This window comes from Struthio camelus, chromosome 12, assembly GCF_040807025.1.
Source record: "Struthio camelus isolate bStrCam1 chromosome 12, bStrCam1.hap1, whole genome shotgun sequence".
Lineage (NCBI taxonomy): Eukaryota > Metazoa > Chordata > Aves > Struthioniformes > Struthionidae > Struthio > Struthio camelus.
In genome coordinates this window covers 8,097,969-8,587,359 of record NC_090953.1, presented here as the reverse complement: position 1 = coordinate 8,587,359, position 489,391 = coordinate 8,097,969, and the positions used below count along the sequence as shown (strand labels likewise).

Sequence of the window (489,391 nt, the reverse complement as noted above, 5' to 3'; positions counted from 1 at the left end):
CGTGTGCTGCCAGAGCTGCTAGAGGAGAGGTGTTTGTGTGTATTTAAATGCCGTGCAAACTGAAGCTTTCCTTCCCTTCTCTGTGTTGTGCCTGATAGATGTCTCAGATGCTTTGAGCTGTCTGCATTTAATAATCTTTTTTTTTTTTTTTTTTCCCCTCCCGTGTACTTCAGGGTGTTTGACTTTTGAAAAATCACACTCCACATTTACATCTCAGGCTCCGTCCACCCCGCTGCTTTTGAAAGGCTCATTTTTCAAAACGCAAGACAGTTATGCTACCAGTTTCTCCACTTCAGTACTGACTTTCTGCTGTAAGAGAGGGCTGCACGGCATGTCTCTGTCTACCTTAGAAAAAAATTGGGCTGACTGAAATATTTTAGAGCAAACGACTTAGCTTCTGTCATCTAAATTCTGCTAATTTGATTAGTCTAAAGGCTTTTTGTTCCACAGGCGTGAATAGGTATGAGGCAGTGCTTAAATGAAGGAGTAGTTAATAAAAACATTGTGTTTGCTTCCGCTTGTCTGTTTAAAAAGCATAAATTAACTCTCTTTTGTCTAACTCTGATGTCAGTCTGCGCTGCAAAATAGTTGTCACATGAAGTGTCTGACTGAGATTTATCAACCAAAAATACAATTTAAAACTTTTGGCTTGTGCTAATAGCTAGATATTCCCTAAACAAAAGTAGTAATAATTGCCTTTCTTAAACCTGTAATAATCTTCTTGCACTCAGAAGCCAAATGTGATTTTTGCTAAGCCAAGAACAGACCAGTGCCCTTTATCCTGGATAGACTGCTCTCTTAATGCTGTTTTCTAAGGAAAAGTAACTCTTCTGTGGTTTGCCAATACCCTCTAGGGGCTGTTGAGGCAATTTACCATCAAGTTTGGGTTTTGATTGCTTCACTTTGTTGCTTCATTGCTTAAACCAAAGGGCAGAATTTCCTCTCCCCCTCTTTCCGCCCTGCTCAGCCTAAGTTAAACTTTCTAAGGATATGAGGATGCTTAAGCTGAAATAGGCACAGGCCCTACAAGTCAGGGTGCAAGGGCAGCGGCAAAGCAAGGAGGGGTCCAGCGCTGGGGCCCAGCTGGTGTTTCATGTTAGAGGCGCGCTGACTGTGTCAGGGACAGGTAGCAAATGCCTATGTTCTGCTGCTGGCTCAGTGCCCGACATCTGTGAGGGCAAGAAAATAATTAGGTATTTTCTGTTTGTTTCTCCGCAGGCAATAACTCTATCATCATGTCAGTCAGTGTCCATGAGAACCGTAAATCCCGGACTAGCACCGGCTCCATGAACATCTTGCTTTTTCACAAAGCTTCCCACCCGGACTGCGTCTTGTCCCATCTGAACACCCTCCGGAAGCACTGCATGTTCACGGATGTCACCCTTTGGGCAGGAAACAGGTCCTTCCCATGCCATCGGGCAGTGCTGGCTGCCTCCAGCAGATACTTTGAAGCCATGTTTAGCAACGGCCTCCGTGAGAGCCTGGACGATGAGGTGAATTTCCATGACAGCTTGCACCCAGAAGTGCTCGAGCTGCTGCTGGACTTTGCTTACTCTTCTCGGATCATCATTAATGAGGAAAACGCAGAGTCCCTCCTGGAGGCTGGAGACATGCTTCAGTTCCATGATGTCCGAGATGCAGCAGCTGAGTTCCTAGAAAAAAACCTCTACCCTTCCAACTGCCTGGGCATGATGCTGCTCTCAGATGCTCATCAGTGCCGGCGGCTCTATGAACTCTCCTGGAGGATGTGCCTGGTCAACTTTGAAACTGTTCACAAGAGTGAGGATTTCAACAACCTTTCCAAGGACACTCTTCTGGACCTCATCTCCAGTGATGAGTTGGAAATTGAGGATGAAGAAAAGGTCTTCAAGGCTGTGATCCAATGGGTGAAGTACGATCTGGATGAGCGGAAGGCTTGTCTCCCAGAGCTTCTGAGGAACGTTCGCCTGGCCTTACTTCCTTCCGAATGCCTCAAGGAAGCCTTGGCTTGTGAGGACCTGATCATGGTCGATGAAAGGAACAAACTTGTCTTGGATGAAGCCATTCAGTGCAAGAAGAAGATCCTCCAGAACGATGGGGTAGTCACCAGCCCCTGTGCCAGGCCTCGCAAAGCTGGGCACACCTTGCTTATCCTGGGAGGACAGACCTTCATGTGTGATAAGATCTACCAAGTAGATCACAAAGCAAAGGAAATTATCCCCAAGGCAGACCTGCCAAGTCCACGGAAAGAGTTTAGTGCCTGTGCCATTGGCTGCAAAGTATATATCACTGGAGGCAGGGGCTCAGAGAACGGCGTCTCCAAAGATGTATGGGTATATGACACTGTTCATGAGGAATGGTCAAAAGCTGCCCCGATGTTAATAGCTCGGTTTGGGCATGGCTCAGCTGAATTGGAGAACTGCCTGTATGTGGTTGGTGGACACACTGCAGTAGCTGGGGTCTTTCCTGCATCACCTTCTGTCTCCTTGAAGCAAGTAGAGAAGTACGATCCCACATCCAACAAATGGACGATGGTGGCCCCTCTGAGAGATGGAGTGAGCAACGCTGCTGTGGTAAGCGCCAGGCTCAAGCTTTTCGTCTTCGGTGGGACCAGCATTCACCGGGACATGGTGTCCAAAGTCCAGTGCTATGATCCAGTTGAGAATCGGTGGACGATCAAAGCAGAATGCCCTCAGCCCTGGCGCTACACTGCAGCTGCTGTCCTGGGCAGCCAGATTTTCATCATGGGGGGAGACACAGAGTTCACGGCAGCATCCGCCTACCGCTTTGACTGCGAAACGGACCAGTGGACGCGCATTGGGGATATGACAGCCAAGCGCATGTCGTGCCATGCTTTGGCCTCGGGGAATAAACTCTACGTGGTGGGGGGTTACTTTGGGACTCAGAGATGCAAAACACTGGACTGCTACGACCCTACGTCAGACACGTGGAACTGTATCACAACGGTGCCTTATTCGCTCATCCCCACAGCTTTTGTCAGCACCTGGAAGCATTTGCCATCATGAGGGTTGGGGCTCTGGGGCTAATATCCAGGAATACAATAAGGTAAGGGTCTCTTATGCTAAAACTGAAACTTGTCTCGCCTCAAATGCGTCTCCACACCATGCTGAAGCCAAGGTTCCAGTTTAGTCACCTTTTATGAGAAGGGTGCATTTGAAGGTGAGAGAGACATAGCACCAGAGAAGAATAATCAGGTCTGGGATGTTTAAGTCTAGCGAGCTCAATGTTTTCTCTTGTTTCAAGGTGATCCCCTCAATAATTAAGAGATTATTGAGCGTATAGCTACATAGATGGTTACAAGCAGACCACAGCTCCTCTGCCCTCATTCTGAGCTAGCTGGATGTGCCAGCCTCTGTCTTTCTATTTGCATTGTAATAATGCTGTGTCTAAGCTAGCTGCTGTGTGCAGGAGGGTATGGGAGAGCAGATCTGTCCATGCCTATGCACATGGGTATGACCTTAGAATACATCCTGCCCCCCTTTGGTCGAGAGAGATGCAGATTAAGATTTCTAAATGCACTTACATTTGAGATGTGGAAGATACTTGGGCAGCAAGTACTTTGGAAAAATTCTCAATAGTTTGGTATTTTTTCTGGGTATTGGGGCAATCAGTTTGGTGCTGATGACTATGTAGGCAAGTGACCCTTGGGATACTGGAGAATCCTAGATCTCTTTTTAAGCTGTCTGTATACGTTTCGGTAGGTAGTAGAAGTAGAGACTTTGAAGCCACCCTGCATTTGATGGTCCTGGTGTTTATTTAGCATCCAAACTGTTGCTTGTTAAATCAGAACTTCTGAGACTTCTATGTGAGACATGAGTGGGAGGGAAAGGGTTTTGTAACCAGAAGAAGAATGTATTTCAGGGTGTGTGAGAACAAGAAGAGTGGTGGAAACTCATGATATCTTGTCTCATTGTGGCACCCTGATTCTCACTTGCTTAGGGAAAGTGCTGTTGCAAAGTGACAGGCCAGGGACCTGGTGATTGGTTCCTCCTCTCTCCTCCCCAGCGGGATGTTTGGCTGCCCTTCTGGTTACTGGTTTTACACCACTTAGCCTTGCACGTCGTGACCTGTCTATGCCAAAACGCAGCTGGCCAAGGAAAGGCAGAAAACTCACCTTGCATGGTGAAAAAAGCTATTGATATGGGCAGCACTTGGACAGCACTATCTTTCCAAGAAATCCATAACACCTCTGCTAGATCTGGCTGCAGGTTTCACAGTGCTGGCAGTACACGCAGACCTGCTTTAGTGGTTGCAGACTAACTGCCAACTAGCTGAAGGAGCCTGGAGGCCCTGGCGTATGGGGTTGGGATAGACAAGCTTCGCTTAAGGTTTAAGTTGGGAGGTGGGACTGTGGGGAGAGAAGTTCTTCCATATCTCCCCCAAAATCCAGCTCACTTAATATAGGGAAGAAAGAGTGCAGCCCAAACTCTCTTACACCCTCTCACTTCCCTGCTTCGCACTTAGTGTGGTTGGTGTGCCTGGGAATTGCCCAGCAGGCTGAAGTTAGTGCAGCGTTCTCGCATTTCCCAGTGATCTTTTTTGATGCCAGCTGGGAACAGAGGAGGATCTCCTGGCCCTTCTGCTGGGCATTTGCCCAATGTGACCACCTGCTTTTCTCAGACACTCAGGGGTGGGGGGGAAAGCACCCTAAGCATTATGCTGGCCTTCTAATTGAGAAATGCTGGACCACACTGAGGGCACAGTAAGGGTGGAAAGGGTTAATAAGAGATTTCTCTGAGCCTTTCAGCACTAGAAGATAATGGCCTTTCCAAATTCTCCTTCTCAGGCGTTGCCTAGCATCTGTCACAGTGGCTCAGTAATCTAATTAACTGCCACTCAGCTATTAAATATTGCAGCAAAGAGTGTGAGGACTCCATCATTTTCAACTTCGGTCAATGAGGCCTCCCCTTAAGAGCCATCCTCGAGCTGAAAATTAATTTTCTCTGGTAGCAGATGCGTCTGAATATTAAACCTCAATACCAGCCACACCACTGGGAATAGGAATAGGGAACATTTTGAGATGAGAGTTGATTCTCAGCCTCCAAATAAAAGCTCCAAAAATACACAGCTGTTACTTTCCTCCCTTTTTCCTCTGTGTACTGTTTTTGAGTTGCCCAGACCTAATAAACAGCTTTGTAGGGGATACATAGATATTTTCCCCTGTAATCTGGAGCCTAGCCCAAGCACAAGAGAACTAAGAACTCAAATCTACCAACCTGCAAATAAAGCTGGTGAAAAGTCACTGTATAAAGGTTCTATGTGCTTTTTGGCTTCATTTCCACTGTTGAGTTAAAAGAAGCATTTAAAATGTACATGAGTTCTTGCCAGAGAGTATGCCTCTTCACTTCATTGTTTGTTTGTTTGTTTGTTCTTAAATTAAGTTTATTGTTACGGCGGCCACTGACGGCTCCTTAAATCAAAGCACTGAGACTAGTGAGCGAAAGCCAGGTCTGAATGTCTCTGACCTGCACGCGTAGCCCAGGCTGTGCTAGTGAGCTTCCGCACACTCACCTTGGCTCTGCAGAGGGGGAGTCTCCGGGAGCCCATCCTTGCTGCATGTGTGCCCAGCTGGGCTCCAGAATTTGGAGTAACTGGCTCTAGGGTCCCGTGACTGCTCTATTGTCCTGTGGTGGCTGTGGCTGAGGGGTTTTGCCCCCAAGGTGTGAGGGTCTCTGTTGCAACACCCACCTATTGCCTTGGTCCCTATGGGCTCCTCCTTGAAGGATGGGCAGGCAGGTTGGCAAGCCCCAGTCCCCACTGATCTTCTCCTAGGAGCAGGGTATTTTGGGAGGAGGTAGCTGAGCTCTTTGTCAGCTGCACAGCCGTCACTAATCCTATGGGGAATTCCCCTGAGCTGGAGACAGCTCAACAGGGAAGATCCAAGGTACCCTCCAGAGCAGAGCAAGCCAGGCTGCTAGGGAAAGACCTGGGCAGTTGCACCGTAGGAAATAGTACTTTGTACCTTTGGAGCGGGGGAAAAAAACCTTCACACCTATAAACTAGTGAGGTTGCATTCATAAAGTCTCTGAAATCTAAATAACATGTCCCTGAAAAATGTTGATCATAAAACACCAAGCCTGCTTTTAATTTAAAGCATAAAACCGATCAGCTGGAAATGTTTCCTGTGGGGGTTGGCCTTTACCCATCCCAGCTGGAGCTCAGGCCAGCCTTGTGCCAGCACACCTTTCAGCAAAAGCCCCAGTGCCCCTGCCAAGAATGCTGTGTGACATTAATTTAGTGCGTATTGCCAGCAGTAATTCCAGGGATCAAGCGTGCTTAGCAGTTTAAAAAGTGAAAGCCTATTCTCTTCCAACGTGTGGCTCTGAAGCTGATTTGTGTGCCTCCCGTGATCAGCAGCCTGCAAAGCACTAGAGCTTTATTGGTGCTGCCTCGGGCAAAGCGGGCCGGGGGCTTTCCTCTGCTCCGCTGAGCTTTCTGATGAGACCCACTCGAATATCTTCTCTACCCGTGCAAATGTGTGACCTGGCCTCTACCCCGGTTTAACGCACAAAGTTTGACTAAAGCTAGTGTTTAACTCTCCAGTGAAGATGCAGGCTAGAACTGGCTGAGCCAGCTTCGGTGTTCCCGCGGGAATTACAGCAGGAGGAGGCGAATGGTTACAAAAGGGGGAAATACAGTACCTCCGCTGTGAAAGACTCTCTGTGTATTTATAAACATAAGCAAGACCCAACCAGCAGCTTGGGGACTGATGCTAGGTGGTCTCTTCTGTCCTGAACAGTCTAGTGCCAAAGCACTGGAAGTGACAGTTGATGTGGACAGTTTTGCATCTCCCAGGAGATAATTTCAGGCTTTACTAGGAGCAAGTTCTCCAGACCGCCTGTCTCCAAATAGCAAGTGGATTCTGCAAACTGTCTGGCCCATATGACGATCTCAAAAATGGGCTTGAGGCAGAGGGGGGGAGAAAGAGTCTTTAGCTGAGGGGTGAGGGTGATCACCTGGGAAGAGGGGAGCTGTGGGTTGCGTGGTCCTGCTGCAGGGCTATTTAACTAAAACAGAAGTACAAAATGGAACAGCTTCAGAGGAGTAGACTGGGAAAGAGAGAAACTTGCTCCAGCGTGTGCAGGAGTCAGGTGTGTTGAGCACTGTCCCAGGACAAGAGAGGCACTCATCTCTACTTCATTGAAGGTTGGACAGATGGGGGATTTGGGCATAGGCTTCCCAGAGGTATGAGGAAGATGGGGTCTTTCCCTCTTCTTGGTACCCAGCTCAGGATCCAAAGTGGAGATAGCTGGGGAGAGCTGGGGAACATAAAATGAAGGGGGAAGTAGCTGCGTCCCTCTGCTCTGGCTCCTGAGCTGTGAACACTGCCCTGGCGTTGAGATGTCTCCACTCCCATCTCAAGACAAAAGAAGAGCTAAACCCCATAGCGGTGACAGGCTGCAGAGAGCTGAGATTGGTGGCCAAACTACAGAGCAGACATTTATTCCTGGGTCTTCCACATCCAAAAGCAAAGAGACTATCTCGTGACTCTCACCTCAGCCCCCTTGGTGGGTTTGGCTCCTGCAAAGGCTGTGCTTTGGCTTGAGTGCTTCATGCCTGCCCTTGGGTGGACACTCCAGCACCGATTGGGTGAGGTTGCAGCTGGGCGGTGGCTTTGCGGCTGCTGTGGCACCCAAAAGCTGAACTTTGGCCCTGCAGTTCCTACGAATATGTAGGCAATGTGCCAGGCCCAGAACTATATTCTAATCTGCCAGGCTGCGGTCACAATAAAAGTCGGATCTGTTCAATGAGTCTTTTCCTGATTATTTAATTATGCCTTAGATAACGAGCCTTTTACAAATACGGTTTTACTGCTCCCTGGTTTGGCTTTCCTTCCACGTGGAGCAGAGCTTGGTCACTTTTTACCTGACAAGAAGCTGCAGGTTTTTGCTGCTGTGCATTGCTCCTGCCTCTGTCCACGTTTGCCCTGGAGAACCCGCTTGCCAGCTGAACGTCTTCCCTTTCCAAACCCACGGATGCCTGTAAACGTTACTCAGGACTTGACTGCTTAAAAAAAACCTCAAGACAATCACCTGTCTCCTAAATGCTGTAGCAAACCTGCTTGCTGTTGGGCTAGGTGCTAGAAACCTGCTATAAGCTGGTTGTTATTGCCAGAACAAAGTCGCAGATAGTTTCTGTCTGTGGCTCCTAGGGAAACCGATTTGCATGCGCATAATAGCAAGGCAGGATAAACAGGGACTGCAGTTCTGCTGCTCCTCGTTATAAATGGCTGTTTGTCTCTGAAGCCAGTTTATCAAGCAGCGCTGGAAGGGAGTGGCTGGCCTGAGGAATAAAGTCAATGAAAATCAGGCTTTTCCTAACCCTGGGCAAATGGAAACATGCAGTCTGAGCGCTTGCCCCAGACAGTGTTAATCAGCCCCTTGGAAACTTCAGTTGTGCGGATGGGTTTGGAGGAACTGGTGGAAGAGGAGAAAAGGTTGTTTGCTTGGGTTTTTTTTTTTTTTTGGGGGGGGGGGTTGTTCAAGGTCTTGTCCCCTCCTTCCCGCCATAAAAAACCCTGAAACGCTCCATCGTGGAGCCCACTGGGACCCATGCCCTGCTCAACTCCACTCTCGCCTCCTCTGCAAAAACAAAACACATCCCAAAACCAACATAAACTAGCAGCTTTCCACCGCCACCTATCCCTGGTGGCAGTGTTACCCCAGCGGCTCAGTAGCTGCTGACACACAAAGCCTTTTGGTTGCATCTCTCCAGCCACAGAAAGCACCCAAGCACCACGACGTGGGTATTAACCAGCGTTCTCTTTTCCTCCCTAGATACCAGAATCGCGTTCATTTCCCTTTCTCTCCGCCGGAGCCGACGCAGCGACTGAGTCCCCTCCTGTCCTCCCCGCACGACTCCAAGTAGCCTTTTGCTTCCCTTCCCTGGCACTAGGAACCGCGGGGGGCAAAGCTGTCCGGCAGCCAGACCAGCCGGAGGGGCCACCGAGCCGGGCGGCCGCCCCAAGCCAGGCCGTCAAGCAGAGGACGGCAAGCCGGGATGAGCCAGGCTGGGGTTTGGGTGTGTGGGGTGGGGGGGTGACGAGGGCGCTGGGGCTGAGGACGTGGGGGTCAGTGGCCGCCGCGCAGCCCCCAGGGCCGAGCGGGAGCTGGGCTGAGCCAACCGATGTGACCGGGCAGAGGGAGGCCGCGCCGGTAGGCACCGGGCCGCAGTCTGTGTCCTAGGAGCGCGTAGCGTGACGATCCTCTGAGGTGCTTTTTTTGGTGTTAATGGGGGGGGGGGGGGGGGGGGTTGATAGTTTTTAATTTTTTTTGAAGGCCATGAACTTGCCGGTGGTGATGCAGGGGCCTCAGCGCGATAGCATGGCATCGGTGATGTTTGGGGGACTTGGAAGGGCTTTTTTTTTAAAGAAGGCTGGGGAAAGAAAGGTGGGTTGGGGAGGGGACACTGTTTCCGGGGGAGTGAGGCCGAGGGAGGAGATGAGAGCAGCGGGGGTTGACGCGGCCGCTGCTGCTCCCCGGAGGAGCGGGCTGTCGAAACGCCGACGCGTGGGAGCTTTGTAGCGGTGCCAGCCGAGCAGGCGGCCAGGTACCTCGGTGAAACGGGGCGGGTGCCTTTTGGGTTGCACTTTGGAACTTTTTTTATCCCCCCCCCCCACTTCCTTGCCGCAGTCGGTTGCGTTTGGTTTGGGGCCGGGCAGCTCGCTGCGTGCAGCTGCTGGGAAGAGCGCGGCGGCTCTGTTAGCGTGCCAAAATACCGCCGTCGCTGCTAGGCAAGCTGAGATGTTTTACCAGATCAAGCCCGTGTTCAGAGCAGGTCTCCTGAGCTTCCCCGCCGCGCTCTCCCGCTCTCCAAACAGCGCGTGGGTGAAGGCGTAATTAGCAAACGAGCAGGAACAGAGGCTTCGCTGTGCGCCGGAGCCGCGCTCGATCTGCTGCGCGAGTGAGCTCACGTGCCTCCGGCAGGGCCTCAAAGGGAAACCAAGCTAACTGCAAGCGCATCCCAGAGCTGGCACGGCAACCGATGGAGAGGTGGGCTGGTGAAGGATCGTCTCCGCTGCCGCTCCGGTCACGTCCCCGTTTCACCCTGGAGAGCTGTGAGTGCTGCTGGCCATGAATTGCTCATGATCAGGTCTTCTCCGGGAGGGAATGAGCTCCCTGTGCCACAGGCGAACCGTGCGCTCTGGCTGCTGACTGGATTTGGGTTTGTATGCCCAGGAGTTATCAGTCTGAGTCGCGCAAGCTGAGGACAGGGGTTGTGGGCTGTGGCCGTCACTGGTGGGAAGCAGCTCCTTGCCGGCCTCTTTCATGGCAGCTCACACCGGAGCTCGGCGCTGCCCTTCGCCCACGCGCCGCCTCGCCCGGGAATGGCAATTGCAGCGTTCCCGCGGATGCTCCGAGCTTGCCTTTCTCCAGGGGCTCAGGTTAATATCTGCAGCCTGGCCAGCTGAGTGATGCAATGCATTGAAAATCCTTGATGTTGCCTCAAACAACAAAGGTCTTTTCGGAGCAGCAAGCGCCCGTCGCTGCCGGGAAGAATACACTCTGTACGCAGCCCTTCTGCAATGCTCTGAATGACATGTATTTACATTTTGTTGTTTTTTTTTTTTTTTTTCTTCCTTTCAGCTACCTGCAAACTTTAATAAAAATGATGATCTGGGAAACCATTTGTGTGTTTTTCACAGGAGTCTTCTCTTCATTCTTAAGCTAGCTGGATTTAAGTATAATAACAGGGCTTAGGAATAATAATAGGTTTGGCACTTGATGGGGCGGTTCACAAACAACCTCCTTTTGCAAACAGCCTAGCTGTAATTATTATTGCTTCAGAGCCTTGGAAACTGAGGCACAATGTTAAGCGGCGCCTCGTCCAAGGTTAGTGGCAGAGCTGAGAATAAAGTCCAGGGCTTCTAGTTTTAGTTCAAAGGAGCTGAAATCCCAGCTGATAATATGTCACGTGTATCTTTTCCCACTGTTGCTGTCTTTGAACTTGCAAGCGCAGGGACAGTAGGACACATTGCAGGTTTGACTGTAACCTTGTAAAACCAATACCTGCCAAATAGGCTGGGGGGGGTGGGGGGGCAACTCAGATGCAACCCTACTTCTGCAGAGCAAGCCAATAATTTATAAGGACGAAGAGAAGACTTTATACTTCTGTTTTCCTTATTTGCTTGCAGTTGGCTGCTGTAGCGCCCAAGGAAGGGGGATCCTGACAGGAAAGCTTTCCAGCTGTGTTGCCTGTTCATGGTCCCCCTCCCTGTGTGTCTGGCCCCCTTGTAGTGGAGCAAGACGATGGATTCAGCCCATCTCTGGGACTCGTGTGCTCTTCCCCAACACCGGGTTAAGCGTGGCCCCAGGCTCTGAGAGCGCTAGAACATCTCTGCAGAACAGCTGTCAGCATTTATGAACACCAGGCAAAGCAAAACAATCTTCCAAATGTATATTTTTTGTCTTCCTGCTGGCAGGGACTTATAGGATTAGGAAGCACAGCTTCCTATGGGAGTTGCTGCAGCGTCTCAAAGGGATTTGGTGCCTGCATTTCGCAGCTGCAAAGGCGGCTAAGGACATCTCTTATCCCCCAGGGAGCCGGGTGGATAGCTATGTTAGCTGATATTAGCAGGGCAGATACTTAGGTAAGGCTCCATGGAAAAAGCTCATAAAAGAGCCCTTTGGGAATCCAATTTAGGACCTAAAAATTACTGTTTGATGAGAGGGAGAATGAAAAAGAGAGAGAAAGAGCATGTGAATAAAATCCTTTTCAGTTTTGTTAATTCAGATTTTATATGGGACTCTGGGGCTTTAAAAACAAGCTTGCGAGGATTTGTGACTGGATAGCTTTGATATCAGCCATGCAAAAGAAGTGCTCTTTTGTATTTATTCTGGAACTTGCCTGAAAGACAATTCAAAAGCAATCACCAGCTGCTGTGACAGCAGCAACCTGTTGCTAGGGAATTAAAAAAGTGATGCAAAATACAAAGGTTTCTTAGTTAGAAACCACAAAGTAAAAGGGGAGTGGGAGATGGAAAGGGATGTGACACAGTCAAAGCTGCAGCTGAAGCAGTTCTGGTTTTTAACTGGGAGTTATGGGGAAAGAATGTAAAAGCGTTTTGTTCTGCCTCTTTTAAAAGAGCTTGTTCCTCGTCTCACTAGGTCACACGTAGCTCTGGCAGTGAGTGCTCGGGAAAGGGTTGCGTCTGGTGGCTTTACACAGCTTATATGGTCTCACGCTCCTGGGCGAAGTGCCCATGTGCTGTAGCCAGCCCTGGTTTGTCGTGTCCGGCGTTCAGCCTGCCTCGAGAGGCAGCCGGGCAGAGATCCCCTCCGCAGAGGCAGCGCTCACATCCCCGTTCTCCGGCCACGACAGCAAGACCCAGGCCACCAAAGCCAGGCCACATCTGAAAAACCAATCCTCTGGCTCCAGATGTGTTTCGGGGTTAGAAGGGAGGAGCACAGCGGCGTTTGACTCGGACGTCTCCGCTCTCGGCTGCAGGCGGCAAAGTGGGGCTCACCTGGATAAACATCCCCAGGAGCAAAGCTGTCACCCCTGCGGCTGAGCACCCTGGTGAGGGTAGGACGGTGGGCAGGCTAGTAGACCTATGTCTTATTTAAATTAAAGTCATAGTGCCTTGTTGGTTTTTAAATAGGCATTTTCCCAGCTTGACCCCAGCTGCCCTTGGAAGAAATACTGTTGTGCAGTGAAGTCTTATAGGGAATTATCATCTGAGCTCGTTTGTCCTTTTTTCACTAGAGTCAATCAAAAGCAGAAGAGCTGGTACTTTAATACCTCCATGGTCGGAGGAAGCCCTGCGCTCGCCCAGAGGCTGGCTCCAGTGTTGTACTGGCCTCTTAAACATATGCTCAGAGAAGAGGAGCGCTTCTTTCCAACGGCCCAACATGCCGTCAGATTCATCCATGTCTACACAGAGCACTGAAGTCCCGTGTCCTTGGCTTGTTGTCTTGTCCTATGTCTTCATGCTTTGCCATTGCACACCGTCCCTGGGTTATGTATGTCCCACGCCAAATAATTGGAAAGGGAAGATTTCCTGCTCCCCATGCACTTTCTCCCTTTGGAAAAAGGCAACTTTTTAGTTTCTGACGAGAGTTCAGGTTCCCAAACTGCCATCTCAGGAAATGCTGATCACTAATGTAGTTACTTTTCCAAGAGCAGGGGAAATCGCCTCCAGCTCCCTACAATGAACTGGAACTTTAAACCGGTCTCTGGCCCTCTCACTCTGGTGCAGAGCATTAGTCTAGTGTCCTCCAGACCTGCAGCAGGAGGAGCAGGAGACAGGAGACTCCTGGCATGAGTAACAGCCTGAGCTCATTTTTTCTTCCTCCCTGACAATCTCCCTTTTCTTTCCTTTTCACCACGTCTTTATTTAACGTCGTCAACTGTTGTGCAAAACCGTCAACCCCTATTTTTGCAGCCGTGTGACCTACTTTACCATTTCTTGCTGACTTCCTCACTGAAATCACAAGCCCCCAGCCCACCAAGCCATTCAGACTTTCTCAGCTGAAGAACAAATCCAATTAGGTGGAAGAAAGCCTGGCTTTCGTCCTGTCGGTGCCGCGACATCTCACTCCCTTCTACCCAGCTTGGCTGCAGTGCGAACGCCCCCGTCTCACAAACATCACACACAAGGCCCCATCTGTATGTGGTTGTCGCTGCCCTCCCCCTCCCCCCCCCAACCCCAAAATGAAGATGGGGGAAGGGTTCAGCCCTGCTTCTCCTGGCTCTCTGACACGTCCTTACGTTCCTCCTGATAGCCCCTGGGGACCACGGAGCTCAGAAAGCACATCATTCGCAGCTTTTAAAGGTTGCGCTTGCTTGCTGCTTGGGGCTGGTGCGGGCCGCAGCAGCCTCGCGCAGCAGGGAGGCGAGCGCCTGCCGAGGGCCCGCAGCCTGCTGCCGCTCGGCTCTCTGGCGCGTGCAGAAAGCCTGGTAAACACCAGTTACGCTAGTCTGGGTCACTGTCTGGAAGAATCACACACAGGGGCAGACGCTGCCCTACAAAGGTTTCGGACAGCCGCGCTTATCTAGGCAGGGACAGAGGCTGCTCTGTGCACAGCCACGCACCAGCTTGGTCCCAGCCTTCCTCCTCCTCCTCCTCCTCCTCCTCTGCAGCCACCGCTACCCCGCAGGGCTGCAGCCCCGCCGGGGCCAACGACTGCTCCCGGCTTTCCCACGGGGCTCCACTAATGACTCACAACTCCTGCGCTGCTCTAATTAGGCTTCTGTTTAATTGGTCTCACCAACTTTGCTGAAAAGATGCGGCCGGGAAGAATTGGCTCTTGATGCAAGGAAGGGAGATAAGAGCGTCTGGAGACAGCAAGGCAGAGATGCCGGGCTGCAGCAAGAGGTCGGGGGCTGCAGGGATGGCCAGCTAAAATACATCTGTGCAAGGGATAGAGCAAAAAGCAAGCTGAAAGAAGGCCCTTAAATAAGCCCCTCCAGGACCTCAGCTCTGTCCCATTACTTAACCAAACCCCTGCCCCAGCTTTGCCCCTTTGGGGACCTCCTGGCCGAGGCGCCAGGACGTCGTCATTCAGGCAAGAGGGAAGGTTTCTAGTCATAGCCTCATTGACCAAGTTATTGCCATGCTAGAGCAGCCCCATGCTGCCGGGAGAGCGCGGGACAGGGCTGCGCAGGCGGAGAGAGGGGAGAGGCAGCCCTGAGCCTGCGGCGCCAGCCCGAGGCCGACGGGAGCCGTGGAAGGACAGGCGGGAGAGCGGGCTGTGAAGCAAAGGGGTGTGGGGTATATCTAGAGGTGCTGAGATACTATGAGGGGTGACAAGGAGCACCTTGGGCCTGTCCCATCACAGTCCCAGGGTGCTCGTTGCAGCCTGCAACTGTAGAGGCTGCAGCGCTGGCGCGGAGTCCTTCCTCCACACCGGCATGGAAAACTCACCGGGAAGGGCCGTGTTTGCACGGCAAGCACCCGTCACCGGGCAAGTTAACGTACTTTATTGCTAAAAAAAATCAAAGCCAATGCACTCGTCAAGCAAGGTCTCTCACCGTCACAGCCCCCGCCCGGCAGAAACAAGGAGATCGGCGACTCGGGGAATGGTGCCAGAAATCACATTCGTTAACGCTCCTTTTTATTGCACCGTCTCTCATGGTCATATGTAGCCACATCTGGCGCCTGGAACCAGGAGACAGCCTGGGTATCAACAAGCCTTCTCGTGCAGTCAGATCCCAGTACGGGTACTGGTCTACGCTGCATTACTTAGTCTTGCATGTGTAGACCAAATTTTTAAAAGATCGAGGCCATGCGCTTCGTGTATGAGTTGCTAGTGTCAAATACTATTTTTCCTATAATTTAAACGCACTCCAACTCTAAACAAATCAACACATTGCAGCATTATCATCCTTCTATCGAATTAACAAAGCCCAGGTGCCCTGTATGGTAACTCATCCCTTTACTGTTCACCTTGTGTTTGAACACAAGGCATCTAACTCACTATGCTAATTAGGGGTTGGCCTTTTCTTCTCATAGAAGTTTAATTAAAAACTACGAGAATGAAAATCCCATCCGCAAGCCACAGGCCAACGCACACCTGCTTCCTCCCTTATATTTCTTACTGTGGGGCCAGCCCCAGGATTTGAACTCAGCAAGGTCAGGAAAGAGGAAATGCAGAGAGTGCGAAAGTAAAAGATGTCACTAAACCCTATTTTAGAAGAAACTGTCCCACACCTGTCAAAGCTCTTTTTAGAGGCTGAATGCAAGGACCTGCTACGAGCCCTTTTGGTTGAAAGTGCTAGTGAAAATCCAGACACGTCCAGATGCCCTGCCACGTGTCCAAGCTGAGATCTGCTGGGATTTTGCTTTTATCTCTGACTGCTAAGGAGAAGCTGGGATTATGCAAGCCCAGTTGGACCTGGCACACTCAGAAACACATCACTACTGCTTGGGGATCATCTGAAATAATTGAGCTACGCAGCTTGACGAGAACATCCATTTCATCATCTTAGCTATACCGTAACAGCTCAGAGCACTAATTGTGGATGAAATTGTGGAAAGTTGTGTTTGGTTATTCCTATTGCCACATGTAGATACCCAGGAAAGGTGGGACCTTCATCTCTTCCTCTGCAATTTGCTTTGCATCGCCCAGGCTCCCCTCCGGCCTGGGGCAATAGGCATGATTTCGTTTATGCCTTGCAGGACAAGTGAAGCTCAGGCTGCTCCAAAGCTGAGCGCTCTGCTTGCTCTGCAGCCTGGCCCTTCCCCTGCGGGGCTCCGCACGATTCAGCAAGAATTTTGTTTCCTGCTACATGTGATTTGCAATCAGTAAATACCATCTTCCTCCTCCCATGACGGATGCTCCTAGTACTGCAGCAGCCTGGAAAATTCCTTCTGCCCAGCCCTGCCAGCAGCAGAAGCAGCTCGTGTTCCCAGCGGCAGGAGAATCCATTGTTTCCCTACAACAATGAGAGGCCTTGGGATAATCCCAGGCCCGGCGGCGAAGGGGGCCCTCGCCCCCGCGGTAGCACAGCGAGGCTTCCTGCTGTCAGCCCCACTGCAGGCCAGCTGTTGCAAGCCGCGCTGTTGTTGAACATCCAGCTTGCAGAGCAGAGCAGAGAGGGGCCCACAGGAAAAAGTGCTCCTTAAATGCCAAATGCGGGCACCATCATTTCAGAGAAAGCTTTTGTTTGCTTTGGTAAATAGGTGAGCTGGGACAGCAAATAAAATGAGGATTAGCGGACAGCGTTAGAGATAAACAAACTCTTTCAACTCCTGTCATCACCCATCTTAGAGCAAGTGCTTCATCGCAGTGGGTAGGTTTGCAGGCACTGACATGATGCAGGGGCTTAAAACAGCACAAGCAACGCAGGCGTGACAGGGGGAGAAGGTTTTTGCGGGGTATTACTAGCTTAAGGGGCAAAGTGGGGTGGGTTGGCATTTCCAAATGCCTGAAGAAATAATGCACCCCTGCCAAGCCATGCTTGTGCCAACAGCCTGAAGGCTTTAATCAGTACCTCTGACTCTCCTCAAGTGTCACCTCTCCTTCCCAATCTCACTGCCAAAGACAGGTAAAATAATAGATCTAAACCAAGCAGTTTGTCTGCTTCAGAAGCAATACGCAGAGCATAAGAGGCTGTGGATGCCGGTCTCGCTGCTGCTCTGCAGGGCAGAAAAGATGCTCATGTGCGCCTTGCACAACTAATGGCACATGGGGGCAGCCGGGATCTTATTTACAGATAAAAGAAAATGTCGGAGGAGACATTTGAAGTGTTCTGCCCCATCATGCGGGCTCATTATTACCCAGTGATCAGCGTGCTATCAGCTTGTGCACGCTGAGCAAACTATACTTTGGCACTGGGCTTTTGGCACCCTCTTCTGCCTGGACGGACGCCTACAGGCACTGGGAACAAAAAGTACCTTCTCCTCCTCAGGGGACAGTAGTGACCTTAACGTTGGCTTGAACATTTCTGCGGGACCTCTTCCTTCCCGGGGAAGTGGAAATGCGTAAACACGCTGCATCTGGGATGCAAATCCTCCTCCTCCTCTCCCCACGTCCACCCTTCCACAACAGCTCGCCTCTGTAGTTCTCTCTGCCAAAACATGAATGTGACAAAGCTCCCTGCAAGCAGAGCTGGCTCGGTTTCGACTCAAGCATCTAGCAATTTTTGCAGGTTGCAGAAACTATAGGCCAGAAGATTGCATACCGCAGTCATCGGAGACCGCTGTTTGTCTCAACGTTGGAAGCCTGCTTTGGAGCTGAAGTGGCTGAGATAATGGCTCTGACACTTCCTCTTCTTGTAAAAAGATGAAAAGCGCCATGTAGGGGAAAAAAAAAAGTTAAATATCATTATGGTCATATGCCCTTAAGTAAAATGTAACTCCTTTAAGAGAAGAGAAATAAGTTAAGGAGTCTGATAGCTGCACACTGGCATCCAGATGATAAAAGTAACGCAAACATTCGATTACCGGTAGGGTTACAGCTATTCATTCATGCAACAAAGTCAACAGCAGAAATACCAAGGGGCTGGAAATAAATCAGACAAAAATTCAGACTTAAAATCAAATTTATTTAGAGGAAAAATGACTTTACAAGAGGTTGATGCTGATAACTAAAAAGGAAGATAAATAAAAGCTTGTTACAAAACCTAATGGTTTCTGGCAAGTTACAGAAAAACTGAAGAATTTTACAGTCAATAACCTGCTCACTTTTTACATAATTACAAATTAACATACAGCAATTAGGTTTTACCCTCTTTTTTAAAAAAAATCTTTTTTCAACTTTAAATTTTTTTAACTTTTTTCCTTTTTTTTCTAAATGGGTTCAACAGGAAAATGCAAAGCATTTCTTTTCTTTTCTTTCTTTTTTTTTTTTTTAAAGAAACAAGCCAAAAGCAGAGGTATATCAGGGTATTATAATACACCTCCTCAATGTTCTGGGAATTACTCAAGTGCATTCCGTATTAGTACAAAATAAACACCAGGCTAAACTTTAACCATAGGCGAACTGAACTGGACATAGATTTTTCTGAGTCAGTGTTTAATATCGATAAAGAAAATAGTAAAATACTTAAGAGCATGGCAATGATCGATACCTATAGACAGTTTACATACATACAAAGCTCATAGCCGTATGCAAAGCAGTGAACGTCATCCTGGTCCCCCCTCCCCCCAAGCAATGGAAGCAGAATATATTTGGGCAAAGCATCAATGTCAGTGAGACGCGTGTGGAAAGAAAGGGCACGGAGCCCTTAAAACGGACGTGGGCAGGCAGTTAGCACTATGCTTCCCGCTACTCAAGAGCATGAGGTGTACGAGACTAAACCAGTTCAGCTTGCCTATCTTTAAAGCTTAGCTGCATCGCCGGATCAAGAACAAAACCATCAGCTGCTGCCCCTTCTGACAAATGAAGCGAGAGTTACGAGTGCTAGGGGAGGTTTATTTAAAAGGGTGCCTTAAATTACGTTAAATTCCCAAACCTGGCCAGCAGGTAGAAAATTTTCCAGAGTTCTGGTTAACAAGGAATGTTTGGTTGGATTCAAGCAGGTACTCTCCTGTGCCCCCTGCCCCGTCCTCCCGTGCGCCGTGCCACAGGCATCCTAGCCAGCATCCTTGCGATTTTGGCACCTGATGAACCTCTTCTGACTCAGTGGCATTTGCAAGGACTGGATTCAGGTATTGCTGCAGCAACGGCTTCAAGGTATTCTAGCGCCGCAAGGAAGGTGCAAAGATTATCAGACTCTAGAGATGCTCTCGCCTGGGAAAGGCAGTACAGATCTGCTCAAGCTCGTGGCATTACTGTGCTGCTTAGCAGTGGTCAAACTTCAAGCGGGAAAAGAATAGGCCACCCTCTGTGGAAGCAAGTGCTCCTGCCCCAGAGATGGCACCCGGGAGGTCCCTGAACGGCCTGCACAGTAAATATCTTAGTGCACAGGAAGGGCCTCACTGCACTCTACTTGGTTGCATCCCCCTACATCTCCTTTGCTCTAAGTTTCTCCCGAGCAGGAGGAGCTGGAGGAAGGATGGCTGCCAGGAGCACTTGCCTACGGGCAGTGGTGCCTCGGTCCTTGCGTGCAGGAGGTGATGCTGATGCCAGGGTGGGTTTTCCCAGTGGGACGATCGCTTTTGCTCTTCTAGTGCAAGGTGAGGTGGCCCCAGGTAGATGCATGCAGGAGGAGTAAGTGATGGCTGAACATCCCACGGGGAAAGGGCTGGTAGCTCACCCTGTCTGGAGTGGGACTGTAGTCACATTCACAACCACACTGGTCTAAAACTAAGAGAAAAAGCTTGTCCCTTCCTCCCCTCTCCCCTAGGCCAGGCAAAGCCAAACCAAAGCCAGGTTTCACAGTGGCATATCCCTACTTGAAGCTCAGATTGTGCGGGTGATGCAGAGGGGGAAGCAATAAGAAACCTGATTGTCTCGACGTAGCCAAAATGAAAAGGGACAAGACCGATTCCATTTAAAGTGCTTTATAGCATCAAACTGACATAACGTTACATGATGAGATGATCACTTCACTGGAAAGAGCCTAAGGCCAACCCCACTCAATTCCTTCGTGTCTCAAACCATTTGCTACAGCTACTCTCTGCTCCCTGGGGTATCCTGACACCCTCAGCTAATACCGACCACTTTAGGACTTCATCCGAGACCATGCCCTCACTACACTATTCACTGAAACCCCTTCTCTCGGGTAGCAATGAAGACTGGGCAAAGTAAAAGCCCACGAGAAGAAAGTCTGATTTTTCCCATCTGTGAAGCAGTAGCAAAAAAAGCTCTTAGGGCCCTTGCAGGGTCCTCTTCTCCCCTCTATATGGACTTTTCACAGACAATTTTGAACCTTCCTGTTCTGTGTACCAGGAACCCAGTGCAAAATGGGGTGATTTGGGTGCTCCGAATGGGATCGAGGGACTGGCCATGGGACTCAGACAAGGTGTTAGGCTGTGCTGAGGAAATAACGTTTTCCAGGAATGCAAAATGGGCGCCAAGCATGGAAATGAAGCAAACACCATTTTAAGGCCAGGAAGAGGAAAGGCTTTGGTGCTGTGAAACTAGGACTGTACTCTAGCAGACAACCCTAGGCACTCTGCACGGATCAGAGTGGGGCTCTAACTCCAGGAACCGATGCCAAGCCTTGCCAAAGAAAACTGGAGGCAAAAAAAAGGCCAGAAAAATAAAAGCAAGCCTGCACCTTCCTAAAGGTGAAAGGAGAAGGAAGCAGTGTGGGAGTCTCATTCAAATAGGGGAGATTCTTCCAAATACAAAGTGAATCATACAGTAATGTACATCCCCCAGGGATGACGGATGTCTGCTCATCAGCATTTAAGACAAGAACAGCTTTGATATGCGATATTTCTGCTGGGCATATTTTTGATTCAGATCATGGGGATCATGGGATATCATTTAGCAAATACATTTTTTGCTTAGGACACTGAATGCTCTTTTTTATTTACACAGGACAGAAGAGATAGTCAAGCCAGTTGAAGACTCAACCCTACGGCCCTGGGTCCCATCTCCCTTTTGACGTCCTTCTCAGAGCCATGGGACGTTCCCCTGATTCACAAATTCAAAGACGTGCTGGGGCTGGGGAAAAGACAGTGGGATGAAAATAAAAGCTCGCACTGGCAAAGGTTATTACAGACCCAGGGGAACCTTCCAAAATATCAGGGAACTGATCTCTGTTTATACAACAGTAAATGAGCCATGCACTGGTTTGGAAACCAAAAATTTCAGCTTGGCCCGTTAATTTTCACAGATGTACAAACAGCAGGGCAGAAGTTATTTTGTCAAACCAGTATTTTTCTTATTAAAAAAATAACACCATGACAGCACATGCAGCTCCTTTCAAGTTCAGGAGACTTGTCTGGATCTCCCTGGACAATCGATCAGACCCTCACATCATGGGAATATGTTCCGTATTTGGCTTTCCCTTTGCCTCCAAGAGGTATGAGAAAACCTAAACAAAACAGCTAAAAAAGGAAACTAACTGATGTGGCAGGAGTCTTGTTTGAAATCACTGCTTCTCTTTCCAAACATTTTTGGCCTAAAGATGCTCTGCCTTAAAGAAAGCTCTCAGCTGAAATTCTGTTAACACTGGGCATGGCATAGACTGCTAAGCACCACTGCCCAAACCCTATTTTTGTAGGAACCAGAGAGATAAGAGCACTGGGTTACCAATAGTTTGGTAAAAAAAAAAAAAAAAAAAAAAAAGGGGGGGGGAGAAAAAAACGCTAAACCAACCCCTCAACCCCCAAAACAAAAGCAAAACAAAAGTTAAAATAAAAAAATAAAACCAAGTAAACTTTTTTAAAAAAAGAACTCTTTCAAATAAACAGAAAGATAAATATTTTTGCAAGCCCTGCTTGCAATTAAGAACAAGCACCAAAAAATCTTAAAAAAAACCCCAAAAATAATAAATCTCAAACCTCTTTCCTTTCTTTCTTTCTTTTTTGAATCTTAATAGTTTAGAGAGCTTCAAAAGCAAGCGGGCTATTCAGGATTCCCGCGCTGATCAAGGCAGACCAGTTTAAGCATCGACCTCACTGCCAATGCTGCTGCTACTCCTTAGCACTGAACTCTGAAAACTGGGACTAGCTTGTGAGAAGCTAAAGAGCAAACTGAGATCAAATGATAGTGCAAGAAAAAAAGTGTTTTTTCTTTTTGCCTTTTTTTTTAAAAGAAAAACTGGGAGGAAAGGAAATGCACTCAGCAGCTTCAAACTGTTTGAGCAAACCCTTGAGCTACTCGAAGCTGATAGTGACTCATAAGCATTTACAAATTCGCGGGGGCAAGTCCACTGACAGGGTATGGAAGAACACGAACTTTGGGAAAAATTTGCCCTGCTGCATTCTTCTTCCCCCGTTAAATACGTCCCCATATTCAACAGCTGTACAAACGCATTGCATTCAGCATCCCGAGAGCTGTCTGCGAGCCTGCCTGCTCTGCGGACGGCAACATGGAGGTGCATGGACTCTGCTCACCAGAGAGCACGCGGTGATGGACATGGACCTAGCGCGCCAGGCCTTTAGACCTGTCACACGGTGTTTCGTCCGTAAGAATAGATTTTCTTCCCCGTAATGGGTCCTAAGTGCACAGTACTGTATAGGCGTAGGAACTAGGAACTGCCTCTCCCGAGAGGTCACTCTGCTCACAGCACTCAGTCCTGTGACGTCTTTACTGAAGTGCTTGGAAATTGCTCTTCTGTCCTTTTGGGTTAGAAAAAAGCTAGAGAAGCTGACAAAATCCAGAGAAACATAAGCTCGGTTGTAACGTAAAAAGTAGGGGAAGAAAAAATACACGTAACAAAACAAAGATCCCTAAAAGCGTACTTTTGGCCATTTCTCCAATAAGTCATCAGGTTTGTATGAAGAGATGTCCAATGCAAATGGAGAAATATTCTGGTCAAAAAAAAAAAGTCTTAACTTAGCGAGTAATGGGAAGGAATGAGCTGGAGGTCACAGAGATTGCTTAGAAAAGGCTGCTTCGAGCTGTTCCCATTTGAACACTGTTCTGGCTCCCTGGGGTCGCCTCACAAGCTTAGTCAACTTCTCTCTTTTGCATCATTTTCAACACACCCAAAGATATTCTGCTTTATTTTGGAAACAGTTTAACATTTAATTCCTCTACTCCACTGAAATCTTTTGGAAATACTTTCAATTTTACTTTTCCCCCCAAATTTTAGGTTTTTCCTGAATTTTTATTTTTCGCACTGTTACTGCTTCTTGGTGTAAGGTACCTTGCTGAACTGAAACATGCCACATCCCACGAGCACAAAAGGGGTGTGCAAGTCAATGGAGTTACAATCTGAGTAGTAAGGGCAAGATATTTAATATCTACGCGCTCCCTGAAAGTCATCAGGTATCATCTATCCCCACTAGCCGAGCTAAGCTTGGCTGTACAGACTGGAAGCATATCCCAGGGGATACATAGATACATATATGTATATATACAGTATATCTATATATGCCAGTGTGTACGCACCATTTGTAGAGTCCTAATCTTTTGCTAAATGCTTAGTTTTGGTTATGTTCCCCAGAAAAGGGGAATTTGAAGGCACAGACCCCTTAAGGCTATGTTCTCTCATCCCAATCGATTTAAATCAAGGTTTGCACAGAAAGACGGTACTATTTGCAGTGCAGTCAGCCTCTGCAGAGAGAATTCATGCAAAACCAAAGGAGAGAGGCCTTTTCCCACCACTTACAGACCTTTACAACATGTTTTATTTAAAACCCCCGGGTAGCTTGTCAGATGCAGGCACCAGAAGCGCGCTGCGGAGCAGGCAGGGAGATGTCCACTGTACCAAAGTCGAGTGAGACTGATGGGCAGAGGAGGAGCCATGGGCTTCAGCCTCGGGGAGGGGGGTCCAGCTGCAGCACAGCGGAGGCAAGGTGTACTCCTGCAGAGCCGGTGCTGGCGCTCAGCAAAAGATCTCCTCACCCTCTGGCGGTGCTTCTGATGAGTGAGAATCTGGGGAGGGAAACGGGGCAGGAATCACTACTGGAATAATGGGCAGGGAAGGACCCTGCACTCCAGGAAACCCCACTGTCTGCCCACCCCACTGGGCACCTTAGAAGATTGCCAGTTCCTTGACAAGTTTTAATGAAATTACATCTCATAATCGCCAAGCCTTTCCATGCACTGAACACACAAGACCTGCAGACAGTTGATATGTGTCAGCCCATCAGCTGAGGGCACGAGATCAAACTTTTTGTGGGTCATAGGTCTGAGGTGCTCAACTGAGTCACATGGTGCTGCCAAGCCATCACAGAGAATCACTGTATAGTTTCCACACTCAGATCAGGAGACAAGATACGGCTGCAGTGGTGAAAGGCAAGGCAACCAGAAGGGCTGCAGGTATTGATCATAAACGGGAAGGCACTGCTAGAGCACTCAGCAGTGCTGGAGGGCACAGACTGGAGCATCCCAACCAGAGCTTTGAAAGTAGAGGTACTGAAGGAGGGAATTTTTCTCCTCAAAGTAGGGCGAGCTGAAAAATACAGGGACAATCTGGTTTGTGCAGCTGCTCAGGACGGACCAGGGAAGGGAAGGAGTGGGGAGCACTGCGTGTCCCCGAGACACCTCCCGGGGCTGCAGAACAGGCTCCTGCAGCAGCAGCAGCAGCCACAGCCCACAGGAGAGAGACAGCTCCTTAGATAACCCTCTGCTTACTTTTGCAAAGGATGACACAGAGAACATCGCTTTAAGCTAGAAACTCCACTCATCATATCTGATTTTTTCCATCCCTCAGTGTTACCACCCCTGCTCAAGGCTAGATTTTGTTGCCTCCCCAAATTGGCTGACTGGAAGGAAAAGCCTGCCCACTGACCCCAAAAACTATCTATGATCTCTTTAGACACTCACCAGATGGTTGGGAGCGATGTCCTTTGCCCTTTTTCTTCTTTTCCTTTTTCTCCTTTGGTTTGGCTAAACTGAAGAGGCGGGTAGGCATCTGGGGCTGTCCTTCAGCCGCCTTGTTAGTCTGGTTTGTTGTGCTAAGCAAATGGAAAGTGCTTTTCTCTTTGTGTGTCCTTGAAAGACTATTCCTTTTGGGAGACACAGACAGTTCTGCATCAAAGTGCCCCTGTTTGGGAAGGGAAGGGCTTTTCTGCTTGGAGGAATCTTCGGGGCTGGGCAGGGAGGGGACTCTTGCAAGTTTCTCATGTAGATTTGAAACCTGTAGAAGAAAAAGTAGTGTTTTATTGGGGCATGAAAGGGGCTGGTAAGGAACCTGGATAGAAAAGATGTTTCCCAGATTGCTGACGGAAATAAGACTTGCTCTTCTCAACATCTAGCCCCATTCACCAGCCAAAAAACGGTCCCCCATCCAGGCAAAGCAACAAGACAAGCATCACTCTCTCAAATGTTTAAGACAAAAAGATGAAGCATAGAAAGAACAACACTTCAATATCTTTTGCTTCTACATGTACTACGCTATGTATCAACAAGCCGAGGGCAAGTATTCTGTTAGATCTCGATACTGGGACTCACCCTGCACTGTGCGTGCATACAGGCAGTGGCAGAAGGCCAAGGAGCAGTTTGCCTCTCCAGGAAGGGAACGCAGCACGCAGGACCAGGGAGGCATGTGTCAAAGGAAGCCTTCCCAAGTGAAAGATGAAAGCGAAACATTTTCCTGGTTTTTCTAACATCTGTCTCAGGATGTAATTGAACCCTCATGTATTCAAAGGGAAGATCAAAACATCAGCTCAACAGAGCCGCACCAAACCCACTGTTAAGAGCTCTGAAACATCAGCGAGGTATCTGCCTCCAAAAGTTGCTTTCTTTTCTTGATCTACCAGGCTCCACGGTTATTTTACCTCTCAGCCTTTCCCATAGCAGCCATGCTCCTATAATATATGTGTATGCTTGATGCCGAAACAGCTTTGCTGTACAATTGGACAATTTCTGGCCTGATTAGGAACGGGGGATGGTAGGGAGCAAGCACCCTTCTGATTATTTGCTATTCAGAGTTCATTGTTGAGCTCCACAATTAGCCCACTTTGGCATCCAAAATAATTTCTGTTCCACAGTCCAACATTTATAAACTAATTTTGCTACAGCTCAAAGCAAACTACATGCAGAATTAGTGAGTTATAAACAAACAAATGATCAACAACAGACTTAAGGTTCAAATTCAGCCCATGTTTTGCAAACTGATGCATGTTCTCCTCAGCCAGACTGCTGAACTGTAATAGAAAATAAAAGACAACTTGCTGCAAAACGCACAGTACAGAACAAGATCTGTGCATAGGCTTTTCTTTCTGGTTCTGGACAGCCAGATACCAGAAGACTCTTGCACCAGAGCAGGTGACCCTTTGCTTGCTGAGCCATGTCTAGGGGGCAGATGCCCAGACTCTTTAGGATAGGGGCAATGTCCATCTCTCTGCTAGATACTGAGAATGCTTTTGGAGGCTGGCATAAGCATGAACTGCAAACAACAAGGAAATAAGACTTGCTCTGTAGTTATCAGTCCTTTACTTCATAGGAGCTTGCAAGTGGCTTCTGGGACAGTAGGAGTGAGCAAGTAACCAGCAGTGCCTGGACTGTCTGTGAGAATAAATTCTCATTTGCCTAATTGCTTTGCAGAGTTGAGCCCTTATGGGGAGAGGGCCATCGTGAAATGCAATACATGCCCCCCCTGGATTTTCTAGTGTGCTTTCCACAATCCAGCCACCTCTGTTCTGCCATTTGCCTACAGATGACCACACAGGCAAGCCTCCCACAGAGACAAGGCATTACAACTGCGCATTTCTCTGGGAACTGTCAAGGAGCCTGAATGCACAACATTGCATCAAGGCCCTGCATACAAGGGACAGTAGCTTGGTAGCTCTTAAGGTGCAACCAATGCAGCACTGAATATCACATGCAAAAGGAAAAAGCCAGTTTTAAAACTCAGGCCCTGTGTTTCTGGATCCAGACTTGAGTTCATCTCTTTCTGCCCCACTGCAGCCAGCCTGGCAGCTGGTCGAGTGCCTGGAGACAGGCGGCGAGCTCTCAGCAGAGCTCAGCGTCCCAGCAGCGTGGCTATTGGCAGCATTTACCTGGTTGTGGTCAGGCTCCAACCGCGTTTGAGGTAATCGCTCCATGTCTCTCTTGAGCTGCTCCTTTTCCCTCTCCAGCTGTTTCTGTGCTGTACGAAGCCTCTCCAAGTCAAGCTGGTAGGAAGCTTTCTTCACTTGCAGCTCTTCCCGCTCCCGTTCAAGATCCTGACGTCCTCTCTGGACCTGCTCCTCTCGCTGGGCCAGGTGGGCCTCCTGCTCTGTCAGCTCCTTTTCCCGGGCCTCCCACTCCTTCTCTCGCCTCCGCTTCTCCTCCTGGTGCTGCGCCTGCTGCTTCTGCAGGTTAGCCAGCTCCTGGCGCTGCTTCTCCAGGTTGCGCTGCTTCTCCTGCTCTATCAAGGAGTTTGGCCGGGAGAGGCTTCGGGTCAGTGCTCTCTCACTCAGAGCCAGCTTCTGGTCCTCGATGAAGGTGTCCTGCTGCAGCACCACAGCCTGAGAAGGGAGACAGAAATCACTGCAGCCATCTTCAGAGAAAGCAGCTCCATCCCTGGGCAGCTCATGGGGACACACTGCACAATCACTTCATCCTCTGGTGTACCATAGCCCAACACTGCTGGTTTACTGCTGGGCAATTACAGGACACAGTCATGGCACGTTTACTGCCACAGACTAGGTCTCACAATTTCCCCCACCGGCTTCCCAAATTCACGCTAGCTCTGGTCTGTCAGCTGCTCGCTTAGGCAGCAGCTAATTCCTACCACTCTGGCAGGACACTGCGCTCCAGCCTGCTGCAGACTATTCAGCAATGTGGGGATAGGAAAGGTGAGCAGGTAGGAGGGATGGGGGTGAAGCGTGAGTCCCCACTACCAGCCGAGGGGATGTGCAGTTTGGGTAAGCGTCATGCAAAAGCTGAACAATGGCGGGCCTACCTGCAAAGCACTGAGCAGCTTATGGAGGTTGGTGATGCTTTGGAGAACCTGCTGCAAGGGAACAAAAGCACTGCTATTAGACCTCACTTTGGTGCCCGGACACCAGTAAAGCACTCTCTTTCCCACGAGGACCCCTCTCTTGAGCCAGAGAGTGGAGGGCTGTGGCCGTCCTTCCACCCCAACTTTCCCCTTTCTCATGCTTCACCTGCAACAACTGCATCCCCCCCACCGCTGCACAAGCTGGCCACAATGCTTCACTTAGACACCTCAGAGGTGCCTAGCATGGTTTTCCTCACTTTTCCAACAATCGGTGCAGCAGGCTGTCATTTAAAAACCTGCCTGCAGTCCCTGGAGCTCACAGACTGCCATGCGAAGGAAACGTATGCAGCAGCACAGACCTCATGGGAACTCGTGGGGTATCTCTTTGAACCGTTTCCCACAGCATCTCATGAATAAACAGAGCAACTGGGATGAACTCATTTCAAGTTTTCAGAGAAATAACTTGAACTCATTCAACTGGGATGAGTTCATTTCAAGTTTTCAGAGAAATAACTTCAAGAAGTAAAAAAGGAGAAATCTTAGGATGAACCTATCCTGTTTGCACCCTCCTTCCCTCAGATGACCCATACAACCCCCACTGTCATTGAATATGAAAACTGTGGCCAAGAAAAAAAAAAAAAGGCAGACATAAACTCAGCAGGTATATTCATGGAGGCTCTCTAAAAACACAGGTGAAAGCTAACACGTTATGCACTGATACAGCGCCAAGAGCAAGCTACTTTGGGGTGATACTCTATCCCTAAACATATTTTTAGCCCAACTACAAATTTCTCTGAATCCTGTCTATCCTATAATTACTTTTAAGACCACAACAAAAACCTACCCGAAATCAACCAACAAAATCAGCAGTATTTGCAAGAGTTGGGTGATAGCTACTATTAAGAGATTGGCTTCTCATTCTGCCATTAATGCTAATTGGGAGTTATGAATGCGTATCAATGAGAGAACAGAAATCTAATTGCCTCAATTCACTGCACCTGCAACATACAATTAAACTCCCTCTATCTGCAGATGTACAATAAATACAGTCCTGCACATCCTAGCAGTAATTAACCCTTGATGACCATAATCAGCACATATCATCCTGCTGGCAAGCAAAGGACAGTGAATTCCCTGTCTGAACATCCAAGGTTAAACTAATAAATGACACTGTGGGTCTAGTTTAATGTATTTAAAAGCCTACATGCACTTCAACATATAAAATGCATTTTCTCCTATGTTATCATCTATTGAGACAAATTCACGTCGCACTTAAATGAAGGAAACATTTAGGCAACAGAATCGGTTCTTACCTCGTTATTCCTTTTCAACATGAACATAAGATTAGCATTTCCACCCTATGAAAAGATCACATAATTTTAATATGAGGACAAACGAGAAATCACAGCAAACGTGTTTTGAAGCAACTAATGACAAACACATTAAAACCCTCCCGTTTTCCATTCTGGAAGAATTCATGTATGTTTTTTAGGCAAGTAAAAATCATATAAAATTACATGTTAACTAGGGATCATTTTGTGTGACTGATCCACAGCAAGAATGGACGCAAGATTATATTTGACCTTGACATTTCAATAATGATGCATAATTAAACACATGTTTTAGTTGATCTGCAGACAGATGGCAGATAACCTATGTCACAAAGGAGTATTACTCATTTGACATGGTTTTCAAGCGAAGATTTTAGCTACAGCAAAGTGGTTTTGACTACACACTTCCAATTTTATTTCATTTTTAACTTTTTATGGTATAGCTAATCATAAAGAAATACCTTCTTTAAAATGCTGTCTGATTCTGTTCTCCGAAGGTCCTGAGCATCGTCACCTTCATCCTTATCTCCACCTAATGGAAGGAGTCAGCATTGACAATGGTAATTTAACATTTTAAGCCACAGATGAACTTGCTATTATCTAAGAAATTTAATACAGGAAACTGAGATGTTTTGCAAAAGGTCCACAGATCTCTTGACACTAACTAAATGCATTTGCTCCCTGTGTTTACAGAATATGCCAGCACCACCAGAAAAAGTGGATGTGAACTCAGATTAGGACTGACTTTGGTTTCAAACAACGTGCTGATAAATTTCAGCATGCTCCTTTTAGCTCTGCCTATCCCCCAAACCAGCTTCTACTCCAGAAGAGTATTTGCTGAGAGGACATGAGATTGATTAAGACCAGATGGAGAGCAATAACAATATCCTATCAGGGTATATTATTGCAGGTAAAGTTTCAGTGCTCCCTGTCTAAATGGGATTTACAGCAGCATCAGATGCTGGGTCAGATAATGCCGTGCAACTTTTTGCTAACAATTTCTCCACAGCTTCAGTCATTAGAAACCTGCATTTTCAGAAGGACACTGGACCTCTCTTCCTAATTTCCCCCTGGATGGCTCATATCAGTGCTCCCAAGTTCAACTGAATTGACCAGCAGGGCTGAACGGGCTGTAGCCCATGCCCAGATGACCGCAGCCTGCTCCCGCGGCAGGGAAGCAGTCACACAGCTCTTCAGTCCCCCATTTCTTGCCCAGATGTGTGCACCCTGCTGGATGAGACGCAGTCCACGGCGGAAAACCCCAGCTGCTCTGATAACACTCCTACTGCTTCTCTTTCAATTATAAACAACATAGCATACACCTGTATTTGCAACAGCATGAAGGATACCAGAGCTAGTCCAAAGGCCCTCTGCTCCCCTGTCCCCGAGGCAGGCTTTGCTACAAAAGGCTCAGTCCTCCTCCTGTGCCTCTCTGCTGGAGGAAAATGCCTCTCTGCAGCTTTGCTGGGGCGCAGAAGGAAGGAGAGTGAGATTACGAGCCTTGCCCAAGGCTGCACAGGTTGTGGAACCGGAGATGAAAGCAGGCTTTCCCACCTCCTGCTCTACAGCTGAAGAAATGGGCCCTGCATTCCTTCCCTCAAAACCTCCCAAGACTCTACTACTACTGAATTACAATCTAATTCAAAAGAGGCTATTTCCACAGAAAACCCAGACAGTATAGGGGGCGAGCTAGGCTATGAGCAGCCTGAGGTTGTCCCATTTTTCACTGCAACACAGAGAGGCACAGCCCTAGACAAACCCCTCCAGCTCTCAGTGTGAATGTATTTGTCATTACGATGACAAGGCCTGTTGGGAGCTTTGCAGCTTTCCAATGGCTGAGGAAATCTCTACATACTTCTCATGTCTGACTGTCTGGAGCTAACACTGCTCCTTTAACGCAGGAGGTCAGACAGGGGCCCTACAATCCCAATGCTGAGAGACAGACACTGGCACAGCGTAACTGACAGTATCAGGAGCATAATAAGTGAGAGCAAAGAGCAAGGAATTTGGGGACACGGAAGTTTCTGATGAGGGGGGCAAAGAAAGAGGGCATTGGGATGCAGTCAGCTAGACATCTGAGACAAACATTCTCTCATTTGTTTGGGGAAGGCTTTACTGCAGGAGCAGCATGTGCAGTTGTATGTGGGATACAAATGCACAGGGAGCACAGGGATGGGGGAAGGTGCTTTATTTCAACAAAACCCTTGTGTGTCTGCAAATGGAAGAGTACCAGAGACCAGCACTCCTCCTGCTGGGAGGTAACCGGAGACTGGAAAACAGAGCTGCAGTTATTGCAGCAGGAAGAAGAACACAAAGAAACTGATCTATAAGAAAGCCAAATGTGTGGCACGTGTATAGAAGGAAGCATGATTTAGAGCAAGGAGAGAGAAGAGAGTCAGGAGTTCAGGTGTTTAATCCTCGCACAGCTATGCGTTTTCAGTAAGCATCATTCCCCCTGCTCATTTTCTCCTCTGGGTATTTGATCTAGCTACTGTTATGGGAGGGGAGCTGGCAAATCAGAATCTACCAGCTGCTGGAGTCCTTCTGAAGCAAGAGGCCACAATGACATTACGTATTATTAACAAGTGCTGATACGCACACATTTAACTACTCACCCTTGGAGGCATTCATCTGATGACTGTCAAATCCTCCAAAAGTTTCTGCCCGTCTAGGGAGAGAGATGGGGCCAACTCCTCCTTCTTGTTCGATGGCAGTGCTGCTGACCTGCTGTCCAAGGGCACTGCCTAGGCTCCTGCTCACCAGGCTTTGCAGCAGTTCAACTGGAAGGATAAAAAGCAATAATATCGCTATTAAGGACTATCTCGGGCTTTCTGAGCCATTTTCTTCCCAACTGAGCTCAGGCCAGAAATTCACACACTTTTCAATACTACGAATTATTAGTTCTATGACAATGGCATGCAACAGTGCATGTTTCCCCCTGTAAAAACAGTCTGTCTGGGTACTACATCCAATACCTGGAGTTCTGCACTGGCTTACACCCCCCTCCCTTTCTCCAGGCAACCCTAGCATGCTCTGACTACAGTATTTAGTAATTTTTACCCTCTCCAGAAATCACACTGGAAAGTTGCCCAAATTTTCATCTGCCCTTGGATTTGCTAACAGACTTGCATGTCCCTTGTAGCACCAGGAAAGCCTGCTGGAACTGGAGCCCATCTCTCACACCGCATTACCTTGCTGAGAACGAAGCACAGCAAAAGGCAGGAAGGCCCAAACTTCACACAAGGATGAAATCCTGGGCTGCCTCGACCCTAGCCCACGTTCAATGCAGCATCGTTCTTTGTGCTAGCAGCTCTTTTCTGCCCTCCATCTAATAGCCATCACTATCTGCTTCCTTTCCTGATCCTCATTATCTGTCCCTGACACAATACTCACAACTGTGAGTAGCAATGTCTATCTATGCTTTATGCTGTTATTCATTCACTGAGAAAGTGATGACTCCCCCTGAAAAAAACACGCTTGAGAACTGATGGATTCACTGCGAATTGGATGTGTTGGTCAGTGTAATTAATGTACATCCCAGGCTCGCTCACCTTCATTTATTGCACTTTTCATAATGGCCTCTCCTTTTGGTGCCTCCTCTGTGTTGGCTCTGAAGAGCACTCTGGAGCCTGGCAGGTCCTCTTGCACAGAGCAGTCTGCCATGTCCCTGAAGATCTTCTCCTTCTCCTCCAGCAAGATGAGGATCTGCTTATCCTTCTGCTGAAGTTGTTCTGTGGGGGTGAACAGAAAAACACAGATGAAGACAGAAAATAAAAGCTTCAGCAAAGAAACTAAAGCAATTCTTGAGATATTGGCCCCATCTAGTGGAACATGAGGATACAGCCCGGCCCTGAACAACACTACAGCGACAGCATTCAGCAAACTCAGAAACAAGGATGCAAACACAGAGGGGCAAACAAGGATTTCAGTTATTTGATGGACGCAGGATTCTCATTTCCATGAAAAACTCGTAGTTCAACCAGGCACACAGGAAAAGGGTCATGAACCCCATCACTACAATTCCTGGAAATTTTTCAAAAAATGCCCCCCAGCTCTGTTCTTCTGTCCCAGGCAGGTGTTTACCTTTCAGTTCTCTCACTTTTGTGTCCGACACTCTCTTTTCCAACTCAGACTCACTAGGGACTCCTTCATCTTCATCTTTATCCCTGGATGAGAGAAGCACACCTCAATTACTACCATAACATGACTCTGTGCAACAGCCGCCCTGCCAGAACAGCATGGTAGCTCACATTGTATTTATTGTGTCTTGAATGATCTGTATCCAGCTGCTGCGCTCTTCCTTGGAACTGGCATGGACTTCCACCATTTCGGGATCTTTGGCACCCATGCTGATCAGGAACAAACCCTTCTCTTCATGCGCCACTTCTCGTACGATCAGCTTCTTCAGAGAGATCACAGTGGACTTCTGGTCCTTCAGATGGAAAGATGGGTGAGGAGGGCAAAAAGTACCAGAATTTTTAGATCTAAACTAGTGTTCAAAACCTCCCAATACCAGTAGTTACCTCTCTCACATCGCAAACGTTTTCTGAAGCTATTGGCTAATTAAGAAGTATAGCATTTTAAGAACAAGGGTTTGTCTTAGCCTCTATCAGCCCTGTAGGAAAAGCCATTTCACCTTCTTCCAAACCAACAACAAATTAATTTAAAATTGGCTTTGTGGTTCTGCAAAATTTGCCATGTTTTGCTCTGCCTGCAGCAGACCTTTTATCTCATCTCCTCCTGCCCACACGCTATACTCTAATCAGCTCTTTAAACTTAGTGAAGCTTGCTAGCGCCTGCTTCACAAACACTATCTTGGCAAGGGTTCCCTAGGATGGAATGATATCTTATTTTCAAATCCCATAAAAGCCCTACTGTTCTCCGCAGCTTATAACTGACTCCCACAACAGACCAGATTTCTAGGGAAGACGACGTACACTGTGTGCTACAGTCCCTTGTAATCAACCCGCTTAGGTGAAAGCTCCCCCTGTGTAGAGCACCAAGTTTGTGTAGAACATTGAGGGAGCTGGAATGACAGACCACAGCTTTCGAAACGTTGTTCAAAGGGTGGAAGCAACACAAAGAACAGAAAGTCTAAACCATGCCCGCAAAGTGCAACCCCAACAGATCCAATGAGCTACGAGATTGTCCCTAGCCGGTCAGTGTGCTGAGCCCTTTTACGAGGCCTGCCTTCAAAAGCTAATGCTTTTGGTTTCATGCATTACATTCCTCTGACATTAATTTGTAAGCTGTTCTGATGAATTTACTGCAGTGGCAGTTTTTTTTTTCCCCCCTTAGCAATTCATAATGTATTAGGACGTTTTCTTCTGCTAACATTCATTTTTTACGATGTTCACATTATCCCATTACCTGCCGCCCCCCCAGTCACTGCTTCAATTTGCACAGACTGAAAAGGAGTAAGTGTATCAAGGGGCAGGCATATTTTCAAGGCCAATTATCAGCTGTGCCAGGGCACTGCAGAAATCACTGAGGGGAGGTGGGGGATGAAGACATGTTTTCTAATAGCAAAGAATGGAGTCTGCTCAGGGAACAAAAATGTTATAAGCAACATAAACCTAAATGCCAAGAACGACGTTCTTTAGCAGGTTAGCAGGCAACGGCGGGCTTCACTGCAGAACACGCATCAAGGATCTCTCAAATAGAAAAGGAAAGAAAAGAATATGCTGAAGTCTTACCAGTGAGGCAAAGACATACTTCTGGTCCTTCTCCTGAAGGAAGACGAGCATGTCAGAGAGGAGAACAGCCTGGACTTCTGCAAAAGAAAAAGCATACCAAGGTGTTATAGCTATGCTACCCGCTCCTCAACAGCTTTATCTTTTTAAAACACCAATGTCCTAGCTGTTGGGGAGCATTAGGGCTGTTTTTGCAAATCCTAGAAGTGGAATCAGTCCTCTGTGCTGTTCGGTCTCCTGGCTGGCAGAAGCAGCAGCTCCTGCAGCAGCAACAGCAACAGCTCGTGTAAAGGCAGCGTCAGATTAACTCTGAAGCAACTTCTTCGTGCTATGGACTTCGTGCAGGACTCCTACCTTATCCGTCTCAGCTGCAACGCTCCTCTCCAGTCACAAGCTATCTGATGGTTATGGCAAGGCAGAAGAACGAAAGCTAGAGACACTCACTGAACCTAACCACTGAAACAATCAATATTTTGGCCCTTGAGCAAGAGAGATGCACAAGAAGTCTTAGGTTTTATGGTTCTCTTGACCAGTGGTTTGCGGAGTGCAAATCATCATGCAAGAGCAGCATTTGTAAGCTGTAATTTCTTTCCCAGGAAATACTGACTTAAGGAACCACCACTAATTTTGCTCACAGACAAATATAAACTCTTGCTAAATCCAAGGGGAGGCATTTGAGCCTGCACGAGACACAGGACCTGGGTTTCTTCTGTAGGAGAAGAAAGCACAACATTGAGCGAACGGAAAACTTTAAATCAGAATACAGACTTTTCCCAAAATACACATACAGCCTTCCAAGTCCCCTCATGCTGTATCATATTAAGGTTGCACACGAACTATCAAGTATATTGCCCCACCTTTATCCCTCAGTACAAAGAGGTTTTTTGTAATATAGTTGGGAAATCTTACGAGAGAGGTGAAGCAAACCAAAAAGATAAATCATCCCATGAGTAATTCCTTCCATTCTGTTTTGACAGGATACAAACCATCTCAGATAAAGAGCCACCAAACTTTTATCAAAACTGCAAAACGAACTCCAAGCTCTCTGGAGGCTTGTAGAAGTCTGCACTTCATTCCATTCTCCCCTGTTGTCGTATTTTTTATGCACTGTGTGAGAGGCGAAATGCTAAATTCCCCCAAGGAAAGCTCTTCCTGTGCTCCTCTTTGCAACATTTCAAATTCCACAAAACAGCGTCTCTGAACTGCCTGCTCTCCTACTGGATTCTCCAGATTGTCCGCAGGACCTGTTTTCACTGGGAGCTTACACTACGCACTGAGGTAAGGGGGGCTGTGACTTAGAAACGCAATGGCAGCCTGTACTTATCACAAGATTTCACAACAGCAGCATGACTTGCTTCATCCACCCTCTAAAGTCAGTAGTATCCTTGGGAGCTTAGAAAACATCTGTAAACTTCCTGTTTCCAAAACCTCACGATCAATCATATTCTATCTTGAATTTAGTATATCTCTGTCTCATTGCACAGCATAACACCAAACAGCTACCAGATGCCACTCATCCCCAAGTACGGGGGTTTTAAACAGCTGATGCTGAGAGGGAGAGGGGGAAAAAAAAGCCCAGTCTTTCTGAAAAGTCTAAAACAGAGCATCGTCTGCTCTTAGCAGTACCGTGGTCCTAGCTTAAGGTCTCCTTGGGAGATTTAGTGCTTAATTCAATAGCAAATGTCAGTGCAATGCTTTGCTTAGTAGAGCAAGGCACTTTAGAAAAATTATTTCCATTAGATAACAAACAAAAAACAATTCAAGAGAACCAGTAACTAATAATACACATGAAACCAAGTTTGAGGAAGCTGCAGGGACACCAGAGCCTCTCCATCCTCCTCACCTCCCCCCTAGTACAGTGTCAGTTTGCCTCAGCAGCTCAAGCAGTCTGAGAGAAATACATGTCCAGGACCCTGCTCTGGAGTCGTCGGTGGGAGAGGGGACATCGCTCTGAGCCCAGACAGCGCTACTGCAGGCCTTTAGACCAAAGGAAACGCAGCACTGCTTGTGGGCAGACACTTCAGGTTTGGTTTCAGCTTCAGCATGTGCTTCCTGGAATCTTGGCACATGCGTATTTAGGTGCAGACACATGACTCAACGCTCTGGGCAAGTGTAGCGTCATAATGTTCTCATGACCCAAAGCATCCACTGGTAATTACGTTCCTCAGCTGATACACTAAGACGCCATTTCCTTGCGAGCCTTCAGCAAGCATCCAGTCATAGGGTGGAAAAAAACAGCTGCCACCTCAGAAACAGCTCAAGGTATCAGAAATGCTAGGATGGGAATTGAATGCAAAGCAAGTGGAAAGCCACTGTAAAAATCTCTCAAACCAGAAGAATAAATAACCGCTGGAGATGGCAAGTCTGAGGAAGAATTCTACACCCAACAATCGCAAGGCAAGATATTCTTACCTTTCAACCGGCTCGCTGCATTTTTCAGTGAAACAGGCCCATCTCGGATGAGCTTCCGATGCCGCAAGTCCTCTCTTGCAAACATCTGGCCGCTCTTCATCCTCATGATGGACTTGCTATCTGTCCGGTTGTAAATCTCATCAAGACGCATTTTCTTTTCATAATTGCTGACTTTGCTATTGACCGCAGCAATCACATCTTTAACAAGGTTTAACGACTGAGTCAAGTCTTGATGTTCCACTTCATTTTCTTTGAACAAAAACAGAAACACCTCCATTTCACTTCATCCCTGTGTGGATTCTAACTTTCCACTTCTGCTCCCTTCCTTCCTTCCTTTCATCCATCCCAAATTTGTGTACTGCAACTTTTTAATGCTTTCCTGAGATAGATTACATTTTCTCCTCGTAAGGAGAATTTCACAAGCCTTTTCACATATATGGTTGAGGTTCAGGGCTACTCCAATATACTCTGCAAACAGACAGAATATATGAAATGCACAAATTGATCACATATTCCAGCCATTACCCAAAAGAACAGGCTGAGAGATTTCTGCATCTAAGGCTGTCGCCCCATAATTATCTAGGGATAGACTTACGTCAGCTAAATCATGGCAGCCAAATAACTAATCCTGAAAGCAGACATGAAACCCAGTTGTTTAATTATAGTAGTACTAGACAGTAATGACAATTCTAAGAAAATCTACTTCAGTTGAAAAGGATCCAGGAAACTTACACCATATGAACCCATACCTAGGAAAGAGGAACTGGTCCCTACCTTTGGTGTACTGCAGTATCCTTTGTAACAAGACTGGGTACTTTGTGATTCTCTGTGTTACCAATAAGATACACTCAGGAATCCCAAGACGTCTCACCACCGAGCTGCTCATTTTTTTCTAAGGAGCAAAGAAGAAAATTTCAATTCTGGTGAGTGAACTGCTCATCAGAGTGCAGAGAGGATACGCTTTTTGCATCATCTGTGAATCTTCTATCAGGTCCTACCTTGACAAATGCCTGAAACCGCTTGTCCTTTGAGTACAGATCTTTGAAGTTATTTACAGCCTCATTGTGATGCCCGCAGAACTTGCCGTACGTTTTCTTCATTCGCTCAGCACTCTCACCAGAGAACTGCAAGAGATAAGACACAAAAATCTATCGAGCTCTTGGCACAATATCCCATCACTACCTGTCAGTCTCTCAAAAGAACTTTACGGGACCAGATCAGTCCAAAACATGCTAAACTAAGCAATTAACCTCTACAATTTGAAGAGCTGAGTTTGGGACTTCACTGCATTCACACTGAATTAACACAAAAATCTAGGATTCCACCTCAGAGGGCTTAAAAGCCCCTCCAAATGTCAAGATGAACAAAAGGAGCAAAGGAGAAAATACAGGCGTAGAAGAGTAGAAGGACCCACCCAAAGTTATACAGCAGGTCAGTAACTCAGCCAAGAAATAGGACTTGCGCACCTACAGCTGTGGGCTAACGGTCTATCCTCCAGGTTATGGTCGAACTGTTCTGCACTATTATGGAACGTGTTTCTCCCCCACAATATAAAGACAACAGATTGTCATCGTTATACCTTGTCCTGAAAGAGCTCAAAGTGCTTAAAAAAGCAGAGGCAGATACATGGAAAGCAAAGGCACAATCAGCTGTGGTTATCTAATTAGTATAAACAGGAAGGAAGGAGGAGTAAGAACCTGAGAGTGCTTGGTTTCCAGCTATACTCTCAGAAAAGGTAATTATTCTCCAGAGCTCACCTGATTCACCAGGATGTCACCTATCCTCTTGATAACAAAGTTCTTCTCACTTTTGTCTGCCAAGGACTCCCTCTTCCTTTCCAGAATCCGCTGGAAGAAGTGACTGTGGATGTGCAGCAAGTTTTCCAGGCAGGGGAAGATCTTGTCTACTACATGTTGATCATACTGCAGCTCCTTTACCATCCCTGCACTGTATACATCATTCATTATCTTCAGGGTGCGGACATGGTGCATTTCTGTCTGCATTAGCTCTGTATAGGATGAGGACAAGGTCAAAAACATGCTTACTGCAGAGGACTTGGATGTACGGCACAACGAAAAGCTGTCAATAGAAAGCCCTGCTATGCAAGCTTCTCTAGAGTGGCTTTCGAAAATTTAAATGATGTCAGGTATTCAGGTATCATTCAATAGCTTTACCTTTGGCAGAAACACGGGGACAGAGTAGCCCAGCAACTAAGAGCTTCTGACGTTGCTGCTAAGGTCTGAACCTTTCACATTGTTATCTCAACACCACACTTCCAGCCTCAACATAGTTCATTTTTGTTGCAATACAGGATGGCTCTTGTATCAGGAAGGAGAAGACACTGATAAAATTAGCTAGCTGCTCTGTCATAACTGGGTTTAAATGCCCTAAGCAGACAAGTGAGGAGAAACAATTTCTTTGTTTCTCCTTTTTTTTTTTTGGATGGCTTCTGCATACAAAGGCAGAAAGACAAAACCTTCACAGAAAATTAATTTTCTAAGAATTTTAAGAACAAAACTTTGGCTTCTGAGAAACCAAAGTAAATGTTCCCATTCATTGGTATAAAGCTTCCCAAATAGACGTATATAAGAAGTTATCTAAAAATCAATGAAAAATTAAAACATGGGTATGTCTCACCGTAAATGACATCTTGCCGTTTGACAATATCTTTCTTCTGCTGTCGTAAGAACTTGCTGTCCACTACTTGGCTCCAGGATTCTGCCTCCAGCTGCTTCGAATCTAGTTCCAAGTCTCCCATCAGCTGTCCTTCATTCATGTCTGCACCTTCACAAAGCAACACAAGTATTACGAAGATGCAGATAACTTGTCTCATTTGAGATTCCTGCTTATTCAACAGGTTCAGACATTCTTTGTCATGCCACCAGCATCATACACATTCTCCTTTCCCGATACAGAAATGATTATATGGAATTATATCAAGTAAGGACTATGTTACGAAAATCACTTTTAAAGGTAATTTGGTCACTGCACAAAAGTAATTCACAATTTTCACATAGACCAAATTCTAACTCAGATAAAAAATAATGAATCATTAATCTGTGCTGTAATGGCACAGTAATCAACACACAATTTGCCTTCATTTATATCGCTAAATGGAGAGAACTTAGAGCTACGTAAAGTCTGTATTTTCAAGATTAGAAAGGTAGAATTACTGCAAGTGGAGCTGAACGCTGCATATATTACATATATATATATACACACACACACACACACACACACAAATATATATAAGCAAGATTGTCCAGCATGTCCTTGTTTAGTTCTTTTCAGGTACATACTGTAAAAATATTGATTATACCTTGGAAAACTTCAGGAATAAAAAATGATTATAGTTGAGAAATGAATTTAACTGCATTAACTGATGTAACTTTTGAGAGCAAAAAGCTAAACAGTACCCTTCTTCCCTCCCTGCTCTGGGGGAAAAAACCTACCAGCATGGGAAAAACAAAAACGAACAAACAAAAAAAACCAAAATAGGTAGCTGAAATGAATGGGCCAGAAGAACAGAATGAAAGAGGAAATACTTGTCCCTGAGCTAAATTCCAAGTAACGCAACCGTAACTGAAACCTTCCATAAGTTTTCCCACAACTCAATGGGCTCAATAGGCCCCTACTATGTGGGGCCTTGCTTTAGTTTGTCACACCAACATTGTTATATCAAAGTCATTACACTTCAATTGTCCATTAAAAAGAAAAACTCATGTTGAAACATCAAAATGGATTTTCTATTTTTGGAAAGCAGCATTGAGGCCTTCCTGTCCTTACATATGCCATGAGGATCTCTTACCCTCATCAATTAGTGATTCCATGGATTCGTTCACCCGGCTGATTTTATGCAAAGAGTCTGTTGACTGCGACAGGAATTTCCAAGTATGTATTAAGCTGTCATCATTGCCCACTCTGTAGATAAACAGAGACACAGAATGTAGTTCAGGACATCAAAACCCAGTCAATAGCCTTTTCAAGGATACAGAAGAAATGCCATTTTAAATGCAAACGTAAAGCCAAAGCAAGCGTTGCCTAGTTACACACAGAAACGTACTTCTATTGTTTTCTAATGACTACACAACAGGACTAAAAAGCTATAAGATCTAAGCTTTCAGGTGATGGGGCTTCCTCCATAAAGAATGTTGAACAGCTAAGGTTTTATGATCTGGACAACTTCTTTTCATTGCTTTCCGTTTTTATACTGTTACTTCCCCTCCTCATTTTGGTTGGGATAGGCAGTGACCAAAGTGCAATATGGAAGGCCGTCCAAGAGCCTTTATCACTAGCTCTAAGCATGATTAGAAAAACGAACGGAAATAAATTTCACAGTGAATCCCACAATACCCAGGGAATGTCAAGGAACCAGAACACCCCAGTCGATGCTACTGTCCCAGAAGATAAACAGTTGACTGTATGTGAAATTGCTCAGTACTCAGGTAGTGTAGGAATTACTATGTCTTTTGTAATCAATTATGTATAATGCATTCCTAAAACATCATGAAAATCTCCAACTCTGTGCATCCACCCTATCGTTATGGACACAAAAGTTAATACAAGACTGGAGATGTAAGTAAGCGCTCACATCATACCAAACCCACGGTAAGAATTTCTTCCTGGAGCTCAGAGCATCTCTGTGAAGCTGCCGTGAATGTAAAACGGCCAGCTCAGATGCCTCTGAAGTGAAACCACAGCTAAATCAACTCACAAAACCTGACTGTGCATAAAAGCTAATTGCAATCATATATAATATGGGTATTTCTGATGCTGTAATCCTCTTTCCTACCTTTAACACAGATCATACTATACAAACCTATTTTTAATGAGATCTGATTTTTTTTTTATGCTCACAGCATCAGATCATACACATATACTTGCAGGCACAGTGAGGAACCTTACCCTGCAATGTTCTGTATGGAGACACTCTTTGAAAGTGCTGTAGTCTGTTGTGATCTCCTGTTATTGAATATCGAGGTTACGGTGTTTTCATCAGGAGCAAGTATTGCAGAGCGCGGGCGCTCCTTAGGCTGCGAGCCTAGAAGGGAAGACGCAACGGTGCTGTCAACTGCAACAGTGATAACTTAAAGGAATTAGGCCCTAAAATTCACTTCCTTTTCTCTCTAGGATCATCACCAGCTGATCCTAAGTGATTAGAAACAGTCATAACTCCTGAAGTCTGAGGTTTCTCGCTCTCCTGAACCACTACTGTGGTGTGAATTAACGTAATGCAGGATTTGGTCATGAAGTCTCTAATTAAGGCAAAGTCCCACTCGCTTTGGATTTTTGCTCAAATAGAAAAATGCGAGTATTAGGTGCTCAAATACCTTTTAACACAGTCTAGGTCTCCTGCACAGTATTAATGCAGTATGATTGATGTGAGCTATCCAGGAAACTTTATCCTCTTACGACATAACATGCTTAAGTCTAATTCAATTCTACTGCACTGTAAGAAAACCAAAGACAAGGACTTGTTAACTGTTATCTTTTCTGTGATAATAACACAGCTCAGCAGCGTTCCTGTGCAGAGAGGCAGGGTCTGAACCCTTCTTACCAAACTAAGCACTACTCTTTTCAAGAAGGAAAGAAAATCAACTCCTTTGTGGGGCTGACTGTACTGCACTGCACTTGCACATAAGAGATGGGTCGAATCTGCAGGTCCAGAAAGGTATTTTTGGAGAACTGAATTTAATTTTATTTAATGAATAATCACACGTAGCAACCTACTGTGTTGCTTTTTAGTTTCTCTGGGCAAGGAGTTCCTTCTTCATGCTTCTAGTGAAATCTTCTGAGCCAGGTCATACTACCAGTACACACCACAGAGACACACCAGTCCCTATCCCCTTTCACAGAAGTGAACAGCCATTTTCTCCTACTTTCAACTAATCTTTCCATCTCAATTCCAAATGCTGCCTTCTTCAGATGGCTTTCTAGTTTCTAGAGTGGTACTTCAGAATTTCCCATAAAACCCACAAAGGGTACACCTACACCAAACAGTGTGGTACGACACAGTGATCTCCAAGCTAGAACAACTAAGCTTGTCTAATCATGGTACTACAGAATCTATGTGGGCTATTTCATTTTCACTTCTCACCCCTCAAGTCACTTCAGGTAGCTCTACAGCACAGTGTATATCCCTATGCCAGCATGCAGAATTTGTCAGTATTGCTCCTGTTCAAAAATTAATCTTTCTGTTTCTTACTACATCAAAATATAAGAATATTCCAAAAGTTATTTTAAACAAACACCTTCTCAACTTGCTATCTTAGCTTTTCATGTTAATATAATATCTGTAGCCAGATTCTTTTCAACATCAGACACACATGAACATAAGCTACGTCTTCCAGATTTTGTGGACTTATCAGCTGTAGCCCTTGGGGAAGTCAGAGCAGCCAAGCAGCTATTCTAAACTTAACATGACTTTACATTTGCTTAAAGTTACTTGGACAGTGCAGAAGTGGAGAAACTGTCTGCACAACTGTAGCACAACTTCTGAAATCCTAAACACGGCTTATCATGCCCAGAGGATGCTCTCATCCCTGTATTATTAAAGGTTTGTCTTTCATAACATGCAATATTAGCTGGTCATAACAGTTAAGAACAGCAGCTAGAGACCACCACCAACACAGAGGGAAGAGAAGCTTACTTACTTTTGTTTCTCATGGTTACTGTGGGTAATGAAGAGGTATCATGTGCCTGCAGCATCCCTTTCTGTGGCTGAAAGAAAAAGGAAATTCACGGTAACTTCTCCTCCCTTTCCCCATGAGGCTGTACCACCTAGCTAAAATTAAAAAGCAATGTTTTTCTGAATCCTCTCAGAACAGATTAGTCCTTGGGTACATACAGACGGCATTAAAACCCTCATCAGCTGCAGTAGTTGCCATCAGTGAAACAGGCAAAATCACAGAGGGACAAATGTGCAATAAATAGTAAAATGGAAAGAAAAAGGATTGACATTACTAAAGAGAACAACTAAAAGTCATAGAGGAGATTTTCTAATTCTCCTCATAACTGTATTGATTATTGATTCACAGTTGTGCTAGCTTGGAGAGCCATACTGCAGAAGAGATCCCTCACATCTGGGGCGAGCATGATTCTGTTCTTGACACACATGAACATAAACCTCACATAAACAGCACGCCTACTTAACACGCTCACCGCGGCTGCTGCATTCTCATTCACTCTCCAACACCAATCTAAACCTGCCCCCGTTTCAAGAAAGTCAGCTTTTAGTTTCTATTTTTTCAGCTGTCAAGAGGGGTAACAAAATTAATCTACGAGCTGCCTAAGTACGATGAATTTCAGGAGTCTAGGAGGAATTATTCACTATAGCACAGGGTCTGGTCCTTCCCGACAAGCTGGAAAGCTTTGCACAATACAGTGGAAGGTGTCGTGTATCTGCACCCTCTGTCGTTTAGACAGGGCTCTCCTTCAATACAGCAGACGGCATCTCTTACCTTCATTTTGACCTTGGCACAAGAGGCAAAACTCTCCTTACAGCCTTTGTGAACAATTGCATTGCAGTCTGTCACGAGCAAAACACAACAAAACAAAACACAACACAGAAAACAGGTCAGTATTTGCCATTTGCATTTTGAACTGCTGTCTTGCCTAACTGAGATTTACAACTTTCAGTCACCGGTGCAGTTTATACTGGTAGCTAGAGACAATGACAAACACGCCGCTTTCCAGGGTAATATGTGCCCTTTGCTTATTAACAACATTTCTGCACGGATTTTAACAGGAAATTCTCTTTAAAAATCAAGGCAAGGTAGAGCTGTTAGGGTCTTGCGTGAAAACAAAACAAAAGCAAAGGTGTTTTTATTCCTCTGCAAGAAAAGTAAGGGGGAAGCAGGAGGAGGCAGAAACAGAAACCAGCTATAGTCCCACTATTTTCTCTGAAAACACTAATATCTTTCTTATCAAGACATGTATTATGGGATCCAGAAGGCAGGAAAAGGACAGGAAAATTAATTTACTTGAACTTAGACACATCACAGACAGGATCTTTTTCATCTATTACTGCACTACAAGATTATCAGAAAAAGTAACAGGAGCGTCCGCCAGGTAACTGTAGTTGTGAAGCAGGCTCTTGCCTGCTGAAAACTACACTCACATCACTGATTTTGGCCTGAAAACAAAACACACACCAATGCAAAGAGCATTATGCTTTAACATCAGCTTTCGCTGCACATATGCTATAAAAAAAACCCTTAATTTCTTTTTCCTAATACCCTGAGTCTGCCAATGATCTATCCCAGTAGATTTCTCAGAGTCAGAGTTTTCAAAGAAGATCAAAAGAACTGTGGGTTTTTTTTTCTTTCCTGTTAATAACCTGTAACTGGGTTTGCAGTATTAACTCTCTGACAGGAAAAAAAAAAAAAAATCACTATTCAAAGGCATTCAAATGAGATCAGGTAACTCCAAGAAAGCCTGGCATTTCTAATCATTCCTGAAAACAGATGTTAATACAGTTCATGAATTATATTTTAAGTGTACATTATATTGTAAATATATAGCTCTAAATTACCTTTAAAAGAAATATTAAATGAAAGGAAAACATTCCAAGCCCAAATCAACAAAATATTCTCACATCATTAAAATTTATCAAATTAATAATAGCCTGCTTAATAAAAACTTGCAACTGTTCTGATATTTTGAGAGAGGTAAGGGTAAGCGCACAGGGCATTGCTATTCTGTACATGTCTCACAACTTCCTGTGCATGCAAGAAAACCACAAACCCCACAAACGTCCCTCTTCCTTGTTTGATCTGAAAAGTGATCAAGAACTCAGTTCTGATGCCTAACACTAAAATCACGTTAAAAGAGCCAGGGAGATGTTTCAGTATCATTAAATTCAAATGCAAGCCTTGAAAACCTGAAGTCAAGTCCTTAATACAAACCATTTACTGATAAAACATTTTTGTAGTTATCATGGCATACTTTAGATTAAAAAAAAAAAAAAAAAAAGATGGTTTCAGGGATATAATTCACCCAACTCTTCACCAGGAAGTTTCTCCGCTTCCTCTATATCATTAATATTAATAATTAAAAACAAAAAGTTCTTTTTCTGAGTCCTTGAATACAAAAAAGAACAGCCAGAGCTGTTAACAAAGCAGGGTTTTTTGTTTGCCCATTTGTTTTTGGGCATGCCGAGTCTTTCAGAGTTAAATAGCTGTTTCAGGAAGCTGGGGGTGTAACTGCAAAGTTGAGACATTGATTTCAATTGATCCAGTGCTTTGAAAGGCATAAAGAAGACGTCATCCATAGGCGAGACCGAGCAGTGACGGTGGCAGGAACACATGGCCGCTCCTGCAGAAACACTCTAGCAGTCTACAAGAGCCTGAGAACAACAGAGCGTCTGCTGCTGGTTATTAGTCACGTCCAAGGCATTCAACAGATGATTTTAAGATGCAACGAGAGAACAGACCACTCTCAGATTCTAGCTTAACAACAGTCTGGGCCCAGACCAACTTTCTTTGAGACATTCATTTTCCGGTCAATGCAGAAAACTTGTAACTTTCTGTTGTACCTTGGAAAATAAGGAAAGAATGTCTACATTCAAGCATGTGCTGCTACATGACTTTGTAGGAGTATCTCACCTCTTCAGGATATAAAGAGATAATGAGGATATATTTGATTTTCTAAACGGTTTGAGAATGTTTGAAAAACACAGAGCGGGGAAAAGGAGCTTGCAGTTGTTAATGTTTTCCACTTCCCACCAGGTGAACGCAGAGCATGCCTTACGCAAACAACTTTGCTGAAATCTCTCTCTTTCAGGACATGCAAAGCTGCCTGTGGGGATTCAGCTAGCTGCTCCTTCCTGTCCTCGCTTGAGATGTTTTATACACTGGTCATCTACCAGAATTAACAAACAGAGACTGAGCCCTCTGCTTCAGCCTGGAGAGTGCCCTGCACAAAACTCCTGCTCTCTGCCAGTGAGGGGAGAAAAAAAATATAACCCATTGTCAGAAATGGAGTGTCCTGAGCTGCAGCAGAAAAAAGACATTTTGCCTCTACATATCGTGCAGTTTTGGCTCTCTATGTAAAAGAGCTACTCTTCTGGTCTTGACCACACAAAGCCTACTGACCTGATGGTGTTACAGATACGCAAGTAACTGTCTGCTAAAAAACCAAGAACAAAATCACCACGTCCAATAGAAACCCTCTGCTGCGCCTGGGTGTGCTGCCTACAGCGTACTACACGTAATTCACACGCGTACAGGTAGTTAGTTACCATTTGATCTGTGATGCGACTTCATATACAAGGGAGAAAACAGCGGATATTTTCTTTTTATATCATGCTGCTCTCACTGAGGGCTCACTGAAGCAGTATCTCAGAGAGCTGAAGTAGATAAAGCAATACACTATGGATGGACGGGATGTTTTCTTCCTCAGTGGATATAAGAGCCATGATCCCCACTGGCTTTCTCTGTCTACTATCTTTCCTAACGAAGCATCTTAGCCCCAAGCCATAACGCCTGACACAGCTCAACACACAGGAGAAGAAAACGTTGCAGGACGCAGTACTGCGGAGCAGATCAAACCAGGCTCACGAGGAGGCTGCAGGACAGTAACGCATGGAGCATTACCTCAGAAGTTTCCCTCTCTCCTCAAATCACAGTTCTTCAAATGTGAGAAAAATAAAGCATAAGATTCACATTTCCCGTGTCAGATTTAATGAAACACAAAGAGGAAAAGGAAAAAAAAAAAAGACTTACTTGCACAGTAGTACGAATCCTTATTGAAAGGTTTCATACAGTGGTAACAGGTTGCTTGGGCTACAACAGAGGTTGCAGTGAAGAGATGCCCGTTCAGCAGCTTCTTGTCTTTTTCCTTCTCCTTGGAATCCTTGTCTTTCTCTTTAGTCTTCTCTTTCTCTTTCTCTTTTTCCTGCTATGAGAAAATGAACAAAAGCTTTGTTACTTTGGAGAGGTCAATTCTCTAGTTACAAATTCTTCAGTGTTTGCCTTCGGCACTATGACAATATCGATCTGCGCACACCTGAACAATAGTCATGTGTCTACACAGCTCTGCTAAAGAAATCAAGTTTATGGCCCTAACAGTACTGGATTAACATAGTAATGATTCCCAGAGCCTTCTACACAGGTATCTTACAAGCAGAGACTAAACTGAATCTGTTCTGAAGGCAACTCTTTTCTTCCACCTTGTCTGCCCATATTTGCTTGGGTTAATGACTCACGTAGTCTCTTTTCCTGGGCTCTAAATCAATGTCTTTGACACTTTCAAAGAATTTTGTTAAATTGAAACAACTTATGTCAAACTTTTCAACACAGAATTAATGTTTAAGGCCAACATGTATGACTCATGTTTTGAGACTGAATTTTTAATGGAGAAAGCAAGACTTTCTATGACTGTAGTACAGCAGTGCTGCCAGAATATTACCCCCTCATCCTTCCTTGTGACTAATGGGGACTGTCTTTTTTAGCAGTTAACAGTATCATGCAACCTCAAGTGACTATGTGAAGCTAATACTCTTTTGGGGGAAATGATCTTTCACAAACTCGCGAAATATGGCATCACAGAAAGGCAGAGGAACAACAGCAACACCATAAAAGTTTATCTTGTCTTCCGGAAGCCACATTTCAACCCCTGGGGAGCTCAGCAGTCTTTGCACTGAAGAAGCACAGCCGGCTTCCCTGATTTTTAGCAGAGGTCTTGTCTACCTGTCCCAGAGACACACCAGGTTCAGCAAGATTACGCTGCTCCCTCATGTACAGTCTGAAGCTTATAATAGTAACCTCAAACTGAGTCCTGCAAACTCCACATCGTCTCTCTTTCCTTGAGATAGAAATGTGCTAAATATTAAAATCTGAAAATGTCTCCTGCAATATTCCATGGATTTAGTGGTTGCTCAAGCGTAAAGTCTATCACACGATTTCTACAGGAAACTCCACCAAAAATCTTCAAATTTGAATATTAATAACTCCTTGTCTTTATATGTCCCACCCTACCAACGCGCCCTTCATACAATTGGCCTCCAAATTCGTATTTTAACTAACTGAGGACTTTTCGGCATCTGAAAGAGAAGCTTAATCAGAAATTAGCCAAAGCTTCTGTGAGTTTATCTCTGCATTTTGTTAATTATACACCATGCGCCCATTGCTAAATATTGCTGCAGCAGAAGCCCAAATATCAGAGAGGGGCAGAGCAGCCTATGGGAGCAACTGCCAAGAAGCATTTACAGGAAGTAATGAGTTCTGCAGGTCCCAGGGGAGAAACTTTTGAACCTTTGATGACACAAATCATTAGCAACTCATTGTAAGTCTTCCTTCTCCCACCAAACCTCAGGAGAAAAGCCACTATCAGTCTTTCCCTGCAAAGCCTTATAAACAAAAATACTACTTTATTTACTGGCCCCAACTTCTATTTTGTTCAGCAAATAAGTGAAAACATGATTGCAGGAAGGAACAATCTTGTCTGAAGTTGAAAACCTGCAACTAAGAGTCTTGTCTGTGGCACAGAGATGCCTCCCTGAACCATCAGCTTGGACCAGGATCCTGTGACCATCTGACACAAAGCTCCATGCAACCACTGACCTGCACGAGGTTAACCAAGTCTTGTCTGAAAGGACTCAAGAACTAAAGCTCTGAAGCTTAGTTCTTGGCAGGTGGTACCAAACTGACACCTGGAGTTTGCTCCACTGCCAGGATTGGAGAAGCTCAGACCCCCAGGAGAAAAGACCACCCTACGTTCAAGGCACATCCTGTGACTCTTGTACTGAAAACGCTGAAAGGAGATTTACTAGCCTATACTTTAAACATACCTGATGCTTACCACAAAGTCCAGTAATTCTAAAATCTGGAATAATAACCATCCTTCAGAAAATCACTGTAAAAATACTGTAATTAAAGCTAAATGACTGCAGCAAGAATCAGGAAATGGTGTACCACCTTCAAGGGGCAAACAGTAAGCTTCATTTGTAGGACGCCAGTTTCGGTGACAACACCACTGAAATGCAATGCCTCAAAATGAGATATTTTTTGCTATGACAGTTCCTGGAGCTTTTTTTTTTTTTTTTGTTTCTCATGTAAAAATAAAAACATATTCCTGCTCTATAAGAACTGCCAGCATGATTTGAAGCCTCACTTCACTGGGCATCTGAGCTGAATATTAAAAAACTCCCAGCAACGTGTAAAAACAGCCATTACCGGTAAAGCAACTTGGTTTCATGGCCTAAAATAACTGACCACGTACTGCAGCATCGGCTCCCACGAAGAAACAACCGTTAAGCTCTTACCTCCCAATGCTTAAGTCCTACTAGCTTCACTGTGATTTGGGGCACTTCGCCAAATTTATTCCATTTTATCGACATCCTTCCCCCGGAGGCAGGAGAGCTGTTCTCCCTGAGAACTAGCCCATCGTGACAGCCCTGACCGACTGCCGGGGGAGGTGGGGGGATGCCGTGGAGAGGTGTTGAGCAAAAGAGCGGGCGGGCTGTGGGCTGCCGACTTCCTTGAAGATGATCTTGCTGCTGCTCTCATCCTACTCTACCCTAGCTTTGACTGCTAAAAAAAAAAAAAAAATACAGGTGGGAAAGGATGGGGTTTATATTTGACAAGTCGCAAGCAAATACGAGGCTGCAAATGTAATAGGCTGAGAGATTACGAAAACAAACCCTCCGCGAGGGTCGGGATACACAAAAAGTGAATTTTAACATACCTCGGTGTTGCTATGTAATACTTCAGTAAATGCAGCGCGGCAGCGGATTTCCCAGACTGAGAGGTTTCACGTATTTACACTGCTCCTGCCCTCCAGCTGACAAACACTCGCTGTCTCCTAGCGCTTCCTAACACTCAAAACGCATAGGATGTACCAAAACGTCGTTGGTGGTATAAAACTGTCTACTGACTGCGCAAGTCAAGGAAAAGAGAAATTACTCATTCTAGGCAAATTTTCTGTCATCATTTCCCTGAAGCTCTCTACCAAAATGAAGAAGAAGAGTATTTTTTTTTTCTAATTGACAGGAACAGCATGTTTTAGACTTCACATATATGTGAATCAGCGCATGCTGCTGATTTGAAGTGCGGGTCCCTGACTAATCCCCGAGCAACATCAAGTGCCCACTAGATATCAGTAAATTCACACAAACGTGAATCAGTAGTCCCCACTCTATAGCTAATACTTCATACATCTTTTCTTTCTCTCTCTTTTTTTTTTTTAACAAGCCTCTTTATATTTTTAAAGAGTCACTGCCATTAGGAGTATTCTCTAATGCACTTTATTTTACAGTTAATTGTAGAAAGCTATGCATTTCTGAAGCCAGGCTGGGGAAAAGTGAAACTTAGTTGGAAAGGACTTGAAGCCTCTCTTTCTCTCTAACAGCCCAGACAGTAGCAGAAACTAACTTCCTGTTCAACAAACATCCTCTTACAAGGGTTTTTTGGTTGTTTTTTGGTTTTTTTTAACTCTTACAGGTTTTATCTGTCATAATGCTTCTGTGAATTCAGCGTTCCCAAGAATTTTTAGGTCAAATTATTTAAATATATAACTCAAGCTCTAAAACGTATGCAACACAAGCACTCCACAGAGGGGGAAAAAAAAGAAGATTTAGTTTGGATAATATTAGGCTTTGCTGGTTAGTAAAAACATCAAAACTACTATGTGCTGCAATTTTTGTCGTGCATATCATGGCCGGGATTTCGGAGTGACTCTGGTTTAATCAACGCTTTCAGATATAATCATGAAACTACTGAAATTAAACAGGCAGCACCTATTTAACTGACAAAGGCGGAGCAAATATCTCAGCGTACGTTTGTCGTGTTTTCTTGCCTCTCCCAACACAATCTGTTATGTACATCCAGTTCCTGCTTTAGAGGTTACACATCCCAAGTGCAAGAACCAACCAGCTAACAGATCTTGTTAACAGGCATGGCACAATCTTCCACAGCTTCTTGCTAGTGGTTTGCACAGAGGTTTCAATGTAAATAGATTTTTTCACATTGTGCTTTACAGTAGAGAATAGCATCATCTTAAAAGCTTATCAGCAGCAGCTCGGAAGTGTTGATACCTCCGGCATGCATTCTTTGAAGCTGCATCCATACAGAGGAGCTGTACGTTGTGATCACTCATCTCATTACACCGGATACCAGGCTGCAAGGGGACGCGATTTTCAAAAAACGTGTATCGAAAAGTAGCTGTGCCATGACATTACACAAAACTAGCTCTGTTAAAGGAACATTAAGGCTGAAACAGCAAGTGCTTACATCGGGAAATCCTAAAACCAAGTTTGCTTGCGCAGATAAAACGCGACTGCTCCCACACATATACCCTTCATCCAATCCTTATTCTGTGATAGCCACAGTACTCACTTGTATCCCCATATCTTGTGTCCTGCTCGCTATTCAAATTTTGCTCAGAATATGCAGTTACATTTCTCAGGGGCTTTCCAATAGCATTAACCAGCATAGCATCCATATATCAGTTAACTATTTAATACACACGGTACACTGTGAGGTAAGGTGGCATTTATCTCCTGTCCTTTAAACATGGTAAACAGAAGTGAGATTCAAGTAAAAAATGCAACGAAATAAAAATTCCCTAGAACAGATTAATTTTGAAGGGTCCATCTAAGGAAATAAACACTTGGGTTTTTTTTTTAAAGTATTTAGCAATAATGTAACAATTCCTGCACTCAGTGCTGTTCCCAGGAAATTCAGTTGTGCTGCTCAGTGCTTAACACTTCAGCAAATGAAACCCTACAGTTTCAAGGACTGCTTCCAAAAAATGGGAAAATATAAATATTGGCCATCTATAAAGGTCATGGTCTGAGCAACTTCTCCAGCAGCGCGCAGGAACATTGTGCGAAAGGTAAAAAGAAAAGGGAAACACAATACACCCTTCAAATCTAATTTTTCCTTACAGCTCTTGTCCTCGTTTTATTATACTCCTCTGGTTCTGTAATAATTAGGCCCATCAATCACTGCAAAACCGTAATTCATCGCAGAGCGCAATCCATCCTCTATAACGATGCAAGCATGATTCTACGGATGGGCAAAAACACTGCACATGAAACTTCAAATCTGATACATTCTAACTTTGGGGTGCTAAAACTTCTCATGCTGCTGTTCCCTATTACCATACAGAAAATTCCCCCTTTACAAAAGGAAGACAGGAAGGAGGAAAATTAGAAAAAGAAAGTGAGACAAAAACATAAATACCACCCTAAGGAAACACATTGAAATCTAGAACTGATCTCAGCTACCTACAGGTATTTTTTGAATAGCTCATATAGTAGGTGGCAAGCTTCCATAAAAAAACAGACATGAGATAGAGATGAAACACACACTTTGGCAATGAATTTCACAATTATTTGCTGATGGCAGAGGGCTGGTGCACGGCAGAGACTTCGGGTCCTATGTGACTCCTGCCATGACCATCTGTGCTTTTACCTCTGTAACTCTCCCAATCCATGCTAGAACAGCCAAAAAAGTTTGAAAGTCTACAAATAAATACCTAGGAGTATTTTCTATTTTTTTTTATCTTTTACAAAAATCTCCTTGTTTTACCCCAAGGTGATAGAGGAACATTTCTTCTTCATGTCTCAGTTGCTCTACAGGCTGCGTACTGAGAACTTGCACGTGCTACGGGGAGCCACAGGAATTGGGAGTACAGAGGCTGCAAGCGCTTGGAGACTTGCAGGAGGACTGTCGCAGACACTTCTGAGTCGAGTAAGGAATTTTATACGGAGAAAAGTACCAACAGCGCGGCTATACAAGTTACAAATACCACTTACTTTGCTCTTCTTGCTGCTGGACATTTTATTCCTGAGGTAGCTGAAGGTGCGACTGACTTTTGTTCCACCTTTACCAGAGGGGACACTGGTGCTCTCTTCAGATATGCTAAAACCAAAAAGAGAGAGGTTGGTTTGTTTTTTTCTCCTGAAGTATCTATTAAATGAATTGATGCTTTTTAAAAGGATGAATGCATTTTTATTATCCAACAAACTCACGTGCTCCTTTATGGAATTATACAAAGATGGTAAAGTAAAGACAAAATGCCAATCAAGTTGCTTATCACATGTTTCAAGATATGTGTTATCTGCTTTTAAGTAATCTTCATTCTCAGTCCAGGTCATATAGCACCCTCTGCTGCTCCAGTGGCCAAATAACTACTAACTTGCTGTCAGCATTTTCTTATTTAGACAGCCAACCTAGCAAAATTGCACATATACCATCAGTCTCAGCATTTAATTATCAGTGTCTACTATATTTCATACTTGGAAAGGGATAGACATGCATACACCTTTTAAACAGAGATGTCTTTCCCGGGAAAGATAGATAGTGAAAGCTGAAAAAAGGCAGTATCTTTAAAAGAAATCACACTGTATGTAAAGCCTCTCTTGAGAGAGAAAAAATACCAGTAGTAAATAATAAAGAACATTGGTTATTTGTATTAATTTAGCGATTTCAGGCACATCAGATCCTTTCTGCCTCATTTTCTACAGGCACCAGCTTACAATCTCCTCAGCTGCTATGGAAGAACAAGAAAATACAGAGGAAGGTACTCTCGTTAAAGAAAAGGTCACAGTCCTCCAACACGAAATAAAATGCAAACCAAAAGCAAAATGACAGAAAGACAAATGAAGTCAGGGAGGGGAAAACGGCACTGAACACAGATCAAGAGCGTCCTAGCTAAGACACAAAGCTGAAACTATCAGAAGTGACACGAGAAGGTAAGGCAGACACCAGACACCCAGCTCCGTTGGTGCCACAAATGTTGACCCTCCTCCACAGGCAGAGAAGAGCTTTTAATGCCATCACCCGTCACAAAGACTATCTCCTTGCTACAGCTTGCAAGGATGAAAGGGAACATACAAAAACATGATCATTTTTGCCTTCGTTATAAGAATATAGACAGAGTTAACCAAAGGGAGTAACAACTACTTCTTACATTACACAGCATAACTCCTGGTGAACTAATACAGTTTAATAATAGATAATCTGAAATTTTATTATCCGTGAATAAGCACAAAGTCTTAAAGACTTATTCATTGTTAGAGATAAGCCCCTGAATAGGGGCACATTCTTGCATATTCTATGATATAAAATGTTCTTTAGCTTTCAGACATATGGGACGGATATTCACAAATCTTGACACTTGCAAATGCAGCCGAAGACCACTGGAGCTAGGAACGCTTTTGGTCTTCAAAATCTGGGCATACTGCAAGAGTTCCAACAGAGAAGGTAACGGCATCACCAGAATACTGTACCTGTGAACTGAGGAGCTGCTGGGGCCGCTGAACTGTCGTGTAGCTGGAAAAGCTGGAGGGATGGGAGGTGAAACGTTAGATTGCAATCTTAGCTCACTAGTTTTAAAAACATAGTTTTTACACTTGGACAGCTAAAGAAGAAGGGAAAACGTTTATCAGGAGTGAGTGTTTAGAATAGATATCATGTGATCAGGAGAAAGACTGTTCCCCATATCCTTAGGTTATTTCCAATTAGACGCTGAGGTGAAAGACTGCTTACAATTGTCATCATTCATCAGCTGCTAAGCAGAGGATGTGAATCTGCTATCTTTGCCAGTAAACCAGGGAACACGATTCAGAACTGCCAATTTAATGACTATAGGTATACATGAGAATCATTCTGCCACAACACTTTTATTTATGCACCAATAGAAAGAATCTATCGTTCAACACATCCGGGTTTCACGTATATTTTTTTTTTCCTTGATAAAATTGTAGCTCATTTTCCCATCAAAATCCTGAAGCACTTCATAAAGAGTAAGAGAAACAAGGAAAGCCTTATTCCGTTTTCCATAAAACATTACAGACTTAGAGCTTAGTTGCCCAAAACTCTGCTTGAGGAAAGTATGACTTTCTACATGCAGCTGAAGCCCTGCCAATGACACCATTTCTCTTTAAACCACAAGAAACCTGCTTGCATAACACATTTGGAGCAGATTAGGTAGCTGATAGCACTTCCCAGTACCATCAAAGAACACGGAAAAATCAGGAAACAAATAATCCAGAGGAGAGAAGATTCTCTCTGGAGCAAGTGGGCTTGTCACGCCTTCAAAAAAATCTTACTACAAGCACTATTTGCAATCATATCTGAAGCACAAGAAGCAGCATGACCGATCGCTTTCTTAGGCTTCCGCAGAGATCTCTATTAATGTGCTCCTTGCTAAATCTGTCATCTAATTAACAATCTATCCCAAAGACATCGGTTAGTAATACTGTAACAAATATCGAATGAAGCATATTCGGTTTCATGTTTATGCTGGGTTTCTCTTACATTGTCTACCACCTAAGTAGCATTTCACAAATCTTTTTGTTTCTTTGCAGTTAACAACGCGAGAAAAACAAAAGAACCCTGAATCAAGAGTCATAATAATTTGTTGTTCGTGACTCTTTTTTAGCACCTTGAGAAAGTACATTGCATGGGAACTTCAATTAGGGACTATTTATCTTTTGCTGCGATAAGTGTTTTATCTTAGAAATGGGGGATTCTTGACACTGACAGGCAAAACAGACACAGACATTAATCAAGGTGAAAGCCTTTGTATGGTTTTGAATTTGAGGCTACAGTATAACATCATATGACCAACATTTCGCTACCAGCTACAAAACCCATAAAGATTAGCACAGAAAAGAGTGTATTTTCTCACCTTCTAGATTTTTTCGGTGGGAGGGGGCAAGGAAGGTTTAGTTCCTTAATTTCTATGTTTCCTCTCACTACCAGGATCAAAACTGAAATACGAAAACTGATCCATGGCTAGATCTCATAGCCCACAAAAGCAGTTAATTCCGTAGGAAATCCAGGCCTGCTACGTATGTCCAACGATTCTGACTTAGCGGCCAAATTTTGCTGTTGTTATTTGAACATCATTTAAGTACTACCCACAAAATTATTTCACATCGTAGTTGGACTTGAACTAATTCATCAAGGTTCTTTATGAAAAAAGAAGCAGCAGGACTAGCAGACTGCAAACAAAAAACCAGCTTGCAGCTCCCTAATTCTGGCAGTAATTAAACTTTTGGGTGCCAAGAAATCCAAAGGCTTGATAATAACCATCTACCATCTTCCAAAATGCACAGCCTGGCTTGTCAGGCCATCTGAAATCTGCATCTTAAATATCAGATGATATCAAAGTGTCACTAATTCTCCATACTCCAGAGAAGAAGCTGGGGCATGGAGACGTTGAGGAAAGATAACTGAAATACTTGCTTAATCTCAAGGCAAATCTATCTACTCTCTTATGAGAAACGAACACTGAAGACATGAAAAAAAAAAAAAGTCTGGGATTATTATGCAAAAAATGCCCATTGTCAAAGCATCTTATGAATAGCTGTGGCTAAACCAACCTTATATAAAGTCACCACAACATCCTCAAATATGAGGGCATAAAACACATGTAAACAAGGCAACATTTTTGTCTGAGACAATATCAGACATCACTAAATGCTCATCAGTAACAGCAGCACTGTTCAGGAAAAGAAGGTAAGTATTGGCTAATAGAAACACCTGAAAAAATTGTTACAACCTGAACTATTCGGATTTGCCAAGTGGTGGGATGATTACAGGATAAAATTAAAAAAAATGAAACAAATCAACTAAAAGGTTTAGATAAAAATACTTTTTACTGTCATGACAGCGTGACATCAATGTATAGCTGTTTGTGATACACTTTGTGGGGAACATGAATTATAAGTTTTGTTAAAAGCCGAGGAAAGAGACAAAGCAAAGGGGAAGGGGGGAGGTGGAAGGAGCTTATATACTAGGATAGCTCATAGGACACCCAAGAAGAGCAGAAGACTTTCTTGTAGCAAGGAGCAAACGCGCAGTCAAGAAAGGGGATGGAAAGGAGAAGTATTTAGATACCTACAACAGGTATGCAGAGTGGATGGTGCGGAGTTTTGTTCAGTTAGGGAAGCTACCAAAACCTGCAGGACTGGAAAGGAACATCCCCCATCCTAATATGGGCACCGGGATGGGGGCAGGTTTCCTTACAAATCTTTTATTTGAACCAATACAGCCATCCTGAATTTTCTCTTTCAAGAGTCACTCTTTCTGGTTTATGTCAACATTCTAACAAAATATATTGAAGAAACAGGAAGCATTGTCAGTATCTTTTATGTGCCTATTCAAAAAAAAAAAAAAGGAGGAGGGTAAATGATTCTGACTCAAGCTTCTGCTTTACTTGGCTTTCTGCTTAGCAATAGAGTTTGCATCAGGAAAAAATGCCACCATGTAACACTTTCTTACATAATAAAATTATTCTAATTATATCATCTAGACTTAAGATATTGAACACCTTGAAGGTGCTTGGCTGCAATGTATGCTTTTTTGCTCAATAGGGCAACTGTGAAGTTGTAATCAAGATTCTCAGAATTTAATATCAGGGCTTCTCTCTTCTTCTCCTGCTCCCACCAAGCAATGTTCTCTTGCATATGGAGGGCAAGGATCTCTGTCATCTCTTAACTCCGTGTACTGCAATAATTTCAAGACAATTATTTTGCTTATAATGAAAAGATAATGACAATATCACAACTGCAACAGCGGAGGATAACATTCACCAAATGAATAAAGACCAAAACTAACCAAATGGGACAGGAGGGTGCTGAGGTACAAAAAATTTGGGATTATAATCCTTTTATTCTGCCCTTAGTTAGCACTCACATACAAGTGATAATGCTGTTAGACATCATGCAATAGAGCAGTTAGTTTAATGCTTGCAAGGTAAAATTGAAAGGTTTAAAGCAGAAACACAGATTTCTCCTTGCTTTCACCCATACTGGCTGCAATGCATAGAAAACGATTACTTACTATCCAACTCCTCCTCCTCATCACTGGAAGAAGAGCCAATAGAAAAGAGAGTTTTAGACTTAGGAATGAGCGGAGAGATGCTGAAGGAGAAGGAGATTCGTCTGGATGGTCGAGTCCGTCCCGGGGCTGAGAAGTGGGTTAACAGCAGACATTAGAGCATGCTTGAAAACACATTTAATAACAGAAAGGAGAGAAAAGCAGCCAAAGCAAACTAAAACCAAAGCAAAAGAAATGCCTCCAAAGCAGCTGGCTTCAGAAAAGGCACAAGCAACAAAGAATTCAGAATGTGCAGATTTCAGAGGATGCACGTTTCATTGCATGCGTAACTCTAGGTTCAAGGCTCTCCTTATCTTTGCTGGCGTCTCCTTATAGGAACTCTTAATGAAGACTTGCACGTGAACAGTTATTCTCCCAAACCAAGAATTTAGTGGATCCCTCGTTAAATGACATCTGTTTCACTGAAATAACTGCCAGGGGATCAAACTAGAACAACTCAAGATACTTGTTTAACGGTGCTTTCCTCAGTTAAATGATACGCCAAAGCTGTTGGATATAGCTAGGATGCTTTTCCTGAAATGTTGACTTTACTTACCTGGAGAGGTTCTTGCCACTTTCACCCCTAAAAACATCCCATTTTGGTCATGTTAGGCCCTTCAAAGCTTCCAACTTTCAAACTATGTGACCTAAACTTCCTTTCCTTTCTTCCCCCAAAAAAACAGAAAAAACGAGCATCTCTTCTACTGCCTTCTGCTGAAACTCACAGTCCTGTTTTAAAGAAACTGCCTAAATATGGGAAATTGCAATCTGTTCAGTCCTTGCCTGTAAGGAGTCTGCCAGCCAGAGTGCTAAACTCAGCAATCAGTTTGTGACATAACATCTCCCATTAGCAACAGAATAATGAAAATTAGTCCAATTGTATTTTCTTGAATATGTTACTGCTCCGTCTTCTGCTTATTTCAATATCTGAAATTACATTTATCTGCTAATACTACGCACCTTTGCAGAAATGCCAGCTATTTGTTTGTGGCCTCTCCTGAAAACCTGGCGCACTAGAAGAGGTTTACTTTAATTGCTTTTTAAAAGTAGTTTATTTTTAAGAGAAGTGCTCACATAGCAGCACCGCTGCAATAATTCTTTAAAAGTACAGTTTTCTCTGAAAAGAGACGTAGGAACCTACCAGACACTCTACTTTTAACTGAAATTGCTACATAGCTGAATATTAATACAATAAATACACATTTAACTGAGTGCTACTCCTTATATTTTCTTAGAACATGTCTGATTCTCTAGCAGATGTGTTTACATTTTTATTACATTATAAGAGTCTACAGCACATATATGATACGGGTAAGCCACATAGCTTCTTATGGAGGTGCCTGAAGGATGTATTACCAAAACCTTCTCATCATTTCATCGGGGGTGTCAACCTCCAGCCTGTGACCCCAAACATGTCCTTTTGGCCACATACAAAGAGAAGTTTTTGTATGGCTGATATCTTACCATAAAAGCTGAATTCAGAATATAAAAATATTATCTGAGGAACATTCATGCAAAACACGCAACGCAAAGCAAGCTCTCCTGAAATTTTCCTTCAGCCGTTAGTCATAAATGCCAAACTCCTAGAGGGTTTGACTAAAATTGTGTTCACCCTTTTCCAACTTCATCACCTAATGCAGAACAATCCTAGAGGTAGACCCAGTGGAAGGCATTTAAATTGAAGAATTCTTAGTAAGATCAAGATATCTGTTTTGTTCAGACTGTCTTTACGCCAGAGCTCTTCTCCTCTCCCAGGACATGACTGGAAACACCCTTTTCTTTTTTCTGTAGTCTAGTATCTATTTAGACTAAAAGTCAAGATGAACAATAATACTTTACTGTAAATAGAACTACGTCCTCCAGCACAGCTCAATTCAACTTCTATTTCAGTGGTTTTATTTATAGCAGTTCCTGGCTCTATAACAATGCACCACACTGGAAATTTGCAATTCCAGAGCCCAAAGCAGTCTTCCGAGCGCTCTAGTCAACAACTCTTGTGATCTCCCTCTAGGAAATGCTAAAGGATTAGCAGTTGTGAACGGCCACAGCTTCTTTTGGAACATCTGAGACATCAAATGAAGTGCGGGTTAGAAACCTGTTCTTGGAAACTGCTCCCATCTCAGTACACACAACAATATATGGGAAAGACAGGAGAAAGCCCTCCACATATTTATTTAGTTGGGTTTATTAAAATTTCAAGCTTTTGTGCAAAACATGTTGCTTCCTTCTCATTCAGACATATTTGCAGGGGTCACGGATTTTTGTTCGCTTGTTTGTTTTTAACACCTGCCATAAAATTATGCAAACAGAATGAAGGAACACGGACAATTAAAGTTTTCCTAGAATTTATCTCCAATACATCAAGGATTTATTCTTGCATCTTAATACTTTCTCTTTTTTCCTTCCTCTGCAAAGAGATCAGCATGTTTAGGCTGACACCAGAAGAGAAGGATGGGATAATAAAAAATGTCTACCAGCAACTCGGGTCTTAATGGCATTTTTACTGTGGGTCACGAGACAGGAAAACTGTGGAAAAGTTGTAATCTATCTGGTTCCAAGATGGTGGCACGAATCTGCCATCACTGTAAAACCCCCCTCCGTAAGCCTGAAGGAAAGTCTCAAGCAGGAGGAGGAGCATCAGCCTGCCAGCCTCTCTTAACCACAGAGAGAGTCTGTTTTTGGGGAGTTAGTCGAGTTATTTATAGTGTTTGGTTAGCAACTGGAAGCAATGCCAATAAATTGGCTGCTTAAAAAAAAATAATGAAGGCCTTCAGCACAAGGAGGAGAGAGGGTGCGCCATCACACAGAGCAAAAGCTGGTCTTTTCACAGGATAGGTTTGCCAGTGTTTTGGTTACTGTTGCTGGGGTCACATTCGTTAGGCCACATGCTTATTAATCATGGAAGAATGAGGACAAAGAATTTAAAAGTGTCTCCTACAAAGCCCAATCTCTGTGAGCTTCTTCCAGCAAGCCTCCTAAATTACTAAAACGCCTTTCTTTAACATAGCTTTCCCTGCTAAGCCTTGCAGAACTTTTGAGTTTTCAATACAGCTCCATTTGCATCTGATGCTTCCATTAAATTTAATGTTTTGGGCATTAATTTCAGAAGCACAACACCAGATTGAATCTGTATGACAAAACTCACTGAAAACATACAACCATCGAATAAACCCTTTGCCCACCTGCTAACTGCACCAAGAGATTCTTGGTCTACCGACCAAAAGAAAAAGTGAAAAAAGGCCAGCGTTTTCATTCATGCGGGGAAGAGGAATAGCGCTAATCACAGCACACAGATAAACACGAGCCCAAGACCATGTCGTGCCGCCCCACACTCATAATTGCATGGAACAGCCAAAAGATGCGCACTACATAACTGCAAGAAAGCAGCATGGTAATAAAGAGGAAAAGATCAGAGACTATCACTGACTGACGAGACGTGATCTAAAAAGTAAATCCATTTTCTGGCTGATAATTAAGAAAATGAAAACATGTGCAACACGTCCTTTCCTAAGCACATCCAGCTGCAGCCTTTTGAAAGACTCTTTCCACTGAAAGAATCAAATCAGTGAAGATGCAAAATTAAATGCCTGTTGATGCTTAAATTAAGCTAAACTAAATTGAAAAATTCCACCTAATCATCTTTTACTATTTTCTTCAGGAACGTGATTTGATAAATTATGCCTGTCTGCCCCAAAACATTTATTTCAAACAAAAGAAAGAGCAACAAGCTCCCTCAATGAAACGAAGACATGCATTCCCAAGTTTCTATAGCTCAGCTTTCAAAAATCCAGAAGCAGGAGAGTTAGAATTCAAGTGGAATTTATCTCAGTATGAGAGGAAGATATTCTGAAAAGATGTGAAATTCAAATATAGTTTTTCCACAACAAACTTAAGAAATCATAGTTTTGATATCAGCCTAATTAAGAAAAGAAAAAATAAACAACAGAACTAATAACACCAGGGATATGCTGGGAAGAAGGAAATAAGGATCTAAACGGAATAAGGTTTGCCTATCTACCCGCAATTCCATGCAATAATGAAACATCTATATTTCACGATAACATAGGAAAGAAAGAGAGGATACTAGTAATTCTGCCTTGGGAAGGTAGCAAGAGATGAGGTGCTTAATAATACACTGTATGTAATGGATAAGGGTAATGAAAAATCATGTTTACTCACTGTCCAGAACTGGTTTACTAATTGCCATTAGAGACATAGATTTGGTCAGTGGAGAAGAAACAGCAGAAGCACAGAAATGAAATCCTTGCGGCTGTGATCTTTGATGCATCTGCGGAACAGAAAATAATCACACTGAGCAAACGTGTCAAGCACAACAACTTCATACCAATTATGGACTACAGTTCAGGCCTCGTGCTGACTGAAATTCACACTGTCAAGCAGCAGAAAATTTAAACAATCAAGAGCATTTTCCCCAGTATAAGGTAATAGGTGAGAAAGGTGAGGAACACAAAAAATAGAAGCAGATTTGTATAGGTGAAATGCAGCATTTTGTTTTGTCTTTTAAGAGAAGGACAACTAATTATGGAAGAACTAGAGATGAACTCTTTCCTTCTCTTGCAGGATATTGAAAAAATGTATGTTCTTAATTGCCTGATGGCCACTGAAATCATCCCTGTGATTCCATCTTCTCCTTATATGTAGGCAAGAGGTTCAACATGGTAAAAATTCTGACGCTCAACAGTGCGCTCCCAAAAACGCCATCCCTCAAAGCATAAGATGACCTAAGGGTCCTGACGTATCAGCTTTTACTAGTCAGATCTTGGTCAATCCATTTACTGCCTTGATGGATGGCTGCAACTCGGCTAGGTAAATATTATAGCTGGCTAACGATTCTGGTATGTACCCAGAAAACATTACTGCCGAACCATTAAGCTCAGAAATCCAGGGTATTTAAGACATTTAACAGTACAATTGCTTCTTTAATTAAAAAAAAAAAAAAAAATCAAAACGACAGAGATTCTAAGACTATTCAGGCCCATCTGTCCTGAATACCTGTCATAAACTTCTGCTCCGAAGAGATCACACTAAATTTGCTTAATATGCCATTAATCTTTTGCTTGACTATTGCTTATAATAATAACGTGCCTTCTGGATTTAGTTATGCCTATGAAAGCAAAATTATCTTTATTTTCTCCTACAATATGCAAATAAACCTGAACAGTTTAACAGATAACTTACTGCCTGGTACTTGTATGTACTTCAGATCTGCAAAAGGCTGCAAAAGCATTAATTGCTCAAGCCTCGTAACATCTTTACTGACAGTATCACTATATCCATACTAGAGATTAAGAAACTCTTCCATGATTTTCAGGCAATCAGTGGAAGAAAACTGGGAAGTTCTTTATTCTCCACCCTAAAGGTTGAGCCCATCAACCCCCCAAATAACCAAGTAGAAAATCTGAACAAAGTAGAATACTCCTGTGTTAAAGATGAAGACTTAAATAGGAGCACATATGCTGGCTGACAGCCCTTGCAGTCAGTCACTTGGGGAAAAAACCCTTTCATGACTTTGACTTAGACTTTTCTAAAAACCTAGCAATAGCTGGACAGCTTTACCTGGTGATCATAGTCTCTGATTTCCCCCTGCTCAAGTTCTTCAGTGAGCGAGACCAAGGACCCGCACTCATCACTGGCCAGCGGACTTTGTCGGAGGTCCTTGGAACTCAGAGGAGACGCCTCCAAGCTTGCTGAGGGCTTCTTGTTCTCACCAGGCTCTCCAGCAAGGCCTTCTAGGCTGTAACTGAAGAAAACCCAAGGAGGTTAGATTCCGACTAAATCTCGCGGCCTGCTGTCTTTCAGCACATAGGGCCATCAAGCGTAAAACAGAACGCAATCACTAACGGAACCAACTAGGGAAACACTTATGTTATTCCTCAGTACATTACTTCTCAATGACCAAGTGCAGGTGGCAGCGGAGGGATTTATTTTTACATTTTCTTCAGAACAAATAGCAGCATCTTTGTGTCTCTACTGAGACACAATGGTTCCTTGGGAATAAACATTCAAACTCCTGGGTCAATGGATTTTTCCCTATTTTTCCCCCTTGCTTGAACGGTGCAAAGGAAAATCTAGAAACATTCTTTTAAAGATTTTGGTATTTCTACATATTCTATTTTGTTAGCTTTACTAGGCTCCCCTTGGGAATGAAGCCACCCAACCTGAACTACCCTTCATAGCCCAGTGCTGCCTGTACTTGAACACTACACCTTCCAGCAGCCACAAAATCAGCCCTGTGCTGAATGCAATATTCCTCTTTGCAGAGGCATCTTCTGAGGCTATTTAGCACTTGTCAGTGCACAAAGCTTTAGCAGTGACGATGCCCTTCTTTCTGCCAAAGCTGGTGTCTTTTTCCTCCCTAATTCAGTAAGTGTTGTCTCCATCAGCCAATTAATCCTAGTCTCATTTGCTTATTAAGCTAGGTCTGTCCAGTGGAGCCAGACAAGATCACTCAAAACTAAACAAATTACAAAACTTTTGCTTGCAGAACTGGTAGATATAAAAGGTTTGGCCAACCTCTGCAGAGATGGCCACTCTTGACAGACAAGCGATCTCTACAGAATATAATGCTAATACGCTCTATTCCCACCTACACAAAACAGTGTCTCACACATGATTATTTTCACCTGATCTTCCCTCATCCTGACCGACCTTCTGCTTCTGACCTTCCTCATCATTGTGGCCAAGCATCGATAAACCCATTGCAATTCCAATTTGGAGCTAATGTGCAAGCTTACAGATTCACCTTCAGGTACACGAGCACACCTATGTCAATAAGGTTTGATCTTATGTGCACAAAGTCCTGCTGGTTTGAAGCAGGGCCTACCCTGAATTCAAGGACAAGTGTATCTCAGCTTCAGGCTAATCATGACGTTTGAGCAGCCAAACAGCTAACGTTCAAACAAATTAAAGGGAAAAAACCACTCTAAATTGCAGAGACTGTTTACACAACGAGGGGCGTTTTAAATTCAGGTAGACTTGCATAACAGTTACTAATGTTGTACATTTCACTAGAAGAATTAAGTGGCTGATAAATATGTATCTTCAAAGCAAGAACTGCAATAAATCTTGAGTAAGAAGATTTAGTTTATTGTAAAGGCTTTTTCATGTTAGTTAATGAGACAGAGGACTGGTTGGGGCACTCACAGTTTAATCTGCTTTAGGAAGATTTTGACTCAACAATGTGTATCAGCAGCAGGCATTATAAAGATTATTGTAAAATACCTGCAAAGAGAAATCAGTCCCATTCCTATCGATTAGCTAGGACAGAGAAACATTTTTTTCTTCTATCCCAAGATAACAACCATGATATTACAGAAAAAATCATGCAGTTTGTTGTGACACAAATAATTCAGCTCAAAATTGCAATTAATATTGTGTAGCCCATCAAATAGCTGTCAAGTGGTAGTACTGGTCTATAATCACTACTTAGGGCATATAGTCTAAACTGAAATTAATTCTGTAACTTCAAGTGCAGATTGCCTTCTTTATAAATATCTAGTCTTCAGAAAATGAATGGAAAAGCTCTACCCACAACCAGTGAGAACTGCTAGAGGAAAACAGAAGCTCTACAATATGGGAGACAGGCCTGCAGTTATGTTAATGCACATTATCAGGTAAAGATCTGACCTGTAAGCATTAATCCCAACACTGGGACTTTTTACAGATGATGCGCATTTTAAATGTCTGGGAAATTTTCATCTGTGGCTATCAGATTGGTTTTTCACAGAAGGTTTTACATGATTAGTCTCTTTGAAGAAGCAACTAGAGCTTCCAATTTACAAAGAGTAAGTCTGTACGAACTTAAATCCTTTAAAAGATCTGTCCAGAACAAAGCAGCACGGAATCACATTAACTCTCACTTTGATTATTTTGCTGTCACAAGTATCGTTCTGATTATCACTACTGCAAAACGCACCTTAAAATCATCAAGGAAAACAGCAGCTCGAACCCAACAGCGCAGCTTCTTTAACACGCAAGGCCAATGAAAAGCAGCCACCACCTTCACCTGCACCCATTTTTAGAAGACCCATTACCAAGCCTAATTGCTGAAAAAGCAGACGAAGCAAACACACACGTGCACGTTTCAGCCAGAGCAGCGAAGAAAAAGACTACACATGAAAAGCCGACAATACAGTTTTTGCAGTGCGCTCCTTTGCTGCTGCTGCGCATTTATTTATACCATACCTTCTACAATTAAAGTCAGGACCCATGGCAATGAACTGTACGCCAGAGGGACACCAGCTCAAACTAGGAACATCAAAAGAGGCAAAGAAAGGAAAAGGGCTGTGATTATTGGATTGTTACGGAACACGGGAACGTTAAAAGACTCTCACTCACGCATATCTTTATATTAAAACACACACACACACACACAATAATGCAATAGCTAATATATATTTCTGGTTGTCAGAACACACCAGATTCCCCCAAATGACTCAAGTCCTCAGCTACCACTAAACAGGTGGTAGGACAGCTCACACTTCCCTCAAACCAATCAATCCCATTAGTGGGTACACAACATACTGGAGAAATCGCTCCTCGTGGGGAGAGATGTTTTGGGGGAAAACAGGACTGAAACCACGAAAGCCTATTTTGCATTAGGAATCACATAGCTGTTATGTTAGTAATAATTAGTATTGTCCTGGCAACTCTCATCCAAAATCAGAAAAAGAATCCCTTACAAACATTTAAATATGTAAGTCCCCGCCATACAGGTATTAATAACCTCAGAAAACCCTTGCGAGAAACAAGAATGGAGAGTGACATTCTTAATGCTGCAGAGTAAACCAGTGAAAGAGGCTGGAGGAAAAAAAAGAGGCTTGTCTCACTATTAACTTGTGATTAATCTCAATTAGAGTCCTTGAAACACTATTTTGACTAGAAAAGCTTTCAGCATACCCCAAAAGCGTCCCAAGGTACCTCATGAAAGACACAGGAGATGGAAATACAGCATGCCAATATTTTTGGTTGTCATTTTAAATACTGCTTTGGTTATTTTTCCTCTGTGCAATTACGGCCCAACTGCAGGTTCTTCTTGTCAGCTACCGTGTATAAAGGACCTCTAAATACTTCAAAAGCTGTCCTGGGAAACATATATCGTCTGAAAGGAATTTTGCATCAGCACAGCTCGGGCCCAAGCCGTACTGCCCAACTCCTTCTCCCAGCTCTGGCACGTGATCCGTGCAAGGACAGGACATGGCCAGAGCGCACTTTGCTTCATGCCAGGAGCCTATGAAAAGAGCCATACCGGTCCACGTATCCTTGCACCAGGATTTTTCAGTGCCAGAAACCTGAGATGGCACAAAAGAAGGTTTAAAGCCACTGACTGCATCTGTCTTTTGCCATTTCCTTGTATTGTATTCCTTGTATACATGCAGTACAACACGGGAAAAATTCAGGAAGGGTTTGAGGATGGGCGTTTAAAGGTGGAGTTCAAAAAATTGCTATCTGTTTTATCAAGGACGTTAACAGGGTGAGGACACGTCTGAAGTACCTGTACTTTGCACACCAAAGCTCTAGGTGCTCTGCACTAACAGTTCTCAGCACGTTACTGTGAACATGCTTTACGGAGGCACACCTTCCCGTAACATGAAAACAATCCAAGGGCCTAATCGTGCTCTCACTAAACCGTGGTGGTAGAGGGAAGTGTTAGCGAGGAAAGGGGATTCGATATTTTGAGATCATAAAAGAACCAAGTCTTCATGGCCACATAAGCCTTTCTGCATTACACATCTCCTCAGTTTGCACTCCCAGTGGTGTGTTCAGCCCTGCGGGTCAGGAAATCCCCTGAGCAGAAAGTAGGTGAGGCCTGAGGTGGGGAGGTGATGGGGAGGTATCGCTCATGCTTCCCCTTGGCTTCTGCTTCCGGCCACTAGAACAGTGGACTAGACGGACCCTTGGTCTCAATCACCGGAGCTGATACTACACTAATTTCCTTTCACTGATTTGTTTGCAAAAGTCAGTAATTCTTCCGTTTACTTAGGAATGGAAGGAGAGAGAATTTTCCTTGCCAGAGAAATGACATAACATTTAACCTAGACAGTGTGTTTAAAAAGATGCATCGGTTCTAGATTTTCGCCACTTTATAATGACAATCTAAAATGCTAAGACGGCAGAAAAGGAAAGCAGAAGAGAGGAGGGGAGGAGAGATGGAGGGAGAAAGAAAGTGGGCACACATGCAGGAGGAAGCCTGGAAGTGGTAGAAGATCTCAGAGAGGGATAAAGACCCCTTGGCAAGAGCTATGGAAAACAGAGACTTATAGAATTATAACCCTGCTGGTGAGCCACCCACAACCTATTGGCAACACCATAAAAACACAGCAGAGATCATTGTATAGCAAGCAAAAGCCCTCTACAGAAAACAACTTTGGGGGTGGGGCGGGGGGGAGAGCTATTATATACAATAGCCTTGTGTGAGAACATGAATTGCTGGAATTAGTTTCAGGCTGTCACTCTGCAACTAGAGGATGATATCAAAATGGTTGGGAGGCCAGAAAAGAGGAAGAGAGAATGCTAATGTAAGAATTATCATAAATTTTCAGAAATTACTAAGTATTTCATGTTGCCTATTTGAGACATACTTTCTTGACAGTATGTTTTAAGTTCAGTGTCTCAGGCTTGACTCAAGGCTCTTCTGTAGTAGGAACTGTAAGTATTAACATAAAAATAGTAAAAAGACGCTGATTCGCATGAGTTGAGAAGCACTAAGCTTCCTCTTACAGAGCAAAGAGCGATGCAAATAAAGTGGCTTCATAGAAGTCAAAAATTTATGTTCTTTCTTGTGTCTTTCCTCTTTTTTCTTTTTTTAAGAGCCCTCTCCTGAACTGTACAGCATTACTCATACGGCTTCATTTATGCAGATGCACGGTAAGGCCACGGTAACATTTTTCCCATGTGTGAAGATATGGAAGTTTGTTTACACACGGATCTAGGTAACCTAGGCTAACGCTACGGAAAACCCCATCCATTTCAAAGGAAAAGAAATCTTCTGATAACCTGCCACAGGAGGAGGACAGGTAACAGGCTATGGGAGATCAGCAGAGGTTCAATCACCGAAGGAGAGAGGTTAAACTTAAATGTATAAAAGTGGACAACCCACATGGCTGCTAAGTCAAAAATTAGTGTCCAACTTTATATGTTAATAGATAGCTCAAAGGTTACATGTGTGAAAATATGTATTTGCATGAAGGATGAGGAACTGAAAGTGGAAGAAAATAAAAAAATATGGAAACAAAAGTACTAATTTTCTATTTTTTTTTAGGAAGACGGTTTTAAAAAAACAGCAAAAGAGTAAAATTAGAGCCATTACCAGCTGCAGATCTGCAGAGCATTCTCTAACTTTGAGATCGTTTCTCATGCATTCCCTCAGGTGCCCACCCTGTAAGGCTTGGCACTGGTCTCTGATGTGCTTTAAATAAAAGTTAAGCATATGCTTGCAGGTAAACAATCATTTTAATACAACTTCAAATCTTACACATGGAAAAACCCCACAAAATGATGTCCAAGATTTATCAAAATTACTACCACACTGTCCTGGAGGAAATGGCTTTAGCATGTGCTCTACAAGTCATAAGAAGTGGCCCACGTCAGACTAAAGAGGGAAAGCAGCCGAGTTGGATGCTCAACTCAGTAAAACAAATGCTTTGAGAGGCAGTGACTGGCCTCACATTAACTAGCATGATGGTATGGAGTTAGTAGACATTCAAACGTAAAACGGTTAGTCAAGTTAATGGGCTTTGTACCTTCTCCTATGAATGGGAGGCTTCTTTATACCATCCCCCAGAACTCGCATAGAACTGAAAATGAATCATGGACAGTAGTCAGCAAACTGAACGGAATAAAATGAACAAATAGCAGCTGAAGAATTATTATCCCCAGCACAAATAACAGAGGGAATGGAAATATCAGAGAAAATTTAAATGAAGTACTAGAGCAAGAAATGAATCTCTCTCTCATATTTTTTTTTCCAACAGAAAAAAGGTTGAACAGGTACTGGTAAGTGTTGCAGGTTAGCTGCTGCCAAACCCAAGTCAGTTTTAAGTTTAGACTAGGACAAGCTATTTGACAGAAGCTATAAACAACCATGATTAACAATGGGTTCAGTTTTGCAGCGCTTAATCCATCAGTGAAAAATGCAGTCATTTCTTTCCTCAGACATGAACATTAACAACACTGCCTTGTTGTTAAAAGAGAAATACTTAATACCCACTATGAATGCTAAGAATTAGGGAAGGATGAACATCCCTTTTGTGGAAGCCTTGTTAGTTGTCTTTATGTCTTTAATAGCAACACATGGCACGAGAATTATCCATGAGATGGATTTGAGGAGAGAGGTAAAAAGGGAGAACTGGGCATTTTTTCCACATTTTATTTAAGATGCTAGTTTTTAAAATACTTTATGTGAACAAAATTTTATGTTCCTGCCTCCTACAAAGAGAAAATCTACAACACTGGAAAAGATCAAATCATAAAAAATATAGCTTTCTGGGCGGACTGCTTGGGTCCTATACCAGCAGCTCTGCTGCAGCTTGACTCAGGTGCTTCTGCAGTCAATGGAAAGACTTTCTGTGGGGGTGGGACAGCAGCTGGACCCGGCTGCGAGTTCCCTACTCAGCCAGGAGGCACATTTTGTTTGGCTTATTTAGTGGCTTACCACTGTCATAAAAGGCAGTCCCGCTGTCCTCCATATCCTGCCTGTGCAATCCTGCCTCTGTCCTTGGGTTGGTTCTGGTGGCAATTCCACTTTTTTTGGTTGAACTGTTTTTCCGCTAATTTAGCGAGCTGAACTGCTCGCCCAAGGGCCAGAGAAGTGCCGGGGGGCAGGTCCAGCCTGTCAGCAGTACAGACCTTAGATAAGGCTTGCACTTCATGTGACTTCACTTAAAAAGTTTCCACAAGTCAAATTACAGTAAAGACTTTTCCCCTTTGAATGGAAAACTAGACATGAATACAACAAATGCACAACCAAACACCCCACATTTAACTGGTCCATATGAAAGCCACTGGCATGGGCTTCACTCCCTAGGTATTTGTTCTTGCTTACTAGGAAACACAACAGTCAACATCACAACAGCCATGTATGGGAAGAACAGAGAAGAAAAAAAACAAAACAGTAAATAATCCAAATTTCTTTGCATCAAAGGCACAAAAAAAAACCAGGAACAAAACAGCAGCAAAGACCCATCCAGCTTTTCTTCGCTAATTAACCTATGTCACAGCTATCCTTATCAAGCGGCAACTGTATCTGAAAGCATATGAGAATAATTATTGTTCCTTTACCCAAATTATCTTACATTTACAATAGATGTATTTTCCCATATCATAAATAGCCTCCAAACTCTGATGCAGAAGAATTTAACTCCATCTGTTAAGTATTAGCAGTAATTGCTAGCTATGCAGTTTATTACTCTCAGAAATCCTTACATAACAGGTCCTACACTTAAAAATAAATCTTTCTGAATGAGTTTATGGACTCGTTGTGTCATAAATCAGCTTATACACCTGATGCTGACTCTTTGGAAGCTTTACAAGATAGGTATTACTTTATTTATTTAAATATCACCTGGGGACCTGGAATGACGTTCAAAAAAGGTGGCGGTAACAATAATAGGAAAAAGTAAATAAAAAGCCATCTTTCACTCGGTGTTGCTTGGAGAGCCCTTCATATTTTTCAGCACTGGCTTTAAAATCAGAAGGGTTCATAATCTTCCTTTAGTAAGTCACACAGCTTCAAATGTGTTAAGGAAAACCATGTGCCTACATTGCAAAAGGGAGACTCCTGGCTCTCACCGGATTATCCTAACTGCCCCGTAACTATTTACCAGGAACTCATTGTCCGCGGCTGGGTTTAATAGCATCACCCAAGATTCAGGTTAGCTTAAAAACAGAACTGTGACCCAGAAAGGCTGCAGCTCTCCGCACTCCCCATGGGCCAGCACCCGAGAGCGACGCCGCGCTGCGCTGCGTGCCTCAACTCGCAGCCTGCCCCGAAGCCAAGGGAGGCTACGTCATCCCGATCCTCCGAAAACAACTGGCCACACCTGCTCTAAAAGCCAAACACACTAAAAACAACGACCAAACCTCCGCTGCCTGCGGACGGCAAAGGGTTTGACCCTAGCTGCCTGCCCACAGAACCGATATAACTGAATAGCTCAGCGCAACTCGAAAGCCGAACCGTGCCAGCACGCACGGGGCATGGCGGGGTTGGAGCACCCAACGCACAGGCTTCCGTGGGCTTGCTCAGATTATTTTTTTGGTGTATGTCTTCTTTTATTTCTTTTTTTTTCCCCAGTTGAGGTAAGAGGGATGAGCAGCTCTAGAAAAAGACACCGCTTCTCCTCATAGACAGTTGCCACAAACAATCTCACCGACACTTTGCTGTTAGGACTCTCCCTAATGTATTTTCTGAAAGAACAAAAGGGAAAACAGAGTATCTTCCGGGGCACCGGCAGGAATGCTGGATATGTGTTTTAGGTGGTACTGTCGACCAGTGACTGAGGTGAAACCAACTCTCCTTGAAAATTTATCAGGAGTCTGATGGGAACTATCCACCTCACCACTACCCACCACCTACTGTAGAGGCTCACATAAGGAGCCTCTACACTTCTGTTCAATACCCTAAAGCCCATACTATCTCTTAATACAAGTCAGAGCAATAGTGGCTGTGTTTATTTTGTGGTCAATGAGATTTAACACTCCAACAATTCCTTTAACAACACCCTTCATATAGAAAGGGGCGGTGATAATTCAAATGGAAAATCTGTTGCAAGGCATTTCCAGTCACTTTAATAAGCTTTGAGTCATTCTTTCTACACTCTGGAAAGCTGAAGTAGGTACTATAGGCATTAAGTACTTTCATCCTGAAATTTTATTTAAAAAATATATGTGAGGAGATTTTTTTTCACTCTGCAGAGTGAAAAAAAGAGAAAGAGACATCCTCATTTCTCTGTTTTTATCACGTCAAATCCAAAGCTTACATGAATATGCGTGAGTGGGTACAAAGTAAATCAAGGTAGGTTTTCACTCACCTCCTCTGATTTATTTCTGCTTCGTTGGTGGCATTCTTTCCTGGCCCCCAACTATGCCGACGGAAAGGTGACAGCGGTCGCATGGGGTTTCTCAAGACAGAGGAATGCGCAGGCACATCTGTTATGCTATCCAACTCTTCTTCCGTCTCTCCTGGGCCAGTGGGTTCACCTCCTCTTCCCTCCGCAGCCACCATGTTAATGCAGCTTCCGTCCAAACTGTACCTGTCCTTGGGCCTCATGAAGTTCAGCGTCGGTGGGAAGGGAAGGGAAGTGTCGCTGCCCAGGGATGAGTTTCTTTCCAAAGACATGGTGTCATCGGCAGAGGAACTGGAGCTGGTGACATCACATGCTGACTGCTCCTCTTCAGGTTGCTGTGACAAAAGTAAAAGGAGAAAAAAAAACCCGACATAAATACATTTTAGCATTCTAAATAAATGCAAATATACTTAACATGAGTTGCGAGATTTCTTAGTTGATAGCATGAGGCAAATTAATCGTCAGAGAAGGGAGATTTTTTGTTCTGGTTTCAAAGGAGGTTGAAGTACTCCCTGCTGCTATTGTCTCTTCCACCTCTTTAAGTCACCTACAGCATAATCCTGGGCTCCTCACTGGGTTCCTCCGATGTGCCTTTATCTTCACATTATAGCATTTCATGCTACACAGGGAACCCCGCTTCCAACAAACGGCTTCTCCTGCCATTTCTGGCTGAACCTGTTATCAGTCAAGGGGGCATAAAGCCACCAAAGATTTACCAGGCGTTAACGATGGAGAGTGATTAAGGGTGAACCGGGTCATCAGGACATCTGACGGACAAACTCCAACCTCCTTCGCGTGACCTGAGCAAGTTTTGTAGCTCTTAGCCCTGAGAGCTCAAAGGCAACATATTGTTCCACTGCACCTTTCAGCACAAAAGGAACAATTATTCAGTAGTATAAAACAGATACGAGAATAAAGGCTTAAATCCCCATCCCAAACCACTTTCCATTAAGCAAAAAGTTAATGTCAGGGTTTGCAGCATTTTTCAAATCCAACTGTAATTGAAAAATACTGTTCCACAGGATCAGCCGCATTGTATTACAGGTCTTGATTCATCCTGCAATTTTTGGTTTAGTTTGCTCCAAAAGCAGTAAGTGGAACCCAAACTGGTTCTCCTTGGCAAAAGGCTACATGCTGACAATACAGCCTAAAAACAGGCTATGATTATTCTGTGCTCCCCGTGGCTAATATAAAAAACACAACCACGTTCATGACATCACCTTCAGCCTGAAATGGTGTTTGCCCCAAGGGACTGACGTGGGAAGTTTCAATTTATTCTCCAGCAGAGCCCTGCACTGTATCATTTAAAATAATAATATGCAGAGTGATCTGTCAGATCATATATAATAGACTATTCACCAAAGCCACAGCAGCTAATTGTCTTCAAATAGCAGGCTCCTTGGTTCTCAGCAGAAGCTGAGCGTTCATGGAGCTGCAGTCTGTCAGCTCGCATTTGGCAAAAGACAACAGAACATACAATCCAATTCTCAGAAGGAAGACGGGCATTAAAAAACGCAAGGAGCGAGATGAAGGGGTGTGCTACCGCCCCATGCCAGTCCTCACCTCAAATTCCACCAGCTCGACTTCCTTCCAGCCCAGCATTATCAGAATATGCTGCAGACTCTTCTCTGCAAGGCTTTTATTGGCATAAATTCTAAGCTAAAAGCTTCTCGTTAAATTAAATAAAAAGAAACTGAAGTGTTCAAAGTGGAGTCTAATGAAACATTTCACAATTTAAGAAAAAGCCCTATTTCAAGTTTGGCTGTCTATTTTTTCATCTTCTTTTGGTTTAATAGGTACACAATAGTGTTCTTAAGATGGTTTAAATAAATGCTGCCACGCTGTTTCCCTCTTCTCATCCATCAAAGAACAAAAAGATAGCATCCGCAGCACGATACCCAAGAACAATGCACTTCTTAAACACTAAACATTAAACAATACACTAAAAATACTTCCCATCAAAAGCATTCATTTCACAGTAAGGGATGTCAGATATTAATGATGAATTTGTGTAAGCACACTTTAATGGCAAACTTAAACTGCATATTTAAAATAATGGATTTGACACATATTTAAAGGGGAAGAGTAGGTTAAAACGAGGGAGAATGAAATGGATGCCCTGTAAAGTTTTTGATTATGTTCGGTATTATGTAAGATAATCTGATATTTTTGTGACTCGTGATGAGAGCTTACTGAATTGCTTAAATCCAGACAAATTAAGTAGTCATTATGTGGATAACACTACTTCAGAAGAGGAAACAGTCTGCTTCGCTGTCCTGAGACACAGGAAAATACTGTTAGACGTTAAGGCAGCGCAGCAGGAGGAAAGACCACAGCACACCAGCGGTACAGTGGAAGGACGGGGCACTTTGGAAACATTGTAAGTTGGGTGCAAATACAGCGACACTACTGCAGAACACCAAATTATAACGTGGGGCAATTAGCTCCAGACTACAGAGAGGAATTTTTATTTCTCAGATGAGAAATACTGCTCCAGTTTAAAGCTGAGAATGAAAATCACTTCTCTTGCAGGGAAGCTTCAGGGCTTCAATCATTAAACTGCCGTTCAAAGAAAAAAATTAGAAATGTGAAGTAGATGTGGTCCATTTCAACTTTTACCTTGAGCATCAGACAGACTACAGAAAGCACTACGCAACTTCCTTGAACTTGTGGCCCATGTTTATCACTCTCAAAATATTCTGTCTTCATTCAAATGATATCTTTTTGAAACAAAGCAAAATAGCTAATTTTGCTATTAGGACCAGGATTCTTGTCTGGAAAATGCCAAGTGTGTTGACACATTTAAGAAACAACAATATTGAAGCCACTTCTGCAAAAAATGAGCTATCTGGCCAAGCGCCAGTAAGTATGCATTGCTGTTTAATCCTGTTTGAGTAAAAACTTACTCTGCTTGCAGAAAAGAAATGGATCTTTAATTTGCTATTTTCCTACAGAAAAATAATGAAACATTAAAGAAATATTTATTTTCTTCGGATTAAACCTGCTGCGTCGCACCTCAGTGAATTTAAAGATTAAATCAAAAATCTTGGTTTTAAATCTTTGATTAAATCAAAGATTTTCTTAACAAGAACATGCAAAATGCAGCATAATGTATCAGAGTTACTTTATTCACATTTACGTATAGCTCCAGGCTCCCCGCAGTTAACCTCAATAGTGATCCCCTACTAATTATTTGTGTATTAGCATTTTTTTGAGTTGGAGTGGACCAGTCTATCCTTGGTGAAAGCCTCTCTCTTCAAACTTTTATTCTGGAGCATTCTGGAGCATTTCTTTTTTTTGGAGAGAAAATAAATAAATGCACAGATACATAAATGTTTTCTATCTCCTTTATCAAACGAAAACAAAGACAGCAACCAAATTTGAGTTACAGCCCTTTTCTTTGACAATGAACTGCAAGTTCCTGGCTTCCCAGGAGCCTTTCATGTGAATCATTTCCCAAGGGACAGATTTAAAAACTTCCTAGTAATGCTGGATTTCGGTGGCAGTTAAGTTAAGTTAAGATGAGCAAGCTGTACGGGCTATGCCACAGGAAGTTACAAGATGACTGTGAGAAATGACCTTATGCTGCATTAATCACTCAGGACAGAGGATGTTGCAAAGTCTGTACAGATGGCTGCTTGGAGAAAGAGAGCAAAAGGAGGATGATGAGGACATGGGAATAAAGCACGGACATACAAAATACAGCATTTTGCTGAAGCCCTAGAACACATGCTGTAAGTGATCTCTGGGTTTCAACACAGACTTTAAAGCCTGAAAAAACAAGTCAGGCTTTAATGTCGGAGCCCCCTGAACCCGGGCACTCTCCGCTTGCTCTACGTCACTCTGAGCAAGACAGGAGACACCATGGAGAACAGGTGCCCAATATCAGGGCCAGCTTAAGGCACCTGCAGATCTCCTGACTCAACACACCCCAGTTCTTCCAGGCCCTGGGACAGAACCAGGGCTTAAAATCTACTAATTTCTAGTGATCTTTATGGAAGCAGCAGATATTCACAGGACACCCTGGCCAGGCAATGGCTTATTCCCTCCTAATTTCCCTTAACAGTTAATTCTGGATTACAGCTATCCTATCACTCCTGCCGCTACATCAAACTCTTTTTAACAGAGGAGGGGTGTTTTGTACAATAAAACCTACAAGCAGAAGGCAGTTCAACCCTTGCTCCATACAAAGGGGAAACAAGAACACGATAGTAATAACAATAATTACCGTACAGAAAGGCTTGAGATTCTCTTTCTGTTCATAAACATGTTCTCTCTCTTCCTAATTTAATATGGAAATTGTACTATTTAACAGACTCAGAGCTAACCAGCTACAACCAAGAAATGTATCTTAAAATATTTTTGAAAAGAAAGATTAAATCCAGCACTTAGTTTAATGGATGTTAAAAAAAAAAACCTTATAGTATTCATTTCTACCAGCTGTGCTCTGCAGTCTAGAAAAAAGACAGAATTAAGGAACAAGCTCACAGTGCTGAACAGACATCTCTGATTCTTATAAAAATAGCTGTAACTGAGAGAAAGGTATGCAGGAAAATTCTGAGAAAGGAGACAAGGAATTAAGTTGAGTTAGCCAGCAAGGCAGAGACAGAAAAAAGTGACTGAAGTTGAGATCAGCTTTGAATAACTTCCTAAACTAAACTCATGAACCTTTTGAACTTTACCCATTTCTAGATGAAATCTGCAATCCACCGCAGAATGAGAACACTGCAAAGATTGCCAATTTAATAAAAGGTTTCCCTTTCTATAAAGAAAATAATTTCCTCACTCTGTCCTTTCTCCACTGGCAATGGAGCCATTGCAGATCCACTTTCTCATCACCTCTTTCTTTTCTCTGTGGCACTCCTAAGATGTTGCATTACCAATTCTTTCTAAGTTTCGATTTTTGTTTTTCTCATCTTTGGAAAAAGAAACTTTGCACACAAAATAGAAAAAGCCAAAATTCTGTGTAATATACAATTTACTGTGTTCTCACAGCACTCTTCTCCCACCCATCCCCATACCATCATTAAATCAGACTCAAATGGCAAAGTCTCTTGCCGCAATTCATGTCAGTCTACACAAGGAAACTGAAGACAGTGCTATGTTCTGTCAAAAGGCCTTGTATTCTCAAGGTACCCCAGCACTTTGAAAGTAAGATGGGAAAGGGTGAGGCTCGTGAGCTCTGTGCCCTACCACGTTCGTTAAGGATGACTTTACTGTTCATTTATAGCACATGAGATCACTTAGTCCAGGCTGTGGTGTTTCCCGTCCCACTGGAAAATATTCACCATCATCTCATTTGATTTAACCAAAGAGAACTTGACTTCATTAAATATATTTCTCTGAAAGCAAACATGAAAACTATCCCCAAATTTTAGTTTTTCAGAGTAGGAACCCTGTCCACTCAAACAGGTAAGCCTGAGCTGCCTAAAACCGTGCAGAACTTAAATGGAAGTTTCCACGGAGCTTGGACCAAAGTCCCTGCCTGTGATGACGGCTCTAAGGAGGCTCATGCCCTATTTCAACCTGTAGCACTCTACTCTTTCTGTTTTCCTTATTTTATCATGTACTTACAGCAAGAACTATCAATTACAAGCAGGACTGTTAAAGAGCAAAACCCAGTTGCTCTCCGAATATATTCAGGCTGTACCGGTGCAGAAGACAGAAGGCCAAACATGAAGCGAGGCATCGCTATTGAAGAGGATGATTCTGTATCACAGTTCTTACCGACCCCTCCCTCCCCTTCTCATCCCTAAGCAACACAAAAGGCACAGAGATGACTAAGGTTAGTAATGATTTCTGTTGTTGATGTTGAGCAAACTTGAAAACATGTTCCTTCTACTTGCACGCAAAAAGGCATTAGAGGTATGTCGTCTAGGCAACAAAACTATTCACTAGAATTGGTTTTAAGTATTTAGAGTGAGTGTTTCCTTCCTATTAAGGGAGTTGCATTGAATTGATAAAAAAAAAAAAGAAAAAAAGCTTCTTCTGCAAATTACAGTATATGATTCTCAAGGTGCCAGTGGAGAGGTCATTGTTTTCAGGAGAAAAAAAATCTTGGTTACATTAGTTAAAGGTGGCTTTCACACCGCCTGCACTATCCCTAATGCCTAATGACCTTGCAAGAAAATCTACTCTTTCAACTGTTCCTCTAATGACAGATTTACTCGTGGACAGTCAAAATTACTTTAATCTTTTTAACATCAGGAGCTTGCAAAGTTTTTGCTATTCTGCTGCACATAACTATAGGTCACCAAATCCTTCCCATCAATTCTGTTTCATGATAATCGCTACCAGGTTTCTAGAGAAAGAAGTCACCACTGAAACCAAAATTAACCGGGTTTGCGATATGGATTTATAGAATCAGGTCTCAACTTCTTAAGTCGCATCCTAACCACACTTTCCTACCTTTCCAAAGACAATATCTTCCATCCCATCACCAGGCAAGGGGAAGAGCTCAGTCTCACTCCCGGACTCTCTTTTGAGGACTTCCTGTGACGAGGCACACACACGGCTCAGCCCATCCTCCAAGAAGTTTTCACATTCTAAGGGAGCAAAGCAGAAGAAGTTATAGTGACGCTTTCCTTTACACGCATGCATTCAGTCATATATACTTGGTAAATTAAAAGATTTAAAGATACAAGTAAAAACAGCTTTAAAAATTGTGTTCATTTCCCAAAAACATGACTGGAAATTTTCAAAGAGTTTATTCAAGAGTTTAAACTCTTTTTAAAGGCTTTGTATGCATCAGTGAAGTACACTGTGCAAACAGAAATTCTCCATTAAACTGCCTCGTACGCTTGCAGTTTGATGCACCAATAAATACACTACATATTAAGTATCCCATGTTGAGAATAACAGGTTGCTTCCCATTGACTGCAGCAACTACAAAATTCGATTAATATTCAGTAAATGCAGAACGTAAGCCGATGATATTTGTTTTCTTTCTCAATTTAAAACAAACAATTCCCTCTAACTTTTTAAAACCAAGGTGGTTTTAATGCACTTCAGGACCATCTGTTGCTTCTTTTGTCTATACTTCTAAGACTGACAAAGCAGTAGCATGATTTTCAGGGCTGCTTTTACTTTAAGATTCAGAATTAATTTATTTTTAAAAATTCCCAAGCTCTGATTACTCCTGACATTTAAATATAAGCACACTGCATCTTGTCTTTCCCATAAAATGCTTCTAGCTGTCTGGATCTGGGTAATTAGCAGAGTGGAAATAGACTACAGCTATTCAGAAAATCCTTTCTCTCTAAAAACCTTAACAGAAATGTATTTGCATCAGTGTGTGCTATAGTTGCATTTTTTCAGCCTTCAGGCAAAGGCATTAATGACAATTTTGGCAATAACGGAACATTCTTTTCTCTCTGCTAAACATATATATATTTTTTTCATTTTTAAGAAAGGTGTTATTTTTCGATCTGCTCTAACCTAAACAGATATTACCAAAACATGTTTAGCTCCCTGGAGAGGAGCCAGGGCAATGAAACGTTGCTTCGGTTTTAAATTGCATCTGACAAACTCAATCCTTGGCTATGTCAAGCTTACGCACCAACACAATGAACACAGATTTAGGTAGGGTAGCTTGAAGCCACCTTTTTTCCTTCCCTATCCTTAACCGGCCTCAGTTCAGAACTGTATCTGACAGCAGCTATACAATATACCCCAGCTGCAGCGAGGCCACTGTCAAGCCACCCACACAGTCTCTCTCAGAAGCTCAAGTTAGAGTAACTGTAATTCAAAATTCAGCCCTAGATAAATAGCGTATTTAAGCTAAGGACAAGCAGGCTTAATTAAGTCAAGAGGCCTTAATGTTCGCATAAGTGAAGGACCAGACTTCTCCATATGGCACTGGGCTGGCTGCACTGCACAAATCCCCCAGTCGCGGAGGGACGCCGATGTGATGTGCAAGCACCGGCTCGGCCCGCAGCACGGCAGGAGGGAGGGAGCAACGGAGGCAGCCAGCCCTTCCATCTAGGAACAGCCCGGGCGCGCTCTCTTTCCATCCGCGCTCCTTGGAGAGCATGAAACGCCGGCTGCCTGGGAGCTCTCGTGGAGAACGAGGGCAGTGGAAAGAAAATAGAGAACGAGGAGAACACTGCCCCAAAGCTGGCCGGCCGCTGACGGGAGCGGGGCTCTCCCGGTGGCTCCGTCATTCAGCTTGAGAAAAAGGATCTGGTTGGAAACATCATCGTTCCAGAGAGGAGTTTCCATACCACGGAGAATTGGAAAAGCAGTTATTGGACGCGGCGTGCCTGTTCCCCCTTCCTTCTCCCCGTTCGGTAAACCTGGAAAATCTGAACTTCTTTTCTATAATCGAGGGGGATAAGGGAGGGGGAAGAGGAGAAGGTGAAAAAGAAAGGAAAAAGTAAAGAAGAGACAGTGAAGCTGCAAGGGACCCTGAGCCAGGATGCCGACAGTCCAGCTGGCAGCCGACTGAGCGTGTCCACAGCCCAGACTGCAAAACAAAGGGGCTCGAGCCACGTTCCAGTGGAAAACTAGTGAGGACGGTCCAGATGCGCCGATGAACGGATACCTCACCCAGACAATAAATCACAACGGGGAAAGGCCCTGCAGGATCAGCAAAGGGACAGCACAGGCTGGAAGAGGAAAGAGGACATGAAACAAAGGGGTGGGAAGTCGAGGAAGGAAGATGAGGAGGAGAGAGAGGTGGGGGAGCCCCACACATGCCTCATCTCAGCTGCGCTGAGAACTAAATTTCCCAACTCTCTTCCCCCAACTTACAGTGGATACTTCACTTATTTTCAGTTATTCTGGGTTTTTTTGTGTTTTCCTTCTCTCGGTTATCTCATTGGGTTTGCGCTGTTTGTTTTAAGCGGCACACGTTGCACAACCCAGAGCACCGTCTCTCACACCCGGGACCTGACAAGCCCTGGTGACAGCGCTGTCATAACAACAGGGCCTGAAGAATGACTCCTATCACACATCTATCGCCTTCTTGCTGCACACACATGACTTACAGTGCAACAGCACTTATCTGGTTCTCTCTAAAGATGCGCATGAAAATGAAATGACAATGGTATCACATTTCTGCACAGAGGCAAACAAATTACAGAGTAAAAACTTTTAGGAATAAAGCTTCCAAACAACTTTTTATGTACATTTTCCAAAGCCTTAAGTCCTCCAAGACTAAGTCTAGGGGCCAAGTCCTCTAATTCCGTGCTGCTATCTACACACCTACACTCCTCTGCTGTCAAAAGCATTAATGAAAAATGAAAAGCTACAGCTGCTGTAGTTACACTGCAAACGCTAAGGGTTTTATCTCTGTTGCACGTTGCAAGACTTTTCTTTGCGGTCTTTACACTTTCAGCACCAGAGCTCACTCCAGGGCACAGCAACGCACGGCAGCCTCAGGTATGGGTAGGCAGTAACTATATCACTACAAGAAAGGACAGAATCTGCAGAACCTGAGATCTTTCCAAATACTTCAGTCAGACAGGAGAGCACATTTCCTTTGTCATCTTAAAAAACTGCCTCATTTTGTTTATGCATCACAGACACACACGCATATAACCATTAATATATATTTATGTATAGTTACCTGCTTATATAACATATATCATAATATTGTATTGATCAGTAAATATACAATTAATATTGATCTATATAACTATATGATAATATATTTGGCACGCCAAATGCACATATGACATTTTGCAGTCAAATGGAATACATTAACTCTAGCCTGAAGAATAGAAAATCACACTCCGAGGCAAGCAGTACCCAGGGAAACAAGAAGAAAAGAAGCAACATGCAATACTGCAAGTTATCTTCTAAAACACTCCTGAAAAAGATACTCATTGTGCATGACTGTTCTAAGCGCAGCTTTTTTTTTTTTTTAAAGTGAAAAAGTGTTTAGTTCACTTTGATGGAGCTAAAACTTTTACCTAGCATAAATCCTTCACAATATCACTCCCTGGCCTATAATTTGAACAGATTAGGTTTGAATTTCACATCGACACTCAGTGATTTACCCTCTGTTTTTCTCTCTAATGTCTTACATAAATTGAAGGAGGTTCAGGTGAGACCCCCACTCTAATTGCTGCAATGAAAGCAAAGGAAGTGTCTAATCTATGAAAAGTCCTCTCAAAGTCACCGTTAATGGCCCTGATAGCTTACTCCACTTTGTTTGTTTTAAAACACGCATAATTCAATGAAAGGAAACACTTTTTTTCTTATCTTTGACATCAACCTCTCTTTCAAACTTGCCAGGCAAGATTTTCTGTCCCCATGGAACAGACAGGGGATGCTAGCCAGCATGCATGGCAGTGAGCTCAACAGTGCTGATGGGCAGGGTGTGGGAAAGATGACTCTGAACAACCTTTCTGCTTCCTGAAGCCTGGAAATCATGAGGCCTTTTTTTTTTTTTTTTTTTGGGGGGGGGGGGGGGAGGAACAAAAACCAAACCACTTATATGGATCTAAATATGGATGCAGGAGTCTAAGTTTCTGGGTTTTTTTTTTTTTCCTATTCTCACATTTGCACCACATGTCTGTGTTCCCTGACAGACCTTTCAATTTTATTAACAAATTGAAATACTGTCCAAAATACCTTAAATGCATAATTACTTAAGAAGGCGACATGCCATACAACTCACTACAAGACAAACGCTACAGCAGCCATAAGCTAACAATGACGCCTTACAGATTCATTACACATTTTCTTTTGTTTATATATTTTTCCCCTCAAGGTTGAGGTGGAAAAAAAAGGAGGAAAAAACAAAAAGGTAAGAAACAGTGAGGAGAAGGCTTGCAAGTCAAGAGGATCCCTGGGTTGCAGTTCTGCCCTGTGCACGGTGACCTGGGGACGAAGCACCCCTGCAACACACACGGCTCACCTGGAGACTCCCGGGTCCGCCTTGGCTCCAGCAGTGAAGAATCGGGACATGGCTCTAATGAACACCAGCTTTCACGGTTTATCTGAAAGAACAGACAACACCAAATCATAGAAAGGTTACCCTCTCCCACGTCCTAGCTAGCCTCTTCTAAAACATAGTTCTGTATTGAGCAGCAGCTATAAAGTTACAGGCTTAATTTTGTCCCAATAACAAGGATCTCAAAAGTAAATTACGATATTTTTTAACACCACTAAAGAAACCAATCAGATGAGCCCAAAACCTCATTTCTCAGTGGCACGTATCATATCAAGGTGACTCATGCCCAAGGCAGGCGCGCTCAGAGGGAGGACGAGCCTATGTTTAAGCTACTTGTTCAGGATTCAGCAGACCTGCGTTCAATTCTCAGCTCCACTTGTAGCGTGACTGCAGGCAAGATTCACCTGTTTTATGCCTTGGTTCACTATCTACAGAATAGTGATTCCTTACCACGCATATTGCTGTAAAAATAATTACCTTAAAGATAGAAAGGAGCTTTGATAATGTTGAAATGCAGGCTACCGAGGTACTCAAGACGCTGCGAGAACCAGAAGCGCTGTGTGTGTGTTTGACTTTGCATGTTTGCATCAACTCCAATGATGGTTATGTTAGAAAACGGGGGGAAATCCATTTTAACACTAACACATACATCACATGGTTTATTTCAACATCAGCCCTTATCATCTCAGCCCATCCCTCAACCTCTCTGTGACTTCCAGTCTTTCAGCACTGATGACTGATCTGCTCTCAGCCCTCTCTCCCTGCATGTTGGCTATGCCTGTGCTTTACTTTTCCTCACTTGGGATGTTTTATCCAACATCTTGATTCTAAAGTTTGTCTGACTGCCCTTGGCCCAATCCAGCATACATTTTCTACCACTTTTGTCTACAATCGGTTGCCTCTGGAAACCCCCTTGCCACGACACGCTCTCTCTCCTTCAGCAGCTCAGCCGTCTTCCTAGCTGAAATCCTGTTTTTTCAAACACTGGCAAATCTCGTTTGGACAATCCCATGCCCCGCTTCACCAAATCCAGAGGTTTGCTTCACTCCTCCTCGCTTGCCTCAACACAAGGATCTCACATGTTTTATGTAAAAGAAAGCTGCTGAAATACATCACTTTGTCTTCAGATGACAAAAACATTTCTCCTTCCCTCTCCTCTTCTAAAGTAATTTCCTTTTCCTCCTCTCTCTCCGATAGAGCATCTTCATCATTGTCTTTTTGCCTCTAACTTGTTTTCAAATTTCCCAGTGGGTCTATTCCATTTTTTGTGGTCCCTTGTCAGATGATCACCCTCTTAGTTTTCTCATTTGCTTCTCCCATGACACAAGATGCACTGCCTCTTCCTTTTTCTTAAAGGAAACCAAGAATCTCCTACCCTTGACCCGACTGGCTGCTTTGACTAACGACCCACGTCCTTCTCCCTTGCGTCGCGGAGATCCTGGAACTCATTATTTACAATTGCTGTCTGGAGTTCCTCTCCCATCTGGCTGCGTTCCCCTTGCCCGTCAACCGAGGTGGCTCTTGCCAGCGTCTCAGTGACCTCCTCCTAGCCACCTCTCGCAATCAACACACTGTTCTCTGAGTTCTGTCAGCTCCTTTCTACAGCACGATTTTTCTTCGTTAAGTTTTGTCCTCCTCCATACTTCTGCAATGACGAAGTGGGGTTGGAAGGGCCTTTGACAGGTCAGCTAGTCCTTTCCTGCTGCTCCAAGTCAGGCTCAGCTATAATCTGAGAGGCCTTAGGCCAACTTGCCCTTAAAATCCTCCAACAGCAAGGATGCCGTGACCTTCCTAGGCCAGTAGTGCTTGCTGGAGGAGACAGGGAAGGAGCAAAGAGAGTCTGCAAAGGAGAAAAACAAGCCAGAGACTCCTAGGAGGGGCAAAGGGATCCTTGTGCTCTACTGGTGGGAGGCCTCGAGTGACGCCCGTGACACCCCTCCCCGCTTCCAGGCTTATTACGGGCTACCTTTCTTGGGCATACATGCACTGATGGACACTTGCCGTTCCCTGCCTCTGCTCATTAGACCCTTGTACAGACATGCATCTAAGGCCCCATTAGACCCTGATGCACGCGCAGATCCAAGATCCCAGCCTTCCCCGCTCCCCTACCCAACATATTCATATGCCCACACTTGCATGCCCATCTTCCCCCTTCTTCTGCTGCCCCACACCATCTTACTGCACATACACACACCTATACAGGCTTTGCTGTAGTATCTTCACTAGCGGACATATTACACACACATTAAGTGAGGGGTGGAGAAGGAAAGAGAGGCAGTAGACAGGCAATCTGAAGTTTGAGAAAGGGTTTTGCAAGCAATTACTTGGAAGAATGATTTCTTATTTTTCAAAGTAAATAAAGATGTTCAGTTTTAACTGCTGCACAGATAGTAGATTACATTTCAGATTTGTTTAATCAAAGAACTTGCCCTGTTGGCACGGCTGAGGAGGTGTCCAGTCTCTAGCAATTAAACTTCATTACAGGGTGTGCACATACTTTTCAGTCATAAAAGAGCACTACTGCTGGAATCAATAAATATCACCCTAAAATTCTTTTTCTCTTTCAAGCCAAAGTAGAACCTTCTTTGGAGCAGATATCTAACATTTTCTTAAAGGCAAATTCAGAGGTTCAGTCTGAACACACATAGTAGTATAAATGCCAGTTTGCCTAAATTCATACAAATGAAGAAACCACTCATTTCAGATATAAAAATCAAACTCCTTAATGGTTTGCACCTTACTTTCTCTTGAACTGAGTATGACCTTCCTTACACGTACACCAATGTGGCTCCACCAAATTTAAAGGAATTTCTCCCAGTTTATATTGATATCCACTACTGGAAAATGGTAACTAAGTGTCCTGTTCAACAAAACGGTAATCAGCAGAGGGAAAGTAAAAATCAGAAGACTTAAGAGAGTGTTCAGAGCCTATCAGGTGATTGGTGATAGAATGAATTAAACTAGGCTGAATTCACATTATATTTTTTGCCTCTAATAGAACTAGTTGAGTCATTTACTGAAAATGCATTATAGACATTGGCATTTTTTCAAAAAAGATTTGAATATTTTTCCCATTACCCCGCCAGCTCTATCCTTTGTCCTGTGACTTTGCCAAGTACTGAAAAGGTCTGTTTTTTCTACAACAAAAAGTAATGAAAGAGTAACAGTGAGGTTTAATATACTGCTGTAGATATACCTGACTATGTACAAAATAAAGTAGTAATACCTTAAGTAGCTCTAATTCAGGGATAACAATCATCATCATCAAAATACAAACGAAGGAAACCACCACGATATACAAGTATTCTCTATTCCAAAGAGACCAGACAGGATTTGAGGGAGGTTTACAGCATGCTCTCGGGTGGTCCACATACACTTAAAACACACTGAAAACATAAAAACCGCTATCCACGGCTGAAGATTCATTACTGGACTCCCTCTTCTCTAGCCTCATCCTCCTGCTTATAGTTGCCCAGGACTGGTGAAGAAGCTACAGACACTAAAGGCTGTTGAGGAGATAGTTATAACATAAAGTACCTCAACTTCTAGGGGTGACAAATCCACAAGAGAGGTAATCAGAAATGGTTTTGTCTCAGGAGTTTACAGACCCATATGCATCATACATAACAAAACCGTTCCGCCCTTCTTCCCCGTTTTGCTAAAAAAAGTCCGTCAACAGGACAGCAGGTGGATGACCACGGAAGACGTTAAAAAGCCCACACTTCCCTCACTGCCCGCACTGATTACAGCCCGTGGCTTCTGGGCATCCCGAATCTTTGTGGCTGGAGCACGGAGGACGCAGCGGCGTTTAGATGGCAGAAGGGAATAGGAAACACTCCCTGGGAACAGAGTTTCAATATGCAGCTTTTGAAAGACTGCCAGGAGGGAACCAGCTATTTTTCCATGCAGAAGTCTGTGTTTATCTGCAGCTAAGATGCTGAATGAATCATGGAAGCACATCCCCAGACACTAAAAAGCGAATCCCAAAGGATTTTTTGTTTGCCTGTGAAACATTAGCAGACTAAATGTTCAGAGAGGGCTTTAAGACACTGACTGGACTTGCCAGCATTAGACTGTTTGATTTTGCTCTCTGAGCACACACGTATGTATTTCCTGACTCTCAAGAGACGTTTTCCTGCAGACATTTAATTTGAAACTTGAAGTGACTGAACATAGAAGCCTCTTTGCCTAAGAAAAGGAAGACACTAAGCAATCTGCTAGACAAAAGGGGCTGCTGTGTTTCCTATCATGTGGGAACAATTAGTGACCATCAGCTCTTATTTCCCTCAGCTGGAGCAGAGACTGTCCATTTTCCAGACCTCCCCGAGGCTCTTCCTTCCTTTCTCTTTGCCCACCGAGCCCTCGAGCCCTCGCCGCAGAGTTATCCAACATCCCGGCGGGATGCGCAGCCCTGTGCAACGCCTGCCCGCTTGCAGGGGAGGCATTTCAAAACCTGCTGCAGCCGTAGGCAAGAGAGCTCGCTCCAAACACCTGTTTTAGAAGGCTGGACACTGCCGTATTCGCATGCACTCCTCTTGCCAGGAGCTGCACCAGTGCAAGAGGTGACGGCTCTCCTTCCAAGAGAGTCCTTCGGCATCCGCCCAGCAGCTGCCTTGACAAACGCTGCCAAAGGCACCGTTTTCGGCAAGCGCCGCGCACAGGCGCGACGCTGCTCACCTATGCGCTGCGTAGCCCCAAAGGTGCCCACCAGGCAGCAGTGCCCCTGTGCAGCACCGGCACCCCTTTCCAAAAGCAACCGCCTGTGACCAGCGCCAGCTGCCGAAGCTTTGCCCTAGCGTAACTTTAAAACGCAGAAAGGGAAACAACCATGGAAAAGTCCTCTTTCCTCCCTGCTCTGGTTTTATTTTAACTATTCTGATCGCACCTCCATTTCACAATAAAGAAAACACACCTACCCCTTGGGAAAAATTCCACTATTTAAAAAGTTTGCAGTTGTCAACCTCAGTGGTAGCAGTATTAATCAACACGAATCATTTTCAGAGAAGAAGGAACCAGACAATTTCAACTTTCATTTCCTAGCAAAACTCTAGAGATTCATCCGTCTTCCATATTGTTTTAACTTTGCCCTAAATCCACAAGTTTCCATTTCTCTCTTTCTCTTTTTTTTTTTCCAGCTTCCAAGCTAAATTCTACCTTGCAGCTAAAAGCAGATACTACTACAGGTAGGAAAATATTTAGTATAGTAATTTTAGCTTGCTTGGTGTATCATTAGGTACTTGTACACCATACTCTGCACTAATTAACAGTAGGAAAGATTAGAAATATCCATCAAAGAACAAAAATAGCGGAAAGAAAAGCTTTTTACTTTAACTGCAGCTATAGCTTTATCTAATATACAGACATAATACAGTGAATTCTTTTTCAATTTTAATGCAAATCTTAACTCTTCTTTCACTGTCCCTAAAAATTTCCCATAGGATATCACTTTCACGTAAGCAATTTCTACGTGTAACTGGAATTCAAGGTTTATTCTGATATGCGTTTAACTTCACGATTCCATTCACAAAGGAATAATCCATTTGCCTCTTGCTTCCGGAACTGGAAACTAAAGCAATGGCTGATTCACCTGCCTTACCAACCACCTTTCCAGGTGCTACAGCAGCAGCATAACGAGCTACGGTAAAGATGAAGTCCTACCTCCAGCATGAAGGCTAGAACACTGATTTACCTGCTGCCTCTTGATCAATGCTTTCTTACATGAGAAAGAGGAAGAAACACCTGTCAGGTCCCAAAATTGCCGAAGCTTTTTTGGTAACTTTACAAGCCACTGCTTCAGGCACAATCTAAACATGACAATTTTAGCCTCAAGACAGAGCTCCTTCAGAAGACGCGTGCCCTACAGAACAGTTGGTAGGAACCAAAGTTCCTTTGCAACTTTATCGAAGAACAGATGCAACCAAGGCAAATAAAATATCACCTATAAACATATAGTAACTGAAAGGATATAAGATCATCTTTGTTCCCAGCTTGTTCCAATTCCCTTCTCCACCAGCTGTTTTTTTGTCCTGCCACGGTTATGGACTTCCCCAGGTTAAAATGAGGCAAAGAGCATAGGCACCTACCACTCAAATAAAAGAAGTCTTGTAAGAATCAATCAACAGGACAAAACAAAAGCTATTTGGTGCTCCCTAGGTATCTTGTTACACTTTCACTCAGATCAAACACTGCTAACGGGTTCTATTTGGTTTTGCTTTTGTTGTTAAGATATTTATTTGCTTTTCGACACTTGACACTTAGGAAACTCTGCCACCAAAACAGTGATCTAGATAGAGCAGTTTTATGTAAGTATTTTAATTCTTAAGAACTGTCATCCCCCCAGCTCCCTGCTTAAGGGTCTGATCCAACTCCCATTAACGTCAAAAGATGTGACTGTCACTGACTCAGCCTATTGTTGGCTTACATCCCTAGATCACCAAAATTTAGTCTCATCTACTGGGTATGTTAGAGAAAGTAGAATAAAACATGAAGAATGACTACAAATTAAGATCAAAATCAAAATTATAATGGTAGCTCTCACTAGCACCCCTCTATTTTAAACATTTGCTCTATTTATAGTCTACATTCTGTGAAGCAATGTGTGCACATATGCACACATATATGGACACTGAGTCATATGCAGGAACAGACAGTATAACCCACAGTTTTGAAACTCAATTAGGAAAATACTAGTGGGAACTAACAAGAGTCATATTTTGTTCTGAAATCTAAGCTTTGCTGAACAAAAACTAATTTAGGGAACTGATGACTTCAGAAGTACTGAAGTCAGATAATTATAGTGAATTACATTTCAGCCCAGGCATCCAGATATTCTTTATAAAGAAGATTGTGTTTTTTATACAAGCAACCAACGTTGTCAAGGGTACCAGCTCTTTTCCCAAGTATAATTAAGCGGTCATTTCGCACAATAAGCGGCATGCGTACAATACATGTTCACTTTTTAATCGCTCCTGGCGGTGTCGGGAGATTGAGTCCTGTGGGCTCCCAGAATACTGCACTGAGCATCGTTAACATGAGAGTTGGAAAATGGTCAACAAATCCAGCTGATACAAAAAACAAGTTATGGTTGTTTGTGTTTTGGGTCCCAGAAAACAAAGGACACGCTGACTTATGGGAAAAATACTTTCATTCCCAAACAATGTGAGTTAACGAGTACTAGGCCAATTTTAGCGTAGATAACTAGATCAAGGATCATTTGAAAATAAAATATTTAGATGTACTGATAGAAAACCTCATTCCTTTTTCATCTGTACTTGAAACTAAGAGCACGAAGTAAAAACCATAAAAAAGGAAGCCACATTATCATACAGCAACCCACCGCCTCAGGTAAGAAAGGAAAGCAGCAAAAAAGAGAGAGAAAGGAAATTCTCTCCCATGAATTCGGATATCTAAGTCAGGCTGTGTTATGCAGTCACTTTGGCTGCTTTCCGATTTCCATGCACTTTGCCAGGAAACTGCTCGAGCTCCAGAAAGCTGTTACCGTGACAGAACATTCCCAGACTGCCACCTTGCCATTTGGTGGAGCACTTGCTAATTTTAGATTAGAGGAGGGAACACTAGGACAATTAGCCAAGAGCCATTTCTGGCTCTCGCTCTACCCAATCTTAAGACAAAATTCACATTCACACTGTAAGATAAACAGCAACACCCTTCAAGCACCACCAAAAAGCACAGGCAAACAGAACTGACGAGAGGATCCATCGTGCCTTTTTTGGCAGAATCCATCTTTCAGGGGACACACACAGTCCAATCCAAAAACTGACCGGTGGAAAGGAAAATCCTTAGCCAAAAGGCGACTTGCCCACAAAAAGCACCTGCAGTTTGTGAAGTTTGCAAAAGAGGGTGGGACTGTTTAATGGCAGAGGACGAGGGGACAGGGAAGACAGCCAAACAGAGCTCTCAGAAAGAATATCCGATCACATGCTACAAGAGGTAATTTGGTCACAGGGATGATATCAAACCTTTTCATGCCAAATGTTAACACCCCAAAACCTCTACACGCTGACCGATAAGATCTCCACCTGCTCCCTGTCTCTGCAGAGCCCAGCTGCAGGTACCTTTACGACGGCGAATAGATGGATGAGTTCAAGACGCGGAAGCAGCACATAAAGAAGTGTAAACAAGCAACACCATACCTTTAACAACACAACATCTACAGTCCTGTCCACCTTGGAAATGTCGCACAGGCTGTATCGCCTCTTGTGGCGTTCGTACATTTTGTCCAGGAAAATGCAACCAGAGGCAAAACGTTAGGAGCAGAGCCCACCATGAACTCCAGGATAAACTCGTCAAGGCATATGCTCCAAACCTCTCACATATGTGTCCAGAGGAGTCCCTGCGTCTCAGCACTCTCTGATTCACATCAGCCTGTCCAATTCTCTTAACAGGAAAAAGAAAATCCCAGAGCTGCGACTGGTTGATAAAGTCTTCTTGGAACAAGTCGCAGGCAGCGCAGGAATTTATAGCAAACAGAAGATATTTTGAGAGAGCTTATGTATATGATTTTTTTTTGAAACTGCTAAGAATGGTACCAGCCTTCCTGTTGTATTAATAATAACCAAAAAAAAAAGTTTTCCAGGCAATTTTGATATCCGAAAAGCACCAGAATGAACTTCTTGAAAGAAAGGAGATCAAAAGCCAGATGTGTGCAACTGGAACCCTGACACTCCAAGAGGGGAAAACAAAGGTAGGCTCAGCCACGACGTGTCTAATGCAGGGGGGAGGAAAAAAAAAGCTAATCACCATATCCAAAGTAAATACTTTCACCAATGGGTTTTTTCTTTCAGTGTGCCTGGATGTGAAGGAAACAATTAAAAAAAAAAAAAAAAAAGAAGGTACTTTCCTCCTTTTAGAGTTAGTCCACTGTTCACCAGACAGGAGGGCTCGGTTTTGCGTTAAGCTGAAATTTCTAATGACAGCACAGGGCAAAAGGAAAGAAAATAATGAAATAAAGCCACTCCCTCCTGATTTGGACTGGGATGTCACTACTTGCCTTTTTAGTACTGCACTAGAGTTCGCTGAGCTTTTAAAAAGCGTCTTTGCAGTTGTGGGAACATGATTCATCTTTTCAGAGACAGAAAAAAAAAAAAAAAAAAAGGGGAGGAGGGGGAGAAAAAGCAACAATCTTCCCTCTCCAGCTTCTTCCACCTCAGGCTTCAGCCGCTCAGTATGTTCGCGCAGTCCAAAGGCGTGAGAAGCGAAGGTATGTATTTTCAGAGCAGTTAGGAGAGGAAAAAACGACTGTTCTTCCCTCTCCCCCAGGCCAGGTGAATGAAAGACAGAGAACTGCAGTCTCAAAGCTTCCCCCAAACCGGAATGGAAACTTATGATTTAATCAGTTTGGGGGGGGGGGGGGCGAGGGGGAGGAAATCAGCCATTTTCAGTTTTCTTCTAGGTTTAAGACACAGAAGGATGAGCCAAAGACCCCAGGAACTTGCTTTCGGGGAAACATAATTCTCTCGTTTGCTTTAAGCTGAAAGGCAGAGGGTTTGGTTTTGTTTTTTAACAACAAAGTTTCTGAGTCTTTTTCCTGCTGGGCTAGTCAGAGAGGCTCTCCCCCCTCTCAATAGCTCATTCACATCAGCTGGGCCCTGCATGCATACTGCCACATGGTTTCCTGTTTTCAGCTGCCCCCTCGCAGCCCCCTTCACTTTCCACCCCACCCTGACCTCTCAAGGGAGAAAAATCTTTCCATACTTCCCTGGCTTTAGACATTCCCTCATTCATAGATTCAAAAGGGAACGGGGGTGGTAAAAAAAAAAAAAAAAAAAAAAAAAAAGGAGAAGGGGAAAGGGAGGTTTTCTGCAGCTGGATTCAAATGCAGGAGTTTCTACGGAGCACAACTTGCTGCTTTTCTGGACGGAGAGATGGAAACGTCGGAAATCGTTTAACCTGTGTTGCAAAGCTGGGGCTGCGAACAGCGGAAATGCCAACAACAAATCAACATTTAATTGTCAAGCTAAAAAGGCATTTGTGACCAGTGCCTAGTGATCTGGCACATCTCCTGCTGTTGGGATTCGCTCTATTAATAGAGTTTAGTTAAGGATTTCTAAGTCTTTTCATACAGCCCCTTAGGGAATGGCTCAGTGGCCCAAGTCCCCTTAGTTGTATAAGGCGCTTTGTAACCGCCAGCTCCAGTTCTGGCAAAGACGACTCAATCCTGCATCCTTCCGAAACAGATAAAAACCGAGTCTTCTGCATTTGAATGCAAGCAGATTCTTCCGAAGAATGTCTAAAACCAGAAATCTTCCTGACTGCTACGAGTGGACGTTTAAGCTCCTCTCCGTCCAGTGCTATCCACTTTTCTGGCTGTTAGTAGCATATGAACTGATTCCCAAACGCACACATTTGGTAAAACACTGAAAAAAAGGGATTTTATATTAATGTAAACTCTTATTTGGGGCTATCCTGCATACAGTACTCCCAACCTGTAAGATTATGCAAAAGCCACCAAGTTACCCTGAAGATTTAACAGATTCCCTTAGCAAGCTGACAAGGGCACCCTTTTCTAAGGCTGCAGAATGGCTTAATAACCAGCCACCACGCAGAGGTCCACCATTTGGCATCGCTATCTGAACAAGTCAACACCCAATGGAGTAGGTTGTGAATTTAGAGCGTTTCAGCTCCTCCAGGATAAATGATGCAGGTATGCTCTTACCTAGTCAATGCGAGGTATCTTACCCCGCTTTCATTAGGTCCCAGTCTCTCCTACACAACCCAAAGCTTCATCTACAGCACAACCAGCTGCACTGAGGAGGTTCTCCTCTACGAACCTCCCTTACAGCAACAACCCCCAGCACCAGATACCGGCCAATGACTCCGCTTTCTTCAGTAACGAATAGAGCTTCTGCTTTCAGTATTAGGACACACACAAAATGTGGTAGTACTCGGGGGACTTTCTGGAGCCATCAGTTTTCTCCACCAGTAATGAATCCCAGCAATCATGTGCCCATGGAGATGAGAAATCAGAAATGGCTGTGACAGCATTCCAGCCCTGCAAACGCTACCATATAAGGCTGGGATTTCCTCAAACCTAAATTTACAAGACAGGAACCTATAAACAAAGATCGTGAATCTAGTTCAGGTAAAGGAGTTTGTGGCAGTCACTGCGCCCTAATGACATTCCAATTTTACATCATGCAACACCCTTTTTTTTTTTTTTTTTAAAGTTTCTTTGCAAACCAATCTAATGACGGCTGCTGATATAAAAGGCCTCTACTCATCCACAGACCAGGATTTATCCAAATGACAACTGCACAAGCTGTCAGAGCACTGCACTTCACGCGCATCACCTCCGAACTGCGGAGCCGCTCCGCCAACGAGCAGGGAACGTTCAGCTCGCACAGCTCGAGCGATCCCTACCTCTCGAACGAGACTGCAACGGGAGCCATCAGCACTAACTACCACAGTGGATTTTCCAAAGAGACGTGAGAGAAGTCAGATCTGCAGCCGCATCTACAGCAAATCTTTTGCGGCTGCAAACGTATCTGCCCTGTCCTATAGGACAGGAGAAATGAGAAACTTCTCCAGCCAAAGAGGAGCGGAGCCAAGGGGACGCACTGGGAGATGTGCAATCTTCAGAGCGGGAAGGCAAAGAGAGGAGGCCAACTTTCCCAACGCGCCAAAATCTTCGTACGGTCAACAGCCACGAGTGACCCAAAACATGCCTTCTCAGGGCAACGAGCTGCGTCCTGGGAACCCCAGCGACATCGGAGACCGGCTGCCCTCCCACCCCAGCAAAGACGGGGACAGCCCGGGGACAGCCCCGGCGCTGGTCACGCGACGGAGCGAGGCAACCGCACTCGAACCGCTCGCGAGAAGCACGTGGCTCAAAGCCACAGGCTGCCCACACCTGAGGGGGAACTGAGAAAGTTTTGATGCACGGCCGTGCCCTGCCTGTGAACCAAGACGACGACCTGCGTTCACCCGTAATTACCGTTGTGATACAGCGAGGATTAAGGGACAACTGCCAGTTGATCCAATTCAACTCCTCTACACCTTCAACCACAGAGTGAAATGATCAACAAAACCAAACAAATAAACTGCTATTAAAAAAAAAAAAAAGCCCTTCTTTCTCCTCTCTTTTTCTTTTCAATTAAAGCTTCTAAATCCCTAATTTGTTCCGAGAGGTTTGCTGCGGTTATGTTCCTGACTCAGAGCCAAGATCAGGAGGCCAGTGACGACTACAGACACCCTAAGTCCACCTCATTTTAATTTCCAGACTTTACTGTTTGGGGAGGGGGGAAAAAAAACCCTAATATAAACAGACAGAAGATAATGTGCCAGACACACTCCCGCTTGGGGGACCATCACCCTCCTCCTACGTTAGGTGGGGCTTTTGCTGCATTGTTTCAGTCTGGAAATCTCGTCTTCCATATACTCTTACATACACGCACGCACTGCACACGCAGAGGAGACGCAGGATACACACCCAGCCGGGACAGAGCAGAACAAAGGTTTCCAGTTTCTTTTGTATATCTACTTAAGGCAGTCCCCTGAACACTATATGCATGTTTACACAATATGCAATATTTACGTGGGCACAAACACAATGCACCAGACTATCAGAGGATAAAGATTTAAAAAAAAAAAAAAAAAGGAGTAAATAATTCTTGCTTTCTCTCCTCCCCACTCTCCTTTTATGAGAGTTGCTCAAAATGGAGAAGAGACCCGACGAGCAGCCCTATCCATTGGCTGCTGATGCGACAGTTCTGGGCTCCTTATTGAAAACATCTGGAAACGCTGCGTGGTTTTGTGCAGCCAGGAGTTTGAAACGAACCAATCATTTCATATCCAAACCAAAGTCCAGTGCTGCAGATTTCCAGGGATGGGGGAAAAAAAAAAAAGAAAAGAAAAAAAAGGAAAAAAAGTGCTCAACTGCACCATATGATCTTTAACTCATTCAGATAAAACTCCTCCTCCTCCACCCGCTAACAGACCTCTTAATGACAAGGAAATCATGGTTATGCTGAAACAGACAGCACTATTGTTATCTGTTTCAAATTACATTTGCCATAGAGTTATGAAACACTGAAAATGATGCAATCTGCAGAAATACTGAGGCTTTCTACCATTCTAAACTGCGGCTCTGATAGGAATTAATGGAGCAGCACATGGAAGGAAAAAAATGTGCCATCTCTTAAACAAATCAAACCCCACTTTTTGTCACTAAACACTGGAGTTAATAAATTCATCAGATAAAAAAAGGGAATAATTACAGCTTAAATTGTTCCTTTCTTTAAGAAAATCAACTTTTTGCCAAGTGTTTTAAAATTTTTTATGTTTCTGGCATTTGTAAGGACAGACAAAACAAAACTTTTTTCTGAAACTAAATAAGGCAAAAGAAATCTGCGCTCAAATACTGCAAAGCCTGCAGGAGAAGCGCGTCCAATCTGGAACGGCACGCACATTCATCGTGTTTGTTGAGAGGCAGGTCAGCGATGGGGAGAAAAGAGACTGAGACACAGACGGTCAAACACGGATTTTGGAGACGACCAGACAGTTGAACGTTATCGAGTGCTGACGCTGCAGACGTTTGCAAAGAGTCTTAGATGTTAAATAATGCATTTTTCATTCTCACACCAAGACTTTAGGACAAAGCAAACTTTTGAGACTGATCGCCTCCCAGTTAGCCTGCTCCATCTGTGTGCTGGGATGACATTTCGGTCGAGTGTCGCCTCCCTCCCTCCTGCTGCAGCCCAGCCAGCCTGCGCACCACCTGGCGGCATCCTCTTCATCACCCATGTGGCCCCCAAAAAACAAACCAAAGCCCCTGACTCTGAGGAAACATTGCAGCGTTTCCACAATCAGAAAATTATTTCGGTCAGTTATGATTTTGGATGCCCCAACAAGGCAGAGCACGGGAAGAAGAGAAGCCAGGGAAAAGGACATAGACGGGTACCCCACAATGCACCGTCACAGGGAACTAGTTGCCTGGCAAACGTCTGCTGTCATAGAGGGGAAGCTCAGCGGTGCAGATGACAAAATTCATCATCCCGGGCCTTCTCGTTGAAGAGGACCTTCTTGAGACTACACAGGCCCAAATTAATCACTCAGCCAAATCTTTCGCAGATCCAGTCCTGATCTTCCAACGCGGACAGTCCCTACTCTTCTAGATATTCCCTATTTAAATCATTCAGCTATTCATGCAACGATTTGGAAAGAGACACTTTTCCTCACAGAATAATATCATACTTTGGAACGGCCCGACCAAACTGAATTTTATAGCCAAACAAACCATCATACAGCTGCAGTCTGTGTTCAAGCTCAAAGACATAACTGTCTGATAAACAGTTTAAGGACCTTGAAGAAGGAATGAGAAAGATTTGGAAAGTTGTCAAACATATGGATTTGCGGATCACATATTTTAAGAAAATACAAAAACACCTTGAGATCTTCAGCCATTTCCTGACCTTCACTTTTCTAATATTTCTCAGACTCAGTGTGCATTTCTCAGGAATTTCTATTGTGCAAATAACCTTTAGAAAAATGCCGAAGCTTTTGTCTGCCGCAGAGCATGCCTGCACATCCTTTCAGAGGAAGTAAACTGCCCATCTTATTGCTCCCAAATGGTTACAGGAGAAACACATCCCACGCAAGAGATTAGCAACCTCTCAGCTGATTTTACATCACTTTGCAACATATAGTTCTGTCTTTACCAAAAATAACTGCAAATCAAGATGTCTAGCTGGCTGAAGTGCTGTGGGATCTTGGACAACACCACAGATATTTATTCTGCGTGTTACGAGAGTCGAGAGAAACACTTTTCACTGTCAAACACTGGACATTTTGTATTGCGCCGTGAATTCCAGCATCCTGAATACTGTGAGGGGAAAACATGAACGTACAAGCTGGGAATAGTCCCCAAAGCAAGCTGTCAAACAGCACCTGAATTACGACCTGCAGTACCGAATGAGCATCCCAGAAACCACCTGCGCTACCGAGCTCTGCCTGCACCTCCTGCACACCCTCCGGCACACCAGCTCTCCCTGCGCGCAGGCATTTCCCATCTGGGCATGAGGTTTTATGCTCTGCAGCTTGGGCAATACATGAAAACATTGTGGGTCTTTTGTAAGGAACCATAAGTCAATTTTCAACCAAGACGTCTGGATGGGGAATATTACTTTGGTTTCACAGTTGGCTTAGCCCAAGGTCAAGCTGCACTGCTGCTGAAGGGTCCACCAGAAAGCAACACTCCAGTTTTTTGACCTCATCCAATATGAAAGCTGGTCAAACTAGCTTAGTTTAGATTTCACCTCATGCTTTTAAATTGCTGATAATTAGCCTGCGAATTTTACAGTCACACAGATGTTAAAAATTCAGTAAGAAATACCTTAAAAAAACCCCGAAACAACCCGAAAAGCCTCTGGAGAATTCACAGAGAAAGAAAAAGCATAAGGCAGCTCTGTGCAACATATAGTCAAATCCAATCACCAAGCAATGTCTTTGGTCTGGAGCACTGGAGAGGGGAAAGGGACTGGAGTTATTTGGTGGCAGGCAGGGTGTGAATAGCAGATGGAAGAGGAGGATTGTAAAAAGGCGGTAGCAGAGGAATACCAAAGCCAAGGTGGCGAAAGGAGGATGGGAACAGGGATAATTCAGCGAGAGGGGCAGCCAAGAGAGCTGGATCCGGAGGGGAGATTGCGGTAGGTGCAGGAGGATGGTCTCTTAACAGAGCTGGGGAGGGAGAAAAGGGCATTAGCCAAGGCTGGGGGCATTCACGACTGCTCCCTTGCACAGCCTGTGTTGTGAACACCGCTGCTGTTACGTGCTCTGCAGTAATCTCTGTTTCCAGTGGCTGGTTACCAATGATTTGTCATCATGAGCAGTGGCTCAATGGAGCCTACTTATTCTCAAAGGTGTTGCTGAAGCCCAGCGTCTTTACCAGCCTGCCTGTTCACGTTCCTCACCTAAGAAAATCCACACGAGGAGAGAAGCAGCTTTGTGGGGTCTCTGCTCCTCCTGCATGTAGGGCAGAGCAGGCGTGGTAAACCAAAGGAGGGATCCTTTTTAGGGGATCCTTTCTGGAGCATCCTAATCCTCCCCAAAGTCTGCAGGGGTGAGCCGGTGCACAGTGAGGAGTGGCTGATACGAACTAGCCCACCTGAAGGGAGAGAGACGCCAAGAGAACCGTTTTCTGACAACACTGTGATAAGCAGCACCTTTCTTACAAAAACCTAAAAAAAATTACCTCCTAGCATGCACTCTTAGCAGATCCAGGAGGAGAAATGCCAGCTCCTTCATCTGCAGTATTGCACAGGAAAGAGCCCTTGTCATATGGGACATAAAACTGCTGAGAGATGCCGGTCAACACAGAGAAATGATCTTTGCCAACGTCCCAGCAAGCCAACGAGTGGCCACCATCACTGAACCATCTCACAAATGAGAATCTGCTATTTATGGGCTCAGTTCCTTAACCACCTACCAAACAGCAGCTAACACAAAGCAAATAACAGAAAACAGAGCTAGTACAGGATTTTCTCTCAGAAGAAAACACACAGATACAAAATATGACTCTTCAGTGGGACTATATACTGTTACGCTGCTAGCTATGCAAACGATGGCGAATCAGGCCTCATACTCTAAAGGCGGCATTGCAGCTTCTGGGATCTGGAAAGACAATGACATAAATACAAGTGTTTAAAATAGTGAATTGTATTTATAGGAGTTTTCAAAACATTATGCAAGCCACTCGAAACTGGTTTGAATAGGCTACCCACCAAATATCTGAAGGCCTGCTCAATCCACATAATACCCAAACAAACAGCATCTGGCAACTCTTCCTACAGAAGAGTTAGACTGGGAGATCACGGCATTTGTCTCAAACTCAGGAACAAGGGGATGTTTCTTTAACTATAACGTTGACGAATTCAAAACTCAAAGGAATTTTTTTTTTCATTTTTTATACCATGCATAATAAAAAAGCATATTCTGACATCACTGAGAGAAATAAAGAGTACAAGAAAGAACTGATTTACAACAATAAAAAAATATATACATTCCCTTATATCATAACAATTACAACACTCTTGAAAGAGTAAAGCCTTATAGCTTAAGATAAAAGATTAAAAATTAGGATGAGATTTTGTGCAGGAAAAAAGATCCCCTCACATTCGCCAAGCGCAGGAAATATTGTTACGTTGACTTCAAAAACAATGGCTCAATACCCATTGTTGTAGGCACGACACAGGATCAGACCGACATAGCCCGATCCACTCTGGAAAGCCTCGCAGTTATATAAGATTTGGTTCAAGGATAAGCTTGGTGGATGCTTCTGTCTAACGAACTACGTATTTAGCTAAAAAGGGAGGCAGGATAGCAGATTACATAGATGAATTGGCGGATAAGTCCAACAAGAATGACGTACAGAACTGGTGAGTAAAACTACTAGACAATAAAAAAATGACACGTTTTTAGCTGAGGAAATTAATTTAACTTTTACCATTCTTCTATGCTTTCAGTTTAAGCCACTGTCGTCAAACTGAAAAGCAGAGAAGGGTCATTCAGATGAATAAATCATGCCAGAAAATGATTCAGTTTCCCTCCTTTCCCTCCCCTCCTCCTTTTAATTGAAGTCCCTAGGATTCGGCCCCCGGGAAGCCCACACGACCCAGTGCATTGTCCTGGCCGGGCACTCTGTGAGAAAGGAAAAAGTTATCACTTCTTTCATCTAGTAACCTGAAAATCTGGAAGGGAAAGTGGTGGGAAAGCGGAGCGCTGTATAAAAGCACCCACCATACCTCCAGGTCAATTTTTTGCTTGGCTGCTAACGAAGGCAGGACATAGAAGACACTGTGCTATTTGTTTTGCACTTCCAAATTTTGTGTTCGTTTTGTGGGGAGAAGGACCTCAGACCCCACCAGTCTGACTGTGGCTAAGACCCGCTCTCCCTAGTGACGTCAGACCCTCCAGCTCACCCTCCTACCTACACTCTTATCCCACCAATGTTTTCATGCCCTCTCTACATGCTTTTGGAAACTTGAAATAAAATCCAATACAAACTCTGTGAGGAGGCATTTTCATTCCAGCTCCTGTCTGTGAGGTCTGCCTTAGGACCACATTAGTATTAATTTGCTCACTGTTTTATCCATTTCCCCGGCAGTCCTCTGTAAAGAATATTAAACAAACATGTCTTTACGGCGCAAGAGCCCAGGAAAGAATGTTGACCCTGCAGAAAAAAAACTCTTTTAAAACATTTTTACAGCACTTTTATCTTTCTGGTCTAAAAATGTCTATGCAAGGTAAGGATTCATAGAGCGCACAAAGAAAAGAGTGCTGTACTCAAACATTGTTCAACATTGCTGTAGTAGTGCATGCTAGCTATGTTTTCCCCTTTAGTCAAATGTTATTCCTAAAGGAATAACATTAGTTATTCCTTTAGTTAGTTAGTTAGTTAGTCAAAATATTCCTAAAGGCATTTCGGGAGATAAAGCATACATACAATTAACAGCCAGATATGCTGAAGCTTAATCATTAGTGAGGAATTTTCTCAACTGCTGACATCGTTCCAGAAAAACAATAAAATATTTATTTTTAAGTTTATAAACTAACTATTTTTAAGTTTATAAACATAACACATGAGTTATAACTCTTCTACCAGCTTTTCATAGATCCCTTCATAATAATAGTTGTTCTTGCAGGTATCATTCCTAACTGGAATACTTGATCCAAACCCAGTTCCTATTCCTCTGCCTTTAAATAAAAGTAGAGAATGCCCCTGGAAATACTAGTCAGGTCAATATAGGTATTTTAGGAAAACTTTGGCTTTTGGGTTTTTGTATTCCCCTTTTTATCTTCCTATCACATCTGCCACACTTTCATACAATTAATAATTTCAATAAATAGAAAATTAAATAGACCTGAGCTAGTGGGCAGTGATAACTGGAGATGAAAATGGCAAACAACAGCATTCGATATATTTGCGAGTCTTGCGAACTTCCAGAGGTATCTGACTAATTTGGGCCATGCCGTTCCCAGGAGCTGCAAAGGTCTCTCTGTGCTGCAGATAACTGGGCAATTTGCTCTGGAGTAAAATGGATCATCTCAAACTTCTTGCCAGCAACTACAAGCAAAGGGGTTGTTTGTGTTCCTAGGAAGAAGGGGGAAAATGTTCTGGAGCTCTCAAAAGGGCTAAAATCCAAAACATTTACAAGAGTCAGAAGCTTTAAGAAAGCTCCCAGATAATCAACAGAACCGACGCCAGTGCAATCAATGCAAACCACCGTCGCAGTGTCTGGGAGGACTAAAGATTACACAACATTGCTTTGTAAAGGAAAACGTCCTTTCCACTATGAAATGGTTAAATAATTCATATAAAACCCTTCTATCCAAAGTTAGAATTGCTGACTGTTCAGCTAGTCCTTTTGGCTATTATGTGGCATTAATCTCTGCTGTTTCTGAAGTTAGCCTTTAGGAGAAAAAAAGGCAACTTCAAAACATGCAAAAATTAATGAAACCCATATGCGGTATACTGTCATTATTCCATGTTTATAAGAGGATCAGGTTTTGTTAAATGGGCTTATTTAATGCAGACGCATAAGAAAAAATACTCAGCAAAAGATCTGAAAGTTACTGAAAGAAAAACATTTTCTTTGTTAACTCGCACAGCCAGTAACAAGCAAAAAGACACAATTTATTCTGAAAGATTCTGTATATTTTGGTGCAACTTTGTTTACAACTGCACTGACAGCTTATAAAGTTCTCATAAGCAGAGAAATCTCCCTCAGATATATTTTAGCCTTGTGACCCTTTTCACCCCATGCTGTATTTGAGCTGGGACAACCTAAATATCAGTGGCTTATGGAAACATCTGTTGGTACAGGCACATGATTTAGACTTTTTCAACAGCTGTTGTTATTTTACACTTTTTTTGGTTAAGGCGAACGGTGAGACTGGAAGAAAATATTAGCTGGGCTTCTTTCTGGACTCACACCCCTACTCAGTCGACGAAGGCAGCGCCCCATTCTTGCCCCTTCCCTGGCATTGTGAAAAAAAAGGTAGAAGGCACCCCAAATTAGAAATGAGCCCTTGAGCTGCAGAGCTCTGTTTAGTCTCGGTTCTTGGTCATCTGCCACAGACAAGAAATTAAGAAAATAAAGCTCCCGGATGGGCGTCAACATAATCTCACTTATTCACCTTGATATTAACCTAAAAATATCCTCTGCTAAAGCTGCTTTCTTCCCTGCGCAAGAGAGCCAATAACCTGCGGCACTCTGATACCTGTCGCCTTGGCTCCCCTTCCCATTTCCCCAACAGCTCGCCACAATAAACCCCAGATTTGTTCTGCCTCCCCTCCTGCTGTTTCAATACCGGCATCCAGACATCTGCTAACAGCCTCCGTAAAAGATAATACACGATATATTTTAAGAGCCAACCTGCCAAAAGGTATTCCACATGCCAGACAGCTCTACCTTCCAGTTAGGGAACATGCAATGCTCATAGTAAGACATGCCTAAAAACAACGTACTTTTCTGGGGAGACAAACAATTACCTAGAAAGCATTTTATACTAAATCAAAATATCCCAATTTTTAAACACTTAGCTCAGCTGCTACTTGAAACAATATGTTTGTAGATAAATCCTGTTTTCTTGAAAGAGCAGGAAAAACTTAGAAAGTTTTTAAACTCCTTGAAAATATCATTTTTCCGTATACCCTCAAATACAGTATACACCACTGTAGAGAGCAGGAGAAAGGCAATACTCTGAGCACAGATTTTTCCCTTTTCTTTTAACAGAGGGCACTTGTTTACTCTTACCTTCAAAACTTCTTCTTTTGCTGTCATGCATGCCTAGTGTCACAGTTGGTATTGACTTAATTGTACCAACCCCTGCCCAAAAAATCGGTAACAAAAAAAGCTACTTTAAATGGCGATCACTTATCTAAAGGAGGGAGAGCCGCAGGTTCTCAAGTGTGGGAGATATTTCAGCATTAAAGAATTCTAGGAGCTACTCCAAGACGCAAATTTTTGTTGTCTGGTGCACTGTAAGGATTTTAAGCCCAGAAAGAAGAAGATATTTATTCAGTCTATATACTTAGAACAAAGACAGAGAATTCAGCTACACTGTTCTGGATGCCTTTTGCATCACTTAAAATAGACGAAACGAAACCCAGCTTCCTCAAAGACACAAAAGCAAGCAATAGCCTTGACGAGCAATTTAAACACTGTCTCCAAAATAGCCCACCGTTACCAAAAGAGCCTTTATAGTCTTCTCTACGTATCTCCCCAAAATACAGGTTAAAATCAGAATTTGCAAAGTGCCCTGAAGCCCATTTCAAAGAGCAGAGGACCGTAACCCCGAACTGGAGCGCTCTTCCTACACTTCCCTTCTGGCACCTGCATTTCCAATGCACTGCAGCTGCTCTAAGGCCAGCAGTGGAGGGATGTAAGCAATTATTTAAGACAGGGCAGGGACTGCCTCAAAGACAATATACTCACCTGCCAGTGTCCCCCATGCCTAACGCCCTCCGGCCTCTCCCTGCACAAGGCATCGCCTTGTCCTCGGCACAGCAAACTCACTGCATTCAGAAGAAGTCTTTCAAGCAACTGAGCCCAAGCTCCCCTTAAGCTATTCTGAAGCCCATGAAGAGCATCAGATCCCTCCCCCTTCACACCGGAACAGAGGAGCATAACATATCCCAGGAGGTTTTCACAATTAAAAAGAGAGAGAACTAGCGATGATGAATTCAAAGGTGTTTTTTGTTAAAATATTAAAATAGGTTACTTTAGGCTTCTCAGATTATTATTACAATTTTTTTTAGAGTATTAATAAAAATAATTGTATTAAGATAAGTTCCTGCCAGGCTTTTTAAATTCCTGCGTCTTATCCAGAACTTCTCCTTCAGTTAGACCTCCTACAGGTGAAATGGTGTGAATATTCAAAAATAATTTAAGGATCCCCCTCCCCCTTTTTTGAAAGGCTCAAAGCCATATACTACCGCTCTTTTTTTCATCCCTAACATTTAGACACTTGAAGTAAAGACTTGTGCACCTCCTCCTGGGCAAGCAAGTACACATGTACTTCTTCATCTTGTTATGGTAAAGGGCAAAGTGTTAAGTAAAATAAAAAATAAAGAGCGGGGAAAAAAAGCCAAGAAACATGTCTCTATCCTCAGCAGATGGTAACAGCCCAAATCATGTGTGCCCTGTGACTCAGGTAAGAATCGATGAAATCTGCAGTGTAACATTTTGGAGAGAGGGAAGAGATTTCTACACTCCCAAGTACCAGATCTCAGACTGAAACTAATGTGAGAGCAGCGTCTCTAGCCTTTGAAACTGTGTACTTTGGAAATAATATCCCTCCCAACTGTTTTTAGGTATTTAATGTGTCCAGCTGTGTTAAGAAACTAAGCAAAAGTTCAGCATCAAATAAGTTAGGATTATGATCTTATTGTGATTTATGGAGGTAAGTACAGTCTCAGACAGAAGAAAAACAAGCCACTTGACGTTAAGCAGACTCAGTACCAGGTCTCAGGCTAATGAGTTAGCAAAGGCGAGGCTTCACGTTCCTGCCTCTTATCTCACCAGCTGGAAGGACAACGCATGAGAAGAGGGAGCACATTCGCCTGGCAACTGGGACAGGCAGACTCAGTGGCCTAGTGTTTGCAAAAGGGGTATTGCAACCCCCATAGCAATAGAAAAGACAGAACATCCTTCAGAACAGGGAGGCTCGCAGTGCTTGAAAAAGGTACTGTGCTCCCTAGATGTCCCTGCATCTCCGTTTTCAAGAAATACGGGACATTTCCACTATTAGATCCTTTTCAAGGTGGGGTTTAAGAGAGCCAGGGTCGTGCAATTATCACCTTTGGAAATACTGTAGGAATGAGCCCCAGAATAAATAAATGCATAAATAAGGTGAAACTAATATTACTGTAGCTGTGTTATCACGATACAAATCAGGACAAGGTCTTTAGGGAGAAGTAATATCTAACTAGACTGACAGAATGATATGCCAGGCATCAGTCCTTTTCCAGATCTGAAACAAGAGCAGTGCAGGTCAGGTTAAACACAGGCTAGGAACAATTACTCTCGAGTTTAACTACACAAACAGAAGAGAAAGCAAACAAGATAATAACCCAGAAATACTGTCTCTGTCTTTCGGATGAGCCTCTTGGGCACAGCTACTGCCTTCGCTTTTGCTGAGTACATTGCTGGCACTGAGATGACAAACACAGCGAGAAAGAAAAGAGGGGGTAGCTAAGTTCACTGCTGCTTAGCAGAATATGAAAAGTTAGCGACAGCAAATACATGCCTATGCAGGCATAATAAATTTATTGCCTAAATGAAGCAGAAAGAGAAGATGGAAAGACAAGAGCCTTGCTAGCTGGAAAACACCAAGTGCTATAGAAAGCTCATTTTAGAATTTGCTCCCATCCGCTAGCTCCAATATAGCTGATAAAGTATATTTTATTAAACCATTGCAAAACTCTGTCACATTCTTGTTACAAGCTCCATGTTGGGGTTATTCCAAAGCAGAAGTCCAAAAAACAGACCACAGGAGTAAAAACAACAAACTGGTGATGGAAGGGAGGCAAGTGGCGGTGAAAAGAAACACTATTCATATCTCTTGGCCTATCCGCACTGGGCTCTCAACTACGCTTTTTATAATATCTGCATTTGAAGACATCACCTCTTCTTCTGTGTGAACGATGGCAAATGCAAGCATTCACATTCAAAAACTTTCCTTTCCTTGAAAGTTTTGATGGATTTGGTGCCATGACAGCAGGGACAGCCAGGGCTGACTACAACAGATACAACATGAGCTCACAGCACTGCCTTGCAGCTGCCTCTGCTCACCCAAACCCAATCCTTTTCCCCACCAGTCAAGCGCTTTGATTTTAAATATCATACGTGTGCATACCAAGACAGCCAGGACTTCTGTATAGACCTGTGATATTTTAATCATCCCCTGCCATACTCACCATCTACTCGCTTTGCAATCCCAAGCTTAACGTCCTCTCAACTGCAGCTAAATTCCACCATGTTACCACTCTGCACAACAGAGTACCTGTAGATCAGGCTGAAAACAGCACGAAAGATATCCCTGGCAATGCCAGAGAGCAGTGAATTTAGTCAACGTGAGCTACGATGCCACATGAAAAGGCAAACAATGAGTATTGCCCAGGCTTTTATTTTATCTGATGGTTTAAAATCAGTTTGATTCCAGAAACTTTCTGCAACACAGTCAAGTCACTTCAGGCCACACAGAGATGTATACGGGATCCTGAGCAGTAACAGCAGAGGTTTTGGAGGAAAAGAATCTGAGATTTCCACCTTTGCACCAAAAAGAATATAATAAGAGAAGAGAGACTGTCTAAAAAGGGTGGGGAGAAAAGACTGAAAAAGATAACAAAAAAGGGATTCTATGCAACTACTGAGAGGCTAAATTCATTTGGAGTCCATGTTTCCATGGAAAGAGTTTTAACAGTGCTGGGTACAAGGCCAAATACATTTTCATAACGATTCACACTGCATGAATGGAAACACTTAACAGAAGAACTGTTCTTTCTAATCTGCACTCGAGCTTCAAATAAAATTCTCTCTCCTTTCCTTTACATTTTTCCTTCTTATTCACACCATTCTTTTCATCCTTCTGCTGGACGATTAAGTCCAAAATGCCATGTCTGAATACTGCTGCAGCCGGTAATTCTTTACCAGCGGCCGAGTCTCCTGTCTATCTCTCAAATCACTGTGTAAGTCCATATCTGAGCTCTTTGATTGCATTGCTAGGCTTCATTTTCTAAGAGAGGCTTTAAAGACATGAGGTGTCATGCAAACGCCTAGTCCAGGCAAACCTCCACCAGGACATAGGCCACAACGTAACCCAGCAGATGTAGCACTGGTTTGGCAGGTTATTTTGGGCTGCAGTATACCACTCAAGAGGACATCCAGTCTTGATGAAAAACTTCATGTGATGGAGAGCTCACTCCTTCCTGCAGTAGGTCACACAAAGAATTAACTCCTTTCATCCGTCAAAGTTTGCGCGATCATTTCTATAGTCTCAATTTGTTTTGCCTCAGCTTCCAAACCCAGCGTCTCATTTGTGGCTTTTCCATCAGAGTAGAAGTTGTCTACTGCAGGCTCTGCTCCCCTACGAACGAGGCTACGATTACAGCCCAAAGCTACCGAAAGGGCAGACACTGGTCTGAATCTAGAACGAAAAGTTTTGCTCAGATCGCACTGAAGTTCATCGCTATTGAATGAAATTTATAGCCATAATCACAGGAAGATCTCCGCTAGCAACACAAGGGGCACCAGCTCTGGAACAGGGGACTCCAACTCTCACCGAGAGGGCCCACAGCCCTCTCTTTAGCTGGCAAAAGAAGAAGCGAAATGCTGAGACTCTTCTGTCGCCCATCGATTCGCATCCTGGAAAAGCCCTAACCCTTGCAGACTGCAGTTCACCACCACAGACCTTGCAGTGCTAAGATGGCTCAAGAAGCACGCATCTCCCTCCCCTTCCTGACCTCTTGCTTCCACCCCTCAATTATGCCAACGTAAATGGACGAGTTCAAGGAATTATCTGGATTAAAAAGAAACTAACTCTAAACCTTGCCCCCTTTCTTCACACACTCTTAGCTGGAGGGCTCTACCCACACGTGTCGCTTCTTGCTGTGATGCACCTCACAGACCTGGCACTAATTGTCACAGAAAACTTTCGCTAATCCTGAAGAATTACACTTAAAAAAGCAGCAGGCTGCTACATTGGATTGCCCAATGTAATGCTTGAAATACGTTCAGCTGCTCAACACATCTTCCCCAGCACCTGAGGTTACATATTCAGCTTCGAGCAGCAGCAGCTTTAAACTAGGAGAGCTTCACGTGATTTGTTAAACTCAACAAATGCTCGCTCTTTGCTGTAAAATGCCGGTATTTATCCTCATATGATGACAGGAGAAACACTTTAAGATGAAAAATCATGAAAAAAACTTACATACAAGCTTTAACGTTGCTATTAGTGTAGGAGGGCAACAGAACTGAAGAATCATTGCATGACTCCTCACAAAACCCCAGAATAAATATATGATAACTGAAATTAAAAACCTATTTCTTGCATTAATGATTCTTGGCTAGGAAGCTCTTTCTCTGGGGCACTGTAACTACCAGTGAACTGTGAAAAGTATTACTCTACAGAAAAATGTAAAGGTATGGCTCTCTAAATTGCAGGGTTCCAACTTCAACTTCCAAAATATCAGAATGGAGCCAGATAGGTTTTTTCAGAAAGATCAAAGCCCAATGATGTGACAGACCAAAGTCTACTTTGTCATAATAATTCGGTCTCCATCGAAAAGTCTACATTTGGTCTCTCTGTTATCATCAAAATTTCCTTTATATTTAGACTAGGAATTAAGTGTGTAGTAACCATGCCTACCACGCAACAGTTACACCACAAAACTTCAAGAGATTTCAAATACAAATAAAAGAATCCATATGATACAGGAGATTGAACCATTCAAAAACAGCACAGTATTTTCTGCTGCAAGGTACAATATTCAATGCCAGCATTGCTTTGTCATGGTAACAGACAGTCTTACACATCCATTATTTCAAATATCCATACTTTTATGATCGCATAAAAAATGACTATATCTAATCACTGGAAAAGAATTCGAAAAACAGTATTTCCTATATCGTACTGGAAATCTTTTAGCTCTGTTTGTTGAGCTTGTGAAATTATTAATAGAGTCCTGATCCTAAATAGCACCTCAGAAAGCTACTCTAATACACTAATATTAAATAATTCATATAAGTGAAATCCATTCTCTGAAGCAAGTCAAAAGCAAGCACTGTAGAAGATTCAAACTCTAAAAAAGTTGCCTTTGAGCAGCATCCATCTCAAGACAACCACAGGAATATTACACACAGCCCTGCCTTTCAGTAGAATCGTATTTACAGTTGGTAAATGAAATTGCAGGTAGCTCGTCAAGCTTTTAATAATTAGTGTGATAAAGCTGAGGAATAGATTTCCTTTGCAGCTGATACGGGGAAGGAGGCAGAGCCAGAAGCTTTATTTGAAGGAGAATGGCTCCCAAACACAAAACAAAGACTGGAAAAATGATTTTGGCAACATGCATTTACTAACAGTCTACAACATGGATTAGCTAATCCTGCCTTGAAGTGGTATTTGCAGAGCACATCTTGCAAGCAGAAAAAGGCAGTTCTGCTGCAGTAGCTGATGGAGTTCAGCTTTGGGGAGGACCCAGCAAATTACACAGCGGTCAGAGGGGGCTGGCAGGAAATTCTGAAAAACAGAGTATCAGGGCTATATGCAAGAAGCTTTGCATCTAAAAAAACTTGCCTGTGGTGACAGAAGGGAAGGTATAGGGGAAGAGAAGTAGCCTGCAAACTCTGAAGGTCAGCGTGGGCTGCAACAAGCCCTGCAGCCACCACGCGTGGTGCAGGCGTGCTCATCTGCCCCGGGCTGCTGCCCCCGGGGTCGCACCGAGCCAAAGCTGCGAGTAGAAACTTTGCACCGAGCCTGGGATTTGGCCAGCCGTCTGCGTTCCTGCTTCTCTTACTAACACCCGTGAATCCGGCGACTGAACTTGGAAATGGCTGTATCAAGATGAGGATTAGCAGCGTGCAGGAGAACAAAGAACTGGAACTATAGCACCCAAAGATATTAACTGTAAGACAACCTCCCCCCTGCCCCCAATAGTTGTGTAAATGCTTTCCTGCTACAGACTTTAAAGCATGAGTAATAGTAAAAGTCCATAATAAGCCCAGGCTGCTTTGAATTCCTTATTTTTCCCCACTTTTAAGTCTCTACGGCATATACTGTGCAATCGACAGCTTATGCAGGGATGCACAAAACAGACTCATTAAAAGTAGTCCATATCAAAGGGCCGTCTATTCTGCAAAGCGAGGAATTTGGACGAGGGTTCACTATCCGACAGGGCTTCCTCGTCGACCTCTCGAGCCTCAAGGGCAGACAGGATGCTGGTTCGTATGAGAAGAGGCCTCGCTGGTGACCAAGCCCCAAGTCCTGACCCGATGCGTGTGCGTCACCCTCGCAAACTGCCCGGCTTGGGGCAGCCTCCTTTCGAGCAGATGTTTTTTTCTATATTTACTGTAGTTACAGCACAGCATTCACACAGGAGCGTTGCACAAGTGGCTTTAGAAAGGCAGAGCTGGGATACAGCCTGTTGTTAAGGTGACCCTGGCACCTTCCGCCGCAAGACCCTGTTTTGATTTGGGCATAACCAACACACTCCGGCTGCTTGGGCTGACGTTTTCCACGCCATTCTCTGGATCCCTTGGAAAAAAAGCAGTGTGCAATCACACGACTGCGGACCGTAGCGCAGCACACATACATACAGCACGCACACACGCACACACAGAGCAAAGTGAGTGCGGCGTGCACAAGGGACCTGAATTCTGCTGTTTCCTCATGGTGAGCAGTCAGCTTTAGAGGCTTAACATACTCACTGTTAACAAGCTTATTTTCCTAAGAAAATAAACCCAAACTGGATCCTGCAGAACTATAATGATCCCTTGCTCTGAGTCACCAACGAGGCTCAGCATTTTTGAGCTAAGAAACATCTCTCTACTGCTTGACTTAACTAAGCAACCAGCATCAATAAAAGGCTCTTCTCATCTCCAGGAACCAGCCACTAGATGAGGTGACACTGTACACCTTGTCCCAAATTGCCACCACTTATCTGCTGACCCAAGGGAAAAGAGAGATGAAAGACTTTACTCATGGGGAATGGCAAATCTCTGGATCCTTCCAGCCTTCTCATCTACTCTCCATCCCAACACACCTACCTCACTGCTGTGTGACTCTCTCCTCTCTCCCATAAGCCCTTTTCCACCCAATGCAGCCCATTTCCCTATTCTTATCTCCATTGCCTACAGAAGCTATTCCCTCCTGTCTTGCTCTCCTTTGCTTCTGCTGCCCCTGTCCCCTTCCTCCTCCAACCCTCCATGCTTCCAGCTACCTCCGTGCACCCAAAAGGGCTTGCCAAGCAGCTTCTTCCTCTTCTCTGTGTTGGGAGGAACAGAGAAATTGGCCCTGGAAGCAGGACGACATAACCCTGTTACTCTCAAGTGCCCCACATGGCAGCTCTTGCAGAGCCCCTGCCACAGAGAGGTGCAGCCTCAGGGAAAACCCTCTTAGCTCCTGCAGTCCGGGGCCAGACCCTTCACAGAAGCTCTTTGTAGGCTGCAGCTGTAAAAAAAATCCCACCTAGGCACAGAAGTTTCCTGTAGCAGAAAGAGGTAGGGCTAGAAAGCACCACAAGCGATTGGTTGGCCTACTGTTGCTACCTAGGGAACATACTCATAGCTTTCAGTCTTGGCTGTAGGTTACTCTCCGACAGTCTGGAATGGCAATGAAGAAAGAGGCAATGAAGAAAAGCAAGCTCATGCACACGCAGTGTGTGCATGTGAAACACACAGGAACCCTTGCAGGAGAAGGAAAGAAAAAAAACCTTAACAATGTCGGGACTTACAAGTCAAAAACAAGGGATAACAACAAACCTAGGGCACTGCCTCTGACAGCTGCCATCTGTCTTAACAACTTCCAGGGAAGGAGGTTTCATATCCTTCCTTGGTGGTCTCCCCTTGGTTTCATGATGATAACAGGAAGTTTTCTTAACATCCAATCTAAATCACGCTGGCAAATTAGCAAATCAGTAAATTAAGCTGCCTCAGAAATCTAGGACTTTTATGATGCTTACGTACTGGAAGAATGCTACATTGCACAATAGTTTTCTTTTCATTACACTGAATAAATTTAATTCTTTCAACCTTTTCTCACATTTCTTAATCTCTTCTATCTTGTTTACTTCCAGGATGCCTGTACCCTCCTTAGAGCAGGACACTCAAAGGCTGATTTGCTGACACTGATGAGGCCTCAGCAGTGCCAGTTGCCTCCTGGGTCTTACAGCTGACACTCCTTTAACAAAACCCTAAACAAGATGCGCCTCTTTTGCAATAGCCTCTCACTGATGATTCATGTTTAATTTATGCTCCACTAAAAACACTAGGTCTCTTTCTCTCCTTTGCTTTCCAACTCAGTAATCCTGACTTAGCAAATGTGCATTTTGACTTCTTTTTTGCAAATGAACCACCTTGTAATTGTCTTCATCTCTTATCTGGACAGAGTCTCCAATTCGTTATGGTCATTTTGCATTCTTACCCTATTCTCCCAAGCCCTGCAGCCCCTCCCAACCTTATGTCATCTGCAGACATTACACATGTACTCCCATTTCCAAACCATTATTGAAAATACTGAACAAAACAAGAAGTTTTTCCCCAGAACGCAGCACTGCTGACATATCACATATTACTGCGGTAGCTGGATCAGTGAACAGATGAAAGTGCAAATCATATTATTTGAGCTTCAATCTATGTGAAGATAGTACTCGAGCCACTATGCTCCATTCCTAAATTATTTTAATATCACAGTAGGTGGAAGCCAAAGCAGACTTCTCATTAGAGTTAAGAACGTAAAAGTACTCAATTGAAAAAATGCTAATGTTTAATTTTAATTGATCACATCAAGTTATTGCCTCACACCCACTCAGCATCACCAAACGAACCAGCAAGATGAGAACTAGCGGAGCCCCAGGCAGAATGGACACTTACAGCACCTGCCACGGAACATGAGAGGAACTTGGGCAACTCTTGTTAAGGAATTTCTAAAACAGAATAAATGCAACCTCAGAGAAAACCTTCTGGAGATTTAAGAAATAGCCACTTAAAAAACAAACAAACATTTTAATAGGAAAAATCATTTTTCCACTATTTTCTTTTCAGTGTTTATAACCCTGCAAACCATTATTTTCCTCAACACTTTTCAGCTGCAACTTTTCCATGACATGCACAAGTGCCTCTCTCATTGTCTTCTGAAATGACTATAGGGGAAAGCATGTGTATCTTATACATGGAACACTCGAGTATGTGTCTTGGCATCAAGAATCCAGATAATTTCCTGTGTTAAGAAACTAATTCATAAGAGGGCTTTTTCCCCTTCACTTTCCAATGTCTTACTGTTATTCAGCCTGATTCAAAAAAACAAGATTCTCTTTCTCCAAAACTTGTTTTCTAGTCTGTGTATATAAACTGCTTTCCGCACTGCATGTTTATAAATAATACTGTGCAAAACTCTCCCCTATGAAACAAGAGTTAATGTAGTTCCCAAACTCCTTTAACCTGGGCTCCCTGACAGCGCTAGGTCCGACCACTGAATACGCGGCAGTTCTGGACGAGGTGCAACATCTCTGTTTGCAAGGAGTTAAGGGAACGGCTTTTACTAACCACAAATCTGCTCACTAATGAGAAGGAAACGAGCACCTGAAAGACTGCTGGCTACAAAAAGTCAGTACTAAATAAAGCAGAGACGAAGGACAAGGCAGGAGACATGCAGCTCATGCTTGCTTTCCCTGGCCGGCTCCCTCCTCAACCTACACGTGTGAATTAAGCTCTATTTATAAGTCCTCGACTGATTTTTTTAAATGACCTTAATATAGAGCAGTTGTTATTTTGTTTCTGTTGAACTTAGCAACGGGAAACCCTGTCACTCCTGCAGCAAACTTTCCATTCCCCTGACACTCCCATTCCTGCACCAGAAAAGCCAGATTTCTAAAGAGGTGTTGGGCGAGGGGGGAGGGACGAGGAGGAAAGAAGAGAAGAGAACACCCACAGACAAAAATCCAAATGCATGTAAAACACGCAAAATGGAAGCTAAGTTCAATACCTTCTCCTTTTTCCTTATTTGAGAGGAGAGCAGTTTGAAATAAAATACAGGCAGGGTTCCTATTTGCATTTTCTAAATTCGCCTTGCTTTACTACCAGATATCTAAGTATTAGCCAGGAAAATTATCTATAATAAAGGGTAAGACAAAAAAAAAATTAGCACCCTTACATTCAAGCACTGCAATACGAAAGACCTCTTTATCAGGACAACTTTTAGCTTGGAAAGTTATTAGCTCTATTCCCTGGTTAACTCACTGAGCTAACAGCTACAGAAATTAAGCCTTAACTTGTTAAAAACAAAATTAACCTGATTTTATTACAAGCTTTGGCAGGACTGTTCTGCTGCCTAAAGAGCTTTACTGTGGGATAAGCAAAGTTTTTGGTGCTCCACCCTGTAATGTTAACTCATCTCCACAATATTTTCTCTTTTAACAGCTTCGTAATTGCAAGCTAACGCACAAACACAGCTGCTCAGTGGCAACGTGCACCAACGCAGGCTTCTAGCAATTTAGCATTTGCAAAACGTTTTCTTTTTCAGGAACAAGAAACTATGTATAACATCTAGGAGCAAATGCAAATCCAACTGAGAAAGGTAAGACCTACAAATCCAGCTGCTGATGAAGCAGGATATATATTCTTAAGTCAAAGTTACATTCCTGTCAAGCCCAACACCCTCATTTGTTACTGCAGACGGTCCTTAAAAACGGCAAGGCACCGGGGCCATGGGAAGTGGTAACATAAAACGCAGCCCACGCAGTTCAGATCTCTTGCACGGCCTTTCTCTAGCGTCACCTATGTCAGGCAGGTGGGGTTTGATCCCTCCTGTTTGATCCCCGCATGTCTTTTCACCGTGCATTTCTATTCCGGGAAAGCACCGTACGCCGGCAGACAGCGAGGCCTTCGGGCGGCGGAAACCGGGGCTCTGCTCTGCACACCCCAACACAGCCCCGGGCCCAGCTTCGGAAAACTCGCCCGACAGACAAAGCCCGAGGAGGGACGAAGCAACTTGCCGGGAGCGGAGCCGCGCACGGCGGCCAGGCTCGCTCCGGCATCGCTCTCGCCTGAGCTCGGAGTCTCAGGGATGCAGTAAAGAGCCAAGATAATCTTATTCCTACCGATCTTTGAACAACGCCGCCGCAGGAGGAACCTGCGGGTCAAGCTATATCGCACCGACGGAGACAACCTAAATATGGCTTAAGCCAGAGCGTTTTGAAAATGAAAGGTCTAAAAAGAAAGTTCATGCTATTTTCAAGAGGCTAAATTAAAAAGTCACAATGAAAAACTAAGTTTAGCCTTGCACAGAGTACAGAAAGGAAATCAGCCGTTTAGGTTGGCCATCCACGGCAGGGCTGACGGTTCTTTAAAAAACACAGCAAAATACAAGGAAACAACGCAGAAAGGACACTTACCGCTCCCTCACAGGCCGTGCTCTCTTTGTGCTCTTTCATAAAATCCACCTCATCTTCAGTTTTCATTTCCAACTTCCCTGTAAAAACAGAGGGTTTGCACAGGCAATTTAAAACAAACTTCTTTCAGTGCTGCTGCTATTTTTCTGTTTATTCAAACTAGTCTCAAAAACAAAACAAAAGAAAACAAAAAAACCCCACCCTGGCCTTCAACAAGTCCATTTTACTTCCAACATCTGGTTTCAGTCCCGACTTTGCTGCTCATTTGTTATTAGTTTTAACAACTATCGTGTCTGGGACCGAAGGAAACTATGAAACAGGAGCAAGCACAGGCAAAAACGCAACTAAAAGGCTTTAGGTGAAGCTGAGTTTATCTGTAGGTATTTGCCCATGTTTTTTACCTGGCTCACAGTAGTCGAGTTGCAGAATCAACATTCTTGCCTTTTTCTTCTTACCATAACTTGAAGACAACACAAGAAACAAGACTTGTCTTCCCGATTGATGGTTCAAGTGTTTAATATACAACCAGCTTCAAAAAATTGGCTCTTCTGCACTGCCCTAGAGAAGATGATTTGCTCCCTGGACTAGGAAGACAAACCTTTCTCTGGGGAGTTTACAACTGGTTTCCCCCTTCCTCATGCCCCCATGATGCTGTCACCACTGCGATGGTACGAACATCACGTCCCAGCTGTTCCCTCTGCCCAGCAAAGACGTGAAAGATCGCACTAGTCACCCTTCAGTGGGGTTTCCTTTCTGTCTACGTTTCCTTGGCATAAAAGTCAAAGTCATAATGCTCTTTTTTCCCTTAGCTAATGACTCATGTCACCTGTGAACACCAGGAATTAACGTAGAGCAAAAGATGTTTCAATGTCAGGATAGCAAACTGCTTTGCAGACGGTAAAGCACATATCATTACTTTTCCCCAGGGGCTTATGTCAGTGCTATAGCCATGCTATGGATACATACACTAACCTGTAGAGGAATTAAGGGATTTGAGCAAGGTCATGCTGTGTGAGTGTAGTTGTGTTAGGGTTAAAAGCTCACCCTAATCACACTCGCGCTCTCATTTCTACTAAAACTAAACACTGAATGAACGACAACAAAACCATTTACGGAAGATACACATTTGCACTGAGTGAGTTTATCCATACGCAGAGGTGATTTTGCAGTAAGAGTGTTCTACCTCCAAGAGAAATTGCTGCAACAAGTGTCACCAAGAGTTTTCCACTAGCGTTGGAGTCTACTGTTGACTTTTGGGCTTCACAGATAGTTGGTTTTGCTGTGTACTACTGACAAACTAAACCAAAATTATTAAGTCAAATTGTCATAATTTTGTCTCAGTTAGATGAGTTTGTGTGTTACCAGTGGCAGACTCTCAGAAATCAGAGTTAACAGTACAGATTTCTGCAAAGCGCGTTTGCTGGCAAAGCAGTGATCGAGGCCACGATGAGAATGGCTCAGGGTTGCAGCACAGGCCTTGTTGTTAAGGCCCAGAAGGGAGGCCTTACCCTTTCTCATGGGCATTTCTCACAGGGAGAAGCGTGCCATGATTGTTCAGAACTGGTCCAAAAGATAGAACATATTAAGGCAAAACTGCTGGCGTACTGAGGATGCAAGAAGCAAGCAGTATGAAGATACTCGACGATGCATAACAGCTGGAGAAACAAGCCATTTGCTAAAATACAGCCCTAGGTATCAGAAGAAAATCAGAACATTCCTGGTTCTGCTTCAGATTTCCTCTGAGCATGTGAATACATTACTAAAACAGTCAAGCGTCTCTGGTTCCCCATTCGAAAAGGAGAAATGCTAATTATGCTCCCCTCCCTTGTACTAGATTTGAAAAGATAACATGACCAATGCTTGTAGCATTCTGATGTCCTGTACAGAGTGTCAAGAACACTGCTCCTCTTAAGGTCATCAGTTAACATTTCATCAGCTCAATTCCAGCAAGATCAGACCTTCATTTTATTGTCAGGCTAGATAAAAATCAAGAGTTTCAAACACCAGAAACACACTGTTTGTGTGCTGAGGCTTAACACAAGCAAATCTGTGTTTTGACTTCCATATCACCCTCAGGATGAAATCCAAGAGGGCAATTGTTGCATTTTGCCAACGGAACGCAAATTGTTGCATTTCTTTCCAAACTTCCACTACAAACACATAATCCCAAGCAATAAGCTGGTATTTTAATAGTATCACAGAGGCCTTTGAGGCATAAAATGCATTATCACGTTGTTAGTGCCATTTGTTATCGATTCATCCTGCTACTCTACAAGGGGGTGAAAATTGTAGTAAGTGCTTTTCGATGCAGCCATAGGAAAAACACCATTGATAAGAATGAGATGAAGATCGAGAAAATTCAAAATAAGGTGATACACTTCTGGCAATGAATGTCTTTAAAGACTGAGACCTTTGAGAAGAGACATTAAGGAAAATTCTCCTAGAAGGAGAGCTTGCAAACTGTGATCACAGTATTTGTTAATTTAAGATGTCCAATCTCAACCATATAACCTAATCTTGCCAGAGTCATTTCCTGCCAAGAAGTTGCATCTACCTGGAGGTGTTTTGTCAGCACAGCTATAATGCTCAGACATGCACTGTTTCCTCTCCTCTTGCCCAGCTTGGCTATTGTGGTGTGCTTTCATATCCTAACTGCTTGGTTTTCAAATGAATAGTAGACACTTGCCTGACTTGCAAGTAATGTGCTTCAAGAATCCATTACTCAGATGCAATGCAGCTCTGACTCAAAAGCTTATAACATGAGAAGCTGCCTTATGAAAAGTAAGGGCTTCTCATCTCATCAACTTCCTTCAATTTGGTGAACGCTCATTAGAGATATCTATCAGGAAAAGACAATTGGCCCTTTGAGGTCTCTATTTTTGGGGTAGGCTGAATCTAATAAAAGGTGATGAGATAAACAGGGACATATTTAGGAGCAATTTCATCTCATAAATTAAAAACAAAGATCCCAATAATTTGGAGTACAGGCAACAGCAATATCATTTGACTACATCTCTGACAATTTACCAGGACAATAAAAAACCTCTGACCACACGTTTCTGAGAAATGGCCTCATGGCCTACAATGCCTTTGGAAAGACTTTATTGTAGGCTATCAGAAAAAGATTTGATTCATTCTACCGAGCAGAAACTACTTCTGCATAGCCATAAAATAAACACTGTAAATAAATCCTGGACTGTAGGGAAAACTCCCCAACACTGAAACAGCAACAAAAGGAGAACTTGCGCATAGGGCTGGAGTGGCTTGGGTGCAGCAGAAGCGGCACACAAAGTGTGCGTCACAAAGCTGAGCTGGTATCGACATGAAGAATATACACAGTAATAATAATAATAATAAAAAAAAAAAAGCAACAAGTTTCTTGTCTTGAATTACTGCCATATCAAAGCTCCAGCTTCCACTCTATAGGAGGCAAATTTTGTAAATATATCAAAAAGTAAGCTTGGATTCACTGGAGGCATTTGTCTTTGCTTTCAGCTAATATTTTGGGAGGATTCCATAACCTTATGCCTTAGATCAACACTAGGATTGCTCAGGAGAAGGCATTCTAGCTGAGATTTTTCTTTGTGTAGCATCATATTGCAAATAAACAATTCTTCTTATGGAGAAAAGAGACTGTTGAATTCCAAGATCTTTTAACACTAAATCTTTATGCATTTCAAATCTGTAAGAGGATCACCTTCTCCTTCTCCTTTCTAAAACCCTAGCACAGAAGGATGCCTTAATATTAGAAAGGTATTTTTTTCTCCTGTAGTTACTATCTTGTTGGACTGTCTAGTCCCTTCTCTTAAAACACTTCTCTGCATAACATCACAGCCCCAAGAATCCAACTAGGGAGACCGACCTGTAACTCCCAAGCCTGCAGAACAGCAGGCAAAAAGCAAGAGGTTCCCAGCAGAAATTCACACTCCCAGGTATTGACTTACAGCCACTCCCCTTCTATTGAAACGTCAATCCGCCAGAGTGCAAAAATAGCTTTCTTTTTAAAAACAGCTTTACAATCCACATTTAAAGCATGTCACGTGTTCACTAATTATCTCCTGACTAATAAACTTCTTAAAAGTCCTGAACTCAAGGCAAAAGAGCATTTGCTGGAGCCATCAGCAACCCCCAAATAATCAATCCTTTCCCTGTCACCCCAGTTACTCTGCTATCAAATATCAGAATAAATCATCTGCCAGGACTGTATTCTGCATTTAAATTGAGAAAAAAGTTCCCAGCATGAAGCAGTGAAGTATCTTTACAACTTTAGAACTTCATGATTTAAATCACGGCAGATTTTTCAAATCTTTCCTAACTTTCTTTGCTTGTTTGCTTGCTCTGTGGTGAAAAAGGAAGAAGAGGCACTGTATAATTTTCTCATAGCAAAGAAAATAATGGCAAGGGAAAAAATCCAGCTGCTTAACATTTAACAGCTGCCTGAACAGGTGGAATATAAAGATCAGATTAGCTCCATGCTACAGCAGCAAATTCACCTATGATTTAATTCCAGGCTAGAGAGACAAAATCATTGCTTTTTCACTCAGTTTATCCCTTTGTTTCCCCCCTCCTTTTTTTTTTTTTTTTTGAGTTACCTGATGACGTTTTCTATTAGCTCATGTTGCACCGGCACCAAGTCTAAGCTGTCCCAAAAGAGTCACTTATCCCCCACATCACCATTCAGCCGAGGTGCTCGCTGATCCCGCTTCGCAGCTGATTGCAGCAAGGAAAGCAAAAGCGATCATCTGAGGGCCAGTACTGCTTAAATGCACTGGAAAACAACACTGCTGCGTTGCCGGACAAAAGCTTTACAGACAGGAAAAGGGAGTCGGGATAGGGCTTGCTCGCTTTTTTAAATGACCTAATACTACCAACTAGGAAGTGACTGTGCACAGTTCAGAAGGACACTAACAGCTGTTTGAGCAGGCTGGAAAAGAAACTTTAAGATGGCACTAATGAATAATATCCTCTGACTGCAAGTTAGCAAAAAAAAAGGGTAAAACTCAAGGAAAAGCTCAAATTAGCACTAAGCAAATAAACCCTAACGCCCAAAGGAAAGCATGTTACTTGAAGATACAGCTGGCTAAGTATCTGCCTCCCATTTGTTCCTTCTCCAGAAAGAATTCACATGCTAAAAATTCTTCTGCACAGATTCATATGTGATGATGTCCTTTTCTTACCTCCAATGCCAGCCAAAAAACATGCATTTAAATTGAGGTTTTTATTCTCTAACTTCAGATTTCTTCTTTCTCAGAAAAATAACCCTACACTTCCTCTACAAAGCAGGCCTCTTACTTCCTTTCCTGATGAAACACAAGCATACCTACGACGCTTTAGAAAACTAGCTGATTTTACTTTTCATACCTGTACCAGGCTCAGATCCTTGTGCTCCCGGGCTGATGTTCCTCCTCTTTGCTGGGGAGCTTAAATCCGTTTCTCCATTAAGGCTGGTTGCTGTATCCACTGCAGGCCAGGGTTCAAGCCCCGCACTTTCTGGTAATTCAGGGGAACAAGGTGTCTCCGATGCAAAAACTACTGCATCAAAACTTTTTACCATTTTAGGAACTTTATCCAGAGAAAAGCCATCATCTGCCGAAACCAAACTCTTTACTCCCACATTCTCCAGTGACTCAACAGCATTTAAACGGCACGAACCCTGCGAGAAGGTCGATTCCAATACGGCTTGGCTTTGCTTCGCTTTGCATTCTTCAGGCTCAGCCAAGACCTCCCCCTGAGCTGCCTTTGCATCAGGACCAGCTTCGCTCTCGCTGGCCAGGCAGACAGTGTCTGTGCTGGAGTCACTGTCACACGTGGGCTCTTCGGCAATTGGCTGAAGGGTCGCTCTGGGAAGCACGCTGTCCATATTCTCCTGCTCTTCCGGATACATTGCTACAGGGGTGATTGCCGCTACCCTTAACACCTCCTTATCCTCACAGGCAGCTGCTGGTGCCTCCATTTCCAACGGGTCCTTTAGCTCTGGGGTGATGCTGTGCAGAGAGGCTCCTTGCAGACCTTGATGGGGTTGACATTCTTGGTTTGGCCCTGCATCCGGACAAGGATTGTCCACTGCATCTGCTGACTTGTCTTCTGATTCAGGGTCTTGCACAATGACTTCTGCCTCCACTGTCACGGTCTCACATGCTTCCTCACTGAGGACCTTCTCTGTCAGCCCAGCGTCTGCAGCGCTGCTAACTGCTGCAGACACCTCATGGCTGCTGGCAGCTTTCACAACAGCAGCAGCAAGTTCCTCCGACAAAACCTTCTCCCTGTCACTTTCACAAGCCTCCTGGTTAGGCTGGGCTTCGTTTCCTTCAGCCTGCTGGGAGAGGCTCTGCTCCCAAGAGCCCTCTTCCCCCGCATGCTCTACGGGCAAGCCTGCTTGCGCGGCAGCGTTGCCATGCTCCGGCAGCCCTGCTGAGCCTGCTGCTGCTGCCACTTCCTGGTTTTGTTTAGAGTCTTCATTATGAATTACAGAGGGTGTGCCCATTAAATTATCCTGTATACGGTCTGCACCCTTGGCACACGGAGATACTTCAGGGTCATTACCTTGCAGAGCTGTCTCCTGCCCGAGAGGTGCCACTGCAGCAGCTCCCTCCTGACTAGCAGATGGCCCCTCTCCTCCAGGTAAAGGAGAGAGCGACTTCACCTCCTCGCTGAGCCCCTCCTGTTCAGGAGCGCTTCCTGCTATTTCTGCTTCATCTTGTGGTGGCTCTTTTTCTGGCAGGCGTGAGCTCGCATCCTCTGGAGGGAGTGATCCAGGCTCATGTTTGCTCTCTTGAGCAGTGTCTAATTTTAAGCTGTCACCCATTTCATCTTTAACACTAGTTTCATCGACAGAAGGGCAAGAGCTAGTGATTTCCTGACCTCCATTTGCAGAATCAGTCCTTCCTTCATCTCCACTGCTGCTGGTATCAGTTCCTACTGCCTGTTCTTCATGGGCTTCAACGCTCTCCATCGCTGCATTTGCAAATTCAGTGATCTTACTGCTTTCCTGGCAACATACCAGTTCCGCATTGCTTTGATCAGGTCTATCAACTTCATCATTTTCAGGTTTAGCATTGGGACCATCAGTTTCCACACTGTCTCCTAGCCATAGCGAGCTAGATTTTGCATCCGTGCTACCACCTTCTACCTGCAATTCTTGCTCCCCATTCTTAATGCTGTCATGGATTTCCAAAACGGGATCGTGTTTTGGTGCACACGCTGGAGTCTTCGCCCCATTCACTGCTGGCAACACTGCCCCAGTGTTCGCAGTGATGTCCTGCCTGTCCTTGACAAGGGGATTGTCTTGGTTTTCTAAGAAGCTGTTGTTTACCTGATCAGTGCACGAGTCTGCTCCGGGCTCTCTCTTATCACTGGTCTTGCAAAAGCCAACGGAGAGATCATCAGTGCTAACATCTCCATTGGTATCGTCACATGTTGGCATCGCTTGCACAGTTGCATCCTCCTCATCTGCACAGTCAGTGCCATTAAAACCACAGAGCAAGGGCTGAGCAGCACTGGCTGACTCTTCCTTAGCTGGTGATTGCTCTTTCAGTGTTGCAGTCTTCATTTCACTGGTCTCAGCCATCCCATCCTCTACCTGCTGCGGGCCTGGAGCCCTATCAGCTGTCCCTGCACAGTTCCTGCATTCAGTTTGGCCCATAGCCACATCCACGGCCACCGGGGAAGCTGGCGTTTTGCCTGCCGTTTCAGCCACTGTAACAGCACTTTCAACTGCACGCTCTTCAGCAACTTGCACTTCCTGATGGGTACTGTCTTTACTGCACAAGTTGGTGGGATCCAAAACAGCTCCAGCAGATGTCATTCCAGCTTCCTCATTTGTATTTCCACAGGATGGAAGACTTACAGCACCGTTTACGTCTACACACAGGCTGAGTGTGCAGTCGTTTTTGTCCGATACAGTCCCAGAGCCTGTAACAGAGGCTGGCTCCTCCTCTTCCTTTTTACTCAACATCACTGTATTTTTACTTTCACAGGAGCGCTCTGTGTTCTTTGCATCCCCCAGGCTCTGTAAGTCCTTTGGTGCGTCATTGACAGCTCCCAAACTCTTGCTGTTGCATTTGTCCTCCTGGTGGGTTTGGTCCAAGAGCTGCCTGCTGTCAAGGTGAATAAGATCAGATGGGCTTTCCTTCCCTCCTTCTCTTGCCATTTCTTCTAGCCTCTGAGAGGTAGTGGCTGGGTGACCATCGGGCTCTGTTCCTCTACTGCAGCTATTCCCAGAATCTCTTAGCACAGATTCTGTCTGCTTCCTTAAATTCTGTAACAAGACAAACAAAAAAAAAAAAAAAAAGAAATTATGACTCTGTCATAAGTTTTGCTCTGTCACACATTTACAGCGTGACTGCTGTGCACAAAATCTGTATCAAAATAATCTAAAACATATTTAACGTGACTGCTGCCCTCCTGTAACTCTGCCCGGTGTACACAGCCACTTCAGACAGAGTTACAAACGTACAGTAGCAGTCACTTTAACTTTTGGTCTCATTACGCAGTAATATTGAAATTACCAGAATGACAGAAACGTTGGTTGGAAGGAGCATCCGGAGGTCATCTAGTCCAGCCTCCTGCCTGAAGCTGGACTATTACTAGCACTAGATCAGGTCAGCCATGACTCTGTCTTGTCATGTCTTGAAAACCTCTAATGATGGCGTTTCCACCATTCTCTGGGTAATCTGTTCCAGGGCTGCACCACCCTCTTAGTGAATCCGAATCCCCATCCCAAGCTGAAATTTGTGCCTCTAGCTCCTTATTAGACCATGTGCCCCTACTGAGAAGAGTCTGGCTCTGTCATCTTTGTAATTCCCCTTCCAGCAGCTGTAGTCATATTTCACGAGTCCACTTAAACTCAAGCTCTGTAAACAGTACAACTCAATCTATCAAATCATGCAAATATATACCAGTCTAGTCCCAAAGGGCTTGAGCAAATGCTCCTCAAGAGCCACTCCGGATCCCTGCCCAATTGCACTCCACAGTTCTGCTCCGCGTTGCTCAGTTTTGCTATCCTGGTGGAAATTCTGCGTCAAACATTGGAACTGGCCGATTGTGATCGACTCTGACCAAGCTGCCCTAACGCAGTCACTTGTCTCCTCGTTCTAGCACTGAACTAATGATCTAATCTGTTGCTGGGAAAGGCATACATAATTAAAAATCTGGAACTTACCTCCTAAATGGAAATATAAATTTGAAAATGATGGCATACTGTTAAAATTAATATGTGCAATACCGTGGAACAGTAGCAGCGCATTCAATTCCTGTCTAATCTGCATTTTCGTTCCAGTGCACGTCAAGGATCCCCCAAGCTTTATAGCTGGATTAATACAATGAAACCTTGGCTCAGGGTTTTACATTGCAAGCTTTTTGAGGTCACCCTGGTTTCTCATTCAATAGGTGAGCAGTTCCTATGAATCACTGGAAATACAGTATTAATGCTCTGAGGATCTATTTCAAATCTGTTATCTTTCGTATTTATTCATAGACATATTCAAACAATACATATAACTTAGCAGTTGAACTTAAGCAGCCCCCTCCAAATTTTGTTTAAGCCTCTGAAATTTCTCAGAGAAATGAAATTTCACACCAAAAATGTCCAATTAAACAACCCTTTTCTCCTTGACTTACACAGCACTGATATTCTAATTGATGCATCACAGGGAACCTTTGGCTATTGCTTATACAAACTACGGTTAAAATTATCACTGCTACTTTACAGATATTGCTTTTACTGTTCTTTCCACTGAAAGGCAGGGCTGGACCTGCCTTTTGTGCGCGCAAATGAACCAGCTTGGACAGCGCATCAGCACTCTGGTGGCTATAACCCCTGCAGCCCAGCATGGAGACTGCTCGACTGGTTCCCAGCCAGCGTGGACAGAAACAGACAAAAGTGACACTTGTTCGGGAACAGGCGAAAGGAGGGGCGGCGGGAGCCCTGACATCTTCACGGTGAAGTCACTCTGCCGAGAGCCTGAAAAATAGAGCCTTTTCCAGAGGAAGCCAACTGGTTTTTAACTGACCCTAAATGAACTTAAATGAACTAATTATAGGGCTGCTTTCCAAATTCAAATTACATTAGATATGAAGTGAAACAGTGCTGGAAAGAAAGAAAAAAAAAAAACAACTAAACATAGCCTTTTCTGATTTCATTGTCAGACAAAATGTCCGTTATTTAAATCCCACACCTTTTGCTTCCCAGCTGCCTCAGAGGGACACGTGCCTTCGGGAAGGTTTCTCTGCACTTCTGATGAGACCCTCCGTTAAGCAGGTGCTGGTCTCAGGGACCTGGCAGGAGCTGGGAGCACAGAGGGGTCCCACGAGCTGGCACAGAGCTGGCTTGGCTTTTGCTGCCAGAGCCCTGACCCTGCTTCTCTTCCCAGAGAGAAAATTTGTTTTCTAATGTAACTTCACCAGATCCATCTCTGTCCCCAAACAAGAAGCAGACAGACACATGCCTGCCTGGATACTTGATAACGACATCCAGAGAGAAAGTCTAGGCTCATTTGTAAATATACCCCTGAAGAGTGCCTATGTGGGTAAGTCCTTATGAGGCACCAGGCTGCTCCAAAAACCAGCAGCAAACACCCCAGTTATGCTTCTATTTAATCATCTGCTCCTTTTCCTTACCATGTGCCGGTGGCTCTGCATGTGTTTCTGAAGCTGCCGTATGTCATCCTCCAAGCTGGCCTTTCCCCCTTCCTTGGTTTCGGCTGTTAGCATGTAGACATCCAGCCCCCGGTGGTGTTTCACGCAGTAGTCCCCCGAGTGCACCGTGTGAGACAAAGTACTCCAGGAATCCGGCTCTCTAGCTTCCTCTCTGAAATAAAACACAGCCAGGTTAATCTGGAAGTGAGGAGCAATGCTCCGTTGCAGGACATATGCTGTTCCTCACTCTGGACAGTCATCTAATCAATGGCCCAAGCAAAGCAGAGCACTGGCTCCAGGGCCAGACAGACCAATGCACACAGATGCTTCTCAGCCTTGAAAATGAATTTGATTCAGAGCTAAAGCCAGCCACAAGCTCCACTTGACGTGGTCCTTCCAAGTCTTACACAGCCTCAGGTAGGAAAGTCTTGTTTTTTTCCTCCCAGACTGTAAGAATATATGAATGACTAGCAACAAAGGGCAAGATAGTTGCTTTTTAAATTTAAGTTTATTGCAGGTGAAGATCACCAAAGCAACTGTCATGGAACAACAGACACCTAAAAAAGACTAGAGAAAAAGCCACAAGGAACAACAGTTTTTATGATAAAGTTGCTACCACAAACTTCTACACTGAAACCAGCACGCTGTTTCACAAAGCACACCCAACAGCCACCAAATAGCAGCAATTTTTTTTCCACTTCTGAAATTAATTTTGCTTGTCCTGTGAAACTACTTCCATACTGACAGCCTTATGCAAGACATTCTCACTACTGAGAGACCGTTGTTCTTCTGCAGCAATATTATGGATTTTCTTTCTACCAATCAAAAGAAAAGGAAGGGAATAAGGGTGCTGTTGGAGATCAGAATGAAAAAATAACTCAGCAGTTACTTCTATTCAATAGAAATTTCTATTCAGTCAGCTCTATTCAAATGTCAGACCTTGATTTTGCATAAACTTGCAACTCCAAGCAGTAATTCTGTTCACGTGGTTAGTCTCACCAACCTTTGCAGAGCCTGTGTCGTCACTTTAAGGGGTTGAAGAAACATTTATCTTATCAGGGTGTTCACCTAAAGTTTCAGGTTTACAGATTTCACTCTGAATCAGAATCGCTTGGGGAAACAAAAAATCCGTTTTACATCAAAGACAGCCTGGCTCACGCAGCACCCCATCTCTCAGCAGAAACCTCCGGCATTGAGGAGGAGGCAGAACTGGCTCTTGAAATGGTTTGTCTCACAAAGACGAAGCAGTTGCTCCTTTTCATACATGCTCAGGTAAAGTTAAGGGAACTGGGGTTCACGCCGACCTGTTCGTGTGCATTAGAAATGCAAAAGCCCTTGTCTTCCTTAGCCTGAGCTAAGAACATGCCCCTTCCCCTTCATGACCACGAGCTCTGAGTCACAACAGGCTTCCTGAAATCTCCCTTTGCAGCACAGCCACAGATTACCCTAGAAGGGCCTGGGGCGGAGCTGTGATTGTATGCAAACGATCAAGGATATTTGAAAAGGTATGTATATAGAAAGCATATACAGTCAGTCAAGCAAAACTACACTGATTTAGGTGTCTTTGTCATCTTGGTTTATTACATTAAAAGCAGCAAAAGGCCAAGCATCCAGCATGGCTCAGGCAAACCCATTGGGATACCTCCCTGGGAACCTGTGCAATTTAGAAAGAACAGAAAGCAAAGTAGTAATGATCAGAAGATATCAAAATAGGCAGAGCAGGGTGGAGCAACTGTCAGAGAGAGAAAACTGTGCAGATAATCGCAGCAGCAGCAGTGGCTGCTGTCACTCTGCCCTAGTAGGATATCCCTTCCTCTTCTGTAACTCATTTTGACTCATCTACAGCGCACACAAAGCAAATTCAGACAAAGTGGACCTACCTCTACTACCATTCGCCACAATGTAACCCAATTGACTTCAACAGAATTACTCTCGTTTTAGACAGAATCAATATTGCTATACAGAAAGAGAAGGAAGTGTATAGTCTCTTCGGCAATTGGCTTAAATCCAGGCACTGAAGTCAACTGAGCCATTACAAGTGCAAAGTGACTAAATAAATGGCCTTCCTTTTTCAAGGAAACACAGACATTTCTGTCTAGAGTATTTTTCTTTTCAGTTGTTGCATATGAGAAATCACTGCACTCGGGGGGCCACTTGCAGAACACAAAGCAGCAGTCATCACAAAAACTATACTCCCCCGTTCACGAGGACAACATCAGCAAGATTAAAGAACTGATTGCAACAGCCTTCTTTCCCATCAGCTTCAAGTATACTTATGAGAGTCTCCAGGTAGGCACCCACAAAGCAGCCTGCAGAACTCAAGACTTAAAGGACCCTCAGTGACTTCAAAAGCCTCAAAATTTGGGAACAGGTTACATGCAAGCACCGTCCCCGAACACCAGAAGAACACCTACCCTGACCGCTGCTACCGCAGTTTGCTACCTTCACCTTCGCACAGGCCAAATTGACCAAATAATCACTTCCACATACCAAGAAAGCAATTTCTTTTCATGCACAAGTTGCAAAGCTGTGTTCAATTCTGTAAACGGGTTTACAGAAAGCGAAGAACTTTCTCAAATGCACCCATCTACAAACAACTCAGAGCTCTCTCTTTTTAGCAGCAGTCACCTATGTCGCACATAATTAAGCAGTGAGGTAGTGGATGGTCCAGTCCACCAACTCCTTCAAATTATCCCTTTAATGCATTGATGCATTCAGGGATGGATGGATGGATTCAACAGAGAAGACAAATGGGTATTCACAAGTGTTTAGCTTGTTTGCACACTGATAATTCTGTTGTTCAATCACTTTCATGAGGAAACAGTTCACATGAGAAAACGCTCTTGCTAATTTGTCTTTGTACATTGAGTTTCACCTTCTATGTCTCTCTAGCGTATCTCACGTGCAAACCTCGCGTTTTATCGAGAGATGATAAAAGTACAAAAGTACATTTTCTTCCAGAAAAAAAGCTTTGCACATATGCATTTTGTACTGCCTGATTGTGAAAGACAGTCATTTTGTACAGATTAGCAATTTCTGTAGTAACTGTAATTTTATACAAGCGCATGTTCGAGTTGGTTAGGCAGGAGCCAAAAACAAAAATGCAAATATTTACTCAAGAATTATTAACAAAAATGTATATAAAACCCCCACCATTCTCAAAGTCTGAAAATCTGTTTCCATTCAGCACAAAAATCTGAACTGCAGTTGTAAAGAGAGATTGCCAGCAATTAGGGAAACTAGGGAAAGGAGATAACCTGTCTTATAAGGTTTAACTATCCTGGGTCAATTCTTTCTCATCCTCCCCTTTTCAACAGCTTCCCACAGAAACATTGAGAAGATACCAATGAACAGAAAGTTTCATTGGTCTCATCCTGGAGTCCAAGTTTTGCAGAAGAAAATACCTTCCCTGGTTAAAAATGCAAGGGCTGACCAATGAGGTTCACGGCTTGCAACATTCATTACCAGGTCTCCACCCTCAGCAGGAGCACGCAGCGCTGAGCGTGCTCCCTGGAAAAACCTGGGACGGGTGCTCCAGCTTCGGTCCCTGTTTCACTTGCTCCAATTTTCTATCAGATAGAGGCAAGTAAAGGAAAGAAAGGAAAAGAAATTGCCGGCTTTGGGAAAGGAGAGTGTTTGCATGGAGAACGGAAAACTTACCAACTTGCCCGGTACCAGTGGAAACACGTCCCAGAGAAGGATGCCAACTCAAAATGGAGAGAGAGGAAAAGCAAACACCTGAAATCCTCACTACCTCCAAAGTACTATCAGACCATGACCTACCTGGTCCGGGAACTACTTAGATTGCTCAAACCACAACCAGCTACTACACACCTGACACGTAAAGCAACACAATACATACTATTTTTTAAATCTCCAAGAAGTGCCGAAGTAGAGTTGTCACCGGCGAAGGAGGAGTTGTACAGTACTTCTCTGTTTAAACCTTGTGTTTTTCTTGTGGTAGTGCAGAGAGGATGGCTCTGGGCCAATAACGACAGTCTGCAACTACATAGCATGTCTCAGAGCTTCCTGTAGATACCAGCAAGATATTTTTAAAAAGAGGGAAGATAAGTGAGAAAGAGAGAATGAAAGGAGAAAAAGCCTCGGCTGGAGTAAAAAATGTGCCCGCTTTCCAAAGTTTCAGAAATTGTTGTTTGTTACAAAGGTTTGAAATTTGGCTGTGTCACTGGTCCTGACATGACTGTTTTCCAGTATAAAGACAGCAGATTTTAAAGAGAAGGGAGAGGAAGAAGGGGAAAGAGATCAGAAGCAGCAGCCAGAAGAAGCCTTGCTGGGTTATACAGAACCTTGTGTTAGAAAGATTTATCCAACAATCCTACAAACAAGCAAGGACGACTGTGTGGGAACTCAAGGTGTTATTTCCTGGAGATATTCCCTCTAGATTTCTAAGCCGGACTTTGGCTCAAACAAAACAAACTCTGTAGTGTTGCCAACTCCTATGATCTTACTGTAAGCCTGACAGTAGTCCCTGATTTATTCTGAAAGTACCAGCTCCTAGATTCATGTGATAAATAAATAAATAAATAAATAAATAAATAAATAAAGTCGCTACTATTATGGTTGCAGCAAAAACCTACGAAATACTAGAATTTAGATGCTCTTATCTGTAAGGCAAATAAAAACAAAACTAAACTGAATTTTAATCTTACATTTCTATTCAAAATCTGACTTATTATTGTTGTTAGAATACCACACTGAAAATAGTAGATCAGACTTACAGTCTGTAATCTAGGACAAACAAGGAACAGCACCTACTGGGACAGGAAATTGGATTTGGTGGCCATTGCAAAACACATCCATAAACCGGGCAATTTAAATAAAGCCGACTGTCCCTTACTGTGAAAATTCAGCACCCAGATTTAATGCAGTCACCAGAATTTCAGATCAAGTCTCCAGGTAAGCATTTCGAAAAAAACTCCACTTTCCTAGACTTAATACACAATTGGGTAGGGAACTCTTTATCTCCCTGTCCTTCAAAGAAAACTCCAGTTATTATCAATAAACAACTACTTTTAACAGTAACAACCGTCAATTACTAACCATAATTAGTACCACATTAATATTTTGTGGCAATGCAGATTGATTGTGTATACCCTTAATGTCTTCTGAACAGAACAATTTAAAAACAGTGCAAAGTAATTGGAAAAAGTTTCTTAGAAATTTGGCAAACCAGAACGTTAACGCTATTTGCAGAAGTGTTACAGTTACACAAGCTTTGCACACTTTTGGTCAGCTTTTCATCAATGACCTCACAGTCTTGAGTGACATTATCATTGAAAATGCTAATGCACACAAACACTTCCTTGCTTCTCCTCATTTTTGTAATTATCTATATGCATTATATATGAGACTCAAAAAATACATGCAGCTAATACATGCTATAATGGGTTAAAACAAACCTCCATTTCATACATTGGAAAGTGATTTAGCAAAGAGTATTCACTTTTCAGGTGTTTCCAAATTTTCCACAAACCCCAAGAAAGACCAAGAAAGCAGCAATAAAGAAATGTTTCTTATATAAAAAAATTTTATAGACCACTGACTAATTTGAATGCTTTTAATGCTGAAGAAAAGAGTTAAAGTTCAGATGATGTAGTAATGATTAACTCCTGACAGTTCTTCATATGGACACTAACTGAAGTGGATTGGGACACGAAACTGAATTCAAGGCTGCATAACCTATACTTCAATATCAGACTGCATATTTAACAACTGGGTGCAAAACATTTTACACTTAGACCGTTGATCGACACGCTATACAACAGTAAATCATACAAATCTGCCTTGTTCCTTCAACAGATGTTTGTAGGCTCACATATCCTAACAGAACATGCCCAGTTATCTTAGCAAATAAGAATATATTTCCTACCACAAAGGGGTCTGCAACTCCTACATCCAAACATGTTTCAGGCCTCAGTGTCAGTGAGACACTGAAAAAAAAAAAAAATACAACCACAAACTGTCATGAAATATATTAGCTGAACTCTTAAGATATGCGTTCCATAGGAATAACGGTCTGTTATTAAAGGCACTCTTTGCACATTTTATTTGTTCATTTGTGTAATTTTCGTAGTCTTATCTAACAAGAAAGATGTACTTGTTGAAATACGGATCCGTAAGTCCAACAGAGAACTTGACATCAGCTAAGATTCAACCAATAAAGAAAAGAAATTTTAGGTGAACCCATGTAACACACACAGTGAAAACAGACACAACCTGCTGCATTTTAAACACAGCAGCACAGTCAAGGAAACTACTTTGTCATGCAGTATTTTATTTATAGCTAAAAAGGCGTTTTTGAGTGATACGGGAGTAAGACTCGTCTCTGCAGAACGTCTCTGCGTGCTCCAAGCCAGGGTGACCACAGGCTCAGTAACACAACGCAAAGATGGAGCCTATCGCCTTGCCTCCCATGCAGCAGCTTACAAAATCTTTTCTTTACAGTAGTTGGTTCAAACTTTAACCTCCACTGCTAACACAAGCATTTCTAACAGCTCTGCTCCAAACACTAGATGTGAGAGAGTATCTTAACTGGGTATCCAACCAACTGGTGCCTGAGGCCAACAAAACAGCAGCTCTTGGAAATCACTCGTTCACATTATCTAAATTTATCCTGAAAGGGAACTGGTCTATCCTAAGGCACAAATCCACAGAGCTATTCTGTACCTCAGATAATTTAGCAGCTGCATCCTTGCACCCTCCCTTTGCATTTACCAACCGCACAAGGCAGTCAAGGGCTTAAGGCCCTGTAACTTTTTGCGTTACCTCAGGATCAGGACCGCTACCAGGCAAGGGGAATCACTTTCTTTTCGTATCTTACCAAATCTTCTCAAATATCTTCTTTTTTTGCTCCTCACAGGTCTGTTTACATGAGCGTTATCTCCTAGGACCTCTGGTTTCTGACAGGGATACTCCAGAAAGGAAAAGGCTGTTTCTCCTATATGGACTTAAATCTTTTCTGCATTCAGAGGTGGAAACACACAAAACAAAGGAGAAGAAGGAGCCAACGAATGAAAAGAAGAGTCTTAATAGGGATGTGGAAACCCACTGGGAAAACAGTAAAAGCTGGAGCACACAGCGGGTGAGTAGGTGGAAAGAGAGAAACATGTTCGCACCTGATCGCCCCGGCCCCCAGCTCCACTCCGCTCTGCTGCTGTACTCCTGTGGCCAGAAGAAACCCTCAGCATCTTTCTAAGCAGGAAGACTAATCAATTAAACAATGCTGTTTCAAACAATAACCTTAAAATTTAATAAATCACAGCAAAAAAAAAAAAACAGATTCTGTTGGCTCACTACTAGTCCCACACTTTCATAGCTTAACAGCACCCTTGCAAAACATGTATCTGCTTTTCAGGCCCCCTCGCATTAGTTTCATTAGAAAAGGCTATTTCAGCCTATACATCGTCAGAGGTAAAAGTACCCTGTTTGCACAGAGCTGCCGAAAGTGCGGCACTGAAGTCGTAATGGTTGGCCACATTTTTAACATTAGGAAACTAGTGATTTTGGAATACATCTGCACTGCAGATAGCTTTTCTCCTATGCAAAGGCTGAATTTAATAGAACTACCTAATTCTAAAATTAAGTGAGAAATTTCCATCTTAATTTTTGTCCCAACTTGGCAGGGCACGCTAAGAAATATCTAATTTCAATATCACATTTAAATTCTATGCTGTAAATGAACTGGACATTTTTTTAAATCAAACACATGCTTAAAGGACTTGCTAAACTGGTGTGTAAAGAAACAAGACACCAGGCAGCTCTGGCTCCAAAAAGCAGAAAAATCTACTCAATTATAAATGCAAGGTTACTGAAAAAACCTCCTCAGTTTAGAGGCACTATAGAGATCACAGCATAGACTTCACCAATTACTTACATAAGATCAGAAAAACAGCAAGTGATAGTCACGTATTGCAAAATCTTCATAAAACACTTGTGCTACCAATGAGTTATTTCTCATGTGTGTTAATTAAATCTAGGCCAGTTTAATCTGGGAAATACACACTCATACTGACTCACAGCTTCACATACCGAGCTGCCTGGCCGCTACCATCATACATTAAGACAGAGCAATGCCAGAGCTGCACAGAAGAGCTCCGCAGTAATAAGCAAGCAGAGAAAGCAACAAAAGCAAAACTAAAATTAGAGTGAACAAGTCAGAGACTGCTGCAGTTCTGAGTCTTCTCCTTTGCAGGGACTGGAAAAATGCAGGAGTCATTCTTATGGACTTCACTTTTCTCGGACATCCTTTTTCCGAGGGGGCATAAATCCTTCTTTGCTGTGGACAGACTACAAGCATGTAGCTTCCCGGAAGAAAATTTATACTTCGGGGTTATTAGACAAAACTTTATTCTGCAAAAGTGCAATCAGCTTATAAACCTGGGATGTGTATGTTTTACAGAAGAGCGCTTCCACTTCTCTGAAACTGGGAATACTGGCTGTTTCTTGGAGCCATTTTACTTGCTTGCTTTATAAAGCACTGGAGAACATGGAGCTGGCAGGCAGATTATATTACTATGCTAAACCGCATTTGAAAGCGTCGACTACTGCAAAACGCAGCTGTCCTATTACAGAGGCCAAGTTACTCGCAAGGAGCGTATTACCCCCCGTTTATTGGAGCTACGCTGCCTCTTCAGAGCCATCTCTTCGCCAAGGAGCAGAGCGGGCGAGCTCTGCCAACGCCCCGCGGCTAACGTTGCCCAACTGAACCGCGAGGAAGCAGAAGGCTTCAACGGAGGACCCTCGCCTTCGGGGCTCACTCCTGGCGTACCCGGAAACCGCCGAAACGCCGAGCGGGCCGGGCAACCCACCTCTTCTCCAAAGCTTTTTCAAACAAGATCGGTGTATTTAAAACCAGCTGTTAACCAAACAGCTATTCAGCAGACAAGAATGAGGGAGAAAATCCTTATTCGCGTTTTTAAGCAAACGCCATCCTTCGTGCCATGTCCTGTTTCAATTGCACTGCAAGACAGTGTTTACTGCTCCGTTTCAACAGAGAAGATAAAACAAGCACCCTCAGGAATGCTCTACAGCTGATGAATAAACACTGCTGTCATCTCTCCGTCTTGGGCAACCCCTGGGTGCTCCATTGCAGCTCTCCATTTCAGGCTCAAAAGAAATCCTTCCTGTCAGAGAGGATGCAAAAGCCAGTTCGCAAGCTCAATGCTACAGAAATGAATACTTCCAGGATTGCAAAATTTAAATTTAAAAGTGTCTTTCTTTTTTTTTAAATGGAGAACTCTGCCACAGCTGGAAAGGGAAAGCTCATCTGATAAACAGAAATTCAAAACGTCACGAGTGTGTAATTAGTTTTTTAGAAAAACATTTACACTGCAGCTGAATCAGACTACTTTACAGCTGAACCCAGGCAAAACTGCAACAACGGAGAAGTTTTTGTGTCTGCTTTTTAACGACTGTATCCTAATTACAGCAAAACTTCACCCCTTCCCAATGATGACTGGGAGAGTCATTGTAAAATGCATGGTCCTGCAAATTAGTAAGTAAAGTGAACAATAAAATCCCCCCAAGGATAATGCACCACAAAACACACGGCATTCATTTATTTTGTGAAGTGTAGCTTAATTACTTGTAAAAATAATGACTCCTTTGTACAGGCTCTCACTAGCATGCGTTGCTGGTCTGTGTTTTGCTGAGCGGTACAAATTGCGTGCCAAATTTGCGTGCATGGATTATACAGCGCATGCATAAGCAGAGTGCAGAAAAGAGGTTATATAGTATCCATTGTGTTTTGACAGCCCATAAATGATATATACTCTCTTCGTGGAATTTGGCCGTATCTCTATATTTTGAAACTCAGTATTTCTCCTCTCAACAGGGATTTTTAGGCCTAGATCCCACCTCATTCCATAAAGCATGAAGCACAACAAAATCACTGCTGTGGAAACAGGATGCGTCCGTTTAGCAGCCACCCTGCTTCCGTGGGGCAGGGCCGTGGCGGTCAGCGCGTCCTACCGAGTTCCCACCACTTAGGGCAGCCCAGAGCTCGCCGCGCTGCACTACAACACCGTCCCGGCTGGCCGAGGAAGGGTGTGCAAGCTCCAGCACCCACAGGCTTCTCCTAGAGAGCCTATTTACAGTGTTTTAGTGAGATACTGAGATTTTGGGGGCCACGGGACAGATGGCACAGCTGTCAGATGCGTATCCGTGCTATTTCCACCCAGCAAGCCAAGAGGAAAACTAGTCATAATTTTTGACTAAATAGTTCAGAGATATGCCAAGCAGAACAGGAACTGGGATCTTGCTGGCAATGCTACTGAAGTTACTACAGTATCTTGTTTTCAGAGATGAACTGTAAAGGTCATTAGAAAAATTCCTTGGATTTCATCAGTGGTATCCGTTAAAGCGAATGGGATGGGGTAACACCACGAAATCCAAGCGCATAGACTGTCCGTTTTTTCCACCAGCAAGGAACTGCCATTCTAGTATTAGAACCAGTTGTGAAATCCTCAAAAAATACATGAATAGCTGTTGCAATAGTTTTGTTTACTTCCCATTTCTTACTAAATTACCAGCTTTACTCCTATTCAGATAATACTGTCTGCTGTGAGCTACACAGATTAGTTTTGGCTAATTTAATTTTCTTGACTGTATGTAAATTCTGTTACACTGTTAAGTCTCACAGGGGAGGAGATTCTGCTGTAGTTACAGGATGAATTTGCACACTCCAGTTTTACAAGACAGCCAGAAAGAGTGCAGTATGTTTTCACAGTATGACTGTAGTTGAACTCGCATGGAAAAACTGGTTAACACTGTGTCATCTCAGTATTAAACCCAGCCAATGGTGGCAGAAGAAAAGGTCAGAGTCTAGCTTCTAACCCACCCTACCCCTTTTCCTTTACCGGCACTTTGCAGATGGTCGGCAGAATTGTTAAATATCAAAGATTACACTTAAATGCAATCGTGCCAGCAGCACACACCTTTTATTTTTTTATTTTTTTGCCAACAACCTCACCACCTACTAAACAACTATAGAAAGTAGAATAATATACAGTTTTGAACATGAATCAACGTCAAACGATAATGTGAACAAAACAGCAGACTCCTATGTTGGGTTGCTCAACATAAACCCTAGGTATCTAAAATTTCAAATCAGAAAAACAAAGTTAATAACAAAGCTTAAGAGAAACAGGCATCAGAGTAACACAAATGCAGGCTAAATCTTTCCTCCTTTACAAACAGCTCCCTCAAGACTTAGTTAAGCTCTCCATCTTTATCAGCTTCACCTTTTAAAGCTTGATCTTCAAACACTTGCTATTCAAAAATAACTTGTCATCTTCTAAATTCCGTGTTAAACCCTGCGGTAAATGCACATGTGACTAGTTACCTGCTACTAGTTAGTAAGATCTAGCTGCTCCTCATGACCATTCATAAAAGAAAACAGTTTCTGCTTTTAAATATTTAGATTAATTTTCCTCTAAATCAGACACTAATAGCTATCTATGCTCTACAGGATGCTACCTTATTTCGATAAAATCACCATAACTCCTTTTAACCAAAAAATCCTGAAGCGCTATATAGGAACGCTGTAAATGATGTCACAACTACCATCGCAAACCCTGCCAGCTACTCTCTTTTGGACAGCTGTACTTGTTCAAAAGAAAAAAAAAAAAAAAAGCTTTTTCATTTGTGTTTGCATAAGGTTTGTCTTTAATTAGTCAATATTGCAGTGACTCATTTAAGGGACAGCTGGAAGCAGAACGCTGCAACAAAAGAGAAAAGGAGAACACAACAATACTATTGCACTTCCACAAACCCTAAGGGCTTGCTCCATTGTTTCCAGGAATAAAGGTAAAAATAACATTATAGAAAAAAATGTCTTTAAGGGTAGAGTTCAGCTCTTAGATGTTATTCAGTGATAACGTACAGTAAAGGCAAGCATGACCCAGAGAATGGAAAGCTAGTGGAGGAAGCACCAAATCATCCTTACTCTGTCAAAAGCTGGTGCAGTTTCTGATAGCCCCTCTCCAAGGCCAGGCTCACAGGCGTTGCCCCTTCGTTGTTGTGGATGCTGAGAGCTCCTCTTCCACCTGGCTGCTGTAGCAGGAACCATGTCAGCCGCAGCAGCCCAAGCCTCACTGCAAAATGCATCAACGTTTCCCGCGGGATGTTCTCTGGGAAGAACGAAGAAAAAAGAAAAAGGAATTTGTAGATCGCAGGTTAGGTAGACGCCATTTCCCCATAGCCCAGTCCCTGGAGCCAAGCCACGCGTACTAGGATGCAGCACAACGGTTGGCATCGAACTAGCCATCGCTTGTGGTCAAAAGCCAAGCAACCCAATTGAGGCAACACCTGGAGAAACACTCTGCAAAAGCTGGTTGCTAATATCTAGGAGGGTCTAGTACTTTAAAGAGGGGGAATCATTACGGTGGTACTGAAAGTGCTCAGGACTCTCAGGATCCAAAGTCAACGTGAAAAAGCCCATTTCATAAACAGCCGCAACTACAAAGTTGCAACACTTCTAAGCAGAACCTGGCATGTTTAGGTGCATTTGTCCATAGCTCCAAGTGTCCTCCTCACACACAGTTTAGGAATTGCCAAGTTTTGTTATTTATGAGACGCTGATTCACCCCAAGGCACGCGCGCACACATACGCACGTTACATTTAAAGCACAAATCTAAAGCAGTAAAAGAGACTAGGTTAGCCTTTCTTATAGGCAAAAAGTGAGGATTTTGCTTTCCCTGTTTGATTTTGCCTTAGTCTAGTTTTTCTCAGCTTTATACAGTAGCTATATAATGGTGCGTAGCAGCACTTTACAAACTAGTCATCTCCATCACTGCTTTTTATGGTTAATAACCATGGCCTTCTAATATGGTAGAAGTCACTCCTGAGCCTAAGCTTTCATCTCAGAAAAACAACCCGCTACTCGAAAAGCTGCAGCCCTAGAATTTTGCTCTGAAAAGCTTCCACCAGAAATGAGCTCCAGATGAACTGCTGAAATACCATATTTGCAGATCAAAGTATATTACTCCGGTAAAAAGGGCAAAAGTGTTTGGGTTAAAAAGAAAGTAAGAAATAAAGATTTGGTTTTTTAATTAACAAAGGATTTCAGTTTTGACTGGCACCACCACCACCACCAACAACAACAAAAAAGCACCCACTGGGTCTCAGTAAACCATGCCAATGAGCACACTTGATATAACACCTTGAATATTATAGCAAAGATTTATTGAGTTATTAATTTGGTTGCAAGCCAAACCTATACAGCAGATTTAAAAATGCAACTGCATAAGGCTTCTAAGATTTAAATAAGTAATTTTTCCCAAGAAATACACCACAAGAGAAACCGCTTTCGAAACATATAGCTTAACTGTTTTGCTTGAGAGTGCTGATGTTGTGCTTGCTTACTGCTCTTTCTTAACGGGCATCATTAAGACCTTTAGTGAAAAACAAAGCAAGAATGGGGAGTTCTCCCCTGCCTGCCACGCAGGTTTTCCTGAGCTTCTTGGATCAGTTCCTGCAAAACTAATCTGTATTCAAGAACCAAAAGGCTTCTGGCACCCACTCTCTTCCATATGACTTCAAATTAGGTCTCTGGGCTACAAACCAATCCTTCCCCCCTAACCTCCTCCTGATTAGCGTAAAGCAAAACCATGCTGTCCTGAATACATGAGCATGTCTGAATGGAGGTTCCAGCTGATTAGAGAAAAAGGATACAGCTGAGCTTGCTCAGAGACCTATTCTCAGCCTGTGGGAGCAAAACAACAAGGATTTCTGTATTAAGTGCTGTAGAGTGCAACGCTTGAGAAGGAAGTAAGACAACAAGGTAGTTGATAACGGACCTTCAATAGGAGTAATGAAAAATGGCATACCACATATACAAGCACAAGGGAAAGAATACCGATGAGATTGCAAAGAGGAGATAGTAACAGTGGATATAAGTGGGACTTATCCAGAGCAAAAGCATATGCCTAAGGGATTACTCAATGTCTGCCCTGCATTACCTGTACTAATAATCTGGCAGAGTTGGCATAATTTAAATGGTACAGCTCTTTCTACTGTTGATGTAGGAAGTACAAAAGCACTTGTTTCAGAGCAAATTACTGTTGTATGAATAAAGAATGTGTTACACTGGTCTGGCCACATCTGTTCTAACATGGGATCTTCTGCTCTTGCTGCTGCATTAAAAGGAAACATCACATTCCCAACTGAAACGGACACCCTGGTACCAAAACTGAGCAGAGCAGACTTGAAAAGCACTAAGCACGGGTTCCTGGATCAAAACGTTTTCTCCTTCAACTGAGAGCTGCAGTTAGGTAGAAGCATCTTCCACTTGCCAGCTCTTGGTTCACCAGTAAAGACGCACACAAATTCCAAGCTTTGCAAGAGGCAGGCAACTACTCAGCCTGCTGCTGATCCAATTGGGTGCCTTTCCCAATCTCGTATTTCACTGGATGAAATGCCCCTGCCCTCCCAAAATTATCCCAAATGTTAATGTGATTTAGTCTGCTCATTTGACTGCTCCCTTTTGAAAATCTCACTTTTCCTCCATTCTTTTAAAATAATCTTCATTCTCCTCAAATTAGTGGACATATTAGTTCCAACATTTGGAAGGAGGTGTCTACATATGTTCCTGAACTGATCGTGGCAGTGCCCCAATGCCTGTGAACAGCAACGACTTGCACAGAAGATTTCTACAAGCAGACACAGCATGTTGCCACCCTGAGCACATTAAACATAAAAACTCACTATCCAGTCCCATTTGACAGGATCTGCCTAACATATAAACTGGCATGAGGCCATCCTAACAGATGGGCATGGATGACAGCAGCAAAGAGACAAAGCACTGGATATGCAACAACTGTGGGGGCCCCAGGCAATGGCTTTAGAAGGTTTTGGAGTGCCCCAAACTCATACGGCTAGAGTTGAAAGGCGTGTGCCATCTGTGGACTGGATTAACTACTAATATACATTGAAAAATACATCTGTCTCTATGATGCTGCTCAGAACAAGCTGAGAGCTGGCTTGCATCAAGTCTGGGAGTGCTGGGGAATGGAGTGAGGAGGAAGACGGACCACATTCTTCCAGTCTCCCTACCTGCAAAGAGATGAAGCCTGTAGCACGGGATGCTGGAAATTCAGATAATGATTTCAGTGTCTTTCGTGGTGCAAAGCGCCTGTCCCAGGCACAGAAGACAAACAAAAGCTTTAATATGCAATAGCCAGAACTCCTTCTACTACCCCATATCAAGCACAAGTCCCTCATCTTAAAATGGCTGTCCTTTGAATGGCAACACAAAGGTCCGTATAATTAGGAAATTCTGGAAATACAAGACATGCGATACTGGGAAGGCCAAGGTTGTTTTGTTCCTTGCTCGTTTCCTAGTAATAGGCAAGAGTTGAAACATATGATTATTGTCCCACAATGGCAGGGCACTCTAATCCAGCTGGCAAAACACAAAATTTTAGATGTATTATTTTCATGTATTTTTTTTCAGCTGTGACACATGAACAGACAGTTTGTCTGCGTAACTAAGGACAAAATTTCCACGGAACACTGTCAAATGTACTTTGCTAACCGTAAAGGATTAAGGCTTAAGGTGCTATTAGCACAAAACAAATAGCACTGAAATGTTTGGGTATGACACATCTGAGAACACACAAACTGCTCCCTAAGAACGAACTTCATTTTAATCCCAATTAAGTAACAGAAAAAAACCACTACTCATTTTTAAAATCACTTTTTATTTAGTGTAAACCACACCTAGCTTCTCACTTTATCCTCCATGCCCTGAGACCGCTCATAAAGGAAGAGACGTTATATGGAATAACTTGAAGTATCTCTCATTAGTCTTCCCATAGTGGCGGCCTTCATTTGTTCCTCCGCCAAAATCACATATACTTGCCAACTTTGAAATCTACGAACAAATCTGGCTTGCAAATTCCGTTGTCCTTCCTTGTGCTGGAAGTTCTCACTGAACCCTCGAGAAACGCAGGAAGAAACAGAAACAAGCCTTCAACAAACACTGAAATCCCAGATGAGGGCATGAGCAGACAACAGTGCTAAAGAAAAGTCAAGGCAAAAACATGGTGTTTGGAGTTAGCAGTTCAGTTAATGAAAGACTTGAGGGTAATTCTTTTTAATCTTATAAAAAGGAATTTTTTCAAAGCGCTCTAGAGCATCTTGATGTCCCCATTCCCGTTAATATTAACGGGAATAGAAACTTCCCTTTCTTCTACTGGGCAGTAGATTTTGGACGGACTGCCTGAACAAGTATTTTCTGCTTCCCGTTTCCATCTGCAACTGCAGAAGGTGTTAAACCTGGGTACAGAAAAGACTTTTTCATCTTATCTAGGACTGTAGTTACGTCAACTCGATCAGACCCCACTGTACTGTTTCCACAGAAAAGATCATGTTGATGTGTTTTATGCAGTCCTCTATCACTGGGCAGGGATGAAAGGTGAGGAGCAGAATGGAAAGAATATGAAGCCCAATGAAAAGAATACTAGCAACTATTACATGAAAAGGTTCAAGGAAAAACTATAAAAAGAGTGTCGCAGATGAACAGATTAAAGCTTTATGTCTGGAACACATCATCAGCTCCATCTCTTCAACAGCCTCCAATGGAAAAAAAAAATTAGTTGCTAATAATCAATTTTCATCCTAACTATATCTAAAAGCTTTTTAAACCTCGCTGGGGCATCTGTTACTTTCTCGCTTCAGCCTTTCTCCCTTTTTCATGCAAATAACAAGTAAATAGCTTCTAATCATAGTGACACTCAGGTTGCACTGGACACTTAGATCCTGCAGTTTTTATGCACAGAGTTATTAAATCCTTCACGCATAGCCCCATTCAGGCTATTCAGACCAGAGGTAAAGCGTCTTCTCTGCATTCCTCCCACCTCACAGTTTCACTTCTTAAGTAGTATTGCACACAGATGTTCACTATGCAGCGTTTCTGGGAAGCTGCGCGTATTCTAGACGTCAGGAACTGCATTCCTACAGTTAAGGAGCTGTTAAGTGCTTTATCTAATAAGATGGTTTCCTGATTATCTGCCTATAATCATGCTGACTGTCCTGCAGCTCATGCAAGGAGCCCTGCGTGAACTGCTCTCTCTCAGGCTGATCACCACAACACTCTGAAAGCATTAACTAATTCCCAGAAGTGCCATCTTGAAAAGGTCATGTCACCTAAATTTTAACTATAGGTCTGGATTTTACTACTTACTTTTAATGACCAAAATGAAGAGAATCTCTGCTCAAAGATTTGGTCAAAATATTACTTAAAGGAAATTTTGAAAGGGTTCTGTTTATTACTGACAGTTAACGCAAGGATTAAACTCTCTAATCTGTTCATACCTGAGCCTTAAAACCTCCCTAGATTTTTTTTTTCTTTTTTCCCACTGCAGCACAAACAACACTTAATCACTACTCACACTTCCAAATAGTCTTTTCTAGTTTCTAGTTAATTTTCTGTTCGGTCCCATATTTATTTTGCATATATCCTCAGAATACATATTAAATTTTGATTTCTAGATTGAAAGTGTAACAATCTGTTCAATTTAAGGAGCTGCCTTTTAGATGTACTGCGAACAGTAAATAACCTTACTTTTGACAGCAGTAACAACGATGTTCTTTAGAAAGCTACAATACACATAATAATTAAGAAAGAGATGACTATCAGGCAACTGAAAGCAATGCTGTGCTTGGAATACCATGGTAACAAGAGCAATGTTTCATTATGCATATTCTGAAATAAATATTAGATGCCATTTGAGTTCACACAGATTAATAGATAATTAAGAGCAAGGCACACTTGGAATCACTTCTAAGGAATTACTTACTGCTGAGGGATAGCGCATGGTTGGGGGGTAACTCTTGTGATACAACCGCCCTAAGACAGGTAAAAGAAACGAGGATTACAACCCTGCAGGGAGGAGGTCAGACCAGCCCAAGAGGGTTCAGCCACATTCATTATCTGGAATGCAAATCACCTGCCATTAACTGCGCAGGAAGAGCTGTCCTGCCCCTACAACGCAAAGGCCTGCTACTGAGCGACCCAAGCAGCAATTTGGCAGCCGGCTGTGAATCTTCTATCTGCCTTGGCAAGAGAGGACGGAGCCCAGGGACCTCAAAAGTCAGGAAACTTGGGTGCTGTCACCTCCCGTTCTGCTAGCGAGGCACCAAGTGGGATCTGGAAGACAGTTTACTATCCCAAAGTCATATAAGCTGACCTGCAAAACTGGCACAACAACAGTGCAGTATTTCTGTAAAATGTTTTGTATCTGTGGATAAACAGGTACTTAATGTAGAATTGCTGCAAGTCTTTGATGTTCTTTTGCCTCAGGAAAGGCTAAGAAACAGCCATTCTCCAACGTCTTCTACAAACAGCAAGGAGGAGGTTGTGCCTCCAGTATCCTACCCAGCAGGTGGGTTCAGGGCAAAGAAGAAAAATGGAGCGATGGAGTTGGGCAAGGCTAATCAGAAGCAAGATAGACAACGTCCTAAGAACAAACCTGGCATCAGAAACGTGACCAACTAATGCTACTCGTGGAGAAGGACTAAAACACCTTGGCTCCCTTCTTTCCTGCTCTCCAATCAGTTGCACAGGAAACAGCTCAAAATCTGATTACACCTTTTGAGAGTAGCTCTCATGGGGAAAAGCTTAAAGTCTATGTTTTACATATATACCTTAAGCAGGAAAATATTTCAAGCAAAAAATATTACTCAGATACCTTACTGAAGTCCAGTCAAGATCATAAATCAGAAGGCAAAGAATTAGAAACAAGAAATTTGGGATGGAGTATTACCTTTCCACAGAGAAGACAGTAAGAAAAGCTGAACTTATATTAAGCTGATAAACAGCTTGAGGGAGATGATTCTGTTTTCCAAGGCAGCTTTCCTATCAGGAATTAACACTGTTAAACCCCTGCTCTCCTCCTCATGAGCGTCAGTGTCACTCTGGCGCTAACATCAGATTGGCTTCCTTGCTCCACTCGGCGAGCTGCTGAACAAAACGCTCATCATCAAAGCCTTCATCCTAGAAAAACGTATTCTGGTGTTAAACTTGGCACAAAGGGTTCATTCAAAGCTTGCTGAGGTCCAAAGGAGTCCATGTTTTTTTCAATGAATGTTGGGTGAAGGATTAGGGGTTTGTGATTACTGATGACTTTGACCTTTGATGTTGTACCAGAGTAACGTTAAGTTAATAAGTATTTGATTTTGAGTAATGTTAACCAACACCTGCATGGATTAGATTAACTAATGCCTCTTAGTGCCTTTAATTTTGGGATAGTTTCTTTTTAAACAGTAAAATCTTTTGTTGTTCAAGACCACTGAAAAAAAAAGCAAATAAAATACTGCAAATGAACACACTGGATTTTTGAAAATGCACTGATGACATCACAGGAAGAAATGTTGATCTCATTTCATTTTCAATTTAATGAGCTGACGGCAAAAGAGATCACTAAGGAATAAACGTAAAGAAAATCTAGTGTGAAATAGATTAAGCTTATTGGGATTACTGGATCTGAATGAGCTTCTCTAGTCCAATGACTAAAGAAATCGGTTATGTATAAAAGAGAAAAGACGTTTCACTAGAATGTTTCCAAATATGCCCTCTGGCAAATTCAAATAATTTTAGAGGTATTTCTAACCTGCAGCTGAAAGGACGTGTTCTTAACAATTTGGTTACGTGGAGGCACCATACCTCTAATCCTGAGCAACGGCAGACTCTTAAAGAATGAAGACCTTCGTTTGGCAAACGAACGTAAGCAAATACGTAATTCTTACATAGCTTTTGTCCACAGTACTCCTGCACTTTTACTTTTTAAAAAAATCAAACCTACTGATTTGTTAAGAAAAGAGGGAGGGGAAATGCTGCAACAGTATATGGAATAGTAACGTATGAATACAAACCACAAATTAATGACATGACGGTCCAGTTGGCTGGTACGCAGGAGCACCTGGGATGGTAAACACCTCCCTTTCCTCCACGTGAACAACCTTAACCACGCGCCTTGCACCACGGCAGCATCCCGACGTGAAAGACCAGTTTAAAAACCTCAGCCAGCCGGTGGTGGGTGTTACTTTTAGTAACTTCTCTGCAATTTGTGACCCTGTCCCTGTCTGAAGGCTGGTCAGACTTAGAAACAAGTGACAGAAGAGATGTGGAAGGGAGAAGTGCCTGAACAGAGCCCACCCCCTCCTTAAAAACCAGCCCAGAGCTGTTTGAGGCCTTTATTCAACTCCTGCCTGCAGAAATGCAGCTACTTCTTAACTGCTTGTACTAAATCTAGGCTCCTATTTCATTCCTTACAGGCGTCAACCTTTAAACACGTTTCGCAGCAATGGTCATCTCTGAACAGCTCTTTCCCACCAAGCAGCTGTACTTAAAGAGCTGGCTGAGGCCCCTCACTCTCTCTTGCTTTTGGACGTTTCGCTGAACAGCAGTGTTTTGTTTCCAACCCACAAGAGTCCACACAGACATGCCAGCTTAGAGGCAGCGCTACAGTCTCTCAAGAAGGGATCTGACATTCTCTTTTGTTCTCATTTCTACAGCGTTTTCTCCTTCAAGAAGGTTATTCGAAGGATCTGGTACTGACATTTAGCTAAATGTGAAATATGAATTGGAATAACTGTTCATAGGTAGTGATGCAATGCAGGACAGGATGTCCCACTGGAGGGCCATCGGCCAGAACATGCGTAATATATGCTCCCAGTTGCAAAACTGGCCTCGCTTTTCTCCCTCATCCACGCTAATTAACTCACAAGCCCCAGCAAAGACATGTTACGTTTTACCCCAGAGCAGATTTTTCTAATCTCATTCTCCATCGTAAGCCAGAAACGTCTCTTCCACCTCACTTGAGTAAAGCAGACAGAATTTGCCAAAGAAGAGTTGCCTGGCCAAAGGGATACTTTTGCATACAAATCTTTTTTTCTGACACCATCACAAAAATTCACCCAAATTCCCTATGTATAATTAGCTCACTGAAAAAAAAAAAAAAAAAACTACCAGATAAAGCTGCCTCCAAAAAAAGCTGATTGGAAGACCACAGATAAATCAAGGCACCTTTGTTCAGTTACATGTGAAAGGACGCGCTGCAAGGGAACACACAGCACCAATATTCTTGGATGAAGGTTGCATTGAATGCCGTTACATTTATTCCCTTACACTCATGCATGTCTGCAGGCAGACACCTTGCCACAAGATCCCAGAAGACTTAGCACTACAGAGCTCACCCTCCTGCAGCTTTTTTTTTTTTAAATAAAGGATGCAAAGGACGCTCTATGGCTCTATTAGCATTCACAGCCCCACAGAGTCATGACTTTCAGCCACGCAAGTCTACGCTGAACAAATCCATGTAAATCCTACAGGCTTGATTTCCCCAAGTATCGATTTTCCAAAGAGTAACCAAAGTCAAAAAGAGAAACTGCATCTTAGCCTCCCTGCAAAACCAGGAACAACTGAGAGCTTCAATCAAGGTTTTCATTAACTAAGACTGCTTTTTCAGTCTTTCACTGTACTTTCAACATTTAAACAGAACAGAAATGGCTGCATTATCATAACTTTTTAAAATGCAAAAAAAATCAGTTTCTTCCACACAGAGAAAGGAAAAAGCGTTTAATTCCTCATAAACATACAATGACAGCATCTGAATCTGTGTCCAGAAACCACTAACTATGATCAAATCTCTGAACGTCTGCTAAGGCTGCTTCGGTTGCCTGCGCTTGCATTCGTGTTTACAGAAGTAGTCAGCGAGTCAGTGAAAAATAAAGCAGGAAAAAATCCCGCGGAAAACCATGTCACGGAGAACAGAAGCGCGTGCCTGTCCGCACTGCGCAACTCACGTCTCGTTCTGCTTAAAGAGTTTATTCTATTCTGCCCTATAAAGGGCAATGGATGCCTCACAACCACATTTCTTATGTGCAACTATGTGACAAAACACCCTGCAAATTAACAGCAACAATTTCTGTACACTACAATTAACCCCACAATCTATCGATATGCTTCCTTAAACTCTGCGGTGACAAGAAAAGCAGAACTCCAAGTACGTGGACATGCCACACCATCTCACAAGGACTTGGCACTTCGGCTCCAACAGTTGCCAGAGACTTTGGGCCAACCTTGACATTTATAAGCTTTCAGTAACCCTCACTGCTGTGGTTAAGGGCTACTGTTAGTCAGGCTTTCCCATTTTTAACCTCTTATTTGCAAAAAAATGTCTGGGCTTGTTTTGGGGAACTTCCACGCTCTCCTGGGCGACTGTACACCCCGACATCCTAGACAAATCCTCAGGGCGCTCACGGATCAACAACACTGCTCACAGGCAGACGCCCAACTCTTCTGAGAAGCATTAGATCTGTTTTACACGTTGCACTAAATTTGCACCTGTGCTGTAAAATTCAGATTTATCAAAAACACCAAGTTTGTGCAATGAGGCTAACGTAGCCAAAGAAGCATCAGCCTTTCTACAGGCAGACACGTTTCTTTCAAGAAATTTCAGAAGCATGACGCTGATACATGCATTACATTGCATACACAAAAAAAACCCTCTGGATGTGCATTAAAACATTGGCCATTTAAAACAGCGTGTGCTATTTTGTAACAGAAGACACAAAAAACATCAGGGCCTTATATATTTTAAGGCAGATAAGCGCAAAGAATAGGATGCAGATTTACTGGGACAAGCATACAGCATGTCACACTCCCCAGCACAAAGGCCAACACAGGTTTCAAAAGACAGAAGGTTTCCAAAGCAGGAGCCTTTTTACCCATATTCAAACCCACGTGTGACCCACACACGCACGTGCCCAAGCGAATCTCACCGTTCAGGGACTGATCCGCGCCCAGCACGTTCCATTCTGCCGGCAGCTTCAGGTGTCGAAATGCCAAAGCCACCTTCTCATCCAAAAACTCCACGTCGGCAGCGGGTGGTCTCGACCGGTCCAAGAATCTGGTGAAGTTTAGTGCTTGCTGGTTCCCAGCGCAGGTGGCTAGAAACTGTGCTGCGTCGTAGGCTTCATCCTGAACAAACTGGAAACTCTCTTCTGCCACAACCAGGAGAGGGTGCCCTTCCTTAGAAGCACAAAGTGCCACCCTCACGGTCTCACAGCAGTCATGGCCTGCAAAACCAAACCAAAGACACTGAGGTAACAGGGAGAAGTTGAACAGGCTTAAGAAAAACATGCCTGACTTTGACGGGCGTACGCTTTACGTTAAATCAGATAACCGTGGATTACTGAGTCACAATTATTACTTAAATGCACACTTAGGAACTTGCATGGTTACTAGAGACAATATATTTTTTGTGGATTTTAAGAAGATGTGCAACTCTTCTTTCTATTTACTCTAATATAAATCAAGAAATATATAAGCCCTTCCTTATCAGAGCAGACGATTTTCAATAAGCTATAGGTAAATTCAAGTATTAAGGAATTCAAGATTTTCTAAAGTATGAATGGAAGGTCGGGTCCAAACCCCTAGATTGTAAGGTCAGACAGTTCTTTTCTTTTCCAGCTCCCACAGGACTCCAGGAACTCACTAGAATCTAGCCTAGAGTCCAAGCGCTACAAAACTACACACTCCAAATGCTGTCACAACGTTCAGCTTATACAGAAAACACGGCAATTTCATCTAACAACAAAGAACTAAAAAACAGTAATTGCTATGGGAACGTAATCTGTTCAGACGTGCCCTGCGCGTGCAGTCCCATCTCACGCTCACTGCTGCACCTGCCGTTTGTATCTGGTTTCACATGACAAACTAAAAGAAAGTTTCTTCCATTGAATAAAATCACGGAAATTGCCACTTTCCTTACTTACAAAACAAGAAGGCTATTCTCACAGTTTGATAACTTTAAGCTTATTTATTTTGAGCAGGGGAGGCCAGAAGAAGGGCACTCTAGCGTGGCAGCAGTTTCATAGACACAGACACTAATCAGGTAAAATAATAATTAAAAAAAAAAATCAGCAACACCTTTCTGCAATTTTAAAAGGAAAAATATACTATGTGTCCAGTATGCCCAGCCCCTGTAATTGTCAGCCATGCCCCTTCGATAATAAGGTTTGTGTTTCAAGCTTGCCGCTCAGTGCGGTTTCTGGTTCCAGAGTTAGGCTGATGTCATTGCTGTCTTAGCCAGAACAGCGTGGACCCCTCGCTAATTACTGGAAAAGCTTCTTTCTGCCCATGACCTCAGTATACTACTACATTCAGGAAACCCTACTTAATTAAATACGAAATGACGATTTATTTTTAAAGGCTTGAAAATTCAATTTAAGCCCCTATTTGTGGTCAGTGGGAAAGTTTCCTTCTTGTGCTGGGGCCCTTGCTGCGGTTTTTACTTACAAAAGGAAAAGACGTCCCTAATCTTCATGGTCATTCAGCAAACCCTCCAAATCTGTTCTAATGCTTTTGGCATTTTATACAGGTTTTGTCTGCTGAAACAGACGATTCTGGAGCTAATTGAAAAGTCACAACTGCTATTAGGATCCTGCAAGCAGCACCAAGATTGTCAGACTACGCTGTACTGCTTCCGAAGGAAAGCAAATGCAACCGGAAAAGTATCAAAGGCAAGCGTAGAAGGGCAGGACAAAACCAAACAAGGATGTCTCTGCACCAGCTCAAAGCAACTAGAAGGCTCTGCAGTTGAAAAGTGAGAAAACTTCCTTCCAAAATTAGGCATTTATTAGGGGATGACATGAATGCTGAAGGAACAGATGTACAAGAGCTAATGCTACAACTAAAAAGAAGGGTAGAAAGACCAATTTCTACTGCTTTTGGAAGTTGTGGCTAACCCTTACTAGGAGTAAAGCATGGGATACAGTTTCTAAGGAAGTGAGAACTTGGGAGTGTTGCGCTTATTGTACGAGCTGAGCACAATACCACTGATAGAACTGGTGGAGGCAGAGATCTCTGTGCCCTAGATGAAATCTACTCAAAAACTCGATCTGTCCTCACAGTAAAAGTCTCTATTCTTCAAGGGAGAAGTGGGGAGAGGGCACAGCTTCGGGGGAATTTCCCTTTAATGCAGTTCAGCAGTGTGTATCCCTACTCCTACACCTTCTTGCTTTGCACACCTCCTCAAGGATATCAGGATAGGGATCTGATAAGGCTGTCAAATTTTGTTTTAAAACTCCACAAAAACAGTAAGACGTACGTAGTCTGTAAAGAATATTGTGCTAGCGTATGAACACTGAACCAAGTGCTGCAAAACTGGCTCTCCCTCTTGCAGAGCAGTGCAAATTGGTTACAATGAGGAGTTAAAAAAATCATAATAAAAGACTCCTTATAATAGAATGAGAAAAAACCAAGCCTTTGATTGAAACTCTCTGCTCCCTATTCCCATAAGAATCCCATCTGCAAAGCAACCGAGGATGCTGCAACTCTGCCAGAAAGTCCGTTAACTTCCAGGATTCAAGCTGCAGGCAACCCAGCCCACAAGCAGTTACAGAAGAGTGCAGGGCAGTCACCTCTTTCTTGGTACCACGAGGCCAAATGATTCCTCTATCTATGTGACGGTAAAGGCTCCTCACTCGAGACAACAACAAGAGAAATCTCAGTCAGGAAATGTGAACTCCTTCAACTAGTACATCAGACAAGGAGGAACCATGCTGATCAACGTCTCCTTGTGCCCGTGAGAAACACCAGGCTTCCTGCACCAAAGGTGAGCACAACTTCAGGAGCGGACAGTGCGATGCAGTGGGAGGTGGCAAACACGTCCTGATCTGTAGCCAGCGATGGTTTTCTTGAGACTCCCACAAATACCTAACAGAGCCTTGAAAGAGAAGTGACAGAGCTGATAATTCATTTACATCTAATAGGATCAAACAAGCATCCTGCTAAACCCAGGGGAATGTTCTTCTAAAGGGCAACCCCTCAAAACGCTTTGATGTTCTCCTTCCCTACATCTGACAAGATGTCAGACTCGGGGGGTAAGAGGCTGGGACAGGTTCTGACTTTGGCAAAGAGTTCAAAAGAAAGAGGAGCAATTAAGTAACAAGCGCAGCAAATACTAAAAGATTGCTCAAGAGGTCTCTGCCCCCTGCTTTGAAATAGCTACAGGAACGATGTAAGCAAACAAGTCTCAAATACATGAATGCACACATACACCCTTCTGAAGGAACCGTCAGCGGGGCAACACTTCTCTCCACACCAAAGACCCTTGCTTCCTTCCCCTGGACTAATATCTGAACTTCAGCAGCCCTTTTCCGGAGCATGTTAAATAGCTTTAGAGAGAGTGAGCTAAGCTTTCTGGCATTCTCAGGAGATAAGTGGTTATCATCTGTAAAACAAGCCCAAATCTGTTTTTATGAGGCTAAGTAACCTGCGCAAGAACACAAAGAGCTCAGGGCAGAGCTAGCATAGACACCATTACTCTTAATCATCTCTTTTCTGCTCCAGCTGGTAGATAGTAGGGCTTTCTCCTACACAGGTTAAGTACCAAACCACGCACTTTGCCAAAACAGGCAGTTTTGATGCGCAACATTTCTCCGGCATTCACCGTACAGTTTTTGCAGCTTTGCAAGCATCAGGGCATTCGATCAATTACTGTACTCCCTTGTACACCTTTCCCAGCCTAGAAGTGGAAAAAAAAAATGTCTCTGACTCATTAAAAAGGTGGAAAAACTAGGTGTGTCAGGAAGAATGATCTGTCTACTTAGAGTCTATTTATAAAGACATGCATTTTAGAAGGCTGAAAACACATGTGACTGAATAAATCACACACGAGTGCACCGCGAGAAGGCAAGGCAAACGCTCTTTGCTTTAGAGCACAATCAGGTTTGCAATGCTAGATGACGCCCCTCCTGACTGCTTTCATGCTTCTCCAGAAGTTTTTGGCCAAAATAGCAATTAAAAGCAAGTGATAAAACATTGAACATCACCACACTATTATCATCCAAAAACAATCCAATGAAAATTCAACTGCTCTGCCACACATTACAGTCTTTCTACCATTGCTGCTTGCTGGCTTCTCAGACTGTGTGTGCTGGCTTCCATGCTGTTTTGCTGCCCCGAAAAAACTTTTTCATGTGTAGAGCTGGGCTTCTCTTATTCAGGCAGTTTTTTGCCACAGTATGAAGTTAGGCCATTTATATGCTGGCCTAACTGTGATAAAAGTGAAATAACCCACCACTTAGTTCCTCCTGAGTTGCATTTCACTCCATTACTCCATCTGTTCCTTAGTCAGTTTTAATTTGGTTTGGAAACAATTCACTACTTGGGGCTGTTTTGAGATGTGCCAACATACTGGAGGAAAAACACAGAAATTATAAAACTATTTCAGTCTATGCAGAGAAGGGTGCAGTGATTGCCTCCAACAAGGTAAAGCTTCTTCGATTTCTCATCTTCACATAAAACCACATTTTAAAATTTGTTTAAAATAAGACTGCTCTTCAACCAAAGAATTCCTTACTGGGCCACTTACTGAAACTTGCTTTGGGCAATATAGAAGAAAGAAAGAAAGAAAGAAAAGAAAGAGTTGAAACCCTTGTTCTGTGTACTTATCCCTGAAGAGATGAGATGCATCACTGTGATAGCACTGACTTCTCAACATGATAATGTTGGAAAACAAGGAGCAGAAAAAAAAGGTGGAGATTCTGCAGCTGTTGGGAATTAATCGACAAGGTAACTTACAGTTTTAAACTGGGCCATCTAACTCACGCCTATGCCTTTGATCTGGGGTATGTTTAAAAGGGTGGCAGCATAATTCTTAACAGACTTTTTATCATTAAACAAGGCACACATGGAGACAAAACATTGTCGCCCCTAAACAGATCTTTACTAAAGCATGATTTCATTTCCTACTCCTCTAAAAGTGGAAATCCTGTCCAAACCTCCTATTTTCAGAATTCACATTTAAGTTTTCAAACAATGGGCCCCAAGCCTGAGCAGCTATTTAAAGCCCGACTGGAAGCACATGTTTAGGTTTGCCTAGGAGGTGACTAAGGACTCCTGGGCTAATTGCATCCTTTGAGTTACCATGACAGGGCTGAGTTTAAACAGGTCTTTTAAAGAGCTTTAAGCAGGAGGGGAAAGACAGGGAATAATGTCATGAATTTCACGCAGCATCTCGGCTTTGTATCCAAGAGCTGTTGCCATCTGGTGGCTTGTACACAGGGAAGTGACGGGATTAGATAAAAGAGCTTTTTTCTGTTTCAGAAGTGCACAATTCTAGTTGTAAAAATTAGAGCCTGTATTTGAAGTGTGCAAGCACTTCACACAACTATTGTATTCATTCTTGCAACACAGGAAACCTTATGAAATACATAGGCATGGACCAGCCATAGACTGAAGACTTTGCTTTTCATTTTAAACCCTCAAGTATTAATATAGAGAGTGTAGAAAGCTTTTTAAGTCCCTTCATGCTGCACATGTCTTAAAAATTTATAGAAATATAAGACCCTACATATTACATCAGAAATAACTTCAGTACAGATTCAATCACTTTTTCCTGTGACTGATGTCATCTAGAACTGGCATCATTTCCTTTTTAATTATAATGCCTAGAGCAATTAAGTATAACAAAGAGGATGGACTGTAAAAAGTCTTCTTGGCTACGTTGCTTTATTCTATTTTAGGTTTTTTTTTTGTTTGTTTCATAATTAAGAGTATTTTAAAACAAATCCACAATCCACTTGGTATTGCCAAGTGGTCATTTGTTATGCAACTTGTTTACCCTTTTGGTCTACCAGTACAAAGATGTTATTTTATGAAACAGAGCTTCTTCTATGAAAAGTTGTTTCCTAGGGGAAAACATAGCTGATGGTAGAACAGAATAAAGCATGAACACATGTAAAGAATTTCACACTAAAATAAAAGAAGTTTTAAATGAAGATATTTCCCAGCATTTCAGTCTATCCTTTTAACCAGTACAAACAAAATAGAAAAAATCTGAAGAACTACATGAATTAAAAAAAAAAAAGACAGAACCTGTTTCACCTCTGCTGAGCTATGGACAGAAAAATCACTGTGAGTCAAGGCATCTGGAGTAAACAGGAGTGTTTCAACTCTGGAAACCGCTGGCAACCAGCAGACAGTCAGTCTCTTAAGCCCTCTTTGTGCCTCTAATTTTTCTTCTCCTCCTCTTTGAAACCCATACAAGAATCCTGCACCTTTTGAGATCAACAAACGAGAAAAAGTGATCTAGGAATCACACAGAAAAAGCTCAGAGTGATACAACAAATTGCAAATTACACAGAAAGGTAACTATATCTCACAAAAGTACCCTTAGTTATTGTTTCAGTGACTAGGCGGACATGACATTTTTATCCCTCACTTGGTTGGTTATTAGCTACTGCAGCACTGGATTTAGACAGTCTAGACAGACAGTCTCTCCCTGTTTTGGTCCACTGAGCTCTTCTGTGCTTCCTGCATGCTACATGTCATTCTTTAAACACAACCTAAAATTTGTGCTCAAGAATATGACCATTACACCTTGGCAGTAATACACACTTGCATTATATGCAGCACACAAATAAAGGCGCCTACACACGCAAGCTTGCCCTGCAAGCTTTCTTCTCTCAGCTCCTCAAAACACGGCTGATCAAGTCCTCCCCAAATCTGTCTCCAAGCTTTCTGAGCCTGAGATTTCTGCACTGCCCACTGCACATTGCGGTTACTGCTTTTGACTCATACGAACAAGGACGAGGTTGTTCCTTTTTTTGTTGCTTTGTTTGCCAGATCTTGATTCGAGGTTGAATTTTTTTTTGCACCAGGGGAAGAGCTGCTAAATTAACAGAGGCAGACAGGCAAGCAAGGAGGCTGCTGCCTTGCAATGAAGTTTCACTTCCCTGCTCTGCCGTTGCCTTTCTTTACCACCACGGGCTCGCTGCTTAGCCATGCAACGCCTCAGCCACCCTCCCTACTCTGCAGAGATGCTGGGAAGAAAAATACATTGAAGATTATGGCACTCTCAGCTACTGCAGCAATGAGGACTTGATGAAAAGCTCAGCTTACGATTAACATTAACTGGGAAGAGTAACTGCGACATAAGCGCACACATCCATGCTGGTCCCAAACTGTGTAATTTCAGTAGCCACAACAGTTCAGCCACAGCAGCGGAGGTGATTTTTCTCTCTCTACATCCTTCTCTACTTAGACCTGTGGCATTTTCTTGATACCAGAACTCCAGCTGCCACAGTTTTTTGGAACTAATGGTACCCAGTGTGGTGAGATATCCACTACAGCTGCAGCTCCACCTGCCACACAGATGGGCCTAAAGATGGGGAGTGACGTGTCTGATGAGGCACAATTTGAAACTGTTCTGCCCTACCACTAAGTGCCTCCAGTGTCAAGGAAAATACCTCAAATTATGGAAAATTTAAAGCAGTTCATTTCAAAATTGATGCATCTTAATAATGAAGTAAAGCAATGACAAAATAAATGTTTAGCACCTTCACACTGTGGCAAGCAGAACGCTTAATTGGATTACGCAACTTGACTTGTACTCAGGCTGGCAAAAGAGTTATTGAAATCATATAAAATATCACCGATTGCCTAATTCTTGTGACTCAGTTGCTTCTTTTGACGTTTCAGTTATGACAGAGCGGCTCAAGCAAGAATCTTGTTTTTAAAGTGGAAATTATTCCCCTTAAATTTATAATACAGTCAAGAGTAGGACAGTGCAACTACACCACCCCATCCTTCAGAGTAAGTATAAAGTTCAAAATACAAGTATTTTGTCTCTCGAATGATTTCTGAATCATTCTGAATCTCTGCTTTGGCTGAAAAGATCACTAGATCCGCTGTTATTTCCCTACACCAACAGGAGAGTTCTAACAGCACCCACCTAATCCCCTAGTAAAGGATTAACAACCTCTGCTGGGCTCTTCTCAACCTCTTCTACTAGCAGCTGGTAAATGGCGCTATTACACAAACAAGGCAGCAAACCAGGACACATCCCACATCCCGAGAGTCTCCTGGGTCCCATCCCTGCCTCCCTCTCCCCAGCAGTACACCATACAGTCTTACTGCATCTGTAGTTAGCGGGTTTTCTTCATGTCATTTTTACAATCTTTTCCTGGCCAAAAGACTCTCTTTTGTACATACACACCTGGTTATCAGAATTCAGGATGTTTTCACCTCAAGCTTGATACTACATGCAGCTGTAAATCTGTAAGTAAACTTCAATTAGCGTAAAGGGTTCTTAATGGATACTTTGCTACCCAGGATCCATAACTTGCCTTGGCTGGCTATTGCTTTCTGTTGCTTCGCTCAGCAACAAGAGATACTCTTGGCCTTCATCCTTCCCCCTTTTTAAAAACAGAAAGGGCATCTGGCAGAGTATCTGCCCCCAGGGCTTCCTCCTTTCACTTGAAATCTGCATAGACAAGGCTCAAGGCAGCCTGCATTTGCTGACATCCACTCAGGCTGTAATTCCGCTTCATTTGAGTAGCCACGAGGCACAGGACCGAGACTCCAGAAAGTAAAGTAGTCCAGATGCCCGACAGAAGAGGCAATGTGACTGACAGCCAAAGGCTGCTGGGCACAGCGGGCAAAGTGGCATTGTTACTACACCGGCCATTTTTTTCTTTGATTCCTATTCCCTTGTATTTTTGAACGCATGTCAAAAATACTTATGGCTTCACATCTCCACCCCTAGTAGACAAAAAATTTCAGATCTAAAGTCTTAAGGAAATGAATCATATGAGAGTTCTAATGTGTTTTGCACCATCTTGGAATATAAAAAAGTAGAAGAAGAAAAAAAATCAGATTGTTTACTGCTACAATTCTAGAAGAACAAGTGCAATGGTTACAAGTCTCAGACCAGCAAGCGTACAAAGCACGTGGGAAAACGCACAAGCAGGGAACTGCAGGAAGAACTGCCAGAAGAGACGAAACCCAAATTGGTCAAGAAAAAAATGTCAAATAAAACATAGGATGAATGCACTATGGTGCACGTTATTTTTTCAGTAGTCCTATGGAGGGAAATGTGTATTGCTCTAATGACATATGTTAGAGTTAAGATATTACAAATCCTCAGCCTCCAACATCTTGACCTGTTACAGCAAAATCCAGCAGTGATGATCAGTCTACGTGTCCACAGTAACAAGGTTTCAAAAGGGTGCAGATGAGAAGATATCTCCGGAAGGAACAAGATGATCATCATTAGCAGCTTGATTTTAATACTGTTAAGTAATAATGACAACTGTCTGAGTTGCACTGGTTTGCTCCAAGTCACAATTTAGTGTGGAGCACAAGAAATCATCATATACTGGCTTTAAGAAACAGACATATTCCTAAATTACTGCATCAAATACTAAATGTTCCTCTTAAAAAACTGATTAGCCTTTGCTAGAGTCTGTGTTTTTTAGGATACTAGGACATCCTGTCTCTGCCACTATGGTTTCTAATAAAAGGGTATAATATATCCGAAATGGATATGGAGCCGATTCAAGCTGCAGAAAAAACGGTGAGCTTTCTCAAGCCTCTCAAAACCAGAGCTTGAAGAAATATAAATCTTTATTAATCATCTCAGCAGTAAGCAAAGGAAATAACACTGGACCCAGGGTTAACTTGCCACCCTCACGTGAGGGGCAGGTGCCATTCTGTCAGCTATGAGCACCACTCACACAAACCAACTCCTATCAGTTTCCCCAAGTCTTATGACTTCTCCTTCAGACTGATGTGATCATTTCAAAGTTGCATCTTTCCATTAACTCAACCTTCCATCCCCAATATTAATTATAAACAATGTCAAATCTTGCATTCCCATTGCTAATCAGGTGCATTTGATAGGAACTTAACCCGCAACTAAATTAAAAACCCCTCACCAACCTAGCACCTCGAGTTTATCTCAAGTTTTGCTGTAGAATTCCATGCGTATATTCATATACATACACATATGCATACGTACACAAATATACCTACATACATATATATGAAAACATCTCCAGCTTTTGAAGAACTGCTAGCTCTGCCACACAGCACAGTTACAGACTCGGAGGCTTATTCAGGTCGGAAGGGACCTGAGGAGATCTTTCATCCTGCTCAAAGCAGGGCCAGCTATGAGATCAGACCAGGTTGCTCATGGCTTCATCCAGTAGGGTCTTGAAAACCTCCAAGGATGGAGACTGCACAGCTTCTATGGGTACTTGCTCCGCTGCTTGACTATCCTCCTCACGGACCAGCTTTTCCCGATATCCAGTCTAAATCTCTCTCCTTCCAATTCATGCCCCTTATCCCATGTCCTCCCATCAGGCACCACCATGAAGAGCCTGGTTGTGTCTCCTCCCGGACCTTCCTGGGGCCCGGGGGCTACTGTGGGGTGCCCCGAAGCCATCCCTGCTACAAGCTGCCCAAGCATGGGTCCCTTGGTCTCTTCTCCACAGCAAGTCCTCCAGCCCCGACTGTTATGATGGTCCACCACTGAACTCACTCTGGTTACCAGCATCTCTGCTGCTCTAAGAAAGACGCCCAGAACTGGATGCAATATTCTAGATGTGCTCTAACGTGTGTAGTCTAGAAAGGGGACAGTCGCCCCCCCCTTGATCCCCTGGCTACGCTCCCGCTCATACAGCCCAGAATGCTGCTAGCCTTCTTTGCTGCCAGGACACAGCAGTGGCTCAGGTTCAGCTTGCTTTCTACCAAGCCCCTGGGAGCTTTTTTAGCTATCTCTTTTATAAAATCACGACATAAGCAATGGGAAAATGAAACCCAATTTTTCTTCTTCTTACAAATATGTGTAATCTATTATTAGTACATTAACGGTAAGAGACTTCACAGCATCATTCCACAGGTAGCATTGCCAGGGCAAACCATCAGCCTAGGAGTTACAGTCTGATATAGGATGCAAGCCAATTACAAAACAAAATGCAAAATCTAGTATTCTAATTTAAAATTTTCTCTAAGGAAAAGCTGCTCCCATAAATTTACAATCAAAAGTCCTTTCTTTTCTTTTACTATGTACAGAAATAAAAGTTTCCTTTTGAACAAGAACCTTTCTCCTTTAGAGAAAATCTTTCAGGATATATAGAATTTTCATATATAATGAGAATGTAAGAGGTATCCTGACAGTTTATATTTCCATTTCATTTTCTTTAATTTCTTGCCTACAACCACATTACTTTTATTTTTTAATCATAACAACACAATCTCCTTTGAAAGCTTTGCTAAAACATTCTACTTAATTTTGGTAGTAAATTTGATCAATTCATTTCTCTTTCTGTTTCTTACACCTCCACACATGGCCAGTACGTTTGGATATCTACTGACAAAGTCAAGAAAAAAAAAATCAGTTTCTATTTTTGCACTAGTTTTAACAGAACTAAAGTTCTCCTTTCAGCCCCAGCACCCAAGATGGACTTCGGATGAAGTCTGCTGGGGACCATAGGAAACTTTGAAGACTTGGGTAAAGACGAGAGCCTGTAAGGGAAGTATCTGAGGTTTAAGGCAGGCTGGCTGAGGGTCTCTGGCACGCTCTTTAGTCAACCGGCCGGCCGCTCCTTTATCTACCTGACAGTGGCTGCCCCTGGAGAAGCTGGCGTGCTCCTAGGGATGTGCAACATGTCTTGCTTTGCAGAGTAAAGGAAAGCTGCTCAAAGCTGTAAAGGAAGGACAGGCTTTCAACTAAAAGCTGTTTGCACAGTTTACTTCACTTCTGTAACTACACAGTACTTGCTAATTGCCCAGGCTAGGATGTTTAAACAAGGGCTGGTCTCCCACACACTGTCTCTTGTTCATGGCTAATCCTGCAGTGAGGTCAAATAACACTAGCTGTGAGTCACCACAGCCATTTCCAAGGCAATTGGCTGAATGTACAATGTAAACACATGATTACAGATGCGCTGTAGAGTTCAGGAAGGAGGAGGAGGAGGAAGAGCCGAGTTGAAAGAAGTCATGCTCTTATTAAAATCGGAAGAGTTAGTGCTGAAATAGCACTGGGCAAACACATCTGTCTCATCGAATAGCATGATAAAACAATTGTTTTCTTCCACTTGCTTCATCCCACAGCCCCCTTCACCATCAAATTCTTTTTTTTCCTGACATAGTATCTCCAAAATGAAGTACGAACACAGAAGATGGTGCGACCAAAACGGTTGTTTTAAAACACACATAAAGTAGATGCAACCCCTTCCCTTATATTGCAGCTCTGGACAGTACTAGCTGACTGTCAAGAATGGGACGTTTCCTTGAGGTCCTGTTAAATCTGTCCCTGATATAAGCTGCATTTTGGGACAGGAGCAATCTCTGTGTAGCATCTCACTCGACAAAGTCATGAATCAAAATAAAACACCCATTAAAAACAAAGGAACAACAGAGGGTCATTATCTGCTTTCCCTTTGAATGGGAAGCGGAGTCAGACACCTGATTGCAACCCATATTGGCAAGGAGAGACAGAGGGAGCCCACCCTAGTGACCTAGGTTTGCTTGGGATCAGCAGGACAGATAAAGCCAGGCTCACCCCCCCCACCACAGCGGGTCCAGGCGTCACAGCCCATGTCTCTGCCCGAGGGGCGCCCAGCGCTGCGCAGAGGATGTTAGGCTAAGCGATGGTAGGAAAGCATTACTCTTGCACGGAAATCCCATGAAGTGCGCCAGTTCCTTAACAGGCTGAGAGGGAACACAGAAGCTTTTCAGTTCCTTTCTTGGCAGTTCAGTCATTCAGGTCCCGCAAGGGAGATGAAGTCATCGCAGCCGATGCTGTCAGAGTTGCTGTGTGCCCCGCGCGCATGACACAAAAGCAGGCTAAGAGTTACCAGCTCACCCTGTCTTCTGGGAGAAAAAAAAATCACTACTTTAATTGATTGTGCTGGGTTCCAGTAATCAGGAACTGTGAAAAGACTTCTCTTCCCAAGTAATTTTAACAACCCTAACAGCATAAAAGAGACGGAAGTGAGCAAATAAGATGGCCAACTTTCAGCCACTAATCACTGGGAGGAAGCACCATATTTCATTAGCAAGTTCTTCAGCCCAAATTGTATTTAACACACATCTCTCATAAAACAATAGCTACCAGAAACAGATTAAAAAAAAAAAAAACAAGAAATACACTCAACCACATAAGCTATACTGTATATAGTGAAAGTGTCAGACATTTTTCTCACACTAGTATCAATGTGCTGCATAGCAACAAGTCAGAATGAAAGGTTAATGGTAAGGAACGCAGTCTGGAACATGTTCATTCCCACGGTCCTGAAGTCACCAAAGGAAAATGCTGTGTAGATTTTCTTCCCTTTTGTTTTGCTAACTGCACAAAGCCTTAAAAAGAGTGGTGGGCTTTAACGTGAAAAATCAGCCTGTCTGAACTCTCTTTGCTAGGGGGAAGTCACTAAATAGCACACGTTATTTCTTCTGCAAGAGTTTCAGAAACTCTATTACTTCTCTGAACTGCATGACACGGTTAAGGGGCAAAGAGGCTGTATTTCAACAGTGCTATAATAACGAACTTCTCCTCAAGTTAAAGACATAGAACTTACCAGGCTGGACATCGCTTGAACAGCAGCATCTCTAACCTTGCAAACATGTCTTCTGTTATTTAGCTTGTATTTAGAAGCTTTTTACTGTGTGCAAATATAACTTTTTATTTTCTACCATAGAATTCGATACATACATATTAAATAATTGTTATTTCATAGTCATATAATTCTGGCAAAATCAAGTGAGGGACTTTTAAAAGGCAAAAGCAGTCATCCCAACGGCACGTTCTTTTCTCAGTGGATGTGCAAATGAGAAAAAAAATGACCAAAGCAGCACTACATTTAAGTCTACTTGGATTAACCGTATTTTATACGTTACTACACTGTTTTGCAAAGAAAAGTAAGAGTTTACCAGGAGCAATTGTCTCCAAACTCTCCGGATTAATCTTTCTAGTGCTTGTGCAGTGTTGGACAGTTGAGCCAGTAAACACCAAGTAAAAAACTACATCATCTTCAACTTTATCTTCCTCAGTCAGCTGCACTGTAATAACACAGTCACCCTAGGAAAAAGGACAATAACAAAAGGTTAGCTTACATTTGCAAGAACTGCATTATATAAAACAAAACTTCTCTGCCTCCAAGGTTCCTGCTTCCTATTCATACACTCCTTTCACATGACTTGGGGCGCATTCTCATCTTCAGACATGCAAGTCCTCATCAGCACCCTTCTTAGCCAGATTATATGTGAAGCATTATAGCCAGCGCACCATCTAGGAAGTATGATGAGCACAGCTCTGGGAAGAGATACCTGGAAGTCGCAAGGACAAATTTAAAACAACAACTTAATGTGGTGAAATCATGATAGCGCCTAACATTTCACTGAACACATGAACACGCATCCATACATAATTTTATATACACACACACATATATATACCCCCCACGTATATATAGCTAACACAATAGAGCAGGGATAAGCAACCTAAAATTGTTTCCGTCTTCAGCCATTTGAACAAGCCAACTCCTTATTAACTTCTTGTTTGAACATTCACCTTTTCCTCTGCCAAGCTAACTATTAAGTTCATAGTTTAAGTGCACCTAATTTAATTACTGAACACATCTCTCATCCTCAATCTCCAAACCCACAAAGTCAAGAAAGGTTCATCTCCACTGAGATTTTCTTCAGCTTCCAAGAGAAAAAACGTGGACAACTAGGACATCAGCAGACTGCAACACCAGGCAACAGAGCTATGTGCTATAGGGACTGACAACTCCAAAAATCGCCAAGGGCAACACTACTGTAAATTCATACTGTTTAGACCTGCATATGAGATAAATAGGCTACCTTCTACTAGAATTGAAATTTGACTTCCCTTTCACCTTGAGAGCTATGCACTCACATGCACGTACAGTATTACGCTCAGCATTAGAGTGCAACTATGGTTTCCCAAACCATCACAACGCAAACACGTTCACATCCTCGCTGCACGAGCAGCAGCAGCTCTTCTCACTTAGTGCTCTGGAAGATCATACCTCGATGAAAAGCCTCGTACAGATCAAAACCAGTAGCTTTTAAACACCTGCCTGTGAGAAGAGAAATCTGCCATTTATCTTCTGTTGGCTGAACACTCATACTTAGTTTTAGGAAGCTTTATTACAATATCTTAGGGATTTAGAACAGTGGTGAGCAAGAAGGAGGTGCATAGTAGACACAGGGTTATCACAGGTAACCCAGGACTTCGTACAGTAAACACAGCAGCAATCCATACACCTGCACGTACAGCAGCATCCCCCAACTTAGACCTCTCAGGGGGAAGGCAAGGAAGATGCTTTGCAGGTACAGCTGCACTAAGGGAAGATGTTCATTTGCTCTTGCTACCCATCATTTATCTGCCTGAAGAAGAATTACATAAGCTACAAGACACTGAGAACAACAGACTATGTGAAGTGACCTTCTTCTGCTCCTTTTCTATCAAGATCAAAACCAGTTGGATGTCCCAGTTTTGTACTGCAGCTGCATTCATCAACTCCCTGCCACCACTCCACTGAGCACATGGTTAATGCTAAAAATCTGGAAATCTTTTTTTTTTTTTGGTGGATTATGTAATTCTGATTTGCAAATCCAATAAAATAACCATGTCATTTCATTTAAAACCTGCTCCTTAAGATCGTCCTCAGTTTATTCTCTCACTTTGTCAAATGCAGCTATTGAAGAGAAATCTTAGGACTTCCAAGTCCTCCACACACTAATGCCATGCTAGCATCCTTTCCCACGCTCCATTTCAAGCCTCCCCCTGTTCTCCATAGAATCCTTCATTTCAGCACAGTTCCCATCTTTGAGTTCACGTCTTGTTCTCCCCCTCTTTCACTTGCCCCATCCCCCTGCTTGGAACCTCAGCACGCTCCCAGCAGCCAAGGGATGACCTTCTGCCAGGCCGGAGGCAGCTGGACTTTGGCTGCCCCACATGTCTCCCACCCACCACTTTTGGGGGGACTGAGCTCCCTTCTGGTGCCCTTGGCTTTAAGGAAGTCTTCCAGCACTCCAGGACCCCAGTTCAGCCCATCTGTCTTGCAGACGCCCCTCACACAGAAAACTAATGCTACTTTAACATGTGCAATCCTGTCCAAAAATTCAGAAGGGAACACAGCAGAGAGCATGCCAGCCACGACTAACTTTTACATGAGAAATTTGATCTGGTCTGTCTGGTACCACTTGCCAGGGATAGAGTTGCACGGACTACGGTTTTTGATAGAAATAAGGTTTTTCAGCACAGTACACACCCAGCCTTCAGTCTTTAAAAAAAAAAAAATCAGTCTTATAATACAAAAAAAAAAAGCGCCATCAATTAAAAAGAGAAAAATGAAGCAGAGAGTCTATTTTACATTTCCACAGACTGCACAGATACAAATATAAGTTTAAGAAAGTTGTCACATACTATTAGACCAGACTTCCAGCTGCGGATAAAGGAACTATGTAGCAAAAGTATATATTGTGTACACTCAGTGCTAAAATAAAAACAGGTGCAAAAAAAGAAAAAAAAAAATCAAGCTTTAAATTCAAGTATGACCAGTTCACATGCTGAGCTGAAAACTAAATATTAAATTCCAAGTAAATGGAACCAGTTTTGAGCGGATGTTCAAAAAGCAAAGCTAAGTTTTAACTTACAAACCTTTGTGCTTTGATTCTTTTTTATCTGTTTTTGTTCGAACTATTCCTCCCTTAAGGCATCAACATACAAAATACTTAAACCGATTTAAAATGCAGATGACATTTAAGACTGTGCATCAGCAGAGCTGATTGTTTAAAGTAGTATCAGTTAAAGGAATCCTTTCTTTTTTTTTTTAACTCAGAATTTAAGTACAGGTAGTCCGATTCCTGTGGAAGTAAGTCTGCAGCATACATTTGAGAAGACATCTGTCTGCACACGTGGACTAGTCCCTTGCCAGTATAACGCTTGATTTCATGGAAAAACAACTTAATTTTCAGTACTGTTGCAAAAGTTAATGTATATATGACTCTACTAAACACAAAAAAGCAGAATAAAAACGATAATACAATGTGCTGCCTGTGTAAGCACATGTAAGCACCCTCCACACCAGAGCTTCCACATAACTTGAGATCTTTCTAAACTAGGGCTTAAAAACACAGCTGAACTTCCAATACAGGTAACATGACCATAAGGCTCTGAGCAACCAGTCTAATTTTGAGGATGGGCCTGTTTTGTGGGGTTAGTTAGACCAGATGACGTCTAGCAGTCGCCTACAACCAAAATTATTCTGTTCGTATTTTACAGGTTAGCTCTATTCAGTTTACTACATGTTTAAGTCTCAGGGAAATGCAAATTATCACCAGCCGATACCTATCTCAAAGGCTCTTCAGCTACATCTTCATAGCTCTTAATGGAGAGACAGTTCACCAGCACCCAAAGGAGTGAATCCTTACTATGACAGTTGAGCGTGATTTTTTTTAAGGTAAAATTTGATGCTGTCTTTATACATCATTAGCAAGACAAAGAAGGTACTACTTATTTAATTACTATACGTTTCAGTTTATTTACAGGTATCTCCCGAGCTAGCTCTTGTCTGTACCACGCGTGGTGCAACTCACTGCATGAAGTGATCTGAGATCCCAGAACGAAAGGAACTACAACAAAGCAGTAAATAAGAAGGGTATTGCTCCTTCAGTGCACAGCTTTACTCCCCAGTCATTAACAACTTTGCTGTCCACTGCCAATTTTAATTTAAAAAGTAAAAAAGTTCTGTTGAAACAATGTATCTATTTGAAAAGGAAATAACGTACAGAAGAAACCTCTCTCTCAAATATTTTCGGAGTCTAAGAAAATTAGTTGCAAACGCAGCCAAATTCCTTCAACCCACATAGAAGAGTTTTCAACAGCACTATTGCAACTCAGCCTCCAAAAACGTTTTAATTGAAGTATGTTTACCTTTATTCATTTAATATTATCCAAAATATGTCATCTGTTCAGTATCACTGCCACACAAGGTGGTTATTATAACCCCTCTTTCATCCTGATGGCTAGAAATGGAAGGCTAGTCTGCCAATATCCCCTCGGTGAAAGTACAGATAGATCAAAGCAATTCTCTGGAATGCTCCAACAAATAAGAATAATTTAATTTCAAAACTAGTTTGGATCGACTAATATTTACTTGGCTTAGAGCCCATTGGAAATGAAAACATTCCATTTTTGTCCATTCATGAAAAAGGTCACCTTCATTTTGATCTAAAAAGAAAATCTACGAAAAAGCGTTTCAGATAGCTGTAACATGATGTAAAGAATGTGGATGCTGCTCCTTACTGTAAACACCTTCACCTTCTCCAAGCGGAGGATGAAAACCTAAGATCTGCCTCATGAAGTGATTAATGCATTGGAAAAGGCAGGCCTAGTTGCAGGTTTTGAACTACCACACAACAATTCAGAAAGCAATTTTAGTGTGGCACAACTCTGAACTCTTGGCTTAGTTAAGGCAGCATAAATGCAGTTATTGCTTTAAAAAACAAAAGCAGAGAAAGACAAGCCACCCGCTCTGGCAGCATTCGGACACTGTTCCATTTGAGGTGCTCGCTTTTCAACTGCTACGGTTACAAACTGCATACATAAATTGCATGCAGAAAAAGTACAAGCAACTGTGAGTAATCATTTCTTCTTTCTGAGACTTGGTCCCTGTGTCCATAAAGGTGAAAGGCTTGCCTTCAAAGGATTTTTAGAGGTGACTTTACCGATATTTGCAAACGACAATGATGCTAACAGAATTTTTATACTCAAAAGAATCAAGATCACTTATACTATTTATTAGTTCAAAAACAACATTCATCTTCTAAAATGTAATAATTGTTTTATGCTTGAAAAGACGTCTTTCCTTCTCCCTTCAGCCTCTGGAAATCTGTGTTATGAGAAATCAGTCATGCAGAATCCTGTATAAGGGGATCACCAGGACGGCCCTTGCAAATCCACGCATTCAAGACCCTGGTTGAGAAACGCGAGTTTCGCTGGCAAGGTTAAGTTCTCCCTGGGGAATATCCGTTCTACCAGCTGCAGGTATATTTATCTATGATGGACGAGGAAGGGGAAATACTCTTAGCGTGCTGGCTAATGGATTTTCAAGTTTCTACAAAAAAGGCAAGCTACATTTTTATATGTGAAGCACGTGATTTCTAAAATGGTTTTTCTCATGGTTCCTACTGGGAGTTCTGAAGTATGTTATCTGACCCACTAACCACCCAGTCTGACCTCCCCCCACACGCAAAGGCTAAAAATACTTATGGAAACGAAGCATGTGTTGGAAAGTAATACTGAAGCACTCAAACGCTAGTTCCACATTCTGCTTTTAATATGAAAATACTAATAACTAATTATCCTGCATTTGTTCCACAGACAAAAGCAGAACTGCTGCTGACAACCATCGTCATCTCTGGCTAATTTTTCATCCAAGTAACACCAGCCAGTATGGTCCTACTGAACAGAAAGTCAATGTATTAAATGGTTTAGAAATTCACAGGCAAGTAAAGAAAGCTTCCTTGCAATGTATTTCCTTCGCAAGAGCTATGACAGAAGTCAGCGTTCTGGTCCTTTACTAATGAGGCTGGATTAGGCTGTGGATTAGATGAGCAAGTGTAACCTGCCAGCATAACAAATTTTGTTTTGTTTCCACTATTCATAATATGAATCGGATTCTTGTTGGGTCATTGCTTACCACATTATGCTAGGACATAAAAGAAGTATGCTTTTGAAACGGATTCTTCCCCTCCACGGAAAGCACCAAAATGCTCTTAATAGAGTTACACAAAAATCACAGTTGTGCTTTCTTTTTACTCCTTCAAGAAATTCAGGCTCATTTGTACCTTTAGTTATTTATTTGTAGACGGGAGTTGGACTTGCTGTTACCCCATCTACTGCTAGGCACAGAATCAGGCTGAAGTTATAGCACTAGGCAGGACCTTTCACATTTCGGTGCTTCGAGTTTCCCCATCAGTGATATGGGAAACAATGGTTAGAACTCACCGAGTATTTTCCAGCTTTTAATGGAAAAGACGGCTTTTTAATTATATTACATTTTCTTTGGAAAGTGCTCAGGACCGAGAATAAATAAGCTACACAGAATCAAAGGGACTACTCCAGCTCGACTGAGAATCACAGAATACTCTGAAATCAGGTGGTGGGTCAGGAAACAATGATAAAGCACAGTTTTTGAAAAAGCACCAGAAATCACTCCACAAGAAAAACTGCAAAACATAACTGGTCAGATGCTATACGAGCCATTAATAGCTAACTCTGCCAGTAAACTGGATCAGCAGCAACCTAGACCAACCTGAACTGTGCCACTGTCTCAGCCGAGCCGAGTAGCCTGGACTATGGCTCCCAGCCAGGGCTGGTGCAAAGCACGTGTACAACCCCCCGAGAACCACACCTGGAAAGGACACTCACAGCCCACTTCGTACACGAGCATCACCACACAGCGCACAGAAGCAATGCCAGCCATGCCCACGCATGGCTGGAAAAGGAGATAAGGGTTCAGGATAACTATTTTTAGGGCAAGTATTAGAGCGTTCTGGTTTCCTGGAATAACCCTTCAGACTGAGAAAGGCCTAAGTTTCTCCAGGTCTGACTACGCAGAGATCAAACATGACCACTGCTGTCTCTTTAAATGACAGGAACACCGTTCTTCCAAAGCGAGAAAACACTGATGTTGAACAAGCTGTTCAAGGCGGCTGTTTTCAGGTTAATAGATGCAAACAAGCGCTTAAACCCAGAAAGACAGAATTTCGAGACAGGTCCTACCCTCACAGTTCCCAGCCGAGTCACCTCCCCTGTCTGCCTTAGCATGGATGGCTTTTTGACTCCTAATCCTGAGCGTATCTTCCCCTCTTAGGGACTTTACTAGGACCTGTACATTGCTTGCTAGTACTCCACTCGCAGATGCCGCAACACTGCATTTTGAAACATCCCAATCCTTTTGCAGATATGACAGTTTACCCTGCAATCTCTTAGCACATGTATATGACAGGAAAGGAGCAGGGGAACAGGTCAGAAGTACATGTTACAGTGAGACAAAAGCAGTCCTTAGAGATAGCCTGAATTCAGCCAATACATATCAGCTCAGAAGAGCGCTCGGGAGAACCATGTCAAATCCCGTTCACTCTGCAGAGCTCCGAGCCCCAGAAACAAAGGTAGCGCTGTGAAATATGCCCAAACATGAGCAGCTCTAGAAATCCCTACCAATGTGGAGATATCCCCCTTGATAAAGGCAACGACCTGGGTCAGGAGCGTAAGGAAAGATGGATGTCATTCTGCCACAGTGTTGCAATCTCCTGCAGATAAGACCTCCAGGGAGAGACTCCAGAAATAAACAGAAGGGCAAACTGCCAAGTTTGGGGTAGGGTTGGGTCCTTTTTCATTGCAAATGACTTCAAACTCCTTGATCTTAAGGGAGCGTGAAGCAGAGATGTCTTATTTATTTATTTATTTTTAAGAAAACAAATCACACAGGAGGACAACTAGAATGACATCGGAGTTGTTTTGTTTTGTTTTGTTTTTAAATCACAAACTCCAACTCTACCTTTATTTTCCTTTTAAACTAATACCAGTGCTAGTTCTTCCACCAGTGAAAGGCTTCAGGTTAGTGGCATGGAGACTAAGCCCCTCTTGGATGAGAAAGGCAGGTTTTCAACACTCTTATCTTTAGGAAAATAGAAACAAGGACCATAACTTCTTGCCCTTAGGCCGCCAAAAAAGCAGAAGGATGGCACATGTTCTACTGCCAGCTCACAGGTGATATATCAGAGGTGATATATTCCATATTTCATTAGAACTGCATTGAGCCAGCTAAGCTCCTATTTCAGTGTTAACTACACAGCCATGACCAAAGCACAGATTGATATATGCAAAATAACTCCTCCTTCCTTCTCCCCATCACTTTCTCTCCCCAAAAGTGAAAAAGAATTTGGTCCAAAAATAAATTTAGCTTAGCATTCTGAGGGATAAATGGCTGACACGAGGGCAAAACACGGATACAAAGTCAAAAGACCACATAGTTAAGACCTTTTGGGTAAAAGGACTATGTGGGAAACCATGCAAACCTATGACAAATATAGCACTGATAAACAGTAAGCTCTCCATTATCCATTGCCGAGGGCATAGAGGCAGCTAGATAGCCAGATAGAGGAAGTATAAATATTACGGGCATTGTTGCTTGTACCCAAGCTGGCTCCCACAGATCCATCCTGACTGCCTCCCCTGCTAAAAATACAGTGCGGACACGCTCGATTCAGCTGTCTGTAGAGCCAGCTTGGTTACATCCCATTAATTAGGGGTAATCTCACTGCTATACTACATCCCAAGCCAGTTCAGGTGTCTAATCCTGCAGCAGGGCTTATTTGCAAAGAGAGAAATGGTTTAAGGAGAGCAAGGGGTGGATTGCACCTTCCCAACCAGTGTGAGCAAGATGAACTCCAACAGAAATTGATACACTTAAGATAAGCCTTTATTAGTAGTCCACATCCTTTGATAGAGCACATCTCAGGCTCCGAATCAATCAGCCCAGAGATGAGTCCTTATTGCATATCAAGAGACTGTTATATGTATTACATACATATTAATACAGGCAGTGTGAAGGAGATCTCTATAGACTGCTAATAGAAAATCCATCAAAGTAACAGGGTCGCGTTAGCGCTGGAAAAAAAACACAATTTATCTTTATGGGTACATCTACATGGCACGTTGTTGTGGTGCAGAGACAGGTAAGCGACTAGAATGGGCTGTTAATTGCCAATCTAGCTGCATTAAACAGCCAAGGTCATTTCTAACGATTTTTTAACATGCAGGAAGACATGATAGAATTAACAATAAAATGACAAAAACTAAAATTAAGTAGAAAAATGGAAAAGATGGGAGAAAGTAAGCATCTTTCAAACATATTTGTGCTATATACAAACATGTAGGGAAGAACTACTAGGATAAGAAAAATAACTGGGAACATGATTTTTTGTGTGTGTGTGTGTGTGTGTGTGTGTGTGTGTGTGTGTGTGTGTGTGTGTGTGTGTGTGTGTGTAATTGGCAGTATAGTGAAGAAAACACTGATTTACTTTTTTCTTTGTTTGAGCAGTTTATTATCAGCTAGGCCATTCACTTAAAGCATTGCATGCTTGCTATTCTCAGTCACCACGTCTTGTACTGCCTGAATTAGCAACTACCTACAGTAACACCAAATCCCACAGCAGGCGCCGTACAGCTCTGGCAGAGAAAAGAAGAGGAAGGCATGGAGGAAAGCAAGAGCTGTGCAAGTCTTCATGTAATGCCCTCACATGAACATGATGAGGAAAGAGAATTTTTCTATAGCAGAATATCCCCTCAGCATCTTCCAACAGTTTCCAGAGTAAGTACTGATGTCACTATTATAGTTTTCTCAGAAATTAGCAGAAACTGCTACAATCATATCTTATAAAATACACCCAAAATGATAGGGATGCCTTGTTCTGGCCCCTTTCCAAAAGCTCTTCTGTTCTTTACTACATTTCTGAAGAGCTGAACCGTACAATTTTCTTACTAGCTGCTTGACGGCACTTTCTGCTAATTACTCATGTAGCAACAACAACAAAAATCTTAATGTTTAGGAGAAATAGCAGGCAGCCTTAATGGGCTCAGTGACTAAGCAACAGAAATCCACCTATTCTCTTGGCATTAGAGAGTTTGAGAGAGTCACAGTTCCTGGAAGATAAAAGCACATGTCATGACACATTACTTGACACAAACTCCTACCACGGGTATATTTTCTAAAGCAGTCCTGATGTGTCTTAAAGAAAAAAAAAAATCTGATTTGAACACTAACTTTGGAAGGTATAAGGCAGCAGAAGAATCACATTTTCCTTATGCTTCAGCCTTGTCTATGGTACAGCAAAACCCTAGAAGAGAGACATCTCCAACAGTTGTGCGTTTCAGAGTGCTGATCTCCCTGCCAGCTGCAAAATTTCCTCCCTTACTCTTTAAATATTTCACAGCTACGGTACTCAGGGCTACTGTAATAATTGAGGTAATTTTTAAAGTGATATTCTTTTTTTGTCATTAGAGAATGCAAACTATTATAACTATATCTTACTGGAAGGAAGTACTCCTCCTCCTCAACCACAACTACTCTATAGATAAAACTTGTGCAAGACTTAGAAGAAACACTCTGAAATAAAAATACAAACGCATGCAAGCGGCATGGAAAATCTGTTCTGTAACAAAACTGCCACTTGATGGCAGTACATCGCATTGATCTGAGCGCAGAATAATAAATAACACTATTTTATTTTCCACTTGCACACAACATGGAATTGCTGTAACGAGCTAGGCATTGGAAGAGCTTTTTCAAATAAATTGCTTGCAGGGTAATCTTCAGAAGTAAACACGAAGCACTACAGGTAGACTGCAGGAGACAAAGAAGAGCAGATCTACTTTTCAGAGGAGATTTGAGAGTGTATTTGAAAACATCATGCCATCATTAAATCAACCTCTTCAATAACACTAATCTCCCATTAGCTTTGCTGTCAAAACAAGCTTTAGTCTAACACTTCCCAAAGTGAGCATCAGCATTTTGGAAAGACGGGAAATTTATTTACTCATTTGGAAGACAACATGAAGAATCTGAAAATTAAAAAAAAAAAAATCTACCTAAATATATTCCACAAAAGAAAAGTAGCTGAAGAACATTTTCATCCTCTTATACTCCAAGTCTTGATTTCTGCTGATCATTCCTGCTGTGTGAAGGGGCAGCAGCTCTATCAGCCAACACAGGGGGTGAAACGCAATCTCTTGTTGCCTTTACAGATGCTAATCAGCTCATTAGCTATTGCAAGAAATAGAAAGAACCCTAAATTCATGGCCTAAGAGGTATGTATCATTTCACTGAATTTTAATAAAGTAATTACTGTGACAATCTAAGGATTTTTTCTTTGCATGTTTGCAGTGAGGTGAAGTTTCAGAAAAGAGAATGAACTAATCTAATGGCTTGGTCAAAAGGGAGGATCAGTCTATCCTCTGCTTCCCTGACCCATCCCCTCTACCAGCTTTGACATCTTTCTTCAGGGAGGCATATTATTTAAAGATCACACGCAATGCTGCAAAGTAATGGCGACTGAAGGGCAGAATTTCAAACAGTAAGCGCTCCAGAATTTTTTTAAACTAGTCTATTTACTGTCCACCATTCCATTCATAGATGCAAAATGAGCTCAATTTATATACAGAAGAAAAGAACAAACAGAAAATTATGGGAGGGCTTGGGATCCAAATCACCCAGCATTTTCACTTTGAGATAATAGGGAGGAAGAGTTTCAAAAGGGCCTTCTTGGCTGCAATCTAATCAACGGCTGATCTTGAAGGAATGCGATGCCGATGGTCAGGCAGCCTCCTCCAGCTTCTCCAGCCAAAGCTGCCTGTGGTAACTGAAATAATGCCACGCTATAGAAGCGACCATTCTACAAAAAGTTCTGTACTAACATTGAATGGGTCTCATGAGCTAGGGAATGCCCAGTTTAAGCACAGTGAGCCAGCTGAATAGCCTCATGGTAACCAAACAGTACAACATGAAGCCTTCGTTGAGGAAGGGAACTGAGAAGCGAACTCGCACAGAGCCCAGCAGCAGCTGCCGGACACCCATGGCAGCAGAAGGGGCAACTTTTCACATGACGTAGACTAGAACTTGGGAAGAGGAGAATGAAAAGAATCTGGACCAGAATAAGTCACAAGCACTCAAAAGATGAAACTGAGCACAGTTTAGTGAGGATGCTTTTTTGCCTGTGGAACAGATATGAAATCAGAAAGGTTGCAATGCATTTCTCTCAAAAGTCAAGGTCTACCCAAGCACTCCAACTGACTTTCTTACAACCAAACGAGAATCAGGTTCTTCCACTAGTAACACAAACAAATATTTTATTTGTAAAAGGTGCTTAGAGGCCTTCTACTCGTTTAGAATTCTAAGATTTTGAAGGTGGGGCAGAAAACTACTTTGTCATTAAGCAGAAATCAAGGACTCAACAAATAAAAGACAAGAGACATCAGATCATCTTACCACAGAACTAAACCTATTTTCCTCTTGCCTAAGGATCTCAAAAGAAAGAAAGATAGGACTACTGTAGAGTGAGTGTTTTTCCCTGAGAAAGTCCCACATCAAAAGAGTGCTAGGTATATTCTACTTTTTCTGCTGGATGGAGTTCAGATATTCAGAAATCCCAGTGGCTTTTGTCACCATGGAAACCACTAAGAAAACAAATTCAGTGTTAGTAGAAAAGTAACTAAATCATAGCTGCCAATCTTATGAGAACATTTACTGTCACGTATTAGGATTTTAAAGGTATTTCATTTTGTCCTCTTGTCCCTTCAGTAGAGATTTCTGAAGACTGTTGATTATGTAGCCCATAACACTGCACAAGTCACACCTGAGACTTTGTTCAAACGTCGTAACAACCCAACCATCAGACAGACGTGCCTACATGACACATCGCAGGTCTCGTTTGCTATATCCCACGCCCATGCTTTTACAAGAACGGGGAGAACCACAGCACTTGAGACAGACACCACTGCCACAAGCTTCATGTTCTCCGTATTGTGGTTTTTTTTTTTTAATTCTTTAATATTTATACAAAAGACTTGTTTTATTTTTTTTTAAAAACACATGCATGTTCATACATGGTGCACTTGAGCAGTATGTCGTTCTGTAGGAAAATAGGAGTGGAAGAAAAATATTCCTATCATGAGCATTTTCCTTCCAGGCATTTCTTTCCGTTTTTGATTAAAGCAGGGCACACAGGGAAATCTAGAGTAGTTTATTAACAGAAGAGAAGACCTATTGTACCCAAAACTCAGTTTATACTAAGAGAGGGTCAATGCATTCTTTCTGAAGCTTTTGAAGTTCATACTTCATTAAGTTGCACGGCATTTTGGCATGGAAATAGGAGCCCTCATCTCTATCAAAACTCTCCCCAAGCAACTCTGCAGCTCACACAGCCCTTAAGTGGCAACTTATACAGGAGACTCAGTCCACAGACCTGACTAAAGATCAAAGTCAATGGGAGCATTTCTATCAATTAAGTGTTCACCCCGTCATGCAATCACTAGTTATGACACATTTGGTTTTATCACTCCAAATAACACAGGCACACCTTAGACAAACCAGAGGAGTGCTGTGACTTGGAACGAGTTTGTTCCTTTCAATCAAAAAGGCAAAAGACAAAATTTGCAGTGATGCATCATCCTTCTCCAGCTGCTAATGTTTTCCATTTCACACCCACTGATCATTATCCCACTGAAAAAATACTGCCATCTAACAGCCAGATGATCTTCAGTTTTTCTATTGTAGTCTTAGTGGTAATCAGGAAAAGTTGACACTTCATTCGTCACAACTCATCCACTGAGCTTCACCTCAGTACTGTTCCAACACATTTACATCCACTGCTGCTCTCAGGTTATTCTTTTAAAAACCAGCGTTGATTTCAGACTGGCAGAAGATGAGAGTAGGTTAGAAGCGTGATCAATAATGTCACAAAAATCCTATAGATAGCACCCAGCAAGGCTGAAATCAGAAGCCACACAGATTACTTTTGAAGTAAGATTATCAGGACGTTCTATGTAACTGAAGACTTGACCTTGATCATTTACTCATGTACACTTTATGTTTATTAAAGTTTGGTTAGAAATAAAGACACAGCTTGTGATTCTTGATCCCTTTGTAATTAAATCTCCTGCTGGATACCCTGCTGGACTCTCAATTAATGGTAACATAAAAAGATCAAAACTTTACCTTTACCTTTCCTACTTTCTTCCTCTTGCCTGGATACTAGCAACAGTTGTGCTTAAGCTAAATGATTGATTTATACGATTTCATTTATATAGAGAGAACTTCATTAATGTATCACAACAATAAAAAAAAAATCACTTAAAAATAAACCTCAGTATTTAGAGCAATGCTAATCCCTTTGTTTTCTATCAGCATGCCCGCTGACAACCTCAATACTTCAATATACATGGGCAACAGCTAGAAAGTACCTCTCGATACTCCAGTTGAAATGTTGGCTTCTGTTGCTAGAGATGTACAGCCTTTAAAAAAGGGTGAAGATCAAAGAGGTCATTGCAAGTATTTAACAAAAACAAACAGAATTTAAGCTCCTTAATTCCTGCTTCCCATTAACAAAATACTTCTGCAACTTTCCAGTTCCATCTCGAACCCCGCCAGCAAACTGAACGATTTAGTTAGTCCCTTAAGTTTTGACTCTCTGGGATTCCTGAATGCACAAAATCCCAGACAGATCAGGAATAAGATCTGAAACACTGGCCTTAAACCACTACACTGTGCCTGCTGGAGTTGTCAAATGAACAGGACAGCACTGAAATACAAGAAAGAGATGTAGGAAAAGCCAGTTTCAGATTTAATCCAGTATCTATGCACCAATACAGATGTTTTTGACTGTGGTCTGTGGTAGGCAACTGAAGGACTGTCCAGCCACACAGACTTCCTTTTCACACATCCTGCAGAAAAATGCACCTGGAGAAATTAATGCATGCTAAAGACTTTTACAGAGCCCCTTCTCCACAGAAGCAACATCCATAGCTGTGCCAGAGACACTATGTAAAATATAATCCATATAATTATGTGCCGGAAAGAAAACAATCCATGAGAGCAATAGCAACAAAAAAATCAGAGATACTGATGCCAGTCAAGCGATTCAGGTACTTTTCGTAACCTTGACCCATGCTAGTGAACAAGCCAGAAGATACAGTTTGTTTTCTGTTAAAACTCTTCCCACGCCATGATGATTACGGCTCTCAGGACCACTCCTGCATTAGAATCAAGTTTGTTGAGGGCCTCTGCTTTATAGGGAGAAACTGAACCTTCATCCCAGTTATGTGACCAACAGCAGCGACTTCCCTCTTCCACCACCCTGCTTCTTACAATCTCTGCTGGCAGCAAGAGAGCAGCTAATATTAATACCTCACCAAGATATTTTAGGAATGAGGAAGTGGGTTTGAATACCTTTACTTCAAATCCACATGACGATATTAGGCCACCGACACTACAAGGTAACGCTGTCTTTTATAATAGCAATTAAGTGCCAACAGTCATACAAACCTGATAGTCGTTTGACCTGCCGCCTGTTTAAATACTGGCATTAATTGTATCGTGCTATGGTGAACTTCCACTGAGCTATATTGAGGACCACTTCACTGCCCTATCTCTGCTGGCCTTAGCTGCGAGGCCTCATGACCGCCCTGTGGCGCGCGCCAGGAGCAGGGCCAAGTTTGAGGGCCAAGAGAGGCCATTTAGCCACATTAAACACAAGTAACACGAAGATCTGGGTGAGAGATACAATTCTCAAGGGGGGGAACCCACCAAACAAGACAGGAGCTGGCTGCATCCAGAGGAAAGGCTGAGCTCGTGTCCTGGCCCAAACCTGCAGCTTATGATGCTTAGCTCTAGTCCTGGAAACTTCATTGAACAAAAAATAATCAGAGACCACTTAAATAGGATACGCTAATTACAAAAACACAGCAGTTATTACTGCAAGAAGTGTTTTCCAGTTTATCTCTTTTGATCTTTACATTGACTCTTTTAAAAGGCTTGCAGCCTCATCATTATAAGCTGTGACCTCCTACTGACCACAAGCTTAGCAGAGGCAGAACAGCCAATTTTTACAGAAGGGGTAAATAAAAGCACAAACAATTTAAGGAAGCAGAGACTCAGGAGCGGAGCAGAGACTCAGGAGGTGGCCATCTCTATTTAAGTACACTGACTTGAAGAATACAGTAATTCCTATCCCTGTACTCGTCATAAGGGGAAGTACCATCTTTACTATCCCCCACAGAACTACAGAACTTTGTTGCTACGTGCACGGGACACCTCAGGTTCCCAGAACACCTTTCAGAACTGTAATGTTATTCATCTGGGCAATCCGGTAACTACTAGTTAGGATAAATTGCACTCTAGCTCTGTAACTGGCTTCCAGGAACTGGAATTAGAGATATCATTTATTGCTTTCTCCTCCTAAAAGTAGCTTAGCAATGTTGCTGATAAAAATAAATATCAAATGAAGCAACATTTTTGTAAGGCAGGTTCTTCAATTGTTTTTGTTTATTTGCCAAAGCTTGCACTCTACAAAGAGCTTTCAGAATGAAGCTCACGCAAGACTGAAAGAAGTAAGTGCTCTTCATTTTGCATCTGAGCTACCGGTTTAAAAGAGGAACAGAGCATAAAAGATGAACTGCCAAGGCCTCAAGTATATAGGAGTGTAAAACTTGGGGGAAGCAATTTTTCCTGAAACTAGTCAAATGTAGGGAGATCCCCTAACAGGCCTCTGCTTCCTGGCATTTATTTCACAGAGATGAAATTTGTTATGGGGGAACTCATGAAATACTCTTCTCAGCTTTTTGAAAATAAGCTCAAGTAGTCCACAGAAGGAACGTCAAGTTAACACTTTGAAAAAAGGATTCTGTTCATGGGTGGTATTCATCCACCTGTGGCCATGTCACAAGGCTGCTGTCTTCCTTTTGAAAAATAAAAACATCAGAAATACATATTTTTGTATTTCTACTCACATTTAACAGCTCTCTCAGATGGGCACCGAGTCATCAATTAACAATACACAGAAAACAGAAACTGATCTCAAAACGTACCTAACAAGCACACTGAAAGCAAACAGGAAGACTAAATATTTATTTTCCAAGGTTGCCAAGTGTTCCCCCCCACCGCCTTCCTTAATCTATCCACCTGTTCTTTTTGAAAGGGATCCCATTTGCTTATACACCTGGCCAGGTGAAGAGGGGGAAGAGATACAAGAGAGGCACTGGTGAAGTAACAACGTTGTCATGAACTCATTTGCATTGCAAAGAAATAATACAGCAAGCGCCACATAACTGTGATTTTTCCATGGGCTAAACTTGACCTCAGTGTAGTCCTCCTCCTATCACATAGTGAAGAGGAGTTTTAAATCCAAAGTATTATATATTAAATGGAGAAACATACAGAACGGTGGGAAAATAAATTAAGCCAGAAGACTGAGGAAATGAAGCCTCCAGATTCGGGATGTCACAGGCTGATCTAGAGACACAAGAATGATTCAATCCTGCTTTCTGCCATCCGTGTGTTTCTAATCTAGCATCAACATCACATATTTGTACATAAACTACATTCTCTTTTAATGAGTCCTAACTTTAAAACTGAGTTTCTTCAAAGTCAATGTGCTTTCAATATGCTTGTGATTTAAAATTTCAGGCGAAAATCAGTTTCACAGCAATACAAAGTATGGCAAGGAAAGCCACTTTTCCCAAGTCAGGTTACGTACTATAGCTTTAATCTTGCTTCAAGAACAGTTCTTAATACACGAAGCACAGCATAAACTGTAATATCATGTAGCAGAAACTTCAGGCTGTTTATGAAAAATAGGTAAAATCTAAAAGCTTCCATGAATTAAAGATCAAAATAATGTATTATTTACAACAAGCAACGCTTTAAAAGATACAACTTTATCCCCAGGCCTGCTAGTTTCCTGTTCCTTCCCCTTAGAGTTATATTTGCATGCAATCTTTCCTCCAAATTTTCCATCCTTGCACCCAGCTCTATCGCAGCGTTAGCGAGATCTGTCGGCAGGACCATACGCGTAGGCTGGCTTCATCAGCTAATCCTGCTCTGAGCGTGGCAAGGCAATGCGGAAAGCAAACGGTTACAAACCTGGCTGCCAGCTTTGGCACAAATTTAACACAGCCCCACAAACTCAGGCCTTATTTGACAGTCCCCATATTCTGCAACAAAGCTTCCATTCAAGCGAGAGAGGAAGCTTGCTCCTTATTAATTTAGCCATCCAGGTTACAAGCTTCCAGCAGACTGACGTCAACCATACCCTACTGCACAAGTCGTAGCACGTTCTAGTCGTTCGCTGTTTCCACTCGGTCCCTACCACGTTTAAAACTCTGACCAGAAAAATATTATCACAGTGGGTGAGTATTGCACACTAGGATGTCTTATTTTCCACACAAGCGGTTTCTTCTTAAGGCTCTCAACACATGGAGTTGCAAGAACACAGTCATTCACTCAAGCACTCTTTACGGAGGGGAAAGAAAGGGGGAGGGCGATTCCTGCACTGACAATTACAGCATTGCAACGTGTCACAAAACCTCTTTAAAAACATCTACTCGAAAGACATGAAGTTCTGTAACTAACTTGAGTATTGTCACCAGGCATTTACAGTACAACTGAATGAATATAAATAATGCATAAGGATAGCAAAGAGAAAACAAACAGAATCCCTGAAAATGGGGACGGGAAGTATTTTATGTGAACAGTAGGACAGAAGACCACCGTGTTTAAACTTTATACTCACATATAATGGAGCTTGCTGTGGATTAAGTTTCATGACCCCAGAACACTGAAAGAAAAAATAAAAGACATAATTAAGATATTCTTCATAAAATTCGATGTACTTCTTTGTAAGCTGCATAATGTTACACTTCCAAAGCTGTATTAACACCCTTACATTCCTTTTTTAATGGTCACTTTTACACAACAATTTTGTATTTTATCTCCTTCGGACCAATAAAGAATTGTCCCAGTCTTTTATTTAGGCTAATGTTATGCAAAGACAACTTTGCAAAATGATTGGTACAGCAAAGCACTCTTCAGTCCGAGCAGCTGGAAAGGTTGGCACAGAAGATACTCTAAATGAAACTCTCTTCCTTTTCATGCTCGTCTCAGTTCATCTTTTCTCCTGGCAATGCTTGCTCCGTATCTTCTTTTCGTGGCAATTACCAATCCTTAACTACTATCTGTCTGCTCATTCCCCCGTCCTGACATCAGCGTTTGAACAGTGCCCATTAAGGAGAAACGAGCAAACAATATATGTTTGTAAAGATTTTTAGTTCTCCCAGCAGTGTAGAAGATGCTCTTCGTGAGAATCTCACTAGAATTACTGTCCTACCAATCTCTGTCAACAATGTCCTTCCCTAAGCCCAGAAGCTGTGTTTGTTTATGAATGAGCTCCCTCCCTTCAGTAACAATTAATATCGGTGGTCATTTGGGAATGAAATGGTAAACAGACAAAAATCTATTAATCTGGCACATGCTACCTTCCAACAAAATTCACTCGATTCTTTGCTCAAGAAACATTTCAAAATCATATAAAATCAAACTATCAAAAACATTCCTTGCAAAACTGAGGCAAAACTTGCAGAGCAGGTAATGTTCACAGTTCTGCCTAAGCCTTTTTTACAGTCAAAAACTACCATTACTTATCCTACTACGGTGATTTAGTCAAGAAACTTTCCACTTTCAGGTCTACCCTAGAATTTTTATATAGTACCTGCGGGAAGTTATCTGTATTGAGCTCTGAACCAATTGAGTCAGGATTTCACTTGTGTTAATTTCTCCACTGCAGTAGCAAACACTTATCTTAAACGAAAGCTTTAAGTTCTCATTTAATGCGTGTATAGCAGTCCAAGATCCTAAGATGAAGGAATGCAAGACAATTAAAAATGGAATTTTTGTTGTTGCTCGTGTCTGCAGTACTGGTAATTCTCTGCAAGTACTTCAAGCTCCTTTTAAAAGGAGATGAAATACCACTCTGCTTTTCACACAAAAACACAGGATCTTGTGCATACTTTGTTCCCTTCCAAACCCCACAGTGTGCCTTTAGTGAGACAGAACCGCAGCAGAAGTTTCCTTAGCTGATTCTAGCTCTTCTTTCTCCTGCACGTTTTCCTTATTTTACATAAAGAAGCATTTTTGTACTAGTTACTCCAAAACGTCTCAGCTACTTGCCAAGCTTGCTCATCAAAACACAGCACCTCCACAAAAGGTCTTAAAAGGCAGCCAGTGGATAGATGAACATTTTGCTACAGTTTCTAAATCAAATTCATAGCTATTTTCAATCTCAAAATTCTTCTTCCAAGAGCAAGAATGCCTCAAAATGGCTTTCCCTTCCTTCTCAGCTCTTAAAAAAGAATCACTTGCTTGTGGAAGTAGGGGACTAACAGCACCAGCTATCCAGGTGAGCTCCCCAAAACAACTCTGCAAACAATCTTCAACTCTGACCGACAACAAGATCCTGCTATTCCAGGTCTACAGACCTCTCAAAAAAGAAGAAAAAAAACGCACAAGCCCTGCCAGTCTCCCTTATAAGGTACCTGAGCCTCCTTCTCCTATTTTGAACCAAACAAAGGAACCAAAACACTATCCATCTGGGAGCTTCTGCTGCATCTTACAACTATCAGAGTAAACCAGAATTTAAAAAAAAAAAAGTTTAAGTTCACCTCAGATTTCGATTTTTACAAAAGAAGTCTCATTCCAATGGACCAACTCCCTCCTGAAGCAGAATTAAGTCCTCATATCTGACTCAGCAGCTTAGTAGTACTCAGGTGATATGACAAAATTAACACTGCAGCACAGAAGCAAAATAGCCGTCTTGGATGAGAATGCTTAAAGGGATTTAATACAAAATATTATTTTCTCATTATTTCTTTTCGAGTCTTGACAAGTACATGAACAACTTTTCCTTTTGCTGATAAAAGATACTAATATAATATATCTTTAAAGACAACGTAAATTTTTGTATTTATATGTACTATTGGAACTATTTCTTATCCTTACAATTCAGTCATCATTCTACACTTGCAATATTACAACCGCAATTACAATTGTACAATTACAACTGTAAAGGCAAGTGCAAGTTAAAGGATGTCAAATGAAATATTAAGGAAAACAGAACATGACAAGTTTGTATTTGCCCAGGACACCACAGGCAACACATACATTCTACTCCTTAAGTTTCTCTCCGTTCCCAAATACTCAGTTTTATTAAATTTTCAACAGCTATTTCAGTTTCTCAGAACTTTACGCAGAGGAAAGGAAGTTATTCTAATGCACTCAAATATATTCCTCCTCCTTTCATCAACTAACATCTCTACCTCTTCCCTGTTCAGGTTCACAGGTGTTTTATTGTCACTCTTGTCATTTCAAAACTAGCTTCTGTGATTTGAGATTGAATTACATCTCCATTTATTCAAACTGCTAAAGTACCAAACACGCACATTCAGCAAGGTCACACCCAGATTTCAGCTACGGCTGTTTGCTTCGCTTAGACAAATCCACAGGGAATCAGTCAGCTTATCACACTAAATACAGTATTCTCACCACTGCCTCATCCGTCCTGCTCTATTTTGTTTGCTCTATCCAGTCACCAAGTCAACGCTTCCAAAAAATCCAACCCAAAGCCTCCTGAAATAAACAGGAAGGCCCTAAATGCAAGCCTGGGGCATGTGCCTAATGCCAGCGCACCTGCAAAAAGCAGAAAAAGAATTTAGCGTGTTCTGATTTATTCCCTCCTCCCCGATGTAGGTTTGCAATGCACAGGAGACGCTGACAGAAGGAATCAGGTATTTAGATAGCTGGACCTTTTCTCTCCTCTTCTCGACTGCTTCACAAATACTTTAGCCTACTTTTTCCACAAAGACACAAAAGGTCTTAACACCAAAATCAATCCCGCTGTCTCGGACACTCAGGTTGCAATGCCATGCACTGATCAGCTGCAAAACCCTTCCCTCTTTAGAGGTTCTTCTGCAAGATGCTGTCCTAGCATCTGTCACTAACGTTGATCATACCTTTATAAAAAGGGATAAATCATGGTTCATGCACTCCATCCTAAGATCTACTCTGTCAGGCTTATCCGAAGTGAGAAGTTTCGTTACATATCGCGCAGATACACTCAAGCCATTTTAGCTTTAAGTCCCAAACTCTGTCCAACCTCCTTTCAGGAAGTTCTGCAGCAGACCTTTTTATGGAGTAGACAATCTGAGCGATTATTCTTCCTCTTAAGATCAACGCTGGAAACCAATAAAAGAAGCTTTCCCACACTGTCACGTTTAAGCTGAGAGCTGCACCGAAGGTAGCAAAGCTCTGTACAGAATGGCAGCAGCAGAAGGGTACCCCACGAACAGAGCATTTGGGTTTCTGTGAGATTACATCCTCTGATCTCCATCCACTTGAAAGAAATACAGACAGTTTTGTACAAATCCATCACCTTTCCAGCAGGTGCCTGATAGCAGCTGAGTAAAGAGAGAAGTGGGAAAGAGGAGACAATCTTTTGGGGATGTGCAGATCAGGAAAGGAGGGGATGATATTCAAAACTCCAGTGGGTAACTTTGTTCTCTCCTGTCTGCAAATAAAAGAGTAAATTTGGAAGATAATATAGATAACAAGATAAAAATCTTTTAAGAAAGTCCTTTGGCAAAAACCTACGAGAAAAACGGAGTGACAAATAAGCCTGAAAGACTACTTTGTGTCAATAAAAGATTAAATTCAGATTTCTAGACAAGTAACTTTTCTCCAACCAGCAGGCAGGCAGATGGTAGCCTCTGAAAGTTTTCAATACAGTAAGAGAAGTGAAAACAAAAGCAAGATCATACTGGTCATTATCAAACCAAGACTCGTAACAACCCTAATATAATCAGTGAACAAGCTGGACTATTTTAGTTTAAAAAAAAAAAAAAAAAAAACCACACACACACACACAGACAAGGCTCTTCGATACTGAAAGCTAAAGAAGTTCTAAACCATTTATTCTCCCACATCAAGATTAAATAGAGGGAGTACATCCTTCAGGTCGATGCCTGCTCAGCATGTGAGCTCCAGAAAAGAAATTCTATCATTTTTGGACAGGTAGCACAAGACCTGCTTTCTCAAATAACACAGATCACGGAGGGAATACCTGGCCCTTGTACTGCAAGACCAGGATGCAGACAGTATGTCAACTGCCATGGAGGTCAAACTAACAAGAACACACAAATACAGATCCCATTGCCATCCTCGTTTTGAAGTCTTCAGCTTCCTGGAGTTTAGGTTGCAAAGAAAGGGAGAAAAATTGCGTCTATTCTTCCTTCTATGCCTTCACAGACAAGGCAGAGATGGCAAAGAGTACATACAAGAGCACCACGCATGAATTCTAGCAAAAAAACCCTAATATAGAAGCTGATTTTATGCATGCAGGGCATACACACGTACCCTGCAGCGAGAACACACTGATGCATTCTAAAAGAGACAATTGTTGCATGTACTTAACCTAGAAGTCCATTTACCAAGAGAGAAAGAAAATGACAATGCCAGTCACAGCCAACCTGGAAGCTCAGTTTCCTCCTCAAATGTGATTTGTCATGGCATTGGAAGAGGCAGACAATGAAATTAATCTGAACGCGGGCTCTTGAGAAAGCCTCCACCGGACTGCAGCTGCCAGGAGTGACAGCACGCAACGGCGACGGCTCCCAGAGATGGGCTCCATCAAAGTCCTGCTGTCATGGAGACGGATCCTAGCAACCTGGCCGGGCTTCTGCCCAGCAGGGAAACCAACTTACAGGTACCCTCAGGTTGCAATTAGATTGGCTCTGCTCTGTGAGCAGGCTGCTAACAGAGGGAGAAATAGGAGCTGCAGGACGGGTCCGCTCCAGGTCAGTCTTCAGCCTCCCTCGCTGGACCACAGGGGCACAGCCCCCATGGCTCGCCTAGCAGCCCTTCACAGCCTAGCCATGGTGAGCAGCCAAGAAATGAATTCAGCTGACACAAACTCACACTTCTCTCCTAAGAGTACAAATATCTGTCAGCATATCTGAAGATCTCCAGATGTACAGTTCGTTTCAGGAGAACATTCGTCTGCTCTCCTATCCCACCTTCTCCTCCCAAAGACCAGCTCACCCCAGCAAACGAGCAGCCCTCTCTTCTCTCCCTCCAAATAAACTTACTTAGCAAGAGCCTGGCACTTATTTCCCCATCACCCGACAACAGAATTAAACTTTTATTAAAACAAAATCATGGAAGATGCACAGAACAGATTAGCTCAACACGCACGACATCGCATGTGGGCTAATCCATGCGAGGTCAAGCATGCGCTGCTTAAGGTCAGCAGTAGGATCAGCTTCAACCCTCATCACAAATAAGCTTTCATCAGTGCTAAAGAGCCCCAAAACTGATCTGAGTGGAGATTGTATTCACTGCAAAGGCAACGAATTCTCAGAGATTCTATATTCACTAAAAATGCCTTTTTCAGCATATAACCCCCTCCTCTCCCCCGTGAATCCATGACAGACTTGAAAGGGAAGAAGAGGGAAAAGAGAGTTTAAGTGCTGGAAACAATAGGCCAAGTCACTTCTACCAACACTACTGCTCTGAGCACGGAAATTAAATAGAAACAAAAATGCCGCAGTTTTCTAATGTTGCAAGTTGCAGGACAAGAATACAGCTGCACACTATGTGGGTGCACCAGCGGGCATAGTTCACATTGCTGCGAGCAAAGCATTTTATCAACACCATTCCATATATATCTCTGGCACCACTTGACATCTACTCAGCTAAATACCATAGGATTGTCTTATTAAAAACTAACTGGAGAAAACAGATTTCCATCATGTACTTGTCACGTATAACATGATTGTTATTTTACAGATTGAATAAATTTTGGAGAGCAAAACATTCTGGGCGAACAATCCTGTTATAGTGTCATCTGTGTCAGCTGGTTTAACAGCCACTGCTGGTGCTCTACGAGAGGAAAGATGGTCTTCTCGGTAAATCCATTTATTGGAACATTTACAGAAAGCGAACACAACGAATACAGCTGACACAAATTCATACTTTTTCCCTACGTGTACAAATACCTATAGGCATATTTGGAAGTCTCCAGCTGTACAGTTCTTTCCAGTAGCAGTTGCCTGAACTAAAATATTCAAATTATTTCTTGCAAATGGCTGAATTTTTTGAATTTCAGTGCCTGGGAGGTTTATCACATGCTTTACAGCAATCCAGACACTTACCTTACAATGTTTCTGGAATTCTATTAAGTTTTTTTTCCCCTTAAGATAGCACACTAAAATCCCTTGTCTTTGCAAATTTGAAACTAGGACATGAAAAAAAAGTCCAGGTTTAAGCTCTTAAAAGTAAAAGTGGTTTTAGACATTATGAAGATCTGCACAGGTCAGTAAAACTGCAAACGATCTGAAGCCTTCTCATAAAAGGATAGCTTTCTGCTCTCTCAAGTATTAAAGAATTAATACAGTGAATGGTTATTGAAGTCTCTTCTAGAGAACTTGAGTATTATTTTACACAAAATTTCACGGAAGGGGACAAACTACTGCGCTTGATTTCTTTGGATATAACAACATCTGACAGGAAAAAAAAGAAAAAAAAGAAGTATTTTATTTGCTTTGCTCTGGTTCCCAAAACCTCAGCCAGGATTAGGGCTCCATTGGTTACTTGCTGCAAAAATGTCTATGCAAACAAAGTTGCCGCCCTGAAGAGTTTACAAACAAGCGCAGGAAAGGATACAAATATGCCTAAGTAATAAATCCACTCCATCCACTATTCCCAACTACCATTTAATTTAACCTTAATTAGTTGGCTTATTTCTTATAGGCATCCCAGAAAGTATATCTTAAGGACAAACCTGAAAGTAAGGTCAATGGCCTTCCAGATCAGCCCGGCCCATGCCCAATGCGCAATGCTGATAAAGGTCTTCATGTGGGATGTAGCTAAGAGCTGCCAAAATGGCTTGTAGATTTCCAACTGTGCCTCATTCAGATTTATTCCTTCAGACAGTAAGCTTAACTTGAACGCCTGGTTCATCAGCCAGCTTCTGCATCCACTAACATTTTCACAGCATCCACTACTACCACTCGGATCCACGAAGCCGTGGAGTACACAAGGTCTCAAGACCTTACCCTCAAAGAAGTCCCTTTAGGGATTTTTTTCATAGAAAAGGAGAGCTAAAGGATAGGCAGAAACAAGAATGACCACTCTCACCTCCAACAACCTACAAGAGCTGCAACAACTGGGAGAACCAGACACATTTAAACTGCTGGGTACGCCTGTGAAAGCATACCTACCGCCTCCCTCTCCCAGGCCTTATGCACTATGCATATGGCTAGATATAGTTCAGTTTGAAGCTTTCAAGCTCAGTTTTAAGCTCACTTAGGCAAGCTTCAGTTTTAGATAGAACTCAAGTTTAAGCTTTGCTTGAATCTTACCTGAATCTCAACACTTTTTTATTCTAGCATTTGATTTCAGAAACAGTGATCTGTATTTGCAAAGCTTGAACCACGCACTCCCAGCTGTGCCAGACATAGACTTGGCCATACAGAGCTCGTGGCTGCAGTGAGGAAAGAACAGCCAAAAACCACACAAGGAATCCAATGGACTCACAGAGCTCATGGGAGGCGTTTCAACAGATAAGCAGAAACGCAGAGAAAGTAGGAGGACTTTCCAGTTGTGAGGAGGACTGCATCACAACATGACCAGGCTGAAAGTTGAAGGAATTTTTTTTTTTTTCCTCCAAACTGTAACAGAATTGACTTCACACAAAGCCAGTCTGCAACATCGCTGGTGTGAGGCAGACTGCAGGATCAGCCTTGCACAGGCTAAACTTTGTGACTGCAAGACTGGAGTAACATACTGCCAGGCAGTACAAACTACGTATATCCCACAGAAATTAGAGAAGCCCTGTATATACAGACTACCTGTCAGAGAGTAAGCTAAAACCAGATCTTGTTTCACTTTGTAACAGTACCAACAGATATACACCCAGTAGGGTGACCTTCTTCAACGTGCTTCATGACAGTCGTCAGATCCTCATTCTTTGGACAAACAACCCATAAGCCTTAAAAGAGTTTAAACAAATCCAGGGATTAAATTGAACGTATATCTGAACCCATTTGGATCCAGTCAGTATCTGCTGACATCACTGGCAGTCCTTTCACTGAAATAAATAGGCACTGGATCTCTGCCTGCCTCCTTAGATGTGTTCAGGAACGCACCAAGCAGGAGTACGCTTCCACCCGATTCAACTAGGCTGCATGATTTCACTTTACATTGCCATTACAAAAACGAAGTCAAGCTTCCAAAATCATAACTTCTCACTCAGGAAAGCAGCGTCCTGAAGGGCACTCCCACACACTACGTTTTTATAAGATGTTAATTTAAGAATTATTGCTTTAGCAATATCGGGAGGATTTTTCTCAGGCCCTAAAGTGCTCAAGTTCTAAACTACATAAGATAAACAAAGACGGGGAAACTGAAAAGAGTGAAGGTACTAACGAAAAGACAAATGGGTATTACGTAGATTAATTCTTTCTGGAACCTTGACGTTCACGCAAGGAGAGCTAAAATAGCAACTTCTTTCATAAATGTATTGTTTTCCCAAATAGCCCTTAGTGTCAAGGGAATTAATAAAACCGGAACATTCTTCTTTTTTTGTGAGTGGTATATGACATTACTGGGTTGTATTCCCCATTACCAGTCTCCTGGCCTTTTTCGTTGCAACTCAATTGCTATTTGAAACAAGGCCTTTCTTGTTTTGGTTTGGGTTTTTGATTTTTTTTTGGGGGGGGGTTGTTGTTACTTGTAGCAAAAAGTCTGAAAATGGAAAGAAACAGTGAGATGGAATTTGTTTATATTACTTATATTTTCTTCTTCCGTTTTTTTCCTGGTTACCTTTCTACATAGTTCAGATCAGCAATAATTTACTCCTGCTCTGCAGGGTTGGGTGAAAGATCGAGACAATGCACAGCTTTGTTCAAACATTTTGTCCTTCAAGTTTCATTCATATTGAATAAACACCAGAAATCATCTTTCACGTTTTGAACAAGCTTTCTAACCTATGTATTAATGCCCTCTCCTTGAAATTTGTACGAAAGGAGATTTTTTTAAAAAATCAGAGCAAAACCTATATCCATTCAATTTAGGCAGAAGAAATAAACCAGTAATTCAGTTCCTCAACTATGTACATGGAGGAACTTGTATAAATAGAACAGCTGCAGTTATAGTAACCAGAATAACTTTTAAGATAGAAGATCAACATATATGCTTCCAGATATCAGACTACTAACTGCAGAAGACTTTCCCCATAGCTATACTAATGCCTAATTTTACATATCTGGTAAGAAATTGGGAGGAATTAGGAAGAGCAACCCATCCCAAGTTTATTTTGCAAACACACAGGAAAGTGATACCACAAGCAAAAGCCATCAGCCATGGAACGGAGAAGGAGGTGAGGAAAGGAGAAGCCACACTTCAAAAGTGTGGCAGCAAACGAGGGGCGTGCAGACTGCAGCGCTGTGCATACTATCACAGCTGTGTTTAGAACTCAAAAAATCCCAGATATTTGTGTACAATCATCTGAATTTAGGTAATTTGCTGATGTTTCTGTTTTGCCACTAAACTGATTGCTCAAAAAAAACAAGCTCATGCAGCATTTCCACAGGTGATACTTGCTTCCCAGCTGCGTCCTGTCTGCAAACAAAACCACATGCTGCCATTCAACTACAAACATGACAGCGTTTCTCTCGGCTGCAGCTGATGGAAAGGAGGTTTAAATGTGTTCTGCATCGGCCTAGCTCTACCATCGCTTGCCTCCAAAGGGCCAGGAGTAACCCAGCAAGTTACCTTTCTGGAAAATCAGACACACGCACATTGCTTTAACAGTAAGAAGAAGAAATTAATTTTGACAACTTCCTCTCCCAGTAAAAGATTGGCGGTGGGGGGAAGAAAGTTAACTTCAAAATCAACCTAAAATCCTTTCTTTTTTGTACATTGTTGGAAACCTCAGTATTGTGTCCTTCACATACAACAGCCCAACAGGCAGAAGTTGAGGAGTTGCTACAGCAACAGCTTGCTAACTGGCTTGTTATAGCACACCAGCAGGGCAGGGAGCCTATCCGGAATCAAAGCTAACAGAGCGTCACTGATTTAATTGACTGATGATTTAATAAAATGCTCTGGATATAGATTAACTTACTTTGCTTAATGCAGTTCACTTCCTGGTAGCAGGAACTGAAAAGGCTTTGTTAATAGCCTGAAACGTGGTCTAGCTCCCCGGGCCCCTTCGCAGTGGCACTGCTGCGAACCAGCTGGTTTTGGGTTACCCATGCTCCAACCAGCTTCCAAGTGATTTGACTTCCATTTCCTAAGTTTTCCAGGCTTCTTCCTCAAAGTGCTGGAGCTCAACACAAACTAAACATACACAGACTATATATAAATATATATATATATGTGTACGTATACACAGACATACACACATATATATATGTATACACAGACATACACACATATATATATGTATACACAGACATACACACATTCAAAAACCTCACACCTTTTCAGTGCTATACAAACTCCCGTACCTGCCTCTGTCACTCCTTTCTTGTTCAAAGGGTGACCATCTAGCCAAATACCCTCAGTCTCATGACTAAATTTCTTCTTTTGTAACGCTCCAATAATTGCCAACAATCATTTAATGGATTACTTAAGTCCTACCCAAATCCTAGAAACAGATCAAGCAGTGACTAGGGTTAACAAGAGCAGCGACACTCCCCGCGCCGAGCGGAGGAAGAGAGCAGTCTCTCTCAAATGCATACAGCTGGTTTCTCTGCTCCCATTTCTTCACCCTTTCATAGATATGTTTATATATTAAAAACAAAAACCAAAAAACTCAAATCATAGAGTTTGTCACTCCACAGGCCACATGCCCGATTCCAAATAAAGACACTGTAAAAGTTGAAACCAAAGAGAGTTAAAAGGATTATTAGCCAGCTCTAATTATTCAGACTGATCTCATCCTCTTCTCATAAGCCTCTTTCCTGTGTCCGGAATCTATTTGTGCAGCAAAAAGACCAGCCTTTTGTAGAAGTGCAAGGGTCACCAGCACAGTATGATCAATTTTACATTTTAAAGCTCATACGTACTATCAACTAATGCCCTTGTAATACGCTATAACCCTGCCCTCATTTGCCAATTTTTGCTTTAAAATATTACCAACAGCAAACAGTATGTAAGATGTCAATTTGTAAAAGCTAAACAATATTTCAAAAGTAGCTATCATGCTGTTTTAATGAAATAAAAATCGCAAGCCACATCTTCAGTTCAAGTAGCTACATCCTAATAAAGTTAAGAACTAACAGTCGACTTGAATTAAAGTGCAGCATGTACGCAAAAGCACACATATGTTTATACTCAAATTAAGTCCTCCAACAGGTTCTGGGGCAGCTGTTTCACGTATGCATAAGACATTAATCTCAGTCTCAAATATTAACTTCCAGAAAGCCTTAGCAGACATTCTAGATGCCCCTTAAAATGAGTAAAACACAGTTTACACCGTTCAATACACTTTGCAGTTAGAATATGCATTCTGGCAGCAGATTCTAGGGAAGTCCTCAAAAATATCCACCTTACATTTGTAAGAACGATTATTGACCTTGGGTACCCAACGAGACACTTCTTGAAAAGCCTCGATTTTCAAAGGACAAGTAAAACTAAAACTTTCTGCAGAAATGGGGTTCAGCCCAAAGTGCAGGCAGTCAGCAACAGAAGCATCAAGAAAGTTGCTAGCTACTTTTGAAAACTGAGCTGCGTTATATATGCCTATATATATAGGCTCTGAATGCTCAGAATCAGAGGGAGAACGGAAGGAAGGGAAGAGGATGACTCCGGGAGTATTTTGCCCCAAGCATATAAAAGGACAAAGAATATGGATAGCTGTCACTAACACTGAGGTGCCTGCAAAGTCTTACATACGCAGTGAGAGAGAGTAAACTTTCTTTTAATTACTGATTCCAGCAGCTTTGACTGTAACACCTGGCCTGAATCTAACACTTTTTCTACCCGACTCCTCTCCTGACTCACAGTGGTGTGCTGTTTCAAAGAAGTGCATTCAGCAAAGAGTTTCACTACTAGTCTATATGGCTCACAGCAAATGAGAAAAACACAAAGCCCCAAAGACGAGCTATTAAAAAAAAAAAAAAAAAAAAAAAGCTTTCTCTCTGTGCTCCACCAGAGAACAGCCGCAGCCATTGTATTGCATTCCCCAAAACGTAGGCCTGCAGTACAAAGTGATTCATGAGGCCCAAAGCAGCATGCACACATTTATGCTGACAAATATTATTAAGTATTTCCCAGTATGTGCAAACCAGGTAGTTATCCAATGCATATTTTAACGAGCACATGCACCAACCTGAACTGCTAAAGCCACACGCAAAGTTGGAAAAACTGGCATCAAGACCAAGATCCAAGAGATGCTTCCGCTCTCATTTCGGTCACGGAGGAACTTTACTACCCACCATTTTTATGCATTTTTCCTCTCCAAAGAATACATAAGATTCACTTTTCCCTTTAGGCTCCCTTTTGCAAATGCTCCACTCTCCAGCTCCGCAGCTGATTGCTTAGGCATGAAAGAGAGCACATAATCAAGGAAAGTGTGGTTGGGAGTTTCTGCCAGAAGAGGAAGCCTTAATCAGAAACTTTTGCTTTCCTACTTGAGAACCAATGTTAACTCCACTCCCTACTGCATACAGCACGAAGGTATCTGTCACTGCAAAATTAAGAACTGTTTCCTGTTCAGTACTCTTTTCCTTTCACTTCACATATCAACTATAGGAAAAAATAGTCCAACATATATCACATTTAGGTAGTCATAAAATATGCTCATGTTTGCGGAGCACCCCTTCCGAGGCATGACAGTCTCAAAAACGCCATCATTCCCTCCACTCCCAGCAAGTATTGCACTGATGGAGTCAGTTGGCACTGGGTCACCAGAGAGAAAAATGTGGAGTTCCAGCTCTGTTCCTAGGACACAGTATTACGCTCCACATCCAGGGAATGCATGACAAGAAGTAAAACCACAAGCAACAAAGAAAAATCACATCTCCAAACAAAACAGACAATAGAAAACAATCTGAAAGAAAGTTCAGATTTTTTCTTAATCAAATCATATGTTAAAATCCAAATAAGCACAGATTCTACCCAGTTCCACCACCTCAATTTCTGGGTTCAAGTTTTTCTGTAGGTAGCCCACGGCCAATAAAGCAAGCTTTGCAAACCCACATCCTACTTAACACCTGATATCATTTCTTCTCTCAATTGCCTTTACAAAATGGTCTTTCAGACCAATCCCTCAGGAATTGAACGGGTTAAGTGCCCACAGGTTCCAGCCTCCCCAGTAAATCATTTACTGCCCAAGATCATGGACAAGCAGCTATGCAGAACTGAGAGGCCACGCTGTGCAGCTGTTCGTAAACCAGACAACTATGTGCAATTAGGTTATAACGCGGGATTAAATTTGGCCAGTGGAAATACGTCCCTTTATTACTAATTTGTTTTTTCAAGTTATGCAGCTATTTTAAGTGTTACAGAGTTCATTAATCCAAACTTCATTAAGCAGTTACCACCGCATGAACGAAATGAAAAGATGATTATTATAAGCACAGTTACGGAAACACTGCACCGGCAGGCAAAAAGAGGAAAGGGTATGAGAAATAAAGACTGCCGCTCCGAGAGTCGAGTTTAGCTTTTTGCAGCTTCTTCAGAGGAGGCACACCCAGAAATCAGACGCGATAGAGATGCTGTTTCCCAGGCAGGCGGTCAGGTGCTTTGCCTGCACCAGGGCTCCGGAGATTTCTCCGCTGCTGCCATGCAACAAAGAAATTATTCCCCAGCCGAGTCACCCGCAGGAAGGCTCTAGCACTTTCCTGAACAGCAAGCGCTGCTCACTGCAACCTCACTGCACTCCGGAAATCAACGTCAAAATTAAGAAACTAATGCCAAATCGAGCTGCAAACGGACAGTATCAAATCCATTTTAGATGTCAAGATTTTTTTCATCATAAATCCACAGCCAGACCAGCGCAGAGATGATCCACTGTTTTCCCAAACTGTTTCTCGTACATGACAACTGGTGGAGCATTCCTCCTTTAAACATGCCCAAGTACATTCAGCTAATGGGCGTCTGAGTTTCAGGATGAACTCAGAAACCAGCTCACAGCCAGCCACATCCTCAAAGGAATTCCTTCCCGATAAAGCAGCTTTCATTCATAGTTCTGCCAAACAAAGGCTTAATTTCCTTCTCGGGGAGGTGTCAGGATTTGAAAATAGGTATAATTCCTCTGCCCACCCCGCTAAAACAAAAAACAAACAGAAAAAAGGAAATCAAAATGATTACAATAAATACTTGTCTCTCTAGAGTAACAGTAGTTTACGAACAATCTACCCAGCTGTTGCTACAGCTCAGTAATACCAAACGATTTGGACTCAGTATCGTTAAACATGCTGTTTTCAAAGCACCCGTTCTCTTAGGCAAGACCATGGAAAGTGTGAGACACAGTGGAAGGTAAACAGGTTAGACACAGTGGGAGGAGAAAACAGTTAGTTTGAGGTGGTTTTCCTTCTTTTGACTGAGCTCAAATACAGCAAGGGCCCATTTCCAAGACTCTCACAGTTTGCTTAAGGCTAACAGTTTTTGCAAATTCAAGTCTTTTTGCAGAGAATGGGTGTAACTGCGTGAGTCAGAACAGCTAGGATGACTACCAACAGCACTGCATTAACTACACAAGATAGTAACGACGGGGCCCATGGGTCCACGGACATCTCTCCCCATGACAACACTGGCTTAACAGTTCTCAGCCCCCTGCCAACGACTCCGTTTTGCATTTGCAGGCTGTGTAATTAACCAGACGAAGACTATTTTTAGGTCAGATCCATTCCCTGATTGGGTTCACCGCAGTCTGACAAGCTGCTGCAACACGAAAACAAGCCGAGGTGACCCAGCGCCTCGACAGTCCCATGCAGATGCAGGAGTCGCGCTGCCCAGAGGGATGTCGAGCGCCAACCCGTGGGCTCACACGTGCCCGAGATACCTCTGGTCCGGAGCAGTTATCCATGGACAAACACTCCTGCGGACCTTGACATGCAAGAGCTCTGATCCTGACCTACTCCAAAAGAAATCCTCAGTCAGTCTTTGAACGGGATAGCTGTTTGCCTAATCTGGGGACACGAAGTACCTTGATGTAAGGCGTAAGAGCAACTGAGACACACGCGATGCTGTGTGAGTAAAGCTGGTAGTTCACCTCTCAGAGGGGCTTTGCAGGGGTGGTATTCTTCAGTAGGGTAACTACATCTTTTTTCTTTTTTCTTCCTCTGCAAAGAAACTACATGTTCTGGCAAAATAACTTGCCCCCAAATTTGCTTTTAATGTGTACTTTGATATCAGCATTCCCTCCCATCATCAGCAGGTAAGCTTGGCAAACTGATCCCCCCCGAACTCTTCACCTCAACCATCACCTGTGTACCTGAGAAAGCTGCCAAAGTGCTTAAGCTTACTTTAACTGCATGAAGCAGTACAGGCGCTCCAAGGGGTTCTTCAGGGCTTTCCAAGCCGCCAGGCGAGGAGCGAGGTGGGAAGCGGCGGTCAGCTCCTGCAAGAGAGGGAGGGAGAGGGAGTCACCAGGGGCCAGCTCCGAGTGTTGGAAAGGACAGGTCAACCGGAGGGCCCCGCTTCGAACACCCGCCCCAGCACCGGTTACACCTTTGAGAGCACGCGGGTGGAAGTAATTTTCCCTTTCCACCTTAGTGGCTACATGGGTATATAACACGCCCTATCTAAACAAAACCACTCCAGGATAGACTTTATCAAACTATCTGTAAACTCCCTTATGGCGAGATATTTAAAAGTGGACCTCGCGTGCCAAAAATAAATGATGGCTGTGTTTAGGCCAGCAGCAGAAGGTCAAATCTATCAGCAAGTCTCTGACAAAACCCTTACAGCCTGCCTGCACTCTTCCATGTGCAGATTTCCTGTTCTGGGGCAAAATCTGCCCCTTGTTCCATCCACAGGGATGAATCTGGCCTTCCAAATGCACTTAAAAAGAGTAGTTAAAGTGGATTAAATGGCAAAAGGAGAAAAAGTGCAGGTAGCGATTTAGGTTGATAAATGCTGCGTGGGAGGTTTTATTAACTAAATCAAAGTCATCAGGGCACCTTAGGCCATCATTTGATTACCACACCAGGGAAGTTTGTGGCTGTGCATGCATCACCCGAATGCAAGTGCAACGTACCGCCTGCTCCTGTTTTACCAGATAGAGGAGACTCTACCCCTATACTCTTCTCCCAGTTGGGAAAGCATTTATAATCAGAGAATCTAATACGCTGAATTCAAAGTGCAATTACAATCACATAAGTAACAATGGCAAAACTAGCTACTGGCTAAGAAATCGACTGTATTGTGTGAATCAACACGGGAACATACAACGCGAGAAGATAACGCATTGCAAAACAAATCTCATTCATTCATCTATACAAGCATAGCATAAGCTAACTACTTCAATGTCAGTTGTACACAATGTTTTCTTAAGGTTTGTTACTAAAACTCCCCTTTGTGCATTCTGCTGGTGGGTGCCTGCCAAGAAATAGGGAGAAAGCTTCATGAGGCACTACAGGATATTGCATGCTAAATGGCATCATTTTACCAGCAATGTATACCTGGAGGATAAATGTATACTTACCACAAATCTATACTTATATACACCCACTTCAAATTGGGGGACAGGGTGTTTTACACTCTTGTTCCTGCTGAAATAGCAGGAAAAGAAAGAAAAAAGAGCCCAGAACTGTGCAGGATTTTTTCATTCACACTTTTCTGAATTATGCTCTCATGGCAAATCATTTGAGCTGAAAGAGAAACTACCCAAACTCTTAAATCCCAGGCACAGCAAGCAAACCACCTTTGCGTTCGTTAACCAGTAAAAAACATCCTAGCAGTCACAAACAGATAGACTGGAACTTTCCTCTAGCATTCCTATAGCATTACTTTTAGGATCACATTTTAAAAGGTGGTTACTGTTTGATAAAGCAATGATTAACTGCATTAAGTGAGCAACGTTAACCCAAGACCCATCCCAGCAATGCCATGTTGATCTCAAAGTTCAATGAGAGTAACTGCTCTCTCCCAGGCACATACTGCAACAATATAGGGATTTCATTCATTTGTGAGAGTCTGATCACTTGGCTTTTAATAACATACTCATAACACTTCAGCACAGAAAACAGCATTTACTGCTAGTCCTTCAAACTGACAAGCAATACCAGTATGGCTCACATGAGTAAACTACCTAGTGAGTACGCTCTGAATCACTGAAGGTTTGTCATCATATCCACTAAAGAACGAAGGGTGTGTGCGTGGAGAGGCACATGCAAAACCAGCCTGGATGTTCACTACTTGGAAAGTATTAGCAAGTGGAGAACATCTACTGGCATACCAACAAAAAGCAGCAATCCAGACCATAAAATTCTTCCTCCAGAGTTTTTTGGTTTTGTTTTTATTCTGTAGGAATTTGTAGATTATTACAAAAGGAAGGAAACAACATAAAAAACAGTCTTACATGTATTTTTAGTTCTCTATATGAGGAGCCTGCACAATCAGTAGAGTTGTCCAAAGCAAAGAAACAACTCCCCAAAGGTTTCCTTCCCACGGAGCTACTATGGAACAACTCGTGCATGTGTAAGCGCACTTATTTCAGATGAAGGATTCCCCTACGTGGATTTCTCCCAGAACTCTCCCTTTCCCTTATTCTGAAATAACTTCCAAGTATAGACGAACACTAACATACTTTCTCTTTTCTGCATCTTAAGCAGGTGTGCTCATAAAGCACGTCCTGAAATTCTCCATGTTCTACCTTTCAGAAACAATTAGTGTGGAGCTTTTCAATCTTCAGTCTCCCTTATCAGCCAGGCAAATTCTTCAACATATACATTTCTCTACTTGCTAAAGATGCCTATAAAATCAGGAGAGGCCTCTGCAGTTGGTTCTACCAAGAATCTGTGATTACAGGCCAGCCCTCAATAACAAAGCAGGATTTTGAAACGCATCAGCAATCCAAGTTACCATACTTGAATCAGAGGAGATATTATTAGAAATTATTAGAAATTTAAAGAGTGACAGAAGCAGCTACTTACAGAGAAATCAAAATATGCAGACACCTGACAAAAGGAGAAAACCCAAAGAATAGATTGGTGCACAAAATTCAGCCACCATGCAAGAACCTGACACAAGAAAAATAAGAGAGGGAAAAGCTGAGGAAAAGGTTTGTTACAATTGTGAACCAAGAGAAAGGTAGTCAGGATGCTCTTCAAGCAGGTGATCAAACACCTCCTTTTCATGGATGAGTTCACAATGCTCTGAAAAGAAAAACAAATATTCCTTATTATCAGAGGAAGATGACAACATACAGATGGCAAAAGGACTTGCTCACGGTCACTCAGCCAGCTAATGGCTGAGCAGCGAACAGATCCCAGTCCAGCTGAATTCCTTTTCACATCATAGTCACTGGGCTAAGACAACAACAGTAAAAGTAGCCACCTTAAAAAGAAAAAAAAAATCATATTTACTGGAAGGAAAAACACTGGAGATGAACTCAATTTTGAAACTTTAACTAATGAACTAGGAAGCACCTGCTTCTTTTTATGTTTACTTGCAAACAGCATCTTTATAAGGAAAACTTCAAAAAATGATCAGGTTCCTATATGGCTCTGCCAACATCCCCGCGTTGTGACCTGCAACCCTGTTTGGATCATTTCTGTCCAAAAGGGCCCAAGCAGGACACGATCTCACATTGTTCGCTAACAGCAATGAAGTAAATGAGAATTTAAAGACGAGTTCCTTTGACGCTTGCCTGAATACAACCTATTCCTCCTGGATCTAAAAAAAAGTACCTTGTTTGCCCAAACTGAATTATTTAATGTCAGACTGCCCATGATCTTGCTCCCTTCATACTGAGACTGTTAAAGCATAAATTGTCTGCGCCATTGCTCAATTACCGAAAGGCATTCAGGGGAGAGAGGGGGAAAAGAAAGCTGTAGGGACACTATAGCTATTTACACTCTTTAAAAGAGAAGGTGACTTTCCCTGTGGAAAAGGGCTGTTACATAAGCAATTCCTTTAATAGAGAAGCTCTTATCCCCAAAAAGAGCCCACTGGCTTAGGGGCGACCTGTACCTGATGTTTCCTCAGCAGGAAGAGGAGTCAAGCACCAGAAGGCTCTTTCTGCACATCGCTATGTGAAAGGAGTTACAATGCGTGTGAACACGCTGGAAGACGGTTATTTGACATTTAGAATATTTTCAGAAGCCACTTCGGAGTAGATGGGGGCAGCGAAGGGTGAGAATAGAACAAGCAGAAAGGAGAGCCCAGAGGCGGGCAGCACGAGCAAGCGAAGCTCTCCAAAACACACGTGCTCAGGATAAAGCGAGGCGCTCAGATCTCAAGGTATCCAGTTGCTCTGTCGGTTCCTCTGAAGATTCAAGTAAATAGAGCAAAGATGTCTTGTCCTTCTGAAACACAGCAGTTAAGAAAGGAAATTGCTTTTCAAATTTGTTCCTTCTTTCCTTTACACAAGGCCATTTTCTTATTCTGAGAAGTCTTACATGTTTTTTGCTTTGCAAACTGATCATTTTGACATGTAGAACAAGTTATCTCACCATCTGTTTGTAATTGCAATAATTAAGCTTTCAACAAATTCAAAAACAGCACAAAGAACAGGGCACTAATGGCCTAGGAGATGAACTGCTGATTATTTTGGATTATTTGATACAGCTGGAACCTTTTGATAGCCAAGACGCCCAAACATAGCCAAGCCCACAGCTAAGACACCCAAACAAACCTCTGGAGTATTTCCGAGTTGTGGATGTTTTACACTACAAAACCTCCTCGCAACTTCATATCAAATGATGTCAGGGAAAACACTGCTCCTCATTATCTCCTGAATTGCTGGATGTACATCTGCATGCTCTTGTTATCTCATTTCTTTTAATACACAGCCTATACTTATATATTACGATATTCTCATTACAGGACGTCCTCTTCCTGCTTCTACTGGGCCTCCTAAGAGAAACTGGCTTGCAAGACCTTTTCGGAAGTTTGTCCTGCAGCCTGAACCGTGCTTTCCAATTCCTTAGGGAAGGGAGGCTGGACGCACTCCGCTCGGACAATGCGTTTCCCACAACCACACATGAGGAAGCTAGGTTCATTGCAGCAGCTTGTTCCCACAGCTGACCACAAGGCAGTTGAGCAGATCTACACCAAGGCCGGGGAATAGCAGCAGCATCCAAGTAACTCTCAAAATTTAGTAGCCACTTGGGCTGTTACAGTACTCGGTGAGACAGGTTAATCAGCTATGAGCACGGATACTCGTTGGCAACGCAAACAGAAGGATAGAAACGCCCTTGCCTAAAATCTGCAGTACTTTGGACAGGTGTAGATACAAAGTAAATCCATTCATGACTGCATGGTTCTCAATTTTTGCCAGCATAGCAGACAGCAGAACACAGCTCACATTTTACGACACACACGCGCGCGCACAAGGTTGCTCTAAAATTAAACAGGTGGATAGATGTTTCGTTCAGAGGGCCGTATCTGACCTGGCACACTGGATGAAGAAAAGTTAAGAATTTTAAAATAACAGAAAATAAAACATATACACAAGCCATGCCATTGAATATACCACGGAGCAAGCAGGAGCTTTTAGATGTTAACTGGGGTCCCATTAATCCTGATTGCCAAGAGTCAGGAAACAAAACTACTTTCACGTGCACTAAGTCAACTTAGGGCTTAAACCCTTCCAAAAGCACCTCCACACCCTCCCTTGAACGCGTAGCCAGAAATATTCCCACACGAGTGGAAAAGGGAAGTGCGGAAACCACTCAGTTAAGAATGCTTCCCCTCGCGCTCCTGTCCCAGACGGACACCACTTTTATCTCTAGAACTTCAGGACCTGCATATAACTGATAGAGGTTTGTTTTGCTTTTTACTTCCACCGCTGATCACAAAGAGTGCAGTTCGAGAGTGGCAAAACATAGGGACCAGGAGAGCTTTTGCACATCTCTCTGCCTTGCCCCTGCCAGAAGGCCATATACTTCTCTTGCACAATAACCCTTCAAAACTGCTTTCCCCAGGCAAGATGATGAGGTGCCACGAGGACTCTGCAAGCAATTAAAACCCCTTGACCTTTAAGAGCACTGCCCTGCAGAAGTGCTTTTGAAAGGGATACAGCTGACGTTTTGGAGACTGAAACTACGAAGAAAAAAAAAAAAAAGAAACAAGTAGTATTTTTTGTGCCCATTCAGGATTTTCGCTAATACGCTCTAATAATGAAAGCACGACTCGTTCCAGAAATCTGATCTTCTTTAAGCTGAAGTATGCTACAGTGTTCATCCTAAATAACAACTATTTCTTTCCAGACAGTCTTGTAAGACCACATCAGGACGGAGATAAAGGATTTTAAACTGTTTCCACAATGCTGTCATGGCTGACTGTCTGCGGAAGATATTATCTCTTGCAGATTTAAAAATCTGCAATCTGTGCTACAGGTTAGCACTTCACAGAATGACCATAGCAAGATCAACATCCCCCCATTACTGGAGAGATTATCTAAAAAAAAAATATAGCAAACAGCAGCAAGCTGCAATAACAGACCAAGTCCACAGCCATTCCTACAACGCAAACTGTTCCAATTCTGCTATTGAGCCTTTTGCTTCTCCTCTCCCTTTTTTTTTTTTTTCCTTTGTGCTTCCTTTCCAAAGAGCAAAGCTATTCTGTTAGTACAAGAATTGTGTCTCCTCTATTATGACATCCAGGCTACAATCTAAACAAATTATGCCCTCTGCTAACACAGGCTGCAGCCCAAAATAAATCCCCTTCAGAAGACCATGGAACAAAGAGGAAGCACAAATAACAGGAAAGCCAAGGTCTACATCAATATCGCTGTCAGGAAGAACCACCAATGCAACACACCTCAACACCTTACCTCCTAACACATAAAAAATACTGTGCCACACTTAACAGAATGGGCCTTTTTTCTTAGCTAAAACACTGTACGCTCTTCATACAGAGTCCTGCAAGAACCAAAGCTTCAAAAGTTCACAGCCCTAAGGGAACAGCAAGCACACCGCATTCTTTGGATACGTTCATTCCTTTCTGCAAGTGTCCCTAGGCAATAGGTGCTCACTGCTGCAGGTCCTCTCTAGCAACACGGTCTTCTTCACGGGCGAGAAGCACATCTGAACAGCACCACTGCACTGTGGTAGTCCTTGGACATCCTTGACCCTGGCAAAGCTCTCAGTGGACCGTCACAGAGCAATCCACCCAGATCACCACCTCAACTCGGATCCCCAGTAAGCACAACCCACCTACAGTGGTATTCAGGTGAAATACTTGGAAAGACTGGGTAAAACTAGCAAGCAGAACAGATTAAAGATTTCCTCCGAAGATGACATGCAACTGCTGAATAATGACATGTCATCCTCCAGAACTGAATACATCTCCGACAAAGGGAAGAACGGTTAGAAACAAGAACCATAGAATAATTTACAGTGAAAGGGCCTTCTGGAGGTCATCTGATCCAACGCCCTGCTCAAAGCAAGGCCATGACATCAAGGTTGTGATATCATCCCCACGCTTTCATTGTTCAAAGTTGCAACAGAAAATTGTAGCCTCTGTCTCAATTCCCACTTGTAAAATTAGGATAAACAGCACTCCATCACCAGGGTAGCAAAGATAAAATCATTATCAACTGCAAGGCACTGCAAAACTCCAGCAAGGTGGTCTGCAAAAGTCATTTATTTAATCTGACTTTCCCAACATACAAAATGGATTTTTTTTTTTAAAGTACACAATGTGTAGAAATGAAGAAAAAAATTTAATAAAATAAGAATTTTTACTGCACCCAGAAACATTGTGATGACAATAGGATGTACACGTTCAGATATCAGCACATAAAGTCAGCTGACGTGTTAATATAAACTTTCTCCTCGGTGCTGAAGATTGTTTCGTTCTGACACAACAGTACTAAAGTGCAAATGTACATTACTGCCTCCCATTGCAGCCCCTGCGGTTCTAACCGAAAGCAAGGCCTCCCCACGACAAGCACTGTGGATGCACGCAGCAAGAATCCCCGCGCCACAGTGTTTATAGATTAAGCAGATAAACGTTGGGAGGGGAAACAAAGGCATAGAAAATGAAGTGGCCCACCCAGTGTTTTACAGATTACTGTGAGCACAGAGTGTAATCCCATAGCTATGACCTCTCCACCCATACACATAACCATGGGCACGATCAACACAATCGACACCCAGATCTCCTTCAAGACCAAGCTGCAGACTTCCCTTAGTCTGGGGCACGCCGAGGATCTGCTCTAGATCTGACGAAAGGCTCTCAGGATCTGCCAAACACCAGCTAGGCAACCTTAGAATTAAGTTGTTTTACTGCTCAAAACATGTCACTGGGGCTGCGTAGCATCTACCATAATTATATAAATTAGGAAATCTGTATAATGTTCCTAAACCAGTAATGAAAGAGAAGGTCTAATGATGCAACAAAAATCTGCAACCGAATGCTCAGATTACAGGTTGGTTACACAAGAGCTCAAACAATTAAGCATTAAGGCAGCTCGCTGAAGACTTATGTGTTACAGATCACATTTTCCCATAGCCACCACCTGACTCCAAACATGTGAGATCTAGTCAAGTAAACCCTCCTTTCCTTGCATCAGGAAATAAAGGGTAAACATATGAGGAGCTCGTTGTTTTGGCCGCAGTGCCATCCACAGCAGAGCAGCAGAGATGCTCCAAAGCAAACAATCATCCCTTTCCTCCAAACCTCTCCGGGGATTCACACTCAAATGCAACAGATGAGTTAAGTCTCAAGCCTATCCTAGCAGCACTCTTACACCTCACAGAAATGGCAGCCACTTTTTTCAGCGGAAGAGCACACTGTACTATGTAGAGAGAAGTGACATTGCTTCTGACATAACTCCAGCAAAACCTGTTCAGTTTATGATTGCGATGACTTTTGCACTGCGTTACGTGATTTAACTCCCAGCTGCAGCCTTGTTTAAGAAAGCATTATCAGCACAGGGTCAACACAGAGAAAGATTGCCCATAAACTGTGCCAACAAATATACGGCAATTTAGGTGTTTGATGAGCACTCGCAGTATGAACAGTTCATGGGGAAGGAAGAGAATACGTGTACTCCAGGACTTCTGAGTGTTTTTGGTTTTTTTCCCCTCTCATTAGGCTCAAATACTACCAGATAGTATTGACTTCTTTTCCTAGTACTGAAAGTAAGAAAGCATTTCACTTGAAATTTTCTTTTATGCTGCATTGACCTTTTATGCCAATAAACAAGGTATCAAATTGCAGTTCAGTAGTATAATTTTAATTTCTTTTTGTAAAGCGCTCAGATGAAAAGTGCTATTCCAGTATCAGGGCTGAGAGGTATTATTCGAATTTCTAAAACCAGCTATGTGCCACAGTCCATCTCAGTAATCAATACAGAAGGACTCCAAAAACTGTCAGCGGCAAAGTACAATGATAAGGAACTGTCACAGTGTCAATTTGGAACGTACTTACCAATATGTGCAAGTGGGTGTTCAAGAAAAAGCCTCAAAAAGAGATGCTCTACCTTATGTAGAAATGCTTAAAAATGACTAGAATGTCACTGCTCCTCTTATAAAAATGCCATACCCGTTCATATTCATTTCCCTTTCATCTGGGAAATGCACCATTAATTTTATTAAAACTCAGACTGGGAACATTTCACTTCTGCATATTATTATATCTCTTGCATACCGTCCTTCCTCGACATGCACATCCCCCCCCACACACTGTTTTTGGTGACAGCATTCGGGGGCACACCACGCTCCCAAAACCAGGAGACCTCGGCGCTAACGACACAGCCGGCGATGAATGAGGCACTGTGCAGCAGCCAGGAGGGGAGCGAGGTCATATGATTTTCAGAGACGACTGAGCGTACTATGAATGAAGCATCCAGGCCCAGGCTGTGCGCAAGGGCATGCAGCGTGTTTCTGGTAACGTTAACACATGTGCTGCACGTTTGTCGAGCCTGTTGGCACACACTTCATTCTTATCCCCGCGAGCTCTTGGAAAGCAGTCTCCTCGGGTAAGTGGGCACTTCACAGGAGAAGTCGCAGCGCTGTTCGCTGCACAAATACCACTGGGTACACAACAGCATAGCTCGGAGAACTGCACCGCATTTGTACTTTGTTTCATTTATTGACAGACTCATTTTTGCCAAAGCAGAACTTATCTCCGGGTGTTGTTACAAGTCTTTTGTAACTGCAGCAGATCAAGCAGTTTCCATCATCAAGGCCAACGGCTGAAAGTTAACTCGGTGCAACCGCAGAGCGCCTTTTACCCTGCAGCCTTTTCAGTGGGCTGCCTGGTTTGCTTTCATGTAGCTCAATCTTTTTTTTTTTTTTGTTCTTCTAAACAGCAGAAAGATTATTTTCATTCAATCGCCTGCCTTTTCCTCAAAAGAGGCGGAGGCTTGCAACAGTAATATCTTTAAAGAGACAGCTCATAATAAAGTAGCACATTGCAAGTAGAAAAGCAGGAGACGTGACAAAATCGGATTAGCGTATCGCACTGGGACGCGGCTTTTGCCCAATAACCAAAAGGTCAGAAACTCGGTGCCTCAATGACGAATGGGTGCACACAGTGGGAGGAAGCAAGCTTTTGCCACCAGTGCAAAGATTTCCAAAACAAATCAACAAAACGCACAGATAACTTGTGTCTGAAGGCCTGACATCAAACAGCGCTTAAAAGCTGCCGGCGCTCTGCACCCAGAAGCAATTCAGGCAGCACGGGTAAACCTCCGCCGTGCCTGCACAGTCCTCCCATGTATTTCACGCATGGGCTGGATGTGACCAGCGTTGAGACCTGCTCGTTATTGCCTCTACAAAGCGCACTCCTCCCCCACTTTATCACGGATCAAAATTTACAACCGGTCACAAAACTAGCGCTGCGATGACTTCAGGAGCAGCTGCTAGGCATCCTGGAATAAAAAAAAAAAAACAAAACAAAAACAAACACATGACACGAAGGCTACTGTTAGTTACCAAACCCTGCTGCGGGTACACAGCGCAATTACGCAACTCTGCCGACACACGCGCCAGGACTTTCCTTCACGGCAGCCTTACCGCGTCCCTCCTCCCGGCCATCCCCTGAAGACAGCAATCTCTGCTCAAAACAGTGACAACAGTTTTCTGCCTCCTCCTCGCCACCCCCTCCACGCAGGTACGCCAAGGTGTATCATTTTAACCAATGCAACGAGCACCGAAGGAAAAACAAAAAGGTAAACGGTCTGTAATTGCCAAGGCACACCCTTCTTTCAGCGCACCTGTACGCGAGGGCTTGTGCAATACGCTGAAGCTCAGCGGGGCCAGCAGACACCTCCAGAGCACACGTACAGTAACGAAGCCGAGGTACTACCAGCGTTTCCACGTGCATACGAGGTTTCCAAGTGCATATCTAGCCATCTGTGCCTGTGTAAGAGAGGGCTGGTGATTCACCTCTTGCAAACACACGACCGCAAATCGGTTGGATCTCCCGTATCCCAAATTCCTGCAGTTGTTGCTAATCTTCTATCCACGCATTGCCTGCCTCCCTCAGGACTTGTTCATCATCCAGCACAACAGCAAACAGGGATAGCAGCTCTTGTAACAAAACAATGGAATGAACCCCCCATCCCAAACAATATTTAATTGGCCTTCTCCAGCTTACAGGGACTATTCACCGCTTACACGTAAGGATAAGCATAGCCTCTGCAATACAGCGCACCTCACAGGACCAGGAAAGATTTTGCTCCTTGCTTTATTCCAAACGATCATACCCCGCTGCAGCAATGTATTTAGTTACCATCTGACCTGGTTCTTTTTGCTATGAGCAGGAAAATGGGACACAGGAATACACTGAGAAGATGGCCACTAGGAGCAAAACGCCAGTGCTAAAGTTCACCCGACCCACAGCTCACACCATAGGCACAAGCTGTCCTCAGAAGCAGCCTCCAGAAGTTGCCTAGTTCCACTGTCCATCTCGAGCTGCCTTCTCTTCGGGGACAATCCTACATGCGCAGGAATTTATCCAAGCATGTGATCAACGGGCACATGGGCACAGGGGGCCCAGAGCAACTGTACAACACCGGGGGCTAAGGCGTTCCAAGAGCGCAATGGCTTCTTTGCGAGCAGGGCCCATCTAGCACAGGGCACGGGGAGGAGCTTTTCCCAGACGCAGAGGCTAAGCAGACTGCCTTACAAGAAAGCTTTAGTATCACAGATTTAAGTATCTACTACCTGCTGCTCTAAGAGTAAAATAAATCCTCTGTTCAGAAATGCAAAGGAATAACCTTAGCAGCAAAAATAGCCCCTAAAGGCACTATCATCATTTCTTGATGCAGATATCTGTCCCCAAACAGGACTGGATGAACTGGGTCTCTCAGTGTTTAAATTGCTGATCTAGTGGTCTGCTTTTAGGACATCAGTTTGCTGAATACCTTTTTGTTTTCTTCCACAGGAAAAAGTTTTAAGCCATGGACAATACTACAGAATTTAATATCGTTCTTACCTTGGGTCAAATAGTTTTATTCCCTGTAGCTTTCATTTGTTGATGCTTGAGTTATCTTTTTCAATATAATAATTTAACTTTTTTTTTTTTTTTTTTCCCTCCACGTGCTCTGGCCTTAACAACAGCAGTCTTCAACACAAGTTATTCCACAGATAACATCTATTGCTAAACATTCTTCTGGTCTATACTTATACAGCGCTCCGAGACATTCCCAATTAAAACGCTCACCATGACGTCTAAGGTTGCGTGCACTTGTCCGTAGCACGTTTATGACTAGAAGCAGACTGGCTCTTACACCATGAAGAACAGTGACACACAGAAGCCAATTTAACTTGTGCGTCCTACACACAAGCAATAAGAAATAATAATACGCTTTAGAAACGATACGAACAAGGGCTAGCGTTTCTACAAATGACAGAAAACAAGTTAAAGATACTAAAACTTACCACCCGCCCAAACACACCTAAACAAAGAATGAGTTTAAATAAAAAAAAAAATTCTGATATGTTTTATCTGAGCTGTTGATCTTACCTTCCAGTGTTAGCAAACGTTCGTCATGCTGTTTCCTCGCCAAAAGCAAAATGCAAGGGGTGCAAGTGTAAGGCGTTAAGCGTTTAGCACTAGAGGTTGCTAGAGATCACAGATAACCCATCCCATCGTACTAAGTAATCGGTGTTACAGGTAAAGAAAATCTGCTTCATAAAGAGTTATGCTCCCACAGGAAATCTCTTAATCAGTCTGCTTTCAAAAGGTGAATAAATCTTACAGTTCTTAGATCATCCACTGAAAGACCTACCACTTAACAGTACCAGCAGAAGATACATCTGAGCTTTAGAAATGGTCTGCGGTTATTTGCTGAACAGTCTCCCACAACCAGAGCTTTTATTTATGGTGAGGTTTCACAATCAGTTTAAGCCAAACTCAGCCATTTTGTCAACCGAGAGGTCTCACCCTCCGCAAAGCTGCCAGCACCCGCATGACTGCTGTTGGCCAGATCAGGGATCCTACCAGGCTAACAATTACATTTTTTTCTCCTGGGTTAGTTTTTTGCTGGATCAGGTTCCTTGATCCAGTTGGACAGGCTGCCCCGTGAGCGCTGGTACCACCAGCACAAGAAAAGCCCTGGGTCAGCAAGGAAGCTGGGACCACCTTTTTTGGCAGCACTGTGCAATTAGCCAAGCTTAAGACAAGTGCAAAGAGGCAGCTGCGTGGTGGCTGGGCCTGCTGAAGGACAGCGGAGCTCTACATGTAGGTCCTCTCACCAGTGACTTAAGGGAAGGGCTCTGTATTTACATCTAAATTCTTGTGCGTGATGTAAGAGTAGAGATCTCTTGAGAACTTCAGGTGGACAACAAATAGCAGAAGCCGATTAACTCCTAAGCAACAAAGATCTTTTTGTGTAAACCTCCTCGGTGACAAAGGGCTACCAGGTATGCATGCGATTAAGAAAGAATGGAAAGGGTAGGGGCAGACAGGGAAGTAGAGAAAAAACAAGGTTTTTCCAGTGTTTCTACAAAAGATAAACATCCACCTAGGGACTTTTACTTTTGAGGGGGTGGACTGAAGGGTTGTTGGTTTTTTTCGTTTTTTTTTTTTTTTTTTGAGAAGATGTTCGGGTCAGAAAAAAGTTTTAGGATCATTTACATTCAATTACTTCTACCATATGAAGTGAAAAATTTCTATGGGTGAAAAATATCACCCATAATTTGCACTCTCAGGCCCATAACTTTAGGATCAGGCCTGTCTGTAAATGGCTCACAGGAGCAATTCAACGTTGAGACCAAGCCCAATAAGCCCAAAGAATTAGGTCTTAAGGAACTTTTCCACATCTGCTTTCCTTTGCAAATTCCACCTCTCAACTGCCAGAGTACTAAGAGAGGAAAGGACCTAAGTGCTATGGTTGGAAAGAAAAGCTAAACACAGAGATGCTGCAAAAGATTAAATCCCTTTTTACTGCCAGCAGAACACTGCTCACCAATGCACTGAATCTAGCTCCTTTCAAATTGCACCAGAACCAGGGTTGGATTTTCTTATTTCATACTCCAAGCTATAGAACAAAGTTATGAGCTACCTAGAACTAAAAGCTTTCTCTGCACATCTGGAACTAGCACTTCATTTTCCTGACCTGTTTTGAAATATATAAGTCTCCACTCAGAGTAAAAAACAAGTTTTTTGTTCTAATCCTGCATGCCCCACCTCTGAGCAGGGTTCGAAGCTCCTCTGCTGGCCCCAACCATTCCTTAAGCAACTGAGGAAATTAAATACAAAACACTAAACAATGCAAAGGGTCAGACTTAAACCAACAAAGACAAGGAAATTGCAAGTTAAGCCTCCTGTTCTGCCCTGAATTCACCTTGTTATGTTCAGCTACAATCCTGTTCCCAGACCCTTCCTCTCCCCTAATACCCAAGAGCAATGGAACAAAGAAAACCACAAGGTCTAAACATAGATTACATTTATTCCTATCAATTAGGCTAGCCCCTGATGCAAAATCATGAAAGATTTAAATGGTTTGGGACTTCACAAAGCCAGTGATGTTTGACAACTTGTTGTATAATTCAGAAGGGACAAAGTACAAATTATTAGTTTATTGTTACGTATCCCACTGTTGACAACCCCTGAAAGGGGGAGGTCCCCTTTCCTTGCATCTGCCATGGTCCTCACCAGCAGGCTCCAACAGGATTGCTGGCCCACTGGCCCCGTTACCCTGCAGTCTGCTCACAGGAAAGGATGGGAGGAATTAGTGTTCAGATAGATCAGACTCCCAAACCAGTTCTGCGAAAGACTGGAGCCCACAACCCCAAAGTAAATCCAGCTGTGGGAGCCGTTACAGATGGGAGCTGCTTAAAGTGCACTGCTGCTGAAGACAAAACCCCATCCTGAGACAAGCACTCTGCAACCCAAAAGGGTTTTGCTGGCTGCCTAAAATCAGCGCAAATAGCTCTTGCTTCATCTTCCATGGGGCTCACTTCCCTTCTTCTGGATGACATCTCAAGTGAGAAACATCTCAGACTTACCCAATGCCAAACAGCATTTTCCTGGAGACTGGGGGGGACATGGAGAGGAAGGTGCCCATCACCCACTTCTCCCCATCCACAAAACGAGCATAGTTTAAGCTAGTCACCTAGTCCACATCTATAGCCTGCAGAGAGCTGGAATACCTTCCCCCCCCCCCCCCCCCATGTTTCTAGGATGGGGTGAAGTACATTCTGAGGGTGCCTGGCTAGACAGCATTTGCCTAACTTTTTAGGTGGCTAACGTGAAACGCGACGCATCTCATCCTCTTGTGGTAATCATTAATCGGTTGCTAGGAAGTAAGTACTCGAGTGGCCCTGGAGAGCCAAGGCCTCAAATCCCTCAGTGCATTCAACATTGCTCAGCAAAGTGTGCCGGGGTTTAAAAATAAGCTGGTCACCGAGGTCAGTGGAAATACTCATCTGGCTAGCATTGAATACGCTGAGGAGCTCTTTGCTGGATTAGAGTGGCACGTCGCTCAGTCCCTTGCAAGATTACGTCAGAAGAAGAGACGGAAGAGTCCAAGAGTAGCATAGTTTGCTCTTTGAGAAGTTTATGGGAAATTTGTTTTCCATTTTGTGTGGGGTGGGTGTTCACACAACAACGTACATACGTGCACAAACATGTATACTTACTTGGCCTTAGAGTAAATTTAACTACACGCCAGTGCTTCCAAACTGAGTTTAGGTTAAATTTTGACATGAAAGTGAGAAAAAAAAATTATTCAAGATATTTGCAAACTGAGAAATTAGAACAGTTTCAGAATAAAGAAGCATCTAAGAAATCTCATTAATACAAAGTTGCAAGTTGTTTAATTTTAAAAAGAACAGTATCCCACAGACACTACCAGAAATAGTCGGGGAAGAGCCTGGGGTTTTTGTTTTGCATTTTAGTTAACCCATACAATCAGTGAAATAAAAATAGAGTTGGAGAATCTTGAGCAAGAGGTCATAACAAATGTAACAAAAATAGGTATATTTTATTAATCAGCATTTCATATACTCTCACAGGATAAAAATCTATCAATTAGTGAAAGACGCACTTGCCCACATAAACTACAGACTAGCAGTCAGCAGAAAGGTTAAAATGTAGGACCTGGAGTATTATTTGAGACAGAGTCACATTTAGATGCTAAAAGTTAAGTCCATGTACAATATTCAGTCCTGAAGCAGCATGGAAACATTGCAGCATAATAAAGATTTAGGAAAGAGAAAGATTGTTTTAGTGTTTTTGGTTGCCTACAATCTCAATACAAACACATGTGGTTTCTAATTTCCAGCAAGGCTTCTATAGCAACAATACAAGCAGTCAAACAGAGCGTGCAGCACTATTTGGTGGCCCAGATGTCCTCCTTCCCAACCCTGGTGGAGAGAGAGTATCTCTGACAAACATCTCGAAAAGGATGGCATGCAGCAGTAGGACAAACCTCACGTTACAGTATTTTACACCAAGAAAAATAAAATAGGAATGAAATTTATACCCCTATGAAGAAAGGTTACAACATAAAAAGAAGCTCTTAAATGTTTGCAAGTTAACATTCCTGCTAATTTTTAAAAAGTGATCTTTAAAATAATAGCCTCCAAGACTACTTTTTCTTCAGTGGTAGCACATACTGTTTGCAGTCATATTGTATATTTTCTATACTGTATTAATGGAGTAAAGAGAAGTTCCATAAACCCGTACAGAAATGCTCTATAGAAAGATCACTTCAAAAATTGTGCATTAAAAGTGTTCATATATTACATAAGAGGGCAGACTGAATAGATAGCAAGTGCTGTTATGAATTTAACAAACACTGAAGCACATATTTTTGACCTTATTCTCAATGTCTCACAGGAGGGATCCCACAGAGGACACAGTGCTTAATTGGAAAAAATGCATAGGCTCACAGCCTACAAACTTTTCTTCTGATCGTATGTAACTGGTTATTACCATATGGCTTCTCCAGAACATTGGAAAGGAGGGCCAAATTACCAATCCATCAAATGACTTTAAAAAAATACAGTCCAAAAGAGTTTTCTTTACACTGTCTTTTAACAGGGAAAAATCTTTGCATGACACAAAAACTTAGAAAGGAAAGAGGAAAGTATAAAAACAAAAGTACCATTTTGGGGACTCAGCATGTGGAAAAAATTCTGGTAAACTATTACGGGAAACATCTTCATTATGCAGGGTATGCATTCCGCTTTGCAAATTCAATGGGGTCTCCACTTTGCATTTCCTTTCTCAGCTGAATGTATCATTTGCCAAAACTATGCATTTCCCAATGCTTTCCAACTGTAATTCAAATCCTCCCTTCTACTGCTAGATCTCATTTTCCCAGGCACATCTCCTAGTTCAGTCATTGGTAATAGGTCTTCCAGCACAAAATGGTAGAGAAATCCTTTACTATTACTACTATTTCCACGAGTGTTTAGGGAGTTAACAGCAACATTTGCATAGGGATGAGAAGGAGGAGGAAGCGTCACACAACTTTTTGCTTGCTATGAAAGTCATCTTTAACTTCCCACAAGTCTGATTCCACACACGCTTGCGGTAAGGCAGGTTGTATTATTCTTTTCTCTCTTGTCCAATAGTTGCTATTACTAGACCTGGCAAGGCAGCATGTGACACAGAAAAATGCAGCTCCATTTTTGGCTTGGAAGCCTCTACAGAAGCCTATGAGTCATGAGCCAAAAGGCCCACATAAAAGCAACACAGAAGAATGCAGATTCATTCTTTTTTATTGTAAGCATGTGTGCCTTTATCGCACAGTCCGGATGCACTTATGCGCAGCCAAACAGGGAGGAAAGGGGACACTTCCCCAAAAACACAAGCCATTTTGAAGTTCTGAGAAGGGAGAAGTCCTTTCAGTCAGGTGACTCGGGCTCCATCCACCCAAAAACATATGCTACTTTACATGTGACGGAAAGACTACCACTGACCACAGCACATCTGGGAGATGCGGCATAATACGTGCTGAGACATGCCTCTGAGCTATGCTTTTGTAGAAGAGCCAGAGTAGCCTTTTTTATTCTGTAAGATTCCTCATGATAAGCCCAGAACACCCTCAACTAAAAATATCTGGGCAAAAGGAGAACTATATAGCTGACTCTGTTGCGCACCTCTGCACAGAAACCATGATCCTAGATGCCGAATGCTGAGTTCTCCTACAGCACCGTCTTGCACTTAAACTTCCCTCATTTCCCTGCTGCTTCCCTCCTTTCCCTGCAAATAAAGATTACAATTCAACAATTCCCAGGTCCCAGATGTCCCAAACAAATTTCTCTGATTTAAAAAAAAAAAAATAAGGTATCGTGCCACAGAATGAGAAGATCTGAAAGCATTTATTACTCTTACCTCTCTGAACTGATCAAAGGCTTCAACCTCTTTTGTAAATGAAAGCCATCCAAACACATCCCTTCTTACACTACACGGAGCTAGTACCATACACACGAGACAGAAGGGAGCATGAGAGCAATCTGGACCGTGGTCTGAAGAAGAAGGTCTCAGGGCTCCTCTTTATCACAGCTCAGGGACACTGTCAATGAGACGTTTTTCCCACACTACATCATGATGTCTGCCTGCAAGCAGCAGCCCAGCACCAAGCAAGCTCAGCAGAACTGGGCTGGAGCAAGGCAGTGGGAGAGGAAAATAAGGCAGCAGGCGTTACCCTTCCGTGGTAACTGATGGCATGAATCTACTTTAGTTCCCATCCTCATGAAATGTTTTGCAATAAGTAGATGGAGCATGAGAAAAATGAATACAAGAGCTATACTGTGCACAATTTCTGGTGCACCTGCCAAAAGAGTGCTTGCTGGACTCTGTTTGGCTGCTGCATTAATATCTAACCCATCTTGGAAAAGAGCTCTTTTGTGTCCTTTAAACTTTCAAAAAATAAAGGTGAAAATCCATTAGTTTTGTGTTTCTTCCCTTTCAAAAGGGTCCTATCAGCAAGTGAACTCCCACAGCCACCTTCTCTTTGTTAAAAACTAGTGTAATGCTTTATTTGTTGCTCATGGGAAGTTATTCCACTTCCACATCCAGTATAATTAACTACTGCCACAAGCACGTGCCTTTGCTCTCAGGTACGCTGCGTTCCCATGGAAGCGTTGCTGTTAGACAGCAATACGAGGCGGAGGGGAAGAAGACAGCAGCAGAGACTGGGAGAAAAGTACTCTAAGGCGTACAGAAAATTCGTACTGACTTCCAATGAGAATTTTTCAGCACCTTCTGAACTGCAGCTTCAGGAGGAAGGAATGCTAAATATAAACTCTTCACATTTTTAGGGGCCCAGAGCAACAAGAAGAAACTTTCTCAAACAAATTTCACCAGATACATCATAGCTCAAACAGGAAGGGAACAACGACCAAATTACTGACATTCAGAAGACTGTTATTTGTAATAGGATTGAGGAAGATGCTCAAAATATTCAAAGAATTCAAAGAGTATGCTCAAATATAGCAAAGAAATCCTGGGATATCCCAAGATACATATGATCACAGTAGCTTACGGAGCTTGCCTCGAAAAAAAAGGTAGGATTCACTAAGTTACTGACTTGTGCTTTTTGCTCCGTTTGAGGACGCAACTCAAGCTGTTCAGCCTCCAGTTGAGAGTCGCTAGCATTTGCTTTGGGTGCACTGGTCCCCCACTGGTTCTTACCCCCCTCCTAATGGTAATGCAAGGGAAAGGAACGAAGGCTAACATTGGATCCTTGCATCTCAAAGGTTTCACAGGCAGCTTCTCCCTCCGTTCTTCAGAAGGTCTCTTTGGGGAACAGAAGCTCCCATTCTTTTGTGAAGACAGACATGACATCCCCAGAAATGGAACTGCAAATATTTTCCACATTCCCACTAATATTTGTGCGATGGTGCTTTCTTACTCTTATGCATTTTTAAGTCTCATACTGAATCAGAAACGCATACAAGCAATGCTCAACCAGTCATGCTTACGGTCAGTTAGACATTATAATATAGAAGTATCTAAAACCATCCCTTGAGGCCCTCTGTGCTAGGTAGCTCACAGACACCAGGTAGAAACATTGCTAGGCTTTGAAAGACATTACAGTCTTTGTCAATGCTTGTTATTACTCTTCAGCAAGCAACAGGCTCATCTTCTAGAATGATAAAGCCCAATGAATTCTTCCTAAACTGGATGGAAATCTGAAAGCTTAACAGATACAATAAATGGTGCATTATCTGTATTGCTGAGCTGGCCTTGCACAAATAAATACATCTAAATCAGATGACAATCTGCAAATCTTCCTTCACGTGAATAGCAGTGCTGACTTCAGTAGGGCTACTCTTTTAAGTCAGGGAAAAAAGGGGTCTTCTCTTTTATATTACGTAAACCATGGATGAGTTAAATTCCTCCCATAGAAAGACCTCAAATAATCACTGTTGCAACTTGCTCCTGGCTCATATGTTGAATACTTATCTCCACACAGCTTCAAAACATGCAAGCCTTTCAGCATCATTGCTAGGCATTTGCTATTTTAAAATAAGAGGAACAAACTGTATATTGAAAGAAGTTTTTTGCATTCTCCTGTAAAGTAACTACAAGATTTATGTCCCTTGCAATTAAAAAAAATTACAGTCCAGGAGCATAGCTAAAGCCTTAGAAGGACTAAATATAGAAAGAGACCTGGAAGATTACTCCATACCACCATCTCTAGCACTAATATTTCTTCCAAGCCTAGGGCTCTAGGCAGCAATTGTGCAATGGGGCCAAGTTCTTGCCTGGACAAGTTTATTTGCTATATGTTTTTAGTAATATACAGACCATACCCCTTGCAAGGTCACTATAGCCCAGAAGGTAATCATAAAGACTAAAAGAAATCAGGAAAAAAATCAATTTTTGCAGTATCATCTTTAAGAGTAGGCAAACAGTCTGGTTTGTGCCAAAAAACCCACACCACACATCTGTTTGCAACAGGACTCTTCAACTGGCATAAATTATTGCATAAAAGGGGACAAGGCACAAAGTATCATATTTGCACATATCTTCTGTCTCCTGCCCATAGGACATGAACTCCTAAATTGCCCAAACAGCCCTACTATAACACGGAAAAGTTGAGCAGTGACATCAACAACCTCCCAACTCACTGGCTGGCCAGTGAGAGATACCAAACACCTTGTGCACCCTTCTCCCCAGGGCTTGAGGAAGAAGCTCAGCGAGACAAAACTGGTGAGGTTGTTTACGCAGAACACAGCCGCATTTCTGCGAGGGACAGCTGGAATCAGCAGGCTCCTTTCTCCGCTCCACAAAAGTCCAATTCATCTCTATAAATATACTGACTGGATAGAAGGCAAAATACATCTGTGATTTAACTTTGGAGGGGCGGTCTACAGCATGAGTGAGCTTTGTCTTAAGAGGTCGGGTAAGTACACTACCGCTGCTCCAGAACCCCCAAGCTACAGCGTGTAGCACTTACTCATCCCTGGTACAATTATCAACATATATTTAGGAAAAAAATATAGGTGCAATTGACTCCTTGCAACATAAGCAAGTGATCTCTGTGTCATTTTATACCAGTTATTCCTCGTTTCCTTTGCTATTGTGCACTTAAAACATTAACCTGTATACTGGCAAAGCTTTCCAACCTGTGCCATACACAGGCTGAGAGCAATGGACTGGCTTCACAGCAGCTTTGAATAAACAGCAGTAACTCATTCCTTTAGTTTTAAGTACAGAATATTTAATTAAAAAGTCATATTAAATAAAATTGGTTTGTTGGTTGGAATAAGGTCAGCTGATACATAAACGGACTGCAATTTTAATAGATTTTTCTATTGCATTGCAAGGGCTTGAAGAGTTTGTTTTAGTACGTAAATGTGGGAGGTCATGAATGAGCTAGCATTCAAATAAAAATTGTTCCAACTCACTAAACGTATCCCAGGTTCTTGTAATTCTACATGCAAATAAAGAGCAGCAAATGTTTATCCCTCCACTTCCCTGAGCGTTACTGTTTTACACTCCCGTAGCTAAGGCAACCACACTAGGCCAAGCAGCTCAGCACCTTTTAGAAAGATTAACTTCTTAAACGGGCATAAACGGCAAAGGTTCAGCTATAGCCAGCTAAGGTGAACGAAAGCAGCGTAACCCACGGAACAAGATGGGGAAAAGCACAGAAAGAGATCAAATAACCTCTTCACCAGGGAGCTGATCTCCCCATCTCAAATTCCACTCGCAGCGGGGTCAGCTCGAAGTTTATTAGACTACACGAGGTTTGTTTCGTTTGCGGTATGTCATTCCTCACTAAACAAACTACTGGAAAAAAAAAAAAAAGAAAGAGAAAAAAAAAAGGTGACAACTAAGAACTGACGGGAAAGCAATAGCAAGCGCTAAGGGCGACCAGGACAAGATTGTAACTGCTGACAATCAAGAAACTTTGCATCATTGCCAGGAGCTTAGGGAAACTTATAATTAGCGAAACGGCAAACTCCGCAAGCTCTGCTGCGCGTTCAGCGCAGTGGAGCCCCACGAAGATGATAGTAATTTGAGTCTAGATCCTCCAAAAGACTCACTATTTCTGCAACTAAAAGAATCCTCGGGTACAACTAAGTACAAAGCTGTGTGTTATAACACGCACGTGTTTAACAAGAGCTAACCTAGTTTAACAGTAATTGTACAACCAACTTCCTCCTCCTTCCTTTCCTTCCCACTGCCACCCCTGGGAAAAGACACGAAACACGAGTTATTGCTGCAGTAGGCAAACACTGCTAGCGACTGAAACCACTTAACACTTAGCCACCTGATCTATTCTCCTTTCCCTTCCCCCCCATTTTTATTTTAAGAAAACCCATATAAACTGCCACAGAAAGGTTCCAGCATAACAATTTCTTCCCTCCTTTGCTCAATGGAACATACACCTAGTTTAGTGTTAAGCGCAACTCAATATGTATCTTAGACCATAAATACCCAAGAGTACGACACACTGAGAGAATCAGTTGACATAACTTCACAATTTATAAGCGCTGGGCCGCGTGCATTAGCCTCTGGTGACGCAAAAAAAAAAAAGGTACTTCTATGTAACCCACGTAGCTAGCTAGCTATGCCTTCACCTCACACAAGCGTAACGGTGAGAAGCTGGACTAGAGTACGCAGAAACTCGATGGGGGACCATTCACGCGTATTTTCAGTGAAATGCCAAACCCTTCAAATTTCATCAGAAAAACCTTGTGTTCTGGTAACTCAGTTCTACTCTGTTTCCTTTCATTCACAGTGTGACCGACATTAGAAGGCCTGACTGAATTCCTTGCTTTATCCACGCCTCAACTGAGGTCTCAGCTCAGCGAGGGCAGCTAGGCCAAGTTACACGATCGTTTTCTTTTGTCTTTTTCAGAGGAGGTCGGCCGCGAGCCTTGTGCCACTGCCAACTGCCCCAGGAAGCCGCCGTTCGGTTAGAAAGGGCAGATAATCCGGCTTTACGGGAGGCAGTTGATGTTGCCCCATCTCCGCTTAGAAGGCCCACTGCTAAACTGCTTCTGTCGGCTGCACATAACGTATTAAACCTCTTTAAAAGTCCAACTCGCTCTGCTCCAGGAAGTGGGAATTTCTTCAAATAACTAATCCAAACCTGTTCGGCACTGCTGTTTTTTCAATCGTCTAGTACTCATGAATTGGAAAAAAAAAAAAAAAAAAGAGAGTTTCGAAACACGGAGAGGTCAGACAGAGGCAACGCGAGTGCCTGGCAAACGCGGCAGCTGCCGATGGAGGATCGCTTCTGCAGAGGGAGCACCGCAGCCGGCCGGCTCGGATTAGCTCCAGATGAACCTTCCCCAAATCTCTTCTGGAAAAGCACGTTCTCGCTTTGCTCACTTTGTCCCCAGCACCAGAGCTCTTCCACCTCGTGGCGTTCGCCCACACGCATGCCCGCTCCCTACTCTCAATCTAGTTTCAGCTGCCACCCTCAAACTCTCCTGCCGCTTCAGGGATCTCCGAGCCTGCCCTCCATGGGGAGGGGAATGGAGAGGCTCACCCAAATCCTCCTGGGGGAAGGGAATCAAAACCCAGTTGCCCCAATGGGGAACTGCCAGACCGTCGTGCGGGGCCCGTGGAAGAGAGAACGCGAGGGAACAGCTAGAGGAAGACAAGGTCCGCTTACCGCCAAGACGCAATGCTAGACCTCACAGGCTTGGGGAAAAGGGTTAAGATGCCCACGGAGGCCACCAGAAAGTCTAACAGGGCAAGGGGAGATAAGGCTCCCTGTTAGGTTCAAAGAGGCTGTGACAGAGAAGATCTGGAGGAATAGGGAGGAGAACCGTTCAATTTCCAAGGGACGGGTAGATTAATTTGTGGTAGGAAAAAAGGGCAAGGAAAGAACGGATGACTTTGGTCAAATGGGAGGAGTAAGTGAACAAATAAGGAGAGAACTGGGTCAGGGAGAACTGCCATGACTCAGCCGAATGGCTCCGCAGCAAGCGCTGGAAGCCTCAACACTTCAGACCTTGCACATGCACATATGCAGTAATATTTTATAATCCTACAGCCCTTTTAAAGTGCTTCAAGAGCATTGTAAATATTAATTAAGTGGTAATACTCACAAATCAACAGCCTAAGAAGGAGAAATAGCAATCTAGCTTAATATTTGACAACATAATAACTCAGGGAGCAAAAACTACTTCTAAGAAATTGCATATCTATACTTCTCCGTTCCCTGTCTCAAAGGATCAAAGCCATATCCTATAGCTGGACTGCAGAGCCCTCTCTGAAAGAAGCCAATGTTCAGTGTTTGAAATGAGACGCATTATTCAGTGTGCGACCTGATGCTTTGCACACGGCAAACCAGCCAGCTTCAGCCGTCTCCGAAAGCCACTCCTTGTTCACCAGCCAACTTGGAGGCAGAAGTAATCCTACAAAAGTAACAGGGGCACGTGCTTGCAAATTCTGATTTTGTACTCAAATTGTATATTCGTCATCCCCAGTATTACAATTGCACAAATTAATGATCTTTAGCAACTCCATCTTCAAGTTTGTGTTTTACAACCCTACTGTCCCTTAAAAATAATTAAAAAAACAAAAAATCCCCAAAAACACCTTTACTAGGTCAGCCACATTTGCCAAGCTTTAACACACTGCTTTTCTCAGCTGCCTAATTTCAAATTCACCTTTACATGTAATTTAAAAGGAGGCAAAAAGTCATCACAGTGAATAAATGAAATATGATGCTTAAAATGAAGGCTTATGCGAGTACAGTTTACAGTACTAGCTCAGGGCCAAGAGTTATGAATTTACCCTGTAACACAGGAGAATTAAGGAAGGAAAAAGGAGGAAACCTAGTCAAAGCTTGGAAACATGTATACTCCTGGTTAATACAAGGCTACTAGGCAAAAGCAGATGTGAAGGTACACCTTTTTTTATCCAAGGTAAAAACTGAAGTCTGCAAGGGCCAAATCAAACCTATTTTATTCTATGCAGTGACAGACACTGAAATACAGCAACATTAATCCCTCAACATTAATAAAACATGTTGTGTCCAGAGCATTTTTTTCAGTCTTTGAAACCCTGCCAAGTCATAATCATCTCATGGGAACACTGGAATGGACATCGATCAGAGTCAGAGCTGTATGAGCTTTAAATGTCACCACCACTACAGAATAGGAGGAAAAAAACAGTCCTTGTCTCTCACACATCTGCAAATTTATAATTTTTTGAAAATATGAAGAACTAAATCTCAAACACTAACAGTTTATGAGGACACTGAATTCAGTCCTGGGAGTAAGGCAGGCCTTGAAAGCACTATGAACACCTCCACCGACTAGAGTGAAATTCCTTGAAGGTGAAATTTTACATTTGATATACTGAAAATTATTAGACATTTGGTAAACAAAGTTAAAGAGCCAGAGGTGACCGTATTACCAAGAGCACTCCATTTTCTTCCCATTCCCTCGCCACATTCATCAGTGCCTGCCTGCTCCAACTCCTAAACTTTATTTTTCATAAAGTTAACATTGACTCAAAGAAATATAGTTAGTTTGGAAGTACATGGCTGCTGGCATTCAAACAAGTGCTTGCTAATTTTGTTGTTACACGTAATGTGATAGTAAGAACTTATATTGAGTTGGAAAGCTTTGTAAAGAGCCAGGGACTTCTTTCTTTCCTTCCTGATCAACATACCAGTAAAATCTAATAGCCTAGCAGGGAGACTTCTCTATAGCATCAGATTTTTGAAATTACTCATCTACTCCCACATTCGAGCCCTCTACAAGACTTTTCACAGCATCGTACACATACATCAGAGCCCTCTATATCAAGCCAAGTTGGACGCCAAAGACACTGCAGCAAAGGACTTGCAAAATACCTACCACCCTTAACTTGCAGTCATTCTACATGCCTCCTATAACGATATGCTTGTTCTGCAATTTAAAACTCAGATTTGTCCACTGCAAAAACTTATCAGTCCTATCACTAACACAAATTCAAAAGGGATATGAATTTGGCTCGCAATGCCTTATCTTTAATAAAGGAACGGACAAAAAATACATACCCTATATCCAAGTAGGTCTGCCTTTCAAGTTCCCAGGCTAGGGACCTTCATGTTCTTTGTAAATCACCCTGATTATGTTTATTTAAATAATGACAAATATTAGTTTTAAATTTATACTCATTGCTTTATAAGACGTCTCCAATCCTATCAGGATAAAAAGCTAAACAAAACTGTTTGTTTATGCTACTAGGACATCCAATAGGAAATACTTAGAACCCCACATGTTCAAAGCAGGACAACAAAAATCACAGTATATCTTTCTGGAACGGACTGCTATCTTTTGCTGCTAAGAGGCCAGAAGGGCCACATGCAGATCACAAGGCCTGAAAAATCAAGTTGAGAGAAGTTGGTTTGCAGAACCTCTGAATTCACCGAAAATGCCACATGTATACCAGGCCCAGCAAACAAAAAAACAACAGAAGAAAACCCAAGCCCACCTCTTGCTTTGGCAGCAGTATAACGGCTAGGAGGAAAGACATAAGAGAATTAAGTAGTAATGCTCACAAATCAACAGCCTAAGAAGGAGAAATAGCAATCTAGCTTAAAAGCCCACAAATATGCCTGCTCCTGGTTAACACGAGAATACTAGGAAAAAGCAGATGTGAAGTCATGCCTTGTTTCATTCAGGGCAAAACCAAAGATTATAACAACAAATCACACTTACTCTGTGCAATGAGAAACGCTGAAATAAGAGTTTAAAGATGGCCAGGCTGGGACCTCAAGCATTTCATATGGTATTTGTGTTGGCTGTCCCACCACTCCCTTGTTAAGGAAAGTCTAAAAGTTATTTATTCTGTTACTCTTATTATTCATTTATATCTACAAACACATAGAAGTCAAAGGTTTAGTAACTGTAGAGAGCCTAGTGTTTAGATGAAAGCTGACTTCTGTGAGTCTTGGCTGAATGGGATTTACAAAAAATAGGAGGAAGGTTTTGGAATTTGTTGGGTTTTTTTTTTAATGACTTAAAAAGACTAAAATAAATTTAAAAAATTAACATTATATTATATAAAATCCTGTTTCTGTTTCTACTACTAGTAGCTACTCAACAGAAAACTCTATTACACCTGTTTGTGAAAAGGAAAAAAAAAAAAAAAAAAGGTTGCTTACCACAGTGCAGAGAGATCCAAAGAAGGAAGAGTGCCGTAATGGTATCTGAACAGCCAAAACACAGCAATATTGCAACTTTTTATCTCAGAAGAAAAGAAAACGATGTTCAGGAGAGCTGAAAGTGAGTTTTAATGCTACCTAAAAATAATCATCCACGCGCAAATCAATTCCTGACGTAGGTAGTGGAGCGGGAAAGGAAAGACAAAGAGCATCGTCACCCTTTAAAACATTCGGCACTCTCTGTTCTTCTCTTTGAAAGCACAAGGCTGTGTCTATAAAGACATATCTGCATTTCCAAACCCTGTATTTTGTCTCATACTGATTTTGCTCTCTGGAACAGGAGTACTGTTTTGTTCTGTGCTTGTACAAAAACTACCATGGCAAAGCTCTCATCTACAATTGATGCTCTTTCGTGCTAGGACCCCAAATAGGAATTGCACTAAATAAGGACTTTAAATCACGGATACTTAATGCAACTTCCTCAACGTATTTCACATGCCTAGTGACTGGGCCAGCTCTCCCCTCTCTATCTGGAGGCTGCAAAAGCATTTCCCTGATTTGTACACAAACTACAGCAAGCCAGATTTGAAGGGAAAAGAAGGAGAAAAGCAGCACTCAAAACTCCAAGGATTATTTATGAATAAGCTGAAGCCTTATAAACTTGGCTATTGAAGAAAGATAATCTCTAGCTTATGCCAAGTGGGTCAGACAGAGGAAGAACCTCAGCAATCTTCAAAGTCAAAGCAGATGGGGAAGTGAATAAGTGCCTATGTGAGCAAAGAGGAAACAAGTTTCTGTTCATTTTAGCTTGTTTCAGAGGTTCAGTTTTCTATATACCATCAAAAATGGCAGTCGGTCATATTCAGCTCTGACGCGAACAGAGCAGCTTATTTCTGTAATAGATACAGGGAGAATTGCACAATAATTACTTCATTAAGATTGCTATCGGTGAGGAAGAAGAAAAAAAGACCTGGCATCTTCAGATTTTCAGGATATTTCCCCTACCTTCTACCTATCTTCCTACTACAGAGAGGGACAAGGTGCTAGAGGCAGAAGAGGCATGTGTGAGAGACGCTCTTTGCCTTTCATTTATGAAAAAAATTTCTCTTAGGGTTCTTTATATCAATGGCCCTGAAATATTGATGATAAATACATAACTTGTAGAACGCACTGCAATTAACACATTAAAAAATAACATGCGAGTTTGTAACCCGACTTTTTTTCTTTAAAATAATAATAAACAACCAAAACTCTGCAATCCAGACATGCCACAGAATGAGCACACAGTACATTCCTTAAGAAGCTGAAGCTGACCTCTTGGTCCTTTCTCAGGCTTTACATTGCTAGACAAGATCTGGGCCAAGACCATTTCCATACACTGGGATGCATTTCTGTCTCAGGCTAACCTCATCGTCCAAGTGGTGAAACCTAAAACCAACTAATCTCTCCCAGGGTTATGCTTGTGGAACTGGGAATCCCTCCATCTGTCTCAGCAAAATAAAAAGATCACTGGCTGCAAAATAAACAATGCATTAACCATAGAACAATAGCCCCTCTCGTTAATGTGCTTCATGCCACCCACTAAGGGTGAACAGTTTTCTATCAGATACTTCCCCATCCCTCAAATTTCATATTATGAGGAAAGAGCTTGTGCAATTTGAGCACATGCAACATCTTTTGGATCCATCCCAAGGAAGGACTCCCATCTTCCTAGCATTCCTGAGAGTTTTGTAAGCTTTCTGGAATCAAAAGAAGCAGACACTAAAGGGGAGGCATAGAAATAGTTTACCCTGATGTTTTGTTTTTTTTACCAGGAACATTTAAATTGACCATGCTGGGAACAGCTGAAAAAAAGGAGTAATCAGTGGTATAGTTTGCTAAGGAGACACAGAGAGCCAAAGATACACTGAGATGATGCTAGCCTTCCAAAGAAAATATTTCTAAGAGTAGCAGGCATCCTTCCACCACTTATTTTAAGAGGCGGCTGCCGAGCTACATCAGATATTCCACTGGTGTCTCCATGAGCGCTTTCCACTGAGGACTTCCACTGGAAGAGCCAGGGCTGCAAAACTCGTAAGAAAACTCCCCAGGAAGAGGCGTTCAAGGGTTGCACAACACTGACACGCTCTAGATACGCGTCTTGGTTTAGGCAAACTCAAGTGATTTTCTGATATTCAGATTGGGTTGTCTGGAGCATGGACAGGACAGAAATAGGAATATACAGGCCTTGTGTGTGTGTTTATCTAATGATATAATCAAGAAAAGATTGGAAGTGTGGGAAAGGAGTAGGAAGGGGCTGCATTATGAGTAGTTAAGGGGGGGAGGCTAGGAAAGCTTCAAACTGAAACCAGTTTACCATTTTTCCCTATTATCAGCCACGATCAAAAGCCAAAAAGTTAACCACCTTGCTTTATATAATTTTTACCATGACATCTGCACTTGAAAAAAGAAAAGAAAAAACCCACACTGAAAAGTATGTCAAGCTTAAAGGGCCATGTAAAGTTACATTTGCTAAAGTCAGACCTTTCCCCTGCGCTCTGGTAGAGGAAATAAAAACAAGGTGCAAATTAACAGCAATCCACATCGGCTTTCCAATAGCCTCTCCACAAAACGGATTTTTTCTTTTTACCTGGCATGTGTATTTGACCTGGGTCAACGTGGCGACATGGGGAGTTTAAAAGAGATCACCTGATGAAACAGAAATACTCTCCCTCCAAACTATATCGCAGGAATTGTGGCCAGGCACCCCAACCGCAGCAAACACAGTAAGCACCTTCTCGAACTGCACATGCTCTGTGTCAGCAAAGCAGCATTAATACAAAACTGAATTAAAATAAAGGAGTAATGACCCTTCAGAAAGGGTAGGGCTTTATCAGGCTTCCACTGCACCAAACAAGGACCATCTAAGATATTAAATCTGCTGCAAAAAAATGATTAAATCAAAAGGAGGAAAACAACGTCAGCCTTGTGCGCATTTCGTTGTTGAATAATGACAGTGTTTACCTTTCTAGTATAAAGCATTACTAGTCTGGATCCAACTTTAAAGCAGAGCACAAGACAAAATTAATTACGTCCTTTCCGCTTAACTACCATTCCCTGGGTTATTTATTAGCTAGGTCTGCATAAATTCATAGATGTGTCTAATATACAAAGTTAAAAAGCTCTGCTAGCTTTAGAACGGCTGCCTAAATACTTCACTGGTTTGCACGGCGCTTTCCCCTCTCAGGCCAGGCTGCAGTATCGATATAGCCCGCAGGCTGGAAATCAGGCCCTGCTTCAACGGCGTAGCAGAGGGCCACAAACAGCCGAGGAGGACGTCGGGGAGCAGCCAGCGCTTGCAGAGCGAGCACGCTGCGACGGACAAGCACGCCTTACTTCCCTACAACAATGCATGTCTTGATCACCCACCCCGGAACAACAGGCAGCAGCAGCATTAGCACAAGAAATTTGAAACCAGAGATCTTCCTTCATAAATCCCTTCCCAAAGAAGGAGAAAAGCCAGGCACCATTACATCCGCTCCTGTTCTGACTAGGATATGAGCCACACAACTGTAGTTCGAACATCAGGGTTGCTGTGAAAAGTCATATTCTACGATACGCGCACCCCCGGACAAGGCGCTGGCTTGCTCTCGGCACGAGACACTGAAACAAGTAGCTGCCCTTTTAGTAAATGAGCTTTTTGACATGGTTTCCTTCTCGCCATTCCCTTTCTCCCAGGATCACCTCAAAGGTGCAAAAAGCACGTGAAGAAACAAGCCAGCTGCAGACATGCACCCTACAAGTACCTCTGTCGAGATACCTGCTCTGAATAAGACATGTGCAAAGGCTTCCAGCATATCCAGCTCCAGCTGTGTGTCTTAGACCTTTACTGCCTGCAGTTTATCAAACCACCAGGCAGACCACATAGCAGGGCTACAGAGTCAATCCCGGGTGCAGTACACCACAGTCTGGAGGGGGGAAAAAAAAAAAAAAAAAAAAAAAACCTAGGATGTGTGCACTTCTGGAAAGGGCAAAAGCCACATTACACAAATTACACAAGAGAGTTTGAGTCCAGCCATTTGGCAAAACAGATAAACTCACACAAACTACCTGAGAGGAAAACTGAAGGGAACTGAAGACCCTCTCTGGTGCTTTGTATTCTACTAAAATTAGATTTTAAGGCTAAAGACCTCTGTCACTCCAAAGGGGTCACTCTCCTGGAGGTCTCTGCAGAGAAAGAAACGCCACGGAGAAGCAGACTGGAGCAAAGGAGACTTTTAGTTTCAGGATTTGATTTGGATTTCCCTTCACTGAGGGCCACGATCCCAATGGAAAAACAGGCCAAAAGCTTACAGGCTGACCATCCACTGGAAGGAGATCAAAAGGGACAGAGGATGGGTACGGCTAGAGACCCTAGAGACCCAGACACACCAAAAAAAAAAAAAAAAAAAAGAGAGAGAGAAAAGAAGATCCTTTCACAGACACGTCACCAAATAAATAAAAACAGAAGGGCAACAACACTTCTAGAGTTGTTAGCATAGACTCTAGGATATTAAATACTCATGTGGATACTGCAGTCACCACATGCAGTTAAAACACCACATAAGCAGCGTATCTGTAGGTGAACTTGTTGCCTTGCAGCAAGCGTCAGCCAAACCTTCTCTCCATCACAGAAAATGGAAAACACAGTGCGTTTGGGTAACGCCATACTGTTAGCCCTTCTGCCTACTGCGGGGCTGGACTTCAGCTTAGGAGAAAGCCCCTTTGGTGCTTAACAGCACAGGAACAAAGTTTGCAAAGTCTGTGAAGTTTCTGTTATCCTGAAATCAACAAGACCAGTATAACCCCACATGTTTGCAATCCACCCTCAAAAACTCTGTTTGCCCAAGATCAGCTTGAATGTGATGCAAAAACGTAGCATTTTAGAGTCGTAAATGGGTTTGGGGAGACTGGGGGACAGGGAGGGATGTTAAATTGCTTCAAGTTTTTCCAGCTTTTGGAGCAAAAAAAGCCACAAATCTTTCCAGCTTCCTATGATTTGTCCTTAATGTCAAAAGATCCTACCTAGAACTGCTGAACGGAAAAAGGAAAGGGGGGAGAGATAGGGTTGGAGGACGAGTGACTGTATTTACAGGCTTCGAAATACTAAGGCTTGATTTTCCTAACGAAATGACATTAAGTGAAACCAACAAAAACTGTTTACTTTCAAAAACCTACAGAGCAACTCTCAGGCAAAATAGCCTCTTATAAACGTATAAAATTGTGCAGTAATACGCAGATTAAAGATATCTTTCAGTATACCGCACTATGTCTACTTCATTTGATTAAACTGAAGTCCTTAAGTCATACTACAGACATTACTCCTACTTTTGTTTACTACATCTTCGAGCCTTAACCACAGCACATGCCGTGCAGCTGGCTGGCAGCTCGCAGTTACAACACAACACGCAGAAGTCAGACGGGGAACTGATTCTAAAGACGACCCACAAAAAAAAGTCTTGCTCCACTTACCTAAGCAAAGCTGTCATTAGAGAGTTTTCCAATACTAAAATCCAAGGGAAAAAAACCTGAAAAATACAGAGAAGTACAAAGATTTTAGTAAATTGGATTTTAAACCTTTTGTTCACTTATTTCTTGGGAACAGGAAAAGTCAATGGTTAAAAAACAAACAAACAAAACAAAACCACACCTTCACTCCATCACTTTGCATTTCAGACAGAAGAGTAAGTGACAGGAAGGTGCTGCTCAGGAAGCAAACATACCAGAAGCACAAGGACAGATTTTCCACTGGTGTTGCCAGTGTTATATCAGTGCATCCACAAGTGTCAATCGCACTGGACTGGAATAAAACCAGTAAAATCCAGTGGACAAGTCAGGCCTAAAGCAATTAGCTAGGCTGCCCCATTTAGACGTTTAGTCATTTGTCGCGCTTGTTGAGCGCTGCTGGGTTATCAGAAAGAGTGGAACAAACTGTGGGGTGGGAAGCACGGAAGAGTCACCTGCTCTAGTCAGGTTGAAGGCAGCTGGAACCAGAAGAGTTGCTTGTTAAAAAACATCCAAACAATCCCAGGCCTAACTGAAAAATCCCATAAAGTACCACAACACTTATCCATCTGAAGAAAGCTGCAATATTCAAGATTATTATGGGCATAAAAATCACACAGCTTTAAAAAGCACAGGGCAGTAACAGGCAGAAATGATAAGAGTGCGTGGCCACTAGCAAATCTACCAAAACAACTATCAAGAAAATTCACTCAGGCCTTGTTAAGGCCCGTGAATGCAGACCAAAAAAAACACACCCCTCAAACTAACTGAATATGGATGACTGTAGGCTGAAAAAAAATCAAAGAGGGAGTTGATCGCTATTTAAGAGGAAGAAGTCTTTGCTTGTTCCAAGATTAAAAACTTGTAATTCTGGCCCTGGCTGAAGCACTATCATTCACCAATCTGGTACAATTTAGTTAGGCTGATCCTCCTTTCAGACAGACGGGGCATTATCAAAAGTTCCTCTATTCATTCTGCTTCCTGCTTGCTAGTGAAAGCCCCTTTTATATGTGCTCCTAGAGAGGCCGTTAAAACCAAGGAAGACTTTCCGATATAGAAGATAAGGTAGTTGGATTTACTCGTGAGGGGAGGAAGGGAACTTATACTGGCTGATTACAGCTGCTCCAAAGTTTAGAAGTGGAGGTTTGGAGGAGAGAGGTGGAAGACGATGGATTTCTCATTAACAAGTGTTATACCAATAGCATTACTGTTAGAGCTAGGCATTACCTCTCCTGCCGTTCAAGTGAGGAACTGAGACTCTGCTTTAGTTAGCATTGCCAAGTACACGCATTTGGTTGACTCATTTAAAAATACATGAAACAGGTAGAATAGGGTATTTTTAAGAGACTGAGCAAGCTAAAAGTCTAAAAATACCCGTAACAAAAAGGTCAAACTAGCCAGAGTCAGAGAGAGGACACCGTCTAGTAGATGTTCTCCAGGTTAACACAGTTCAGGTATAATTTTGGGGGGGGAGGGGGGGGTCAGATCCTATTTCTACTGCAGACACAAGCATTCAGACTTCAGTGGAGCAAGATGGTGATTTCCACGTTACTTAACATGTGTCAGCAATTTCAAACAGTTGCTTTGCATATTCTCAGTGCAAACCAAGCAGAAACCCACTGCGGAAAGCCTGGTATAGCGCTTGGCTAGTGAAAAGCTGTCTGGAAACTCTATCAAAACTCCAAAAAACATTTCCCCTCATTAATGTTCAAACAATCTGGTATAGTTAAAATAGTTTTAAAACGTAACAAGATGAAAATACAAATGAAAACACATTTCTCCAGTTTTGCAAAGATCAAGTCAAGGAAGCAAACCTCTACTAAAAGTTACAGCTAACAATGATGGATGCAAGGGTAAAACCTGCCTCTTCCTTCCCTCCTCCCAGCCTATTCTTCTCCAAAACAACTGGCCAAAAAAATAAGAATCAAAAAAACCCACAACAGGGAAACAACATGCAGCCTTAAAAGAAACCAGGTCAGCTCTACCTAATCATTACTCTATCCATTCAAAATATATGTTGGGTTATCTCTTCCCCCCCCACACCCCCCCCACAGCATTAAACTAGATTCATGCAAGCAAAAATAATGGAATGTGTTTAAATACACTTCATTATATGGGCAGGGACATTTCTTAAAACTCAAGGTGATGCATTTCTTAAGATACCAGTTTGTATCAGATAGGAATGGAGTGCTAATCTCTAACAGGCAGCAAGAGGGAAAAACCATGGCTGCAATGGCACAAAGACCCAAGAGAGATGGCCCACAGGACCCCAAGTGAAGGGTGAAGTTAGTATCAAAGAGGCAGTGAGACTGTATATCTACTCATGCACATATAGACAATGCTGCCAAGTTTGACAGATCACCTCTTGCTTTGCAGTACACCAAATGCATTGCACTATGTTAGTGCATTCAAGATGTGTCTTGGAGGCACCTATACTCTCCTTCAAGATATCCCAGTCCAGGGACGCTTATGTCCACCAACACTTTCTGTTTCCACTCCCTTCCATCAACTTGCGCTATGCAGCCAAAAAGCAAAGAGATACAACAAGATCTAGAGCTCGTTTTGATCCCTTTCTATCTTCACGTTATTAACTGACCTTACAACTTATAGCACGAAACGTACAGACACTCAAGTTCACTTAGTGGTCACATAACTTCTTCTCAGTAGATGAAGCACAAAATTAGGGAACCAGGAGACTATGCTCCCTTTCTATTCTGCTACCAACCTATATCTCTTTAGGCACATCACTTAAGGCAAACTTGAGCGTTCATTTTCACTTTGTGCTGTACTGGAGATATCGCGTGTTGCATTCACCAACTACAGCCATAAAGTACAAGGGCTTCATTGGCAAGTACTCAGATTTAGGGGATGTTTCAGAAAAAGCTGTCAAGTCTCAGACTCCCCAGACAGTAAATGAGATTAATATCGCTTACCTCTCTTCACACACGCTTTGCAACACAATGGCTGAAGAGCCCAATATACTGTTACAAATATACAACACATAAGCAGTTCTACATATTACTTTACTTGCAGCTTAGCACTATTAATAAGGCCAAGTTTATCAAAACGCACCAAAGGGAGTTTCGTAGGGTAGGAATATCGTAACAAGACACAGCCTGCTTGTTCTGCACGTTTTGTAAGATCGTTGGGTCTTTCCTGTCACAAAACAACCCTTGTCGCACCAATATTTAAATACAAACAAGAGAAGAAAGGGCACCCAAACTTTCCAGTTTGTTTTCAAGTCGGAAGAGCCAGCACTGGCTAGTTACAGCTGACAAACCACTGCTATTCTTTGCATCTAAGGAAATGAGATGGACTAGGGGTTCCTTAGCCAACTGTTTTCAGCTTGATAAAGAATCAGCTGCACCAGATGCTATAGCTGATGTTATAGGAAGTCAGACTGAATCCGAGCAGTTTCCTTTCCAGGTTGAAACACTACACAAATCACAGCAGCAGAGCAATGCCCACTGTCACCTACCTGGATGCAACCAATTTTGCATCAATTAAAATATTACTTCATGCCTGTGACAGTTTCAGAAAAGTTAAAAGAACAGGCTTAGTGTGCTCTAGCATTTCCCTGTCTGTCTTCTTCAAACCCAAGGTGGTTTGTTGTGATGCCACTGTGAAAACCAAACAAACAAAACAACTTTCTACTCCTAAAAGACCACGCTGTCCTTGCTCGACTACTTTATAGGCCTGGATATGGATGTAGAAACACTTAATGCCTACACTACTGTTCAAGTTGTTATGTTTGGAATAGCTGCAACTGAGGGAAATGAAAGCTTGCAATAGTAGTTTCTCTGTCACTCCAAGAATCTGCTTTACCACGCAAGTCTGCAATTTCAGATTTCTGCATGCATTGCGAGGAGCACGAGGCTCAGCTCTAGCAGCAGCTGTAATTCAGCACAACAACGGGCATCTCCACAGCCCTAGGGTCACATAGTCCATTTAAGAAGTTTTCAGCAAAACTTAAAAGTCACAGAGAAGAAATTTAAAAATCAAAAAGGAAATCCAACGGATTCAGCCAAGACTTCTCAAGCTTTTGATGCTTTGAAACAGTAAGGATTTTCCAGCTCTTTCCCCCAAGTGAAACTGTAATGTATGCTTATTAATGCCAGAAAGGCTACAAGGCCACTGAAGAATGCACAAGGATGGTTTCTGGTGCACACACAGAATAAACAGTCCAAGATTTTGGTCTTTGATTTCTCTGTAGAAGCAAAAGCTGATTGAACATTGGCTCTCCAGACGTGCAAGTTCACTTTGTTAAAAGTTAAATAAAAGTCCTGCAAAGATTTTCAGTACTCAAAAGTGACTTAACACTAATGAACTTTTGCCAGCAAATCTGCAAACACAAGCGCATGTGAGTAGCCACACTAAAGCCACCCAAATCACCTCTCTCCAAGACTCTCCCTCCAGATTGCGCTGGAACTTCAAAACCAAAGTTGGACCCTAACCTGTAAGATAAGTATGACCTTGCTCTGTTCTGCATCCCTGTGTTAAGTTATTTGGTGATGCTAAGCAGATGAATCTCAAATTTGCTGCTTCCTCGCATGTAAAGAGGGGGAGAGGAGAAAAAAAAAAAAAATCAGAAATAGTGCTTATCAGAAAAAAAGCAAGTATTTTTAAAAAGTTCTGCTACTCTGTGGAATGGCTTGAAAAACAGATACATTTGAAGTTTCTTAGAATATATGCATTCAATTTTTAAGTTGCATACAAGTCAATCTGACAAATGAGCTTAGCTAGGATCGCTCGAATGAGGCTGATGGTCCCGTCCCCCACCCTTTTCCTAAGTGAGCGAGCATGAGTTTCTGGCATAGATACTTGTGTGTGAGATTTTAACATTCTCCTTTCCATAAACAGTCATACATCAAGCTCTAAAAATTTGCTTCACAGAAACATTTGTGCTAGTAAAACTCAATTATTCTAATATTTGTATGACACATACAGGAGAGGTGCATAAAAAGGTTATGATGAGCTCATTTAAGAATTTAAACAAGTACTTGATAAAAAGTTTTTGAATATTCACTCAGCTCCTCTGTTAAATCATGCTTCCAAAGGAGCCTTTGAACAATAGCACAGAAGACGCTGTACTTATAACAAAAAGACAGTACTGAAGTTATCACTGTGTCTCACAGTGCTAGTCATTCATAACTACAGTCCTAAATGCACGTGGACACAGTATCACAAGTTGATTCATAATTCCACTGGATTAAATGTATACCTGTAATATTTACAGTTTATCTTTTTTGGAAAGACAGCACCACTTCTGTCTAAATATTATAAGTATTTATATTACAAGTATTTATAAGTATTCTTTTCATGCTAAAAGAAGTGATTCCTTCAAGAACATCCAAAGTTGAGCAAAGTGTTCAAGAACAGCCCTAAGCAAGGTTATGCTATCCTGTATGGGCTGGCACACGAGCAGATCGTCTGCAGCATTTTGTTTCCTCCCAAGGCTTCCAAGCTAAAGTCAACAGAAGACATCAGCATGCATCATTCAATTTTAAATATTCATACAAAGCATATTATACAGCTATGCATCTCTCTATGCATGCTCGCTGCATATATACCATTTTTCCCCCCCAAACTCAGAGCCTTCTAGAAGAAGGAAACGTGGGGGACTTTGAAGAGGTAACCCAATGGGTGGTGCTCCGCTGGCTTGTGCACACACGCCCTCGCAACCTGCTTCCTTTCTTTCCATTCTTTTTTCTTTCACATCACTGGGTGCTCTTGATACTTCATCCCAGTTAACATGAGCCAAGGTTTCCTCTCAAAAATAACTACTCCAAGAGAATTTCGGTTATGGACATCACCTACAAAAACATCCCTGTTTCCATATTCTCTGTACTGCATCAGTCTGTTCCCAAATAAGCTGTCGGCCCAGTGAGACAAGGTCATGGAACGACAAAAACCAGGGCCCCATCCCTACATGCAGCAGTGCTCCCAGAGCAAGGGCAGGATGAGTCAGGCTCCCAATATAGCTGCTTTCAGGCATTTCTGACAACGTTAATTTAATGACAGTATTTCATTTCCTTCAACCATTTCATCCTGAGAGCTCAACTTAAGCATTAATGAAGTGTTTTAACACTCTCACTGTCTAGAGCAGATGTGGGGTGTCACCTAATCAGTCACTCAATCGGAAAACGTAGCTCTTCTGTTCGCCAACACAGCAAAGAAAAGGATTTCTGCATCGCAAGAGCTAAGGAGAAGTTTGGGGCTGAGAAGCATGAGGAAGAAGCCAGAAATACCACATCAACGATTAATACTTAGCCTAGAGGCAACAGCAGGAGACCTACCTGAGCAGAAATAGAAGACCTCAACCTAATACCAACAAAACTGGCTAAAATACCTAGTGAAGGTATCCTGGCATGTGCAAGGAAATGGGGGTTTATACCGGTTTGTTTTGCTGTTACAAAGCCAAGCCAGAGAAGCAGTGCCATCAGCAATACACCTTCTGAAATCTTTTTTTTTTTTTTTTTAAATAAACTCTTGAATTTAACTTTGCCACTGTGGACTCCTTCAAATCTATCCTCCATCTCCTTATTCACTTGTTTTTACAAATTTATCTATTTGAAGCACAAGACTCACACCTGCATCACTGGAAGTGTAACTACGGTAAAATAACACGGCTATTTGTAGACTTCCTGTGCGTTAAAAACATTGGTGTATCTTTGCCTTGAGCAATTATTTACAGTGCTAGAAATCATGAAGAGAGACGAGACACTAGAGAGAGACCAGAAGCAGCCCCTTCCTTGGTTATGCAATAATTCTTTGCATTAGTTTTTAAAAATGACTCAGAGGGGAAAACAAAATCATTAGCATAATTCTTTGTCAATCTATCAAATGAAAAAGAAATTAGTTAGAATTCTGAATTAGTTTATTCCAGTTGAGACAAGACATTTTACACTTCAACCGAAATGGCAGCTCAAATTTAACTTCAGGCTCTGATATAGGTTTTCAGTCAAATTTCTAAGCACAGTGAAACTCCTACTAGCCTGTCTCTATTGTAACTTTAACCTTAGTTAATTCTGAGTATCTAATTTGTGTTAAGAATAACACACTTTTTTCTCAGAACTAGCTATACCTTCATTGCATGCAAAATTATTCTCTGCCTAGCATAATTAAAGTCTCCCTTAGACAAATAATATTTCACTTATTGACAGAGAAGAAAAGCCAATGAAAATTCTTAAAAACAGACAAAAGCATTTTTATAAATGCATCACAACCAATTGTTTTAACTTCCCAAGAAAAACTCCTAACCCAACAAAACCTGACCTTGCAGTTTTGCTTTAAAAAGAAGCTAGAAAGGTTTTTGACCTGTTTTAAAATCTGATATTTCTGTCTCACAGAAAAAATATAGGAGGAGAGAGGAGAAAAGAGGAAAATGTCCTTAGAAAGGAACACAAGAACCCTCCCCCCTCCCTTTTTCCCAATTCATGATTAAAATGGCAAGTAGAAGAAGAGATAAGTAAAAAAGAGAAAATAATTTGTTAAGAAAACTTTCCAATTCCTATTTTTGCTAGTGTGACAAAATTTATAACTTTTTGCTTAAAACAAAAAGATTTTAAAGTCTTGCTTAAAATTAAGAGAAAATCTGGAGCAAGTGAAGCACAACAAATTCTGCATTAAAGAGTCAAAATCGCTAGTGCTACTGGTACACAAAACTTACCAATTTCAGCACAAGCAGCATTAACATCGCGCAGCGAGCCCGAGGCTCTGGACCTCAGGTTCCTATCTCCCCCAATCATTAAACGTTCATTACGTATTTCCTGTATTATCTGCATGGCTTGCTTGGATTATTTTTAAATGCTCATTTAGTAAAAAGCTACTAAAATCTCCCACTCAGACTCAAGAAAAAAAGCACTAAATGAATTAATCATGGTGGTTTCCTACCCTTCTTTCCACGCTTACTTCTGCCCTTTCATGTAATTTCCTTCTCTCTCCCACTCCTGTTTAAGACGAGGTTTCATGTAAAAGCAATTCAATTCTTATCACAGGTCGACAAGCTTGTAAATGAACACATCCTTTCAAGTTAAGTTTACACCCCGCCAAAGCCTATTTATATAATATGAATACGAGGGACAAGTAATATTTATACATTTGCCACATCAGGGCCAAGTGAGGGGTTCTGATTTGAGAGTGAAATTCAAGTGAGACACACAGACTGGGAAAAGAGCCAGAGTCTGTCAAGAGCAAGAGATTAGCTCTCTTATGCGTTAGGTCTTAAAGTCAGGTACTTCATTTCACTCTTCATTCCCACATGGGTGAAGGCCTCTGCCTTCAGACTGGCCCTGGAACATCAGATATTTTAGTGACTTGTACTAAAACTCTCATAAAGGAGAGAGAGGAAAAAAAAAATATATATATATATATATAAAATTAAAAAATCACTTTAATTTCACTTTTTAGCCTCTACATTTTCCTCAATTGTGGTTGCTTTACGCATGCAAAGGTGAGAGAGAGTTTCTAGGATTACATAGGATGCAACGTCCTGCACAGAGCAGTGCTTACACCACGCAGCTGCAGAAGCGCAGAGAGCTAGAGAGGGACCACAGGCAGATGTTTCTATTCAAGGATACTGCCAAGGAGGCTGGAATGCGAGAGTTCACTACCTTGGTGTTATTTACATTTCTCCACATCTAGTAATAATCATGCCACAAGTAGTCTAAAAAGGAAAATGAGCAGCAAGGGAGCATTTCACTACAGCATTCGCTAAGGGGGCAAAGAAAAACAAAACAAATTTTTTATTCCAGTTCTTAAATTTCGCCTTGGCTAAATTTGCCCACTGTCCTCTAATCAGGAAATCAGAAATCAAAATCCTCCTTTGCTCTCAGCAGGGCCTTGAGCCAATGATCTACTTTTACCATTTTGCAAGATGGCAGTTCAGCTCCCCACACCCTTCTCAGATGTCGGGAACGGTGAACTCCGCCACTCCTGCGGCCTCTGAACTCCTGGACCAGGAGCTCTGCACGTAGCAGCCTGACAAGCTGCTACAGACCGTTTGTGAGTCGTCGGGAAAGGGAGCTGGATCAGGAGAGAAGATCAGAGCGGCAGGAGCGCTCTGGCATGGCATCCCGAGCTGCCTCGCAACCCAGGAGCCTCGGCACGCTCGCACAAAGAACTGGCTGAATAAGGATGATGTCACTACCTGAACGTTTTCCTTCTCTTTTCCAGCATAAACAGATTTCTTATCTAGCACAGAGGATAGAGCTTCTCCTTCAATAACTGTTCCACAAATCAAACGTTCCCGGGACTGAACCTGGTGCTCTTGGCTCCAAACGTAAAGACTGTTGGGAGGGTGCATTTCTGAGGCGTTCGTCCAAACCTCAACCCTGAGACCCAACAGGTTTGAGAATGAGCTGCCAGATCCAGTTTGGCAACCTGAACAGCTACTCAAAGCACTGTCCCGTCCACCCGAAAACACTGGCGCATTATACGCTCAGACCACGTTCCCCTACCTTCTCCAGCCTGTCCCGATGTGCTCCCAGCAGCAAGAGATAGGATATTAAAGGACAGGGGGGAAAGCACTTTTTAACACCAGCTTTGTGATCTACAGAGTTCTTGCTGAGCCCATTTTGAGGGGAGGAGGAAAAAAAAAAGTCTATGCAACCCATTTCTATAAAAGTCTATACTTGCTTGAGCTTTTAAGGGGTTCTATACTTCAAATATTTAAGCTACATACTCTGTATCATGTTTCTTTTAAAGTGTCGTGCTGGTGAACATTGCCCAGACAGGGAAACTTTACAGCAAGTGAGTGCAGGGCTCCTTTCGCGCCACTGCCACAATGGGACACTCTCCTTACCGAAGTAAACCAGACACTAATGCTATTTATGGATCCCATTGCACAACTCGACAGGCTTTCAATCCACTATTCATCAACGTGCAAATAGGTTTTATTTCATTGCAGGGAGAACAGATTTCAAAGAGCGGGGGGAAGTCCTAAAGTTCTGCCCGCTTTCTTTAAAAAAAAAAAAAAAAACTTAAATTTAAGAGTAGCTGGATATTCAATATAGAACAATAAAACCTGCAAATTAGGGCTGATGAAAAATTCTTCGGGGATCACATTATTAAAAGAAAAAAAGAAGGGGGGAAAAAAAAAGGCAATCTCAAGCTAGTTCCTAAAGTATTATTAGAGGAAATCAAACACCCATGGGAAAAAAGGTCAGCTGATGTCACCACGGGACAGACACAGGCCGTACCTCCAGAAAAACATGTCAACTCCATTATTCCCCCACCCCAGAAGAAAGGCAGGGAACTTAACTGTGAAATCTTCCTTACTTCACAGAAAAAGAATACATCAGAGTTTCCAGAGACATAGAGCTGGAAAGCATGCATCAGCACTGTTTTTAAAGATCAACACAGGCGAGTCCACTGACTTGCACTGTTAATTATTTGGGGTTTTATCGGGAAGTACAACTTTGTTCTTACGAGCACTTTCATAGAAGCACCTTTGCATTTAAAAATACCAACTGTAAACGCATCTGCTATTCCAATAAAGCATCCACAAACATGTAATCTGATATGCAAGAAGTTTTACAAAGCTCTTATAGAGCCCAAGGATATTTGGAAGGGTAGATGCAAGTTTAGATTGAGTCTTAGCATATCCTCAGCGAAAAACAATTCTATTCTTAGATATTCCCCTTTGCTGTTTCCTGTAATCTTCCTTTTTTCTCCAGCTCCTTTGAGAAAATAAGCTGTTTGGCTATTAGAAAAAAAAAAGTGGAAGAACCTGTTCAGCAAGACATATGAACAAAGCAGCATCTTCCAAAAAGAGAAAAGCTCATTCAAAAGTATGTAAATATTAGGGCTGGTAACACACAATAAAACCGCAGGAAACAACAAAAAAAAATTAGACTAGATCAAGTTTTTTTCAATTTCCTGGCTGCTGGATATATAAGCACTTCTCTGGTTGGGCCATATTGGATAATTTATTTTTTGTATACCAGACAGAAGGGTTTGTGCAGATAGCTTAGATGGTAACACTTCAAAAATCAATGTCTGTGCTGATACTGCATCAGGCGTATTCCTGAACTGCCACTGCTGCCAGAGTCTCCCTCAGCGTCCCAGAGTAGCTCTTTCCATCCTCTCCATCACGAGAATGGTCTTTTTGCCAACTGGCCAGAAATGACACGGTCCCAATGAGACACATTTTACATCTCTTGTGCAGATAACAGGAACAGCATTATCTGCAGGAGTTCAAACGCTGCTCTGCTGAGCATCATGGCCACGTTCACACAACCGTGACGCAACAACTCCCTGCTCCTCATCCTGACTTCCATCAAACGCTAAACCAAACCTTATTCTTCAGTCGCAAGATATCTGGTGGCTCAAATCCAATATTATTTAAAAGAGCTAAAGAAGTTTTTACAAAGAAAATGTAGCTCCTCCAACACAAAAAAAATTTCCCTATAGCATCAAGTGGTGTAGCAGTCCTGAAAACAAAAGCTGATGAGAGCTAAGGTGTGTTTGCTTCCGTTACACTTCCAAGTTTCTGCTCTTCAGGGCCACAGTCCATATAAAGAAACATAAATTTTGATGAGATGTTTGGATTTCTCTTTGCAGGCTTGAGTGTAACTGTCACACATGTGGATCAGAATTGACTTCCCAAAAAACAGAGTTGCACCATGGTGTTAAAGCCAAACACTTCCAAGATTGAGGCAGGCATAAGCCTGAAATGGCCTAACTTCCTCTTGGCACTGAAATATCATAAACCCACAGCATAAATGAACACAAGTTATTTTTAATGCAAACTTATTCTTTTTTAATTAATATCAGAAGCAGTGATGAGACTAGGTTTCTACTAAAAGCTGGCAAAGATGCTACAACTTAGTAACATGGGGGGGAAGAAAATCTTCTAAGCAGAGCCCAAAAATCTTTTTAAGTTTATACTCACTTGACACCTTTTATCACCTTTTAGGCATTTCATATCCTGGACCTTTCTGTATCATGTAACTGTACAATAATTGTGTGACTGTCTTATCTAACATCTCACAATATTAATCGACATAGCAGAGGGGGTGGGTCATAAAAGCAACTCGGTAAAGAAAGAGTAGAAAAGTATAATATTTTTTGCAATTTCAGGAAGATGTATATATTTAAGTACTTCTTGTCACATGAAACCTCAAAGTTTCTCAAGTAGTTTTGAATTTTCATTGCAGAACTTTCTGTTAGCCTGTTGAAGAGTTTTCACTGTATACGCTCATAGATGTTGCGGGGATAGGATCTCTTATTATTCTCAAGCAACAGCCTGATGACTTCTGAACTTTGAGATTATAAAGCAAGAAAGTTACTGAACGCTCACATACAAGTTGATTGGCTAAGAAAAAGCAGCACAAAGTCCTGCCAAAATACTAGCTAATCTGATGAAGAAAAAAAACAGGGAGGTCTTAAGTACTCTTGCCCCTTTTGCTAGTTTAAATAGAGCTAATTCCAGCCGCAGAAAAAATATATTATATTTTGCAGAGTACCTTTTGTTCACGTACTGCATCTGGAGAGACTACAGTTTCCCACCTTAAAGTGACAGACCATAAAGGTGTAAGTAGGCTGTATGGGTAAAAGGGCAGATTACTCGAAATATAGGAAACTATGAAACTCAGCAGATGATCCGAGTAAAATTAGTTCAGCCAGTGCTGCTTGAAACCTGACTGGAAGCAGGGGAGAAACAAATTAATGATATATGTGACATGCAACTGGTTGCTAGTTAAATATTTCTCTAATTCTCCTGCTTTCAATGCACTTCACAAACAATTAATCCTCTTAACATCCATGCAAGCATATTTATTATCCCTAGTTTTAGCTTGTAAGCTCTTCAAGCAATGAGCTGGTTATTTTTCTAGCTCAATACAAGGCTCATTAAAATTGGGACTGAGGCCATGTTTTAACTGCAAAATAACTGTCAAGTAATCAGCTCCCATCACCTCATTCCCCCCAGCTTTTTACAGAGGAGATGAGCAAGACATCCATTCAGGAACATATAAGGAGGCTACGTCAGCCTAGGCAAAAACGTTCAAACGCTCAACCTCTATGCTGTACGCAACCTTCTTCAGACCACGTCATCGAAAGACTCTTTCAGAAATTAATTAATAGCTGTTTCCAGTCTGGAAAACCAGCTCCAGATGTGAGAGACTTAAGCCCACACTGCACAAGTGAGGTCCCGCAGGTTGACTCTGGGGCTGGAGTCAACAGGACCGGGTGCAGCCACAGATACAGCCTCCGTGGCCAGAGCCTGGGTAACCCCCTGCGTGCACCCACAGCGCATCTGAAGGCGACCTACTGCTTTCCTCTTGGGGATCGCACTACCTAATACGGAAAAACCTGCCGTTCACTGAAACGTTTGCAGCAACAGCTTGCCTTGCATAATGCAAAAGCGTAAAGAGTCACCTGGAACTTGTGAAACGAACCTTCGTTATATAAAACTTCCCTCTATGGCAGTACATAAATGGTTTTAGTCTGCATTTCTCTAGTGCGCCAAGACAACCTACCTTCATTGCAGCTGCTAGGAGAAGAAAAACTATAAATATTTACCTTTAATACAACCAAAGGTTTGCTCACCACCTCTTGTGTTACACTGTGCTCTTAGCTAACGATCAGTCATCATAAAAATGGGTGGAGCAGCTACAAACCAGTCAGCAATGGAAAAACTGACTCCCATGTCAAGAGAAGCTCTTACATATGCTGCAAGCCCCACTAAAACATGCAAAGTGCTGTCGTTACTCCCAGTGTGGGAAGTCTTCTGGCTGTGGATGCAAAAACATGTGCTCTGTAGTATGTGAACCAGCGTATTTTACTTTTATCTCTAGAATCAATATCCGTCACTGACTTACAGAGCTTCAGATCAGACTACAGAAACTATTTTAATCTAGGTCACATACAAGCCCATTCATCTCAAGTTTGTTTTAAAACAATTAAAGAACAGCACTCCAAGAGGAAGAAGTGCAGACTCTGAGAGATGGCCAGTACTGTCACTAACGTCTCCTGGCTGCTGCACTGAAGGATTTAGGGTAGCATGGAACAAAAACATCAAAATCCCTCCAATTCATCAGGTAAGCCTCGCTCACCACATGATTCACTAAGTGCTACTAACTACAAAAAGGCAAGTCTCAGTTTTGCTGTGACCTTAATTGTGGCTGCAGCAATTAGAAAGTGCGCAGTGCTGCACAAAAAAAAAAAAAAAAAAAACTAACTTAGTTTCAAAAGAAACTGCCTTTCAAATCCGTCAAACCTTGTCGCTCTTTCTCCCTTCCCTCCCACCCCCCGAAATCACTCCCCCCTCTTCCTTTAACACCTGCTTCCTCCATGCAAGCCTTCATTGTGCAACCATTCCTACGCCATTGAAGGCTTCAGCATCCCAGAGGAAACTCCAAAGGAAAACCAGTCTATAAAACAGGCAGTCTCCATTCAAGACTTTCTCCATTCACTTCATAACCTCAAGCCTTTGCATTCCTCATTTTCCCTCTTTTCCTCTTGATAGCAGCCTCCAAAATTTATCCGAGTGTTGAAAGCAGCACGTGCTTGCAAGCATACAGCAGGAAGTCAACTGCGTGGCGTATCCTGGCATTCAACACAAGCGCGCTGGCACGCAGTGACGCAGACACCACCCCCAGAGAGGGAAGCCCCTGGATGCCAGAAGCCCAAATAGCCATGAAGGTGAGCACCCCCTGCCTTGGTCTTGCCCACCTCCCCACGGGTCCCCAGCCGACTGCCGGAGACGGGAAACTAAGCTCGAGGACTGCGGCCTGGCCCAGGATGGCCATGGATGCAGAAGGAGACACCCCTAAAAGGTGGCAGGCGCAGAGCAGCATCCCTCCCTCCTGCACAAGGAGGACAGCCTTCACACAAACTCACCCTGCGCATCCACTTCCTTCAGGAATTTTTCATCCCCTATAGGAGGTCCTTGCCCAGATGCCCCCCATCACCCCTTTCTGGTTGTCCCTAAAGGGCAAACAAGAGTACCTGCAGGAATAGGAGAGAGTCAGCTGGCAGCTGTGCGTGACACATGCCAGGTGTGTCCGTCCACGGGAAAAGAAAGAGTGAGTCAGTAGATCTAGGCTCAAGAAAGTCTGGTTTAAAATATCTATTCTGTGGCAAAATACTTGCTTGTAATGTTTTTATTAACTGGAGCATTCAGACTTACACAGCAGTTACACCACTGGGGGCAGAGACGCATTGAGGAAGACGTTTACTTTCCCAAGTAACTTTGCCAGAAATCTCAGATTTAGATGAAGCTACAAAGCACGTCACAGGTTTTAACATAACTTTTTGTTCCCATTTGCATTGGTCGCGGGCAATAGAAAGCACAGATCCACACGCAGAGCTCAAACAGGACACATTGGGTAGTATCTCAGGTTTTAAACATCATAATCAAGTGCCACATACCCTTCTGCTTTACTCGGAGATGATCACCATAAATCACGCCCATGGAGTCACCAAAATTCTTTTTTTCTTTTTTCTTTTTTAATAGTTCATCACCTCTTTTATTTCTCCTCTCACTCAGAGAAAAAAAAAGTTGCTGCTATGGAAAAAAAAAAAATCCTTAAATCCTTTCCTTTCTTCCCTTTACACTGGATAAGGCTAACCTCAGCAGTGCTGTCATGCTGTGAATAACACTTCACTTTAAACAAAGACAATCTGAGAGAATCTTTCATCATGTATTTTGCAAATGTAAAGTTAAGTTAAAAACAGTTCAGCAAAAAGACTAAAGCTTAATCAAATTTTTGAAAAGTAGACTAGCCACCTAAATAAAGTCCAGAAAAATATGCTGACAGAGACTAAAAGTAGCCAGTAGCTATTCCGGCAAATGCTAAGCATTTAGCATGTTCTACTTTAGAGAATTGCACAAGTGCTTGAAACTAAGGTGCACTGGATCAGTCGTATATACCTGGGTTCAGGGATTTTAAATAGCATCTTGAAATCCAAGATTTCAGGATCCAACTCACTGATATGAGCAGTCAATCATCATTCCAGTATTTCCAAGGAAATAACAGGACAACTCATGCAAGCATTAGCAGCATGACAAAACAGTGTCGGTTCAGTCACCGCATCTAATGACTACAGAATTTATCACCACTTCTGGAAAGACAGGAGTGCCTAAACGGGAAAAGAATTTGTTATTAATGAGGCAAATTATGGAGTCATAGGAAAGTCATTCTGAAAAGAAGAGGCTGGATCATTTGGAAGAAATAAAAAGGTAATTCTTGGTCCTTGTGAAGGGGAGAGAGACATCCAAAGAAAATACAAGTGGTCATGGAGGATTAACATGGTAAAATAACCCCATGCTACAAAATCACAAGTTAATACATCAAAAAAAGGACCACTTTTGGATGCTACAGCCAAGGCCAAAACCTAAGTCTTCTAAAAGCTGTAAAAGTCTACAAGGTCCACACCATCAACAGTCCCGGCCAGCAGAGAGGAACGCAGGCAAGAGGCTGCCCAGAGGCACGATACCCTCCGCTGGCCCTCCAAAGCTTGCACCCATTTTTAGAATATATTGTATTCTTAGCCTTCAGCACCACTGCTGTAGGAGGTGCTGACACCTTTTTCTTTTGCTATTTTTTCTCATACTCACTTTCTCTAATCCCATGCAGAGCATCCGAAAAGCTCCCAGACTGCCTTTGCTACAGCTCAGCGTTTGGACTGCGAGAGAACTACACTGCTACTCCAGCAAGTAAAGGATCTTAGCCTTTTTCTCACACATAACAAAAAACATCCAAAAAAAACTCTTCAGCATCTGATATTTTTAAAACAAAAAACACATATAAGGTAGTCCTGTTAGACAGCATGACCACATCATAACATGTGATTAATTATAAGCACAGCAGAATAATGTTTATTTTTTTTGCACGTTATCACACTACATACTTTTTAAAGCCTATGTTGACTACTTTAAAATATTTGTGATTACACTTTCTCCCCCTGTTCCTCAACAACTTATGAACATACCTAAAGCGTTTATAAAGGGAAAAGATAATAAGAAACAGCAGGGCTTACTTTTGCTTTTTTGGAGAATACATATCTTAAGTCTGGATAGAAATAATTGTAGCCTTAGTGAACTTTAAAAGGAAACAATTTAACTTTTAACTCACTGCCTTATCTTAGAAATACATCTCGTCTTCCTCACATGCTGTAAAACAGGGACAGGCAACTCAGTCAAATGCCTTCTCTGTAATCAAAAAAGCTCTTCCAGGGGTGTAGTGTCAGGAGCATTTCTCCTGGTGGAAGTGTGGGAGCAAGCATGAATCTCCCTGCCTTTTCCATAACCCCTCAGTGTTGCCAGTATAGCTGTTTGCGAGACCACAAAGTGACATGAATCAGGGAACCGATCCAGGTGAAGAGTGAACTGTTTTGCTGAGCTTTTCTTGGTTGAAGAACTGATCCAAGGTATGAACTGTACAGCAAAAAATAAATGAATAAATAAGAAGTTTCTTCTCAACTGGAATCAATTTCCCAGCCTGGTTAACTGAACAGACCCAGCAATATCTGCGCTGGCACAGGTGGGGAATTGGAGCAGGCTGCTTACACCTACACTGCCACACAAAAAGAGATCACAAAATTACAGCCTGAATTTAAACTAACATTGAAAAAGTTTTACCTACTGCATGCTTCCACCAACTGTCCCTGGAAAGGAAAGAAACTGTTTACAGGATTTGTAGCTTTGCAGCATATTGCTCATGTAGGCATCAACAGAAAACTCACCCCGCTCCTGCAACAAAGGGTCATAAATATATAGAAAGAGATATATTTTCGAAAAAAGATCGGTGTAGCTCGACTGCAGCAGCAAGCTCTCCGTGTAGCTGCTTTCACTGGAATGCTGCCATCGTATTTTCTTATCACCAACCAAAGTAACTAACCCACTAACTCTCAGAGATGTGTTTTGCCTTCTAGATCTGTATAAAGGTCATTTGCAAGGGAGAAAGACAGGTTTAAAAGGAGAAAAAGAGGACACCAAGCCGTATCCATGGTTTTGTTTTTAACAATAACCAAGAACTGCAATGCCAGGCTGCAACCCCACCAACACTTAAGTGTTTGATCATTGAATAAGTACTAGGAGGGGCTGATTCCCTCCCCACATCAACATTGTTCACCGCTGCTTTCAAGAGAAAAAACAAATTAGTGAAAACTAATTTGATACAGTACCCTAACAACCTTCAGATAACTTAGCAAGTTTTGATTTAGAAAGGTGACTACAGTGCTTCCTGGCAATTGCTGCTCAGGTGCCAGAGGCCACCTTCTCCCCTCCGAGCCAAGCTCCCCAGCAGACTACTCACCCCGCAGTGAATCCCAGCATGAGAGCAGCAGAGCAAAACTGTGTCTATATCCAAAATTACCAGTGGCTTCAGAAACTCACTCATTACCTTCATCTATCCCATGGGTGATAAATGAGAACAAGTGAGCAGATCAGTACTTGACACTGAGTAGAGCCCAGGAATCATGAAATGCAGGCTACAAGGTGCTTCCCACCTGAGTTTTATACATCCCTTCAGTCTTTCATGCGCCTGGAAAACAGGATGCTGCTTATGTTATCCTCTGGCTAGGATCGAGACAAACTGCCAATTCACTGTCCACTAGGTAGGTTACATATGGGTATATGATCTCCCAGGGAGAGCATATTGCAACTTTATGGCCTTGGGGACTTTGAGCCTTTCACTGAAGTTTTTAACTAAACACTAAATTCTTAACTTCTTAACACCACTAGAGTAAAACCCACACCAAATAGTTCCTCCATGCTAATCAGCTGTGTGAGGCTGAGTTTACTTCAGGCTATTGCCAGTCTGGGGAACCCCTACAGAAATAACATTTAACAGCACTCGAGTAGATTGCACAGACAACCAGCAACAGTAATACGTAGAAAAGCTTCTGAGCTGTTTCACAAGGACTGTTTTACAGGCAAGTGGATCATCATCAAATACCAAGCAGAGAAAACTGATATGTTGGTGTCCTGGATACAGAGTGGAAAAGGAAAGAGGTGCAGCAGGCACAGCAACTTCTGCAACAAATTTTTAAGTAGATTTTTATTAAAAAATTATTATGCTAGAAGAAAACTATACGAAAGCATCCACTGCCTTTGGAACACAGGAGCGTGTGCATACCACCAGTAAATCTACCAACATTTTTTCTTTGGTATAATTTATTGATTGCAGCCCTAACTCATGTTTTGGATAGAATAACCAGATTCCTTTAACCATACTTAATCCTCCTCTTAGTACAAAAGCGTACCCTCAACCAGAACACAGCTTAGTCAGAAGGACATCCTGCTGAGAGATTAGTAGCAGTTCTGTGTAAGCTTGGGTCTCAAAGCTTCTCTATATAGGCTTCTCTATATAGCTGTCTTTATATAAACATAGGTTTAAAAACATCCATCACTGGACAGTACCTGGTAGAGCTCTATTTCTCTGAAAAACTTTGACTTTTTAAATGGTATTTTTCTCTTTTGACGCTGTGAAGCTGTAAATCAAGAGCATCATGCTCCTGCCTTTCTATCCTGGCCGTCGTCCCTGGCTGGGCTCTGTTACTCAGGACACGCCATATTGTCACCTCCTGGACTATGCCGACTATGCCTTGGCCACCAAACCTGTGTGCAAGAAGCAGGCTGGGACACGGTGACACAGTGCTGTGCATCCACACTACCTGCCAGAGACTCGTAACTCAGGCTCCTTACAAAACCTGTCTACCTTGCAGAACACAACATCTGTGCCCTTCTAGCAACAGCCCCGGGCTAGCCTGTCTGCCCAGCATGGGACAGCACAGAAAGGGCAGATGGGAGGCATATCAGGCTCAACCCCTACACGCAGAAGACAGGTACACGTCTGAAGGCATGCGAAGGGACAACACATGCCCAGATTATCCTTACCTTGCTATGAGCCTTGCAAGGGAAAACAAAAAACAACAAGTGTCCAAGCAAGGTATTCTCATGGTGAAAGGTGAGGGCCAGGACCAAGAGGGGCCTGTGTCGATGAGAGTATAGCAGTGCTTGCTCTGTGATTGCTCCTCCAGTACAGCCAGCAGCTACTATCCACAGAATCGGATGTTATGAGGTTAATGTCAATCTACTCCCACTCCTACAACATCTATACACAAAAATACAGCTCTTCTAACACAGTAATAAATGAATCATTAGTCCCTTAACCTTTAAGGTACTGTGTGGAACCTAGTTCACCTTTGCAATTCTGCAATAGCCCAGAAAAAGTGTGCAAAATACAGGGGGGGGGGGGGGGGGGCGGGAATCTGGCAAGGGCTGGATTTTAAGTTCAAGGCAGTCACCATAAACAGAAATAACGTAGTTTGCCCCTTTAAAACAGATTACATTATCCGAAACTTCCAGCACACAAGACATTCATGGAGCTCAGACCAACCGCCTAAACTCAGTTCAGAATCTACATGCTTAACATATTTCTACAGCATAACATATCTCCATGAGTACCTAAAGTTTTATGGCCGACAGAGATTACAGAGAACACCACAGCTACCAATTGTCCGAAAGAAGTACAGCGGTTAAAATCTCTTTATCACGTCACTATCTGGCCATCCACAACACAATCAGTACAGTATGCTTGTACAAAACTCTGAAAATCGCTTTTTCACTTCTGAGCTCTAGCTAATGCAAAGGCCTGTAAAGGACGCTGGAGCAGAACCAATTACAGAGGTCAGCAAAATTGATCTCTGCTAATCCCAACTCCTTTATATGACTTGCAGGGATAACACAGCCACAGAAGGTGGATTAATAAACCCTGACAATTTGTAGGTTAAGAAACAGCCACGCTTTCACAATCCTCGCCCACGAATTCCCGCGTTTGCTTCAAAAGAAGTGTGACTTTAAGAATTAAAAAGAAAGAAAGAAAGAAAGAAAAACACACACACGCACACATTGTCTGTTTGTAAGCAACAGAGCAAACGCACAGAACAGTCCCCACGGCAATGACCGTCTGAGCAACTTCAAAGGCCCACTCAGCCCCAAAGGTGAGAAAACCCAACAATAGCCAGTCGCTCGGGAGACTCGGGTATCGAACAGAGATTACTTCCCCCGCAACCGACCGAGAGCTAAAACTGCGTGGCCGAAGTTCGAGGGGTTTTGTTTGTTTGTTTGTTGGTTTTGGTTTTTTTTGTTTTTTTGTTTTTTGCAGAGGGGCACTGCTAGACTATCCGCACCGGCGAAGCCGAGGGAGGCGGGCTCGGCGGCCAGCACGCGTGGGAACGCGCAGGCGGCCGGGGGTGCGCGCGGGCGCGGGGCCGAGGCGCGGCCGGGACCCGCCGCCCCACGCGGGGCCGGGGCCGGGGCCGGACCCGCCGCGCACCGCCGGCCCCGCAGACAATAGCGCCGGGAGCCGCCGGCGCACGCAGCGAGGATGCAGGGACACGAAACAAAAATCAACCCAAACGTGAAGCGGGATCGCTCGCTCGCACGAGGAGAGGCGCTCGCCGCCCCCCCCCCCCCCGCCCGGCCCGGATCGGCTCCCGCCGGGCCCCGCAGCACAGCACAGCACCCCCCCCCCCCACCCCGGATACAACCCAGCAGCGGCTCGATACAAAGTCGCGAGCAAAAAAGCCCTGAGGAAGAGGAGGAGGAAGGGGAGGGGGAAGTGTTTCAGAGCCCGGGGAAGGGGCGGGGGGGGGGGGGCAATGCTGCTCCGCACGGGGGCTCCCGCACCCCCCCGGTCTCCCCCCCCTTCAGGACCCACCCGCTCCCCACCGGAGAGGGGGGAGAACCCCCACCCCGCGAGCAGCCCCCGGGAGGGGCCGCCTCAAACTTCCCCCCCCCCCCCAACAAAACTCCAGCGGGCGCAGACTCACCGGGCGGCTCCGGCCCTGGCAGCGGGGGCCGGCAGGGAAGAAGGGAAGGGAGAGGGAAGGGGACGGTGGCGGGGCGGAGGGGGGGGTGGAAGAGGCCGCCGGGCTGGGTGCTCTCCGCCCGGGGAGGCGGGCAGGGAGGCGGGCCGGGGGCTGCGGGCTGCAACCTGAGCGCCGCTGGCCGCGCCCGCCCCCGCGGCCGCCCCAGCCGCAGCCCGCATGCGCCGCCGCGGAGCCCCGCCGAGGGGCTCGGCGGGCAGCAGCCCAGCGCCGGCTGGCAGCTGGTTTTCGGAGGAGGCTGCGGCGCCTCTGTTAAAACGTGGCTTGCTGCTTTGTGAACAAACTTCATTTTTTTTTGTTTTTTTTTTAATATTATTTTCCCCTCCCTCTTCCACCGGCACGGCAGACGGCGCGCTGCCTCCCCAAAGCTTGCCAGCTCCCCCCCATCTCGCCGCCCCGTCCGGCTCGGGCCGAGTTGCATCACCTGCGCGTCCCCTCGGCGTTTCGCCCTGCTGTGTGACCGTGCCCGGGTTAGCCAGGTGCTCTGCGAGTTCTCCCTGAGTGCTTGTAGTGCCGTGTCGCTGGTGTTAAAGGACGCAGGCGGCTTCCTGAGGCTGCGAGTTTGTTTTTGTTTGAAAGGGATGCTTCCCGTGCGTCGAACTCCAGCTTGAAGGGCTTGCTTCGTGTTGCGTTTCCAGCTTTCCCACCTCCAGAAATTTTAGCCTCTTGCTGGGCTTCTAGCACAAATTGTCCAGCTGTGCCTGGGATCCACTGCGCACAAGCGCTGCATATCTGTACCTATCACAGCCTTCTGTTGCCTGTAGCACAGACATCCAGGAGCTCCACCTGTGCCTCACCAGGACAGCCTGCAGCCCTGTCCTGGTCCTCACCATCTTTCCCCAAGGCCTGCAGCTCCCCTGCTGTTATACAAGGTGTGCACAGTTACTCAAGGAACATCTCCCTTCCCATTCCCACTCCTTGCCCAGGAAAAATGGCAGAAATGACAATCCACCGTTAGCGAATTAATTCATGTAGCCTGTGGTCCACAGATGGCTAGGTTTGAGAAGGCCCCTGGGGAAGAAGATGCACAATCCGTTGTGGTGACCTGTCTTCAGTAACCATTTTTGGTGGAAGCTCTTTGGAAATGCGTATGTGTGGTGCAGAGTGTGTGCGTGGTAAGGCCAGCATTTCCACTTGGCCTACCCTGCTGCATGTTCATGTGTCCTCTGGTCCTGACAGTGGCCAGGTGATCATACCACAAAAACAGCAGCAATGCTGAGGTTAAATGTACATCTCCTGCCCCACTAAAGCTAGACAGTCTTACCTCTCTACAACCGGCCCTGAAGGCACTTTGCAATGCTCTGCAAAGAGACTTTGCTGCTGGCCAGAACACCAGATGAAGGGTGCAGGTGATATTTTCCTTTTGCAAATCATGTTCTCACTATACAGGATAGAAATAACGATACTGACCTTCTGTGTTCAGTGCAGAAGATTTTCTGCTGAAAGCATTCTGCCTGAGCTATTGTCTTCCACAATATGCAACGTCAATCCTATTTAAGTCAGTGCAAATAATAAAAAGGGTTTCAATGCCTGGCAATGTGGTCATTTTGGAGGCTGGAACATACCACCATCATGTAACCTTTTAGACCAGGATGTAAAGTAAAACTTTTCCAAATAGGGCTCCAGCAGGGTGAGGCACATGAGAGCAGGGACATTGGAAATATTCACATTTTCGTTTGATTTCCTCCCATGCCTATAAGAAGGGCTTGTTAGATACATCACTTCAAAGTTCCCCCAAAAGAGGGGATGACATCCTGATGACTCAGGAAAGAGCACCATCTAGTGAAAAGCCACTTCCTGCAGCAACCGTGGCACCTATAACCAACCCAACCAAACGATGACTAACCCAGCCCAGCCCAACCTACCTCCGTCAGGTCTGAGGCAATTGTGAGGAGGTAGCATGGTAACAGATAACAGATGCCTAACATTTTCCATAACAAGCCCTCAGAGAGCTGCATTTTTCTCTCCTAGTTGTCCATCGTGGAAATGTTTCTTCTCCGTCAGCTACAGCCCCGCAAGCCAGCCTCTGCCTCGGGCTGTGTCAGCTGGGGGTCAGCACGGCCCCCACACTGCTGCAGGGGCTGTCCAGCCACGCCGGGACTCTGCAGCAGCCCTAACGAAGGGCTGAGCCCGATAACTCTGGCTAAGGCAGCACCTGTCGCTTGCATGCCCGTGCCTAGGGGCTCACATGTGCCGCGCTTGCAAATACTTTGGAAATGCTTTTATGGAGTCCTTTAAGCATGAGGATGCAAAGCTAATCACTCTGCAAGAGCGTTTACCCTGGTCATAGTATTCTAAATAAGGAGGCAAGGAAAATATCTTGGAGAATGGAAACATCAAGGAAACTGTAATGGGAAATAGCTTTCAGTTTACTTCTGTTCTCGTTGGCAGCGGTTTCAGGACTGTGCTGAGAAGATACTGGCAAACGGAGAGGTGCTTGGGGTGATTTTATGCAGTGGCTGAAGTGGTGGACGGATTTCAGAGGATTGTTTCTCAGAGTTCAGGGTGTTTTCGAACACGGTTCTCCTTTCCTCCTCTCAGTGAGGTAGCTTGGCACAATATCTCTTTTGCTGATAGGCAGGAGGAGGCTGGGTGAGCCAAGATTAAACAGCAGCTCAGCAGCGGAGGAGGAGGATGAACTGACGGGGCCCTTCATCACAGTGTCATGGCCTCTTCAGTCCGGAAGGCTGAAGCAGAGCGGGTGCTGCTCTTCCTATCAGAAATATTCCCTGGGGTAGTGGGCTGCTCCTGCTACCTGCAGACCCCCAGCAGCTCCAGGCGCACCAGTGATTTAGGTAGGGATTTGGCAAAGGTAGACAGGGCTGCAGGAAGGATAAAGAGGGCGAAATTCTACAAACTTCCACAGGACCTGGCAAATACCTGGCTTAGATCCGAGCCCAGGGTCACCTTCCCTGTCGGAGGACTTTTACTGCCACCGCCCAGGACCAAAAGGGATAAAATAGCCCCTGTGTGAGCATCTGCCACTAGACTACTAGATCTGCTCCAGCCATGTCAGAGGCCCAGCCCACACTGTCATCAGCTCATAATACATCTCTTTGCTTACTTCTGCCTTCGCCAGGATGCAGTTTGTGCTCTACTTTAGGCTTAGAATTGTTATCTACCCCCAAATTCCTAGTCTCAAAACATCCTATCTGCACCCACATCTAACCACAGACCAAAACGGAGAAAGAGTAGGGGAAGGGAAACTAGTGCAGGAGCTTCGTGGATGCCAGCATTTTGACAACTCTTTCGCCTTCGAATCCTATTTGACACAGTTTCTGTTAGGTTTCACTATTCACCATAAGTCCAAATCTGCTTTTCACATTCTAGCCAAAAAAAGTCAAAAATGTTCTGTCACTACTTATTTCAGGTTTTGATTTGCCACGAGCTTTGCTGCAGGGCTCCTACTTCTTGCTGGGGAACTCGATTTAAGTGCGAGTTGCACTCATGGATGAGAATGGAATTTGGATCTGCACAACATAATCTGATCATTTGTGTGTAGTGGCATGAATTAGCAATATGAGCACATTGTTCCCATTTGCTAGACATTAGCTGTCCTTGCAACTGAATAGAAAACAGAGTGCAATGTAATGATGGAAGCAGCAACTACTAAAAAATTGTTTTCATCATGTTTAAACAGCTCCAAAACTGAGACATGGAGCATTAAAGTGGCTGGCAATAGCGCACAGGACTCTCTTGGTATTGCTGATTGTTCAAAGCTGGTGCCCATAAAATGAGGAACTGGTAGTTAAGATAACTCCAGCTTCACCTTAAGAGATTTGAATATCATCCTACTTCTTCAAACTCTATAACATTCTCTATAAAGTCCTGTGATCTGTACAAGCTCCTATGATATTCCAGTCCTGTCCTTTTACTCTGTCAAGGTTTTATGGTATAAACAAATATCTAGTAAGGCCTGAGAGTATATGTTTGGTGGAAACACAGCAGCTTGTATAGATGGAAATAAAGTGGCTTTAAACTAGCTACTTTGACCGCAGCAGCACTGAACTCAAAACAGGCTACAAAGCCACCAAATAACCACAGCGGCATGTAGAGCCCATGTCAGGGAGGCTGGACTGCAATCAGAGTTGGACCTAGTTAGCCTAAAACCAGCGTGGATACATGGCTACAAGCTTAAGGCATTATAATGTGTTGCTGTAACTGTAAGGCAAGACTATGCAAGTAATTTTCACTTGCGATCCAGCCTCAGGTAGTCCTTTTGGCTTTTCAGATTGCCATACCTAAAAGGGTAAGGTAAATACGGGGAAACAGAGCGGCATGTTAAGCACGTCCCTGTATAAAGAACTCACTGCAGAAGAAAACTATTATTCATTTTATTTTGTGTAATGCTTCTAAGGAAGCTTGCTACAAAGAAATAGTCCTCATCCGATTCACTTTGCCTTCAGCTCTGGGAAAGACTCATATAGAAGGAAATAAACAGATATTAGTTTTCTTTTTTTTTGCATTACCTAAAAATGTGTATTTTTCCAAAAGGTGCTGTATTTTCCATCAGGATTTCTGAGGAAGGTAACAGAATCAGAGTTGTTCCATCTTTAAAGTCTGCAGAAATTCACTAGGTTGTTTGGGGATCCCTTTTTGGTGGTTCGAGTGGGTGCTGCTTATTCTATAGAGCTTTACTGCAAAATTATTGACGGTGGCTGAGAGCAGCCTCCAGCTGAAGTTTCCCTGTTCCCATGAACGATATATCTCAGTTCACACGTAGGAGTTCTGAGTATGTCACAATCGTCAGACACTGGAGTTCGCCCTTAGGACAGAAGATAGCCTGCGATGGGTGTTTGCAAAAAATCCACCCAAACCAAAACACACATGCTTGTGACCTGCCATACTTAATTCATGAAGTCAAAGAAATTTCCCTGTGTTCTTCTTCTACCCTTTTGTGGAAAGTTTGTGGGGCTTTGGTAGGAAGAGAAGGGGAGCAATGTGCAGCTAACTGTCACCCAGCACTTCAGCAGTTCTTCACTGTTCTTTCTGGTTATTTCTCAATTCTGGGAGGCAGAGCTTATCAGTTTGTCATGCAGATGTAATTTTAGTTAGTTGCTCAATTAGTGGGGCACATCTAGCAGGTCCACCTCTGCAGCTGACTGGGCCCCTCTGTGTGCTGATAAGCTGTGCTAACACCAGGCTCTTAAAATTCCCCTTTGCATATATTATACATGCTTTGATATACATGCTGTCTTTTTCTTCTGGTCAAAAATTTCCAGTTACTAATCGTTAACGGACCTGAAAACAGGCTAAGGGGATGTCTCTGCTGACACCCCCTTAAAAATCACACCCACCCACGTTTGCAGCAGGGACAGGCAATCTCAGTTTGCATCTTTCAATTTGCTTTAAATATTCTCACGACTAAATAAATCATTAAGTGAGCACATCACAGCTTCCCAAAGCCCCAGGCAGGGTCCAGTACTCCAGCAGGCACACAGAGATGCACAAGCCCAGGAGTCTGTCCTTCCCACCTCTGCAGCGTGCTTTTACATCCCATGGACTCCCCAGGAGCAGGAGGAGCTTGGAGACTTTTGGGCCACAAACAGCTCCAGGCGATGGAGCTGGGTGGGGAGAGCGGGACCAGCCCTGCGGTCCGCCCCGCGGGATAGGTGCTAGATAGAGCAGGAAGGGCAAGGATGAAAGGAGCCTTGCAAGCTCCAAACACTGTCACCACAAGGTCTCTTGGGAGGACTTCTCTCCACAGATAGACTCTTTTGCACTTCAGCTTTATACTCTGTGCTTTTAAAAGGCCACTGTTAACAGGCATCTGCTTGGGCCCAGCCTGTTCTTTTCAATATATGTTTTAATTGTCTGTGTCTGTTTTCACCAATGGTTGTTGTCCAGTTACGTGCAAAGAAAGGAATAGGCAAATCTATGCCAAAAGGCTTTAGTGAAGTATCAGAAAACATCAATGAAATCAATTTACGAAACTGAATTATGTGGGACCCCAGGAATAAAAAATGACAAACACAGAGAGTTAAATTGATAGCAGACCAGGATAAAAGCTTTTAGTCAATGCAGGCTATAAAATTAATCAAATGCACTATACGCCCTAAAAATTAGAGCAGTTTCCTCATCCCATGCACTCTCTTCGATTTCAGATCTAAATAACATACAAAGTAGATTAAAATTAATCAGTACAGCAGATCCCACTGTAAAGCAACTAATCAAGAAAGCAACATATACATTTGCAAATGATTATTCATTACCATCACCATGCACAGCCAGGATGTGAACGCATACGGCATCCCTGGCTTCTTTTGAACTGATGCCAAAGCTGATGGGTGCCTTCTCTTATGTGAGGCAGTAAGAGAAACCCTCAATGTCCAGGGCATTTGGAAATATTGACTTGAACCTTGCAAATATTATGAAGGGGTAGACCTTCAGTAGGCCAAAATTTTATCTATAATGGGCAAGAACACCTTCTTCTCTGTCTAGCACATAATTGCTCCATCTCTGACTTCCTCCGTTTAGGTTTTCTCTGTGAATCTATATGGACTGCGTTAAACTTCACAAGTCACAGAGGGGGAGGAGAGTCCTCCAGGTGTTGGGCACCAATACCCTCTGGGAAGGGCAAAAATTTCCAGCTTATCCAAACCTGTAAACATCTACTCCCCTTCGTATCCTTGCATTAAGTACTTCTCAAAACTTTTCCTGTTGATGTTCATGAACCTGTTCATGAACAAGAAAAAAGTACCAAAAAAAAAACAACAACCCCTTCTTCAGGAAGGCAAACAAGGTGTACATGTGTTGTATCAGACATTCAAGTGCAGCCTGGAAACTCACATCTCTGATCATCAAATTCAGGCATATTCACAAAACCTACAGGCTGAACATCAACTGCTTTAGAAACTGCTCTGTGAATCTCCATCATTTTGCCAACACCAGTGTATCACAACATGGACCTGAGGCAGTCTATGGTAGTTGGCTTCATAGATCAAGAACAAAGTAGGTTCCCATTATTGAATTTTCCAGTACTAGAAAGCCAGCAAGTTCCTCTCACCATGTCATGAAGGTCTGTTTTCTCTTCCAGTTGTTAGGCCACCATTGCTAGCCAGCCCAGCCCTTCAGGATCAGGACGCTTCCCAGATGGTCCAAGTACCTCTGCACCAGAGCTGCTGATGTGCACAGGGTCCAGAAGAAATTCATTATTCTTTTTCTCTGCCTAGCACACCTCCGAATCTCAGAAAAGTACACAATGGCATTGAACATCTCTGTTTAGCAGCATGAACGGTTGGCCTGTCATCAAGTGCAGATCTCTTGCAGCAGTGGATTAAAATAACTTCAGTTGTGAAGAGGAGAAAAGAAAACTGCTTCATCATGCACTGTAAACCAACGTCATGTGGGTCCTAGGAAATCAGAGACATGATGCCACAAATGCTAATGCCAGGAGAAACGATGGGGACTTGGGCATTAACTGGGTGTTGTGCATGCAGCAGTGGTGTATGCTTTGTCATGGCAAGCTTGCCTGCCTCAGGACAGCAGTACACAGTTCACTAAAGGAACTCGCTAAATAAGGATTTCAGGGTTTGACCCATGGCTAGCATAATACCAAAACACCTGAGGTGCCACTTGACGTCCGTCACCTTTTATTGCCACACTGCTTTCCTCTACTCTTCCTCTGAAGAGTTAATTCTGAATATTCCTTCCCTTTTACTCACACAGCAGTCTCCTGTGTCCTGCTCTCCCAAATGGTCCAACAGCAATTTTAGAGCAACCAAATCGATTCACAGTCTCTGAAGAAGACAATGATTTGTTGTCTTAGGTCTGACAGCTGAGAGTAGATATGGATAAACAGAGATAACCTAAGCTGGAAATGGGAGGCCACCTAGGTAACACCCTGTTCTCCTTTGCACATAGTGTACCAAATCTTGTTATTTTAAACTTTTCTCCAGTATTTCAATTATTTCACCTTTCCCCACCTCTTCACTAGCATCTCTCCTTCTTTCACACTGTAGCAGTTCCTGAGCAATGCAGCTGAATACTTTGCTACTACACATGATTTTGGTTAGGGCTGTCGTCTCCACTGCCAAATGAGGTTCTCAAGGAGAAAGAAGTCTCACAGACATTCTTCTCTTCACATTCCCCAAACCAGGAGAGCCGCTGTAAAGGCATCGTTCCTCCTCTTCCCCTCTCTGCTGTCTGACTACTGGAGGTTGCCAGAGGCAGCCTGGGATTGGCTTGCTCTTTGCAACAGCAGACGTGTGGGACACGCCGCCAGGCAGACACGTTGCAGAGAGCTGGCATTCTGGCTTGTCTGGGTCTCCCTTCACTCCTGTAATGCTAGACCACTTCCCAGTCATTTCTTAGCAGCCTGGGCTGAGAAGCCCATTACATTGGCTGGGTTGAGAATGGGATATGGCATCTCTGGCATCCCAGGCTGGGCAAGTTGTCTTTTGCAACACACACTGACGTGCTTTTGTGTGGAAGGGATCTATTTCACATTAACCAGCCGTCATAAGTATTTTTGATCACCACCTGTAAGCAAATCCAAGCAAGGCTCATTCCAAGGTCAGCTGGGTATTTCTGAAGACTTATCTCGAGCCTCCTCTGTGCAGGCCATTTAAACCTATGAGAGATGAAACAGAAGACAGAACTGATCCACAGTGGCAAGAAATAGATTAAGATCAAACAGCCTCTTCCGTCCCTGCAATTCCATATTGACAGGTGTCCAGGATGTCATTGCAAACACTCTGCAGGCTTCTCTGACTAATGAGGGCTTTGTCTTCACTGCTTTTCTTTTAATTTTTTGCCAATACGGGGCATTTAAACCATGCTCAGACCTATTGGAGCCTTACTATCAGTGACAGTATTACTTCCTCGTTATCCGCAGTCTTGTGCCCTCCCAATTTGAGGACGACGTGTCCAGACCAGCACAGTAATGTCAATGCCTGACTACTGCCACCCGACCAAAGGTCTCAGCCTCATGCATGCAAGATCTTGCGCCACGTTTGCTTCCCTCGTTTGACCTGCCACCTATTAAGTTCTTCCTTCTTTCCTCCTCCCTCTGCTTTTCGCATGAGTGCATTAGACCAGCTGCACTGCGCAGCGCCAGCTGCAACAGCCCATCCAGCAAGCCCGGATCTGAGAGCAGCCGGGGCGGAAAGCGCCCCGTCTAGCTTGCCCAAATGACATACCCGCCCCAGGAACCGAGGAGGGTAGCGGCCATGGCAACAGCTATCTTGGGTAACCTACCGGCTCAAAGAATTTGTTTGCGACTGGTTAAATAACCATGTAATCTGAGAACTTCAACAAAAGCCGTATTTCCCTTTTTATTAACTTCTGCCTCCTCCCACTACGCGTCCACCTGGGTTAGTCAAGAGCAGCAAGTAAGTTGTGCGCTTGCAGCAATAGATCAGCAAACTGAGAGGCAACTCATCAAGGACAACCGCTTGACAGAATAAGGGATTAAATGTCTCATGTAATAAATGTTTCTAATATAACAAACGTCTATACAGCACAGATAGACTTACAGAATTTGAAGGTATTTCTCTTACATAACTATGCCCTTCAAAGTCCTTTGCTTTAATTTTGATTTTCCCTATTTTCCCTCTCTCCTTTAGAGCATGTTTCCAAGTGCTGGCATTCGTTTTCTTGTGTGTCTGTCACAAGCGAAAAGTGTTGATGTATGTATGTATTCAACTCCAAACCACATCCGAAGGTTTAATGTTACGCTGGGAGAGAATCAAGTTAACATGCTTGAAACTGTCTCCTGTTTATTCCGCCAAGCTGGGAATAAAGGTGCACGTAACAAATTTTGTCCTGCAAAGCATTAGGCATCTTGGGATGGTGTTGAGTATCACTGTTTCTCATTGAAGATAGTGAGATTACACTCTTTACAAATTGGGAACAGCATTCATTTGGTTGACTTATGAAGAGCTGTTGAAAACCTTTATGTACACAGATAAGCAGGTCTCGTCCTCTGTCATTTGGCTGATTTACACACTAGTCCAAATATCAATAAAACTGCTTGTAATTCCTTTATGTCTGTGTAATTATTAAAACTGCAGACACTCCTGCTACACTGAGGATCTGATTCTGAAAGTGAAACCGGAAGGATCACCTCTCTGTGCCAACATCAGCTTACTCTTGTAATAACATTCAATTTCTTTTCAAACATCTTTAAAATGAGAAGAGGAACTCACTTATTTTCTCAGGTATTGTGACAACCAGACTGATGAAGCATAGGCAGCAGTTTGTGCTGAAACCACTGGGCAAAGAAAATAGTTTTGGGTCATGAGTTTACAGCTGTGCATATAAAGAACATGCAAAAGATCAAGACGTCTAGCTGGTCATATGTAAGACTATTTGGAATGATCTGCCTTTTAAAAACAATCTTATGACCAAAAATCCGCAGCCAGAATTTTCTTTCTCATGCACTGTGACTACGTATACCATCTGATAGTTGCTTCCGCAAATGATTGATTGGTTAGATATTGAGCTGTTTACTCTCACACTGAATTTTAAGATGTATGCTAATGCTGGAAGTGCAATCACTTCTAAGTATCTGGACCTCAGCCTATATCTGCAATCTCCGCATGGCAGCAATTTTTGCAATCTGTTATTACCTTTAGATGAATCGTGGCCGTTCCTTCTTCTCAGATATGGATATGGTACTCTCACAGCTATAGATCTAGATCTGCACAGGCAGGATATCTGGAGCGCACACTGTTTGCTACTCCTATGACCTGAGCATGCTGCTTTCACTACCTGCCCATCTGTTCTAGCATGGGCAGGAGGAGCACTGAAATATGATGTCTTACCCTACTGATAAGCCTCAAAGAGGTTTTTATACAACTAACAAACATCTAACTGTGCATTGTGATATCACTGCAGGGTATACTTTATCATGAGTCTAAAAGAAAAGATAAGAGACAGCTCTAGAAGCTTAACAGATCGTAGTGGGTTTAGGTGTTTGTGTCATACTGTTTTGCTAACTCTTATAACAAAGCGTAGTGATGATTATTATAGAAGTGAGAATTAAGGTATAGACTAATCATGTTCCTTCATCTCAAAAGGGTGTTGGTTGGTTGGTTTCAAAGTTGTATTGTATGTATAACTTGTGTAATATGACAGGCTCAAGTGTGTGCTGAAAGACTGAATGAAGAAGGGAACTAGTTGTATTTGGCAGGGAAGAGACGCATGATGTGTCTTGTTACTATGGCTTTATAGACTCATAGAAGTTAAGGTCTATTAGATCATGTATCAGGTCCCTCCAGGCTTCCCCACACCCTCACACCACTTCTGCTAGTTCTGTTAGTTCTCTGGAGTCCATTTTTAGTGTTTTATCGGTTGAATTTTAAGTATCTGAAACAGTGAAATAGCCATCTTTTTCTCTCAGAGATTTGTGTGGTGTAATACCTCTAAGAGATGTGCCTGGCTCTCCTGCCAGAAATACTTTTCTTTGAAAGATATGTGGCCGTTCGCATGTGATCGCACTCACCTGATGAAGAGCAGCACTTTTTTTTTCTTTGCCTCCACTATTAGGCCCTCCATTTGGCACTGAACCTCTCAAGACTGGTCATGCTAAAGTCATTACCTTCCATGCACGTGCGCACCACATGCCTTCCCTGGGCAATTTCCACCATAACTCAGCATCAGCTACTTAACTCAGTGGTTGAAACCAGTATGACCAATTAAAAAATAGAAAAGCAGGAAGCAGTATTAGTCTCCAGGCTATTTGCTGCCTCCTAAAGCAGTAGTTCCTGAAGTTTTAAGAGCAGGCCTTGCTGCTGTTGCTTTCTATTCCACTTTCCTCCATAAGGACCCCACTGCCTTCTGGAGCTCTTCCAATCCATTACTTCTTCACCTTGGACTCCTGTCCAGCTGGCTGCCATCTCCTCCATGCCACTTGCTCTCAATTAGCAGTGTCCAGCAGAGTCCATTAGCAGGGGCTGCACCCCACACTTGTGCTGTGCCTTCATGGGTGTGCTCAGAAGGGCACCCGTTGTGAGATGGCAAATGCTCTGCCCAAGTCTGCTAAGGCAAAGTTCTAGTACTGCTAGTACTCCCTGGTGCAAAAGAAGCAAAGGCCAGACTTACGTTATTTTTGATTTTATCGTTTAGAGGTAACACTTTAGAATTCCTGTAGAAGCTAGATAGGGGCGAGTGCTGATGGACTAGCTTCAGCTCGTTGTCTTCAGTTCTTCACCAGTACACCTATGCTACTCCCCCCTTCAAGCTGGAAAAGATGTGGCTGTGAATGTACAAATATATCCAAGGAATAAAAGTGGGGCTAATTCCCAGTGGGCCTAATTATCTCTGGTAGGAGACTAGAAGTTTGGACTTCTTTGCAGCACAACATGCTGTGGATAGGTGAGCTACTGCTCTCTTCCAAAAATGAGCTGCTTATGCAAAACAATTCAGCAGATAATAGTGGTGGTGTTGCACATGTTTTTTCTACTTAGGGAAGGAAACAAAAGTGATAACTGAAAATGATTAGCTCCAGCACTTGGCACCACCTTGCTAGAGCGTTGTAAAGTCACACTTTCAGTCGCTGAAATGGGAGTGTGATTATGCAAGGACATAGATTGGCAATGAGTAGTGATCCACCTGGATATTAATAATAATTATTAACTAACACCTTTCATCAGAGGTGTTGGGAGAGCTAATCAAAGGAGTATCACTGAACAGATGGGTGAACGGAGGCAGAAAGCAGTAAACCTGAGTCTCACTGAGGTTCTGGACCTAAGTGTCCCAAGAGGCCAGCGGTAAAATAGGGAGCAATCCAGGCTAGACTGAGCCTGACTCCCTGTCTAACAGCTTCTTCCTTAGGCAAAACTGCTATTTCAGTACCCTGGATCTCGGAGGGCCTGATGGGAGCTGTCTCTCCCCGCCACAGGCACCCTCTGACAGCTGGATTTCCACTCAGAGAGCTAAAAGAGGTGTAACATCAGCTGGAACGAGCTGAATGTGCTCAGCCGCGTTTCATTATGACCGAGACAGGCCGAAGCACAACATCTCCACCAGAGTACACTATTAGAGCACTCTGTTCCCCCTGGTACTGGCAGTAATGAGATGATAAAACACAGGCACAGAAAAACAGTTTGTCTTCATAAATCTAAAAGACAGACATTGATAAAATGCCAGATTTCTGAAAAGTTAACGCCCTCTTTCATCATCTAATGAAAAAGGCCCGCTGTCTCTTAAAATAATATTTTATGCTATTCTAAAATATATTTTAAGTTATTTAAATAAATTAATACTTAAAAAAGAACTACTGACTTTACTGCCAGTGTCCTACTTATTTTTCCACATTAGTACCTTTTCCAAAAGTGGCAACTGGCATTTGTAGTCACCTCTGTGTGTTTCATTAAAAGTGCAGTTCAGCTGCAGTTTTGCAGATCCAAGCCATTTAATACATCAAAGGCACTTCTCATACTGCTCCGTCGCTGGCTATGTCCAAACCAACCTGAGCTGCGAAACTGCAGCGCAGTGGTATTTCTATAGACTTCGATGAGCAATCCATTTTATGGATGTTTTTTATTGTCTTGGTAAGCACAGAGAAGGTTGAAAGCTTTGACAAGGTTGAGCACAAAGCAGCATCAGCTCAGGAGGGAGGATGGATGGATGCTCCAGGACTGCAGAGGGGGCAAAGACAAGGCAGCTGGGGCCAGAGGACAGACTATGCCCTGGAAGCAGGTGGCCACATTTTTGAAGTTACTGTGAGATGCTCAGGATTACATTTTCTTACTCTCTTACAAAAACTCTTTATGCCACACTGGTAGAGTTGTGGAGATATTTTAAGGAGCCAGGCTGGAGCGCAATAATCCCTGGGGGGGCCTTTGTTTAGCAGCGCTGGTTACGGACAGTTTGTCTGGTGACGGCCCGCAAGCCTGGAGGCAAGGAAGGGAGTTAGGCAACTGCTTTCATCACCCCTTTCCCGAGGGCGGAAAGAGTGGCTCTGAGCCGGCACTGTGTGCAACGTGCCTGGGCATCGCTGAGCCAAGGCGTGAGAGGGGGAAAACCACGCACCAGAGCGAGGAGCACGCCTGGGAGGAGAGACCACTCGACTCCAGAGTTACTTTTCGAGCATACAGCAGTGGCCTCTACCGGCTCTCACGAAGACATCAGCTCGGCTTCTTTAGGCCACTCCTCTCCCTGCTCTGTGACGGGGCCACCGGCAGCAGCGGCGAGACTTGGTGGGGCCGAAGTCCCCTCTTCCAAAATGAGCTTCCCTAAGGCTGCCCCTGCCCCTGCTTGGGGCGTAAGGGCTCAGATGGGGCTGCGTGCAGCATGAGGGCTGCCCTCCTTGCACCCGCACGTCTCTACGGGATGGGGCTTTTGGGAGCCGCCGTCTCTGCTGCAGGATCGCCCTTGCGTGATGCTTCTGCCCGTGTCGACCCCGGGCAGGAGTGACAGGCCCGGCTGGTTCCCCAGAGCAGCTGCCTGTGCGGGCAGCTGCTTTCGTACCCACATTTTTAGCTTCAGGATCCCCTTATGCACAGAATTATTATTTTGAATCATTTTTTTTGTTGTCGTTCTTCAGCCATCTGAACTTCAGATGGCTTTGAAAAAAGAAAAAAAAAAATCGCCATTAGCTAAGCCTCCTAGACCCTCTCAAAGACGCGATCTCCAGGGTTTTTCAGAGGCTGCCATGGGCAGGCAAGCAGCTTGGCGGTGGCCACGCAGCAGGCAAGTGAAAGGCCGGGCGTGAACCGCGAGCTTCCCGCTCCCCCGCCTTGTGCCTTGGCTGCTCCTCTGACCTCGTGGCCGCTCTTCGCTCTCAAGGGTATGGACCGGGCATCTGGAGACAGCAGCGATGCCTTTAAAACCCTGCCCACGTTGCCACTGCCTGTATTTACGATCAACAGCCCAGAGCAGCTGATAAAGCCCAAGCGAGGCCAGCGCTACAGGCGGCCGTGCGGTCACGTGCCGCCGGCTGCCCACATCTGCTCCCCAGCTGCTCCGGCAGGACCCCGGGTAACGCGGATAAGGGATTGTGGGAGCACTGTGGCCGGATGCTCCCTGCATTAAGCGGCCTTTAATTCGGCCCTGGCTGGGAGTAAGTGACATGGACGATGCAGAGTTCAGGCACTCACAATTTTTGCGCCCGGTGTGAGTTTTTTTACACGCTTGTCAAGCTGTGCAGTAAAGGACAAAGGGCTGTAGCCAGCTGTAATGTAACACAGTGGGATCAATCCAATATGAAGAGCAACAGACTGTATCTTTCCTCCATATGGACATCCAAACAAATGTTTTATTGATTTAAACATTTCTCATCATTTATGGGAACAGTTTATCACCGCGGTCTCTTAAAGCATCCTGCTTTGTACTCTAAAGCTGTACAGGGGTTCAAGGTCATGCAAGCTTTTTCAACTTGAAACAACTGAATGTTGCAGCAGAACAGGGGTTGGTCCTGCTCTGAAGGCATCTGCATAGTAATTGCTCTTAATTACTTGCTTTTCCATTATATAGGACAAAAATTAGATCTAAATAAGTTGTGCTCTAAACACTAGAGACAGAGCAGGTGATGCAGATACATCTGTGGATGCAAGTGTGGCAGATGTTAGTTCATTGCACTGCTCTGTAAGGCTCCAACATTAGGCTTCTTACAGCAAACATTGCAACACGGAAGATGTTTGATGTGTAGAGCCCCTTCTCCTAAAACACTGCTTTCGTGATAGCATCTACACAGCCTAACCTTGGGACAGAGGTGCTGCCTCTGTTTCCCCTCACTGAGGATGCCTTTGCCACCCGTCCCAGGCAGGATTATCTACTGAACTTAATCCTCTTTCTAAGAAGACTCAGTCTTCACATTTTGAATTTTCATGTTTGCTCCTGACACAAGAAGTGCTTTACCTTCCCTTCTGAGTAACTGAACCCGCATAGTCTCCCTTTGCTGATCTTTCTGTATGTATATATACATACACAATTTTATTTCTTCGCAAAAAAACTTTCTAAGTTTTGAACCTCTCAAAACTTCCACTTCTAAACTTTCCTTCTGAGCAGTGAGGGATATAAACTTGCCTTTAATAAAATCAAAAGCCAAGATTGCTGCTTAACCCCCTGACTCCAGGGCTTTAGGAAAGGCTAGAAAATGCTGCGAGGCTTGCAACAGCCTTGCAGGAGCTGGCAGTGGCACCGGTGCTGTAATCACGGGTGTTGCTGTGAACACTGGCTGCCATTCGTCATTCGCGTCTCAGCAGGGGATGGAAAATCCGTCAAAGCTCTTCCCACCCCACCCCCCCACCTCTGTCTGTTGTTGCAGTAACAAAAGCATAAATTGCAAGTCCCTGACACTAGGTGGGATTTTGTGCTCCGCTAGCCCTGGTGCTCAATTATGTTCCCTCAGATTGTTTGCTCCCTCGTTCGTCAGCCAGCAGGAAACACGAGGCTGCGAAGGGTGTCTGCAGACACCAGTATGTGTCTGTGCGTGACTGCGTGTTTGTCTTTGGCCCCACGCCCAACACCGTCGGGGCCAAGATGCATTAGAGAAGTGTTTAAAAACAGTATTGTAGCTTAGATCACCCTACCTCCACTGCAAAACAACAGCGTGGCTGACGCAGTGACAGCCCAACTGCCCAAGCAACAGTTAAAGCACACAGCTGTGCAGTGCGCTAAGTAGGAGATACACACAGGCTGCGAGTCTAACCTGGCCTAGCACCCCAGACTGCTTTACACCTTTGCTGAACCCAATCCAGTGGCGATACGGCTTTCCGCAGGACAGCAAACTGGGTGTCTGGTCAGACCCTGGCAGCACCATCTTAAAAACAAAGCTGCAAAGGGCCTTAAGATTTCCTTTAATGCAGCCAGGGCAGGATCAACTCCCCTCATTGATCCCACGGTGACGTTTGTGCAATCTTGAGTGTGAACGAGCACCACCTGCTCAGGGAAGGCAGCCTCCACCTGCAACTCAGCCTGTTCGTGTGGTTGCCAAGATCTGGATGTAGAGCTCAGTTCTCAGGGGGAACCTCTGGTGGTGGTACCAAAGGTCCGGAAGGAGCTGAGCACACCTTCCTACCACATTTCTTACTTCGTTTGCTTGTATAATGTGGCCACATCCCAAGGGTTGGTCACGGGAAGGCCAGGGAAGGGTGGCGAAGGCAGGGCAAGCGTGCGCGGAGAAGCGAGGCTGGGCTGGAGAGAGCCGTCCCAGCTGCAGACGCTGTCCAGGATGAGCTAGACAGTACCATGATCACACAGCCGTTGACTGCCACTGATGTTATTTTCCTGTCTGTGAGTGGCTGAGTGCATGGCCCTGCTGTGCTGGGCATATCCCGCAGGGAATCGGAGGAACACACGGTTCCTGCAGAGATGGGGAGCAGAGACAGGGCTGAGGAGCACTGAAACCTGTATCAATACCCACCAGGAGCAACCCGTGCACTGGAAAGGAGGTAATTTCCAAGCTGGAGGACTTGCCTAGCCTGAGTGGTGGCAAGGATGAAGCCCAAGTCCCTGCTGTCACTGGCTATCCCGCAGCCCAGCTCTGGTCCAGCACTGGCCGCAGCAAGTTTAACCAATTTTAGTGCAGCTGATAAGGTGGTATAGAGACAGCCCGATGAGAGCTCATTCCAACTTGACATCATTTAGCAACAATTCCTAAGAAATAGGTCCTGACTAGCAGCACGGAGCTGTGCCTCCAGGCAGAACAGATGCTGATTCAAGGCTCTTATCAGGTAACGAGTGTGGGTGAAAATCTTCTCCGCAGCTTGTCTGTTGCCATGAAAAGAAGCAAACAAAGCAGTAGCAAGGCTGAGCTCCAGACGATATGCAGCTGCCGACTGGCTGGCACCACATCCCTGTTAGAGGTGGGGATGAGATGCTTCCTCCTGATGAGGGTTGGGGACTGCAGCACTGAGTGTCTCATCTCGTGGCATAGCAAGAGCTCACAGGCAGCCACTCCAGCCAGGGCAAGTGTCTCCAGATCCAGGAATCCAACTGTCTCAGGAGGATAACTTGTGCTTAGATACTTACAGAGGGGGTGAAAAGTGAAAAAAGTTGAGTGTACGTTTGCTTCACTTACAGTTTGGCTCCTCTCTTCTTTCCCCCATATGCATGCAGCAGCAGGAGGGCCCTGTAAAATGCTTGCAGACAGAGGAATCAGCCATCTCTTCTCCCTTCACCTGCCCTGCTGCATGGCTGGATTTCCACCTCTCTCATCCTTCATGTGCTGAACAGCTTCTGAAGTGGTTGGCACAAAGGACGGCAGGGACAGCCTGGAGGCATGCGAGTGTCCGAGCAGGCTTTAGGGTCCCACGCAGCATTGCCCTCTCCCTGGCCCTGGCTGTGTGCTTGTGTCTCAGGCTGAGAGGTTGTTAAAGGGTGGCAGAGATCTGTTACTGACCCAGTGTGTTGGTCTGACCAAAGGTCATGTTTTCACGAGGGCATTTTGGGGTCATAACTCCTTTTTTAAACAAAAAAGAAAACAGGGAAAACATGTTCAACACTTGCTCAGGCTTGGCTTCTTCCAGCTCTTTCGCAGCACCTTCAGGCAGACAAGACATGGAGAGAAAAAGAACCCAGAAAGGCATTTTACAGCTGGATACAGCATAGTGTAAGGATTACCAACAACCGATGAAGCAGCAATTTCAAGCCGCGTTAATGGAGACCCCCCCCTGCTTTGCCTCCCTGTCTGGCTTTGTGCAAGGAAGTGCCGTGCCCGGAGAGACATAGAGTAGCTGACTGTCTGCCGTGCTGGGAAATTGTGTGCATTGGAAGCAAAACTTCTAGCCAGCAAGTACACATCTGGGCAGATGCACACATATGATTAAGGGTGATGATTAAGGGAGTGGGGGTAAGGGGATGTATTTTGTGCATGATCTACTTCCCAGCCTGGTAAAGAAATTGTGCAAAGAGGCTTCGGGGAAATGCTGGAAAGAAGGCCAGGAACCGAATCTGCGGTACCCTGACAATCCCACTGCAGTGAACTCACTACACTCACTTTCCCCATTCAGAATAAGTTCCTAAAACATTAGGAAGGTCTATCTGCTTACATATCTGGCAGGACAGGGGAGGCTCTGCTGATGTCAGGAGCTCAGGTCTCTCCCTAGCTCGCTTGCAAGCATACACCTGAAAAGTGTGTTGCTTTGAACGTCTTTGGGATCTGTAATGAAGAAAACAAACTTGATGGGAAGAAAGACTGGATGATCTTATCTGCGTGAAAAGACTGGGAAGCCCTGCTTCAACAGGATATGAAGAAATACACAGAGTGGGCAGCCTAATACCATCATCAGGGACCCTGATGCCTGTAGATAAAATCTAATGTTGTCACATGTGCCAAGTCATGCCATGGAGAGCTTCAGGCTGAGTATGCTAGTCTTCCTGCTGCACGCGTGTAAGCGTACAGCACGGATGGTGAAAGGCCTGAGGGTAGACCCCCGAAAACATGCAGGCTTAGTGATCAGCTTGACACAGTGTGGAGACACTTGGACCGGCTTAACACAGGGTCTCCCTGAGGGCTCCCCCAGTCACCCCGACCGTGAGTGTCCCGTTCTTGTGCTGGGCAAAGCACTGGATGTCCCATAAGCTCAGAGCTGCACTCAGTGCCATTTCTACTGTCATTTCAGATTATGCGGTATGAAAACCTTGGTCTGGAAATCACATGCGAGCCAGCTCTCTCATGGGATATCCAGCTAGTCCTGCTTTCAGCTGGACAAGACAAAAGCATCTTTATTACCATTGAGCAAGCCTGTATGCCCAGCCCTACTGACATGGGTCTGGGCAGTGGTGTTTGTGGTCACATGTTGACCTGTCAGACCATCTGATGGGAGCCTCTGACACTGTGCCTTTACATGTAGCTAGAGAGGATATTAAGCATGAGTCATGTAACTTTTCAACTGGGTTTTCTTCATTAGCATCATTAAAGAGCCATCACACACTTTGTGAAACCAAAAGCTTGTGGGTTTCCTTTTTGACTTACCCTGGGGGCTGGGTGAAAGGAGGAACCTATCTAATCCATAGTAATAAAATTCCCATTGCGAGGCGCACACGGACACGCAGTTGGAATCCGGCAGGATCCCGAGGGGAGGGAGAACATGGTTTGGGAACAGTCAGTTCACCATGGGCCTAAGGGATAACAGAGAACGCAATATTGCATCTTTGTAGCTCCCCAAGGGACTTCCGGCTAACAGACACTACAGTCATGAATATGCATGGTTCCTCCTTATGTTTTTCTGGGATCTGTGATGAAGAAAACAAACTTGATGGGAAGAAAGACTGGATGATCTTATCTGCGTGAAAAGGCTGGGAAGCCCTGCTTCAACAGGATATGAAGAAATACACAGAGTGGGCAGCCTAATACCATCATCAGTTGCGTTATATAACATCATATATAATGTCATATAGAATATATGATATATATATATATATTTTATATAACAGTGGTATTATATAACATTAATATCATATCAGAGTCAGGCTGAAAGTAGGAAAGCAAATTGCCTCCCTTTTCTTGTTGAAGATAGCTCAAACACTTGCACTCCAACCTGCATCTATGATCCAAACAGAAACACTGCATCCAAACCCTGCTTTTCATCTAGGTAAATCTGTGCCAGGAGCCAGGCGTCTCAGCACAGACCCATCCATACTGTCCCAGAGCCTGGCTAGGTGCCTTTATGAAGAAAAGCACCTCTCTTCAGGGTCAAGGTCCACGGGGACTGAGACATCTGGGCACTAGGACAGACCTACTGAAATAACTTTAAAATAAAAAAGATAACTGCTAGTTGCCATCTGCTGTTGCAATAATATAATGCTTCCAGTGCATCAGCTAGCTGCTGGTTTTTATGTTGAGTGCTCTGTAGGATTTCTTTCTTTTTTTTTTTTTTCGCTAGTGAACTGAAGTTATTACGAGGCTGATGAATTCAGCAGGGCCTGTTTCTTGTCTCCTGTTCAGCAACTCTAGGCTGGGCTGTGTGGCTGCATCGCCTCCATCCCCAGTTCAGTTGCTGCCATCTGCTGAGGACAGGTCCCTACTGCAGCCTCGCACCAGCACTGCTGCCCCTGCCCCTGCGGGGAGCAGAAACCCTGACTGTTTGCTTGCACATCCCTCCATCCCTTGATTTTGGGGTTCAGATGTGTGACTCTTCATCTTGCAAGTTAAAATTGATGTCAGCTGAAAGGGAAAGTCTGGCAAATAAACGGGCTTATATCTGCAGCTAAAGGGAGAAGCTCAAGGGAGAAGATGAGGCTATTCAGGGAGGGTGCTCTTCACTAAATTTTTGTGGTTTCACATTGATGCATCTCTCTGCTTTCCTCCACCTCCTTTTCACCTACAGTCAGGGATTTTTTTCGCCCTCTCTCCATTTTTACACCTACTGTCTGCCAAAGTGCAAACATACTGGTTCACTTTGAGCCTTCATGGTGGCGTCTCATTTGACTGGAATAAACCAATGGCACCTATACCTGAAATCTTTCTAGGATCATCTGAAATTCTTTCCCTGGGCAATTTCCCATTGTAGCCTGTGAAAATATCTCCCCATCCCTTTTTCCTTCCCGCTGTATTATGGAAAAACAGCCCAGTTGTGGTTCTTTCTAGCCAAAGCAGTTTGAGTGCCCATGTCTGTTGGGATGGCCAGCGTGCATGGCTGGAACGACTCTGGGAGCAGGACACGAGGCAAAGATATGTGTGAGCAGCTAAGGGCATCCACTGAGCTTGAAAATCCCAAAGCTCTTTTTTCTCTGCCTGTTATTGAAGGAGGGGAGGTCCCTCTGCTTCCCTCCAGGAAAATCCATAGAAAGCATGGGTTTGAAAAAAAAGGCTTTTCAAGACAAGTAAGAATAAAATGGAACCTAAATCTCACCTTCCCCTGTCAGTATGCATCTTGAATTACAGGATCAGTTATAATTTCTCTGTAATATAATACAGCACATTTTCCTACACCCTTGGATGCCCATGTATAACAGAGCGTTCATGAAAGTTACTCAGACGAAATGAGTGCTGTACCCCAGCGTTAGACCGTTTATTATAATTATAGAGCAATCGTGGAAATTTAGGAAGGCTTTGCAAGCAGAGCAGTTATGAGCAATTTGAATTAAATAACAGCCATAGCTCTGATATCTGTGAGGCTACTGACAACACTGGTACCTATTCTGTATCAGGGAACCATGTGTAATTAGTTATCAGCTGCATCATAATGTGTACAGCAAAACAGCAAATTTAAGTTTAATTTTTTTTAATGTAAAACAGAATATGCGTGTTTATGTGTATACATGTGCGTAATAGAGAAGAATAAATTCTAACAATGTAGGAGTCACATTTTTAATGTATTTAATTATCTAGCTTGTATCAGAAATCTGGATAAAAGATCTGAGATAGGAGTGACTTTCCACTATGAATTATACAATGGCTGGTCCTGAGGCTCTTTTCTTTCTCTGCGATTTCTAAGACCTACTGTTACTTGAATAATCATGAATTTGTAGGGCAGGTATGCTGTTTTGAGTCTGCTAGATCTTCTATATTTGTCATGAAATATAATATAATACCTATATACAGAGCCACAGTAAGCAGGCAATAACTTAAATAAATTAAAACATTAAAGAAAAAAAGCCAGAGTGCCATTTTAATACATTTTAATAATTCCCTGCCTATATTATATTCTATCTATAAAAGTACAGTCTCTTGACGACTGGGCTGCCATGTATAAAACAATGTCTTTTCTACTTTCCAGTTGCCATGCAGAGAAGTCCCACAGATAATGCTTATTCAATTCCCAGCAGCTCTTGATCTTCTGACTCAGCCCTTTCTGAATAACAGTCAGGCATGTACATAACAAAGGATGTTAAATATTAATGCCTAGGATTTTGTTGCTGATTGTGCTGTTAACATGTAGTCAATCATTTATCCTTTCGGCATAAATAAACTCTGCCTAGTGTATTAGAGCCCTGCAAAGTCATAGTTAACCTGACGATATATTGCTCGAATTTGAAAGAAGAAAGAAAAGGAGGAAGAAAGAGATGTGTGAACCATTCTTTAATGGCTCACTGCACTTTTTCTCAGGATTTTAAATCTGGACTAGAAGAACCATCAGCCAAAAAAAAAAAAAAAGTGAGGTTTAAGGTGGTCCCCTGATCCCGCAGATGCACTGTAAGGATGCAAACCTTGCAGAACTGTGGGGCAATGCCTTTCGCAGAGCCTCGTGTGAGGCAGTGGCAGGGTTACACTTGAGTGGCTCCAAGCGTCGTCAGCCCCGGACCTACGGAGCTTATTAGCTCGGCCTCTGCACCAAGACCTGCTTGCGTTTCCGTGTTTTTCCGCTGAGGCCTGTCTTTTGGAATGTTTTCTGCTGGATTAGAGAAATTTAAGCACCTTCATCCTTTCAGGTTCAGCCATTTGAAGCGAGTGATGCTGCTGATGAAAGGCTCCTAACACTGCGCTGCACTGCCCAGCCACAGCATACACCAGCGGTAAGTTTTAAGCGCAGTGGCTCTTTAGAAAAGCAAAGTTTCTCTGTCACAGATAGTTTTCATCTAAGCCGAAAACTCATCTGTTATTAGCTGTTACCCTCATCTGCTGTTTTCCCAGTGTGTTGCAGTTCAGATTTTCAGTTCAGGGAAATCGATATTGCCTAGCTGCCTGCTCATCTGCCCTGAGGTCACAGCTTCGATGGAGCGGTGCTGCTTTAGGAGACCCCCCCTGCTTCAGCCTCTGCACACCTGAAGGTACAAATGCAGTTTGCATTTTGCAGCCTTTGCTTGCCCAGATCGCCTCCATGAGGCAGCAGAGGGGCTGATTTATGGAAGTGAGGGTGACGCTGGCCTTCCCTGGCTCGCTGCCAGCTGCCGGTGGCGTGCAGCATCGCAGGGCTGCTGCCTGAATCAGGTATGTGGGTCAAATGGAAACCGACAGGCTCATTTAAGGAAAAAAATGCTACATTGTGAAAACAGGGCTAATCAGACAAGCTCAGCCTCTCAACAGCAAATACAAAACGCACTGAGATTTTTTTTTCTTTTTTCCAGCCTCAGCCCTTATTCCCTCCTTTGTAACGTGTCTAGTCAACAGATAAATAATGTGAAAAACCGAATGTCACACTTTAGGTCATTCTCTGGGCTGTGGCAGTGTCCAGTAGGGTCTTTTTCTGCTTCTGAACAGCACTGAACAGTATGTCCCATCCATCGTGTGTGTGTGTGTGTGTGTGTGTGTGTGTGTGTGTGTGTATGTATATACCCACATCCGTATATATCTGAAATAGAAGGCTTTCATAGATCAAAGGCCTGATCGCAGCATGATTTCACGCTGCAACGTACTGGATGTAAAAGCTTCCTTTATGCCCAGGAGTCTCCTGACATTGCAGTGCCGCGAGGTCACAGTTCCAGCAGTGTTAGCGCTGGAGTGCTGCCTCCCAGCTCTTCCCAGCCATCGCCTCCAGGGAATTAGCGAGACCCCCTTTCCGAGTAACTCTGCACCCCCTGCAACTGCTGGGGAGGCTCTGGTGGCTGTTTCTCCCAAAATGCTCAGCAGCTCCGTGCTTTTCCAGCGGGAGGCAATGCAGGGCTTAGCTCCCTCCCCTCACACTTACTGCCGTTTGCTCTGTCCTTGCTGACCTGTTTGCAGCTCTTGGCAATGTAATCCCTTTGCAGCAAGACCCACAGCGCAGCTGACTGACAGCTGTTTTGTTGAGATTTGGATTTCTTCCACGTGTGTTTTCCCTACATCTGCCTGCAAACAGGCAGCAACAACAGTAATTAGACTTAACTCTTGTATGGCTTTTTATATGGTATTCATTACCCTCATTACTAATGCTACTTATCAGGTATGATAGCGGATGCAATCCAACATTGCCTGGGACTCATCCCTGTATTACGGCCGGATTCTGGCTTTCGTAAGCAAAATTTCATTAGGAGAAGTGGTGAAGGAGGGGGGAGTTGCGGGCTGTTTCCAGACGGCTGCCGCCAGCCTCCCAGCGGAGAGGAGCCGCGGGCAGACTGGTGCCAGGGCAGCACACCTGCTCCGCGCCCTGGAAAAGTTGCAGCGTCCATCTCCCACTTACGCTGTCCGTCTCCTGCTAGCAACCTCCTGCCCCCAAGCCATGTCCGCTCGGAGGGTTTGCTGTGGCATCCCTCAGACTCGTTTAACTCATGCTGATCATTAAGGCTGGCTTCTCCTGGCTGCTGTTCAGGGAAGGACGTCTCGCAGATGCTGGACGGGTACTGCAGCTCGGCCCCAGCAGTGGTGCAAGGCTGGACGGACCCTCCACTGCCCGCTCCAGCCTGCAGTGCCCTGCGAAGCCAGTTTTGCTTTCGTCACTTCTGTGTCCCTCTGCACAGCTTAGGCACAGGGCTAAGGAGCTGGGCTAGGCCATGCTGAACAATCTTGGTCTGCAAATGGGGTCTTTGTACCTCAGCAGCCAAGTCTCAGCTTGGCAGCTTGCTCTTTCCCCCTCTTCCAAGCTGTCTATTTTTGGGGCCCTCATCTCTGTTCTTCTGCAGGCTATGAGAGCAGGCTCAGAGCAGGAGAGAGGCCTCTGGAGACTATAGCAGTAAGTGGTAGTGTTAAGTATTGCTAAAGAGGGCTGAACCTTATTTTTCTTCACATCTTACAGCAGTGGGAAGCAGCTGAATTTCTGTATTTCTGCAGTTTGACTTCATCTGGCATCCTCAGTGCCACCTGAGTGTGTGCGTCCGTGTGTGCACTTGTGCACACACATGTGAGTGTACATGTATGTGTGTATGCACATGCATGTTTGTGTGGGTGTGTGGGTGGGGGGGGTCAGCATCCCTGAAAGCCAGGCCAGGAAGTGCTGCCAGCTCATCTGCCAGTCTCTCAACACCATGCAATGTTGAGTGCTTCTCACAGCAAGTGCCCTGGCGTGCGAGCGATGGCTCCAGCAGAGCCATGAAATATGCATTGTTTGTGTGTTTCTGGAGTCATACTTTTCCTTTAATTATCTTCCTTTCATTCGACAGACCACAAGCTGTTGGAGGAGTTGCTCCATCACCACTCAACATCTCACTTGGCCTCGGTATCCCCTGTGTGCCTTTCCCAAAGCACCGGAGTGGCTGCTGGTGAGGGGACCCCTGGTTTGCACCTTTCTGCCAAGCAGCCGCAGGGAACGACCACGTCTTGCTCGTGTGAGGGGTCAGAAGAGAAACTGCCTGCTGCTGCAGTGGACTGCAAGGGCGATGGGAGAGGGATGGGGAGAGCGACCTGGCTGCAGCTGTGGGGCTCTGCATTCGCTGGGCTGGGCTGATCCCCCGGTGCCACCCTGCTTCCTGGGGCTGGGGGCACACTGTGAGCCACAAGGACAGCCCAAGCCCCCTTTGCTCGCGTAACCGTGCTGGCACAGGTGCCTGAGTCATCAAGCCTTACTCAGACAGGTATTTGCCTGTGCTGGAAGAGCTCGTATCATTTAGTCCATCTCCATGCCAGGTCCTCATGCATTTCAGCTCAGCTTTGTTTTCCATTTACTTTTTGCAGCTCTGTAACAGTTGGGTTGCTGTGGATTTCATCAATATGCTCCTTTAAATAGAAAGATTTTAGGTCTTTCTATCCTGCTGCCTTTGATGTCAGGAGGACTGTGAGGCTCAGCTTCCTTCCAGCACCATATGGTGTTGGGGAAAAATGGCTCTTTTCTGTTTGAGATACCTGGATCCTGCTGGCAGTGATTAACACAGAGATTCACAGCTCTGCCTAGAGTGCAGATGTAATTAGAAACACTGATGATCGCAGCACAGTGGCGAAGAACTTCTCCTAGATTTATTGTTCCCTTCCCTGTTGATCCTGCAATGAGATTTAATACAAATTGACCTGAGCACAGGCAACGATAAGCAATGCAGATGTGGAGGCAGGGGCTTTGCTGGGAGCTAGGAAAACCCAGCAGGGCTATTTGCCCTGTTTGGCCAATCTGCCACACCACCTGCAGTCTCAGTGTCACACTAGGCAGCCTTCTTCGGAGGGGAATTGTAATGGAGCTTGTGAAGTATCCCCGGGATTACCCCAAAGCCCTCTCCAGGGAGATGCAACTGTGAAAGATGCTGCCCTTTCTGTGCGTGACTCGTGCAAGGAGCAGCAGATCTGGCACACACAAGCAGGTTTACTGTGATTTGGAGAATTTGAAGAATAAATGAGCTGGAGAACTCTGATGAGCGGTGGCATACAAACAAAGTGGGACTGATAGATTGGCTTGCTTTTTCGTTTTGCCAAGGCCTTTAATGTACAGGAGTGGTGGTAATATCTTGACTTCTGAAGTGCTCCAGCATCAAAGCAATCAGTGCACTGCTCTACATGCAAAATGCAATTAAACTAATGCATTGCACTAGGGAGAACAAAGCTAAACCTCGGATTCAAGTTCCAGCTTTTAAACGAGTGAGTGTGAAAAAAAAAAGAAAACACCTACAGTTTGTATATAGAAGTGGTACTACTGGTGCAGTCACAAAAACTGTACCAGCAAACAATTAGATGAAGAGAGAATTTGCAGGCCCAGTTTATATTGCTGTCAACAATTACAAAAACCTCTGAGCCTGAGAGTCAGATCAGATGAGCGGAAGGTGAGCAAGCAGGCTGCGAAATATAGGGCAGAGGAAGAAGGTAGAGTGTGTCAGGAGGGGATGATGAAAAGACCCCTGGAAACAGCCAAATTAATGTTAACTCCTAGTGCTTATATAACGCTGCTCGTAGTAGGTAGCAATAGCTCTGAAGAGGCTTAGAGCACTAGCACCATTTTACAGGTGGGGAAACTGAGGCACAGAGCAGGGAAATGGCTTGCTAGAGGTCAAGAAAGCCAGGATGAGTGGCTGTACTTCCAGCCCCAGTTCTTTGCTCTCTGTCTTTGGTAAGTGCAAGGCATTTGTGCGACAGTGCAAATCAGTCCCTGTTTCCTTCCTGGGAAGCCTGTAGCTCCATACTCCCCTTGGTGTTGGGGCATCAGAAGCAGCAATGCAAGTCTTCCAGGGAAAGTTTTTACTGCTCCCGTTATCCAGATTAATCTGGACACTTCTGCATGGGGAGATGTTGTACAGTGTGAACAGCCGCCTGGAGCACTGATGATTCTTTTCTGGTAGTTAGGAGCTTGCTAGGAACATGCAGAATATGCACACACTGCTGTCCCATGCAGGGGAGCAGACTGGCTAGCAATGCGCATCTTGACCTAAGCAAGCTATTTCTGGTGCCCCTAATTGCATTGAAATGGGAAAAGGGTGCCAGACCTCTGCAGAAATACTCAGGCATTAGCTCAATCTGAGATCTGTGCAACTACATTTAGGATCAAGGCAGTTCATCTGAAGCTAGTAGAGCGGTGTCTACCTGTGTAACAGCCTTGCAATGTGACTGCAGCATGGACAAACTCTGTAAGACACCTCCTTGAGTTATCTGTTTATCTCTGTTAGTAATACAAAGTGGTTTGGGATGGATTTCGATGGTACAGTAAGACCACACTGTCAACCTGCTTCTAAAGAGTGTCCACCTGGACTCCTGCTCATCTGAAATATTCCAACAGGATCATACAAGGCAAGTGGTGACTGAGAAACGACACAGTGTCACAGCATCAGTGTCTCCTGCAGTGAGGCAGCAGACCACTTGAAGAGCAGTTATGGAGCTACTCTTCTTAGGGGGATGGAATGGACTTCTCCTTATGCTGGTGCCCTGAGGGAAGACCGCTCCGTGCTCTGTTTTCCAGTCATTACAGCAGGCAGGACCACCTTCCTACTTCCTTGTCACTCCTAGGGCTCCCACACAGCCTTTTCTTCCTCCAGGCTGAAGAACTTGCCTGCTGACCACCTGGCAGCCCCTTGCAATTTTGCAAGCACATAATTGCATGGACACTGGAATTTTCCCTGCTGCTGCTGTTCTGGCTTTCAACAGAACAGGCTTATCCTACAGCAGGGTTATCCCTGAAACATGGCAGCCAAACACCGTCTTCCCTAGCCTTGCTCTGTAGCCATCCCAGGGAGAAGGTCCTGAATATAGCAGGTATCTAGTATGCAAAGTGGAGAGGTGAAGGATGACAAAAATAATGCCCAACCGTGCTGGGATTTGCTTCTACTTCCAGCTAGAAACATACCTGAATTACAGAAAAAAAAAAATCCCCTATGTAGAAGAACTCTTCTAGAGAGTGGCAACTGCTTGGATTTTACCACCACGATGAAATGCCACAAGCTTTGCCCCTGTCTCTCCCCGCCGGCTGCCCCTGCTGCGCTGCCCGGCCGGGGGGGCTGCGGTGCAGGCGGGACGCACAGCCCGGCGCTGCCTCTGCCGGGATCCCCGCGGCTGCAGCATTAAGATGCAGCGCCGGGCGGGACTGCATCACTGCTAGAGGAGATCCCAGCGCAGAGCCTCCCTCGCCGTCCTCCCCGCGCTACGCCGTGCCGCCACCGCCCCGGCAGCGCCTCCGGCACAGAGCTGGGGGTCCAGGTAAGAGCGAGTGGCTGCCTCCCCTCTGGTGGGAACAGCCAAGGGACTATTACCGGGAGGCTAATAGCCAGCGGGATCTCGGTGCCTAGCTAGAGAGCCAGCTAGAGGAGCAGGGAAGGGCTTTCTCCAGAGAATAAAACAGGAGGAAGATGCTGCTGAAAATGAGGGAGCCCGAGGGCACGGACTCTGTGTCAGCGGGATGAATTGATGGGAACTGTCAGGGACTCCGTTATTTTAATGAGATCGGAGGTGTCGGAGCAGTCACGGGCGGCGCGGCGATGCACACGAACGCCGTTGCGCTGCCTGGCTGCTGCCTTCGCTCGCTGAAGACAGGGCGAGTGAGCTGCTGCATCGTGCCGTTTTAGCGGGGGCTGAGGGTTTTTGTAGATGTTTGCCGGGGGCAGGGGGCTGCTGTGCACGCAGGGGAGGTGTGCGCCGCTGTGCCGGTGCGTGAGGCATCCGGAGGAGCTGTGCGTGGGCGTGCATGCACCCGCGCACACCCTGGCCCCCCACTTACCCACGTGCTTGCCGCACTGCCGGCGTATATTTTAATTGTCCTCCCATCATTAGCCTCCCCAGTCTTGGGGAGATCTTAAATGGAGCTAAAACTAAAAACTGCAGTTAGTCACCTCTAGTAGGCAGGGCTAAATGAAGCCGTAGAGAGAAAGTAAGGATTTTGAGAGCTACCCAAGCCGCCTGAATTGAGACTGTAGTGGGACATGGGTTTTTGGGTGCTCCTAGGACTGGTGAGAAAAGTTCCTGTGCTTACGTGCATGCGTCTGTGTACTCCCTATAACACATCCAGACATACATATCTCAGGAGACTGTTTTTATGTCAGAGGACGACTGTTGTTCAAGAGATTTTCATTACGCGTGTGAGACTGCAGTAATACAATCCCTTGTGCCGAGATCCTGTTGAAAACCCTAGGTAGGAGTTGGATCCACAAGAAGGTTTCTTGCCATGGATGACCTTGCCTCAGGAAAAAAACAGTAAAAACCCAGTGATTGCAACGTGCAGGTGAGGAGGACTGCAGTGTTGTCTGTGTGCTAAGGGGAACCTGGCTGCCTTTAGATCAGGTGCTTTTAAGCACAGTACTAGAGCTTAGAGGTATCTGCCGCCATGGAAAGCCTAGGCAGAAATTACTGGCAGGACAAGAGTAAGTTATGACATGAAAACTGCTGTTTCACAGCTCCTCAACTCCCCAGTATTATCAGGTGGGGGAAGAGGGAGCAAAACAGTTAATTCTCTGGCTTGGCTAGCCAGATATTGAATACAGAGAACATTGCACTGGTTATCTCAGGGTGAAAGCACTGAGTCACATGGCTACTTTTCATTTGAAAATACACCTTAGCACCCCTGCCATAAATGACATGCAGCCCTAGCACTTTATTCTGTGGGATGCCCATCCGTAAAGTCAGATTATCTTGTCCTACTGCATAATCTGGAGGAAGGACTGTGAGAGGAGGAAGCCGTTCAGAGTTCTTCAGAACCTTTTTTTGAATGGAAGAGCCCTCTTACACCCTTCAACAGAAAGAAGAAGGGAGTATTTCCCTCTCCGCTGGGAGATCTGCAGTGGGCTGTCGTCACCTATGTGGAGGCCCTGAGTCTCATGAGCTCCACGAGGTCCTAGTTAGATCCTGAGGTCTCTACTCCTCTTTTGGGCCATGCGGGGAAGGCATGTCCTCTGGCATTAGATGAATGCAGCTGAAGATCAGATCTGCAATGGCACCTTTGTTTTTCCTGACATGACTGTGCAAACGCATAATGTGAGTGCTTGGAGGAACTCTACCAGAGTATCAAAGCCAGGCAAAGAGAGAGCAGCCACCAGGAAACACAGGGCTCATCAGACTTCCCACGTAGTTTGCTCAGTCCAGAGGGTTCTGCATCATGAAGCAGATAGATAGGTTATTTGCATCCATCTATATTCTAGGACATTTCTGAAGGAAACAGGAACAGGAAACCTGACAACCGTGTATTCAGGGAGGTGAGCTGGAGATGGACTCACGTTCTCACACCAGGCTCTGGTGAGGCTCACCCATCTATAAGTGCAAAGCTAGGTGCTCCCCTAAAGGCAGCCAGGCAGCCTTGCAGATGGTCACTGTAAAGCTGGCTGCTTATCAGGGCATGGGCATCAACTTTTGGAAGTGCGGTCATGGACTTGCAGAAAAATGAATATGAAAAAGCCCATGGTAAGAGTAGTAGAGTATGACCTGGTATTTGATGCAGAGGGTACATGGATTTAGTTTCAAAGAGAGAATTCATCCGGTCTCTATCTGCAGGGAAAAAGGCATCATGCTGACAAAGTGTTCCTTCCTTGCTCGTAAAATCCTCTGAGCGATCAGCATTGCTTTTGGTGAAGTGAAGCAAGAAGGATGAAAAAGGCACAAAAGTCCCCCATGATCTGCAGTGATGCTATCCAGCCTGTAAAGCACACTGTGGGACACAACTTGGTGAGGCAGGACTGGCTTTTGAGGTACAGCGTGTATTCGATGCAGCATGGGTCAGGCCCCCTCCCTTCCCTACGCTAAATGCCAGCCTCCCCAACACCTCCTCAGCTGCTCAGAGCTGCCATGGATGGCCTTGTGCTGGCCTTGCTACAAAGTCCTGGGGACGCTAACAGTCCTGCTGGGGAAGCCAAAGACCGCTGCGAAAATCTGCTTCCTGCACTGTCAGGTCTCCAAATTAATTTTCCAGCTTGTGAGCTGAACCTCTAAAAGCTTTCTCTTCTGAAAAGATTATGGAATTGTTCCCATGCTAATGAGTGCTTTAGTGTTACGGTGACTGAAAGTCCCATAAGAAATTAAAAAAACAAAAAAGGAGCTGTAACAGCTGAATAAAGACACTGTGTGGAAAGGGAGCCTGAGGTGCCTGTGTCCAACCTTAGCCGTTGAGGGGGAAGAGGAGAGGAGGAACATGAATGAGGTGCACTTTGGAAAATGAGAGAAGGGTGAGGAGAAAAGCATGCTCTGCAAGGACACTACTGACCAAGCAGCTGAGCTGTCAGTAACACCTTCAGCAGCTCCCAACTTTGTTTCTCTCTCTGTGAGGGGCCAGCAGGGAGGGCATACACTACCTATACCTTTCCCTTTTCAGTAACTACCTAGTAGATATCTGTCTGACCAGCAGCAGGGGATAAGTCGGAGCCTGGGCATTGCTAGGAGAGGAGTGAGGTCAGGTTGCAGCGTCGCGTTGTGTTGCTGAGCCTCCTGGGGGGACCGCGGCCATCACAGCAGCCTGCAGTAGGACGATCTGCCCTTCCAGGCTCCCAGCGTGTTGCCAGCACACATTGCAATGTCTCCTAGTTAGGGACTGTGACACTAGGCTCCAAACATACAGAAAAACAGTATCTGACCTGACTCCCCAGAAGAGTTTGGCAGTTACTAGAGAGAAAACTTCTGGGATGAGTTTGCCACTGTCCTGTTGGCTTTCACAGAGCTAGTCTTGCTGCTGCTTTGCTGACCCCAGTTTCTTACACTGTCAATCCATGGGTTACAACAGGCTTCTCCCAGGTTTGAGAGAGAGCAGAGCTAACCCCTACGTGGGGATGGAAAAGCAGTGCTGGGGACCTGTCTCTGTGCTACACGAGCTGAAATGCAAAGGGAGGGCCAGTCTATATTTAGGGAGGGACTCTATTCAGAATGGATAATCCTCTTTCCCTGAATTATCTAGCCTGGGGATTAGACTGCTTTAACCTCCTCACCAGGCCTCCCCGCTCCCTTGGGCTGCTGCGGAGCAGGAGGGGGCATGGCTGGAGGCAGGGAGGGAAGTGCAAGGCAGGTTGCTGATGACTCATTTTGCTGCTGGCAGGCTTGCAAAGCGCTGCAAGAGGTCGCTAAGGGCCCAGGCACAGAGTGACAGACGAGTGACGTGCAGTGCAGAAGGGAACGTGACGGCGTTCCAATTAGGAAAGAACATGGATCTTCATAAATAATTGCAGAGATGAATGAGTGCAGCAGCAGGTAGAAGGAAGAACAAGAGACCCAACGCAGCAATTTCCCAAAACATAATATCCTCGTTAGACTTTTTCAAGTGGTTCCTCCAATTGGAAAAAGGGAAGCTTCTTGATTTGCAGCTGATATATCTCAGAAGATGCTTCTAACCTACTTGCTTGGGCTGGCTCCAGAAGGGAAATTCTGGGGATGCAAGTCAGGTTCATCTGTTGGGAATGTGAATGAATCACTGTCAATATTGCATTAACATTTTGAAGGGAGGCCAGTATCGCAGCTCAGGGCAATGGGTATGTGTGGGGGGGGAATGGGATGGCAGGAGGGAGGTAGACTGGATTGCACCCAAAGCTCAATATTCTTCTCAGTCATAGTCATGGGACAAGTGCCTATACCTAGAGAGGGCAGATTTCTGTCCTTCATCTAGTGCACAGCTGTTAGAAAACAGAAGCCCTGTCAGCAATCTGCCCAAGGAGACTCGAGCACACCAAAGAGAAGATGTTCTTATCACCCCTACACTTGGGCTTTGGGACGAAGCTCTGGGGAGAAGGATGAGAAATATCCTGCTGTGCTGTGTCTAGCCTGCAACTGAGACACCCCTTTCTCAGGGATGCCAAACGGGCTCTTCCTCCCTGTGCTGAAGGCACAGCGGAAAAGAGAGATCTGCTTCCAAAACAGGGACAGAGTACTTGTCTGAGAGACTCTGAGAGTTTTTATCCCTAATTTTGTGCATCTAGATTGTGCTGGAGCCATTATTTTTCCTCCCTAAGCTCTAGAAATCAGAATTCATCTGACAGCTAGTGTGGTTTTCCTTCACTTTTACCGAGCTTTCCAGATTTTCACTGAGAAATCACTGCAGGTTTTGATTTCCTCAATTCCCTTTGCATTTTCCTGCTGACTGGAGGTCTTGTTACCTAGTCCTAGAGCAGTGTGTTTGCATCCCTCTCAATGCTCACCCTGCAGACCCTCGCAAGTTAGCTGCCATCCTCCAGACCACCCTTGTCTAAGCTGGTGAAAGGTAGGGTCTACTCACGGGGAAGCAAAGTGTACCAAAGCACATTATTTTTCCTGCATTTAAATCAGTTCATTCTACTCTCTGCTGCTTATCCTTTGTCACATAAATAGGGATTTAGATCCTATTGCATTTTCTTGTCCTCAGAAATGACAAATTGAAGGTGTCTCCTGTGGTTTGGCATTCCTGCTTTCCCCCACATCATCTAGAAGATGTCACTTAAATGAGCAGGGAATAAATGGCTGAGCTCTGTACTCATGGTCAGGAAGGGAAACACCTTGGCTGGCTCTGCAGCACCAGCTTTGCTCAGACAGACAGGTAGAGTCAGTGCAAACCCTGACTTGCTTCTGTGTGTGAGGCTACAGCCCGAAATCGACAGAGAAAGCCAGTGTGGAAGAGAGGGACCAAGGAAGGGAAAGACCATGGAAAGTCATTGCTTTTAATGTGAGTTAATGTCTTTCTTCCCTGTGCTGAACATCCTCAATTTCCTGTGTAACTTAAAGTCAACACATCTGTCACTTTAGCATCTCCCGCTGCCCGGTTCCCAGAGCCACCCCCCGCCATCTGCTCTCCCTCGCTGCCTCCAGCCGCTCCGCGCTCCTCGTGCTCGGCGGTGGCGGTGGCGGTGGCGGTGGGGGGGTGCGTGCGCATGTGTTTGCTGCTGCCGGATGGACTTTTCCATTGCTCGTGCTTCAGTACCTGGGTGCGTTTGCAGCGGGATGATCGGCTCGGCTTGCAGAGCATTTACTTCTAATCTCCGGCGTGTGACATCCTAGCGGGAAGGGGCGACCCCTTTCAGGAGCTGCTGCAGGGGCTAGAAAGAGGGGGAATGACTGGTGACTGGCTGTGATGAAATATTTCCTAGTTCTGGTAAGATACGCTTTTCTCTTTGGTCCCTTTCTGGGCAGTCAGTCGGGATATAAGGGTAAAAGGGCTTACCAGGGTAAAAGGCAAAGGGAGGGGAGCTGAAATAGAGACAGGAAAAAAAAGGAGCAAAGTCAGTTTGATTTGTACTGAAGCTTTTCGAGGGGTCAGTGCTCATCAAAGCAATTTAATGGCTATTAGTGAACGGCTGGGAGCTGAGCAGATCAGGCAATGCGTCTGCCTAGGCAAATGGAGCAGCTTTAACTCACATCACTCAGCTTCATCGCCCACTCTGCATCTTTTTTTCCACACTGTTTCCAGTTTGGCCCGGGTTACATTCAGAGCATACAGCCAACACCAGCAGTGCGCTCCCTGGGGTGGTCCCGGCTGGGCAGCTGCGGGAAAGCTGCTGTTTCTGTCCCGTGCTGTTTGCTGCAGGAGTTTTGGAAGGGCATTCACGGATTCTTGCCTTTCTGTGGGTAGATAAAGCCCCTCAACCTTTCTAGACAATAATCATTCTCCCTTGTGAAATGAAACTAACTGCATTATTCCCTGAAACTAGTCCCCTGGGCATTGAGAATAACTTAAGGATATAGATGGGCAGATAAAGAGGGTTGGAAGAATGAGAGTCAGGCTGGACCACATGCTGCTTGGACCGTGGGCTGTGTTACGTCCTGGGATAGGCTTCTCCTGAATGCGAGGTTTGTGAGATGGTTTAACTCACAGGACTTGCAAAAAGGGCCAAAGGGGTCCTGCTCCTTAGTTCAGTGATAACAAAGCAGTTATACCAGGGGGACCCTTGTTTAAGAAGCAACAGCGGCTACTAAACCTAAGAGCAGCCTTGGCAACCTGGCTGTATTGAATACACAAAGGTCTGTACAGAATGTACCTTTGATAACAGAAAACAAAGGAAAAATGAAGCGATGAAGCCTCGGAAATTTTGATGATAGGTACAAGGCTGTGACGTTCTTGACAGACCTCTCTTCCACCCCAGAGCTGGTGCTTTGATCTAGTAGTACCTAAGATTATTTAGTGAGAGAAAGCTTTTGAAAACATTTGGTTGGTGATACCAACACAAATTCTGCATTCTGGAGAGGCACAGTTGAAAACTGCTCCTGGAGAAAACTGTTTATAAAAACACTCCTTTTCTGAAATACACATGCAGAAACCTCCACTTGCTACAGAGTCACACATTTCCTCCTCCTTGTTGCTAGATACAGTGAAACTTACAGCAGGGTGCTCCAGCTGTAGTGCTGACTCCAGAGCGACCTTGGGGTTTCAAGCACCAGTTATGCTAAATCTTAGGGTAAAGACCCTCTTCTCCCAAGCAGCAAATTTGGACTGGGATTTTTAGGTTTCACGTGTGTTTCAGGGTGACGATCTTTTGTACAGAGTTCGTATCTCGTGAACAGTAAGTGAAGTGAACACAGGAAAGTGGAAGGGGCTTTGTGTGTCTTTGAATCTCAGCACTGTGCAAGGAAGAGAGGGTGCAGGAACCTCTGAGTTTGTTGTCTTTTGGAGGTTGATAGTTGCATCTGGGAGAAAATCTTAGAGAGGACCGCCTTTGCTTCCTGTAACCAAAACACAAAGGTTTGCTTCAAATGGTTGAAAATCCTCCCTCTGTTTACTGGAAAAACACTTTTGAGCACCAGAGATTTCTATAAATTGTTTCGCTAGATCAATTATGTTCTAAAGCCTGAAAGACTGTCAGTGCAAGAGTATCTTTGCTATCTGCTGGGCATTTGTGTGCACTTTGCTTTTCTCCCAGGTTCAATTTCAGATGTTGGCCAGGGGTAACTGCACTTTCCAAGTCCCTGCGAAAATGCAAATGTATTGAAAGGTTAATGTCCCCTGTTGTAATTAACGAATTTGTAATATTTGCAAAGAGAAAATCATCATTCCCATCTCTGGAAATTTTGGTTCAACTGCCAAAGTGAAATTGGAAGGCCAAATGAATGTTACAGTATGCTAGATATATAGATTTTTATAGCATCCCCAAGATATTTCCTGAGAAGTGCTGATTTCCTATTAGGGAAGTGAAGGACAGATCCTAAAGTCTTTGTCTCTGGATGGAAACAGAATTGAATGCACTACAGAATTAATGAATAATCATGTCCTTTGTTTGAGCGTTAGTCCTTTCTTATGGACATCTGGGTTATAAGGGACGAATGCACTTGGTAAGGGAAGGGAAGGGACTCATATGAGGTTCTAAATGAAGAATACTCCAGACCACTCCTGTGAAGACACTTGGCATCACTGTCATTATCTCTTCAAGATGAGGTATCAAGGCAATCAAGGAAATGGAAAATGAAACCTCTCGTAGCCAGGAAAACTTCCACATTATTTGACTGAAATTGGAATTCAGTCACATCATTCTTGTCTCTCCAGATTTTTCTTGCCACATCTGCTAAATTATCACCAGCTATTTGCGTTTTAAATGAGGTCTTCCTCCCGCACAACCCATCTGCTCAGCTTGTTTGTTCTTCCAGTGCAGTCACGATTTTGTGATCATGTTTATGTCAATGGAAACGTATTGGTGTTGGGAGCAAAAGAAAGAGGGGCCCCAAGGTGGCCTTACAACTTCCCTTGATGGGGATGAATTAGAAATGGAGACTGGGTTAAAAGAGGGGGAAGAACCAGGGCAAAAGAGTCAGAAGTTCAGGCCACTTTAAGATAAATCTTCTCTTCTTCTAGCACTGTCCTAGTGGATGCTTACGATTACACAGCAGAGATTCATCTCTAAGATGAACTAGCTCACCTGTGCGTGTTCTAGGTGGTCTTAGTGCCAGAGAAGAAAAAGAAATTAAGGTTTTTCTTGCATGAAGGTGGGGGAAAAGGTGAGGACACTTTACAATGTTAATATCTGTCTCATCAAAATGGAGAGGCTATTGGTTTCAGAAGTTATCTTCTGCTCACCTTGGTGTGACAAATCTGAGGATATGACTATAGACATGGAGAGGTATAGCAGAGGTCCACAAAGTTGTGAGTGACATGAAGAGATTGAGTAGGGCTGACTGTTTATGATCCCTTCCAGCCCAAGAGCCAGGCCACAGCAAAAGAAACTAAGAGAAATCAGATACAGATCCAAGATGCCTCTACCTGACCCCTCAAATGTAAGGCAGTTCTGGCCCTTAATCTAAATTATTTTCTAAATAATAGGCTAATACTATGACTAACATGGCTCTGTAGCTTACAGACAAGAACTGTCCTGTGTCCACCAGCTTAAGTCTATCTGCACTGCTTAAACAGATAAGATAGAGAGATCTGCCAGCACTTTGTACAGCTCCCCCTGAGAAGAGAAAGATGGGACATGCTAAAATGCACCCAGTTCTGTTTTCTTCTCCCCTCTTTTATGGGAGGGGAGCTGGCTGCTTTGACACTCAGTGTTGAGAGTAATAATAAATAGGAATGACCAAATTCTTCCTCTCTGTCAGAAAAGAGGGGAAGCGGAACGGGAGGAGGCCCCAAGGAGAGATGAAATAATATGTGGGAGCAGGATACCTCCCACTGCCCCACAGGCCTGAGAGCAGAAGGGTAATGTCTGTAAACTGCATACATCTCAGGGTGGAGGCCTGCCAGGGATTTGGGGTCACAACATAGCCTACCTTGCTTATTTAACAGTCACTCATGCCTAGTGCCCCTTTTCTATAATGAGAAGGATGGACGATGAAATGTGGAAGCTTGATACCCAGCTGATGCCTTCCCAGAGAAACTAAGACACTTTCAAAGCTGAGGGTGGGCTTTCCTTGCTGAGAAATGAAGAAAAAGACAAGCGTTCAGGCTGCTTCTTCTTAGTTCCAAAATAATTTGAAGGCTTTAATGTGGCTAACAACTAACCCTGCACAACAGTTGCCTTTCAGCTATAAGGACCCAAAGTGCTTTATCCAATTAGGATCTCATTTTGCCCTATCTGCTTGCATAGAGATCAGTCACCCATGCCCAAAAGCAGCTGTCTCCTGGGTGCAGCAGAGCAGCCAGGAGAGCAGAAAATACTGTATGCATCCGTGGAGATGCTAGGAAAGAACAGAGAGGAATACATGAGCCCTAAAGCAGTACCTATGAGTGAAGAATTTGCTTATGATGGCCCATGTGTGGACACAGCCATGCTAGAGCCTCTACCTTCTCTTGCTTTGACGTCACTGTCCTCCTGCTGAAGAGAGAAACCAAACGCTTTTCTGTAAAGACAGCAGCAGGCCTGGCTCTGGGCAGGTTCCTACAGAAGATGCTGGAGGACTGTGTGGCAGCTGCTTTTGGATGAATCAGTGTTTCCAGTTAAACTCAATGTTTGGCTCTGATTCATGGCAGCTCTTGCAGGAGATGGGCTTGGAGGAAGCTGCAATTCATCCGCTTTTGACTGGGTGATGGATGGATTCCTTCAAGCTTTGATTCCCTGTGCTGAGGGCACAGAGGCTGCCTCCCTCACCTCAGTTTCTCCTGAGCAGACAGCAGATGAGATCATGAGCGGTTGTCCTTGGGGAGAAGGCAGCTGTGGCATTTCCACTCAGGAGGGCTCTGGGTACTATTGCAACACTGAGAGTTTCCCAGACCTGAGCCTGGCCTGAAGATGATCTCGGCGGGGTGTTTGTCTGTTTTGCAAAATAAGAGGGTGAGGAAAAACCGTGCAGGAGCTTTTGACCATGGAGAAAGTGCTATGGCAGGCAGTCTGCTCCTGTGTGTGTGTGATATGTGTGCTTTACATCCCACCTACTGCTGGGAACTGAGCTCCAGCTCTGCAGTGAAGAGCTAAATGCAGGTCCTCTGCCAAGACACGAGTTGCTAAAGCCGGATCTCAGGGACTGCTCCTACCACAGCCCCTCCAGCCACAACCCCTCCATCCAGCAGAACAAAACCTGCCTCACCTGGGGGAGATTCCTCTTGCCCTTGAGGACAGGTGGTCACACCGCTGCAGATTTGCCAGCTTTAACTGCTCTAATCATTGCAGCTTACAGGTTCCCAATGTCCTGAACTTGCGCCCAGCCCCTGGGCGAGGCTGTGGCTCCTGCTGTCTCCTAGAGCAAAACCCCTGTGTAGATGGTGGTGAGGGATTCTTTGAGGAACCCCATTTATGGAGCAGCGCTACAAAGTACTGGCAATCTTGGAAAAAGCCCACTGACTTTTTGCTTTGTAGCTGCGTCCTCCCTGAGGCACGTTCCCTGAGGGATTCGCACAGCCACAGAGTATGAATTTAGAGATAGATCGAATTGGGTGCATCCGTGGTCATGACTGGGGAGCCGTGAGGTTTGGGGGGCCGGGAATGAAGTTTGCAAAAATATCTTGTCTCCTGCTGTGCTTGGCACAGCAAGTCTGTCACACTGGATACTAATACTAATGGATAAAAGCTCCCTTAGATTTACAAGCTATCCCTAGGTGGGCGGATCCTGATTTTACTTCTAGGGCTGTAAATCCAGTGAAATAAGCAAAATTCCTCTGGATCTATACCAGAATAACAGATACGTGGACTATTATGAGGGCTATAGGGTTCTCTGTAGGCTGGGCCTCAAAGCACAGGGCTCTCTGTGCCTTGTTGGATGACAGGGAGGAAGAGGAAGGGAGGTATTTGGGCTTCAAGGCTGCTTCGTGCTAAAAACACACAAGTGATGTGTTTTTTTTCTTCCAAATGCCTGCAACAACAGGGAGCTGATTCCCATACGAGCAAAGAAATCTGCTCCTAATTTCTCTCACCTACTGCCAGCAAAACTCAGAGTGGGCACGAGGGAGACCAGCCCCTTCTTGGGGAGAGTACCTTCATCCTCCCAGACCCCATGCCACATGAAAGCAGCTGAAACAGGGCCAGCTCTGCATTTATATTTTAACGAGGCTGTCTCATCGCAAGGATCTGGTCTACTTTAATTAAGAACATTTGTAGATGGGGTGTTAAATGATTTATATACAGACCCAGATTGAGAAATCCCAGTGGTTTCCTCTCTGGGTGTTTAGCTGCTGTTGGCAGTGGAGCCTTTCTCTTTGAGATACAGGCCCACAGGTTGCGTGGCTCCTGTGAACGCCTTGGCGAGCAAAGACTGGTTGTGACCAGTGCAGAAAGAGCATGGAGCCCATTTCCAGAGGGGCTAGGGTGTGTATGACAGATCCTGCCATCTCCTCTGCCATTAATTAGCTGTCCTGGTGACTGGGAAGGCTCTGACGTCTCATCGCTCTGGGGAGCGCGGGAGATGCCTCTTGCTTTTGCAGAGCCTGAGAGTGGCAAATTGGAGCACAGTAATTGCAATGAATCTTGTATTTATTATTTATTGATAATTGAATATGTGTCTGGCACTTCTTTTACATAAGAATGTTTAGTGTTGGTTATTAGTATCTATTTTACGATGCCTGCAAGATAGGATCTTTTGTTCCTAGGAGCTCAGACACCGTGCAGCATTATAGATGCTGCTTTTGCTGCAGCTGCATCTGGTGTGAAAGCGAGCAGGTGCCTAGCAGCCCAGGTGCCTCCAGCCCAGCATTTCCAGCAGGAAGGGAAGGAGAAGCAAAGCCTTGCTGGACTGTCCTCCAGTCCCTTGAACCCCTCTGACACATGCAGAATAGGCGCTAAGCGAATGGGAAAAAGTTAGGAAAAGCCTCAAGTGGCCGCACACCCCAAGTTCTGTGAAGCTGAGCATCTGCCGGTAGCTGAGATTTACACCCTGGCTGCCTTAAAACCGGAAAGAGGTAGGAGAGAGCTCAACTCCTGCTGACTTATGATTACAGGGTGCTGAGCACAGCAATTTCCAAGCTGCCAATAGGAAAGAAAGTCAGATTTACACCTAGGAGGCAGCTGAGAAGCTGGAAGAGAGGAATGAAAAATAAAGGGGCTTCAAAGAGCGGCTGTTTGCAATCTGCCAGGCTGAAGCAACCAGGGCTCCCGTTCAGCTCTCTGCCGCAGTGAGCCTGCAAAGAGAGAGCGTGCCCGCTCCGGATGGAGGCTCTGCGAGCTCGGGCGCCTGCCTCCCCCTCGCCTGCTCCGCATGAGGCAGCTGGTAGCCGGTACTGGCTGTCTCAGGCCATACAGCTGATTAAATATTGAAAGGCTTTTGGTTGCCGTTACTTGAATGCTTCTGTCTGGATGAAAATGAAGTTATGTGAGGACAAGTTTGTGCTGGCGCAATTAGTCTCTGCTTAACCAGGCTGATCCTATACAGATCAAAAATAGCTTGATGACTTTTAACGCAAAGGCACTGTCAGGATGTGGGTTGAGGTTAGTTTTTCCCCGCTTGGAGCCTCGGTGCTGGGGAGCTGAGTGTTGCAGATGAGGGTCAGGCTGAAATATCAATGAGACCTGGTGGCTTTCAAAGGCTGTTGTGGGTGCTCAAGGCAGGTCGTGAGGGGAGTCAGCGCCTGAGGTTTGGGCGTTCACATAAGACTCTTGCTGCAGGCTGCAGCCAGACTTGCCTCCCACGCAGCAATCGAGAGATAGGGATGGAGGCACAGGCAGAGAGGGGAGGGAGAAGGGATTTACTGTGGGTTATAGGATTAGGTGGAGGCAGGAACTGAGTTGGGATTAGCGCAGGGGCCAAAAGGGGAGGGAGGGAAAGGTAAAAAGGGCTGAAGTTTCTAGGAGGCTGCAGGCAAACAGGGATAGCTCTATAGAGAATTGAACACCAGAGACTTTGCGGAAATAAAACAATGCAGAAAGTTACCCCGGGTGGAGCACTTCCCCCAGCCATGGCCAGAGGAAGAAGGTCCTTAACCGACTAGCAGGATATCCATATTTCAGAGGGAGAGAAGAAGAGCTGCTTTTAGATGGCAATAGAAACACTGACAGTTGCTTCTGCTCCCCTACCAGGCCTAATGTTGCATGCGCACCTTGGGAGAGGACGTAGAGGGGATGCTGTGGGCGTTTTCCAGCTTGTCAGCTGTGCATGGCCTGGAGCCTCCTGAGCTTTATGGCTTGCTGTCATCCCCATGAAGTCCCAAAGGGGCAAATGCTTTTGGTGCCCATCAGTGGGTACTAGAGATTCCCCATCCCCTGCCTGAGCTTTCAGATACCGCTGATACTGGAGCCGTCCAGCTTCAGCGGTTCAGGTGGGATACAGCTCCCACTTGGAAACCCGTGGAGGCCTCCAAATCACTAGTGATATCCAGTCATGCTTTCCTGAATTTGCACAAAATTGCTCCTTTTCTGCTTCCAGTTCCACTGAGGATGAGGTGATTTTGGATTCTCGGTGGCGCTGCAAATATATTACAGGGAACACTACAGCAGGGAGAGCTCAGGCTGAGACTTTCAGTCCTTTGGGTAATCAAAGAAGTTACATTTGAGTTGGAAAAAAAGATTCCCTTTGTTATATGAGTGTCCAAAATAGATGTTCAAATCTTCTGCCCTGTGTTCAAAGGAAAACTTTGGAAAAATCCCTCTGATCTTGGTTAAGGATAAATACATCCCGAGAATAGTTATCCGCTTGGTTTTAACATATTCTGCCAAGATTCTGGGTAGTCTGGAATTAAAGTACCATCAACTAAGCAGGCAGAGGACAGGTCATCCAGCCTTGGGGGAAAAGGGCAAGCACGCCAAAGACTTGCATGCTGTAGTTGAAGCTGCTGGTCCCACAGGGTCGTGCAGAGGGAAGACAGTGCTGGCAGAAAAAGATTCTCACATAGGTAGTGCTTCCATAGGTCCTGCAAGAGGAATTTAGCTTGGATAGCTGTCCTTTCATTGGACTGCATTGTTTTTTATATGTAATTGGCATTGAGAATTTGTTTCCTGTTTCTTCCATCTGTAAATTCAGTCAGATCTGCTGTATTAAAATAATGCTTCCAGAGTTTGATGGTAGCATCCTACAGTAAGGAGTTCTGTAGCAATGCCTGTGAGTAAATATACAAGCAAAGCTTTGCTTACTCACAGCCCAAGTGAGAGTGGACAATATTTGCTCTAAAGTTCACCAAGCCCAGCAAGAAATTTAGCAGCTTTGCTAATGCTATTTTTTTGAAGTGCGCGGGAAGAAGACACCATATCTATCGTTCTTGTTCAGATTACGGTGGTACGTCCTCAGCAGAATTTGCTGTTCACTACACATTTTCATTGTTCTTCAAAGCCAGTTAAAAAATTCTGAAACTCAATTTCGAAAATTACATTAACTAGTTCAGCTTATACTAGCCATCAATCAGTTCCTAAGAGTTTTTTAATGGTGTTACATGGTCGTTGGTAATCGTACTTGATTAGAAGAACATAGTCACAACAGGGCTGATGGATAGATTCTCAGCTGATCAAATACGTATTAGTCTACAGCCCTGAGGCTCTGATCCATAAGATATTTAAAACCAAATTAAAAATCCAGACTGATGTTATTAGAATGGAATGTATGTTCACGGTGAAAATCATTTGATATGATTCTGGTGTCTTTTTTTCTTCTTTTACACTGTTTAGTGTAGATATTCAGTTTCAATTACTTTTTCCTATCTTTTATAAAAAAGTTGTTGTCTTTGAACTGGGAAGTATTCCAGTTGGAAGACTTCTAGAGCAAAATATTTTTCTTTGATATTTAAAAGTCAAAATCCTGAAACAGATTTTTATTCCTATTAGATTTTGATAGGCCATCATCAGGATCTGATAGCAATTTTTTCATTCCTAAGGGAATTATTTAACTAACTGTTTGTTTGTTTTTTCATGCCCGCTATGAAATAATACTATGATTTTGGCAGGCTCACAGTATCTGAGACTATGCAGTTCTGCAGAAGGGTGTGATGTAAGAAAGAAAAGCCAGTCTATTAAATCTGTGCTACACATGAGTGGGAAATAATGCTGGGTCTGCCAGCCTCCCAAAAGTTGCAAACAAGTTCCCTGGGCAAACAGTTCAGCTTGTTACATGGATATTTCACAGGGGCCAAACCTCCGGTGTATCTTCCTTGCTTGTGACTAGCCGAATGAGAGGATTTTCATCTTTTGCTGCTCCAGGACCTGTAGGATGGTGAGTCAGGGCTGAAGCTGTGTAAATCCTATTACTCTCCCTGAAAGGAGCTCTTAGCTCCAGTAGAGAGCTCCATCTCTCTCTCTCCAGCTACCATTACACGGGACTGATAAGACAGCCTTTTTTCTTGTTCTGATATAGTATGTCTAGCTGTAGCTCAGCTTCTTTCTCGCTTTCATTCCTCCTTTCTTTCAGCTTAATGTGCGTGGGAGGGATTCATCAGGGAGGGATGTGCCCTGGATGGAAAAGGTTATCGCAGAGGAACCGCTGCAGGAGCTTTGAGAGCGACGACACAGGGCCTGGCTGGGGAGGGATCTGGAGGGATGCAGCAGGGACCTCGGTCTGCCACGCACCCGTGGACAGGCGCCTTCCAGCCGCAGAGCTGGTGGGTGCCACAGAGGCCTCTGACCAGCAGCAGAAGGAGCATCTTCTCACTCCTGCCTTTATGTCGGCAAGTGGGAGTGGGTGAAGGCAGCTGGAAGATTTCTACCCGGTGGGGTTACAGGAGATAACAGAACTGCTTCTGTAATTAACTCTGGTGGTGGCTGCTGAGTTAATTAGTGGTAGAATCTAGGAAGCTGGAACAAAGGTGTTATTAATTTGACCGTGAATACAGCCTGGAGCTGGAAAGGTTTGTGGCGCATTTTGCTCCCACCATTAGCAAAAATCAGTTTCAAGTTCTGTTTCAAAATGAATGTTTGAGCAGGAAATGCCATGGCTGTTTCCATTGCTTGGCTGTGTGAGATTTCAGTGCGGAGCCTTCCCACAGGGCTTTGTTTTGCGTCCATCTGGCCCCGTTTGCTCACATTTGGACTGCCGTGTGCTTGCTGGAGGTGGTCATTCTGACTTCATCGCTCCACCAGGAGGGGGAATCTTGCCTGCTCCAAGTGAGGAAGATCAGAATAAGTATCAGGCTGAGAGGCCCCTGGAAGGTGTGTAAAAATAATTCATTTGCTGTGGTTGGAGAAGCAGAGGCTTGCTCTGGTCAGCCATGCCTAGCTAAAGCACATAAAGGCAGAGATCTCTCAGGATTCAGCTCATATGCAAAGGATAGGAGGGATCCATGAGGCCTTTTAGTAATCTCACAGGAGCAAGCAATCTGGCTTGCAAGAACTCAGAGTGTGCAAGCGAGTGTGCCTTTCCCTTCAGGTGGAAAAGAGCTGTTAACTAACGTTCATTACAATAGCAGCATTTAGCCATTTTCTTGTCTCCAAGAAGAGATGAGATCTGTGCGTCAGTTACTGTTTGTTTCCTGCCTGTCCCAGGTAGACAGATGTTTTCTTTGGGGGTGTTATGAAGGCTGTAAATGGTTTGGACAAGGGTATTGAGTTTGTGCTGCGTCTGCTTTCATCAAATGCTCTTTCAGAAGGATGATGGTCCTCTAAGTGGGTGAGGAAAAAAACGTGGAGTGAAAAGGGAGCAAAGGTGTCAAAGGGAACTGCTTTGTGTCACACCAGCACGTGCTGATCCGGATGGGTCTCTGCTCGTTCAGGTGCTGGGCAGCCTTCAGCATGGAGGAGGATTTTCTTATCTGGCAATTGCCGAGTCAAGTGTGCATATCAAAGTTTAGTGAACAAGCCCTTTCTGCATCCTTATGCAAAACGTTTCTTGCTTGAAGATGGAGCCAATTATCGTGCATGTATTTATCCAGTTCTAGGGAGCCTGCCTAGCTCCTATCTATATTTCATGAGTCTCAGCTCTCCCTGAGGCTTGCCACACTCTGCTCTGCCTGCAATGAACGGCCCCTCAACTGCAAAAGCAACAATAACTCAAGAAAAACGCAAGAACAGATGAAGCTGCCTGGATTTACCTCCCTTTGGGCTTATCCTCTTATTGCTAGGTGGCATCTGGATGGTCTTGCTGAACCCGTCAGCAGTCAGACACCTGTGGGTACCCAGTTGGTGGGTGTTCTACCTACCTGCTATTAGGCTAAGCTAGAAAACAAGCTGTTCCCCACCTCAAATGCTAGTACTACCCACCTCGTGCCATGCTCTGATGTCTTTTCCATCTTTTATTTATAGGGTGGTTAAAGCAAGGCCTGTTACATCTTACAGCTCAGCTGTATAGTCAGCACAGGACTCGTATTTAATGGGTCACTTCCTAGCAGTTTCTCGTCTGACTTTCAGCAATCTCAACAATGTTTTTTTGTCTTTTCTCCTGGAACTGTGTCCTTCAGCCCCAGAGTTTTGCTGTCAGGAAGCTTTGTCTGAACTTCAGCTTCAGTCTGAATTTCAGGCTTTTGCATCTGCTGCAAGCACCCCAGCAGCTGGCCAAGGTGATTTCTTGTTTGGCGTGAACAAGAATAGATCAGCAGGAACATAACACTCCAGCTCAGACGCTGGTATCTGTCATGGCAAGGCTTGCCCCCCGCCACAAACCTAGCCAGCTCTGTCTGAGAAGTAGACAGGATTTTTTTGACTCACTGATTGCATAGAAACTTTCTTTTTCTTCCCAACTGAATTGTCTTCCTGCTCACACACTCCTTTATTCTTGTATTCACATGAGATTAAGCAGGACTTTTTTCCTCCGTTCTGTCTTCCACTATTCTCAGTGCAGCAGGGTCCAGCTGGACAGCGTGGACAGTCAATTTACACCAACAAATGAAGTACTGATGGCCTCATCTCTCTGGAGAACAGGTTCACTCCCTCTGGTTAAAGAATTTTCATCCAATCATTTTATTAAAATGGTCTATTCTTGACAAATTTGGAATGTTTAAGATGAAAACATTCCTTTTTGTCAATTAAAGGGTGTTTTAATTGAAAATAACTTAACCTACTGCAGAATTCTGAGTCTTTGGGAAAAGCTTGACAAATCTTGAAGAAAAATATTGACTTCTTTTCTTGAAGAAAAATATTGACTAGTATGAAGAAAAGGGTTATTTGCATCTTTTTTTGTAGAAAAGTGGACTATTTTCTGACCTTTCTTCCCTGACTTATTTGCCTAAATGAAGCAAGCAAGCAAGAAGGAGAAAACACTTCAGAGTCATTTTTTTAAAATATTTAAGGTTGTTCCATTAGTTTCCAGTAGGTTGCCCATTTGCTGGGCTCTCTTAGTCAGAATCATGTGGAAGAAATAATGTCCATTTATATCAGCAGAGCTATATTTTTAGAAAGGATTCAGAATACAGAAGTAAGGTTGCGGTTTTTTAAGCAATCTGTAGGCTTTCAAATGGTGCTCACCTTTTTCACTTGTTCTGAATTTACTTTAGGTTTGATATACTGTGGGTCTTGGCTAATAGTTGAACCCAACTGTGTGCATGTGATTTCTTTATATTGCTTTTATTGTGAAAAGAACAAATGACACAGCAGAGGTAAATCTTCAGCCGTTTATAGTGCAGCATGACATTCTTCCAGTTGGGATCAAGCCAAAGGGATGATAATGTTTATCTATGCAATGCATATCTATGAAATCTGCAGCTCTCATTGCTCTGGGATCCAAACCCCAGTGATTTTATGACTGCTAATAACCATTGTAATTAGGAACTTAATTAAATATCATCTGATCTTACCATTCATAGTCAATTGATTAGCTCAGGAGGGTGGCTTGGATTCTCCATCTCTCACCTCACATACAGTCTTATCAGGCAAGTAAAGCATGGATGTTTTTTAGCATCCTTTGAAGTACCAAATACTGGTCACGAGTAGCCTAGGGCTCAGGGATAGATAGACCAGCAGCACGATCCAATATGGCTAACAAATTCCTAAAAATTATATCTAATGCGCTGAGGAAAAAAAACAAAAACACATGGAGTGACTGAGCTAGAACGGAGCCAGGAAGGGCAGGAAATCTTTACCGTCTTCCAGCAGAGAAACTCAGCAGTGTTTCAGCCATCTGTAACAGCACAGCAGGCAATTTGTTAGGCTGGTGTTAAAATGACTCTGAGATGGATCTAATCTGTGGCTAGGGGGAGGTCCTGAGGGTGCTGTACGTAAGGATCAGCAGTGTTGCCTTCACCAGGCAGCCAGGGTTACTCTACCAGAAAAAAAATCAGCGCAGCTCATGAGCTAAGTAATGTCTCCATGATGTCATGCTGCAGGGGAACCCCTCCGCTGCAGAGACCTGCGAGGAGTGCTTCCCCACTGCAAAGCAGACCAGATGGGAGAAGTGTAATGAAGACTCGGTCAAAAATTCCCTGCCTATAGTGTGGGCAGTGTGACCTTGGGAGAGGTCCACCAGAATGACATGGGGCAGAAAAGGGTGCAAGTCTGGGGGACCAGCACTGGGGCACCCTTGGGCTTATGGTGGGTAAACTTCAAGGGTGAGTTTGGGTTCACTAAGCCCCACTGTGTTTTGCAATCCACAGTACTGGGCAGCATATTTGTACTGATGTCCCATGTCTGACTGCAGTGGATTTCCCTCAAACTTTATACAGTCTGACACATAGGAGCAGAGTGGGGACCCTCTGAGAGAAATATTTTCTCAGCTTCAAACAAGTTGAAAGGCTCATTTCTGTAGGAGAAGGTGGAGTTATTTTCCAGGCGAAAGACTTTCCCAGTAAAATTTTGAGGTGCATTACTGTAAGCAGGAAAAGTCTGCAGTCTTCTCAAGTTCTGGCTTCTTTGCATATCCTAACTTTTTTGGTAGTTAAATAGATTGTCATTTGGAAGGTATGAATATATGAAACGTAGCAACAAATTGGTCTCGGAATCCACAGCATGGGAGAGGCAAAAGGCTGGAGCATATTTAGAGACATGTCTAACTTGCAGTCAGCTCTGCCTGCCTGGGTGGAAGTAAATGTTCTTTGAAAATGGAGAGCACTGTATGGTGCTGTCTGTCCTGCTCCCTAAAGCAAATATTGAGGGCACAGAACCAGTGGACATTGCTGTAAAAAAAAAAAAAATCTAAATTAATTATTTTGGGCAGCTGTTGCAGAACAGATCTTCTGCAGCGATTTCCACCAACCTTGGAATGAGAGTCTTGATTAAAAAAGCTACACAGACACTTAGGAAATAGGTAAAGCTGTCACTGTCATTTTCTCAGGTAAAGTTGAGATGCGAACATCCATGGGCTCACCTATTCCCCTTTTCCAGAGTCCCTGAAACTGGACTCTAAATTCAGACATTAGAGGTTAAGACTTTGCAATGCTTCCCCCAAATGTTTTCCAGTGACAGTCTGATGGCTCGTCTCCTCGGCTCTGTTTCCTGCAGCAGTAGATCAGAGTGTGGGTGTGCACACTGAGATGCTGTGCTCTGATGTGATTGCAGGATCTCTGGCCAGGTACCCTAGGGAAGGACCAGCTTGGAGTATCTTCCCAGTAGCCCATGGCTGGAGCAGATGGGATGCTATTACCTCCTTTACCACTGTAACAAATACCTTTTGCAGTAAGCCCTGGATTCATGGGGCACATGTGATGTGTTGGGGGAGAGATGTGACATGTGGCCTGTGGGCACCTCCACTGAAGGTCATGGATCAGCCCCAGAATAAAGTTTGGGGACCAGTACTGTAGTCTGGCCAGTCATGGTTTATTAGTAACAACATAAACCTCCACTTTGCAAGGCAAATTCTCCATGGGAAAGAAAGAAATGCATTTTACTCAGAAACAAGAACTCCTTCTACAGATCAGTTTCAAAACCCGTCTCATCCCAGTCACAGCAGCAAACCCATTTACTGTTGAATGGAGGCAAATTGTGCTTGGCCCTCTTGTCGTGAGCTCAAAACACGACTGACACATCAATGTGTTTTGCTCACTGCTCTGAGCCTATCAGCTAGATCCGTTTGTGGTTCCCATGTGCACAGGAACTGCAGATATTAGGAGCTGTCCTTGCTCCATATTCATTATCTGCATTCCTCATATCCCTGCCTTGCAGCAGAGAGCTAAAGAATGAATTTAGTGCTCAGGCAAAGCACCAGCTCTACATGATTTCACAACCGTTTTCCCACGTAGCAACCTTTCAGGTGCTGTCCAGCTGAGATACAACACTGTCTGCATCTGTTCCCAAGCATCTCACAGCATATTTGGGATGTAGGAAACCATCATTCCAATTCTAAAAAAATGGGGAATAAAGCGGAGATAGTGGTCACAGAGCCTTACAGAAATTCTGTTGCAGAGAAAGGGCTTTATATATATAAAGTCCTAAACAGGTGTGTTAATCATGGGCCTATATTCCTCTTCCTGCTGTTACTTTCTTCCGGGAATCTCTTGTGAGCAAGAGGGGACTCACCAGTTCCTGCCCCTTCTTGGCTTGTGGTGAAGGGATCTGTTACTGCAGTCTTGGCACAGTGGGTTTCAGTGCTCTGGCTGCTTATCCCTGAGCAACCAAAACGATTTTACAGGCACCAGCAGCTTTTGCCTAGGTCTCTACAGTGCCATCAAAGAGCAGTTATTTCCCCCAGCCAGTCTGGTTTAGACTAAAGGCTTTATAACCACTCACTGTCTGCATGCCATTCCCTGGATCCCCTTCAAGTAAGTCTGAAGTTACACTTCGATAAATAACTTCTGATCATTGTCTCCTTCCTGCCACTTGCTTTACCTGTGATATTTTATCCTTCTTGTCCTGAAGTGTCACTAGAGTCATTTGCTTGGAAGTATTCATTATACCCTTGAAATTTGCCAGCTAATTCTCCCCAGACTCATCTTTTAGAGGACACCTGTTCTCACGCTCCATTGCTTTGCTGCTTTCTCCCTATATATCATCATCCAGGATTCCTACTTTTAGCAAAGGTATTAAATTTATTTTATCTTAAACCTACTCAGGATATGATAGACTGTATTTCTCTCTTCTCTTTTGATGGCAAAAGCCACTTAGTTTGACAGCACCATCTCTGGGGTCGTTTCTGCATGAATAGCCCCATTTTAGCTGGTCAAGGGAATGCCATTTTACAGCCTTTCTGTTAGTGGTACCTAGGATCTACCACACAGGCAGCTCCCTAGCCTAGGATCCTCTATCTGATAGCGGGCAGCAGCAAACACAACCAAGAAACACCTCAGCAGACAGTTATAGACTAACCTGCACCAGAGTGAAGTTCTCCTCTTGAGGTTTGGATGATGTCTTGAAGCAGAAGCGCTTATTTCTCCCAGTAGAAAAAGCGATTACCTAGTCAAATGAAACTGAGTGTTCTCTGTCCCCTCAGATACATCAGTTCCCACTGTCAGTCCTGCCATGGCCTTGGCGAGGAGTTCCTTAGGTTAGTGCGTAGGAAGGGATTTCCCTGTGTGGCATTTCAATCTTTTGCCTTTCCAATTTCCTGAATGTCCCTTTTGTCTCTTGTTTTGAGAAAGCAAATAAGTCCATCTCATTTACTGTCTTAGGACAAAGAGACAGTTTTTCTTTTTACCCCTGTGGCAGTAAATTCCTTTCTTGTCACAGAGTAAGCTTGAAAATAGAGCCCACACAAGGGATAAGGAAGGCTGATACTGCACAGGGACTTCCTACCAAGCTTGCTGCCTTTGCAAGCCCTCTCTTCCACCTGACAAGTGGTCAGGGGCACACGGCTTTGGCAGCTGCCCGGGCTGTCCGCTGGCATGCGACTTCTTGAAGCAGCCCCGAGGACAGGCGCTGCACCACCTTGCAGAAGCTCTGCCGGCTGGCTTGGGGTTGAAGTGAAGAATGAAAACTGAGCTTTGCACAGTGGTGCAGGACATGATCTCTAAAGCTAGGTGAGGAGGAGTAGTATCATCAGTAGGAGTAAGTGCGAGTAACACATTTCGAGATGCACTGGGCTGTGCACTAAGCCAGATTCAGCAGTTCCTCCTCAAGTGCTGGGAGAAAATAAGAGCTGTTCTCACTCACTTGCTCGTCAGAAGCCAGGTAGAGGTACACTGCTACAGGGGGTGCTGGCAATAGATACACCCAAAACCTAAATCCTTGCAAGCGGTGCCTAGCATGCTTTTCAAGAGCAGCTTTCCATGCTCTTTAAAGCCTGTTGTGCCTGGCATGGATGTCTCTCCTAAATATCGAGACTATCAAAATGACAGTCAGAACAACAGACAGTCAAAATGGGCCTGAGAAGCCTGGGGCAGTTTGATCTCAGCACATCAGGACATTGACTGGAAGCTGGATAATAATACGCTGACAGAGGAGTGAAATTCTCGAAAGGGGCTGAGTGCAGCTTCTCACCACCATCCCACAGAACATCTGCCAAAAAAAAATGCCCTGCCCCAGCTGAGTTTTACATAGGGAGGAAGGGGAGAGGGTCTCCTGGTGCCAAATAACTTTTACTGGGTTGTTTTTGCAGCTAGGCTAGTTGGAAATGGAGGCCAGGTGACTGCGTATGTGCCCACTGGAGAGGCACAGCAGGCCCTCGGCCCTGAGCTCAGTCTCTCAGTGACATGCTGCAGAGCACATGGTGATGGCAGCAGTGGGATATGCTATATCACTGACTCCTGCAAGGGAGGAAGATGCTGAGTTCCTCCATGGTAGCTGCTCATATCTTGCTAAGGGCCATATTCTTCCATGAAGCTCGCTTTTGGAGGTCGCAGCTGGAATTTCTCCTTTATAGCCCCTCTGCAGGCTTGAGCTAGATTGAAAATACTGGGCTTGTGGAGGGGGTTCAATACCTAGCAAAAGGGGCACACTCAGAGAAGGGATGGTGAAGACTGGTCCCCAGGCCACCCTCTCCCCGTATGCTGACTGGTGAATGCCAGTACAGCTACTTTGGCCGGTTCCCTTTAATCCCAACTCAAAAGGCAAATATTTTCCTGCTTGAGTCCCCTCCACATCATTAGACTGTGATAACAACGGTTTGGAAGATTTAGGAGAACCTGTCTTCAATTCTGAAGTAATCAAAACCCTTATTAGTAACAGCTCTTTTAACACAATTAATAACAATTAATTTAAACTCAGTTAATAACAACTCGAGCCTGCTTTTATTACCGTGGAAAGAGCTGACATTTCCCTTCACTGTGTCTTCTAGCAGTTATTTAGGAAATTTGCATAATAAAATGAGACGGACTGGTGAGTAGAAGTTTGCCTGAAGCATTTGGCCCTACCCTGATTCCTAAACTTGGTCACTCTTCTCTGTTTTTTTCTGAAGCAAACAGTTTGGGCCTGTAAGGTCATGTCCAGTCACCTTTGCAGCCTACAAAGACTGCTGAGAAGCTGAGAATTGTCTCTCCCCTCTGCTTTGGTCTTGCTGCCAGTATTTCAGGTCATTAAACAGGCCTTTATTTTAGTATGCGTTGACCAATATTAAGAGAATAAAGACATGTGGAGATATGATCTATAGAGATGGGATAGCATGTATGAACAGTCAGAAGGAGTCTGACTGCAGTGTTCACAAGGACTCTAGAGTTCCAGGATCTCTCTCAATTGCCTTTCCCTTTTCAGGGAGCCTGAGGAATATAGGCTGTTTTTTAGCGTCTTTTCTTCAGGAAGAGCTGAAATAACAAGAGGAACTGAAGCACATCCATGAAACAGGCTGGAAGCATCATTGATTCTGATTAAGAACACCATATCTGAGGTCATTTGCAAGACACACTGTCCTTATGAGGATAATTTCAAGAGCACAGAAGTCTTGGTAAGGACCATCTGAAAATGAAAATTTTGAACTGTCCATCAGTAGTTGCAAGATTCACTTTTCAGTTATGGATGTATTTATCCTTACGCAATCTCTGGCAGGCAAGGAAAGTAAGTTATTAGAGCTATTTTACACGTAGGGAACTGTGGCAAAGACTAACTAAATATCTTCTCTAAGGCTAATCAGGCAATCTGCAGCATTACAGAAAATTGTACTCAATTCCTGATGCTGCCCAAAACATTCAGCCATCCTTCCTCTAACCAAACCTGCCTAAGTCCTGATGAATGGCTGCACAGGTATATGTATTTCAAACAATTTCCTTAGCCTTTTCCTATTGTACAGAAGCATCATGTGCAAAACATAAGCAGACATAACCAGACTTCAACTCTTATGGCATAAATTGCACTGACAGCAATTTGACTTCGACTCCCATCTGTACTGTCATGCCGTACCCACAAGTATGAGTTATACTAAGCAATAAATAATAGCTAAATCCATCTCCTGCCTCGACAGGTGATTTTGAGGATTTTCTCTCTGCATACACATGAACTATGGTGGCATAGGCTGGTGATGTATTGTAGCTATTAATTTTTGGAGCCGAAGCTTTTTCATCATTAATGTCCAATCTGAACGCAGAAATTTATTAGGCTGTTTGGGAGGTAAATGCACAGCCTTCTCACTGCTTTGTAGTGGCGTGCCTAATAACACTTATTTTGGAAATTTTAGTGGCTAAAGGCAACATTAATTTCCAAGACTAGGTACTGCAGCTGCTGTTACGCTTTTTCCTCTCCCTTTCTATCCTCCACCCTCCCACATCCATCTCCTTGTCCTAGCTCCTTTGCTATATGTCATATCCCACAGTTGTTTTCTCTTGTTCTTTGAGTCCCGCACTATGTGCTCCTTGTTTCAGTGGTTTCCTCTTTTCTTTCTCTTCCTCACCTGTTCAACAGAGGGATGACGGTTGTTCTGGACGAAGACTAACACAGTAGACCACCTATGCAAAGGTGGAGAACCACAGGACTTTGGCAGGCAGGATACTGCCCAGGCTTAAGGTCCTGTATAAATAAGCTGCTCTGGCAAAGAGCAGTCCTAAAGGCTACTACAGGAAGACAAAAGGAATAAGGGATGCTTGGGAAAAAACACCCCAAGTAATCCACCTTCCCATGCTTTTGAGCAGCCTACTATGTGTCCTTAAAGTAGCTGCACTCTGTTTCTGCTGTATAGTGTACAGAAAGTGCCAGGGGCCCTTTTGAGTTTAAAGCCTCCATATGGATATAAAATATGAGTATACATTTAATGTTGCTGTATGTGAGGCCTTGTGTTATCCTTTAAATCAGTGCCAACATATTCCACACCCTATGGCAATTTCAGTTTGCATGTATAGTCAATGAAAAGAAAAAAATCTGTTTTTGTGATTTTCTGCAAGGTGCTTGTGTCAAAAGAAGGTTCTTCAAAGATCTGGCCATCTGAGATATTCGAGGCGCAGTTCCCAGCTGGGAAAGGCTATGGAAATCACTTACAGACAGAAAAACTTCCATCACTTTGTAGCTATGTTTTGTTTGTGCTGCAGTGATATATGTAAAGCACATGGTGAATTTGATAACCACATAATAGGATTTGTTAAATGATCCTAGATGCTACAAAGTTCAGGTCTTCTCAGCACTGTCTCATATCCACAAATGATCAAAACGATCAAAATGCTATGAAAATAGATGTAGCAAAAGCACTTGCTCTCATACTTTCCCTGCTAAATAACCTTGAGGGGAGTCTCAGAGCGAACATCTCTTTAAATCTGCTGCTGCTTGCACTTGTATTTCTCTATAGGCAAGGTACATAATGAACAGTAGATCTGCAATTTTGAAAGCTCTTGTGGGTACAAAACAACTGTATTGGAGGGCTTATGTAAAAAAGAAAGAGACTGAATGTAGGCTGAGAACCAGCCATATTATTTGATCGAAATCTTAGCACTGTAATAACTGTGCTTTGCTCGACTTTGTCGAGCAGCCCTGCAGGGAAACATAAATAACAAACCCATTAAAGAGCATCATGGAAGCATAAGGTTGGCTGTGACTGTGACAGGCTGAGACACAGGGGATTTCTTGGAACAAATGTGAATACTGGAGTGGCTGGTGCCTTGGTACACCTCACTGGAGCTGGCAAGCAACTGCCTCTAGAGACTGAGGCCTGAGCATCTTGGGCTAGGAAAAGTCTGTTCCCAATAGCAGGAACAGTTCCTTACAGGGAGCTCTCTCAGCCTGCGGAAATCTCTGTGCCAAAAATCAACCTTAACATACACCCATACTCTAGTGGAAAACAAGAGGAAAAAAACCCGCAATAGCCATTACCATTATGAGAGGCATAGTATGATTTTGTCCTCTTGTATCCTGTTCTTGGGGAGGTTTGTGGCTCCCAAAGCAATGGGAAGCTGATCATGGACAATAGCTGACAGTGCTGTTCAGTATCTAAAACACTACAGTTCTTTCCCATTTGAGACAGGAGTCAAGGAGACGTTGTATCCAGGCCCCAAGAGTGTGGCAACTCTGGACAAAGAGTGACTTTGGGGGACACAAAGGGACACATTGATTTTGTGCATCCAAAGGAGAGGTGACAGGTTCAGGTGTCAGCAAGGGCTTGTCAGGGCAGAAAGATGGGAAAGATAGGAGCAGAGATTGCTAGGGGAAATGGACACAGCAGACCACTCCGTTAGCAAGAGGCAATAGAAAGAATGAGGTATTTAGTAAAGATACTTGCCCAAATAAAACTCCTTTCTGAAAGAAAGCAAAGTTTGGAAATCACTTAGGGTTGTGTCTGCTTTCATGCCTCTGTCACTGGAGCAAATCTATTCATCACAGCCATGTATTAATGAATTAGTTAATTAAGTGGCTCGTTATTTAATAACATAGATTGCAAGTATGATGAAATAAAAGTCCCCTTTGTAGCTAGCGGCACATTTTTGCCAATAAACTACACAGTTCATTGTTAATCAGGCACAGTTGCTGTCTGACACAGGCAGAATTTGCTGAACTGCAAGACACTTTGTTTCAGAGGTTACTGCTAACATTCATCCCTGGGAACTTGCCAGGGTCTCCAAGCCCAATAAGGTTAGGCCTAATAAGCTGTTCAAGGGAAAATAGACATGGAATCCCCCAAAGTTGTTAGATGGCACGGAGGCACTGTTGTTTCTGAATCTACACTAAGTTGCCTATTGGTTTATACTGTCAGGTTCGATGAGATGTTGATTTATTAATAAGCATTAAAGCCTTGGAGACTCTAGCTCTCTATGATCTTCAAAAATACAAGGGCATAAGAGAAACATGGGTTAAATATTTGGCATTGACACGGGTGACCTCGGGGAAGATTCTTGGGTTACATCTATACTGGGGCGTTGGTATCTGGGTCAGAGTTTGTGCCTGAGCCCCAGCTCAACTCCACATTAGGAAAAGATTTTTGGGGTGCCAGTCCTCAGCTTTATCTTGGTCATCATATGAAAGACAGCTAGGTGCAAAGGTTTAAGGTTGAGCCTTAAACAGGGGAACTGTGAGCACTGCCTAGATATTGTAATAACAGGAGAGGAAGAGAAGGGAGAAAAAGTATCTAAGAGAGGTTTAGAGATGATGAGTTTTTTCTCATGTAGAAGATTCTTAACCTCAATGACTTGGCCAAATTCCAACTCAGACATACGCATTTCTAAGTTGCCTTTTGGTAAATTATCATCTCCATAAAACTCTGGCACTTGAAAGCAGACACTGTCTTCTCCCACTAGTCCTCCTGCTGTGATTCTCTCCCCATCAACCATGATTTTGTTCTTTTCCCCTTCACCTCCTCCCTTCTGACTAAGCTCTCAGCTGTGATTTTTTCCCTCCTTTTGCTTCTTGAAGCAAGTCTGTTCATTATTTATTAGCTGCCATACTTTTATACCATCTGTCTCAACTCATTATCCATATTCAGCTTGTCAAATTGACCTGTTATGGCCTTTCTCTGGAATCCTAATGTGTAGTCTGCCCCTCCTTATATAGCTTTGTGCTGGTAAGCCATTGCTTTCCAACTCCTACTGTTAAACACTCTTCTCTATCTCACAAACACTCAGCTTACTATTCTGTGCCCTTAACTTCAGGAAAGCTGTTTATTCTGCTTGACTGATGCTTGTTCCTTGTTTCATCTGCTGCATATTCACCGTGCCAGCTTGCTGCAGCACATAATGTCTTAGGTATGTCCTTTAAAAGCATCTGCACCAAAAGAATAGCAGGCTTTGAAACATAGTCTCCCCCTCCCAATCTGGGGGACTTTCTGTCACTCAGTACAAAACATAACATGGTGGATTACAAGTTAAGTTCATCCCGTGGTGCTGTGAAAGTCACCACCACGTAAGGTAATGATATTTTAGTGCCTGATGTGCAGGAAACTAGAAATCTTCCACAGTGCTCTATGGATGGGGAAAGCAAAAAATCTGCACCAGACCTTGGAGTTTCTGATGTACGTTCCTGCACAGCATAGGAGATTTTCAGGTTTCTCAGATTAGTCACTGCATCAAGAGGATACCTTGTCTTCTATTATCTTTTGCATACAGAATGCTACAGCAAGAACCAAAGACAAACTGTATCTTTCTGTGCTTATTTCTTTGGGATGCTTTGATCAGACCGTGGCTCTGACAGAAACAATACACCAAAACCTCAAGAATAACATGTGTATAGAAAAACTATTTCTACTGATGACAAGAAGCAATGAATATTGAGGGTCTCTGTTCCTTCACCCACTTTTTCCAGAATCATCAGAATTGAATCAAGAAGAAACAGTAACATTTCTTTTAAAAATGCCTCCCACTTTTTCCCAAATCATATCACAAGATGTTGCTTTAGATTTAACCTTTATATATCTATTTTGCCATTTTCATTTCTGCTGAATAGAAGCTCGTACAGTGTTACCCAGTACGAAAAAGTGTAATGGCACTAGAGCAGTATGATCAGATTCTTACTTAATATAAATCAGGATAGCTCAATCAAAAATAACTGAACTCCTGGTGTTCATACCACGTCTGGCTCTGCCCCCAAATTCGTGAGCTGTTGTAAAAGCCTTATTTTCAAACTTTTTATTTCTCTTCATAGAAACTATGTTGCTGTAGCAAAGTAAAACATGACTCTGCCACCGGGCTGCATTGCAGCAGGTTTTATGCCAAGGTGGAACACAACGTGCACGGTGTACACTGACACAAATGTGTAAAAACCACCGTGGATCAGTAGAGATTACCCAGAAACTGCAAGATGACTTAAGTTCAATAGACTCTGTTGCAGTTAATTTTGAACTAAAATGTTTTCCCTGTTAAATAATTAATCAGCTGATGTGTTGGTAAGCACACTAAATTGCTTGGGCTTTGTTTTCCCTACACCCCTCAGTATACCAGCATTGCATCAGCAACCATCTCCTTCCTTTCCATAGCATGAAAGAATTGAATAAATGAGTCTTGTTCTAGAGATCTCAGCAGCATCTTAGGGCAAATCAATGATTTTACACTGAACAGTGAACTCTTACCCTACACGTCCTACCTATTCTGCAGGATAGCAGTCGTTAGGTGCCCTCTGTAGTGCTGAAAGCCAGGTGATATCAAGTCGAGGACTTTCAAGTATCTTTCTCTTCTTTTAACTTACAGCTGCTGATACAGAATCTGTGGTGCTTAATAAGCTCCACTGAGAGTTTTTGAACTTGTGCCTCTATCAAATAACTTATCAACAGAAAAGAAAAAAGTCCCAGGAGAAACTTATTTTTATTTTTAGTTTTCACTTAATGCAGTGCTTTTCTACGAAGCTCTAACAAAAGATACCTCTTTATCCAATGTTCGAAGCAAACTTTTTAAAGGTATGCCCTGTTATAGAGTCGGCTGATGCAGCTTTGATCTTTTAATCTCCTATTGTACAGACCCAGTTAGCCTCCCTTAAATATTTGCAGCTACAGTTAATTGTTGTAGCCATGAGCACACAGCTTTATTCTTGAAAATCATATCTTGACATGCCCACACATATAAAAGTGGTGTCTTCAGTGGCAAAGTAGCTCCTTATTGCTTCCAGCTACCATGCCACTGATCAAGAAACTAAGAAAACTCATGTACTTGCCTTTTCTGAGCAAGAGCAGAAAACGTAGCAGAAAGTAGGCCTAAGAAATTAAACCTGGAGTTGACATTCCTCCAGATTCAAGGGGTTTCCAGCTTAGGATTGAGATACTTGAGTCCTCTCTCAAAAATGTTTGATGACCATGGTTTCCTTTTGACATTAACTCAGGTCAGATTCATTGCAAGGACACGTTTCCCTTCAAATCTTGCAGAACCGGAGAGGGAACAGGAAGAATCAGAAGGAATTTTTTTTTTTTTTCAGTGATGTATATTTTCACTTATCTATCTGCAGCCATATATAAACCTGTATCCTAAGGGCTGACCTGTCCTTCCAAAAAAGAGACCAGTTCTTCAGCTTGTTATATTCCACTGATTCACTGACTGATATTCAATAACTGTGGTTCAGATCTGAGAATAGCCTATTGGAAAATCCCCAGGGACTCATTTGTTATCACCACCATGTGATTCGGATATTCGATGGAAAGAGAAAGCAAGGAAAATGACTGCTGGAAAACTGCAAGAAGTGTGACCTATTTCAATAGGATTCCTCCCATAATTTCTCCCCCCCATCAGGAGTCGATGATGCTTTAAAATGGGTGGTGTTCCCTACAGTCAACTTTGCCTGAAAGTTTCAGAATCATATGCTGTAAGACTTTTCCCTGTTTGGCTATTATTTTGGCAGAGGAATAAGGTTTCAAAAGTCAAGCCAGAATTAGTAAGGATTAGGGCTAAGCTCTAGCAGAGATAGCCTGAGATTGATTTCTAATGCTCAGAGGTGAAGGCGAGAGCTGCTGTTATTGCTAAGCAATAGTATCAAACTACTGGTTTTCTACATGTTGAGGATCAATAATCTGCCAGGGCTTCTATCCTTCCCTGGCCTTCCCATACAAGTCCTGTCCATCTCCTTCACCGTGGTCTGAGCTCCTCTAAGCTGGGCTCCAAGAGGGGTTGCACGCAGCAGTTCTCCCGGTTGCTGCTTTCCCCAGATGTCAGCAAGGCTCTAGGCAGCAGTTGCCTTGCAGGGAAGCAGGGACAGCCAGGCAGTTGCTCCCCTGCGGGCTGCAGCAAACCCTGCCTTCCTCTGAGTGTCTACAGAGGCCGAGATAAGCTGCTTCCTCAAGCCTGCAGGGATGCTGCAGGGGTATCCCACTAAGGACCACGTGCTAGTTTTTACCTCCCGTGTATGCAGCCCCGGCCCTCCTTCAGGAAGGAGAGCCTCGCAGGAGCAGCTCTAGCTGTGATGGAAACCCCTTCCCCCTACTCTAAGCACAATTTTCATTTGGACTATTGAACCCTCTCTGCCCTCCCTGAGTTCTGATTTCATATGGTTTATAATCCTCTGCCTTTCAAGCCTTCTCATTCCCTTTTCTAACTTCACACACGTATATATTCTCTCCAGACCCTGCCACTTTTTCCTCTACAGAATCCTTGCCAAGAATCCAGCCTTGCCATCTGCCCAGGAAAATGATGATATTGCTCAGCTCTTCTGGATAATGAATGATGTAGCTGGAGCAGCAACGTTAACATTAGCAAAAAAGAATAATCAGAGCCCCTTGGAAGCAAGGCTTTTTCCTACCCCACAGGATAAAGGTCAGGTACTCTCAGCCATATGTGTGTGTAACTAGAAGGATTACTTTTCCTATCTTATATTTCTCTATATTGCCTTCTTGAAATTATTATTGGGAGAATATTATTTGCATTAAATTGCTTCAGATGCAATTTTTGTTGACAGAAAATGCCAGTTTTTCAAATCCCGAATTTTTCATGGAGAAGACTCAGGTTGAACAAATGCCTTTAATAGAAAATGGATCAAACCGCTAACATGCTGGCATTTCCTAAATTAAATGTTTGTTTTTCAGTTTGAAACAACTCTTCATGCTGATTTTTGTTTGTGATGATGAAAAGGTGAGATGAAACGTTTTAATGCACCAGATCTGAAAGTATTTTGCAGATTACGGGGTTGCAGACTGATTTTTGAGATTTTTTTTTTTCAGACCTTTTGGAAAGAGGGAAAAGTTTCAGCCTTCCCCAAATCTCCTGGACAATAGTAGCCCCATACTACATGTGGGTATATTGGCAGTTACAGTTCAGCAGATCTTATTGAAAACACCTGTTTATTAGGACACTCAACAGGTGTGAAGCCAAGCCGTTCCTGACATTAAGGCTATGCCCCTGAGTTTTCCCCGGTAACACTCTCCTGGTTAAAAATACTGGAGAACCTCTCTCAGGCTGTGCATTTTTAGGCCAATATCAACTTGTCTGTAAGTCACTGGGGCAGAGGGGGAAGTTGGAGAGAGGCATAGATACTTTCAAAACACATGCCTGCTGTGTAACTGGGAAAACACACAGCAGCCCAAACAAGAGGGAAACAACTCTGTTGCTCTTTATTCTAACAAAACAGAGTAAATGATCTGAAGCATCCAGGAAGCTCCCTGAGGTTTAGGCTTTTCAAGCAAAATCACTAATGCTAACAATATTTTGAGAAATACCTTTTCCTTCTTCCCTTCTCTGCTTGGAGGGCAAGAGAGAGATTCATGAGAATTATGCCGATGAGTTTTGGGGCTTGGAGCACTTTCCATCAACAAATTGCCTGTTATCGCCTTTCCTGAAACAGATGCAATGCAGATCCTTAATCTGTTTAAGGTGGAAATATTCCCAAGCAATTCAATATAACAAGAGAAGTCCATATGGAGAGCTGAAAAGAGAGACTACAACATATCCGCATGCCTTTGCAAGGGTACTCAGGACTTCTGGGTTTGGCAGTGGGAAGATAATCTCTGAAAAAGGAGAGAATCACATCTAGATTGACAAAAACAGAGAGGTGAGGCTGAAAGAGGCCTTTTTGCAAAGGGACAGAGCAAGTGCTACCTGGATCATTCTTAAAAGTACTTCAGATCCTGTGTTACAGAGGAACCTATTTCAGAGAGTTTCACTGAAGCAGTTATCCCTCCAAACAGGGGTAAAATAACAATTTTCACGGTTAAAAAAGAAGTATCAGAGGATCACTGAACGCCTGATGAAGAGTCTGGGAAAAAAAAATCACTTAATTTTGCTGGGCCTTGTCTGTGAGGCAGGGAACACAGGGACCTCTTCTCCCATGGATGGTTTATTTAGGCTTTTGGGGGCCCAAGTTTCCATCTACTCATGTAGCCAAGTAGTTGCAAGGAATGTAAATAACCACTCTGCAATTCACACCAGAAAAAGCTATGCCATTCCTATTTGCAAAAGGGGGGGAGGTAGAAAAACACCAAGTAGCCAAGCAACTTTCCCAAGGCTGCTCAGAGAGTCTGCAGCACAGAGTTATACACTGAGCACTGTAACACTTTCCCTCCACCTAGCAGAGGAGCATTCAGACCTTGCTACAATCCGTAGTCTATCTAATAGTATTTGTGCAACTCTAAGTTGTCCGAAATCCAGGATACTGCTCCCTTGGGAGCTGTGAATACTTAAGCATCTCTCAAAATCTGGTCCTTTACACATACAAATGGATCCATTATCCACCCTCATTAATAGTCTGAGATTAGACCATCACAAAACTCTATGCGTACCGTTTCCTTTCCCCTAACTACCAAGGGAAAATTCCTCCCAAGCTCCCTGTTTATTTTATTTATCAGTCAGCTTTGTGACTGCAGAGTGTCCTTATGGCCACTGTAGAATCTGGGCACCTTCCCATTGCTGCTAGCAGAAAGCAGCTCTGGCAGTAAGAATGTTTTGCCAGAGGAGTTGTCCTTCAGGCAGGATAATAAACTGCTCTGCCATCTGCTTTATGGGGATTATTCTGGTGAATGTTAGAGATCCCTTGAAACATTTTGTTGTGTCTCTGCCCTGCTCCTTAACACTACTTCCTTTGCATTAGCATTCAAATAACCTCTCTCTTCAGCTTTTGACTGTGAAAGTTTTCCCTTTTTTAGCATGAAAAAACAAAGAGAAGATCTGGATTTCATTTCTTAACTGTTGGCTCCCTCCCCACTGCATACAGAAATGCACCCACACCTCCATTCAGCTCTGGCTCCCACAAAATAGTCCTCCTCTCTTTCCTGGAAACTTCTTCATGCCCAGGACTCAACATGTTGTAGGAAGCCATCTCTCCACAGTTGCTTTTCTCACTAATTTGCTCTAAGGACTGTTCTCTGATAACACTTAGTTCTCTAGCAAACCCTAAACTCTTTTTGCACTTTCTTTATTTGCTGCCAGGCTGCTTTCCTGCTGCTCTTACAAGAGACTACCCTGCTGCATCCCCTCCAAGCCCTGCTGCTCTGTAGCCAACAGCTCATCACCTGAGCTTACCAGGCACCTCCCTTATATATGTTTTTACAGGTTCAGGTGTTAAACAGCTCTTCTTAAAGGTCCCTTTTCCTAGTGTAGATAGGGTTTCTGCTGTGGGTATATGCAAGACTTTAGATTGTTACAGAGTGTAAATAATTTAATTGCTGGGTAAGTGTGTCACATCTGAACTGACTAAAGAGTTAATGGGTGCAAGAAAGTTGTAAGGTGAATTGTGCATGTTAAAGAGTTGCTACAGACTAAATTGTAGCATGAGAGATACAGGACTAAGTGAAGGATATGTGCTAACTAACATCTGGATAACTGGTGAGATAGGCTGTTTGGTGGGGAAATAAGATTAAGATAAATACCAAAGCAGAACATAGAAGAAAAGCTGTAGTGTAAAGATTGCCTAGAGGGGAAGAAAAAACAAGGTAATGTGTTGAGAAATAAATAGAGTATCACAGAGAATTACAAGCCAAGAGGGGAACTGTACTCCCAGGTACTTTAGATTTCTGACTCCAAGGCTCGGTTTACTAGGGGCAGAACTTAACACCCTCTTGAATTTGTTACTTTGGAAAGACTCAGAATAAGGCTTTCCTGCTTCTTCCTCTCTCTCCCGTGCAGTGTCTGCCTTGGGGAACCTTGCATTTGTCTTGTGTTTAAACCTCACTTGCATGTCTTGGAGCAGCAACTGTCAGTCTTCAAGGGCCTAAGGCTGTAATAGGCTCAATGTGATGTGTGTATTTGTCTCAAGCTTTCATGCATCACTATGGAGTATAATTATAGATATCCAGGCCTCGAATCCTTACGCGACATCATGATTTCTCATCTAAATGCTAAATTGGGCTGCTAATATGAGTAAGTGCAGCTCAGCTTGAGTGAAAGGGTGTTAAAGAAACAGGTCTAGAGTGAATCAGCCTGTACATATGTGGCAATAAAAGAAAGTAAGTAGTGTGAAGTGCCTAACTGATGTATTTAAGAGCTCTAGGTTGCAACCTGCCTCTGGGTGCCTTGCTCTTCACGGTTATTGCCCCCTCTCCTAGGGTGACCCTACAAGAATCTATCTTACAAAGTGAATGGTAACCTACAGGCTACTATTTGCCAAGACTTGTTTTCAGTGTGTCATGTTCTTCCTGACACGGATGGCTGTCACGGGTCTGTGAGGCTCATCAGATCATTTCATTATTTCCTCTACCGCCCATGATGCAAGTGATGCCTTATAGGAGAAACAATCTTGGTGTATCAATGAAAGAGCACAGATGCTTAAATAGATCTTCTCTAAGTTTGTTATATTCTGTGGTTCTGTTAGTATAGGAAGCAGAAAGCCCAGCTTCCAGACTTGGCAGTAGAGTAGGACAAGTTCTCCAGTGACTGGTCTTCAAGCATACTTTTACCTTTGGAAAAGACTAAGTGTAAGTTCTGTGGATGACTTGGGATCCTATGAGATCTGTTGATTCATCATTAATATTATTATTTCATTTCCTAAGACTGATTTTCAACATACCTTTGCAGCAACCAGAGAAGGACAAGAACAGTGAGGTCACTGCATTTTCTGCTCTGTCATTTGAGGTCACTTTGAAACATAACCTGCCAATAAATGACACTTGCAAACTTCCAAAGCAAGGTCTAATGTTCCTCAGTTTATATTGTTCTTTTTTTTTTTTGAAAAAAAAAGCCTTTTCTCTAGTTTTTCAAAGAAAATATGTCTCTGTAGTTCCACAGAGAACTAGTTTTATTGCCTTGGAGAACAAGATGTTCGCTCATGACATAAAACTTGGTGTAATCAAAGTTACCTCAAGAATGGGAGTTTTTGAGACTCAGAAGTCCTCAGGGAATTTTTTAACCACTAGTGGTTACACTCCAGCATTGAAACAATATCCGTAAAACTCATTTAAATTCTTCTGATGGCTGACAAATATATTAACTCCCTTTCATATTAACACTTTGTTCTGGATGCAAATGTTTCTCTTTACTGTTACATGCACTATAGTCTCCTGATCTTGCTAACTTGATCAGAATGTCTTTGGTTTTGTTTTGTTTTATAATTTATTGGTTCCTTTTTTCAGTCCAGAAAAATGCCTTGCTGCCTTTTTAACTTCATGCAAAATGTATTGTGTGATTCAGCAAAAGGAAAGGCAACAGGAAACACATTGAATGTGGTGACAAATGGCAGAGGGGTCGGAGCAAAGGAAGATGCTCTATCAGGACCTGCAGAGGCAATGTCACAATTATATGCTGTAAACTTATGTGTAGCGAAGCAGAAATGTAGAGGAAAGATTTTAATGACGTTTCTTGGAGAAGCTCCCATGAACAGTATAGACCAGAAACGGCCATGACTCCAGCGGGTGAAGGGAACTCCACACACACAAGAGAGACCAGGCCTCTGCTCTTGGTTTTTATCCTGAACATCTGGGCTGCCAAAAAGTCTACAACATTTGCAGAAGGAGCGATGCCCCTCTGAGCATTTTGTGAGAGTGCTTCTACTGAATTTCTCTTCTGGAGTCATTTTAGCTGTATGATGCTTAAAACCATGCTGCATACCATGTAAATAACATCCTGAAGCACATTATTATTTAGCAGTATTATTTACAGTGCCAATTTCAATGCCAAACATGCACGTGCGCACCTCTGCGTACCCTTCTACAGGTCACCTGACTGGATAGATAAGAAATGCCCACATGTATACATGCACATGCCTACCTAGGTAATTTCAAAGCTCATTTACACTTTATTTAGGCAATTCCAAGCTCAAACTCAAGCTCAAAGCTTAAAGTGAAGTCTATACTTTGTGCGTGCCTACTCTATACTGGCTCTTCTGGCATGAATCTACTCAGTTTTCCACGAGTCTCCTTTCAAAATCCTTGTCAGCAGCTGTGTGCAGCAACAAATACAGGAGTGTACTGGAGCGCCAGCTGGCTGAGAATTGCTTGAAAGATAATGAAAGTCAGGTGTCCACAGTGAGAATGTGTTTAGATGTGACTTGGCTTCCCTTAGTTTTCCCTGCAGAGAGCAGTGATTCCATATTAACTTATTTTTTTGCGCTCTGTGAAAATCATCCTCCATCGATGGAAGAACAGTGCTTAGTGTGACTTTGGATTACTTTGTTTTGGCACATACAGCTTGTCAGCTCCACATCTGTTGCACAGACAGGGAGATACTGTGGAGGAAGAAAAATTAAATTAAATTTGGGATCTGAATCAAAAAGAAATCCAAGCTTATATTTTGTGTCATTATAATGTTAGCCACTCATAGATACTGCAGATGAGTGTGCTTGGGGTAGACAGACAGAAATATCTGTAGTAACCTGACAGCTCTGTTCAAGCAACCCTACTCGGTATTATTCTACTCTCAGAAGAAACCAGCATCACATCTGGGAGGCAGGATTTCTAGGAATGACAGAGTTTGGGAGCAGACATTATTTTAGATCCTACTTGAGGTTTCCACTTAGATTACTTAGTAATCTTTAATGCTCTTTTCTGTACTAAGGCTTTGGGTTCTCCCTGTTTTGAAGATGGAATAATGTTCCCCAAATACTGTGTTGATGTTTGAGATGGAAAAGTGTGCATTCAAAACACTGGGCATTAAACTCAAGCTTACCACTTTCTCATTGCTATTGTTTCCTCTTTCTCAGGACATGACCTTCACCATCAGGATGAATCAGGAAAAACCTGCCAAGTCATCCTAGCTCCCTGGCTGTACAATTTGCTGTTCCCTTGCTGTTCACCAGCCAGTAGCCCCACCTCTTCCCACCTAAAGAAAGGAAGAAGCCAGTAAGTCACAAATGATAGCTGAAAAGTGAAACATCAAAAGCTGTGTAAGACACTCTCAAGGAGAAAAATTACAGTACTTCTCCATGTGAGCCGGGGAAACTGTGCATAACATCAGTTCCGAAGAACAGCGACAAATGTTCAAGTAGCCGATACCAGAAATTGCACAAATAAACACATACATATATATTAGGGTATTTACACACAGTGATCTACAGAATTTAGAAATATACCTTCAGAATGGATGATGGATACAGAAATGCAAACCTCTATCAAGGGAGCAGAGGCATAGGTAGGGAGACCAACGAAGTCTCAGATGACTATAGGTACCAGGATGGTAACTATGAAGGATACACACCCAATGACGGCTACTACCGTGGTGGGGATGAACCTGCTCATGAAGAAGATGCCCAGAGTGATGTTACAGAAGGCCATGATGAAGATGACGAAGTCTATGAGGGGGAGTACCAGGGAATCCCGCACCCAGATGACATTAAAGACAAGCAGAAGAGAGCCCCTGCAGCAGCTGATGAGTACAGAGACCATGCTGATCTTATGGCAGAGAGGATGGAGGATGAGGAGCAGCTTGCCCACCAGTATGAGAACATCATTGAGGAGTGTGGCCATGGACGCTTCCAGTGGACACTTTTCTTTGTTTTAGGATTGGCGTTGATGGCAGATGGAGTGGAGGTGTTTGTGGTTGGATTTGTCCTGCCCAGTGCTGAGAAGGATATGTGTTTATCCAGTTCAAACAAAGGGATGCTGGGTAAGTGCTGCTTGCAAACAACTCTTCTTACACGGTAGGCAGTACCTGAAACATCTTATTCTAGTGACTGGCTGATTTCGGGATCTTCTGGTGACCCCTTTCTTATTTTGTATGTCACACATAGTCATGGCTGGATGGATGTGATTCAAGAGGGGTTTTGCATGCTGTTGAGAAGGCAGCTATTCAAAAGGAACAGACTCGTACCACATCTCAGCACACCTTCTCAACATGTTATGGCCCCAGCACTGGTAGCTGCAGGCAGGATCTAAATGAATCAGGCAGCTTGCAGTCAGCAGGTCCGCATGGCAAAACTCTTAAGGGTGTTTAGAGGCAAATATGTGGAAGGTCAAAGGTGGCATTTCCTACCCGAGCATCTAGTGCCTCAGATTTCAATGCTTTTAGGAACTAAACTGTAATGAGAGATCCACAAACAGTACTGTCCAAGCACAATAGACACAACAGCTAAAGGTCTGCTTGCTCTGGGTCATTTGGCAGGCTGTTACATTGTGGCTCCCAGTCCTGCCCTGGGAGTCCCCCTTTCTTTAGTCTAAAGTCCCAAGCAGCAGATCAGCTGTGCAGCCAGTTCCTTTTTCATGCTAAATTCTCAGACAGAGCCATTTGCTAATATGTACTGAGTCAGAAGGAGCTGATGGAGGTTTCTTCTTAAGTCTGTAGAATGAAATTAATGTTTTGCATGGGGACTATAGGGTCAGGCTGCTCCCAACATCCACTACTCCCAACATCCACTTTGCATCACCATTGACACCTCCCTGTGGTCAAAACACAAAGGCTTGGTTATTGTGACTGAGACTGGGTGGAACGGTTTGGAGGAACAATTTTTTCCCTCTGCACATAATAAACTAAATATGGTATGAAGTCTCCCAGATATCTAAGAATCAGGAAAGCATCCAGCATGTCTCATACCGAGAGTGAGCCATGCAATTGTACAGCGTATCTGGAAGGCAAACAAAGTGGCTCTTGGAAGAACACTTTAGGAGGGGAATAGTGTGTCTGGATGGATGTGTACAAGGGTCATAGGGAAGTCATCAGTAGTTCATGCATTCTGGCCTAGAAGCCCTGTCTGACTCAAAGTAAATGCAGATTTTGGATTAGACCCTGGGCCTTGACTTCAGTCTATTTGTATTACTTTCATGTGGCACAGACGATAATTATCCTTATATAGAGCTCTCACCTTGGTATACCTAAAGTCTTAGACAGTTTTCCTTTTTTTCCTTCTGTTTCTTCTTTTTTCTTCACCGAACTTGGGGATTAGGATGTTTATTTCCACAGTTAGCTCATTTTCTATCAAGTTTTGTGCTGTAAAGAATTCGGTAACATATTTGCTTTACAAAACACTTAAAATTCCCAACTTGAGGGAGCTCAGGTCAGATTTCTAAAAGCGATTTGCTCACAATTGGATCCTGGTTTCAAAGGGACTTCAGAATTCACCAGCTCCCTATGGGGCAGGCCAGCTGGATGCATTTTCAGTGATGAGACCCTTTTTGAAAATCAGGTCATTTATTTTGGTGATTAAATGAAAGTGGTGATCTTTTGAAATTCTAAGCTCATGAATTTCTATCTCTGTACAGCTCTGTTTCTAGTACGCACTAGAATCAGAAAACTTCAAATGTCACAAGAAAAATCTATCTTTGAGGTATTTCTGGCCTAATCACAGGCAAAAAAAGAACAAGAAATCTCATGAGAGTTCATTCTCCTGCCGTTTCCAGCTCAGTACTTGCAAGGCTGAAAGTTCAGAGTGTTCTGATAAGCTCTGGATAAGCAAGGAGACATTTGGGTCCATATCCAGCCCCAGTTCCAGCCCACTGCATATTAGCAGATCTAATCTTGAATTTCTAATTTAGGGAAAAGCATTCTTCTTTCTGCCTTTTCTGCCTGCTTTTAAGGAGCCCTTTTGAGAGCCCGGTTTGTAGAACAATTTCTTCTCTCCTTAGCCTGTTTGGTTTTGGGAATCTGCTCTCAGAGCTTGCATTCACACTATCTTGCGGCTTAAATACGAAGAAAAAGAAGTATTTTCCTACAAATGAAAGCTGATTCATATCAGGCCGAAGGAGATTAGAAAGGCAGAAGGGAAAGTGGATATGTATTGTAGTATTCTGTTGGTACTGTACCAGAGGTACAGGGCTCTGATTTAGTATGCCATTTTGTTGAAGACACTTTTTCGGCTGCTGGATATTTCTCTGCTGCAGCAGGTTAAACACATGTGGGAGGTTTCCTTTTGGATCTGAGGTCTGTGAGACGATCCTTTGTGAAAAGGGATTAAGAGTGGCTTAGAAAGCATTAGATTGCAGAGTAGTGCATTGATATGAATAATGAATACTCAAGGGCATCTAGTGTGCTGGCCAGTGAGGATGCAAGGAGACTAGCGCGGGTGTGGGGCTGCTGGATGGCGTATGAGGGGGAAAGTGAGGATTTCTGGGTCTGAACTGGAGAGAAGGAGGGCAATTGTCTGCCATGCTAACCATGCAAGAGGGCAGCAGCAGGGAGGAGAGCATGAGGAAGGTTTGGCAGGCAGCGGGGTACAGCAGAGACAGGAGGTTTGGTGGCAGCCTGCCTCCAGCACAGCCTGGTGTCCCATGTCCTGCGCCCCGCAAGAGGGTTTCATCCCCTGCCTGAGCAGCTTTGGGTGCTCTGCATGATAAGGACAATCACATATCAGCTACCGGAGGGGGAGGCTGAGAAAGTGCTATTGGTGGAAACAAGAACATAATCTTCCTCAAAACCTTTCCTGGATTAGCTTCAGCGCCCATCCACCGCTGACTAGGAAAAGATGTCTCATAGCAAAGCTCAGAGCCTCTAACATATGCTCGCTCCCCTTGGGGTTTCCATTTCCTTGATGCTCCGTGGGTTGTGCTATTGCAAATTAATCTTGTTAATGTGCACAGTTCAATGATACTCGTAGGCTGATTTATCACAATAATGGGTAGCAATCAGTGCCCTTTGCCTCAGTTTATGCCTAATGTGCAGTGATGATCTTGCAAGAGTGTGTCTGCATGAAATGAATGGCGGGTTGATTAGAGAGGGTAGAGCTTTTCCTCAAATTATCATGCGGGGTCATTACCCACACATGAGTTACTGTCTCTTACCTCATTGCTATGTACCAACAGATATCAGCACAGGAGCCCGTGTTTATTCTCAGGTGACTGTTCATCTCGTTGCATTTTTGCTAAGGGAACATGATCAGGTTATCCCAGATGGAGTTAGGGTTGCCTCTGGGCAGCTGCTAATGTTTAAACACATGAGAATGTCTCAGCCATAACAGGCAAGGCTAGGAGGGAAGAAATGGAAGACAAATCAGGTAAGTAATCAAATTCTCTCAGAAATAGGAACAGAAAAATAAGAGAGCTAAAATAAATGCCCCCTAAAGACCGATTTAGAGAAGTTCGACTTTTGCTAAAAGGACATTTTACATTAAGTACTCTGTGTATTGCATATTTTTCCTCCCTCAGAAAGCAAGAGTGGAAAAATATCAAGCAAATTATGGCCAAATTATGCAAAAATTACAAATAAACAGATGCCCACAGTATTTCATGAAATGTGTGAAAAGAATATGACACATCTTAGAAAACGTTTACATTTTGTTCTGAAAATAAACATCTCTACATCAGATGCAAATTAACAACTATTTTAGCCCTACCTATCCCTAGCAGGATGAAACACATATTTTGAGTCTTCCTGTGATGTGGAATGCTATTTTGAAGCCAAGTGCAGAAGTATAACAAAAAAAGAAACCAACAACTGTATATATTTTAGCACTTTGATTTTATGAATTTTAAACACTAGTTGTTAAGAATAAGCTTGTTAACTTGTAATGAGTTTACTGCCTTTGTTGAGCTTTGTCTGGCAACAATAATAATAAGGAATCTACTAGATTTCCTGAAATAGAATATTCCTTTTTTTTTGATTTGTTAAGGACAATCAAATGAAGGGTCATAAATGTTATATTCACTTATGTACTGAGAGGCATACAATATTATTATTTGGGGAAGTATCATATATATTTACATCTTTAAATGCTATTAATTGCCTCTCAGAAGACTAAACATTGTATTTATAAGCACAGAGCAGTAAGTACACGGCTCATATTAAAGATGGTGTTCTAATCATGTCTTAAACTTGTTTATACTCTGCATATAAAACCTCAAGGCACAGTTAAAACATCAGACTTCCCAGATTCCCGGAGAGGCAGATATCTTACCATCATTTCACAGCCCAGTAAACTGAGACAAGGAAAATTTAAGCACTTTGTTCATGACTGCAAAACAACCCCCACAAATGCTGAGAATAAAATCTCAGCCTTTCAGGCACACAGCTCCCTTTCTCTTTATGATTTAGTTATAAGATTTTAAGGAGAATATCATCTTACAGACTCTTACTTAGGAATGTTAGATCAAAAAAAGAAAAACATCCTATTAGTAATTATGCAGTTATGGAGAAATTCAGGCTTGGCCATGCGAGCGAGGTTAAACAGGAGGTGCGACATCATCCCTGCTCTTAGCTGTGTGAAGAGGCTGCTTTATTATCAGCCGAGATAAAATTTAGCCTCAGCTTCTCATTGACCCAAATTTACCTGATATGACAGTAAATCCTAATCCCCTCGGCAGAGCTCAGTAGCTTTTCTACACTACTTTTTCTTTTCTCTTTTTTTTTTTTTTTTTTTTCCCTGGATAAAGGTTTGGGAGCCAGGAAGCGGCTCCCTTGCGATGCTGTGGCCGGTTGCCCTCGGCAGAAAGGCTGCCGCGAGGGGAAGCAGCGCTCCGAGCAGTGGCAGGGTGCCTGCAGCATGCCATGGGCATTAGGAAGAAAAAAGCTGATTTGGGGATATGGAAACTCGTTGCAGTGGCAGTGGAGCTCTGTGCAGGTCCCATATGGAGATGGTTGAGTCCCCCTTTGTAAACACAGCGGGAATTTCATCTGACAAGAGCCAGCAGGGACAGGTTTTCGTTTAACAGCAAAGGGTTCGTTAGGCTTCCTCTGTTGAAAACTTTGATTTAGCTCAGGGGCTGCGTGTGGGGGAACCAGATGGTCCTATGAATATTGTACTGATGGACAAATCCTGTGGGGGGGACTGTGAAACCGGCTAAGCATAAACACCCACCCACGCCATGCTGGCAGCACTCACTGAAACCCTTGGCGTGTGTTTCCAGTGCGGCGTCAAAGAGTTTGCGGATTCATGCATCCACCTTTCGCTCGAACATGCAGAATTCCCTCGAACTCGGCAGCCATAATTTGCCTGGTATCCACCCCCAGACTTCCAAAAATAGAAAGTCTTGTTTCAGATGTGTGACCCGTTTCTCAGTGGTAGGACCATTAAGAGTAGGTGAAATATCTCTGCTTGTATTTAATCAACATGCCAAGTGCAAATCCTTTCATTTGATTTCCGTGTACAAAGTCAGTGAGGTTCATGGGTAACGCACTCATAAGCCTACAAGCGAACGCAGATAAGAAATTTCAAGAAGAAGGTGAAAAAAGATGACTTATCCCTCAGCTCATCCTCTGATGGGGCCATTCCCCATTCTAGGAAACACTGGTCGTTGTTAGAGAACAAATCAGTCAGGGCTACTGGGTTTTGTTGCTCTCTCTTCAAATCACTCATACATAATCTGATCTGGTGCCTTGCCTCATCCATCTCTCAAACAGTCCAGACCTAACTCACAAAATTTTGTTTGTGTCTGTAAAGTGCAGCCTGGTATGACAGATGCTACATGGGTAAGATTGTTTGGATTTGGCTTGTATTACAATAGGACCTGCAAGATATATAAGGTCATAGTCCTTCTGGGCTGTCAGGATGCCTCTTCCCCAATCAAAAGCCTTCTTTTTATGGTAGGCCTGTCCAGTTAGTGTCCTGTGCTTTGAGAGCGGGTAAGAGTGTCCATGTTCCTGTTGTTACTGGCTCTGCATAAATCTGCTAACAGAGATGAGATGCTCCTGTACCTGCTAAAGGCACATCTCAGGCAGCTTCCTCACCTTACCGACAGCACAAAGCACTCTGGGGCTAATACTTCCCATTGGGCTATTTTTTCTGCTTAACTTTTCCCTTTATGCCCAGATTCCTTGTTGTGGCTTGAAAGGCACTATTTTCAGATGTGCCTAAATTCTAAGAACTTTAGTCGCATTGATTGTCAATGAAAGCAATTCACACTTGTGATGGAGATTTGGATAAATCTTGCATTTTTCCTTTTCATGTTTGAAGCCCTTATGAGTCCACTTCTAGTTACGTTGAAATAGTAACAAGATGGTTTAGCACGTACATAGTGTCTCTATTTATTTCTAGAACTTCAGCTTTTAAGTTCACAATTCCTGCCTAACACAGGGCACATAGTTTCAATGAAGGCTAATGAATTTCTTGATATAAAAATATTTTATATATTACCTCTTTTCTGGTGGGAATAAGCCCAGTGGTCACATATTTTCCTTATAACTGCAGCACTGGATGAGTCATAACCAGAAATTTATTAGAATTTCATCTCTTTGGTTTTCCATAGATTTTATGTGAGGCTGTTGCAGACTTTCCCACAGGCATTCATTGTACTACATTACAGCGGAATAGTCTGCAAATAATGGCATATATGGAGTTGCCCTTAATATTTCACCTATATCTGCTGCGTGTGTTTATTTGGAAGCTGAACTCTTTTAGCACAGTCTAAGTCTGCCTGGATAATTGCAAGGTCTGAAGTTAAGTTTATGGTTTGGATCCTTGTAATGTTTTTCCTTAGAATATTCTGTGGACAGAAGTTAAACAGCAGAAGAAATATTTATTTCAGTTATTCAAAAGAATCACTTTTCTTTGCCCAGTCCTTGTTAAAATTTGAGTTTCTAGGATTTGATACGAGTTGCATCTCTTTCAGAAGTAACAGTGACTGCTATGGTTCTCCTCACAATATTCCGGAAGACTATGCCTTCTGCATAGAGGCTACATGAGCAACTTTACCCCTTCTCTCTTGGTCTGAGCTATGTTATTGAACAGTTTAGCATTTTAGTGGCTGCAATATTGTATGTGAATTAGTGATTTAGTGATCCTATAAGTATGGGCACCACTCAGATGGGATCTGACTAAGCAATTGTTCGGCTTGTTTCTTCTCCCCAAATTAGTGAAGTGACATCATGCATGCTGCAGTACTGTGGTGGCCAGGCTTTCTAACCCAGCGAGTCTGTAGTTGCAGCCACGTACCAATCTCTTAATACAGCTGAGAACTGCAGGACAAAGGCATTGGTGAGCCAACAGGAAGGGAAGTTCTTGGAGAAATTTGCTAGAAGAACAAGGTAGTGTGACGCGCCACTAGAGGGGCGTCCGGGATTCTTTCGTATTCTGGGATTAGTTGCACTGAACTCGAGAGATCATTCTTTGTCAAATGTAAGAATTTATTAGATCTAAGCGGTTCTACACATATGACGGACACTGGACAACACTAAACCATTAACAGCAGACAATCTACAAGTATAACAAAGCTAAGAAGTATAGTAAAGAATTAAAAACACACACATATCAGAGCTCTATGGTTAAGCCACGGAAGCACAGTACAATGACTGCTCTCGGATGCACGGTATAATGACCGCTCTCGCCCTTTCCTTGTCCTTATGGGCCACCCCTCCGGTATAGTTGTCCCCGGATTGTTCTCACCACGCTCGAGCTGCGCCAAGAGGATTCAGGTTCTCTCTGGCAGTTGGCATCAGGGGCGTCCCCGCTGATGGGTGGGTTGTCGGGTCCGCAGGCCAGCTGACGGTGAGTCCGTGTCCACACCGAGGTATGTGGCTTACTTCCTTTTATCCTTCCTGGGCTTAGTTCATTAATCAGTGCCAGACCATAGCTGGACAATGGAACAGATGGTCTTAGGTGATAACAGTATGGATGCTGACAGGATGGTCAACAGGATGCTTATCAGTACATTCAGCAGCTATCAGTGCGCATGTTTAACAGTTGCACGTTTAACAGCTATCAGTGTGCACAGTCAGCAGCTATCAGTACGCACATTCAACAGCTATCAGTATGAAATTCCAAGCTATCTAGGTGCTTACAGTGTGAGTCTGCGGTGTCACTTCTCCTTTGCTGACTAGGTTTGCTCTGCACTCATGCTCTGCACTCATGAGGCTACGGCAACCCCACAGTGTGGTGGCTCTGGCCGTGGTGAACCCGGGGTTCCTAAACTCTTGGGGAGCACCCCAGAGCAAACCCCTCTTCTACGGGCTGCACCATCCTGAGTCCCATGCTTGCCTGTGTGGCGCCTATCAGGTAGTCTCCTGGAAACACTAGTAGCAAGTGATGCATGGGACTCTTTTTAGAAGTGATGAGCTATTGATGAATACATGCCAAGGCAGGCATTCATGAGGCATTCTAACCTTGAGTTTGGGCTCCCGAGCTCAGAATCTGCAGGTCTTTGCCCATAAAAGCAGCTTCATGCCACTTCTCAATGGCTGGTTTAAAACACAGTGCCAGGCTGCCGCAAATTCCCAGGCCAAGCCCTGAACCCTCTTTGCCCAACAGGATAGCGTGCTCCAACGCAGAGCGAGAGGAACCCTGAGTTAGTACTTAGGGTTGTATGACTCTTTAGTAGGATAATGAATACAACTGGGAAAAAACTTTAGAGCAAGAGAAAGAGGAAGACATCTGAGTGTTTCTCAGGCTGCTAAACCCTCCCTTTCTAAGAATGAATGGAGGTCTCTAGATCACTGTTTTTCAGCCTAAGATCCTTGATGGATCTATTAGCCTTACTGTGACTGCTGCCCTCTCCTTCCTGATTCATGCATCATTGCAGTCTTTAAATAATAAATCTCTCTGTTTGTGCTCCAGATAGGGATAACTGTGTTTGCTTTGTCTGCCCTTCTCTGGGCACTGGAAATCAGAATCAGGCGCCAAGAAGTTTTACTATTCCTTCTCCAAACTCTTTGTCCAACCAGTGATTTTTATGTATTTTAGGCGTAGTACTCTGCTTGCACTTTGGTGAAAGTGTTAAGCTCTGGAGAGCATAGGCTATTGAGCTGATGAGTAGAGCCAGTGCAGAAACTTCTGCAAGATGAAGCATACTGGGAAGCTCGCACTCTCATGTCCTGATGTATTACAGTGAAGGCCAAATCAAACTCAACTTCCGGGTTAAATAAAATAAGGAAACTAGCATGTCAGTGCAAGAAATGAGTTCTCGGCACTGTGGGTATTCCTGAGTATGATCATTAAAAGCCTTTGCTGACAGAAGGGAGTGTAACACTTGCTGCAGCTGAAATGGCCAAGTCAGGTATGCCAGGACCGAAAGGGGTTATCCACAATATGTTTGCCTGAGTGGAGCATCCGTTCTTCCTTCTGAGCTGGGAGGCTGCTGGGGTCATCCCTGGCCAGACGGTGAGCTGCCCTACTGCCAGCAAAGGTACCCAGTTATAATAAATAACGGGTTAGAACACAGTAGCAACCTCCTCCACCTCCTCCTCCTCCTAACCTAGGACACTTTCTGTTATTAAGAGGCCTTGGATGAACATCTGCCGTCCAGGGATTTTCTCTGCGAAACAAGCAAACAAACAGACAAAAAAAAAACCCCAAACTCCACCTTATCATTCATTTTTCATCTGAGTTTGGCATTGTGAGCTGAGCTGTGCAGTGAACCATTTGTCCTGTGTTGGTAGGGCACCCTCAGAAGAGGTGTCTGCAAAATACCAGTGAATAGTTACAGGCTGTATCATCACTTCTGTCTGCTGACTGAGATCAGAGCTGCTCCCTTAGATATGGCTCAAGAGCCAAGGTAAAAGCATTAAGCATAAGAACTGCTTTAAGATTTATTTTTCATTAAGATTTTGAATTAATATGCTTTTTTCTAAGTTCTCCCTTGTTATTCACGCCCCAGTGAAGGAATTGGAGGCCAAAGTTAATAGAAAAAGAGATCTCAGATTCCCAGCTGTGTACTTTCTTCTCTGATTGCTGCAAATCAGTATCTGAAACCTTTATGAGGAATGAGCATTGATATTGATTGTACACAGCTGAGTGCTTACTGTGGCAATAGGATCATGCAGGGTGCTGGTAAAATCCTATGCCACTGTTTTGGTACAAAGACAGTTAAGAGGCGTGAATAGATCTGAGCAGGTCTTTTCCCTTTAATACATAAAATCTGATTTTCTGGTAGATATTGTGTGGATAGAAAAAGAAGCAGAACAATTCACAGAGGTAATCCCTTAGCTCTGCTTATGGAACAAGGGCAGATTTCCACTTCTAGTCAACATGAGACTAGTATCTTGCAGTAGCTTTCTGCTGCATAGCTTTTGATTTAGTAATGCTTTTCAAACCAAACGCAGACATTTGCAACCCAAAAGAAAGGCAGAATCAGCTGCCAAATAATTCTATGCATTAGTCCTTAGCTAGCTTTGCTGGATGGCACAGAACAGACCTTCAGCCATCAGACCGATCCATATGTTTACACATTCACATATTACAAAAACGTGTGAAAAAATCAGGATCCCCACAGTAGGAGTTCTCCTGCCCATGCTGTCTAAGACAATACAGTAAGTGCTCTGGGAACAGCCTTTTGCACTTCTTTGCTCCCCAGAAAACACGGTGGTTGCCACCAATTTCTTCTGAAATGTGACAGTGATATTTCTCTTACTGTTTGAGCCCTACCTCGAAGTAGAAAGCTTTGAGACCTATCCAACTCATTAGTGAAGGAGTTGCCAATGCAGTAATAATCTACTCGCATGTGCTGCCCAAAGCCCCCCATGTCAGCAGGCCAGCAGGGCCAGTTAAGACGTGCAAGAAAGTCACCTGGTCACCAAGTATTTCAGCCCTGCAGTGCAAGGGCAGGGGCAGTACCAGCCACACACTGCACATGGATAAAGCGTGAAGGGATTTGTCCTTCATGTGGTGAAGATCAGTAAAACTTCAGTAGAACAGACCTGCTGATAGTTTGTTTCCTTGTGGTCTTATTTCATCTGGGCTCATTCAGAGAGTCTTGGAGGCAAGTGCTCCTGCCTAATCCCTTCCATCCTTATATCTTTCCTGTCTCAAAGGAACGAACAGAGATTTGCTTATTGATAAGCCTAAAGCAAAAATCTGAAGCCCAGAGGCCAAATACAGCCTTGTTGTTTGTTCTTCAAAGACCTGATCCATTTGCTGCCTGCTGGTCGATTAATCGATTCTCAGATGTTTTCCCTTAACAGCAGTGCAAATCATTTCACTCTAGCTCATCAATTTTTCCAGCCCCTCAAGTACCGGTTGGCACTGTATGCTTTCATATTTCAAAAGCTTAATATCTGCTTTTGCTGTCTTTTCATAACTCCTGCAGGCTTCAAAAGGAATTTTGCCAGCAAAAGGACCAAAGTTTGTGGATCTTCATGGGAATATTCTTCTTGGTCTCTAAAGCCTCTAAATCTTGGAAGTTAATAAAATAAGTGAAAAACAAAATTCCTGGAGCTGGGAAGGTTATTAATTACTACTATTCGCACTGCTACCCCTAAAGGAGAAATGGCAATATAATAGGTGGTCCTCCTGGTGGCAGTCTTGGTAGAATAGCCAAGGACAATGGCCCTGCTTTTTTGGCCAGGGTTGTGAGCTGCATAGAGCGTACTCAGAGAAGAGAACCATTCAGCCTAAAAGTATTCACTGAATACTAAAAGTATTCACTGAAATTATCTTTTGAAGACCCCATAGTAAAAGATCTAATGAAGTCAAGTTAAAAATAAGAACTTTTTTAAAAATAATGTCAGGGTGGTTGATCTATAGTGCAAACTGTCAAGATAAGCAGAGGATCTTCGCTTCTCCTTAAATTTTCAGATCAAGACCTTACTACTTGCTATAAGTTGTCCTTTAGTTAGATATCAGATCTTGGCTCAGTAACAGAGCAAGTATCTGTGCTACACAGGTCAGACTGAGTTTATAGCCTGATCCTTTCAGGTAATGCTATGAAAACTGGAAAGTGAAAGAGCTGGTATGCTCCAAAGGAAACATGGGTAAAATAGGTAACCTGCAAAGAGATTTATTCATGCAGTCTTTCATGTCTCATGGTGTTCTGCGTGTAAACAGCAACCAGGGAGAGCCTCCTCCCTACACATCCTCAGTCCCATTGTGCTCGGGGGGTGAGTGGAGTTAAGACATCAGACTTATGTTCTGTAGCTGATAGCACATAGCTGGGACACGTGCATGCTAAGCTGCTTATGGCTGGCCATTGCTTACGTGCAGGGGATATGTGAGCAGTGAGGCTGGGGAGGGAAAGACATGGCTCTGGTAAAATGAGGGTATGTCTATACTGCACAGTGCAATACAGTAGGTAGCAATCCAAGCTAAAGGGCAGATGGGGAAACTAGGTTCTACCAGTGGACAGAGAGTTTCTGGCGCTTGAGATGGCTCATCACGGGTCAGCAGAAGTATTTCTACTTCTGTGTGTAGTGTGCAGCGTGGAGGCACCTTTTAAGGCTTCATGTAGAAACTCCTGGCATCTGCCTTGTGTTCAGAACAGGCTATGCTGATTCCCAACGTGCGAAACCTAGAAGGAATGAATAGCCAGTTACTAGAGTTTTAGATTTTAGAACAGCTCCTATTTTGTTTATTAGGGCATATTAATGATTGTTTGGGCAGTAACAGTGTCTCCGGAGGGCACTCGCAAAGAGCTTTTTGTCTATACCTGAAAGTAGCTCTCTTTAAATTCATGCACTGTTTTTGAAATACTTTTACTTCATAGCTTTTGGGAAAACAAGAAGTTGTAAGAAGCATACAGAGCCCAGACAAGTCATACCCATTTCTACATTCTACATGCTGATTCATAACAAAATAGACTTTTCACTGAAAAGGCTAAGATGTGTGTGAGGTACAGACAGGCCCTCAGTGGTATCTCCGTCTCCATTTTCCTCTGTTAGGAAGTTCTTGGGCAGCAGTTGGCTGTAATTTGGGGGAACAGTGCTGATGTTGACTGTGTATGGGGTAGCAAACTATTTCCACTTGGCAAATGGGAGAGTGGCTGCTATCGAATTCACTGTCTCTCTCTCTCTCTCCTAGGCTTGATAGTCTACCTAGGAATGATGGTGGGAGCTGTTGTGTTGGGTGGCCTAGCTGATAAACTGGGAAGGAAGAAATGCCTCATCATATCACTTGCAATCAATGCTGCCTTCGCGTTCCTTTCCTCCTTCGTCCAGGGATACGGATTCTTTCTCTTCTGCCGCCTTATCTCTGGCCTCGGGTGGGTAACTCTGGCTAGTCTATCAGCTATGGGCTCCCATTTCCCATGAGGGTCCTGTCACTGCTTGGCTGGAACTGTGCAGTGGTTGGGTTTGAGAGGCGTGAAACGGAAGGACTGGCTGGACTGCTGTGGAGATGCACCTCAGCCACTGAGCTGGGACAGCCCAGCTGTTTACCTAGTGTGGCTGAGGTACCTTGGTCATGTCAATAGAAGCATTAACAGTAAGAAAGTTTGGTCATTGATGTTTTTCTTGTACTGCCCAAATAGTGAATGAAAGTCAGGCAGATTGATAAATGTCTACCTAACTTTTTTGCCCGACTGCCAGGGCCTCCAATGAGCCCCTGCTATTCCTATTGCCTAGCTGGTTTTAGCCTCCCTAAAATGAGAACTTGCCAAAGAAAAGCAGAGGAGATATCTATGTGAAAAGCAGGGCACTACACTACCTTTTTATAAACTGTGTAATAAAATCAGCTTGCAGAGCATAACAAGGTTCTTGCTTATCTCTGATATCTAAGACCAGTCCAGCCAAAGAGAGATTTGAACTTTTCCTCCATGTATGCAGTGAGTCTATGAGTGTGACTGTCCCTTTTAATATAAGCAATCATAAGACATTCGTGCAAAGACTTTTATTCTTCTCATGTGTTATTTTTCCTCCTCAGTATTGGGGGATCACTCCCCATTGTGTTTGCCTATTTCTCTGAATTCTTGTCTCGGGAGAAGAGGGGGGAACACCTGAGCTGGCTGTGCATGTTCTGGATGATCGGTGGCATTTTTGCTTCAGCGATGGCTTGGAGCATCATTCCACATTACGGTAATTGCTTTGTACTTTCAGCTTTTGGCAGTGGCATATTTATGCGTCACTACGCTACCTCAAGCCCACGCGCGTAACATTAGTCCTCACACAGCCTAGCACAAACAGCACTGAAAATAATAGATACCTGAAAGGCATAGGGCTTGAGGTGTAGTTAGACATTTGTTCCCAATATAATAGTATTGTAATTTGACACTTTAACATCTTCAGGAATTAAGACCACAGCTGGCCTTTTATCAACACCAAACTTTTCCCTGCAATTGTGGCATTTTAAAAATTCTATCTTACAGTGGAGGACTGTCTTTTTCACCAGAACAGTTATACAGCAGAATTCGTAGTTCCTTCGAGACTCACCTGGCAAAATTGTCAAGGTCATAAAAGCTAAATCAATGAAAAATAGAAGTCTGATAAGTTGATTGACTGATTGATTGATTGATTGATACTAAGGCTGCAGATAGGACTGGCTCTGTGGCAGGAGGGCTGCTTTGTATCAGAAGTTTCAAATACATCATTTGGAGTTGTACTGTCAGAGCCTGACCCCTTAATCTAAATGCCAGTGAATTCAGAGGGGAAACTGAATTGAGATTATGTTGATGCTGATTGCAAAGCTCATGTTGATGTTGATTGTAAAGTTGGGCCAGTAATGAAAAATAAATAACTTTAATGAGGGAATTACTGGGTGCTAAGAATATTAGAAGGGAGGACACCACACATGCTTTCCCTGAGCCAGATGCCAATGTTCTTTGGGTTATGTTTTTGGAGATGTGTCTCTCGGGCACGCAATGTGCTGGGGCCATGTCTGATTTGACCTAATCTGGTTTAGAAGTGGAATGGGTTCCCTATGCAGCGCTGGAAGTGGTAGAGAAACAGTAGACATGAGGACTCTGAAATATGTGTGCCCTGAGGAACAAAAATCTGCATGTCACGCGGTCTTCCTGGTAACTCTTGTTCATATTCCTAAGAAAACATCAGACAGCAAATATCTACTGGGAAAGATTAATTCCCTCAGTATCCACTGGCACCAGCTGTTTGTAAAATCCTGTTTGAGGAAAGTAGGGCAGGCCACAAAGACCTTGAAGGAAAGCACAAATATCCATCTATCTATCTATCTATGATCTCTGTTTTAATGTGCTTAAAATATATTCAGTATGAAGAAATGTTCATGGTTTTGATCAAGAAGACACAGATTGTTGAAACAAATATATAAACTTGCAGCCTAGTGATGTCAGGTTGAAACAATCTTTCATTAGCTGCAAATGCATTTGCTTTAAAAAGCCCTTAAAAGATAATATTTACATTACCTTTATGTATTTACATTACTTTTATTTTCTAGATGGCTTTTGATATTACGTAACTTGTGTTTTTACATTTTGTGTGCTGTAACTTTTCTTCTTATTTCCCAAGATTCCCTACTCTTTTGGAACTTGGTGAAAGGAGTGCAGCACCATGACTGGAGGAAATAAGACTTCTGCAAAAAACATTTTTTCTTTTTGTTTCTTTGTTATGCAAATGGAAATGTCTGTAGAAAAAAAATTGAGAGATTTGAGTCTAGGAAAAGTAAACTTAGAAAAAATGTTTTTATTCAAGTTTGCATTTGGTATGTGATTGCAAATGCCTTTTGATGTTTTAAGGAAGTGTTTGCACTGGTGCAGGTCCCTAGAGGAGCAGCACAGGAATGATGCTGTACTTGCTGCTACGTGGCAGGGGCTACTTGACCTTGTGGGGCAGCAAGGAGCAGGCAGGAGACAGGGGAGCCCAAATGCAACAGTAGGATCTTGATTCTTCTGAGTTTGAATCCCAGCTCATATTTCATATATCTGGAAAAAATAATCTTACTTTCCTAGCTCACTTCCACAGAAAAGAAAATACATGTGTGAGTTATGAGTCTTGAAGGAGCTGTTTCTAACATGCTTTTCAGATCAGAGAAGATTTAACCATTGTAAACTCTTTGTAACATCAGCAAGAAGCAATGAATTATGGCCCTGGATCCTATACCCGTTCCCAGCCTTGCTTGCCTAGAGCTGCAATTAGCTATTCTTATTTCTAGATGATTTCTAAACCTAAAGATGAAAGAAGTTTTTAAAAAGAGAGATCTGAGCAAGAATGCATTCAGTTTTCCGTAAGGAACATGAACTCACATACCATTATCTATTGAACATACTACTTAGCCTTTGAAAGAGGTCATTACTAAGTACAGCAAACTTTCAGCCTGTCCCCATATTGTGCAGAGCTGCACAGTCCAGTTCAGAGCTGCTTTAGAGAGCAAAATCAGAATGCCTCATCAGTATTTTTACTTTTGTCTCTTGATGTTTTCAGGCTGGGGTTTTAGTATGGGAACCAAGTACCACTTCCACAGCTGGAGAGTCTTTGTGCTTGTCTGCTCTCTGCCCTGTATCGCTTCTCTGGTGGCACTGAAATTCATGCCCGAAAGCCCACGGTTTTTGCTGGAGGTAAGATGATTCATCTGAACATTGTAGTAGAGGATAACTGGTCCCTAATGTGTCCCCATCTGTCTGTTGTTGTCCCATCAAAAACACATAACACAAATTCTGAGCAAAAGCACTCCTTCACCGCTTGCATATAATAACTCTGTGGATCGCTTAAAACCTAAAGACTACAGACTATGGGGTTAATCAAAAATGGATAGTGTTTCACTGCTGAATGCTGCACAGGAAGAAGGCGGCAAAGGCTGGGGATTTTCTAAATTCAACATTTTGAAAACATCTCTCTCAGAGTTTGGGATTGTAACTAGTGAATCTTGGAAGAAGAGTGAAGAGCAAGCAGATGAGCTGGGTGAAACACATAAACCTCAGAGCTCTTAAGCAAGTGTTATTTATTTCCATTTCACAGATGCTGTCACTGCAGCAACACCTAGCTCTTGTTAACCCTGCAAGTCCTTAGCAGAGATGGAAACAGAGCTCAGGTCTTCTGAAACATTTCCTCTACTCTTGTCTGGACATAACACTTCATCCCTGATTCCTCTCCTGCCCCAAACAGTTTTAGGGTAATGCCTTTCTCCAGCCACAGAAACACTGCATTCCCTGTGAATACAACGCCTGCTCTCAGCAGTTTGCCCTTAACACAGCCAGTGCTACGTGTGTGCATCTCCACTATATTGGGCCTCTAGTACTCGTTTCTCTATATGCTTTGATAAACTGCAGAGCTGGGAACAGCAACATTTATTCTCCCTTTCCTTGGGGTTTCCAGATAGGTAAACACGATGAAGCCTGGATGATCCTTAAGCAAGTTCATGACACCAACATGCGGGCCAAGGGCGAGCCGGAGAGGGTGTTTACGGTGAGTTGTTAGCAGTCATTGGCAGGTAAAACGAAAAGCTGGACTTACCTTCCCTGCTGCAGCACAGCACCAATATTATCCCTCCTTCCAGAGGTTCACAATGTGACCTCCCCTAGCAATCAGAAAAGGGACTGTGGGATGATGTGTTGGGCATTTACAGTCAGATACCAGCTTGTTTTTTCCGAAAGTTAGTCAGTCCTGCTCAGTTGCAGTGAGTACTCTTCTTTCCTGATGTTAAACTATAGCATGCAGATCAGTGGCTTTCTAATTACACGTGCACTTAATTGGTCTGCTCTAGGAGACTTAAAACAAACGGGAGAGAGTATGTGGGAGATCTCAGTCACTCCTTTCTCCATTCAGGCTTCTAATCAAACTCTGATTAAACTTTATGTACCCCCTAATGAGCTTCCCAAACTCTATTTGCCTCCTACCTAATCTTTAATCTTTCCAAGGGAAAGTGAACGAGTGGTGATTACTCACTAGTCCGCTGCTTGTTGTGAAAAAGCTCACACCAGGAGGCTTGATTAATAGTAAAATCAGGTAAAAGGCGTATGCTGGGGTTAGCTGCAAATTACTGTAATTCAGTTGTAAACTGTCAGTGAGCCAGACAGGGAATAATTCTTGATTTATGCTTTTAAAGATGAGAGGACACATGCTCTTGAAGGATGCGGAGAAGGGAGAAAGGGAGATATATTTGTGAGCAAAACATGTCTTTTAAGGCAAAGAAGAGAGCAAGTTTCCCTATTCAGAGGACTTATCATGAGATAGGGTCCATTAGGAATGATCCTTCAAGAATATAAAAGATTAATTTATGTAGATGACAACTGTGTGAAGATCCAGATAGGCATTTAATGAGTATATGCTGTTTCTAGGCTACAGACCATTCAACTAATGTGAACCTTGATGACAAAGGTGAGCAAGAACAGCATCTCTCTGAAATCCCTAATGGGGTTTTCTATAGTGCCGGACTGGGTATGGTGTCGAGCCTGGTGTGTCCTTGACGGACCCAACCTGCTGCACTCCTCTGCTGTGTGGGGCTGTGGGGAGATTACAAGGTGTGCTGTGGCACGTTGGCTGTACATGCGTGGGGAACGTGCACATGTAGCTGAGCTGCGCGTACTCTGCTCACGAACATGAGCAGGCTTTTCAGATGCCTTTCAGGGGCCAGGCTGCGGGCTGCCTGGGAACAGGTGCTATCATGCCTGCATGGTGCTGTTCCTGCTTCTAATGCAAGGGGTGTCCCGAGGCTTTTAGGAGTCAGTCTGCATTCACCTATGAGACTCAAGAACGTGCGTCTCCAAGTAGAACACTATGAGGATCTGCGCTGACTACAGAAATCTGGAGAGGCTGTAGAGCACCCATTAGTGCTTATTACTCCAGCCAACAGAGACACGAATGCTATGTGATGCACTGATCTTAAATATCGCACCTCGAGATGTGGAGTGTCTGTTGAATCAGGATTTACTGACATCCGTTGGCACGGGTGGACGTTCAGTTCGGCTGGTGTAGTACAAACTGTCAGATTTTGTGTTTTTCTGATAGGCCAGAAGTTGCCAGTTTGTCATGAGTCAGCTGTTACAGGGACAGTTCCCAGATCTGACATTTAAACAGTGCCAGCAAAAAGAACACAGCGACAGTACAGCCAAGCCAAGCGAATCATTCCTACTTAGTAATTTAGTCAGTAAATTTTCACCTCATTTTCATGTTTACAAACAGATCGTGCTTTCCTTGAACATGTCCTTTATTCAAAGTTACTCAGTAAATTTTTGCTGGGATTCATTCTGAGGCTTCAGGAGCAGTTCAGTTAAGGTGTATAATACAAAAAATTCAGTCTGCCTTGATGGAACAAACTGATTGTATGGTGAGATTTCACGTTGTGGTTGGATCCATTTTCAGATGCAAAGATTTCCATCTACACATTCATTTGTCATAGCAGTTCTGTCAGTGGTATTTAAAATGTGCCGAACTGGGGAATATTCCTTCCAGTTGTATTTGAAGAAAGATCCTGAGGGCATAGTTTGATGTAGATACGATATGCTAATCGTGCAGATACTTTTTACAGTACTTGCCCAGTCCTGATCTCTGATGGGGAATCTAAGGGCTACAGAAATCACCTAGCGCACAGGCATAAACCAATAAACCAATAAATGAAAGATTGAAGTGGACGTGATGCATCAGAAATATTTCAGGAAAGGAGAGAGAGAGTGAGAGGAAGGAAGGAAGCAGGAGGGAAGGCAGGAAGGAGGACTTCTTCCTATGATAAAATCTCTCACTATAATAAGATCAATTAAATCACTTTCTAATGATAATATTCAAGGAAAAGATAGTAAGGAACTCCTGGTGGCAAACATTGCTGAGAAGACAGTGAAATGTAAAATCCACCCAATATCAGCCCTAGAAAATTTGGTTCATTTTTTTTCTTTCTTTTCTTTTTAGGTGTCCTATATCAAAACTCCAAAGCAAGTAGATGAGTTTATCGAAATCCAGAGCTCAACAGGGACCTGGTATCAGCGGTGGCTGGTCAGATTCACCACCACTTTCAAACAGGTGAGAACAAAAACCATCGCAGCCGGGCTTTTGCACTTTGGAGTCCAGTGCTCCATAGCTTCAGGCCATTGCATTCTGAAATCCTGACCTTTGCTCAAAAAGGCTGCTAGTGTTTGCCAAGGCGTGTAATCTGACTGCACTTACTATACATATGCGTGTACATGCAGGCTGCCACAGTGCCAGCCAGGTCCCAAAATGACCATATGAGCACCATGGTAGTCACGCTGCACTAATGGCTGAGCTTCCAGGATGAGATAGAGCCCCGAGAACTTGACTCTCCTTCTAAATGGATTAATATTGATTCCTTCTCACCCAAGCCTAAGTGACTTTACCACCCCTAGTGGATTCGTAAGAGTGCTTGCTCCTTGCTCTTCCTAAGGGTGAGTTTCTAGCGCTGTTATATTATCTCTTCACTTAATTTAAAATTCCCCACAGTCTATGTGGTTTACCTGTGCACATGCAGAACTTTGTAGAACTTTCTAGATGCTTCTAGTCTGGGAGGACAAACTTAAAGTAAAGGACAATCTCTCTTAGTTATTAGCAATGTAGGTGCTCTTACCATGTGTATATGGTAACGTTAAGAGCATGAAAAGTTCTGTCACCTCTCGTTCCAGGCAATCCTTCCTGCAGTAGGTCAAGAAGAGCTGATCTCCATCTCCCTTCTGGTGTTCTTGCCTTCAGTCACACTTGAGTTCATCCTACCTGGCTTAAAGTGTCAATTATGTTTGTTTTTTTGCTCTCCAGTTAGCTTATAGCTCAGTTTGAAAGCAGATCATGCATATGTATGAAAAGATGGAATGGTCAGAAGGTCTGAGAACAGGCTCATATCCACAACTAATTGACATAAGCTGAGGGAGACACTGCATTATCCTGGGCCATCACTGAGACACACTATTCTAGTCATGCGTTCCAGCTCACGACAGATGGTTCAGATCAAGTACCCTGGGACATAAGCGGAATACATGATCTTTCTGTAAGCCATGAAATCTACCTCGATAAATATAATTTTGAGCAAACATTGAATCTAAGCCACATATCTGACCTTCCCCAAATGAGCCCTTTTTAGTGCAAACATTAAATTTATGAGGCACTCAGAAATTAATCTCTCAAATCTCTGCTAGGACTTCCTTGCAACTAACTCCTTCTTACGTATTTGTAGGTCTGGGACAATGTGCTATATTGTTTAACAGCCCAGTACAGGATGAACACATTGATTCTGGCTGTGGTTTGGTTTACAATGGCCTTAAGGTAAGGTACTTCTCCAGCCTTTTCAAGAAACCAGAGTTATCTGAGGGCCCTCAGTGTTTGAATAATCACTTCTAAATAAATAGTTACAAAATGAATGCTGCTCTTATTTTAGAGTCTTTGCGTACTTAGCCATGCTCTCCTATGAAATATTGAGTGATCCGATTGCTTATAAGAAAACACAAGGTGCTCTGAACAGACCAGGACTTGAGAGGTGGTTACTAGTGTATACTAGTATATAGAGTTTCTCAGCTCTAGATCTTTCATTTGATGCTGTCCACATGTCTTGTGTCCCCAAAAATCTACCTGTGTCTCAGCTGTCCAACAGTCTAAATGTCACTATGACCTCACGCTTGCAGAAACCTGCAATCAAAGAGGAGCTCCCATATTTCTTGCTGCTCTGCATAACTGTTGGGGAGCAAGTTTAGCACATTGCTATATTTCTCAACCCAGGATCCAATGTCAGTGAAAATTAAATTAGTTGTCCTTCTTTAGGTGAACTGAAATGGATTAATGTGCTTCTGAGAGCAGCTAGGTGTTTATGCTATATAATGCAGGTGCTTATACTAGAGACCCACATTGCTTAGCCCAGTGTCAGAGCTGAGCAAGGACTTGCATCAGAAATGCATTCACATTAGGAAGCTGACAGGTTTACAGAATATGAAATAGATCTTGGGAAAAGCACTGTGACATTTGCACAGGATCTTTTATGCCTAACATGTTTTTCCCATCTGGCTGCAGTTACTATGGCCTTATTGTCTGGTTCCCTGACATGATTCGATATCTCCAAGAAGAGGCGTACGAATCCCGTGTGAAAATCTTTGATGAGGAAGAAGTGTCACACTTCACCTTTAATTTCACCCTGGAAAACCAGATCCACAGAAATGGGGAATATAAAAACGATAAGTAAGTGACTAGAACTTGGTTTAATTAGTACTGGAGGGGAGATGGCACATGTGGATAAGGAACTCTGGTTTCAAAGGAACTAAAATATATTTCTAGAAAACTCCTTTCCTTCCTTTTCCACAAAACTGAGGATTTCGGTTGTTCTTTTGGGTGCAAAGTCTATAACTCAAATCCCGACAGCAGTTTTTCACAAACCAAATATTCTTTTTATCCTGCTTTTCACACACTCTGCCTCAGCCACCTGCGTCTCCAGACAAGGAAATGCATTTGAGAAGTTTTCCAGAGTCCTACTCTCAGTAGACTCCGTTGGCAGCTGCTTGCTGAGAGCAGTGAGCAGGGAATGGGCACATGCCTGGATAAGCTGGGCATCTCTAGATGCAGCGTGACTTCTCTTTCCTTAGGACACACTGACATCTACTGGTTTTGGGCAGCAGAGACCATCTCCAGTAACAAATCTATTTCTTTCTCTGCTTTTTGAAAAAAAAAAAACAAAACCCTATATTTCCTTAAAGTCCTTGATATGACTTACCCCGGTGTCCATCCCGCAGCCCCTCGATGTGAGTTGTGTCAAGACCCTCAGCTGTACTGGTGTGATTCTCCCTCATTAAGTCTGCCTCTCCCCACAGTTTCACTCTCTCTTTTAGTGCTTTGAAGTAAATGAAGTTACTCTAGCAGATCACCGTTTTCCTCCCTTTATCCTCTTTGGACTGGATCTGGTTATTTTCTTCTGTAACCAGCCTGCACCTCAATCACTCTGAGTGCCACACAGTAGAAATCCTAGTGATTTGTAGAGGCCATTTGTACTCTTCTAAAGCCCAAGGTAATGGATGGAAATTTACCCCTATGTAAACTCCACGGCAATCCCATAGCTCCAGATAGACTAGACACGGTGTTACTCAAGCTCCCTTGTGCTGTATGGAGAGGTACCACTGGAGGTACCGGTGTTACACAATATACCCATTGTTTTGCTCTTCACAGTTGAAGCCATACCCCATTGCCTATCTGGGCTGTTCCTTTTACCTTAGAAACTGCTTGTCTACATTTCCTTGATGTATATCTGGCGGAGATTGGTGAAGGTCCCCCTGGCATGTGCTCCCATATCTTGCCAGAGACCTTCACTGCAGTAAGGAGTTGTCCTTGATGGTCCGAACCTGGGCCCATAACTGCTACTTCCCTGCCTACGGAGCAGTCAAACAAAGCAAGATGAAATGTGAATGATGGTCAGATTTAGGGACCAGAGACCCTTATCTTCCATCTGGAAGATACTTCTGGAAGATATCTGGAAGATAACTTCATTGAGAATAGATGATGGTCAGCACCAAGCAGGATGGAGACCTAAAACTGTCCTGTAAATCACTATACTCCCTCATTGATCCTCTCCAATCCAATAACTCAAATTCTGATCAAGTTACATACTAGTAATTCCTAGAGCATACCTCATTATGATTTATAGCTCCATTTTCCCTCCAGCTCTTGACTGTGAATTAAAACACCATTGAACACCAGGCCATTGCTATGTGACTCTCTTAAAGATGGATGTTAAGAAAGAAAATTAAAAGGGCTTTAACAGCCTTTAAGAGTAAATACATCACAAGCTACTACTGAGCAAATGTAGATCAGCTTAAGTTTTGCTGTAACCTGAGAAACATTCTATACGGACAAAAGACCTGAGTAGTCTTCATGTTCTATTTTGAGCATTAATAAAATCTTTTAGAAGTTAATGTTCATTTAATAGTGCAAATATCCATCGCACTGGACTTTTAAAAATGCTCAGTTCAATTAAATTTCTGGGTATATGTTAGAACCCTTTTTACCTGGTGACAGTTGTGGCCTCCTTAGCTTGAGCAATAACAAATGCACTTAATAGTGCTTCATATCTTGGAAACATGCCTGTGCATTAACCAATGCATCTTCCCAGTGTCCCTACAAAATCTCACTGGTAAATCAATATTGGGTCATCCATCGGGCAGGTAGGGCAGAAATGTCAAGCTTCCCATCAGAGGAGAAATCAATCACCCGACACCAATGACTATTCCCGGTGTAATTTATTTTCTTTACATTACATGCAGTCCTTGAACAGAGACGAGTACAACTGGTACACAGATAATCTCCCTGCTCCCTCTAGAAATCAGCACGCATTTTTGGTTCAATAATCACTTTTAGTTTGAACAACTATCAGAGGTTTTTCACCAAATGGCTCAATAGGCATCTGATAATGGCTATTTTTATTTATGCTTAAGGAAGGGGAAGGATATGGGAGGCAGCAATGTCAGCCCAAAAAGAGAATGTCATGTACTGAGCAAAAGGATGTTTTCTTCAGATGGATTTGTACTGAAAGTGAGGGGATTTGTGTCCGCTCTGCCTCAGCAACAAATTTTCATAGATGTGACTATTTTGAGGAATGGAAAAGCTGCCAGAAATTGTAAAAGCTCCACACCTCTTAAAAATATTGTTCAAATTCATCTCCCCTAATAAACTACAAAACGTATAAGCATTGGGTAGGAATTTGCAGGGAGAATAGAGCTATGCATTCAAGCACCACATTTTCTGTAAATGACCTCAGAAATTGTCATTACTGCTGTGTCTCCTGAAACAGTCATTACACACTGTTTAATAAAGGAAATGCCTCAAAGCACAGAACGAAACGCTGTTTCCTGCCCCACAGATTTATTGGCATGAAATTCAAGGAAGTGAGATTTGAGGATTCATTGTTTGAGGAATGTTATTTTGAAGATGTGACATCCAGTGAGACCTTCTTCGAAAACTGCACCATTGCGTCCACGGTCTTTTATAACACAGGTAAAGGCATTCCTAATATGGTCTAGTCTCTATAATTAGGAAGTATTGTATCAGATGCTGGGAAAAAGGATGATAGAGGTCTGTGTGTCTGTATGTGTGATGGGTAATCACAGTGATGACAGAAGAAAGATGGTGAAGATGGCCTAAGGGACCAGACGTTGTGTTAGCTTTATGACCATTTGGTTTCTGCAAGAAAGTTGGAAAAAAAATATAGTGCTTTTGGCGTCTAGCTTGGCTAGACATTTTTCTTTTCCTGCACACTGAGCTTAGCTGTCCATGTAGGCATAAGCCTGTCAAAAAAATTCTTGCTGCCACTAGCATTGCTCCACAGGTTGAGGCTGTTCTCATTTATGGTTTAGGTTCTGATTCTTGCTTAATTCTGTGTTTCCAACAATGCATTGGAAAGGACGTTTCAAGCTGCTCTGTCAGTGTTTTTAACCACATGGCTTCTGGTGTTATTTGCTACTGCAGGGAAAATGCAGAAATCTGCTCTCAGACCTTGGCAGGCTAAAGTAGTGGCAAAACAGTTTACCAGCTCTCAGTTCAACAAATTTGGCCTAAAATACAATTTTCGGTTCTCTCTTTAGTTCATATCCAACTTCTTATTGTCGATCCTAAGCAATAAAATATTCATTAATTTATCCTTCAAAAGCTTGTCTCCTCTGATAGAGGACAAGCTATAATATCGTGACAGTGACAGCCTGCATTGCCCCGGTCCTTGTGGTATAGGACACTCGTCCAGGCGATTCCACAAATATAAGGAAGTGCATGAGCTTACGTCCACCAGATGCATAGCATGCAGCTGTAATTTGCCACTTAAATACCAATTAGAAATGATCATTTCCGTTTGGTGGAGACCACCTCTCAGATTTCGATTCAGTTTTGATCATGACTCCTGTTGCTGCTGTGTGAAGGGATATCAGTCAAGCGGGATCAAGTCTTTGCCTTTTTCCCTGGCAGATCTCTACGAACACAAATTCATCAACTGCAGGCTCATAAACAGCACTTTCCTGAAGCAGAAGGAGGGCTGTCACCTGGACTTCGAGGAGGACAACGACTTCCTGATCTATCTAGTCAGCTTCCTGGGCAGTCTGTCCGTGCTGCCAGGCAACATCATCTCTGCGTTACTCATGGACAAAATAGGGAGGATAAAGATGATTGGTGAGTGGGGATAACGAGCACGTGGCACGAGCTGTGGGTGTGAGCAAAGAGTCAAGGTCAGTATGAAGGTGTCTCTGCACCTACATGTATGAACACAAGCAGAGCAGGCTCAGGTGGGGATGAGTCATTCCTACATCAAATGGAGCAGAAAGGTGAAAAGTCTCGAGAGCGAGGCATCAGTCAGCGACTGAGAGCAATTTGATTCTATTCCTGTTTCTGCAAGTGATCTACTCTGTGGTGCTGGGCAAGTTATCTGCTCCCCTCACCTGCCTTTTCTACGCATCTGTGTCATATTGCTTTTTTCCGTTATTTTGACTTTCGTGTCAAAGCCTGTGTGTTTATCCAGTGCTCAGCACAACAGGGTCTGAGCTGACATGGAACCTTTTGGTGCTGCTGAGTTAATGCTGATGTCCATGGCATTCTGTACAAATAAACGAGAGACTGCTTGTAGCAATGAATATTCATGAAGATTATTTGCTGTGGCTGTTTGACAGCCTAGGAATTCTTTCTCTTAGGTTTCTGATTTTCAGATCAAATACAAACGGTTTGAGAGACTGTATGGTAGATTAACTGACTGCATTATGGATTAGAAAGGGTGCCGCCCTTTAGTCTTATGGAACTAAGTTATCACCTCATAAACTTCACAATTACTTTGGGCCTTTCTGGCGTTGTTTCTTCCAAGGTTCAAATCTTGCTCTCTAGGCAAAAGGCGGATCATGCCTTGTGGGACAGACAAGTGAGTTTGGTAAAATGAGGGATGGGACTGAGGTGTAAAGACTGAATCACTCTCTTGAGCTCACCTGTGTCTCTCTTCTAAGAGCTTAATTAGCTTAATCTGGTGACCTCACTGTTAGATAGGTAAAAAGGCAAGCAAGGTGATCTCACATGTGTGTCAGGAACATCTACTGCAATGAAAAAAATTAGGGTTCATGTAATGAATTTGCAAAAGACACAGGAAAAATAGAGGGTCTGTGGAGGGGAAAAAAAAAAGCTGAATGAGAATCAGATTATCTACCCAGCAAACATGTCAACATAACTCTATTTTCATCTGGAATTGAGATAACAGCTGGGATCGTAAATGCTTATTTCTTCTGCAGAATGAAAAGTACAGGAAAAAAATTGGTAAAGACATGAAGGAACGTTTCACTGTGGAATTCTTAATTGACACAGAGCCTTCTGGCATCCCACCCGTATTAGACTGCTGAACACATTATTTCTGGTCAGCTTAACACAAAAACTGAATTTCTCTTTTGTGGTACGTGGTTCACTGGGACTTCAGTTCAGCTTTCTCACATTCCATTAAACCCTCTCCTGTGTCCAATGTCAGATCTCCTGGCGTACCTCCTGTGATCCTCATTTGTACCTCTTAAGGAGAGGGAATTTCCGTAGGGCACAGCGGGGGATGTAGTTTGGCCAGATAGTATGGAGCAGAAGAGGATATGGAGTCCTGGATGGCAACTTTCCATTAGCTGTGCACCACAGTGGCATAACATCCAAAATGAAGCACTTCTTTGGTTCCAGTTTAACACTCAAATTATTTTGTTCTGTGTCAAATTAACTCAAAAACAAACAAACGAGCCAAAAAAATTCTTTGGTTTCCTGATAGTAAATGGAAATACCTCAGCAACAACAGAATTTTCCAGTGAAATATTCCAGTGATATTTTGATTTTGCAAAAATTGCATCTTTCAGGTGAAAATTCCTAGCTAGGGAAGATGTAGACAGTAATATTTCTGAGTCTGAACTGTGGCTAACTGAGCATGAATGCTCTCACTTTCTCCCTCAATGGTATTCATAAAATTATGGCTCCTGTGCAAATGTGCCATGAAATCTAATGATGCTATAATTAAAAGAGACCTCAACTGCTTTATACAATTGACTGTAAATTATCCTAATTGAGACTAGAAATGTGTCAAGTGATTTGAATATGATATGAATTGCAATTCTTCACTCAAAACTCAAGTTGAAAAGCCTTCACAACGATTCTTGCTCCTCACTGACTTTCACGTTTACTTGTCTCTGCTCTTCCTGGGTCCATCTGGAAGTCTGAGATGCTGGAAACCTGCCTGGAAAAGCCTGTCTTCAGAGTCTCAATATAGCAGGAATATCAGCAAGATTAGATGGTCAGAGGGATCAAGAACATTTTCAGGCTGGTTTCCAACATCAGAGAAAGACAAATAGGAAGCATAAAGGTATTTTGGGTTTTTGGAGGATTTTGTTCGTTTTGGGGGTGAAACTTGAAGGCCATCTTTATCAATGGTGAGGTTGACTGGCCATGAACTGGGGAAACTGATGCCAACGTGTTTTTCTTGGCTCCCTCCCGTAGGTGGCTCAATGCTGATCTCTGCAGTGTGCTGCTTCTTTCTCTTTTTTGGCGACAGCGAGTCGGCAATGATCGGCTGGCAGTGCCTGTTCTGTGGGGCCAGCATTGCCGCCTGGAATGCCCTGGATGTGATCACCGTTGAGCTCTATCCCACCAACAAAAGGTGCTCAGACCTTTGTCTCCTTTTCAGTCCTTACCCTCTGACTTTGGCCTTTCACTCCCTAGCAGAAAGAGACAATACTCACTCTAGACACATGTAGATGCAGGAGGTGTATTTTTTTTATTTTAACAAACCCTTAAGGGCTAGGTAGTGCCGTAGCTGTACTTGATCAGCACTGACATTTGCAAGCATAACTCTGAATGCACGGTTGCTTGTATTCTGGAATTTGTGTGGGCATATGTAAATTATGGGCAGATAAAATATGCAGAGTCATTTAATTTCCACAAATCTGCATGGAGGTCTGGCCCTTCAGGCTGTACCCTCCAGCTTCTTGTCATAGCTCATCACTGTGACAGCCTTCCTCTCCGCAACCTGGAGACAACCATATGCGGAGAATGATTTGGGAGATGAGGCAGCGCAGAAATTTCTAGGAGCATGTGCTGGAGATAAGATCCTTTTTGGCAATGTCATTAGGCACCTTTTCTGCATTTTTCAGGCTGTTGGGGAGAGCCAGGAAGCAGCATGCTTTCAGCTGCTGGGTGAAGCAAGATTTGGAAGAGTCCCCAGGTAGTTTCTCTGATGACAACACACTCCAAGCAGTGCTCAGAAGGTCTTTTACAAGTTCTAGAGCAGGTTGTGTCCTGCTTTCTTTGTGGAGGACAAAAGCTGCCGTAACGGGCAACTCAAAGACCAGGGAGAAGTTGAGATAAAAAGGAGAAACAAGTACACACATACATTTTCATTCATACGGACATGAAAACCAGATATATTTAGTTACTCTAGCTGGCTTTGTTTGTCAGGTGCATAGCCTGGGCAACATAAGAGCACTTACAAAATAACTCACCGAGATCGCCTGTAGTTATGCTGAGAACCACATTCCTAACCATTGCTTTCTGCTTTTCTTCCCCACAGGGCAACAGCCTTTGGCATCCTCAATGGGCTTTGCAAGTTTGGTGCCATCCTGGGGAACTCAATCTTTGCCTCCTTTGTTGGGATAACCAAGGTGGTTCCCATCCTTCTGGCTTCCTCTGCTCTGGTCGGAGGTGGCCTGCTAGCTTTGCGCCTACCAGAGACTCGAGACCAGGTCCTGATGTGAGCAACTGAGGCCATGGGGATGATGGGGGGGAATGCAGAAGAAGAACAGAAAAGCCATGTTTATGAAAATCAAAACGCCCACTTGTATAGTGCTCTGTCGATACCTCGAAGAGAGAGGGCAGAGGGAAAGAAGAGCCCAAAGGGATACAACCTAACCCCTAATTTCTGACCCTTTTTGAGCCGTGACAGGTGCATGCAGCTACAGCACACACATTGCAGAGCTTGGCTGTTTGTGTTTAATCTTGCCTACACTGGGGAGTGCCTGGGAGTCTATCCTTTCCCTCTCCATCCCAGTGTCACAACAGAGGATGTGAATAGCTCTGTGCGCGTGTGTGCCCGTGTGGGTGTGAGTGTGTCCAGTGGGAGAACAGGTCCTGACCCCTGTACGCCTTTGCCGAGCTGTGAGATACTGCCTGCCTTGCCAAGCTCTCCCTGGCGGTTTGTAAAGCTGTGCTTGGTCACAAAAGGCAGAATGGGAGGCAGTTAACAAACCAGCTCTAGGTGAGATCCAGCAATAGGGACAAGAGCTCCAAACGTGACTGATGACCTTAGCGCTTCTGATTTTGGGGTTACTATCTGAACCTGGCAGAAAGAGTCCTCACTTCTGGAGGCTGTGAGGATGTGTGCTCAGCTCTCAGAAGAAGCAGAGTCTCAAAGCCCTTTATTGTCTTCACTTGAGCATAAAGAATCACTAGGCACTTTCAAGGTCTAGGAGAGATATAAATACATAATTTTATATATATATATGTATGTGTATATACATATATATATACACACACACACACACACACACGTGTGTGTGTGTGCATTTACACATGGGTGCATACATATACACACTGAAGTGATCAGTCATTGGAATTTATAATTTTTCATTTTTGCATTTATAAGAAGACCTTAAAAGAGACATTAAAAACTAATCACACTAAATCAAGATTGCCTGGAGCGATGACCGATTTAGAGATACATCATTCTTCATAGCCAGACACCAAATATTTAAATGTATTGATCACAGGGAGTTTATATTTCTATGATGATTAAGATTTTTTTTTTCCTACCAACTTTCATAGAGGAGAAACTGGTATGACGTTGGAGCATTCAGCAAACCAAATGTGTACATTTTATCCAGTGTAAATAGGGAACTTTTTGTCTAATATCTAGAGGATGGTAATTAAGAATTTACCAGCATTTTAGCCATATTAGTTAAAGGATATGATGTTTGATTTTCTTATATATTTGGGTCTCATTGAAGCACTGTAAGCACAGTTACTTATAGCCATTTAACTTGTTATACAGAGAACGCACACAGCAAGCTTTCACTGTACAGAACATTAAATTCTCTATTAAGTGTGATAGTTAAGTTTGACATCCTGTAAAGATCATTTCTGAAATTCATATGCCCTTTTTATCATATGACTTCAGTTCTGTTGCACCTAGAAGCACGGTGAATCATGCATTTTTTGATATATTTTCTTGGGAAGCAAGAACGAAAAGCATACTATTAAACAAAATACCAATGCTCACAATTGCCCAGATAACGCTAATTATATCCTCCTAACAAGCTCAGTGAGAGACCAGAATTGACCACAAACTATCACTTAATGCAGAGAATTTGTCTCACTAAGATGTTTTGTGACATGAAAAGGTGTTTCATACTTTTGCTAGTGACCTTCCTCTTAATCTTTCTTTGGCTCCCTCTTTTTTTTGTTGTTTTTTAAGAAAAATAAGCAAAGCTAGGCTGAAATCCAGCAAGACTGAAGTCTAAAACCACTGCCTTTAGCTGCACAGAGGCCGTCAATAGCTCACATCAGCGCCAGCCCCAGACAGCTATGGAAGTGAGTCTCAGCACCACTGTAGAGGACAGAAGAAGGGTACAGAGTGCTGTTAGATCACAAGAAGCAAGTCCTTGCCAATGACACGAACCTTTTACTGAGCATCACTCTTTTGTCATCACATCCATCAGGGATAAGCAGTTACAGAGTAGCTAGGCTACAACAGGCTATTTGGGATTTTTGAGATTTATTCTGAGGTTTATGAAACTGATAAAATCATGAGCTGTTGTAATAACTAGGGTTATTATGCCTCATTTCATCATTTTATGGGTAGCTTAGGGCCTTATTTGATTTGTGTTCAAAACAGCAAGGTTCCTTCTCTAAGGTAGGAGTGAGCATAATTATGTGCTTTCAGTCTGGCAGCAGTTCATAGCTTCTGTCAAGAATCGCAGCCCAGAATGCGTTTTTTCCTCAAAGAATGTCTGGTTGTTTCGCATGGTGAGAAGCAGCTAAATATTTCAACACCGCAAAGATCATCATGGTCTTTATGCTTCAACCATCCCTATTGGGCTGCTCATGCCACTTACCACACTGTATTTGGGGAAAAAAAACAACTAGTAGTTTGTTTCATGTTCTGGACTATTGTGTTGTGTTGCTCTGTGATGCCAGAACTCATCTTTATTTATCTGACCAATCACTTACTCTTAATTGGCTATATAACCAATGTTGAGACAACAAACCTGACTATTTGTGTTCTCCAGTGACATTGTACAATGACTCTAATGACAATATTTATTTTGAAAAACTTCTACATCAATTTTCTGAGATGGAGGAAAATGAGGTCTTAAGGTGACAGAAATGGTAACGTGATATTAGGAAAGGTTACCCAGTCTTATAAGCCTTTCTTCTTTACAGAATCACTTTTTCACAGAGTCTGGTTTGGTAAATTTTGTGTTCGGGAGATTAGCTGGGACAAGGTAAAGAGTAATAGGAGCTTACTGTCTGTGTCACCCTGGCTACCCACATGAATGAATAGACACTTTTCACCTCTAAAAATGCATGGTTCAAGAACAGAGGACGTTGTCTTGATCCTGCTCCTACCCCTGACATTTGACCAGTGAGTTCATGACCTAATACAAAATGCAAACACACACTGCAGCTAGTAGCACTGGGAAAGTCCAGTAAAGAACAGAGAAGACGGAAGAGGAAAACTAAGGGGAAACCATATAACCTAACTGTAGATACCTAAAAGTTAGATAGATGTCTGAGTCTGAACTAATCGCCCTGGATTCCCATAATTCTCAGTTGAAAGAAACAGCCAATATGTGACCTTTCTCAGAAACCATGCTTAGGAGAAGATAGGTTGCACTGGATGTCCCTATTCCTGTCCTTTGATAACAGAGATATCCAGAGTAGTGGTCAGGTTCAGGCGTTTACCTTTGTGATACTTATGCTATGGGTGATGACTCCCACCCAGCTTCAGTGTACGCAAGATATGGCCAGTACCCTCAACTTGTTTGTTTATTATCCTTGCAACGAATTAGAGCTGTCTAGGCCTCACACTACTCTCAAGAGCAAAATGTAGGGGGCAGTCCCTTCAGCACTGGCTGTGTTTTGAGCTGTGGACCACCTGCTAGGCTGAGCCCAAACCACAGAGCCACAGAGCACCGTGCAGGAGATCTCTTATGGGACATCACCTCTGATGAAAAGTCAGCATCACACCTGCAGTGCAAAGACCAGCATGTTTCCTTCAGTGGTTCCCCCTGCCTAATTTGCTGCAGTGAACAGTTTCTTTGTCTTGGAGTTCTGATAAAGTGGACCATCCACAGAAAAAAGGAAGGCTCCTGCCTATCAGAGGCCCACTTCGCTGACAGTTCCTGCAGAGCACTGTTTCCTCAGATTCATGAATATTACTGCAAGAACGGCACAGAGGACGAAGACAGGGACCTGCCTTAAACCCCAAAGACCTCTTCTAGAGAAGAGCTGGACTTCATTCATACATGGCACATCTGTCCAGCGACTTTGCCAGGGTCTTTGTGGCATGGAAAAGATGGGTCTAGGGAATCCAAATTGCCTGCTGCATCTTCTTGTCTTTATCTGCACAGCAGTTATAGGGGGTCACAGGAGCAGTTCCTTACTGAGCTTTCAAGCGTGCAGAAACAGCCATTGGAGGAATGGAAAGCCCAGTTGCTATTACAAAAGACCAAAAGTATTACAAGAAGAGTTCTGTCTCTTTATATTCCCTGATAGTTTGACTGTTGGTTGCATACCTCTCCCCTTGCTTCAGCTGTGCAAGACTGTTTTTGCTATCACCTCTGGTTCTGCTACGTCCTACTTGTGGTGCAGCTTGGGATTGGGTGGGCGACCCTTTCCATGAACACATGATTCTTGTCCCCTTAAAATGCTGTGCAACTTATACATGGCAGTCTATGGATCTCTTAGATTAGGAAAGGGTGGAAAATACGAGTCCAGAGCCAAATATTCTCCACTCTGGGGAGAGGTCAGGCAGCTAGATATGACTTGGTTGCACCAGAGAAGTGCAGTGAGCAACTATTGCCTGCTCTTAGGAGCCTTCCAGCCCCAGGGAGGGGTTCACTGGCCGGCACAGAGCCAGGCTGCGTGGAGCTGAGCTTTCTGCAGATGTGAAGGTCTCTTCTAGGTCCTGCTTTAAGGTACAGTACAACATAGTTTACTCTTACTGTTAAAGAGGTCCTAGGTCCATTTATGTCCCCTGCTTCTGTCCTTTGACTCTTCAAAGGACACACAAAACCTGGGACCATATTTTTAGGTTTATGTATATTTGAGAGCCATACTTTACATTTCTATCAAGTTTCTCCCTCAGTTTCTCACTCACATTTTAGCAAATGCTGCTTTTAGAAAGAATCAAGCCATGGAACTGTGAAGGAAACAAAACAAAAGAAACTTCTTTGCTGTATGTAATGCTAGCGCGGTCAAAATGTATTCACATTGTAAGTTCCACTGTATATAATACCCAGTGTCATGCATTAATGAAATGTTTCACTTAGATGTTCTGCTGGCTGTGTGTGTGAAATAGCCAGTTCCAATTCCTTGTTTCCTTTTTTTCATTTGAACCCTTTTTTTTTTCTTTTGATTTAATCTGTGTCTTGTTGTCACTGGAAAGTGAGCTGTTCCAATGGATTTTGTTTTTGTTCTGTCCGTCGCATTAAAAGGCTGGAAATAAAAATAACTCTTGCAGTGTTCATGTTTTAATGTGCACTTTAAGTCCTTCTTTTACAAGGGCTGCAGACAGTGACTTTGTATTCTGAAAACATGGAGACTTCCTCTGATGTTTGCTACGTGTACGTCCTTGCTCTCTCAAACAATCCCACCTCAGTTAAGTCTCCTTTCTACCACAATTTTATCACACTGTATTTCCTAACTTACTACATGAGAAACTCTATAGCCTGAAAAGTTTTCCAGTGGAGAAATCATAGACTATCTTTAAATGCCATACAAAACCTGAGAGCTAAACTCTGCCTTGTGACAAGAATACATCCAATAAAAAACATTTCTTGTAGCTAGGCACACCATTTAACCATAACATACACTCTCGTCTAGATGTTTTTTCTGGGGGCGTGCGTGCTTTTCTCGTTTGAAGTTCTATGTATAAATCCAGCTTTCCCTCCATGCTTTCAGAGAAGGATACTCGAGACTTGTGTGACATAAATTTAGCGGGAAAAGAGCTCGTGGTGCAAACAGGGGAGGAGAGTATGGCAGATAGCTAGGCTGACCTCTGAGGTTTATGCATGAATTTCAACTTTATATATTACATAAAATGCACTGATCTTTTGCCACTTTTGCCAGTTTTGACTCTGATTCAACTCTGGCTCCTTGGTAAGACATGTAGTTGGTGCAAGGTTGTTAAATGAATCAGTGTTTAGTCCTCTCTTCATGTACACTACCTATGTGACATAGTAGGGCTAGTATTCAAGCCAGAGATAAGGAATCATAACATATTGGAAATGTAATAAAGGAATTATGAAGGTAACTGAGGCATCAGGAGACTGAATCGGAGAGTTTTCCTCAGCTTAGACCCAACCAGGCCCCACAGGACTCATCAAGGCTGCATTTTCAGCAGGTGAAGCAAAGCCAGCAGCAATCTTGGGGAGCTGGTGAGGACTGATCTTGGGGGAAGCTGCTTTTCGTATATTTTACAATAGCCAGAGTACAGAGCTATGGAGTCAACAGTTCATAAGCCCCTTGTGTGTATTCTGCCTTTACACAGGAATCTATGTATTAGCAACCACCATCAAAAGTCATTTGCTTAGAAGGAGCGGGTTTTTAAATAAAGATTTCCACTGAAAGCCTTGAAGGTGCTTTTAGGTGGTCCTTACTTCAGGCTAGCTGACATTCTGCATAACTCTGACATCTTAGTAAGTAGGAAAATCCCATATTCGAATGTGCAGAATGGTTTTTGATAGAAGCTGTACATTAAAAAAAAACAAACAAAAAAAACCCAAAATAATTTTACAGTGGGGAGTTTAAGAATGAGATTGTACGACATGGTTGCCTGAGATAGGATGGGGGTGGACTGGCTGATCAGAAAGCCCGTTCCAGATCTGTGTTCCAGTTTTTCCATATTAATAATTTTTCCCCTGACCATTTCCTGTTTTGGACTTGAGATCAGATTTGGCAATTTGATTTCATATCCATTCAAAAGCCATGGGAAGAGAGACAGCTTGGCCAAGGCATTTCACGCTGGATCACCTGTTTTTCCAGCCTGTAGCAGAAACTGCTGGAGTTAGGACACTCTGTCAAAGTACCAACGCCAGTACAGCTTCGTGGTTGATAAGTGAGTCTGTATTTCTCAGATGAATTTGTCATAAGCAGACATGTACAACACAAAAAGAGCAAAACAAAAAGGTTGCAGCAGATTTATTTATTTTTTGCTGCTTTCAATGGGTCAGAAGAATTAACTGAGGAACTTCACACAGTCTTCTTGGTCTCACTAATGAAAACAGGACTTACATGTCACGTAAAAAATTTGAAGCCTAGTACAGATATTACCCAAACAATCCTCAAAAGTTCTTTTTGAAAAAAACTACAAGTGAGATATAAATAAATTTCTCAGCACTTGTTTGGCCTATACAAACTTCTTTGTACCTACACATAAACATATGCACCCATGTGCATTTACACATCCAACTAAACTACCATGAATGACCTTATTGATTCTGCCTCAGTTCCACCAGTACTGGGCCTTGAAATCAGTCTCAATAATACCGGAAGATGGCAGCAGTTATATGTGGAAAGAACTGCTGGCCTCTGCACACAAGCAGTTGTGCTGCTCGCCCCGTGGCTGCAGCCAGGAGCCGGAGCTGGGGCAGGACCCCGAATCAGGCACAGTGCCATGAAGCCACGGATCAGAGCCATCTCTCTTGCTCCTTTTGGGGGTCTGGCCCTCAGGAAAATTAAGGGAAAAGGAGCTAAAGAGAGCAATGATTAGAAAGATAAGAAAGTGAATGGAAAGATCACTGTCTATTGCTAAGGCTTTTGAAACAGAGTTAAGCAAATCTGAAGCAAAGCAAACGTAATTATAGCAGAGTTGGGGGGGAGGGGGGGCTAAGATGATTTCTGCCTCAGTAATCTGATGCAATGGCTTTCAAATTTTCTTGACTTTCAGCTCCTAAATGTTTTGCAGGAGAGATGCAAATCTCTTGTCAAAATGTGACTGAGACCTCAGTTAGAGAAAAAAAGCTCTGGGCTGGCCAGCGCCTTAAAAAGAGACCTTGGAATAGGTCAGCATCAGCAGTAACTCCCAGGAAAGCCTGTTGAGATGTTGCAGTTGATGCTCTGGCTAGACAAGCTCTCCAACCCAGCTGACCATGACTAGGATGTCACCAGCACTGCCCCACTGGTTCCTCCTCCAGCCTCTGGTACAGGTGTAGCTGCCTTCAGTTAAGATCTGAGCTCTGTGTCTGAGCCAGAAACTGTGCCCCCTCCCCGAGACCTGTGATAGGGTCTAGTATGAGAGCAGAGGGGTTTTATCATTGGTCTCATGAGCTCCTGCTCTGTCTAGCATGCTCACATCGCTTGTGGATTCATCTGCTGTGCCACCCGTGAGTTTTTCATTGACAGTTTCTCTCTGATAACCAGAAGATTGGGTTTCCCTGGAAAGCTTTTGCTTCACTGTAGGAAACAAACACAACAAGCTATCCAGTAAATACAAACAGACCTAATTATAAGGAGAACAAAGCCAGTTCTCAAACGGCTTTGTTCCTCCATTTCATAACCCGGGCAAAGTAAAGAGAATTATGCCAGGGATGAAATATTTTTCATAAGGTTTCAGCCATTCTGTGGCAGACTGCCTCAGGCAGGACAGCAGCTGGAGCACGCTCAGAGGGGGCTGAATGATTTCAGAAGAGGCTGATGATACTTCTCTAGAGGGAGCTCTTTCTTAGCTTTGAAATCTTCTGCTTCAGACTGGGAAGAGAATACTGTACTTGGCTTTTCAAAACATATCTTTGAATGATAAATTCAGCACTTTTATCCTTTCTTATTGAAAGTTCACAATAAGCAGAATAGAAGAGCTTTGAAAACTTCCCAGCAGCACTGTCCCTTCTCTTAGACTTCTTAACAACAAACTGCTCCGCAGAAATCAACCACGCACAGAGCCCCTAGGCCTAAAAACATTTCAGAACAACTTTTTTGCAGCCCCACTTTGACCTTATCCAAAGAGATTACAGATAGTGCTCAGCTCTGGCTCAGGCCGACTGTAAGACCCTGGGTGAGTCACTTTGTCTCCTTTCGCGTCCCATCTGTAAGAGGAGAAGAATAGTGTCACCTTTGTGTTGGTCTCTGGGTGGGGGCAGACCTCTTGCTCTGTGTGTTGTTACTGCTTTACATAATTGATATTGCTGCATTAGGGGCCCGGGAAACCTTCTTAGGCAGGTTTTCATAGGTTTTGGGTTTGATGTGCCAGTTACTATTTAATCTCCTGATGTTCTATTACTTGGCTAGAATTTATCTCTGGAATTTCAACATTTCCCTCTCCGAGATCAATTATAGCAGCTTTCTCTTGCATGTGGTGCAGAATTAACTCAATATAACCAGCTTCCTTATCTCTTTAAGTCCATGGTCAGTAGAAAACTTCAGGGTACAAAAGGCTGTTTAAGGAGAAAAAAGAAAGCAACTTTGGGTGAATGCCACATCCAGCTCCTCTGACAGAGCTAGGAGTTTGGTTCAGCATCTTTCCACTATTCATTTAAAGAGTTTCCTTCATCTGCCTCATCAGTCACTAACTAGGTGCTTGATGCCCTTGGGCCCAGACTTCTCCCTGCCTTCTCAGTCACTCTCTCCTCTCTCTCAAAATGACCTCTCCTGGCACAGTGTGTAGTGCTGTACCTTACCAAAACAGGTTCTAGCTCACCCCTCTTTGAACCAGACAAACTTGAGAATAGGCCCTGTTTTCCAGTCTTGAATATCTGAAATTGCTTTAGGGCTTAATATACCCCACTGGCAATACTGGCTCCTCGCAAATGCATCTTTGCACACTCCATGCTCACAGATGGACACATAACTGGGGAAGGTATCACTGGGGAAAGTAGGGCTTATGGCATGAGCCACAGTGTCTGTCCCATCTACAGGAAAGCACATGTCTGGCTCCGCTCTGGGAGTCCAACCTTTCTCTCACAACTCAAGGTTTGCTTAATCTACACATCGAAGTGTCACAGCATCCGCACGGTGCAGATCTGAGATAACTTCCAGCTCAGGAGAAGACGGAGGCACGTCTGAGGTACAGGGTAGGTAGGCCCTAAGTGCCCACCAGCACTCCAGGAATGATTCTGAAATCACCAGTCCCAATAGAGACAATCTTTAGTCACTGCTGATCCAAATTACTTAAAATCCCAGAGCTAAACCAGTAAAGTCTCAATGTCTTATTATCAATCCACTGATTTGCTCAGTCTCTCTTGTTTCTTGCAGAATGACATGCAAAGAATAACATTTCTGGGATCACCGAGCTGAGAGACAAAAATGGTCTGTGTCAACTGGTCTATCCCACCTGCCAGTGCCGGACTGGTCCCTGGTGTTTGTTTAATGTTGATTCAAAATAAACAAAAAGAAGTGAGAAAATAGATCACTGGTTAAGAGCAAAGGAAAGCTCCTTCATGTCCACAGCAGGAGCTAAAACGATCAAAGGAGTTTGTGCTGAAGCTAAGCATATCCCTAAATCACAATCAAGGTCATTGCAACCTTTCAATATCTCCTGGGGAAGAAAAATTGCTTCAGATGGACCTTAGAGAGAGGATTTCACAAAGGAGGAATCCATAAATGATGCAGGAAAGTATTAAAAAACAAACAAACAGAAAAAATCTATACTCAAATCTAAATCCTTTTCTAGTCATTATCTGGTATTCACATCAGAGGTTTTGCAGTTGCTCCTTCTCTGGTCATTCCATTTTAAATCCTGGGAAAACTTATTGTGTGTAAAAATTTTGACATCGCACTCAGCTCCATGGCAACAGATAGCCTAAACAGACTAATGATACTTTTCTCATACTGCTCAATCAACAGCACTGAGATGATAAACCTCTTATACCTTCTGAGGAAGACAAACGGGGAAGTTTATATCCACTGTTTCATGGGTAAATGGTGTCAAAGACAAGTTGAAAGACTTGATGAAGCTCACACTGTGAGTTTGTAGGGGGAACTCACAGCCCTTTGCTGGAAATCATGTTCACATGGGAGAGTGTTTTGACAAAAGGAGTCAATTCATTGACAAAAGGAGCAACTTTAAGACTGGCTCCACTCAGCTCCTAACTGAGGTGAAATTCAAAGAGTGAGCCGTGATAGGTCAATACACTCTTTCTACTACCCTTCCTTTCTTAAGGCTGCTTGAGACCCAGAGTCAGGTTTGTGAAGGAAGTTTAACTTGATGTTGTCGAGACTTTTTCGAATGAGCAGAACATTTTTTTCTCCAGGGTTGTCTTCCTGGAACAATTTTCCAGTACAAAATACTGAATCCTTGCAAAAGAAATAGAGCAATTACAAATAATTTCCAAGAACCAAAAGCAACACAGACCAAAAGCTTCTGTTGACAAGATAGTTTCTTTGAATTAAGTAAGCTTGCAAACCTGAACAGAGTGGCTATTTTTGACAAAGTCTTTGCCTGAATGCTCTTATACTTGACGAAGGGACTAAAACAAGAGCAATTATGTAGCTAATCAGAGGACAATAACCCTCTTCTAACCACTGGCATCTGTTTGATCTAAGGCATTGTAACGGGGCTTTCCAACAAGTTACGGCTTCTCCTAGTGCAACACTGATCAAGATGCAAAGCAAACGTGAAAGCCTCAACCTGAATCTCTGTCACGCATGCAAGCTCCAAACCAATCCTAGGTATGGGTAGCAGATTCTCTGAATGAAAAATAGGATGATGCTGTGGCTTTCTGGAAGGCTGACAGTTCTTTCTCACTTCAAAAGAATTTCTGAACCAGATCTCTGCTGAGATGATTCACATTATAGCAAAATCTGGGAAAATCAGCCTCTGTCTCTTTTACTTTCTCTCTGTTTTGTCTCTTCATCTTCAGGTATGACTTCCCTAAGGATCTACCCTTGTTTGATACAACTGAAATCTGGCAACATTGTCCAAGTACAATACTGTTTTTTACACAGGATTATGTAAATCCAATACATCCAGTCATTGCAGTCCCTGGAATTCCCTTATTAGCCACATAATCATTGAGTCTGAAATTCCTAGTGAATGCAACAGAGTGTCAGGGAAAGAGTACGGGCTGAGCTAATTGCCATGGGTATCTTGGCGAGGCATTCCACATCCATGACAAGGAACCACCACAAGGAGAAACATTTCTTGTACAACAGAGATTTCCACAGCGAAGGCCCTGCTTCTCAAAGAGTAAAATAGGCATACTAGAGCAGGATTCTTCTAGGGGCTAGAGCAAGATCTCCCAAATACCATTTACTTTGGTATGAATGAGAGCCAATCATTTTTGTTCCTACTATAGAAGCATTTTTCTGCTCCTTGCCAAACCATACACGTGCATAAGAAGAACATATACTCACTACTCTGACATAGCTTACTTTCTAATGGTGCCTGTTGTCAGAACCTGGGAAGCTACAGGTTACTATGCGTGACATCTCTGTAACTGTCCAAGCACAGGAAGGCTCTCCGGTAGCAAAAAAGTGGACAGCTGATCTCTACAAGCCCACTTTGCTGAGGTTCATCTGGAGGGGGAGGTGTAGAGCATTACGGTTATGCTTTACTGGAAAGCAGCCCCTGAGAGACTATTCTCCGCTGTTGTTAAGTAGAAGAGTTCCCAGGCTGCTTTAACTTACATCTGTGAGTATAACTGCACGAAGTATTAAAGCCAACATAGAGGAAAATTCAACCTTTGTGTTAGCTTGTTGTCTGCCCTTGAGCTGGTCTAGGGATAAAGCATTACAATCTTCTGTCCTGAGCTACATAACCTTGAGTTACTAGTTCTTGTGTTCCCCTTTCCTTCTGGAACAAATGCCTGTTGCCTTATCTTAAACGTAATAGTAAAGTCCTTGACTGGGAGCCTGATTAAATGGGTTTCAAAATGAGATATAGGGAATGATGTTGTCTGTACCTATATTCTGGACTTCTGTCTTTCTTCCTACCTGTCTTTGCAGAGGCATCTCACAAGTGACTACATAATTTCTCTGTGGACATAACTTAGCTTCATTATTGTCATTGTTGTTATTACTATTCATTAAAAGGTTATCAAGGTAACCTGGCTGATGGACTTTTAAGCATTTGGCAATGACTTCTGCAAATCACAAAGAAAAATGCATTTTCCAATCTGAAGCATAAGCAGAAAGCAGAGCAATGTGATGATGAGCTCCAAAGATTAGCTGTCCTTTCAAGTCAAAGATTCATTTCAGATGAATATTATCATGCAGTAAAGAATGCACCCAAGCCTTCAGCAACAGGAAGCAGAATTACACTGTTGCAAAAATACTAATCACCAGCCTAGCAACTCACATTATTAGCTGAGAATAATTATTTTCTCCAAGGAAAGCACAGACCTTCAAAGCAGATAATATCTCAAATCACAGCAAATTTTAATTTAAATTCAAAGTGTAGGAATGCCCGTAATGCCCCATCTCTCCGTTATTTGGCTGGGCTGGTGTCATTATAGCGTTTTAAAGATAGACCCAATCATTAAACTAAATACCTGAAGCCTAACACTTTGCAATTCCATTTTCTCCTTGCCAGACTGTGTAATTGATATTTGTACTGGAGGTAACAAAACAGAAAATGTGAAGGTGTTGATAACTTTGCCATTATTGCCTCTTAAACTGCCTAGGAAATGGTGGGGATTGGATGGCAGTGAGGAATTGCTACCTTTACGGTAGGATATAAAACAATTCAGCTAGCCCAAGCCTGCAGTCACTGTCTGCTTGGGATGGGATATATATGTAATCTGATACCAGCTTGTCACAGTATCTCATGTGATTATTTTGTCATCAGAGATCCCAGTACTACAAAGCACTGAATCCACTGACTTCAGCAATGGCTCAACCTCCTGCAGCACCCGGCCGGGAATTTGGACATGCAGTCGCTGGCAGACATCTTGAAATGGGGATCCTTGCAATCATTCCAGTTTAAGAAGCAAGTGTTGGGGCAGATAGAGGAAGGTGAAACTTTTGCGTCTGACTTTGCAGTCTACCTTCTGTGAAATGTGCTTGCGAGGACAGCTCATCTCCCATCAACAGCGCCTTTTAGGGAAGGGACTGATTCTGTTCCCGCTGTCTTGGACTCAGGGACGGGGCAGTGGATCTGTCTCATGAGCTCCTTACTAGGAATCCACCAGGGGAATCAGCGTGGTTTTTTTGCCTCTGTTGGAGTTTGTTTCTTTCTCTGAATTATGTAAATGCCAGTTGCAATACTTGGATTCATTAAGGGCACTTCTATGTCAAATAGCTCAAAAACGATGGATTACAGTGAGAGTCACATACTCGCACAACATTTCTCTGAAGGCAGCTCCAGAAGATCTTCACAAACACACATTCAGATCTGAGCATATTGAGTGCAGTGTGTAGCTTGTATAGCTTCTGTAAGAATCTAATTTTCTTAATCTCACTTGGGTTTCTGCAGTTTGCAGAGGAAACCTTCTGAGGTCGGTTTTATATTACATCAGATTGACACAGCTCCAGAAAACCTGAGTCCATACAATATCACCCTGGTGTTATCTATGCCCGTGCCAGGACAGAACTGAATGGATGCCTACGCAAAGCTTCTGTGAGGGGTCAGGGGTAACATGGGCCATTTTTCCAGCTGCAAAGCTAGCGTCAAACCAACAACCAGGACCTGTCTGCTGAGTGCTCTCTCTTCTGGTGTTTCAGCAAACTTCTCCAGAGCTAAGGGAAATACCAAAAGGCTTAACCTTCTCCATTGACTTTTTGTCCTTTTCAGGCTTTGATTTCAAGCTTGTGCAAATACAAAGTGCAACAGGGCTGAGGGATTGGGGAGATGCAAATGACCAGCAGAAGTGATCTAAGGCCTGACACCTTTGAAAACCAGGATTTAATGTTGAAATTACTAGCCAGGAAAACAAAACAAACAAAATCATCCCCTCCCCCCGTCCCCCACTCTAAATCATTTGCTGAGAGAGACTTTCTATGTGGTGATACATAATTGCTATCTGTTCCACCTCCAAAACAACTCAAATCAGCCTGGTGACACATGTCACAAATGGAGGCAGTTATTAATAGGTTGCATATTTATGAGACTTCTTTACGATGCAAATTACTTCTTACTGAGCTGCCTTCATCCCAGCTTTTGGGTCATTTTATGTGTGTATTCCTGACATCTCACTCCTCAAGAGTCCGAATATCCTTAGAGGAAACAGGAGTGAAAGCCCAACTGTGCTTCCCAGACTTCGTAGCTTGGGGCAGCGCCAGGAACTCTGGAGATGTTCCAGTGGGGAGGTAGGAGGCACTGCTCCAGCAAGGATTCAAAGATAGTGGTGTCTCTTTAGTGTTGCTAAAACAAAGAATAGAATGAATCCCACAGTATGGCTAATTTATTTATCATCTAATGCTCTCTACAGGAGGAGAACAAGATGCTTGTATCCATCCCCTGAGCAATCCTGATGGAATAAGATGTTTAATTTCTTTGGATTTCAAAGATGCTTTGGTAGGTGTAGAAGAGGGATCTCTTTGTCTTCTTTTCAGCATTATATAAAGTATATATTTTTAGCACTTGGGTCTAGAACTAGTTTTTCAGGAATTTCCTGACTTTAGGCCTCTCAAGTTTAACAAATGATCTGAAAAACATCAAGAAAGGCTGAGGGACGGTAACAGAGATTTGCAAAGTTGTGAGCTGTTTCTGATGTCCTGTGCTGAGGCTGTTTGCACCCTCAGTGTCAGGAAGAAAAGGGGACAGGAGAAGAAACCAAATACAATGCAATCTCAAAATAAAATATGTAAATGGAAATTGCATATACTAGTAGCCTTGACCCAAGGGCAGGCACTTGCTAAAAGACTTTCAGGTTTTCAGATGAGATTTAAAATCAAACTCCTGATCTCTTCTTGTCAGTAATATGAAATGAATGCACCTATAACATACAGTTTAGGAGGATGTCAGAAAAGTAAGTACTGTAGTCCTGGCTGGATTTTTGTGTTCAGCGCAGTATACTGAGTTGCTCTGAGAATCTAGCTTTGGGCTTTTCTGAAAATGCGCCCTCGTACTGAAAAATATTCATATGGGTATATACAGATCAAATTATACTTACAGTAATATGTATATTATATAAACAGAGTCTGGTAGCTTTTGAGGTCAGAGGTCTTTTAGAAATGCAGATTACTGTTATTATTCATAACTATGATCATGAGCAGCTGGGATTTATAACCTAGGACACCCTACTCCTGGCAGTCTGTTACTAATGTTTGTATCCTGATCATTATCTTATAAAACAGCAAACCAAAAGCGCTATACTGCTTATAGGAAATCATCCCGTCTGTGGTGCTAAGTGAACTAAACACATAGGTACCATTAATACTCCATTATGTACTCTTCCAAGTACAATTAGGCACAAACAAGGTCTAAAACTGGGGCCTGTTGTTTTTCCCAAGTGCATGATGCAGGTGGAGTTGGCTTATTATGCCCATTTCGATTCTGCTTAAAAAAAAAAAAAAACACGGAATGGTCTCATTAAAATGTCATTGAGAAAATTTATTCAACCTGCTGAAATATTTTTGGCCTATTTCAAAACCACTAATCAGAGCCTGAAGACAGTCATCTGCCTTGCTAATGGACCACAGTTACATGTGTAATTGATTAATTAAGGAAAGAAAATCACTGCTGAGACCAAGGGAGGAATCTGCAACTTCAGCAGCCATTGAAATGAAATAGCAGCTCCTCCTGTGTAAAGAAACTAAGGTTTTTTTCAGGTATTCTTATCTTCCTCACATTGCTCCATCTTTTCTGTATGGGTTCTTATTTGGCATCCTAGTATTACTGGACCTAATGATTTGCTGTGCAGGTTAAAAAAAATAAGAAAATAATAAATACTCTAACTCTCCTTTTCCAGGTGGCAAGAGAAGCATGGTTTGATTTGGTTTTAGCATGTGTGTGTTTATTTCTATACAGTCATTCATTGGCTTTGTGTGTGAGCAGTTGTTGTGCTGTGTACGTGCAAAGAGGTGGTGGAGGGAACTCACCAATGAGCTCTCTGGTGAGCTTTGAATGAGTGTGGTGATGTCTGCTATCTCTTGCAAACTGTGTCATCGTTATCCACCTCCTGTGAAGGTTGTTTCTCCTGCCTCAGCCCTTGTTTTACTAGTTCTTAGTTTCAGTGGTGTGTCTCAATGAAGCAGAGCTGTTTTACTAGGGCCCTGGCTAAGGAGAGATTTCACACGTAGTAAGAGCCAAATGTAAATATCTCAGCAGATATTTTGAAAACAGGGGGAGTGGTGCAATGTAGAGTCATCTCTGGCAAGCTCATGGTGGGTATATTGCGAGGCGGAGGAATTGTGCTCCACAGGAACTTGTTCAGGGTGTAGGACTTCTTCCTACATAGAAAGAAGTGTGATACTGAAGCATGCTGTCTGTGAATGGTAGAGTGAGCCCTGGGATCTTGCTACCTCCACAGAATACCTGGCCTGAGAAAATCCTTGCACTGTGAGAAGATTTTTTTTGGTGTTTTTCGGTGATATTGGTTCTTACAGCTATGTCCGAGAGAAAAGAAAATACATATTGAAATGTTCCCCCTCACTAGATCTATTGCTTTTCTATCATTCTTGCACACCTTCCGTTCTGCATGCTTTAGCTTGATCTTTCACAAAGCTCCCAGCAGATCCAAAGATCAGGCTGAATTTATAGCTTGTTAGAAAGAGCCACTTTAGCATGCTGAAAACTGATGGAGTTAAGAGTCCTAAACCTATCTGCAAATAAAGGTCTTGAGCCCTCTAACTGCTCAGCCATTGGCGGTTCAGCCAGGCAGTTCAAACAAAGCCACTTTTTAATAGTTACAGGCCGAGCTGTTCCCCTTGCTCTCTTCAGCCGCCTATTAGACACCTCCCATTAGGCACGCCACTCCATTTGTGTGATGGTTGATGAACTTTTGGGGAACAGATGGCATTTACAAATTCTACAGACAAATTTTCTCCAGATCATAAACAAATGATTTTATTTATTTTATGTTCCTGAGGATACACAGTTTGTGAATACAGTTTGGAGTCCTCACTCGTGTACTTTAGTATAGGCCTTTTCATAGTCTGCCCACTATAACCTCTAGGAGGTTATTTTTGTCTTTGTTGACTTGCAAATGAACTCTTTGAGTTAGCAATGAGTTATCTCTGTTAGTCCTGATGGATCAGGAGAGTAAATGAGACATTGGTTTTTTCACTGGGATCCTCAGTGGAAACAAAACAGTATCCTTGAGTTGCCTTCAGGGCCTTGCAACTTGTAAATTTTTTTTTTTTTTTTTTTTTTTAGGCAGATAGAATGAAATACATGGAAGTCTTCTGGGTTTTATGGCAGCTATGTCAAACTGCTATCTTGAGAACTTTAAAAGCAATATCTTTGCACATTTATTCCTCAGAGCTTTTCTGACTATGAGAGCCAAACAATCCTTCTTCTCTAACGCTCCTTGAACTTTTACTTGTGAGTAACAAAGATCTGAAGTCAGGTATATTTTCTTAACTACGCCTTAAGGTATTTGCAGTTGTTCATGGTAGTTAAGAGCAAGAACCTGCTTTCTGGATGTGCTTTAGGTCTGTGTTGCTAAGGCATCCAGTGCCACATAAAGATTTGACAAAGCCCTACTCATCTGACCTGAATCTTAAGCATGACATTAGCTGTGCTTAACTTCACTTGGTATCAGTGGGGCTTACCATGAGTTTTTAATGTTTCACTGCATAAGGATGGATTTAAGCAGGTGCTTATTGTTAAGCATGCACAAAAGCACCTGACTGATTTGGGACCTAAGAAAGATAAGTGGAGAGAGTTGCAGAGCAGCTGCTATCTCTGCCTTCCTATCAGCACAGTTTCTGCTCAGTGAGCAGATAAAAAGGGAAAGAAATTAATTTAATCTACTTTTTCTCTTTTTTAAAGACAGAAGGGAGACAAATAGGCATTGGTTGTGTCATGGGCATGTTCAGAGTGATACATTGGCTTCTTTTGACAAATCCTCTTGTATGACTATGTCCTTTCTTTGTGAGACGGTCCATCTCATGGTTACGAAAGATGGCTTAATAGAAGGCTCATCAGAGTAAGTGCAATCTTATTCATAGTCCATAAACAAGTATTGGAGAAGCTCCTGGTATTCTGATGTATGTTAGCTTTGAGACCAAGCCAGAAACTCTGTTATTAAAGAGTAACACTGCATGCACGTGCACGAACACATGTGCGTGAGCAAAGCCTGTCCTTGTTAGACACAATAATGGAAAGAAAATGTACTTCCCTTGTTTTTCCTGTTTTTGCTTCACCTCTGAGAGGCAAAGCTAAGGCAGCTGATGCCAGCCTCAATTTCACTAACTTATGATCTGAGCTTATTTTATTGTAGGCTTTGTTTTCATATAAATCTAGAGAGCCATATGATTGGAAAGAGGGAGCATGTTAATTATGGCAAAAATTTAGTTAATCTTTCTGCGATCAGCAGCTGCTACAATAGACATACTTCATGCTTTCCTTGGAGTAGTTAAGATGCTGGTAATGTCTTGAGTCATGGGGAAAAGACTGCAGATCCAAGGACAAATTTGTAAGAGGAGCTAGGACAGATACAGCTGCTGCAGCTTCCTCTGGCAAACAGCACTCTTGGGAGCATGTCTCCTTTCAGATCTTCTGCAGAGGTAAGTGGACAGGCTTTCTGCCATTACTCCTGTAGAAGGTTTTAATAGCACAAAGAAGCATTGCACCATTTCATTGCCCAGACTGTGCCAACTACTTTGGCAAAGATTAACAATGCTTTTCTGGCCTTTGTTTAGCTCCTGAAAGAATATAGAACAGTCCTCTTCCTAGAGCTGACACTGCTCAATGGATCTAGAGGACAGATCTACCCAAATTCCAGCTTCACATATGGGTTTGACAAAAGAAGTAAGGCCAGAGAATGTATGAAAGCGAAAGACTCCCGTCTTGTCTGATTCTTTATCCACTGCTGAAGAAATGATGCAGTTACAAAGAACTTGTATGTTGATGGTAACCATCAAAAGCAGAGAGTGTCTGAAATATTCAACTTTGTAACTGCATTGTGCTACAACGTGTAATTAAGTGCCCAATTTCTCTCCAAGCACTTTATTCCTTCATTGTGCCTTCCTCAACATACCGCAAAGCACAACAAATTAACAGCCGACAGGTTTAGATGATCATTATAATAACGTCCCAGTGGACAGAATTCTAACGGAATTGGTCACAGCCATATAGCTACCTGGGCTCAAGCACTGGCTGCTGCCTCCTGGAAATAAAATTTTCTTATACTTACTTGACACATGCAAAATGTGTTGAGTGTTATGAACTTTTTCCCTCTTGCCTTTCAATACGCCCCTTCCAAAGTCGTTATATATAGGAACAGATTATTATTTTACAAGTGGGAATGAAACAAAAAGCTTTTTAAAGAAGTTGGTTTATTCACATTTATTTTACTGAGAATTACTTTTATATGGAGGAGTTTAGGCTAGCAAATATCTCTATGCCCATACATAAGAACATTTCTGTATTTAATGCAGGGAAGCTCTCCTCTAACTTCTCCTTACCAACATAATAAAACTAAAGACCTAGTCAGGGTTATAAGATTTCACTTCAGGGGTATGTGTAAATGTACTTGAAAAATCAAGGAAGTGCAAGATAAGGAAGTCTGCTTCACAGTTACTGTTACTCCACTGAAATCAGTGAAATTTTACTGATTTTTTTATTCCACTGGAAGTTTGGGTCCTCTCTTCTGGTCTGTCTCGAGCCAGCAAGGTCTCTGCACGCGGCAGTAAGTTTATATATCCATCCTGAATCTGCGTTGTGTTGAGAATATCTGATATCTGAAGCGTAGAGCATTCAGTGCCTTGCCAATTGAGCCCCTGAAGAGGTACGTTCATCTGACAAACATAATATTTGGTATCTGTTAACATAAGAGACTCAGTAGAACAGATCGACCACTTAGGCAGAGAAAATACAGTACATTGGACACAATCTCTTGTATATGGGAGTCCCTTTTTCAGCATACATCCTATTAAATTAACTGGAAATGAGTGTTCATCAGTCTCTAAGGGAAAGAGCCTGAAGCCTTTTCTTTTCTCTTCGCATCAGACATTCATCAGGCCTTTGATCTTACTGCTAATGACTATGTTGGCTTATAGAAAAGGTCAGTAAACAGCTCTGCAAATACAAGTTGGATTTCTATGGGCCAAATCCTTTAGTCCATAGGTGGGAATTTTTCACTAACATAATGGTCCGTTTCAGCAGGTCAGTCCCATTCTTTTTATTCACTTAGTGCTTTCCGGATTGTGTGGAGACTTCAAATTTTCCATTGCTTCTCTGTAAAAACCAAGATGAATTCAGGGTCAGCATAAGGTGATCTTAGTTTTGCGTGCTCAAAATCTTCAGCTCTTTCTTCTTACTCCAGGCATCTTCAATAAAATTCTCATGGATGATTGTCAGATATTCCTCCAGTTTTGGGAGCAGAGCTGAGGTTTTGCTTAAGGGCAATGACTGGCCTCAAAAATGTGAAATTCTTTTAAATGCTTCCTTGTTGTTTTTTTCTGCTGGAGATTGCATATCTTCTCAGCTTTCATGGCAAGGTTATGGATGCATCTAGAACAGTTCGTTCTGGCTCCAGTTGCCTATAAATACAGAGATAGAGTCCACTTTGGCTTTGTTAAAATCTCTTATTTTAGTGCCTCTCGTTACATGATATTATACTATACACAACAGGACCTGGAATAAAACAGCTGTTTTCATCATGAAATTCTACTAGACTTGTGAATCTCAGCTATGCTCAAAACATTTCTTCTTGGTTGAATTGGTAGTAGAGTCTCTTTCCTTCTCAAATCTGTATTTCTGAGATTGATTAAAAGTAAATTTATGAGTCCAGGCTCTGGAGAGAAGTTTAATGCCTTACTTCTATGTGTGTATGCCCAGTACGGGAAGGGAGAACCATCATGCAGGCTTCATGGAGTGATAACACTTCCTGTAGCTCTGCTAGCATAAGGGAGCCATTCTTCTGCTGTGTGAAGCTTGTCCAAGTGATAAATGATGCTTTCCTCTCTCTTTCATATCCATCAAAACCACTTAATGAGTTTGATTCCACTCTGAAAGTACACCCTTGCCATACGAGCAAATGAACATCACGGGAAAAAGTTTTCCATTAATTTACTCTTTTCCATTAATCTGCATCATTCTTTCATTCCTCACGTTATCTCTGCAGCTTTGAAGTCCCCGGTGCTGAGGGTATAAACTACCGATTAAACTTTCACCATTCATCTGTGCAGTTATATACTGTATAAGGCATGAAAAAGGCAAGACTTAAAATCTGACCATCTTCAGAGCTTCTCTAACCTACCCTTCAGTCTCTGCTGTGACCTGAACAAGCAGATGTGCTTTGTGAGATGTCACGGGTGAGTTCATAAACTTGAGAGTTTCAAGTGAAAGTCTGTTGCAAAGCTGAGGGAAGACTGTACTGTCATCTCCCTCTCTTAAACAGAGGACAATCCAGTTCAGTTCCTCTGGCAAATGAAGTTCTGTTGATACAGCACAAGAAAGCTTGGCACTTGAGCTGAAGATTTACCTCTGGGGCCCATGGAACCATCAGGACATTGTTCAAGTACTTCCAGAGCAAAGTCCTCTGGCAAATGCATATTTGCGTTAGACTTTGCAATGGCTTCCTCTTCTCACTAACTTCTTCTCTAAATGTTTGCAGAAAGCAAATGTAAGCGAGTGCAAGCACTGAAACAAACACCTCTTCTGAGGGTGGGGAGCAGCTTTTCCCAGATTCCAGCCAGGAGCACTTTGTAAATGCATAAATAACAGTCCATGTGTTCACCCAACTCTTCCTAGTTAATAATTAGGACGACACCGACACTCTAAGCCACCATTGTTGGGCTATACTGGTTTCCTGAGGAAAGGAAACTGAAAGACAATGAGATACTTGGCCACCTTTTCAGATGCCTCCTCATTTAAACAGCCCCTTGGTGCTTAACTGCTCTAAAGTATACTTCTCTTCTATCACACAGACTAATGGTCAGTTCGACCATTATTTTAATTTTAAACTAGATCCAAACTCAAGTCTCCATGGATGAATAAAAGAATGCATTTATTTTACTGCAGTATTCAGTTCTCAATAAAATATCAGAGGTGAAGTTTTTTTTTTTTTTTTTTTTTGCTCTGGGATAGGAATATTCTGGGCATGTGCTGAACACATGCTTCCTGTTCCTGCGGAAATTAATTATTGTTATTTTATTATTATTACTGCTTAACACTTGTATGGTGTTTCACATCTTCAAAGCACTTTGCAAACATTTAGCTAATTAATTAAAGTGCATTTCATGCAAACTGTTCCATTTCCATCTGGATTTACAATCAGCCCTCCTTCATGGGGAAATTATGTTGCATATAAGCTAAACTAAAATAAAAAGCCAGTTGTAGCTAGGAGCAGTAATTCGTGTAGAGCAGCAGGAGCCGGGAAGTAATGATGTCTGTACAGCTGTCACCCTCTGCTGGGGTCCAGGCGGCTGCTGTACCACTCACTGCTCTGGGCAGCCCTTAACACCAAGGGACCTGCAGCTCACAGCAAGATGCACACCCAGCACAAGATTTAGAGACAACTGAACGGCCTCGTTTCAGAAGAGAGTCTCCGAAGTGTTGACGGCTGCCTGTTGTTAACAGTACTCCTCTGTCCTGTTTTCATCATGGGATTGACAGCAGTTAGTTCACCATGACCCAAGTCAGAGTGATGGCAATGACATCCTCTAAACGTCTCCATCCTGGAGATGAAGGTAATATTCATCGCCAAGACTTCTTTACCGCTTTTGGCGTTCAATGAGGCTTGAAAGACACTGAGTGCAAGTGACTAAATGGGAACATTGCTTTTGACAATGTTGCATTGGGGACCTGTGGCTTGTTGGTCAGTGATCTCCAGCACCACATGATAAGCCTGGCTCTGCTTGCCGGCTCTTCTGTCTCACTCATCAAGCCATTAAATGTAGAAACGCACTCAGCCATTTGGATGAGGGGAGGAGAAACAGTCCTCTCTCTAAACTCAGAAGTGCCTTTGCTGGCTCACAAAGGACCATTACTGGTTACCTCCAGAAGAGACCTTGCTAATGACTTTGAGATTCTCTGCAACGTTACTGAACAGCTAGTGTAATCCCCAGAAGTATGAGATACAATTCAGCAGATGCAAATCAGGTTGAAGCTCCTAACATCGAGGGTTATATTTAGCTCCCGCTGCCTCATATAGATGGGTCCAGAGCCACAACCCAGCAGTCAGGAATAAAGACATCTTGGCTTAACTGCCATGCTGCTTCAGTGCCAGATGCTAGAAACTAAGCATACGTATATAAATATATGGGTATGTGTGTGTGTGTGTGTATATATATATATATATATGTATACACACACTGTGTTACATGTGGAAAGTAAGGATCCGGACAACCACCACATCAAGAACTGTGGAGAACTGATGAAAGAATGGAAACATTCAGGAAAAAAATCCATAGCTGGCAAAATTCAGAAATGTTAAGGTATATTAGGACCAAAAGAAAGCTGAACAATGGAGATGACTACTAGATTTTTGTGTGTGGTTCTGGAGAAAATATGAAAAAGAATGAATGTCATAATGCCAAAAAATTAAATTTAAATGCAAGACAAACTTAAACAAGGAGAGTAGATAGCCGGCAGAATAGTTTAGTGTCACAGGTGCCTCATCTTTCAAGGTCTTTGAAACAAGACTGGATGTCCTTTCGGAAGATATACATTAACCAAATGACAGTTTGCACACCTAGTTCAGCTTAACTAGATGAAATTTATAGGTATCTGACATAAGAAGTTTGACCAGAATATCTAATGATTTATTTTGTTCTTCAGCTCCACGAATAGTGTAGCGTAGTCCACCTTTCATGTAAAAACTGATGTAAAAACTGCCTTAGAAAATGCTCGGCACTGGTGGGAGGATTGCTTTGCTGACAAAACGACAGAGCACCACACTGGCTGCATCGGTGTCTGGGGGGTCCTCAGGCCCATGCTGCCTTGAGGGGCTCCCCACGGCTTGTCAATATGAGTTCAATTTGAAGGTGTGAGCCTTTGTAGGGAAAAAGCAACACTGGGAAGCGTCACAGAAGGACTGAGTACCAAACCAGTTTAAAAGCATCATTAAACAGGTTACATATAACTATTTACATATTTTAATTATTTACATATATTCATATGTTATGGCACAAGGAAAGGAACAGAAACAAAATAACAGACAAAAGGGTAAGTAGCTACTCTCAAACGGGAAAAGCAATAAAGAGCAAGGAAGATATCATTTCCCTAGTTTGGACAATCACAATCTCCTTTAACAAAGAAGCTTTACTTCTATAGATTGGACAATAACAGTCACGCAACCATGGAAAGAGAGATTTAAATCCCAGCGGGAATTCCTCAGGCAGCGTCCCGATCCGAGGGCAGTTCCATCGCTTCGGCAGACCGGGGGCATCCAATGAGGCAATCTCAAGGTTTGGAAGCCCCCGGCGGTTTTTTATAGCCGTGATCGAATTGGGGATGTGGTCATACTATTACGTGGTGGCTCTGGCAGGTTTAGGATGATTGCAGCATGTTCTCGAATGTTCTTTGACGGACAGGTGCCACTTGCCCTGCTCACGTGGGATTTGACAGCTAGCTGTTTCCTCCAATCACCGTCCAGTCGCTAGGCAGAAAACTGTCAGCCAACAGACATACCGAGGTAGGGTCAGCTGTAGGTCAGGCCAAGAGACATCAGGTATACCTATCGAATTCTACGGTGCCACCACAGGAGGGCATGATCCGGAGTGGTCAAAAGCAGTCAAGATTATATTGCAAAGTTCACCTGAAAGAGGATGACAGGAACATAGGTTGTATCAGTGACCTGGTAAAAATAACTTGTAGAAAGAGGGAAAAAAAACCATCAAATAGGAAAATAAAACTTTTTTTAATTCTTTTTGTCAAAAATATGTTTTTAATAGTGAAATTTTGATTTTCTTGCAAAAGACATTTTAATTGCTCTTTTCTGTTCTGTGTTAAGCTGAAATTCTGGCAGTCACTGGCTAATATTTTCCACATGAAGACTAAAATATTCTCTTTTTTAGCAAATAAATTTGGGACTTCAGTTAATTTTCCAGTAACATTCCTAGACTTTGAAAGAAAACATAGATATATCTTGAACATTTTTCCTTCCAGTGAAAAAGATCCTTTTGTTAAAAAATAGCTTTTAATGTAAAGTCTTGATTGTTATAAGAATCAGTACAGTCATGGAAACCTAAGAAGCATGGTAAATTGTGCCTGTGCAAGTGTCTATGATACTTGAGAGCTATCCTGCTTCTCTCTGTGTGTTGCTGTATTGGGCTATGTGGTCATACCCAGTAAAACTGGCTGGTAGTAATATAACTACTGGCTCAAGTCTGTGAGAATCCTGATCTCTCACTTGCAAGAGAACAGAAGACATTTGTGGGATTCAACCCTGACTCAGTCGAGATATTTGTGTATTCCATCATCAGCCTGTTAGATATGTGTAAGATCATGTAGTGATTAACTACAGCTAACCAGACCTCAGAACAATCAAGAGTCTGCAGCTGCGTTTGCTCTTTACATTCTAATGCACATAAATTCTAGCATACATTTTTCTTGAAGGGAAATGGAAATAGGTGAAAGTTAATTTTGAATAAGCATTTTCTGCGTCATGGCTGCATTCTAAAGGGAAGCCTTCCCTTCCTTCTGAAGATGCCCTTTGACTTCTTAGTTTTCATCTATGTTGGTTTGCCATCTTGATGATCATTTCTAAATTGTTTTTTATTACTGTAATATTGGTTCTTTGCAGAATGTTTCAAGCATGGTGTTTTAAAATACAACGCATACTTATTGTTGTAAGTACTACTAATAACCTCTGCTGTGCCTGCAAGTAGTTGCCCAGGCTGGGAAGTGAGGTAATTCCAATACTCCTAGAAAAGAAGGAATTCAGAGTTTCTCTTGTTTGAATATTTTCTGGTGCAGAAAAGCCTGTGAGAGAACTGTTACGTCTGCATAGGACAAAGCAGAACTCCTCACACTGTGACCTGAACTGGCTCCAAAGGGCCAGGATGAGCCATGACCTTGGCTCCCAGAGAACGACAGCAGCCCCAAGGTAGGTTGCAGTCCTGGAAATGGCAGCAACCCTGCAGCGCTCACAATGTGGCTGGGTCTTCTGTGCAATACCTGGGGTAGGAGAGCTGCTTATTCTCAGTCTGGTCCATCTTCAACTCTGCTGACAACTGACTATCCAGTTCTGGTACCTGGGCATCTTAATGACACGAAATAACTGTCTACCAACTACTGCCCTCAAGACGATTTATATGTACAAACCAGGGCCTAGACTGAGATTCCTTTCCCCCAAGGAGGGAAGGGCTCCTTCTTGTTTCAGAACAGCCAGCAAGATTAGTCATGAAAGAGATTCCTTGGCAACATAGTTCATACGTGGATGCTGGGGTTTCAAAATCTGGCCCCCAGTGGATTGCCTTCTTATGCACAGGAGAGAAAGCCATGCATGGGTTATCTCTTGGTAAATACTGACTTTAGCTAGAAAATCCAAAGGGGAAGATAATTAAGAAATGATTTTCTTTTCCCTCTGTGCCTGGTTTGATTCTTGCCTTCCTGAGACCCAATTTCTGTAGCTGAGCTTCAATTTTCAGCTCTGTGCCACCTCTCTGAACTAACAATTGAATTTAGTGTGATAGAATCACTGAAGAGAGATTGACCTGTCCAGTTGAGAGCTTGCTCTGTGCACTTGCTTCACTCTGCTTGTGCATTTTGAGGTAGCTTGTTGAAATGCTTGGCAAATTTTAAGGCTGTCAAAGTGCAGTACAAGAAGCCTCTTGCTGCCTCCCACTCCCTTTCCCACTTCTCAGGTCTGAGTCTAGCTTAGATATTTAGGTTTGGACAGATGGCTAGAGGTAGAGATGGAAGCACACTAACACGATCTTCCACTTCTTCCCTGTCCCATTGTTTCACCTGCTTTTGGGTTTTCCTGAATGCCAGACTGAACAGCGCAAGTTACCTTGTTTGATTCCTCTCTAAATTGACGGGGGAGGTAGTAAACGATGTTACGGCCTGAGAACCCACACTACTTTTATGTGATGAACAGGCATCATATGGAAACAGTTTGCAGGGTCTGATGCCATGGCTGAGATTAGCCTTATAGCTGTACCATAAGTTGTTTTTTGAAAAATGGACTGTGTAAGTCATTCAGCAATCACCATCTTAATAGCCCTTACACATCTTGAGCACAGGGCAGGAGCATGGCAACATGGGCTACGCAGAACGTCTTTATTCAAGGGTTCTTTTGATTTCTTTAGGCTGCCAATATCCTGTTACGTTTTAGCAGCCAAAGAACTATTTGTTCTTGGGCACCGTTTTCTGAACGAGGAATCTGTCTAGTATATTTGCGTGGTTTAATTTCTGTGACTTTTTTGTTTGTTTGTTTAAGCTCTGATCCCCTCCAAGTTTTGAAAATTCACTTTTTCTCTGTATTTGGCAAAGACTGATTTCTTCCCTCTCTCAAAAACTCTGATGAAGTTTAAAATGAAGCTTCCTTTTCAGTCCAAAGCAAACAAAGCCGGTGTCATTAGGCAGCTCTACTGAGCTGCCTACCATGTTCTTGGAAGCAGATTTGTTGGTTAACTTGAACTTTCCCAGACTGGCTGGCTTTCCTCCTCCTGCGTGCAGTGAGCGCATGCACAATATTTTTAGGCCTGGCATAAACAGGCTTCCTGGCAGTACACTTCTTGGTGATAGGTGAGAAAATAAGGCCACATGTTGATATATGAGTTGCTGAATTTATGAAAACTCTTTCCTGCCATTTTGTGTCTGGTGTTTGGATTATCCTGGGTCTAGTATAGCGTTGACTGCAGCTTTTTCCATGTCTGGGACACTAATAATAGCTCTGTCTTATGTTGATTCACTGGCATCTAATAAGAAATACAGGTTCAGCCCTAGGATCAGCCTGAACACAAACACACGCTCTTCTCTTGCTGGCCTATTTCCTTCTAGGAATTTAATACCTTTCAGTCTGTTCATATATCTGGTTCAAATCAGCCGGTGGCCTTAAGGTTTTTTAGGGAGCCATGGGCAAAGAAACAGACAGTCACACAAGCAGAGTGGATCGTATAAACCTCATTTTCTTGGGTAAACTGGCTCAAAACCATCCTCCTTTGTTTGGCTGCAGATTCATTCCGGCTTGCAAGTGTTCTTGTGATAGAGACTTTATCCTCCTCATTACATTCAGTGACATCTTCTGCTCTTTTACTGGTAAACTACGACAACCTTGTCAGTCTCTGCTCTTTTTGAGGTGAGAAACATCTGTAGTTAAACCCTCTCACTTCTATCAGTCTGAATCCAGATCTCTCAACTCATCATCTTCTCTAAAAATAAAAGAATGAAAATCCCTGGCTCCCTTTTCCTTTGGTCTGTGTGCCTAATTCATTCTTAAAACAGCAACAAATCCCACCCTTCTCGCCCCCCAGGGCCTCCAAGGAGCAGAACACTGTTAATTAGTTTTAATGAACATCAGACAGCCAGCTCCTCTCTCTCTGCATTGGGACAGGGGTTACTTTTATCTCCATCATTTTCCTGCCTTGATCAGATTTCCCCCAAGCTAAATTAAATCTCCATCCTCTGTTTCAATTGATTTTTCCCTTCTTGTGCCCTTTTTAACTAAAATAAGTTTACATAAATGTAAAAGTAACGAGACAAGCTCTCCGAAGAGACACGTTGACTGGCTAATGTGACCCAGACATTGGTAAATCAATAGTAGTGTAGCTTAATTTATATTTTCATAACTCATTCAGTTTCCCGCCCTTCTTCCCCCTTACTACTGAACGCTAAGTTTTATTTAAATGTCACCAGGTCCTGGGAGACTTGGGTGGATCTGCCTGGCCCTTTGGACCATTCATTCAATGCAAAAGGCAGAAAGACCCAGATTTATGTTGCAGCAGCAATACTTCTTGCATTAGCTATTTATGGATTTATACACCTCTGCATTTCTCACCAGTAAATAAAATAAATAACAGGCATGGAAGGCCTAGCAGCATGACAGGGACCTTTATAGAATGCAGAACAAGGACAAAATTAAAAGCAGAAAGAGTAAATAAATCTGTGGACAGGGCTTCTGACACTTGCATGGGTAATCACTGCGCTCTGTGCATCGCAGTCGTCGTTATATCTGCCTGGGGTCAGGGGGAATCGATGTTCTCCAGACAGAAAGAAGTTCTTGCCATGGGGTCAGCACTGTAATATGTGACCAGCCTTGCAAGGAAACCTGGTGTTGGGCAGCAGCATGGGAATTAGACGGGAAGTAGATGGAAGGCTACTGACACCTCTGATTATGAAGGCCATTTCTTTTGGTCACCTAATAAACTTGGAAAGACTTGTCCTTGTGATGGCTACTAACAGCAAACTGGCTTAGTTATCTGAGAAAACATTGGAGTTACAAATGATAAAGGGCAATATCTATTTGGACCAAAACAGAATCGAACAGATTTTTTTACATTATGGGCAAAATTCAGAAGTGTTTACACTGTCTGCTGTGCATAACTCAGAGATGGCCAAGGAAACTCCCATTAACTTGTGAGACTCTTTGGAGAAGGACACAGTAAAACTACTCAGCTCTAAGACTGTGGGATTTGGCCCTATTTGCATGTGGTGTGAGAGGTGCATAGGAAGATCTTTGATGGAGCGTGACAATTTGGGTTAGTTTGCTCTAGACGGTCTGACTGCCCCTGGCTTTCTGCCTGTCCTTGCTCCCAGATTTACTAGGGCACTGAGGTTCCCATCAAAAACCAAAATTTAAGCATGCATAAAATTTAAGCCTAACTAACTTTCACCGCGTTCACTTTAGGCTTCACAGTCTTAAATTACTGCAACTTAAACATGTGTGCCACTATCTTATTGAATTTAGGCCTAAAGCCAAAACAGATGTGTATACACACACACACACAAGTGTGTATATACACATGTATACACACACACACATATATATAAAAAGCATGTAACATTTGTTGTCACCATAGCAACAGAGAATGTGTGTGTGTGGCTGACGCCTTGGCAACAGTGCGCCTGTGTATATCTGTATGTATATGTATACGGAGTTGCCATGGGATTGGGTGTGGCAAATACTTAAATAGGATAAGTTAAAAAAAACATAGGCATAAGAAAGCCTGACAAGAAATTTATCTGTCAAATCATTGTTCCTTTTACACATGTCCCCACAATCTTTGCATGTGGGTCAGCCCATGATGAATCTAAGGAAGATTAAAAAGTCTTTGGAGCATCTCTGCATTTCTGTGCTTGTCCCCAAGTGGACTACACAAATGGTGGATATAATTTAGAGAAAAATAACAGCATTACAACACAGTGATATGTGGACAGGAATGAAACTGTGTTCTTTGGTGAATCCTTATGAACTGAAGAGCAGGTGCAACAGAGCACCAGTAAACAAGGTACCAGGGAGAAGGAAAGGAATCATAAAGCTAAATTTGTCTACTTTGGTAAAATCATGCTCTAGTTTAAATGGTAATAACTTCATATAACTCTCCAACAGCTATTAACAACTAGAGATAGTTCTGCATCCCTGAATTCCTAATACAATAATTAATAACATCAAACACTGATACAAGCATCAATACCCAAACTATCTCATTAAGATTAATAATTTTGGGGTTGCCTCTGAACCGAGTCTAGCTGAAATAAATCAGGCTTCTCACATTAGCCCCCAGCGCTGAACGGAGTTGTTGCTACATTGGTCCCTTTCTAAAGGCTGTCCTGAATCATTAGATTTAGATGTGGATATGACCTTGAAATTAAGTAGTACTCCAGACTTCAATATAAAATCCTAGACAATAAACATCGATCATCTGAATACTGGACCAACTTTTAGTTGCTTCTTAGAGGAAACTGTTGGAGGCCTTGAAGTTTCACAAAGCAAAAGCAAAGAGGAGATGAGTTAGAGATTTAACATGTCTTGTTTTCATCCCTGATGATCTTGAATTTACACGTCACGTGTGATCATTCTACGTTGCACTGAACACAATTGCCCACTGACCTGAATATCTATAAAAGCTTTCTTTGAAACAACCCTGAATTTGTAGAAGGAAACACCTTGGCACAGAAGAAGGGTAAAGAGATGTCTTGGACAGGGAGGGCAGTGAAGGAAGGATGGTACTGGTACGAGGTGACCATAACGGTAAGGAAAGGCACCAATGTTAAAAGGGTCATTATAAAGAAGCACCGCCATCATTGCATGAAGATCACAACAAAATTGTTCATATCAAAAGAAATCAAAGTTATTATTTCCACTCTATATAATCATGCCCACGAACCCAGAACTCCTTGAAATTCCCCTCCTGCATTTCCTTGCATTGATTTAACAAATTCATTCTCACTGGTTTTATTAAACTGGAAGTGTAAATCCAGGCCTGACTGCCATTACATGTCAGTCAGCAGGAAATGATGTGTAGTAGCAATGAAATTAATGCCTGAAAGGACACAATAAACAGCAAAGCAAGAATGGAAGAAAGAGAGAAAATATTAGGGAAGAAAAAAAAGACCCACCGAAGAGCAAACGGAGTTGCATTAGGTCGCGTTTGATTACAAATAGCAATTGAGACTCTGATGGCAATGCTCTGTATATTGCTCTACTAAGTATTCATGCGATCAAAACCTGGGACATCTCTATTTGGAACAGGCAAATGAAATCCTCCGCAAGGATGTCTTGAAGTTTTTCCATATATGACAGATTTTTTTTTCAAGTTTCAGAAAGTTTGATGAATATTGCCTGTCTCCATTTCCCTGCTTGTTCCAGTGATAGTGTTTTACAGACAGGCTCATCTGCTGGCAGACTTGGCTGAGAAGTGCTGCAGACTCACTCCACAGAGTCTGGTGAATACAATGCATGATTTTATTTGCTCTGCCAGTTCCTGTTAAATGCCAGCTTTCCATTCAGGGCTGTGTAATACCAGCTCCTGGAATCCTTTTCTTCTGGATGCGTATACTAGAAACATGTAGGGCTGGAGTTTAACTCAAGCCTAGTATTGAAGGGCTCTATAAGGTAATCCACTGAGCCTCATAAGAAACTTTCTCTGACTTGATTATGTATTTTGAAAAAAACCTCATCATTGGAAAAGCAATGGACAATTAAATGAGCATTAGGAAATATTTATAAAAATGGCTTATTTCTGCTTTTCAGTTGGCCTACACTTCTTCAGCTTTTATAGAAAAATTCTGTAGAAATCCATAAAAAGAAAGTAAATGTGTCTGAAAAAGTTTTGGGTGAGGGGTTAATAGAAAATCATATCTCTGATGTGGATTTTTTTTTAAGTGTACCTCAATATCAAATTCAGTAAAACAGCTGAAGGGAAAAACTTTTGGAACAGTAATATTTTCTAATCTATGTGACTACAGTTCTGCCCTGCAAAGAAATAAAAACTCTCTCATCTCATGCACCTTGCAACTGTGAAAGGCAGATAGGAAATAATTTGTCAATAGATTTCAAAATATCAAGTGAATGTGAGAGATTCAGACATGCACATCTGCACAGAGTCATAATTTGTCTAGCATTTTCTTTAGCAGCTCAGGAAAAGCAAATAGTTTCTGATGAAGCTTTTCAGGGGAGGGTAATAATAAAGCAGGCCTTCAGCAGCTGCTGCAGTCAAAATTGCTTCTCAGGTGTTCTCAATGTGGGTGCTTCTTGCCTGCTGCTGGTACCAGAAGCCAAAGAAAGATTTCCAGAAAGAGTCCAAGGAAAACCAGTTCTGCTTGTTCAGAAGACTGTTCAGTAGGTTTCACGTATACCCTCTTTTCTACATTTTCAAGGTATGCGTTTTTAAGGTAAACCTAGGCAGCTAGATGACCAAAATAAATTTCAGTGTGGGCACCTAATTGCTTTGGAAATCTGCTCTGGGATCATCAATTCAAAATCCGGGGGAGTGCTCAGAGCTGGTTCAGGCAAAGCTCTGATTTAAGATACTATAAACCAATTTAGAGCAAACGTTCAAGAGATTTTGTCTAGCATGAAAAGAAAGTCCTAAACAGCACTAAATGCAACAGCATTAGCTTTTCCTGGCTATAAGATTTTGTGAGCTTATTTATAGCCAATTAGTGTTTATGGAAGGTAAGGGACAATAACCTAAAGCAGAGTCAATAATTGCACGGTCAGAGTGAGAAAATCAGCCACTCTAACAACAGTTTGCTCCTGTCCCAAAGCACCCTTGTCTTCTTCTGCCTTTCCATCCTCGTTCGTGTTACACCTTCGCCCTTCTGGCTAGACTGAGGCAAACAGGGGTCTCAGGCTCAGGGAATCTATGCCTTCCTTCCATAGGAGCAGTTGTAACCAATATACTGAGAGTACAGAGCTGCTGACAGAGCATCCAGAAGGTCATTACTTCACCACTGCAATCCTCTCCTCCCCCCCTCAATATTTTGATGGAAATAACATATCCTTCTTTTTTGATCAAAAGGACCTTACAGAAACTTGAAGATTTTAGGTGAAAACTACTCTGTTTCTGTAAAAAGTTCTATTCTATCAAGAAGCCTTTTTGAGAGAAAATAGACAGCCTCCAGAGATACCTTTAGACACACTAGGAGTAGTTACATTGCATTGTTTAAACCCCACACCCCAGCTGCTATCTAAATTACCACCTTTCTCTATGCAGCAACCCCTAGCTCATGCTTTGGGCTCCTTTGTTTGGCTGAGAGGGAGCTAGGGCAGGAGGGAGGCTATAAATAGAATTGCAACAGGAGGCCCCTGCCTTCCTTGATGGGATGAAAGAGCAGCACAGTCTTTCTTGATTACTAATTAAATAACTGAATTACAGGCTCATCATAAACCCCAGGCCTGGGTTAAATGATGAACAGGTGGTGCTGTCTGGTTCGGAGGCTCTCTTCTCTCTATCCCCACCTGATTTCAGAGCAGCTGCTGTCCATGAGCATTAGGTAGTGAAGAGTAAGGGACGAGGGGAGTTCATTTTTGCAGGGAAGGCTCTGGAAGAGATGCCCCTATTTATTTGGAAAGCTGGCTTCTCCGGGTAGCTGTCTGCCTCCTATGGCAGTGCTTAGATGCAAATCTGTGAACTATGTGAGTGCTCAGGTGTGGGCTCCCGTTAAAAGCATGGAGTGGTTTTCACTGGTGTGGCAGTGAAGGTCCTGCTGTCTGACTCAGCTGAAAGCTACTAGGAGAGTTTGAGTTTCCTCAGGGGAGGAGCAGGAGCTGGACAGCTTCTATCTAGCCCTAATTGTTTAAGGCTCAAATATTCTTACTCCTAATTTTCTAGGAATACTTTTAAGTTGTGGTGCACCTTTTTCTATTTCTTATAGCCTCTTTCCTATTTCATGTCTGACCAGAATCACAACCCTTGGCTAGCCAGGCCTGCATTATGCAGGTGCAGTTAGAGCAGCATCAGATAGCAGAGGAGGGAGATATGTCCCATTTCCATGGACTGGAGTAAAACTAAATATCTGGAGTCTGGTCCCTTTTGGCTTAGCAAGGGGACAGAACAGCTGTACAACGCAGATTGTGGAGGGCTCCCTGTTGCTGTTTTGATAAGTCGTCAGATGAGAGGACAGTCAAGGACTGCAGAGCACGAGAAAAATAAAGTTCTCTGATAAAAGCACTTTCAGATCTCACATGTGAGTGTGGCAGAAAAGGATGGGCAAGAAAGGGGTAACTTTTATGATTACTTCATCTTCTAGTCAAAGTGGACTGATTCTTATCTCAAGCCAGCCTTTAGAAAATTACAAGTGGAAAACTTCCCAGAGATTTTTTTTGTCTTGGCCTTCCAGAAAAGTGGAGGTTAAAAGAACCTATTAAATCTCTGCAACGCAAACCTGCTTGGAGCGTGTGAGACTCCCGCCTTCTACAGTTGTGCACGCGTTCCCTGCTGCACAGCAGAGGTAGGCGCTCAAGACAAAATATACTGCCAAGAATAACAAAGAACCACGTCCCCAGGGAAGAGAACATCGGTGCCATCCTGCCAGTGCCAAAGAAGCTGGGTAAGCCTCTTGCGCTTTTACACACGTTCCCATCACACCACACAGGTTCACAGAATAGAAATATATGTTGGGAACAGGGAAAAAACCTGCTGGAGAACAGATGCCACTGAATATTAAAGAATTGGGATTGCAGGCCCTCAGGTGTAAAGCACTAGAGATTCCGGTATCTGCAAGGTCCATGCCAAACCTACTGGTGCTCCTGTTTGTCACTACGCTATCCTAAACAAGCAAAGGCTCACCCCCTAAATTACAGCAGAGGCAAGAGGAGACAGGCTATCCTGCTTCTGCTGAGCAAAGCCTGAAGGCTCACCTGTGTGCATTTATTCCAGAAGACATTTGTATCACATGCCAGAGCCTCTGGAGTCTTATTTTTAACCTCAAGCTAACCTTTTCCCTGTCCCTTTGCCAGCCTTACTTATGTACACCTGATTTTTCTTTGCTAGAAATCTTTTCAGATTTGAGTCGTCCTTAATCACAAGATATGCTGCATACAGATTCTTAGCTTGTGGTGGAATAACGTTGAAAAGGACCCAGATTCTCATGATCAGTCTATTGTGACTGTGTGGCCAACAGAAAAAAAATAGTTTGGCTGCTCTCATTGAAGCAGCAGTGAGCAATAGAGCGCAAGGAAGGAAAATACAGGGTCTTAAATGGATCCAATTACTCATGCTATTAATTTAGATTTACTTGAGTAGTTATAGCATGTTAAATAAACAACAGTTGATTAGTTAGATCATGTTCATTTGAAATTTAACCGTGACTGGATGGATATTTATATTACAGCCCAATTGTTAAAGCTTTACCAATATGTTGCAATGGTGTTTAAAAGGGAGTCACTCAGACTTTTTTTGGTCCTTGGAATTGCAATTATTCCTAGAACTATTTTCTTCCAGCCTTTTTTCCTGAGTAAGTGATAGTGCTGTAGTGATGACAGGTTTAAGTGACTTTTTGCATCCTGCAGTCAAACTAGACAAACACACAAAAGGGCAAATAAGAAAGACTTTTAGGGAATGAACCTTTGGATTTGTCTCTAGCTCATGTGAAGATCAGCTAATGCTCACAGAAGGAGCCAAATTAACATATTCTCTAATTTTCACTCTTGAGGGACAACAGCAACATACTATCTGAAACCCAGACCAGTCACTCTAGCTGTAGCAACAGAGAAGAAGATTTTCATGGGCTTTTGCAATGATATCAAGCAAAGGAAGAGCTGATGGAGCAGAAATTTGCCCTCTGAAGCCACCTAAGAACCACGAACTCATTTCACATTGGCTACTAAATATATATTCAGTTGTGAGGGGAAAAAAAGTGAACATTTTATTTAGGAAGAGGAAAATCCTCCACTTTCTCATGATAAAATCACTGTCTACTCCCTAACTCATCTGGAGGCTGAATCCTTTCTCTCCGCACGTATACAAAGCCAGCTGCATCTTCATCCAACACTTCCCTGTGACATGTTCTGTCTCAACTTTTTCCCTGTGTAAAATGCAGTCAATATTATCTCCCCTCTGAATTTCTCTGAGCGCTGAATCTCTGACAAAAAGGAATGAGAAATCATTTCTTCCTGGACTTCAAGTCTTAACTCAGGTGAAATAATTATTCGCTAATGTGCTTCTTAACCACATTACTATTGGCTAACATTTCCTGTCCACTAATAAGTTTCTGAGATTGTTCCAAGGATGAAAATAGAATTTTGAAAAAGAATTTTTTATTTCCTCCAATGGAAACAGAGTTAGGAAAAAAGTACATGTGAAAAATTAATATTCCCTTATGTTTGAGGATCTATAAAATCCCTTCTCTTGCAGGTACATCTTGATTTTTTTGTTTTTATCAAAGTTTTTCTCTCCATGAAAACACTCTTCAGCTCCACTCAGTCTGGTTTTTGTATGCTATTTTTCTGCTGGAAACACTTTGACAATATTAAGACAAAGCCCAGTTCTCCCAACTGTGGAATATATGTGTAGGGAGAGCAGAATATGAAAATAAGCTCTGTATTGTGAATCACAGTAGCTTCTGCCCATGGCTTATAGAAAAGTAACAAAGGTTTGGATGGCAAAACTGGTCTTTTTTTTTCAGATTTTATGCTTCTTTTATATGATAGTCTTCACTCTTTATCAACTCAGTTATTACCTTTGTCATTTTCCATGTCTCTGAGTGCCTGAATTGGTGGTCTTCAAAGAATACCATTGTAAATGAAATATTACCTCCTCCAGTAAATTTTTAAAGAAATTAAAGTACTCTCGAGTTCCTACTTGGAAAAAATCAGATCTGGAAATTTTGGAATAGCATAGTTGTGTTTGGGTTGTATTTCAAGCAGATAGCTCTATGTGCAGTTTTCTAATTAAAATGAACAGATATTATCAGCTTATTAAATTAACTTTTCATGTGGTAATTTTATTTTTTAAAATAAAATCAATTCTGCCTAGGAAAAAGTCTGAAACGTACATACACGAGTACGAAGCTGATCTTGATACTACCAATGGAGCAAACTCCTACAGAAGATGAGGATGGCATCAGTGTGGGAACAGAAGAGTGTGTAATCCTTGGACAAAGTCTTCTAGAAGGTGAGTACAACTTGGGGAGGGGGGGAAGGGGGCATAAATTGTCCTGCAAGTTTTACTGGCTCCATATCAGTTCAAAATGTGAGTATTTTTCCTAAAACTCCCGTCATCCCCCGTCCATCAGTCTAAGTTCTATGTGAATGATTTCTGCCTCTACTCTAAACAGCATGATTTAGACATAGATGTACCTTATTATTTTATATCATATATGACTATTTGATATTCCAAAAAGGAAGGAAAGTTCAGCCAAATAGTCAATTTATTTTATGCGAAGCTATTCTCGCATCAGTCTTGATTTGCATTTACATACTCACGTATCTGAATCTCTTTCTTATGGGAATTGTTCCTGGTTTTTGAACCATCTCTAGACTCCGCATTTTGTAACAGCTTTGGGGTTAGTTGTCCTAGCTCGTCCTCACTTAGGCACAAACCCTTGATCACTCCTAGAGAGGCAGTCATTTACATGAGTGTTATAAGAGAACTCTTTACATGACACTTTTAAGAACAAAATTGCATTTGCTACAAGGGAACCCTACCGGGGTGACACCGCATATAACCCTATTAACAGGGCACTGTGCCACTCCTCGGCATTTAGCACGTTACTTTCTGACTGATGTGATGGTGAACATAAACCATCCATCTGTCTATTACATCTTCTAGCGTTGGCAGTGGTGGGCATTCAGTAGGTGAGATGCAGGTTCAGATTCCCGGGCTTGGTCTCAGTGTCATGGCTGTGTGTCCCACACCTTGACAGGGACATCAGGAACATGTCCTTGCAAGCTCTAACACTATGAGCTCCCAGCACTAAGCTCAGCCTGCTCTCCTGCTTCCTCCCTGCAGGACCAGCAGCAATACCACATGCTCCAGACTAATCCATGTAATTCTGCTCTGCCTCATCCCAGTACTAAGTGATGGGCCAAGAGCCACTTTGCCACTTGCAGCTGGCATCTCTATAGCCTGGGGACAGGAACCCACCTCGGAGGGTTGCTCTCTGGGAAGGACAGAAAGAGGGGATCATGGCTGAAGCTTCTTCTCAAGCATTAGCCCAGAGCTTCTGGATCTTTCACACAGAAGGACTGTCTAAATTTAAAAAAAAAAAAAAAAAAAAAAGAAAAGAAATACAAAGAAAGAAACTCCAATGACACTCTGATGCACTCTAGCTATAACAATTTTCATTTATAAAAACCTAAAACAAGGCTGAACTTTGAATGCTCTTTTATTGAATTCATTCTCCTCCCACTGTGTTTTCAACCATGGAAATTCACATGTATAGTTTAAAACATCTTTTTTTCTTTCTTGCTCTCATCTGGAAAATCGCTTCCTGATGCCTTGAAGACTCCCCAGGACTCAAGGCCCACAGATTAGGAAATGTTGTTCTGGCCAACCATGATATTTGAGAAGAAGACCTGTTCCATAATCATTCAAACTCATTTCCTCATTGCCAAAATGAACACAGAGGGGGAAGAGGAGAGGTCCGGATACGGGTCCACAGTCTTGAATTGTTTTATGAATCAAAGGAATTTCTGGGAAACTAAAATCGAACAGATAGCATCTGCTATACCTGGCAGGAGTAGCCTAGAATAGATTCATGTTCTTACAAGCTTATTGTATATGAATCCAAACCACCTGCCTGAAGATGCAGATGCTGTAGAATCCTTGGGGGGAACGGCTGGAACCCAGCCCTCCAGGTCTGGGCAAACAAGGATGACAGTATTTGGGCCAGGTGACTAGGACAGGTCTATCATGTCAGTGATTCCAGTTTTCTTGGCTTTCCAATGACTAGAGCCGGTAAATAAAGAGCAAAATTACAAAGAAATAGCCATGGACAACCATCTGCCGAGAGAGAAAGGAGTATAACTGGAACAATTACTTAGGTAGCTCCAAGAATATGTTTTGGCCGAAGGAACTCCCAAATGGCCGTTTTCACTTCTGTGGATGAGACGCTTCAGCTGAGGCTGAGCAGAACAACGGGGCATGACCGCTGGTGAGCAGTCCCACCCCAGCAGCAATAGCCCGGACAATTGCGCTGTCTCACTGCAATTATTCTCCTATGCTAAGCTGTCAGCAAGGGACAATGATACAAGCTGCACAATACTTTTGAACAGTTTTGGGAAGATTTTTGGCTTCACTGATCCTTGAAGTAACAACTAAAACCAGTGCAGTTTACGCTAGTGATAATTTTGGCCCTTTTTTCCATGAGCTCAACTCAAATGAGATTTCTTCAGCACTGCTTTTTTATAGCAGCTTAACTCTGAATGGCCTTTAAAAAAGCCTTCTGCTATGTCAGAAAAGCTATTGTGCTGTGCGAAGAAGTGAATGTTTCTACTTCAGCTTTTTCTTGCCCTTGTAAGTACGTACAATATAAGAAATAATTAATGGAAATAATTAATCCTTTTCTTTTTCCCTTTCAGTGAGTGGCTCAAGCCACTTGTAAAGCAGGTACAGATTCAGAAGGATGCGTCTCCTCTCAGTGATGGGTCTGAGATAAATACCTCATCGTTCTGACATCCAGCTGGGGTCCTAGCTCAGCAGCGATGAGGCAGTAGTATTAAGGTTGGATTCCCATTGCCTACTGAAACAAAAAAGATTTTTAACCCTTAAATTACTGCATTCAGCTCCCCTTCTAACAACCTGACTCCGCAGAAATGAAAAAAGAATCAGAGGAGTATTTTGTTAGCAGATGAGAGCAGAAGATCAATACAGATGACATTTACTTTGCAAAGCGATAAACTAGGCTCAATCTCTTAAACTGCCAGGTAGTTTAAGACAGGATTTAGCACAGAACATTTTCAAGGCTCTCCTGCCTGTGACACTGATATTACTGTCTTTCCTGGTCGCTCTTCCAGGATTCAGAACATCACTAATCTGTTTAACAAAGGCAGCTCTTTTATTATTTCAAGGAAAAGTACTTATGTTTAACACGTCAGGGCAAGCCATCCCTACAAAAGTGCACGTCTGCTTACCACTGAGATAATGTGAAATCCCCGGCTCAGGCCTGTGTCAGGAAATAATTCAGTTTCTTTGTAATTAGATTCAAAGGGCAACAGCTCCCACTCCTCTGCTTAGGTCAGCGAGTTCCAATAAAGGGCAACGGAGGACCCAGCTAAACCAATTAGCAAGTGAGCACCCATTCAATTACTGCAAAATGGGCTAAAATTTGAAGCAGAAGAAAGCACTGGCACACGTTCTTTCTGACGCAAACCAAAGCTTCCAATTAATATTAGAGCACTGTGCAAAGTACCTATCACAGCTTCACAGGTAATCATAAACAACAGCTGGTCTTTTCATGAACACTGGCTGCTGCGATCCAGCACGGGATAAAAGTTTACTGTTTCCATTGTACTATATGTATATGTACCTATATGTGTATATATGTGGGGATGGGTGCATCTATTGGCATTCTTTTCCTTTTCCTATGAGGGGAGCCAGCCTGTATGTATCTGTGATGGAAAGGTCTTGTTCATTAGCTCAGGATGCTCATATTATGTATGTTCTGTTAAGCACATATTGAATATGCATTTCATTTTCATTTCAATTAGGATCTGAGGGCTGATTTCATTCATGACTATTGATTCCTTCCAGGCCATTTGCATTTTATTCTGTTCATTATTATTTATATGCTCTGTGCTCTCAGAGTAATTTAAATATCCCTCTCATTATTGCCCCCAGGTGATGAATTATATGCCCTTTTTCAGAAACCAACACAAGCCCCGTGTTAATCCTCTGATTTTTCTCTGTGTATTTATGAAGCTTTCTGTACTTGGATATTAGTGCCTGCTGTGTAGTTAGGAGCAGGTAATCCAATGCATAGTGAAGACTATTTATTGCATGACAAGCTATCCTACTTCCTGTAGTTTTCCAGGAGAAAGTCGTTTTTTGCCCCAAGCTGTATTGCCTGGTATTTCCCTGCTCTATCAGGGTGCCTCAGTTTCCAGTAACCATCCTGTCTACAGTCCCTTGACAGCAGGATGGCTGAATCATAGATATCCCATCTGTTCAGAAAATCACTTCAGTGTCACTGACTCATGAACCAGGGTAACCAACATTTCACCCCCAAATCCCTCCCCAAGCACTCCCTCTTGCCTAACATTTCATAGTGTTACAGAATTAATTAAATGTTCTCCTCCTGTTTTTCTACGAAGACAGTGACCTTTTTGGTGAGATACTGTATTTTAAGTTTTTTAGATAGAAGTTTTGGTTCAGTGGTTCATATATACAGATGCGTATGACTGAATTTGCCTGGTCCCTTAACTCCACTGGAGCGAGTGAAGAATTAGAAATTCTTCCTGACACATACAGACTCCCCTGTGCCTTTCAATGATTTGACAGGTATTGCCTGCGATCTAATTTGCACAGTCCTTAGCTTGGAAATGAATAGACAGGAAACTTTGAAAGAGCTGGAATTGCAGTTTAAATTGCAAACAAATTGTGTTTGCATTGAAATAGGTATGCAATAATTAATTGCATACTTAATGTAGCTCTACCTCTGAAAAGGCTTTTGGGAAATTTAAGAAGGTCTGTATATTAAATCTGACAAGAACATATGTTCCTATATTGTTTTGATCTATACTAGCAGATCTGGAAAGGCATAAATGTGCAAGAAAATAAAATAGGAACTGAATATCTCTAGATCCAGAGGAAGTTTATTTGCTTGATTAGGTTTTGGTGCTCTCAGTTCTGCCATTGCTTTCTCCACTTACAGAGGGAGTCCTGTGCCTTGATATCAAGTTGGCCCAGAAAGCAAAAAGTCCCAAGACACTTCTTCAATGCATACATGTTAAGGACAGGTTTAAATTGGATGGATATTATCTAGACATTATATTTTTGGCTCTTCAGTCATCAAGTTAAATGATTAATAATTAGTGTCCTGGATACTTCTGGGAGGAATCAACATGGAAACAAAACACTCGCAGTGCAAGTGCAATGTAACTGCTGAGGATGCTCCCCTTGCAGGCAGCGGCTCCTGGGGCGATAGCAGTTCCTCAGCCGATGTGCATGCAGAGTGGATGGGTAAGAGAGATGTAAGGTGGGTAAATGCTAGACATCCTTAAAAAGAACAGTAAGGAGGGCAAACATCTAATTTCCTATAATAAAAGGTGCACAAATACATATATACATATATATATACATATATATATATGTATACTTGCATATATATGAAATTTTTTTGAGGGAACCAATGAAATTTTTTTGCAGGAACAAGTTTATACCTTCAGTAGCATAGCTTAAGGTGGCTGATCAAAGCGAACCACTTCAGATTTGTGTGTGTAACTAGGTGGAGTTTCAGCAATTTATTTTTATCTGTAAAACCGTACATGACTTGTGCTGTGACCATATGACAGATGGTTGCCCTTTCTCTCCAGGCTTGTGAAATCAGCAGCATCCTCTAAGCTGAGCTTTGTTTAGTTCTTTCCTCAGAAAGGAAGTTTAAATTCTGTCCTGCTCGTCCTTAAAACAGTGACACAATCTGCACCAACTGGCCCTCCCCTAGAGTTATTTGCAGTTGTTGACTAGAATTCACCAGTACTTCAAAAGACAGTTTTGAATACATTGAAAATCTGACGTATTGTCTCTTAAGGCAAACAGTAAAGATTTTGTCTTTAACCAACTGACTATGTGAACTCAGTTGCTGCAGAGGAACAGAATTGTAAAAATTATGTCTCTTAATGGGAAGTACACCAGAAACCTAAGGGATGCCTTTTGGCAAATGTTCCTTTCAGGACCAAAGACCTGATCTTGCAAGCAGTTGTGGACAGGCCGTTCTTGTCCCTTTAGGGACTCCTAGCTTAATCCAGCGTTGGATCCCAGCCTGAGTCTGTATTTTGAGACAAAGCCCTGCCCCTCACGCTGGTTGTAAGGCTGTCTATAAATTGCTAAATAATGTTGCCAAAGCTGCTTAAGTGATTACCCTAACAGAAACTGAGTATATGCAATGCATAACGTGACTGAAATAGGCTAACCCTTATATCTCAAGGTGTGCTATCTGCATACTTAAAATTAAGATACTTTAATGTCAATAGATCAAGATGCCCAAAAAACTGCTGGGCTTATGTTTAGGTCGGACTTAACTTTAAGTGGGGCTTAGGTTTAGACTAGGCTTAAATTTAGGCCAGAGCAATAGCTTAGGAAGATTTCACTGAAGTTTACTGTCATGGCATGAAGCCAAGAAGAGTTAGTTTCTAAAGCTGTTGTTACCAGTTGTCAGACACAACCCGCTCTCAATCCAAGCCAGTTTTCAGGTCATGTTTGTGAACAAATTCATCATCCTACCTGGATTTTCAGGGCCTTATAGCCCAGGGCTGCCAGCTTAAAAACAGCTTTCTGCTATAGCAATTGCTTATTCCCCCAAAACCTGAAGGGGAGGGGACAATAACAGACCAATTTCAAAATAAATCATAAATGCTGTCTTTACAGAAAGCTGTTAACTGTAGCTGAGAAGCTCACCTCTTTTTTAGCAGCCTCTGGGAAGCGCCCAGTGAATTCCTAGGAAGATATGTCCCCCTATTTCTTTATTGTAAAATAAAAGCCCACTTAGGTCTATGTACAAAAGGCCTTATTGATATCAGACCCTATGCTTGATAGAAATCAGCTATATTGTGTGTACCCCTTAAAAAAAAAAAGTTCATGCCTTTTTCATATACAAACTGGGTATTCCCAGGTTTTTTTTCCTAATTTATCTCTAAGTAAATACTAGTAAAGATGCTGTAATGCAGCAGAGTCAATCAAACGGCTCTGTCGTTACATCTCCAGAGCAGCCACTGAAGATGACAGGGTAGTGCACACTCCCCGAAAAACACGCTGCTCAGTTATTTCACTCCTTGAGCCTAAGTTACTGCCACCATCTACAAAGGCAGAACTGTGGCTGAACGATGGAGATAAGACACAGAACTGAAGCACTCGCAGATGGCTGTCGCCACAGAACAGCACAAAGAACTCTTTAATTAAGTCTTCCCTTCCCCTTATTAAAATTCAGGAAAGATTACCAAGGAATTTGTACTGTATCTGGAAAACAAATCATAACAATTACAGCAGGCTGCCCCAGGCTGGCTAGATTGTAGCTTATTATTCTACAAAGGCTTGATAAATGTGTAAATTTATATAGAAGGCCTCTGCATGTCATCATAGCTGTGTAAAGACTCCATACTTTCCATATCCAGTTTTAGAAGGAAGACCAGCTGGCTAGAGTCCCTCGAATTATTTGCTGTTGTTGGTGCATCTTAAAAATACATATAAATTATGTCTCCCATCTACAGTTTATCTACAGGCTGTCAAACTGGGACTCATTCATGCTCTTTTGATGCCTACTGAAAATCCATCTAACAGCTCTGTTAACCCTCTGACCCCACGTCACAAAAGACAATGGAATTCAAATTTTAAACATGCATTTCCAAATGTCACAGGCTTCCTTTTAAAGAAGGAAGCAAATTCTAAGCTTAATTGCCTCACAGGTAGAAAAAAGGTTGGTTTATATATGTGCGTATCTCTAATAGTCTATTTTTTCTCACTAATTGATTAAATGGTGGCTTGAGGAGGCAGGCTGGGTCAAACAGTCATTACATGCAATGTCAATTAAAAGGGCAGCTTTAAACTAAGAACAGGGCTAGATTTGTTGCTCCGCATCACATTTTTTGTGACTCCATGGTTAAATCTGGAGTGATGGAGTAGATTATTGAATAGACTCATGGACTGTCAGGCCAGGAGGTACCACTGAGATCACCTCAGCCAACCAGCTTATGTAACGTAGATCAGAAAACTTCTCCAAATTAACATCTGGAAAATAAGATAAGAGGCTTGGAAAACACATTCATTCTTAATTAGAACATATCTTGTGCTGCATAATCCACTACAACCCTGGGAAATGGTTCCAGTGGTTTAACAGCCATCTCTTATTCAGAGGGCAGACAGATCCAGCTTCAGCTCTTGGATGTTTGATTTTGTTCTGCTCTTGCCTGCTAAAGTGAAGAGCTGTCAATTATCATTTTTTGTTCCTTCTGCAGCTATTACAGACTGTGATATGTTGCCCTTTAGGCTCATCAGCAATACACTAAACAGATTGGATTCCTTTTTTGTTTTGTTTAACAGATATCATATTTCTCGATTTTTCTTTTGGATCTTCTCTGTGCCTTCTTTAATTTTTAAGCACCCTTCCTGAAGAGGGGACATCGTATGGGGACATGGTACTCTACCTGAGCCCACATTTCATGTGTGATACAGTCTCTCTACTTTTAGTATTCTGTTTTTATATCCATTAGCCTTCTTGGCTACAGTGCCACACAGGGAACTCACTCACTATGCTTCCACATGTGTTGGTATTTTATGCAAGTTTGCAGTGATTTATATGAACCTGCTTCAGTGTGTAAGATACCTTATGTTTACTGTAGAAAAGAGGAAAAGGTAGATTTTGAAAGATAGTGCTTATGTGTTTTGTTTCCCAAATGCAGCTTCATAAATGTAAGGCCAGGTTTCTAACACGTATGTTATCAGGCACCTTTGGCTATTGCTGAAAGGTTTCACTGGAGGTGTCTTCATGGAAACAAAGAATTTTAATTTTGCATTTTAGCAATCTCTTCTATTCTGGGGACACAAAAACCTCTATCTGCTAATTCTCTTTTCTTTCTCACAAAGTTGTGGTTTCATCAGGGCTTCAGTACACGCTGCCAGTTAGGCCACCCAGATCTCTTCCAGGGCCATCAGGTACAATGAGGTGCTGTGACAGCAGTGTCAAACTGGAGAGATTAGAATTAGACTTCAGAAATTCTTACTCTAGTGTTTCCCAGGAAAATGATAAATTAAATTAGGTGGACGTTACGTCACATAAGCATAGGTTTACAGCTACATTTTTGGCTGCAACATGTAGATATAGTGTAAAAAAGGGTTTACAAATCCCCATAAGACAAGAGACATTTTTGTGAAAGTTATTAAAGCCCATTTCAGAAGCATTTCATTTTGACACAACAGTTTTTTGCTAATCTGTCCACTGTTTTTAGCTGTGGTGACTTCTCCTTGTCTTGCAAGGTTTTAAATGTTCACATGAATGCAAACTCATTTTTCAAAGAAAATACCAGGCATTTCTACACTGCCTGTGAGCTCAAAGCTCTGAGAGCACCTTGCAAATATTTTAAGTTCTGATCATTTTATTTTAACGACACCTTGAAGCCAGGACTTTAGGGTCTCAGCCCTGGAGCTGGGAGATCAGCTTAGCTAAACTGAACCTGGGGTTACACAAATCCAGGTTACACTGCTCCACGGTCTGGAAGTCGAGGCATGAGGCTGTCATGTGATGTGACCAAGGTCACAGAGAGCCTTGCAGGGACAAGGAGAAAACCCTAGTGACCAGGCCCTTCACTGCCAGGAACACCTCTCCCTTGTTTTATTCAAATGAATAAAAATGTATGAAGACATGACGCAAGGGAAAGGAGAGAGATCTCACGAGGGGTAAGAAGGACCACGAGGATTTCTATTTTCTTTTCTCCTGGATTTTAAACCACTTTTGTGACTACAGCTCTGAGTAAATAACCAACAGGAGATACTCAGCAGCCTTTACTGGAGCCAGACCCATGGAAAACACTCTGACTGGGTTTGTCCAATGAATCAAAGCTTTCAGCTGATCATGAAATTAATAAATAAGGTGACACATTTGCTCTCCACCGCGGATGAGATTTCCCATTTCATGCTTCAGTTGCCTGAAGCAAGAATGAGAGGGATTTTTTCTCATGGTTGTAAGGAAAGCTGATGAAGGATTACCTTGAAATGCTCTCACAAGGAATGAACAAGCAAGAAATATTTTTCCCATTCCCTTAAAAAAGATAAAAGCAAAGAAATAAATAAAATAGAAGGGGCATACTTTAGATTGATTTTTTTGGTCTGCTTGCGTTAAGGCATCATTCTCACAGGGGCTGCAGGGAGAGACAAGCTCAAATGAAGAGATGAACAGATGCCACCGGCGTGTGGGCTGGCTCCCAACATGAAGTGCGGATTCAGTGACGTTTGCCTTGCTGCCCACCTACGCCTTTCAGGGCTTCTGTTTGCAAGTCCTGCCCAGTCAAGTTTATTCAGTAAGCACTCATAACCTTGTCTCCCAAGCGTGTTATTTTACCCTCTCCCCTCTTCTCCCCGCCTCCCCAAAAAGGGAGCTAAAATAGAGGCCTCCTGAACTAAAAGAGGTAAAAATGCTACTAGGCTGGAATTCTTTTGCACACTTTATTTCACCTCTGGAGGACATAGCAACATGTGGAGGGGGAGAAGCACTTCTGTTTGCCCTTGAATTTCAGGTGGATAAAGCTGCCTTTAGTTCCTGGCCTAAAGTTGTCTTGTAAAGTTGTAGAGTGCCATGAAGAGATTGATGCATTTCAACAGTCAGAGAAAGAAATTCTAGCCTGGATGTACGTTCATATATATATGTAAACATGGCCCAGACACACATTCTTTACTTAGGTAAATTATCTAATCAAAGCAAGTGGGTTTCTTCTTGAAAGGAAGGGAGGCAGAAGGAGGTCTGCATTCTGAAATATGTTATTTGTAGGGATGAAAGCATCTAGGAAAACACAAGAGATGATTACTACTACTTAGAAGATGATTTAATTATATTTTTAACTGAATATTTGAAGCTGGATGGCATGGTACATTCTTCAGCAGCTCATAAATGGCTGGAGCATCTCCTTCAACTTCCTGCCAGAAATGACTGTTCTGTTAGCGCAAGGAGAGAAATATTTTTTCTGTGAAGTGTTCTTAAGGTAGTGTAGAACTTCAAAAAAGAAAAGGTTTCTTTGTCCCACTGGGCAAAAATTGAATATGATCAGTATTAACTTGTTCAGGGTCCTAAATCATTCAGAGTCATTTTGATTCCTTGACATACTAAACTGTTTTTCTCTGATATAATAAAAAAGGCTTTTTTTTTTTTTTTTAGCTAATAGCGCTTTCTGTGTAAGAGCAAGTGGAGGCAGGGGGAAGAGGATAGAGACAAGTAAAGTCCTCTTTGAAAGAATAGATTTCCATTTTATCTTTTTAAACTAATGGAAACTCCCATGAATATCATAAAAGATCCAATTATTTTTAGTTACTGAAGCACAGCAGGCCAAGATGCTGGACTGAAAGTTAGCAACACCTAGAGATCCCATAGCAGGTAATACATCAGGCTGTATTTAAACTTCCTTTTCTGTCAGTTGTAACACCATATTCCACTGGCATGTTAAGGGTAAGTATTAGCAATTTTCTACTTACAACTGAGAAAAGAGCTACTTTTTCAATACTATAAAATAATTTTTCTGGTAGCTGGAGAGAAGTCTTGCACTTTAAGGTTAAAAAAAAAACTATGGCAAAGACCTGCCCTGGATGGATACAACTGCATTACAAGTACTAAAAGGAAATGAGCCCAAGAAAAGGGAAAAAAAGAGGTTTAAAAATGCCCTATGCTCAATGTTGTTTATTGTTAGAAGCAGTTTCCAGCATTTCTGTCTACATAATAAGTTCTTGTTGGCTGGGCAAGTAGCAAAAGAAGAACAGATTTCATTCCTGTAGTGAGGTTGGCCAACAGTAGGAGGAAGAGACCTCCTTAAGCAGAGGACTGTGTAGAGCATGAAGAGAGAGTGAGGAGCCCACAGTGAGTTTCATTTCATCTTCTTTTGTGGATAGGATGTTGAAGATGATAAGGTAAGCATAACGGAGAGACAGAGGTCTGACTATACAAAAGATTTTGGTAACCTGTAGCTGGAACAAGAAGAAATGGTGCGGACGAGAGCCTTCTTCACTGAGGATTTTATTTCTCCCTCCCCCTATATAAAGCAACAGTTCCTTTTAGCACAGAAAAAAAAAAAAAACATTTGTATTTATTGTTTGGATAAAAGACACATAAGGCTTGTTATATGTTAATTTGTTGATTAGAATGTGTGTTGAGTAAAAAAGTTATGGTAAGTCATTTCTGAGACTCAGTCATTTTGACACTGAGGGTACAGATAAGATATCAGCAAAGTCACTGAAAACCCAAGTGATTTTGATAATATTTGGAAGATCACTGTGACCTGAATGATAATACAAATGAGAAATGATGTTAATACAAATGAATCAGTTAACTAATGGAATAACATATCCCAAAAGTACAGTGAAATGATGGGAAATGAATGTGTAAATTAAACCATTTGTTTTATGGAAGAAATTGTAATGGTAGTTTTCCCCAAGACTGTCGTTTCATTCTTTCAGACCAAAGAGAGTGTGAGTATGAACAGGTTAACAAAATGCTGGAAAATCTTTACTTTGCACTAGTTCTACTTTGATTAGTAGTAAACACGTATATCAGCTCCATCTTTGGTTTTCTGCTTAAAAAGGCTTTTAATTTTCTGTGCTAGTTTTGATATGATCTGTTAGAGTTATACCTAGCAAAACTGACAAGGGTTAACTCAATTTTTCCATTCTCCGTCTCACCTTAAAATCAAGAAGAGTGTGGATTTCTAGTCTCTTTTTTGCCAAGAGCTTTATCCTACAGCAAAAGTCTGAGTATCACTCACTGTGGTGATGAGTTCATGAGCTGAACAGAAAGTTCTCTGCTGCTGAAGAATGTATTCAATATATATTCTAGCAATTTAGTGACTATATAGTCATTATACAGTCATTATATAGTCATATATGTGTGTGTTTATGTGTATGTGTACATATTTATATGCATGAATGTACATAAAAATCTTATAAATAAATCTTCCACCTCTTCTGTGGTTCTTTATGCCATAGTACATTAACCCCATAAGCCCTAGTTTATATTACTTCATAGAGTTAGGGGCTTTTTTTCCCGCTTAACCCAAAGGAATTAGAGAATGGTTGATGCTACCTCAGATCCTGGGCTAGGTGAACTCAAGGATTATCAAGTCCTTAATTCATCTGAGCTTCTCAGAAGGTGAAGGTAAAACACGAAACTGATGTTATTGAGGACCTGCAAGATAAAAAGAGGCAGGAGTCTCCAGCCGTGAAAAATCCCCTTGCTAGAATTTGTCTCTTTTATTTATATGAGCCTGCTACTCATTAATTTAGCTCCTCTGCATGAAAACACCAGTCTGCCAACATGGCAGTCCTTATTCCTGCTGGATGACCAAATTGTAGCAATACAAGAATAGGATTCTTCTTCTAGCAGCCAGCAGGAGATTAAGAGCTCTCAGATTGAGAGAGATCTTGATACCACTCTTTCTAGCCATATATGGAGTTTCAACATTAAAGTATAACAGTGTGTATCATACTTTCAGTCTACTTATAAAGGAAGAAAGCTACTGTACATTTAGTCTATGCCCAAATTATGGACTCCAGGAGTAGTTCCCAGGCCCTTATCTTGCTCCTGGCTCCTTCTGAACTCTTGTGTTGGGACAAAGCCATCACCTGCTTGCTCCAAGGCAAGGATGCACAGAAACTTGGGCAGAAAACAGAGCTACGCTTTGCTAGGAGCAACCAGCCAGGGTTTGTGGCCGTGAGGTAACCTGCTGCGTGGCTTAGATGTATCCTCAGGACTTAAGGATGGATATTGCCAGTGCTTTAAAGATCTAAAGTGCTTGCCAATTAAGATCCCCCTGAAGAAATTAGAAATGTCTCTGCCAAGAGACTTGTTTCCCTACAGAAATGGTGCATTCTTAATTTCAGATTTCAGCTATCCAGCTTTACTAGGATGAGACCCTAGTAAAAATAAGTTAGTCTGCACTTTAGAAGTAAAGCTCCTTCTTCAAATTTGACTCTGTCTGGGAACTCTGTGCAACTCTCACAGATATCTGATGTCAGCTCTCTCTTTTCTCTGTGTCATAGGACATAGCAGTTCAGTTTAAGCAGAACAGATTTCTTTTATCTTTTTTCCCCCTTTCCATGGCCCTGTTGAATACTTTTTTTTTTTTTTTCTGAAAGTGGAGTGTAAATCAATGAGCCTTTCCTCTGTAATTATCACCAATAGCTGTACATTGCAATTTACAGAGCAGAAGGCAGAATCTGTCTTCCTTGTAGTTTGATCCACTCTCCCTTTGCACGCTGTTGCCTGTATGAGATTCAGAGGGCAGCAAGGCTGCAAAAACTGTGTGGGATGAAGCCCTAAACAGGAAAGAATCTGTTGTGCAAAATGCCTTTTGTCAGATGAAAATTGCACTTGTAAAAAAATCCACAAACCACAAAGCTTATGGTTAAAGAGTAACGTCTTTAGCTCTAATTTATAGTGACAACACAACAGAACTATTGCTTGGGCTCTGTCTTCTCTCGCCCCATCATGACAAGGGTGTTATTAGGTGATAAATCAATTTCTACAAGGCAAACTAGAGATTAGGTCCTTATACAACTGTTCATTTGCAATTGACAGCAAATAAACGTGCCTTGGGACAGGGGCTGGGTGACCCAGTTAGAAGGCCAAGCTTGAATAAATGCCCCATAGGCCAGCACAGTGCTGCAATCAGTATTACCAGTCCAGAGTGAACAGTGTTCCTCGGAACGTGGGACACGAACAATTCCTTATTTAAATTTATAAAGACTCTGAATAGGAATTTTGGGTTTAAACGGTCACTGCTGGCAGAAATGTCATTCCTTGCATCTGAGGGCAGAGAGGCAGCCACCTAGAACAGAAGGAATTTTGCAGCTGGATCTTTTAAATTTAGCTTTAACCTCTGGGGTTTCTCTTTCTGAAAGAATCAAAACGTGTGGACATCTTGCCTGCTCTCCCACTGGCTGTTTAGGATTCGTTGCTGTTCCCATTCCTAACTATGTTCTTTGCACTCAGCTTTTGAAACCTTTTTCAGCCCCAGAGGCTGCGGTGTCCTGCTCACACCTCCAGATATGGCACAAGCTCGCTGTCATACGAGATAGGAGCATCTCCCTTGGCCCTGTCACTGCAGTAGCTTCATCTTCTCCTGTAGCTGGGGTAAGCTGGAGTGAAAAGTCCACTACAGCTATTTACAACACCATTAACAAAACCCAAACAGAAACAGCCCCCCACCTCATCTGCTGCTCATCAATTTAACCAGCAGCACTGAAAGGTGATTGGGGGTGGGGAGAAAAAAAATGGGTAAAAATAGATCTTTTTCTCCATTCAGCCTGGTGACAGCTCCACATCCACTCAATCTGAGGTGGTATCAAGTGCTCAGACAACAGACCCTGAAGGGACACCTGCATCGTTTAACCTAAATGCAATTATGCAGACCACTGAGGTGAGCTTTGAGAAGATGTCCACTTTTCTCTGCCTGCGAGTTCCCCTTCAGCAGAGCTGGAGGAAGTGGTGACAGCCTAATATTTCTCTCTCACTTAGCATTAAGCCACCTCCTTGTAAACTCTGATAACCCTTCTCCTTTGGCTCCTCTTCCTTCGAGGAGGAATTCTGGTAGCAGTTGTCACCTTACCAGTTGTGCTTTCCTCTGGTTTGGTGATGTCTGTAGCATTTTGCCCAGCTTAGAAATGAGTAATGCACATGCTTCAACCATTACAGCAGTTCAGAGGTGACCTTCGGGTCAGCTTTAACTCCAGGTTTAATCTTAGCATCTTCTGCTGAGCCAGGTAAGGTTTTCTTTTTGTTTATTTTTGCGAGGAAGCCTAAAAGTGCTCTGCCTTGGGCTTTGGTAGCAGTACGGCAATGAGAGAGCAGGAGGAAAAACTGTTACAGTGTAGGAAACTGAAACTGTTTAATTGCAGAGGGACTAGTGGCTTGCAGGCAAAATCATTTCAGAAGCCATTAGAGGAAAGAAGAGATCGTGCCTTTCTATTTCTTCTTTCCTGGTGCTTTCCTGTTGATATCTATGCTTGAGAGGAGTCCTAGTGTGGGACAGTGATTTATAACACTACACATGGTAAAACAAACGGAGCTGCTCTTGTGAGCACTTGCTGACCTGTTCTTAGTAAGATTAGGTCATTTTAAACCACTAAAGTATCGCTCATTTTATAATCCCAATCTTTGCATGCTGAAATGGGTTAAGGAGTGCTCATATGAGCTATTCAGCTGGGAGATATGAGGGGGTGGCAATCCCTGGGGGTAAGAGAGTGAGTGGAAACTTCTACAGCTGGCGTGTGTGTCGAGGGCCTCCGAAAATCATGGGTGTTCAGTTCCCTGCAGGCGTTTCCCCCATCATTAATTATACAGGCTCCGTGAGCTTCAGTGGTCTCATTAACAATACGGAAGCAATATGCAGTGAGTAACACAGTGCCATTGCTGCAAATGGCTCAACTTTGGATCATTACCATAGATTGCCTTAGCATTATTCCTCTCCTAGCTACAGTTTCATTTGAATTCAACCAGATTCTATCAAACATTCAAATGCAAGCTGATACTGAACTGCAGTGGAAGGTGTTTTGCTGGTGGTAAGTCAAGCCTTTCCAGCAAAGGTCTTCATCGTGTTTCAAATCATTCCCTTCATCTCTTAGGTGTTACTTCATTGCTAGCTAGCAGGAGGAAAGGTGCAACACAGCAAATGGATGTGTGAAGAAAAAGGGAGCAAACCCCTAAACCACAGCTATGTACTCTCTCCCCAGCAAACTGTTTTCACTGTTTCTGCTTTCTTTAAAGCTAGTTTTATTTGAAGGGTCTCTTCAGCAGAAGTTCCAATTTGGGATTCCTTTTAATAGACCACAGAGAGAGACAAACAAGTTTACAGTGAAGATTCACGTTATTGAAATTGTATTTTGAAAGAAAAAAAATTAAAATCCTGTGGCTGATTCATTTGCTCTCTTTTCATCTCATATCACAGAGATTAACTATAGCTTCAAATACAGTTTTTACAGGTCTTTAGCCCTTCATAAAAGCACCCAAACTTTCAGAAAAATGTCTTGTCTTCCTCCAAATCTTTGTTTATTTATTTTCCCCCTTCTCTGGGAGCTGTCCTTGCTGGACATATCACCAACACAAGTAGGACTTGTCCTCAAGGACACAAAAGAGTAACACAGCTCTAGAAGAGACCAAAATGACATTGAGTTGCTATGAAATCTGAGGGCCTTCTCTCATACGTTTTCAGAGCTTACTGTCAATACTAACACCAGGTTACTGCAGACTGTGTGATAAACCTCATGGACTGAGGATTGAATTGGTGATTAATCCTAGACACAACTGTGCTGTACAATTGCCTTTTGGAGGAGGAGATGATCAACGGAGAGGTCTAAAAGAGGAGGAGAAAAAGGGCTGTCTTTTGGCCAGCTTTTAGCAAACAGAGGTGGAGGTATACAGGCAACAAGAAGACGCTGGTCCCATCACTAGTGTCCATCCTGCAGGGTGGGAGAGGACTTCTGGGCCTGGATTTGGAGGCAGCCTCTGAGCTGGGTCTTGGGATGGCAGAATTCTTGGCAACTGCCGCTAGTGAGCAGAAAGCAACAATGTGGAGATTGGTCCAAAGTCAGTGTGATTTCTTTATTTATCCAGGACAGTTGCAGCATGTTTCCATGAAAAGTATTGATAGTAAAAACATGCTTTCTATTGCAGAAATCCCACATAAAGCCTCTCCTCCTTCATTTAGGCCTCCCTGCCTCCCTCTCTTTTGGACTACTGCCAAGCACAAACATGTACAGCTGCCTGAGGACACTTGGTAGCTCTTCATGCCCTCTGCCTTTCACTGGAAATGCCCTCTTTACTCCTCCTGTCACATGGCCAGGGAATTAACCCTCTTTTTGTGTAGCTTCCTTGCAGTGCAAAGAAAGAGTTGAGATAAACTACCTGCTCTGACATATGGCATCTTTTGTGCTTGCTGAGATGAATTTGCTCCTCTGTATAGGCAAACAGCCAGATCCCCTTATACATCACTATTTCTCAAGAAAACAATAGGGAACTAGACTGAACAGCAAAAATGAGGAGATAGTGCATAAAAATAAGTTGGGGCAAAAAAGGATGGAATATGTCAGAAAGGGGCAAAGAGAAACCGTAGACAATATGAGGGAATGTGGGAGGCTTGGGAAGAAAAACAACATGGGAAACTGAGCAATGGAAAGAGGTTCAGCAATCATTCTTAAAAAGTGATATCAGATAAATCAGTATCCATTTCCATTCCCACTGTTGAAAGGCCTGTCTGGGCCGTGAGGAGTGGAGGAGGAAAGCAGCCACGTCCCTGCTGCTCACCCAGCAACAGTGGCACAGAAAGACTGATGGCCAGATTCAGGCCAAGTCGTGTGATAATCAGGCTGCGCACAAAATGTGTTCAACTTAAACATCACAGCTACTTCTTCACAGGGTCATGAAGATACCAGTGGGCGGCCTTGCAAAGTAGGTGGCCTGAAATCACTGCGCTCACTCTCTTGAATTCAGGGCATGGTTGCTTGTACCTCCTCTTCAACAGTAAAATCAGGTTGAAGAGTTGCACCAGAGCAGTCAGTTCCTGATCTCGCACCACCGTCCACCGCCCTCGCACTGTGCCAACAGGGCTGACTGTGGAGGGAGCAAGAGTGCTGACATGCCTGTCAGCTGCCTTCACCTTCAAAGCTGCTGCTCATATAACCACCAACCTGGGCATCCTACTGAGAGCAACATCTAAGGTTCAGAAAAGTTGTCCTTATGGGGCCGTAAATGTTGTGGTGCAAAGTCTCTTGGAAGTATCTCGTAGCACAAAACACTGGGATCATCTCTGCTTAGTGTTAAGTCCTTTATCAGAGCCTTCCCCTTCATGTAACACCGTAACTTGCTAACCAAGAGGGAGGTGAATGTAAGTGAAGAACACATGAGGCACGGAGGGGAGGTTCAGAAAACAAAGATGTATGAACGCAGGCCGACGTTGCTGTAAATAGGAACAGCACGTGGGCACGTTAGGGTTTTAAATTTTACATCTTTGTGTTGGAGAATTTGTTACACAGAAGTCACAGAGAGTATTCAAAGCAGTTTTGTCCTCATTCTCTTTACGATAGGAATCTGTTCCTTCTGCAAACAAACCATGATTTTCCCTGCTCATCCCTCTCTGAATGGGGGAGCAGGCAGAAACAAATTAATCATGCTTATGCTGTCTATTTGGTGTTTGCTTATTGCTCTAAACTCCTTTGTGCGCTCTCTCAAAATATTTTCATCCGCTTGTTTGGGGAGAAACTTTCCTCCAGGCAGTAATGCATAATACAATAACACAGAGCATTGCTGCAAATTTCATCTTGTCCAATAAGATGCAAGGTGGATGTAGGTCTCCCATTTGTGTTCACATTTGCCTACCGAAACAATAATGCTGTTATCCCCACTATGAAAGGAAAGCCAATACATTGCACATAATGATGTTTTCCCATGGTCTGTCTGTTCTCCGCATTCTAATTTTCAGTGTTAACTTCCAGACACATCTAATGTTTCATAAAAAGCAATGATCCATCTCAAATTCCTTGGGACACATTTCATTTTCTGAAAGATGTGTGTTGTTTACTGCTGGCTGAGGAAAAAAAATCTTATTTCTTGCTGTTGGCCTTCTATATTCTGGAATTTATTTATTTTTAAATCTTGCTGGAGAAATAACAAAGGTGTTGACCCCAATTTTATGGAATTTCTACTCAATCAGATTTTTTCTCGCTGATTTCTCAGGCTTGATCCCACTTCCTGCAAATGACATTTGCAAACTGTTAAGGGCAATATTTTCATAATTGTAGCCTTCGAGTGGATGCTTGGGGTCTTTGTTATTGTTTAATTCAGCGGCTAAGTTTATGAAGTTTCCCATCCTTGTCTCAGACCTGTAGAAGGTCTTATGTGCCTGAGAGTGTTGCTATCTTTTATTGTTGTTGTTATTATTATTCCTCTATTGCACTGCAGCTGGTCTGCTCAACTAATTTAATGAAGGGTATCGTTTCTCCCTCCACACGTTGCCTCGCTCCTTACTTGGGAGCAGGCATGCCGGATCAGGCCAAAGCGTTGCTTTGAACGTGGGCAGGACTCAAGGCAGCCCCATGAACAGACACTGAGCCAATCCTTCACTGTTCCATACAATTACATTGCTGAACTCTTCATGACCACAATAACGTCAGGCGTCAAAGTCAAATAAATATCAGTTTTGTGGAAGATTTTATATATCGATGTGTAAATAGACAAAACAATTTTGCCTGACTCCTTTAAGACACTATTGATATTTTCTCTTGTAAAATCTTCCCTTTTTCATGTGTGTATTTATCAAGGACAAGGCAAATAAATGACAGAACTTCTGTTCTGTAATGTTAACTCTGGAATGAACTGTCAAGAAGTTTGTTTCCTATTTCCTTTGATAAAGTTAAAATTTTAAACTGATATTAAATACTGATGGGTAAAATTCTGATTGGTTAATCGCTTGGTTAAATATGGGATTGATCTAAAACTTTAATAGTTACTCAGGCTCTTATTTGAGACTCTCGGATTTGCATATCCTTAATTATTCACACATAAGGTGGGATATTGCATGAGAACATTAAAATAAGATTTAGCTTACATCTTCGGATTTTTAGTCATACTTTTCAGTAAGAGATTGGCAGTCTCTGGTGAAGAGAGACTTTCTGGGGCAGGATACCATGGTCCAATGCACAGCACCGCTGTGTTATTATTCCGGACACGGGATCCAAAATTCGCTAAATTAATCAACATAAAGCAAAAAAGTCACGACCAATAATATATTAACAAATTGTACTGAAATCTGCTGTGCATCCCACAGGTACCGATTAGCTTGGTTTTAAAGCAAGTAGATCCCATTGTGGTGCAAATGTGTAGCTACGGAGGTATATAAAGATGCCAAACTGATGTCTAGCTGGATATTGGCATACAGCAGAATGCCTAATTCCGATTGCTGTTGGACATGTAGATGAAATCCTAGTCCTTCATGATCCCGGCACAGAAGATGCTGTATCTGGAAGTGTCAAATGATTTAACTAATTAACCATTACCAGAATTTCCAGTCCCCAAAGCATGACTCAGATCCCAAGAAAACAAGATATTTTAACTTATTTTTATGTGCCTTCTGCTTTCTAAGCCTTAACGCTGAATTCAGCCTTTTCTGTGCAATCCTGCAGACTGAAAATGTCCTCCCTCCTTTTACTGGCAGCTGAGATTCCTATCTAATTGTACATCTGCAAGAGCTTCAGTGACACGAAAAACATGAAATATCATGAGACTCGGAGAGTTTCACTCTGTTTGGCAGTGAAGTAAAAAAATATTTCCATCAATTTCCTCCAGGACGTGAGTTTTCCATTACTATTCCAGGGCATCTCGATTTCTACATAGATGGGAAAGGTCTTTCTTCAAAGAGATTCGCACAGGTTTTTCCTGAAGGTTTGAAAGCTTGATCTTGCACAATTCAAGTTAATAGAAAACATCCCCTTGACCAAAATAAGACAACATCAAGCCCTGTAAAAGTAGGGTCCCCTGTGCAGAGTTTGGGGTAGGATCTCAGTCTGTTTGACTCATTCTTCATTACCCGAAACAGCAAAGTAGATTCGTTTCTCTTACTCTTACCTCTTCAGGGCCGAAAATGAATGCAATGACAGGAAATCTTAGAAGCCAAACCCCTCAAATCAAGAACAACTTTGGAGTTTGCATGACACAGGTTCTCCCTGCCCCCAACAACTCCAAAAATAGAATAAAAGGAGACACGAAGTGTTTTCTCCTGTGGGAAATTAACTAAATCAGGCCTTCAGGACTCCGAAGGCACAGAGAAGTTAAAACCTGGATCCACATGTTTAGCCTGACATGGGCTGTGCTTTCCTGTTTGGCCACATGCTGCTCTTTGGTGCAGACAAACGTCGGCAAAAGCTTGAGCCTCCAGATGCTTGCACACCCCCTCTTCGGCTAGGGAGGTTCTGAGGACTGATGTGAATTTTTCAGTACTGACTCAGCCTGCTGGAGCGTGACCACACTGCTGTGCCCGTGTTGGGTGGTGGTGAGCTGTCTGTGCAAAAACCAGGCAGAGCTCCTCTCCCTGTATTGGCCTGATTGCCTGAGCCGATCTACAGAAAACAGCAGTGAATGCAAAAGCCAGGAAATGAAATTCTTTTCTGGGAGAGATCAACAAGCTGAAAAGCTTTAAAGGAGACATTTTTCATCTGCAAAGGACAGTGCTCAGGGTCACTCTGCTGCCATCTCTCCCCATAAACGTTTTATTGGTTTTATCTTTCCTAAGCTTGAAGGGTCTTTTGGATCATTAAAATTCAGGTGAAAATAATCTGAAGGACTGGAAGGTGTGGCCAGAGCCATAGTTTCCTGCCAGACTTCCTTCAGACAGGCAGCCACATTAAAATGCCTAAATAATTGACACTTGCAAGCGATTTCCTTGGACTCCCCAAAGCCACTTAAAAAATAATGATGACCCACTGTCCTTCTGCTCCATTACCCTAAACACGCTTTTTCTTTCACATGGATACATGCCATAACACGAACAAATAGCAAGCAAAGTTAGGCGGTGGAACAGTGCTGTTCGAATCCTGTGCTCAGCCATTTCCACATGAACAGACTAAGAGGTGCAGAGCAATCACACATGAGGAGGAAGTTAGTTATCCTGAAACATTAATAGGCATTGCCAGCACAGCTGTTTGACTAGGAAATGATCCACGCTGCCATCACGGCTGCTCTTGGCTGCCAGTTTGGAGCTCATCAGGTGGAGACAAAAGTAAGGGGTCTGTGTGCAAAACAGCAGATGTACAGTGACTCCTTCAAATGTTGCCAGGTCAGGATTAAGGGTGTTTTGCTTCACTGCCCTGATCCAATCTCCTACAGGAAGAGGACGGCTGCAGGACCTTAATTCCTCGACAGCTGCCGCAGGTCGGCTCACGCTGCTGCGCTGCCCTGGACCAGGGAGTCAGTGCTCCCCACCAACTTTTTTGCCAGTGAGCCAATTGGTGCTTTGTGTTGCCGGTTGCCATTTTCACTGCAAATGGATTGTACAGATTTCATTCCCTGTGACTTGATGTTCCCAGAGAGATGTGAGCAGGTTTGGGGCATATTTATTGATTTGTTATTTATTTCCACGAGATATGCATGGGTCCTGTTAATTCCCGGGATTTGTTTCCAGTGGGGCAATGCAGACTAAGATGGATAGCAGCTGTTAATAATGTGTGGTTAATTTTCAAAGACTGCTTTTTACTGTTATTATTTTGGTTGCCTGTCTAATAAGCGCAGAGCAACTACCATAGTCATTAGGCTCAACAGGAAATGGCTTTGGGCCACTGCAAGCCAGGGTTGTTTTCGAGCTGGCAATTGAAAATGTATTTCTATATGCTATTTACCAGCCCTCTGCACCTCCACGTCCCCTCTTTCCTTCTCCCCCTCGCCACCTTTTGGCACGTGCAGGGTTGAATCTGTCATTGATGGATGACAGCCAAACCCAGGTTGTCTTCCTGCCTTTGGACGAGGATGACAGGCAGATCACGGCTGCCACGCAGGAAAGGCTCTCAGTCTTAAAATGTTTAAAAAAAAGCAATTTCTCATCCTCAGAAATAATGACTGAAAAGGGAAGAAAAACAGTGGTTTGTGACTTGAGTTTTTTCTCCCCTCTCTGCACTGCAGTTCCCGTGCAAGCTCAGCCACACGCTGCCCGACCGTGCTGGCTCTCGGGAGGCCGACAGAAAGACCAGCCCTCCCCGTAGCCCCCTCCGTGACGCTCTCCTTTCATCAGCCAGTATGAAGGGAAGAAACGCTATCTCATCAAAGAAGGTCTTCTCCACCCCCTGAGGGTATTCTGGCCCCAGTGCCTGCGAGGTATTCCTGTCCCCAGGGTGGCGAAGGTGGGTGCTGGGAATGTCATTGGGTGCTGGCATTGGCTGCTGGCTGGTACATGCTCCAGACTGGATTTGTGATGGTCAAAATCAAGAGGGAATGGGGGGTGGAGGGGACAGAGGATCCCAGATTTGGTAGGAAGGATAGTGGGGAGGGAGCAGTATCTGGAGACAGCATAAAGTGGTAAAGCAGGGGACAATGCCTGGAAATAGCAAGGGAGAGGGGAAACAGTGCCTGGCAATGGCGGCAGAGGATTTGGGGAATTTGTCCAGAGCCAGGCAGAAAACAAATGGACTGTTCAGACTGCAGTTGCTCCTTTTGGCTCATAATCACAACCCATAATCTTATTTTAATTGGCTTTTCTTCTTTTTTTCCATCACTTGCCCAAACTAACAGCCCTGTTTCTAATCTGCAGAAAGGCAACATTTGGGAATGATTTGCCAACAAAAATATTAGGGATGAGAAATTCAACAGGTTTCCAAGTGGAGCTTGTTAAAGTCACGGAAGGTATTAGGCAGTGGCTGTGCCTATGAGATCTGGTCCCCTTGGAGTCCCCCTCGGGCCTGTTTCCTAGGCTCCTATGTCAAAGCACTCTGCAAACATTTAGCCCGTACGCCTCAACAACTGGCAAGCCGATATTATCACTTCTATTTTTTATCTAAGGAACATTAGACACAAAAAAGAGTTGGTCGAAAATATTGTTGCAAATGAATTTAGTGGAGTGGTTCAACTGCTTAAAGAGAAGTACGTGCTTCTGTATGCCTCTCCTGTGCTCCTTCAGACCCATTCGTGCCTTACAAATGACACCTTCTTAAGATACCAGCTGGCCTTTTCGCTTCCTAATTGCTTAATGTGAACTGTCTTTCCACCACTGCCTTTCACGTTCCCAGTCAGATGGCACTGGGCATTTTAATACCTTTGTCAGCTAGAAGGGTACAGGAATGCATCGCATGTTATTCTTGATGGTTAATGGACAACTAATGACACAACAGCTGCCAAATGCTACCACTTCCCACTCTGCCCACACAAAGTTCCTTTTGCTCCCTTCTCCTCGTTGTGTCTGTAGCAGAGGCACTTCAGTGGCAAAGCTGCTGATTATACCAGTGTGTGTTAGGCTAAAAGTGAGCACCTGGCCTTGAAAACAGAACAGGCCTTGCTTTCTAGTGATATCATTTAATACAAATGGATTTTTCTAGCTGCTTTGCAGGGCTTGTGTGTGGCAATTATCAGGGACAGTAAGAGAGAAAGTAGAAAGGGAGGAATCTGCAGGGCTCTCAGCTAGCTTTACACTAGTCAGGACCAGAAAAAGATTTGTGTAGCCGGAAGTGAGCAGTGATTAGCGTGAGCCTGAAAAATGAATTCTGCTCCTTTCCTGCGTGCTCTATGCTTTGTTTTTGCGGTTTTTATTTTGCAATTTTGCAAATGCAGTATGCAGTTCCACAAATGTTCAAAGGCTGTTACCTTCTAAGGTAGTGGCGGCACACTTGTTAGGAATGAGGAGGCAGAGCACAAGCATGTCCAATGAAGCACAAGCATGTCCATTTGGGAAACTTTGCTGCTGTAATAGTAGCGGTAGCAGTAATTGTACTGATACAATAATGGACTGGCTGGATACAATAGATATCCTGTCATAAGTGGAAAGAATCGCCATACAGGCAACTCTTTAAATAGTCATGAACAATCAACCATAAGGTATTTTTTAAAGACAATAAATTAGCTGCATGGAAATATCTGCTGTTCAGATGATTCTGTGTTAATTTGTTTCAGCTTCTCAAAACTCTTTTTACTACTTCCTCAATGTGGCACTGTACAAATCATGAGTCACATTTTCACAGGTAACTGGGACTGGACCGTCTGCCTACTTGCTGGGACTGTTTGTTCAGATCTGCTGCTGATGCTCAGTAGATGGTGGGAATTATTTCTGCCCGATTTTAAATATCGCTGAACTCAGCTTGAAGGTGAAGTTCCATGTGATGGTTGCAAATATTGATTCAGTCTCCCCGTTGCTACTGTATCTCCGTGGCACTAGAGCAGCGAGGAATTACGTTGAGACAAAATTATTGTTTGGATTGACATGATTCCGTTCTGAGTGAAAACTGGAGACTTTTGGAGATAAGAAATCAGGAGGTGAATTTTCACCATAGCAGAGACCACCCGGAATCAGATTATAGCAAGCTTTGATAAAGGAAATTTCCTATTTATTCCTATTCCTTGTTTGTAGCTATTTATTTAGATATGTCTCTTGAGCCCTCTTCTGCAACCGTGACAACATTATGTGTCAATAGTTCTTCAGCTAAAATAATGCATGACCCTTGTACATCCATCCGCTGGCTTGTCCAGGGTAAGCCACAAGCCTTCCATCATTAAAGTCTCAAACACAATTTACTTCTCCTTGATCTTATGTAGGCAGGCCTGTATAGTCTCCATCAGTGAAAACTGGCTACTTGCACTCTGAATAAGCAAAAGGTAACAACATGTTTGACACCCTCTCAATTTTTCTGTTCAAAAGCCTTTTCTCAAGGAATTTACTGAAGACAAAAGGCTTTGGGATGAGCAAACAAACTGTTGGAACTTATCCAAATTGAATGAAATCTTAGAAACTTTCCCTTCTTTTCTTGCGGATAAATCCTAGCCACCTGGAAATGAAAGGCAAAATGCATGTCATCTAAATGGGGTTTTAGCCATTCTCTCCCCATGTTCCCAGCAATTGCTCTGTGGCCTGATGCCTTTCTTTTTTACATGATGAATTGTTCCTTGTTCAGGACAAAGAGGGGCCCTGGCACCAAGTATGTTGAGTGAAAAAGGGCAAGGGAGGGGTGGCCTGAAACAAGATGCTCTGCTGAGCCAAGCATTTTCTGTCCAGCTACCCTGCATTGTGCCTAAGAAAGTAATCTGTTTTTTGTGTGTGTGTGTGTGTGTGTGGAAACTACTGGGCCTGAATGAAGTTGTTTGCAGGCTGTAAACTCTCAAGGTTGGCGAAATACTCCATAAGATCAAGTCTGCTTATCACTACTGGGGGCTGGCATCTGGCCTCCTCTAATGAACCTTGAGTAAATCGCTATCTGGCTAGGGTAGCAAAACCAAACTCATGGCAGTCTGTGGAAAACTGCCTTCCTTTCACCCATAAATGCTAGTGCTTGTCCCTGAATGAAATAAAACAACCTAAAATAATGATCTAATAAATAGCGGTGTACCACTTTACATCTTCAAAGAGTTTTATGACCAGTAATTATTGATTCATTAAAATAACACGTGCATCTCTTGTTTTCTGGCGCAGGGTACTGTATGAAAGCTGCATCCACCTTGAATATTAATGGATGAATCATCTAAACAGTTTATAGCTTCAGTTCAGATAAACAATTAAGTGCAATCCGTGTCTTGTTAAAGTAAGTGGCATATTGGAGAGAAAAAAAGGTTAGCATTTCCAGTCGTGACTAGGACAAAATAAGGAGGTATGGGAGTAAGATGAAAAATAAACTTTCTTTTGAGAGTTGTCTGGGTCAATCTATGTCTTTAGCATCCAGATCCCTCGAGAGTGCAGAAGGGTAGGTAAATCACAGAAGATCAAGTCTACTCCTGAGACTGCCTAATGCTGCCTTTGGCCAGCTGTGCTGAAAGCAGCACACAAATGCCTTTTCCAAACATTATTGTTTTAGCTAGGCCAGCCTTCAGCATGGACTTGCAGAGAAATACGGAAGAAAGCATTCAGTCTAACTTCAGAAAAAGTCTAAAACGAATCCTCTTACCAGGTCTGGGTTAATATTACTGTCATGACCGAGGTTTGGCTGCAGAAGAGCCCACAGAGCTCCCAAAGCAATGAGCGTGCCTTTGTGCGGAGCATTGGCCAGCCAAAGCCAATGCCGTCCCTAGTCACGTCTCCATCTGGGCTTCAAACTACATAAATTGGTCAGTGCTGCCGGAGAGAAACTAAGAGCAAGGAGAAATGTGCTTACACCTAAAGGCTGCCTAGTGCTCTGTACGGGGAGAGAACATCGCCGGGCACAGCATCAGCTGCAGTCCCATTCCAGGACTTGTCCACTTGTCACACAGATTTCCTGAATCCTGCAGTATCTCCCTGTTAAGGACATGGTGCTGACCCTCAGCATCCATGACCTCTTTATTTCAGCTACCCCAGCGCAAAATGCCACAGGATGGCTCCTCAGAGGATGATCTTGCAGGTGGCAAGCATAGGAGATATACAGGAGGCACGTGAGTTGGGAGTTTTTGTGGCTTTCTGAGAGAACCATGAGCTGGAGAAGTCCTGGGTAACCCCGGTAAATTCTCTCCGGGAGAGGAGAGTCTATCTGCAAATATGTGAGACTACACCCCCGCCAGCAGCAGGAAGAAAAACCACACAGATCAAATCACAAGGAGAAAATCAAGGGCTTCCTGCCCTGGAAACTCTGCTTGTTCTCCACCCTCAGCACACAGGTTACGGGCACCTTGTCAGGCACCAGCAGGAAAAACAATCTCTTACTGGAGACACAAATCCCCTGTTTCTGAGAAGCACGGCCCTGGCCTTTATCTGGATAGAGCAGCTTGGCACAGCCCTATGTTCAACGGTCCTATGAAAATGTAGTTGAAAAATAAAGTGCTGTGCTATAATACAAAGGCACATACAGTAATGGACTGTGCTGGGAAAGCCTGAAAGCAGACATACAGTTCAGTGCATGGGATTAGCCAGGCCTGGAATTGCTTTTATAGCCTGGCTTTTTGTTAAGCCCTGTAGCATGTGCTGATCAGCAGCTCCTCGGCAGCTCTGCACATGCAGTGCAGAATTGGAGACAGTTTTCAAGATGGTGAATGAGCCTATAAAAATCTAATTTCTTATCTGAAGTGTGAGCACAGGAAAAATCAGCTGGCAGTTTTCCCAAGGTGAAGTATTTGCCCATCTGTCTGACTAGAATGTTCTTCCTTATCCAAACAAGGTTGCAAAGTGTCTTCCACCAAAAATGCAGTTGCCTAAAGATCCAGGCAAAGAGAGAATATTTATGCACACATATGCAGATTTGTCTAACTACTGCTTTTTCAGAAATAATGAAACTTATAAAGACTTATTTAACATGTTTTCCTTGATCATCTCTAGCATACAGCTGTGAGCAGTATTTTATAGTTCCTTTGAGTGAAAGACTCTAGTATAGTTATTAAAAGTAATTCATTAATTTGGTGTTGTTTGTATGTCTAGGTCTTTGGCATTCTGTGGAAATGCTTCCCACCTGTTGAGATGAATATCAGAACATCTGCTTTGTCATCTGCGGGCTAGGTTGTGCCAATTTTCAACAACAGTATCACTGGATTTGCATTAAGAGATGTGAGCTGACGCAATGAACAGTTCTGGTGTACTCACTAATGATGGGCTTGTTTCTTAACCCACAGAGCAGCTTGCAACAGCCATAGCTCATGAATTAGGACTTAGCAAATATTTTTATAGGTAAGAAACCTTCACGAGTGAGAGCAGCTACATTAAACCCAGAACAAAAACTGAAGGAAGACGATTTCTTTCCAGTATTTATATTTCATTGACACTTCTAAGGGAAGCATAAGACAAAGTACAGTAATCATCTGTTTCAGGTTTTACTGGATTGAAGCATCTTCAGCTCTGTCCTTCGCTACATGGTATCCAAGGTTTCTTGAAAGCGCATGAGATCTAGCTGGGGCGTTGCAGTGAGTTTGCAGGATTTACTGCCGAGGGAACATGTCTTAGATTCCCACACGCTCTGGACAGATATGGGAGAAACAGAGATTTCAACTCAGTGTCTCCAGCCCACCAATTCCACTAAGGCAAAATTTCTTATTGAAAAAAACATAACCAGAAATGGAATTTTCATATGCTTCTGGGGGATTATTTGAAAGGAAATAACCTCTTTTCTCCATTTCGTACTAAAGCCTCTACTTAAGGATCTCACCCACGCCCCTTCTGGAGAACATGTGTTCCTAATTGGCTTGATTAAGACCAATGCAATTATCTGCTCTGATGAGCAGCTGCAAAGTGATCTCAGGTATTTTCCCCAGTTGCCTTTACTTAAGGAAGGAGAAACCATCTCATGCTACAGTGCCTTTAAGGGCCAACAGGTTTGCCTGTAATCACCTCAAAGCTATAATCTGTAAAGCATTAGAAGGTGAGAACAGTGCCATGGCTAAAACTAAGGTGAGCACTGTGGTTTCAGCACTGGTAAGTTGCACCCATTTATTGTAGGAAGCTTTTTCTAAGAAATATTGCTAACTAGGTACTTTTCTCTCTTGATATTGACTGAGAGTTGGGTACTTGCTTCCTTTTCTGGACTTGTGCCTTGTACCTGCATTGAGAGAAGAAAGAGAGGTAAAGAAGGATTATTCTTAACTCGGGATAGTGCCTGTTACAGACTAATTTGAGGATAGGTATGATTGCCACATAGCTGAGCACTTATAAGCTGTTACTGGTTGAAGTTGTGTGCTCAGCTGGATGGCCCTGCCTCCAGTGGGGCACCTCACTAGGACATGTGTGTTGTTGAGTGCCACAGTTTATAGGCTGTGCATTAACTGCAAATGAAACTGGTAATGGTTTTTGTTAATGTGTTGGGTGTAAACTGCAACAGCTCCAGCAGAGGTAGAAGGCTGCTTCACCATTCCCAGCTACATCTGACTCTGAACTTCCTTCAAACAAAGCAGCAGTGAAAGCATCATAGTGTTAGGGTTTAAACTGGGATAATGCCTTGCACTCAGCCCAGGGCTCCCCTGCTAGGTTGGGACTTGTTATAGGAGTGCTTGATCTCAGGTGAATTAAGCCAAAGGAAAGACCTTTGGGTACCAAAGGAAAGACATATGCACCTCTGACTCTGGTGTAACATAGGCACTAGTGAATTAACTTAGTTTAGGTGCTGTAGTAGTTTGCATTAACAGCATTGGGAAATCAGATCACAAAAAAAAAAAAAAAAAAAACCTCTCCTTGTCTGAAGTTGCAAGGTATGGATGTTGACAATTTATTTGTGCCAGGTACACCTCAAAGGGGAGAAGGAAAATGGGATGCAGATAGGACCAATGTTAGAGAGCCCATTTTTGTTGCCAGCTTAAGAGCCTTATCCCTAATTCCATGCTATTTTGTTTCTTACATTCACATCTTTTGTGTTTTGACATTTTTCCTGGGAAGAATCCCTCCTCCTAGGGAGAATGAAATTGGTGTTTAATATATGCTCTGATGAAATTAGTCATTCACTTACTCTGCGTATTCCTTCTCTCATAACCCATTGGTCACAGCTAGGGCAAGACCCATGTTTCCCTCTACTCTTGTTGCTGCCAGTAATAAACCATAGAAGCTACATTAACGGAGCAACTAATGACCTGCTACTAAACACAAGAACCTGGAAGGGGCTATTGATTCACATGCTCTGCCTGCAAGAAAGAGCAAGGTTCAGACCCAGAAGCAGTCGTGTGATTGCTCTATGGCTTTGTGTGCAACATCAAACTGAACTAGTTGCACAAATGGATATTTTTGGCATGGACAGCCAGAGCTTGGGATAGGGAAAGAGGTTAGGAGATGTCTGTGATCCCCTGACAGTCAGGGGATATCAGGGCAGATGTCTGTTTAAGCCATTCTGGCTGTCACTCCCTACTTGCCCTCCCTTCTAGCAGGGATGAGCCAGGAGCCTGGTGTCAGGGCTGCATTTTTCCTGTGTTCCCCTGATGCCTCCACCTTTATGCCATCCCAATCTCTTTTAGACAGGGGGGATCCCTGTGGGCCCAGGTTTTCTGTGCCATGGTGCTCTGCAGAACCAAGATGAGACCTCATGTCCCTAGAAGGTCCTTAGGGCTGCAAGGCACAGTATAAATGCTGTTTTCTGTTCCCTTTTACTTTTTCCAGCAGAAAACCTGCAAAGAAACCAGAACCTGCAGAGCTCGGTTTGTTCTCTTGAATGGAAGAAGGCTCTTTTAGATTTCTTTATGGGAATCCCCATGGCTTTTATAACTTGTCAGGAATAATTAAGAAAAATGAGAACGTATGCCTCAGCAAAAGGGATAATCCAGTGTATTGGAAAGTACCTAATTTGAAGGGAAAAACAAAGACACTTGCCAAAGTTATTTATGTACTGTAGCTCTTAAGAGAAAAGAAATATTGATGCTTAAGAGGTCTCACTTCCCTGAGGACAGACAGGAAGAGACAATCCTCTCGGGGATGCTCAGTAAATAATGTGCTGGCCGTCTGCTTTCCCAGTAGCTGCAGGTGTTTGGCGTGACAGAGGAGAAGGAAAGCACATGTTTTATGTCAAACTAAGGGCTTGATCAGCTTCTGTACTGGGTGGCTCCTGCCTGCCTGTTACCCCCTTGGAGACTTGCCCGTTCTTCAAGACTAAAAGTCTTCAGTAGATTTCCTGCAGATCAGAGATCAGCACCTATGCTTCATTTGCTCTGCCCATAGAAAGGGCATAAAACAGTGCTGAAATAATTAGCTGTGTTACGTTTCAGGAGAAGAAGCCACACTACCGTTCCTGAATAATAAAGCCGAGATGAAGAGGAGAGCTAACATGGGCTGCCCTCAGAGCACCCCTGAAAAGGAGAGTTCTCACCCTCCAGCCAGACCTCTGAGCCTGAACAGAAACATAAACTGGAGCTGCTTGTGAGCAGTGCTTTAGGATCTGGACTGACACCCTGGTTTAACCCCACCCCATGTTTCAAATAAGCATTTAAATAGGTGGCAGGAAGCAGCTCTGTGTTGCTGTCAGCCATGGAGCTGGTCCAAGGAGGGCATTAGAGTTAGTTATCCCATTAGACCCTTCCTAGACAGCTTCTGTCACACCCCACCAGCCGTTTTAAATGTGCTCACTGCAATTGGAGCTGAGTGTTTCATTACAACCTGCACAGCTCTGCTCAGCAAATTATTTCTAATGAGTCCAGAGCAATAAATAACACCTGCTACTGTTTTGCAGAGCAAGCTGCTAGCCCTCCACAGAGCAGCTCTGCTTCCTGCCATCCGGGGAAATCCTGGACTACTGATCCAAGGGGATGTTGTCCTCAGCCACTGTCACTTGGGGTTGTTGGGATCCCGACTGTGTGAGCAGAGAGTTGTTCTGGTCTGCCTGTGCTGGTTCTTGACCTATCTGAGTAGTGTCAGTCACTGAAAGCCACTCAGGATGATGCTGAGGTGTAGGATGTTCTGCTGTTTCCTCTCACTAGGGGATTTAGGTCTGAGTAGTGTTGCAGCAGGGACTTTTAAAAACATGCAATGCTTTGTTCACACCAAGTGTAGTAGAAAAGGGGAAAATAGGGCAGAAAGACAGGATTTATTTGTTCATGCAAGACTGAGCTGACAACAGCAAGTATTGACAAAGACTTTATCTGAGCAACTATCTACGTTTTGTACAAATGATCTATCCATCTCTGCAGAACCACGTAGCTAACTGTGTTGCCTGGGAGAGCTTGAATCACAGAGAAGTAAGAGTTGGAGACAGTGTCTTGGGCTCATGTGAGTCTAAACAGACCATCTTCTTGCTGGGCAGGTTACTAGTCTGAAACTAAGGAGTACTTGAAAGCAGTGCGCACCTTGAGTGCACAAGGGCGTGCAGCCCAGCGCAGAAGGTGAAAACCCAGGATTACTGTTTTCTGGGAATAACATGATTTCCAGGATAATGTCTCACCTTGCTGGATGTATCTGGAAGGTGGGCAAGAGGCAGCATGAAGTTAGATGCAAGTAGTTTAGACCTTGGAAATGAACTGACTGGACTAGGTCCTGATTACCACCTTGCTTCATTAATCTGTACCAGCTGGGACAGGTCTTCTGGAGCCTAGGCAGCTGGCAAGGCCCTGGTCACAGAGGTCCTCAAGGTGGAGAGAGGACTGGACAGCAAAAAGCTGCTGCCTTGGATTTATGAGGTGAAGGGATTTCCTGATAAGCCAGGAAATCCCTATGACCTTCTTACCATTGTCATAAAGCCATCCTGTTCCCTCTCTCCCCCCTTCTTTTAGGCAGAAGTTTAGGTTTTTCAAAGGAAGTTAGGCACCGGTTCCTTTTTATTTCAGTGGGTGCTGGTGCCTAAATAGCACCACCTTTAGCTGGTCTTTAGTGCCTAAATCCAAGGCAGATGTCTTTACTACTTAGTGCTGTTGTCAGCACCGTTTTCCTAGAGTGTCCTCACTGTACATTTTGTTTTCCTTCCTACTCTAACAATTGCCCACAAGGCTGAGCTGTAGTGTGCTGTCTCTCCATAAAGGCACAAAGAGATAAAAACAAAAGCACTCTAGTGAGACACAGAGAGCAGACTGCAAGCAAGGGTCAGCTGTGTGTTCTCAGTATATGTATCAGCTGTGCTTGGCAGACCAAGAAAATCAGTTCCTGCCCTGTATAAATATGAATGATGCAAAAGGAGGATTACACTTGGAGCAACAAATAGTGAAAGACCCTAGTTGTTTCTCCCGCTGCTTTATTTACTCCTTTTTTCTTAGTATTAATATGTATCTTGCAGAGACGATAGGAGAGGTGTTGCTATTACTCTCCTGAAAGTAAATAAACAGGTTTAAATAAAAAGAATAAGGAAAGCTTACCCTAAATTGCAATTTAGCATGGCTTTTGGCTTCAGACACACTTACAGTGTAATGACAGTGTGAGCCTGCAGAAGCTACGTCCTCCACACAAAAGCATGGCCTGCAGGGAGAAGCAGAAACTGAGGTTGGGATCTGATGTTGCATCTAACCAGGATACTGCTGCTGGAAAGGGCAGCCTGCTGCCTTTTCTCTAGCTGGTCTTAGCTGCACCTTCCCTCTGCTTCCCTTGCATTCCCTTCATCATTTGTGCAGCCTCTAGGGCAAAATGGCTCAGAAAACTCATCTGCTGGGAGACTTTTTTTCTTTCCCCCCTCCTTCCAGATCAGCTCTCTGAACTGACTTGTACAGTCTCAGCAGCTGAAACACAAGGCAAGAGGCATTGCCAGGAGGCCAGTGTCTGTGGGGAGGACAGGACAGCTGCTCCTGGCAGTAGTCTACTACTTAGTCCCATTCGATGCAGTCTCAGACCATGCCTTGTGATGCTGAGGAACTCTGACAATGCAAAACAGCTTTATCTTTCCCTGGCCTAGTGCCCATTGTGAAAGGTGCACTGGAAAGGTTGCTCATAAGCAGGCATTCCCCCAAGGCAAGGAACAGCTCAGCGTCCTCTGGAGTTAGTAGCAATATTGCAGTGAGACTTGGATCAGGGCATAGAAGCGGGTATCTCAGAGGGAGATACAAACTGCTTTCTACCAACCCTTACCACTTACTCCCTTCTACCCTAGGAATTGGGCACCACTAGTACTGGGTTTATTCCTACATAGTTTTCTCTGCCAGCATCAATGCATCTCCTCAGGAGGCTTATATAACACTTTGTAGCACAAACCCCTAGCAGAGAAAGCAAAGGGGTTAAAAGAAAATGGGTTCAATAAAAACCTATAGTGAGGGGAGTGGAAGTTCTCAAGCTTCTGGAGTGTGATGGAGAGGGAAAAGCAGGACAAGGTGGCTGCAGAACTATCCCTGGCCACAAGAGGGTGGCCTTAGGTGCAACTTATTCCAATAAACCTTGTTTTTTGACTCTGGAAAAAGCTCTATATGTTTCTGTGACTGTGCACTTCCTAATTCCAACCAGAAGCGCAAGTGCTGGAATATAAGAAAGGCTGATTTTAGCTGTTGTTTTCCTGCTGTGGTTTGCAGATCAAAGGGTTTTAGATAGTTTATTTGAACAAGTTTTGCATAACTTTCCAACTTTTTTGGGTGCTTATCAGCATGATGTTAAACTGAAGCAGGAATGAAGGATGCTCAAAATCCCAAACAGTTAGAGAATTGTTCGATAAGCCCCAGCTGAGCAGCAGTGCTTAAGAAGCTCCATTTGTGATCTGTAGAGCTGCACCAAGTGGGAGGCTTTTTCACTTCCACATCTGAAAAATGAAGCATAGTAGATTGGCTTCATTCGCTGGAGAGAAAGAGGGGGAAAATAATCTCCCTCAAATACTTCTGGTTTCTCCTCTGCCTTTATTTGGTTATTAGCTTTGTTACCTTAGCTTTTTGGCCCTGTGAGAAAGTCCATCTGCAAGTAGAAAAAACATGACAAGAAATTTATCACACTTCTGATATACAGGGATAACTGCAATTAGAGATGACTTTTTTTTTTGCACTGAATCAACTTTTTTCAAAAGCCTTTTAATGAATGCTCCCTCTGAGATAATAGATGTCAATCACATTGTCACCATGTTCTTTGTTACCTGTTCTACAGCATCAAGCTGCAAGGAACATCCCATTGTCCCAAGGGTTTTTCTCAAGCGTTGGTCTGAGAGCAGAAGTGTGGGGGAGTTATTTTGTATTGAATTTGTACTTTTCTAGTGCATTTTTGTCCTAGATTTCTTTCTTAGGAAGTACTGCTGTCCTTATAGCTGACAAAACAGTTGCAGCTTAGCAGCAGGCAGCCTGTAGTTAAATGGAGATGAGGTATATTTGGAGGGAAAGGGGATTTGGATACCTAGGAATTCTTGCTCACAGATTCAAAATGGCCACAACAAGCAGTCAAGATGTTGTGGGTGATGTCTAAGGAAGCCTGGAGTAGTCCTGGGGGAAAATGGGGAGCTGGATGTCTTTTGTGAATTGAACCGTAAACAAGCAAATACAAATGGAAAGTACTGGTGGGTTTGAAGCAAGACATGAAATGGGAGCTGTCTCTCTGCCTTGGCAACTACAGTTCAAATGTTAGCTGTTATCCAGTTCTTCCACGGAGCCCCCAAATCGAGCAGCTTCACCCTGCAATGCTTTTGAGTCTAACTGTATTTATAGTAGCACGTAGCTGCTTCACAAAGCAGCTGTGGCAGATGTTCAGGCCCAGGAACACATCGATTTTCTGCGGGTGGTTAATTTTCCTTTTCTCTGTGAGTCCGTCCTGTCCCCCCCCCCTCTTTGTTAGAAAGGTGCTTTGATTCTCAAGGCAGAGAAGTCATTGCATGCTACTGGAGGAAACAATCCTGAAGGGTGCAGGTTTTGCAAAACTGCTCCCCGTGGCTTTACGATCAGCTGCAGCCTGCCCAGGATTGCAATGCCCGCGTATTCTGTGTTGCATACCTGTCTGGAGATTAGTGGAGTACTGACAAAAAGACAAAGACTACCTGGGTAGTCATTGTACCAGTGAATTTGGCAAAGATGACTAAAGCAGAACAGGTTCTATTTCTAATTTTCCTGTTCAGTGCTTAATGATTACTAGTGGAAAGACATTCCCCTGGAGCGCAGGCACTGAACATCTTTCACACGGATTGCTGGGCCTTTTCTGTTCAAGTTGAGCTCCATGTTATTTCAGCTGCAACACCAGTCGAGCTTTGAATGCTAAACATTCTCATTAGTATGGATAAAGACGATGAGGAAGATGCCTCCAGCTTTCTTTGCTGATGGCTTCCCTTTGGGGAAAATAAGAGGGAGGGATGTTCCTCAGCTTGCATCTACATCTCGCCAATCCTACCTCACATTTTGGGGGAGGACAGCAGCAAGTGAAAGTCTTAGTGATGTAATTCCTGGGAACAGTGCACCCTCTCAAAAACATGGTAAGGAGAAAGCTGCAAGTGACTTGACTCTTGCCAGTGAGGACTGGCATTGCTCTGATTCCAGCTTCCTCCTGGCCTGGAGGAAGCCATCATGTCCATGGGCAGTGTGCTACCCTTTCTCTTGCAAATGGACATATACAACTCCTGTCTCCCACTGCGTGTGGCAACACTGCATATTAAATGGAGTCCCTGTTCCTTGGCTTTAGGTACACCCTTGTAGGCTCATCATCGCCTCTCTGAGAAGTATCATCTGATTTAGGCTGGGGAATCGCCTAGCATAACACTAGCCTGATTTTCTTTCCTTTGAAAGGAAAGCACAGTTCTGTGTGCAGAGTGTAGATCCTGTGGTAGGACAGTGTTAGGGTTTGTGCCACTGCTTTCCAGGAGACGTTTTCCCCCAATCTCTGAGCAGCTTAAGCTCACACCATTTGTAGAAGGCAAGTGAGACAATGTCACGGGAGGAGAGGGGGGACCTGACAAAGTGAATGTTATGTCCTCAGAATCACCAAAATTAAAAACCTTACCCCTTTTTCTTTTTTGTCTGTGACACCCGTCACTGCACTGCTTCTCTTATTCAAATATGTGTTTATGCCCTACATATCTGTTCTAAAAAAATCAGATTCAGACCAGATGTAAAAGTGTGATGATTGCACTGAATTTCATTGATCTCCGTGTGCTGACAGGCAAAGTGAATTCAACATGCTGGAAGAAGCTGGCTTGTTACTTAGATGGTCATTAGAGACCCCTGCACTGTAACTGCTGTTTTTCAGGCATTAATTTTTTTTTAAACTAATATTGCCATTATAATGACATGTATCTAATTCAAATTTCACCTAATTAGATATTCACTAGCAGGGTGAAGAAGAGAAGCTAGCAGCAACCAAAACTGTATGACAAAAAGAAGGATATATGCAAAAGGCCCCAGCTGCCTTTGCTGCTTCTGCACAAAAGATGTTAACTCTTTTAAGTAAAATTGCTGTTTGTCTGTAAGTGAACCTGCTACAGGAATACAATAACAGACTCTTTCAAGGGAAAACAATACGGTATCACCTAACAGATGCCATCCTTCCTGGCTGCAGTGTTATATCCATTATTTAATAAGATAGACATGATGTTCAGGAGAGCTGGAGCAGTGAGGTGTAAATGTACCTTTCTGCATTGCAGAGACACCTCCAAAGCAATTGATGGAGGAGGAAGCGGGGAAAGTTTCCCTTTGGGTTTCTGGTGTCTCATGACTCTGCAGCTTCTAGTTTGCAGCCAAGACCTTGGAGGAGGCTTGCTGGGGGAAGACTGCTCAATACACAGAGCTTTTTGTAAGTTTTTCTACCACACGTGCAGCATATGTGTTTTCTTTGTTCTGTTTGTCAGAAATTGTCTGTATACGATGACATGTTCCTGCTTTTCAGTCTCAGGAATTTCAGGATGGAAAACAAATTTCAGTTATAATTGACTATGCCAATAAAGGCAGGAAAGATGTAATTCTTTTTTTCTTGTGAACATTTAGTCTTTCATGTTTCCTGGCTGGAGACTTTTTGACCTAAAATTAAATTGAGGGCTGATATAAGATGTCAGATAAGAGTTTTAGAAGGACCATACCATCTTATATAAGTAGTGGCCTGTGGCTAAAGCAGTGGACCTTCACAGCCTGTTAGGATCTGGAGCCTTTAACTAATTATTCTAGAGTGCCAGCCTCTCTAAAAACCCAGACTTCCTCTAGACTTATTTATACCCACTTGCATGGTGGGATCTGTCCTGCAGGCCCTAGGAGCTTAGAAAGTGGCTTGATAACTTCAAAGGCTCAGTAAGGCATAATTCTGGGTGTTTATTTGCAGTGGGCTGCCATGCTTCGAGTCAAGCCAGCTCCAGCTCAGTTGCTGTTGATTCTCTTGGCTAGAAGAAGGCACAGGGACATTTCAATCATTACAAGTTGTTTAAGTCAAAGGAATCATTGTGGAGCAGCTTCACGCTGGGGACATTGACTGAAAAGACTGATCAGTGCCTGTCGCAATTCAAACATTAGGCATTTTTCTGAAGCTGCCAGCAAAAGGTATGAAATGATTTTGTTAGCACTGTCTGGAAAGTTTCAGAGAAAATGAATTTTACAAATCAGCACAACTATGAAATGAGGATATCTGTGTTCTAAGATCACAGAATCACAGAACGGTTGAGGTTGGAAGGGACCTCGGGAGATCATCTAGTCCAACCTCCCTGCTCTCAGGCAGGGTCCTCTAGAGCATGTTTCCCAGCTTCACATCCAGACGGGTTTTGAATATCTCCAGCGAAGGAGACTCCACTACCCCTCTGGGCAACCTGGTCCAGTGCTCTGTCACCCTCACAGGAAAGAAGCTTTTTCTCAGGTTTAGGTGGAACTTCCTGTGGTTCAGTTTCTGCCCGTTGCCTCTTGTCCTGTTGCTGGGCACCACGGAGAAGAGGCTGGCCTCATCCTCTTGACACCCTCCCTTCAGATACTTATACACGTTGATGAGATCGCCTCTCAGTCTTCTCTTCTCCAGGCTGAACAGGCCCAGCTCTCGCAGCCTTTCTTCATAGGAGAGATGCTGCAGTCCTCTAATCATCTTGGTAGCCCTCCGCTGGACTCTCTCCAGTAGTGCCATGTCTCTCTTGTACTGGGGAGCCCAGAACTGGACACAGTACTCCAGGTGAGGCCTCACCAGGGCTGAGGAGAGGGGCAGGATCACCTTCCTCAACCTGATGGCAACATTCTGCCTAATGCACCCCAGGATCCCATTGGCCTTCTTGGCCACAAGGGCGCATTGCTGGCTCATGCTTAACTTGTTGCCCACCAGCACTCCCAGGTCCTTCTCGGCAGAGCTGCTTTCCAGTAGGTCAACCCCCAGCCTGTACTGGTGCATGGGATTATTCCTGCCTAGGTGCAGGACCCTGCACTTGCCTCTGAATTTCATGAGATTCCTCTCCGCCCAGCTCTCCAGCCTGTCCAGGTCCCTCTGAATGGCAGCACAGCCTTCTGGTGTGTTAGCCTCTCCCCCCAGTTTAGTATCATCAGCAAACTTGCTGAGGGTGCACTCTGTCCCTTCCTCCACGTCACTGATGACTACACTGAACAAGACTGGACCCAGGACTGACCCCTGGGGGACACCGCTAGCTACAGGCCTCCAACTAGGTTCTGCACCACTGACCACAACCCTCTCAACTCTGCCATCCAGCCAGTTCTCAATCCACCTCACTGTCCACTCATCTAGCCCACACTTCCTGAGCCCATCCATCCTGAGGAGGATAGACAACATCCACTGCTCTCCCCTCATCTACCCAGCCAGTCATTCCGTCATAGAAGGCTATCAGATTGGTCAAGCATGATTTCCCTTTGGTGAATCCATGCTGACTACTCCTGATTACCTTCTTGTCCTCCACATGCTTAGTGATGACCTCCAGGATGAGCTGCTCCATCAGCTTGTCAGGGATGGAGGTGAGGCTGACAGGCCTGTAGTTTCCTGGCTCCTCCTCCTTGCCCTTTTGGAAGACTGGGGTGACATTGGCTTTCTTCCAGTCCTCAGGCACCTCTCCTGATTGTCATGACCTTTCAAAGATGATGGAGAGTGGCCTAGCAATGATGTCCGCCAGCTCCCTCAGCACTCGTGGGTGCGTCCCATCAGGGCCCATGGATTTATGGATGTCAAGTTTGGACAAAAGATCTCTAACCTGATCCTCCTCCACCAAGGGAGAGTCTTCCTTTCTCCAGCCTTCCTCTCTTGTCTCCAAGGTCTGGAATTCCTGAGGACTGGCCTTAGCAGTGAAGACTGAAGCAAAGGCAGCATTCAATAACTCTACCTTCTCTATATCTGTTGTTATCAGGGCACCTGCCCTGTTCAGCAGTGGGTCCGCGTTTTCCCTAGTCTTCCTTTTGCTATTGATGTATTGGAAGAAGGCCTTCTTGTTGTCCTTGACATCCCTTGCCAGATTTAATTCCAACTGGGCCTTAGCCTTTCTTGTCGCATCCCTGCACACTCTGACAATGTCCCTGTATTCCTCCCAAGTGGCCTGTCCCCTTTTCCACATTCTGTGTACTTCCTTCTTCTGTTAGAGTTTTGCCAGGAGTTCCTTGCTCATCCATGTAGGTCTCCTGCCCACTTTGCTGGATTTCTTACTCAGAGGGATGCACCCATCTTGAGATGTCTCTAACAGTAAACTAGTGGTGCAGTGACAATTGGGTCAATGGTATCTTTTGGACTAAAGAAGGTGCATTTCAGCTGAAATATTTTCAGCTACTGAAATTGAGTAGGTTTGTAGGTTCTGGGGAAGAGTTCCAAGCCAATTCTTTAGGAATTGGGCTGATACCAGCAGTTTGTTCCAAATAGCCTTCCAAATAACTGCTAATAGATAGTATGAATAGGTTTGAACCAGTTCTTGGATCTGAAAAACAATGATGCTCCTATGAGTTCAAACTTAGCAGGTAGTCCATATGTCTATCCTGGAACAGAAAATATACACCAAACTCCTCAGCTGACGCAGGTCAGATCTATTTTGGGAGCTGAAACTGTAGCTGGTTAATATGATATAAATTTGATTTGGCTTCTCATCAGCAGAGAGCAATTCTTGCACGTAACCACCCCTAGTTTTGCCTACATCCAATGTTACAGGCTAACATACTCCAGTCTTACTGATTTGCTGTGATCTGGGCTTAGGTGTACAACTGTTAGCAATTAGTCTTCCTAAATCTCATTTCTCAGGTGTTACAATTCTAAGGAAAGGGTCAGTGCATGATTTTAAGAGGGCAAGGGGTTAATATGTTTAATAAAAATGTTCTGTCACTGTAAAAAGATGAATCTTTATCTTTGAAAGTGCCACTTTCTATTACCCTGGAAATGACTGATTGGCCCTAATGAAGGTCCATGGGGAGAACATACAGCAATATGGCTGGCTTTGGTTACCTTAGCAACTCTCTCCTTGAGAATTTGGAGGCTAAATTTGTATAAAATCGGAGATCTAAAAACATCTGACAATATTCCAGCAGAGAAAATGTTACCCACCAAAATTAACCTTGATTAAGAAGGATGATGTTGCTGTAATTGATTCCGTGCGTGACTCCAACAGAAGGGCTTTGAATGTTTATTGTTGTTGTGAGGCCGTGACAGCAACAGGCATGCTCCAAGGGAGCCCAAAGGAGCATCCAGTGCAAAGCAGTGGGAAAGTTTATGGAGTAAGGATCAGAAAGAGGGAGAGAAGTGGAGGACGAAACTCCTCCACGTAATTTGGAGCCTCCAACTGTGCATGTTGTTAGCTCTTGCAGCCCTGCAGCCATATTACTATTTTTTTCCTTCCTTCTTCCAGTGTAGCTATTTGGGTTATAAACTTCTCAGGTTTTAGGATCTTCCCTTTTTTTTATTTTTTTATTTTTAATTCCCTGGAATTAATATGATTAATGACCAGACACTCAGATAACATAAGTAGGCATATGTGCATTGACTTAAGTGGTATATAATAATGCATTTGCCTGGATTTCAGTGTAGATATCTCTTACAGTTGCTGAGCATCAGCTGCAATAACCTTGTGTAATTTTAGGAGAGGATTAAAAGAATAATGCTTTTAATTCTTCTGTCTTTTGCTTTTAAATGTATAGAGTTTGTAGATGACTTTATAGGTGAATATGTTGCTGCTGCTTATTATCTCTAATGGTTTTAAAGGTGTTCTAGACCAGCTCAGATGTCTCTGAGGCCTGAAACGGAGATGTGTTTGTAGGGAAAGCTAAAGCGACTCTCAGCTCCCATTGGTGAAGTGCAAAGAGCCTTTGAACACGAGGCGGCTGGGATCAGTGAGCACAAGCCACTCTGTGCTGTGCAAAGCAGTGGTTAACTTTACTTATGGATTTCATTGGTGGGGGAGGTCAGGAGGCCAAATATTCTAGTTGGATTTTAAATAGGGCTGGATAATTTCATGACATCTAACAGCATTTGCAGCTCTGTAAGGCAAGCTAACGAGGCTAATCAAATCTTATGCTTCAAGGAACTGCCTTGCCATGCCAGCCTGCCTCAGTGAAAACACTGCAAAATGGTGCATTATGGGCATTTGACAAAAATATCAGGAGTGTGCATCAGTGAGCAAGCTTTCCTGTTAAACTAAAATGATCAAGGATTTGATCTGATATGGAAAAATGGACTCTCTCTCATTACTTCTCAGTCAGTTGTTCCTGAAATGCAGCTGTGCTGGCATCTATTAGAAGAAATCAGGGCAAATACGTAGCCACAAAGCCTCTGGGAATTAGCAGTTACACTTCATTGCCCTGTGCTGAGTGAGGACCGTAGTGATTACAGTCCCCATGGTACTTAATGTTAACACTACTTCTCTTCAGGGCAGTGCTTTCCCACTGTAGTGTTAGCTCCTTTCTCTCTGCTGGGTCAGAAGGTCAATCACAGCCCAGCAAACAGTGTTAAGAAATGAAAGATTCATGCTGGTGAGGCAGGGCTGTGCAAAGGCCTGGTCGTCTCCCCCCTCTCATTTCATGATGCCAGTGCCACTTCATTTGAAGTTTCTCACAAGGGTCAGAGGCTGGTACGGGCTGTGGGGTCATCACAGAGCTGAGAGGAGCTGGTATGGGTGCCCTGCTGCCCTGAGAGGGACATTGCTCACTGTCTGCCCCCTTAACACGTCACTTGGAGAGCTCTGACACTGCCAATCCTCACCAAATAACTCGCTTACACTGAGCGTGCAGTGATACTACAAACAAGCACACTAACAGGAAAAGCTCTATCCCACACCACGGAGAACCATTTAAAAGGTACTCTGAAGCAAACAGATGGGGATTTTGGTAACATGTTTGGGAGAGAAAGATGTTAACATTGTCAATCTGTTGGGTCCGTGGAGCGTATCTCCAAGGATCTTCCTGCTGATGGCATTTAGAGGACATTTAGCCTTATGCTGTCTCCAGAGAGGTGGAAACTGCGGCATATGCAGTACTGCTCAGCCCCCTGGGCAAGCATTTGCCAGAGTGTGCAGGGAAGAGGCATCTTCCTTTTGGCAGAGCTTGGGGCAAGAGGAATGAAGAACTTTGTTCTCAGCTATGTGATGATAGGGCACTTTGGGAAGACAAGAAAAATAATAAAACCCAACAAGCCATAGAGAAGAAGTCGACCGAGTTATATTTGCAGCATGGCAAAATGCCTGTGAAGTACTGGATCTAGTGACACTGAGATCAGGCTTTCCAAGCTGTTTGCTCACTGTTGTTTAAAATTCATCTATAGGGAATGCACTATATGTTTCAAGTGGTGCAAACAGCTGTGGCTTGAAAGTAACTGTGATGGGCATGGCAGGGGCTGTCAAGTTTTGAGGACTGTTTTTGCCCGATGCAGCTCACTGCAAGGTATGTCAGACCTGACCTTGTGTAAGTCTGGAGTATAATTTTAATAAGCCTCTGACTTACTGATGACCTATAGTGATGTCACTGGAGAGAAGATCCCAGCCTTGTGGGGATCCCAACCCATTGTGACTGATCAGAACAGGGCTGATTTTTCTTTTGTTTTCCTTTCCAGGCCACTCAGTTCCTGAGTGTGATGCTTGTAACTGATGGCCAAAGGCAGAGCTAAAAGCAGGTGAAGAGACTTTGAACACTGAACAGCTTCACTTCCAGAGTCTCCCTGTTTTCCCAGACAGGTTTCAGTCTGGGATATTACTATCTTCAAAGAACCCTGGCGAGAAAATGTTTCTGGCCAGATGTCGTGTTATTCCTGGCTGAGCCAGGTGAATGCAGGCTAAGCTTGGCTCTTTGGTTACATCTGACAGGTCCAGAGCAGTGAGAAATGGAGGAGAGCAGAGCTGGAAAGCAAAAGCCATATTTCTGTATGCTTGCTTGATAGTGTTTTCCCTTTGACCTCGCATCTTAATCCCTCTTCAGCTACTACTGGGCATTAGGCGGAAGCCTACACTAGTGAAAAAGTTGAGGGTTTTCATGGGCTCTTCAATACGCTAGCTGAAGTTTTAAAAGAATGACACAATTGTCTCTAACTATGAAAGCACACTATGAAACCAGACATAAACTTGAAGTCCTCACATCTGGAGCCAAGTTGAAAACTGGTGCAAAAAGACCATCCAAACGTTTCTGAAAAGCATCCAAGAGGGATCGAAAACATGCTTTTTCTCACGAATAAGACAACAAAACTAACTGATGGGAAACCAGGCTGCACACCTGCTGATTTTGAAAGGTGCTGGCTTGTTTCTGGTTGGATCTGCATCATGGTTAGCGATTCTATGCTGTCTACAGCTGCAAGGGAGAAACAAACAAACAAAAGTCTACAGGTGAAAATAAATGCATAAGAAAATTAATGCTAGCACTAATGGTTGTTGATCCAGCACTTCACGCTCTTTGCTAATTTACTTGTTATCTGTTTTTCATCTTTTCATTAGAGGGGGAAAAACGACATTTCAGTGATGATTAACTGCACAATATGAAAAACAAGGAGCGAAAAGACTCAAAGTTCAGGAGGTCTCAGATTTTTTCACCTGGCCCAAGGCACAAGTGGCTCCGTCTCTCTTACCAGGTGTTTACTTCATCTTGTTTGAGGATTCTCCTCTGCCTCCTGGCCTCTAGGGCACCTCTGTGCAATGCTCTTGGGAGGGTCTCTTCCCTTATGAATCCTCTTTCTGCCCCTCACTGAGGATGAGTAAAAATAAAGGCATGAAAGTCTAAAGCAAAATCTTCTGGACCTCTCTGAATTATGTCATATCCTTGAAATTCATGGAAAGCCAAGGTATGTTTAAAGTGGCAAACAAAAGTAGCTGATCAGAAATACCTCACATGGGAGGAAAATCCAAGTCTTTCTGAGTTAAGACAAATGAAAAAAGGGATGCAAGTCTGGGGCTGCAGATGCTCCCAATATATTACAGTAATTGGTTCTTCACATATTCAATTATTGTTTAAATGTAAAATAACAGACATAATGCATCTTCTCTTCATGAAAATGTAATGTGATTACAGATTCCCTTAGTATCTGCTTTTACAAGTATTTGCATGATGACCATGAAGTAGAATATTTTGGAAATTTAATTATGCAGAAAGAAATGACAAAGCATTCCCTCTGTGTCTTTATGCCAAGCTTGGGAGCTTTTTTGAAGTAGTATGTGATGCTGAACTCTGGCTAACTTGAACTGTCAGAGAAATGCATTAATCACCATAGACTTGCACTGCTATTGTGCAATAATATATATATATATATGTATAGATATGAATAAAACACATACTAATTGCTGTGCAAGGGCAGACTATCTGGTCTATCCAAACTAGTACTGTCTCTCTGGTGCTAATTCTTAAGTGGTTCTTCCCTGAGTAGTGTCTCTCAGCAGAATACTGCCTGACAGTCTAGAGTTTCTGATAGTTTCAGTTGGGCCACTTCAAAATGCCCCCACAAATGTTTCTCTTTAATGGAATAAACTACAATTCTTTGAGATACGGAGAAAAAAAATTTCTAAATATGAGGTTAAATGATGGTTAACACACTTGATAGAGAAAATTTTTGCCAGTCAGGACTGGCAGAGAAAGGTGATGGCGTATATATGTGTGACATCTTCTAGCATTTCAGTAGATGATAGCTGTATATCAACACTTTAGTTCAGAGCCAAGAATCTGCCATAGGAGTTTACCGAGTAAAATTTTCTAGTTCTACTTGAGCCAAACAGTTTTACCGTCAGGCTGGGCCTGCCTGGTCCTTAATGAATATAAGGACAGTTATATTGGATGGCATTAAACCATTTTTGGTTGTTTTCATTTTGAAAACATGTAAATTATAAAGTAAGTTACTAACTATGGTAAAGAAGGCTTTCTGTAGTTGCTCATTGGGAAGATCTGAGGCAGCTATGCCTAGCTGTCGGTGGAGCTGAGGTAATTGGATAATGATGTATACTTTGGTAAGGTGGATGGCTTGAAGTGAGGAAAAATGCTTTGTGGATAGTTTAGGACCCAGTCCTCCATCCTTATAACATACATCCCTCATCTCATCCTGTTGAATCAACTAATGAAAGTAGGGGACTTAAAGTCTCCTAAAACCCAACAGCCAAATAACTGCCAGATCTGTTTTCTGCTTACTAAAAGCCAGTCACAAGGTACTGATAATCAGACATCTGATCTCTTGCTACCCTTGTTGCATTATGGCTGATGTTTTTAATTACCTTTGGCAGTAAGTTGTCCAGCTGCATGGCTTAACACCAAGCTGGGCCTTATCAGTAACTCACTGGTATCTTCCAGTTCACAGAGCCTTGCTCCTAAACACATGCAAAGTAGGTTTTGAGATGCTTCTTTCTGATACCAGCCACATACATGGTGTCTATCTGTCACCTTCCAGCACACACTTGTCGCTCAATAAAGGATGTGGAGGAGCAACCTGAGTATACTGAAAAACCCTCAATAAAAGGAAATTGAAAACGAAAGTCCCTGGTGTTAGGAATTAGAGGATGAAGCAATCATTGGTTAGTTCCTTCCCCCCTAGGGAAGCCCTCTAGCCTCTTGCAGTCTGCACTATAAAGAAGCTTACAGTAAAATATGTATTTCATTTTAGTTTTTTGAGAAGAAGAAGAGCAAACAAAATGACCAGAGAAGAAGCGGATGGAGAGTTGGGCAGAATCTGCACTTTCCATTATGTTTCATTTGTCAAGCCAGTTAGTCTTGCTGCAGAAATAATCTCAGGTTCTCTGGCCTTTTTCCCTCCAGGCACCTGCTGCCCTGTTGCAGTGATTTATTTCCCTGCCCTGTCTGGCCTCCTAGGGAGGGGAGCAGACTGCCTGGGAGCGCAGCCGGACCCTGCACTCAGCTCAGAGGCAAGCCACCTCCCTGGTTCGATTGCTTTTTCATATCCCTGCTGCTTCCACGGGTGACTTCAAGTTTTTATAGCACTCTTGACCCAGCACCTAAAAAAACATATAGCCAGACATATTTTGAGGTGGGTTTGTCAGAGCATGCTTCACAGAGCAGAACTCCAAAATGCTGGATAAATCTCCAGAAGAAACTGCTAGATTTGACATGCTCCTGCACTTCCCACTTTCATAGATCACCTCGTATGGCTTTTATACAGAGGATCATGTGAAATCATTGAGCTAAAACTATTCCATCATAGTTACTAATGGCACTGTTCCTGATCCGCTGTCCTCCAGGTCTGCTCCTGGTGAATGGACTGTGGCAGGGCTCTGCCGCCTGCAAATACTTGCATGTCCGGTTCATGCTGTGGGCATGCCTTTCCCCATCACAGTTGGTGCTGTTCTCATATGCAACAGTACAGAACCACCGCGCTGCTGGAGAGGCTAGAAGCCATCACTTACGCAAAAGCTAACAATTAGTAATTTTTGGTAGGAGCATGAAGTATGTACTCGTACCTGTGCTCAGCTCCCTGCAGGGACCAGCTTACAGTTCAATTAAAGCATTACAAATCATTAAACTGAATCTTCAGATTCCTCTGGGCTCCCTAAATTGCTGTTTACATAATTCTCCAAGTAAAAATAATGAAGATAAAACAATCAGGTGGATGTGGAACATCTCTTCCGAGCATATGAAAAGTTAATAGTCTCCATTTTATCCCTGAGTGTACAAATACCATCTTGTTTGACACTGTCAAGTATAATTCAGGGGGTATATTGGCCACCTGGCATTTCAAAGAGGGAAAAGGACTTACAAAGTTGGAAAGACATAGTCTTGGGGCTAAAATTATTATTCCACAAAGTTTCATCACCCTGTGGTGTGCTTATGAAGGGAATATGATGTTGCTGAAAGATGCAGCTTCTGGAAATTGCCCATGCTAGACTTGATAGTGATGCAAGGTGGGAAAGTTGGAGTGAACTTTCCAGGATGCCTCTGGGTCTAAAGCTTACTGAAAAGGAGTTCTGCCTTTCCTTTTTCTTTTCTGCTTATCTACGGGCTTCACATCACCTTTCAGATAAGTAAAAGCCCTTCGTGTTCACAGAGGAAGCATACTCACTATGTACTTAACATAACCTGGTTTCAAATTTTCTTGGCCTTTTCTTTTTACGGTGATTGGTATCCTCCCTCTGCCACCTAAATTTTGGAACAGAAAAAAAACACTGAGTTTACCCCTTGACCAGAATGGAAATATAAGGGTGAAATTTGTCTCAAAAGCCATGTTTTATTTCTGAGGGAGTTTCCAGGTGCTCCGTACTTTGAAAAATACATTCCTCAGCGGACAGCTTGGTGGCTCAACCTGTACAGGACATGCTTAAATGCTTTATGAGACAGAGAATGGCTTAAGCATCTCATTAAATGCCTTGCTGAATAAAGAACTAAATAGTGATTAGTTTGCCTGACTCAGTTTATCTGTCCACCCAGAGGGAAGAATATGAATTTTACAGTGTTACAAGGATCTGCAATGATATAACAACCCCATACAAGTGAACTGTTGTATGGATGCAAAATACTATAATCAACATTAGATTTGTCTAGCCATTGAAAGATCAGACAACTGTTCTCTGCTGTCACTGTCCCTGGTCCTTTAGCATGACACTAATGCAATAGCACAAGAGATAGGAGAGGGTGTTCCAGATGGCAAAAAAAAAAAAAAAAAAAGCTGTAAATTGGAAAATTAGAAATATAAATGATTTTTCAAATGCTTATTTTTCAAAGCTCCAGGCATGGTTCATCATATCTTACAGAAATGAAGCCAAATCAGTTCTAAATAACAGGGCTGAGGGCTGTCACCTCAGCTGCAACAGAACTGATTGTTTATTTTTCTTATTTGCAATGTATTTCTAGGAAGGAAAAAAAAATCACTATGAAATTAATGTGAAGAGGACAAAACACTCTTCCCTGGTCTTCTTTATTCTATTTGTTAATGATTAGACTAGCAGCAGCCAAGCTCTGCAGGGCAGCAGGGACTTAAGATCAAAGACCTTAGCTAAGTTTATATTCTTATATCTGGTATCCAGACTTTGATAAGATAGCCTGGGCTGAAGAAAAAGAGGTCTGGGGATACGCAGAGAAAGCAAGTGATAGAGGGCTCAGTGAAGGGAACTCCCTACAGAACTAAGTCCAGATCTCTACTTCTACCACCTCTCCTACCCAAGCATACAAAATGTGGGAGGGATGTTACTTCACAGGAGAGTGGTACAGGGAAATTTGGAGCTGCATAGCATCCGTTTCAGTTAGTCTTCAAAGTGACACTGTATGTATGTGCTACTGGGGAATTTAGCGTCCCACAGGCTACGTGGCAATGCAGCTACCTGTGCATATCCATCAGGTGGCCACACCTTGATGCTGGTGGAAGTAGCTGATTGCAGAGTAAAAGTATAGAGTTCATTCTGTTGGTCGACAGCTACCCAAATCCAGCCACTGATAGGCAGGTGACCCCTCCAAGAGGCTCAAGCACCTGAATTCGGTGAGATTTTGCTACCCTGAGGTCACTAGTGCGCCCTCTCTACAAGTGACAAACTGCGGCAATTAGAAGCACATTATCAATTCCAGGTGACCCTGCAGTGTCACAGCCGATGAGACACCCTATAAATCACGAGATGCAGTAATTATCAGAATTAGGCAAGAGACTGAGCAGTAGAAGGAGGCACCGGGATTGTTCTGGCTAATAACTTCACGGCAGACCCTCCCTGTGACATCTCAGCTTTGGAAAAGCAAGACTCAGGGTTCCCTCTGGTGTCCTTCATGAAACTTTTTATTGTATCTCCCGGACACCTTTTATGGCAAGCACTTATCTAGCCTTCCTCAGAGCTTGCCGTGACTGCTGCTGGCTGGCAATGGCCTCAAGAGACTTTTTTAGGCTTGTGAGAACAACACGACACTTTGTTGACAGCATCCTAATGCCAGGATTTGATCTTGAGTAGAGGGGCAGGAAAACTAGAAGGCTGGAGTGACTGTTATGGCTTCATTTAGGTGACGTTTTCCTGATTGCCAGGCCTGGGCCACCTTTTCAGAGAGGTTTTCTTACCTGGCTCTCAAGGGTAAATTCAGTTGGTAGCATACACGTGTTTGAGAACGCAATATAATTAAAGAACTGGCACTCGTTCCTCTTCGGCAGGGCTGGCAGGCCCACAAGAACGCAAAACAGGTCAGGAAACAGGAAGTACTGCCTTGCAAAAGGGGATACGGCACATCTTATTTTTCTGTTGTAGCTCTCCTCAGCCTCACTCTTACAGGTGGATTAGAGCCCTTGAAATAGCATATTCTTTGGCTTTTTACCTTTTGCAGCATTTAATCTGCCTGTGGAAATTAGCATTCATTCAGGCTCAGAGAAGGCTGGGGCCTTATCACCACTGCTGAAACCCTGCGTGCCTGGTGAAACGCTATCTGTGTCTTTATCTGAGCTTTACCAAGCCACTGTTTAAGGGCTTTCGACATCTCCCCCAAAATTTCTTGCTCACCAAAAGCTAAATTTTCAGTGGAATAATGTCATCTTTGATAATGGGAGGCATACAGTTAAGTTACTCAGAAATGGCTCTGAATAAATTTCCCCCCCCTCCTCAAAATGGTCCATTAAGGACCCTTGAAGAACTGACGCAACCTTGAATTTTCAAATTCTGTTGCTCCTGTTGTTGCTGTTGGGTTTCTCTTCTTCCAGCTGCTCTGTTTGATGCTGTGTTATTCACCCAGCAGAGGACATTCAGCTCCAGCTGCTCACAGCAGCGTCACGCGGCTCCCTCGGCTTTGCTCCTCGCGCTGAACCAAGCTGTGCCTGTGCCACGCAGCAGCACCGTCTTCACAGCAAAGACAAGGCCATTCAAGCGCTTCCTGAATGACATATTTTGGTTGAATCACACCGACCCAGTGGCTGAGCTGTTCAGAAAGTCCCTAAAAATCCTCTCAAACTCTCATACTACTTTTCAAGGAATGCAGACGGAACGGTTTTCAGGATTGTTAATTTGCAAGAGATCTTTTGGATCTTCCCCTCATTTAACTGGGACAAAATGCTTTTCCAGTCAGTACTATGCCAAAAACGGTGGGGCAAGAAAGGGAAGGAGTCTTGAAGCTTTTGTTAAAAAAAATGGTGGTGCCAATTTCACAAGAGGGGCTTGTCAGAGTTCAGCCAGAATGTTCAGACAACATGTTGGACTGGGGGGAATTAAATAGGAAAAGAAGAAAAAGAAGAAAAAGAAAAAGAAAAAGAAAAAGAAAAAGAAAAAGAAAAAGAAAAAAAGAAAAAGAAAAAGAAAAAGAAAGAAAAAGGAAGAAAGGAAGAAAAAGGAAGAAAAAGAGGAAAGGAAAAAGAAAGAAAAAGAGGAAAGAAGAAAGGAAAGAGGAAAGCCAAGGAAAGGAAAGGCAAGGCAAGGCAAGGCAAAGTGAAAGGAAAGGCAAGGAAAGTAAAGGAGAAAGGAAAGGAGAAAGGAAAGAAGGACATATTCCTTGATGGGAATATGCCCTGTATGGTAGGCCAGATAATACGGATTGTGTGCTTGATACTAGTCACGCAAGGGAAGATGTGCTGCCTGTGCTGTGTTACATGGCTAAACTTAGCTCCTGCACCAGAATGTTTTATTGCAGGGACTAAGGCCTATAGTCTTTGCCTCTTGCCTAAGAATAAAAAGCCGGGTAAGTTTTACATCCTGCTTTCTTGGATAAAATAGCATCCTAAAGCAATGAGATCCTGTATTACAGGACTGACCTGCCTGACCCAGGATTTCTGGTCCAGAGGCACAAGCTTATTTAGGGTCTTCTCTAACAATAGAGGAACTTAGCTGAAGCCCCTGCTCACACAGATGCTTAGCTAAAGCCTCTCCCAAACCGCTCAAGGAAGGAAACCAGGCCTTAAGAGGAAAAGTCTTTCTTTCTGAGTTATGTTTCTGCTACTTCCTATAGTTACTTCCTATAGCTATTTTGGACATACAAAGAAGGAAAAAAAAAGGCAGGTTTTAGTGTTTTCATCTTACATTACTAATGTCCCTGGGAGCTTTGCCATTCGTTTCAGTGGAGGCCCTCATCACTGGCCTTCATTTCTTCTGTCTGCCTCTATCTCTGCAGAGTTGCTCCAGCAAACTGCAGTGTGCTTTGGCTTTGCTGGAAGGTGTGTTAAACTCCACATCCTCTTTTGCTCTTATTCCTCTTCTTGGAAGCAGAACAGGGACCTTCCTCTTACGAGATAATTATGAACTGACTTCTTATTTCCCCAGTGAGCAGGGCAGCTCTGTGCAGTCCCCGACTGCAGAGGACTCTGTATCACAGACCTGGTATAGGTCTATATAGACCTTGCATGCAGGGACAAAATGTCACTGTCCCATGCTTATGTAGAGGACTCTTTGCATGGATATAAACTACCTCAAGATACTGCAGAGTCATGCCTGTGGTGTGAGCATTTTGTAGTAGTAATCCAAAATCTGTAGGAGTGTTACTAGCATAGGAAACCTGCAGTGGGAAGTACAAGGTCTGTGTTTGAAAAGAAGCAAATTGCAGTTATAAATCTCAAGGCCTTTGTTCATTCATGCCAAATACTTCCTTGTCTTCCTCCAAAAAACAGACCCTGTCTTCCCTGCATTGCTTGATGTTTCTAGTCAACAGCTAGGACCTTCTCAAGCGCTGAGATTACCAGAACTGGCAATTTGCAGCATTTTAATCCTGAGCATTGAAATATTTGGTGGGTTGTAGCTCCTGCAGTCATGTGATGCACAAAGACTCTTCTTTCTTCAAAAAAAAAAAATCAGAAAAGAAAAATATGTTTTAAACTCTCACAGCTGAGGGTAAAGCTTGCAAATGTGTTCTGCAGACTCTGAAGGAATAAACAAGGAATTCAGAAAATATTTTAAAATCACAAGTTGCTAAGATCTGGTTTATGAATGGGTATCTCCTGTACACCCTTTTATAGGAAGGAATAAAAAGAAAGGAATAGAAAAGGAAGGAATAGAAGAGGGGGGAAAAATCACACTCTTGATGGGAACATATTCATATTTGATACCTTGTGGTCACCCATGACATGCAGCTTCTTGCAAAGCCGAAGGAAACTTTGATCTGTGTCACAACTTGCCAAGGACATTGGGACAAGAACTGAGAAGAAGAGATATTCCTCACCTCTGAAAGTCAGGCCCGTATAAACCCCTTTTTGTAGACATCATAAATCACTCCCAAGAGCCGTGTCCAGTGGAGAAAGAGCAGCCTAGTTCACAGAGGGGGATCAGCACCCATCTTTCCAAAATTATCAGCTATAGGAAATGCCCAGCAGGGAGTTATCACCATCTGAAACCACTCACTAATACAAGACAGATAAAGAGAACAGCAGCACCCAGGCAAAGCTCTAATTCCCATCCCTTTAAAGTGCACTGGATCCAGGTTTCCTTTTTAACTCCAGGTAACTTCTCTCACCCCTAACAATTTGCTGACTGCTAAGGACACGTAGAGAAACCTGCAAGAACCAGCTCATACTCGTGTATTACCCAGTGCTTTTTTTTCCCCTGCTGTAATATTTTTCCCCTGCCCCATGCAGCAGATTCAGGGATGTCATAAGGGGGCCAGGTCTGCAATTCCATTTATCATGTCAGACAACATAGAAAATTGCATTGCAACGGACCAAACTACTAAATCACACATAATTGCTTTGATAATGACTTAGGGAAGGTGTCAACAACTAGGGATCTTTTTCATCTCCCAAGGTTAAACATCTTATAGGTATTTGATAGCATTCTCTTCACTTGAAAATATATATTTTATTCCCTTCTGATAAAATCCCAGCTCCTTCCTGCACAGATAAATCCACAGAAAAAGATTTTTAAAAGAGGTTTGCATGGCCAGCTCATTTTCTGGTGTGTTAATATGAGAGAATTGAATATCCATAGTGTATATAGCAGTGAGATCAGCTTCCGTTGTGCTAGTCCTGTAGGAAAAGACACAGAGACACAGGCACACAGAGGTGAGGGACCTCGCCCAGGATCACAAGAAGTCATTGACAGGCCTCAGATTTCAGTTCATGTCGGTCCCAAATCCCCACTCTTAACATAAAAGTGCTCCTATCTTAAATGCTGGCTTCCTTCAATTTTGGTCTCGCTGATTTCAAAGCCAACGTTTTTGGTAATTGAAATCTATTTGTTTCCTCATGTGTGGAAAGCTACAAGTGTTTTATCTGTGCAGGACTGGAAGAAAAGGCTATTCAAGCCGTTATCTGCCTCCGCACAGTCCTCCAAAATAGCCTTTTTATTGCCCTGCAATATTTAAACTTCAGCAGCTAAAAACTGCCAATAAACTGCTAAGAAAACCAGAAGAATCTCATTTCTTGGCCTTTAATGAATCTGTTTTTTGCTAAGGCCCTTACTGCGGCTTGCAGCAGCCAAAAATAGAGCCAGCAATTCTCAGCACTACCCAAGTAAGTCATGCTACCGCTGACTCCCATTTCCACCAGCTCCACTGCCAAGCAGAGGTGGGAGGGAGGTGGCTGCGGAGATGGTGGGCAGTGACCCACTTGCATAGGCAAAATCATGTTGCTGTACTGACTTCACCCTCCCTGGACATCTGAACTCTTGGCAACCTCCAGCATGGCTAAGCCATGCTCACGCAGCTCTTCTGAGCAACCGCATGCAGCTGCATTGCCCTGGATAGCGGCATTTCATTGCTCCACGTGCAGCCTTGGTGCTGACAGCTGGCTAGGCTCCAGGATAACACATTCACTCCGGTGCTTTGGGGTTATTCTGTTGTCCACTGAGCCTGCAAAAATGGAAGTGAAGCCAACTATTGGCTTGCATCCTTTGGAAATGCTAGTCCCAAGGGTCAGAGCAACGGAAACCCCACCTCTCCCAGGCCATTTTCTTTCATTGTTTCTCTGTTTTTGTGTCAAACTGTGGAGCTTATCTCAGAGGAAGGGGTGGGGATTTTCCAAACAGCTGATTCACTTCTGATTTTCTTGCCACTGGTGAAATGCTATGTCTCCTTGCAGCTATGGAGAGTAGCTCTGACTGTTATATCACTGCTCAGGTATTTTCTAATTGCTGGTGAGAGAGTCTGCAGGCAGCCAAATAGGGAGAGAGCAGGACTTTCAGGTAGTCAGAGCGATCTGCCTCTGGTTTGTCCCAGAGAGGTGCAGCCCAGAAGTCATATCTTTGCTGTAAAAACAGAACAAGTAAAAGAGAACAGAGGGGGCTTAAGAAAGCAAAAATCCTGCAAGAAAGAGGTGGGAAGGGAGAGCATAAAAAAAAAAAAAGGCATTGTAAAGCATCTCACTGAGTGTAACACAATCCAGCTAATTAATCAGTTGCATTAGTTTGAAAGCCTGTCAGATGGGTAACAGGAGATGAGGGTGGAATTGCAGCCGCGGGCCCTGAACCTACTATGAACTCTGCACACGCAGCCACGGGTATGGTCATTGGGGCTTCAGGTGGGTACGGGGTGGAGAGCAGGTACTGACGGAAGTGCTCGATGCCTGGGGTCTCTCCGCAGACCCTCAGTGAGATGGCAACGGTCAACTTAAAAATAAAGGAAAAGCTGCCTAGATGTTTTTCTGAACAGATCACAACTAGCAAATAGCAACCAGTTAGCCAAACTAGCAACAAAAATGTTTGCTTTTCCCTTATTGCTTTGCTGCCAGTCCCTTTGAGTCCCCAGTAGGTTTTTTTGGGAAGTTTTGTGCTTCGGAGATTTGGAGCCTGGTGAATTCAGCTTCTGGCAGGCTGAGCGACGTGACAAAGTGTGACTTTCAGAGTCGATTCCCCACCCACGCAGCACCAGCTGGCTTCTTCACTCTTCATCAAGCCCACCGTTAGTGCGCCCTGGGCCTCGAGCTGGCCACCTGCCAAGACCCAAACATGTGACTAAACCTTGAGGCGAGGGGGCTCCTCACTGCACGCCAGTGGGTTTTAGCACTTTGGAAAGATGCTGTATTAACAAGGGAAATTCTTCCTCCCCAGTGCAAGGAGGGGATGAAGCCAGCCCCACTATGACCTCCCATAGGCTGGGCTAAATCCATTCCTGGGTAGGCTTCACATAAAGGAAGCCTGAATTTTATCACCTGGGGCTGTGCAAGAGAAGTGGGGATGTGTCCTCAGAGCCACATGTGCCCTTGGGTTTTGACTGTGGGAAGCAGTCAGTTCCAGTTGTTCTGCTGGGATGTGGGTTTGGTGGCAGTGTTTTGGTGTGACAGAAAATAACCAAGGTAAGTGATTGGAGTTGCAGAGCTGAGGAAGAGCCAATGCAAAAGCACTGTCAGTGGTGCAGGCCAGTGTGGCCCAGTGGCACCAGTGAGAGAAATCTCCTGTCCCACTACTGCAGCCTGGTGCGGCCGGGGCATAGCCAGGGGCCAGGCTCTGGCCAGCATCAGCACTCCAGCAGGAGCTATCTCTCGCCTTTATGTTCCTAATAGTCAAAATGCAGCACAGGTATGTCTGGGCACAGGGTGTGAACCTACATGCCTCTTCTGTCTCCCATGGGGAAACCAATCTTCTCCCTCCAACCCATTTCCAGGTCCCTGAAATGCCCAGTGCAGCCTATTTGCATCATTATGATGTACTTCCAGCAAGCCTAAGATCTGTAACTGGCCACAAAGAATAGGGAAGAGTGAAATACGGTAACTGGAGTAGCAAAAGTTGGCCTGACTTAGAAAGACCTTGCCCTGGCTTAGGTTGCTCAGTTTTAGGGAATGAAGATGTCAGTCTAAATATGGACTCAGAGTTGATGGGACTGTCACTGTTGATGAATTCATTTTGGAGCTGTCTCATCCACACAGTTCCTTAGAGGACACCTTCACTTCCCCCAGAGGAGATTCTTACATCAGCATCGCTACTGCATACATCATTATGACATCTGAACCATCACTTCTTGAAGACTTATAACCAACAAATCCCAGGGAGTTTTGCCTAGTGCCAGACGGGATCCATATCCTTAGCTGTGCTGCTGACCCTCAGGGTGTCCTCTCTGGACTCAGTTTCTCCATTTATAAAATGGCATTAATAATACTTCCTTCTCAAGATGCTGCAAGTCTTCATCTTCATTTTAAAAGTGCTCTGGGACCTTTAGATGAAATTCACTTTTGTTCGGTTACAATGTCCTTGTTTAGGTCATTATGATGTTATATGTTATTACGTTATTATGATATAGGCACGTCCTCATACAGTAAGATGCTTCCTTGGGCCTTACTGAAAAACAGTGTGTCTGTGAAAAAAAGAAGTTCAAGTGTTTATTTATCTGACCTCTGAATTTTCGTGGTTTTTGTAGAGGAGGGGATGAATTCTCTGCCTTCTTTTGCACTGGGCTTCAAAGATGGGAACTGCCTGATTTGTAAGGCTTTTCTGAGAATTGATCACAGGTCCAACTTCAGTCCTAGAGGTACAACACTGCAGGTTACTGCAATCTGGTATTTTATCAATAGTTTACGAAAACACTGAGTAGAGTTGTTTTAAACTCAAACCAAGAGTTTCACTATAACACTGTAAGTGGTTGTAAATACAGTCTTAGGTTCAGGGGACTGGAAAGGATCTTTCAAGTCGTCAAGTCAGACACGTAATATTTCACAAACCCCTCCATCCATTTATCAAATTCCATTTTTTAAAAAGTATTGAAAGGGAGTTTTTTGTTTGATTATTGGGTTTTGTGTGCATGAGGTACACTCATTTTTTAACCCTTTTCACTGCCTGGGTTTTGTTTAGGAAGTTTTACCTGGCAAGGGGGTGTTGAGTCCAAGATCGGATGGTTGTTTCCATTTCCACTGCCGCCACCACTCTAGTTATGTAGCACGTATTTGCTCAACAGGGTAGAGAGGTGTTAAACGGGAGAGGTACCTTGTCTTCCTGGGTCTTTCTAGAAAAGCAGCCATAAATACATACTAATAATGGTGATGTTTTAAATCCTATGCAATTTGTAAAAGTACATTTCCATGGTAACACGTAGGTAGTGAAGTAATCCTCAATTCATCATCTTCCATGAAATTCCAGCAACTATTCCTAAACATTCATCCTTTTCTAATCCCAGAGCCGTTGCCATGGAAATGATCAGATAAGATACAGGCCTTTCGGCAGATGAGTCTACAAAGGATGCTAAATCTTGGCCCGTAGAAATCTACAGAACTATTTAGTATTTCTTTTTATTTAAAAGAAACATTGTTGGCTGCAATTTTTCTTTTGCTTGTTTCAAGATTAATTGCATTAACTGTGCTTTGCAGAAGGTTTCTTTGTGAGTGAGCCCCAGGAACAAAAAGTGTCTCTGGTGACAGATGCCTTGGTCAGCTCTCTCCTGTGTGCTCTCTGCAAGCTCTTGCAAGGTGTCGTGGGCTCCTGCCATTTCTCTGTTGACTGCTCCAGCACTTCTGCTCTTCTCTCCAAACACACATAACTCAAACTCTCACAGGTGTTGCTTACAGCCTGGGTTTTAGGCCTGCTTTTTCAGATATTTTATTCTGCAAAGGAGATTATTTTTATTTTTTAACATTTATCAGAGCAAAGGACAGCATCCAGGAGATTACATTCAGCACCCAGAAGATCACTGTTTTCCAGTGCATTAGGTTTTCAATTCCAAAAGCTTTGCAGGATGAGAGGTTTACATGTGCAAAAGCACCTGGCGAGTACTCTTCCAAGCTGGGCCTGTAGAGGTGTAAATGAGTGTTAAAATGGGATTTGGCTTCTAAGTCTCTCAGTCTAATGTTCCTAAGTCGCAAAGGTGCATCGAAAGCTCTATGCCTTATTCCCTCTGAGAAATTTCTTTGCAGGAGGTGCCATTCATCTTTGCTTCCTCGTGAAATCAAAAGGAGAGCTTTTCAAAGACACAGACCACTGTTAGGCACCAAATTTGCTAACTTCTGATAAGGGCTGAGGATCCAGTTCCCATATATACCTTAGGCACTTTTCTGCAATGTTTCTTTATCTCTCTGCACATAAAAATTCTTATAAATTAATGTGAATGGAGAACATATGAATGCAAATTCAGAATGCACCCCACCTAGATGACTGCTGTGGAAGCAACAGTGGTGTTAAAGAGCTCCATCCCAATTAGATTATTTGTTAGCAGCTCTTGGGTGAAGGTTATCATCTTGTTAAAAGTGATGAGGTTATATGCCAACAGGTATCTGGTGGAAAGCATAAGCTGGTGAAAGAGGTCCTCTGAATGCTCCTGATCTGCTCCAGTGCAAAGTCTGCCTGTGAAGGTATGATTGATATGTAAGATCAAACAGCTGTTTTCTGTCCTGACAGACTAAAAAGGAGAGGAGATAGGATGCGTATACAGAGTGAGAAGCTGGTTGGCTGTAAACATCATGTCAATGGGAATGGTGTAACTTGAGAGTAGGAAGGAAGTGAGAAGGCAGAAAAGAAGGAATGCGGGCTAGAGACGGAGGCCAGTGACCCTGAGACTGGGATGGAGGCAGGAGAGGGAGGGAGAGCTTTGCCATTAGCTGTTCAGCACAAGAAACTCCAGTCAGAAGGGTAGAAAATACTATCAACACCCATCAGCCTCTGCTCAGTCTGCTCCTGCGGCCCCTTTGCAAACTTCACCCTCTGGCTGCTCTTCCCAGCATGGTGGCAGTTTTCAGTCTCATTACAAGGGGGCGGGGGGTGTGGAATTACAGAGTTATTGCAGGAGCAAAGCTTTTTCCTTGCCAGCGCTCTTGGTAGTGGGCAACTGGGGCCATGGCCCCCTGAAAGAGCCTCTGCAAATCAAAAGCTTCACTGTTTGCATTCTTGCAGAGTGGCATTTTGAAGACTCTCCGTGGACAACCTGGCTCATCCTAGTAATGCCCATTAAAAAGCTCCACACAATTCTTCATGGAGTTTGAAAAATCAATACCAGCAGCTCTGCCTGGATTTTAATCATTCATTGGTATTGTTTATTGCCTAATAATAACACTGCATGGATTGCTGCCCCTGTGCCAAGCACTCCACTGACTGGGATGGGAAAGGAGGAAAATAAATTCTGTAAAATCTCTCAGGAGAATGACATGTTTGACAGCCAAGAAGGGCAGCCAGTGGCCTCCACCAGAAAATCTGGCCTATCCAACTCCTCCTTGAGCAAGAGACTAGTAATAATCATACCCTGCATTTATATGGTGCCCTGAACATGAGACACACAACCCCTATTTCTTTTTTTCCAGCTGCATCTTATACAGGAGGAAGGAGTATCATAAAGAGATTAAGAGTCATGAAAGCTCGCACACAGACTGGCAGGAATTGAATTCAGGAGTCCTGGCCTCCAGTTTGCAGCTATAACTTAGTTCATGATTTTTATCTAGAGATAACCAAGAGAGTCAGAGAGGGGAGGGATGATGAAGAAAGAGTAGAGCAGGAAGTGGAGAAACACAGAGGATAATGTGCGTGGGAGGAAGGAAAGAGAAAGGGGAAGAAGAAGGAGACAGGGTCAGAGTACGCAGAACTGGGAGGAAAAGATCTGGTCCTCTAGTAGGAGTCAGAGGAAGAATGGCACTTGGACCAAGGGTGGAGGAGAGATGGACTAGCAGTCAGAGACAAAATATCGGGATGGTGCTTTGCAATGAAGCTAGGCAGCAAATGCGTAAGATAAACTCATAGATTGCAAAGTGAAGATTTCATACCATGCTGGCCAACAGAAAGCTGCAGTCCCTATATCTCCATATCTCTTCTAGAGTTCACTAAGAGTGAGCTGGGCACAGTTAGAGCCTCCTACGTTGTTGCAGGAATATTGAATCCCCTACAGCAAAAGGGAGACGGACATCTCCAGGGAGACAGTTTGGCTAAAGCTTCAGACAACATCTCAGTCTCTGCCATTTTACCCTAAGTAGCAAATTGCTGTGATTTCAGCAAGACTTAATAGTTGCTTAAAATATCCTCTTGACTAGGCAAGGCCATAATTGCCGCGATTCGCAGATGTGCAAAAAATAGATGAAAAGACAAGTTTGAAACAGGTGCTCTCATGCAAAGGAAAGGATGGAGAAGCAGGGAATTTTTTATCTGGCTTTTCTCCCACTCTTTCCTTTTAAAGATGCTTATCTGTTTGCAGCAGTCCTGCTCAAATGCCACTTAGTGATCTGCCAGGACTTCTAAAGCGGCTGGAGCTGCAGAGTGGCAGATTGAAATCTGCTTTTGTCCCTGCTGTGCCTGAGCCCTTTTTCTTTCCCAGGGTCTGGAGGAAAGGATAGCATTTCTGATTCTCACCTTCCTCCAACCTGCAGGTGCCAAAGTTTATCAACAGCTTCCAGGAAGTTTTGTGGCTTTGTCTTTAACCGCTTACTAGTGCGGATTTGGTGCCCTCTCCCCTCTTCTCTTAGTGTTTCAGTGACGTTTAGGAAGAACTGGTCCCTTAAAACCTCCAACACAAAGAGACAGAGGCGTCGTGCCATGTCTAATCACGTCTTAAGAGAAGCAGCACTTTTCCCCAAGAGGTGAAAAGCACGTTAGCACTGACCTGCAAGTGCCACAGCTACCCACAGATTGACAGGTACTTCTCGTCTCCCACCAGCCACCAGGACATTTGGCTCTACCACCATGCACTCAATGTCAAACTGTCTTCCATTCAGAAGTAAGGCTTTTCAGTCAGATGAATGCTAATAACTAGGACTTGATCCCTCCTAATTAAATACAAGGAGTCCCCCCCGGAAGATTTTGCTTTCTCTCTTAGCTCATGTCATGCGATGAAAGCAGTGTTGCAAGCACAGAAATTCCCACATAAAATAAAAGGGGCTTATTGTTAAAGATAGTCTCAGTTTCTGCTGGGAATAAGTTTAAATAGTTATTATTTTCATGATGTTTTCCGTCAGAATTTGGTACTGTTCAGAGCAATGAAGAAATCCTTGGAAATATAGTCCTAATTCTAACAGAATCATACCCATCTTGTGGGTACTGCTTGGTTAGCTGCGATGCCAGCCTGGCCGCTCAACCTGCCTCCTACACCAAGGCCTTATGCTGACACAGAATTACTTGTATTAGGAGGGAGAGGGAAATCTTCCTTCCTAATGCGTTACTGCAGTGCTAGAATCAAAGGCCAATGGAGCATTGCAGAGCAGCCTTCACTATCTCTGCATCTTCACAGGCCTGGAAACTTCCAGGTCATTTAGTTTTAGGATCCCTTACAGGGTCAAAGATGCAAGTGAATTTTTTTGCAGAAGGGTTTTGTGAAGTACTTCCCAGCTATTTTATGTTCTTATCCTCACTTAGCATCATTCAAAAGCAGGGAGGACATTTAACTGTCTCTGAAGGGTTCTTAGTGACACAAAGGCTGGTTGGAAATATGGCTGATGGGAGCAGAGTTGTCTACAGGGTCTGAGCACAGAGACTCTGGCATCATCTCGTCAGTTGGAGCTGAGGGAACAGAGCTTCATCTAATAGCTGCTGTAAACTGTTATTTTCTAACAAGCAAGGTACATGATCTCTTCTAATCAAAGCATTTATAAAAACAACAGAACGTCCCACTTGCCTTTAAAAGGAAAAGATTTTGAGCATTTGCTGTCAGAATTTCGTTATATTGGCTGTATGTTTCAAGGCAGATGCATCCATCGTGCGTGCTCACAAAGACAAGCCAGCACCGAGCTGCCTAGATAGTGTATTTTACAGGCTAGCTCTGCGAACAAGTAGCTTATCATTTAAGCTGCTTCAAGGATTTAGGGTAGTTTAAACTGCTTGAAGTGCTCCAGGGACCGATCCTGCACCACTGGCAATTGAAACCATTGGCAATTTTGTTGGAGACTTGAAAGATACCAGGATTTGGCACTATGGGCTTTGATAGCTGAAGTGGATAAAGCGCCTATAGCCCTTTAGAGATGGTTAAACCATTCCAAAGCCTTAGACCTCTTTACAACGCGCAGGGGCTGGCCAGTGATGGAAACGCCTTAGGAGTACGCTAAACATCTTGCTGCTGTTTATTCCAATACCTCTTCCAGACCCTGTAATTGAAGCAACTCATCTCTTTTTCATTTCATGCTGACAGCAATGGTCCAGTCCTGCTCATAGCAGAATCAGGTGCAGAATTGGACTATTGAGGATCGTGATTCAAAGAGAAATGAGGAACATTGTACAGAGTATTTGCAGAATCACTTTCTAGGAGTTTTGCTCTTGATAACTGTGCAGTAGCAGAACTGGGCCCAAGCTGGCAGTTCAAGTATTTTCCACTTTTGGTCTTTGCGTAAGGACTCTTTTTCAATCATTTTGATACATTGCATTAAACTACTGTCATTTCCTAAGTTCCTGTCTTCCTTCCACATATCTCTTTGATTATTTAAAACCATATTTAATACTGATCTTTTCCTTCACATCTGAGAACATATCAGCATGAATCTTGACTTTTAAGTTATTAATTAAAGCACTACAGATTCTTCTGTGAGGTCCCACACACAGAAAAAAACCCAAAACAGAAACAAAAATCAGAAACCCTTCCATTTTTTCAGAATACAAAATTTAAGCAGAAAAATGTAAAGAGGTGTCGATATCCAGTGCAAACTTTGGAGGAGAATTGCCTTTCTTAGATCTAACCTTCCATTTGTGTACAGGCCCGTTCTGTGTTCATGTAGAACTGCAGTACGATCCTAACCCTAGTAACAGGCAGCAGCCTGTGAAGGGACCTCAGCTTTACTGAGACTGTTCCAGCAAAGTATTCTTTAACCTCTCCAGGGAGGGAAGGTGTGCATCCTCCTAGGTCACTTATTCCCCTGCCTCCTGTTAAAGACATCTCCTGAATGCCTAGCCTCTCTTTCTCCTGTCTTTCTCATTCCCCTTTTTTCGTTAGCAGAATTTTTATGGAGTAGATTTCAGAGGAATGGTTTTATTTAAAATTCACTCAAAGAGTACATGGCTAAAACTGGATTCAGTGGCTAATTCAGATCACCCTAAAACTGTCTCCATCCTCTTATGTCTACATTGTTTACATTGGTCCACAACACAGCACTACTCCAGACTGTGCTAGGATTGAGAGACTGTCAGGCATGGCCATGGGGCACAGGAAAATCACAGCCCCCTAAAGACCCACGAGAGCGAATGGCTGAGCCAGAGCTCCTCCACATCAGCCCACCCTGCACCTGGAGAGAATCAGAAATGTCTGGTTCTCTGCAAAACGATGGCATAGAATAAAAGTTTTTCCTCTCTCCTAGCTTTCTCCCACCTCCCACTTCCATGGGCAACAAAAGAGGAAAAATCAGAATTCCTAAGAAAAATTCAGCCGTCCACTGTATAAGATACCAGATGATGAACTCCTGAGCTATCTCTCTCTGTATAAGATCTAAGAGAATCTGCCGTTGTGGATAACGGTGTGGAGAAAAGAAAACTCTAATAAACCTCCTTGCTCCTCCTGCCCATTGCTCACTGAGCTACTCCTAGTTTTCTAGATGGTCTCACCATCTCAGCAATCCCTCGTGACTTGGACTCTAATGTCAAAAAAAGAGAGAGAAGAACTGCAGCAAACCAGACAAGCTAGCTGAAGAGTATTCTACTGCCAGGGGACTTAAGCATATTTTTCCCAGCAGTTTCCAGAACATACTAAAACCCTGCCAGTGGAGTAAAAGCTGAAAGGGCTGGAGAGAAGCATCCCAGAAGCATCAGTCCAATATAAATGCTCTAGTGACATTTAAAAGAAAGTGTAGCTTAAAACTTTTTCTGCTCAGTAAGAGTCCCTTCACAGAGCATGATAATTCTGGAGAGACTGACTAGAAACGTAAGTAAAAGTGAATAATCTACTTTCAAATATATATATATATATGAAACTAGATGTATATATTTTAGATTTATAACGGATAGTTCAACAGTGTCCCCTGAAGGATAGACTCTAAATAAGAGGGGTAGGGAAAGAGGTAAAAGATGACAAAGAAAGGAAGAAAGTAAGAATAAGGAGAAGTCTGTGAAAATGCTGGGGAGAAAAGTTTCCGGCTACTGTTCTTGCAATGGTGACAAAGTTCCGCAGTTTTACAGGTGATCAATCAGATGCTGCAGTGATGTCCAATTAGCTGGACTACATGCTGGATTTCAGCTCACTGGGCCCAAGAAACCTCTCCTGATTTCCAGAGGGCACCATTATAACAGAAGATGAGTCTGATGCAACTCCATTTTCAGCTGCTCAGAAAAACAGGGTTTTTTTTTTTTTTTTTAGGATGATCTCATTAAAAACTACCACCCTACTGTGCATTCAGAGCTCTCAACCTCAGTAACTACCCAGCAGATGCTGAGATGTCAGAAATTTTGCCAGACTGAAGCTGAAGTCATCCAGATAGACCCAAACTGGCCAGGAATTGACAACTGTGCCAGTCTCCCTAGCAATGTCCCTCCATGCCACCCGGCTCAGCTCAATCTGCAGGCTCATTCAGGAGCAGGCATTTCTGCTGAGAGCCTTCCCTCGAGCAGCAAGACATCTATGCAGAGTCGGGATTGCTCTCTTACAGCCGTGCTCAGCCCGAGGCCGGGATCCTGCAGCGAGCTCTGCATGAGCGCTGCAACTTCATTGTGGGAGTGCAGCTATCAATAATAGCCACAGCAGGGTTAGGAAGTTCCTTCTATTCATTTAACATCGAGCACGTTGTGGCTTTTTAAAAAATAGCATCAATGAGGTTTTCATTTTTGCAAAAGAGAAACAATTTGACCATGACAAGTTCAACTCCGGTAGAGTTTTCTCTAGGGAATCCATTAGCTGAGCCACTGAGTCCATTGGCACTTTGCAGTAATGCTGGCTCTCGGTAAATATTGGCCAATGTGCCTCTAACTACTATTAATGAAGTTAATTAGCAACAAAAGTTTTCAAATGTGAAAAAGCTACAGGCATGGCCACGGTTCATTAAGCTTTTCAAAAAAATCTTATCTGTGTGCTGCATTTCTCAGGAAAAAATTTTCTGCTAGATAGTCAAAACATGCTAACAGCTCTGGTCTATTTTATGAAAACAACATTCAAGAATATTGGCATCCTCTCTGCAGGCAAACTTCACTGAAGGGGAGATGGAAGAATGAAAATAGAAAAAGAAAAACTTGGTTGTCCAGCAGTGTGAAATGAAAATAAGGATTGTTTCTCTATCCTTCCAAAACTCTCCAGCATTTGGGAGAATCCATAGATGTCAGAAATAGTTCTGGATAACCCCTATGCTCCAGAAGCTTTAACCTCTCTAGTCAGCTTTGGGATCTGGGTGCTCACAAACCTTCCTTGGGTCAGGACTCTCCAGGAGCCTCCCTCAGCTGACAGAGACATCAGCAGTACTGCCCATGAGCAAACATGCTCTCGTTCTTGCACACCAAACCTCTGAGGGCTCAGCAGGATTCCCAGAAGCTTTCTCACTTTCCTGCAGGCAGACGTCCAACAGGTCCAAACCATGAAGGAGATAACACCTATTCAGGGTGAGATGAACATTTGTTTCACATACAAGCATCGCTACTTGGGACAATTTATTCTTCTTCCTGTCAGTCCCTGTGAATCCCGAGACACATACGGCTCACTGGTAAGAGACTCTCAGACAGTGGAAGAAGCTCTTTCTTTCTGTCAGTGTTTCTCACCTCTGCCTCTGATACCCTTAATGTCTCCATTTGGAAGCAAGAGGATTTGCTCCTGGAAAGCCATCGAGAAAAGATACACCAAAAGCAGCTGCCTGGGGCTGCTCAGCAAAGCTTCCCCCAACCCTCAACCTTTCTGGCAAAAAATAGCCCAGTGGGGGTCTGCTCTTCACCTAATGAAAAAGATACAACTTAAGAAAATGAAACCTTACTTGGTGGCAAGGGATATATTTTGTTTTGCAACCCCCATGGGTATAAGGAAGTTTGGTCCTGCTGCCCTTGCATGGCCAGCAGTAGAAAAAAGCCTGCAGGTTGTCCTGGGGGAATATTCACCTGTAGGTGACCTCAGTGACGTCCGCTCTTTCCATTCAGATGGAGCTGATGAAGCATTTAAGAGGTATTTAGGAAGGAAAAGAAAAAGAGCATAACCTTTTTAATAACTAATTTGCCTATGACAGTGCTGGTCATTCCAGTATACCCCTCTCAAATAATTAATCAAGACCAAGTGCTAGATTTGCGATCATCCCATTTAATAGCATTATTGCAACCCAAAATTTAAGTCAGTGCTTTAATGTCTCTGCCTTGTTTAATACCATTACTGCATTATAGATTTAAGGTAGCACTTAGGTAGTAAATTTTCAAAGCAATGTCTGAGACTTAATGTTGACAGAAGTTGCACGACTAAATCCTCCGTCCTTCTTTGAAAACGTTCCTCTTAACCTCTAGCCTGCTGCCTTACACCTGAGCTAAATGGGGTACTTTCAGGGTACTCCCTATATCGAGTCAGCCCCTGAACCATCCAGGCCTGAACATATCTATACAAGCTGGACAGAAAGGATCATCTCATGCATTAGGCACTCACATAAAGCCAGCCTATTAGTCATTAGAGGAGTGGAAAGATAAATGAAATGCTATTCTTTTCCCATGGTACAGATCTGAGGTGAAGGTTACTTAGCAAAGATCCTATACTGACCTCTTAAAGCTTCATTTGCATTTGAACTAAATGGTTATTATCTTGATTATCAAAACCAAGGTTTATGCCAGGCTGTGGGAAGCTTGGGAGACGGAAGTACCAGATATCTGCTCTCTTCTTGTCCATTCAAATCCACAAGATGGATGTTGGCACAGAACCAGTGCTATTGCTGCTTCTTCACAACAGTGTTCAAAGTTTTTCTAATTCAGGTAGTGAGATCCCACCAACAGCCATAGGATGATGCATTTTCTCTTTGCTGCTTACCAATTAAAAACAAAATGAGATTTCCCTTGCTGGTGCCCTGCAAGGGTGGTTTTCTCCATTTTTAAATCTAAGCTGGATGTAGCAATCATTTCTTTAAAAGCAAGGGTCACTGTACCACTAGCAGCTCTTTAATTGAAATGTTACTAAACCCCCTCAGCTGATAAGCTTATATCACACACTCTAGCTAGGAATGAGACTTGATTTCCCAAAGAATATCCCTCCTTAAATAGAAACCTAATCAAATGCATTCAGCATCCTTATTGGTTGCCAGAGCCTATTTTCCAATAATCCATCTTTCTGTGCCAGCGTATTAAGTCCAGCAAACTGAAAAAAGAAATTGTGTAGGAAATTAAAGTTAGTTGATTGTGGTGGCCATCACTTTTAGCTCAGCCAACTGCATCACTCCAGACTGCTGTGAAAATGATTTTGGAAGTGAAATCCTGTTATTGTACCCTGGTATTTCCCCAATAACTCCCTGAAAGATGTGAGAGTACAGAACTGTGACATGGATGGCAGGGTCAGATGAAAGACCGTCCAGGAAAAGGTAATATGAGGAGAAGGTATGCCGTTCCATGGTCTATGCCCCTGGAGTGCTACATGTACATATATCCTCACAGCAAGTAGATTCTGACACAGCTGAAAATATTTGCTCCTGAAAGTCAAAAATTTTATATTATTCTCAACCAATCACGGGGCAAACTCACTATCATTTTATCTACATATGTGGTAACATTTAACCCCTACTAATCTCTTTGCAAATGAAATACAAATAGTTTTCTCACATATAACAAGAACACGAATCCTTCACTCAAATTGTTTACTGAACTACCTTTCATGACCAGTCATCAGAAGAGAAAGCAAAGTAGTAATGAATTGAGAAAGAGGTGATAGGAAGCTAACAAACTATTCATATGTTTTTATTCCTTTGGGCTAAGCCCTTGTCCCACCAAAATCAATGAGAATAGAATGAGTTATGGTTTATTACTACAGTCAGAATTCATTGTGGTGCATTAAAGAGATTGTGATGATTACAAGTTCTCTCTCAAATTGCTACAAACACGGCAACCTATTTAGAAAGCATCAGATATCAAAAGCCAAACAGTTTTTGAGGGAACTTTCAAAACGTCACATCACAAAATGAATTCAAATAATGCCTTTCCCATTGTTTACTTTGTTTCCATTTGGCAAACACTAATTTCCCAGCGCACTCTAATCCAAATTCATCCACGTTGAAGAGCCATTGTAGTCAGCTCTGAGGACAATGTAGCTTCACTCGCCCGAATTTGGCAGAGTATGTTGCATAAATCAACTTGGCTTTGCTTGTTTCCTTCCTTGATCATGCGTCAGATAATCATTGATGACTCAGAATAACTCAAAGAGTAGATACTGTTAGTTTTCTTTGTTATCCTGAAAGTTGTCTTGTCTGTGTTTGCACTGATCCAGGATGGCTGGATTTAATGATGGTGTCATCAGAAAGTGGTAGTGTCTTTTCCGAATTCTTTGTGACAACATAACCCAGCTGATATATCGCTCTTGATATTTTTCTGCTTATGTCCTTAGCATGGATGGTACAAATATGAAAGCAACACTGTCCAGACTTTTTGACTACAGTTAAAATTCTTATTTGCTATCAGAAGAGATTATGTTAAACTAGCTGTACTCAGGCTGGAGGTACCTTAAAGACATACTGCAATGACAAAAAGCATTACCAATATGAAAATACAATTGCTTTTCGTGGGAGCCTAGCTTCCAGGTATGACTGACTGTTTTAGTGCAGCAACACTGACAGGCTAGGCCAATTTTATCACTTGAAAATTTCACTTTATTTTTATTTGATTTATTTTATTGGCAAACATTTTCAAAATGCTGATGGAGGAGTTTCGTACATTAGCATTTTTCTTTGCTAGAAGGGATGTGCCAGGACACTGAAGTCCACCCGATCATGAGGACTATTCGGTAACTTTCACAGACGGGGGAATCTTTAGGACTCAAATGCTACTCTCATCAGTTTTTGCTTGTCACTGGGAAGTGAGTAAGTTTGCAGGGTGCTCACAGTGAATGGACACCAGAGACTTTCAGCTGCACCCACTTCAGGCTGCTTTTCTGAGAGCCTGAAAACATCACACTCTGCTGCCTTCAGGTCTGGGTCCCAAGCTCATCATGCTGACCTGCCTCCAGGGCACTCCTGCTCAGACCTCTGCCTGCAGCCCATGGATGCTCTGAACTTCCAGAGAAGAATCTGAATGCAATGGCAGCAAAAATGGAAGAGTGCTGGGAGCTGATGATAAGCAGAACTGTTGGATGTAGGTAGAGAGTGCTCTGGTGCTCCATGTGATCAGTAATGTTTTGTGAGTACTTCAGTGCAGCTGGAGGGGGCTTTCGAGCACCAGTAGAAATGTGCTTCCTGTTACATGAGACTCGATGATGCTTGAAAAGATTCTCTGAGGCAAAATAAGTGCATAAACTTGTACAAAGTTTCTAAATGAAATAAATTAATAAACAATATTATTCCCTTATGCGAATGTTTTGTTTGAAGAGCTGAGTCACCTCTTTTTTTTCTCATGAACTCTTTATTTTCAGAAAGCTCCCAGTCTTCTCAAGCAACTTCCTGGAGGAGAATAGGAGATTTGAGGCTCCACAGTCCAAATATTGCCATTCCAGCAACATTCACAGCGCTGCTGGGGCTGAAGCTACTTCCCACTTCATTCCCAACCCTCTAAAGTTAAGGCAGCATCTGTTCTTCGGATGGAAAGAGGGTTGCTAAATGTTGAAGTACTGGGGTTATGTTTTAAGACCCTAGGCCTGTTTCTTGGATGCTGCTGGCAGGTGTTCAGGCTGTGTTCCTCGGGGCGATAGCTAACTCATCCCCCAGGCAGCGGCCTGGTCTCACTAGCTGTCCTCTTCATATCATATAGTTTCGACCCTTTGACCTGTTTCTTGCTTGTTTCCTGTATTTGGCTGATCATTTTTCATTGCTGTTAGGGAACATTTACTTGTATTTTGAAGGACAGATCTCATCTATGGGATGAGATATTCAAATATTAGTCAAATATTCAGTTGACTTAACAAATACTTCATGCTTCCTGAGGGAAGAAAATAGATACTCCTTGAACACCACAATGTAAGAGAAGTTCAGAGATCTGCAGTCACATGAGGAAAGAACTGAGGCTGAGTGAGGAGAATTTTATTCGTGCATTTAATTATGTGAGTCAGCCAAAATCAATTGGTCATTCTAGAAGACAGCTGGGCTGTAGGATCAGAAACATCTTCAGAGGTCTAACAACAAACATTTGTCATCTCCCAATTAGCTATGTGCTGCTGGCTTGTAGTCTCTACCTCAGCCTGAAAAAGGACCCTCCCTGGAGATCCAGTGAAATATTGGAGAGAGAGTTATAGATGGTAGAACAAGAAATGTTATTCTAATATAGTAATAATACTGCATGTCTGTGCATTAATGATACCTCATATAGAGTGCTTCACAAAGATATCATGTCATTTTATGTGGAGAACAGTGATACTCTCCTTACAGACAGAATTAAGAGGTCATGTTCATAGTAAAGTTGCCAAATGCTTTTCCTCAAAAGACCCCCTTCAGATTAGATCCCGCGGAAAACAAAAGTGTTTTCTAATGATTCAGAGTGTGTATGTATAAGGACACTGAATTAAGATTGGTTGGATGGACTGAATTCAGGGCGTATCTTGCACTTGGAGCACTTGACTATATAACCTTAATATCCTCTTTTTTTTTTTTTTTGAGGTAATGACAAAGATGAAGAATAAGGAGTATGAAGATCTGTGTTCACAGAAGAACACAGAACAGGTTAGCACCAGGTAGAAAGCAGAGAAGTTTAGCTGCCTTAGCATGGAAACTCTCAGGTTAAAGCCTAAAGTGGCTCAACAGCAAGAAATGTCCCACTATAATCTGGTAAGAGATGATAGACTTTCATAAGAAAAATTACCAGTTTCTAGTCTGTACTTCACTTTGTCTATTAAACGTAGTGCCAAGCTGAGGTCAGACTATGGAGAAATACCCTCTGCTCCTTGTAAAAAGCCTTGCCTTTTAAAGGCAGATTAATTTTGAAAAGTGAAAGAAAGACACTAACATGACATTTTAAGGAAAGAGAAGGTAGATAAAGTTTGCTTTTCCTGAAAACAGTATTTTCCCAAGTCCTTCCTTTTTCCATTAAGAATAACAGTCAAGAAGGTTGATGACTGCCTGTGGTTTGTAGCTCTTGATAGAAACACCAGACAACAAGGAACTGACATGCTACCCATTTACAGTTCCGAGGCTTGGTTACTTGTCAGTGAATTATAGATTTTATTCTAAATTAAATGAACCATTACATGTTCAATATTGTGCACTCAGAGAGCTGTAAAACTCTGAAATAAAATTAACAATGAAGAAAAGAGAAATCATTCAATGTATATGGAAGTGCAACTGGGGTGCAGAGCTCCCCTGTCCTTGCTGGTTTCTTTCATGAGTTACTACATTCTTTTTTCTTCTGCTGTGCTTAGTTATCTTAGGCTCTGATAATAGCGTGATTGCCACATTACAGGCTTCAACAAACCCATGCAGGATGCTATACAAGAATTCAGATGAGCAGAGTAGGCTGAATTCCTGCTGCCGTCATTATAATGCTGTTTAAAGCAACTAAACACGAACTACCGGAGGGTGTTGGCTCACGCAACCGTTACAGCTGCTTGTAGTGTAGACAAAGACTGTGCAAGGTATTTTGTCCTGGCAAGAAGCTCTAGATCAACATGATGTCAAAACTCTTCTTCATAATTAGGGATTAAATACAGCGTTTTAGCTCGAGATTAACATTGCCTTCCCACAAGCTTCTGGATCAAAATTGGTATTTTGGCTTACTCAGAAGCAGCAGACTAACCGAAAGGAAAGACTTTCCAGTGGTTAACATGCTATTCTGCAGCTTGGAGACCAAGACTCTCTGTGATTTTTTTTTTTTTTTTTTTTTGCATGTGAATAAGGGCTTATAATTTTGTTTCTCTGTATATTAGGCCTCCATTGCTAGGGAATGGTCAATATTCCCTTTGGTACTCTGCCATTCATTTTTATGCTGAGGTCTTAAAGGGACCTGTATTTTCCCTTTAGAATTACACATGTCCAAAGGAAGCGTGAAATGCCCATATTCTTTCTTCACTGCTTGCACCCTATTTTGTAAGGAGAGCTTCTAGGAAAAAAAAAAAAGTCATTCAGCCTGTCTTTTTGCCTTTTTTTACATATATTTCTAACAATGGAAATTTTCACAAGAAGTACACTCACGAGAGAGCAAGAAGGAAGGAGAATGCTCTAAAAAGGTCTTTTTTCCAGCAATTAAAAAAAAAAAGAGAGAGAATGAAGTAAGTAAGTATATCTTAAGAAACTTGTAATACAAGTTTTGTTCTTGATCACACTGTAAAAATCTTATTGATTTCAATGGAATTACCCAAGTGTAACTTCAAGTAGAATTTGGCTTATGCTGGATCAGAACAGAGGAGCGCTCAGTAGCACAGGATGGCAGGATGCCAGAGCTTTTTCATTCCCTCTGGCTCCCTATTCTGGGAAGGAGACTGCAAGGGGGAAAGCCCCAGAGCACATACATATTCTCAAAATATTTGCTCAGACAGATCACTCATCCGAGTCATAGGCAAAAAATCTATTCTCTGGGTCCTTCTGACCTAACAGAGACCGTCTGCATGGAAAATCTGGAGCATCATTTTATACAGTACAAAATTAAGTTCAGAAGACAGAGACAAGAGGTGGGAGTTCAAGGAGGGGAGAATTTCTGTTTGAGCCCTTCAGGGGAGGAGGCCGTTGTGGTCACCATGCTGGCTGATAGCACAAGACACGTTAAGCCTGAACTGCTCGGCAGCTCCAAGCACGAACCGGAGCCCAAGCTGCTGAACTGTGACTGCAATAAACTCCTAATCTCTGTAGTGCACATCTACCAGTGGATTAAATATTCACCACCGGTACCTAATCCACAGCTAGAAGTTATGACTGCTTGGTTACACGTGGTCGACAAAAGACCTCGGGTGGTTTCGTCTGAAACTATGGCTGACAACAGCAGGATACACTAATGGAGCAGGGTCATCTCAGTCTCCCTGAGGGGGAGCGATTATAAAAACCCACAGGACTGAAGCTAAACGGGTGGCGCCTATGGAACCGGCTCCATGGAAAGATTTATGATGGTTTGGCAATTGCAGCCCACCAGTGAAAATACACATTTTAATAGTACAGTGACTAAAACTAATGTTATATTTCTGCTAGGTGCTGCCTGTGCATTTGCTGATGTATTTAGTTTCTAGGTTCAGGCCTAGAAGACCTTACTCATCACAGCTCTTAATGCTCCTGTCCTACTGCAAAGTCTGTCACCCAACTTGATGAATAGTTACTAGTATTAATCATTGGAGGGAACCAGTTTCTTCTTTGCACATTTGCCTGAAAAATTGCTCTCTATGTGGAAGCTTTTAATAGATTTCTCAAGTCTTTCTCTACTGTGACACATAATGTCTGAAATCCAATGACAACAACAAATGAAAGAGAGAAAAAAATGAGATGGAAGCATAATTTTGAGTGTATCAAAATATAGCCCTTTGGTAACTGAAACTCACAGGTGATGCTGCAACAATCTAACGTTTCCAGGCATTGAGTTTTACACTCGTCTTCCCCCACAACCTCCCATGCTGCCACCCCCAGCCAGCACATCATCCTCCCTCTCCCAAACTTAATTGCCTTGCAATTAGCAGTTAATTAAAAAAATAAAAAATAAAAACTGTATTCACTAGAGATTAATTGCATCTCTCTCAAATGCCTGTCTCAAACTCACAGGGAGAACGGTCTCAGCGCTTCTGTCCATAGCATCCCTTAGCAGAGAAAATACAGTGATTTTTTTTTTTTGGAAATGTCAAGGTGAAGTTGCCGGCTCCCCTCCTAGGCTTGGATAGCTACTGGAGCAGCCTAAGCGCTTTGTTATTTCCATTACAATGGGGCATAAATCATCTGATTTTCACAGGCAACTAAGAGAAACCATTTCTCTTTCAGCCTCTCTGACCTGCTTTGAACAGATCTGCCACGTTCTCCTGAAGTCATATCCTCCCATTTCTTCCAAGACTCTGCTCTCCCCCTGTTTTCTTCCTACTCTTCCAATTACTCATGAGGACATCCTTTAGTGCATTTTCCTCTTTACTCATTGGCTTTCTATCTTTGCGATCCTTCTCCTTTATGTCTTATATCTGGGCTTCATTTGTAAATGGGAATTCAGCCATTGCCTTTATGATGATGACTCACAGATCTGCTCTTCTATTCAGAACCTGCTTTGGCCCGTACTAAGATTTCAGGCTCTCTCTGACCTCTCTCCTGAATGACTGGTCATCACCACCAGCTCGTTTGGGCAGGAGCAAAGCTTTGAGCCTTTCCCAACCACCTTTTAAAATTCCATAGACAACATCACTATTTGTCTATCATCCAGAAATATGGAGAATAGACTTTCTTTCAGGTCATCATACCGAGGTTATTTCTATATGTGGGTAGTTCTTTCTGTGTTGGCCAGACCTCTCCTCAGACGTACTCTTTCATTCAACTGTAGAGGGCAATCTGGCCTCTTTGCTTCCTTATGAAAGGGGGGAGCCATTTTTAAAAAGAGCAGACCATGTTAGATCTTTGCTGCATTTCCATATCCAACCAATACAGGGTATATTTTCATTTCAGACTTTATAAGCTCTTCTGTCTTGCTGTATGTGGAGCAGCATCCAGTATATTGTCAGCAATAATCAAATAACTACCATTACAAAAAAAAAGATGCAGGAAAAATTGCGTGTTTGGTTCTGAAATCTCCAAATGATTGGAGGAAATCTCTGCAAGAATTTTATCAACTATATGGACAAGGATCACACTATAGGAGTTACGGAAATGCAGGCACTACATCAGCACAGTACCATAATTTAGAGATGAAATTCTCATTCCGAGATATGTGTCATAATTTTTAATAAAAACAATTCTAAAATAGAGCTGCTGCCAAGTAAAGCATTGCTAGGGCTCTCAGAAGGCCTTCTGAGGTGCCAACCCAGCAGAAAACCAGGCAGGACTTGAAATACAGCTTGTAAGAAAGGTTTCTTTGGATACTTTATAGATTTCCATGGGAATTCCATCAGATTGGGATGCTTCTTTTTCACTGAATCAGCAAATTTCTGATGGAAAAAAAAATGTTCCTTCTGAAAATTGCCAGCCTGCACTTCTATGCATTACTTGGCATCTGAGAACAGGTCCCTCAGATGGTTTGAGGTAACAAAGGAGAAGCACATCTTCCACGTGGAACTGGAAAATGCACAGAGTCAAATGATAGCAATGAACCCAGAACTGGGGAAAGGACCCGGCACTGACATGTATGGAAAGCACGGCTTTTCCAGCAGCACTGTCTGGATACTGTTCTAATACAGTCCCACTGTCACTCTTGACATGGGATCCTCTTCTACTAGATGATATCCAGGCAATTAAAAAACAAACCAACCAAAAAGACAACTTCAGACCTGAAGAATTAACAATCTGAAGTGTTTTACTTCCTCTGAGTAAAGGATCAGAATCAGTACAGCTGCAGCATGCCACAGGCACTCCACACACTTATCTGTTCATTTACTCTTCCTCGAAATTCCGTCTGTTTGTTTGTTTGTCTTCGGAACAAGTCTGAGAAGCATAACAAAGGAATCAAAATAACCAGTATTTGACCATATTCATTTATTACTAGGCTCCTTTGCCTTGTATTACTTACTCCTTTGTCCTAGGCTCCTTGTGCACGTGGAAAGCTTTGAGACACACACACACACACACACACACACACACACACACACACACACGCTTACACACACCTGGCTCAGAACTTTTCTTACTTTGTAACAGTAATAATATTTTCATTAGAGATATTGTAATGCTCTGAAGAATGCCTGCAGTAATGAACAAAAACCAGCTGAACTCCTGAAGAGCAGCAAAACTCCTCTTTAGTCCCAGTTGTGAATGGGAGGAGTCAAAAAACTCAGATATGATCTTAGAGTTGGGATTTACCAGTGAAGAGCAAAAGCTTGCCAGTTCTTTCACCTTTAAAGAGTGAGGCAGTAACCCAACTATTTGGCCGTTCTGGTGTGAGGTTCCCTGCGAAATTGTTTCCCTGCTTGCAGCTTGGTGTCCTTCCACAGCAACTAACTGCACTGCAAGCCCAGCCTAGAGATGTGGCCTATCCAACCCATCCTACCAAGGCTGCATTAGGAAAGAAAGTACATTGAGCTAGAAATTTGTTAGCTGTCAGTGTAACAGTACAGTGATATTAATGGCTCACATCCCAGGCGTAGCAACTCCCAAAGCAAAGCCTGTGAACAGCTAGATCGAAAGAGGTCATATGAAATCCTGCTGTGGGGACTGAGGTGCTGAAACACCTTCAGCCTCAGCAAAGCAGAGCTGGCTTGAATGAGCAGCAAGAGGCCAGGGTGATGTTACTGAAAATACGGAGTTCAGACAACCCAGGGTCCTGTGAGTTGCTAGGTCCCAGGTGCAAGTCAGCATTTAGCTCAATGGGGACCCACTGCATGCTTCATACTTAGGGATCACATCAGCCACACGTACACCAAGAAGTGGACCGAAGGCCAGGTGCACAGCACAGAAAGTACATAAGCATTTTTAAAACATGCAACAAGTGTATTGTAAAGTGCTCAGATCCTGCAGCCTCTGTTCATGCCAAGTCCTCAAGTAATGGCATCTGGATTCTGATCTGACAAAGGCAAAGTCTTGCCAAATCTTTTGTCTGGTACACTTACTGCTTGTGTTAAACACAAAGTCTCTTCAGTAGAAGGTCAAGCAGAGTTGGTGGCAACAAACCCTGGCATCAGCTTCTGAGAGGTCAGTGGCTTCTCTGATTGCCCTGTGCGCTGGCTTTTTTTATCTTCCCAGAGCACCGCTGATGCTGTGAGGTTAAATGATTGATTGAGTCTGAAATACATATGTGATAAGCTCCTGGGCCCCTGTTCTGTCTCAATTGTTTTAGACATGATTTTTTTCCCCTCGGCATCTTGAAAAGGAAGATCAATGTTTGTGGAGGATTCTAAACTGGCTCACATTACAGAGTAGATTTCATTACACACATATTAATCCCCAAGGTACATAGTAATTCTCTGCCTTACATTACTGGAATTTTTTGCATCTTTTCTAGGAACTAAGTATTGATCCCTGGAAAATGAACAACAATTAAAATAAAATATAGGCAGCTGCAATCCTGGGGGTCCCATTAAAGGATGAAATGCTTCATTAACACCTCATAAGAACATTCAGAGCATGAGCAGAGAGCAGATTTCTTTCTTCATCAGTGGTGAATGGTATCCAGAAAGAAATGGTTTTAAAACTTCCTAGCATTAGTCTATACACAATTATGCTGTTACAACTAAACCAGTTAGTTAAACTGAAGTGCTCTCTCCTTCTATCGTTTCAAACCATTTTTTCCACTTTAAAATTGTTTATCACATTCCAGCTTAAACTCATTACTAAGCAATTTAATCTTAAATGAAGTAAGACAAATTTAAACCATTACAGAGTCCATAATTAGTTTGACAAAACCAGGTCATACAGTAAATTAAACCAGGACTACTCTGTATTTCCATAGACCTTAAACATCTTGACTGTGCAGAACCTATATTACATTGTTGGAAATGATGCTCCTCAAATCTCAGTTTTGAGGCTTTGACTGAGGCAAAACTCCGTTTAGCAAAGACAATAAAATCTGCATGACATTTGAGCATTGCAGAAACACTGAATCTTTACCCATGACTATATAGTTTTCATATATTTATTTAATGCAAAATGATGGAAAGATAAAGTGGTGCAACATGTGCAGCTCTTGCTGATTCCGTGAGACAGTGGTATCTCTGAAAACCAAGCCCCTACGTGTTAGGGAAGTCATAGTCTGTACATTCCTTGGTGCCTAAATGAAGTGATTGGAAACACACACTAAAAGAGCATTATTCAGGAAAGTACAATTCATTGCCAGTGAGGCACCCAAGAGAATAATCCTCCAAAACTGTTAGGGGCAAAATAAAGTGTAAGCAAGCCCTAGCTAATCACTCAGTATGAGGTGGAGACAGAATCTAGCTAAAGTAGGGTACGTAGCTTTACTCTTTCACACTGTTATGTCCCATGACTGTGCGAGGTTGTAGAGGACATCCTAGCTCCTCCTTATCCACTCTTTTTAGCTGTAAATGATGCTTAGATCATAATTATCCTCATGAGTGAGAGAATCTCCCCATTGGAAATTCCATCTCAGCCCAGTGAGGCAACAAATAATCCAGCCTTGGATCTGACCTGCTAATGCCCAGAATGCTCTCATTCTGTATTTTCTACTAAGTTTCTTACTGACTGTTTTTCATCCAGCTGAGGGACCTGTGGCACCTGAGGTATCAAAGCTGTTGTGTAAATATATGTCCTATACAATCAGAGTTTTAGACATAAGGTTTGTGAGGCTTCCAGTTTACTTCTGAGAAGTCCATGGAGAGTAACTATGACTTAATGCACCTCATCAGTCGGCTTGAATCCCTCAGCTGGGAAATGCTTAGGTCTGCAAATCCAAAAAGGTTGAAAATCAAGGCAGTGGATAGACAGATAATGTCACTCAGTCAGATACTATTAGCGTCTGACAGAAGAAATATCAATAGTTGGCATGACTGATGGAGAATAAAGGAAATATCATCCACAGACAAAAGAAAAGGAACAGGATCTGAAAGCTGTGTGTTGCATCCATTCATTTTGTGACTTCTTATTTTCCCCTTTTTTAAGCCAATTCAGTTTTGCTCCTCAGTGTAATCCTGTGATCCAGGCACCATTTAAACTGAACAAATGCAGAGCCACCTTTATGATAGCAGCACTAATAAGGGCATCATGTGAGTCACTGCAGCCCCCTAAGCTGAGCTCCTATGAACAGCCACTAAGGGGGATGGAGATATCCGCTTCTGTATAGAGGTGAACGCTGCATAACCAAGTTTGTAGTGCTTAATGCTTTGTAACCATGCAAGGAAGAAGATAGAAAGAATGAAGGAAAGAACGAAAGATATTCCAAATTGGAACACAGAAGGAAATGATGGGCAATGTAATTGTTTTTCACAAGAAAAGTCCTTTTTTGTACATGTTCATCCCCTGGTGTTTGAGATTCTGAAGTGCTAAGCCATTTGAAATGACAGATAACGCAGTGCTTTTGGCTGAGATCTGGACCTTTGAGTCCTGCCAGCTTATGAATAAACATACCTTGATTTACATACTCATTAAATACATTTTTATTAGACTGCAGCCTTTTCAGGTCTCTCACAGACTGTGGTCAAAATGCCAGCAAGGTCATTCTAAGAAGCATATAAATTCACAAGGGTGTTTCCCAGCAACAGAAATGCATCAGTCTAGGAGAAAAGAAAAAAAGGAAGCAGAAAGCAACACTTGGGCCCTCTTGTGAATACAGGTGGGGAGGATTTGAAGGAACTTTGTGGATGTATTATATCATTAATAGGCATGACATTGATGGATACCTACCTCTCTGTTGCTGTCACTGGAACAATGTGACCTAGATTAGCTTATGGAATAACAAATCAGATTATAGTGAAGAGAGTGCCTGTTACCTCACAGAAACATAAGGAGTGCTGTGGTGAAGAAGGGAAAAAAAGAGAAAAGCATGCAGGTTGAAACACACACACCTTTTGCTTAAAATGTGCACGTTCTAAGCAGACTTGAGAACAGTAAATCCACCTAAATCATGAAGCCGGATTTGGGAGGTGGCTACATATCCGTTACACAAAGTTAAGCGCTTCATTTCAAGCAGGAACGCGAGGTCATATTTCCAAAGGCGTTTAAAGTAGAAAGGGGCACCTCACTCATGACTTTTTCCAAGGCTCCGTATCTCTCCTCACGTGGAACGAAGTGTTATGATACCTCCGAAAATCCAGCTGAGAGCCTACTTGCATCTTCAGCTGTCTTCAGTGCAAGGCAGGATTACAGGGACTGCAAGACACATCCATGCTGTCATAGTATCTAGGGCTTACGCTCACATTTGAGCTAGTCTTCAGTATTAACAACACTACCTCCTTACTGCCTGCTGTCTGGCTCAAGGCTGGAGCAGATGAGCCGGCCCGTTGAGGGAAGACGCTTGGGTATCATGAGAAGAAAAAAGACAGGCTTGTTATTGGCAGCAGCACAGCTGCAAGCAGATTTTGCCATGCAGTCCGACAAACTCAAGCGCACACAGGCATGTTTAACAAGGACAATATAAACAGTGCCAGCATGAGTTATGTTGGGAATGAGTGATGCAACCTTTTGTTGCTACTTTTCTTTCACACCTTCAAGCCTTTTGACCAAGCTGCACCACAAAAATGTGAGAAACATGTCATTCACTGGAGGGGTGAGGGAATACTGCTATTCTGAGCAGGAAAGAATAAAGTCAGTCACTGAGCCAATATGTAGATCACTGAAGAGTTTACATATTGTCATCAGGTATGGATGCCAGAACTTGATGTCTTTGATAGCACATCAGCAATCTAATTAGCAACATGAAGCCACCTCAGAATTAGAACTATTTGTCACACTTTAAAAGACTGATACTTGACAGCTGGTTTGACAGGTTATGAGGCATTATGAAAACACCTTCATAAATGAAGAAATTCAGTTCATCCATCAGAGCCTACAAGTGATATCACTCCAATTCTGAAGGCTCTAGGATTCTCAGGAACACCTGAGGTCTCTGCCATTGTAGCAAAGGTGAGTTTTTCCAGTTACCCTCCGAGGCCGTCCAGCATACCGCCACCCCCCATACTTCATGTCAAGAGACAGAATTTCCAATTTCTTCTCAGCTGACACCTCTAGGAAAACTCTGAAGTCAATGGAACCACGGGCATGAGGAAATAGAGGAATGTAGACAGAAAATCAAACCTAGCTGTATTGTGATTAAATTACCAAACACAATGGTAATGTGTTACTACAGTGGCATGTAAATCAGTCATTCATTAGTATGCCATTCACCACAGGGCACTTTTAACTACTGACCCCTGTAGAAGCAAATGCCCTTTCAGCACCTGTCCTGATGTGACTCTCAGAGTTTCACAGGGATGCAGGCACAGTTTAGTATCTGCTGTTACTGAGAAATACCATAACATGCAAAACAGCAAAGGACTTCTAAGCAATTGTAAAAAGATAAAGCTCTTTGCTTAGCAGCCATAACAGAGCAATAAGGTCATGCTAGCCAGCACCAGTTCGCCCTAGTTGGATTACCTTTTCGTTTAGAAGAATAAAGCACTGAGGGTAATCTCTTGGTTTTGTGTGCAGATAGTTTCAAGACATTGCACTGTCTTGAAAACAGTGCTATGGAAAGTGCTATCTTCAAGGTCATTGTTGATGTTGTGCCTGGTGATGCTCAGGAGGGTTGTGATGGGGTAAAGACCTTAGAATCTGGCCTTAAGTCAGTTGCCCTGAACAAACCTCACCATAAATGGCTGCACTAGATGAGAGTAAAGGTCCGTCTACTCCTGTATCCCCGCCCTCATTGTGGCTAACATCAAAAGATATGCTGTGCTCCACCTGCTCTGAGAGCCTTCCAGAAGCAGAGTTAGATTCAAGTACCTTTGGATTGTGCTTGTACACCAACAGACTCAGATTCTGGAAAATAACAGGGGGCATCCATTAAAAGCTGGGGGGGGGCTTTCCAGTACTAACTCTTGTACACCAATCACACCCATTGAGATCAACTAAGCATGCTGTTTATTTGATGTGTTGATAAATTATAGCTCTGAGGTGCACTGAGGGCCAGATTTTTAAAGCTATTCAGCTGTTTAACTCTCATTGATTTCATCATAATTGATTTCAGTGGGAGTTAGGTGCCTATATCCCCCCACACTTTGAGCCAGTCTCTTCTGTGATAACTGTACCAATTAGGCAGGAGAGCTATTTATCACGAGCCCCATTACACTGATTCGGTGGTGCCCAATTACATCTAAATAAGCAGTTCAGCTACCCTGATGGCTGAATGGGCTGCACGTCTGTTGCCTTAACACCGGCACCACAAATGACACGAAGAATCCCTTCTATTGTATCCCATTTACAGTAACACTCATCTAGGAAAAACATCCTGTTTCCTCAATCAACCCACAATTTTTTTTAGCCTCACACCAGGTTGTTCTAACATTGCAACAGACTAATGGTATAACGGACACTAGCAAGAGAAGCAGGCTGAATCCAAATCTAAATGAGTGGGGCTTATGTAAGTAGAGGGTGAGGGAAAGAGAAACCAGAATCAGAGACAGAGTCTTTTCAAGGTTTCCAAGGCAGCAAGTGGCTGCTCCTTATACAGCATGCACCACAATTGTGTTTTCAATTCTACAGCTCGGTTTCCTTTATGATGATGAGAAAAAAAAAAAAGAAAAAAAGAAAAAACTCTTTTGAAATGTGCCTTTGAAATAATAGCAAGAAGGTCTGGGACATTTTGCTCCACATGAGTAGTTGTGGCAATATCTTCATGTATTTGATATCATCTGCTGACATTTCATTTATTTGCAGGAAAGTCATTTGTAATGTTATGTACAAAGGATTTTGGTGTCGTGATCTTTAACTTTTGCCCTGCATCCAGTACTGCAGATCATTGAGCCATGATGAAACAGGCTAGAGGAAATTACTCTCCTGCAAGACATGTAGGCCAATGATGGTATGAAAGATGTGGGGCTGTTTTGTCATTTATTGTTCCATATTCCATATGTTTGTCTGATCGGTGTAGGGAAAGGTTCATTTATTAATACACTAGTTCACATGAATCACAGGCAGCTGAAAGAAAAACAGCCATAACTGAACTGAATACCCTTTAAGGAACCTTTGGGATGCTGCTGCAAAACAACATGAGGATGATTGGTCTGGAGGGCTCAGCCTTCCACAGCACAACGCTTTGGGCTACAGTCTTCTGAGAAAGGGATTCCAGCAGGGAAAAAAGCCCCCTTCTGGGGGGGAGGGAGGGAAGAGAGAGAGAGAAGGTAACTCCTGCAAATCTGTCAGAATGACACAAACAGGTAGAGTGGATGAAGAAGCTGACTCTAGGAAGTATAGGAATATTTCCCTGGACAGATGGAGCTATGTATATAGGTTAAACTTTTGTTTTCTGCCAGCCCTGTTTCTCATTTGTAGGATGACACCAGCTGCACTATGATGCACTGCTGGTCCCTCGGTCTCGGAACAAAATTTTTGCCAGATACCGAATCCAATCACAGCTATGTAGGTAGTTACCCAATTAGCTCAGGCCTCCTTCCAGAGCTGGCTGCAAAAGAGGGTAGTAAAACACCCACCTGCCACCTCCCATATAAATTCAGGACAGGACATTAATGGTCTCTTCCCACCAAGCACACCAAGAACATTAGGCTATAGAGCAACCAGTGTATGTGAATTCCTGTTTCCTCTATAGAACTGTACCTTTGCCCAGCTTCGAAGGGGATGGAGAAGAAAAGCCAAGCCAAGGCACTGCATTGCAGCAGCTCTGCACCAAAGCAGTGGGAAATGGTGGCGAAGGTTGCTTTAGCTGACCCATGTACCTTCTGGTAAGTTTGTACCTATGTGGTTGAATGTGCTTTGCCCCTGGAATTGTACCCCAGGTAAACCAATGGCTTGTGTTGAGCAGGTGTATTGAGAGAAGGATCTTACATGTCTCCTTTCAAGTAACTGTAGCAAAGAGGGTGGGGCAATGTCACATCAGGTGTACCTGAGGGAGACAAGTCATGTCTTGCCAGCCCACAGAATGATAATTACTATTGCAGCAGTTTTTCCAATAACGATCCTGATAGGTGTGGGAAGGAGGGTATAGGGACTAATTAAGTAACTACTCCCAGCTCATTACTTGTAGGCTCTTGCACCTAGGACAAGTCTCAGTGGTACTTTTTCTGCCCATGGAGAGGAAAATAGTGGTGTTGCTTGGCCAAAAGCTTAGAGAATGAGGAAATCGGTTCCAAACATTCATACTTCAGGGTGAAAGCTGACTTTTTCCTTCATGATTAGCTAATGTTTTCACACATTAGGCTGTAAAACTGCAAAGAGGAGCATTTGGGCTGGTGACTTCTTGCTGTGAATAAGATATAAAGGCACCTCCTTGCAGTCATAACAGAGTGAAAGACACAGAGCTAGAAAATGCATGAAAGTAAAGTTGTGGCAGAAACAATGAAGGTGAATAGGAAATGGCTTTCTCATCAGGAGAGCGTTACTGAGATACTGGATAGGGATATTTGGGGGGGGGGGGGGGAAGAGGCCACATCTTGAGTATTGTTGATTCTCATGAAGTAAAAAGTGGCAGAGTTTGGTGTTTCAGTAGAGGATCTGGCTGCTACTGTTGGAACAGGAGCAAAGTGAGGCTGAGAGTGTAAGTGCGTTTTCCTGTCTGAGTCCTTTCACTGAGACTGTCCAGCCAGTGGTGGTCTGTCTTCAGATATTTAAAAATGTATTGTCTCTTAGTTGTAAGACTTCCTGTCTACTATCCTTTCTTAATTACTGACTATACCCTGTACCAAAGCCAATGTTCCTACCCAATTCCCTTCAGATAACACTTTTTGAGCCATAAATATCTCTGCTCTGTTCTTCCTGAGATCAAACTCTTATAACATTTGATGAGCACTTGGCCCAAAACAGAAATGATCCCAGGTCCAGGAGATCTCCGAGCAGGACTCCAGCCCAGGTTAGTGCTTTTATTTTTACTATTAATTATGACTAATTTCCGGTGCCTCCAATGGAGAAGTGAGGGTCCTAGCCCAGAGTTTTAATACTTTTTCAAAGGCCTCTTGCAGTTGAGGTAGCTTGGCTAATAAGTCTATAGTTTGTGCACAAGCTTTTAAGCATCTGCTCTAAGTGCACCATTCTAGCCCTTTGACTTTGGCCTTACATGTGCTATTTTTGGCTTGTGCTAGTGACTGACATGTTGTCCTGCTGACTGTGTTATTTTTCATCCTGGAAACGCTGTGGGCTGTGAGTTACTGGACTCTCAGTTTGGAAAATACACACTTCTCTTTAAATTATCAGAGCTGGAGTGTGTCTTAGAGTCACCTAGCAATGACAGAGTAGGGAGAAATGAGAGAAGGATGTTGAAAAGCTGTAATACATGCTAAATAAAAGGGTGGCATAATTGGATTTGATGAGCTGGAATCTCAAATATTGGTGTAGAAGAGGAGTATTTATAGATATGGGCTGCTCCAGCCCTGTTTAAAAATGCTGGCAGAAGTTAGAGGGAGAACTCAGATTACTGTGAAGGGTGGATACGGCCAATCTGCAGTATAACAATTCTGCTTCTCCAAAGGTCTTTGGGGTTTCAAGAAGTTTGAGGCAGAGTATACTTGGCACACGTGGGCCAATTGCCAGGATTTGTATAGTGTGTGCAAGTATGTGTTTAATGGAAAGGCAACTTGTGCAAACGTTTTGCTGATGGCACATGAAAACCTTCCACACAGAGGTCTGATGTTCTAGTTGTTTTATAACTAGAAACTATGTCACTATGTAACTTTTAACCTTTCACTATTGCATCATTTCACAAAAGGGAAGCTTTACTTGAACTTTACTAGCTTCAAATTTGTGCTTCACTATTGCCTGTATTGCAGATAAGTTTCAGATTTCCTTGTAGATAAACCCAGCCTAGAGCATACAATACCTGCAGCAATGGGCTACAGAGCATGCCTCAATATTTATCACTAAATAGTTCCGTTTCCTCTGACACAAGCAACAATAAAGTGCTCAGAGTATTGGAAGGGCAGCTGAGTTTGACACAGGTCTCATTGATTCAGTGGATAATAATCCTTCCTCTGGCAACGCGAATAGTCTTGGCAGTGCCCAAAATGTCTCTGACTGCTGAGGAGGTGCCAGCTGCTGACATGGTGGGAGATTGAATTCAGCCTGGGGATGGGGGAGGGAGGATCCTTTCTGATTGTAGCTGCAAAACAACGAGGGGCAAAAGGAGACAGGCAGAAATATATGTCCAGTTGTATGCGTTTTCCCTGAGATGATCCCTATGGATATATTTATTCTGATTTCATTGGACTTAGCACTTGTTTGCTGCCACTTTGCCTGTTTGTTTCTTGTTGAGCTTCTTAAGGTTCATGAGATCGTCTGTCAGTGTATCTGTATGTCTACATATCTGCCTCTTAACCTCATCCCAAACTGGGTCAAATTAGCCAGTTTTGGCAGAAGCTTGAAGGCCACAAAGGCAATGTGTACTTGCAAATTTTGCAGACAGAAGTCCTGTTAGCACTCCAGCTGAAGGAAAGGCTGGGTCATGATCTCAATCCTTATACCACCGCTGGATGAGGCACTTAGACGAACATGAACATCCCAACCACCAATGAGGGTCTGATAAGAGCTTGGACCTCCTGGAGTGCTAGGAATTCCAACCACAAAGCACACCACTGGCAGAAGCCAGGCTTCATTAATGTTTTCACTTGTGAAACAACTTGGTTTTATTAAAAACATAAAAGGCTTTACCCCCCTTTCCATCCAAGCCACAGGTGAAGCTGGGTTTATGGATGTGCAGCAGGTAGAGTGTGCCAGGTTGCCTTGGCTGCTGCTGTGATAGCTTCTTATGCTTCAGCAGAAAACTTTCGAACAAGGCCTGGAGATTTAATGTGACAAAGAACACTGATTTTTGCCTTACACTTAAGGTAAAGAAAAAGCTACTAACACTTCTGTAAACTCAGGAGAGTCCTTGCACAGCTATGTTTATAGATACTTTCCCAAAATGATTAACATAGCAGTAATGGCTTGGTATACTAGCAGAATGCTATTTGAGTTAATATCCAGACCCTTTCCTGTTTGGGAAAGGCATTTTATAGGTGTTTGAAAACTTGGCTGGTTAATCATCAAAAGTAGCGTCATTTGAATAAGAGGCGCCTCACAGATGAGCCACTGAAAGGAAAAAGACTGCTATGTTTCCTGAAAGTGATGTAACACACTCCAGAAATACTACTTGTTCTGAAGGATTATCAGAACAGGTGGGTGATGTGCATGCAGTATGCCTATACTTCTCAGGGAGGGCAAAAGGGAGGAGGAAAGGTCTATCTAGGTTAAATATGAGAAGGAGAGCAGTGATGAATGTCTTGCGAATAGCAGTGAAGAGCTCAAGGGCAGTATGGTTAAATACTTGAAAGTAGCACTGCTCTCAGCCCACACTCCAGATCCGTGTGCATTGATTACAGCTATGAGACTAACACTTCTCCTTTTTGTGCTGACTTGGGTTCATTGGAGTATATCTCCTGCCCCTTTCCTTCCTGAGTGTCTGCTGAGGTCACATATAGACATAGAGGTCCTCTAGCCTCTGATTTGGGGAGGAACAGATTTTGCTATCTGCCCATACAGGGCCCAGCATGTACCCAGGCTTTCCTCTTGGACCGAGTTATGCGATCTTGCCACAATGGAAAGCGATTTACATCGGGGATGGTGATATTGCCCATTTTGGCATATAAAGATAACTAAAGGAGTGCCAACACTGCAAAGCAGAGAGGCTTATGTGGTGCTCAAGCAGAAAGCCCAGCCCAGGAAGCAGTAAGGCTGTGCAGTTATGGCTGGGGGAGAGACAGCCTGTTTGTCCAGCTGCTGCAGCACACTGAAATGGCTTGGCTGCCGCTGGGCCCACATTAGCATCTCTAAGGGGATCTGCTGTGGGATGGAAACAAGGGATCAAGAACCTCTCAGAGATGCTGGCCACAATCTGCTTCCTCTTTCCCAAATTGAGAGTGAAGGGACAAACAGTAGGAGCCAGGAGGCTTTACATCTCATATCACTGTTTGCAGTGCCTGTCCTCTGCTACAGGTTCTGGTCTGACAGAGTTTAGGACCCCTGATTTTTTTCCTGCTGCCTTCAGATGCCATGACTGCCAGCTCTATGTTGATCAAAGTCTTCGCTAATACTCCCTTTAGCCCAATGCTAGTTTTCCTTAGCTGATGTAGACACCACTGCTTGAATTTGGTGGTGACGATGGGACTTTTGTCCTGCACATCATGCTCTATAATATTAAGTATCGGTACAGTTGGAAACTTGACGTGTTACTGAATCCTACTCTAAGAACAAAGATTCAAAGAGGCAAAATCTCCTAGTCAGAAAACTCTCACTAGATAAAATCTCAGTGAAATTCTTCTTGGTACTTCCTAGGAGCTAAAGAGCCCTTACTGAAGCTTTTCCAGCTTAATTCTCAAGATATCTGAAGTTTTCTCTGCCTGGGGAATATCTACTAATAAGGTCTGAGCCCACTCTTGCAATTTCCTTTAAAGCTAACTAATGTTAACCTCTCCTAAAGGAGTTCCTTTAGCTTCAGGACTCCACCTAAATTAATTACTGTAACTTTACCCATACTCCTGGCTTATTTATTACTGGCCAGTCTTCCAGCATGTTGCCTTCTTTCTAAATGTAGGCAAGTTCTGGAATCTGGGGAACTGGAAACCATGGGAAGGAGTCTGGGGAGTAGGCAAAGATCAAGAAGTGGTCAAATAAGTTAGCAAGGTTCTCCATTCAGTCTGTCAGCCCCCAAATTTCCAAAGAATGGAAGAGAAAAGACAAAACACAATTGGAATCCAAGAATTTAGTGGTTCTAGGGAACGATCTGCCTGAAGCATTTTCAAGGATGATATTTTCAGGAAATTGGGATACAGATGGACTGAGACTATGCAATTTAGCTGAGTTAGGCTAACAATGAAGACTGGGAAAGGGGGAGCAGTCTTATGCCCAAAATTTCATGTTTACAAGTTTAAAATGAAATATCTCACTTCAGATGTGCCAGTTGCATGGGTATGTTTTCAAGCTGAAAGCATTTGCTTCTTCATGCTGAGGCAGGAAATTTTACTGAAAATTTGACTTAGAACTCCTTTTTTTAAAAGGGAGAAAAGTTTACAAAGGTAAATAATCCAAAACTGAAGAAAGCTATTTTTTTGAAATATCCATTTTTACTTGCCCTAAACTGATTTTTCTCTGACCCTCTATTTTCTATTTCACCCATTAAACCCAAAAGTCCATTTTTTATGGTGGTTCAGCCCTCCAGGCCATGCTGTTCTGACTCCTCAGCATCCCAACTGCCTTTGGGGGAATTAAGTGCATCTCACAAAAGGACAAATTTCTAGGGTGAAGGTATAATTTGATTTTTGGACTGTGTGACTGTGGGTGGATGCAAAAGTAAATAAAAACTTCCTCATGCTTCTATATCAGTTCAGTTAATAGAGCTGTAAGAGTAAGTGAGTTGATTTGCTCTGTTATGGGTGGGAAATGAACCAAAGCAGTTCTCCATCCACCAAATATCCAGCCAGAAAAGTAACTTGGACAGAAAGAATAACAAAAGCAATGATGTTCTGCTGGTATGGGGCATACATTATCATTCCCAAGCAGGAAGGCAATGAGGCGCTGGGTCTCCTGGGGAAAACTGGGGAATGGGATAGTTGAGAACAGTCTTTGCTTTCTTTGAAGGCACAGATCATTAGGGACTCCATAGCACAACACGTTGTTAAAAGAGCTTAACACCAAACAGAAGTGTTCCTGGGTTTGAACAGAAGGATTGGTCACGGCTTTCTGGTGTAGCATATTTAATCTATAGTTTGAACATGTACATAGCTGCAATGAACTGTTTTGGCAGCTAGGATATCCCACAACCTTTCCCTTTCCTTCCCTCTAGGAGATCCTTCAATGTTCCTTCCAAACTGGACCTATCGTATCTACCATGGTGGCCCTACAACTTCTTTCTGGGTCACTGCAGCAGATCACCGTGACTGATATTCTGCTGATAGTCTGCAGACTCATGTACAAGTGAGACACCCATGGGCAAACTTTCCAGGAATGGGGAGGGTCAGTGTTTTCATCCCGCCCAGCCAGCTTCCTAACAACACCCCTCTAGATAATGACTGGTACTATTGCCACAGTCACCTCGTGTTCCACCTTCCTGAGGCTTCTCTGTTACCAGCAGCTTATTTTTCTGGCTGAAGTCAACTCAGTGCCTTGCAGAAGGGAAGGTTTTAGTCCTCTGCCTCATATACAGAGTTCTCCACTCTTTTTAGCCACAGGGGTGCACTCAAGATGGTGGTGATCATTCTGCAATTTGACAGCATTTCGAGGTGTAAATGAACTGTGACGTGTCACATCCCTCTGAAGCAGGTTAGTATTCCTTTTAAAATATAGATGGGTAAACTGCAATGAAACAGTGCCCAGAGGCACCGGAGAGCAGTGCCCTGCTGTGCTGAGCACATGCCATTGTACAGAGCACTCCAGAGAGACAGGCTTGATTTCCCACAGTGGTACTTCCCTGCCAGTGCATGGGGTGCCCTTGCCCACGTCAGAGTTAGCTCAGCCAGGGTGAGTTTGGGCATCTACATTAATGCTGCATTGGCTGATGTATGTGTTCCCTTGGAGTGAGCAGTACAGCTGTAACCATTGCCCAAATTTTCTAACATCATCTAGTCCGTTCTTTAGAGTATACTTCTATCCTGGGAATACTCCTGTGATGTTCAGCTTCAGCTGATGAGCTACAATTAGAGAGACTTTATATAAAGGCCTGTTTGATTAAGTGGCTATTGCCAACTAAAAACTTGGTGCTTCCCATTAAGTACTCTCAAGTGTATGTCCTTGCTTTACTTATTCTATGCTTGCATTATACTTTGGAAGAGGCAGCCTGGCCTTTGTTCCTCACCCATCCCACTTTGCCAGCACTAATAGGATGTTCTGTCCTGTTGAGTGCTAGCGTAAGAAATGCAATGCTCTGACGGAGCCTTTCCTTAATGTGTTTCTCTAAAATCACTGCATCTTCCTGAAGTTTACAGTGTAAATTAGCACAGTCTCTGAACTTTCTGCTCCCAACTGGGTTCTTCAGTGCCTCTCCCTCAAGGCAGTTATCTCCTTCCAGCAGATCAAAGCCTGTACAACTCACAAAAGACTAAAACAATAGCAGCCTCACCTTTTGTCTTTGTTTCTATTACTGTGCCAGTGCAGTTTGATTTGCTCTCTTTTGCAGCATCTGTGCACCAGGCTTCAGTGATTTCCCGTAATAGCCCAATGTACTTTTCTGGATTCATGTTCAATTTATATACACGCCCTACTTTAATCCTTCTGTCCAAATCAGTTATTTTATATTTTTCTACATTAAATTGCATTCACCATCTGTTGGCCCAGTTGCCCTAAATAAGCTAAACACTTTAAAGTATAATTGCAATATTGTTCACTATTTGCTTTCTCCCTTTTTTCCAGTATACATAATGACAGCAAAATTGAAGAAATAATTTTAATCTAATTTAAATTCCCTTCAGGTTTTTATCCCTCACTGATCAAAATAGTTGCTAGGTGTTTCAAAAGGAGAAGCCATCCATCTCAGAAGACACCTGATGCCCCAGATCCTTCAGTTATCTGTGAATCCCAGTGAATTTCTGCTCAGCATTAACTGAGCTGAGTGCAAATGCTATCGGGATATTGTTAAACCATTGTGCAGAAGAATTGAAGGTGGTTAATCAGGATCCGCTTTTATACTGCTGCTGCCATGAAGCAAATGTACCCAGAACATGATTTTCTTGTCATATCTGTTCTGATCTTTACTCCAACTGAGGCTTGTTGTTCTAGGACTGTGTACAACACATTGCACTCAGGTAGTTTTTCAAGCATCTATAGAGAAGGCTTGCAAGCACCAATCCTTTTCCCCAGGGAAAACTACTCTGAACGTTGATTTAATTTCTCCTATAGTCAGGAGGCCACCCGCAGATCTCAAGTTTTGCTGGACCTGCTTCATTCTTGCTTCAGCATTAATAACAAGGTTGGTGCGGAGGAGGGAAGGGTAATATGCTGGTAAGACTTGTACATAGTCCAGGCCTGGGTTGGCATTTACCTCTAGGATGTAACAGTGGTGAGGGCTGCTAGAGAGCCGGGGGAAGCACTTCTGACAAACATCAGAGGCACGCACTTAAATGTGATGCTTTCTACCTAGTACACATCTCCCAGAGGAGCAACTGAGGTGCAGGTAAATAGGACATGTAATTTCTTGTATTTTTTTATTAAATAACTGGGAAAAAAAAAAAGGTTCTTGTAGCCTAGGAAGAAAAATTGCCTGGAGAGATGAAAAATATCCAGATTTAATTTTCTCTTGTACTTTTTGAGGTGTTCGCAATGAATGTTTTCAATACAGCAGCCAATAACAAGACCTGTGGTTTTGGCAGTTCTTCACCACACCCACCTTTTCAGCAGCCAGTTTCCTCAGGACCCAGTCGAGGGGTTACGGGGGGGCTGATCTGCACTGCAACTGCCTTAATTGCTGCTGTTAAAAAGAGAGGGCACAACTTTCCCCCATTGAGGCCAATGGAAACTTTGCCATAGACTACAATAGGAATCCTTAGAGTCCCATAATTATTTCATAAGCAGCTTTTTCTACATCTCATTTTTAAAGTAATTAATGAAATAAGTGATTGCCTTTTAGTGAGCAATGTCCCAGTGTGAGCTGTAATCAATGATCCTTCTGAGTGCTTTTCTTTGCATGGTTATCTGCACCAATTAGAGGCTCATTCTATAGAAAAGTTACACAAACATAACTTTATTTCTTTTTACTAATTAGTTTGCAGGCAGGGCCAGGTTCTAAGAGTGTGTCTGGACTTACAGCTTCACTGTTGGAGCAGCTTTTGCAAAGAGGATGTTGCCTTTAAGATTGACTGACCTGGAAAATGTATATGCAAGGAAAACACTTGCTAAATGCTTCAGCACTTCTCTTGGCTTTCAAGGTCAGAAGGTTGTACATAAAAACACTCCAGAATTCATGGCTAAAAACTTCAAGGCTTTTAAACAATGATGCCTCTGAACTCAGGATCAGTCTGTTGTGAACAGATAATAAGATCAGTCTGAAATCCTAGTTGTTTGCTCTGCTGAGGCACTTTTGAAAAGAAAGTGTAAGGGGGGGAAAAAAAAATAAGCTGCCTTTGAAGACCAGATAGAGAAAGATACAACTGAAATAAATACTGAGACAGATATTAACCTGCCCTCCATAAATATCAGTGTTTAAATTGGATTCAACAAGGTGTAACATGGTGTCATGGTGACAAAGATTACTGAAATTGCAATGATAGATTTGCAATGTTTTGGTGCTGAGCACATGCAAAAAGGATCAGTAGAACTCATCTTCAAATATGGCTCCTGTAAGGAGGGATATGACAAAACCAAGGGAAGAAAAGGTCGGGAAGCAGGCGGGGGGGGGGGGGGGGGCAGGAAGGGTTTTATTTCACATGACATACATGTGACTCATTAAAAATGAGCTAGCTATACCCCAAAATATTTCTCTTGCAAGAGACAGAAATACAATCTTCTTGAAACAGCTAATCATTTTACTGTTTTGTTGGGGGTATTTTCTCCAGGCAGAAGTGACACGACTCTTCACTGGTACAGCCGGTTTTGCCAAAATCCGTACTGTTTCTGTACTGAGGAAGTGAAGGTCATGTGCATCAGGGGAAGGATGGGACTAGGGCTGGGAGCAGGAGATGGCCACTCACTAAATCACCCACAAGACAACCGTTGCTTTGGAAATATCTGTCTAGCTTTTTTGTTCCCTTGGTGCATCCCTACTGAGAGATGGGACAGGAGCAGGACCCTAGGAGAGGGCTGGGAAAAAGCAGAGGCTTTGGATAAAGGGGGTGAGGCAGTAAGGGAAATTCATCTCTGTACTGAGAACCAGTAAAACAACTGTATAGCGTTGCGTTTGCACAAGTGAGACAAAAGGGAGGGAGCTGTTTTGGGGAGTCAGAGGCAAAAAGACCATCAGGGAGGAAAGAGCTGCAGGAATAAAGATATTAACTATGTGTGCTCGGAGTTGCCTCTGCTACTGAGTTTCAGGAGTGATTTTTAAGGTCACTTGTAGGTTATGAACATGAAGATATGGCACTCCAGACGCAGCCTGCTGAGCACGACTGTCAGTGAATGCGCATTTCTAACATTTCTCACTAGGGTGAGTATTGATTTCATTTCTCACACCAAACTAGTCACTTCACCAAACTGCCATCAAATGTTTAACAGATTAGTTGCACTGGCTTGGTGGGAGGAATCACAGTTTGCCTGTAGTCTGTCATACGGTGACCTTTATGACTGGGATAGTCTTAATCATAACAGAGAAGACTGATATAAAATTATTCACATCATTATTTTTAGTACTAGGCAACGGAATAGATGAAGGAGCAGTAAGGTAAGAAGTTTCCCAAGTAAAGTGGCATTTGTTCTTGCCTCTGAACAAATGTAGTGATTCATTGTACAGTTTAATTCTTTTTTAAGGGTAAGGACAAAATGTTGGTTGGGTAGCTGAAATGTGGTAAATGGTCAGTTTTTGGTGAGGAAGTGCCCAGAATAGAGGCACCAAGGCTGGAATTCCTCACATTAACTCATATAGCTTTTCACCACATGCTCCTCCCCCAGAAAAGCATAGCGCAAAGAGCTTGCACCTCAAAATGAGGGATGAGCCAGTGACATCCTGAAGTCTTGTATAGTCTACATGTTTGTAACCTAAACATGAAAGATGCTCAAATGCCATAGCAACGTACAGCCATTAAAAACCACTAGGAGAGTCCAGCCCTCAGGGAGCTTGCAATCTAAGATGCTGAGCTATAAACCAGAAGAACTCTGTTCCCCTGAGGAGCCCTAATAGGACAAACTGCATTTTTCATCAAGACTAATCTTAATGGACAACCTCCCCCTTCCCATCTCTAAGAAACAAATGAAAAGGATCAATATTTCTTCATTTTGATTTTACTGGTTGCTAATGCCACTGAAAATTTTTGCCCACCTTCCACACTGTCCTTCCTTCCTACAAATATATCATCTGTCCAAAAATGCACCAATGTGATGCTGTTATGAGATTTGAAGAAGCCAAATTGAGGGACAGAGAGAGAGAGAGACTGCTTCTCATGCCTTACTAATAGCTGACCCCCAAATAGCTGTATCTCACAGGTCTGATGCCAAGCACCAAGGGCTCAGGCACAGAAGCCCTTACTGCAGCTGAACATAGCAGTGACTTTTCATAAGGCGACATCTCAGGTGCAAAGAAAGAGGTACAGTCCTCATTTGGACATCACTCACTTGTTTTATAGGGAGACGTTCTGTTGACTTCAGTGAGATTTTTGCCAATTGAATGAAGACTTCAGAGGGGAGTAATCTAAATGTGAAGGTAAACTGTTTCTGTCAGCTTACTGAGAAGCTGTGATTGATGCTGAAATCCTCTTCCCACGAAGAGTTAACGTGAGTTTATGTGCCACTCAGGCCCTCAGGCTGACCCTCAGTGAAAATTAATAGCTTATATCTGTTTAATATTCCTTTCTAGTACATTGTCAAATCATTTCATCTGTATTTAAATGTATCAGCGGTTTTCATCTTCAGTGCTTCCTCATTCCTCTTCTGGTTTTTACTACTCCTTTGCTGTTTGCAGTTGTTTTTACAATTATAAAATAAAGTCCATTTGTTGATTGCTTTATTTGATAAGATTCTCATAAAGTTGGAGGTAAAAGACATAGACCCATTAATATGGCACATGTTTTGCTCTAGCTAAAAAAATAGGCCACGTCTGTACATTTTATGGGTTACATTATCGTGTCATCATTTGCAGCTAATCAAAACATGCCAGCTAGGCGCAGATTTCCTAAACACATGTATCAGTATTATTTGTCATGCAAGGCATTAATTTAAAACTGATGCATCTGTTACAATTATTGGCACTCGAGATGGAAAAGATCCATAGGGAGACTTTCAGCTTTCCATTTAGTGCTAAAGCGGAACTGAACTCTATCAGATGTATTATTATTGTCATTATTATTTAATAGCCCCCTCTGCCTCCCATGTGTGCTAGACACTTAATGGAAAACACATAAGCGCAGGCCTTGTCCCAAATAGCTTGCTAGCTAAGTGCTGGACCAGAAGCCCAACCGACAACGAAACGTATCACAAAGCGCTGGGCCAGGGCACTCTTGG

General features: G+C 43.2%; 3 protein-coding genes across 23 annotated transcripts in view; 2 read left to right on the top strand and 1 right to left on the bottom strand.

The window, feature by feature from the left end:
• Positions 1-10,624, top strand: part of KLHL25 (kelch like family member 25) — a 21,571-nt gene extending 10,947 nt beyond the window's left edge. For 6 of the 7 annotated variants that reach the window (XM_068958499.1, XM_068958500.1, XM_068958502.1 and 3 more), the window contains 2 exons: positions 1,219-3,045; positions 8,778-10,624. In XM_068958499.1, the coding sequence (XP_068814600.1) occupies positions 1,236-3,005 (1,770 nt within the window). In that variant the 5' untranslated portion in view covers positions 1,219-1,235 and the 3' untranslated portion in view covers positions 3,006-3,045; positions 8,778-10,624. Of the gene's footprint in view, positions 1-1,218; positions 8,296-8,777 lie in introns of those variants that run through there. The other variant, XM_068958504.1, reaches the window with a different exon arrangement.
• Positions 10,625-17,967: 7,343 nt separating this feature from the next.
• On the bottom strand, positions 17,968-254,992 carry AKAP13 (A-kinase anchoring protein 13). 12 transcript variants are annotated; one of them, XM_068957945.1, is made up of 40 exons: positions 254,863-254,987; positions 233,047-233,102; positions 199,874-199,968; positions 184,084-184,128; positions 165,634-165,781; positions 151,692-151,988; positions 140,853-141,036; positions 128,870-129,059; positions 123,614-126,509; positions 118,256-118,332; positions 85,096-85,177; positions 80,640-80,776; positions 74,196-74,566; positions 70,911-70,964; positions 67,354-67,416; positions 64,726-64,909; positions 63,328-63,436; positions 55,551-55,602; positions 54,075-54,180; positions 48,040-48,214; positions 44,776-44,843; positions 43,969-44,035; positions 42,221-42,356; positions 41,124-41,236; positions 39,953-40,099; positions 39,073-39,323; positions 38,314-38,439; positions 38,090-38,207; positions 37,316-37,564; positions 34,907-34,983; positions 33,461-33,642; positions 33,294-33,376; positions 32,762-32,941; positions 31,826-31,990; positions 29,672-29,742; positions 29,193-29,237; positions 27,841-27,891; positions 26,954-27,403; positions 24,777-25,089; positions 17,968-23,882 (listed from the first exon to the last, which is right to left on the bottom strand). In XM_068957945.1, the coding sequence occupies exons 4-40, from the start codon at positions 184,114-184,116 to the stop codon at positions 23,833-23,835; spliced, it is 8,100 nt and encodes a 2,699-aa protein (XP_068814046.1). In that variant the 5' UTR covers positions 184,117-184,128; positions 199,874-199,968; positions 233,047-233,102; positions 254,863-254,987; the 3' UTR covers positions 17,968-23,832. The 12 variants fall into 12 exon arrangements, with proteins under 12 accessions (XP_068814046.1, XP_068814050.1, XP_068814047.1 ...); XM_068957949.1 differs by having other exon boundaries at positions 27,841-27,888; XM_068957946.1 differs by lacking the exon at positions 254,863-254,987 and adding an exon at positions 240,749-240,833.
• Positions 254,993-284,070: 29,078 nt separating this feature from the next.
• Positions 284,071-358,758, top strand: SV2B (synaptic vesicle glycoprotein 2B). 4 transcript variants are annotated; one of them, XM_009681236.2, is made up of 15 exons: positions 289,798-290,033; positions 309,190-309,379; positions 316,879-317,069; positions 323,377-324,278; positions 337,258-337,438; positions 338,098-338,249; positions 340,566-340,699; positions 341,457-341,546; positions 343,983-344,093; positions 345,253-345,341; positions 346,080-346,244; positions 348,910-349,043; positions 350,004-350,204; positions 352,530-352,689; positions 353,599-358,758. In XM_009681236.2, exons 4-15 carry the CDS (start codon positions 323,753-323,755, stop codon positions 353,780-353,782), a joined length of 2,127 nt encoding a protein of 708 aa, XP_009679531.2. In that variant the 5' UTR covers positions 289,798-290,033; positions 309,190-309,379; positions 316,879-317,069; positions 323,377-323,752; the 3' UTR covers positions 353,783-358,758. The 4 variants fall into 4 exon arrangements, with proteins under 4 accessions (XP_068814711.1, XP_009679531.2, XP_009679530.2 ...); XM_009681235.2 differs by lacking the exon at positions 316,879-317,069; XM_068958610.1 differs by lacking the exons at positions 289,798-290,033; positions 309,190-309,379; positions 316,879-317,069 and adding an exon at positions 284,071-284,206.
• The last annotated feature ends 130,633 nt before the right edge of the window (positions 358,759-489,391 follow it).

Coding starts and splice junctions, on each gene's coding strand:
- AKAP13 (XM_068957945.1), bottom strand. CDS start 184,116: ATGAAACTTAATCCACAGCAAGCTCCATTATAT. Junction 151,989..165,633: donor TTTGGAGACAATTGCTCCTG/GTAAACTCTTAC, acceptor TTGGTTTTGCAG/GCCATGACTGCTGTGAGACC. Junction 118,333..123,613: donor AGGATCTGAGCCTGGTACAG/GTATGAAAAGTA, acceptor CTGTTTTTACAG/GGAAGTTGGAAATGAAAACT.
- SV2B (XM_068958610.1), top strand. CDS start 323,753: ATGGATGATGGATACAGAAATGCAAACCTCTATCAAGGGAGCAGAGGC. Junction 340,700..341,456: donor GCCCACGGTTTTTGCTGGAG/GTAAGATGATTC, acceptor TGGGGTTTCCAG/ATAGGTAAACACGATGAAGC. Junction 344,094..345,252: donor TCACCACCACTTTCAAACAG/GTGAGAACAAAA, acceptor ACGTATTTGTAG/GTCTGGGACAATGTGCTATA.